The sequence below is a fragment of the Molossus molossus genome, unplaced genomic scaffold (genome assembly GCF_014108415.1).
Source record: "Molossus molossus isolate mMolMol1 unplaced genomic scaffold, mMolMol1.p scaffold_m16_p_1, whole genome shotgun sequence".
Taxonomy (NCBI): domain Eukaryota; kingdom Metazoa; phylum Chordata; class Mammalia; order Chiroptera; family Molossidae; genus Molossus; species Molossus molossus.
The window spans coordinates 125,319,870-125,896,585 of NW_023425344.1; the positions used below are offsets into that span (position 1 = coordinate 125,319,870).

General features: G+C 40.2%; 3 protein-coding genes, 2 long non-coding RNA genes and 7 pseudogenes across 10 annotated transcripts in view; 5 read left to right on the forward strand and 7 right to left on the reverse strand.

Moving 5' to 3' along the window:
- GJD4 (gap junction protein delta 4) overlaps window positions 1–566 on the reverse strand; it is a 5,985-nt gene extending 5,419 nt beyond the window's left edge. Inside the window, exon 1 of the mRNA XM_036269981.1 lies at window positions 531–566. The gene's annotated coding sequence lies outside the window, so the exon portion shown is untranslated. The remainder of the gene's footprint in view (window positions 1–530) is intronic.
- Window positions 567–28,800: 28,234 nt separating this feature from the next.
- Window positions 28,801–43,565, reverse strand: LOC118630086. The gene is made up of 3 exons (XR_004959520.1): window positions 43,527–43,565; window positions 31,981–32,437; window positions 28,801–28,850 (listed from the first exon to the last, which is right to left on the reverse strand). It is a non-coding gene; the product is annotated as an uncharacterized LOC118630086 (long non-coding RNA).
- Window positions 43,566–51,475: 7,910 nt separating this feature from the next.
- LOC118638176 lies at window positions 51,476–53,400 on the reverse strand (annotated as a pseudogene).
- Window positions 53,401–62,079: 8,679 nt separating this feature from the next.
- Window positions 62,080–352,542, reverse strand: CCNY (cyclin Y). 6 transcript variants are annotated; one of them, XM_036261746.1, is made up of 12 exons: window positions 352,374–352,542; window positions 231,613–231,666; window positions 164,636–164,710; window positions 146,424–146,458; window positions 128,621–128,721; window positions 123,202–123,237; window positions 118,931–118,988; window positions 118,714–118,833; window positions 88,857–89,023; window positions 69,802–69,964; window positions 66,673–66,778; window positions 65,816–65,912 (listed from the first exon to the last, which is right to left on the reverse strand). In XM_036261746.1, the coding sequence occupies exons 1-11, from the start codon at window positions 352,525–352,527 to the stop codon at window positions 66,713–66,715; spliced, it is 1,029 nt and encodes a 342-aa protein (XP_036117639.1). In that variant the 5' UTR covers window positions 352,528–352,542; the 3' UTR covers window positions 65,816–65,912; window positions 66,673–66,712. The 6 variants fall into 6 exon arrangements, with proteins under 6 accessions (XP_036117651.1, XP_036117634.1, XP_036117656.1 ...); XM_036261758.1 differs by lacking the exons at window positions 65,816–65,912; window positions 66,673–66,778 and adding an exon at window positions 62,080–62,115; XM_036261741.1 differs by lacking the exon at window positions 66,673–66,778 and having other exon boundaries at window positions 63,300–65,912.
- LOC118630028 (golgin-45-like) lies at window positions 93,824–95,086 on the forward strand. The gene is given in 1 exon segment (XM_036261734.1): window positions 93,824–95,086. A coding segment is annotated over 1 exon segment (1,185 nt). The 5' UTR covers window positions 93,824–93,901.
- On the forward strand, window positions 249,702–253,351 carry LOC118639047 (annotated as a pseudogene).
- Window positions 284,002–306,464, reverse strand: LOC118630077. Its single transcript, XR_004959519.1, has 7 exons — window positions 306,413–306,464; window positions 295,750–295,873; window positions 293,261–293,369; window positions 293,000–293,040; window positions 291,344–291,485; window positions 284,567–284,683; window positions 284,002–284,368 (listed from the first exon to the last, which is right to left on the reverse strand). It is a non-coding gene; the product is annotated as an uncharacterized LOC118630077 (long non-coding RNA).
- A 14,885-nt stretch (window positions 352,543–367,427) lies between the features above and the next one.
- Window positions 367,428–369,051, forward strand: LOC118642610 (annotated as a pseudogene).
- A 138,219-nt stretch (window positions 369,052–507,270) lies between these two features.
- Window positions 507,271–510,698, forward strand: LOC118638254 (annotated as a pseudogene).
- A 1,752-nt stretch (window positions 510,699–512,450) lies between these two features.
- On the reverse strand, window positions 512,451–513,173 carry LOC118638319 (annotated as a pseudogene).
- Window positions 513,174–547,051: 33,878 nt separating this feature from the next.
- Window positions 547,052–547,408, forward strand: LOC118643119 (annotated as a pseudogene).
- A 10,457-nt stretch (window positions 547,409–557,865) lies between these two features.
- Window positions 557,866–560,242, reverse strand: LOC118638395 (annotated as a pseudogene).
- Between the last annotated feature and the right edge of the window lie 16,474 nt (window positions 560,243–576,716).

The following is a 576,716-nucleotide window of genomic DNA, read 5'->3' on the forward strand; positions in this document are numbered from 1 at the left end:
CAAGGGGCTGTTTTGCAGCGTGGCAAGGACAAACATTTTTAAACTGAGTTTTTCTTGGAAATGCAAAAGCTGCCTAATCCACTCATGATCCTTTGTAGAAAAATGAAAATTAATTAGGGGGCTCACATTTTTAGATTAACCCAATATAACTGCTGCTTCTGAAAGGAGAAAAGTCAAAAAATGCCACCTTTTTTAAGGAGAATGTAACAATCCTGTTGCAAGAGGGTTCTCTAAAATTAAACATCCTGGGTTAACTAAACAAAACTGACTTGGTCTCCACAGTACCATTGACCTTCACATAAAAGGTAGAAACTCCTGGTTCAATCCCATTTCTTAGGATCTGTAGAATACTGAATTTTATGCAAAGTAGAAATAGTAATTACACTGGTGTGTATTGAAACACAGAAATTGGACATAAAGTACATGACAAGGTAATTAACTTTAAGGTGTATTGTGTTACTTAGTAACCATTATGAACCCTCTAGCCACCTTGGGGGGGGGGGGGGATGAATATGGTTGGCTTTATTTACCAGTACTTCGTTGCTTAGTCCATTTAGTCTTACAAGTCATCTTGGGTCAACCCACTATCCATTATTCCTATAAGCAACTGAGAAAAGTCATGAAGTTGGTGTTAGTACAAGTTCGTGGTTTCTAGTCGAATCCTTATGCATTGTGTACAGTTCTTTTTCTCATTCCTGCTCAAACTACCCTCAAAATCCGTACCATTCCACAAACTTTCCAGGACCTCAGTTGTGCCCACCTTAATGTTAAAGCCACACTCTGCCTCTTGTTTTCCAATTTACTAGGCCTCTGTTTCCCAGGGTGGGTTTGAGCATGTGGGGAATACAGAAGAGGAATTGGCCCCAATTTCCAAATCTGGGTTTGATAACAATAGTTTGGTTCTAAAATCTATTTGCTGATTTTCTTTTTCAACCAATTTTTTTTTTTTTTTTTAATTTCTTCGGGGGTCTTAAAAGGCTCAGTTAAATGATTTACAGAAAACATGTAGCAGACTCTTTCAGTCCTAAATTCCTTTCCACTCAGAAATCTCAAACCATCTATTTTGTGTGTAGAGGTTGTTCAACTAAAGGAATAAATGTCTGTTAAACAAAACAAAAAAAAAAGAACAGTTGTTATGTGATATTTTAGTCAAATGTTTCAACATGAACAATAAAATTTACAGAAGTTGTAGCTATGTAAAAATATTGAAACAGTCATATGGTTCATACATAAAATAAAGGAAAATATCTTTACTGCCTGATAGACTATTAATGGTATTGGCTTAAAAATCAAAATGCTAGGAAAGCAATTACTGAATTTTTCTATATGATATAAATAGCCTATTTTGGATGTGAAGTAAATTAGAATTTTGCAACCATGAGTGAATCACTAGAGCTTTTCATGCCTCAGCTTTTTTTACCAATAAAGTAGAAAATAAATGTGTCTTTCACTCGTGCAAAGTGATTGTGATATACAAAATGAGATCATAGAAATGAAAATGATTTTCAAATATAAAGATTGGTGCATCTCAGGGTCTGCTCCTCTGCATTCTCCCCCTTGGTCTTTCTCTTTGTTTCCATGCATCTTCTGAACAGACAAGGCTGCCTGTCCCTTTCTTATTTTTATCACTTTTGCTCTTCCTTCTCTAAATCCACCCTGTCCCCATTCTTTGTCTTTTGTCCTCTTTCTCCTTTTTTGCTATCTCTCTCATGCTAGGAGATATTTTTGCTCTGCCTGAACATCCGAATCCCAGTGGCTGCTAGAATTATGATGAGTACAGAAGAGGAGAAGGATATGGCTAGAAAATCAAACATGTGGCACTGTCTGTATAAAAGTATCCTAAATCAATGGGGAATTTTCCATGTGTGGGTCTGTGCAGTGAATAAAAGATTTGGGGGAGTATTGTGCGCACCCCAATGGAAAAGAAACCTGGTGGGAGTTAGGGACATGGATATGGCAAAATTGTACAAGATGGCCAACTAGGATTAGTTCACAAAATGAACTTAGCTAAAAGGAAAGAGAACAATAGAGTCATCTGCTATTTAGCCCAGGCTTCAACCCTCTAGCTTAGTGACATTGGCAAATTATTTAGGCTTTAGTTGTACCAGCCATAAATTGGAGATAATTATATTTCATTTATAGAGTTATACAGAATTAGGGTTAATTTAAATGAAGTTCTAGCACATTGTTTGGCCTTAGGACTCTCTCAGTGAATGGTAACTGTAGTCAGTTCTCATTATTTATGGCAGTTACATTCTATAAAATTGCCACAAACAGAATTAGGTTCCTAGGGGAAAGACAGAGTTAGGTTCCTATGAGCCTCTGGTCACATCTTTGTTAACCAATCAGTATATAACCTTGCTTGATGTATGCTTCTATTTAGAGACATCTTATGTAACACACACACATATAGTCATATCATATATCTATTATATATTATATAGTCATATATATTATCATATTATATATAATATACATATTATAATAAATATATAATATATATAGTCATTTTATATATGTATATATATGTATATGATAGATTTAATATACTTATCTCATTAACACTAACTCAGAGCCTACAGCACTACAACTCATTCCCTGGAATGAAGCTAATCTGACACATGTATTTTTTCTGTCAGGCACATCAGAGCTTTCTTGCACTTAGGACACTAGACAGCACTTCAGCACCATGAGTGGGGGTCATTTTAAACAGTGAAATCACCAACAAAAAAACACAAAATTTTTGAGAAATGTGACTCTTTAGACAGTTTAAAATTTTTAAAAAGTTTGTCTACAAAATGAAAACTGAAACAAGGAGGCAGAGTACCACCTTGTGCCACCTCAGCTGAGAACATGGCTTTGGATGACTCAAGCATTCAGTGTTCTGTGTGATAGAAAATGACCATGAAAGCCCATGAGTATTGATTTGGGGGTTACAAATAAATTTTAGTAAGTCAATGAATTTACAAATACAGAATTCATGAATAATAAGGATTGACTATTTAACAATGCTAATCTACTAGAACCGTGATTTTCAAGCTTTTTCAGCTCATGACACACATAAACTAATTTACTAAAATTCTGCAGCACACCAGAAATATGTTTTTTGCCAAGCTGACAAAAAAGAAAAGGTACAATTTTGATTGATTTACAAAACAATAATAGTAATTACCTACACTTTTTGCTCCAAAGTGACTTTTTAAAATAATCAGGTCCTTATAGTTGCATAAGGATTTCTGGTACGAAGAGTAAACCAATCAAATGCAACCTTATTATGCAATGTGACCAATACGATGAAACTCTATTATATGACTTATATATTTATGGTCCAAGACAGGGCATTTACACCATGGCTATTGTTGTGTTGGCTAATGTCATTTTTTATTTGACAATCTCAGGGAAAATAAGTTGGTGCCCCTGAGTAAATAGTCAGATATTGTGTGTTTTAAAAGTACTTGTGGGCAGAAATATTGCTGTACTAGAGGGTACCTGGAGAACTGGTTCAACAAGGGAATGATCTTCTGCTGAGCCACTTCCTGCTCCTAGCGTCCCAAAGATGTCATTCTTGAATTTTATTTTGAACTCCACTTCACCTTAACTTCATAGCATTCAGAAACAATGGCAAATGTCTTCTCCCTACCAAGGTGGCATTGATAGCATCTCTTGGAATTTGTTTTTGAGCAGTTGAGCTAGTTTTTACAAGCAGAGAGGTATGACTTATATCCCAAAGGAGAAAAAGAACTTCCAGGTGCTAGTCTCACCTCAAATAATAAGCTTAGCTGATATCTTTTAAGAGACATTTCAGCAACACAAATCTGTCTTCTCAACCATAACAAAATAGTGTATGTTCCCCAGGTCACAGGAAAGCATGCTTGCCAAAGATCTTGAAGTAAAGTGATTATCTAAACTGCCTGTCAGAGGAAAGCATGTAAGATGAAGAATGCAAATCAATAAGCATATTACTTCTGAGGCTGGTCATCTATCCACTAAACCACATTACCTACAAGGCAGCAGAGACAGGTCCCAAAGGGGAATAAAAAGATTCCCCAAAAATTCATTTTCCATAGATTTGTTGACTTATACAAATTTGAAAGTGGAAGTATATTTAAAAATCTATTTGGTCCACCTTCCTAATCCTTCAGATGAAATTAAAAATGGGTCAAATCATCCAGCCTCATTATAAAGTTTAAATAGTATCTGATGGCCCTGCCCTGGCCAGGGAATTTTTGAGCCATAACACATCAAAAGTACAAAAAAAAAGTTTCAGCTGTCCAGAATGTTAAAGAAATCCAATTATCTGCAAAGCACAGCATTATCCCTTTTAACTTTTTCAAGGAAATTTTCTACAGCACCCTTGAGAAAATAGGTAAATGAGCAGGACAACCTGTACAGACAAGAGGGATGCATAGGTACCCAGCAGCAACTGGGTTTTCTTTGTGACGAAAGCAATGGTCTCTACCATTAACTTGCCATTTGTTCATGGGTCTTGGGTAGTATGTTAGAATGCTCTTCCTAGGTGCTATGATTTGAATGTGTCTCCCTCAAAATTCTTATCTTAAAATTCTAACCCCCGAGGTAATAAGATTAGGTGGCAGGACCTTTGGAAGGTGATTTGTGGAATTAGAGATCTTTTAAAAGAGGCTCAAGAAATATCCCTTGCTCTTCTGCCTTGTGTGGTTACAGGGAAAGATGGCCATCTAGGAAACAAAAGCTTTCCCTAACCAGATGCCGTACCTGCCAGTGCCTTGACTTTTGACTTCCAGCCCCATAACTGAGAAATAAATTTCTGCTGTTTATAAGGCATCCAACCTGTGATATTTTGTTATAGCGGACCGAATGGACTGAGACACTGTGCTATCAGTTGAAATCAAATCCAACAGTCATATGATATCAGTCCCTCATATATTTAATTTAATGAGAATTTTCAAAAAGGCATGTGTGGGAAAATAAAAAAACTGTAAGTACAGCTCCACTCTGGACATCACCAAGAGAGCTTACACCTCAAATTAACAGACTACACCTGTGTTCTCTCTCTAGGTGAGTGACACCAAGACATGACACCTAAGCCAAAAGCTCAGCACTTAACTTGCTTAAAACACTTTTTTCAAAAAATGTTTCACTGCTTAACGCTCTTCAGTTGCTTCCCATTGCCTCTGGGACAATGCCAAGCAGAGTTCACTAAGCCCCACAAGACCTGGGTTCCTCTTTCCCCTACTCTGCATTCTGTCCTCTAGCAGAACTGAACTTCTTGTAGCCCCTGTGATCCCCATTGCTGCTGAGACCTGCCATACCTGTTTCCTGTATTTGGGGCTTATCCTCTCTCTGGCTGGCTTCCAGAGACATCCTCTCCTTCTTCCAGGATCAGGTTTTGTGGCCTTGTTCATGCTCAGGTAGCATCTTGTGCTTATGTGCATGACGTGCAACACTGGGCATTATAAATTGTTTAGCGTCTGCCCCTGTCAGCCTCTTTGCCCTGCCACTGCCTTCCCCATAAGACCACAGCCAGACGCCAGCTCTCATCACTGTCCAGCCATCTTCCTTTATACTCACTGCTTTTAGGCTGTGGTCAACTTAATCAAAGTAGTAGAGAGAACACAATAGGAATATGGATTTGCATCTTAGTCCCATTACTTACTCTGGGTCTTATTTCCTCAGCTGTCAAACAACACCTACCTATAAGGTAGTTAAGAGAATTAACTGAGGTAAAACATATAAACTGCCAAGTACAGTGGAAACATTCAATAAATGGCAGGTATAATTAAGTTCATTTTTGTGTGTGTGTGTGTACCCTACTTCTGCATACAGGACTGGCCTTTTGGCATGACCAACCAAATAGAATGGTTCTTTCCCTCTGCTCAATAAAGAAAGCAGTCACAGCACATTAGAGGCTGTTTCTTATATTCTGAGCCCTTCCTGACTCAATTTTCCTTGGAACTGATATTTGGCATGAATTATTTTGTTCCAGCTTTTCTATGTTCAGCCCGAAGCTTAGGGTTCCTAAAGGCTAGATATTTTGTCCAAATCTTCACTTCCCAGATCATCAGGCATTGCATTTTTCCCTTGAGAAAACAAAATCCATGTGCCCCTGATATTCCCTAGATATCAATGGAAGCCCCTCTGAATGTTGGGGACTTGTCCCATAAGGAATTCTGGGCCTCTGTACAGGCAAACCACATATAGTGCTTTGCCAGCCAGAGTCTGACTATTCTTGACTGTACTATATTTATTTCACAAATGACCATGTGGGGAGGAGGTCCTCTCTGTTTTTAACCATTGTGTATGCTTTGTATTTTAAAATATTTTAAGTTACAATATTTTAATTAAGCCTTATTTTTATATGTTTTTTCCGATATAGTTAGATGAGAAAAAAAGACTGATGACCGTTTTAATTATTTCCCTCTCTGAATAATTGAGAAGTTTCAGGGGCCCTGGGTAGGATCTCTTGCCTCTTATCTAATACTCAATGTCAAATGCTTAAAGTCCTTTGGTTTTTAAAAGTAATAACAGTGAGCCCTGGCCAGTTTGGCTCAGCGGTTAGAGCGATGGCCTGCGGTCCGGAGAGACCCGGGTTCGGTTTCCGCTAAGGGCACGTACTTCGGTTGCAGTTTGTCCCCGGCCCTGGTTGGTCGTGCGGGTGGCAGCCACTCGATGTGTCCCTTCACGTGGATGTTTCTCTCTCTCTCTCCCACTCTATCTGTACAAAAAATGGAAAAATATCCTCGGGTGAGGATAAAAAAATAAATAAATAAATAAAAGTAATAACAGTGAAAATACCTCTGATAGAGGCAGTACACTAATTCCTGTAGTAATTTGCACTATGGTTTGACTTTAATTTATTTTTATTTTTATTTTTAATTTTGTGGTATGTAACCCTAGTGGGAACCAAACCCGGGACTCTCTAGTCCGCAGGCCAACGCTCAACTGCTGAGCCAAACCGGCCAGGGCTATAGTGTGACTTTTAAAACATCATTCCTGGAAGCAGGCTTTTATATGAAGGTAAGGACCTTGGTTAGGGAAAAGGAGCCAGTGGGGTATCATAAGCATTGTTCCATTTCCCCAAGTTCCAACCTTCTTACATAGTCCAAAGGCCACATTCAGGTTTATGAGCCCTCATGTTTTCCTCTTATTCATTTTTATGTTTTACGCAATAGCAGAGAGAAGGAAGAAAGGTCGGGAGAGAGAGGAAGGAAAGGGAGGAAGACACTGAGTGGCTGCAAATATGTGAGTTCAGTGTTAGAGGAGTCTTAACAAGACCAGCTCATGTTCCCCCTTTGTGTGTTTCTCTCTTGCCTATTTTCTACCATGAAATACTAGAAGGAGGAATGAAAGAATCTGATCTATTTTAAAATTCACAACTGTTGAACACTAATCCTCAAAATATTCACAACTACTTTGATTTGGGACAAGTGATTAGCCAGTTTGTTAAAAATGAAAGATATATTCAGAAGTCCCAGACAGTGGTGTCTCCAAGGGCAGACAACAGTTAATTCATCTCTGAGTCAATGTTATACCCTGTTCTGTAGCAATTTGAGAGATAGGGATCTCCTCAGTCTTTTTAGTTTGTTTTCTCTTAAGGAACAAAAATCAAAGGTAGGAAATATCCTCTTTCATTTGCTGCAGTGCTGTTGGAAAAGCCAGCACCTCTACATAAACCAGCCCTGCAATTACCATGTTGTATTTCCATGTGAAAGTGAAAACAACAAAGCAGGAAAATGAAGTGTGAGGGAAATGGATCAGATTGCAGAGTGACTGGATGATGGAGCAGAAGTGGATCAGGAAGCATTTGTCGAGGGGTCACTTTTAGATCTAAGAGTATAATCTGGGTAGGAGCAGGGGACAGCTCAGAGAAAACAAATGTCCTATGTCCTTTTATGAGCCAGGTCTAACCTGGCCAGTGTACACACATCTCCTCATTTGATGGCCCAAAGTCACCCAGCTAGAAGGTGGAGGAGCTGAAACTGAAACACAGGGCCTGACATCCAAGTTCTTCACCCTGTACCATATTAGAGTGGCCTGAGTCCTAAAGAGGAGCAATTCCATGAGGAAACTGCAAGAGAAACTGAAAGTTGTTGTTTTTCTTCACTAAAGAAGGTAATGGAGAGCTTGTTGAGTACTTCTGAAAAACAGTGAGGGCTTTATTTAACAACAATATATTGGCATCTCCTCCATGGCAGACACTGTGCCAGGACTAAGGATGTAGGTGAATAAAACATAGCTCTTCCTTTCTTTGAAAGGAAGGCACACAACTACGTTTCTAAAATAAAAACAGTGATGGACTCTCTGTAAGGCCAGAGAGCTCTGGGGAGTCACATGACTGGGAAAGGGCTAGCCTGAAGAGAAACCTAAACCACCAAATACCTCCCCTCTTTGTTCCTTAACCCCACCCCCTATAGCCCAAAGAGAAACCTAAACCACCAAGTACCTCCCCTCTTTGTTCCTCAACCCCTCCCCCCTATAAAACTTTCCTGAGAGGCTATAACAGAGCGACTTCCCTGGCCCCCTATACATTGGACCAGCGAACCTCGCCCAGAACGCTTCAATAAAACTTTTGTTGCCCACTTTTGCAGCTCCGTTTCTCTTTCTTCCTTGGTGAGATACCTTACATCTGGTGCCAAAACCTGGGGTTGAGGAGCTTGAGCCCACCTGGGACCCTCCTCTCCCTCCCAAGGAAGACCAGGGACCACCGACCTTCCACCCAGTTCGGTGCATGGTGTGGTAAGTCTCCCTGCCTCTGGCTGCTCCTCAGTTCCCTCAGCCTTCAGGGCTCCCTGTCCATAATCGCAACTGCGTCAGGGACCTCCTATCCGTTCTGAGTGTGGGGGGTTCCATGGAGACGTCCTGGAGGCTCCCCACTCTATCCGTCCCTCCAGGAACCAGAGATTGAGTTGAGGGATGCCAATTCTCATCTCTGATCACTCCGAGACTGGGGTAACCATGGGCAATCAGGAATCTCGACTGGATCCCAAAACACCTCCAGGGTGTCTCATTTTAAATTTCTCAAAAATAGATCTCTCCCAAAGAAGAAGAAACTGTTCTTCTCCACTGTGGCCTGGCCACAATACCCACTGGACAACCAATCCAGATGGTCTCCTGAAGGGACTTTTGATTTTATCATACTCACCAACTTAGGAAACTTTTGCCAAAGAAATGGGACATGGTCGGAAAGTATATATATATTCAGACTTTTTGGTATTTGCAATCCCATCCTAACCTACATGCCTCCTGTTCCACAGTACAGGTCCTCCTAGCTAAAGACACCCCCACCAGACCCTCCGCTCCTGACCTCTCCTCATTTGCCAACCCCCCAGAGGAACTGTCCTCGCCTCCCATCCAGCCTGACCCCCCTCTTAACTCTCCTCCACCTTATCCTGACCCATCCACCTCTAACCTTCCTCCACCCTCCATCTCGACTCCCACTCTCCCCTCCCCTGTTAGCGCCCACATCAGGACCCACAGGAAGGAGCTGACCTCCTCTGCCCTCCTCATGAGGTAGCAGGAGCAGAGGGACTTGTGCGGGTCAATGCCCCCTTCTCTCTTTCTGATTTATCCACTATTGAAAAGCGTTTAGGATCTTATTCTACCAATCCCACATCCTTTATCAAAGAGTTCAGATATCTCACTCAGACTTATGACCTTACCTGGCATAATCCCTATGTCATTATGTCCTCTACCCTCACCCCCAACAAATGTGATCAGATCTGAACAGTGGCACAAAGCCTATGCTGACCAGGTACATCTTATAGATGACCAGATGCCCATCAGGACTCAGGCAGTCCCCGAGGCAGAACCCATTTGGACTTATCAAGCAGGGCAGGATGGTAGATGGAGGTGAGACCAAATGTCCAGTGCCTCTCAGCAGGCATGCAGAATGCAGCCCAAAAGGTAGTTAACTACGACGGAAAAAGAGAAGTCACTCAGGAACCTGATAAGAACCCAGCTCTATTTCTAAACTATCTGAGACTATGGTTCCCCACACCCAACTGGACCCTGCCTTAGTGGCGGGAGCCACAGTCTTAGCTACTCATTTTATCTCCCAGTCAGCTCCAGACTTTAGAAAGAAATTTAAAAAGGCAGAAGAGGGCCCTCAGACCCCTATCTGAGACCTGTTGAACATGGCATTTAAAGTCTTTAATGCCCAGGAGGACAAGGCTAAAGCCACTCATCAGGCCCAAATGCAGCAGAAGGTAAACCTCCAAACCCAGGCTCTAGTGGCAGCCCTGAGGCCAGCGGCCCAGCACGAGCAGGGTACAGGGGGCGCCCAACCTAAGGGACTTAAAGTCTCTGGGCTGCCAAAGGGAACCCCATCAGGGGCCTGCTTCAAATGTGGCAACAAAGGCCACTGGGCCCATGAATGCCCATGTCCACGGCCACCTACAAAACCATGCCCAGACTGTAAACAGCCTGTAAATTGCTCACTGGCAGAGCAATTGCCCTTTCTGGGTGACAAGCTCATCCTCCACGCCTCCATGTGGAGGACAGGCCAGCCAACGGGCCCATCGCTTGAGCTCTTTGGCCTCATGGATGACTGATGTGGCCCAGACTCAAGGACCCCAATCACCCTTGCCGAGCCCAGGGTAAAGCTGCAGGTAGTGGGTAAGTCCATCTCATTCCTGGTGGACACGGGGGCTACCTTCTCTGTTCTGCCATCTCACTCCAGGCCTCTAGTCCCTTCTCAGGTCTCGGTTATGGGAATTGATGGGACACCCTCCTTTCCCCTTTGCACACAACCTCTGTCATGCAGTCTAGACGGATACCCCTTTTCACACTCCTTCCTAGTTATGCCCTCTTGCCCCGTGCCCTTCCTGGGCTGAGACATAATACAAAATCTTGGGACTACTATCCAAATGACATCACTCCGAATGGCTTCCTCTCATCTGCTCTTACCCCTTCTCATCAAAGACTCTCCCGCCACCACTGACCACCCTCCTTCTCTTGAACCCCCTATCTCCCCAAACGTTTTCAACCCTTGAGTCTTGGGACACCTCTACCCTAATAATAGCCACCCACCACACTCCCATTTAAATTCAACTAAAGGACCCTTCACAATACCCATCGAGGCCCCAGTTCCCCATTTCGGCAACTCACTGCCAGGGCCTCAAACCTATAATTACCCGTCTATTAAGTCAGGGTCTGCTGATCCCCACTGACTTACCTTGCAACACCCCTATCCTTTCTGTTCAAAAACCCTCAGGGGCTTACTGCCTCACCTAGGACCTATGTTTGATAAACAAGGCAATCGTCCCCCTCCATCTGGAGTCCCCAACCCTTACACCTTATTTTTACACATCCCTCCTGGTACCACCCACTTTACTGTCCTCAATCTTAAAGATATTTTCTTTACTGTTCCTCTTCACCCTGATTCTTACTTCCTATTTTCCTTTACCTGGACCGACCCGGACATCAACATAGCTCAGCAACTCACCTGGACTGTCTGCCCACAGGGGTTCTGAGACAGCCCACACCTATTTGGACAGGTTCTGGCGCGGGATCTCGCTTCCTGTTCACTCGAGCCCAGTACCCTCCTTCAGTACGTAGGTGACCTCCTCCTTTGCAGCCCTTCACTGTCCACCTCAAGACAGCATACTGCTATTCTCTTTAACTTCCTCAACTCCAGGTGATATGGTCTCCTCTGCTAAAGCCCAACTTCACACCAAGCCTGTCACTTACCTAGGTGTTTCTCTAACCCCTACCACCAGAGGCCTTACTCTAGACCAGACCCAAGCCCTCCACAACCTCCAGCCACCTGTGACTGCAGAACAGATCTCCTCCTTCCTTGGTTTGTTTTTCTTTAGGCACTGGATACCTAATTTTGCCCTCCTAGCCAAGCCCCTCTACGCAGCAGCCAGACAGGACCCTGCAGGACCTCTCACTTCACCCAGCACCATAAAAAGGGCATTCTTCACCCTCCGGGACACTTTCATCTCTTCCTCTTCTCTCACTTTGCCTGATCCTAGACAAGGATCACAGACAAGAAACACGGGAATGCGGTAGGAGTCCGGGCCCAACCGATAGGGCCTACCTACCGCCAGGTGGTGTACTTCTCCAGATAGCTGGACACCACAGTCCGGGGATGGCAGCCCTGCCTTACAGAGGTAGGCGCCGCAGCTGGACTTGCAAAAGAAGCAACTAAATGGACCCAATGCCAACCTATACCTGTTTTCTCGTCACATAAACTCACTGACTTTCTCTCATATAAATCTCTCTCCTTACTAGGTCCTTTCCGGATACAGGCATTCCTTTCTTTGCTATCTCAACCGACTCGCTGGGGGAAAAGAGCCGTCCTTCTCCTGGTCCTAGTGGGTCTCTCCCTAGCCCCCTCCCTCATTGCTGCAGGCATGGGAGGTGGTGCCATAGGCCACAACATAACAACTGCTTCCCAGCTGGAAGAAAAACTTCACATAGCTGTAGAGGTGTCAGCAACATCCCTAGCCTCTCTCCAGTGCCAGATTACCTCCCTCGTTCAGGTTACACTCCAAAATCAACAGGCACTAGACCTACTGACAGCAGACAAGGGAGGGACCTGTCTCTTCCTCCAAGAACAATGCTGCTATTATATCAATGCGACTGTACTAGTAGAAGAAAATATCAACGTTCTGGATCACCTGCAAGATGAGCTCCGCAGGAGGCAGACAACAGATAACCCTTTCTCAGGATGGTGGCAATCACTAGCATTTACGTGGATTGCACCCATCCTAGGCCTTCTCATAATTATCTGCGTAATACTGATGTTTACTCCTCTTTTCCTCAGATTTTTGCAGAACCGCATCCGTGAGGTTTCTCCAGTGGCTGTAAACCAGATGTTGCTTCACCCCTACATGCGACTCCCAACTAAGCTGCTGGTCACTGACCTTCTCAACCCACGATGCCCCTGTCCAGCAGGAAGTAGCCAGACAGAAAGCAGCGCCCCTATCTAACACAAAGGTCAGAATGTAAGACCGGGGCGCTCTGGGGTGTCACATGACCGGGAAATGGCTAGCCTGAAGAGAAACCGAAATCACCAAATACCTCCCCTCTTTGTTCCTTAACCCCCACCCCCTATAGCCCAAAGAGAAATTGAAACTACCAATCAAATACCTCCCCTCTTAGTTACACAAAATCAAGTACCTCCCCTCTTTGTTCCTCAACCCCACCCCCCTATAAAACTTTCCTGGGAGGCTATAACAGAGTGACCCCCCCCCCCCCCCCACGGACCAGCAAAGCGAACCTTGCCCAGGAACACTTCAATAAAAATTTGCCCACTTCGCCCTGGCCGGTTTGGCTCAGCGGTTGGAGCATTGGCCTGCGGACCAGAGAGTCCTGGGTTTGGTTCCCGCTAGGAGCACATACCAAAAAATGTGCCCACTTTTGCAGCTCCGTTTCTCTTTCTTCCTCTGCGAGATACCTTATACTTTCCACATCTCAAAAGATCTAAGACACATGGTCATGAAACAATTTTGAACCATAAGGCCTCTAATAGAGGTGTGAAGAGAGCATAAAGGAGGGAACTAATATTTGTGGGGGGTGTGTGTGTGATGTTATAGATGAAAATATGTATTTGGAGTTAAAAAAGCTCAGGCAACAAAATAGATGAAAATATGGCTCCATAGTGTTTCATGAATGCCTGAGATACAGAGGTTGTAGGTGAAAAGGCTGGAATTCTACCCAATTTATTTGACTCTGAGGCCCATAGTCTTCCCATATTCCAGAGATGGGATCAAGCTTTAGAGACAAGCTTTCACTTTCAGGCAAGAGCCTCTGCTCTTCCTTTCTGGAACCAGCCAAGATCCAAATGAGGTCTGTTGGTAAACTATTTTAATCTTTCTTGGAAAGAAGTAGCATAAAAATATTAATAATTTATTAAAATGCAACAAAAAGCCCTTCCTGTTAGCTGAGCTTGGATTTATGAAAAGGCTCTTTAAGAGGTAATCTATTCTATTCCCAACACTACCTCCAGGAAGTTTCCTTAGGAAATATGGCTGAATTCTAACAGATTAAATTCTGTGTATAAAGTGGATATTTGAGAATGATTTTTCTGAAGGAGTGGCTTATTTCTCATCTTAAGTGGCTTTTACTGGTTTAATTAAGTATAATGAGTGTGAATCACCCTGAGAACTAATCTTGTTTTAAAAAAGTATTCTCCTAATGTGAGTGCCTTAATGGCTCAGTCCTTGCTTTGAGAATGAGTAGAAAACAGGTGGGCTACAGCAGCTCCTGGCAAGCTTTATAGGAACCTCAAAGTAGATATCTGGTCTTACGCATGTTAACAATGATCACCCATCAGGTTCCCAGTTCTGTGAGTTCTAGCTGAACTTAAAAGGGTGGTCATGTAGCCACTTGACATAGCAGGAATGACGTTTGTAAGGCCAAGCATTCATACTTATGGATGCAAAACAGCTAGCAGGAGCTTAATGATTTCTTTGATTCAAAAATTGAAAGGCAGAAGTTCAAAGAATAATGCACAAAACATAAATTTTAATATTTGTTTGTGTGTATGTTCTGTATTTCAACTCTATTGTGACCTCCTTGAGGTCAAAACCAAATCTGTTAAACTTTTCCTGCACACCAATAATGCCCTAGGATAGTTTACTTACTCAACAAATCTATGGTAATAAACAGGATCTTGCAAATAGATGTGTAGTATTTTTCTTTTTAATTTAAAAACAGCTATAGATGTTATTTACTCATTGACTGGTTTCATGTAATTTAAAGTTTGTTTTTTTTAAATCAGGTGTATATGTATTAAAATTATGTCTTCTTGATGAATTAAACCTTTCATCATTATAAAGTATCTCTCTTTATATCTAGTAATGATATCATTAATAACCTGGTTATTAAATAATAAGAAAGGACTAAAGGAAAGACTAGATAAAATAAGCTCGCCATTTAAACAACTTTCCAGGAAGCTGCATTCTCTAGATCTAGTCTCCACAAATTGAAGGTGAAGGGACTGGACAAAGGCAGTTTAGATACATGTCCATTAAGGTGTGGGTGATGTGGGAAGGTGCTTACCTGTCAGTCACGGCTAGGAACAAGTAATTAGTCAGAATATGTGTGGCCACTACAATGGCACAAAATCTAAGATACTTAACCCCTGAACAGAGAAAGTTTCTTCTCTTGGTGTTCTCTCTCTCTTGCTGCTTGCATCTGACTCCTGGCTTGCGAGCCACTCATGCCTTGCATTCGCCCATGTGACTCATGGCCATGTAGGACCCACACAATGGACTAATGGACTGAATTTGACCTGATTCTCTGCTGGACCCAACTCTACCATGGAACAAAAATTCTGGACACTGACCCTGCTTCCAACTCTGCTGAAACCCCGGCTGCATGTCTTCTAGGACCGGGCTTAGAAAACTGGGGCTTTGTAACCCAAAGAATATGATTTTATGCAAATAAAAACCATTCATTCTCCCATGCAAGTCTTAGAAAATTCCTTTTCTGAAGATCTCACAAGAGCCCCACTCCCACTAGCAATGATTTTTCCTGCAATGGTAATATTCCTCATCCTAAAGTACATTTTTATGACATTAATATAGCCATTCTCTTCATTTTATTTCCCTTTTAACTTCTTGAATAGATTTAAAGTTCTTGCCTGTTAATTCCATCATCTGGATTTATTTCTGGGTCTATTGATCTTGGTTGATTTTTCTCCTCATTATGAGTCACATTTTCCTCCTTCTTCACATGTCTAGGTTTTTTTTATTGAATGCCGAACACTGTGTATGTTGAATGTCTGGATTTTATCTTCCTTCAATAAGTGTAAAATTTTTATTTTTCAGGCAGTTAAGCTGTTTGATTAGCTTGATCTTCCTGAGGCTTATTTTAAGCTTTGTTAGAGTGAATCTAATTTGTCCCTATTGCATCTAGTCTTTCCTGAATTTCCCAGGTGTGTTTAACAAGATACAGTATCTTCATTCTGGCTGGCCAAAATTTAAATGTAAAGCTGTCCCTATCTTATATGAAACCTAGGAATTGTTCAGCTTAAAACTTCTTCGAAGTTGTTCATTTCCTGACCTTACTGAGTTTTGCTCTTTGCACATACAACTAAGCATTTAGCCAAAGACTCAAGGGAACTTCTGTGCACATTTATGGAGCACTGTATAGCTCCGTCTTCTCTGCTATCTCCCCTATACCCTCTAGCTGTGTTTGTCTCCCCAAAGCCTAATCTCTGTTTTCTCAACTCAGTAGACCTCCATGCTCTGCTTGGGTTTTCCCTGGGTACAATCCAAAAACTGCCTCCAAATGAAAAGCTGAAACAATCATAAGGTTCACTTCACTTGTTTTCCTTAAGTCAGGGATCATAATCCTTTGCTGCCTGTTTTTAATATCTGAAAGGTTTTATTTCACATATTTCATCCAGGTTTTTTGTTTGTTTTTTGTTTACCTACAGTAAGAGGTCTAGTTCAGTATTATTTATTCTGTCATGGTGATGGGCAGAAACCCTACTTCATGATCTGTGTCAACTTTGACCCTAAATCTCCTTTACCCTGGAGACATAGAGAAAGAATAAGATTTTTCCTTTCATTAATCCTTAATCTATCCTTGCTCCATGTAGCTAATTATTTGCTGCCAGGACTCTGCAAGCAATTTGATCTGAAGTATTCTAACCAGGCCATTAAACTGATAGGTAAACATGGATATAAACATCTGTATACCCTTAGGAAAGCAAGAGAAATGGAAAGCAAGAGAATGAAAGACGAGAAGGAACTAAGGGAAAAGAAGGGGATGAGAAAAAAATCACAAAAGAAGAACAGATAAAGAACAAGAATTTTACATCTCCATGAATTAAGTTTTTAAAAGAAGAATAGTTCTGTCTCCAGCTCTGTGACTCACCAGGAATGCTGGGAGCATTCAGGACTGAATTAGAAAAAGGGGCCAAATTATTTGTTTCTATTCATTGCATTTTCTCCCTTTTGCAAGGAAGGATATGTTTGTGATAATAAATTCTTACAAGGCAATGAAAAGTGATAATAATAGTAAAAATACTTTAACTTAAGAATTAAAAAATGAAAAGTTATCAAATGAAGACAATGGATTTGGGCATTGGAGTGATGGTAGTTGTTGAATGCTGAAGACTTTAGTGAGTTATCATTTCTAAGTATTCTAGCTGTGCTGGATAATACAGCTCATGCACTGTAGCACCTTTCAGCTTCTGCAACACAGTGCTTACTACTAGCAGTTTACGATCTCAGTAAGTAATCCGTCTTGAAGGGCAACAGGTGTAAAATTCTTACTTTTTACTTGTATTTCTCATTTCTTCCTTTTGTTCCAAACTTAGCTCTTTAGAAATTAACCCAATACTGTTGCCAGGGTTATTAAAACAGAGGGCAATTATTTTTCTGATAAGACAAATGGCTGGAAATTTAATGTGTCTTTGTTGTTGTTTTGTTTTTTGGCTCAGTGGGGGAAATAATGCCCTTGTTCAGTAAAAAGCCTCAGCAATTGATGTAACAGGCTGGGAACTGCAGGGCATTTCCTGGGCATGTTTTTCTACCATTTCTCAGAGACAACCAAAATTTAAAACTAGTTGTTTTCTCCTCCTCCTCCTCCTCCTCTTCCTCCTCCTCCTCCTCCCTTCTTCCTTCTTCTTCTCCTTCCTTCCTTCTTCTTCTCCTTCTTTTTGTTAAATTGGAACACTGAAGCAGACCCAGGAGCTGAAAATATGAAAAGATATCTGAAAGTTATCATGAAAGTTAACAGCTGTTTCAACATGGCCATTGGGAGCAATTTTATTGATTAAGGATAGTTTGTGCATGAGCTTCTGAAAGTATGCTTCGTCTAATTGGAGCAGAGAGGGAAAAAGCTTTCACCCAAAGGATCATTTCAAGCAAGAATTTCTTTTAGCCACTACCATGAGTGTTTCCTGGGTTTTCTTGCTCAGTGCATCACTCTCCTTACTGTAACTGAGGGTCAGAAGGGGGTTATGTATGATACCACTGTAATTTAAATTAGTTATGAATAGCAAAGGAAAGACAAAATTGTACGGACATGCCATTTGTGCAGCTTTGCCAAGAAGCTGCAGTTTAGATATATGCCCAGTAAAGTCTGAGTGAAATAGGGAATGTACTTGCCTGTTAGTCACACCTGGGAATAGGTCATTGGCAAGAGTAGGCACTCTTGCTCTCTTGGCTCTTACCTTGTAGGGGCTCTCATGCTCCTGCATTCACCTTGGGCTATGTGGACCCCACACACAATGGACTAATGGACTGCAACTAGCCTAATGCTAAACCAGACCCAGCTCCACCATGGAATGGAAACTTTGGACACTGTCTTTGCTTCTAGCTCTCCTGAATCCCCAGCTGCACATCTTCCAGGACTAGATTAAGGAAAGTGGAACCTTGGAAACCCAAGGATGTAATTCCATGCAAATAATGATCATGCATCCTCCCATGCAAGTCTAAGAAAGTTATTTTTCTCGAGATGGCATAAGGACCTCACTCCTTCTAGCAATGGAGAAAGGTAATCCATGCATTTCTCTGATAACAGTTACACTCATAGATTCTAAACAAAGGATGGAAGTATTAGCAGATGTGGGAGCCAATAAGGACCTATGGGGTAGGAGTGCATAGATCTACACACTCAAAACAACAATCACAGGGTTATGCCTATGCCTCCCATCAAGTGGAGCTCTTAAGAGGAATGATGTCTGTGACCTAGGGAAGATGGAACACACAGCATCCAACAACTAACAATGGATGGAAGGGGAGAGGTGTTATCTTCAGATGAGGAAGCTTATTTTTGTTTGTTTGGTTTTTTGTTTGTTTGTTTTATAAATTTTTTATTTATTTTTTTGTTACAGATATTTTACCTTTTTTACCCCATTACACCCCCCACCCCACCCCACCTCCGCCCAGTCACCAGCTTAGTTGTCCATGTCCATTGGTCATGCATACATGCATATCAATTCTGTGGTTTATCTCTTCCCACCCCCCAACCCCTCCCACCCCCTCTTCTGAGGGATGTCAGTCTGTGCCCTACTTCCATGTTTCTGGGTCTACTGTATTCCTCAGACTGTTTTGTTCATTATATTCCACAAATAAGTGAGATCATGTGGTATTTGTCTTTTTCTGCTTGGCTTCTTTTACTTAGGATAATACTTTCCAGGTCCCTCCATGTCCTCTCAAAGGATAAGAGATCTTTCTTTCTTACCGCTGCATAGTACTTCATTGTGTATATGTACCACAGCTTTTTTATCCATTCATCTACTGATGGACACTTGGGCTGTTTCCAGATCTTAGCTATTGTAAATAGTGCTGCTATGAACATGGGGGTACATATATTCTTCCTGATTGGTGTTTCAGGCTTCTTAGGGTATATTCCTAGAAGTGGGATCACTGGGTCAAATGGAAGTTCAATTTTTAATTTTTTGAGGCAACACCATATTGTTTTCCACAGCGGCTGTACCAGTCTGCATTCCCACCAACAGTGTATTAGAGTCCCCTTTTCTGCATACCCTCGCCAACACTTGTTGTTTGATGATTTGTTGATGGCGGCCATTCTGACAGGTGTGAGGTGATACCTCATTGTTGTTTTAATTTTCATCTCTCTGATGATCAGTGATGTTGAGCATTTCCTCATATGTCTTTTGGCCATTTGTATGTCCTGTTTGGAGAGGTGTCTATTCAGCTCCTCTGCCCATTTTTTAATTGGGTTCTTTGTCTTCCTTTTGTTGAGTTGTATGAGCACTCTATATAGATTGGAAATTAACCCCTTATCTGATACATCATTGACAATGATGTTCTCCCATACAGTGGGTTGCCTTTCCATTTTGATGATTGTTTCTTTTGCTGTGCAGAAGCTTTTTAGTTTGATGTAGTCCCATGTGTTCATTTTTTTCCTTTTTTCTGTTGCCTTAGATGATGTATCAGTGAAAATTCTGCTCCGTATGATGTCCGAAATTTTGTTGCCTACATTTTCTTCTAGAATTTTTATGGATTCACGGGTCACATTTAAGTCTTTTATCCATTTTGAGTTTATTTTTGTGTATGGTGTAAGTTGATGGTCTAGTTTCATTTTTTTGCATGTAGCTGTCCAATTTTCCCAACACCATTTATTAAAGAGGCTGTCTTTACTCCACTGTATGCTCTTGCCACCTTTGTCAAATATTAATTGAGCGTATTGCCTTGGGTCCATTTCTGGGTTTTCAGTTCTGTTCCACTGGTCTATATGCCTGTTCTTGTGCCAGTACCAGGCTGTTTTGGTTACGGTCGCTTTGTAGTATAACCTGATATCTGGTATTGTGATCCCACCTACTTTGTTCTTTTTTTTCAAGATTGCTGTGGCTATTCGGGGTCTTTTTTGGTTCCATATGAACTTTTGAAGTATTTGTTCTAGTTGTAGGAAATACGTCTTTGGTATTTTGATGGGGATTACATTGAATCTATAGATTGCTTTGGGTAGTATGGACATTTTAATGGTGTTAATTCTTCCAATCCATGAACAGGGTATGTGCTTCCACTTTTTTATATCTTCCCAGATGAGGAAACTTATGAGGAAAACACCATGGCAGTGCATCAACATTTTTATAATCTTGTGAGAGAGAGCTACACACTGTTTTATTATTATTAATTTATTTTTGTTACAGATATTTCTCCTTTTTCCCCCATTGACACCCTGCCCCCAATCTCGAACCCCCCTTCCCTCCCCCACCATTGTTGTCTATGTCCATGGTTACATATATATGCATATAAGTTCTGTGGTTTATCTTTTCCCTGCCCTTTATCCCCCTCTTCTGAGGTTTGTTAGTCTGTACCCTACTTCTATGTTCTGGGTCTATTTTGTTCAGTAGCTTGTTTTGTTCATTATAGTCCACAGATAAGTGAGATCATGTGATATTTATCTTTCTTTGATGGGCTTGTTTTACTTAGGATAATATTCTCCAGGTCCCTCCATGTTGTCTCAAAGAATAAGACATCTTTCTTTCTGACAGTTACATAGTATTCCATTGTGTATATGTACCCCAGCTTTTTATCCACTCATCTACTGATGGGAACTTGGGCTGTTTCCAGATCTTAGTGACTGTAAATAGGAAGCACACACTCTTAAGCAGCATTGGTAGACTGAGCAAGAATCTCAAATGTCATTGGCTCAACTATTTCAGACATCAAAGAGGAAAAATGAAGTTAAGAAAAGTGTTATGTTCTAAATTGTGTTCCCCCCAAATTCATGTGTTGAAGTCTTAACCCCCAGTACCTCAGAATATGACCATATTTGAAGATAGGATCTTTGAAGAGACAATAAACTTAAAAATGAAGGCAATATGGTGGGATCTAATCCAATTAAATTGGTATCCTTATCAGAAAGAAGATTAAGGCATAGAAAGACACTGGAGATGTGTGAATACAGTGGGAAGACAGTATGAGGACACAGCAAGAAGGCAGTCATCTGCAAGCAAGGAGAGAGGCCACAAAAGAAACCAACTCTACCTACAGTTTTATCGTGGACATCTAGGCTCCAAAACTCTGAGAAAATACATTACTGTTGTGTGAACCACCTAGTCTATGGTATTTTGTTATGGTAGCCCTTGGAAACTAATAAAAAAGTAAAAAATTTGCCCAAGATTGCATAAGACTTTGGGGTCAGAGCCCTGAATCTTTCAGGACTGTTATTTTTCCATTTAACCAGAAGCTGTCTTACACACATGTACACATGTATATACATAATAGGCAACTTACTCAGACTTCAAGAGGGTCATTTCTGTATAGTCCTATGGGGGCAAAGAAGCCTATAATGGGGCAATGTATATAATTTAAACACTACTTAAGGTGCTTATAAAAAGTTTAGCTCTGGGAACTCGGGGAAGATGGTGGCAGGCAGAACCAGAGGGAGGGTGAGTGTCTGAGAGAGTGAGCTAGTGTATGAGAGAGTATGAGTGGACGTGAAGGTGGACGACCAAACTGGAGCAGTAAAGAGCCATGGAGCAGAAAGATCCTGTGCTGTGGATGGGAGCAGCCAGCTACCGCAGCAAGCAGCTCTTCAGGGAGCTTCTCCCTGCGCGACAGGGAGGTCCCACCATTTTGGAAGATCCTGGGTCTTCCCTAAGAAGAGGCAGTGGGAGCAGCTAGGGCCCAGCAACCTGAGCGCACCAGCGCACCTGGCACCATCGGACCAGTGGACACTCTGTGTCAACACAGACCAGTGAACACTAGTGGAGCTCTCAAGGTGCCGGTCACAGAAGCAGGAAAAAGCTGGAGGATAACTGAACCTTTCCTGCGCTTGCAAATTTACCCAGAAAAGTAAGACTTGACAGTGGTTAACGTGGGCCCACCCAGGCTCATCCAAACCCAGTAGAGGGAGCCACAAACAGCAGAACACCGACACCCACAGGGAAATTTTGGCAGGCTCCAAAACCCACTGAGATAGCCAAAATGGTGAAACAAGGAAACAAATCCCAAATGAAAGAACAAAAGAATGCTATCGAAGATGCCATCAATGAAATGCAGCTAAGGAAATTATCAGAGGTGAAGTTCAGAGCCATGATCTTGAGGAAGGTCAACAGTATTAGTAAGGACATTAGAACCATGAGTAAAGATATAGAAACACTGAAAACCAACCAAGTGGAAATAAAGAATGACATAGCAGAAATTAAGAAGACATTGGAAGGATTAACCAGCAGAGTAGAGGAAGCTGAGGACCAGCACAGTGAATTAAAAGACAGAGTAGAAAAATCAATCAATCAGAAATCCAAAAGAAAAACACTATTAAAAAAAAGAAAGACAGCTTAAGAGAACTGTGGGACAACTAGAAACATAATAACATTTGCATCATAGGAGTCCCTGAAGAGGAAGAAAATGGGCAAGGGTTAGAGAATATATTTGAAGAAATAGTGACAGAAAACTTTCCTATTTGGAGAAAGAAGAAGGCATTCAAGTTCAAGAAGCACAGAGAGCCCCAAGTAAGAAGAACCCAAACAGGCCCACAACAAGACACATAGTAATTAAAAAGCCAAACATTAAAGACGAAAAGAGAATCCTAAAGGCAGCAAGAGATAAGCAACAGGTTACCTACAAAGGAAATCCCATAAGGCTCTCAGCTGACTTCTCAACAGAAACACTACAGGCCAGAATGGAGTGGCATGAAGTAATCAAGGTCATGAAAAATAAGGATCTGAATCCAAGACTACTCTACCCAGCAAGGCTGTCATTCAAAATAGAAAGTCAAATAAAGAGCTTCCTAGACAATAAAAAAAAAGACTAAGGGAATACATTAGCACCAAACCAGCACTGCAAGAAATGTTAAAAAGATTGCTGCAATTAGTAGAAGAAATAGGAAGAAAAACAAAACCAAACTAAACAAAAACGGCAATAAATAAGTACATATCAATTATCACCTTAAATGTGAATGGTTTGAATGCTCCAATAAAAAGACACAGAGAAGCTGACTGGGTAAGAAAGTATGACTCACATATATGTTGTTCACAAGAAACCCAGCTCACAACAAAAGACTCACATAGGTTGAAAGTGAAGGGATGAAAAAAAATCTTTCAAGCAAACAGAAAGCAAAAAAAAAAAAAAGCTGGAGTAACAATACTCATATCTGGTAAACTAGATCTCAAAATGAAGGCCATAACTAGAGACAAAGAAGGCCACTACATAATATTGAAAGGATCTATCCAACAGGAAGCTATAACCTTGATAAACATATATGCACCCAATACAGCAGCACCAAAATATATTTAAAATCTTCTAGAGGACTTTATAGGAGAAATCAACAGCAATATAATCAATACAATCAGCAATACAGTCAACACCACACTGACATCATTGGGTAGACCTTCTAGACAAAAAATTAACACGGAAACACACATTCTAACTAAAGCGCTAGATCAAATGGATTTAATAGATATCTACAGAGAATTACATTCCCAAACTGCAGAATTCACATTCTACTCAAGTGCACATGGGACATTCTCAAAAATAGACCACGTGATAGGGCACAAACTTAGCCTCTACAAGTTCAAGAAGAGTGAAATCATATCAAGCATCTTCTCAGGTCACAATAGCATGAAACTAGAAATCAACTGCAACAAGAACTTGCAAAGATATTTGAAAACATAAAGGCTAAATAGCATATTATTGAACAATGAATGGTTTATCATGGAAATCAAGGAAGAAATTAAAAATTTCTTGAAACCAATGAAAATGAACACACAACAACACAAAATCTATGGCATGCAGCAAAAGCAGTTCTGAGAGGGAAGTTCATAGCACTACAGGCTAACCTCAAGAAACAAGAAAAATTTCTAATAGACTATCTAACCTCACAACTTAAAGAACTAGAAAGCAAACAAAAAGGAAACCCCAGAGCAAGTGGAAGGAAGGAAATAGTAAACATCAGAGCAGAAATAAATGACATGGAGACAAAAAAAAAAAAAAAAACCAATTCAAAGGATCAATGAAAGAAAGAGCTGGTTCTTTGAAAAGATAAACAAGATTGATGTACTGATAGCTAGACTCACCAAGAAACAAACAGAGAGAGCCCAAATACACAAAATCAGAAATGAAAGAGGCGAAATAATAACTGACACCACAGAAATACAATGGATTGTTAACAAATATTAGGAACAATTATATGGCAACAAATTCAACAATCTAAGCGAAATGGACAAATTTCTAGAAACACATCGTTTTCCACAACTGGACTGAGAAAAGATAAAAAACTTGAACAGAACAATAACAGGAAAATAAATTGAAGAGGTAATCAAGACTCTCCCAGGAAACAAAAGTCCATTCCTGGACAACTTCACGAGGGAATTTTACCAAACATTCAAAGAACTAATACCCATTCTCCTCAAACTATTTCCAAAAATTCAAGAAGAAGAAAGACTTTCGAACTCAATTTATAAGGCCAGCATAATTCTAATTCCAAAACCAGAAAAAGACACTACAAAGAAAGAAAACTACAGGCCAAAATCCCTGATGAACATAAATGCCAAAATCCTGAAGAAAATACTAGCAAATCCAATCTAGCAATACATCAAAAAAATTATTCACCATGACCAAGTGGGATTCATCCCAGGAATGCAAGGCTGGTATAATATTCATAAATCAATAAATGTGATACACCACGTAAACAAAATGAAAGATAAAAATCATATGATAATATCAATAGATGCTGAAAAGGCATTTGACAAAATCCAGCACCCATTTCTGATAAAAAACGCTCAGCAATCTGGGAATAGAGGGATCATATTTTGACATAATAAAGGCCATATATGAAAGACCTACAGCCAACATCATACTCAATGGGCATTTCCCTTAATAACTGGAACAAGACAAAGATGCCCACTTTTGCCACTCTTATTTAACATAGTACTGGAAGTCTTAGCCACAGTGATCAGACAGGAGGAAAAAATAGAACGGATCCAAATTGGAAAGGAGGAAGTGAAATTGTCATTATTAGCAGATGACATGATACTATACGTAGAAAACCCCAAAGACTCCATCAAAAATTTACTAGACTTAATAAATGAATCTGACAAAGTAGCAGGAAACAAAATTAACGTCAAGAAATCAACAGCATTCTTATACACCAATGATGAACTCACAGAAAGAGAAACAAAAAAAATCCCATTTACCATTGTGGCAAAAAAATTAAGATACTTAGGAATAAACTTAACCAAAGAAATAAATGACCTATTCACAGGTCATTAAAAAAAACAAATAGAGGGACTTCTGGTCAAGATGGTGGCTTAGGTAAATGCGGTATCGTGTCCTCCCAAAACCACATCAAAGTTACAACTAAACTACAGAACAAGCATCATTCAATACCACCTGAAATCAAGTTGAATGAAAGTCATACAACTACGGAATTAAAGAAGCAGCCACATAGATACTGGTAGGAGGGGCAGAGGTGGACGGGCTGTTCCCACACCCACGTGTGGCGAATAAAAATCAGGAGGCTGGGAAGGTCCTCCCAGAGGACTGAGGGGTCCCCGACCCACACCAGGCACCCTGGTCAAGGTTCCAGTGCCAGGAAGAGTAATCCCCATAACTTCTGGCTGAAAAAAAAACAGTGAAAATTGAGGCTCAGGGAGGTTGATGGAGAGCTAGGCAGCGACTCTTAAAGGGCTCATGCACAGACTTATTGGACTCACTTTCTCTAAGCTTGAAGGGGAGGCAGCTTGAGGGGCACCAGAGACATATAGGGAAGAACTGAGCTGTTTGGCATTGGGGCGAGGGCTGGAGAGGGGGCTTTCTCTGGAACAAATGTGCTGTCAGAGGCCTTTGTTCCTTTGGTGAGTCCTTCCCTGGGGCGGCAGACAGCCACCATATCTGGAACTCCAGCAACCAGGCACACACTGGTGGCCCCGCCCTGGTGATTCCCTGAGGCCACACCCCACCCAACTTTCAGGCCCATCCAAGCTGTTGCCAGTTGCTTAACCATAGGATTGGCCTGTCTTGGATCCTGCTTCAGGTTTTTCTAAATTCTTTCAAACAAGCAGCATCTGGTCTCAGATAGCTTCACACCTCTCATTAAGTAATACACAGAAACAAATACAGGGAGGCAGCTGAAATGAGGAGACAAAGAAACAGGTCCCAATTGAAAAAAAACAGAACAAAACCCCAGGAAAAGAACTAAGCATAATGGAGATAAGCAACATAACAGATGCTGAGTTCACAATACTGCTTATAAGGATGCTCAGTGAACTTTGTGAGAACATCAGTGAATTTAGTGAGGACCTCAAGAGCATAAAAAAAAAAAAGAAAATCAGAAATGAAGGAGGCACTAACTGAAATAAAAAATAATTTACACAAATTCAATAGTAGAGTAGGTAAAGCCAAGAAGCAAACCATCAATTTTGAATATAAGAGAGCAAAAAACACCCAATCAAAACAGCAAAAAGAAAAAAAAATGAGGATAGTGTAAGGAGCCTCTGGGACAACTTCAAGCGTGCCAACATTCGCATCTTGGGGGTGCCAGAAGGAGAAGACAGAGAACAAGAAATCGAGAACCTATTTGAAACAATAATGGCAGAATACTTCCCTAACTTGGTGAAGGAAACAGACATACAAGTCCAGGAAGCACAGAGAGTCCCAAACAAGATGCATCCCAAGAGGCCCACACCAAGACCCATCATCATCAAAATGCAAAATGTTCAAGACAAAGAGAGAATCGTAAAAGCAGCAAGAGAAAAGCAGTTAGTTACCTACTAAAGGGAGTTCCCATAAGGCTGTCAGCTGATTTCTCAAAAGAAACTTTGCAGGCCAGAAGGGAGTGGCAAAAAATATTCAGAGTGATGAAAAGTAAGAACCTACAACAAAGATTACTCTATCCTGCAGAGCTGTCATTTAGAATCAATGGCCATATAAAGAGTTTCCCAGACAAGAAAAAGTTAAAGGAGTTCATCACCACCAAACCGTTATTATATGAAATGATGAAGGGTCTTTTTGAAGAAAAAGATAAAATATATGAACAAACAAAATAGCAATAAATACATTGCTGTCAACAATTGAATTTACAGACAAAATGAACAGGCAGAACAGAAACATTCTCATAGATACTGAGAACATTTTGTTGGTTGCCAGATGGGTGAAAAAGGTGAAGGGATTAAGAGGTACAAATTCATTGCTAGACTGACAAACCTCAATGGTAAGGGGGTTAGGGGTTGGGAAGAAATAAACCAAAAAACATATATGCACAACCAATGGACACAGACAACTGTGGGAAAAGGCAGGAAGGAAGCGGAAGGGAAGTGGGAGTGGGGAGAAGGGGTCAATGGGGGAAAAATGAGGAACATCTGTAATACATTCAACAATAAAGATAAAATAAATTTAAAAAAGAAAGAGGAATATATAAAAAAAAGTGGAAGCACAAACCTTGTTCATGGATTGGAGGAATTAACATCATTAAAATATCCATACTACCCAATGCAATCTATAGAGTCAATGCAATCCCCATCAAAATACCAATGGCATACTTCACAGAACTAGAACAAATACTTCAAAAGTTCATATGGAAACAAAAAAGACGTCTAAAAGCTACAGCAATCTTGAAAAAGAAGAACAAAGTTGAAGGGATCACATTACCAGATTTCAGGTTATACTACAAAGCTACTGTCATCAAAACAGTCTGGTACTGGCACAAAACAGGCAGATAGACCAGTGGAACAGAATAGAGAACCCAGAAATGGACCCAAGACAAGATGCTCAATTAATATTCGACAAAGGGGGCAAGAGCATACAGTGGAGTAAAGACAGCCTCTTAAATAAATGTTGGAAAAATTGAACAGCTACATGCAAAAAAAAAAAAAAATGAAACTAGACCATCAACTTACACCATACACAAAAATAAACTCAGAATGGATAAAAGACTTAAATGTGACCTGTGAATCCATAAAAATCCTAGAAGAAAATATATAGGCAACAAAATTTCAGACATCAAAAACAACAGAATTTTCACTGATGCATCACCTAAGGCAACAGAAACAAAGGAAAAAATGAACACATGGGACTACATCAAACTCAAAAGCTTCTGCACAGCAAAAGATACAATCATCGAAATGGAAAGGCAACCTACTGTATGGGAGAGCATAATTGCCAATGACATATCAGATAAAGGGTTAATTTTCAATATATATAGAGTGCTCAAAAAAATCAACAAAAGGAAGACAAAGACTCCAATTATAAAATGGGCAGAGGAACTAAATAAACACCTCTCCAAACAGGATATACAAATGGCTAAGAAACATATGAAGAAATGCTCAACATTACTAATCATCAGAGAGATGCAAATTAAAACAACAATGAGGTATCACCTCATACCTGTCAGAATGGCCACCATCAACATATCATCAAACAACATGTTGGCGAGGATGTGGAGAAAAGGGGACTCTAGAACACTGCTGGTGGGAATGCAGACCGGTGCAGCCACTATAAAAAAACAATATGGTATTACCTAAAAAAATTAAAAATTGAACTGCCATTTGACCCAGTGATCCCACTTCTAGGAATATACCCTAAGAAACCCGAAACACCAATCAGAAAGAATATATTTACCCCCATGTTCATAACAGCACTATTTACAATAGCTAAGATCTGGAAACAACCCAAGTGTCCATCAGTAGATGAGTGAATAAAAAGCTGTGGTATATATACACAATGGAGTACTATGCAACTGTAAGAAAGAAAGATCTCTTATCCTTTGGCACGACATGGAGGGACCTGGAAAATATTATCCTAAGCAAAACAAGCCAAACAGAGAAAGATAAATATCATATGATCTCACTTATATTTGGAATATAATAAACATAGTCTGAGTAATGGGGTAGTCCCAGAGACGTGGCAGTGGGGTACAGACTGACAATCCTCAGAAGAGGGAGTGGTGGGGAAGAGATAAACCACAGAATTTATATGCATGTGTACATGAACAATGGACATGGACAACAAAGCTGGGGACAGGGCGGGTGGGTGAAGAAGGGGGGAATCAGTGGGGGGGGGGAGAGAAACATCTGTAACAAAAATAAATATATTAATTAAAAAAATAAAATAAAATAAAACATTATCTAATAAAAGAAATGCCTAGCTCTGGAGACCCAAATTCAAACAGAATGGGTAGTGCAGCAAACATTAAATCTTGTCTCTTGGGGTCCAGACACTTTCTATAGGGTCATATGTGCAAGAGTTCAGAAAGGAGGGAGACCAGAAAAGGGGGAGGCCATGACACAGTGGGGCTAAGTTAAGCTGCAAGCCTTCCATTCCCTTTCCATCTGGCTGCCACCACCAAACACTCCCAGCTGAAGGGGAAATGCCTATGCATTCCTGTGGTGCCTAAGAGTTTGTGTCAGAGTTATTATTGAATATTTTTGCGCAAAGAAAGAATAAATAACTCCTACTGAACTTCAAGTTACTTCAAGACCAGCTCCCTGGATGCTCTTCTAATGTAGAATGTCCATGGGCTGGCTCTCTCTGTCTCCCTCCCTCCTTCTCTCAGTATGTTGGGTTAGCTAATAACTATTCTTCCTAAAATGATTCTCTAATATTATACTATCATTCACAATACTTTATATAAATATGCTGCTCTGCTACCTGCAGAATGTCTTTCCCTCCCAAGTGACAGGTGAAGGTGTGCATGTGTGTTAGGATGGGGTGTGAGTGCCTGAGGAGGAAAAGTCTCCCTGGTCCAGTGATTGGGCAGGTAGGGCTGCCTTTCATTGAGAAGGGCCATCAGAGGACGGGGGTGGAGCCTGGGAGGGAGGAAAAGCAACCTCAGTTAAGCAGAGATGTTTTTGACTTTTGGATATGAGAGTGTTCTGGGCTGGAGTCAAAGAATTGGAAATTCTTTTTTTTTTTTTTTATCCTCACCCGAGGACACTTTTCCACTTTCTGTTCAGATAGAGTGGGAGGGAGAGAGAGGGAGAGAGAGAGAGAGAAACATCGATGTGAAGGAACACATTGAGTGGCTGCCACCCGCATGACCAACCAGGGCCGGGGACAAACTGCAACCGAGGTACGTGCCCTTAGCGGGAACCGAACCCGCGTCTCTCTGTACCGCAGGTCAACGCTCCAACCGCTGAGCCAAACCGGCCAGGGCAGAATTGGAAATTCTTGAGTAGAAGCCCTACTGGTGCTTGGCCTGCTCATTTAAGGCATGTCCTTGATTTCTCAAAAGGTTCCCACCAAATATAACTTCCTTCTCTGTAGATTTAGAGTGAGACCTCTATTTTTATGTATATGATATTAGCCTGTCAATGGAAGGACTTGTTGAAGCAAAGATAAGAAATATCCACCAAGAAATATCAACCCACTGGAAAATGTTCTTTCTCTAAACTTTGACTTTTTGCTGCCACCTGCTCCTCAATCCTCTTTCATTCTTTCCCCTCCAAATGCAGCCACCAGTTTGTATCTCAGCTACCTGTTCAAGCCTCTTTTGCTACTGTGAATGAGGTCAAGTGCCTCTCATCATCACTTTCACAAACGCTTTTTCTGCTAGAATCATCATTGGAAAGTTGAGCTATCTTTTCTTCTGATGCCAGTTGGTTAGAAATATGCTTAATGGGTGGCGCCTGGCTTGCCTTGGATGGCTTCTTCCATGAGAAGCCAGAGGAAAGTAATCATTAAGACCTCTTCAATCAATAGAGACTTGATTTGCATAAATGAATCAGCTCTCATAAAACTATACCTCTAAATCTAACTCTGGTAATATGTCATTGTAGAACCTCCCACTACCCCCAAAACCCTGAGCATCAGCCTTGGGCTGGGGCTCTAAATAAGTAAACTGCATTGCTGGCAAATCTTGTCTTATGCACAGTTATTTCAGGACATTTTCCTGCTAATGGGTTGTCCCTGTTTGCCACAAAATCTCCATAGGAGCATTGAATTGTCAATCCAACTCATTCAAAACTGACAAACTGTTCAATCTGAGGGTTTAAGAATAGAATTTGTTTACTCTAACAAGTATATGCAGGCAGAATCTGGATGGGGAAAATGTCTTAATGTAATTTAATACCAAAACTCTTCATTATTATAGGTTGCATATATAACAAGGTGCCCAAGAACACAAAAATATTTATTCACAAATCAAAGCTATTTCAACAGCTAGGGACATTCAAAGTTCCCCTAGAACTTGGTTCCTAGAGATTTCATCACTGGGGTTCAGAGAAAGTTGCAGAAAGGCCATGTACCCTGATCAGTGAAAATAACAGAATTGTCAGTGGTGGTCAAGAGGGGCCTCTGGCTGGAGATAGCCTCTGGCCAGAGACAATATCTGCACCCCCAGTTGTTTTCTTGCATGTATAAATTAATTAAATAAGAGACAACAAATAGCAGCAAAAGCAGGCAAGAATTTATTCACAGAAATAGCAATACATTCAGATAGAACATGAGTGGGCAACTCAGCCAAAACCAAACCAAGTGCCCTGAGCAGGCAGCTCATCTGGCTGAGATCAAACCCGGTGCCCTGATATTTGGGAGTTCAGAAGATTTATGCCCCTAGGCAAGGAGCAAGTCACCCACTCCCTCATGTCTCAGAAAAAGGTATCTTTGATCTCTAAGGCTCCTTCACCTGGGTGTCATGCCGCCAGTTAGACCACATCCTGGAGAGGCCCTGAGTCTTCTCTCCTCACAGAGGGGTCTGCTCCCTCCGTTGCCTATTTTTGGTTTGTCACATTTTACACATATTCTCTCAAAGCCCCAGCCTCCTCTCCCATCTCATATCTTTTATTGGCCTACTCTAATATTTTCCCTCTCAAGAGTTATCGGCCAAATTTATTTTGGAAGTTGAGGGACATTGTTCTGACTTCTGAATCTACTTCTTGCTGAGTTTGGACATAGAAGTGAGTTGGTTGATATTTCTTGTTCTCTGTCTGGGAGTGGCTAGGTTAGGGTGGAATGGAAGCATTGTGTAACTTGATCTAGTGGGTGTTGTTGCATGGGCTGATTTAAGGAGGTCACAGGCATATCCAGGATTGGGTGAAATCCTTGAACCATTATTATTTGGAGTCTTACAGCTTGTATTTGATCTGAAATAAAGGAGAAAAGGGTATTTAGAATTTGGGGTCCAAAAATTAGGATTATTAAGAGTCCTAATAGGTATATACAGACTTCTGGTCAAGACGGCAGTGTAGGTATATGTGGTACTCACCTCTTCCCACAACCACATCAAAATTACAACTAAACTACAGCATAACCATCATTCAAAACCACCTGAAATTGAGCTGAGTGGAAGTTGTACAATTACAAAATTAAAGAAGCAGCCACATCTAAACTGGTAGGAGGGGTGGAGGTGCGGATAGGCTGGTCCCATACCACGTGTGGCGGATAAAAATCAGGAGGGCCACTTCAGCTGGGAAGGTCCTCCCTGACGACTGAGGGGTCCCCATCTCACACCAGGTGCTCAGCTCAGGGTTCCAGTGCCAGGAAGAGAAGTCCCCATAACTTCTGGCTGGAAAAACCAGTGGGAACTGAGGCTGAGGGAGGCTAAGGCTGCTGGAGCCCCAAGTAGTTCCTCTTAAAAAGCCTGCGCACATGGACTTACTCAGACTTCCCTCTAAGCTTGGAGGAAAGGCAGCTTGAGGGGTTCCAGAGACATACAGGGAAGAACTGAGCCATTTGGCCTCAGGATGAGGGCTGGAGAGGCGGATTTCTCCTGGACAGACATGCTGATGTGCTGGCGGAGGCTGATGAGCCCTTCTCCTAGGTCGCAGACAGCCACCATATCTGGGACTCCAGCAACCTGGCTCACATTGTTTGCCCTGCCCTGGTGATTCCCTGAGGCCCTACCGCACTCAGCCTTCAGGCCCACCCAAGCTGTTTCCAAAGGCTTTACCATAGGATTGGCCTGTCTTGGCTCCTACACCAGATTTTCTAAAATCTCTCACATAAGCAGCATCTGGTCTCAGCGAGCTCCATACCTCTCATTAAGTGGCCCCAGAAGCAGCCACTTGGTTCACAGCTTGACTTTGCCTGGCACCTCCAAGCCCAGCACAAGAATCAGCCATTGGCAGATCACTTTGTAGCCCTGGATAGAACACAGGCGGTGGCTGACCTTGCCACAGAGCCAGCACACCCAGTGGACAGCTTCAGACCACATCGAAACACCACCACCCAACCACCTCCACAAGTGACACAGTCAACGAGTAAACTCATTGGGTACCAGAGCCCTACTGAAGTACATCTTGCTCTGTGTGGTGGGCCCCTGCACATCTGATCCCCCAAGGGAGTCAGAGGCCAGTGGTCAGTGGGCACAACCAGTCCTTGCAGCTGATCAGCCTAAGTAAATACCTCCCATTGACATGCCAACAGCAATCAAGACTCAATTACAACAGAAGGGTGTATAGTCCACACTAGGGGTGCACCTCAAGGGAACAGCTGGAGTGATCAGGGAGGCTGTGCCACTGGATTCTACAGGGCACCTGCAACAATAGGCCACCCTACAAAGCCGAGGAGACATAGCAACTCTACCTAATACATAGAAACATCACAGGGAAGCATCCAAAATGAGGAGACAAAGAAACATGTCCCAAATGAAATAACAAAACTCCAGGAAAAGAATTAAGCAATATGGAGATAAGCAATCAATCAGAGGCAGAGTTCAAAACACAGGTTATAAGGTTGCTCAAGGAATTTGGTGAGACCTTCAAGGAACTTAGTGAGAACATCAAAAACATAAAAAAGGGCCAGTCAGAAATGAAGAATGCACTAACTAAAATAAAGAATAATTTACAGGGAATCAATAGTACAGTAGGCAAAGCCAAGGGGCAAAACCATGATTTGTAATATAAGGAAGCAAAAAACACCCAATCAAACAGCAAAAAGAAAAAAATTCAAAAATATGAGGCTACTGTAAGGAGCCTCTGGGAAGACTTAGAGTGTGCCAACATTCACATCATAGGGGTGCCAGAAGAAGAAGAGAGAGAGCAAGAAATTGAAAACCTATTTGAAACAATAATGACAGAAAACTTCCCTAACTTGGTGAAGAAAACAGACATACAAGTCCAGGAAGCACAGAGAGTCCCATACAAGATGAACCCAAAGAGGTCCACACCAAGACACATCATCATCACAATTCCAAAGGTTAAATACAAAGAGAGAATCTTAAAAGCAGCAAGAAAAAAGTAGTTTGTTACCTACAAAGGAGCTCCCATAAGACTGTCAACTGATTTCTCAGAAGAAAGTTTGCAGGCCAGAAAGGAGTGGCAAGAGATATTCAAGGTGATGAAAAGCAATGACCTACAATCAAGACCACTCTATCCTGCAAAGCTATCATTTAGAATCAATGGACATATCAAGAGTTTCCCAGACAAGAAAAAGCTAAAGGAGTTCATCACCACCAAACCAGTATTATATGAAATGTTGAAGGGTCTTCTTGAAGGAGAAGAAAAACAAAAATATGAACAATAAAATGGCAATTAATTCATATCTATCAACAATTGAATCTACAAACAAAATGAGCAGAACAGACTCACAGATACTGAGAACTTTTTGCTACTTGCCAGATGGGTGGGTGCTGGTGGGATGAAAAAGATGAAGGAATTAAGAAGTACAAATTGGTTGTTAGACTGATGAACCTCAAAGGGAAGGGGGAAGGGAGGGCAGGATGAGATAAAGCAAAAAACTTCTATGCATATATGCATAAATGATGGGCACCAACAATAGTGTGGGGAAGGCTGGAGGAGGACAGGATTGGGGAGGAGGGGGTCAATGGGGAAAAATGGGGGAGTTTTTTTGTTTTTGTTTTTTTAAAGAGTCCTAATAGGATTGGGATAAAGAGAGTTATTCATTGGAGGATGGTAGAAGTGAGAGGGCTCTACCAAGAGGGAATTTTGTATTTATTTTCAAGGTCCGTGGCTTGCATGATGAGGCTTTTGATGTCATCTTGTACCTAAAGGGATTGATTAGAAAAGCTTAAAACAAGCTTCAACCAGGGTGCTGGTGGTATATAAGTAAATAAGCAAATGAGGAGAATGATTATATAGACATTTGAGAGAATTCTAGTTGCATCCTGAAAGAAAAATACAAAGCTCTATGTATTGGTCAAATACTATAAGACAAGCAACACACCAGAATATCGGCTGCTTTAAAATCTAATTATTTATTATTATTTATCCTATGTGCGATTTTTTTAAATTTTTTTAATTTAATTTTTTTTTTATTTATCCTCACCCGAGGACATTTTTTTCCATTTTTTGCACAGATAGAGTGGGAGGGAGAGAGAGGAAGAGAGAGAGAGAGAGAGAAACATCGATGTGAAAGGGACACATCGAGTGGCTGCCACCCGCACGACCAACCAGGGCCGGGGACAAACTGCAACCAAGGTACATGCCCTTAGCAGGAACTGAACCCGGGTCTCTCCGGACCGCAGGCCGATGCTCTAACCGCTGAGCCAAACCGGCCAGGGCTGTGCGATTTTTTTAAAAGGTAACTTCTTTTATTTTAGGAGTAGTTTTAAAACTTCTAGTGGCTCTGCCATCCAGTGTTTGGAGGGCAGTTCTATGGTTTGTCTCTTGCTTGAGCTGGAGCATGGCTTTCCCTGGGTGTGATGTATTCAAATGACAATGCTTGGTACCTTAATGACTGTTGGAGCAGAAAGTATAACACTATAATTATGTTTTCTCCCTATAGAGCAGCAGTTCTCAACCTGTGGGTTGCCACCCCTTTCGGAGTCCAACGACCCTTTCACAGGGGTCACCTAAGACCATCAGAAAACACATTATTTCCAATGGTGATTAATAACAGTAGCAAAATTACAGTTATGAAGTAGCAATAAAAATAATTTTATGGTTGGAGGTCACCACAACATGAGGAACTGTATTAAAGGGTCACGGCGCCCTGGCCGTTTTGGCTCAGCAGTTGGAGCGTCGGCCTGTGGACCAGAGAGTCTTGAGCTCGGTTCCCGCTAGGGGCACGTACCAAAAAAAAAAAAAAAAAAAAGCCCTGGCCAGTTTGACTCAGCACTTAGAGCATCGGCCTGTGGTCCGGGTTTGGTTCCCGCTAAGGGCATGTACCTCGGTTGCAGTTTGTTCCTGGCCCTGGTTGGTCTTGCGGGTGGCAGCCACTCGATGTGTCCCTTTCACATCGATGTTTCTCTCTCTCGCTCTCTCCCTCTCTCTCCCTTCCACTCTAGCTGACCAAAAAATGGAAAAATGTCCTTGGGTGAGGATAAAAAATAAATAAAAATAAAAGTAAAGGGTCACGGCATGAGGAAGGTTGAGAACCACTGCTATAGAGCATTATACAGAGATCTTTTCTTCATATCCTAAGATCCAAAGCCTATAATATCCTGTTAGCCCCCACAAAAGGCTCTCAGATGTCTAACTGTGGTGGGCTGAGGTATGTTGTGGATAGTTTGTACTTTCATTTGGGATAGGATTATTTCTTCAGCTGTTAAAATTAGATCCAAGTAGCCTATTCTTTGTTTTAGGAGCTGTGCCTTTTCTTTAAAACTTTATACCCCTTTTGCCAAGAAATTTAAAGTCTAGATTAAATGTTCTCAGGCTAATTCTTTGGTGGGGAAACAGTTTAAAAGGTCATTAACATTATAAGCTCTCTCCACCCCCTCAAGAGATAGGTCCATTAAATCTTCTGCTATGGCTTGCCCAAAGAGATGGGAGCTATTTCTGAAGCCTTGAAGAAGACCAGTCCAACTAATTGCTGTTGAAATCCCTGCAATCCTGTCCATTCGAAGGCAAATAGAAACTGACAAGCTGGATCTAATGGGATACAGAAATAGACATCTTTTAAATCTAATACTGAAAAGGACTGTGTTCCTGATGGTATTCTGCTGAGAACAGTATAGGAATTTGGAATCATAGGATGGCTAGGAACTAATGCCTCACTAAGTATTCTTAAGTCCTTAACAAATTGGTATTTCTCATCCGTTTTATTTATAGTAGAATAGGAATGTTACAGGAAGAATTGCAAGGGTTTTAAAAGGCCATGTTCAAGGAATCTGGATATAATTTCTAGTAGGCCTGTTCTTGCCTAAGAATTAATAGGGCACTGTTTCTTGTGAGGAAATTTTGTAGGATCTTTTAATCTAATCATGATAGGATTGGCATATTTAACCCAACCCAGTATTCCTGCTGCCAGACCTGTGGATCTACGTCTAGGTTTTCCTCATAGCTTTTCTTATTTATTGATTCTAATATTAGGTTTAGTGTTTCTGCAGGAATAGAGATTACACTAGTTTTCATTTTGGTTAATATGTTTCTCCCCAGAAAGGGGGTGGGGCACTCAGGTATTATTAGAAATAATGTACAGGAATTCCAAAATGGCAGCAGAGTGAATGGAAGCTACACAGACCATCTCCCGGGACCAAAATGGAATTACAACTAAAACACAGACAAATCAACAGGAAAAAGCAACAGCAAAGCAGCTTGCAAGGACCATATAACAAGGGACACTGACTCGATCCTGGTAGGATTGTGGAGGTGTGAGAGGGGTGCCCACAGACAGCAGCGACCTTAGCTGTGAGCAGCACCCTCGGGTTAAACTCCCAAGTGGCTCCACAGGGCAGAGCCAGGACAGATGCTAAAACAGTCACAGCCACTCACCTTGGGCTCCAGCAGAGGGAGGGTGGACTGGACTGGAATTGTGTGGGGACACTGGGGATTTGGAGGGGGCTCAGAGCTTTTGCTGAGTTCCAGCCACGCAGGACGGTGGCCATCTTGCTCCTTCCCAGGGTTCTGGGGAGAGGCAGTGGCCCCTCTCTCAGAGATTCAATCCCACCCAGGTAGGGCATTGAAATGCAAATTGAGGATCGCTAACAACCAGCATCTGCCCCACCCTCTGGAAATCCCCTTATGCTGAGAACCTGAGGCAGTTTTTCATTCAACTGACAACCCAAAACCCAAAACTCTTCAAGTAACCACTACTGAGAGCCTCGAGGCAAAAAGCTGTACCATTACAGGAAAGTAACACTTGACAATGGTATTTAACATGGGTCCTACCTTGCTCATGCAAACCCAGGAGAGGGAGCCAAAACTTCAGAACACCAACACCTACAGGAAAAATTTGGCAGGTTCCAAAGCCCACTGTGATAGTCAAAATGGTGAAACACAAAAACAAAAGCCAAATGAAAGAACAAGAGACCTCTACCGAAGATGAGATAAATGTGAAGCAGTTAGGCAAGGTAACAGAGGTAGAATTCAGAGTTATGATCTTGAGGAAGCTAAATAGCATGAGTAAGGACACAGAGATGTTGAAAATCAACCAATTGAAAATTAAAAACCACCAAGAAAAAAATCAAGAATGACATGTCAGAAATAAAGAACACATTGGAAGGTCTAAACACCAGAGTAGAGGAAACTGAAGATGAGATCAGTGAATTAGAAGACAGGGTAGAAAAATTCAACCAATCACAAAACCAAAAGGAGAAAAACAAATAAAAAGCAGGAAGACAGCTTAAGAGAACTGTGGGACAACTGAAAACATAATAATATTTGCATCATAGGAGTCCTCGAAGAAGAAAAAAATGAGCAAGGGTTAGAGAATATATTCAAAGAAATAGTGACAGAAAACTTCCCTAATTTGGTGAAAAAAGAAAGCATTCAAGTTCAAGAAGCACAGAGAGCCCCAAGTAAGAAGAACCCAAACAGGCCCCAACCAAGACACATAGTAATTAAAATGCCAAAAATTAAAGACAAACAGAGAATCCTAAAAGCAGTAAGAGATAAGCAGCAGGTTACCTACAAAGGAACCACCAAAAGGCTCTCAGCTGACTTCTCAACAGAAACAATACAGGCCAGAAAAAAATGGCATGAAATAATCAAGGTCATGAAAAACAAGGATCTGATTCCAAGACTACACTACCCACCAAGGTTGTCGTTCAAAATAGAAGGTCAAATAACGAGCTTCCCAGACAAAAAAAAAAGATTAAAGGAATACATTAGCACCAAACCAGTACTGCAAGAAATGTTAAAAAGCTTGCTGTAATTAGTAGAAGAAATTGAAAGAAAAATAGAACCAAACGAAACAAAAATGGCAATATATTACTACATATCAATTATCACCTTAAATGTGAATGGATAGAATGCTCCCATAAAAAGACACAGAGTAGCTGATTAAATAAGAAATCATGACTCATCTATATGTTGTTTAAAAGAGACCCACCTCACAACAAAAGACTCACATAGGTAGAAAGTGAAGAGATGGAAAAAAACCTTCCAAGCAAAGAGAAAAGAAAAAAAAGGCTGGGGTAGCAATACTCATATCTGATAAAATAGATTTCAAAATGAAGGCCATAACTAGAGACAAAGAAGGCCACTACGTAATATTGAAAGGATCTATCCAACAGGAAGATATAACCTTGATAAACATATATGCACCCAATATAGGAGCACAAAAATATATAAAAAATCTTCTGGAGGACTTCAAAGGAGATATCGACAGCAATACAATCATAGCAGGAGACATCAACACCCTGCTGACATCACTGGATAGATCCTCTAGAAAAAAAAAATTAGCAAGGAAACAGAGACTCTAAATGAAGCACTAGACCAAATGGATTTAATAGATATCTACAGAGAATTAAACCCCAAAACTACAGAATTCACATTATTCTCAAGTGCACATGGGACATTCTCAAAGATAGACCACATGTTAGGACACAAACTAAGTCTCTACAAGTTCAAGCAGATTGAAATCGTATTAAGCATCTTCTCAGATCACAATGGCATGAAACGAGAAATCAACTGCAACAAAAACATGCAAAAACATTTGAACACATGGAGTCCAAATAGCACGTTATTAAACAATGAATGGGTTACCATAGAGATCAACGAAAAAATTAAAAACTTCCCGGAAACCAATGAAAATGAACACACAACATGAAATCTATGGGATGCAGCAAAAGCAGTTATGAGGGGGAAGTTGATAGCACTACAGGCCTACCTCAAAAAACAAGAAAAAATCTCTAATAGATTATCTAACCTCACAATTTAAAGAACTAGAGAGCAAACAAAAAGAAAACACCAGAGCAAGTAGAAGGAAGGAAATAGTAAAGATCAGAGCAGAAATAAACGACATAGAGTCCAAAAAAACAATTCAAAGGATCAATGAAACAAAGAGCTGGTTTTTCGAAAAGATAAACAAGATTGATGGAACCTTACCTAGACTCACCAAGAAACAAAGAGAGAGAACCCAAATACACAAAATCAGAAATGAAAGAGGAGAGGTAACAACTGACACCACAGAAATACAAAGTATTGTTAACAAATACTATGAACAATTATATGGTAACAAATTTGACAATCTAAGCTAAATAAACAAATTTCTAGAAACACACAGTCTCCCAAAACTGGACCGGGAAGAGATAAAAAACTTAAACAGACCCATAACAACTAAGGAAATTGAAGAAGTAATCAAGACTCTCCCAGCAAACAGAAGCCCAGGCCCGGATGGCTTCACGGGGGAGTTTTACCGAACATTCAAAAAAAGAACTAACACCCATTCTCCTCAAACTATTTTAAAAAATTCAAGAAGGAATACTTCCAAACTCATTTTATGAGGCCAGTATAATTCTTTTTTTCTTTTTTTTTTTTTTTTTATCCTCATCCGAGGACATTTTTCCATTTTTTGTACAGACAGAGTGGGAGGGAGAGAGAGAAAGAGAGAGAGAGGGAAACATCGATGTGAAAGGGACACATCGAGTGGCTGCCACCCGCACGACCAACCAGGGCCGGGGACAAACTGCAACCAAGGTACGTGCCCTTAGCGGGAACCGAACCCGGGTCTCTTCAGACCGCAGGTGGACGCTCTAACCGCTGAGCCAAACCGGCCAGGGCGAGGCCAGCATAATTCTAATTCCAAAACCAGAAAAAGACACTACAAAGAAAGAAAACTACAGGCCAAAATCCCTGATGAACATAGACGCCAAAATCCTGAACAAAATACTAGCAAATCGAATCCAGCAATACATCAAAAATATTATTCACCATGACCAACTGGGATTCATCCCACAGATGCAAGGCTGGTACAATATTTGCAAATCAATAAATGTGATATACCACATAAACAAAATGAGGAATAAAAACCACATGATCATATCAGTAGATGCTGAAAAAGCATTCGAGAAAATCCAGCATCCATTTGTGATAAAAACACTCAGCAATGTGGAAATAGAGGAATCACATCTCAACATAATAAAGGCCATATATGAAAGACCAACAGCCAACCTCATCCTCAGGGGGCAGAAACTAAAAGCATTTCCCTTAAGAACAGGAACAAGACAGGGATACCCACTTTTGCCACTCTTATTTAACATAGTACAGGAAGTCTTAGCCATAGCAATCAGACATGAAGAAAAAATAAAAGGGATCCAAATTGGAAAGGAGGAAGTGAAACTGTCATTATTTGCAGATGACATGACATTATACATAGAAAACCCTAAACAATCCATCAAAAATTTACTAGACTTAATAAATAAATCTGGCAAAGTAGCAGGATACAAAATTAATGTCAAGAAATTGACACCATTCTTATACACCAATAATGAACTCACAGAAAGAGAGACAGTAAAAAATCCCATTTAGCCGCCCTGGCCGGTTTGGCTCAGCGGTTAGAGCGTCGGCCTGCTGTCCTGAGAGACCTGGGTTTGGTTCCCGCTAAGGGCGCATACCTCAGTTGCAGTTTGTCCCCGGCCCTGGTCGGTTGTGCGGGTGGCAACCACTCGATGTGTTCCTTTCACATCGATGTTTCTCTCTCTCTCTCTGTTCCTCTGTCTCCCTCTCACTCTACCTGAACAAAAAATGAAAAAATGTCCTCGGGTGAGGATAAAAAAAAAAAAAAAAAAAAAAAATCCCATTTACCATCGCAGCAAAAAAATTAAGATACCTAGAAATAAACTTAACCAAAGAAGTAAAAGACCTTTTTGCCTCTTGATTACCTCTTCAATTTCCTTAGTTGTTATTGGCCTGTTGAAATTTTCTATCTCTTCCCGGTCCAGTTTTGGGAGACTGTGTGTTTCTAGAAAACTACAGGGCATTGAAAAAAGAAATATAGGAAGATATAAAAAAAGTGGAAGCACATACCTTGTTCATGGATTGGAAGAATTAACATCATTAAAATGTCCATAGTACCCAAAGCAATCTATGGATTCAATGCAATCCCCATCAAAATATCAATGACATACTTCACAGAACTAGAACAAACACTTCAAAAGTTCATATGGAAACAAAAAAAACTGCAAATAGCAACAGCAATCTTGAAAAAGATGGACAAAGTAGGTGGGATCACAATACCAGATATCAGGTTATACTACAAAGTGACTGTAATCAAAACAGCCTGGTATTGGCACAAGAACAGTACCTTTTCTCCACACCCTCGCCAACACTTGTTGTTTGATGATTTGTTAATGGCAGGCATTCTGACAGGTGTGAGGTGATAATTTATTGTTGTTTTAATTTGCATCTCTCTGATGATTAGTGATCATCTTCATATGTCTTGTGGCCATTTGTATGTCCACGAGTGGAACAGAATAGAGAACCCAGAAATGGACACAAAGCAATACGCTCAATTAATATATGACAAAGGTGGCAAGAGCATACAGTGGAGTAAAGACAGCCTCTTAAATAAATGGTGTTGGGAAAATTGAACAGCTCTATGCAAAAAAATGAAACTAGACCATTAACTTACACCATACACAAAAATAAACTCAAAATGGATAAAAGACTTAAATGTGACTCGTGAATTCATAAAAATTCTAGAAGAAAATGTAGGCAACAAAATTTCAGACATCATACACAGCAGAATTTTCACTGATACATCACCTAAGGCAACAGAAACAAAGGAAAAAATGAACACGTGGGACTACAGCAAACTCAAAAGCTTCTGCCCAGCAAAAGAAACAACCATCAAAATGGAAAGGCAACCCACTGTATGGGAGAACATTATTGCCAATGATACATCAGATAAGGGGTTAATCTCCAAAATATATAGGGTACTCATCCAACTCAACAAAAGGAAGACAAAGAACCCAATTACAAAATGGGCAGAGGAGCTGAATAGACACCTCTCCAAACAGGACATACAAATGGCCACGAGACATATGAAGATGATCACTAATCATCAGAGAGATGCAAATTAAAACAACAATAAATTATCACCTCATACCTGTCAGAATGCCTGCCATCAACAAATCACCAAACAACAAGTGTTGGCGACGGTGTGGAGAAAAGGGGACTCTAGTACACTGCTGGTGGGAATGCAGACTGGTGCAGCCACTATGGAAAACACAATGGTGTTACCTCAAAAAATTAAAAATTGAACTTCCATTTGACACAGTGGTCCCACTTCTAGGAATATACCCTAAGAAGCCTGAAACACCAATCAGAAAGAATATATGTACCCCCATGTTCAGAGCAGCACTATTTACAATAGCTAAGATCTGGAAACAGCCCAAGTGTCCATTAGTAGACAAATGGATTAAAAGCTGTGGTACATATACACAATGGAGTACTATGCAGAAGTAAGAATGAAAGATCTCTTATCCTTTGAGACGACATGGAGGGACCTGAAAAGTATTATCGTAAGTGAAACAAGCCAAGCAGAAAAAAACGAATACCACATGATCTCACTTATTTATGGAATATAACAAACATAACAGTCTGAGGAATAGGGTAGATCCAGAAACATGGAAGTAGGGTACAGACTGACAACCCTCAGAAGAGGGGATGGTGGGGCGAGGGAAGATTCAAACCACAGAACTTATATGCATGTATGCATAACCAATGGACATGGACAACGAAGTTGGGGACGGGCGGGGGGGGATGGGGAGGAGGATGTCAATGGGGTAAAAAAAGGAGAAACATCTGTAACAAAAATGAAATTAAAAATAATAAGAATAAAAAGAAAGAAATAATGTACAAATGATGTACACCCCCACAGGCAAGTTAAAGGAGGTGTTATATATTTTAAGGATGGGTTTCCCTCCATTCCCATTACCTGTTTGGTTTTGCGGAAAGTTTCCCAGAGTAGGAAGTTAGCACAGAGTAAGCGGCTCCCCTATCAAGAAGAAAATTAACAGATCTACTCGCCACATCTAGGGTCACCCTTGACTCTGTCCTGGTAATGCTGATGGCTTCAGTGGGAATTGGCAGAGATTGAGGGCTCTATCAATTCAAGGTCATTAAGAAGTGGGAATCTGACCCAGAGGCCTTCTAGCTCTCAGGGTAATCTTGTTTCCAGTAACCTATCTTGTGACATGGAGGGCAGGGCTCCACTAGAGTCATTCTGTGGGCATTCTAATCTCCAATGCCCAGGCTTCCCTTATCAGTGACAAGCACAAGGAGGACATTTTTGTCTCTGGCCCAAGCCTTAGGAAGACTTTCCCTGCTATTTCCAGTATCCCTGTAATGCAGCTAATAATTGTGCCTGCTATTTCTCCTGTTTCTCTTGTGTCCGGGTCCTCTCCTCCTCCTCTCGGACTTGATTGTAAAAGACCCTGTCAGTTAAAGTATCAGCAAGGGGTATGGAAGGTCCCATCCCCAATTTATGAAATTTCCTTCTCATGTCTGAGGCAGACTGGGTTATAAATTTGTCCTTTAGCACTATGGATCCTACTAGGAGGTCACTGAGATCCAGGTAAGTGAATTTAACAATCGTCTCTCTTAGCCTTTCTAAAAAGGCTGTAGGATTTTCCTGAGGTCTCTGGTCAACTGTGGCCAATTTATTATAACTAACTGATTTTTTTCTTTGCTCCCTTCAGTCTCTGAAGTAAACAATGTAACATATGGTTCCGAGACCATATGTCTTTTTCAGAATTGTAGTCCCATTTTGGATCATCCCAAGGGATAGCTTCATTTCCCAAGGACAGTCCAGATTTTCAGCATTTAATCCAGTAGCATATTCCCTTCCAGTTCTGCAGACCATATCCTTCTGAGCCAATTAATGCCTCATGTAGAAGGAGATTAATGTCCCTCCAGGTGGACTAAAAGTCAGGGTGACTTTTCTCCATTCACTTATAAATTTGTCAGGGTTGTCCATGAAGCTTCCCACCTTTTCCTTGTCATTAAATCTTGCAGAGTAAAGAGAACTTGTACTCTAATTACTTTTTTGTTTTTGTTTTTTTATCCTCACCCGAGGACATTTTTCCATTTTTTGTTCAGATAGAGTGGGAGGGAGAGAGAGGAAGAGAGAGAAACATCAACGTGAAAGGGATACATTGAGTGGCTGCCTCCCACACAACCCATCTGGGGCCAGGGACAAACTGCAACCAGGGTATGTGCCCTTAGCTGGAACCAAACCCAGTCTCTCTGGACCGCAGGCCGACGCTCTAACTGCTGAGCCAAACCAGCCAGGGTTCTAATTACTTCTTGATGTCCCATTGCCTCTTGCAATGTGAAGAGACCCTTTGGTGAGATTCCTGGGTATGGAGGGGCTGGGCACCCTGAAATGTAAGGTGGGTTGGTTCAGGGGGTGTTGCCTTAGGAACTTCTAGCATGGCTGTCTCCTCCTTTCAGGGGGTGTTGGGACCATGGGTCATTACAGCAAGCATAGTGGAGTCTATTTTGCAACCCTTACATGGACTGGGGTCATTTTGTAGAGCCATGAAATCTTGGACATAGGGCACCTCTGTCCACTTGCCCTGTTGGTGGCAGAATAAATCAAACTGTAACATTGTATTGTAATTTACACTGCCATTTTCAGGCCATGTTTTCTGATCCTCTCATTTATATTGTGGCCAGGCTGTGTTGCATAAAAAGATTAATCTCTTTCTTTTTTGAGTTTGGGGGTCAAACTTATCCCAGTTCTTCAAAATGCATCCCAAAGGTGAGTCTTGGGGAATAGAGGTGATAGTTCTCATCTGTAAGAGAATAAAGGGAAAAAATACTAGACTCCAGACCTCAGACTAGCTAGCCTTACCATGCATCTGTGTTATAGAAAAAGCCAGAATCCCGTATTCTGAGAGTGATGGCCAGTCACAGAGAGGACCTACTCCACTCAGACATGGGACTTTTTCTATTCTGCTGAAGGATAGGTGTACTTATCTCCTAGCCACCCCAGACCTTGAACTAGCATGCCTTACTGTGTGGTCCATGCACCTCCCTGCACAGGGGCTGACTCTATCTCTCTTAAGTTGCCACCACAATTTTTGTACTTTTCTGAAAGGTGCACTCCTGCATGTTGGGCTTGCTGTGTTTTCTGATTGTATGCTCTATTGCTCTGCCACGCCCATGGCCTTGTAAAAATTTATAGACAACTGATCTAGCCAATTGGTTTAATGAAGGGACTTGCCCCTGATTCCAAAAGGTTTTATAAAGAGAGGGAAAGAAGTTAACCCAGGAGGTGTGGGCACTGGAGGAAAGATAAACTTGCCACTTAGTCTGAATTATTTCCCCTGCACCTTCATCTCTGGGCCTCCAGGGTCTCATGCATGTTAAATGCCTAAAGAAATGAAGGAGGCCATGTTCACTCAAAAGAAAGGTGGGGCCCTAGCCAGTTTTGCTCAGTGGTCAGGGCATCTGCCTGTAGACCAAAGAGTCACAGGTTCAATTTCGGCTAAGGGCACATACCTCGGTAGCAGTTTGGTCCCTGGCCCAGGTTGGGGTTGTGTGGGAGACAACCAATCAATGTCTCTCTCACATCAGTGTTTCTCTCTCTCTCTCTACCTCTCTCTCTCTCTCTCTCTCTCCTCTCTCTCTCTCTCCCTCCTTCTCACTCTATCTGAAGATAAATGGAAAAATAATATCCTCAGGTGAGGATTAAGAAAAAGGAAGAAAGGTGGGGAGCCTAGAGCCAGAGTGACTCCAAAGATTTCTCTGTAGTTGCAAACCAAACATCTGTTTTCTATTTCTGAGATGCCCTTATTCCTTGCCCAAGGAAAAGGCTTCTATAGTTTCCTATCATTTTCAGTCTATCTTTTGTGACATATGCAACAATATCCCTAAGTGCAATTTTTAGAGAGGAAGGTGAGAATATAGATCAAGAAGTCCAGTTGGGCAGGCAAGGCACATCAAATCATAACCACAATTAATGTTTTGCCCTGCCGACTCTGGACATAGAGCAAAAGCAAAATAGCCTTGTCTCCAACATTGTGATCAGAGGACTTACAGTTTTGAAATCTGAAATTTGAGTCATAGCACCAAGATGTCAGTGGTGGTTAAGGGGGGTCTCTAGTCGGAGATAGCCTCTGGCCAGAGACAGTACTCTGCACCCCCAGTTCTTGTCTTGCTTATAGGAATTAATTCAAACAAGAGAAAACAAGTAGCAGCAAAAGCAGGCAAGAATTTATTCACAGGAAAAGCAATACATTCAGATAGAACATGAGTGGGCAACTCAGCCAAAACGAAACCAAGTGTCCTGAGCAGGCAGCTCATCTGGCCGAGATCAAACCCGGTGCCCTGATATTTGGGAGTTCAGAAGATTTATGCCCCTAGGCAAGGAGCAAGTCACCCACTCCCTCATGACTCAGAAAAAAGTATCTTTGAACTCTAAGGCTCCTTCACCTGGATGTTATGGCACTGGTTAGACCACATCCTGGAGAGGCCCTGAGTCTTCTCCTCACAGAGGGCTCTGCTGCTTCCATTGCCTGTGTTTGGTTTGTCACAGCTGACACATATTCTAAGCCCAAGCTGCCTGTCCCAGCTCATATCTTTCTATCTGCCTACTCTAATGGAATGAGTTTGATATTGCAGCAAGTTAGATTAATCATTTACCATGGATATAGATTTGCTGTGGGGCAAATCTCTATTCTCAGTGAACTCCAAAAAACAGGTTTGAAATCATCACAGAGGAAGATTTAGAGGCTATTTTCCCTGTTACTATTGAATTCTTCTATTATAGTAGTGTCCCCAGAGCTTCTCTGTCTGTAACACAATTATAGCTTTTAAAAAGTGTAGGAAAGGGGTAAGTCAAGCAATTGGCAAAAGTGAAGGTCCTCTTGTGGAGGCAACAAAATATAGGATTTGTGAGCATTTTCTGCTACTGACCAGTGAGTGAAAAAATAAATGTATTTGGAGTTAAAAAGCTCAGGCACCCACAAATGTATAATTTCAAGTTCAAAATACCTTGTCCAGTACAGCTAGTGGGCCATTAAAAGTGCCCATTTAGGTAGAGCATGAGGTTGGTGATGGGAAACAGTGCTGTGCATTAATGAGCTGGACACCTAATGGGGCAGGAGGTGGAAAATATTTTCATTGGTACCAGTAATAGGCTTTTTAATAGATAATTCAGTGGAAAAATCCTTTTCTATGTGTTCAATTCCTTTCAAGCAGTGACTATATATTCATGACTTTTAAAGCATTATTTTTTAATTCACTGTCATTAATATGTTGCCAGTATTTATAGGGAATCAAAATTAACAAATCAAATCTGAAAATTCAAGAAATCACATGGTGCCTGTTCTTCCTGAAGGTCTTTTTAATGGACTGGTTCATTTCACTCCACTGGAAGGTGGTAAAGTAGAGAGATGGTGAGCATGAAATCAGACTGGTGTGAGTCTGAATCCTTACTCTGTCATCCTCAAGTTAACTTCTCTTCACTTAAGTTTTATCAACTGCCAAGTGAGTGAACTACCACTGCATAGGATAGTTGGGGAACTTTTTATAATGTAAAAAATAATTCTCAAACTTATTTCTTAGAACCTTCAAGTTTGCTCATGGTTTTTCAGGGGTTGTTAGGTAAGTGAAGTGGCACCCCCATAAGTTCTTTCACTGAAACAGGCCCGTGTGTCTCTGTCCTATATACTGGCTTTCCTGAGAGTTCACTGTATGAACTGGGTGCAGGCAATGATAATAACCTCTGATGTGTGCATATTTCATACAAGCATGCAGTGAGATGGTATATTCTGTTATTTAAACATGGATTATGCTGGTGATCCCCACCCAGTTGTCCCATGGCATCAGAGTAGAGCTTTCAGCACCATGCACATCCCAGGTACACCTTTTCTCTTTTAGAATCATGTGTACAAATTAAAGATTATTATGGTATAATGGGGTGGGGATGATGTAAAAAAAATTTAAGTCCTAGTTTTCTTCCAGATAGTTGCGTGACCTTGGTTTTCTCATCTATCAGGTGAGTAGGTTGGATTAGGTGACTCTGAGATCCTTCCTAATAATTCTGTGTTATCATCACAAATGTAGAACAGCAGCTAATGAAGAAAATGGCCAAGTCAAGCTCAGAACTGGACAGAGTACACCCCTTCTCTCCCTAGACAGGAATTTAGTGGGTCCCTGTGCCATCAGCAACAGTGTATCTTTGCCATCTGGCCTGCCCAAGACCCAGCTTAGTCACCGGGTAAGGGCTCCAACGTGGCAAGAATCTTTTGCCTGGAAGATGAGAGAGAACATGCTGCATTACTCACTTAAACCTTTCGCTTTTTCAAGACCCTGTCTTGGCCAGTTCTGACCTCATGGGTGGCACTGACAGATTCAGTGTCACCATCAGCTCTGGATGACTGTCAACATGAGCTGACCCCAAATACTTATCTTTTGCCTCTTTATACAGATCAGCTATGCACTCTGAGCCCATTCACTAATTCTTCCCACCTCCAGAAAGGTCAGCATGCACATGAAGATCACTGGTTCTCCCCCTAAAACAAAGCACATGTGCCCACATGGGCACCTCATGCTCTGGAGAGAACTGAGCTATGGAGGCCTTCAGGACAGCTTCTGAAATTCCAGGGGAGAATCCACGGAGGAGGGAAAATAGGTCATTTAGAGATAGAGGGCAGGAAACCTGTTTAGCTATGTACCTCCAAATTCCCTTTCTAAATAGCTCGGTCTATTTAGAGACAAATGACAAAATGGAAGGAAAGGAAATTTCTGACCAATGCCCTTGCAAATAATGACTAGGAGCTGGTGACAAACATCTTGATTCTACCAATCTGATAACAAGAGCAGAAAGCGACATAGTATGGGAATGGTGTTCTTCTTGAAAGAGAAGACACTTACTCTCTTTGACCACATTTCCAACCCACAGGATTTCTGAGAAAGTCAGGCCTCCAGCTTAGTTAGTAAGGAGTCAGGCAGGGCCCTGGAGTTTCTTCTTGACCCAGCTGCTGCTTCAATTTCCTGTTAACACCATGACAAGGCTGCCGTTTCTACCTCTGGACAGCTGCTACTCTTAAAGGGTCTTTCTTGCACTGAACAGAAATCCATGCCTCTATCACTTGTACTGACTTGGCTTCCATTCTGCCCTCTAGGACAAAAGAGTAACATCAACTCATCTTTCATATTCTTCATTCAATTCTTAAAAATTCAGGTCTCACAGTCCCTTCTCCCCAACATAGGCTCCATTAGTTTTTTTCCACTCATCTATTCAACTGAGTGTCTCGAATGGGAATTTTTCGAAATTCTAGGGATGCAGTGGTGACCAGACCAAATATCCTTGATTTCACAGAGATTACAGTGTATAGGGATCAAAGTTTCTATTCTCTTAGGAAGAACTGGTTATTTGGCCACAGCAAGTAACCAGAAATGGCTTAGCACCAGTCTCACTTAAGGAACCACACATCACAGGTAAAGGTCAATGAAACTAAATGCTTTGAGTACTAAAATCCCTGAACCTGTGCTCTCCAACCATCTGAAATAAGCTCCCCTCTTTCCTGGGAGACTGGACCTAACAACTGTCCCTTCCTTAGCAAGCAATACATTCAGCTAGCTCTCTCTCTCTCTCTCCACCCCCTTTCTTTTCACAAAGACAATTATTTAAGACCTTTATTAACAGGTGTTTGCATTTTATTGATTTTTTTAAAATCAAGTTACAAACTTTTATTAAAAATTTAAAGTGAGGTTCTCAAAGATCTCAACTTGACCAGATATGAAACAACTTTAAAACTTTTAAAGGTTTTTTGTTTGTATTGAGGAAAACCAGGCTTTAAAAAAAAAAAAAAAAAAAAAAAAAACTATGTTATTACCAAGAAAAGCATCTTTAGGTTAATATAATAAAAACTCCATGCTGCACACAAAATGCAGATAGTTCTAGTTATCTGGTCAACAGGCAAAAGGCAAGAACTTAGGTCTTTAGCTCCAATCTTTTGTTCCTTTCTTATTGTTGAGATTTCATATTCACTTCTTGTTGAATGACTAACCCAGACAATGGTAGAGATGGCAAACCAGCATTTAATCCTCACCCTGCTTAGACTCAGGAGCAGACAAATTCTTAGCTGGTGGATCAAATGCTTTGTCTTCTTGCCATCTTGTGGTTTAGGATGTTATGGGCATCTATGTCAGTAACTGAAGTTATGGCAGGTACCACATCAAGGTGGCTGCTTACCTGGGGTCTCAGCTCCTTGATTTTCCATATCTTCTTTTTTTTTATCCTCACCCGAGGACATTCTTCCATTTTTCGTTCAGGTAGAGTGGGAGGGAGAGAGAGGAACAGAGAGAGAGAGAGAGAAACATCGATGTGAAAGGGACACATCGAGTGGTTGCCACCCGCACGACCAACCAGAGCCGGGGACAAACTGCAACCGAGGTACGTGCCCTTAGCGGGAACCGAACCCGGGTCTCTCAGGACCGCAGGCCGACGCTCTAACCGCTGAGCCAAACCGGCCAGGGCTTCCATATCTTCTTAATTGCCATCCTCTCTAGAGTGTTTTTGGTGAGGAGGGCCCCTGTGGAATAGTGGTCTGTAGCCCAATATATATCCTGGGGTCTGTTTCACTGGTCCACCTTGTTCTTCTGCACCCTGGTTGTCAGCAACCCCCCGCCCCTTCTCCTTGCACATGAAGGCTAGAATACTGTGGTCCACACACATAGGGTTGCTGATCCCTCATTCCTTTCCTACTCTCACTATTCTGGTAGTTGTGTGGAGGACCCCTCAAGGTAGGGAGCATCTACAATGCTATGGTCTGCAGCATATTTCCTGCCTTGCCCTGGAACTCCACCAAAGCCTGTAATATTTGCCGCCGCCACACCCTTTGCTCCTTCAACAACATCAAATTCCTGTCTCTCCATTGCCTACACTGTGAGAGGATTCCTGTGGTTGTTCTTCTTTACAGTCATCAAGTATACAAATACATCTTACTTGATATCATTCCTGGTGATAAAATGATGTTTCTTACACTGAACCATTTAACTGTTCCCCAAACTTTTCTTGTGATGACCTTTTGGCCCGTCAGCAGGCACTGCTGCTGTGAGGCCCCTGCTCAGTGTCGCCAGTGCTGAGAGGGCGGCGGGTGCTGCTGAGCCTCGGCCTTACCACTTACAGTTCCTGGCTGCTGTGATGGTGACTGGAGCCAGTACTGCTCCTCCCAGGGTATGGTGGTAACTAGGCCAGTGGTGGGGCTGCTCTCAGCTCCTGCTAGTGATGGAACTCACATTCAGCTTTCTGTTAGAGAAGGGGAGTGGTAGGCTCTACCTTTGATTCTAATGTTTAAATTAAGCTGAAAACTGCCATTCTCTGGAGCATTTTCTCCATCAGTTAAAATATTGCTTCTTAGCAACTGTTGTCATTTTGGCTCAGAGAAACTCTTATAAGAGTTTTCCTTAGGCTAAACATTTTTTGTTGACAGATGGGAGGCAGGAATCGATGCTATGGTAGATGAGGTGGCCAGAAAAAGCCATGGAAGGGATGAGTTTTGAGCTGAAACATGAATAATGAGGAAGAACAGTTCAAAGTAAGACATCCAGTGAAAGTCACAAGCTGGACATATTGTGAGCTGAAGAATATACCTCAAACTTAAAAATGAGAAATCACAAGCACAGAAAAACAAAACCACAGGTTAGGAGGATGCACATGACAAAGGAGGGGCCATGGCCTCAGAGGAAGGGACAGTTGGTGGCTATGTAAGAAATCCCCGAGTTTCCAGATTCTCTGAGGCACTTAAACTGAGACCCGATGGGAAGGGGACATCACTGAAGATTCAAGCAGCAACTCTGAAATAGCAACTCCTACATTTCTGCAAAATTCATATTAACAAGCCAGACCCACCATCATGGCATCTTTATTTAACAACTAATACCATCCATGCTTATAGTATTGCTATACCTTCTTTAAAAAGCTGAAAGACTACAACTGTCCCTTCTCCAAGAATGATACACATGGAGATTCATGTGACAGGTGAGGCTGTCCTCCTTGACAGTTTTAGGGGCAACTGTAGATGAACTGGAAGCCCTGGCTAGTTTCTGACTGTGACCTTTGCTAAGTTAATTACCTTTCTGGATACCAGTTCCATCTGGAAAACCCTAGAGACAGCATCTGCCCCACCTACATCAAGAACCGCTGAGGTAAATAAGAAGAGTAAATTGGAAGCACCTAGAATATAACTGATCAGTATAGTTTCTGAGGAAAAAGTTATGTTTAAGTCAAATATTTATAGATTAAATGACACTCTTCAATTTTTTTAAGGCAGACTGCCACGTGCAGTGCCTCATTTGGATGTGTCTGGAGTCTTGGAAGCTTGACTACCCTACGTTCTCCTACAAATGGACCTTGAGAGCTTGTTTGGAGGTTCTAGCAGGGGAGTGCAGCTACTCGTATACCCTTGACTGAAGACCGGTCTTCTCTTCTGGGGGGAAGGTCGTCCTCTTTGACTGAGTGTGCAGCTTCAGAAGGGATGAAAATGGATCGGTGAGGGACAAGGGGGGACACCCACCTAGCCAACCAGATCCGCTGAATCAACCATGGTGATCAATGGGGTGACAGATGTCACAGCCAGATCACTCTCATATCTGACACTGTTCAAATTTTTCTGTTGACTTTTAAAGTCTTTCATATTTACATACACATCAATGTGAGAGTAATCTCTCCCTAACACTCCCTCAGCAATACAAGAGGTGGGGAGAGAGGTCAGGGAGAGAGGATGAAAGAGAAGAAAAGAGAGGGGAGAGATGGAGAAAGACTGAGAGAAATAGAGAGGGAGAGGGAAATAGAGACAGAAGAGAGAGAGGGAGAAGAGAAGAGATTGAGAGAGTAAGAGGAATGGAAAGAGGGGAGAGAGCTGAGAAAGAGGAAGCAAAAGAGAAATGGAGAAAGAGAAAAGAGGAGGAGATGGGGAAAAAGAGGGAGAGAAAGAGAGGGAGAGAGACTGAGGGAGGGAGATGCTGGGGTTAGAAGAGAAGGGGATAAAGGGGGGAGAGAGACTTATGAAGAGAGGAAAAGAGACTGAGGGAGAGAGGGAGGGAAGGAGGAAGAGGAGGAGGAGAGAGACAGAAAAGAGAGAGGAGGAGGGGAAGAGAAAGAGGGGAAGAAGAAAAGAGAGAGGAGGAGAAAGGAAGAAGGAGACAAATTGAGGGAGGGAGAAAGAGGAGAAAATTTGAGGGAGAGAGGGTCAGAGACAAAAGAGGGAGAGAAAGAAGGGTGTGATGAGGGAGAGAGGATTTCTGAGTAGGGCTCCTTTCAGCTCAATTACCCAGATTCCACACAACCAGTTTAAGTTCTGCTTCTTTTATACCTCAAGGCTGTTTTCAGTTCTTTAAATATTGGGGTGGGATGACAAACAAGAAAAAGTGCAGAGAGTTGAGTGCTGCTGGCCTTACAGTAGGTGCTACAGAGAGCCAGGGAGGTTTACCAACTGTATGTGTGTGTTTGGGGGTGGGGGAGTCACAAAAGATGTCAACTTGACATTTAAGCACATATCTGAATGAGAAAAATACGTGATGAAAGTATGGTGGGACACCTGCCAGACATAAATTACAGCTCAGATAAAGATCCTAAATGGGGACAGAAGTTTGGGTTGTTTTTTTAAATCCTCACCTGAGGATATTTTTCCATCTATCCTCAGACAGAGTGGGAGGGAAGGAGAGAGAAACATCAATGTGAGAGAGGGACACGTTGACTGGTTGCCTCCTGTATGACCACGGCCAGGGCCAGGGCCAGACCACAACCAAGACACGTGCCCTTGGCCCGAATCGAACCAGAGACTCGTTGGTCTGAGGGCCAAAGCTCTAACCACTGAGCAAAACCGGCCAGGGCCAAGTTTGTGTTCTTTAATGTACATTGGACATAGGGGAGAGTAAGAAAGAAGTGGATGTGACATTTGTACAATACTGTGACTTTCCACCCAGAAGCACAGTATATCTCATTCAGTTCTTTTCTGAAGCCTGCCCGTAGAGTTTAGCATTTTCTTTATTAAGGTATTTCCGTTTCCTAGGGCGACCATAAGAAATTCCCATATGTTGGGTGGCTTGCGCAACAGCAACGCAGTCTCATATTCTGGAAGCTGGAAGTTTGTGATCCAGGCATCAACAGGACTCTGCTCTCCTGGTGTTCCTTGGCTTGCAGCTGCATCACTCCAGTCTCTGCCTCTGTTGCCACAGACACTGTCCCTGTGCCTCCAAATCTCCCTCTCCTTAAAAGGATGATAATCATTGGATTTAGGGCCTACCCTAATCCAGGATGACCTCATCTTAACTCATGACCTCATCTACACCCCATTTCCAAATATGGTCACATTTGTAGGGTTTGGATTGGCGTGAATTTGGGAGGATACTCTCAAAACCACTGTAGCATGCTTCTGGCCACTTCCTGAACTAATAAGCCCTTACTTTCTTTGTTGCAAGCTCTTGTTCATGTCTTATTAGGCTTTGATACACACAGACCTTTAGTCTGGTAACAATATGCAATATCACATTAAACAACTATAGCACCCATTAATGCCTACAAGAAGAAATGATGTTCAATAAGCACCTTCTAATACATTCTATCACCAGAGACATGTCCATGACAAGAAAACATGTTTCTATTTCCTTTATTGTCATATCAGTGAGGCAGGTTAGTAAGAAACTAGGGAAAGTCCCTGGCAAGTAGAATGAGGAAACTAAGACAAAAGGCTGAACAAACGGCCCCGAATGGCTGAGCAATTAACATTCAGCTAATAAATCACAAGACTCTATCCTCTCTAACTGAAGATGCCAAAGAATAGATGGTTTAAATCACCACAGTCAAGGAATTAGATAACATCAAACCAATTACAACCAGACTAATCCAAGATAGAGGTGAAACTAACCATTATACACTCATTTTAATACATCAGCATATTAAACAACACACCTCAAAATCGAATGACTATTCTGTTCAGATCCTCCCCTAAAATTCCTGCCTATAGAAAATATAACAGCTTTGCAGGCAAGTACCAGAATATGAGAGTCAAATAGATTAAATCACTTTTGATCCTGACCCCAGCAAGACCACAATCTCCAAGGTCCATCAAGCCTGAGAACTGGAAAGAGTAGGGCTGCCCAGAGGTCACCTTCTTGGATCAGCCAGACTATCTGGATCTGCAGAGGGGGGAGATGGTGGTATAACTGAAGCTTCTCCTTACCAAAGGGAGGTAAGACCAGGCCTCTACAACTTGGAGTAGTCTGAAACACCTTCAAAGGCCCAGGGGCCTGTCTCCATCTCCTGTCTGTTTCATATCACCTGTTCTCATGGCATGTTAACATCCCTGTTGAGTGTTGTATATGATTTTGTATTTTTTATTTCATTTTAATCTATTTTAAATCAATGGAATCTAATTTTTAAATTTTATTGGAATTCACATTTTAAAATAAAAAAACATTTAAAATAATAATAATAAACCTTTGACCAGTGGGGGTGGGGTGGGGGATGGGCAGGGAGAAAATAGATAAAAGCCTCAGGACAAAGGACTCCAGCTCCAGCTATTCTTTGAGCATGCCTATGCCCCCCTTTCTTCAGGTGTGTCCTTTGCTTCTTTGATACTAAGCTCTAACAGTCCCAATGAGACTTGCACCCAGTGCAGCAGTGAGCCACAGTAGCTCATCCCCGGCTCACCCACTAAGCCTGTCTCCAGGGGCCCTTTCTTTACCTCACTGTCCCAAGCTTTAACTAACTTACTCTCACTTTCACTTGGATTTGTGTCTTAAAAATCCTCCTGCACGAGTCAAGAACCTGGAGGTCACCTGAAATTCAAAATGTCTCAGACCATGGCGGGGCAGGGCCAGCTCCCAGAATGAAAATGGTCCAGTAACATCAGGACCATTGATTCAGACCAAATCAGTATGGCTTTATGAGGGCAGGAACCAGGCTTTTAGTTCTGACATACTCTTTGTGTATAATGCCTGACTGGTAAAGTAGGTGCCTGGTGTTTGGACCAACCTGATGAACAAACCATCCACAATCAAAAGGACTGATCCAGAGGAAGAAATGACTCTTCAATTGTCATGTGACAAAAACCCTATCTCACAAATTTGCCAAGTGTCCTTCTCCCATGTCTAATCTATGGAGGGCACAGAGTCCTTCCCTCCTGTTAGCTTGTAGGCACAAAGGCAGGAACCATGTTCCCTACACTGTATTTATTCCCTGAGCACCAGAGCCACATATGGCACAGAAGAGTCTAATAAATGACACTTTCCAGTTAAAGTCCAAAGCATTTTCCCACTGGTCTTAAAATCTGGGCTCCTCACTGAGGCCTGCAATTCCAGATGTGAGTAATTCTTCTCCAGCCCAAGTTCCAACCAACCTTCCTTCCCTACACCTCTTCCTCTAAGAAGCTCTCTCATAGTTTCTCCATGGAGATCCCTACTCAAAATGTCACTTCCATTGAATTGTCCCTTCCTAGTTACTATCACACCACCTTCATAAAACTGATCACAATCCATGTACACTACTTATATGCTTACTTATTGAGCCTCTGCCCCAGCAGCGCATCCCCAGGAACACAAGGACCTAGTCTGTCTTCTCTCCCCTGTATCAGTCAACACTGTCCAGTATAGTCCATGCTCAATGAATATTCGTTGAATGACATTATTATGTACACAAAAGCCCTTGTTAAAGTCTACTCATTACAAACAAATACACATTTTCTAGACAATATTCTACAATAGAAATTTGGTTTTGAGTTTTGCTCACAATTAAGAGGACACGACTTGATGTAGGATACTGCAGACAACTATCAGAGAGAGCTAATAAACACTTGGGTCTCTGGAATGCTGCAACACAGGTTTTTCCAAATTCTGTATTTACTTTTTAATTGCATGGGTGAATAAATCTGTTCTGAGTCTCAACACTAGTCCCAGCAATTCCAGAACTAAGTTATTTATAGAATAATTAAATATTAGGAGTAGAAATGCTCTCAGAGTAATCTGGAGAGTGACACATTTCTTTATGTTAAAGATGAAGCAATTAGAACCCAGCAAAGCTCAAGACTTGCCAGACCAAATGTCCTAGTGTCCTGATGAGGCCTTGTCCTCAGGTGTGCTGACCCTGTAGCCATTGTTTGACCATGCGCTGTCCCCAAATGCTGTTTTTCTCTTTGGAGTAGACCCTAATTCTTTGTTCCTCCAAAATGCAACTCTTTTAAATAGACCTCAAGGGCTGGTAAGTAGGGGGCAGATTTGGAATGCTTGCACATGGCCATGTTTTCCATCCTCCTGGACTGATGGGAAGTGCCACACAGCAGGAACAGACCTCTTCTCTTCAGAGGCTGGGATTCCAGAGCTTCTGTCCTGTAGGCCTAAGAAAGGTCAATTAGGGGTTAATAAGAATGAAGCACCATTTTCCAAACAGATCCATTTGGGGTGGATTCCTACACCCAACTTCACTATTTTCAGATTTTCCATATCCATCAATGTGAACAAGAACTCAAAAGCCAGGTCCAGGAAAACCCAAATAGAGAACAAGCTAGACATTCATTTGCATTAAGACAGACTCAGGGGTTGAATGGGCAGTAGCTGAAACCTGAATACTCCTGCCTTTCACATAAGGACAGCTCTATCTACCAATGGCCAAACTTCTTTAGCAAAGGACCCTGGAAGAGACAACCTATTTCCCTCAGGGAAACTCATAATTAGGCTTGGACTTGTCTTTTACAGCCTTCCTACATCCAGGCACAATAGCATCCAACAATCGAGATAAAAGCATGGCTGAAGAGTATGTTCAAGAACAGAGTAAGGTAGGTGGTGAAAATAACCAGCAAGTGTATTTCTGAGGCCAGCCAAGTTCACTGAGTGATTCCATGAGGTAAAGTAATTTGTCCAAGGTCACACAACAAGTTAACTTTGGACTAAAAAAACCCAAGGTTCGACATCAAAGTTACAACTAAACTACAGAACAAGCATCATTCAAAACCGCCTGAAATCAAGCTGAATGGAAGTCCTACAACTACGAGTCTGGTAGGAGGGGCGGAGGCACGATGGGCTGGTCCCACACCCACACCCATGTGTGGCGGATAAAAATCAGGAGGATACCTCGTCTGGGAAGGTCCTCCCTGAGGATCTGAGGGGTTCCTGTCCCACACCAGACCAGGAAGAGAAGTCCCCATAACTTCTGGCTGGAAAAACCAGCGAAACTGAGGCTCAGGGAAGCTGACGCGACTGGAGCCCTAGGCAGCTCCTTAAAGGGCCCGCGCACAGACTTATCGAAATCACTCCCTCTAAGCTTGGAGGGGAGGCAGCTTGAGGGGCGCCAGAGACATACAGGGAAGAACTGAGCTGTTTGGCACTGGAGCAAGGGCTGGAGAGGGGGCTTTCTCCTGGACAAACATGCTGTTAGAGGCCTTTGTTCCTTTGGTGAGCCCTTCCCTGGGGCAGCAGACAGTCGCCATATCTGGGACTCCAGCAACCTGGCTCACACTGGTAGCCCTGCCCTGGTGATTCCCTGAGGCCCCGCCCCACCCAGCTTTCAGGCCCACCCAAGCTGTTGCTACTTGCTTAACCATAGGATTGGCCTGTCTTGGATCCTGCTTCAGGTTTTCCTAAATTCTTTCAAATAAGCAGCATCTGGTCTCAGATGGCCCCATACCTCTCGTTAAGTAATACACAGAAACAAACACTGGGAGGCAGCCAAAATGAGGAGACAAAGAAACAGGTCCCAAATGAAAGAACAGAACAAAACCCTAAGAAAAGAACTAAGCAAAATGGAGATAAGCAACCTAACAGATGCTGAGTTCAAAATACTGCTTATAAGGATGCTCAATGAACTTAGTGAGAACCTCAGCGAACTTAGTGAGGGCCTCAAGAGCATAAAAAAGGACCAGTCAGAAATGATGGATGCACAGTCAGAAATAAAGGAGGCATTAACTGAAATAAAGAATAATTTACACAACTTCAATAGTAGAGTACGTAAATCCAAGAAGCAAAGCATTGATTTGGAATATAAAGGAAGCAAAAAACGCCCAATCAGAACAGCAAAAAGAAAAAAGAATCCAAAGAAATGAGGATAGTGTAAGGAGCCTCTGGGACAACTTCAAGCGTGCCAACATTCGCATCTTGGGGGTGCCAGAAGGAGGAGAGAGAGAACAAGAAATCGAGAACCTATTTGAAACAATAATGGCAGAATACTTTCCTAACTTGGTGAAGGAAACAGACATACAAGTCTAGGAAGCACAGAGAGTCCCAAACAAGATGAACCCCAAGAGGCCCACACCAAGACCCATCATCATCAAAATGCAAAAGGTTCAAGACAAAGAGAGAATCTTAAAAGCAGCAAGAGAAAAGCAGTTAGTTACCTACAAGGGAGTTCCCATAAGGCTGTCAGCTGATTTCTCAAAAGAAACTTTGCAGGCCAGAAGGGAGTGGCAAAAAATATTCAGAGTGATGAAAAGTAAGAACCTACAACCAAGATTACTCTATCCTGCAAAGCTGTCATTTAGAATTGATGGCCATATAAAGAGTTTCCCAGACAAGAAAAAGTTAAAGGAGTTCATCACCATCAAACCGTTATTATATGAAATGATGAAGGGTCTTTTTGAAGAAAAAGATAAAATATATGAACAAACAAAATGGCAATGAATACATATCTGTCGACAATGGAATCTACAAACAAAATGAACAGGCAGAACAGAAACAATCTCACAGATACAGAGAACATTTTGTTGGTTGCCAGATGGGAGGGGGGTTGGGGGAATGGGTAAAAAAGGTGAAGGGATTAAGAAGTACAAATTCATTGCTAGACTGACAAACCTCAAAGGGAAAAGGGTTGGGGGGTTGGAAGAAATAAACCAAAGAACTTATATGCATAACCAATGGACACAGACAATAGTGTGGGAAAAGGCGGGGGGAGGGGGGGGGAGGAGGGGAGTTGGGCGGGTCAATGGGGGAAAAATGAGGAACATCTGTAATACATTCAACAATAAAGATTTAAAAAAATAAATAAAAAATAAAATAAAATAAAAAACCAAGGTTTCATTACAATACAAATCAATACCAACATTAACATAATGTCAATGTCATGCACAAGTTCTAGTTACATTGAATAGCTTTGTCTAAATCAACATTCACTTTGGAATGCTATTTGAAAACTTATTCATATAAAGTTCTTCAAAGGAATCAAATCAAGTCACTAAAGGACACAGGAAAGCTGTTAACACCATTCAGTAAGACACCATGTCTGTGTTCATTTGTCCCTGTAACAGTTTCTTCCAGAATGCCTTCTGTAAAGACCTACAATGGACAATACAGTTGCCAGGACAAGCACTCACCTGTGAGTTCACAGCTCAGATTTGCAGCGATACAGATACACAGCTGCCTCCAATGGCTCTTTCAACTGAGAGATGAATAAAAGCAAGTCATTTTGGTGCCGATCACTGAACTCTTGAAGAAAGTTTCTAATGAGAAGTGACACAGTAGACGTTTAGCAGCTTCACATATACAAACATAGTAAGAAAATCAGACAGGAAATATTGGAAAGCAAGCTTGCTTACCTGCTCAGGTCCAAACTCCATCACCAATTCTGTGGCTGCCGGTATTCTTACACACCCCTCACCTGTGAGCTGAGGCGTGTCTGGCAGGTGCAATAGGTGATTTTTTTTTCAGGTGCAATAGTTCTAGTAACTCTGCATTCAGTAACAGCAAACCATGACCTTAATGAAAATGTGTATAGGGCTTTGCTTGAAATCCATATAGCTTAAAATATAAATCCCAAATAAGTTAGATATCCTTTCCCCATTTCAGCTAAGGGCATGTTTTTCATTTCCTACTCCCTTTCAACAAAAGTAGGGGGCTCTCTGGATGGCCTTTCAGATGATCCACATTTCTAAGATCCACCCAACATAAGTCTTGAGACACTACAATGAAGTCAAGGGAATAAAGTAATTAAAGATAAAATAAGCCACAGATATAAATGGGACGCGCTCTAATAGGTCTCTATTGTGCAACCATCTTGCTGGAGATTTCTAAGAAGTCTTAATATTTCTTTGAGTCACTCAAGACTTCCAGGACTAAGAATACTTTTCCACCGCTTTGGAAAATTGGTTCCATCAGCAGCCATAAAACCTGTTAAATTTTATATCAATATTTAAAAAAATGCAGCAGGAAGGCAGGCACTAATTTGTTCTATGCTTTATTTATTTAACTTATTAAATACCTACAATGAACCAGAAATAAAACTTTGTTGTTAAAAAAATTCAAAGCTGTAAAATATGGCCCCAAAGTGAGAGGTTACCAAAAGCAGCTGGAAAAGATAGAAATCATTCACTCCCAAAATTCTGCTTTGCAGCTCAACTGAAGATCAAAATCCCCAGAACCAAGGGAAACCCCAAGATGCAGAAGCCCCTGTATAATGCCCAAGGAAGGAGCTCGTGAGTCCAGCCCAGGATGGAGCGGACAATAGCCCAGGCTCTGACCTTATACAGTAAGGCATGGGAGCACGTCTTGATCTTGGTAGGATCTCCCAGGTTGACCTCCAATTTGGTTTTAAATTCCTGGCTTTTTTCCCTTTTCCCAGTGGAAAAAAAGGTAAAATAAACCAAAAGAAAAAAACTTCATTGGGATATACACTCATTCTCCCAGTGACTGTGTTAAGTCAAATCTAAAATTAAAGTCAACAAATTGTGTGGTTTTCTTCATCCTTCATTAATGATGAAAACTGTGCACTCAAAAACTACATTAAGACAATGTATTCCTAAAGAGTAATCCAGCTTTAATCGTAGGGCATTGAATCACCTTGCAAACAAATTACAGCCACTATAATTTATCAATAGATACTATACTTGTACTGTTGTTGTTTGGTTTTGTTTTTTGGCGCTTTTTTTTTTTTTTTTTTTTTGCAAACTTAGAACCAGAGAACAAAATGTTGTCTTCATTATCGTGTAGAAAAATAAAACAAACCTAAAGCATCTACCTATGTGTCAAGTGATTCATAGTAAAATCTACACTTACAGCAGAGTTTTAAAAATCCTTAGTGCAAGAAACATGACCAATTAATACAGATCAATACTTATTAATGAATATGGAAAATTTTCCTATACAGAGGTAGAGTCCAGTGCACAAGGCTAAAACAATATTCAATAGTCTAAGCAAAGACTGAGCCATGTTTTATGGGATTCGCTTTAAATTTTAAGTTATCAGACTATTGTACATACAATATATAGACTATACAATTTTAAAGTAGTTTAATAAACTTCACAAAATAATAGTAGATGCATTGAAATATTTATATAATTCAATTTTCAAATATCAGTCAAATAAAAGGAATAAAAATAAGATTTCTGCTTTTAAGGCAGAACTACTTTCCTGAAATGGATCAGTAAAATAAGATACTTTACATGAGAGGAACTAATTTATGCTTGAGAGGTATTCATATTCAGCTAAGAAAATATGTCCCTTTTTAAGCTCTATAGAATAGGGAATATAAAATGATATTTTCTAAATTTTAAGATCTCTAAAGTTCTAAATCCCAGTCTTACTTGAAGAGAGATGCTGATTTTGGTACCCATACAGAGTATATCAACACAATTACAATGGAAAAAATAATTAACTTTTCCTTTTCTGCTTGCTTGCTTTTGAAAGTTAGGTCAGAAAGAACTTGACAATATTTCTGATCCAATTATGTTACACATGACACAAATTTCATCGAAACCTGACTAGCACTTTCAACTTGGTGTTCTTGGGATTTCAACTTTTCTGATTTCCTTTCATTTCCAAAGGGTATTAAAGACTAATAATATAAGATTCCAAAGTTCTCTGAGCTCACATAGAAGGAAGGTGAAACACAGTATCTGCTGCATTTGCCTCATAGAGACTTGAAAAAGGAAAACAAGTTAGAACCTGTCATTGTGACCCAAGAAAATAGCAAAAATCCAAAGCATTCTATGCTTCATTGATGCAGATTCTTAGACTTAATATTAAATTTACTCTTTGATATTTGATCATTAACCCTTCTGATATAAAAGATTCTTATCTAGTCCATAAGGATATTAGGGATAGTCAGAAAACAAAAAAGTATGGTCATAATTAATGAAGCATAAACTTTCACAGTTTGAATTTTGTATAACTTCTCTAAGCACCCACAATGAAAATGTAAGTTTCTTTTTTATTCAATAATTCTGTGAAAAATACCTCAGTAAATAGTAACATTTTGCTCTTCAATAATCTTCCCACTGGACTACCCACCCCACCCTCATTTTTTAATTTTAGATTTTTTAGAAAATTTATACAAATAGACTAACTTTGATTTAAAGTAAATATATAAAAATTGACAAGGATATTGCTTGCAACAACAGATGTGGAAGTAGAGGAATGAACTGGGCAGACAGTACAAAAAAATTGCTCCTATTCAGTAACTTCAGGCAAATACCTAGCACTCTGGAAAAAAATCTCAACCAAGGACAGCCCCTACCACACACTGTTTCCTTGGCCCACAAGGTATGACTGATTTATAACTAGGACTTCAGGTCATATTATAAAAAACAACTGCATGAAAATTGGAAGGAAAGGCACAAGCACCCATGTTATCTAGATTTGTGTGTGTATGTGGTGGGAGGTTAAGAATAAAGAAGGAAAGGGATACTTTTGGTTCAGTACTACAGTCAATTTTGTCAGTGTTGAAGAAAAACTGTATAAAATAAAATGGTAGAGAAGTATAACAAGTGTGTCCTACTTGTGAGGAAGAAAGCTCAGGAGACAGCTCGCAGGAGTAGTGCAGAGAGAAACAACCAGTACTATTTATTTGGATGTCTGTGCCACGATACAAACTATATTCTCTGCTCTGTGGGGCCAAAACCAAAACAGAATAAAAACCAACAAAAATCCCCCAAATACTAAAAAAGCAGCTAGAAGGAATGCAAGAAGTCGTCAAGAACAAACTGGCCCAGACGGAGGTGATCAAGGTGGCACTCTTGTCTTTAATGCACTTCTAACTGTGTTGCCTACTGTTCTGTTTACTATGGAATCACCTACTGACCAGATGGGGGTTTAAGAAATGGCCATGTCATTTAACCATTTTTCCTGCCTCTGCAAAACTTCCTTTTCCCTTTATTTCCTCCGCCAGGATTCAAGTCTTTTTCCTCCAGGAAGGAAGTGCTGTTAATGACGACAGGGCAAGGTGTGAAACAGGATTTCCAGAATACTAATTTTGCTTCCCTCGAAGCCTGGCTGCGTGTGGGTCACACAGCTCTAAGGCAGTCATCAAAGCAGCCTGATGGAGCTATGAATCAAAAAGAAAAAAAAAGGAAAGAAACAAAAACAAAACCACCCCAAGTCTGTCTTTTCTTAAACTAAAGAAGCTGAGGGATGGTACAGCCGCCAGTGGGGATGCCCACAGTTAGGAGATGATGGCCGGGGACCACCTCGGCAGAGTCAGATTGTCAGCACTTGCTGACCGCTTTCTCGTGGGTCTCCTCAGGTCCTTATACTTGTCCTCGCAGAGGCGAGAAATGGCCTGATGGACAGAAGAGAGATAATTCAGGTCAGGGCTGGACCCTGGAAGCTCCCTCCACCCATTCACTCATCCAATACCAAGCACCGCTGTAAGCAGCATCTTTCTAGGCACGGAGGACACTCATGAACAAAACCAAGAATAGGCCCTGCCCCATGTGGTTCATACCACAGCCCAGACCTGTGTCACAGGGTGGGATACAAAGGAAGTGTAGACACAGTCCTGTTTTCAAAGTACTTACAGTCTAACTGACAAAACAATTTCAAAATGTGAAACAACTATAAGACAGTGTAGCCTGGGGGTCAGCCAGCTTCAGGTTTAATGCTGGCTCCCCACTTAGGGGTGTGTGACCTAGATATGTGCCCCCATTTAAATCCTTAGCATCCTTGTCTGCAAATAGGGCTGAAACAGCACCCTCCTCACAGGATGGTTGTGAAGCAGTGGAGCTCCATGCTGGACCTGCGCAGGGAGAGCACAGTACTTGGCCACGACCAACCATTAATCAGAGACCAAGTCACAGCAGAAGGTGAAGAGTGTTTGAGTCACCTTTAGACCACTGCCGCAGAAGAGAACCAGAGGGCGCACAGAAACATGGGATGCAGACACAATCAACACTGTCTTCATTTTGCTGATAAGGGCAGGGACACTCTAGGTAAAGGGCTACAGCTAAAAGCAGAGCCAGGCCTGCAATGGGATTGGAATCTGGCCATAGCTCTCCCAAGGGCTCATACCACCCCAGGGGGCTTGTCCCAGGCACATTCACCTGACATCTGTACGATGATCCAGGGGTGGGAGTGACATTACTAAGCAAGGATGAGGTCTTTTAACTTCCACACAATTCCAGAGAAAGGCCAGGGATTGTGCCAGGGCTAGGGGGACAGACACAGTGTTCATCTGCCAGGAAGTCAGTCAAGGAAAAAAAGCATAAAAGCAGCCACCCACTTCTCACCCTGTGCCCTGATCAGATCCCATCAGCTCTTGCTAAGACTGCAGAATAATCCATGAAGTTGGTCTCCCATTTCAGTTAAAATTTTTTATTTATTTATTATGTTTATTGTTTAATGTCTGTCTCCTCCCAGTAGAATGCCAACTCTATAAAAGCAGGCTCTTTGAGCTCTGTTCATGACCATTCCCAGGGCAAAGCTGTAACCAGCACCTGGTATCAGAGGGCCCTGAGTAAATATGTATTGAATGGATATTTAAGTTCTAGTCAAGATATGCACATAACAGACGCATGGATATAAGAAGGGTATGGTAAAAATACTAAAAACAGAGGGGTATAAGCAAATGATTCTATTTTGGGGAATCCTTGAAGATATACTCATAACTGAGGATAGGCATCAAAACTAGGCTTTAAGGGCTGTGCTTGAATGGGGAGAGGAAATTATCAGGAGGGATCCAGCATTTTCAGCAGAGCAGTGTGCTGGTGTGGTGAAAGGTGGCTGAGGGCACAGCTGGGGGATAGCTACCGGCAGGCAGCAGCAAATGGAGAAAACAGAGCTGACTGAGCCTGTCTGACACAGCTGCTCACACACTGGCTGGCTCAGGTATTATTGTGTGGTGATGCAAAACTGCCAGCAATTTTAAAAATTAACATTCCAAAACCTACAACTGCATTTTAGAAAAGCAATTCCATTGGCAGCTTGGCAGATAGACTGGAGGATAGACAGGAGTCAAGATGTCTTCCTCCAAATGAGAGGTGAATCAGGGTAGCAGGCAGGCTGTAACATTGAGAATTCTTCGTTTGAAATATGTTTCACACATGTAATATTGGTGGCATATTTAAAGAGAAATTAGATTCCTTAAGGGCATTAGAAAAATCCATTTTTAAAAGCAAATTATTTTTGTTTATTAAACTTCCTAAGATTACCATCTGTTGTTTCTCAGCTTACAAACAGTATGAGTCTGAATGCAATATCATAGCAAATTAACAATGTGCTAGTTTATTCTAGATTTTATTATACAAACTGATACTAGCTTCATTCACATCTTCCATGTGCACAGAGGAATACTAGTTTATTTCAAAGAGAAATAACCCTGCTAATAAAAGGACCACTTTGCATTTGCCCTGGTTCTTGGTGAAGTCTTTGTTTGTACACTCTACCCTGCAACCATCATATCAAAACAGCCAGCCAATGGGACAGCTGAATAGGCACAGAACTTCAGGTTATGGCAACTCCTATGAGGTCTCGGTCTTGCTTTCCATTATGGGTTTCAAGTTTGGTAACCAAATGGACTAACAGGAAAGCTGGAATCTGGAAAACAATCAAACCCATTCCTAAGAAATGATTTCAAAGGGGCACCATTTGCTTTCCCAGAGAGTGCTCCAGTCCAGCCCTATAGAGAATGGGAAGGTCTATGCCTCAAGAAGAAAGAGAACATTCGTCAGACTACTGGCCTTCCTCCTGCCTGTGGGGCACTCGGCATGGCTGCACCAGGAACAGGTGAGTTCTACTCTCTTTCCACTCAGATAAGCTAACAGAGTAAAAATAGGCACAATTCCCCCAGTCTCAGCCAGCCTGGGTGCTCCCTGTTTAGCTAACCTGAACCACTAAATATTCTCGCTCTGAGAACCACAGACCTGCTTTCCTTCAGGGTCTAGTGGCTCCCAGGAGCTCTAAGCTCTTCTCCTCACCTCAGCACTGGAAGAATGACATGAGCCCATCTCAGCAATTGAGGGGTGCAAGGACTGCTGCAAATACTAAAACAGGGTTCATGCTCACCCTGATAACAAACTCTATTTCACGTGTGTGCTTGCAAAGGTTTGACAATATGTGCCTTGGAGCAAGTCCTCCAGAGGAAGGGTTTTCCATTTTTTGCTTCTGAATACAAGAAAAATGGGAAACTTAATGAGCGGTCTCATTCCAATGGCTGGTACACAATGACAGAAAAGTGGCCAAATTCTGAAAACCTCACTGGATTTTTATTTTAAGCCCAGTGCTGTGCATCCAGTCTTTTCCAAACTTAGTTTTACTAACTTTCCTTTCTAAAATTAGTACTATTTACTTTTTAAATTTTTATCTAAATTTGTTGCTTTCTTATGCCTGAAATCCACAGTTTGCTTAATCCAAACCCTCTTCCTCCCACCTCTAGACCTTGTTTTGTTTGAAGCTATTAACTCTGGTAAGCCACCTCTCTGGCCATCTTGATTCTGTACTGATCAGGGGAGGGTGTTTCACTAGAGATAGAAAATGGGGTAGGCAGAATGGACCTCTTGGGTCTCACCTATCTTGGGACATGACTGTACCATCTACTGCTTTGGTCAAAAGTCCTATGGAATGAGACCAACACATGGTGTGTGGAGATGAAAATGCAAAGAGCCTCTACACACCTGCTCTGGAGGAGGGGAGTCTCACCAGTGAGCCTTGTAGAATCCCCATCACTTTTCATCCAGTTCAAAAGTAAGATGCAAATATGGAGCTGAGCTCCATACAAATATGAGACACAAAAGTCATACAACTTAACAATGTAGGCTTTAAACCCAGACCAAGGCCAAAGGGGCTGGCCCTAATTCTAACTGGGCAATGGGGAAAAGAATTTGAAAAAATAAAAAGCAGAATCAGTCCTTTTTGAATTCCTAATAACTAGGGCTTTCTAGTATCTTTTTCCATATATATATATATATATATATATATATATATATATACTTAAAGATCATTTTTTATTTTAAAAATAGAATCAATGCACATTAAATAAAAACTAATATTAAGGTTATTTAAAATACAAGGTTGTACAAATTATAATCAACTAAATTAATTGACAAGCTCTAAATCCAGGGTACCTTGCCCTTATTTTATAACAACACAGTGGAAAAAATAACTATAGTAATCACACTCTTCCGTGGCACCCAGATGACAAGTCGACAATAGTGCACCCAAAACCAATATGTTACCTCAAGCTTGTGAGCCCTCTCCCTGCTCAGGGGCTCCAACGGAAAGCTCAAGTTATTTGCTTCTGCCAGAGACCGAAGATCAAAATAATACTTGGCATAAACACTGGAAGGAACATTGATGTTGAACTGGAGCAATTCAAGAAACTGTCGCTCTAGCTCATTCCTGCAAAGACAAAAACAGCACACATTTAGAGGCCATCCTAGGCTGCATGGGTGGTGAAGGCAAGTTGCGGGACACCAGATTCCAGAAAAGTGAGTCTCAGGAAGAAAAGGCATCTAATTAATTGCCTGGCTGGACACAAGAGTTGTAGTTTAACCACCAGATTGGTATTAAAAGCCGAATCACTTGATTGGGTGCCCACAAGGATGAGGCTTGATTAAATGAGATGATTACTTCAGGGTAATTTGTTTCACTGAGACCTAACACACACATACCAGGCTCTGGCTGCAAAAGTCAGTATGAACCATTGGGGTAGATGAAGCAGTAAAGAGATGTCAAGTGCAATCTAGTGAGGGCCTGACAGCGCAGTCCAGAGGAAAGACCTCTGCCAAATGTAGAGGATGCCTTCCCTCAATGCCCTCCCCCAGCTCCTGGGAAAAGAGAATGGAAGAGCTGCTGTAGAGGTTCCTTAGGCAAAGGAGGAAGGGAAAGTGAATAGCAGCCCCAGCCTCTCTCAAAGAAAACTCACCAACTCCAAAGAATGAAAGTCATAGTTCCTAATCCTGGGCACATACCCTATGGGACTGCAGAAAAATGACTGAGGCCACACCCAGTTTCTGATTCAGCAGGTTTGGGGTGAGCTTGAGAATGTGCACTTCTAGCAGTTTCTAACTGGACACTGATATTGCTGGTCTTAACCACACTGTGAGAACCACTCCACCATAGAGAGTGGTCAAAGAACAAACAAATGTGTTAAGATCCATATGGCCAACCCATTTATATTTGATAAAAACTAATGATGGGTAGCCACAATAAATTTTAAAACTTCTACTTTGAGAATATCCACATGTCAGTTACCTTTTAAATTAGGTCTATTTATCAACAGTTACCACCTAGAGGATGAAGAGTCCTCAGTGATCTATTCTTGAGCATTGATCCTGGGTTCAGCACTCAGTTTCGGTGACATTCCCCTCCCTACTTCTCCTTGGAAGCACCCGGTGCCCCCACAGCACACTACACAGTGCTGTATTTCTGTTCTCCCACACACTCCACTATAACTGTTGCCTTAAGTCAGTTTCCCCTACTTGTTTCCTCATAGCTAGAAACCAGGACATCTGATTTCACATGCCCAGCCCCTAGCACAGTGCCTGACACAGAGTTGGTGCTCAATGATTACTGTTAGTGAATGCAGCAACCAAGCTCAGTCTGGGCAGGGGGATCAGGGAAGGCTTCATAGGGATCATATAAATGAGAGTTGAACTGAATTAGGCAAGTGTGGAGCTCTGGTGGAGAGAACAAGGGTTGGGGTTACTTCCAGTTGTGTGGGTCCACTCAAACCACCCTCATGCTTACAGGAGACCAGGAAATGTTGTCATCATCTCCTGTGAATGGAGCTGAAAGGCCCCAGTGTCAGGCCTTATCCTTCTTGACCCAGCCTCTGCAACTCCCCTGAACAGAGCCTCCTGTATGCAGGCCCCTGAATTTTTCAAGTCTCAATCTAATGTGGTACCATCTTATTACTATGGTATCCCTGAGTCCCAGTCTGTTGCTGGGGAGCCACCCTGCTAAGCCATCAGAGACCAACAAGGTCTGTGCCCCAGTCTCATGCTACTGTAACAACAGGGGACAGAAATGCTGAGAAAGTGAGCAGAAAAGACGGGATGTGAGCACGGTGGGTAACTTTAGTGAATGAAGCTACTGGGTAAATTGAAATTAAGCAACTTCAGCAAGCCATTATCGAAGGCTTGCGTGTTACAGATGGAAAGATCAAGAAGTCACACTCAGGTCTTTTAAGAGGAAAAACAGTATAACTTGCATGATGTTTCTATACAGCCTAGTGAAAAAATGAACAAGCTCAGAGTGTATATATTGTGCTACACTTTATACTTTTATAAAATTTACATTACTTTGTTTTATTTGGGATGATTTTTATTTAATTTTTTTTAAGAGCGAGAGAAAGAGAAGGGGGGTGGAGAGAGAAACATTGATGTGAGAGAAAAACATCAATTGGTTGCCTCCTGTACCCACCCAGACCGGGTACCAAACCTGCAACCTGGGTATGTACCGTGACCAGGAATCGATCGAACTGGAGATCTTTCAGTGCACAGGGACGATGTGCAACCAACTGAGCCACACTGGCCAGGGCAGGATGATTTTTACTTTAACTGACTTTTATTCATGCCTCATTTAAATGAGATCTAATAAGAGATCTGTAAAATACTGGAACCCAGGTAAAATTTTAATAAAACAAGAATGTCAACAGATTCAAGGTGGTACAGAGTAGGCAGAAGTTACACTCACCTCCTCCCAGAACCAAAGCAGATTTATAACTAAAATACAGAAAATCAACCTGAATAACCAACTAAAAACTAGCTGAACAGAAGTCTTATAACCAAGGATTTACAGAAGAAGCCACACTGAGACTGGCAGGAAGTACGGTGATGTGAAAAGGGCTAGCCCTGCACATATGTGTGGCAGCTGATAATCCGGAAGGATAACTCAGCTACAAAGGTCCCCCCTGAGGAGCAAAGGGTCTCAACCCCATGCTGAGCTACCCAGCAGAGCACCAACCAGTCAGTACTGGGGAAACAGAGTCCACATAATATCTTGCTGTGAAAATCACTGGGGATTCTGTCTGCTAGGGGGAGACAGGAGTATATTAGAAACCCAGGTGACCAGAAAGGGTCAGTACATAAAATTTTGTTTACAGACACTCACCCTGAGCTCCAGCTGTGTCTCAGAGTGAGTCTAGGGAAAGACTGGTTTGTGTGGCTACAAGAAGGCGGCTGACGGGACAGCGACCAAGGTCCCTGTGCTGAGTCCCTTCCCACATCACCTACAGATGCCATCTTTCCTAGGTCAAGCACTCCCCTCCATATGGCATCAGCCTGGAGAACTGAAATAGCCCTACCCTCCCAAATGCCTGTGGCCCTGCCCTGCTAAGCTGAAGCCCTGTAAAGGAGTCAGCTGGCTGTGGCCAGCCTGCGCCTGTGGTGCAGACTTTCTTGGAGGGATCTTGAGGAGGTCCCACCTTGCTGGGCTCACATCTTGCAAGGGCCATGTTTTCCATATGTTTCAACCAGTGCCACCATTCCTGTGCAGAGCCCTTCCTCTGCATATCCAAGTCTATCTGTTTGAGCCTGATGAACTCTTCTGGCCTCACTCTGACACTCCCTCAGACCACACCCCACAATAAAGGTTCCGAAGGCCCTAGGTAGGCTTTGGTGTACACTACACTTTTGCTGGGTGGCCTAAGACCCAGCACTGGCACTGAGTTAGAATCTCTATCAACCTGGTGAACACCACTCACCCCCACCTGGTGACTCACTGAGATCCTATCTCACACAACTTGTACCACCAGAGGCTCTTTCAGTGACTGAGCCTAGTGGGCAACTAAGAGGTAGAGGCGAATCTTGGGGTGTCTTAGGCCTTTTGCTGACCTGCTCCTGAACTCAGTGCTGGTGGAAGCAGGCTTTGGAACACAGCTTGGCCCCTCCCACATGCACCCCAGCCCAGCAGAGGCAGCCACAAACTGTAGATTGCTTTGTAGCTCCAAAAAGGTAGCCCAGGGATGCACACAGGTACCTTCCGAGATTGACCTTAATTGGAGTCCCTTCCAAGAGGCCCCAGAAACAATACAACCAGTAATGGGCTTCAGACAACATCAGAGCATGACCCAATTAGCTCCACAAGTGTCATATCCAAAGGGAGATCTCTACAGGCACCAGACCTTGCTGAGGCAAATTCCACTTCACCCACATAGCAGCTCATACACTGTGGTCAGGGTCAATCCTCACAGTCAGCCATGCTGAGGATTGACACCACCCATGAACAGGCCAGCAGCAATCAAGACTAAACTACACCAGGAGGATGCACATAACCCACACAAGGGTCATTCCTGGAGCACCTAGATCAGGTAATTAGAGAGCTATGTCACTGAGCCCCACAAGACACCTACTGTATTAAGGCCACCTTACCAAGACTGGGAGAAATAACAGAAGTTGACAACAAGATCTACCTAATACACAAAAATAAATACAGAGAGGCAGCCAAACATGGGAAGAAAAAAAAACAAACAAATCCAGGTACGTGTCCTTGACCAGGAATCTAACCCACAACCCTTCAGTTCACAGGCCAACGCTCTATTCATTGAACCATACCAACCAGAGCAGACCTAGAGGTTTTTACACTAAGTGAAATAAGTCAGTCAGAGAAAGACTAGTATCACATGATTTCCCTTAAATGTGGAATCCAAAAAAAACAAAATAAATGAACAACCAAAACAGAAACAAACTCACAGATATATCAAATAAATCGATGGTTGCCAGATGGGAGGATGGCTGAGGGACTATGTGAAAAAGGTGAAGGAATTAAGAAGTATAAATTGGTCATAATAAAAACAGTCACAGGGATGTAAAATACAACATAGGGAATATAGTCAATGATACTATAATAACTATGTATAGTGCCAGATAGGTACTAGACTTATTGGGGTGATCATCTCATAAATTATACAAATGTCTAATCAATATGTTGTACAACTGAAACTAATACTGTATTTGAAAAAAAGTATTTAAAAAAAAATAAATGTTCTACTTTCCACAAAACACTGAAAAACTCAATTTGGTCACCTTCTTTGCCACTTTACAACAAGAATCATCTTAGCCTCCAGTGTCCAATAGCATATTCCTCATCTCTGACCTATCACTTCACAAGCACCTTTAACATTTGTTTCTGGTGACATTCTGTTTATATAAACTCTAAGATTACAGAAGTCTCCTCTATAACTCCTCTCTTTTCTTGCTGAGTCCTTACCAGAACTGCCTTTAACACTGTATTTCTATTTATCATCTCTTTGCAGCAATCTAGGGTTTTTCTAACATGAGCCTCAAAACTCTTCTCCCATTACCCAGTTCTAAAGCTGCTTCCACATCTTAAAGTATTTATTACAGTAGCACTCCACTTCCCAATACCAAAATCTACATTATTCTCTGGTTTGTTATAATAAAATGCCACAGACTAGATGGCTTAAATAACAGAAATGCATTTTCTCACAATTCTGGAGGCTGAAAGTCCTAGGTCAAGGTGCTAATAGGTTTGGGTTTTTTCCTGAGGCTCCTCTCCTTGTTTTGTAGATGGCCATAATCTCCCTGTGTCCTCACATGGCTATCATTCTGCCATGCTGTCTGACTCCAGTCATATTGAATTAGAGCCTACCCTAATGATCCCGTTTTAACTGAAATACTTCTTTAAAGTCCTTATCCCCAAATATAGTTACATTCTGAGGCACTGGGGGTTAGAACTTACACATATGAATTTTGAGCTCTTCATGCTGGTATATGCTTTCCCTTACAGCACACACAGACTTTCCCAAGCAAGCCTTAGAACACAACAGCATTAGGGAACAGATTTCTAGATCTGTAACTTTCATTTATCTCTCTTAAAACTGACCTGCCTAAGGATACACCAAATGTACACGTTCTTTTTCCCTGTTACTCTTCTCCTACTCTGGGAGGTAAGAGATTAGTCACCTACCCTTACCAAGTTCATTGTCCCAAGGAGAAGAACCTCTGAGAAGGCAAGTAAAGGGACTTATTCCACTATTTGGTGTGAAAAAAAAAAAAAAAAAAATTCTAATGACAGGCTAATAACTTAGGTGGTTTCCAATATCTGCTTTTAACAAACAGAAGGAGTTGGTAGGCTCATTTAAACAATTTTTACTGATAGATGACTATGTGATTTAACATATAATTCTAAAAGCATTTAAAGACTCACTTGAGTGACACTATTACAAGAACCTTGGAAATTCATGTATTTACTTACATGAACATGTTCTCTCAGCTCTCATGTTAAAGGAATCTGCTCCCTGCCCCCAATGCTCTTCATTCTTCATTTTTTCTTTGTTTTAATGCTTCTGTGGTATTTGTAATTTGCATTTTGTATCTCATTCCCTTCCAGAAATAGGATATAAATGATGAAAAGATTTGAGACCTACACTGACTTGAGGTATTTCAGATACAACTTGCTCATGGTGGGGAGGCCCCTCTATCTGCTCTTACACAACCTCAGTACCTCCACCCACACCAAGTTACTGGTCGTTCATCCTCTACACAAAGGAAAAGAGACAACCTTGATGTGATCCGTGTGGTGTGCAATTCAGTCACATGGTATCAGGGAGCTGATTAGAGAACAACCCCCAATAAAGTAAAGTCAGCATTTCTTACACCTTGCATCCAAATGTCCTTCTTTGTGGTCTGAATGACAATTATTTTTAGAGCTGTTTTCATTTTGAAATATAATAAAAATTTTTACTTTCATTACATCAAAAACTTTTTTATACTTTTCTTAGTTTTTATAATAGAGAATTACAGACACAGTAAGGAGTTTTATAGGTCAGCAGCAGGAAATGGCTCTGCAACAAAAGACCCAAGAACATAAACAAATATGTTTCATAGGAGCCACAAAATGGGGTCAGTAACCGAGGCACAGGTGCCCCAGGTTGGTGAGACATCCATGTGACACCCACACAAGATAGTAGTCACAGGTACTGTGAAGATCCTGCATCCCCAGGATTATTGGGTCCAGGAACATGGATGTGGATTGAAGCACAGCTGAGAACCTCCTCCAGCCTAAAGCTTCCTCAAGAGAGCCAAACAAATAATATGAGAAAATATTAACCATGAACAATATCAGAAGTTCCTATAAACCAGGGGTGGGGAACCTTTTTTCTGCCAAGGGCCATCTGGATATTTATAATATCATTTGTGGGCCATATAAAATTATCAACTTAAAATTAGCTTGCTATATTTGGTCAAACATTTAATCAACTCACTCTTAATGTGATGGCTGGAACTGCTTCTCTTTGGTAAGGTGTGTGATGTTAGCTGGTATTAATGATTTTGCTACTTGCAACTGCTTTTCCAGGTTTGTGTCAGCCAGTCTGGAGCACAGTTGACTCTTTGCAATGGTAAGTTTTGAAAAGAACTACTTGTAGCAGTAAGTTGTTCTGAACACAGATCCATAGTTCAATGTATGTCTCCTCAAAGTGGGAAATTCATCATTACTTACGTAATATTTATAGAACTCAAGCAGTGGGAGGTTGTTGTACTTAGCTTTCAGCTTACCATCGCTTTGCAGCTGAATGATTTCATACTGTAGGTTATCAGGAACATGAGCTGGTTCCACATTGAACAGTGCAGCAAAGATGTTCAATTCCATTAATTGATTTTTCATGTCCTTGAATCTTTCATTAAATGCCTTAATTAGTTTTGCACATTCACCAGCATATTCAAGTGTCTTAGAAGTCTTTTGTCATTACAGAGTGGGGAGATGCACCATGTTATTCCTTCCAAGTTGCACTTTCTCCACAGCCTTAATTTAGCTTCAAATGATTTCACGTTTGAAAGCAGGGAGCTGAGAAGCTGGCTGGGGCCCTGCACCTTGATGTTTAGCTCTGAGAGGTACTTAGTAATGTATACCATGAAGGCTAAATCACACAGCCACTTGCTATCACTGAGTTCCCTGACAGGTTTTCCCTTCAGATCCATGAACTGCTTGACTTCATCCTGCAGTTCATAAAACCTCATGACCATGTTCCCATGACTCAGCCACCGCACATCACAGTGATAAAAAAGATCACTGTACTCAGAGGCAAGATCATTAACTCCTTAAACTGGCAGCTGTTAAACCCTCTACTTTTTTGACAAAATTTATGCATGACACTACTGTTGACACTCACAATGTTGAGCCGCAAAGACTGTGCACAAAGACTTTCTGGGTGTATGATACAGTGACAAAGAGTTAAATCACTTGGATCAAGATTGAGATGAAAGGAAGATGGCGACAAGCAGGACTGGAGAGAGGGTGAGCGTGTGAGAGAATGAGTGAGTGTGAGAGTGTGAGTGGACGTGAGTGCGGATGAGCAACCTCAAGCAGTGCAGAAACATGGGGTAGAAGGTTCCAGTGCTGTGGACAAGGAGCAGTCGGCTACTGTGGTAAGCAGCTCGTTAGGGTGTTTCTCCCCGCGCAGCCAGGTGGCCCTGACATTTTGCTTCCCTGGGATTTTCTGGGAGGAGGCTGCAGGAGCGACCTGAGCCCACCAGGGCACCTTGAACCATCGAAGCAGTGGACCCCGCTGTGTCAACACAGACCAGTGTACAACAGCGGTGCTGGCAAGGTGCCTGCTGCAGAAGCCACAAGTGGCTGGAAGCCCAGCTCCACCCCCCACAGCAACAGCCTAATCACAGCCAAGACACAACCCCAGCAAGAGAGGCTTGAGAGCAGACATCCATCCCCAGGCAGCAGCAGCATAGATTGGCAGCAGCAGCAGCAGAGGCTGAGCAGGAGCTGAGCCTGACCAGGCAGCAGCACTCCCCAGCCACCAGCTGCTGGACCCAGGCCTCCAGTAAGGCCCGCATAATACAGCTGCCTGTGGCACTGGCAGGGACTGTGGCTTCAGTGGGACCTGTGTGACACAGCAGCCCGAAGCACTGGCAGGGCCTGCGGCTCCAGTAGGGCCTGTACAATATGGCTGCCTCAGGCACCTGTGGGGACCACAGCTCCAGTGGGACCTGCACGATCCCGAAGCAGCACCTACCACAACAGATCAATACCAGCCGCCAGTAGTCAGTCCTCCAGGACCAACAGCAGGCAAGAGGCGCCACACACTAGAACTGTCCTGGAGGCACAGCAACCTTATTTGATACACACTGACCTACCTACACATCTCAACATTCCTCACCAGGTCTAAAAGTACCAGACAGTTAAAATGGAAAGACAAAGAAGCAACACCCAAATGAAAGAAAAGGAGGAATCACCAGAAAAAGAAATACATGAAATGGAAGAAAGCAATTTGTCACATAAAGAACTCAAAGCAATGATTTTAAGGGTGCTCAAACAATTCAGTGAGAACTACAAGCAACTTAACGAGAATTATAGAGAGCTCAGCGAGAATTACACCACCTTTAAAAAGAGGTAGAAGTTATAAATAAAAATCAAGTGGAAATAAAGAATCACATAGATGACATTAAAAAAATATCTTAGAAGGATTCAACAGCAGATTAGAAGAAGGTAAAGACCGAATCAGTGAGTTAGAAGACAAGGCAGGAAAAAGACCACCCAAATAGAGCAGCAAATTGGAAAAAAATTAAAAAACAGGAGAAGAGTATAAGGGAGCTTTGGGACAACACAAAGCATAACAACATTTGCATCATAGGGGTACCAGCAAGAGAAGAATCTGAAAAAGAAATAGGAACCTGTTTGAAGAAACAATGACAGAAAACTTCCCTAGTTTGGTGAAGGAAAAAGTCACACAAGTCTAGGAAACAGAGAGTCCCAAGAAAGATGAACCCAAAAAGACCCACAGCTAGATACATCATAATTAAAATTTCAAACATTAAAGACAAAGAAAGAATCTTAAAAGCAGCAAGAGAGAGACAGAAAGTTACCTACAAGGGAGCTCCCATTAGACTGTCAGCTGATTTCTCATTAGAAAAACTGCAGGCCTGAAGGAAGTGGCATGAAGTGTACAAAGAAATGAAAGAAAAGGGTCTGAATCCAAGACTACTTTATCCAGCAAGGCTATCATTCAAAATTAAAGATGAAATAAAGAACTTCATAGACAAAAAAAAAAACCTAAAGGAATTTATCACCACCAAACCAGCACTGTAAGAAATGCTAAAGGGACTGCTGTAAGGAGGAGAAAGAAGAAAGAAGAAGAGTCCTGGCTGGTTTTGCTTAGTGGTTAGAGCATTGGCCTACAGTCCAGAGAGACCTGGGTTTGGTTCCTGCTAAGGGCATGTACCTCAGTTGCAGTTTGTCCCCGGCCCTAGTTAGGTCATTCGGGTGGCAACCACTTGATGTGTCCCTTTCACGTCGATGTTTCTCCCTCTCTCTCTCTCCCTCCCACTCTATCTGAACAAAATATGGAAAAATGTCCTCAGGTGAGGATTTAAAAAAAAAGAAGAAAGAAGGAGGGAGAGAGAGAGACAGAGAGGGGGGGGGGGAACAGAGCCATAACATAAAAATGATAACTAATAAGTATCTATCAATAATAAACTTAAATGTACATGGCTTAAATTCCCCAATCAAAAGACATAGGGTAGCTGAGGTGGACAAGAAAACATAACCCATATATATGCTGTCTACAAGAGACCCACCTAACAACAAAAGACTCACACAGGATGAAAGTGAAGAGATGAAAAAAAAATTTTCCAGGCAAATGGAAATTAAAAAAAAAAAAGCTGGTGTAGCAATACTCATATCTGATAAAATAGACTTCAAAACGAGGGCCATAATAAGAGACAAAAAAGGTCACTACATAATATTTAAAGGATCAATCCAATGAGAGGATATAACCCTGGAAAACAAACATATGCACCAAAACACAGAAGCACCAAAATATATTTTAAAACTGCTAGAGGACTTAAAAGGAAAGATCAATAGCAATACAATCATAGTGGGTAACTTTAACACACACACACCACTGACACCACTGGATAGATTGTCTAGACAAAAAATTAACATGGATACACAGTCCTTAAATGACCAACAGATCACCTGGACTGAATTGATATTTACAGAACAATTCACCCCAAAGCTGAATATACATTCTTCTCAAGTGTACAGGGGACATTCTCAAAGACAAACCACATGTTAGGACACAAAGTAAATCTCTACAAATTCAAGAAGACTGAAATCATATCCAGCATCTTCACAGATCACAATGGCATGAAACTAGAAATGAATCACAATAAAAACACTCAAAAACATTCAAACACATGGAGGCTAAATAGCATGTTATTAAACAACGAATGGGTTACCAAGGAGATGAAGGAGGAAATTAAAACTTCCTGGAAACCAAGGAAAATGAACATACAATAACATAAAATCTATGGGACACAGTGAAAGGAGTCCTGAGAGGGAAGTTCACAGGACTAAAGGCCTACCTTAAGATACAAGAAATATTCCTAATTGGCTTTCTAACCCTACAGCTCAAAGAACTAGAACATAAACAAAAAGAAAAATCGAGAATGAGTAGAAGGAACAAAATAGTGAAGGTCAGAGCAGAAATAAACAACATAGAGATTAAAAAAACAACAACAACAATTCAAAAAATCAATGAAACAATGAACTGGTTCTTTGAAAAGATAAACAAGATTGATGGACCCTTAGCCAGATTCACCAAGAAACAAAAAGAGAGGACTCCAATAAACAAAATCAGAAACTTAAGAGACGTAACAACTGATACCACAGAAATACAAAGGATCATTAAAACATACTATGAACAATTATATGCCAACAAATTGGACAACCAAGCCAAAATGGACAAATTTCTAGAAACACACAGTCTCCCAAAACTAAACCAGGAAGAGATAGAAAACTTGAATAGATCAATAACAACTAAGGAAATTGAAAATGTAATCAAGAAACTCCCAGCAAAAAAAAAAAAAAAGCCCAGGCCCGGAAAGCTTCACCGGGGAGTTTTAACAAACATTCAAAGATTTAACACCCATTCTCCTCAAACTATTCCAAAATATCCAAGAAGATGGAAGACTTTCATTTTATAAGGCCAACATAATTCGAATTCCAAAACCAGATAAAGACATTACAGACTTCTGGTCAAAATAACAGCATAGGTAAATACGTCTTCCCACAACCACATCAAAGTTACAACTAAACTACAAAACAAACATCATTCAAAACCGCCTGAAATCAAGCTGAAAGGAAGTCCTACAACTATGGAATTAAAGAAGCAGCCACACTGAGACTGGTAGGAGGGGCAGAGGCAGACGGGCTGGTCCCACACTCCCGTGTGGCAAATAACAATCAGGAGAATACCTCAGTTGGGAAGGTCCTCCCTGAGGACTTGAGGGGTCCCTGTCCCACACCAGGCACCCCGCTCAGAGTTCCAGTGCCAGGAAGAGAAGTCCCTATCACTTCTGGCTGGAAAAACCAGCGGGAACTGAGGCTCAGGAAGGCTGAGGTGGCTGGAGCCCCAGGCAGCTCCATTTAAAGGGCCCACGCACGGACTTATCGGACTCACTACCTCTAAGCTTGGAGGGGAGGCAGCTCAAGGGGCGCCAGAGACATACAGGGAAGAACTGAACTGTTTGGCATTGGAGCAAGGGCTGCAGAGGGGGCTTTCTCCAGGACAAATGGGCTGTCAGAGGCCTTTGTTTCTTTGGTGAGCCCTTCCGTTACTCACACTGGTTGCCCAGCTCTGGTGATTCCTTGAGAACCCATCCCACCCAACTTTCAGATTCCCTGAGAACCCCACCCACACAAGCTGTTGCCAGTTGCTTAACCATAGGATTGGTCTCTCTTGGATCCTGCTTCAGGTTTTTCTAAATTCTTTCAAACAAGCAGCATCTGGTCTCAGATAGCCCCATACCTCTCATTAAGTAATACACAGAAACAAGCACAGAGAGGCAGTCAAAATGAGGAGAAACAGGTCCCAAATGAAAGAAGAGAACGAAACCCCAGGAAAAGAACTAAGAAAAATGGAGATAAGCAACCTAACAGATACTGAGTTCAAAATACTGCTTAGAATGATGCTCAATGAACTTAGTGAGAACCTCAGCGAACTTAGTGAGGGCCTCAAGAACATAAAAAAGGACCAGTCAGAAATGAAGGCGGCACTAACTTCATTCAAATAAAGAATCATTTACGCCTTGGCCTGTTTGGCTCAGCGGTTAGAGCGTCGGCCTGTGGTCTGGAGAGACCCGGGTTCGGTTTCTGCTAAGGGCACATACCTCAGATGCAGTTTGTCCCCAGCCCTGGTTGGGTCGTGTGGGTGGCAACCACTCGATGTGTCCCTTTCATGTCGATGTTTCTCTCTCTCTTTTCCTTCCACTCCATCTGAACAAAATATCAAAAATATGTCCTTGGGTGAGGAAAAAAAAAAAGAATAATTTACACAGATTCAATAGTAGAGTAGGTAAAGCCAAGAAGCAAACCATCAATTTGGAATACAAGGAAGCAAAAAACACCCAATGAGAACAGCAAAAAGAAAAAAATCCAAAAAAAATGAGGATAGTGTAAGGAGCCTTTGGAACAACTTCAAGCATGCCAACATTCACATCATGGGGGTGCCAGAAGAAAAAGAGAGGAGAACAAGAAATCGAGAACCTATTTGAAACAATAATGGCAGAATACTTCCCTAACTTAGTGAAGGAAACAGACATACAAGTCCAGGAAGCACAGAGAGTCCCAAACAAGATAAACCCCAAGAGGCCCACACCAAGACACATCATCATCAAAATGCAAAAGGTTCAAGGCAAAGAGAGAATCTTAAAAGCAGCAAGAGAAAAGCAGTTAGTTACCTACAAAGGAGTTCCTATAAGACTGTCAGCTGATTTCTCAAAAGAAACTTTGCAGGCCAGAAGGGAGTGGCAAAAAATATTCAGAGTGATGAATAACAAGAACCTACAACCAAGGTTACTCTATCCTGCAAAACTGTCATTTAGAATTGATGGCCATATAAAGAGTTTCCCAGACAAGAAAAATTTAAAGGAGTTCATCACCACCAAACTGTTATTATATGAAACGATGAAAGGTCTTTTTGAAGAAAATATATGAACAAATAAAATGGCAATGAATACATATCTATCGACAACTGAATCTACAAATAAAAGGAACAGGCAGAACAAAAACATTCTCATAGATACAGAGAACATTTTGTTGGTTGCCAGATGGGTTGGGGGAATGGGTGAAAATGGTGAAGGGATTAAGAAGTACAAATTCATTGCTAGACTGACAAACCTCAAAGGGAAGAGGGTTAGGGTGGTAGGATGAAATAAACCAAAGAACTTATATGCATAACCAAAGGACACAGACAACAGTGTGGGGAAAGGCAGGAGGGGGGTGAGAGTGGGAAGGAGGGGGTCAATGGGGAAATAAATGAGGAACATCTGTAATACATTCAACAATAAAGAAAAAAACAAGAACAAAACAAAACAAAAAAGACATTACGAAAAAAGAAACTAAAGGCCACTATCCATGATGAACATAGATGACAAAATTCTGAACAAAATATTAGCAAATCAAATCTAGCAATACATGAAAAAAATTATTCATTATGACCAAGTGGGATTCATCCCAGGGATGCAAGGATGGTACAATATCCGCAAATCAATAAATGTGATATACCATATAAGCAAAATAAAAGATAAAAACCATATGATCATATCAATGGATGCTGAAAAAGCATTCAACAAAATCCAGCACCCATTTCTGGTAAAAACACTCAGCAATGTGAGAATAGAGGGATCATATCTTGACATAATAAAGGCAATATATGAAAGACCTACAGCCAACATCATACTCAATGGGCAAAATCTACAAGCATTTCTCTTGAGAACAGGAACCAGACAGGGATGCTCACTCTCGCCACTCTTATTTAAAATAGTACTGGAAGTCTTACCCACAGCAATTAGACGTGAAGAACACATAAAAGAAATCCAAATTGGAAAGGAGGAAGTGAAACTGTCATTATTTGCAGGTGACATGATACTGTACATAAAACACCTGAAAGACTCCATAAAAAATCTATTAGAGCTAATAAATGAATTTGGCAAAGTATCAGGCTACAAAATTAACATAAAAAATTGGCGGCATTCTTGCATACTAACAACAAACTCAATGAAAGAGAAACTAAAAAAGTAACCCCATTTACCATGCAGCCAAAAAAATTAAGATACTTAGGAATAAACTTAACCAAAGAAGTAAAGGACCTATTCACAGAAAATTACAAGTCACTGAAAAAAAAAATAATAATAATAATAAATAGTGGAAGATATAAAAAAATGGATGCACATACCTTGTTCATGGATTGGAAAAATTAACATCATTTAAATGCCCATACTACCCAAAGCAATCTATAGATTCAATGTGATCCCCATCAAAATACCAATGACATATTTCACAAAACTAGAACAAATAGTCCAAAAGTTCATATGGAACCAAAAAAGCCCTGGCCGGTTTGGCTCAGCAGTTAGAGCAGTGGCCTGCAGTCCAGAAAGACCCGGGTTCGGTTCTCGCTAAGGGCATGTACCTCGGTTGCGGTTTGCCCCGGAGCCCTGGTTGGGTCGTGCAGGTGGCAGCCACTCGATGTGTACCTTTCACGTCGATGTTTCTCCCTTTCCCTCTCTCTCCCTCCCACTCTATCTGAACAAAAAATGTCCTCGAGTGAGGATTAAAAAAAAAAAAAAAAAGACCCCAAATAGCTATAGCAATCTTGAAGAAGAACAAAGTAGGAGGGATCACAATACTGGATATCAGGTTATACTACAAACCATAGTAATCAAAACAGCGTGGTACAGGCACAAGAACAGGCATAACAGGCATATAGATCAATGGAACAGAACAGAGAACCCAAAAATTAACCCAGGACATTATGCTCAATTAATATTTGACAAAGGTGGAAAGAGCATACACTGGAGTAAAGACAGCCTCTTCAATAAATGGTGTTGGGAACACTGGACAGCTACATGAAAAAAAAAATGAAGCTAGACCACTAGTTTACACCATACACAAGAATAAACTCAAAATGCATAAAAGAATTACATGTGACCCATGAATCCATTAAAAATCCTAGAAGAAAATGTAGGAAACAAAATTTCGGACAACACACGCAGCAGAATTTTCACTGATACAACACCTAAGGCACTAGAAACAAAGGAAAAGATGAACACATGGAACTACATCAATATAAAAAGCTTCTGCACAGCAAAAGAAACAACCATCAAAATAGAAAGGCAACCCACTGTATGGGAGAGCATAATTACCAATGATATATCAGATAAGGGGTTAATTTCCAATATATAGAGAGTGCTCATACAACTCAACAAAAGGAAGACAAAGAACCCAATTAAAAAGTGGGTAGAGGAACTAAATAGACACCTCTCCAAACAGGACATACAAATGGCCAAGAGACAATATGAAAAAATGCTCAACATCACTAATCATCAGAGAGATGCAAATTAAAACAACTATGAGGTATCACCTCACATCTGCCAGAATGGCTGCCATCAACAAATCATCAAACAACAAGTGCTGGTTAGAGTGTGGAGAAAAGGGGACTCTAGTACACTGCTGGTGGGAATGCAGACTGGCGCAGCCACTATGGAAAACAATATGGTGTTTCCTCAAAAAATTAAAAATTGAACTGCCATTTGATCCAGTGATTCCACTTCTAGGAATATATCCTAAGAAGCCTGAAACACCAATCAGAAAGAATATATATACCCCCATGTTCATAGCAGCACTATTTATAGTCACTAAGATCTCGAAACAGCCCAAGTATCCATCAATAGATGAGTGGATAAAAAAGCTGTGGTATATATACACAATAAAATACTATGTAGCTGTAAGAGAGAAAGATCTCTTATCCTTTGAGATGAAATGGAAGGACCTGGAGAGTATTATCCCAAGCAAAAAAAGCCAATCAGAGAAAGACATTTATCACATGATCTCACTTATTTGTGGAATATAATAAACAAAAGAAACTTACGAACAAAATAGATCCAGAGACATGGACGTGGGGTGCAGACTGACAAATCTCAGAAGAGGTGGGTGTGGAGGGAGGGAAGAGATAAACCACAGAACTTTTACACATGTATGTGTAAACAAGGACACACACAACAATGCTGTGGGGGTGGGCAGGATTGGGAGGAGGGTATTAATGGGGGAAAAAAGAACTATCTGTAACATAAATTAATTAATTGAGACGATTTAGTTCTTTCTTGACAAAAGCAATCAATCCTTTTTGAGAGCCAACCATAGCTGGAGTTCCATCTGTAGTGAGGCCACTTAACTTTTCAAATGTTAGCTCAAGTTTTTCTTATTAATAAAACAAGTCCTCACCTCTTGTAGTGCCATGCATGGCTTCCAGTGACAGCAGTTCCTCTCACATGTCAAATTCTGCAGTTATCCCACAAATAAAAATGGCCAGTAGGCCAGTATTTATGTCCATTGTCTTGTTCCAAGCCAGAGATAAAAATTGGAAATCCTTCAGTGTTGTTTCAATTTCTTGTGCTAAGTCAATAATTCATTCTGAGGTGGTTCTCTGAGACAAACTAGCACTCAGAAAAAATTTTACTTTGTCTGATGCTAACAACTCCACTGCAGCCACCATGCACTCTTTCACAAACCCTTCCTCTACATGAGGCCTCAGATTCTTTGTGATTAGTTTGCTCATTAAATAACTTGTCTGAATAACACTGTTTCTGTCAGAAGGAGACCCAGTGAAACCAGCTTGTTGTGATTCCAATCTCCACTGAAAAGCACTGATTTTATCCAGATGCATCTGGCCTCCCAATTCATTGAGTTTTAAACTATAATGACACCCCAGATTGGCGTTTTTCATTACTACTAATGCATCACCACAAACAAGGCACACAGGTTTGCCTTTGACTTCGACAAAAATATAATCATTTTTCCATTTCTCTTGGAAAGATCGACACTCTACATCAATTTTTCTTTGTAGTCCCCATTTTTAGGGACTACATCTTGGATTTGGAACTTATCCAACATTCATTATCATCGACTCTTGAGGTCTTTTCTGTGGACTCTAATTTCCTTAATCTTCATCTGAAATTCAGTTTTTGTGAGGATTGTTGATTGTGGATGTGTGGCTAAAGGCTGGATTAGTTATTATCTGCGTCAACCAAGAAGTTGACAACATTGTTGCCAATCATCAGAGGCAAGGTCATCAATGGAAGGTCACCCACATCTTGAGGAATCAGCTCATTGCTAGATCACAATACAGGCAAACGGACCACAGGCAGCCAACAAGAAGCATATGTGTCTGTCCCGTCATGTACTCACATGTTTCCTGTCTATACTGTAATGGATGTTCCTTGCTAGTCCCCCCAAATTTACATTATTATTATGATTCACTTAATATAAATTTATGTTGCTATGAAAAAAAGCTCCTAGATTTATTGAATTTCAAATCCTGCCTGTGATTATCTTGGCAGAGCCACAGCAAATGATTCCTTAAGGCTTATATGGTTTATGGGCTGGATGTTCCCCACCCCTGCTATAAACCATAATCAACGATAAGTAGCTCATCTTGATTGTTTCCCAAAATAGTTCCTTCCTCCTAACAGGCTCTAAACCTATTTCATGCATTCCCAGACCCCAGACATCTCAGGGCACAGGGCTGCAGGTCTCCTAACAGTCCTCAACTAAATCTGAGGACTGAACCATATGAGAAATCCTAAGGCTGCCCTGAGAGCTATGTGTTGAACAGCCCTCTCCTCCCCCCCCCAGGGTTTATGGCACTTCCACTGAGCTGTGGGCACTTGAGCCCAGCTGGGGAGAACATGCAGCCCTAACAATGAGATCCATGTGGAGCTTCAGGGACAGAATGCCTATTTCAAGCAACTGAACTTGTAAGAATGACAAAGCAGTGAAAGTTTTCTCTTTGAAACTAAAAATAAATAATATTTTAGCTCTTCTGATTTTGGGGTAGGCTGTTGCCTACAAAAGATTGGTGCAGGACATTAACTTTGTGTTACAGCCTGCAGTGAGATACAGCTGGGATGTAAACTGCCAGCCTATGGAAGGCCCTGGTCTACACCTTTCTAATGAAGGTAAAGGAAGACTTGATTATAATATAGTTTCACTAAACCAGTTCCACAAAACAAAGTTTTGCCAGTACCTATTAATGATCCACAACAAAGAGAAATACAGGTTATTGCATGTAATATTCCATAACTGTGCCCTCATTATAAATCAGCTCCCAACAGATATTCAGTCAAATTCATTCATTCTGTATAATAAAGAGCCTTCAAAAAGGACACACTCTCCTTCCCAAACAGTTGCACTGACTATACCCTGCTCCCCCTTCCAACATACATACACTCTCACACACATACACACACACACTCACATGTCCTCCACCGTGATATCTTTCAGGATCTGGCAGTAATCCACATTCCACACAGCCTGGTCATCCCACACCTTGGAGGCCAGCAGGATTGCCCCGAGTACAATTCGTTTCCAGTTGGCTGGACAGATATCTATCTCTGCATATGTTAGAAGTCTTTCAAGGTATACCTAGAAAACAAAAAAATGTCAGAGCTAAGCAACTTGACTTGTTTTCTTTCACATATTAGCATACATAAAGAAATTCTAAAATTGTTTAATTACACTTCATAGCCTTTAAACAGAGATTTATTATCTGACCATACTTATTTTTAAAAAGTCAAAAGGCTCAAATAGTCTGATGTATAATGTACACATTCTGTAACTGGACTGTGTGGATGTAGCTGGATCTTAAAAGACTCCAATGCAGGAACAAAATCTAGAGTCTTAGATTAATTTTTCACTATATCAACTATGATACCGACACAAATGCAACAAACAACAAATGTTCCAATAAGCAGAACAAAGAATGTGAACAAATAAATCTATTTTTTCTATCTGTAGTTTTTTAATTAAACTTTTTATTTTGAGGTTTTTGTAGATCTACTTGCAGTGTTGATAAATCTTTTTTTTCTATTGGGGTAGTATAAAATTTACCATTTAACCTTTTTTGAAGTGTAAGTTTCTGTGGCATTAAGTATATTCACATTGCTATGAGATCATCACTGTCCATCTCTACCTCCAGAACTTTTTCACCTTCCCAAATTGAAACTCTGTACAACACACCATTTCCCTACCCCAGCCCCTGGTAACCATCCTTCTACTTTGTCTCCATGAATCTGATTTCTCTCAGTACCTTATATAGGTAGAATCATATAGTATTTTTCCTTTTGTGTCTAGCTATTTCAGTGTGAAGTAGTATCTCACTGGTTTGATAAACCACATGTTTTAATTAAAATGGGTTAGTTGATAAACCCATTTTTAATTAAATAATTACAGGTGAAGATAGAAAATAAAATAGGATTCATAAACTGGCACAATTTAGTTTGAGGACATACATCAGAAATACCCACAAAGCGCATCGCTTGAGTTGGGTAACAAGGTATGGAATGCCTTTTAAAGTTTCCATTGGTAAAAATCTTGGCTCAGCGGTTAGAGCGTCAGCCTGTGGTCCGGAGAGACCCGGGTTCGGTTCCCGCTAAGGGCACGTGCTTCGGTTGCAGTTTGTCCCCGGCCCTGGTTGGTCGTGCGGGTGGCAGCCACTCGATGTGTCCCTTTGCATCGATGTTTCTCTCTCTCTCCTTCCTACTCTATCTGTACAAAAAATGGAAAAATATCCTCGGGTGAGGATAAAATAAAAAAATCTATTTATTATACGTCTCTGAACTGTGGAATTCTTTTTCTACAGTTTATCATTTACAAATTGGAACTGCTGCGTCAGAAACAAGTTAATCATCCATACTTTTGTAAAAACTTGCTAACACAGGTGAAATCTATATAGTGTTAAAATTATTCAAGGTTTTAATGCCTGTATATTCTTAAAATAGGATATTTCTAAAAAGGCATGTACAGAAAGCAAAATACACAACAAAATATAGATTATTTTCAGTTAATGTCAATGCTCATAAACGGGACAGGAAAAGTTAAAAATAGGAAAGAATCCACACCTGTTACATCATTAGGGCTCTGGGAGGAGGCTGTACTTTAGGAAGCTCTTGAGAAAGAAGGTAATTAACAGATTGATTTAGAGAAGTTTGTTAAATAACATGCATGTGGAAGTAGAAGAACAAGATAATGCCAGAGCTGACAAAAAAAGACCACAGGATGAGAACAGATAAATGACAGGTATGGTCAAACAGGAGGACTTTATTTGTCTAAATACCTAGCACTCACTATGTACCAGGCTCTGTACTCATCACTGGAGACAAAGTGTGGAGGAGGGCAGTGACAACTCTGGCTGCCGAGGGGAGAGGGGCTGGAAGGGAGCATGGCAGATGGGAAGAGGCATTAGGAGATTATGAAGCAGTCTTAATAAAAGACCAGTGTTTGGCAGTGGAGACTGGCACTCACATTCCAGAGATTCTTATGACCACAAAACCCACAAAAGGTGGCTGCTGTGGGAGACCCCAGACTTCCAGGTCATGCAGCTGGACGAGTGACACCTTCTGAGACAGGGTACACCAGGAGGAAGAGGTTAGTGAAAAATGATTATAAGGCTGACTGTGGATGTTTTCTTTCGGAGATGTCTCAGAGGATGCCATGTAGGCAACGTGCTTGCAGGTCTGCAGCACAAAGGAAACATCACTGAGAGAAATTTCAGAGTCTGTGACACACAAACAGAATATATCATGGGTATGGATACAATGACCTGGGGAGGGGGAGGAAGAAAACGGGGAGGAGGAGGAGGAAAAGGGGGGGAGAGAGAGAGAAAAGAAGGGGCTAGGTCGAAAAAAAAATGGCGGCGGAGTGAATGGAGCTACACAGATCATCTCCCAGGACCAAACTGGATTTACAACGAAAATAAAGACAAATCGTCAGGAAGGGGGAACCGAAAGGCAGCCTGGAGGATGACATAACCAGGGACACTGACTCAATCCTGATAGGCTTGCGAGGACGCGAGATGGGGCCCGGAGCCCACGGTCCAAAGCAGCCTGGGCTGGGACCAGCGGACTTGGCTGGGCACAGGGGACTGGGCTGGAAGCTGCTGCCACCTGGACTGGGTGCCACGCCCTCAATTGGTGCCACAGGCTCCCAGACTCTGCCGCCCTTAGCTGGGAGCATTAACCTCAGGTTAAAAGTCCCAGGCAGCCCTGGCCAGTTTGGCTCAGCGGTTAGAGCATCGGCCTGCGGTCCGGAGAGACCCGGGTTCGGTTCCCGCTAAGGGCACGTACTTCGGTTGCAGTTTGTCCCCGGCCCTGGTTGGTCATGCGGGTGGCAGCCACTCGATGTGTCCCTTCACATCGATGTTTCTCTCTCTCTCTCCCTCCCACTCTATCTGTACAAAAAATGGAAAAATATCCTCGGGTGAGGATAAAAAAAAAAAAAAAAAAAAAAAAGTCCCAGGCAGCTCGAGGACGCAGAGTCTGGACAGAGGCTAAATTGGCAGCAGCCACTCACCTTGGGCTCCGGCAGAGGGAAGGCAGACTGGACTGCAGCTATGTGGGGACACTCGGGATTTGGAGGGTGCTCAGAGTTTTGCTGAATGCAGCCACACAGGACTGGGTCATCTTACTCCATCCCAGGGCCCTGGGGAGAGGCGGTGGCCCCTCCCTCGGAGATTCAACACCACCTGGTGGCCATTGAAATACTAACTGAGGCCCATTAACAACCAGCATCTGCTCCACCCTCAGGAAATCCTCTTACACTGAGCATCTGAGGGAGGTTTTCAGGCAACTCAGAAACCAAGGTTCTTCAGGTGACCTCTACTAATAGCCTCTAGGCAAAAAAAGCTAGAGGAAAGTTAAGGCTTGACAGTGGTGGTTAAAGTGGGTCCTCCCTGCCTCATCCAAACCCAGGAGAGGGAGCCACAAACAGCAGAATACCAACACCCAACGGGGAAACTTGGCAGACTCCAAAGCCCACTGTGATAGCCAAAATGGTGAAACACAGAAACAAAACCCAAATGAAAGAACAAGAGACCTCTATCGAAGATGAGATAAAGGAGGTGCAGTTAAGCAAGTTAACATAACTAGAATTCAGAGCCATGATCTTGAGGAAGCTCAACAGCATGTGTAAGGACATGAGCACCATGAGCAAAGACATATAAATGTTGAAAATCAACCAGTTGGAAATTAAAAAAGACATATCAGAAACAAAAAACACACCGGAAGGGCTAAAAAGCAGAGTAGAGGAAGCTGAGAACCGAATCAGTGAATTAGAAGACAGGGTAGAAAGAATCAATCAATCAGAAAACCAAAAGGAAAAAACTATTAAAAAACAGGAAGACAGCTTAAGACAACTGTGGGGCAACTGGAAACATAATAATATTCGCATCATAGGAGTCCCCGAAGAAGAAGAAAATGAGCAAGGGTTAGAAAATATATTCAAAGAAATAGTGACAGAAAACTTTCCTAATTTGGTGAAGAAAGAAGGCATTCAAGTTCAAGAAGCACAGAGTGCCCCAAGTAAGAAGAACCCAAACAGGCCCACACCAAGACACATAGTATTCAAACTGCCAAAAATTAAAGACAAAGAGAGAATCCTAAAAGCAGCAAGATATAAGCAACAAGTTACCTACAAAGGAAACCCCATAAGGCTCTCAGCTGACTGCTCACAAAAAGCACTACAGGCCTGAAGGGAATGGCATGAAGTAATCAAGGTCATGAAAAACAGGGATCTGAATTCCAGACTACTCTACCCAGCAAGGCTATCATTCAGAATGGAAGGTCAAATAAAGAGCTTCCCAGACAAAAAACAGGCTAAGGGAATACATTAGCATCAAACCAGCACTGGAAGAAATGGTAAAAGGACTGCTGTAATTAGAAGGAGAAATGGGAAGAAAAATAGAACCACACTAAAAAAAAATGGCAATAAATAAGTACATATCAATAATCACCTTAAATGTAAATGGATAGAATGCTCCCATAAAAAGACACAGAGTAGCTGATTGCATAAGAAAGCATGACCCATCTATATGTTGTTTACAAGAGACCCACCTCACAACAAAAGACTCATAGATTGAAAGTGAACGGATGGGAAAAAATCTTCCAAGCAAACAGAAAGAAAAAAAAAGCTGGGGTAGCAATACTCATATCTGATAAAATAGACTTCAAAATGAAGGCCATAACTAGAGACAAAGAAGGCCACTACATAATATTGAAAGGATCTATCCAACAGGAAGATATAACCTTGATAAACAATATGCACCCAATATAGGAGCACCAAAATACATTAAAAATCTTCTGGAGGAGAGGCTGGGGCAGGGCGGCTCGGATGCAAGGGGCCTGGGCGGGGAAGTGAATCGCTGATTCCGAGCTGACCCGCCTGGAGAGGATAGCCCCCGGAGCAGGGAGTGAGCGTCGCAGAGGTTTTTCAGTAGAAGTCTTGGGGTGCATTTTCATTGGTTAAAAAATGACTACTCTTGAGAATTTAGAAACTAAAGTCATCCTGACTTCCACCCCAGTCCGGGGAGCAGGAGATGGAATGGAAACCGAGGAGCCATCCAAGCCTGTTGAAGTTGCCCCTGGAGCCCAGCCTCGGAAGCCCCAGGTCCTTTAGAGCCCACGAAAGAAAGCCGTCACATCCCAGAGCCCGGGCGTCCTGCAGCTGGGGAAGCTTCCCACGGAAAAAGCAGTGGAGGTCGAAGCTATGAGGATAATAGTTCCCAAGGCTGCTATCACCCACGTGGTCCCCAACAAAACCGCCAAGGTGAAGCCTGTGGGTCGTCCTACAGGAGAGCTCCCTGGCCAGTCGGAGGGGGCCGCAGAGGCGAAGAGCATGCTGGAGAAGCTCCAGAGCTCCGAGAGGAGGTTACTGCAGGGCAGGGAGGGTCTTTCCAACCAGCTCCGCGTGCAGACGGAGGTCAATCGGGAGTTGAAGAAGCTCCTGGTGGCTTCAGTTGGCGACGATCTTCCCTATCACTTCGAACGTCTGGCCCGTGAGAAAAACCAGCTTATTTTAGAAAATGTAGCCCTAAGTCAGAACACAGCTCAGCTTGCGGAGCAGTTAGAACGAATGTCAATACAGTGTGATGTATGGCGAAGCAAATTCCTCGCAAGCAGGGTCATGGCAGACAAGCTGACCAGCTCCAGGGCCGCTCTGCTGCGGCAGCACCGGGACAGCCAGGGCGCACTGCAGGGCCTGCTGAGTGAGCGGGAACAGCTTCGCCAGGAACTGAGCGCCACCCACAAATTATTGGAGGGGCTCCTGGTCTCCTTGCAGTGGGGCCGAGAGCAAACTTACTACCCTAGCACACAGCCTCACAGCACAGCAGAACTGGCAGCAACAAACCACAAGTTGGCAAAAGCAGTATATTCTCATCTTCTGGGAAATGTTGGAACCAACAGTCAGAAAAAGATTTTGCCAACAGCTGAATTCTGCAGCACCCCAGCGGAAAAAATGGCTGAAACGGTTCTACGCATTTTGGCCCCGGTTACCTGTACAGAGAGCTCAGCTGACAATCCATTTTCTGCGTCTTCACCAACCACCTTACTTGCTACAAAGAAAAACATTGGGCGATTCCATCCCTACACTAGATATGAAGATATAACTTTCAATTGCTGCAATAATTGCCAGGGAGAACTTAGTGTCCTCTAATGTGTCACGCTGGGCGTGTGCTGCAGGCATATGCCTGTTACCAGAGAGTCATTACTATTCAGGGGCTTGGGTTTCTACAATGTTAGACGTGCTCTACTTTCTATTCAAATAATGCATATCCCCAAAGATGTTTCATGTACTAGACTTCAGATGACCCTTTCTTAATAAATGTCTCAGGGTAAGAAAAAAAAAAAAATCTTCTGGAGGACTTCAAAGGAGAAATCGATAGCAATACAATTATAGCAGGGGACTTCAACACCCCGCTCACATCACTGGATAGATCCTCTAGACAAAAAATTACCAAGGAAACAGAAACTCTAAATGAAGCACTAAACCAAAAGGATTTAATAGATATCTATAGAGAATTACACCCTAAAACTACAGAATTCACATTCTTCTCAAGTGCACATGGGACATTCTCAAAGATAGACCACATGTTAGGGCACACATTAAGTCTCTACAAGTTCAAGAAGACTGAAATCAATTGCAAGAAGAACATACAAAGACATTTGAACACATGGAAGCTAAATAGCATGTTATTAAACAATGAATGGGTCATCGAGGAGATCAACAAAGAAATCAAAACTTCATGGAAGCCAATGAAAATGAACACACAACAATACAAAATCTATGGGATGCAGCAAAAGCGGTTCTGAGAGGGAAGTTCATAGCACTACAGGCCTACCTCAAAAAACAAGAAAAATCTCTAATAAACTATCTAATCTCACAACTTAAAGAACTAGAGAGCAAACAAAAAGAAAACCCCAGAGCAAGTAGAAGAAAGGAAATAGTAAAGATCAGAGCAGAAATAAATGACATAGAGACCAAAAAAACAATTCAAAGGATCAATGAAACAAAGACCTGGTTTTTCGAAAAGATAAACAAGATTGATGGACCCTTAGCTAGACTCACCAAGAAACAAAGAGAGAGAACCCAAATACACAAAATCAGAAATGAAAGAGGAGAAGTAACAACTGACACCACAGAAATGCAAAAGATCGTTAACAACTGTTATGAACAATTCTATAGCAACAAATTCGACAATCTAAGCAAAATGGACAAATTTCTAGAAACACCTAGTCTCCCAAAATGGAGGAAGAGATAGAAAGGAAGAGATAGAAAACTTGAACAGACCAATATCAACAGAAGAAATTGAAGATATAATCAAGCCTCTCCCAGCAAACAAAAGCCCAGGCCTGGATGGCTTCACGGGGTAGTTTTACCAAATATTCAAAGAAGAACTAACACCCATTCTCCTCAAACTATTCCAAAAAATTCACGAACAAGGAAGACTTCCAAACTCGTTTTCTGAAGCCAGCATAATTCTAATTCCAAAACCAGAAAAAGACACTACAAAGAAAGAAAACTACAGGACGATATCCCTGATGAACACAGACGCCAAAATACTGAACAAAATACTAGCAAATCGGCTCTAGCAATACACAAAAAAAATTATCCACCATGACCCAGTGGGATTCATCCCAGGGATGCAAGGCTGGTACAATATTCACAAATCAATAAACGTGATACACCACATAAATAAAATGAAGAATAAAAACCACACGATCATATGAATAGATGCCAAAAAAGCCTTCGACAAAATCCAGCATCCATTTCTGATAAAAAACGCTCAGCAATGTGGAAATAGAGGGATCATATCTCAACATAATAAAAGCCATATATGAAAAACCTACAACCAACATCATACTCAATGGGCAAAAACTAAAAGCATTTTCCTTAAGAACAGGAAGAAGGCAAGGATGCCCACTTTCACCACTCTTATTTAACATGGTACTAGAAGTCTTAGCCAGGAAGAAAAAATAAAAGGGATCCAAATTGGAAAGGAGAAAGTAAAACTGTCATTATTTGCAGATGACATGATACTATACGTAGAAAACCCCAAAGACTCCATCAAAAATTTAGTAGACTTAATAAACGAATTTGGCAAAGTAGCAGGATACAAAATTAATATCAAGAAATCGATGGCATTCTTAGACACCAAGAATGAACTCACAGAAAGAGAAACTAAGAAAACAATCCCATTTACCATTGCGGCAAAAAAAATTAAAATACCTAGGAATAAACTTAACCAAAGAAATAAAGGACCTATTCACACAAAACTATAGGTCATTGAAAAAAGAAATAAAAGAAGATATAAAAAAGTGGAAGCACATACCCTATTCATGGATTGGGAGAATTAACATCATTAAAACGTCCATATTACCCAAAGCAATCTATAGATTCAATGCAATCCCCATCAAAATACCAACGGCATACTTCACAGAATTAGAACAAGTACTTCAAAAGTTCATATGGAACCAAAAAAGACCTCGAATAGCCACAGCAATCTTGAAAAGGAAGAACAAAGTTGGAGAGATCACGTTACCAGATTTCACGTTATACTACAAAGCCACCATAATCAAAACAGCCTGGTACTGGCACAAGAGCAGGCATATAGACCAGTGGAACAGAACAGAGAACCCAGAAATGGACCCAAGGCAATATGCTCAATTAATATTTGACAAAGGTGGGAAGAGCATATAGTGGAGTAAAGATAGCCTCTTTAATAATGCTGCTGGGAAAATTGGACAGCTCCATGCAGAAAAATGAAACTAGACCATCAACTTACACCCTACATAAGAATAAACTCAAAATGGATAAAAGAATTAAATGTGACTCATGAATCCATAAAAATCCTAGAAGAAACTGTAGGCAACAAAATTTCAGACATCATACGCAGCAGAATTTTCACTGATACCTCACCCAAGGCAATAGAAACAAAGGAGAAAATGAACACATGGGACTACATCAAACTCAAAAGCTTCTGCACAGCGAAAGATACAATCATCAAAATGGAAAGGCTACCCACTGTATGGGAGAGCATCATTGCCAATGGTATATCAGATAATGGGTTAATTTCCAATATATAGAGAGTGCTCATACAACTCCACACAAGGAAGACAAAGAACCCAATTAAAAAATGGGCAGAGGAACTAAATAGACACCTCTCTAAACAGGACATACAAATGGCTAAGAGACATATGAAGAAATGCTCATCATCACTAATCATCAGAGAGATGCAAATCAAAACAACAATGAGGTATCACCTCACACCTGTCAGAATGGCCGCCATCAACAACTCATCAAACAACAAGTGTTGGCAAGGGTGTGGAGAAAGGGGCACTCTAGTACACTGCTGGTGGGAATGCAGACTGGTGCAGCCACTATGGAAAACAATATGGTGTTACCTCAAAAAATTAAAAATTGAACTGCCATTTGACCCAGTGATCCCACTTCTAGGAATATAGCCTAGGAAGCCTGAAACACCAATCAGAAAGAATATATGTACCCCCATGTTTGTAGCAGCACTATTTACAATAGCTAAGATGTGGAAACAGCCCAAGTGTCCATTAGCATACAAATGGATAAAAAAGCAGGGGTACATATACACAATGCAGTACTACACAGTTGTAAGAAAGATCTCTTGTCCTTTGAGACTACATGGAGGGATCTTCACTATCATCCTAAGTGAAACAAGCGAAACAGAGGAAGACAAGTATCATATGATCTCATTTATTTGTAGAATATAATGAACATAATAGTCTGAGGAATGGGGTAGTCCCAGAGATGTGGAAGTGGGGTACAGACTGACAATCCCCAGAAGAGGGGGTAGTGGGGGAGAGATAAACCGCAGAACTTATATGCATGTATGCATGAACAGTGGACATGGACAACAAACTGGGGACAGGGCTGGGGGAAAGGGGGAAGGGGGAATCAGAGGGGGGAAAAGGGAGAAACATCTGTAACAAAAATTAATTAATAAAAAATAAATTAATTAATAAATAAATAAATAAAAAGGAGCCAGGCCTAAGCCATAAGAGCCCCTCTTGTTTTATTTTTTATTTTTTTCCTTTATTGATTTTAGAAAAGAAGACGGGAGAGGAGGAGAGAGATAGAAACATCAATAAGTGAGAACATCGATTGGCCACCTCCTGCATGCCCCTCAGTGGGGATTGGGGTCCACAACCTGGGCATGCGTCCTGACCAGGAATCGAACCGGCAACCTCTTGGTGCATGGTCGACGCTCAACCAGTGAGCCACACCGGCCGGATGAGCCCTTCTTGTTTTAACATCTGGAGAGAGGGTGAAGCGGCAGCGAAGGAAGGGGAATCAAGTCTGTTATGTTTTGCTCTTAAGTCTTATAATCGTTTGAAGAAACAACAAGGCAAATCTAGGTGTTTCTGAGTGCCTGAATTAGGCTTACAATGTTATACAGGGCATCTGAGAAGGAAACTGAAATGGTCTCTTTAACAGTAGAAATAAAACTGTAGAAGCAAGGCCACTTCGGGCAGTGACTATGTATGTGGATGGAGAGTGGTGAAAGTGGGCATTCCTGTCTTGTTCCTGTTAAGGGAAATGCTTTTAGTTTTTGCCCATTGAGTATGATGTTGGCTGTAGGTGTCAAGATATGATCCCTCTATTTCCACATTGCTGAGTGTTTTTATCAGAAATAGGTGCTGGATTCTGTCAAATCCTTTTCAGCATCCATTGATACGATTATATAGTTTTTATCTTTCATTTTGTTTATGTGGTGTATTACATTTATTGATCTGAGAATATTCCACCAGCCTTGCATCCCTGGAATGAATCCCACTTGGTCATGGAAAATAATTTTTTTAATGTATTGCTGGATCTGATTTGCTAATATTTTGTTCAGGATTTTGGCATCTATGTTCATCAGGGGTATTGGCTGGTAGTTTTCTTTCTTTGTAGTGTCTTTATTAGAACTATGCTGGCCTCTTAAAACGAGTTTGGAAGTCTTCCTTCTTGAGTTTTTTGGAATAGTTTGAGGAGAATGGGTGTTAGATCTTGTTTGAATGGTAAAACTCCTCTATGAAGCCATCAGAGCTTGGGGTTTTGTTTGTTGAGAGTTTCTTGATTACATCTTCAATTTCCTTGGTTGTTACAGGTGTGTTCAAGGTTTCACTCTCTTCGCGGTTCAGTTTGGGGAGACTGTGTGATTCTAGAAATCAGTCCATTTCACCTAGATTGTCCAATTTTTTGACACGTAATTGCTCGTAGTATGTGTTAAGGATCCTTTGTATTTCTGTGGTGTCAGATGTTACTTTTCCTCTGATTTTTTAAATTTGGGTTCTCTCTCTGTTTCTTAGTGAGTCTGGCCAAGGGTCCATCAATTTTGTTTTTCTTTTCGAAGAACCAGCTCCTTGTTTCACTGATCTTTTCAATTGTTTTTTTTCTTTTTTTTAGTTTCATGTCATGTTGTTCTGCTCTGACCTTTACTATTTCTTTCCTTCTACTTGCTCCGAGTTTTTCTTTTTGTTTACTTTCTGGCTCTTTAAGTTGTGAGGTTAGATGGTCAATTAAAATTTTTTCTTGTTTCCTGAGGTAGGCCTTTAGTGCTATGAACTTCCCTCTCAGGACTGCTTTCACTGTGTCCCATAGATTTTGTGTTCATTTTCATTGGTATCCAGGAATTTTTTAATTTCTTCCTGGATCTCCTTGGTAACCCATTCATTGTTTAATAACACCTCCATGTACTATTTAACCTCCATGTGTTTGAATGTTTGAGTATTTTTATTGTGATTGATTTCTAGCTTCAAACCACTGTGATCTGAGAAGATGCTTGATATGATTTCAATCTTTTTGAACTTGTAGAGACTTAGTTTGTACCCTAACATGTGGTTTATCTTTGAGAATGTCCTATATGCATTTGAGAAGAATGTGAGTTTTGCCATTTTGGAGTGTAATTCTCGACAGATATCTATTAAATCCATTTGATGTAGGGCATGATTTAGAGTCTCTGTTTTCTTGTTAATTTTTTGTCTAGAGGATCTATCCAGTGATGCCAGCAGGGTGTTGACGTCCCCTGCTATGACTGTATTGCTCTCGATTTCTCCTCTGAAGTCCTCGAGAAGTTTTTAAATATATTTTGGTGAGCCTTTATTGGGTGCATATACATTTACTAAGGTTATATCCTCCTGTGGACAGAACCTTTCAATATTATGTAGTGTCCTTCATTGTCTCTAGTTATGGCCCTCATTTTGAAGTTCATTTTATTGGCTATAAGTATTGCTACCTCAGCTTTTTTCTCGTTCCATTTGCTTAATAGTTTTTCATCCCTTCACTTTCAACCTATGTCTTTCGTTGTGAGATGGGTCTCATGTAAACAACATATAAATGAGTCATGTTTTTGTATCCATTCAGCTACTCTGTGTGTTTTGATTGGATCATTTAATCCATTTAAATTGAAGGTTATTACTGATATGTACTTATCTACTGCCATTTTTGTTTACTGACATTATATATTTTTTCCTATTACTTCTACTTATTACAGCAGTCCTTTCAACATTTCTTGCATTGGTGGTGTGTTGCTAATATATTCCCTTATCCATTTTTTGTCTGGGAAGCTCTTTATTTCACCTTCTATTTTGAATAACAGCCTTGCTGGGTAGAGTAGTCTTGGATTCAGATTCTTGTTTTTCATGACCTTGATTACTTCATGCCATTCCCTTCTGGCTTGTAGTGTTTCTGTTGAGAAGTCAGCTGATAGCCTTATGAGGCTGCCTTTGTAGGTAACCTGTTGCTTATCTCTTGCTGCCTTTAGGATTCTCTCTGTCTTTAATTTTGGACATTTTAAGTTTTACGTGTCTTGGTGTGGGCCTCTTGGGGTTCTTCTTACCAAGGGTTCTCTGTACTCCTTGAACTTGTATGTCTTATTCCTTCACCAAATTAGGGAAATTTTCTATTACTATTTCTTCAAAGATATTTTCTAACCCTTGCTCATTTTCTTCTTTTTCTGGAACCGCTATGATGCAGATTTTGTATGGTTCATGTCCCATAGTTCTCTTAAGCTGTCTTTCTGTTTTTTAATTGTTTTATTCTTTTTGGTTCTGATTGGGTGAATTTTTCTACCCTATCTTCTAATTCACTGATCTGATCCTTGGCTGTTATTACTTCCAATGTGTTCTTTATTTCTGCTATATCACTCATTTGTGCTTGGTGGTTTTTCATTTCCAGTTGGTTATCTTTTTTTTTTTTAATTTATTTTTATTTTTTAATTTTATTTTTGTTACAGATGTTTCTTTTTTACCCTATTGGCACCCTCCTCCCCATTCCCCAACCCCATCCCCGACTTTGTTGTCCATGTCCATTGGTTATACATACATGCATATGCATGTTCTGTGGTTTATCTCTTTCCACACCCCCACCACCCCCTCTTCTGAGGGTTGTCAGTCTGTACCCTACTTCGGTGTTTCTGGGTCTACCCTATTCCTCAGACTGTAATGTTCATTATATTCCATATATAAGTGAGATCATGTGGTATTTGTCTTTTTCTGCTTGGCTTGTTTCATTTATGATAATACTTTCCAGGTCCCTCCATGTCGTCTCAAAGGATAAGAGATCTTTCTTTCTTACAGCTGCATAGTACTTTATTGATTTTCAATGTTTCTATATATTTACTCATGCTGTTGAGCTCCCTAATTATCATTACTCTGAACTCTACCTCTGAAAACTTCCTTAATTCCATTTCATTTATCTCTTCTTCTGTAGAATTCTCTTGTTCTTTCATATGGGATTTGTTTCTTTGTTTCACCATTTTGTCTGTCTCAGTGGGTTTTGGAGCCTGCCAAATTTTCCCTGTTGCTGTTCCACTGATTGTGATTCCCTCTACTGGGCTTGGATGAGTGTGGGAGGACCCATGTTAAACACCACTGTCAAGTCTTACTTGCCTGGGTAGGTTTGCAGGGCAATCAAAGGTTCAGTTTTCCTCTAGCTTTTGCCTGCTGGCTATTTATCCCAGTTACTTGACGAGTCTTGCATTATAGCCTTCAGCTGAATGAAAAATATCCCTCAGATGTTCAGGGTAAGACGATTTCCAGCAGGTGGGGCAGATGCGTACTAGGCCCCCACATTTTTAAAGCAACAGAAAAAGGAGGTTGTGAAACAATCTTTATCCCGATCTCTAAGATTCTATCCCTTTACAGTATGAGCTATGCAAATCTCTTCAAGCACCCCACTGAAATAGATTCTCATTGGCTCGATGCAAACAGGTGGCTCTCAACTTTTTTCTTAGTTTACACCTTTGTTGATACATATTAATAAATATCTAGATGATATTGGGAATAATAATTAATGCTTGAGAAACACCAATAGGCATCCACCAAGTCTGATATTCCATTAGGGCTAACTAAAGGAATTAGGTACTATAATACACTCCATTAGTGAGTAAAGGCAGTTGTTATATTGGGAGATATGGCATTCATAATAAGTTCCAATTAATAGCATTCAATTTAGCAGAACTTGCTAGTAAAGCTATATTCAAGGGTCAGCTGCAATTTCTTTAAACTCCCCTTTCAATATTTTAATTGAAATGAAATAATATACAATTAATTTTCTTCTAAACAATATCTTTAAATCACTGCTAACAGGACACTCTTGCTCAATTAAATTTTCAGATTTAAATTAATGAGAAGGACTACCCTACAGAGTCTCTAGAAAATACAGGTTAGTGAGCAATTAACAGAGTTACACAGAGCATTCAGTTAACTGCACATAACAGAACTGTTCACAATGGCATGGGGAAGGAGTAAAATGCAAACTAGTGGAATTAAAGATATGTATAATCAAAATTCTGATGATGCTTAAATTATTTCAATCTGATTTTAACGAGTAACACTAGGTCTCTAATCTTAAACTCTCTATCACCTAGAGTTTAGCCAACTGGTGATTTAACCACTGATTCTTACTTCCTGGCAAATGGAAGAGCACATGAATGAGATATTTGGACTCATCACTGAACAGATGTCATTTGACTTCCTTACAAACTATTAAAGTGTCCAGAGAAAGCAGCCTTCTGGGTCAGAATCAATATATTCCACTGGTTACTTCACTATCAGAATACCAGGCTCTGAGAGGCACTTTTAGGCTAAAATCCAGGGGCTAAGTGGTACCAATATCTGAACTCTGTCAAGGTCACCCAAGCTGGGATTCAACTCGGCTGAGCATGACTGGTATTCCTGATATACAGATATAACAAGTACAAGCAATACATCACCTAAGGAGAGAGAGCCTCCCCACTCCTTAAAAGTGGGCTGTAGATAGTCATTTCCTTCAAAGAGTGCAGCACAGAAAGTGAAGAAAGAAAAAAAAAAATAGAGTAATTTTCCAGTGGATGAACTGGACAAACACGAGCAAGTCAGGTGGTCAAGGTTACTGTCAACAGTGATAAGTCATGTTGACAGTATGTACCTTTGATAGGATATGATGAAAATGGAATTTTACCTCTGTGGTTTTGCTCCCCAAGATACACAGTCCCAGTCCACTCATGAGAAAAACACCAGACAAATCCCAATTTAGGGATATTCTACAAAATACGTCACCAGTAGTCCTCAAAACTGTCAAGATCATCAAAAAGAAGGAAAGTCTGAGAAACCATCACAGACAAGAGGAGCCTAAGGAGACACGACAACTAAATGTAATGTGGTATCCTGGGTGGGATCTAGAAACATGTTGTATTATAAAGCTGTACAACTGAAATTTATGCTACTAAGCAATGTTACCCCAATACATTTAATTTTAAAAATTTCTTTTTAAAAAGACATCTATGAAAATGAAAATGACCCAAACATATGCAATGTGGCTAAAGCTTAGAGGGAAGTTTATTACTATAAATTCCTGTATTAAAAAAGAGGCTCTCAAATAAATAACCTAACCTTCCACCTTATGCAACTAGAAGAAAAAGAACAAATTAAACCTAAAGCAAGTAGAAAATGAGGAATTAATAGAGTGAAAATAAATGAAATAGAGAATAGAAAAACAGAGAAATATCAATGAAAACAAAAGCCAGTCTTTGGCAAGATCAATAAAATGATCATTTAGCGAGAACAACAAAGAAAAAGAGATGAGACTCAAATTAGTAAAATCAGAAACAAAAGGGGGCATAACAATAGACTTTACAGAAATAAAAAAAATTAAAACGAAACACTATGAATAGCTGTATGCCAACAAATTGGTTAACTTAGATGAAATGGACAAATTCCTAGAATGAAACAAAATGACTCAAGAAGAAATAGATAACTGGAATAGACCTATAACAAGCAAAAGAGACTGATGTGGTAATGTAAAAACTTCCAACAAAGAAAAACCCTGGCCACGATAGCTTCAGTGGTGAATTCTACCAAACACTTGAGATTGAATACCAATCCTTCCCAAATGCTTCAGAAAAATACATCTGGAAGAAACACTTCCAATTCATTCTATGAGGCCAGCATTATTGTGATTTCAAAACCAAAGATATCACAAGAAAACCAAAAATCAATACCTCTTACAAACACAGATGCAAAAACCCTCAACAAAATACTAGCAATCCAAGCCCAGCAACATATAAAAATAATTATATACCATTATCAATTGAGAAAATTTATTCCAGGAATGCAACGTTGATTTAACATATCAACAGAATAGAGGACAAAAGCTGCAAATTCAATCACAGATGCAGAAAAAGCATTTGTCAGAATCCAATATTTTTTCAAGATAAAAAAAACACCCCACAAATTAGGAACAGAATAAAACTTCCTCAATTTGACAAAGGGCATCTATGAAAAACTCATAGCTAACATCATATTTAATGGAGAAAGATTGAAATCTTTTCCCCTAAGATCAAGAGCAAGACAAAGCATTCTAACCACTTCTTTTCAACACTGTGCTAGAGGATCCAGGCAATTAGGCCAGAAAAAAATAAATAAATAAAAGGCATCCAGATTGGAAAGGAAGAGGTAAAAAAAAAATCTCTATTTGCACATAACATGACCTTACATATATAAAATCCTAAGGAATCTAGCAAACTAAAATAAGTTGAGCAATGTAGAAGAACATAAAATCAATCTATAAAAATAAATTATATTCCTATACACTAGCAATGAACAATTGAAAATGAAATTAAGAAAACAATTCCACTTAATAGTATGAAATAGAATTAAATAACTAGGAGTAAATTTAACAAAAAAAAGTGTAAGGCTTGGACACTGAAAACTATAAAAATTGTTGAAAGAATCTGAAGAAAATATAAATAAATGTAAAGACAACACACATTCATGTATGAAAGGCTTAGTATTATTAAGACTATAATCCTCCCCAAAGTGATCTACAAATGGATGCCATTCCTATCAAAATCTCAGTTGATTTTATTTCTTTGTTTTTCAGAAACTAACAAGCTGATTTAAAAATTTATCTGGATATGCAAAGATCACAAAAGACAAAATAATCTTGAAAGAAAGAACAAAGTTGGGAGAATCATACTTCCTGATTTCAACTACTAAGTTATGGTGACCAAGACACGATGGTACTGACATAAGGACAGACATACAGTTCAATGGAATAAAATGGAAAGTGTAGAAATGAAATTTCTCATTTATGGTCAAATGATTTTTGACAAGGGTGTCAAGACAATTCAAAGAAAAAAAAAAACAGTCTCTTCAAGAAATGGTGTTGGGGCAACCACATACATGCAAAAGTATGAATCTGGATGCCTATCTCATGAAAATACCTCAAAATAGATCAGACTCCCAAATGTAAGAGCTAAAATTATACAATGCCTAAAACATAAGAGTAAATCACATGACCTTGGGTTATACAATGGTTTCTTAGATACAACATTAAAAGCACAAGTGACAAATTAAATAATATAAAAATTGGGTTTCATGAAAATTAAAACCTATGTTACAAATGATACCATTAAGAAACTGAAATGACAATACACAGAATAGGAGAAAATATTGGTGAATCATTTATCTGACAAGGGATTTGTACTTGGAACATACAGAGAACTCTCAGAATTGAACGATAAAAAGACAACCCAAATTAAAAAATGCACAAAGGATCTGAATAGACATTTCTCCAAAGAAAATACATAAATTCCCAATAAGCACATTAATCATTAGGGAAATACAAATTAAAACTATTAAAAAAATAAAAAAAATAAAAAAAAAAAAAAATAAAAAGCCCTGGCCAGTTTGGCTCAGCGGTTAGAGCGTCCGCCTGCGGTCCGGAGAGACCCGGGTTCGGTTCCCGCTAAGGGCATGTACCTCGGTTGCAGTTTGTCCCCGGCCCTGGTTGGTTGTGCGGGTGGCAGCCACTCGATGTGTCCCTTTCACATCGATGTTTCCCTCTCTCTCTCTTCCTCTCTCTCCCTCCCACTCTATCTGTACAAAAAATGGAAAAATGTCCTCGGGCGAGGATTAAAAAAATAAAAAAAATAAAAAAAAAAAAAAAAACAAATTAAAACTACAATGAGATAGCACTCCACACCCACCAGAATGGCAACAATCAAAAAGGCACTAAGAAGTACTGACAAGGATATGATGTGAAAAAACTGAAGCCTTCCTAACATTGCCAATGGGAATGTAAAATGGTACAGCCACACTGGAAAACAGGCTGTACCTCATAACATTAAACACAGATTTACCATCTGACCTAACAATTCCATTTCTAGGTATATACAAGAAAAATGAAAACATATGCACACTCAAAAATGTGTGCACAAAAGTTCACAAAAGCATTATCCATAATGGGTAAAAAGCAGAAACAACTGGAATGTCTATCAAGCAATAAACAAAATGTGGTATATCCATATAATGAAATATTCTTTGGAAATAAAAAAATGAAATACTGTACATGTTAAAATATGGATGAACTTTGAAAACATGTGGTAAGTAAAAAGAAGCCAGTCACAAAAGACCACAGATTATATGAATCCATTTATATGAAATGTCCAGAGTAGGCCAATTCAGAGAGGCAGAAACTAAATTGGTGGCTACCTGGGTCTGAGGTAGAGATTGGGAACAAAGGGTGACTGCTAAAGGACAAGGGGTATCTTTATAAGGTGATGAAAATATTCTGAAATTAGGTTGAGGATGGTTGGACCATATATTAAAAACCACTGAAGTGCTCATGTTAAATGGGCGGATTCTAGGGTATGTGAACTGTATTTTAATAAAGCTATAAAAATAATAAAAAATAATTAATGAAAAGGTGATATATCTCCTCTTGTCTGGTTAGTTCTCACTTTGCCACCTCCATTTCTCCTTGATTCCCCTTTTGTTTATGCCTGACTCCTCTTCATCAGTTACTAACTTCCCATCTTCCTCCCATTACCCATTATCACAGCTGTCCAGATAGAACCAACTTTGTCAACAACACTCAGTCAGGGGCCTAGCTGAGCAATGATGTCTCCACAGCTAAAGACTTTGCCACCCTCCTTTCAGAAAGCTCACCTTAATAACTTAAGCAGTAAAATAGCAGAATATGAGTTTAAACCACTAGTAGAGACGGGAAAGACTACTACAGAATGTTCCTCATGTTTCAGACAAAGTGTGGGGCACTTTAACACCATTTTTATTTATTTCAGACAGTAGGTAGTCATTACCATGCTTACTTTGCACATTTAATAAATATTTATTGAACATGTATTATGTATCAGGATATGTTCCAGATACTGGTCATATTGCAGTAAACAACTATAAAGATAAAAAAATAGAAAATAATTAATCATAGAACTTATAGACAAAGTAAAATAAAAAAGTAACCTAAAGAATGTTAATTGGTGATTAAGTACTGTGGAGAAAAACAAAGCAGGAAATGATGGGAAGGAAATTTGGAGGGAGGAGGGAGAAGGAAGGTTACAATTCAAAATATTATGGCCCCACTGATATGACCTTTGAGCAAAAACTTGAAGGAAGGCAGGGAGGTGCCACACATATATCTAAGAAACAGGATTCCAGGTAGGTGTCAAGTGTCAAAGTCCTGAGGCAGCTATGTGTCTGGGTGCCATAGTGGCTGGAGCAGACTGTCCAGAGGTGGCAGTTGTGGCAGCTGAATTGAGATGAAAATGAGGTCTGATCCTGCTGGGGCCCTATGGGGCATGCAAGGGCTTTCTTAATGCCTGCCTCTGAGGAAGATGGGGAATGACTGGAGGTTGTTAGCAGAGGAGCCTACAAAGCAAGAAAAATAATGGCTCAGGACAAAGACCTGGGCCCCTTTCTCCTGTCACCTCTGAGTCACAACTGATTATTTTAAGGGTGAACATCAGACACAAAAAGGAACTGATCCAATCACTGATGGAGCCAATCAAAATTAATCCCCTCTCCAAAATCTGAACTAAACAAAAGAGATGAAATTAGCCAGTGTTGGGACTTACATAAAAAAGTGATGTAGAGCCAAAGTTAGGACAGCTACTTTTGTTAGTGCAGGCAGCTAGTTATTAACAAAGGCAGGGAGCAAATAAAATCAGATATTAAGCCAGATTAACGAGAGAGGGGCAGCTTCACAGTCACTCAGGGCATTGTAAACAGGAAGAATTGGGTTTCCAATCTTCCCAGGGAACCACCAACCTAATCCCACAGCTGAGACATGCACAATAGAAGCCAGATGAAGAGATAAAACTATGAAGCATGTGCAGTAAGAGCCAAAATAGCAACCACAAAGGGGAGGAGTCTAGCCTGGGAAAATCTGAGAAAAAAGACCAGATAGGATAAGGGCATGAAACCTCAGAAGATCCAGGAAAGGGACTGGATAGGGGTAGGCACCAGAATAGCCCAGGGAAGATCTAGGAAAAAGTCTGTATAGTTTGAAAGAAATCCTGCTCTCTCCTAAGCCCAAGGAAATACAATCAAAGCTTAACACAGACATAGGTGGGAGCTCTCTCTCCATAGCAGCCACAGGGCCTGAGTATGACAGCTGCAGCAGCGGGCCTAAGCGCAGCATCGAATGTGGGCCAGAGGAGAGCAGAGGCTAAGCTAGATTACTGAAGCTTCAGATGCCAATGCTAGGGTAATGGCACAGCATCTCTGTACCCTGGCCCTCCTCCTGAGTTCAGTGGGGACAAGTGTGGGCCTGCGGCCCCAGAGACTAGACTTCTTCCACAGCAAGAGGAAGCTGAGCCACCTGGTCGTGCATAAGTCAGTGTGGCTGCCTCTTCAGGTGCATCTATGCCCTATATGCCCCTCCAATAAATCTTGTCACTGCACCCAAATCTTCCTATGCATGTAACCTTTTTTAAAAAATTTTTTTCTTTATTGATTTTAGAGAGAGAGGAAGGAAGAAGTGGAGAGAGACGGAAATATCGAGGAGAGAGAACATAGAATGGCCGCCTCCTGCAGGCCTCCCACTGGGGATTTTGCCCACAACCTGGGCATGTGCCCTGACCAGGAATTGAACCAGCAACCTCTTGGTGCATGGGCTGACACTCAACCACTGAGCAACATCGGCCAGGCTATGTGTGTATTCTTCAAATGCATTTCCTATGAGACTGTGGTAGAATCCTCCTCCTTCCAGCAATACTTTCCTCCTCCTTCCAGCAATACTTTCCTGGCTCAAACGACCAGAGGCCAAACAAAATTAATGCTGAAGACCAGCAGGAAGGAGCAGAGGCATGAGGAGGCAGCCCCCAGAGGTTGACGGAAAAAGAGAAGAACCTGTTGATCTCATTATACAGCCTGAAGTACTTCCATGTGGAGGACAAGAAATACATGGGACTCAGGACTTTCCAATAAATCTCCGGCCTTGGCCTCTTTCTGTGGGTTTCTGTCCTTATAATAAACAAAATATCTGGATTAGGCAAGCAGCGAGCTTATTTAGTCATAGAAAAGCTTTTAGCATATCCTGCAAGGCTAAAGAAATATATTTAGTGGATTCCAAAATGGCAGCAGAGTGAATGGAATCTACACAGACCATCTCTCAGGACCAAACTGCAATTACAACTAAAAGGTAAATCGTCAGTAAAAAGCAACAGAAAAGCAGCTGGGGGAACACATGCAACAGGGTCAGGAAAAAAGGACACTGAATGGAGCCTGGTAGGTCTGGGGAGGTGCCAGAGGGTGGGCTGGGAGCCCATGAACAGCAGTTATTTTAGGGGTGAGCAGCTCCCTTGGGATTAAAATCCCAAACTGGCTCCACAGCACAGAGGGCCAGGACAGAGCACTAAATAAGCTACAGCCACTCACCCTGGGCTCTGGGAAAGGGAAGGCAGACTGGACTGGAACTGTGAGGGCACACATGGGATTGGGAGAGCACTGAGAGTTTTTGCTGAATCATAGCCCTACAGGACAGTGGCCATTGCTAAGGAGCCCCTTCCTGGGGAGAAGCAACAGCCCCTCCCTCAATGATTTAACCCTACCCAAAAAATGCAAATTGAGGCTCATTAACAACTAGCATCTGCCCCACCCTCTGGAAATCCTCTTACCCTGAATACCTGAGGGATATTTTCATTCAGCTGAGGGCTACAACCCAAGGCTCATCAAATAATTGAGACTAATAGCCTCCAGGCAAAAAGCTAGAGGATAACTGAACCTTCCTGGGCTTGCAAATCTACCAAGGAAAGTAAGACTTGAAGGTGGTGTTTAATGTGGGTCCTGCCACACTCATCTAAAACCAGTAAAGGGAGCCAAAAACAGCAGAACACCACCCCCCACAGGAAAAATTTGGCAGGCTCCAAAACCCACTGAGAAAGCCAAAATGGTGAAACAAAAAAACAAATCCCAAATGAAAGAACAAGAGAACTATATCGAAGATGAGATCAATGAAATGCAGCTAAGCAAGTTGTCAGAGGTAGAGTTCAGAGCCATAATCTTGAGGAAGTTCAACAGCATGAGTAAGCAGCTCAACATCACAAGATACAGAAACACTGAAAACCAACCAAGTGGAAATGAGGAATGACATAGCAAAAATAAAGAACACATTGAAAGGAATAACCAGCAAAGTAGAGGAAAGGTGAAGACTGGAACAGTGAATTAGAAGACAGGGCAGAAAGAAAAAAAAAAAAATCAAACAATCTAAACACCAAAAGGAAAAAAAACAATTAAAAACAGGAAGAAAGCTTAAGAGAACTGTGGAACAACTGAAATGTAACAACAATTGCATCATAGAAGTTCCAGACGAAGAAGAAAATGAGCAAGGGTTAGAGAATATTTTGAAGAAATACTGACAGAAAACTTCCCTAACTGGGTGAGGGAAGAAGGCATTCAAGTTCAAGAAGCACAGAGAGCCCCAAATAAGAACCCAAAGAGGCCCACAACAAGACAAATAATAATTAAAATGCCAAAAATTAAAGACAAAGAGAATCCTAAAGGCAGCAAGAGATAAGCAACAGGTTACCTACAAAGGAAGCCCCATAAGGCTCTCAGCTGACTTCTCAACAGAAACACTACAGACCAGAAGAAAATGGCATGAAGTAATCAAGGTAATGAAAAAAATATCTGAATCCAAGACTATGCTGTCCAGCAAGGCTATCATTCAAAATAGAATGTGAAATAATGAGCTTCCCAGACAAAAAGAAGCACAGGGAATATATTAGTACCAAACTAGCACTGCAAGAAATGTTAAAATTATTGCTATAATTAGAATTAGAAAGAAAAATATAAGCACAATAAACAAAAAGGCAATAAAGAAGTACATATCAATAATAACCTTGAATATAAATGTATTAAATGCTCCAATCAAAAGACACAAAGCAGCTGAATGGGTTAGAAAGCACGACTCATATATATATTGTTTACAAGACACCCATATCACAACAAAAGACTCACATAGGTTGAAAGTGACGGGATGGAAAAAATCTTCCAAGCAAATGGAAAGGAAAAAAGGCTGGGGTAGCAATATTTATATCTGATAAAGTAGATTTCAAAATAAAGGTCATAACTAGAGACAAAGAAGGCCACTACATAATATTGAAAGGATCTATCCAACAGGAAGATACAACCTTGGTAAATATATATGCACCCAATATAGGAGCACCAAAATATTTAAAAATTTTCTGGAGAACTTCAAAGGAGAAATCGACAACAATACAATCATAGAAGGGGACTTCAACACTCTGCTGACATCACTGGATAGATACTTTAGACAAAAAATGAACAAGAAAACAGACCCTAAATGATGCACTAGATCAAATGGATTTAATAGATATCTACAGAGAATTACACCCTAAAACTGAAAATTTCACATTCTTCTCAAGTACACAAGGGACATGCTTGAAGATAGACCAAAAGTTAGGACACAAACTAAGTCTCTACACGTTCAAGATGATTGAAATCATATCAAACAGTTTTCTCAGATCACAATGGCATGAAACTAGAAATCAATTACAACAAGAACATGCAAAGACATTTGAACACATGGAGGCTAAACAGCATGTTATTAAACAATGAATGGGTTACCAAGGAGATCAAGGAAGAAATCAGAAACTTCCTGGATACCAATGAAAGTGAACACACAACACAAAATCTATGCGATTCAGCAAAAGCATTTCTGAGAGGGAAGTTCATAGCACTACAGACATAACTCAAGAAACAAGAAAAATTTCATATTGACTATCAAACCTATTTCTAGATCTTTTTAATTAACAAATTAAATAACTAGAAAGCAAACAAAAAGAAAAACCCAAAGGAAGTAGAAGGAAAGAAATAGTAAAGATCGGAGCAAAAATAAATGACATAGAGTCCAAAAAAAAACCATTCAAAAGATCAATGAAACAAAGAGCTGGTTCTTTGAAAAGATAAACAAGATTGATAGACTCTGTTAGACTAACCAAGAAACAAAGAGAGAGAACCCAAATACACAAAATCAGAAATGAAAGAAAAGAAGTAACAACTGACACCACAGAAATACAAAGGATCGTTAACAAATACTATGAAAAATTATACAGCAACAAATTGGACAATCAAAGCAAAAAGGACAAATTTCTAGAAACACACAGTCTCCCAAAACTAAACCAGGAGGAGAGAAAAAAAAACTTGAACACACCAATAACAACTAAGGAAATTGTAGATGTAATCAAGACTCTCCCAGCAAACAAAAGACCAGGCCCGGACTGCTTCACAGGGTAGTTTTACCAAACATTCAAAAAACTAACACCCATTCTCCTCAAACTATTACCAAAAACTCAAGAAGAAGAAAGACTTCCAAACTCATTTTATGAGGCCAGCATAATTAGAATTCCAAAACAAGATAAAGACACTAAAAACAAACAAAACTAAAGGCAAATATCCCTGATGACAAAACCCTTAACAAAATAGTAGCAAATCGGATTCAACAATACATTAAAAAAACTTATTCACCACAACCAAGTGAGATTCATCCCAGGGATGCAAGGCTGGAACCATATTCACCAATCAATAAATGTGATACACCACATAAACAAAATGAAAGATAAAAACCATATGATTATATCAATAGATGCTGAAAAAGCATTCAACAAAATCCAGCATCCATTTCTGATAAAAACACTCAGCAATGTGGAAATAGAGGAATCATATCTCGACATAAAAAAGGCCATATAAGAAAAACCAACATCATACTCAATGGGCAAAAACTAAAAGCTTTTCTTTTAAGAAAAAGAACAAGACAGGAATGCCCACTTTCACCACTCTTATTTAACATAGTACTGGAAGTCTTAACCACAGCAATCAGACATGAAGAAAAAATAAAAGGGATACAAATTGGAAAAGAGGAAGTGAAACTGTCATTAGTTGTAGATGACATGATGTTATACATAGAAAACCCTAAAGACTCCATTAAAAATCTGCTAGATTTAATAAATGAGTTTGACAAGGTAGCAGGATACAAAATTAAGATCAAGAAATTGATGGCATTCTTATACACCAATAATAAACTCACAGGAAGATAAACTAAAAAAACAATTCCATTTACCATTGGCGCAAAACATTAAGATACCTAGGAATAAACTTATCCAAAGAAGTAAAGGACCTACTTGCAGAAAACTACACATTGAAAAATGACATAGAGGAAGATACAAAAAATGGAAGCACATTATCTTGTTCATGGATTGAAAGAATTAACATCATTAAAATGTCTATACTACCCAAACCAATCTACAGATTCAATGCAATCTCCCTCAAAATACCAATGACATACTTCACATACTTCAAAAGTTCATATGGCACCAAAAAAGACCCCAAATAGCAACAGCAATCTTGAAAAAGAAGGACAATGTAGGTGGGATCACAATATCAGATATCAGGTTATATTACAAAGCAAATGTAATCAAAACAGCCTGGTACTGGCACAAGAACAGGCATGTAGATCAATGGAATAGAACAGGGAACCCAGACATTGACCCAAGACATTAGCTCAATTAATATTTGACAAAGGTGGCAAGAGTATACAACAGAGTAAAGACAGCCTCTTTAATAAATGGTGCTGAGAAAATTGGACAGCTACATGCAAAAAATAAAACTAGACCATCAACTTACACCATACACAAGAATAAACTCAAAATGGATAAAAGACTTAAATTTGACTTGTGAATCCATAAAAATCCTAGAAGAAAATGTAGGCAACAAAATTTCAGACATCGTACGCAGCAGAATTTTCACTGATACATCACCTAAGGCAACAGAAACAAAGGAGAAAATGAACACATGGGACTACATCAAACTCAAAAGCTTCCGCACAGCAAAAGAAACAACCATCAAAATAGAAAGGGAACCCACTGTATGGGAGCATAATTGCCAATGATACATCAGATAAGGGGTTAATTTCCAAAATATACAGTGTGTTCATACAACTTAAGAAAACAAGACAAAGAACCCAATTAAGAAATGGGCAGAAGACCTAAATAGACACCTCTCCAAAGAGGACTTACAAATGGTGGAGAGACATATGAATAAATGCTGAACATCACTAATTATCAGAGAGATGCAAACAACTATGAGGTATCACCTCACATCTGCTAGAATGGCTGCCATCAACAAATCATCAAACAAGTGCTGTTGAGGGTGTAGAGAAAAGGGGACTCTATTACACTGCTGGTGGGAACGCAGACTGGTGCAGCCACTATGGAAAACAGTATGGTGTTTCCTCAAAAAATTAAAAGTTGAATTGCCTTTTGACCCAGTGATTCCACTTCTAGGAATATACCCTAAGAAGCCTGAAAACACCAATCAGAAAGTATGTATGTACCCTTTTGTTCATAGCAGCCCTATTTACAGTCACTAAGATCTGGAAACGGCCCAAGTGTCCATCAATAGGATAAAAAAGCTGTGGTACATATATACAATGGAATACTGTGCAGCTCTAAGAAGGAAAGATCTCATATCCTTTGAGATGACATAGAGGGACCTCGAGAGTATTATGCTAAGCGAAATAAGCCAATCAGAGAAAGACAAATACCACATGATTTCACTTATGTGTGGAATATAATGAACAAGGTGTGCTTATGAACAAAACAGACCTAGAGACATAGAAAGGAGTATGCTTCAGACTGACGAACCTCAGAGTAGGGAGGTGGGGGGGATGGATGAGATGAACCAAAGAAGTTATATGCATGTATGCATAACCAATGGACATAGACAACAATGTGGGGGGGTGGGGAGACAGGGAGGAGAGTGTCTAGAGGGGAAAAGGAGAACTATCTGTAGCAAAAATAAAGTAATAATAATTGGGAAAAAAGAAATATATTTAGTGATAGTAAGTTGTTATTACTCTTTTGAAATGAAGTTAATTAAGCTGTGAAATATTTGCTTTGGATTTACTAGGTGCTGAATGTTTTAAAGCCTTGGAAGCTCTCTCACCACAGGCAGGCTACAGTCTTGTTTTATCGTGGGAAACAGGCCCAATGCTAACTGCTATGCTTCCCCTGCCCCCACCATCTTCTTCTGGGCAGTATGCCAAAACGCGAAGAGAATACACCGGAGAAGAGCAGAGATCAGTGCATCCCTGTAAACTCTAGAAAGGACCTTTTCTGAATGGCTGTTTCTAAGTCTAGGGAATGCAAGAGAAGGGAAGAATTATCACACAGGGTCTGACTCAGAGCATGTATCTTGTCTGCCTTCTGCCCACAGGCATGCAGGCTCTCTCAGCCAATGCAAGCAGCAGCCACCAGAGTCAGTCTACAGTGCTAAGCCCACCATGCAGGACCTCACAGCTGCTTATCTTTAGGTTGTAACCAACAAGACCCCAATATAAGCTAATCTTCTAAGCTACCAGTTCATCTAATAGGATGGGTGAAGACTTTACTAGTTACAATAACTGACAAATATGGAACAGTCCTATAGCATTCCAAAGACATGAGCAAACTGATCCACCCTGTCACTGTGAAGATAAGAATGCACTTCAGATGTTCTCTCAACATCTCTGCAGAAACTAGGGAAGCTGCAGTGATGAAAATCTTACCTTTGTGCTAATAAATCTAAGCAATGAAGCACTACCAGGTCAGTTAGGTTTAATTTTCTTAGTAATTAAAGGTAATATAATCCCCACCAAATGCCATCAGCAGTAGCTTCAAAATAAATCCTTTCTTTTTGCTGTTGTTGTTAATCCTCACCCAAGGATATTTTTCCATCAATATTTTGATAGAGTAGGAGGAAGGGAGAGAGATATATATAGAGAGAAACATCAATGTGAGAGAGACACATTAATTAGCTGCCTCCCTTACAACCCTGATCTGGGCCAGGGATCAAACCTGCAACCCAGGTATGTGCCCTTGACTGTAAATCGAATCCAAGACCCTTCGGTCCGAGGACTAAAGCTCTAAAGTCTCTCTGAATCAAACCTGCCAGGGCATAAATCATTTCTTCATGTACTAATCTCATCCATGATTTCATCCAATTTTCTTACCTTCTTTCCTCTTCATCACAATTTCCCTGCATAAAAATGTCAACCCTGTTGTGTTTTGTAACAACTTGAAATCCTTTGGGATAACAAACCCAAGCAATAAATTGTCTTCTCAATTATGACATAATCATCCAAACTGTCTAGTGATAAATGTCTGTTTTAGCCACTAAAAAGAGGTTCAACAAGAAAAGAAATGAACAAATGGATGGATCAATGAATGAATAAACAAACAGGTTTACTGTTGCATTAGCAATAGAGCACAAAGCTCTTAGTGTGACTGAGACATAATGGGTCTTCAAGTGACCTGTAATTTTTCTATTAGACAATTATCTCTTCTCAGAAGCTACAAGAAATGGCTATTTATCACCCCCACTCCAGGACAACTCATTATCTGATTTGCACACAATGTAATAAAGTCAGTGACAACTGGTTCTATTGTCAAATTTATTTCCCAAATAATATTTTACCTAAATAGTCCCTAAAGTTTTAAGAATCTAAATAATAGTATAGATTTTTATCTCATTTGAGTCTAAAAGTACAGATTTACCTCCACAGTTGTCTCTGACTATCTTACAGACAGATTATTTACACAAAACAGAAAAGGTAGCAATATACACTCCTTCCTATATAGGAATCCATGTAGGATTATGTGTTTATCATTTCTTATGAATGTCATTAAACTTTTGTAGGAATCAACAATAGGAAAGCTTGACATTCACAGTGATCGGGCAGCCTTGTCTTACCTGCTTTAGCCCCATGTTTACTTACCTGCATTTAAGGTTTCAACATTTATTGGTTTTTAATGTGATTGTACAACTGACTTTCAGAAGGGACTGTGGAACAGACTTTACATCCTCTTTTAGGAGATCCATATTCTAACCTCCAAAGCAGAAACTGCAGTGTCCTTAGGAACCTGATAAGAGTCCCTGAGCACTGCTCTACTCAACCATAGGATGGGCAGTTATCCTGAGGGCACTCACCAGAGTGACAATGGCACATTCAGCTGTCAGCTGAGCAGCACTGAACAGTGTCCGAACAAACCGGTAAATCTGCTTCTGCTCTGGGTTGTGTTTGTCATAATCTGGTGGCACTTCAGATTTCTGGGGAAGAAAATATTTTCAGATAGCTAGCCACCCAATAAGAGCAAAAGAGAAATAATTAAACAATATCATGCAACACAAAGGAGGAGGAGATTACCGAAAGAGGGTGAAGGTTTTCATCAAAAATATCTAACAGCGTCCTTCCATCTGGGTCCCTGGTGGGGAAATTTAATGGAAAATGGAGTTTACTTTCTGCAAGAATGAGTGTCTTCAAAATAAAACAAAAAGAGATTTTGATTCAACTGTTATTTCAAAAAGAGAAGGCAGTGAATAATAATGTTAAATAACTTGAGTACAGTGTTAGATAATTTTTTACTAGTCTATGAAATAAAGGTTATAAATTAACGTAAGTGAAAATATAAATTTTTATTTTCTAAGTTTTCAAATGAACCAAATTTCAATTTCTTTAACATCTTGTTTCTTGCACAAAGGCTAACAGATCTATTTAAATTATTAGCATATAGTAGCTGACAAGAAGTTCAAGGATAAAATGAACAATTTGAAGTTTTTCACAACATGCAACTTAACCATTTCATTAAGAGTTTCACAATTGTATATTGAAAAACAAGAGGTGATGCACAGAAAAGCTTAACTCAGTAATCTATAAAAGAATAGCTGGTTGCTACCAGGCTGGTAAATGAGCCATGTAAAGTGGTGGCATTTACTGCAAGCACAGTGCCTTGGGCAGCTGTCCTGCGGGGACTATTCATACCTCACCATAGACAGCTCTATTTTTCATCTGTTTTATGTCAAGTTTTGCCTAAAAATTTTTCTTTGGAAACCATTGCATTTGGCAACAGTGTATCATTTCCATAGTCTGTGCTTCCAATGTCCATTAGGCTTGTGACTATCAAAACACTACAGTCCTGTCTCTGACACACACCCATCGTGGTAAACACTAGTTTCTGCTCTATGAATTTACTGTCTACATAAAAATAAAGAGAAAGATTTTAACAGAATAACTCAATTTGCATTACCAATTGTTTTTAAAGCTTTGAGTATTCATATCTGTGCTGATTTTCACTGGCCTGCAGGAACACAGGTAGCCAAGATTTAGATAAATGCTATTAAAGACAGGTTCAACCAGGTAGGACCTGAAGAGTGAAGTCTGAAAACATCAAGATGGCTCCTTCTGGTGCACATGGTGACACCTCCTTTTATAAGAACCCCAGCTATGAAATATCAGCCAACATCTCACCTCACTAACTGCCTCTGCAAGATATTCAAAGTATTATGTGAGAGACAAAGCCTGGCCCAACACCCATTTCTTTGGGCTATTCAGTCCAGTTCAATTTTTCTCATGAGTGAGAGCCCCTAAAATGCCCTTCAGCATTCTCAAGATACACTCACCAGAACTAATTTTAAAAATAAAAATATATGTTCAAAATATTAATGAGGATTAAGAATTTAAGCTAAAATAACTCCTCTGAGAAGTGAATTTCCCTTTCAACTCCATTAAGTGATGTGTCTCAGCTGAACAGCACCATCTTTACCAAGCCAGTGGATCTATCACCAGCTTCAGAGGTTTGACCAGTATGATTTATCAAAGAGAAAGTCTGCAGATGGTCAATGCCACCTCATGCAAAGAAGGGTACAATCTGTAAATCAATCATGCTTGTTTACAAATGCTCACTTTTTCAGGTGGACTTTCTCATTTCCATTCACTTACTTTTGACCCTGTTTATCAGCACTGGGCAAGTAGAGTATATGATTAAAAGTGTCAGTGGTATATTGCCTGGATTCGATTCCCCATTCCCTGATTTACTAGTTGTGTAATCTTAGGCAAATTATTTCACCTCTGTGCCTCAGTTTCCTTATCTGTAAAATAGAGATGATATCAGTATCACCTCATGAAGTTGTTATAAAAACCTAATGAGATAATGCAGAGCTGCCCAGGGTAGCCAGAGTAAGCACTTACATAGTTGGCTCTTATTATCAGCTATGGTTATAAATTAACTTTGGGATCCATAACAGTCTAAGAAACAAGAAATCACTTAGAGATATTAATGCAAACCTGGAAGAATTGAGAACACATCTGAGTTCCATGAATGGCATTACATTGCTATTTAAGACTTAAATGTTTAAAAAGTTTCAATGACTATCACAGAAATAAGCAGCAACACAAAACCTACACTTTCATTGATATGTTATTCTGGTCAAGGTTCAAAGGTCCAATAGCCTACATTTTGTAAACTTTTAAATCCAAAATTCGCAAGCACGTAAAGAACCATGAATCACAATTACAATATACAGAAAGGTCACCACAGAGAATACCTTTTCAAGTAATTACTCCAGATATCTGTGTTTTCCGATAGGACTATTCAGTAGAAGCTCTGTCATCTAACCTCCACTTCACTGACTTAACACAACTCTCCCTTGTCCCCTTTGTAAAACACACTGAAGGCAGCGTGGTCCCCAATAAAATTCATTCCAACCATGAGGTGGCCATGCTTGTTCCCAGAAATGGGTCACACCAGTGTTTAAAATAAAATTTAAAAAAACAGGCCAAAATAAAGTCACTTTTGCTAAACTATGTCCCCAAACCAAAACTTAATAACCGAACCTAACTAACTGCAGTTTCAGCCTCTCCCAGGAGAATTTTAAACCAATCAGTCTGAAATTTCTTGTCAGCACTAGTGAGGTAATCTGCCTTCCAATAAGAAAAGTGCCCTTGCCCTGGATAGTGCAGCTCAGCAGTTAGAAGATCAGCCCGAGGACCAAAGAGTTGAGGGTCTGATTCCTGTCAAGAGCATGTACCTTGGTTGCGGTTCAGTCCCAGCCCTGGTCTGAGTCATGCGAGAGGCAACCAATAGATGTGTCTCTCTCACATTGATGTTTCTCTCTCTCTCTCCCCCTACCACTCTACCTGAAAGTATATATATATACACACATATATACATATGTATACATATATATATATATGTGTGTATATATATATATATACACGGTTGAATTTTCTTTTTAAATTGATTTAAGAGAAGAAGGAAGGGAGAGGGAGTGAGGGTGGAAGGGAGAAGGGGGAGAGAGACAGACAGAGAAACATCGATGTGAGAGAGATACATGAATCAGTTGCCTCCTGTACCTGCCCCAACCGGGGATCAAACCACAGCCTAGGTATGTGCCCTGATCGGTAATCAATCCTTGACCTTCTGGTGCACAGGACACCACTCCAACCAAATGAGCCATACTGGCCAGGGCATTACTAGGTTGAATTTTGTTCTTTGTATTTTTTGTATTTTTATTGTTATTTATTTTTTATTTTTTTGGTACGTGCCCCTAGCGGGAACTGAACCCGAGACTCTCTGGTCTGCAGGTCAACGCTCCAACTGCTGAGCCAAACCGGCCATGGTGAATTTTGTTCTTTAATACAAGTTGTAGTTGTTATTATATTCATATAACATATGTAAATAAATGTCAATCAATGAAATGACTTCAATGAGAGTGGCTTTGTTCTTATAAAAATGAAAAAGGATGCTTTGGAAAGACCCGATAAATGGGTATCACTAAAAATAAATTCATTGTAGATTAGATGTGGTCAAAAACTGAAAGATTCTATGCTCAGATTATTTTGCAAATGTCTTAACTTCTCTTGATATGGGGGATAGGGTGGTAGGAAGAAATAAACCAAAAAACTTATATACATGTATGCACAACCAATGGGCACAGAAATTAGTTTAGTGAAAGCAGGAAGGAGGTGGGTGGGAGTGGGGAGGAGGGGGGGTCAATGAGGGAAAAGGGGGGGACATCTGTAATAATTCAACAATTAAAAAAAAAAAAAACCAAACCCCACTATGGAAAGGATAAATTACAGGTGTGGCTTAAAGCCCTGACACTGCATAAAAAAAACTGGTAAATATGTACTTTTACATGTTTAATATTGAAATGAAAATGTTAGTGGTAAATTTTTTTTAAAATGATTTTTTCGTGAGTCCCTGTTAAATTAACTATCTTCAGATTCATATCAGAGAGAGGGTTTCTACTACATTAATATAATTTATATCTAAATTTACACCAAAATTTCCTTTACTAAATTGAAACACTAAACATTTTTTTCATATTATAGTTGCATACAGTGAGTTCTTAAAATAATATTTTATAAAAGATAGAATGTTTAAACAAAGTATACAGAAAACAAGGAGTAAATAGGAGGCTGAACATTATCAAGAAGCTTTATTTTGTTTTGCTGGCTTCAAACACAGAACTGTCAGGTATCCTTTGATTTGAAAGCAGTTTAGCACTTACCTGGGAAGTTTTGGTAAATTATACTAACTTTAGAAATTCTATGAAAAAGTAAAGACCAAAGCAACTAGAACATAATGGGGGGGGGATAAAACAACAATTTTAGCACAAAATTAATCATCCACATACCTGTTTTTGATGTGGTAATAAATTGCGAGAGCTACACTGTAAAATAAAATGCAGTTCAATGTTTCATAACCATATTCAAGATGTTATATATTATCTGACATCAGTCTGACCATAAATATTTAAACTTAAGTAAAAATCTAATGATCCATCTAAACAGTCCCATTTAAGTCAGGATGCTGATATATTTATTTATATATATATATATATATATATATATATATACACACACACACACACACACACACACACAAACATACACACACATATATATATATATATAAATTTAAAAAAAAGAAGCCCTCTTTAAAGTAAATCTGGTAGTCATTTGTAGCTATTATTAAATCTTTTCCAGAAACACCAAAACTTCAAGTAATATTTAAAATTTTCTTTTAGTATCTGAAATTTTAAGCTTTCCTCACATGTAAAATACAGGCACCATGTACAAACACAAGTGATACAAATTAAACATCTTTAGAAATCTCCAACTCAGTACCTACTGTTTTAGAAAAGTAGTGGTTTCTTTGTAACTACCAGAAAAAAATGTTAATATTTTTTCCTTTAAATCAATAACTTCTTGGCAATTTGCCTACTCATTCACTTGTTGAAATGGTACTTAAGATAAAAATCTTAGAAAATATTGAAAATATAAATAAAAATAATCCCTTTGCCCAATGACGACTATTAACTTGAGATACACAGATTCTATATATTACATGTGTAAATAAACAGGTTTACATCTCATTTTTATTCTAACATTTTTCTTACCATTAAAATATTCTTTAAAACCATGATTTTTAAACGGCTATGTTCTATCATATAGTTGTTGAATAATTTATTAACTATTCCCCTCCTATTGAGCATTTGTTTCTAACACTTTGTAATTATAAGTAACAGTATAATAAATATCCTTAGAGATTAATATGTGTGCAACCTGTGACTAGAGCATTTCCATAAGAGAACATCTTGTGATTGGAATTACTCAATCTAAAGTCATTAGTAAGGCTTTCCACATAAAACTGCCAAATATCTTTGCAAAAAAAACTGTACCAGTATTCTTCTCCACCAGTGTCTGTTTCACCTCACCCTGGCCAACACTCACCTTAAATGTTTTGATAAAATGTTCCCCAACTGGGTAGGTTAAAAAGTGGTGTACCTGTTTTCAATTTGAGTTTCTTTGATAACCTATTTACTTAGCAGGGTTATTCACGTCGACTGGCCAATTTTTTTAAATTTCCTCTTTTATAAACTGATTAGCTTCCTCCACTATTTTGTTTGTTTGTTGGCTCCTACCACTATTTTTGTTTTACTTTAAAATTCACTGAAGAGGCCAAAATTCATTTTTAAGCTCCTAAGAACAGAGGTAATTAGCTGTTCTGGGTCTCAGAACACAGAAACTTCCATCTAAGACATCCTCACTCAAAGGCACCCACTTAGAGACTTAGGCATGCCTGCTGGATTCCAACAGCCCAGATGCTTACCTATGACTCAATGTATCACAAGAAAACTTATATTCCTCCAAATCTCTATTTCAGCTAACTGTTAAAAGTATTCATGAGCAAATGGTAATACATTCTTTCTCCTAACATCCTGAAAAGAATCTAAGCACATGAAATAAGTATAACTGACAAGGCTTCAGAATTTTTAAAAATAATAATATGGTTTTCAAAGTGCTTTCACATACATAAACAGTCCTGCAATGAAAAATACATGTTATCGTTTCTCTTTTATAAAAGAGAAAATTCGGGCTCAGGCACCAGATGCCAGGATTTCTGACTTGTATAACGGTTTTGTGCCCTTTCATTCTACCAAAAGGAAGAAATTACTATTTTATTCATGCTATGGTGATTACTCTTCTAATTTAATGTTAGATTTAAGCTGAATGTTCATATGATTGGGCTTAACTTGATTCGTTTAGTCACCTTGAGAAAAGAAATGGTTCTTGCTTCCCCTGTGAGGGAGCGTGTCACAGAAAAATTATCACTGGACTGGAAATCAGAGCAACCTGGGTTCAAACCTGGCTCCTTCATTTATTAGAGTTTATTCACCTCTCAGAGCCTTCATTTCCTCATTTATAAAATTAGGACAATTCAACCTACCTCACTGAGTTATTATTATAACCAAATGGAATGTATAAAAGAATATAAAGTTCTAAAACTAAAGATATTAGTATTGTGATTCCTCTATCAATAATTCCAACTCAAGAGGTTCATTGGCTTTGTAGAGTGAATGAAAATCTTCAGGGCCCCCAAGTCACTACCTCCCAAATCTCCAGAGCCAAAAGCAAGACAGGACATTATTGTGGCCTCAGACCTCCTTGAAAAATAGAGCCACTCTGTAGGACAATTTCCACTCCAGGTCATATCTCAAAAGGCAAGAAAACCAAGCTGAGAATTCATGAACAGTCCAGCTCCATGGGCCCATTTAGTTGGTTTTCTTGAAAGAAAGTGATTGTTGGAGGCAAATGGCAGTCAGTTGAAAACTGAATCAATCCCAGGCCTCAGGCTCCATTCCAAATGCCTAGCTATGGAGGCTTGGTCAGTTCTGCCATATCCTCAGAAAGTGGTGAGGTTTCGCCAAAGATGGGCGGGGGCCAAACCAGAAGTATACTTGGATCAAAGGGTTTTCTTAATTGCTGATGCCACATAGCTAGGAAGAAAGAAATGCTATTTTCTTGACCAAGAAGACAGAACAGATTGTGATCATTGGCACTGCACTTGTCTTACGTCTTACCTAGAACTAAATCAGCAAAGCATGTGATGATCCTTAGACCTCTGAAGATCAAGAGGCACTGAACCACAGAGATAAAGGCAGGTGGGTAAGTAGTACTCTCTGACCCTCAGAGACCAAGGGCCATGGACTACTGGACAGCTGTGTGAATGTGGCTCTCCACCACCTCCAACTCTTTCCTTGAACATTATTCCTTTGCTCCTTATAGGATTTGGGAGAGGGGTCAGTTGGTAAACACTAAATTCATACCACAGCTGTTGGCATTTAGAGGAAAGTTGGAAAATCAAGTTCTCCAAAAAGAAATCATGCCTATGAAAAAAATGAGCACAGAGTGAGGGCCCAAACTTTTTATACCTACGCTTTTCTTTTATTGTTAGAATAGCAACCCTCAACCCACTACTTAACTAGAATTTGTAAATATGTTTGTTCATTGTGGCATTTCACCAATTTACAGAAGCAGTTCCTTTTAAAATAAGAATAGAAATTGGTTGTTCAGAATTTTCTCAAGGAAACAAGATCATACTTGGTTCTCAGGAAGCAAGTTCAGCCCATAAATGCTCACCATGCCCACAATAAAGTTGAACTACTGCTGTATTAACGAGTGTGTAATCAATTTTAGTACCTAGGGGGAGGGAGCCACGGGTTTCCTCCAACAGGTATAAGATAAGGTTTAAGCAAAATTTTAGAAGAGGAGAGCATTCAGACATTGCATCTTTCTACCCCTTGTAGTTTCAGGGCTCCCAGATCCAACAAGCACATTTTTAAAAACAGGGCATTTTTTAAAAAACTAAGCTACTGACCGAAAGAATTTCAGATTTGAGTGGTGCAGAGAAACTGTCCTTTGGATCAGGGAAGCTACAGTATCCACATTTAATGTTTTGTCTCAAAAGACAACCATCTTAATTGCTCTAGCTTTTCAGCTTCTTTTCCCTCCATGTATTAACCTATAGTTTATTTAAAACATTTTATTTAAAACTTTCTAGGGAACTTTGGTGGTGAGGGGAGAGCAGCTGTCCACTTGTATCAGGGGTCCTCAACCTCGGCTGCCTATTAGAATCTCCTAGAGGGATTAAAAATCCACACACTGGCGAGACATCAAATATCAGTGTCTTTTAAGCTCCCAGGTGACTCTCAGGCACAGCCAGGCTGGTACCACTGATTCACACAGATACACATCTGTAACTTAGGTGATTACATCTCTCAGACTTGACATTCAAATATCAAATTGTCACCCAGTTTCCCCACCCACTCCTCAGTGTACATGTCACAATCAGTGGCAATTTTAAGTCATCCAAGGATAAACCATTGAGCAACTGATTCAAATCCACTGGTAAATCCCAAGAGCTCCCACTGCCCCTGAAGGGGAAGTCGTACTCTGCTCCACTCTGCCTAGCTCCCCAAGAAGATGACTCCAGGATTAAAGGAAGGTAGCGGTTTTCGGGCTCTAGAGCTCAAGTAGATGTCAACAGCTACACAGTGCACAGATCTTCAGGGCTTTCCACTCCTCTCCACAACTGCTAACAATTTACTCTAGAAAGTGCTATACTTCCCATTTTCTCGCAGTAAATCTAGGCTCAAGGACAGGAAGTGGCTCAGCCAAGGACACGTGTTATGGAGCTATGATATAGACACTTCTTCCCAGCTACAGTAGCGGACTGTTTGGGTTTATGCCTACTTGGCATTTACCATACCCTTAACACCAAGGTAATAAGGGAAGAAGCCACATTCCTATTTAAATCCTAGAAATACCAACCCCACAACAGAGAAGGCAGCCTCTCTCCAAGTGGTCAAACTTCTACCTTCCCCCTGGAGTGAACCCTATCCACAGAAGACCATGACAGTCCCCATTGCCTGACTGAGGCTGTGACTAATTATCACCTGTGGTAACATTCAGAACAGGGCTTCTAAGCCTGAAAACCTGGCCCACTGAGATAGAATACTTCCTACTTCACAATGTAAAAACTTAAACACTAACATGAACTGTTGCTAAATGCATATTTTCTGAAGTATAAAGGTAAAATACCCCAGATTTTTCACAGATGAGCTGAAAACCATAGACCCCAGCCCATCACGTTCTCTGTGATCTCTTATCATCAAAACACTTGTAAAAACATTACAGAAAAAAACAAGTGTTCCTTCCCTCTTACCTCCCATTTTAAAATACAAAAACTGAAGCCAAAAATGTAAAAGATTTTATACCAAGACTCCTCTTCCTCCCTTAAGTTCCACTTGAAAATAAGTTCCCCAAAAGAAGGATTTTATTCAACCCCTTGCCCCCCTTGGTGACAGAGCTGTCGTTAGAACTCAGATCTCCACTGTGGGCAAGGACAATTTCACTACATCAGGCCTGCTTTCTAGTGCAGCCCCAAGTCGTAAGCTGGAATCCCATTTTATTTTGAAGGTAAAATATTAGCAGAGTCATGCGAGGATGGCTTTAATAAAAAGTGGGAAGACAGAAAGTATGCACAAAAATTAAAAATACACTTTAATCTACATTTAAAATAATTTCAAAATTTGGTCTTTTTATCGAACTGATAATACGAACAAATATTTTGAATACCCACATTTTAACTACCAAAATCACTCTTTAAAAAGATCTTCCATAGTTAATGGCCTCCCCCTGCCAGATCCCACAACCTACCAAGTAGTAATAGAAAAAAACATTCAGTTGAGCAAAAATCTGTATACCCACCATTTAATTGTATACTTGAGGTTTGGTTGACTGACTGTGCTATCGTCTAGGAAAATAGTGGAGCAGGAGCTGTATTTCCTTGCTATTTGTCCTGGAGGATGCTGGAAAACAATGGCAACAAGAAAATAACAATTGAACAGGACTCAAAATTCTTCCAAAGAACATCATCCCCTTAAACTTGAGAACAGATCACAAAGGAAGAATGTCTTAGCAAGAACAATATAAAAACTTTCTTCATACAATGAAATTTATTGTTTTTCCACATATAAAAGTCACCACCGCCACTCGTGGTCCCAAACCTTCTTCATCAGAAGAACAGTATCTCTTGCTATCAAGTATCAGAGTGCAGAATCCATAAAAATCACCTGTCCTGGAGCCTGTATGAAACAGGTACACTGCTCATTACACCAAGGAAAGCCCCAATTAAGGGAACATCCTGGTTTTATGCACAAAGACTGCACTGTACTCATTTTCTCTATTCTTGGGGTAGGTACAGAGTATATGGAGGTAATGAAAAATGCAGCCAATGTTAATCTAGAATCTCTTGATTAATCTGCTTGAACTTCAAGAAGTGAGGTTATAAAGAAAAAAGTATTCCTTTGTTAGGGTAAAGTACATTTTAAAGAGAAGATTATTTGATATTTTGCAAAATAGTATCAATGGATGACTTTCGCATAGTATGTCTGTGCAGTATATGCTGGTTCTTTTAGAACTGTATAAATTTTGAGTTCTTTGAAGAAGTTGAGAACTGAGAACTACTTCTGAAAGGTACTGGTAAAAAAAAATAGAATTTAAATACTACAATGATGACATCTAATTAAGTATTAAATAGATTTTTGGCAACTATATGGGCAATATAATTAGTAAACATAAATCATTATAATTCTTGCTCAAAAGCAAGTTAAAAAAAATAAAGTTAAAAAAAGAGTTTTCTACCTGCCTGGAACTGTTAACAGTCTACCAAAAAATACTTTCTCAGGGATAATAAAATTGCCAACCTCACCTGCCTACTTCCAAGAAACTTTCAGTATCCAGAGTTTGTGAATAAAAAGAAAGCCTTAAAGCAAATCAGAGACCAAATGCCCTGTTCTACACTTTAATATCTTATTTTTAGTTAATAATGTTTCCTCTGTAATAAAGTTATGAAAATATGAAACAGCCTGACAAATATAGAAAAATGGTATAAACAGAATCTCCCCTCAAAACTATAGTCACTCAAGTACATATCTAGTTCCTTAAGTCACAGCTAGAGGGCACTGCACTACTAAAACATTAGGACTCTCCTACACAGTGGTTTTATATAAAATAAATAGCAAGTGGGTGAGAAGGAAATAACCAAAATCTGTAAAATTCAAAAGATAAGGCTTGTTCGTGGGCTTTCCTTCTTCAGCATACAATTTTCTGTGCCTATGTAAAAGAAGGCTTGTAAAGTTGAAGCTACAACTTGAATATAAATTTTAACATGGCATTTTCACATCTATCACATTGATCACAACATTCTCATTAAGACAATCCTAAGACATTAAAAACAATTCTCTTTCTCTTATTTTGTTGTTAATCCTCACCTGAAGATATTTGTCCATTAATTCTTAGATAGAGAGGAGGGCAGAGAGGAAAGGAGGAAGGGAGAGAGGGAGAGATAAAAAGAGAGAGAGAAACATTGATTATGGGAGAGACACAATGATTGGTTGCCTCCTGCAGGACCACAAACAGGAACAGGGATCAAACCTGCAACCTAGGTATGTGCCCTTGACTGGGAATCGAACCTGAGACCCCTGGTTCCTTAGGCCAATGCTCTAACTCCTGAGCAAAACGGCCAGGGCTCTCTTTTTCTCTTTTTAAGCTCTTATACTAATCACACTGAAGTCACATAAGACACATTAAAAAATCAGAATCTAATAACAGCTATTAATATGGGAAGCAAATTTTTTAAATCCTTATGAAATTTTCCCCACTGGTGTAAAATCTACTACAAACAAAACCTCAATAAATATGATGTTTAGCATAAAAATTCAGTAATTAATGGATGTGTTAATGAATTTTTAGAGATACAGGATAATTTTGGGAATAATCCCAACAATGAAGCAAAAGGACAATAATAATTTATTTCAATTTCTTGTACGGTTTCAACTATTTCCTCTGCCACAAAGTTCTTCAGGATTAAAATGTGATGAAGTCAAGGAGAGGAGATGAGTGACGAACACGAGTGAGCACATTCTACATCCCTTCACAATCTAAGAAACCACTATCCTGATCTGCAGAGCTGGAGCACACCTCAGCATACAGGTCCTAAGGGTGAGAAGGTTAACTTGAAACCAGCCGCAAGAAGGGACTGGCCAGTCCTGGCCTTGGATTGCCTAGCTGTTAGCCTGACCCTCCCAGCACTAAGGGCTGGTGTGCCAAAGCACTCACATTGCTAGGGTATGCCAACTCAACTTTTAAACTCTTATTTGTAAACTAAATAAAAAATCATTTTAAGCTCCTTTCTAAATTGAATTAAAAATCCCAATTATAAAGATTTTTAGCTTCAGGGTGTCTCATCATTCTAAAGTAACATTTGGGCAATAAGTCATTTGTTCAATGTCAGAATTACAAGATTCATAGACTGTAAACCTCTTGATCTGAAATCCACATCACTAAAAAAACAGTGTTCTGGATACTTTATGTGTATTAATTTACAACTTACAAACACATAGAAAGGAAGTAGGATTCTCATTCAACACATTAGTCGAAGAAATGAAGTAATGTTCCCAAGATCAAATCTAAGACAACAGAGCGCCGAGGCATATTTGTATGACACCAAAGTACAAGCCTTTCTACCTATAGTTCTTCACTTGTGCCATGTTCTCCCAGATATTTTCATACAATGCACCAAAGGCCCTTTTCTTTCTCTGACCCCATTCATCCTCAAAACCTTGTCAATAACCTTTGTTCAGGATTCCTTGCCACCAGACCCATCAGGGCTTTGTGTCCTTCCGGATGCTCTTAGGTTCCTTTGTGTGCCCTCCACAGCACTGATCAATCTCTACTGTCAATTTTAGCTCACTTATCTCTGTTCTTTCCAGAGTCTAGACTCCAAAGTCTCTTGCAAGTAGACTAATTTCCTTGAATCACCAAATGAGAAGCAGCGCCATCCCAGGGACCATACTGACTTTTTGGCCCATGCTACAGCCACCATACAGGAAGCTTGCCTCCATGGTGGCAGCTAGGTCCTCTGTGAGCTGGTCATGACAGCATAGCCTCAGCAGAAAAGAGTACGCCATATATTAAGCTGGCAGACAGGAGCTCACAGCAAGGGCCCATACCACTGGGCAGTGAACTGCTGACATGCTTAGGACACACAGCAGTGGAGCATAGCTGGGTCTCTGTGGCCCTGCCGGGAATTAGCTAATATGGATAAGATATTCCAGGACAAGATGGGCTAGAACATGTTTGGAGTCAGAAAACCTAGAGTTCAGAATATAGTTCTAGCACTGATTAGCTATGTGAACCTGGGCAAGTTCCTTAAGTAGGATGATCACATGTCCAGACTTGCTGGGGCAATTCTAGTTTGCCCCTGTTGTCTTAAAGTAACCAATAACAGCACCCCCTTTCACACTCATCATTAGTGTTCTGATTTGGACAATAAATTATAAGGTCACCTTATGCTTTACTTCCCGAAGATTCAATATCTTTATCTGTAAAATATGGAGAGCAAAGGCTACCCCTTCTTGTGGTGCTATGAGGACTACATGGGATAGTAAGTAGGGTACTAAGAACAGAGCCCTGCTCAACAACTATGAAGTCACTTCTAACACTTAGTTCCTGTACTTTAACTTCCCATTTTCAATGGTTCAGTAAAGTTATCCTACCATTTCTAAGGGTTCATTAAGATCAAATAAAAATAAAGCATTAAAAAATATGAGTTAATATTACTAGAAAAAAAGAAATTATAAATGTAAAAAAATGACACAAATAAAATCTTCAAAAATGAACGCTACATAATTTTTTTTAAAATCTTAATTCTGAAGGCAAACTATGACCCTGATAAAGAAGGCAGAACTGTGTGTGCACAGAGACTGAAATCTGCACCAGTGTTCCTTTATTAGGATTAACTGAGGGCTTGGTGTGTGCAGAACATGCATGAGACAGAGCACAGAAGTGGAAAAAGATGTGGGGTACCCACTGCTACCACCTGCCACCTCCTGTAGATCGCAGTGCAGTCTCACTAAACAATGAGGCAGGTGGGGTATTTTCCTCCCTTTACAAACAAGAACACATATTTTAAAGGAATCTTTACCAAAGTCACACAGCTAATAAGGAGTGGACACAAAAACATTCTGCGAAATTCCCCTGTGCAAACCCAGCACACTCACAGCAGAGAAGGATATACATGTAAGTGACACGGGGGTTAAGAGACAGAAAACCTCTGTCATATCCTTCTAATACCGCCATGAGCTCAGAGACACAAAGATAAAAGAGACAAAGTAAAAAGGAGAAAAACTCCTCATCTTTGACTGCAAGGTGTTAACAAACTAATATTCCATGGAAAGAAAAATTTTGAAAGACAAACAACTTTTAGCAGGATCAATTTCTTACAAGAGGGAAAGGGAAAGAAGAAAGGGTAGAAAAAGCAAATAGCCATGGAATTAAGAAAAGAAGTGGACAAAATCATCATTCTATGAAAGCAGAAAAATAAACCAACATTGGGTCTCAAGAACACTAGGGAATGCTAATTTTGAGGTAAAATTTTGCTCTATTGTGTCATGCATACTGTCACTATAAAATAATTACGTTAATAATTTACTTCAAACCCAGGTCAAACCTTGGCTTCATAATGACTCTGTGCATTGACTCCATAATGAGAACTATTTTTTTCTCGTTCTTGTTCTGGCTGTGAGGCAAAATCCAGAAATACAATCCTTTAGGACTGGCATCATCTGAGGGAGAAAGGTTTTCCTGGAGGCACCACAGGTGAAGCAGGGCCACTGTGGGCCTCCCACTCCAGCAGAGATTTCTCCTGCTACAGTATTTATTACTGCAATAATTCTGCAGTAATTCTTTCTGCAGCTATAAAATAAAGAGGTTCAGTTCCAAAATAACGTTTTCTACTATTACTTAATTTCTTGAATACAATGGTCATATATATTCCATGCTGTAGTTTTGAGGGTAGGCTGGATGGGAAATAAACTTATTCCAGAATGCTAGGGGTAAGGTAGGGCAGTTGTTTACCCAAATATAGGCTTAACATTTTTAATTTACAGAAAAACTCAAATATGAGTTAGACTTGCCCCAGAGTGTAAAAATCTCAAGTTTCTTTCCTACTGTTAGCACTCTCTATTCTATGTATTTAGTAAACATTCAAGAAATTCACATATGCCAAGTATTTGCACAATGCAAATGTTTAAGAGCCTTAAACATATCTCATTTCCATTGTTATTCATAACTATCTTGTGAGATGGGGAGGCAAGTGGTATTGTCCTCTTTGCAAGTGATATAATTAAAGCACTTTACCAAGTGACATAATAAGTTGGCATCAAAAGCAGAGAAGAATCAGAAGAATCATAATCCAGGCCACTTGACTCTTAATAAAGTGTTATTGCTACACCATGTTGTTCTTCAGAAATATCCCTTCAAAATTCTCTATGGATGTAGTTACATTGATCAAAAATGTACTGGTTCTAGAAGGTCATTCCTTCTCTTGGGAAAAGTTTTAAAAAAAATAACACACAGGATGAGACAAAAAAAAAAAAAGTTGTGCTTTGAAGAAACAAGTATCTTATTGCTGATCAGTTAAAAAACTGAATTCATAAGGTTACAAACAAAATATTAAAAGTCAAAGACCAGCTACTTTGGAAAACAGTTTGGCAATTCCTTAAAATGTTCAATATAGAGTGACCACAGAATCCAGCGACTCTACTCTTAGGTATATGCCCAAGAGAAATGAAAACATGTCCACAGAAAAACATGTATAAGAATGTCCACAGCAGCTATAATGGCAGAAAACAGATCTTTCTTTTTGTTATGATTTTTCCACAATTTATAAGAAGCACCTGATAATCAAAGAAAGAGATTGTGGTGTCTATAACTTCAAGCTGCTTTTCTACTCAAACAGTAAAAGAGATAAGGGCTGAGCTTTCTCCACTCCCCCTCCCACCTGTTTTAGCAACTCCAGAATAATTCACACCAAAGAGCCACCCTCTAATAAATAGAAACTTCCCTTTCCCTTCCTCCTTCAAACAAATCTCCCTTTTCTGAGATCTTTGTAACCCCTTCAGATGTAACCCCTTTTTACACACTCATTGTGCCAAACCATATTTTACATGCTATAGAAGATATATGATAAGAACACCTCCCTGGGGCATCTGCCGGACTTTCTCCTAGAAAACAAACGAACAGGTTTCTAAGGCCACCCAGGCATCTGTTCAACTTCAACATGATCCCCTCCCTGCCCCAAACTGCCCTGTATTCCCTAAAGCTCCCAGTAAAAGAACAATTCTCTCTTCCCTACCCTTGTCTTGCCAGTCAATGCTTGGGACCTTTCTCTGACTATGGGGGAAGTAATAAATTTCCTCCATTTTCTCCCTTTCCTCTGTTGTGAATTCTTTCACAAACCCATGTCACAGGCCAAACCATAACATTTTGGTGGCCTGTACAGAGGCCATAAACTCCTCTCTGTGGGCTTCTGGGACTTACAGCTGTAAGAGCAGTGGGCAGCAGCAGCTCACAGGGACTACCCAGTAATCCTGAAGCTGGAAGTTCAGTTCCTCTGCCTCTTCTCTCTGATTTCATGAACACTCTCTCAATGCCCCTTCTCCTTCTCCTGGGTCAGCACTCAGCCAGCACATTAGATCAGCAATCAGCAAGTAGCAATCCCTAAATCTAACAGATCAGATCTTAGGGAAGTTAGCAGTCTCTAGTAAAGTGACAGGTGTTTCCCCTACAAAAGATCCTGTAATGGACAGAAACCCTGGCATCAAGTCCTGTCACTTCAGGTTTTGGCTGCATAGGATGCTTCTGGCTATCTCCCCACAAACTTGCAGGCCCAGGGCCCCGAGCCAGATCCTCGGTTCAGTGTCAGAATCTAAGGACGCTTAATTCTGAGTACAGACACAAGGTTCAGTTTTACTGGATTCCCTGGGGAGGCCTGTAACTAGCCATAGACCCAGGTTTTCTGGCGGGAAAGGATGCTTCCCCTCAGACTCTCTCAGCCAGTTCCCTCAGCTGCTAATGTCCCTAAGAAGTCCTTCCTTTTTACTGGAAGACTCTAGGACTTACTGACCTTAAGTCCAAGTGTTTAATTTTACAGCTTGGCCACAATGTAAATAAAATGATCAGGAACTTTGGCCAGAGGAAGGCTCTCTTAACTATAACTTCATTCTCTCTACTATAATCTCCTCTATCCTCTTCAAATAAAAAACCACATGATTTGCCTCTGAGATAATTGGGGAAGTTTTGACCTTAAAACTTCAAAAAGAAAGAAAAGTTGACTAATACAGGTTAGCCCCAATACCAACTCTGGAACAGGGAAATCTGGCCTGTAAAGAGATTTCTAAATTTCAACACTGTTCTCCAATTAGACTTGTTTTGCATGAATAACAGCAAATGAATGAAATATCTTACATTCAAATGTTTATAGCCCTTTTACCAAGATTGAAGGAAAATTTATAAAATGTATATTGCCACAATATCATATGAATTAAAGGACACTTTCCTCACAATCCTGGTAAACTGCCTGCCTCTTCCAAAGGCAGAACAAACAGCCTGCTTCTTAGCTCACCCTCCTCCTCCCAAAGTGCAGCTGCTGCTATTTGACTCTTTCTTTGCTAAAAAACTGCAGACACTTGTTTGCAGAACTGAAGACACTCATTTAACTGTCCTGTCACTACCAGGAGCAGAGCTCATTGTCAAACAAACCCTTACATGTTATCTCTAAGAAAAGTAATAAATAGAAACTCTGCTAAAGAAGTTCTGGCCTGTTAAGACCCAAGCACTTCTGGGGATACACTTTATCCAACAGACAGCCTCAGACATCAAAAGAAAGTTACAAGAACTAGCCTCAGTTCTATTCCTTTCCACATAGATGCACACAATAATCCTTTACCTTTATAAAGGATCATAAAGATTGTAGTGACATTAGGAACTCTTCCTTCTCTTACATATTCTGTCATTTTCTACAACAACGAAAATCTTATTTTGACTATCAATACCTATAATTTTATTCTAAAACATGGATAAAATAGATTTAATAGCAGCAGTACTGTAGCAGGAAATATGATTCAACAGCAGAATTTCTATACCACTCTGATTTACAGCTTGCTAATTAATTTGGTATTAACTAGTTTAATGTTTGACTTAAATAGACCTTAGAAAACAACTTAAGTTTTTTTGCATGATGAGAGAATTGTGTGTAACCACAGTGATATGATAGTTCCTAAATGTACAGACAAAACTAATGCTGAACACTTTTTAAATTTAAAAACTTTAATCTCTGCTGTAAGGGAATATGATAATGTATACTATGAGAAATGTACTTTATTCTTCTAACACAGTAAGACTGAGATTTTTCCCCCTAAAATGAAGTTCCTGTGTTTCTTGGTTTAGTGGTAATTTCATTTTTAGTCAATTATTTATATCTTAATTTTTGTTAGTATTCAAAGAATCCATTATATAAACAGATTTTTAAATAATTTCTGTATATTGTATATATGAAATTGCTTTTATTGAATAGTTTATCTTCCACTTACAAGTTTATGGAAATATTAATATGTCAAAATAAATAAAGAGTGGGAGAGCCAAAAAAAAGAACTAGTCTCAGGACCCCAGACCCCCACTGAGCAACTGGTAGAAATAGCTTTCAGTATTTTAACTACCAAGAAGTGGCAGAGAAAGAGCAAGAAAGCCATCCCACACAAGCAAACATCTCAGTTTTAAGTCAAGTCACCTCTAGGCCACCCCAGCTTTCAGAATAAAAGAAACATCAAGGGGTTGATACTATTTCTATGGAAGAGGGACACCAGAAAAGGGAGCGCCCTGGGAAGGGGCTTTCTCAAGGGCAGTCCCAGTTCTGATGCAAGCCTGGTCCCTGGAAGAGGGACTCCCGGATCAGAACCTACCCATAAGATGCTCTTAAACTAAAGGGGGGTCCTACATTCCAGTTGGCCTCCCAACAAGAGCATCATTGAAGGGATAAAACCAGGGGTGACCACTGAGGTGGCAGGTAAGCTCATTACATTTTTATTAGACAAAGGTGACTGCTTGCTCTACACTGACTCACTCACCGAGGCCTCTTCTATAACCTAGTTAATTACTACAATGAATAGGCATACTCAATACTACCATTTCATTCTACCTCTAGGCTGCAGCCTTCAGAATCTTACTTTTAGTCATGTCTTTCTTATAAACCTGGGATGCCCCATTCCATTAGTAGGGAAAGACATCTTACCTAATCTAAACTTCTGGGTAATAAAAATGTAAATATGGCTAAAATTTTAAAAATCTATTAAAATAAATCCAAATTCTCCTCCTAGTAGGCCAAAGCTGCAGCCTTGTCCTTGCTGCAGGCTGCAAAACCACTCCCCCTCCCTTTTGTAAAGGAAAAATGTGGCTGCAGTCCTGGGAACAAGCTGTGGGCCCTGTTACTCCCTCCTCCCCCAGCCTTTTCTCCAGCCTCCTAAAAGTTGTCAAAGTCATGTTATCCCTATTACAGTATTTATCAGTAAAATGAGTTGAATAATAATTGACTTTAAAAATCTCATAAAATTATTAAGACATAATAAATAAATATAACTAAATATTAATAAAGATTTTCAGTAATAACTGTATATACCTATACATAGTTTTCCAAAGTCTTTGGTAACTTAAAATTTGAAACTTTACTAGGTTAAATAATAAAAAGTATTAAATATCTAGGTATTTTGAAATAACAAAATACTGAAACATTAATTGATCTAAGTTTGCCTGTTTTTAACTTTTTATTGCAGAAAGTCTGTAAAGTAAATTTGGAGCTGTTGATGTAATGTCTTATGCTTTGTTAAAGGTATGCTTCTCAACAGTGAGAATATATTTTAAAAAGTGTTCACAAGCATCAATCTAAGGATTACTGGTTACCTTTGGTTATTATGGAAAATTGAGGTTTCTAAGAATTATCAGTTCAAATTAAGTTAGAAAAAAATTATAAATTACACAGTTGTAGTAATAGAAGGCATAAAGTGTGGACATACATTTTTACAGGACAAGAATTAAAATTAAGTTATCCTAATAATGGTTATTTCTGAATGGGTAAAAATGTTCATGCAAGTTTTAAGTTTATTAAAAAGAACCACTCAGGCCCTGGCCGGTTTGGCTCAGCAGTTAGAGTGGCAGCGGAAGGACCAGGACCAAAGCGTCATGGGTTCTATTCTGGTCAAGGGCATGTACCTACCTAATCCCCCTCCAGAATTTGGCAACTCTCAATAAATTAATATTATTTTCATAATATTTACTTGCATAAATATAGTAAGAATATATTGTCTTTATAATAGAAAACCAGGTTCCCATCATAGTTTTATTAACCAAGACTTTGACTGGAATGTCATATAGAAAAAAGACATATCAGGACTTTGTCACCAGAAAGCTTTAAGGAACTGAGATGGACTTTGAAGCCAGTAAGAATGCTTTGGAAAATGGCCTGGTATCTTGCTTGGTCAGTGGTTCACTGCGGTCTTTCCAAGTAAAGAATGAAGGTTGCTTTCCTGGAGGATGGCAAAGAAAGAACTTCAAGACATTTTGGGGACCTCAAAGAGCTTGAGGAGTCTGCCCAAACCCTTGCAGGCAAAGCCAGAAGGCAACTGTGTGGCTTGGCTTCTGTGATCTGAAGGGCGAACTAAAAACTCAATCTAAATATTCCTTATAAATAAAATTCCAGCCCTGGCCGGTTTGGCTCAGCAGTTGGAGCGTCGGCCTGCGGACCAGAGAGTCCTGGGTTCTGTTCCTGCTAGGGGCACGTACCAAAAAAAAAAAAAAATTCCAACAAAGTGAATTTTAAAAGTCTATATAATCAATTACTATTCTTATTGTGTTTATACCAATAATCAGGCCAAATAAGAACCAGACCTATTACAGTCTCATTAACAAAAAGTGAAAATAATTTTAGGGAGAAAAATTCTATTTCAATGAAAATCACAATGCCCAATTGTAAATATTGGACTCCAGCACAATTAATGGTTTCCAAAGTCTTGTTTTTACCTATAAACTAAACTAATTTCTGAATTCTCCTAATTATCCCTCCAAGCTAAAGTTTCATTTTTGTCCCTATCCTTTAACTTAAGATTATTAAAAACTACTAATACAATGTCAACCATACAGAATTTATCCAAGAATCTTATAACATCACAAAGATATTTAACTGCAGACAAAAAATCTCAAATTGTTACTACTTATTTTTATTCCAGCAGAAGAAACTCAGCCTCATTGATTGACAGTCTTGTGGACTCAGAAACTGGTTTATAATTTACTGTGTTAATTAACTTTGGTGTTCTTTCTGTTTTCATAGGATATATGCCTATAACATTATTAAATACCTAATTAATTGTTTCCACAATATAGGTCATTTATCTCGAATTAAACCTATTTCTTGAAAGTCCCCACAGGAACCTCAACCTAAAATCTACTCTTATGACTCCATTGAAGACCTCAAGGTCCTCTTATAGAAACAAAAACCTATTACAAATAAATAATACACTGACTGAACATTAATACAATTGTCCTCCATTTCTCACGGCACAGCACCCTCCTGGCACAGAGCTAGCCTTCAAAATTATCCATTACCAGCCCCTCCCTCTGGGTGACTCTTATCCGGACTCACAGTCAGGGACAGCTATATGCCCTAACTAAGTCTAAAGAAGCTACAGAAAAGAATGACCTCCACCCATGCTCCCCAGTTTCAAGTCCATTGTTAAGAATAATATGCTTCTGAGCAAGAGAGTTACTGAGAGTGTAAAAGGGGTTATATCTGAAGGGGTTACAAAGATCTCAGAAGAGGAAGGTTTGTTATGATTTTTCTACAATTTATAAGAAGCACCTGGTAATTCAACTCAATTTAAATATTCCTTATAAATAAAATTCCAGCCCTGAGATTGCTGGTGTCTATAACGTCAAGCTGCCTTTCTACTCAAACATTAAAACAGATAAGGTCTGGGCTTTCTTCACTCCCCCTCCCAGCTGTTTTAGCAACTCCAGAATAATTGACACCAAAGAGCTTCTAATGAATAGATTCCTCCCCCCACCTTTAAACAAACCTCCCTCTTCTGAGATCTTTGTAACCCCTTCAGATATAACCCCTTTTACACTCTCAGTAACTCTCTTGCTCCAAAGCATATTTTACAGGCTAAAGAAGGTATAATAAGAACACCTCCCTGGGGCATCTGCCAGACTGTCTCCTAGGAAACAAAATGCACTTCTCAAGGCCACCTGGGCATCTGTTCAATTTCAACATGATACCCTCCTGCCCCAAATTGCCCTTTACTCCCTAAAGCTCCCAATAAAAGAGCAACTCTCTCTTTCTTCCCTGCCCTTGTATTGCCAGTCAATGCACTGGTCCTTTCCCTGACTATGGGGAAAGTAATAAACTTCCTCTTTTTTTTCTCTGCTGTTACGAATTCTTTCACATGCCAAAACCTAACAGAAGCATTATTCACAATAGCCAAAAGGTAGAAACAACCCAAATGTCTATCAACTGATGAATGAATAAACAAAATGTGCATACCCGTACAATAGAATATTATCTGGCCATAAAAAGGAATGAAGTTGCAAACATATACTATAACATGGATGAACTGTGAAAACATTTGCTAAATGAAAGAAGCCAGTTACAAAAGGCCACATATTGTATGACAGCATTTATATAAAATGTCTGGAATAGACATATTCATAGAGACAGAAAGTAGAGTAGTGGCTGCCAGGGCCTGGAGGCAGGGGATAGGGAGTGATTGCTAATGGGCACGGGGTTTCTTTTTGGGATGATGAATATGTTCTAAAATTGACCATGGTGACAGTTGCACAACTCTGTGAATATACTAAAAACCATTCTATGGTATGTAAATTATATTTCAATAAAGCTGTTTTTAAAAATAAATTTTTTAAAGAAGGAAAATAATAAAGACCAAAGGCAAAAAAAAATCTTATACGATGGACTGAAATTGGAAATTAGGGTGTCACTAAGAATTCATGATTTCTAAAATATCTATTTCCTAGATATGAATGGGCCTAAAAGCAATGACACCCCAGTAATGATGAGTATACACAGAATCCAGTTCTAGGTTTCTAACACTATTTGCCACTAAAAGGAATCAGGGCTCCCTGGAGAAATAGCTGATTCCATGGCTGACCCAAAGCAAGAGAGGACTAAAAAAAAAAAAAAATGGTGGTGGCATGCCATAAGAACATAGAGCTAGTGTGCAAAGACTTCTACTAGCCAAATCTAGGAAAATGTGAGCACCAAAGTGCACTATATAGAAATCATTGAAAAATAGATTTCCACAAGTCCACATAATGATGAATGGATGGAAGGATGGATGGATGGATGGATGGATGGATGGATGGATGGATGGATTAGAATAAAAGGCTCTCAGAGCAGAATGAGACTTCCAAATGTGAAGGGGTTAGGGATGGGGGTTGAAAAATTACCATCTGCAGTGAAAATACAGAAATCCGTTCAGGCAAGAATGATCAACAAATACTAATCTAAAGGGTGGGAATAAGGAGCAGGATATTTGCATTATCTTCGAGTATCTGCTCATAGACTGCTCATTAGTTGTAAGGTGAAAACCAGTCAATACATAGTGCAAAAACTGGACAGCACCTTGCCAGGTGAACAAAATCAACATCACCAGTGAGGTCAGGTGAATATTGTATGTCTCCGGATTTGATATAGGGAGAAGGGCAAGGAAGTACTTCATGAAGTGTTATGGATGGAAGGGCTGATTTAAATCCTTCAGACAAATCCAAAGTGAGAAACATTATATTAACAAAACACCTGGCCCTAGGTTCTTCAATAATGTCAACAAAACAAAAGACAAAAAAGCCTGAGGGTCTCTCCAGATTAAAGGAGACCTAGAAGCACACCAACTAAATGCTACATGTGATCCAGCACGAGAGAATAACATGCTACACAAGACATTATAGGGCTACTTAACACAAGTGGAATATGAACAGTCAATTCAAAAGAACAGTGTCAATGTTAAAACTCTTGATTTTGATAACAATATTATGTTCACACAGAAAATATCCTTGACTTAGGAAACACAGTGAACAGTATTAGGAGGTGAAGGGCAGGATAAAGGCAACCTACTTCCAAACAAGTCAGAAAAAATAATACAAGAAATGTGATCAGAGCATGAGTCAAAAGTGATAAAACACTGGTTTAAAACTGGTGAATCTGGGTAAATGGTTTATGGGGATTTTCTGTATCATTATTATAACTGTTCCATAATTTGAAATTTTTCCAAATAAAAGTTAATAACATATATAAAGTAAAAGAACAAACTATAACACAGACACACAATGGTGAGAGAAAGAGTCTGATTCTTACAGGGCTTTTCTGACAAAGTCCCTAACTCCTTCTCAGACTTTGTGTTTTTTCCTTTGCTCTCTCTGTTCCAGAAGTCCCTGAACAAAGTGGAAGCTGAAAACTTGAGGAGTTAAGACAGCAATAAAGTAAAAACATTAATGGCATAGTGAGAAGGGTGAGGCATCATACAAGGCCTAGAGTGCCTGTCCAGCTCACATGAGCAACAGATGGGCACCCTCTACCCTCAGCAAAGAACAAAGGAATGGTGAAGTCACAGATAAGGTCAAATAGAACTATTCCTTCCCACCAGCAGTGTACCAAAAATGTGAAAACCAGGCAGAGTGGTCAAGAATCTGTGCTGGCCAGAGATAAGATCCTCATACCACACACGAAACACTAAGGCTTCAAACACAGAAACTCCCACTGAGAAAAGGCCATGCATTTTCTAGGAAAAGTCACCAAATCAGTTCAGTGACACTCACTTGGGTGTCTTAACAAGGACAATGTAGTTTCCCAAGTGACCTTCCATGGAGGCACTAGGGAAACAATTCCACACTTTATATTACATTACACTCTAGTTGTGCCCCATAACAAGACTGACAGAATGAAATGTAACAGGAAAGTGTAAGAAAAGAAAAAGTCTTCCATAGATGTAACCAGACACTCAAGGAAGTGACATCTGAATCAACAATTTTTAGTGTATAGCACTATAATTTTTAGACATTCTGAAAAAAAGAAAAACATTAAGAAGAAAAAACATAACACATCTTCCCCCATGTCAACATTCATTGTGTCAAGTCAAATGAGCGGTGTGGAAACCAGAGTATCTAAGGTTCCGTAGTGAGAAGTGAAAATCCTGTACTCTGTATTATTGTTGCAACAGTCCTGTAAATTTGAAAATACTTCAAAATAAAAGTTGGATTCTTTAACTTTACTGAATTTTAAAAATCTACTGAGATTAAAACCTTACTGAGGCTTCTTTCACACCCTCCAAGCACACTATTTTGGTGCTTACATAGTGGTTGCTCAATAACTGTATGTGCTATTAAAAGTAAATTTCCCAAAGAGGTGAAAGTAAGGTTTAGAATTTTAAAATTTGTTGTCCTGTCCAGGTAGCTCAGTTGGTTAGAGGATCATCCTGTTACTCTAAGGTTGCAGGTTTGATTCCTGGCCAGGGCACATACAAGAATCAACTAATAAACACATAAATAAATGGAACAACAGATCAATGTGTGTGTGTATGTGTGTGTCTCTCTCTCTCTCAATAAAAATAAAAAATAAAAAAAGTTTTTACATTTCAGTCCTGGATCAAGCTTACTACATTCCTTGACTTCTCTGGCATACCAGGTGAAGAGTATAAACAAAATACACCATTTTACAAGAAATCTGTTCCTATCCCTTTCAAACCTAGAAAGCAGACATAAACCCTCTAAGGCAGGATTCCCAAACAGAGTTGAATACAGTCTGCCCCAGGAATTCTAGTATTCATTAATTATGAAAAACTATATTCATATACAAACAACCAGAAAAACTTTAATCAGTTTTGATACAGAACTTGGAAAATTAAATAGAATTCATCTATATTCTAATGAGCAATAACGATAACATCAACATATTTATATGGTGCTATAATTAGTTTGCATGCACCCAGCTTATGAATTTCTTTACCACATTTTCAAAGGGCAAGGATGACAATATTATAGCTTTAAGTCTTTCCAATACATAACTTTGGTGACAAGTACTTCAATGTTTATAAATATTTAAATTTGGCAGTCTAGAAATCCTGAGACAAACCCTTATAAGGTCAAATACTGATTCTTGTTTTCAATAAGAGAATTTATTAGATAATTATTTTGCTAATTTGCCTAGTTCATCATTCCATATCCATGAAGATAGTTTTTTCTAAAGAAAGAAACATGTCTTTGGAGCGACAGGAAGGAATGGCTATAACTTGCCTGCAAGTCACTCTCCACACTTCACAGGGGTGCAAGTTGGGGCACCATGAGGGGCAGGGGGGTGACGGGGGAAGGAGTGCACATGGAGCCAGCCAGCTGCATATGCTGCTCAAGGACAAAGAATAAATGATCTCAATGGAATGCTTATGCCTAGCAAGCAGGGGAGGAAAATACTGCTCAGAATGGCCAAAAATCTAGAGCTAAATCTTTTTAATCCCTTTAAAATGAAAGTGTTGTCAAGTTTATCCTTCCTTTGAGTACCAAAAGAACATGCAGACTCTATTTGACCTATAAACAACAGTTAGGGAAAGAAAAATGTATGAAGGCACATAGAAAACAATTATGTGTTTATTCAAATGAAATGGAATTACAGAGAGAGAAAGAGTACTTTGGAGTAAGGGTAGAAGAAAAGAATCAGAAATTCAAAAGAGTAGCTTTCATTTGCACCCATGTAGTGGTTGCTGTGATACTGTTCACACACATCTTCCCATGAACATCAGTCTCAGGCTTCTAGAAAAACATTTGAGATAGTGGATAAACACCAGCCAAGCTTGTCCAATTACAAACCATAAGTGAAACTGGACACAACAGATCCAAGGCCACCTGTCACTATTTGAGCCAAATTAAGCAGAGACAGGAGTGAATCATATATGAGCGTTTATTCCAATAATGCTGGCAGTATGGGGAGAGTAGCAGGTCATCCTGTAAATTCTACTCTAACCTCTCCTATTAGTCAGCTGATTATATAAGGGTAAGTAAGAAAGGGGCTGCATGCAAGGGGGAAAGGCAGGGGCAGGGTCCAAGGTCCATGTATGTCCTTCCAGAATCTTGAAGTCCGATAACAGGTAATTTTCTATGATGTTAAAACAGCTCCATCTGTTCCTAGGACCAGAGAATGGTCAGCAATCCTAAAGCAAACTCCTGGAGGGAGTCAGGGTCCAGGCACCACAACTAAATCAAAATGTGTCCCATCCTTTATTCTTAAAATGTATTTTTCTTTTCTGTTTAATGGACCCATCCAGGCTCTAAGGCAACTTATCTTTTTACAGCCCTGTTTTCTTTATTGCAGCACATCTTCCAGTTTCCCAGGGTCTGTAAGAAACCTCTTATCTGTAGTTAGTAAGGTAAATAATCATTAAACAACTGTGGTCCTACTCTTATTACGTGCCCTTCCCGCTATCATAAGGACACTGCCATTTTCTTCACATACTTCCAACTATCAACAAAATACATGAACCATTTTCACCCATCCCAAACATAGTTATTGAAGTTCTCTTCGTTGTATAGTCATTTTGAAGAACACAGGTACAGTTTCACTTACATGGTTAATGAAGAGACTCTTGCGTTTTTCTCTCACTGCAAAAACAAAAGATGCAACAGAAATGTTACACACCTGCATGCCAACCCCTTACAGGTTACTGAGGACTAGGCCTCTCTGTTGTGATCCCCTCCTTCCACCAACCAACATACCCAATTGCTCCATTACCAAATATAAGAATATGTGACCTGCACAATGTTGATCTGGACCTGGTTAACAGAGCAAAATATATACCCACTTAAACTATGGCATGCTAACAAAGTAAGTTTAGGTGTAATTAACCACAAGATAATAGTTCTCCAATAACTAAATAAGATATTAGTTAATAATAAATCTCATAAAACTTGTACGCATCCATTAATTTAAGATAACTAACAAATAACAGGACTACTGATTTCTAACCTGAGCAGATCCACAAATGTGCAGATGCACAAAGGCCCATACTATATGGTGAAATATAAATAACAATAATACCCATCATAGCATTAAGATACAGTGCAAAATATGCCAGAAGCATTATCAGCATAGAAACCAATTCCTCTTCGTGCTAGGTCCTGAGGAATAAAGCTGCGGTTCTGTCTAGGAGCCTCCTACAGCACCCTCATCCTCATGAAGGCTGATAAAAAAAAAAATCACAATACAAAATACTGTCCTATCTCAGAGATGGAGGCCACAGTGTTAATCAGAACAGAGGTACTCAGCCTGAGATGTCCAAAGGTGACAAGAAACCCTAAGGAGCTTTTTCATGACCTGATTATCACTGAACTTTGCATTTTCTTTCCTGAAGACCTACTTTTGAGAGTATATTCTCCCCAAGCAACACGTTTACTGAGTAGGTCATTGTAGATAATAGAAAGGCTTCCTTCAAAGAGTTGACATCCTGAGTCCTTGGGAATCAACAGTGCCACCTTGGACACAGCTGTGGGAGTTAGAAGGGTGGAGTGATTGAGCAAAGGAGAAAAAAAAAAGAGAGAGAGAGAGAAAACTCATGGACATGGACAACAGTATGGTTGGTGACTGCTGGGGGGTAGAAAGGAGTAGAAGGAGGTGAAGAAGGGTATGAGGGGAATAGTGATAGACAGAGACTTGACTTACGGTGGTGAACACACAAGATGATGTGTTGTAGAGCTATGCACCAGAAACCTGTATAATTTTGTTAACCAGTGTCACCCCAATAATTTTTTTTTTGGTACATGCCCTAGAGGGAACCGAACCCGGGACTCTCTGGTCCGCAGGCCAATGCTCCAACCACTAAGCCAAACTGGCCAGGGCCCAAACATTTTTTTAAAAAGGAAAAAATAAATAAATAAGGGAATAAAAGGGCCCTAGGAACAAATACAGCTTACTATCTGAGGGGCCCCTGCCCTCCCCCACCTCCACAGTCCATCTCTCAAATGCAGATTCACTAGTTGGAAGCTCTCTGGCTCATCAGACTGAGGAATATGGAAATTGTTTTCCTAGTTTGCACTCAGTTCAATTTCCTTAAAAGTCCTATCCTCTTGGAAGTGACTGCTGTCCCTCTTCCTATCTCAAAGATACTCAGAGCACAGAAGCAAAAAACCCCTAAGGGTACTCCTGGGAGAAGGGGCCCACAGGCTATCAGATGGATCCAAGAACCTACCACACAGAATGGGCACACAGGGAACTCTCTGGAATACAAAGAAAATAGCTGCAGACTATGTCTACTGGGCACAGTGTGGGGATTACATAACCACTTTTGACCTAACTCGAAATAAGCATCCAAAGGTGAATCATAACAAGAGATATAAAGAGTTGGCAAGAAGCACTGAGTTTTAACTTCCTGAGACTATACACTTTGTGTGCATGTGCATGCATGTGTATCTGTGCATGTGTGTGCACATATGAACTGTTTCCTTAAATTATTTCAATACAAAATTATTATGCATCTAGTCAGATTTGTTCTGCCACATGGAGGTATGATGACATTTCCATGGTGATTTCCCACTGGCTATAGGGATCTGAGAACACTTTCTATACAGGCAACAAATTCCATAGGCAACACTTAGCCTTTGCTAGAGTACCCAACAATAGGTTTGTGCAGAGTCTTTGGGTCTCCCAATTATGAAAATCAGCTCCATGGTCACCTCAACACGCTATATTAACCACCTCAAGCAGATAAAAGATATCCATGCCTCAAGAAATATTAGAGCTTCTTATATGAGTACTTCTAAAAAGATGAACAATTATTCAAAAATAAATGGAATATATGAATCATCAATGTTTTGTCTAAAAGTTTTAACGAGAAAGCTTTAAAACAAAAATAAAATCGCAGGATATGAACAAGTAAGAATACTGTAAAAGTGTATGCTCCTCATACATCTCCTACAAGGATAAATCTAAGGGAAGAATCAAACTATTTCCATGAACCCCAACTGGTTCCAATTAGAATAGTAGAAAACAGAAGTTCACTAAAACTATTACAAAATGCATAAGGACAAGGTATCAGAAATCTACTGTAGAATACCTTAGGCATACTCTGTTTTTACACAAACGAACATCTGTACACTCCTTTATTTCCTTCAGGGCAACTAAACCAGCCAAATCTTATCTGAAATCTGGTACCACGTTCCTGTACTATTTTGTATTACCACCCCTAAGAAGACCTTTGAAAAATCAAGCCTACATAGTATGAAAGGTTTACACGTGTTCCTATGATAGACTTCCCTCTGGAGTGTCTCCTGAGTCCCCAAACCAACTGCCTATCCCCACACATAGACAACCTTCTATCATTTGCAGAAGGTTATCTTCTATAAGCTGCAATGTATAAGGCAATCTTTAAAATGATATAAACCTTCTCTTAAAGTATTCCAATTTATATATTAAACAAATACATGTGTGCAGGTTCAATAGTGGAAGCCTATGGGGAAAGTGAAATTTTATTTTTCCATGAACTTCAAGTTTTTACACTTAATTTCTGTACAGAGCTGCCCTGAAATTCTCTTCCACTCTACTTCCTTCCTACACAGAAGCAGCCACTGGGTCCAGTGAAAAACTTGGGAGTGAGCCAGGAAACTGAAGCAGGGGAACCAAATACAGTGGCAGAATGAGGCTGAACTGGTAATGAAGGAAAGATCAAACCCCCGATTTTTATAACAATCCAAAGTAATACTTATATACTTAGCCAAGCAAGATGAAATAGCTTTGACTTTCCACTCTGGGCCCTAAAGAATTAAGAGGGTAAGAGAAGAATCTTTTAAACTAGGATAACTTTTTCTGCTGAAAATATTTGAGTTTTTCTTCTTATATTATTATATACACCATGACCATAGCATTAAAACCTGGTATACCTAGCAGTGTATTTTCAGTAGTAAGTATCTAAACAGAGATTATGAAGTGGGACTTCCACATTATGTGTGGCTCTTCACCTTATCAACCTATTTGCTCAAGTAGATGTATGTATTAATTCCATTATAGGACTTTAACTTAAATAATAGAATAGCTCTCACCACTTTCTGTAGATAAAGAGATTGAAACAATAGGAGAAGAGGCAATAGTATTAATTCTAGTAAACATGTATCATTTATGACATTGGAAAATAAATGGAGAATAGTGATAGGAAAACATTAGACATTTAAGTGTTCTTTCTGCAGTGGATTTAGGAAATTGAAGTGGGTAAGCCAAAACAGTTGAAGTTTTAAGTCCTGTGGAATTCTGACATGTGACATAAAAATTTAAATTTCTTGCTTTAGAAAGATATAAGACAATGGGAGTAATGAAAGAGACACTCATAATACAAGGATGAATTTTAAAATGATGTTTCATTTACTCATTTAACCTTCATGATTTACTTCATGCTCTGAAACTGGTACAAATAAACACTGAATGAGCCATTTTAGAATAAATTTCAAATGAAAAGCTTTTGTAGAAAGGGAACTATATTGTGTATCACTTGTTAAATCTCATTTCCTTAAAAACTTTTGACTTTATGCTTTTATTGGCTTTTTCGTGCCAGTTTCTAGTCTCCATGGTTGAGTCATTATGTCTGTTAAAAAGAAAGCCAAAATTCATGAGAAAATATATAAAAGACTAGATTAATTCTGAAATTATAGACATTCCAGGAAACAGTAAAGTTTCCTAACATCCTTGTTCATCCTAGGTGACCCTGACCATAATGACCTGGACCCAGGTGGACACCCATTAGAGAATTAGCTGGGCTAATTAATTCTCTCTCCTGGGAATCCAGAGATCCTGGTTCATCACTGCAAGAACCTACCTGAAGATATAGGATGGGGTGGGTAGGTGTCCTGCTATGCAGAAGAATTAGCACAACATGTCTGTCATCCCAGAAAAGGTCTGCTTACTAAGCTGGTGTCTGGGAGCATGGATTTGGAGAGTTCTCTAACTCGTAAGAGTAGCTCACTGTGCCTAAACTGTACAAACAATATAGTTTATGCTGAACACCTGCTTTCTTCCTGGGAGTTTAGAATTTTGGTATGTACCAGGCGGCAGCTGTCTACCTAACCAGTCCTCAAAAAAAAACACAGGGCACTGGGTCTCTAAGGAACCTCCCTGGCCAGCAATATGTCACAAGTCATTACTGAAGAAATCTGGTGCATCCTATGTGACTCTACCTGGAGAGGACTGTTGGAAGCCAATATCTAGTTTTCTCTGGACCTCACCCATATCTCTTATCCTTGTACTGTTTCTGCTTCTCATACTAAGTCACAGCCATGAATATAACTACACTAAGAGTGCTATGATTCTCCTACCAGATCACTGAAACTGTGGGTGGTCTTGAGGTCCTCCAACACAGCTAGCAAGGAGGGTAGGGGGATGACAGAGAGTAGGTAAGTACTTCCTTAGTTCCTAATGGCATTTAGTCTCTAGTTCCAATGATTCACAACGTTTCTGAGATCCCTTAAAATTAATTATTCCTTTCCCCTCAGGCTAGCTGGAGCATTATCATGGTAGAAAAGTAATAAAATAAGTGGAATTTCTTACCCTGGTATCAGCAAAAAAGAAATAAAATTACTCAATTCTAAATCTGTTTTTAAAATAAACAGCTCTGTGTCAGCCTGCGGTACACAGAGACCCGGGTTCGGTTTCCGCTAAGGGCATGTACCTCAGTTGCAGTTTGTCCCCGGCCCTGGTTGGGTTGTGAGGGTGGCAACCACTCAATGTGTCCCTTTCACGTCGATGTTTCTCTCCCCCCCCCCCCACTCTATCTGAACAAAATATCAAAAAAAAAAAAAAAAGAAGAAGAAGAAGAAAATAAACAGCTCTGAAATTCAAAGTGCTTTAGCCATTTTGTTTTATATAACGGTATAAGTAATATGCCAACTCATTTATGATATTGGCTTTAATCATTTTTAAACCTAAATACTTTTGGATACTAATAACATGTCAATCAAAATCTCTGTAGTTCTCAGCATTCCTACATAATTGAGAGTACTAATGGTCATATTCTCTTCGTTGGGAAAAGAAACAATAAATTGATATGGATCATAAATCTCACTTTCCTGGGAGAATACAGCTATCTCCTTTAATCCCATTATGATGGTTTGTTAAGAGTTTTACTTAGCTAATGTAACAGTCCATACTGACTTAAACAGAAAATGTAACAGGAACTATAAGGAAGGTCCTCATAGTTCAAAACGGAACGTTGAAAAGTCAGTTATTGAAAATAAGAGTTTATCACTATCATCTAACAGGACAGAGAGCGCTAACAGTAGAATACAGCTGTGGTGGAGAGGACTTCAAACTGCCCCAGCTAGGGTGAATTACCTCCCCCCAGGTCTTGCTCTGAGTCTGCTCACTGAGCAATTTTCTGACAAATGAATCTGAAAAGCATAGTTCAGGAGAGAGGATACAGTGAAAGGCATATTGAGAAAAACTGATATTTGGTTTTAGATGATTTTGTATTGCGCAAGCAGCTTTCTCCAGATTGGAAGGCCCAAGAGATCAGAGTGATACTTCCAAGAAACTCAGTCCACAAAGCCCAAAGGCCTTCCTCATCCATTTAATTTACAGGGACCCTGCATCCACCCCTACCTTGTGCATCTTAAGAGATGACTGCAGAGATGGGAATGCAGTCCTGAGGGTAGTATGGTCATGTCAAATTCCGATCTGGGATAGGGACTGATTGGGCATAAAATTCCTACATTCTCCTGCCTCCAAATAATGGATGTGTCTCTGTTTAATGAAGTTAAGGAAGGTGGAAGAAAGTGATGCTGAAATATAAAACAGAAAACCACCTAGGCAGGGAGACTGTCACAGTGCCATGACATGTCTGTGAAGGATGGATCATGACTCCCAGCCTTCATTCTGCCCCTTACTTCTTCATTCAATCCCTTTTCAAGATTCTTCTATGTGCTAGCCTCTAAGATTGATATGGAGAATGCAAAATGGGGAAGACATTGTCCCCATCCTAAAGCAATATGGAATTTAGCAAAGAAATAAACACCACTATTTCTTTATTTACAAATCATAAAAAGTCACCTCCACAATAGAGGAATATACAAATTACATTAAATTTAATGCCACTGATTTTATGGTATACCTCTCTTCTATCTGCCACTAAGAAAGAAAAAAAGTGCTGCCAATGAACTATGAACAAGCTATCGCCTGTCCTGACTTCAGAGATGTTACAGTTGGGGAAATATGTCTATGGGAATGGATGAAAAGTTGGGAAGTCGGGGAGCACCCCCCTAAAGAGGCTGACTTTGGGCTAGCATGACACTGTGACAGAGGATGTTGGGTCATCTGCAGTGTCCCAAAGCAGAGGGACCAAAGCAGCTCGGACAGAAGGGGAAAAAGGCTGCATGTGCCAGTTCCCCTTCTCCTGTGAGTGAGTGGGAACCAGTGAAGAAGGACAGCTTCAGCAGGGAGAGGCCCAACTGGACCTGTTTCTCAGAATGCTCCTTTTCACAGCCACATGGAAGAAAAGTTAGAGAGAGGAGATGGAGGCAGGAAGGCTGGGAAAGAGCTGTGGTCACAGATCAAGGGAGGGAGATGAGCTGTCATCATGGTGCTGAAGGAGGAAGAAAGAAAAGGAAGAAAGACCAAGTATTTAGGAAACAGATGAGATGGAAGACAATGATCACAGGACTCCTAGATTGCTGGCTGGCGACCCAGACTGACAGAGGGTTAATTCTTTAAATAGGTGATGGGGAGAGGAGAGGAAAGATAGTGACTTCTGATTTGGACATGATAACACTGAGGGGTCTGTGATATTGCCAGATGGGTTATATACCAGGCAGAGGGTAACATATAAGGGGAATACATGCTTATAGTGCCAAAATGGGGGTGACATCCCCTTAACCTAAGGTCCTGGGACAGGATTACTCAAAGGAATCCCAGATGTTAGTGCTGAGTGACCAACTATCTGCTTCACAGGTTCTAAGAGCAGACACTGAGCACATAACTGTGTGCCCAAGGCTATTCTATTGCCTCAGATAAACAATCTTCTGATAAGACAGGTATGAGTATTGTCTACTTTCAGGAAATTATAACCCAGGAGATCACCTAACTATAAAGCTAACTAAGGGAAGACAAGGGCCTAAATCCAGTCCCAGAGCCCTGACTGCCAAATTGGAGACAAAGGATGATCCCCTGCAAACTAGGGCTGACCACAGGCCAGAGATTATCACAGTCAACCCAGAACTTATGCACTGAATTTTCACTCCTTCTCCTCTGATATTTCTTAAGCACCTACTCCTCCAGACTAGAGAGAAAAGATAAGGTAAGACAATACTAGTTTTCATAATTCTTGTCTGAAATTATCTGGTCAAATAATAAGTCAGGGCTGGACTAGAGCAGTAGCCTTGAAACCAAGTGTTCAAGGAGGTTGTGAAGATGGCTGAGATATGAGCAGAGGTTTTCTCCCTACCTCCTCCTTCACAAGGACCTTTCTCCCATCTCAAAGAAAAAGGCATGCCAACCCACCCTGGACATGTGTGCACCTGGTATGAAAGACCTTGTCCAGGGCCCCAGGCGATCAATGAGTCTGCACCACTGAGTCCCACAGGACAGCTAACAGAAGGCCACCCCACCAACACTGGGAGTCATAGCAGTTCTATCAAATATACAGATATAAACATAAAAAGAAAACCAAAATGGGGAGATCAGAAACAGGCCCCAAATAAAAAAACAGGAGGACTCTTCAGAAAACGAGCTAAATGAATAGGAGGCAACCATCTATCAGAGTTAAAATTAATAGTTATAAGGATATTCAACAGTATAAAAAAGGAAATAGAAACCACAAAAAATAACTAGATGAAAATGAAGAATAATATATCTATAATAAAGAATACACTGGAAAGACATACCAGTGGGCTGGATGAAGCAGAGGATAAAAAAAGCGAATTAGAAGACAAGGTTAAAAAAAAAATCAATCAGAGCAGCAAAAAGAAAAAAAGAATTGAAAAACATGAGGATGGTTTAAGGGAACATTGAGACAACATGAAACATAACAATATCCACATCAAGGGGTATCAGAAGAAGAAAGAGAGCAAGGGACAGAGAATCCGTTTTAAAAAATAATGACAGAAAACTTCCTAACCTGGTGAAGGAAAAAGTCACACAAGTTCAGAAAGCACAGAGGCTCCCAATAAAGATGAATGCAAAGAGACCCACGCCAAGCCACATCAAAATTAAAATAGCAAACATTAAAGACAAAGAGAATCTTAAAAGCAGTAAAGGAGGGACAGTTAGTGACCTACAAGGATGGTCCCAATAAGTCTGTCAGCTGATTTTTCAACAGAAACACTACAGTCCAGAAAGGAATGACATGAAGTATTCAAAGTAAATAAAGCAAAGATCTGAAACAAAGCAAGGCTAACATTTAAAATTGAAGGTGAAATAAAAAGCATCCAAGATTATTTAAAAAGGGATAAAGGAGTTCATTACCACCAAATCAGCATTGCAAGAAATAATAAAGGCACTGCTGTAGAAGAAAAAGAAGAAATAGTACGAGAGAAACATAGGCATAAAGAATAAATATGGCAATAAATAAATACCTATCAATAATAACCTTAAATGTAAATGAGTTAAATGATCCAATCAAAAGACATAGGGGTAGCTAAATGAATAAGAAAACATGACCCATATGTATGCTGTCTACAAGAGACCTCCCTCAACACAAAAGATTCACACAGGCTGAAAGTGAAGGGATGGAAAAAAATATTCTATGCAAATGGAAACAAAAAACAATCTGGGGTAGTAATACTTATATCTTACAACACAGACTTCAAAACAAAGACCATAACATGAGACAAATAAGGATACTATATAATACTAAAAAGATTGATCCAACAAGACAATATAACCCTGGTAAACATATATGCACCCAATATAAGAGAACCAAAATATTAAAAACAAAAAACAAAAAACAACTCTTGATGGACTTTAAGCAAGAGGTCAGCAACAATAGAGTCAGTCATAGTAGGGGACTTTAACACCCCACTGACATTCCTTGATAGATCTTCCAGACAAAAAAAAATCAACAAGCAAACAGTAACCTTAAATGATACGCTGGATCAGATGGATTTAATATTTATAGAATATTTTATCCCAAAGCTGCAGAATATACATTCTTCTCAAGTGCACATAAAACACTTTCAAAAGTAGAACACGTGTTAAGACACAAAATAAGTCTTAACAAATTCAAGAAGAATGAAGTCTTATCAAGCATCTTCTAAGATTACAATGCCATGAAACTATAGATCAACTACAAGAAATAACACTGAAAAATATTCAAACACATGGAGGTTAAATAGCATGTAATTAAACCATGAATGGGTTACCAAGGAGATTAAAGAAGAAATAAAAGATTACCTGGAAACAAATGAAAAAGAACACACAAAAACCCATAATCTATGGAACATAGTGGAAGCAGTACTGAGAGGGAAGTTCATAGCATTATATGCCTACCTTAAGAAGCAAGAAAAATCTTAAAGATACACTCTAACCCTACATGTGAAAGAACTAGAAAAAGAACAACAAGAAAAGCTCAGAGTAAGTAGAAGGAAGGAAATAATGAAGATCAGAGCAGAAATAAATGACATAAAGACTAAAAAAAAGATCAATGAAACCAAGAGCTGATTCTTTAAAAAGATAAACAAGACGGATGAGCCTTTAGCCAGACTCATTAGGAACAAAGAAGAGAGAACACAAATAAGTAAAATGAGAAGTGAGAGAGGCAAAGTAACAACTGACATCACAGAAATACAAAAGACTGCAAGAAAATACTATAAACAATTATATGCCAAAAAAAAAAAGGACAAATTTCTAAAAACAATCTTTCAAAATACAATCAGGAAGAAATTAGAAAACCTGAATAGACAAATAACAACTAATGAAATTGAAGCAATAATCAAAACACTACCAGCAAAGAAAAGTCCTGGGCCAGTTGGCTTCACAGGCAAATTCTACCAAACATTCAAAAGAAGAACTAACACATATCTTCCTCAAACTATTCCAAAAAATTCAAGAGGAGGGAAGATTTCCAAACTCTATTTACAAGGCCAGAATTATCCTAATTCTAAAACCAGATAAAGATACTGCAAAGAAAGAAAATTACAGTCCAGTGTCCTTAATGAACATAGATGCTAAAATCTTCAACAAAATATTAGCAAACTGGAATGAGCAACACGTTAAAAAGATTATACACTATGACCAAGTGGGAGTTATTATGGGGATGCAAGGTGGGTACAACATTAAAAAACCAATAAACATGATACAGCACATAAACAAAATAAAGGATTAAAATCACATGATCATTTCAACAGATGCAGAAAAAGCAGTCAAGCCCTGGCCGGTTTGGCTCAGCAGTTAGAGCGTCGGCCTGTGGTCCTGAGAGACCCGGGTTTGGTTCCCGCTAAGGGCGCGTACCTCGGTTGCAGTTTGTCCCCGGCCCTGGTCGGTTGTGCGGGTGGCAGCCACTCGATGTGCTCCTTTCCCGTCGATGTTTCTCTCTCTCTCTCTGTTCCTCTCTCCCTCCCACTCTACCTGAACAAAAAATGGAAAAATGTCCTCGGGTGAGGATTAAAAAAGAAAAAAGAAAAAGCATTCAATATATTATAGCACCCATTTATGAAAAATACTCTCAGGAAAGGGGGAATAGCAGGATCAAACCTCAACATAATAAAAGCCATATATGGAAAACCTACAGTCAACATCATACTCAATGTACAAAAATTAAAAGTGTTCCCCTTATGATGAGGAATAAAACTGGGATATCCACTTTAATCACTCTTTTTCAACATAGTACTGAAAATCCTAGCAACAGGGATCAGACAAGAAGAAATAAAAGGCATCCAAAACAGAAAGGAGGAAGTAAAAATGTCATTATTTGCAGATGACATGATATTGTACATGGAAAACCCTAAAGAGTCCAACAAAACACAACTAAATATAATAAATGAATTCAGCCATGTAGTAGGATACAAAATTAACACCCAGAAATTGGTGGCATTTTCATACACCAATAATAAACTCTCAGGAACTGAAACTCTAAGAAAACAATCCAACAACAAAAACAAAAAGACACCTAGGAATAAACTTAATTAAGGAGGTAAAAGACCTATATTCGAAAAACTATACACCATTGAAGACAGCAATAGAGGAAGATACAACCAAGTGATAGAATATATAATGTTCATGGAATAGAATCATTAAGCATCATTAAAATGTCCATACTACTCAAAACAATCTATAGATTCAATGTAATTCCTATTAAAATACCAATTGCATATTTCACAGATCTAGAACAAATATTCCAAAAATTTGTATGAATCCAAAAAAGGCCCTCAACAGCCTCAGCAATCTTGAACAAGAACAACAAAGTTGAAGGGATCACAATACCAGATATCAAACTGTATTACAAGACCACTGTAATCAAAACAGCCTGATACTGTCACAAGAACAAGCATATGTTAGTGGAACAGAACAGAGAACTCAGAAATCAACAGACAAATTTATTATCAACTAATATTTGACAAAGGAGGCAATAGCATACAATGAAATAAAAGCAGTCTCTTCAATAAATGATGTTGGGAAAATTGGACAGGTACATGCAAAAAATATGAAACTGGACTACCAACTGACACCATACACAAGGCCCATTCAGTGTGGCTAAGTGATTGAGCATCACCAAGCACCAAGAGGTTGCCGATTCGATTCCTGGTCAGGGCACATGCCCAGGTTGTGGAACAAATCCCCAGTAGGGAGCATGCAGGAGGCGGTTAATCCATGTTCCCTGGCATCAATGTTTTTATCTCTCTCTCTTTCTCCCTTCCTCTCTCTCTAAAATCCATGAAGAAAAAAAAATTTAAATGTAAGTCACGAAATCATAAAATCCTGGATGAAAATAGAACATAGGCAGTAATATCTCAGACATCTCACATTAACATTATTTGTTCCAATACATCTCCTAGGACAAGGGAAATGAAGGAAAAAATAAACTATCGGGACTACCTCAAACTAAAAAGCTTCTGCACAGCAAAATATACCATCAACAAAATGAAAAAAGACCAAACCACTGTATGGGAAAATGTATTTGCCAATGATATATCTGATAAGGGGTAATCGCCAAAATATATAAAGAACTTATACAACTCAACATCAGGAAGACAAATAATCAAATTTAAAAATGGGCCAAAGGAGACTTCCGGTCAAGATGGCGGCATAGGTAAAGGAGGTATCGCGTCGTCCCACAACCACATCAAAGTTACAACCAAACTACAGAACAACCATCATTCAAAACCGCCTGAAATCAAGCTGAATGGAAGTCCTACAACTACAGAATTAAAGCAACAGCCACATCCAGACTGGTAGAAGGGGCGGAGGCGAGAGGGGCGGAGGCGAGAGGGGCGGAGGCGAGAGGGGCGGAGGCGAGAGGGGCGGAGGCGAGAGGGGCGGAGGCGAGAGGGGCGGAGGCGAGAGGGGCGGAGGCGAGAGGGGCGGCGGGCTGGTCCCACACCCAAGTGTGGCGGATAAAAATCAGGAGGCTCCCGTGGCTGGGAAGGTCCTTCCTGAGGACTGAGGGGTCCCTGTCCCACACCAAGTGCCCCGCTCAGGGTTCCAGTGCCAGGAAGAAAAGTCCCCATAACTTCTGGCTGGAAAAACCAGCGAAACTGAGGCTCACGGAAGCTGAAGCGGCTGGAGCCCCAGGCAGTTCCTTAAAGGGCCCGCGCACGAACTTATCGGACTCTCTTCCTCTTAGCTTGGAGGGGAGGCAATTCGAGGGGCGCCAGAGACATACAGGGAAGAACTGAGCTGTTTGGCACTGGAGCAAGGGCTGGAGAGGGGGCTTTCTCCTGGACAAACGTGCTGTCAGAGGCCTTTGTTCCTTTGGTGAGCCCTTCCCTGGGGCGGCAGACAGTCTCCATATCTGGGACTCCCACAACCTGACTCACACTGGTAGCTCCGCCCTGGGGACTCCCTGAGGACCCGCCCCACCCCACCCAACTTTCAGGCCCACCCAAGCTGTTGCCACTTGCTTAACCATAGGATTGGCCTGTCTTGAATCCTGCTTCAGGTTTTTCCTAAATTCGTTCAAACGAGCAGCATCTGGTCTCAGCTAGCCCCATAACCTCTCGTTAAGTAATACACTGAAACAAACACAGGGAGGCAGCCAAAATGAGGAGACAAAGAAACAGGTCCCAAATGAAAGAACAGAACAAAACCCCAAGAAAAGAACTAAGCAAAATGGAGATAAGCAACCTAATAGACGCTGAGTTCAAAATACTGCTTATAAGGATGTTCAATGAACTTAGTGAGAACCTCAGTGAACTTAGAGAGGGCCTCAAGAGCATAAAAAGGACCAGTCAGAAATCATGGATGCACAGTTAGAATTAAAGGAGGCATTAACTGAAATAAAGAATAATTTACACAGCTTCAATAATAGAGTATGTAAATCCAAGGAGCAAACCATCGATTTGGAATATAAGGAAGCAAAAAATCCCCAATCAGAACAGCAAAAAGAAAAAAGAATCCAAAGAAATGAGGATAGTGTAAGGAGCCTCTGGGACAACTTCAAGCGTGCCAACATTCGCATCTTGGGGGTGCCCGAAGGAGAAGAGAGAGAACAAGAAATCGAAAACCTGTTTGAAACAATAATGGCAGAAAACTTTCCTAACTTGGTGAAGGAAACAGACATACAAGTCCAGGAAGCACAGAGAGTCCCAAACAAGATGAACCCCAAGAGGCCCACACCAAGACACATCATCATCAAAATGCAAAAGGTTCAAGACAAAGAGAGAATCTTAAAAGCAGCAAGAGAAAGGCAGCTAGTTACCTACAAGGGAGTTCCCATTAGGCTGTCAGCTGATTTCTCAAAAGAAACTTTGCAGGCCAGAAGGGAGTGGCAAGAAATATTCAGAGTGATGAAAACCAAGAACCTACAACCAAGATTACTCTATCCTGCAAAGCTGTCATTTAGAATCGATGGCCATATGAAGAATTTCCCAGACAAGAAAAAGTTAAAGGAGTTCATCACCACCAAACCGTTATTATATGAAATGATGAAGGGTCTTTTTGAAGAAAAAGATAAAATATATGAACAAACAAAATGGCAATGAATACATATCTATCAACAATGGAATCTACAAACAAAATGAACAGGTAGAACAGAAACATTCTCATAGATACAGAGAACATTTTGTTGGTTCCAGTTGGGAAGGGGGTTGGGGGAATGGGTGAAAAAGGTGAAGGGATTAATAAGTACAAATTCATTGATAGACTGACAAACCTCAAAGGGAAAGGGGTTGGGGGGGGGGGGAATAAACCAAAGAACTTATATGCATAACCAATGGACACAGACAATAGTATGGGAAAAGGCGGGAGGGGGGCTGAAGTGGGAGGAGGGGGTCAATGAGGAAAAAATGTGGAGCATCTGTAATACATTTTACATTCAACAATAAAGATTTTTTTAAAAAATGGGCCAAAGGAAATAAGCCAAACAGAGAAAGACAAATATCTTATGATCTCAATTATTTGTGGAATACAATGAACATAACAGTCTGAGGAACAGGGTAGACGCAGAGACGTGGAAATAGGGTACAGACTGACAATCCTCAGAAGAGGGTGTGCGGAGGAGGGAAGAGATAAACCACAGAACTTATATGCATGTACGCATAACCAATGGACATGGACAACAAAGCTGGGGATGGGGTGGGGGTGGGGGGTGGGGAGGAGGGTGTCAATTGGGAAAAAAGGAGAAATATCTGTAACAAAAATAAATTTTAAAAAAGGAGGGGGGTGCCAAGGACCTGAATAGACACTTCAACAAAGAGGACATACAAATGGCTGAAATATGTTCGATGTCACTAATCGTCAGAGAGATTCAAATTAAAACTAGAATGAGGTATCACTTCACATCTGCCAAAATAGCTACCATCAATACATCAACAAACAAGAAGTGCTGGCAAGCATGTAGGGAAAAGGGAACTTTTGTGCACTGTTGGGAATGCAAACTGGTGCTGCCACTGTGGAAAACAGTATGGAGTTTCTTCAAAAAAATTAAAAATGGCCCTGGCCGGTTTGGCTCAGCGGTTAGAGCGTCGGCCTGCAGTCCAGAGAGACCCGGATTTGGTTCCCGCTAAGGGCACATACCTCGGTTGCAGTTTGTCCCTGGCCCTGGTCGGTCGTGCGGGTGGCAGCCACTTGATGTGTCCCTTCACATCGATGTTTCTTTCTCTCCCTCTATTCCTCTCTCTCCCTCCCACTCTACCTGAACAAAAAATGGAAAAATGTCCTCGGGTGAGGATAAAAAAAAAAAAAAAATTAAAAATGGAACTATCTTTTGACCAACCAATCCAAATTGTGGGGATATCTCCAAAGAATCCCAAAACACCAATTAGAAAGATTATATGCACTTTTATGTTCATAGCAGCATTATTTACAATAGCAAAGATCTGGAAACAACCCAAGTTTCCATCAATAAATGAGTGGATATAAAAGATGTGGTACATTTACACAATTGAATATTATGTGGCTGTAAAGAAGAAACTTTTTTACGACTGCATTGATGAACCTGTAGCTTATTATGCTAAGCAAAATAAACCAGTCAGAGAAAGACAAATACCATATAATCTCACTTATATGTGGAATCTAATGAACAAAATAATTGATGAGCAAAATAGAACCAGAGGTATAGATATATGGAAAAGACTGACAGATCTCAGAGGGGAGGATGTGGGGGGTACTGGAAGAAATTAACCAAAGAACAGATATGTATAATAGTCCACGAACACAGACAACAATGTGGTGAAGGCTAGGTTAGTTGGGGGTTCAGAGGCTAGCTAAAAAGGGTAAAGAAGCAGGGGAATGGGGGACATTTGTAATAGTGTCAACAATATTTTTTTTTTAAATGAAGGAGTTTGCAGGACAAATTCCTGAATAATCAATTCTCTAGTAATCTATTAATTCACCAATGAATTAACTCATTAAAGTTATCAAATTTACCTATCTTAAAACTTATTCTTTTAATTATTTATAAAGTAACTGTTCATTAGATGGACTTGTTTTCAGAAAATTGACCTGTTTGATGATAGAAAGTCAAAAGAGAAGGAATACAAATGGCAGCAAGCACCATAAGCACTCAAGAGCTAAAGGAGGCAAAATTATTCAAGCAACCTTAGCACATACCCTCCACAGAATGGTGGCTATGAAAGGAAGATTCCCATGGAATAGTGAATGGAAAGAGAAAAAGAGATTGTATAGAAGCTTTTACTAAATAGAGTAGTAGAGAAGAACACCTCAGGGAGAAAGGTATTGGTTATGGTTCCTTTTCTTGTGTTTAACCTGTGAGACTCAAATAGGTACACATGTTGAATGGAAAGCTCTTGCAAAGAGAATTTGAAGCAATGAACAGAAAGGTCAGATGAATTGATACCCTCTGTTCCAGAAAAAAAGTGGGGAAATAAGATCTGCAATAAAGATGAAGGGAGAAGATATATACTTCCCTGACCCCTTCTGGAGTAATTCTTCTGTTAGGTCACACAATTGTTGAATCTCCTTTTACCATGATGATCAAGGTACGTGTCATCTGCTTAGAGGCTCTAATGCAATTCCATGTGAATCTAATTAGAAAATTTTCAGAATGATGTTCCACTGTACCCTGAATTCAATGGAAGCAAGACCCAAACCCAGAAGTATGCCAATCTTGTAACTGGTGTTCACAGCACTAACATTAAACACACAAAAAAAGTTTTTAATTCTCATTTTTCTTTGTCCCAAACCCTCATCCCCACTGTCACTTTCCTTCCCATGCAATATTCTACTCTTCCAATGGCTTCCCACATTACCAGGCCAAGAAAAGAATGTTTTGTTTAGTTTCTACCCAATACATTCAAAACTTCACAAGCATTTAAAGCCTACAATGATTTATTCTTATTCTTGAAAACATTGACATTTTTTAAAAAAATAAATGCACTTCATTGTCTGAAATCAAGTCACTGGTCTACTTAATTTAAGATCACCAATATTATATCAGCATTATACCATGTCAAAATTGTTATCTAATCATTATTGAGGTGTTATCAGTTCCTATAATGAACTTCCTATCTTAAATATGTTAAATTATTTTCTAGTCAATTGAGGATCTTCTCTAAATTGGAGCTTAGCAATATGTCAAGAGTCAGGGATAGAATCACATAGGACTCTAGCTAGCATTAGAATATAACATCCTGGTCACAACATCATCATTTAACACCTTTCTCCTGCAACTCTTTTCTATAGGAATCCAAATGAGAAGGTTCACTGTATGGTATAAGCTTTATCTCTCCTTTGTAGCCAAGGGCCAGGAAAAAATAAGATAAGCTGGTACTGGAAAGAGGAAAAAGAAAACACAGGAAAAATTCCACACACACCTGTGACAAAACATTATTTTGCTTTCTTTTATATACCGTCTAAAAAAACAAATACTTCTAGATCTTTAGAGAATTTATGCAGAAATAAATTCTCAAAAAAATAAAAATTTGTTACTCTCAAAATAGAAACTACTGATATAGAATATACATAGCTAATTGGCAAAGTTACTTCAAATAGAAAATTATAAAAACATAATTTAATACAAAAGAAAGAAACCCCAAAAGAATCACCATCAAACAATATACTTCGGAGGTCATTATAAGGGATTCTATTCTTATCTTGAGAATCACATCTAGTGGAAAATCAAGACTTAGGCTAGTAACCAACATGGGGTTTTGGTTTGTTTGTTTTAAAAAAAGAAGAAACATAAATTAGCAACCTACCGTCTGTCTGAGATTTACTGAGAAATATTGTGCTGGCTCGAGGATGGTCTGAAGGATTGAATTCCATGTTCAAATCTTTAAAGAAAAAAAAAAGAAAATACATGAATATCCATCTGATAACTAAGGCAAGTCAAGATTAATTTTCCATTTTTTCAACCTTAAATTGCTAATATATGCAAAGATTCTGAAAAAATACTATAGTTATTGTGTTCATAGCTTTTTCTAGGTTCAATTAAGAACACTATTATTTAGAAATCTGAGAAAGTCATATATCAAAATTAGACACTTAGCTGGAGATCTATTAGCCTAAAACTCTATTTTCTTTCTTTCTTTTTTTTATTAATTAATTTTTGTTACAGATGTTTCTCCTTTTCTATTTTCTTTTTTAAAGCATGCGCTGTACCTGGGAACTACAAAATACTAGGAGAGACTTACAATATGCAAGTAAAGAGTTATGTGCTACAACTAACTCATCTAAACTTAAAGTTAAATGAGTGGTATTTCCTTGTTAAAAGTGATTTGAAAAAATAAGCTAGCTTTAAGCCACATTAGAACTCATACTCTACTTCATTTTGATTATTTTCTGACAAAGCAAAACATCCTTTTTTTTTTTTTTAATCCTCACCCAAGGACATTTTTTGCATTTATCTTCAGATAGAGTGGGAGGAAGAGAGGGAAGAAGAGAGAGGGAAAAACATTGACCTGAGAGACACATCAAGTGGTTGCCAACCACACAATCCCAACCAGGGCCCAGTACAAACTGCAACAGAGGTATGTGCCCTTAAAGTGAACCGAACCGGGCCTCTCTGGTCCGTGGGCCAATGCTCTAACTGCTGAGCCAAACCGGCCAGGGCACAAAACATCCTAAATCAATGGCTACAAAATGACCATATGTGGGCATAATCTGGGACATAATGTGTTTTATTTGATTCACACGTTTTCTTTTATTTTTTTAATTTGAGGCAATGTGTAATTATTTTTACATTTCAAACATATACTACAAAGGAAAACAATCTGTATTTCCAGCTTCTCTTAACAAGTCAGATCATTTGGCAGTTCCAGGCCCCACCCCAATGGCCACAATCTGCTGGAACACAGCAGCTGCTGGCCCCTTCAGGTGGACTCTTAGGTTCCAGTCCCCAGTGGTCACTCCTTTCACTTCCCTGACACTCACTGGGTGCTGCTCCTCATTTTGACATTTGTACCCCTATAGGCATTTGGTTTTATAATCACTGTCTCAGAACGATTTCCAAGGGTCTCCATAGGCTTGTCAGTAAGTTATATAAACAATTTAGAATTCCATAATAGAATTTTTCCAGTTTAAAAAAATTATTCCATAAGGAAAGACTGAGTAAGCAAAACAAAAGAATTAAGGTAGGGGAGGAAAGGGAGACCCAAATTACTAAAAAGTCAGCACGATCTTAAAATTGGCTTTCAGCATCATAAAAAAGCTATTTTGAGTTCAGTCATTTCAATAAATTTGTAAAGAAACACATAAGAAAAGAAAAGACAAGGATGGTCATATATATACACTGGAGGCAACACCTAAACACTTATCCACAGAGACTTATCCTCAATAAGCCTTTGCAGTGAGGCAATTTTCCTTCCATCAGCCAATTTTTCTTACTGTACTGTAATTCCTGGCCTGTTACTGGGTGCTTGATTAAAGAAACACCTATTGAATCTTAAATGCTATTTCAACTATCTGATGTTTCTTCTGCGACAACTATTAAAACAATATATAGTATATGAAGTGGAATCGGACCGTCACCAAGGCAAGGGTCTGTAACAAGTCCCCAGGCAAATGAACAATCTGCAACACCACAAAGACAGAGCTGTTCTGAAATATCACCTGACCTTGATGTGAAATCTAGGACTCCTTTGAGACAAAACTGCTCTGGGTCCTCTCCTGCAGTGAAATCTAGCACACCTCCAAGACGAAGCCAATCTGGGTCATCATCTCCACAACCCAAGGTGAAGGCAGTAACATCACTAATCCAGAGAGACATTCTGGTTCATCTTCTCTAAGTCTCATTGGAGTTTTGATGGAAGGAGAAAGATAAGCAAAAGGACAATTTTTCAAACTTGTCTCAATTTGAACTAGATATGGTTAAGCCAGGAATTTCCTGGTGAAATGAGCCTTTATGAAAGGTATTCCTGCTCAACCAGGATTTTGTTATAAAAGAGTTAAATAACAAATGTGTTACTAAGTTTTCTTTTTCAGAGTATTCTGGCACATGAAAATTGAAAGTATCTATGTAATTCCAACCATGATTAATTCAGTTAATTTAACCAATCATTCCCATAGAAAAGTAACTGTGAAATCATTGTGCATGCAGTACTTCCTGTGGGGGCGGGGAAGGGGGGGCAACACCAAGAATTCAGTTCACTTGTCCTGGATAGTGTTGGCACACCAAATTCTTACTTTGTTCCCTTCATACCCAACTCAGATTCATCTACCAGATTAGCTGCTTTTTTGTTTGGAGCCAACAGTGGAGTCAAAATAACATAAGACTGCCATTTCATTTGGAATTGAGGCTTGTTTTAAATTCAAGAAAGTCTTGAGGACAATCCCTGACTCCCTAAAGATTAGGATTTGGTGCTATTATGTTCACAAACCCCAGAAATTGCTAAGACTGGGGGACTTTACAGACTCTGAGGGCTTCCAATAAAAAGGCATTTGTTACAGTAAACAACAATAGTTGGAACAGCTATTCCAAAATTTAAAAAATCATGTGAAAAACATTTTATTCACATGGAAATAAAATACCTTATGTCATTAGGTGAAGAAAACAGCATGATACCCTTCTGGGGAAAAAACATACATAGACACAGAAAACATTAAAAGAATACACACTAATATTTGGTTACCTTTTAATAATGGAATTGCACTTTTTTTTTTTTTTTTTTTTTGCTTTTCTGTGTTTTCTACATTGAGCATGTTTTAATTGGTTTGCTTTTTCAGCTTCTGGGATACTAATTATTTTTAAAAACAAGTTGTGAAAAATGATTTGAGCTCTTATTATCCACTACGTGGCTGGACTATTGTTTCTCCAGCACATGCTGGTGGCTCCCAGGAGATATCCCAGAATTCCCTTGGCTGTGACTGTTGGACCCGTCCCAGAAATCAGGGAGATGCACACGCCATAATCAAAGATGAATCTCCCCACCAACACTGTTCACCTTCTGTAGGAACTCACAATTAAAAGTGATTGGCACAGAGGGACCCCTGAGTGGAGAAGCCCTCATCCTGACACCAGCTATCTTGTCTCTACTGTACACACACACTTCCTGGTCTAAACAGAGCCATAGGGAAAAGGGTAAGATGACTGTTTGTTCTCTGCAAATCCAAGCAGCAGGAATCACATTTCACATTCTCCCTATGAAGTATGACACAAGGAAATAATTGCATTTTCCTTTAAGGCTGATCCTATGCTCACTGTACCACATGGCTGACAGGCCAGGTAACATCTCTGCCTAGTTCAGTGACAAAAAGCAAGTCATGAAGAGTTCAGAGAAGCCTTCAAGATCAGGGTTTGACATGATACTCACAGATGAGATGAGTGAGGCTGAGAGAGTTATGTAGCTAGATGATAACAGAGTGGACCAGAACTCTGGTCTCCAGTTGGAATTCCATAGTCCAGAGCTTTGCCCACAGTCCCTACTAGGCCAGACCTTGCCTCAGATCCCAAATGCTCACATACACTTTCTAAAGTTCTCTCTGGAACTTAAACTTTGGAATCTAGATCCTAGACAAGATAGGAAGTTTCCACAGGAAAAAAAGTCAAGGTAATTTCTACTTCTGGATATAAGAATCTGCAGTGCTGCTGAGGAAAATGGAGATCATCAGCGAATTTTTATTTGAAAGCACAGCCAGATGGTTATACAGGTTAGGGAATAACATTCACGAGCTGCCAGGACATAGCTTAGAAAAAAAGCATTCAATAACATGATGGTTTGCATTATTTTTCAATCCTAAACCAGATTTATATTTTAAAACTATAGAGTATAAAGTAATAAAACTCTACACCAGGGGCAAGCCAATGGACTAACTTTAACTTTGTACAGGACATGTCTAAAGGACAGATTTCTCTGAGTAACCTTAAATATGAGCGTGGCAAAATCAAAGAACCCAGCTATTTATGAGATTTAAATAGCAAAATGGCAGAGTATAAAGGTACGAAGAATTACCAGGTGTTTCCTACAAATCAAGTTTAAGGGGGTAGCCCCAGATCTCGAGGAGAAAAATGTTAATTACAAAATGTGCTTAGGCAAGGGCACTCCAATTTTGGAAAGAACAAAAAAATGGGAAAAAAAACATTCTCACAAGCCAAGCAAAATAAACTTGCCATATCAAACCTAAGATGTTCAGTCAAGTGCGACAAAACAGCTACACTAGCCACACAGGAAAAAACAAAAACACCTGACTTTGGAGATTCAGAACAAATGATGCCACAAATGTGTACAATGAATGAGTCAGGACACAATCATAAGAGTGCAATGGTCTCAGTTTGGCTCAGTGATGTTTCTGATTGGCAATTAAAATGAAGAAACTCCTGGAATATTAAACTTAAAATTAGAGATTACAGATTGTAAAGACAGAAAACAGGTCTCTCTTTACCTTGTGGCTTTTCCACAATTTATGAGAAGCACCTGGTAATTAAAACCCAAGACTGTTGGTTCCTTTAATACAAATGGCAGGACAAGATAATGCTACACTCAAGTTTACACTCTACACCCCCTCCATTCAGTTTTAACAGCTTCTGGCTGGTTAGCAAGAATTCTTCCTCCCCATTTCCCCTTTCCCTTCCCTTCTCCCCTTCAAACAGATGTCCCTTTTAAACTCTTCATAATTTTTGTTCTAAGCTTGTTTCACAGTTTTGGGAAAAAATGCTGGTAAGACAGTGCTCAGTGCATCTGCCTGACTGTTTCCAGGAAAACAAACAAGATGTAACTTGTCAAGACAACTCCCTCCCTTCCTTGTCGCTTAGCAACAATGACTGTTTGCTCTTTAAAAGTGCAAACCAGCCCTGGCCAGTTTGGTTCAGCGGTTAGAGCATCGGCCCACGGTCCAGAGAGACCCGGGTTCGGTTCCCGCTAAGGGCATGTACCTCGGTTGCAGTTTGTCCCCAGCCCCAGTTGGGGTTGTGCAGAAGGCGGCCACTCAATGTGTCCCTTTCACGTCGATGTTTCTCTCTCTCCCTCTCTCTCTATCTGAACAAAAATGGAAAAATGGCCTCAGGTAAGGATTAAAGAAATAAATAAATGAGTTGAAAGAAGAAAATTAAAAAAAAAAAGTGCAAACCACTCTTTCTTCCCTGACTGGTATTGTCTATCAATCAATATCCAGCCCTTTACTCCCTTGGAAAGTAAAAGTAATTTCCTCCCTGCATTTCTTCTGTTTCTTTGTGAATTATTTCATGGCCGGAATCACCAGCCAAACCCTAACATTCTGGTGGCCCACACGGGATCTAAACTTCTCTTCTCCTCTAACTTCTGAGACTTGCAAAAATGGGAGCAGTGGACAGTGGCAACTCAACCTGGCCTAACCCCCTAATCCAACCTCTGGAAGTTGTGTTCTTCTCTCCTCCTTACTTTCATGGACGCTCTCCTTGGTGCCTCTTCTCGTTGATCAGCAGTAAGTTTCATTGGTTCTGGGGACAATAACTGCCTCTAGGTTTGGAGTGACAGTCTCCCTTCTCAGTCCTGGGTTGGATGGGAAAGCCCAGCACTGGGTCTGTCACTTTGGGATTCAGTTGCAAAGGACACTTCTAGCCATCTCCCCATTCGGACTGATCTCAGGTCCAAGGATGCTTGCATCTGGAATGGATCTAGATTTCGGTCTGACTTGAGTCTCTAGGGACACTTGGGTCTCAATCAGATCTCTAGTTTGTCTGAGACCGGGACACCCCTTCAACCCTTCCCTTCCCTTTCCCTCGGCATGTTATTGTCCCTAGGAAGTCCTTCTTCCTCTACTCCTTCAGTCAACCCCACCTAAGGACGTCCCATTGGATTGTCTTCTTAAGACCTGGAAGACTTTAGGCCTTACTGAAGCATTGCAATATGACTTGGCCACAGTAAAAATTAGATGACCAGAAAATCCCACCCCAGAGTGGCTCTCTTAATCGTAACACCATTCTCCAATTCAATCTTTATTGTCACCGTCTTGGCAAATAGTCACTTATGCTCAGGCCTTTTTTGAACTGGCTGGTTACCCTAACCTCTGATGGTCCTATCATATGTTCTTTCTCACTCCCTCTCATCAACCTCCATAGTCTTCAGTCTCGGATGATCTCCCCCTGTCTGCATCCCCAATCCCTCTACTTTAACATCCTCTTCTGTCAGCCTTTTTCCCTGGTCCCCTGACTCCCACCTCCTTCTCTTCCTTCTATCTCTCCTCAATCTTTGCCCCCTTTTTCTGCTGGCCATACTAGTTTGGGCAATATTTCTAGGGGCCTTCCTGTCCTATGAACCACCTTCCCCTCCGAGAGGTTGTAGAAGCAGAGGGCATTGTCTGAGTTTATGTCACTTTCTCAATGTTGGATCTCTCCCAGATCAAAGTTAAGTTCAGAAGCTTTTTGGCCAATCCAACTAAATTTACTAAAGAGCTTAAATATCTCACCCTTTCCTATGACATCACCTGGAGAGATGTCCACATCACTTTCTCTACCTATACCACACCAGAGGAGAGAGACTGCATTTGGACCAACATTAAGGTAATTAAAGGAACTTGCAAAGATTCTAAGGCAAGTTCAAAGAGGAAAGTCTCAGGAGTAACAGGTATCCTGTCAGTGACACGGGGCAAGCCAAGAGTGATGGTTCCCTATGGAAGGCATCCAGAGTACTCCAGGTATTTGTAATCCACACATTGGAGCATTTATGAATTATTTCCAGTGCTCAATACACACTTCCAATGAGCCACGTACAGCATTTTAAAATCTTGCATATTATTTGTTCTTTATGTGTTGAAATTGTGTATTGAATCTAAAATTGTGAGCTTTATACCATTCTTTTATGTCATCTCATAATTATTATTTACCACAAAATTGTTATCTTGGAATGCTATATCTTAGAGACAGACAAAATTCTTTATCAGTTGCATTATAATCAAGTCTATAACCATGTCATTTTAGGTTGGTCATTTACAGGTTGTTTTGTTCTTTTTTTTTTTTTTTTTGGTACGTGCCCCTAGCGGGAACCGAACCCAGGACTCTCTGGTCCGCAGGCTGACACTCTAATCTCTGAGCCAAACTGGCCAGGGCCATTGTTTTATTCTGATGCATTTGGAAATATACTAATTAAGTCTTTAGAAAGGTCTGTAAAAAGGACTCTGACTTACTCTAAATTACAGGTTTCTAAACAGGTCATCTCTTTAAAGTAGATAAAAATTTATGGAACTCTAAGGAATAATTAAATTCATGAAAATACTGACAAATAATCAGGACATGCAAAATTGGTTACATGGGACTGAATTAAGTGAAAATAATTATTATTCTTGTGACTGTTCAAATATGGCTCATTTTTAAAAAGTCTTCCTGTTTTCCAGATATTAAAAGAATATATTTTTATTTCCCTAGAACAATTTGACAAATTATACCTTCATAAACAATATTAAAGCATTTATATTTTTCTCCCTACCTAATCCCTCCAGAATTTGGCAATTCTCAATGCATAAGTATTATTTTCATGACAATATATATTTATTTACAAAAATCCAATACTAATTTGTTCTCTTTATTATAGAACACATAAAATCAGACCCAGATTGTGGTTTTATTAAAAAAGACTTTGACTGGAATGCCTGAAAGAAACATGCCAGGACTCTGGATGTCACCAGAAAGACATAAGGAACTGAGATTGACTTTGAAGCCAATAAGAATTCCTTGGGAAAATGGCCTAAAATATTGCTTGATCAGTGGTTCATGGCCACATTTCCAGGTAAGTAATGAAGTTTTCTTTCCTGAAAGATGCCAAGGAAAGAACCTCAAGACATTTGGGCACCTCAAAATTTAGGAATCCACCTAAACCCATTCAGGAAAAGCCAGGCTTGGCTTCTATGCCCTGAGGGGCTGACTAAAGCTCAATCTAAAGGTTCCTTATAAATTATAAAAATTCCAGCAAAGAAAAACTTTAAAATCCTATGTGATTAACTTGATCACAGTTGCTATTCTTATTGCATTTATACAAATAATCAAGACAAATTTAAATCTGGACCTAATGAGTCTCTTTGATTAAAAAAAAAGGGGGGGGGGTAATTTTAGGGAGAGAAATTCTGTTTCAATAAAAAAAAATCACAATGACCAACTGTAAATATTGGGCTCTAACACAGTTCATTGTCATCAGAGTTTCAAGTTTTGTTTCTCCCTATTAACTGAACTGATTCCTGAATTCTTCTAGTTGTCTTCAACTCTCCAAGCAAATGTTTCATTTTTAGCTCCCATCCTTTACCTGGAAATTTTGAGAAGTACTAATGTAATGTCAGCCATATAAACTTTACCTGATCATCTAATTATAACACCAGAGACATTTAAACTACAAATAAAAAAATACCTGGCCATGACAGGTTTGGCTCAATAGACAAGAGTGTCGGCCCACGGACTGAAGGGTCTCAAGTTCAATTCCCGGTTAAGGGCACATACCTGGGTTGCAGGTTCAATCTCCAGCCCTGATTAGAGTTGTATGGGAGGCAACCAATCAATGTGTCTCTTTCACAACAATGTTTCTCTCTCTCCCTCCCTCCCTTCCACTCTATCTAAAACTCAATGGAAAAATGATAAATAAACAAATAAATAAGTAAGTGATAAATTTTAAAATTTTTTAAAGTTTGTCATATTGTCAGTATTTGTTTTGTTTTTTTTTAATCCAGCAAAGGAAACTCTAAGCCTTGTTGACTGAGAGTATTGCTGACTCAGACACTAGTGTATAATTTACTGTGTTGATTAACCTTTGTGTTCTTCTTTTGTTTTTCATAGGATAGATACCTATGACCTTATTAAATACCTAGTTACTTATTTACACAATATAGGTATCACTTATCTCTAATTAAACCTATTTCTTTGTTTTTCTTTTTTTTTGGTACATGCCCCTAGTGGGAACCAAACCCCGGACTCTCTGGTCTGCAGGCTGACGCTCCAACCGCTGAGCCAAACCGGCCAGGGCTTGAATTAAACCTATTTCTTACAAGTCCCCAGAGGAACCTCAACCTGATACCTACTCTTAAGAACCCATTAAGAATCTCAAGGAGAGAAAAAAACCTATTACAAATAAGTAGTAAAATGAGGAAACATTAATAGAATTGTGCTCCACTCCTTATGATATAGCCATCCTCCTGCCACTATGCTAGCCTTTAGAACTGTTCAATGTCAGCCCCTCCCTCTAGGTAGCCTCCTATTTGAATCCACAGTCAGGGACAGCTCAATGTCCCTAACTCAGCAGGAAAAAGTTACAGAAGACTGGACATCCAACCACACTCCCTATTTCAGAGTCCACTGTTAGGAATAACAATCTTGACACTGAGTGGGGTAAATAAAAGAACAAAAAACAGGCCTCTCTTTTCTTTGTTGTGGTTTTCAACAATTTATGAGAAGCATGTTAATTAAACCTTGAGATTGCTAGCTTCTCTAATTCAAAGAGCTCTTCTGTTGAAATAGCAGGACAAGATTAGGCAGCACTCAAGGTTACATTCCAACACATTCCCTCCTCCCTATTATTTTTTTGTTGCTGTTGTTGTTGTTGTTGTTAATTCTAACGCTAGGATATTTTTCCATTGTTTTTTTTAGAGTGGAAGGGAGGGAGGCAGAGAGAAAGGAAAAGAAAAACATGGATGTGAGACACATTGATTGATTGCCTTCTGCATGACCCCAACCAGAGCTGAGGACTGAACCTGCAATCTAGGTATGTGTCCTTGACTGGTAATCAAACCACAACCTTTTTTGTCTGAGAGCCCAATGCTCTAACTGCTGAGCCCAACCAGCCAGGTCCTCCCTGATGTTTTAACAGCATCAGGTTGCTTAGCAAGTGTTCTTCCTCTTCCCCTTCTTGTCCTTCTCCCCTTCAAACAGATCTGTCTTTTGAGCTCTTTATAACTTTGGTTCTCAGCTTGTTTTACAGACATAGGGAAAATGTTGATAAGACACAATGTGATCTCAGTGCATCTGCCTGATTGTCTCCTGGAAAACAAAAAGTAACTTTTCAAGACACACCCCTTCCCCTTTCCCATCGCTTAGCAACAGCAACTACCTGCATTTTAAAAGTGCAAACCACTCAGCAGGGAAAGATGGTGGCAGAAAAGGTGAAAGCAACACAGAGTTACAGCTAAAATTTAGAGCAATTAACCTGAATTACCAAGAGAAGGACAACTGGAGCAGTATTTTCAAGGACTGTAAAAAAAGAAGCTACGCAGAGAATGGTAAGAACGACAGAGTCACGAAAAGGGTTGGTCCCTGCACCCACAGGCAGCAACTGTGAAGCAAGAGAAATATTGCAACTGCAAAAGCTCCTCCAGAGAAAGTGGGGTCTTAATCCCACAGCTGAACCCCCAGCCCAGAAAACCAGACTCTGGAAGAAGAGTCTGCATAAAGTTTGGCAGCAAAAATAAGTGAGGAATTTGTCCACCAGAGAGAAAAGGAGTCTGCTTGAATCCCAGGCAAACTCCTTAAAGGCTAATGCACAGGAACTCGGTCTTGGGCACTCACCTGAGGCTCTGGTAGAAGGAAGAAGGCTCAGGACATATGGAAGCCATAAGGAGAAAATCTGGGTGGCACAGTGCTGGAGATCTGGAAGGTAGGTTTCTGAGGTCCCAGTCCTGAGCCGACATCCCACACTGCCCTCAGACACCACCTCCCAGGGTCCAGCACTTCAACATTACAGCACCAGCTAGAGAAAGTACACTAACCATGACCTCCAAATACTGGTGACACCACCCTGCCGAGATCAAGTCTGGCATAAAGAAGTTTTGGCTGCACCCAAAAGGGACCAGGGTGCAGTTTTATATTCAGAAGGAATTTTAGACAGTCTCAGGCAAACATGAAACTGAGTGGCTCGGGAACTTGTACAGGATAGGCAGTCACCATCGCCAATGGAAGGTACCTTGGTCATGGCTCAGGCAGCAGGCAACTGTGAAGCTAGGAAGAGACATGCACTTTCAAGCCTCTGCTCAGGATCCCTGATGAGGTGCCACCAAGCTAGAAAGCAAGCAGCTTACCAGCTGAGGACCCACACCACCACCACCAACAAAGGGCTGCCTGGATTTGCATTCCCAAAATCTGCTGGCACTGCCAGCCAAGTGCAGACCCACAGGGGAAGACAGTGCAAATCAGATCTGGGGCATTTGGAGCCATCCCCTTGGAGGCCTCCTTCAGGGCCTCTGTCAGTAAGCTGCAGAGGTAGAAGGGGTCAATAAGCCCTTTTCTTCCCAAGAGCCAGTGCTACCACAAGCAGAGGGGACAGTCTTAATCTATTTCTCCAAGCCCCACCTGTACTTTCCAGCAAATGAGGCCTCATGGAATAAAGAGGTCACAACTCAGAACTGTGAAATCTTGTGCAAACCCTATTCAGCTGCCCTTCAGGAACTCTGGCGGGGCTCTGCTGAGCTAGAAGGGAGGCACCTAGCTCTCTTCCCAAGGGCTGAGAGCCTGAGCCACCCCCAACAAAGGGCTGCCTGGATTCACATTCCCCGAATCTGCTGACACCACCTCCAAAGCACAGTCACACAGGGGACAGAAAGTGCAATTCAGAACAAGGACATTTGGAACTACCCACTTTGAAGCCTTCCATCAGGGCCAATGGCAGTGAGTAACATGGAAGGGGGCAAAAAGCTCTCTTCCCCCAAAAGAAGGCACAAACCCAGGTGGAAGGTACAGCCTTGATCTATTTCTCCAAGCACCACCTGCACCTTGCAACAGGTACAGCCTCACAGGGGAAAGGAGTCACAATTCAACTGTGAAATTTGGTGCAACCCCCTTTTAGCCTCCCTTCAGGATCTCTGTCATGGAGCTAGAGGGAGAGCTACTACATTTCCTCTACAGGGCTCAGCACCCACACCACCCAAATGAAGGGCTGGCCTAGATTTGCAATCCCAGATCATGTGGGCCCAAACCTGCTAAACTCATATTTACACAGGGAAAGGGGTAGAAATGAAGAATAGCATATCTGACATCAAGAATACACTGGAAGAAATTCAAAAGTAGGATGGATGAAGCAAAGGATAGAATCAGCAATTTGGTAGACAAAATTGAAAAAAAGACTCAAACACCACAACAAAGAGATAAAATAATTAAAAAGAATGAGGATACCTTTAGGGAACACTGGGACAATATGAAATGTAACAATATCTGCATCATAGGGTTACCAGAAAGAGAAAAGAGTGAACAATGGATAAAGGACCTGTTTGAAGAAATGATCACAGAAAACTTCCCTAATCTGATGAAGAAAAGTTGAGGAAGCACAGAAAAGAGTCGCAATCAAGATGAACTCAAAAAGCCCTGCTCTAGCCCTGCTCTAGCCCTGCTCTAGCCCTGTCTAGCCCTGGCCGGTTTGGCTCAGCAGTTGGAGTGTCAGCCTGCGGTACAGAGAGACCCGGGTTCGGTTCCCGCTAAGGGCACGTACCTCGGTTGCAGTTTGTCCCCGGCCCTGGTTGGTCGTGAGGGTGGCAGCCACTCGATGTGTCCCTTCACATCGATGTTTCTCTCTCTCTCTCTTCCTCTCTCTCCCTCCCGCTCTATCTGAACAAAAAGTGGAAAAATGTCCTCGGGTGAGGATAAAAAAAAAAAAAAAAAAAAAGCCCTGCTCTAAGACACATCATAATTAAAATGGCCAAGAGTAAAGACAAAGAGAGAATCATAAAGGTAGCAAGAGAAAAAGAGTCACCTACAAGGAAGCCCCCATAAGGCTATCAGTGGATTTCTCAACAGAAACACTTCAGACAAGAAGGCACTGGCAAAAAGTATTCAAAGTAATGAACCTGCAACAAAGACTACTCTATCCAACAACGCTATCATTTAAAATCAAAGGCCAAATAAAGAGCTTCTCAGACAAAAAGGTAAAAAAAAATCAGCACAACCAAACCAAGATTGTAAGAAATGATAAAGAGACTGCTGTAAAAGGAAGAAATGTAAAGAGAAAGGAACAAAGACATAAGGAAGTAAAATGCATTAAACAACCTTAAATTTAAATAGATTAAATGCGCCAATAAAAAAAACATAAGGAAGCTGAATAGATAAGAAAACATGACTCATATATATGCTGTGTACAAGAGATGTGCCTCAGAATAAAAGATTCACACAGGATAAAAGCGAAGGGATGAAAAAATATTCAATGCAAATGGAAACAAAAAAACAGCAGGAGCAGTAATACATACTGCTGAGAAAATAGACATCAAAACAAAGACCATACCGACAGACAAAGAAAGTAACTACATAATACTAAAAGGATCTATCCAACAAGATGATATAACACTTATAAACATATATGAACATAATACAGGAGCATCGAAATATATAAAACAATTCTTGATGAACTTTAAGAGTGAGATCGACAGTAAAACAGTCATATTAGGGGACTTCTAATGCCCCAATGTGATCATTGGATAGATCAAAGAGACAAGTCAATAAAAAAACAGTGATATTAAGTGACATAATATATCTAATAGATTTAATTGACATTTACAGCAAAACATACCTTCTTCTCAAGTGCACACAGGATATTCTCAAACACAGACCACATGTTATGACATAAAACAAGTCCCTGCAAGTTCAAGAAGACTGAAATCATATCAAGCATCTTCTCAGATCACAATGCCATGAAACTAGAAATCAACCACTACAAAAAAAAACACTCAAAAACAATCAAACACATGAAAGCTAAATAAGCCTGTTATTAAACAATGAATGGGTTACCAATGAGATCAAGGAAGAAATCAAAAACTTCTTGGAAACAAATAAAAATGAACACATAACAAACCAAAATCAATTGGACACGGCAAAAGCAGTCCTGAGAGGGAAGTTCAAGCATTACAGGCCTCCCTGAAGGAACAAGAAAAATAACTGCCTAACACTTCTACTAAAGAAGTTAGAAAGAGAACACCACCTCCCGCCAAAATAAACAAACAAACCAACCAGAGGGAAAAAAGGCACAAAGAAAGTAGAAGGAAGGCCAAAATAACAAAACATCAAAGCCAAAATAAATGACATAGAGACTAAAAAAAAAAGTAAAAAATAAAAAAGATCAATGAAACCAAGAGCTGGTTCTGTGAAAAGATAAATAATATTGATGAATCATTAGCCAGCCTCAACAAGAAACAGAGAGAGGACCCAAATAAATAAAATCAGAAATGAAAGAGGCAATATAACAACTGGCACCACAGAAACAAAAAGAATTTAAGAAAATACCATGAGCAACTATATGCCAACAAACTGGACAACCTGGGTGAAATGGACAAATTCAAGAGTCATACACTCTTTCAAAACTCAATCAGAAGAATCAGGAAACATGAATAGGCTGATAACAACTAATGAAATTGAAGCAGTAATAAAAAAAATTGCCAGCAAACAAAAGTCCTGGACCAAATGGATTTACAGGTGAGTTCTATCAAACATTCAAAGAAGAACTAACACTTATTCTCCTCAAACTATTTCAGAAATTCAAGAGGAGGGAAAACTCAAAGCTCTTTTTACGAGGTCAGTGTTATCCTAACCCCAAAACCAGATAAAGACACTACAAAGAAAGACAATTACAGGCCAATATCTCTGATGAACATAGATGCCAAAATGCTCAGCAAAATATTAGCAAACCAGATCCAGTAGTACATTAAAAAGATTATACTCCATGAACAAACTGGGACTTAATCTGGGAATGCAAGGTTGGTACAATATTCGCAAATCAATAAATGTGATACAAAAAGGGGGAGAAATGGCGGCAGAGTGAATAGAAGCTATACAGATCATCTCCAGGGACCAAACTGGAATTACAACTAAAATAAAGACAAGTCATCTGGAAAAAAAAAACAACTGAACAGCAGCTTCAGAGAAACCTTATAACCAGGGATGTAAAGAGGAGCCAAAGTTGAGACAGGTAGGATGTGCGGAGGTGCAACTAGGCTGGCTGGGTTCCCAGAGGCACAGCTGAGGGCTATCTTAGCTGTGAGAAGCTCCCTCTGAGAAGCGAGGGGTTTAAACCCCAAGCTGGCTCCCCAGCATAGAGTGGCAGAACAGGGAAAGGTGCCCACATAACACCTGGTTGAAAAACTCACCAGAGCAGAGGTTCTGTCCAGCAGGGAGAGGCGCTGGAAACGCTGGCACTTCCCTAAAGGACCAGCACACTAAATTACAGCTACAGCCACTCACCTGAGACTCTGGCAGAGGGAGGGCAGACTGGACTGGAGCTGTGTGAGGAGAGCTGGGGGTTCATGGTGCTGAGGAGAGGGGGGGAGGGAGGCTATCAAGAGCCCTATGCTGCCATTTCCCCATGCTGTAGTAGGCATCTTTCTCAAGAAGCTCCTTCCCATCAGGGCATCTTTAGACCACAGGAGAAACAACTGCCACTCCCTTGGGGATTCAACCCCACCCACCTGGAGAAGCACAACCTGAGGCTCATTGACAAGGAGAGACTACTCACCAGCCAGAAGGCAGAAAAAACCACTGAAGGCTTTGAGCCTTAGACCTGGCTCTCAGTTGTTGGGTTTTGCGCCTCAGGGGACTGAGCTGTGAATGCTGAGGCGTGAGTCCCTATGCTGAATTATTCCCTAAAACTAGAATATTCATCTCTCTAAAGCAGCCCCTGCCCACCAGAACAGCTTTAGCCTAGGGGAGAAGCAACTGTCTCCCCCTTGGAAATATAACCTTCCAGGCCAGGAGAAGCACAACCTGAGGCTCATTATCTGCCAAAAACTAACAGTGAGCCAGTAGGCAGAGATGAGATTCTGAAGGCTTTGAGCCTTAGACCGAGCTCTCAGTGTTGGGTTTAGTGGCTCTGGGGCCTGAGTTGTGAAGGATGAGGCTTTGGATCCTATGCTGAGTTATTCTCCCATGCTTCGTCAAGCAGCCCCTTCCCATCAAAGCAGCTTTAGCACAGAGGAGAAGCAACTGTCCCTCCCTTGGATATTTCACCCCACCAGGTCAGGAGAAGCACAACCTGAGGTTCATTAACTGCCAGAGATTACCCACTAGCCAGTAAGCAGAGACAGTCTCTGAAGACTTTGAACCCTGGGCCTAGCTCTAGATAGTCAGGTTTCATGGCTCTGGGGAGTGAGCAGTGAAGGCTGAGGACTGGGTCCTTGCACTAACCCATTAACTCATACTGAAGAAACAATTCGCCTTAGGTACAGTGTTCCCCTCAAAGAAGCTATAGGACAAGGGGAAAGCAAGTGCCCCTACCCCAGGAATTTAACTCTACCCAGCCAAGAGAAGCACAACCTGATGCTCATTAACTGCCAGGGACCACCAGCCAGCCTGCAGGCAATGAAAAGTGTCTGTGTACACTGCCCTTGGGTCCAGCTTGTGGTCATCAGTCATTGGGTTTCAAGGGTTAGGGTCAGAGTTGAGAAGACAGCTGCCTGGGGCCCCACTGCTGAGTCATTAACCTATGCTACAGAAACAATTTTCTTCACAAATCAGCTTTAGCCCAGGAGAAAGCAACTGCCCCACCCACTGAAAATCCTCTTACACTGCCCACCTGTGGGACTTTTCATTCAGCTGAGGGCTACAACCTGAGGCTCATTAAGTAACTGGGACTAATATTCAGCCTGCAGGCAAAAGCTCTGGGATAATTAATCATTGCCTGGCCTGAGACTCTACCCAAGAAAGTAAGAATAGACACTGGTATTCAGTGTGTTCCCTACCACACTCATCCAATCCCATCAGAGGAAGACACAATCAGCAAAACACTGATACTCACAGAGAAATGTTAGCAGACTCCAAACCCTGTGGAGACAGTCAAAATGGTAAAACAAAAAACAAATCCCAAATGAAAGAAAGGCTAAATAAAATGGAGATAAACAAGTTATCAGATGTAGAGTTCAGCATGATGATTATGAGAAAGCTCAACAGCATGAGTAAAGATATAGAACAAATGAAAATCAACCAATTAGAAATGAAAAACAACCAAGTGGAAATCAAGACTGACATAGCACAAATAATGAACACATTACAAGAAATAACCAGCAGATAAAAAGAGGCTTCAGATAGATTGGCGAATTAGAAGACAGAGTAGAAAAAAAAAATCACTGAATCAGAGACCAAAAAAGAAACAGGGAAAGAAAAACAAAGGGAAAAATGAATAAATGAGACTATATCAAACTACAAAGTTTCTGCACAGAAAAAGAAACCAGCATCAAAATGAAAAGGGAACCAACTTTCTGGGAGAAGATATTTGCCAATGATACATCAAATTATTCAAAATATATAGTACTCATACAACTCAAAAGGAAGACAAACAATCCAATTAAAAAGTGGGCAGTGGGCCTGAACAGACACTTCTCCAAATAAGACATGCAAATAGCCAGGAAACATGTGAAAAAAAAAATGCTCAACATCTCTAATCATCAGAGAGATACACATGAAGACAACTATGAGGTATCACCTCACACCTGCCATCAAAGAATGGCGGCCATCAGGAAATACCCAAAGAAAAAGTGCTGGCAAAGATGTGGAGAAAAGGGGACTCTAGTACACTGCTGGTGAGGGTGCAGCCACTATGGAAAACAATACGGGGATTTCTCAAAAAATGAATAATGGAATTACCATTTGACCTAGTGATTCCACTTCTAAGAATATATCCTTACAAGCCTGAAACACAAACTTCTGAGTTGGCAAAAAGGTGCAGGTTCAAGAAAAGGCATGGAAGCTCTGGGTCTTTCCCATATACCTTATTCTCACATCTCTTCTTTCTGGATATTCACCTATATCCCTCATAATAAACTGTAATCAAATTCCAGTGAACCCATTAACTGCAAAAGCTCCTTCTGCTCTCATTTGTCAAATCTGACAAATCTCCTGATGCTTCAGCAGAAACCTTAAAAACCAGGAAAAACTGAAATCAAATATGTAAGCATTTAAAAAGAGAAATCAGCCCTGGCCAGTTTGGCTCAGCGGTTAGAGTGTCGGCCTGTGGTACTGAGAGACCCGGGTTCGGTTCCCGCTAAGGGCACATACCTCGGTTGCAGTTTGTCCCCGGCCCTGGTTGGTCGGGCGGGTGGCAGCCACTCGATGTGTTCCTTTCACATCGATGTTTCTCTCTCTCTCTCTGTTCCTCTCTCTCCCTCCCACTCTATCTGAACAAAAAATGGAAAAATGTCCTCGGGTGAGGATAAAAAATAAATAAATAAATAAAATAAAAAGAGAAATCAAGGAAACAAGAAGTGGCAGCAAAGTGAATGGAAGCTACATAGACTGTCTCCCAGGACCAAACTGGAATTACAACTAAAATAGAGACAAATCATCGGGAAAAAAACAACTGAAAAGCAGCTGGAGAGAACCTGTATAAAGAGGGAAAGAAAGTGGACACCAAATTGAGCCTGGCAGAAACTATGAAGGCGCGAGGGTGGGCTGGGAGCCCATGGACAGCAGCTGAGGGATGTTTTAGCTAGGAGCAGTTCCCGCTGAGAAAGTGGGTTAAAAAACCACCAAATCAACTACAGTCACTCACCTTGGGCTCCAGCAGAGAGTGGGTGGATGAAACTGGAAATGTGTGGAGAAAGTGAGGGGTACATGGCTCAGAGGAAAGAGAACACAGGTAGTTTTATGCTGAAGCACTCCCTCAAAGGCCAGTAACCATCTTACTCAAAAAGAACCTTCCCAGAGCCCCGGCCTCTCCCTCAGGAACTGACCACCACCAGAGAAATGCAAATTGAGATTCATTAACATATAGAGTCTGACAGGAAGCAAGTGCTCCACCCACTGGAAATCCTCTTAAACCGAAAATTTTTTCATTCATCTGAGGGCTGCAATCAAGTAACTGAGACTAACAGCCTCCAGGCAAAAGCCAGAGGAAACTGAACCTTTGATTGGCCTGCAAATCTACCCAAGAAAGTAAGACTGGACAGTGGTGTTTAACATGGGTTTTCCCAAACTCATCCAAATAAATCCACCAGAAAGAGCCACAACCAGTGGAACACCAACATCCACAGGAAAAATTTGGCAGGCTCCAAAACACACTGAGATAGCCAAAATGGTGAAACAAAGAAACAAATCCCAAATGAAAAAAAAAAAACCACAAGATAATTCTACTGGAGAAGGAGTAAATAAAATGAAATTAAGCAATGTCAGCTGTAAAGTTCAGAATAATGATTTTGAGGAAGCTCAACAGTATGAGTAAAGATACAGAAACATTGAATATCAACCAATTGAAAATGAAAAACGACCAAGCAGAAATGAAGAACACATTGGAAGGAATAACCAACAGAGGAGAGTAAGCTGAGGATCAGAGCAGTGAATTAGAAGACAGTGTAGAGTCTTAGCCAGTTTGGCTCAGCGGTAGAGCATCAGCCCACAGGTCAATGAGTCACGGGATCAATTCTGGCCAATGGCACCTATCTCGGTTTCAGTTCGTCCCTGGCCCTTGTCAGGGTCATGTGAGAAGCAACCGGTCAATGTTTGTTTGTTTTTTCCCCTCTCTCTTCCTTTCTCTCCATCTCCCTCCCTCCCACTTTATGTGAAGAAAAATAGAAAAATATCCTCGGGTGAAGATTTAAAAAAAAGAAGACAGGGTAGAAAAAAAATCACCCAATCAGAGAATCAACAAGAAAAAAAAATGGAAAAACAGGAAGATAGCTTTAAGAGAACTTTAGGATAACTGGAAACAAAACAACATCTGCATCACAGGAGTTCCAGAAGAAGAAGAAAATGAACAAAGGTAAGATAATATATTTGAAGAAACAGTGATAAAAAACTTCCCTAATTTGGTGAAGAAACAGGCATACAATTTCAAAAAGCACAGAAAGCCCCAAGTAAGAAGAACCCAAAGAGACCTATAACAAGACAAATAATAATTAACACATTGTTGACCGCTCACAAGTTAACTCGTGTTCTCATGCCCAAACGTTGTCAACCACTCATGAGTTAACTAATAGAGAAGTCTGTCAGTTTGTTGATATTGATGGGACAAATAAAGAAACCACATTGGAGGGATTACTGGTCAAGAGACCCTTTGGCTGAAGCTCCAGTATTTCCTGAAAATATGAGCAGAATGTGTTTCAAGCAAATTCTTACATTTTTCCATCTTAGTGACATTCACAAAATACATCTAATGAAGACAGACAATATAAAATGAGACATCTTTTGGATTACTTTCTTCCAAAATTTCAGTCTTTGTATGCACCTAAGCAGGAGTTATCCCTAGATGAAAACGCAGCGAAACCAGAGATATTTGCAAAACATGTTGTGTACCAAGTTCCATTTAAATTCATTATGTATACATAAAGTATACTGAAGTTTATTTAAATTGTTTCACTTTCATACTCAATTATGAAAAAAATAGCTGGTGACATTAGATAACTTCTGCATAAAATTTCCAGTCAACAATGTGTTAAAATGCCAAAAATTACCCAGTTGGTAGGGCTCAGTGGTTGAGCATCGATCCATGCACCATGAGGTCACTGGTTCAATTCCTGGTCAGGGAACATGCCCAGGTTGTGGGCCAAATCCCCATTGGGGGGCATAGGGGGTAAGTAGAAGGCAGCCAATCAAGATCTTTCTCATTGATGTTTGCATTTCTCTCTCCCTATCCCTTGCTCTCTAAAATCAATAAAAAGAAAAAAAAAAATTGAAATGCCAAAGATTTGAAGACAAAAAGAGAATTCTAAAGGTAGCAAGAGATAAGCAACAGGTTACCTACAAATGAACCACCATAAGGCTATCAGCTGATTTCTCAAAAGAAACACTACAGGCCAAAAGGGAATGGCATGAAGTAATCAAGGTAATAAAAAACAAGGATCTGAATCCAAGGCTACTCCATCCTTCAAGGCTATCATTCAAAATAGGTGAAACAGAGCTCCTGAGACAAAAAAGACAAAAGGAATATATTAGCCCCAAATAAAACTGCAAAAAATGTTAAAACAGCGGTTCTCAACCTATGGATCGTGACCCTTTTGGGGGTCAAACAACCCTTTCACAGGTGTTGCCTAAAACATAACAGTAGTAAAATTAGTTATGAAGTAGCAACAGAAATGATTTTATGGTTGGGGGTCACAACATGGGGAACTGTATTAAATGGTAGCAGCTTTAAGATGGTTGAGAACCACTGTTAATAGGACTGTTGTAATAAGCAGAAGTAATAGGAAGAAAACCATAATAGGCGTACAATTTCCATTTTTGGAAATTGCCATTTTTGTTTATTTCTGATAATAAACAAAAATGGCAATAAAAGTACATACCAATAACCTTAAATGTAAATGGATTAAACGTTGACATCAAAAGACACAGAGTAGCTGAATGGATAAGAAACCATGACTCATATATAGCCTGTTTACAACAGATCCGACTCATAACAAAAGACTCTTAGGTTGAAAGTAAAGGGATGGAAAAAAATCTTCCAAGCAAACAGAAAGGGAAAAAGAGCTGGGGTAGCAATACTCATATACAATAAAATAAACTTCAAAATGAAAACCATAACCACAGTCAGAGAAGGCCACTAAATTATTCAAAGGATCTATCCAACAGGAGGATATAACCTTGGTAAATATATATGCACCCAATATAGGAGCACCAAACTACATTTAAAAATTTCTGGAGGACTTCAAAGGAAAAATCGACATCAATCATAACAGGGAACTTCATCACCCTGCTGACATCACTGGATAGATCCTCTAGACAAAAAATTAACAAGGAAACAAAGATTCTAAATGATGAACTACAGCAAATGGATTTAATAGATGTTTACAGAGAATTACACCTCAAAACTGCAGAATTCACACTCTTCTCAAGCACAATAAGACATTCTCAATGATAGACCACATGTTAGGACACAAACTAAGTCTCTACAAATTCAGGAAGATTGAAATCACATCAAGCATCTTTTCACACAAAAATGGCATAAGAGAAAAAATCAATTACAAATAAAAACTCTCAAAAACATTCAAACACATGGAGGATAAATAGCATGTTATTAAACAACGAATGGATTACCAAGGAGATCAAGGAAGAAATTAAAAACGTCCTGGAAACTAATGAAAATTAACACACAACACCACAAAACCTATGGGATGCAGCAGAAGCAGTCCTGAGAGGAAAGTTCATAGCACTACAGGCCTACCTCAAGAATCAAGAAAAATTTCTAATTTACTTTTTTACCATACAACTTAATGAACTAGAAAGGAAATAAAAAGAAAAAAGTAGAAGGAAGGAAACAGTAAAGGTCAAAGCAGAAATAAACAACATAGAAACTAAGAAAACAGTTCAAAAGATCAATGAAACAAAGAGCTAGTTCTTTGAGAGATAAACAAGATTTATGGACCCTTAGCCAGATTCACCAAGAAACAGAGATAGAGGACCCAAATGAACAAAATCAGACACAAAAGAGAAGTAACAACTGACACCACAGAAACATAAAGAATCATTAAAAGATGCTATGAACAATTATACGCCAACAAATTGGACACTCTAGGAGAAATGGACAAATTTCTGGAATCACCTTCTTCCAAAACTGAACCAGGAAGAAATAGAAAATCTAAACACACCAATAATAACTAAGGAAATTGAAGAAGTAATCAAGAAACTCCCAGCAAACAAAAACCCAGGCCCGGACAGCTTCACAGGGAAGTTTTACCAAGCATTCAATGAAAAACTAACACCCATTCTCCTCAAACTATTCCAAAAAAATGCAAGAAGAAGGAAGACTGCAAACCTCATTTTATGAGGCCAGCATAATTCTAACTCCAAAACCAGAAAAAGCACTACAAAGAAAGAAAACTACAGGTCAATATCCCTGATGAACATAGATGCCAAAATCCTTAACAAAATATTAGCAAATAAGATCCAGTAATACATTAAAAAATTATTCACCATGACCAAGTGGGATTCATCCCAGGGATGGAAGGCTGGTACAATATTTGCAAATCAATAAATGTGGTACACCACACAAACAAAATGAAAGATAAAAACCATATGACCATATTAACAGATGATAAAAAAGCATTCAACAAAATCCAGCAGCCATTTCTGATAAAAAAAAGTTCAGTAATGTAGGAATAAAGGGATTATATCTCAACACAATTAAGGCCATATGTGAAAAACCTACACCCAAAATAATACTCAACAGGCAAAAACTAAAAGCATTTCCCTTAAGAACAGGAACAGGACAGGGATGCCCACTTTCACCACTCTTATTTAACATAGTACTGGATATCTTAGCCACAGCAATCAGACAAGAAGGAAAAATAAAGTGGATCAAAACTGGAAAGGAAGAATGAAACTGTCATTATTGCAGATGACATGATATTGTACATAGAAAACCCTAAAGACTCCATCAAAAACCTACTAAAGCTAATAAATGAATTTGACAAAGTAGCAAGATACAAAATTAACATCAAGAAATTGACAGCATTCTTACACACCAAAAATGAACTCACAAAAGAGAAACTAAATAAAAATCCAATTTACCATTGTTGCAAAAAAATTAAGATACCTAGGAATAAACAGCCAAAGAATTAAAGTACCTGTTCACAGAAAACTAGAGGACATGGACAAATGAAATGGTAGAAGATATGAAAAAGTGGACACATATACCTTGTTCATGGATTGAAAGAATTAACATCATTAAAATGTCCATTCCACCCAAAGCAATCTATAAATTCAATGCAATCCTGGTTAAAATACCAAGAACATATTTCACAGAACTAGAACAAATATTCCAAAGTTTATATGGAACCAAAAGAGACCCCGAATAGCCACAGCAATCTTGAAAAAGAAAAACAAAGTAGGAGGAATCACAATACCAGATATCAGGTTATACTACAATGCCATTGTATTCAAAACAGCCTGGTAGTGCACAAGAACAGGCATATAGATCAATGGAACCAAATAGAGAACACAGAAATTGACCCAAGACATTATGCTCAATTAATATTTGACAAAGGTGCAAGAGCTACACTGCAGTAAAGACAGCCTCTTTAATAAATAGTCTTGGGAAAATTCAACAGCTGCATGCAAAATAATGAAACTAGACCACCAACTTACACGATACACAAGAATAAACTCAAAATGTATAAAAAACGTAAATGTAACTCGTGAGTCCATAAAAACCCTATAAAAAAATGTAGGCAACAAAATTTCAAACATCACACGCAACAGAATTTTCACTGATACAACACCTAAGGCAAGAGAAACAAAGGAAAAAATTAATACATGGGACTACATCAAACTAAAAAACTTCTGCACAGCAAAAGAAACAACCATCAAAATGGAAAGGGTACCCACTATATGGGAGAGCTAACTACCAATGATCAAATAAGTGGTTCATTTCCAAAATATACAGAGCACTCATACAACTCAACAAAAGGAAGACAAGGAATCCAATTAAAAAATGGGCAGAGGACCTAAAGAGACACCTCTCCAAACAGGACACACAAATGGCCAAGAGACATATGAAAAAATGTTCACCGTCACTAATCATCAGAGAGATGCAAATTAAAATGACTATGACTTATCAACTCACACCTGCTAGAATGGCTGCCATTAACAAATCATCAAACAAAAAGTGCTGGTGAGAGTGTGGAGAAAAAGGGTACTCCAGTACAGTGGTAGTGGGAATGCAGACTGGTGTGGCCACTATGGAAAACAGTACGATTTTTCCTCAAAAAATTAAAAATTGATCTGCCATTTGCCCCAGTAATCCCACCTCTAGGAATATATCCTAAGAAGCCTGAAACACCAATCAAAAAGTATATATGTACCCCTATGTTCATACCAGCACTATTTATAGTTGCTAAGACCTGGGAACAACCCAAGTGCCATTAATAGGCATTTTACCTACATGGATTATATCAACGTCACAAAGTTTTTAAATCTCATCATTAAATTTCCAAACTCAAGGTACAAAGATATGTATTCTAGTCTGGCCGGGGTGGCTCAGTGGTTGAGCATCAACCCATGCACCAAGAGGTCACCAGTTCGATTTCCGATCAGGACACATGCCCAGGTTGTGGGCCTGACCCCAATGTGGGGCATGCAGTAGGCAGCCAATTGATGTTCTCTCTCATTAATGTTTCTATCTCTCTCTCCCTCTCACTTTCTCTCTAAAATCAATAAAGGAAAAAAAGATTTATTCTAAACTGGTGGAAATTTCAGCAGTAATGCAGAGGGGAAGACAAACGTTAAAAATTAATCAAGTAAAGTTTAAATTTATTTACCACTAAATAGGAATATTGTTTCATTCTAAGTTATGCTTGGTTTAAGGTATACTAACCCCATTATTACTGATCTGATATAAACTAAAAAGCTATTCTGATATCTGAGTAGGAGAAAAAAAAGTCTGTACCGCATTTCTCATTTTTGCAACACTTATCCTAACTGTATATGCAGAGAGGAATAAACAGCCTCAGTCAAAGAACAAACTAATAAACTTGCTCCACTCACTCTAAGCTTCAAATGTGGAAGGTAGTACAAACTGTTCTAGAAGGACATTTTCAAGATCACTGCCCAAAGCTTCATCTTCGATATGTAAAAATCATTATTTATCATCTTTTCTTTGATACACAAAAGGACAAGTTCTACCCTATTTCTCACTTGCCCCCTAATTGAGTCATGTAGGAACAAAGTGAAAATCATTAAACAAGACAAACAGTCTGATCCTGGTATATGCTACTAGTCAATTAACAGATAAAAAGGAAGACAGTGTCTTACTAAATACTGCATTATAAAATAACATTAACATGAAACTATGAGTGAGATTGGCAGAGGGCACTGATGGCATTGCTATTCAAGTCTCCATGAGTGATGCAGAGGTCAATGCCTGCTGTTGGCTTGGGCTGAGAGTTGGAAGGGAAAGGTGTACACTAACAGCTTCTGTCAGCCCGGGCCATTCCCTGGGGTGAGTCAGTAAAACTATCCATGGAGTCAGTACTCTTGCACTGAGATGCACTGTTGTTGGGGGTTAAAAGATAAGAGCCCAACCCTGACCCAAGGTAATAGGTCCAGCCCTAGGGCTGACCCAGTGACCATGAGGGACCAGTCTCATGAGTGCCTGTGTCCATTCTCAACTCATGTAATAAAATTTCATTTCTCAAACCTAAGCTCCCCTAGTTTAGTGTCATACAGAATTGATCCTCATCAGAGGACCAAAAAAGAGGAACCAGCCTGGCTGGGTGGTTCAGTTGATTACAGCACTATCCCAATATGCCAAGGTTTTGGGTTTAATACCCAGGGTCAGGGCACATACGAGAGAACCAACCAAAGAATGCATAAGTAAGTGGAATAACAAATCAGTGTCACCAACCCCCCCACCCCCTTCTCTCTCTCTCTCAAATCAATCAATAGAAATTTAACACACAAAAAAAAGGAGGAACCAAATCAAGCTGAACTTACTTGGAAAAGTATTCCGGTTATATTTGTTCAGCTCGGTCTTAAGTCTGGCTGTACAGTGATATAAAAAAGTCTTGATTTTCCAGTTATTTTAAGAAGAAAAAGAAAATTACCAACTCATTCTGAGTCTAAGACACTTGCTAACATATACAACTTCCCAAGGATACACTCCAAAACGTAAGAATACAGCTGGCTCTGAGTCTGCTAAGCAAAACAACTGCACCCAGGCAGCTAATCAATTTGTGACAGAGCAAATCATTTTAATTATCTACTTCTCTCACCTTCTAGGGAAGAAGTAGAAGGAGAAGATTATTTCACAATTTGTATAAATACACACAAATTCTGAATCTTCTATTTTAAATTTTTATCAATTGTGCCTGCTATGTTGAGATATACATGTTTATTCTGCATAACACTGTTTTTTAAAAAATACTAATTTGGACTTCCAGTCAAGATGGAGTTGTAGATAAACGCGTAAACACGGTACTCGACTCCTCCCACAACCACATCAAATTACAACTGAACTACAGAACAACCATCATTCAGAACCACCTGAAATTGAGCTGAATAGAAGTTTTACAACTAGGGAATTAAAGAAGCTACATCAAGACTGGTAGGAGGGACAGAGACATGGAATGGGCTGGTCCCACACCCATGTGTGGTGGATAAAAATCAGGAGGGATATCTCGACTGCAAGGTCCTCCGGAAGAGCAGGGGAACCAGCCCCAAACCAGGTACACCTGCCCAGGGTTTCACTTCTGGGAAGAGAAGTCCCCATAACATCTGGCTTTAAAAACAAGCAGGGATTTGCCCAGGCCAAGCAGCTCAGTTGGTTGGAGTGTTGTGCTGATATGCTTGATATGTCAAGGTCGGGGGTTCGATCCCCATCAGGGCACATATGAGAATCACGCAATGACTGCATAAGTGGAAAAATACTCTCTCTCCCCCTTCCTCTCTTTCTCTCTCTCTCTCTCTAAAAAAATTATTTTAAAAACTAAATAAATAAACAGGAAGGATTAAGGCTGAGGGAGATGGAGGCTAGTGGAGTACCAGGCAGTTCCTCTTAAAAGAGCCAGCCTATGAATTTAGACTCTGGGTTCCAACACAGGGGCAACAACTTGAAAGGCATCAGAGACATACAGGAAGAAACTGAATTCTCTAGTATTGGGGTGAGAGCTGCAGGGATACACTTCTCCCAGACAGAAGTGCTGGCAGAGGCCATTGTTCCTTTTTTTGAGGCACACATAGAACCAGCAGGTGGGTGTCATATATCTGAAACTCCATCAACCTGGCTGGCTCACACTATTCACCCAACCCTGGTAATTCTCTGAGGCCCCAGCCCCAACCAAATTGCGGGCCCACCCAAGCTGTTTCCAGTGGCTTTTCTATACCAGTGGCCTTAGCTCATGATTCAGATTTTCCTAAAATCTCTCTAAAAGCAGCATCTGGCCTCAGCGAACCCCACACCTATCACTAAGTGGGCCCAGGCTGGGCACTAGGGGCAGCCGGTGATGGTTCACAAACTGGCCTTGCCTAGGCACCGCCAAACCCAGCACAAGTAGCAGCCATTCGCAGATCACTTTGTAGCTCCTGCCAAGTGGCCCCGGGGCAGAACATAGGCAGTGGCTGGCCTTGGACTGCACCTCCCCAGAGGTCCCAGAGCCAGCAGATCCAAATGTACAGCATCAGGCTATGTCAAAGCACCACCACCCAACCACCTCCACAAGCGACACACTCAAGGGGTGAACTTGGTGGGCACCATAATCCTGATGAAGTAAATCCAGTCCTGTGTGGTGGGCCCCTGCACAGCTTATCTTCCACCGTGGTCTGAGGTCAGTGGTCAGTAGTCGTAGCAAGTCCTTACAGATGGGCCTGGGGATAAATCCCTCCTCCTGACATGCCAACAATAATCAAGGCTCAACTATAACAGGAGGGTGTACACAGCCCACACAAAGATGGGCAGGGGATCGTAAATGATCGGGAGGCTGTGCCTCTGGACCCACAGGACACCTACTACAATAGGTCATTTGACCAAGCCTGGGATACATAGCAGTTCTACCTAATAAACAAAAACAAACACAGGGAGGCAGCCAAAAGGAGGAAATAAAGAAACATGTCCAAATGTAAGAATAGAACAAAACTCCACAAAAAAAAAACCTAAAGAAAATGGAGAGTTCAAAACACTGAATCTACTAGATGCAGAGTTCAAAACACTGGTTTTAAGGATCCTCAATGAACTTAGTGAGAACTTCAACAGCATAAAAAAGCATACAGAAATGAAGGATGCACTAACTAAAATAAAGAGTATTTTACAGGGAATCAACAGTAGAGTACATGAAGCCGAAAATCAAATCAGTGATTTGGAATATAAGGAAGCAAAACACATCCAATCAGAACAGCAAAAAGAAAAAAGAATCAAAAAAATCAGGACAGTGTAAAGAGCCTGTGGGATAACTTCAAGGATAGCAGCATTCACACGAAAGGGGTGCCAGACAGAGAAAAAAGAGAGCAAGAAATTGAAAACATTTGAAAAACGAAAAAGACTTCCTTAATTGATGAAGAAAATAGACACACAAGTTTCGGAAGTGCAGTGAGTCCCAAACAAGATAAACCCAAAGAGGACCACACCAAGACAAATCATAATTGTCATTCTCCAAAGCAGAAGACAGAAACAAAAATGAAAAAATTAAGTAAAAAAATAAAGAAAAACCTCCTATTGTATGTAAACAGCTATCTCCTATGAAGAACTATTGATTTGCAAAACACAAAAGTAAAACATACACAAAAAATTCCCAGTAACACCACCCCTCCCTTGACTGCTCCATCTCCAGTATTGAGAATTTAAAGAGGCAGCTCTAGAACTATGTAATCCTAACAAGATACCCCTCTGCAATATCCCAACAGCCCGAACACCAAGATCTTTCACAAAACAATCCCTTTATCCCCATTTATCTTAGTCAACTCAAGAAGCCTGCAACTCTCAGACTGTCCATTATCCCAGTTCTCAGGCCCAGAAGGCTCCACACAACCTTTAATGTCATGTCCCAACTCCCAAACCCCACCTTCTGAAACCCACAGTGCTCTATATTCTCCAAACACAGCATTCCCCCACCTCCCTGCTCTGAGACACCACTCCCCTACATTGTCTGGTGCTCCTCTTTCAAACCTCACTGCCACATTCACACTACACTCCTCTCTCTCCACCCTGTCCCTCACCACTCTCTCCCACGCTACTCTAATGCAATTCTTAATGACTGAAACATCTAGGTGCACTGGTTGAGTGGGGTTCAGTTGGTTGGAACGTCATCCCATACACCAAAATGCTGTGATGTGATTCTTGGTCAGGGCACATACTTAGGTGGTGGGTTCCATCACTGGTCAGGGCATGTAAAGAAGGCAACCAATCAATTATTGTCTCTCCCAAAGATGTTTCTCTTTCTCTCTCTCTCTCTCTCTCTCTCTCTCTCTCTCTCTCTCTCTCTCCCCCTCCCTCCCTCCCTCCCCCTATCTCTCACTCACTTTCAAATTAATAAATATAGCTTTAGGTGAGGATAAAAATAAATTTTTAAAAAGAACCATCTAGATCTGGTGACGGCCTTAAGATGGCAGCAGGCAGGACCTGAGGGAGGGTGAGAGTGTGAGAGACTGAGCGAGTGTGAGTGGACGTGAAGGTGGACAACCAAACCCAAGCAGTGCAGAGCCGAAGACCAGAAGGTCCCTGTGCTATGGATGGAAACAGCCAACTACCGTGGTAGGCAGCCCTTCAGGGAGCTTCTCCCTGCACTACGGGGAGGTCCCACAATTTTGGAAGATCCCGGGTCTTCCCTGGGAGGAGGCAATGGGAGCGGCTAGGGCCCAGAAACCTGAGCCCACCAGCGTACCTGGCTCCATCGGGACCGGTAATTCTGTGTCAACACAGACCAGTACACACTAGTGGAACTCCTAAGGTGATGGTCACAGAAGCTGCAGACAGCCCAGAACCCAGCACCATCCCCCATAGTAGCAGCCCAATCAGAGTCCAGATATACCCTCAGCAACAGAGGCTGGGGAGCAGACATCCATCCCCAGGAAACAGAAGCAGAGACCATCAGCTGAGACCCATCCCCAAAAACTACAGCAAAACTGAGCAGGAGTTGAGGCCCATGGGGCAGCAGCACTCCCCAGCTGCCACCCTTGGGACCTGAGGCTCCACAGAGGCCTCTGCGATCCAGTAGCTCACAAGAGCAGTGGGAAGCCAGAGCCCCAGGGAGACTGGTGCGATCCAGCTGCCCGCCCGCAGGACCTGCAGGGTACAGGGGCACCAGAGAGGCCTGTGCGACCCAGCAGACACTGTGCCATCCAATTACTCGTGGGATCTACAGGGTGCTGAAGCACCAGAGAGGACTGTGTGACCCAGCAAGGACTGTGCTATCTAGTTACCCACAGGGCCTGTGGGGTGATGAAGCACCAGACAGCCCTGGGAGACCCAGCAGGGACTATGCTATCCAGTTACCGGCAGGACCTCCGGGGTGCTGAAGCACCAGAGAGGCCTGTGGAACCCAGCAGCCCATAACATAGGCATAGAGCCAGGTTCCCAAAAGGACAATGCGATCCAGTTACCTGCTAGACCTGCAGGTTACAGGGGCACCAGAAAGGCCGGTGCAACCCTGCTACACACAAGATAGGCACAGAGGATGTGAAAATGGAGATAGAGTGAATCAAAGCTATGCAGACGATCTCCCAGGATGAAACAAGAATTACAACTAAAATAAAGACAAATCCTCAGAAAAAAGCAACAGAAAAACAGCAAGACAGAACCATATACCCAGGGACACTGAAGACCAGGGCTACATTCCAAGGCACTGAGTAACTGAGACTATTACCCTCCAAGAAAAATATACAGGATAACTGAACCTTTCCTGGGCTTGCAAATGTACTCAGGAAATTAAGACTTGACAGTAGGGTTTAACAAGGGTGCACCCAGGCTCATGCAAACCCAGTAGAGAGAGCCACAAACAGTAAAACACTAATACCCACAGGGAAAATTTGGCAGGCTCCAAAACCCACTGATACAGCCAAAATGGTGAAACAAAGAAACAAATCCAAAATGAAAGAACAAGAGAAATCTATCGAAGATTAGATCAATGAAATGCAGCTAAGCAAATTCAGAGACAGAGTTCAGAGCCATGATCTTGAGGAAGCTCAACAGCATGAGTAAGGACATCACCACGATGAGTAAAGATATAGAAACACTGAAAACCAAACAGGTGAAAATGAAGAATGACATAGCAGAAATAAAGAACGCATTGGAAGGACTAACCAGCAGTAGAGGAAGCTGAGGACCAGATCAGTGAATTAGAAGACAGGATAGAAAGAATCAACCAATCAGAAATCCAAAAGGACCAAACAATAAAAAAAAAAAAAAAAAAAAAAAAAAGGAAGATAGTTTAAGAGAACTGTGGAACAACTGGAAACGTAAGAACATTCACATCATAAAAGTCCCCAAAGAGGAAGAAAATGGGCAAGGGGTAGAGAACATATTTGAAGAAATAGTGACAGAAAAATTTCCGAACGTGGTGAAGAAACAAGGCATTCAAGTTCAAGAAGCACAGACAGCCCCAAGTAAGAAGAACCCAAACAGGCCCACACCAAGACACACAGTAATTAAAATGCCAAAAATTAAAAACAAAGAGAGAATCCTAAAGGCAATTGGAGATAATCAATAGGTTACCAACAAAGGAACACACATAAGGCTCTCAACTGGCTTCTCAACAGAAACACTACAGGCCAAAAGGGAATGGCATGAAAGAAATCAAGATAATGAAAAAAAAAAAGGATCTGAATCCAAGACTACTCTATCCAACAAGGCTATCATTCAAAATGGAAGGTCAAATAATGAGATTCCCAGACAAAAATAAAGGCGAAGGGAATCTATTAACACAAAACCAGCACTGCAAGATATGCTAAAAGGACTGCTGTAATTAGTAGAACAAACACGAAGTAAAATAGAATCACACTAAACAAAAATGGCAATAAATAAGTACATATCACGTATCACCTTAAATGTAAATGGTTTGAATGTTCCGATAAAAAGACACAGATTAGCAGACTGGATAAGGAAGCATGACTCACATATATGTTTACAAGATCCCCACCTCACAACAAAAGACTCACATAGGTTGAAAGTGAAGGGATGGAAATAAATCTTTCAAGCAAACGAAACAGAAAAAAAAGCTGGGGTAGCAATACTTATTATCTGATAAAGTAGATTTCAAAATGAAGGCCATAACGAGAGACAAAGAAGGCCACTCCATAAAATTGAAAGGTTCTATCCAACAGGAAGATATAACCTTGGTAAACATATATGCACCGAATATAGGAGCACGATAATATATTAAAAATCTTCTGGAGGACTTCAAAGGAGAAATCAACAGCAATGCAATCAGAGCAGGGGACTTCAATAACCCGCTAACATCACTGGATAGATCTTCTAGACAAAAAATTAACAAGAAAACACAGACCCTAAATGAAGCGCTAGATCAAATGGATTTAACAGCCATCTACAGACAATTACACCTCAAAACGGCACAATTCACATTCCCCTCAAGTGCACATGGGACATTCTCAAAGATAGACCATACATTAGGGCACAAACAAAGACTCTACAAGTTCAAGAAGACTGAAATCATATCAAGCATCTTCTCAGATCACAATGGCATGAAACTAGAAGTCAATTGCAACAAGAACATGCAAAGATATTGGAACACATGGAGGCTAAATAGCATGTTATTGAACAATGAATGGGTTACAATGGAGATCAAAGAAGAAATTAAAAACTTCACTGGAAACCAATGAAAATAAACACACAACAACACAAAATCTATGGGATGCAGCAAAAGCAGTTCTAAGAGGGAAATTCATAGCACTACAGGACTACCTCAAGAAGCAAAAAAATTTCAAATAGACTATCTAACCTCACCACTTAAAGAACTAGAAAACAAACAAAAAGAAAACCCCAGACCAAGTAGAAGGAAGGAAATGGTAAAGATGAGAGCAAAAAAAATGACATGGGGACCAAAAAAAAACAATTCCAAGCATCAATGAAACAAGAGCTGGTTCTCTGAAAAGATAAACAAGATTGATGGACCCTTAGCAAGACTCACTAAGAAACAAAGAGAGAAAACCCAAATATACAAAATCAGAAATGAAAGGGGAGAAATAATAACTGATACCACAGAAATACAAAGGAATGTAAACAAATATTATGAATAATCATCCGGTAACAAATTCGACAATCTAAACGAAATGCACAAATTTCTAGAAACACAAAGTTTCCCAAACCTGAATCAGAAAGAGATAGAAAACTTGAAAACACCAATAACAACAAAACAAATTGAAGATGTAATCAAGACTCTCCCAGCAAACAAAAGCCCAGGCCTGGACAGCTTCACAGGGTAATTTACCGAACATTCAAAAAAGAACTAATACCCATTTTCTTCAAATTATTTCAAAACATTCAACAAGAAGGAAGACTTCCAAACTCATTTTGTGAGGCACGCATAATTCTCATTCCAATACCAGAAAAAGACACTACAAAGAAAAAAAACTATAGACCAATATCCCTGAAGATACATGCCAAAATCCTGAACAAAATACTAGAAAATCCATTCCAGCAATACTTCAAAAAAATGATTAACCGTGACCAAGTGGGATTCATTCCAGGGATGAAAGGCTGGTACACTATTCCCAAATCAATAAATGTGATACACCATATAAACAAAATGAAAGATAAAAATCATATGACCATAACAATAGACACTGAAAAAGCATTCGACATAATCCAGCACCCATTTATAATAAAAAAGCTCAGCAATCTGGGAATAGAGGGATCATATCTTGACGTAATAAAGGCCATATATGAAAGACCTACAGCCAACATCATACTCAATGGGCAAAAATTAAAAGCATTTCCCTTAAGAACAGGAACAAGACAAGGAAGCCCACTTTCGCCACTCTTATTTAACATAGTACTGGAAGTCTTAGCCACAGCAATCAGGAAGAAAAAAGCAAAGGGATCCAAACTGAAAAAGAGGAAGTGAAACTGTAATTATTCGCAGATGACATACTATATGTAAAAAACCTCAAAGACTCCATCAAAAATTTAGTAGAATTAATAAATGAATTTGGCAAAGTAGCGGGATAAAAAATTAACGTCAAGAAATCAGACTTCCGGTCAAGATGGCGGCATAGGTAAACGTGGTATCGCGTACTCCCACAACCACATCAAAGTTACAACTAAACTACAGAACAACCATCATTCAAAACCGCCTGAAATCAAGCTGAATGGAAGTCATACAACTGAGGAATTTTAAAAAAAAGCACCTACATGCAGACTGGTAGGACAGGCGGCGCAGCGGCGCGAGGGGTGGTCCCACACCCAAGCGTGGTGGATAAAAATCAGGAGGCTCCCGCAGCTGGGAAGGTCCTTCCTGAGGACTGAGGGGTCCCCGTCCCACACCAGGTGCCCCATTCAGGGTTCCAGTGCCAGGAAGAGAAGTCCCCATAACTTCTGGCTGGAAAAACCAGCGAAACTGAGGCTCAGGGAAGCTGACCTGGCTGAAGCCCCAGGCAGCTCCCTAAAGAACCTGCGCAGGGACTTCTCGGACTTTCTCCCTCTAAGCTCGGAGGTGAGGCAGCTCGAGGGGCGCCAGAGACATACAGGGAAGAACTGAGCTGTTTGGCACTGGAGCAAGGGCTGGAGAGGGGGCTTCCAAGGGGGACAAACGTGCTGTAAGAGGCCTTTCTTCCTTTGGTGAGCCCTTCCCTGGGGCGGCAGACAGAAGCCATATCTGGGACTCCAGCAACCTGGCTCACACTGGTAGCCCCCCCCTGCTGACTCCCTGAGGCCCCGCCCCACCCCACCCAACTTTCAAGCCCACCCAAGCTGTTGCCACTTGCTTAACCATAGGATTGGCCTTTCTTGGATCCTGCTTCAGGTTTTTCCTAAATTCTTTCAAACGAGCACCATCTGGTCTCAGCGAGCCTCATACCTCTCATTAAGAAATACACTGAAACAAACACAGGGAGGCAGCCACAATGAGGAGACAAAGAAACAGGTCCCAAATGAAAGAAAAGAACAAAACCCCAAGAAAAGAACTAAGCAAAATGGAGATAAGCAACCAGACAGATACTGAGTTCAAAATACTGCTTATAAGGATGCTCAATGAACTTAGTGAGAACCTCAGTGAACTTAGGGAGGGCCTCAAGAGCATAAAAAGGACCAGTCAGAAATCATGGATGCACAGTTAGAATTAAAGGAGGCATTAACTGAAATAAAGAATAATTTACACAGCTTCAATAATAGAGTATGTAAATCCAAGGAGCAAACCATCGATTTGGAATATAAGGAAGCAAAAAATCCCCAATCAGAACAGCAAAAAGAAAAAAGAATCCAAAGAAATGAGGATAGTGTAAGGAGCCTCTGGGACAACTTCAAGCGTGCCAACATTCGCATCTTGGGGGTGCCCGAAGGAGAAGAGAGAGAACAAGAAATCGAAAACCTGTTTGAAACAATAATGGCAGAAAACTTTCCTAACTTGGTGAAGGAAACAGACATACAAGTCCAGGAAGCACAGAGAGTCCCAAACAAGATGAACCCCAAGAGGCCCACACCAAGACACATCATCATCAAAATGCAAAAGGTTCAAGACAAAGAGAGAATCTTAAAAGCAGCAAGAGAAAGGCAGCTAGTTACCTACAAGGAAGTTCCCATTAGGCTGTCAGCTGATTTCTCAAAAGAAACTTTGCAGGCCAGAAGGGAGTGGCAAGAAATATTCAGAGTGATGAAAACCAAGAACCTACAACCAAAATTACTCTATCCTGCCAAACTGTCATTTAGAATCGATGGACATATAAAATCTTTCCCAGACATGAAAAAGGTAAAGGAGTTCATCACTACCAAACCGTTAATATATGAAATGATGAAGGGTCTTTTTGAAGAAAAAGATAAAATGTATGAACAAACAAAATGGCAATGAATACATATTTATCAACAATGGAATCTACAAACAAAATGAACAGGAAGAACAGAAACATTCTCATAGATACAGAGAACATTTTGTTGGTTCCAGTTGGGAAGGGGGTTGGGGGAATGGGTGAAAAAGGTGAAGGGATTCAGAAGCACAAATTCATTGCTAGACTGACAAACCTCAAAGGGAAAGGGGTTGGGGGGGGTGGGAAGAAATAAACCAAAGAACTTATATGCATAACCAATGGACACAGACAATAGTGTGGGAAAAGGTGGGAGGGGGGCGGGAGTGGGGAGGAGGGGGGTCAATGGGGGAAAAATGTGGAACATCTGTAATACATTTTACATCCAAAAATAAAGATTTGAAAAAAAGAAAGAAAGAAATCGATGGCATTCTTAGACACCAAGGAAGAACTCACAGAAAGAGAAACTATGAAAACAATCACATTTACCACTGCGGCAAAAAAATTAAGATACCTAAGAATAAATTTAACCAAAGAAATAAAGGACCTATTCGCACAAAACTACAGGTCATTGAAAAAAGAAATAGAGGAAGATATAAAAAAGTGGAAGCACACACCCTGTTCATGGATTGGGAGAATTAACATCATTAAAATGTCCATATTATCCAAAGCAATCTATAAATTCAATGCAATTCCCATCAAAATAACAACGGCACACTTCACAGAATTAGAACAAGTACTTCAAAAGTTCATATGGAACCAAAAAAGACCTCGAATAGCCACAGCAATCTTGAAAAGGAAGAACAAAGTGAGAGGGATCACATTACCAGATTTCAGGTTATACTACAAAGCCACTGTAATCAAAACAGTGTGGTACTGGCACAAGAACGGGCATATAGACCAGTGGAACAGAACAGAGAACCCAGAAATGGACCCAAGGCAATATGCTCAATTAATATTTGACCAAGGGGGCAAGGCATACAGTGGAGTAAGGAGAGCCTCTTTAATAAATGGTGCTGGGAAAATTGGACAGCTACACGCAGAAAAGTAAAACTAGACCATCAACTTACACCCTACACAAGAATAAACTCAAAATGGATAAAAAACTTAACGGTGACTCATGAATCCATGAAAATGCTAGAAGAAACGGTAGGCAACAAAATTTCAGATATCATATGCAGCAGAATTTTCAATGATAAATCACCTAAGGCAATAGAAAAAAAAGAAAATGAACACATGGAACTACATCAAACTCAAAAGCTTCTGCACAGTGAAAGATACAATCATCAAAACGGAAAGGCGCTCCACTGTATGGGAGAGCATCATTGCCAATGATATATCAGATAAGGGGTTAATTTCCAATATATATAAAGTGCTCATAGAACTCCACAAAAGGAAGAAAAAGAACCCAATTAAAAAATGGGCAGAGGAACTAAATAGACACCTCTCCAAACAGGACATACAAATGGCTAAGAGACATATAAAGAAATGCTCATCATCACTAATCATCAGAGAGATGCAAATTAAAACAACAATGAGGTATCACCTCACACCTGTCAGAATGGACTCCATCAACAAATCATCAAACAACAAGTGTTGGCGAGGGTGTAGAGAAAAGGGGACTCTAGTACACTGCTGGTGGGAATGCAGACTGGTGCAGCCACTATGGAAAACAATATGGTGTTATTTCAAAAAATTAAAAATTGAACTTCCATTTGACCCAGTGATCCCGCTCCTAGGAATATACCCTAAGAAGCCTGAAACACCAATCAGAAAGAATATAGGTACCCCCATGTTCGTAGCAGCACTATTTACAATTGCTAAGATCTGGAAACAGCCCAAGTGTCCATCAATAGACGAATGGATAAAAAAGCTGTGGTACATATACACAGTGGAGTTCTACGCAGCTGTAAGAAAGAAAGATCTCTTGTCCTTTGAGACTACATGGACGGACCTGGAGAGTATCATCCTGAGTGAGGCAAACCAAACTGAGAAGGACAAGTATCATATGATCTCACTTATTTGTGGAATATAATGAACAAAACAGTCTGAGTAATGGGGTAGTCTCAGAGACGTGGACGTGGGGTACAGACTGACAATCCCCATAAGAGGGGATGGTGGGGGAGAGATAAACCACAGAACTTATATGTATGTATGCAGGAACAGTGGACATGGACAACAAACTGGGGACAGGGTGGGGAGGGAGGGGGATGAGGGAATCAGTGGGGGGAAAAGGAGAAACATCTGTAACAAAAATCAATTAATAAAAAAAAAGAATAAATAAAAAATAGAGAGAAAGAAAGAAAGGACCTATTTGGAGAAAACTACAAGTCATTGAAAAAAGAAATAGAGGAAGATATAAAAAAGTGGAAGCATATACCTTGTTCATGGATTGGAAAAATGAACATCATTAAAATGTCCATACTACCCAAAGCAATCTATAGATTCAATGAAATCCCCAACAAAATACCAACGACATACAGTGATACCTCGGTTCTCGAACATAATTCGTTCCAGGAGGATGGTCGAGAACCGAATTGTTCGAGAACCGAAGCGGTGAAACCCAATAGGAAAGCGTGACTCCACAAAGCGTGACTCTCTCTCTGCACTCACACTGATGACGCAAGCAAGGCGCGCTGGGCCGAATGAACACCATTCGGCTCAACTCGGCTCATCTCGGAAGTTCGAGTTCCAAATATTTGTTCGGATTCCGAGACAAAAGTTTCTCGAATCTCCATTTGGTCGAAAACCGAGGCGTTCGAGAACCGAGGTATCACTGTATTTCACAGAACTACAACAAATACTTCAAAAGTTCATATGGAACCAAAAAGGTCTCGGAATAGCCACAGCAATTTTGAAAACGAAGGACAAAGTAGGTGGGATCACAATACCAGATATCAGGTAATTACAAAGCAATTGTAATCAAAACAGCCTGGTACTGGCACAAGAACAGACATATAGACCAGAGGAACAGAACTGAGAACCTAGAAATGGACCCAAGGCAATATGCTCAATTAATATTTGACAAAGGTGGCAAGAGCATATAGTAAAGATAGCCTCTTTAATAAATGGAGGTGGGAAAATTGGACACCTACATGCAAAAAAAATAAAACTAGACCATCAACTTATACCATACACAAAAATAAACTCAAAATAGATAAAAGACTTAAATGTGACCTGTGAATCATTCTAGAAAAAAATGTAGGCATCAAAATTTCATTCATCATACGCAGCAGAATTTTCACTGACACATCACCTAAGACAACAGAAACAAAGGAAAAAATGAACATATGGAACTACTTCAAACTCAAAAGCTTCTGCACAGCAAAAGAAACAATCATCAAAATGGAAAGGCATCCCACTGTATGGGAGAATATCACTGCCAATGATACATAAAATAAGGGGTTAATTTCCAATATATATAGAGTACTCCTAGAACTCAACAAAAGGAAGATAAAGAAGCCAATTAAAAAATGGGCAGAGGAGCTGAATAGACACCTCTCCAAACAGGACATACAAATGGCCAAGAGACATATGAAGAAATGCTCAACATCATTAATCATCAGAGAGATGCAAATTAAAACAACAATAAGGTGTCACCTCACACCTGTCAGATGGACGCCATCAACAAATCATCAAACAACATGTCTTGGCGAGGGTGTGGAGAAAAGAGGACTCTAGTACACTGCTGGTGAGAAAGCAGACTGGAGGAGCCACTATGGAAAACAATATGGTGTTACCTCAAAAAATTAAAAATTGAACTTCCATTTGACCCAGTGATCCCGCTCCTAGGAATATACCCTAAGCCTAAAACACCAATCAGGAAGAATATATGTACCCCCATTTTCATAGCAGCACTATTTACAATAGCTAAGATCTGGAAGCAGCCCAAGTGTCCATCAATAGATGAATGGATAAAAAAGTAGTGGTACATATACACAATGAAGTACTATGCATCCATAAGAAAGAAAAATCTCTTATTTTGAGACAACATAGAAGGACCTGGAAAGTATTATCCTAAGGGAAATAAGCCTAGCAGAAAAAGACAAATACCACATGATCTCACTTATATATGGAATATAATGAACATAACAGTATAAGGAATACAGTAGTCCCAGAAACATGGAAGTAGGGCACATACTGATATCCCTCAGAAGAGGGGATGGGGGAGGGTGGGAAGAAATAAACCACAGAACTTATATGCATGTATGCATAACCAATGGACATAGACACCAAAGCCGGGGACAGGGCAGCAGGGATGGGGAGCGGGTGCCAATAGGGTAAAAAAGGAGAAATATATGTAACAAAATAAAAATAAATATTTTTTTAAAAAAATGAATAAATAAATAAATGTTGTTGGGAAAATTGGACAGCTACATGCAAAAAAAATGAAATTAGACCATCAACTTACACCATACACAAGAATAAACTCAAAATGGATAAAAGAATTAAATGTGACTCATGAATCCATAAAAATCCTAGAAGAAACTGTAGGCAACAAAATTTCAGACATCATGTGCCCCAGAATTTTCACTGATACATCACCTAAGGCAACAGAAACAAAGGAGAAAATGAACACATGAGACTACATCAAACTCAAAAGCTTCTGCACAGCGAAAGATACAATCATCAAAATGGAAAGGTAACCCATTGTATGGGAGAGCATAATTGCCAATGGTATATCAGATAAGGGGTTAATTTCCAATATATAGAGAGTGCTCATACAACTCAACAAAAGGAAAACAAAGAACCCAATTTAAAAAATGGGCAGAGGAGCTGAATAGACACCTCTTCAAACAGGACATACAAATGGACAAGAGACATATGAAGAAATCCTCAACATCACTAATCATCAGAGAGATGCAAATTAAAACAACAATGAGGTATCACCTCACACTTGTCAGAATGGCCGCCATCAACAAATCATCAAACCACAAGTGTTGGCGAGGGTGTGGAGAAAAGGGGACACTAGTACACTGCTGGTGGGAATGCAGACTGGTGCAGCCACTATGAAAAACAATATGGTATTACCTCAAAAAATTAAAAATTGAACTTCCATTTGACCCAGTGATCCCACTTCTAGGAATATACCCTAAGAAGCCTGAAATACCAATCAGAAAGCATATATGTACCCCCATGTTCGTAGCAGAACTATTTACAATAGCTAAGATCTGGAAACAGCCCAAATGTCCATCAGTAGATGAATAGATAATAAAGCTGTGGTGCCCTGGTCGGTTTGGCTCAACGGTTTGAGCGTCGGCCTGTGGTCAAGGGAGACCCGGGTTCAGTTCCTTCTAGGGGCACGTGCCTCGGTTGCAGTTTGTTCCCGGCCCTCGTTGGTCGTGCGGGTGCAGCCACTCGATATGTCCCTTTCACGTCTATGTTTCTCTCTCTCTCTCTGTTCCTCTCTCTCCATCCCACTCTACCTGAACAAAAAAAGATGGAAAAATGTCCTCAGGTGAGGATAAAAATAAAATAAAATACAGCCGTGGTACATATACACAATGGAGTACTATGCAGCTATAAGAAAGAAAGATCACTTATCCTTTGAGACGACATGGAGAGACCTGGAAAGTATTATCCTAAGCAAACAAGCCAAACAGAGAAAGACAAGTATCATACGATCTCACTTATCTGTGGAATATAATGATCATAACAGTCTGAGTAATGGGGTAGTCCCAGAGACGTGGAAATGGGGTACAGACTGACAATCCCCAGAAGTGGGGGTCGTGGGGGAGAAATAAACCACAGAATTTATATGCATGTATGCATGAGCAATGGACATGGACAACAAAGCTGGGGACAGGGCAGGGAGGGAGGGGCATCAGTAGGGGAAAAAGGAAAAACATCTGTAACTAAAATAAATTAATTAATTTTTAAATAATAAAGTAAATAAAAATAAAAGTAAAAAAAGAAACATCTAGGTAACTGATCCTTCGATCTACTTGGCCTCCTAGCCTCCACAACCATGTCTTCACCCTACTCTGGTCTCCTGTCCCCACTTTTACACATCCCAAACCTATAGTCACCATAATGACACTCCCTGATCTCAATCCAAGCAGTTCCCCTGCAACCATCACCTTCTACCTTCTCAGCTCACTCCCTCTGGCATCCCCTCACCATCAACCTCAGCCCAACAAGATTACATATATTGATTCTATCTTTTTGCTCTCCCTCATCCCTTCTGTGTCCTCATTTCCTTCTTCATCCAACTTGGACTTCATAAGTCATCATTATAATGGCTCCCTGGTATACCTACTTGCCACCATGCCCCTCCATCCCTCTGAAGACCTCTCTGGAAAACGCCAGAGCAGGTTACATCCAATGCTTCACCTCATCATCTGCCTCAACTGCTATACCCAACTAGAAGAAAATGCAGTCATGTGACTGGTCCATTCTCAGGTGGACCCTTGGTGCTGCTGGCAGCTCTTTTCTACTGCATAGTCCACGCCTTTCCTACCCTTCACCTCCACTGCCTCTCTCACTCTCAATTTGCTGCATATCCACCTGAGAAGACAGAAGCTGGGGCATTAACAGCACCCACTCCCACCTTCACTCTGCCCAACTATCTGCCTCTGTCCTCTGAAGGCCTCTGCTCTTTGATTCTTATTAAAGTGCCTTATATGCTCCTTCCTAAGGCCAAATACATACCACACTCTGTTATCTGACCTCTCTCCTGCATTAAACATTTCCTCTCATTTCAGGTCATTCCCACCAGCACAGACACACAGTGATCACTCACTCCCATTTCAAAATAAAACACAACAGAGCTCTCAGCCAAGTCTCTCTTCTGCAACCTCCTCTCTACTCCTTTGCTTCCTTCTGGGGCAAGGCTTCTTTAATGCTCGAATTCTGTGGCCCCCAATCTCTCTGGAATCTTGTTCTATCAGGCTTTTGCCTCCTCCACTGAACTGAACCAGCTCTCTTCAAGACCACTGATAACCATGTTGCTAACACAATGGCCACATCTCCATCCTTATCTTACTATAGGACAATTGTTCACTCCCTAATTCTGTTTTTTTTTCTTCTTTATTGATTTTAGAGAGAGCGGAAGGGAGGAGAGAGAGAGATGGAAACATGGATGAGAAAAAACATCCACTGGCCGCCTTTTGCATGCTCCCCGCTGGGGATCTGGCCCACAACCTGAGCATGTGCCCTGAACCGGGAATCAAACTGGTGACCTCTCGGTGCATGGGTTGATGCTCAACCACTGAGCCACACCAACCAGGCTACTCCCTACTTCTTAAAACACCTCCCTCACCTGGCTACCTAGCTGCCAGGATAGGGACAGACACACAGAGACATACAAATGCACACACACCTCTCTCTCTCCATTATCTCTCTACCTCTATCCCTCTTCCTTCCCTCTCTCTCAGCACCTACTACCACACCTGCAGCTCCTTTTCATTCTCTCGTTACTTCTTGATCACCCCTCCCCAGGACTCCAGACTTGGTCCTCACACCATAAGCCTTCCCCTCTCTACCACACTAGCCTGCTTGGCAATCTCCACCACAAGACTCTACAAACCCTCAATGTGCAATGCCCTCTCCCCTGAACTCCCACACTGACCATCCTACTATGCCCTTCACTATTTAACACAGAAATCAGAATCTACATGTTCAACACCGGCTTTCTCTAGTCTTTCCCAGATCACCAAAGCATCTCCACTCCTTAGCAGACTCAGGCCTGGACTCCAGGCTGTGTTCCATACCCATGCATGCAATTCACTGGCAAAACCTGTCAGCTCTAACCAGGATCTGACCACTCCTTACCAACCCTCAACTCTCCTTGCCTCTTGTCTGCCCTGGACTCCTCTATCATCTATTCTTTCCATGGAGCCAGAAGAACCCAGTCAAAAGTGAATCTGGACCATGTCCTCTCAAACCCTGCAATTATGCCTATCTCAGAGTACCACTGAGAGAGTCCTCACAATGGCCACAGTGGGGATATGCTCTGCCCTGCTGCCTTTCTGACCTCACCTCTCAGGGCTCCCCCTTACTCCCTCTGCTCTTGCCACAGGGGCTGCCTTGCCTTACTGGTCCTTAAACATACCAGGCACACACCCACTATTCCTGGAAGGTTCTTCCCTCAGATATCTACATGGTTGACGCTCTCACATCCTTCAGGTATCTGCTCAAATGTCACCTTACATAAGAATAATATAATAATAATATCACTTTATATAAGCATTATAATAACACCTAAGACAAAGTGGTTATGAGTCTAAGAATTTTATGCATGTTAACTTTTGCAGTACAATTCCTTTAATAATATCATTATCTTCATTTTCCCAATCAGAAACAGATACAGAGAAGTTAAGTCATGGAGTCCGGATTCTAACTCAGGCTGTCTGGCTCCAAAATGTGTGCTATTTACCCTTCCCTCATCCCCACTGATAATTTCTTGCCTCTCTTACTTTGTTTTTGGAGTTACTATGTCTCTTTCACCTGTCTGCTTTCTCCCCTATAATCATGTGAGCTCTATGAAGACAGGGACTTGCCTACTTTGTTCACAGTCATCACTGAGCGCCGGGTAGTGTCTAACATGGAGGAGGCACTTAGCAATTACTTGCTGAATGAAGAAAAGAATGATTCCATTACACTGAACCATCTGTTTCCCCACCAAAGCTTTCATCAAATCTGCTACTGCACATGAACAAGCACATTACAATAAAAATGAGGCCCACCATTTCCCCTGAGGCAAAGGTGCTCTCCTACACTGGCTGGAGGAGGGGTCAATGGCCTGCAGGAGTGCATGCTTGGAATAGTGGCCTTTCTGGAAGCAGAACACAAACAAATAGGTACACCAGGGATAGCCAAGTGCAACAAACAGACACCTTTGTCAAGGAAAGCCAGGAATAAACCTTCACATGTTGGTTAAAAGCATATCATTTGTTTCATGCCTCTTATTTCCTTATGAAACTATATGTAGTTACAGCCATGTTTTCCAATCAAATCACAGACCAAGCACAAATAGCCTACCTTTACTAAATAGATTGAGCAACCAGTGAAGAGAAATCACATGAAGCCTGAAACACCCTAACATGCCAGATATACTCATTATTTCCGGGATTTCATGATAGAAACACTACACCTGGCTTATTATTTATAAATCTTTCAAGCTACTTCAATGAAACTGCTACTAAATAACACCTCAAGACTCTTAAAACCTTACAAATTAAGGTTTATATTATTTTTAGTCTTGCCATATTTTTCTTAAGAAATGGAAATATGCCTTGGCCGGTTTGGCTTAGAGGTTAGAGCGTTAGCCCACGAACCAATGAGTCACAGGTTCGATTCCAGTCAAGGAATGTACCTCAGTTGCGGTTGTCCCCAGCCCTTGGTCGGGGTCATGCAGGAGGCAACCAGTAGATGTGTCCCTCTCACGTCAATGTTTCTCTCTCTCTTCCTTTCTCTCTCACTCTCTTTTCCTCTCTCTCTCACTCTCTCTCCCTCCCTCGACTCTATCTGAAGATAAATAGAAAAATATCCTCAGATGAGGATTTAAAAAAAGAAATAGAAATACGTAGGTACAAATCCAGAAGTGTTAGAAACCATCATCATCCCTGAAGTCATCATCTCAGTACCACAGTGATGTTCCCTATCATCTGCTTTTATTTATGTATTTATTTATGCTTTTGTTGATTTCAGACAGAGGGAGGGAAGAGAGAAATAGAAACATCGATGATGAGGGAAACATCGATTGGCTGCCTCCTGCATGCCCCCTACTGGGGATTGAGTCCACAACTCAGGCATGTGCCCTGACCAGGAATGAACTGAGATCTCCTGTTGCATAGGTCGATGCTCAACCCCTAAGCCACACCAGCTGGGCCCTATCATCTGCTTTTAAATAAAACTAAGAGCTGCCTGGTTGACCATGTTTTCACTAGTAAAGCTTCCTGTCATTTTGAAACATCATTACATTATAAAGCCCTGATTGCAAAAGCCACATGTCATTGTTAACTACAGCTTTTCCAGAATCCAAGTTAAACCACCTTTCTTTAATCTGTATCAGTTCTTCAAAATCAGTTTTGATTATATGATCAAATTTATGTGAGAACTATATTAGAGATCGGAAGATAGTGGCAAGTAGGACTGGAGCAAGGGTGAGTGTGTGAAAGTGTAAACGAGTGTAAGAGTGTGAGAGAGAGTGTGAGTGAATGTGAGTGCAGATGACCAACCTTGAGCAGTGGAGAGACACAGGGCAGAAGGTTCTTGTGCTGTGGACGGAAAGTAGTCAGCTACCACAGTAAGCAGCTCATCAGTGAACTTCTCCCGCTATTTTGGAAGATCCCTGGTCTTCCCTGGGAGAAGGAAGTAGGGAGCGGCTAGGGCCTAGCAACCTGAGTCCACCACAGTGCCTTGCACCATCAGTCCAGTGGACCCCCCTGTGTCAACACAGATCAGCACACAATAGCAGCACTATTGAGGTGCCTGCTGCAGTAGCCAAAACCACCAGGAGCCAAGCATCATCCGCAACAGCAGAAGACAGCAGTGACTGGGCAGAGTGGAACCCTACCTCCAATAGCAGTGGAGGCTCAAGGAGGCTTGGAAACTGAGACATACCCCCAGCAGCACCAGCTTGAGAGCCCGGCACCTCCCCCTCACAGCAACAATGACTGGGCGGGAGTGGAGCCCCAGCCCCAACAGCAGCTGAGGCTCAGGAGCAAACATCCATCCTCAGGCAGTAGCAGCTCAGATCAAGGACTAAGACCCATTCCCAGAGGCATAAACAAAGGCTGATCAGGAGCGCGCCCCAGCCCAAGCAGCAGCAAGACTCAGGGAGCCGATACCTGCAGGATGGACCAACACCAGCCGCCAGTCGTCAATCCCTCAGAACCCACAGCAGGCAAGAGGGCCGTACACCAAAAGTCTGGGAGGCACAGCAGCCTTATATGAAACACACCGACTTGCCTACACATTCCAACATCCCTCACCAAGCCTAAAACTACCAGACTGCTAAAATGGTGAGACAAAGAAACAATACCCAAATGAAAGAAGAAGAGGAATAACCAGAAAAGGAACTACAGGAAAGAGAAAGAAATAATGTTGTCAGATAAAGAATTCAAAGCAATGATTTTAAGGGTGCTCAAACAATTTGGTGAGAACTACAAGCAACTCAAAAGAATTATGAAGAGCTCAGTGGGAACTACTTCGGCTTAAAAAAAGAAGTAGAAGCTATGCATACAAATCAAGAGGAAATGAAGAATGACATAGCTGTTATAAAAAATACATTAGAAGGGTTCAACAGTAGATTAAAAGAAGCTGAAGACCGAATCAGCAACTTAGAAGACAAGGTAGAAAAAAAACACCCAAATAGATCAGCAAATGGAAAAAAATAAAAATTGAAAGCAGGAGGAGAGTTTAAGGAGCTGTGGGACAATACAAAACGTAACAAGATTCACATTATAGGAGTACCAGAAGGAGAAGAATCAGAAAAAGGAATAGAGAAACTTTTTGAAGAAATAATGACAGAGCAGGAGTTGAGCCCCACAGGACAGCAGCACTTCCCAGCCACCAGTGGTAAAACCTGGAGCTCCACAGACGACTGTGCGGTCCAGCAGCTCACAAGAGAGGTTGGAAGCCACAACCTGAGGGAGACTGGTGCGATCCAGCTGCCCCTCCAGGGAACTGCAGGGTGCAGGGGCACCAGAGAGGCCTGTGTGACCCATTAGGGACTGTGCAATCTAGTTACCCCCAGGACATGCAGGGTGCTGCAGCATTGGAGAGGCCTGTGTGACCTGGCAGGGACTGCACAATCTAGTTACCCACAGGGCCTTTATGGTGCTGCAACACCAGAAAGGTCTCTGCAACCCAGAAGGGACTATGCCATCCAGTTACTCATGGGCTCTGCACGGTGCTGGGTCTCCAGAGAGGCCTGTGCAACCCAGCTGCTCACAAGATAGGCATAAAGGATGTGAAAATGGAGGCAAAGCCAATAGAAGCTAGACAGACAATCTCCCAGGAAAAATGGGAATTACAACTAAAATAAACATGAATTGTAGGGAAAAAAGGAACAGAAAAGCAGCAGGACAGGACCATAAAACCAGGGACACTGGTAAGATCTGCAAAGGCATGAGAGGGTGGTGGGCTGGGAGCCGACGGACAGCAGCAGTCTTCGCTGTGAGCAACACATTTGGGCAATAAAGACCAAGCCTGCTCCACAGCACAGAGAGCCCGAACAGAGCACTAAAATAGCCACAGCCACTTATCTGGGGGATAAGACTGAGCTGAAACACTGTGAGGACAACCGGGATTTGGAAGGCACTCAGAGTTTTGCTGAGTTGCGGCCACAAAAAACAGTGGCCAGTGTGTTCCTTCCCCGAGCTGTGGGGAAAAGCAGCAGCCCTCTCTCCACCCCTCCAGAGATTCAGACTTTCCCAGGTGAGGCAAAGAAAAGCAATTCAAGGCTCAATAACAACCAGCATCTATCCCACCCTCAGCAAATACTCTTATGCAGAACACCAGGGCTACAATCCAAGGCACTGAGTAACTGAGACTACTAGACTCCAGGAAAAAGCGAGAAGATACCTGAAACTTTCTTGGGCTTGCAAATATACCCAAGAAAGGAAGACTTAACAGTGGTGTGTTATTAACGTGGGGGAGCCCAGGCCCATCCAAACCCAGTAAAGGGAGCCACAAACAGCAAAACATGAACACCCACAGGAAAATTTGGCAGTCTCCAAAACCAACTGAGATAGCCAAAATGGTGAAACAAAGAAATCCCAAATGAAAGAACAAGAGAACTCTATCAAACATGAGATAAATGAAATGCAGTTAAGCAAATTATCAGAGGTAGAGTTCAGAGCCATGATCTTGAGGAAGCTCAACAGCATGAGTAACGACATCAGCACCATGACTAAAGATACAGACACATTAAAAACCAACAAAGTGAAAATAAAGAATGTCACAGAGAAATAAAGAACACATTGGAAGGACTAAAGAGCAGAGTAGAAGAAGCTGAGGACCGGATCAATGAATTAGAAGACAAGGTAGAAACAAATTCAACCAATGAGAAAAACAAACTAAAAAAAAAAACAGTTAAAAAAGAGGAAGACAGCTTAAGAGAACTGTGGGACAACTGGAAACGTAAGAACAGTCGCATCATAAAAGTTCCCAAAGAGGAAGAAAATGGGCAAGGGATAGAGAATATATTTGAAGAAATAGTGACGGAAAACTTTCCTAACTTGGTGAAGGAAGAAGGCATTCAAGTTCAAGAAGCACAGAGAGCCCCAAGTAAGAAGAACCCAAACAGGCCCACACCAAGACACACAGTAATTAAAATGCCAAAATTAAAGACAAAGAAAGAATCCTAAAGGCTGCAAGAGATAAGTAACAGGTTACCTACAAAGGAAACCCCATAAGGCTCTCAGCTGACTTCTCAACAGAAAGACTATAGGCCAGAAAATAGGGGCATGAAGTAAACAAGGTCATAAAAAACAAGGATCTGATTCAAAGACTACTCTACCCAGCAAGGCTATCATTCAAAATGGAAGGTCAAATAATGAGATTCCCAGACAAAAATAAAGGCGAAGGGAATATATTAACATAAAACCAGCACTGCAAGATATGCTGAAAGGATGCTGTAATTAGTAGAAGAAACATGAAGAAAAATAGAACCACACTAAACAAGAATGGCAATAAATAAGTACACATCAAATATCACCTTAAATGTGAATGGTTTGAATGCTCCAATAAAAAGACACAGAGTAGCTGACTGAATAAGAAAGCATGACTCACATATATGTCGTTTACAAGATACCCACCTCACAACAAAAGACTCACATAGGTTGAAAGTGAAGGGATGGAAATAAATCTTTCAAGCAAACGGAAAGGAAAAAAAAGCTGGGGTAACAATACTCATATCTGATAAACTAGATTTCAAAATGAAGACCATAACCAGAGACAAAAAAGGTCACTATATAATATTGAAAGGATCTATCTTACAGGAAGATATAACCTTGGTAAACATATATGCACCAAATATAGGAGCACCAACATATATGAAAAATCTTTTGGAGGACTTCAAAGGAGAAATCAACAGCAATGCAATCATAGCAAGGGACTTCAATACCCCGCTGACATCACTGGATAGATCTTCTAGACAAAAAATTAACAAGGAAACACAGACTCTAAATGAAGCGCTAGATCAAATGGACTTAATAGATATCTACAGAGAATTACACCCCAAAACTGCATAAATCTCATTCTTCTCAAGTGCACATGGGACATTATCAAAGATAGACCTCATGTTAGGACACAAACTAAGTCTCTACAATTCAAGAAGACTAAAATCATATCAAGCATCTTCTCAGATCCCAATGGCATGAAACTAGAAATCAATTGCAACAAGAACATGCAATGACATTTGAACACATGGAGGCTAAATAGCATGTTATTGAACAATGAGTGTTTTACCATGGAGATCAAGGAAGAAATTTAAAACTTCCTGGAAACCAATGAAAATGAACAGACAACAACACAAAATCTATGGGATGCAGCGAAAGCAGTTCTGAGAGGGAAGTTCAGAGTACTACAGGCCAGAGCAAGTAGAAGGAAGGAAATAGTAAAGATCAGGGCAGAAATAAATGACATGAAGACCAAAACAACAATTCCAAGGATCAATGAAACAAACAGCTGGTTCTCTGAAAAGATAAACAAGATTGACGGACCCTTAGCTAGACTCACCAAGAAACAAAGAGAGAGAACCCAAAACACACAAAATCAGAAATAAAAGGGGAGAAATAACTGACACCAGAAAAATACAAAGGATTGTTAACAATTATTAACAATTATACGACAATGAATTTGACAATCTAAACGAAATGCACAAATTTCTAGAAATATATAGTCTCCCAAAACTGGACCAGGAAGAGATAGAAAACTTGAAAGATCAATAACAACAAAAGAAATTGAAGATGCAATCAAGACTCTCCAAGCAAACAAAAGCCCAGGCCTGGATGGCTTCACGGGAAAATTTTACCGAACATTCAAAGAAGAACTAATAGCCATTCTCCGCAAAACATTTCAAAAAACTCAAGAAGAAGAAAGACTTCCAGATTCGTTTTATGAGGCCACCATAATTCTAATTCCAAAACCAGAAAAACACATTACAAAGAAGGAAAACTACAGGCCAATATCCCTGATAAACATACAGGCTAAAATCCTAAAAAAAATACTAGCAAATCCAATCCAGCAATACATCAAAAAAATTATTCACAATGACCAAGTGGGATTCATCCCAGGAATGCAAGGCTGGTACAATATTCGGAAATCAATAAATGTGATACACCACATAAACAAAATGAAGAATAAAGACCACATGATCATATCAACAGGTGCTGAAAAAGCATTCAACAAAATCCAGCAACCATTTCTGATAAAAAAGCTCAGCAATCTGGGAATAGAGGGATCATGCTTCGACATAATAAAGACCATATATGAAAGACCTACAGCCAACATCATGCTCAATGGGCAAAAATTAAAAGCATTTCCCTTAACAACAGGAACAAGACAAAGATGCCCACTTTCGCCACTCTCATTTAACATAGTATTGGAAGACTTAGCAATAGCTATCAGACAGGAAGAAAAAATAAAACGGATCCAAATTGTAAAGTAAGCAGTGAAACTGTCATTATTCGCAGATGATCTGAAACTATACGTAGAAAACCCCAAAGACTCCATCATAAATTTACTAGACTAAAGAAATAAATTTGGCAAAGTAGCAGGATACAAAATTAACATCCAGAAATAGATGGTATTCTTACACAGCAATGATAAAGTCACAGAAAGAGAAATTAAAAAAAACATTTACCATTGCAGCAAAAGTTTAAGATACCTCAGAATAAACCTAACCAAAGAAATAAAGGACCTATTCACAGAAAACTACAGGTCATTCAAAAAAAATAGAGGAAGATATAAAAAAGTGGAAGCATACACCTTGTTCATGGATTGGAAGAATTTAACATCATTAAAATGTCAATACTACCCAAAGCAATCTATAGATTCAATGCAATCCCCATCAAAATACTAAGGACTTACTTCACAGAACTAGAACAAATACTTCAAAAGTTCATATGGAACAAAAAAAGGAAGAAGAGCCACACCAATCTTGAAAAAGAAAAACAAAGTAGGAGGGACCACAATACCAGATATCAGGTTATACTACAAAGCTACTGTAATCAAAACAGCCTAGTACTGGCACAAGAACAAGCAGATAGATCAATGGAACAGAACAGAGAACCCAGAAATGGACTCCTAAAACTTATGCGCAATTAACATTTGACAAAGGTGGCAAGAGCATACAATGGAGTAAAGACAGCTTCTTTAATAAATGGTGTTGGTCCCTGGCCAGTTTGGCTGAGTGATTAGAGCGTCGGCCTGCGGTCCAGAGAGACCCGGGTTCGGTTCCCACTAAGGGCACATACCTCGGTTGCAGTTTGTCCCCGGTCCTGGTTGGTCGTGTAGGTGGCAGTCACTCGATGTGTCCTTTTCACATCGATGTTTCTCTCGCTCTCTCTTCCTCTCTCTCCTTCCCACTCTATCAGATCAAAAAAATGGAAAAATGTCCTCGAGTGAAAATTTAAAAAAATAATAATAAATAAAAAAATGGTGTTAGGAAAATTGGACAGCTATATCCAAAAAAATGAAACGAGACCACTAACATATACCATACACAAGAATAAACTCAAAATGGATAAAAGACTTAAATGTGAATCCATAAAAATCCTAGAAGAAACTGTAGGTAACAAAATTTCAGACATCATACGCAGCACAATTTTCACTGATACATCACCTAAAGCAACAGAAACGAAGGAGAAAAGGAACACGTGGGACTACATTAAACTCAAGAGCTTCTGCAGAGCAAAATAAACAACCATCAAAATGGAAAGGCAACCCACTGTATGTGAAAGCATAATTGCCATTGACATATCAGATAAGGGGTTGATTTCCAAAATATATAAAGTGCTCATACAACTCAACAAAAGGAAGAGAAAGAACCCTATTTAAAAATGGGCAGAGCCCTGGCCGGTTTGGCTCAGCGGTTAGAGCGTTGGCCTGTGGTCCAGAGACACCCGGGTTCAGTTCCCGCTAAAGGCACGTACCTCGGTTGCAGTTTGTCTCCGACCCTGGATGGGTTGTGCGAATGGCAACCACTCGATATGTCCCTTTCACGTCAATGTTTCTCTCTCTCTCTCTCTCTCTCTCTCTCTCTCTTTCTCTCTCCCTCTCTCTCCCTCCCACCCTCTCTGAACAAAAAATGGAAAAATGTCCTCGGGTGAGGACAAAAAAAAAAAAAAATGGGCAGAGGAGCTAAACAGACACCTCTCCAAACAGGACATACAAATGGTGAAGAGACATATGAATAAATGCTCAACATCACTAATCATCAGAGAGATGCAAATTAAAACAATGAGGTATCACCTCATACCTGTCAGAATGGCCGCCATCAACAACAAGTGTTGGAGAGTGTGTGGAAAAAAAGAGACTCTAGTACACTGCTGGTGGGAATGCAGAATGGTGCAGCCACTATGGAAAACACTATCTTGTTACCTCAAAAAGTTAAAAATTGAATTGCCATTTGATCCAGTGATCCCACTTCTAGGAATATACCCTAGAAGCCTGAAACACCAATCAGAAAGAATATATGCACCCTCATGTTTGTAGCAGCACTATTTACAATATCTAAGATTTGGAAACAGCCCAAATGTCCAGTAGTAGAAGAATGGATAAAAAAGCTGTGGTACATATACACAATGGAGTACTATGCAGCTGTAAGAAATAAAGATCTCTTATCCTTTCAGACGACATGGAAGGACCTGGAAAGTATTGTCCTAAGTGAAACAAGCCAAGCAGAGAAAGATAACTATCACATGATTTCACTTATTTGTGGAAAATAATGAACATAACAGTCTGAGGAACAGAGCAGTCCCAGAGACGTGGAAGTAGGGTACAGACTGACAATCCTCAGTAGAGGTGGTAAGGGTGAGGGGAGGAAAGATAAACCACAGAACTTATATGCATGTACTCATAACCAATGGACATGGACAACAAAGCTGAGGAAGGGGCAGGAAGGGATAGGGAGGAGGGTGTCAAGGGGGGTGGGGGGGGGAACATCTGTAACAAAAATAAATCAGTAAATCAAGTTAAAGTAAAATTAAAAACATAAAAAAGTGTTATTATTCACTATATAAGATATTGTACATAGGAAACCCCAAAGACTCCACCAGAAAAGTACTAGATCTTATAAATGAATTTAGCAAAGTAGAAGGACACAAAATTAATATCCAGAAATTGGTAGCATTTTCATACACTAATAATAACTCACAAAGAGAAGCTAAGAAAGCAATCCCATTTACTATTGCAACAACAACAAAAAATAAGGTACCAAGGAGTAAACTTAAGCAAGAACATGAAAGACCAGTATTTGGAAAACTATAGGACATTGAAGAAATAAATAGAGGAAGATACAAACAAGTGGAAGAATATACCATGTTCATGGATTGGAAGAAGTAACATCATTAAAATGTCCATACTACTCAAAGAAATCTATAGACTCAACACAATTCCTATAAAAATACCAACGGCTTATTTCACAGATCTAGAACAAATATTACAAAATGTATATGGAACCAAAAAAGACCCCAAATGGCCTCAGAAATCTTGAGAAAAAAGTACAAATTGGAGGTATCATCATACCAGATATCAAACTATATTACAAAGCCACTGTAATCAAAACAGCCTGGTATAGGCACAAGAACAAGCATCTACATCTACAAAACAGAACACAGAGTCCAGAAATCAACACCCATCTTTATGGTCAATTAATATTTGACAAAGGAGGCAAGAACATACAATAGAGTAAAGACAGTCTCTTTAATAAATGGTGTTGGGAAAATTGTACAGGTACTTGCAAAAATATAAAACTAGACCACCAATGGACACCATACACGAGAATAAACTCAAACTGAATAAAAGACTTAAATGTAAGTTGCAAAACTATAAAAACCCTAGAAGAAAACAGAGGCACTAAAATCTCAGACATCTCTTATAGTAACATTTTTCCCAGTATGTTTCCAAGGGCAAGGGAAACACATGAAAAAAATAAATAAATGGGACTACAGCTAAAGAAATCATCAACAAAACCAAAAGGGAACCCACCATATGGCAGAACATATTTCCAATAATTCATCCGATAAGGGTTTAATCTCCAAAATATATTAAGAACTTATACAACACTAGGAAGACAAACAATCCAATTAAAAATGGGCAAAGGGCCCGGCCAGTGTGCCTCTGTTGGTTGAGCATCGTCCCATGCACCAAGAGGTCACCAGTTTGATGCTCAAGTTGTGTGTTTGATCCCTAGGAGGGGGTGTGCAGAAGGCAGTCAATCAGTTTCTCTTTCATCGATGTTTCTCTCTCTCTCTTCCTCTCCCTTCCTCCCTCTCTAAAATCAATAAAAATGTATTTTTAAAGATGGGCAAAGGACACAAATAGACACTTCCAAAAAGGACATACAGATGGCCAACAGACATATGAAAAAAGACACAACGTCACTATTTATTCATCAGAGAGATGCAAATTAAAACTACAATGAGGTATCACCTCATACCTGTCAGAATGGCTACTATCAATAAATCAACAAACAACAAGTGCTGGCAAGGATATGGAAAAGAGAGAACCCTGTGGCACTGTTGATGGGAATGCAGACTGGTGGAGCCACTATGGAAAACAATATGGCGTTTCCTCAAAAAATTAAAAATGAGACTGGGAATATATCCTAAGATTCCCTAAATACCAATCAGAAAAAATATATGCACCCCTATATTCATAGCAGTATTACTTACAATAGCCAAGATCTGATAACACCACAAGTACTGCGATCCATTTATACAATGGAATACTACATGGCTATAAAAATAAAAGGAAGGAACTCTTACTCTTTGTGACAGCATGGATGGTACTGGAGATTAGTATGTTAAGTGAAATAAGCCAATCAGAGAAAGACAAATACTATATGATCTCACTAATATGTGGAATCTAATGAATAAAATAAACTGACAAATAAAACAGAACCAGAGGCATGGATTCATGGAACAGACTGATAGATCTCAGAGGGGTGGGGGGTGTGGGCACTGGATAAAGGAAGGTAAAGGGATTAGGTAAAGAACATATATGCACAGTCCATAGACACAGACAATAGTGAGGATCTGTGATGATCAAGAGAGAGGAGTGGGGGTTGGGTGGAAGTTAGCAAAGTGGAGTGGAAATTGGGGAACATCTGAAATAGTGTCAACAATAAAAAATTTAAGTAACAGACTAAATCAAAAACCAGCCATGCTGACCACACACTCTGTCCTTCCTCAAGAGTCTCTCTTCCCTTCTTCTCTTTCCAGCAGGGACTAGCGCCTGTCCATATGACAAGCTCCAGAGAGACCTAAAAGCCTCTGAAGGTCACTGAAGCTCTCTGCTCAGGGCCCCCCAGCAGCTGCCTCAGCCAAGCTCAGGGGCAGCAGGCCCACTGAAGGCAGCAGGGAGGGCCGCTGGCTTTACACAATGAGTCCTAGGGTTTGCATATGTCTTTGCCAAGCTGGCCCCAGCTGATGAGAAAAGACTCCCCAGAGGGAAAGGGAAGGGAGGAAAGCCTTCCCACCCTGATCAAGGCTGCAGATCAAACTTTCCAGGCTGCTCTATACAAACTCCCTGACCTTATGGGCCCAGGCCTGTCCCCACCCCTAAAAAATAAAAAGATACAAATAAATTTTAAAAATTTAAATAACAAAATGTACATTTTAAATTATGACCCTATAAACCAGGTCACTGATAGGGAAGAGAAAAAAATTAACTCATTCTAAGCTTTCTGAAAATTCCATTTTCATCAAATGAACAGAAATCAAACTTGTACAAATTCTAGCCCTGGCCAGTTTGCTCAGCAGTTAGAACGTCAGCCCACAGACCAAAGAGTAGCAGGTTCAATTTCTGCAAACCTGGGTTGCAGCTCTGTCCCCGGCCACAGTCGGGGTCGTGTGGGAGGCAACCAGTCCATGTATCTCTCTCACATCGATGTCTCTCTGTCTCTCTGATTCTCTCTCTCTTTCCCCTTCCCACTCTATCTGAAGATAAATGGAAAAATATCCTCAGGTGAGGATTTAAAAAAAATGTGTGCAAATTCTAGAAAAATCTCATTTAGCTAAGGATCTCAAAAACAGAATATTTACATGTGGTCTTGTAGAGAAAAAAAAAGCAAGGTTTCCTCCTTAAGATGTTGTTCAGTGTCACTCTACTGCTGTTTCATAAAAAAGACAAAGTTGGCATTTTAAGTCCAACCTCAGTAACATCATGATCATTACAACCTCTCTCTTTCAAGTAAGGCCAAAGCAGAGACAGGGTATGGGATAGTACACAGAGAACTCAGTGAAGCTGGACTCCCTCAGTCACCTACAGCCAAGTTTGGTGGTAAAGTGAGAAATGTCAGCAGTGGAAACCTAGCATCCTACCTACTCCATTTACTAGCGTTCAACTGCCACCCCTGAAAGTGATGTGGATGTCTCATTTTCCCAGTAATTTACAGCCTCTGAGACAGGGACTTTGGGCTTCCTCCCATGACTCCTCTCTCTCTCTCTCTCTCTCTCTCTCTCTCTCTCTCTCTCTCTCTCTCTGGCTTTCTGCAGGACTTGCTATAGATAATTCTGTTCATTTACATTCTAAAATTAACTTAAAAGAGGACGAAAAGCAGAATATATTAAAAGGCAGAAAAGAAGAATAAGAGCTACCATGTGATGAAAAGAGAGAAAAACAGAACCAATAAATGACATAACAGAAAACAGTTTATACCTAAGTAGCAGCCATAGTTGACAATGGTGAATTTTCTTAAACTTGGATAAAAAATACAATCATTCTCAGAACTGTGATATGAAGAAGGCAAACAGGAAGAATTGTTCTGAAAACAGCCACGTATTGGTTTCATTCAAAGTATCCCTGGAATTAGAAAGTATACTTCTCAAGCAGAAAAGAGATTCTCGTTTTTAAAGTTAAGAGAGAAAAAAAAGTTTGACAAAGGATCACATAAGGGCAAAGCATTAAATATACTTCAATAAAATAAATTTCAAAATTAACTAATTCCTCTTTGATGGCTTTTAAAAAAAAAATTGCCAAATAGCGCAAGCCCTTAAAATTTTATACCCATATGAGTAGTTTCAATCTCACAAATATGGACAGGACAAAACTCTCCAGTCAATAGCCAGTCTCCTTCCACATTGTTACAACAGTCTGCCCAGCTGGGCGTTCGCTGATAGTTGCAGGGTTTATAAATAATTCATTACGATAGAAAAATTATACAGTCGTTGCTTTTCCCTGAACCTATTACACCCAAATCCCCTTTTAAGACAGAGGGAAACATCATATTAACATTGAGCCAGCCTTTGTAGGGGGGAAAAGCCAAACCCACAATGAGAACCCACATCAGCATCACATTAACCTGGGCTGCACCTGCCTTTGTGACTCATGCCACTTTTTAAAAAATACTCATTTAAATATCAGAAGTTTTTTTTCAGCAAGGAAAATTCATAAACAGGCTCTTGTTCCTCTTCCCTCTGTCACTCACTCACAAGACTGTAAATATGACTGAATACACTGCAGCACTAAAGTTTAGTGTCAAGGAAATACTGACAAAACCAGTCAATATTTTACAGTAAAAAGCATCAGTTTCAAAAATAACTATTTCTTAAGACCATACAGCCAGGATAAATATATAAATCATACAATGAAAAATCTGCTTCTTTTTATCCATAATAGTTACCATATCTGCTTCATTATTCTACTTTGCATCACAGAACATTATTTTTTACTTCTTTGACAACAGATGTTTCACTGACAAAAACCTGTTACAAATAACTACATATATGACAGATTTTCTTAGAGTATTGAAAATTAAAAAGTGTCTTTATTGACTAAATAAAAATAAGCAGGTTGAAAAAGTTAATTTAAAAGCTGAGAAAAGAGCGTAAAAAATATTTTATCTCATTCAAAAGGTTTTACAATAGAAGGAGGAGGGAAATAATGGGGGGGGGCAGGTGTGACCCACTTTAGTTGACAAGTTAACCTCTCATACCTATGTACCACATTTTTCCCCCATTCAGCTGGCAAAACCAAATTGTACACGGTACTAGCACGAATCCAATTCAAAAGATTTAATGTTTTATCACATTCCAGACACTTAAGGATCAAATAAAAAGGTACTGACAAAAAACACAAGCAAATGAACACACCAAACCCCAGAACATCCTTTGCCAAACAGGAAGGTCACTCAAGCAAGACTTGGAAGGCCAAGGCCATATCTTGGTTCTGCCACTAACTAGCTGTGAGCCCTTCTGAGCACCATTTTGTTTTGTTTTTTTCAGCTGTGAAACTAGAGAATTAAACTCGATGTTCTCTTAAGGTTACCTTTTGGTTCCAGAATTCTACATGGTGAAGAAGCTGTTAAAGAAAAACTTGATAAAGATACTGGAAAATTTAACGGGGTTCTTGCCCTTTCTTACCCTGTTAATTTAAAAATTTGTTTTGTCTTTCACATTCTAATATTGGCTTTTTCTTAGGGAGAACTAAGAAGTTCCCTTCCAGAAAACATTTTAATTTCTAGAAGTCAGCATAATTAAATTTCTAAAACCCAAAACGTGAATTCGTTTCCATATTAAAGAAAATTTCATTTTATGATTCTAAGGTTTCACTACAAAGAACAGATTATTTCTCATATATAAAAAAAGCAAATAAGGGAAAAGTATTTAAAATAAATATAAAAACACAAAAAATGTATCATATAATGGTATGCCCTAAAGGCAATGTAGTTCAGTTATTAAATTTAAAAAAAAAATTTTTTTTTGTTAATCCTCACCCGAGGATATTTTTCCACTGATTTGTAGACAGAGTGGAAGAGTGGGATGGGGAGAGAGAAAGAGTGGATGAGAGAGAGAGAGAGAGAGAGAGAGAGAGAGAAACATTGATGTGAGAGAGATACATCAATTGGTGGCCTCCTACATGACCCCAACCAGGCTGGGTATCAAACCTGCAACCCAGGTACAAGACTTTGACCGGGAATCAAACCCAAGACTTCAGTCCACAGGCCAACACTCTAACCACTGACCCAAACTAGCCAAGGCAGTTAGTAAGTCCATTGATATGAGGAGTATATGAAAGACTGACTAAAATTTAAAGTTTCAGTTAAAGGTAAGCAGTTAGATAGAAATATGAACTATTTATTTACAAAATTTAGAGAATTCTCACTTACTAGGGCACACTGTACATCAGGCACTCTTAGGTTCTTTCTCAGTTAATCATTCCAACAGTCTTCTGAGATAGCTATTATAATTCTCATTTTACCAATAAGAACACTGAAGCTGAGAAAAATAAAAATATTTCTCCACAGTAAAATACCAAGTGATGGAGCCAGAATTCCAACCCAACTCTTTTGACTCAAATCTAACACTCTTTTCCCTACCCTTGGACAATCAATATTAACCTATATCAATAAAACTGTGTCACATGATTCAAATATTCAAATCAATGATACACAAAGAAGATTCACACACTGACATTCTCTCCACAGTATGATCTATCTATACTGGTGTCATTCCTCAACAGGAGAAAACCCACCCTAATTTTCCCCAGAGAACACATTAAGTACCTTACACAACTTACACACCTTACATACAACACATTAGGTACCAGCAAACCCATGGTGTAGATATTCTTTTCTCACTTTGCAGATTTGAAAATAGAGGATCATTATAATAATACCCACATAGGGGTGACACCCTGTAAGTGGTAGATCCAGAGGCCTAACCAGCCTGTGGGGCTCCTAAGCCTGAACCTGGGACTATGTGCTGAGGATGCAACAGAACATGTCAAAATTCAAAACAATGACAGCTTAACATTTTTAAAGTACAGTACTGGTTTCTAAAGCATTTTCCAGGTAAATCAGAGAGAATTCAAAAGTTACAGGTCCCGTCCCCCCCTCTCTCTCACACTTACACACACACACACACACACACACACACAGGGAGGAGGAAAAAGGAAGGAAGAGTGGGAGGAGAGAGAATTCCTAAATGTGAACAATTTCATTTACAAGATCAAATTCAAATGATGCTTCTCTGCAATTAGCAGGCTTAGTACGAACATATTCAACAGAAAAGTTTATCCAAATGACCAAAGATTAATTTAAGCATTCAATTTTCAAAAATGTTATATACCTAACTTTTTCACAACTGTCTACTGCATAAAATTATATTCACTTACATAGTTATGCTAGTGATATATGTATGAGCAAAGAAATTCTTTTTCTTAAATTACTTTAAAACCAAATAATCATAATCCTCAATTCTAATAGGCATGTAGATAATAGTTAATCTTGAAACTCTAATTTTCACCTCAATCCAATTCTCTGTTAAGCAGTAATACGCTGCACTACAATTGCTATTATGTGGCTAATCTAATCCCAAAGTGAAAAAAATTCCTGTGTCATTCTAGTTTATCTATGTAATAATTTCTTATTTTCAGTCACAAGATCATCCACATTCTCTCTCTCTCTCTTTTCTCTACTCCTTCCCTTCTCCTATGTCTTAAAAAAAAATTTTAAACTACAGTTAACCCTTGAACAGCACAGTTTGAACTGCACTGGCCCACTAAATATGCAGGGTTTTTTTCAATAAATACAGTAAATGTATTTTACCTTCCTTGGGATTTTCTTAAAGTTTTCTTTTCTCTAGCCTATTTTAAGAATACAGTATACAGTACATATAATATACAAAGCATGTGTTAATTGACTGTTTATGTTATGACTAAGGCTTCTGGTCAATAGTAGACTATTAGTAAAGTTTTCAGGGAGTCAAAAGTTTATGTAGATTTTCAACCATGTTGCGGGGAACGGCTGGTGCCCCTAACCCATGCATTGTTTAGGGGTCAACTGTACTATGAAATTCACTATGGCTTAAACTTGAAACTCTATGGTAGGATTTCAGCATCTCATCATATTTTTTTAAATGATGAAACTGAGAAGTGGAGATTTAGCTAAATTCACAGAGCTTGTGTATTATACAGCCAGGAACTGGACTAGTGGGACACACCAAGTCTTCTCTGTCCAAAGCTGTTGTTTAACTTTCTTTTAATATTTTTTTCTTTATTGATTTTTATAGAGAGAAGAAGGGAGAGGGAGGGAGGGAGGGGGGGGAGAGAGAGAGAGAGAGAGAGAGAGAGAAACATCGATGACAGAGAACATTGACTGCACGTCTCCTGCATGTCCCCTTCTGGGGATTAGGCCCACAACCTGGCATGTGCCCTGACCAGGAATTGAATTGGTGACCTCTTGGTGCATGGGTCGACACTCAACCACTGAGCCACCCCAGCCAGGCAAAGCTGTTCTTTAATTTTAAGCTAAAACTGCTAGTTATGGACGGACCCTTTCTCACTCAAGAACTGTAAGTCAAATACTCAAGGTTAGTTCCTGAATAATCATGGACTATTACAAAAGTACTCTCTAGGGAACTTTCCAATTTACTTGTGTAACAGACATTTATTAAACACATGCTCTAGCTATAACAGAGAGGTTCTATATATTTCTCTCATAATACACAGACACATACCTAAAAGAGCTTTAAGATGTGCTTGAAATGACCCCAATAATAGTAACATCAGGTGAAACTATCAATTTGTTGAACAGTTTATTAAACACCAGGAACTGATCTAGGTGCCTTAACCTCTGACCCCAATCTCCAAACACATAGCAATCCCATTTTCTCCACATTTTGAAGATATATATATATATATATATATATATATATATGTTATGAATATAAATAACTTGTCTAATATCACAGAGCAAGAAAGGACCTACATTCTTTGGTCTCAGGACCACATTATAACACCTAAAATTACTGAAAACCCCAAAGAGCTGCGGTTCATGTGAGTTATAGAAATTAATATTTATCATACTGGATATTAAAATTTTAATAATATTTATTTATTTTAAATAAAGTAAGTCAATTTTATGTTAATTAAAAACCAATTTCTATAAAAAAAATATTTCTCAAAGCAAAAATTGATGAGTGACACTATCATACATTTTTGCAAACCTCGCTACTATGTAGCTTAAGGGAGGGCAGCTAGCTTTTCCTAGTTGCTTCATTTAATCTGTGGAAATACATTGTTTTGGTTGAAGTACACGAAGAAAATCTGGCCTCAAACACTTATAAGGTTGAAAAGGAGGAGAAGTTTTTAGTAGACTTTTCAGATAATTATATTCTTCTTTAATACTATGCCAAAACTTGACAAATTACTTTTTTTGTTTTTTTTATTCTATTACATTTATTAAATGGTGGGTTTCCACACATGGCTTTGTAAATAATCCAGGCAGGTGGAGAAAGGAGAGGGTGACACAGTGGAAGCTCCCTTCCTCCTAATACATAAGTATTTACATTTCAGCAACTGGACAATGCTGGCTCAGAAGGAGGCAGTAAGAATCAAAAGAAGGTGGAGGGGGAGGCCCCAGGAGAACAAACAAAAAGACTTACTTCCCCCACCCAATCCCCCTCAAAAACCACCCACCCCATTCTAGTGGATTCTGGTTGTGTCCATATCCCCTTCCTTCCCAAATCTTGAAAGTAGGGTTTCTCCTCACCAGAATAAGAACACTTGAAATAACAGAGTAGAGTCCCTTAACCAAAAAATAAATAAATAAACTAAAATAACTTTTTTTAAGGCCCTGGGATAACAATAAGCAACCTTGGGCTGAGGTAGGCAAGCAGTTTGACTGAATATGGAACCCTAGGCTAGAGGAAAGAATTCCTTTACTAAAATTAGAGCTGCTGGGGCATTCAAAGGAAAGCATCCTTGCCCAAGTTAGATCATTTGAACAAACTGGATCCAGCAATATACTAGAAAGATCATACACCATGATCAAGTGGGATTTATTTCAAAAATGTATGGTTGGTATATCAGCAAATTAATAAATATGATATATCACATAAACAAAATGAAGTATGAAAACTACATGATAATATCAATAGATACAGAAAAAGCATTTGATAAAATCCAGGACTCTTTTACAATAAAAACCCTCTGCAATGTGACAAACCCACAGCCAACATCATACTCAACAGGCAAAAAGTACAAGTGTTTCCCTTAAGATCAGGATCAAGACAGGAATGTCCACTTTCACCATTCTTATTCAACATAGTACTGGAACTCCTAGCCACAGAAATCAGACAAGAAGAAGAAACAAAGGGCATCCAAATTGGATAGAAAGAAGTAAAACTGTCATTATTTGCAGATAATAGAAAACCCTTAAAGATTCCACCAAAAAAATACTAAAACTGATAAATGAATTCAGTAAAGTAGCAGGATACAAAATAAATATCCAGAAATCAATTGTATTTTTATACACCAATAATGAACTATCAGAAAAGAATCCCTTTCACTATTACTTCAAAAAATAAAATACCTAGCCCTGGCTGGTCTGGCTCAGCAGTTAGAGCGTTGGCCCACTGACCAATGAGACCCAGGTTCGATTCCAGCCAAGGGCACGTACCTCAGTTGCAGTTTGTCCCCGGCCCTGGTCAGGGTCATGCAGAAGGCAACCAGTCAATGTGTCTGTTCACGTCGATGTCTCTCTCTCTTTCTCTCTACCCCCCTCTCTCCCTCCCTCCTACTTCATCTGAAAATAAATGGAAAAATATCCTCGAGTGGGGATTAAAAAAAAAAAAGAAAAAAATACCTAGGAATAAAAAGACCTGTACTCAGAAAATTATAAGACACTAAAGAAATAAACTGAAGAAGATACAAATAAATGGAAGCACATACCCTGCTCATGGACAGAAAGAATCAACATCATTGAAATGTGCACACTACCGAAACTAATCCATAGATTCAACACAATTCCTATCAAAATACCAATGGCGTATTTCACAGAACTAAAACAAATATTCCAATAATTTATATGGAACCTAAAAAGACCCCAAACAGCAATTGCAATCTTAAGAAAGGAGAACAAAGTTGGAGGAATCACAGTACCTGATATCAAACTATACTACAAGGCCATAGTAAGCAAACCAGCATGGTACTGGTATAAAAACACACATGTAGATCAGTGGAACAGAATAGAGAGCCCAGAAATAAACCCTTGCTTTACACTCAACTAATATTTCACAAAGGAAACAAGAACAATACAATGGGGAGAAGATAGTCTGTTCAATAAATGCTGTAAGAAATACAGGACAGATACATGCACAAAATAAAATAAAATGAAGCTTAACCACCTTCCTACACCATACACATGAATAAACTCAAAATGGATTAAATACTTAAATGTTAGACTCAAAACCATAAAAATCCTAGAAGAAAACATAAGCACCAAGATCATGGACATTTCAAATAGCAATATTTTTTCTGATATATCTCCTAGGCAAGAGAAAACATGAGAAAAAATAAACAAATGGGACTACATCAAATTAAAAAGGAAACCATCAACAAAATGAAAAGACAACCCATTGAATAGGAGATATGTTCAGTTCACTGATACATCTGATAAGGAGTTAATATCCAAAAATTTATTAAAAAACTTATAAAACTCAACACCAAAAAACAAACAATTAAGAAATGAGAAAAGGGCCCTGGCCGGTTTGGCTCAACGGTTAGAGCATCGGCCTGCGGTCCAGAGAGACCTGGGTTCAGTTCCCACTAAGGGCACGTACCTCGATTGCAATTAGTCCCCGGCCCTGGTTAGGTCATGCGGATGGTGGCCACTCGTTGTGGCCCTTTCACGTCGATGTTTCTCTCTCTATCTCTCTCTTCCTCTTTCTCCCTCCCACTCTATCTGCACAAAAAATGGAAAAATGCTCGGGTGAGGATAAAAAAAAAAAAAGAAATGAGCAAAGGAACTGAATAGACAGTTCTCCAAAGAAGACATACAAATGGCCGAAAGACACATGAAAAGATGCTGAATATCACTAATCACCAGAGAAATGCGAATTAAAACCACAATGAGATGTCACCTCAGACCTGTCAGAATAGCTGTCAATAAATCAACAAACAAGTGTTGGTGAGAATGGGGAGTAAAGGGAACCCATGTGCACTGTTGGTGGGAATCCACATTGGTGCAGCCACTATGGAAAGCAGTTTGGAATTACCTTAAAAAATTTAAAATGGAACTGCCTCATGACCTAGTGATTCCACTTCTGGAAATTTATCCAAATAAACTCAAAACACTAATTTGAAAGAATATATGCACCCCTATGTTCATTGCAGAGTTATTTATACTAACCAAGATTTGGAAGCAGCCGAAGTGCCTATCAGTAGATGAGTGAATAACAAAGCTGTGATGCCCCACGCTCAGTGGTAAGAACGTCAGCCCGCACACCAAGTAATCAAGTCCATGAAAGCAGGAATGCCACCCTAAAGAAAAAATTTCCTCCCCTTTTACACTTGGCCTCAGAATGGTAACCCAAGAGAAGATACCTGTGTGGTTGCATCCCGTGTCCTCAGTCAGGTCCTCTGGACATTGTCCTGCACCTAAGATCCGGCCGCAAAGCAGAGCAGGCATTAGCATGAGAGCACGCAGCTTGACTTCAGTCAAACAATAGGACTGTCATCAGGTAAGTTAGCTGTGTTATTAATAAATGGAAATATGTAAATTTATATTGACCATGACCTGCTCAAATCTGGCTTAAAATATTCCAAGGTATGATTCTGAATTAGTAAACGATGACATACTTTTCACCTCACTCAGCCAAAGAGAGTTCAAATAAGATTTGAAATGAGAATTCAGACTGCTTTCTAGATAGACTTCAAATTAATAGTTAATTATTCTCCATTTACACACAGCTTAGGTTTGACAAGTAAAACTGCCAAAAGCATCTGTTTTTGCACCTTGAGAGCTAGTTTTTTAAAAAGTTTTACTTAGCATTCAGTTCTTATTTTTTAGGTTAGACTTTTTTTCCCCAAAAATGAAATTTTGAGGTAATATAGTGTTTTTCCTCATGATTCAATAATTGGGGACTGGATACAGTGATCCTGAATCCCACACTCCACTCTCAAAAATCTCTATTATAGGTGTGGGTTTTGTATCAATCAAACTACATTATGGCCATTTTCACTTTTGGGGGGACCTCAAATTTAAGACGTGCAGGAAGAATAGTTATAAAGTCACCAAAAAGCTGCCTGTGCCAAGTCAGAGGCATAAAAATTTCATCACAGGAGCAATCACAACTTCTAGAGAAACCAGAGAAAACCAGCAAGAAAGATCCAGAATATCCAGGAGGACCTCGTTTCTCCAGCTAGCTCCATCCTAATTGTTAGGACCACTAAGACCAGATTCCACCACTGGCATCTGTTGCATAGAAGGTATACAATTCCAGGACTTAACCAAGCAGTCTTCTTGCCACAGAGGAAGACACAAATCACTCAGACATTGCAATATACACTCCAGATTCTTCAAGGAGCACAATGGTTTAAGTGAAAATTTCTGAAATGTATGTACATGATGATACAGCTACTACTTTATCTGTAAAAATGAGAGAGGCAGCACAGGAAAAATCAGGCAAGTACAGGCATAAGACCCTAATTAAAAACAAAAGAATATTAAAAGCAGGAGTCACCAAGACTTTAGAGAAGAAAAAAGTTATTTGCACGACCAAATATGAACTGTGCTTAAAAGAATGTGACAGCCATATGTCCTTTTAATTAGAAAGTTTATCTAGGAATTAGTAGTCAACCAATTTCCTAATTTCAGCAGAGTGAAGATAGTCAATACTATATCAATGGTCTCAAAATATCAAAACCTAAAGTAGTGTGTGTGTGTTTGTGTGTGTGTGTAAATTTGTTAAGTGTCTTATGAGATAAAGCACTCAAGATCAATTCATAGAAATAAGGATGAAACTAGAATGACTGGCGTGTCTATGGTGGTCTACATTGGATAGTCTCCAAATTACCTATCCAATCATTCTCTCAACCTATGGTTTAGGGCCTAATTACCTTCCACACCGCAAAGAATAAAAAGGTCCAATATATTCCCACTGCTATCAACCCAGTGTACACCCTGAAACACACCTGAGTTCATTATTCCAATAGGTTCCCAGTCAGTCTTTCTGTTTCCAGTCTGTTTCCACCTTGACTCCATCAGAGACCACCCTACCAATGTTCCAGTATCTCTAAAACACTTTCTTCATGCCATTCTTTGCTTAAAGTGTTTAAGGCTTACAGGATAAAGTCCAAATCCCTTAGCATCACATCACATTAAAGGTGCTTCACAATAAACCTCAACCTACTTTTTATTAATTTTTCTTTAAGAATTCCCAAAAAATAAACCTGGCCGGTGAGGTTCAGTGGTTAGAGTGCCAGCCTGTGAACCAAGGTCTGTAGGTTCAATTCCAAGTCAAGGGCACATACCTGGGTTGCAGGTTTGATCTCTGGCCTCAGTCAGGGTACATGAAGGAAGCACCCAACAGATGTATATCTCTCTCACATTGATGTTTCTCTCTGTGTGTCTCCCCCCCTCCATCTCTCCCATCCACTCTCTCTTAAAAAAAAAAAAAAAAAAAAAATCAATGGAAAAAATATCCTTGGGTGAGGATTAAAAGAAAAAAAAAAATTCCTAGAAATAGTAATAATACAATTGAGTACTCATATGTTAAGACAGCACCCTAAATACTTGACATGCATTAATTCATACTACTTTGTTGACCCCAAGAATATACTTGCAAAAAAGTTCACTTGGTAGGTAACTGGGTTCAAATTTACCAACCAGAGTTTAGTACTCATTCTCTGCAGAGGTCCCTCATACATACTGTATTTTGGGAAGAAGCCCCAGACTGAGCTGATAAGCCCCCTGCACTGTACTCTTGCTTCTATCTAAGTCCACCCTTAGAAGAGCTCCTAGGATGAAATTTGACCAATAGGACTAAGACTCACATTCCCCACAACCCCAACAGGAGCTGCACAAATATATCCTAAATTGTATCTTTACTGACCAATCAAAGCAGCTCCATTCTGACAAATCAGGGCGGAGCTATTTGGACCAAACTGTGACGATGAGAATCCTCATTTGCATAGACATGAACCAATCAAGGGTGGAGGATGGCCATCCTTCTCTATATAAACCAGCTTCACCTCTGCCTCAGCAAAGTACACGTTAGTTTCCATCCAAGATTATGTTTCCCTGACCAAAGCTGCACCACAGGAGCTGGAGCTGAAACTGGAGGGAGCTGCCTGGCCTGAGCCACCTCACCCGAGCTACTTGGACTGAGCTGTATCACAACCAAGCTGTTTCACAACTGAGCTGTTTTCACTGAATGTCTCTACCTCCTCACTGCACTCCAAATTGGGGGCTTGTACTGGCATTTAATTAGTGACGATGACCTTCAGGTGTTATAGCTTTATGATGCAAATGCTATTTATTATCCCCATTAAATACAGAAGGAAACTGAACACAATGAAATGAACTCCCTATGTTTCATCTCACATGAGTAAGCAGTGAGTGATATTTTTCCTTCTCTGCTTGGCTTGTTTCACTGAGGATAATACTTTCTAAATCCCTCCATGTCGTCTCAAAGGATAAGAGATCTTTCTCACACCTGCATAGTACTCCATTGTGTATATGTACCACAGCTTTTTTATTCATTCGTCTACTGATGAACACTTGGGTTGTTTCAGATCTTAGTTATTGTAAATAGTGCTGCTATAAAAATGGGGGTACATATATTCTTTCTGATTGGTGTTTCAGGTTTCTTAGGGTATATTCCTAGAAGTGAGATCACTGGATCAAATGGCAATTCAATTTTTAACTTTTTGAGGTAACAAGATAGTGTTTTCCATGGTGGCTGCACCAGTCTGCAATCCCACCAGCAGTGTACTAGAGTCCACTTTTCTCCACACCCTCACCAACACTTGTTTGATGCTTTTCTGATGGCGGGCATTCTGACAGTTGTTGTTTTAATTTACATCTCGCTGATGATTAGTGATATTGAGCATTTGTTCATATGTCTCTCAGCCATTTGTATGTCCTGTTTGAAGAAGTGTCTAGCTCTTCTGCCCATTTTTTAATTGGGTTCTTTGTCTTCCTTTTGTTGAGTTGTATGAGCATTTCGTATATTTTGGAATAACCCCATATCTGATATTTCATTGGTAATTATACTCTCCCATAGAGTGGGTTGCCTTTCCATTTTGATGATTGTATCTTTTGCTGTGCAGAAGCTTTTGGGTTTGATGTAGTCCCATGTGTTCATTTTCTCCGTTGTTTCTGTTTCCTTAGATGATGTATCAGTGAAAATTCTACTGCGTATGATGTCTAAAATTTTGTTGCCTACAGTTTCTTCTAGGATTTTTATGGATTCATGGGTCACATTTAAGTATTTTATCCATTTTGAGTTTATTCTTCTGTATGATGTAAGTTGATGGTCTAGTATGATTTTTTTGCATGTAGCTGTCCAATTTTCCCAACACCATTTATTAAAGAGGCTGTCTTGACTCCACTGTATGCACTTCACACCTTCGTCAAATATTAATTGAGCATAATGTCTTGAGCCATTTCTGGGTTCTCTGTTCTGTTCCACTGATCTATCTCCCTGTTCTTGTGTCAGTACCAGGCTGTTTTGATTACAGTAGCTTTGTAGTATATCCTGATATTCGGAATTGTGATTCCATCTACTTTGCCCTTCTTTTTCAAGATCGGTGTGGCTATTTGGGGTCTTTTTTGATTCTATATGAACTTTTGAACTATTTGTTCTAGTTCTGTGAAATAAGTAATTGGTATTTTAATGGGGATTGCATTGAATCTACAGATTAGATAATATGGACATTTTAATGAGATTAATTCTTCCAATCCATGAACAAGGTATGTGCTTCCACTCTTTTATACCGTCCTCTATTTCTTTTTTCAATTTCCTGTAGTTTTCTGCAAATAGATCCTTTACTTCTTTGGTTAAGTTTATTCCTAGGTATATAAATTTTTTGGTGCCATGGTAAATGGATGTTTTTTTAGTTTCTCTTTCTGTGACTTCATCATTGTTGTATAAGAATTCGGTTGATATACTGATGTTAATTTTGTATCCTGCTACTTTGCGAAATTCATTTATTAAGTCTATTAAGTCTAGTAGATTTTTGATGGAGTCTTTAGGGTTTTCTCTGTATAATATCATGTAATCTGCAGATAACGTGTTTCCAACTTGGATTCGTTTTATTTTTTCTTCCTCTCTGATTGCTGTGGCTAAGAATTCCAGTACTATGTTAAATAAGAGTGGTGAAAGTGGGTACCCCTGTCTTGTTCCCGTTTTTAAGGGAAATGCTTTTAGTTTTTGCCCATTGAGTATGATGTTGGCTGTTGGTCTTTCATACATGGCCTTCATTGTCGAGATATGATCCCTGGATTCCCACACTGCTGAGAGTTTTTATCAGAAATGGGTGCCGGATTTTTTCTAATGCTTTTTCAGCATCTATTGATATGATCATGTGGTTTTTATTCTTCATTTTGTTTATGTGGTGTATCACATTTATCTATTTGCAAATATTGTACCAGCCTTGCAACCATGGGATGAATCCCACTTGGTCATGGAGAATAATTTTTTGATAAATTGCTGGATCCGATTTGCCAGTATTTTGTTCAGGATTTTGGCATCTATGTTCATCAGGGATATCGGCCTGTAATTGTCTTTCTTTGTACTGTCTTTTTCTGGTTTTGGAATTTGAATTATGGAGGCTTCATAAAACAAGTTTGGAAGTTTTCCTTATTCTTGAATTTTTTGAAATAGTGTGAGGAGAGTGGGTGTTAGTTCTTCTTTGAATGTTCGGTAAAACTCACCCGTGAAGTCATCCGGGCCTGGGCTTTTGTTTTCTGGGAGAGTCGATTACCTCTTCAATTTCCTTAGTTGTTATGGGTCTGTTCAAGTTTTCTTTCTCTTCCCGGTCCAGTTTTGGGAGACTATGTGTTTCTAGAAATTTTTCCATACCGCTTAGATTGTCGAATTTGTTGCCATATAATTGTTCATAGTAGTAGTTAACGATCCTTTGTATTTTTATGGTATCAATTGTTACTTCTCCTCTTTCATTTCTGATTTTGTGTATTAGGGTTCTCTCTCTCTCTCTGTTTCTTGGTGAGTCTAGGTAAGGGTCCATCAATCTTGTTTATCTTTTTGAAAAAAGTAGCTCTGTTTCATTGCTCCTTTGAATTGTTTTTTTGGTCTCCATGTCATTTATTTCTACTCTGATCTTTACTATTTCCGTCCTTCTACTTGCTCTGGGGTTTTCTTTTTGTTTTCTTTCTCGTCCTTTAAGTTGTAAAGTTAGAGAGTCTATTAGAAATTTTTCTTGTTTCTTGAGGTAGGCCTGTAGAGCTATGAACTTCCCTCTCAGAACTGCTTTCACTGCTTCCCATAGATTTTGTGTTGTTGTGTGTTCATTTTCACTGGTTTCAGGAAGATTTTTATTTCTTCCTTGATCTCCTCCGTAACCCATTCATTATTTAATAACATGCTATTTAGCCTCCATGTGTTCCAATGTCTGTGCATGTTCTTGTTGCAATTGACTTCTAGTTTCATGCCATTGTGATTTGAGAAGATGCTTGATATGATTTCAGTCTTTTTGAACTTGTAGAGACTTAGTTTGTGCCCTAACATGAGGTCTATCTTTGAGAATGTCCCATGTGCACTTGAGAAGAATGTGAATTGTGCAGTTTTGTGGTGAAATTCTCTGTAGATATCTAATAAATACATTTGGTCTACTGCTTCATTTGGAGTCTGGGTTTCCTTGCTAATTTTTTGTCCAAGGGATCTATCCAGTGATGTCAGCAGAGTGTTGAAGACCCCTGCTACAATTGTATTGCTGTCAATATCTCCTTTGAAGTCCTCCAGAAGATTTTTAATATATTTTGGTGCTCCTATATTGGGTGCATATATGTTTACCAAGGTTATATCTTCCTGTTGGATAAATGCTTTCAATAATATGTAGTGGCCTTCTTGGTCTATAGTTATAGACTTCATTTAGAAATTATTTTATCAGATAAGAATATTGCTACCCGAGCTTTTTTCTCCTTTCCGTTTGCTTGGAAGATTTTTTCTTGTCCCTTCTCTTTCAACCTATATGAGTCTTTTGTTGTGAGGTGGGCCTCTTGTGAAACAACATATATATGAGACATGCTTTCTAATCCAATCAGGTATTCTGTGGCTTTTTATCGGAGCATTCAATCCATTTACATTGAAGGTGATTATTGATATGTACTTACTTATTTCCATTTTTCTTTAGTGTGGTTATATTTTTCTTCCTATTTCTACTACTAATTACAGCAGTACTTTTAACATTTCTTGAAGTGTTAGTTTTGTGCTAATGTATTCCCTTAGCCTTTTTTTGTCTGGGAAGCTCTTTATTTGACCTTCTATTTTGAATGATAGCCTTGCTGGATAGAGTATTCTTGGATTCAGATCCTTGTTTTTCATGACCTTGATTATTTCATGCCACTCCCCTCTGGTCTGTAGTGTTTCTGTTCAGAAGTCAGCTGAGAGCCCAACAGGGCTTCCTTTGTAGGTAACCTGTTGCTTATCTCCTGCTGCCTTTAGGATTCTCTTTGTCTTTAATTTTTGGCATTTTAATTTCTATGTGTCTTGGTGCAGGCCTGTTTGAGGTCTTCTTACTTGGGGCTCTCTGTGCTTCTTGAACTTGAATACCTTCTTCCTTCACCAAGTTAGGAAAGTTTTCTGTCACTATTTCTTCAAATATATTCTCTAACCCTTTCCCATTTTCTTCCTCTTTGGGGACTCCTATGATGCGAATGTTATTATGTTTCCAGTTGTCTCACCGTTCTCTTTAAGCTATCTTCCTGTTTTTTAATTGTTTTTTCCTTTTGGTTTTCTGATTGGTTGATATTTTCTACCCTGTCTTCTAATTCACTGATCCGGTCCTCAGCTTCCTCTACTCTGCTGTTTAGACCTTCCAATGTGTTCTTTATTTCTGCTATGTCATTCTTTATTTCTTCTTGGTGGTTTTTAATTTCCAATTGGTTGATTTTCAATGTTTCTATGTCTTTACTCATGGTGCTAATGTCCTTACACATATTGTTGAGCTTCCTCAAGATCATGGCTCTTAATTCTAGTTCTGTTAACTTGCTTAACTGCATTTCATTTATCTCATCTTCGGTAGAGGTCTCTTGTTCTTTCATTTGGTATTTGTTTCTTTGTCTCATCATTTTGTCTACTTCAGTGGGTTTTGGAGCCTGCCAAATTTTCCCTGTGGGTGTTGGTGTTCTGCTCTTTGTGGCTCCCTCTACTGGATTTGCATGAGCGTGGGAGGGCCCACGTTAAACACCACTGTGAATGAAGTCTTACTTTCCTGGGTAGAGTTGCAAGCCCAGGAATGATTCAGTTATTCTCTAGCTTTTTTGCCTAGAGGCTATTAGTCACCGTTACTTGAAAAGCCTTAGGTTCTCAGTTGAATGAAAAACTCCCTCAGGTGTTCAGGGTAAGGGGATTTCTCGCCGGTGGTGCAGATTTTGGTTTTTAATGGGCCTCAATTTGCATTTCAATAGCCACTGGGTGTGGAGGAATCTCAGAGGAGCCGCTGCCTCTCCCCAGAGCCCTGGGAAGGAGTAAGATGACCACCGCCCTGCGTCCTGTGTGGCCACAACTCAGCAAATGCTCTGAGTGCCCTCCAAATCTTGAGTGTCCCCACACAGTTCCAGTCCACTCCAGTCCACCCTCGCTCTGTCGGAGTTGAAAGTGAGTGGCTGTGGCTATTTTAGTGCTCTGTCCCAGATCTGCACTGTTGAGCCGCTTGGGAGTTTAACCCCAAGGGTGCTGCTCACAGCTAGAACCACTGCTGTCCGTAGGCTCCCAAACCCCCTCTTGCGCCTCTGCAATCCTACCAGGATCATTTCAGTGACCCTGGTTATATGGTCCTCGCAAGCTTCTTTTCTGTTGCTTTTTCTCAACAATTTGTCTTTATTTTAGTTGTAATTCCATTTGGGTCCTGGGAGATGGTCTGTGTAGCTTCCATTCACTCTGCCGCCATTTTAGAATACCTGTGAGAATTATCTCCAGTAGTGTCCACCAATACAGATCCCCGAGCTATGCTCTGTGGTATCTTCACTACCATTTTATCTGGTAAATTTAATACAGTCTAACTTGAAAATTCAGGAGATAACTTGCTAACTACATGGCATGGTGTTCTTCCAAATGCATGGTTTTTCTGATTATTCGCAAAAATAAGATTCTAACCTCTCAATTAAAAGGATTCCACATTTGCCCGGCTGGTGTAGCTCAGTGGTTGAGCACTGACCCAAACACCAACAGGTCGATTCCTGCACATGCCCAGGTTGTGGGCCCAATCCCTCACGCATGAGGCAGCCAATCAATGTTCTCTCTCATCAATGTTTCTATCTCTCTCTCCCTCTCCCTTCCTCTCTAAAAATTAATAAAGAAAAAAAATTTTTTTTTTTTAAAAACTTCAATTATCAGTCAAGGCACATACCCAGGTTGCAGGTTTGATCCCCAGTGAGGGCGCATGCAAGAAGCAGCAGATAAATGTTTCTCTCTCTCCCTCTCACTTCCTCTATGAATCAATAAAAATAATTTTTTAAAAGTGCTATGTATCTATCTATCACATCTGCAGAAACCCATAAATGTCAGCTTCATCAAAGTGAATGGTGAGTGAATTTCGGCCAAGGACAGAGGTAACACCCAAAGTCTAACACAAACACAAACTCAACTATCATAAGATTTCAAGTCATTTCACACGACACTAACCAGTCTACAATGTTCACTAGTGTAATTATCTGCCACAGATGCCTATTTCTCTTCCATTTGAAAATAAGGTACTAAAATGATGTGTAAAGCTGTTCTTTAAAGAAGTACAGGAGGAAAAAGGAAACCAATTCTCATGATATCCAATATGCCAACACTACATTGTGATATCTTTTTTAAAATAACTGTTTTTTATATATGAAAACTATTTCTTGTCAACTATTCAGTCAGAGTTGTCAATGCCCTTTGCCTGACCCAGTAAATGACTGGGTTCCAACATTTAGATGGTATGAGTGTTGTCTCATACACCAAAATGTGGCAGGTTTGATTCTCAGTCAGGGCACATTCCCAGGTTGCAGGTTCAGGTCAGGGCACATGCAGGAAGCAACCAAGCGATGTTTCTCTCTCACATCAATGTTTCTCTCTATATATATCTTCCTTTCCTCTCTCTGGAATTAATTTTTTTAATTATTTTTAAAAGGTATGACAGAAGGAGTTCACCTTCAGAGATATATGGAAGTGAACAGTCTTGATTCCTGTGTGGGGCTCCACATTCCCTTCATCCCCCAAACCTGAGCCCCTACCCAAGCTTCTCAGGAAGAAACTAAGTTCCTGGGACTGCTGGTACCCTTTCCTGTCTCTTGCCAACACCAAATGAGGCAGATCTAAATGGCAAAAACACCTTCCCATCTCTCAGTGATCCTCCCCCACAGCAGCCTAAGATAACTGTCCGATAGCCTGGGAACTGGCGCCAGGCAAACTGTTCAGCCATTACCTCGCTTACCCAACCTAAACTCCCACCCTGTTTCAGGAACTGTTTGCCCCGAACTCATAGATCAACTCCTGTCCCATTCTCCTGTCCTAGTCCAGGAACTGTTTGCTCCAGGACAATAGACTCACATTCCAGGGGCCCCCATGCGTGGCCCCTCAGGACCTAACCCTAACAACAAGTTCCCGCTGCCATAGGTGCAGATATAAAAATCACAAACCCCTGCATTGGGCGCGGCTTCTCGGATTCGACCCCCGGAGTGTGTGAACCCGCCCGGAGTGTATCCAATAAAGCCCGATTTCTGCTTATTCGGCTGTTTGGCTCTTCGGTTTCTTCCCACCTCCCACCGGCGGCGCCTGGCTACCTTACAATAACCTGTTCGAATGTAATCATACCATTCTCTATTTTTAAAGCCCCCTTTTGCCCACAGAACCAAGCTCCACTTCCTCTGAAAGCATACAACCTGCCCCAAACTACCCATCCAGCTACACTCTCCCTCACGATCTTCTATATGCCCTAAGAGCCAGCCTCATAAAACTACTAACCTTCTCCCCAAAATACATAACACCTTGTCAAGTTCCAGTTTCTCTGCTAGTGCTGTTCCCTCTGCCTAGAATGACCAACTTTATCCTGGTTCCTCATCCGTTCTTGGCTGGACAAAATCTTTGCATCCTTCAGAGAAGTGCCAGTCTCAAGGTATGACTTGGGGAGGTTTTAAGCTCTACTTCTCAAACTACTCCTAATAAATTCTGCTTGTTGTACACCCCTCTTCCAATCAGACTGTTACCCTATCCCTAAGCCCCTCTTGTATATGGAAATTCTGGAACTACCACCTCAAAGTTCAGATCAATCTCATCTTCATTGTGAAAAATTTCTTTTTCTGGCAGTGAAATAAATTACTCCCTTCTACCATGGACCTCAAGTTACTTGAAGGCATGTTGCAAGATTAAAGGATGAACCATGAAGTTCTGCCCTGTGGTAGGCAGTCTAAATTCTCCCTACTCAAGCATTCCTATCTCTTGACATTTACTCCTTTGTGTAATCCTTTTAAGTGGATGGAACCTATGATTGCTTTTAATCAACAGAATATAGCAAAGATGATGTCACTTCAGTGATAAGGCTGCAAAAGACACTGACTTCTATCTTACTAACAGAGTCTCTCTAACTGGGTTTGATAAAACAGCCATATGGTAATAGCAAGGAACTGAGGGCAGCCTCCAGCCAATAATAGCCAGCAAGGAATTAAATCCCTCAATCCACCTACAAGAAGTTGAATTCCTTACAGCATCCAGGTTCTGTGAGTGAGCTTAAAAGCAGACACTTCCCCAGCCAAGCCTATAGGTGAGACCCCAGCCACAACAATACTTTGACTGTATCTCGTGAGGAACTGTGAGGCACAGGACCTAGCTAAGCCACACCCGGACTAATGACTCACAGAAAATGTTATAATAAGTAATTTATTTTTATAAACATGTATTGTTTTAAGCTGCTAAATTTGTTGTAATTTGTTATACAGCAATGGAAAACTAATACATAAAGGACAGATAAAAGGGGCTAGAAATCCTTGGGCTAAAATACCAGGATCTGCAACTCTGCTCTGAAAGAAGCTCAACAGCTGAAGGGAACTGGAGAATCAAGTTCAACTTCCACTGGCTCTGCATCTCCCTTTATGAAAGAGTAAGAGAGAGCTGTATGCCTGCTAAATACCCCCTATCACTATCCTTCACTTCTTAGTCAAGTTTTGCTAAGTAGGTCCTCCAAATTTCTACCTCATCTTTCATTTGAGTATCACTGGAGGTTTTTTCCTTACTAAAATCCTGAAGTTCCAATGGCCAACAGTTACATGCTTAGTCAGCCTTTAGCCTGCTGTGTGTCAGAAAGAAACCCTTGGGTGAGTCGGATACAGTTCCAGGTGAGAGAATCAAATTCAACTGTCCTGTACAACCACTCTCTCAAAAATGAACATAACATCCTTATGCTGATCTCTTCTGTTTGGACCTAAGCCTGCTCTTACTTAGCACTTCTTTATTTTCTAAATATCCAAAAACTATTTCTTTAATCAGCCTTTCTAGCATTTTTGCAGGGAAGCAAAGTCAAGCTCACTAGTTCACAATGCACAGAAGCTGTCTTTTCTCCCTTTTAGAAAACTGAGGACATTATTTGCCTATTTCTAATTACCTATAATGCATGTGCTAATCCCGACCCTCTGAAACAGAATAACTTTTTTTAATCTCTCTTAATAATTGTCCTCCACAAGGGTTTCAAACTGCCAGGCTGGTATGCAACCAGATAGGGCTGGGATGAAGGTCAGAGAGACTCCAATTGTTTATTTTATATCATCTTCCACTTAGTGAGAATGTCTCTTTCTTGGTCCCACTCAAGATTTGAGACTTTCACTGTTTTCTTTTGTCTTCAGCATTTCTGTAAACCTCAGCTTATTCTGGAGTTTGACATTATTTTGAAAAGTCATTCCTTAAGCATCTATAGTTTCCTCCTTCTAGGATGACAGAATAAGGTTGATTTTTTACTTCCTTTGCTTTTCTGTACCATCTGAGTTGTATATTAGAAACTGATAATTGTTTCACATAGGGGAAGAATATCTATACATTTTATTCATTTATTTTAATATTTATTCTATTTTATGTGAGTTCTTCAAAGTGTTCCCTACACTGTGTCTTTCTTCCCTGGGAATCAACTATACATTAGTTTAAATTAAGACAAGTTTTTCAACTTTAGAATTACATTTTTGTGTTCCTCATCCTTTCACCACTCTGTGGCCCAGCCTCCAGAGTCGGACATCAGCCTTTTTTTCTGTCCACAGCTGTTATTTCCAAATTGCCTGGAATTATTTCACAGTGACTCAAACTTCTTGGATGTGTGGCCCAGCCACCTTGCCTGCAGCCACCCCACCTCCAACACCCAGAGAGCATCTGTGGTGGCAGCACTATTAACCCATAGCCACACCCATGCCTGTCTTAGCATAACAGAGTCTCCCAGGCAAACGATCTGAAAAAACAGTGAAGACACTGAAGCTGTCACTGTTATGACCTGGGCACACCACAGCAAGCTCACTGGGATTCTATCATCATGTCAGATGCAGGACTTACCCTCATGAAGGAAGATGACTACACAGTATCACAGCTCTGACTTAGATTTGGGTCAGAAGCTTAATGACTCCTAGTGTAAGACAGCCTAGCAATTCTTGGGAAGGAATACAGCCTTCTTATGTAGTTTGTATTCTTGGCCTAATAAGAAGTTATTACTTAGGGTAAATTTGATTTCTGCTTTCATCTCTGTGACTGTATCAGAATAAAAGACTAATTTTTTATTTTTGTTTTTCTCCATAACTAGAAAATAAGACTAAGAATTAAACAGGGTGATGAATGGAAAGAAACAACACTAAGTGGAGCCATTAATAAAACAATATTATGTATTAGTTTGTTTTAATCAATTTTTAATGTCAATTTCTCTAAACCTATGTTCATTCCATTTTCAACATCCCTGAGTAAAGCTAAAGATTTTTTGTTCCTTTCCCTTCTGAAAATAAATTTCCCTGAATACATTATACACTATGTTGGGCAAAAAAAAATACCTCTGAGCAAGAAAGGGAGATGCTTTTCTTTTTAATCCTCACCCGAGGACATTTTTGCATTTATCTTCAGATAGAGCAGGAGGGAGAAAGAGAGGAAGAAAGAGAGAGAGAAACATCAATGTGAGAGAGACACCTTGAGTGGTTACCACCCACAGACCCCAATCAGGGCCTAGGACAAACTGCAACAGAGGTACGTCCCCTTAGTGGAAACCAAACTTGGGACTTTCTGGTCCGCAGGACAATGCTCCAACCTCTGAGCCAAACCAGCCAGGGTGAAGGAAGACGCTTTTGCTTTAAATTAGCCACTCCCTGTCCAACCCACCCCCAAAAAATATACATTGAGAAATTTAGAGTTGATCCTGCTTCTGGCAAAATAAATTTTTGCTATAGCTATTCAAGGAAGAGACTGGCAGATAATTGTTTACTTTGGAAATAACAAAGACAGAATGAATGTATAAGTGTTCTGTGGTTTTCACATAGAATCCTGGATTTCAGTATCACTTCCTAAGCATTAAGGATTTAATTGGACAGCTAAACATCACAACCACATGAGAACACACTGATATTCACACTCGCCTCTGTCCTTCAGCTCCCTTCTTCTGCCCTCATTAAACCTGAGAAGGAACTATCCAAAGATTTTACTTTACTTTTTAATAGTTTATTGATTTAGAGCAAGAGGAAGGGAGAAGAGAGAAATATCAACATGAGAATGTAACATTAATCAGCTGCCTCCTGCATGCCCCCTATGGGGGATCAAGCCGGCAACTGGGGATCCAGCCCACAACCAGGGCATGTGCTCTAATTGGGAATTGAACCAGCAACCTTTTGGTGCACCAGACAACACCCAACCAATTGAGCCGCACCGGCCAAGGAGCGAGTTTAAGGATTTTGAGCACATCTCAATATACAGACAAAGCTAAAACACAACCTCCATTAGGGCTGAGGCCTGTCATCTGGTGTACCCTATTGTGGATAATTCTGCATGCCTTTCAGAGCAGTTCATTTCAGTCAGTGTTCCATGATACATACATTCAAAAGTCTCTTTTCTTCTCTACCACCTTCTCCTCTCAAAAAAAAATAAAGAAATCACATATTAAAATAATAGATCAGCCCTGGCCATTTTGGCTCAGCTGTTAGAGCATCAGGCCATGGACCAAAGAGTCGTGGGTTCAATTCTGTTCAAGGGAACATACCTTGATTGCAGTTCATCCCTAACCCAGGTTGCTGTTATGCGGGAGGCAACCAATCGATGTGTCTCTCTCACATCAATGTCTCTCTCTCTCTCCCCCAACCCCCTCTATCTGAAGATAAATAGAAAAGTATCCTCGGGTGAGGACTAAAAAAAAAAATAGATCAATGCCACAGTATGCCTACTATTAAAAAGAAAAACAAAACTATCTGGAAATTCATGCTAAGGTTTCCACAGCAACTGTTCCACAGCCCAACTTGTAACATTAACCATTCCATTCCCAAATGCTTTAGAGATTCCAAGGGAAAAAAAGACTCCCTTGTTTTCATGTAGTACTTAAATTTTCTCCATAGAAAATATTGCTTAAGTAAATATTGCACCATTTATATTTCTATTATCAATTATCTAGTGATAACTGATAGTGGATAACTCTGGAAAAATCTACTGACAGTTCTCTTGGTTGGGGTGGAGGGGATGCTGGTCAGGAAAAACTCTTGGTCTTTTAGAACAGAAATATACTTTCTCAACAAAGCATATTCTTAACCAAGCACAAGAAATTATTTCAGTAATCCAATCATTTAAGCAACTACAAGGGTCCAGACCATGATGCAAAGTGTCTTCTCTCTCAGTGAACTAACTGGCTAATTCAAAGGAACTAAATGCCCTGTCCATTCATTCCCAAAGTGAGGTGAAGGGGATAAAAAGGAGGTAACTGTGCAGCTTCCCCGCTAAGAAGGGGAACAGGCCCTGGTTGGTATAGCACACTAGTTAGAGCATTGGCCCACGCACCAAAGGGTCACAGGTTTGATTCCTAGTCAGGGGCACGTACCTGGATTGTAGGTTCCATTCCCAGTCCTAGTCAGGGTGCATGCAGGAGGCAACCAATTAATATGTCTCTCTCACATGGATGTTTCTCTCCCGCTATCTTCCCCTCCCACTCTCTCTAAAAACTCAATGGAAAAAATATTCTCAGGTGAGAATTAACCAAAAAAAAAAGGAAGGGGAACAGAACCCCCAGTACTGTACTAAGGAGATTCTGAACAAAAAGCCTATTTGCCAAACTACCAGGAAGCATTTTTAGTATTTCACAAAGTCCACCAGGCTTCCTCTGAAATTGCCCATATCAAATGTGTGTTGTTGGAAGAAAATCCAAATATGAAGGAAAGCTCTCCATGTGACTGAAATCAGGTGATAGAGATTGGGGGTCATGTCCAAGAGGTCTTGGTGTCACTCCAGCTCCATAGTTTCTCAGTGCCCTTAGTTAGGAAAGCAATGTGTGTGGCCTTCCATTTCAATATACCCTTATCTCTCCTGGGCACATGTCCTCAAACACCAGTCTGGAGGCTGACTCTGTGTTCAGCCAAATATCCCTTATCTATAGGAGAAAGTACTCTCAGGGTTCTCAACATAACAGTTGTGGAATTTTATCCCCCACGTTGCACTGAAGGGAACATAGTGGAATCTGCTAAGGGGAAAGTCAGTTGTATATTTCCTTGTCAGTACTCTGTACATAACAAGATCTATTGCGAAAGAGATATGACCCATTGTCAATCAAAGAAAACAAAACAAAAAAATTACCATGTTTTCCTTTGCAATAAGATACTCACCCCTAAATTTAAAAAGCATACTTCCTGCCCTAGCCAGTTTGGCTCAGCAGTTAAAGAGTATCAGCCCAAGGACCAAAGGGTCTCAGGTTTGATTCCTGGTTAAGGGCATGTAATTGGGTTGCAGGTTTGATCCTGGCCCTGGTCAGGGTTGTGAGGGAGGCAACCAGTTAATGTGTGTATGTGTGTGTGTCTCTCTCTCTTCACTTCTCCTCCTTCCCATTCTAAGAACCAACGGAAGGATATCCTTGAGTGAAGATTTTTAAAAATTATAATAATTTTAAAAGCACACTTCTTATGTTGATACATATGGCAGACAGGCTTCTACCTGAGGTCATGTTGCCATCCTCTCACCACTTCTGATATATAGTGCACAAATTCAGTGGTGGGCAGGAGGCTTCCAGGAGAGAGGAGTAGAGAAGCCCAAGGCACCAGCCCTTACCCCCAACCCCCAGAAACCCTAAGCATGGACAAGCGTTTCTGGGCACAGAAAAGCATTTCTGAGCATAGACAAACATTCCTGAGCATAGAAAAGTATTCCTGGGCATAGTTATGCATCCCTGAGCATGGGGAAGTATTCCTGAGCATGAAAAAACTTTTCTGAGAATGGACCAATACCCCTGAGTGTGAACAAGCATCCCTGAGCATAGAAAAGGTACAATGGAAAGCTGACCTGAAAGTTATCAGCCAGACACTGGTCCACAGTCTTCATAGTATGTTAGGAAGTTACAATGTGACCACAATAGGAAGAGATAATCAAAACACGACCCTTGTTTTCAAGACATCTTCGGTTGCCTTATGATCAATCACACATAGCTGTGTGTATCTAAAGCAGAAACTTTACAAAATGTTTTCACATTTTATATAAAATGGGAGAAACCTAGTCAGTCCACAAGGTTCTCAAAGTTGATTTATACAACATTCATTTGTAACTCAAAATGCATTTCTGTCAGCTATCAGCCTAAGCTATGATGGACTGAGGACAAAACTAAAGGACCATGAAACTCAAGCACTGCATACATATGGCTGTTCCCATAGAGGCAGCTCTGTCAAGCAACCAGGCTCTCACACCTGCCTAGATCGTATCAACCATGGTTTCAGGCTAAACATTTTTCCAGACAGCTTGAGAGTACCTCACTCCACGAATGTGGTTCGATTACATTAAATAGTAAAAATGAAGTATATTTTCAATTGCTTTAAAGGAAGAAACATGTACTGAGACATTTCATATGCAAATTTACTGAAATGCATACTTTCAGATTTTTTAAAACAAAACATACTATGCATTTTATAAAATACAAAATCTCCACTTCAAGAGCATCAAGAGAAGTTTTCAAAACATGGTTTTAGGAGTTTGAATTACAGACTGACATTTTAAGAACTGGATGGCAAATGATTTCAACCACTGAGAATTCAACAATATCCTAATCACACAGCGCTGTTAGCCCCAGCTGCCAGACTACAGGAATAAACTGGATCAACTGGAAACATACATGACCCAGAATTCTGACCAAACAATAGGGCCCCGTGACCATAACAAAAATACCTGCTGAGAGTATGAGAACAGGGCAGCAACTCTGAATCCTCCTTATGCACAAAGACAAACTTTTGAGGAATGCAACTTGGATCATGGCCTTGCTGGCTTTTGAGGCATTTCTGTTCTTTAACAAAAATGTATCCAGCCTTTAGACATTGGTATCAAGATCACATGAATCTCTACACTCACTGCAAAGAAAGGCAAGTCCCCAGAGCACTGGGCTCCACAAGGTGCTCCTGGGCTCCAGCAGGCCCCAGGAACTAGGAAGAACTAGGAACGCTATCCTTTCCACTGGCATTGCCAAAACCCACTCATTCTAGATGAGGGTGTTTCTCCTACACCACTGCTCATAGAACAGAACAGACCTCCCTGCTTTTCTACTTCCCTCTTGCCCTGGAAGCAAGCACACATCCAAAGTAGTGATTCCTAACTACTCTGGGCCATTGTTGCCTCTGGGAATCTTAACCCATAGTTAGAAATTGACAGTTTAAAGTCTTCTGTGATGCTCCATTCCCTGATCACCTTTCAGTCAGTACCATGCTTAAGGGCAGGACTCAAGTAAAACCTATGTTTACCCCTGACATCTGACAGTAACATCACTCTCCAGAGCAGCCTCCATTCACATGAGAATCAAAATGAGAAGCTGAAAGGAAAGCTGTAGAGAAACCGAGTCAGGGAAAGAGGCAGCCAACCCCCACTGATGCAGATTCTATGTATCTGTATAAGGAGTCTCCTGGGAGTGCTGGAGACTTGGGAAATGCAGCACTCCTATTTCAACTCCAGTTCCTAGTCACTAAAACTGGGTGCACACAAGGCTGACCAGAGCAGAAGTTTATTTTGGTTCCTGCCCACACCAATTCTATGTCTCTCCCTCTCCTCCTAGAACAACTCCTACCCAATCCAAGCACAAAAAGTCAAATGGTTAACTATTACCAAGGACCTGTCCTACCCTCCAAAGTATTCCTAGCCCCAAAGTATCTGCGTGCCCCTAACCTCTGACACATGCAATCAAAAAGTTTCTTAAGTTTGGACATTTCTACTAGATAGCCAGTCAAAAGCTATTATCTGAACTAATATCAGTGGAAATAAGTGACAGCCCCTTGACATCCCTGAGGTACAATATTTGCATCTAAATAATAACACTTACTGAACATAGTAGGCAGAATTTCAGGTAATAAGTATGTATGTATGTGTGTGTGTGTGTGTGTGTGTGTGTGTGTGTGTATGTATATATATATATATATGTATGTATATATATATTTATTTATTTATGAGGGGTGAGGGGATGATGAGATCTGATGGGAGGAAGCTATCAGAAACATTGCTGCTGCCTGTGCACAGGCCCAGGTACTGGACAACTCCCTTGGACTCAGTCTTTCCTTCTGAATACAAAGGTTTCCTATGAGCTTCAAGTTTTGGGTGTTTTATTTTGTTTTTTTTGTTTTTGCCCTGTTTGCTTGTTTCTACAAGAGGTCATACAACAGTGGCAGAAACAGAGCTGTGCTGTGAAATGTGTGGTCAAATGGGTCCCTTGGGCTCCCATGTGAGCATTACTCTGAACCACCTGTGGGCCCTGCGAAAGAATATACTTACTGAGAAGGGACCCTGGTAATTGGGCTCAAATTTAAAAACAAAACAAAAAACTAAAAACTAAAAACAAAAAACAAAGCCTAGCAGCCATCTCTACACAGGGACCTCTCATGCAAACTGTACTTCAGTGAAAAGCCTGCACTGAAGTACCTGCCTCTGCACTGAACTGCCTGCCCGCACTGTTTCTGCCATCTGAGCTAGCCCTTATAAAGGAGTTCCTGAAATCCTATTTCAACCAATAGGACTGATGCTTTCCCCATCCAATCAGAACTGTGCAACTATATCCCCCATCTGTTTCTTCACTGACCAATCAGAGCAGCTCCATTATAAGCAATTAAGACAGTGCCTTTTGGACCAAACTATAAGAATTTGGAGTCCTTCTCTAGTATACTGCTGGTGGGAATGCAGACTGGTGCAGCCACTGTGGAAAACACTATGGTGTTATCTCAAAAAGTTAAAAATTGAACTGCCATTTGACCCAGTGATCCCACTTCTAGGAATATACCCTAAGAAACCTGAAACACCGCCCTGGCCAGTTTGGCTCAGCGGTTAGAGCGTCAGCCTGCGGTCCACAGAGACCAGGGTTCGGTTCCCACTAAGGGCATGTACCTTGGCTGCAGTTTGTCCCCGGCCCTGGTTGGGTCGTGTGGGTGGCGGCCATTCGTGTTCCTTTCACATCGACGTTTCTCTCTCTTCCTCTCTCTCCTTCCCGCTCTATCTGAGTAAAAAATGGAAAAATGTCCTCGGGTGAGGATGGAAAAAAAAAAAAAAAAAGAAACCTGAAACACCAATCAGAAAGAATATATGTACCCCTATGTTCATAGCAGCACCATTTACAATAGCTAAGATCGGGAAACAATCCAAGTGTCCATCAGTAGATGAGTGGATAAAAAAGCTGTGGTACATATACACAATGGAATACTATGCAGCTGTAAGAAAGAGAGATCTCTTATCCTTTGAGATGGCATGGATGGACCTGGAGAGTATTATGCTAAGCGAAACAAGCCAAACAGAGAAAGACAAATATCACATGATCTCACTTATTTGCTGAATATAATGAACTAAACAAACTGATAAACTAAATTGACCCAGAGATATAGAGGTGGGGTACAGACTGACAAGTCTCAGAGGAGGGGGGTTGGGGGGAGAAAAGGTAAATCACAGAACTTATATGCATGTATGCATGACCAATGGACATAGACAAGAAAGCTGGGGATGGGGCAGGGGGGATGGGGAGGAGGGTGTGAATGGGGGGAAAAGGAGAAACATCTGTAACAAAAACAAATTAATATAAATAAATAAATAAATAAATAAATAAATAAATAAATAAATGATTTGGAGTCCTTGCCCAGCCAGTGTGGCTCAGTTGGTTGAGTATCCTCCCGTGCACCAACAGGTCACCGGTTAGATTCCCAGTCAGGGCATATGACCGGGGTGCAGGCTCAATACCCAGAAGGGGGTGTGCAGGAAGCAGTCAACAGACGTTTCTCTCTCATTGATGTTTCAATCTCTCTCTCCCTCTCCTTTCCTCTTTCTAAAATCAATAAACACATATTTTTGAAGTGGCCTTGTTCTCCACCTTTCTCTCTTGAGTTTGCTGACACTACCCCACTCATCAGACTCCAGCCCCTCTCTCCGCTGGAGACCAAGTACCATACCTTCAATTAAGTTGCAGAATTCTGATAAGAGATGTTTGAAGTTGATTCTGAAATTACCGAACAATCTGTGACTATCAAGACCATGTTAGATTTGGGAATGGATGGTGAAGGCAATGATATGATCCAGTTCCTCTACCAAATGTTAATGTAGCAATATTTAAAATAGGTCATTTACTGGTGCATTCACCACAAGGATGACCCTCCTCCTCCTGAGGATGATAAAAAGGAAAGCAAACAGATATCCCTGTATGGGACCAAGAATTCCTCCTTAAAGTTGACCAAGGAACATTTTTTTAACTTATTCTGGCTGCAAACTATTTAGACATCAAAGGTTTGCTTGATGTTACATGCAAGACTGTTGCCTATATGATCAAGGGCAAAACTACTGAAGAGAATCACAAGACCTTCAATAGCAAATGTTTTGTTTTTTTTAATCCTCACCCGAGGACATTTTTTCCATTTTTTGTTCAGATAGGACTTGACTGAAAAAAAAAAAGCCCAAGTATGCCAAGAAACCGATGGTGTAAAGAAAAGTGAAAAGCTGTGCCTGACACTATAACACTGTAGGATTGTTCCAAATACTAGTTGTACTGCTCTGTTTATAAGTGTTAATATTAGACAAACAGTAGACAAATGCAGCAGCAAGTCAACTATATTAGCAGAATACTGTAGTCATTGCATGTGCAGCTGGGGTACAGATTCCAAAGCTATGGCTGAGTTTCTTCCAGTATGATCAAAAGTGTATTTTTTCTTTGTCTTAATGAAATTGAATTTTGGGTTCTCTATAGAAAGTGGCATTTTGGGCTTTCCCTCTTTTGGTAAAGTGATTTCTGTCTAGTTTACTATTCAGTTGGTTAACTTTAGTTAAGTGACCTTTTAAAAGTTAGCATTGTAAATAAAACAACTTACAAAAGTTTTCTGAAATAGAAAAATAAATAAATACAAACTTTTTTTTTTAAGAATTTGGAGTCTTCATTTACATGAGGATGAGCCAATCAGAGACCAGGAGCAGGGACCTCAATCTATATAAGTCAGCTTTCCTCTGGCTCTGGGAGCATCCTTTTCCTTTCCACTGAAGACCGAACACTGTGTTTTCCCTCCTGGAGCTGAAACACTGAAGATTTCTCACTGGAGCAGAGTGCAGCAGACCAGCAAGGAGCAGAGCAGAGGAGCAGAACACAGCTGTCTAGCTGGAGAAGGGGCCTAAACCCCAGGGCCACCTCACCCCAGAGCCTCCTAACAGCCCTGCTGCTTTCACAGCCATGCTGTATCACAACTGAGTTGTTCCTTAGCTGCGCTGTGTCACCGTTGAGCTGTTTGCACCGAATAAAGTTTCCTTCTTCACCACACCCCAAACTGAGGATTCCTGATAGAGTTGAGTTGATGCCAATGGCCTCCAATTGGCACATCTCATTTTGAGCCCAATACTGGAACTGTACAACAAGCAAACAAATTGATCTGACTAGTGCTTCCAATGTTCCCTATCCTACTGGAGCTGGAATTACAATCTTTTAAAACTGAGAGTCCAAGAAACAGAGCTTACAGAAGTCTTGCAAATGGCCACTTACCCAAGAAAAATAATGCTGAATGAGCAGGCTACAGCAGAGGCAGTGACTCCTGCTCAGTAAGCTTTGTAGCAGATCAAGCCAGCAGATAATTCCAGGGATGACCCAACACCCCACCCAAGGAAGCTAGAAAACCTCCAGGACCACCAGAGAGAACATCGACTGGCCAGCTCCTGCATGCTCCCCATTGGAGATTTGGCCCACAACCTGGGTATGTGCCCTGACTGAGAATCGAATCGGCATGGGTCAATGCATGGGTCGATGCTCAGCCACTGAGCCACACCAGCCAGGCCAGTCAAATGATTTTTTACAAAGGTGCTAAGATCATTCAATGGGAAAAGGAGTCTTTTCAATGAATAGTGCTGGGAAAACTGGATATCCCTATGCAAAAAAAAAAGGTGGGACCCTTATCTAACACCATATACAAAAATGAACTCAAAATGGATCAAGACCCTAAACAATAAAACTCTTAGAAGATAAAATAAACTTCACAACACTGGATTTATCTTGGATATGACATCAAAGGCAAAGATAACAAAAGAAAAAATAGACCAACTGGACTTCATAAAAATTAAAATATTTGATTCTCCAAAAGACACCATCCACAGAGCAAAAAGGCAACCCATGGGAAAAAAGATTTGCAAACCACATATCTGATAAGGGATTAAATATCCAGCATATAGAGAATTTTTAAAACTCAATGACAAAACCTAATTCAAACATGGGCAAAGGACTTGAATAGACTTTTTTCCAAAGAAAATATTTGAATGGCCAATAACCACATCAAAAAAATCATAATTATTTGGGAAATGCAAATCAAAACTAGGATGACAAGGATGCAGAGAATTTAGAACCTTTGTATACCACTGGTAGAAACGTAAAATGGTACAGCCACTATATGGAGGTTCCTCAAAATATTATAAATAGAACTACCATAGGATCCAGCAATTCTTCTGGGTATATAACCAAAAGAATTAAAAGCTGGGTCTCTACGAGATATTTGTATACTCATGTTCACAGGTGCATTATTCAAAATAACGAAAACACGGTAGAAACTCAAGTGTCCATCTACAGATGAATGAACAAGCAAATGTGGTCTATCCGTACAATGGAATGTTATTCAGCCTTAAAAAGAAAGAATATTCTGCAATATGCTACACCATGGATGAATCTTAAGGACATTAAGCTAAGTGAAATAAGCCAGTCACAGATAAATAATGTATGATTCCACTTACATGATGTATTTAGAGTAGTCAAAATCATAAAGATAGAAAGCAGAATGGTGGCTGCAGAAGCCGGGGGGGTGGGGGGGTGGAAAATGGGAAGTTATTGTTTACTGGGTGTTTACTGGGTATAGAGTTCCAGTTTTACAAGACAAAAAAGTTATGGAGATGTGAAAACACCGAGGATCCTCACAATTTGGATTTGATCTGTGACCATAACTTTAGAAATCATTTTTTTAAACCTCTCTCTACACCCCACAAAGACCTAACCTTTCCAAAGCTGGATAATCAGGAACCCCTGAAGAAACAGAAGACAATAGCCCAGACCTGATCCATGAACATAAGATTTAGACCTCTGACGGCCTAAAGATAACATCATCTTGACCTAAATTATGTTTCAGTTCCTGAGCCCTAAAATGGAATGACTCCTGGCTACTTTTCCATGAGACCTGACAGAGGAATGTGAGAACAGATCTCACAACTGTGCTCAAAATCTAAAAAAATGATTTAACACCCCTACCTCACCTCCAACCAATAAGCTCCCAACACGACCCCCAAATCCCCTAACCCACCGTGTCCTGTGATTTTGACCTGTATAATCTATAACTTATACACCATCTGGAACTTGGGTCTTTCAACCCATGAGATCCCTGCACTCCCAACTGATCAATTCTATAATAACTTACTTCCTTTCTACACTGCAAACTCCTGCATGTGCATTTCTTTGGCCAGTACATGAAGGCAGAAGGACTCAAATATTGGGGTTTGGTAACATCTATATGGTGGTGATGGTTTGCACAACAATGTTAATGTATTTAATACCACTGAACAGTACACTTAAAAAATGGTTAAAATGGTAAATGTTAAGTGTATTTTACCACAGGGGCATACCAGAGGCAAATGATCGAAGTTTCTCTTTCTCACATCTGTTTTTCTTTCTCTCATCCTTTCCCTTCCTCTCTAAAATCAATTAAAAAAAAAAAGAAAGAAAGATAAAAAGAGAAAGCCTCATAGAGTGAGTTAATGATATAACATTTAATTTTCTAAGGCACAGAATCCGTGTTTAATAAACAGTCCTATGATAGAATGAACACATTCTGGCTCTGTGATTTTATAGAAAGCACTGTGGTCAGAAGGACCTCCAAACTGAGCTAAGTTAGCAATGAGAATCTTGACATCAAGTCAAAACAGACAAAAATCCTGAACTAATAAAAGGCACAAAAGGTCATGGATACTTCAAACATTAACAAGGGTCTGTGTCAGATCACACAAAACGATCAATCCCACTGAAACCAATTGTAGTGAATGGCCTGTGGCAAAGTGATTGGGTGTATTTCAATTTAAGATTTGATTCCTGCCATGGCCAGTGTGGCTCAATTGATTAAAGTGTTGTCCTGTACATTGAAGGGTAGCAGGTTTGATTCCCAGTGGGGGCATATATCTATCTAGGTTTCAGGTTCGATTCCTCAGGAAGCAACCAATCAATGTTTTCCTCTCTCCCTCCCCCTCTCTTCTTCTCTCTCTAAAATCAATAAAATCATGTCCTTGGGTGAGGATTAAAAAAGAAGATTTGATTCTTAAACCAAGCAAATGTAAAAGTGCCCCCACAATGGTTTTTCTTTTTTTAGCAAATGTGAGCTATTCAAATGTACAATGAAATGAATGTCTTTGTTAAATAATTTAAATCACAAATATTAGGTTTTTCACAGTGTGCAATTCTTTTAAGACACAAATAATGCAAATGTTAACTTAGTCAAAGCAATTTGTATAATCCCCTGTGTTTCAGCAGTCTCATCCTTATAAATTATTCCTATCAGCCATCTTAAAAGTGAAATAAAATTAACAAAGTAAAACTTTAAATTAATGCCAGAGAAATCAGAAAACATGTAATGTGCCTCTAAGAGGAAGAGTCCAGGACTAGCACAGCCCTGAAGACCGTTTCTAGCCACAGCTTCACATCTCTTGGGGAAGGTATGAGATGCACCTACTATCATAAGTCAACTATGTCCCTGCACTGATTAAAGAAGATAATAGCAAGTCATACTGAGCACTGGAGAGTGAAGTAACAAGTTCACTGAACCAAAGTTTTGCCCCCCAAAAAAAGGTTCAACTCACTCATTCTGCCCATCCAGAGGTCGTAATGCTACTTCAGTACAAACTTCTTTTTTATAATGTCAACATGCACATCAGTCACAACTTTTCCTTCTAAATTTACTTACCAAATGAAGCCTTTAGAACACACTCAGAGGGGAGAAATAACCTGGAAGTTCAATAAATGCAAACAAGCTCTAAAGCCTGAGCTCACCTGCTCAGCTGTGTCTTCATAGAGAGTGGCTTGAAAACCAAAGAAAAACATCAGGGAGGCAAAAATTAGCTATATAAGGCCTTCAGATCAATGCCACTCATTACATAAATTCTCCCAAAACAACTTGTAAGCAAGGAAGGTAAGTGTCCCTATGACATGGGTGCAGAGAAAGTGAAAGATAGCCCTGCCACTTTGGCTCAGAGGTTAGAGTATCGGCCTGCAGAACAAGGAGTCCTGAGTTCGACTCTAGCCAGGGGCATGTACCTCTGTTGTGGTTAGTCCCCGGCCCTGTTTGGGGTTGTGCAGGTGGCAACCAATTGATGTGTTTCTTGCACATCTTTGTTTCTCTCTCTCTCTCTCCCTCCCACTCTGTCTGAAGATGAATGTAAAAAAACTTGGGTGAGGATTTAAAAAAAGAAACTGCAAGATAAATGGAAGGGAAAAATGAAAGGCAGGGAACAGAAATTCTAAATAGAATCAATTTACATTAACTTACAGACATGCCGCCACAAGGAGAAAGGCCATGATTTCTCTCTGAATCAATAAAAGGCACAGGACACCACTCATGACAATTCCAATGAAAAGCCCAAGATAGCAGGAAAGAAAATACTGCTATTTGATCATGCCCTCTTCCTGCGAAAAGCCAATTCAATTTGTCAAGCATTTATTAGAACATGTTCCAAACCAAAAAAAAAAAAAAATTCTGATACGCGCTAAAATACTAAGAAAGATTTTATTTGAGGGCTATTGTGATAGATATCAAGACTACTGCAACAGGGGAGAGAAATGGAACCCAACGCCAAATATCTGGACTAGGTTTGGTGGCCTCTCTGTTCTACATGCTTCCCCATCAGTCACATCACTGGTCATCTCACTTCTCCACTCACCATTCTGCAGTGACTCCACAGTGCTGCAGGATCAGATGGGATTTTAGGTCTTGCTCATCTCCTCTGCTCTTCCACAAGGACCCACCTTGCACTTTGCACACCTTGCATTTTTCTTCCCCCTTTGCCTTTCCTCAACCACCACCCCACCACCACCAGAAGGTGGCCCTCTCCTTTGACATCTATCAAAATTCTAACTCACTTCAAGATCTAGTTCCACGCTCAATGTCTTTGAAGCCTTCCCAGACCTCTAGCTGGACCTGACCTCCTCAGCCTTGATGAGCCCACAGAACATTCTAGCTGTGGTGTTTCGTATATTATTTTTAAAGCATTTGGCTCAATCTGAATTACAAGCTCCTTGAGGATGGAGATCCTGTCTTGGGCCACTTGGCATCCTTCACAACACCCAGAACAGTGCCTCCCCCTAGACTTTATGTTCATAATTGTATGGGAAACACCTCTTCCTCCTTTACCAAAAAAAAAAAAAAAAAAAATCAAAATTTCTTTCAAATTTGTGACTATAACACCACAGATTTAAAATTAATAGGGTTAATCTATCAGAAAGTATGATTAAGTATGTAGTAGGTGTTTCCCACTATATTTACACATCAAAAAGAGAAAAAAATAAAAAGACAGCTCCTGTCTTTAAAGATCTTAAGTTATTTTCTTCTAGGCTTATATATATTTTCTAAATTTTGTGCAATAAATACATTATTACTTTTTATAAATACAGAAAATGTCATTTTGAAAACATTTTAATGAATATATAATAAATGTTATGAAAATTTTAGAAAGGGATAAGATTCATGTGACTAGGAACAGGCAATGAGATGGTCATGGACAAAGTTGGGCCATGAAGGACTGGCAAATAAAAACAAGACTAAATACCCAGCCAGTGTGGCTCAGTGGATTGGCGATGTCCCATGGACTGAGAGGTCCAGTTCAATTCCAGGTCAGGGCACATGCCTGGGTTGTGGGCTCAATCCCCAGTAGGAGGCATGCAGGAGGCAGCCAATCGATGCAGGAGGCAGCCAATCGATGCAGGCATGCAGGAGGCAGCCAAACTCTCACGTGCAAGTTTCTATCGCTCTCTCCCTTTCTCAGTCTCTAAAAAAAAATCAATAAAAACATATTTTAAAAAAAAAACAGGACCAGAAGGGGAGGAGGAGAGGTGGAACAGAGGGAAAAGAGGATGATGGGGCGGGGGGCGTGACGAGGGGAAAGGGGAGGGAAGGAGGGGAGGAAGAAGGAAGAAAACAGCAAGATGGAGGAGAATCTCTAAATCAATAACTGAGGCTAATATTTATTGAGAACCTGCTAGATCCCAGGTTCTTCATAAACATAATCTCATCTTAATCCTAAACCACCCAGTGAGGTAGGTATTACTATTCTCATTTTATAAAGGACAACACTGCCCTGGCCGGTTTGGCTCAGCAGTTAGAGCGTTGGCCTGCGGTCCAGAGACATCTGGGTTCAGTTCCCGCTAAGGGCACGGACCTCGGTTGGGTCGTGTAGGTGGCAGCCACTCAATGTGTCCATTTCACATCGATGTTTCTCTCTCTCTCTCTCTCCCTCCTACTCTATCTGAACAAAAAATGTCCTCAGGTGAGGATAAAAAAATAATAATAAAATAAAAAGGACAACACTTAAAACTAGGATGACCTGCCTGAAGTCACACATCTACTAAGTGGTAGAGTCTGCTCTTTCCACTCTCTTAGCAATTTTTCAACTGGGTTCTGTGTTACCAGAGGGTATGTAGATATTTGGGCTGGAGGCCCCAGCCTTGAGCAGAGAAGGCTCTGGGTTCCCATTCAGAATCAACCTGAGCAGTTTTACTTTAATCCATTTTATATGCTATTTCTTGAGAATCTGTATAACATGACATTTTTTTAAAATGCAGGAAGAGATCCAATACTTCAAAAATTTAATAGCTTTGAAAACACTGGCCTATGACATAATGCCACTATGAAGGCCCTGAAGGACTGAGATGTATTGGTAGGCATACTGGGCTGGGAAGCACAAAGGATCAGGTCTGCCCTAGGCATGTGTGGGGAAGCTAAGAGAAATGAGTCTGAAACACAAAGGTGGAGAAAATTCCAACAGCTCTGAAGTAAGGCAGAAGGAAGGGAGCCCTTTCATTAGCTGACAGCTGCCCACCTTTAGTTCACACCAAAACCAAATATGTGTCCACATCCTCAAAGTAACCAGTTTTCATGAGGATCGGCTTTGGTTTTAAGAAATCTCAAATACCAAAACAAATGCAACAGATGTGCAAATTTATTTTAAACCACCTGAATGTGTGCCAATCTTGCAAAAAATAAAAATAAAAAAGTGTGGGTTTTTTTAAACATTCCTGCTCACAGGGTGGGGATACTGTCTGCTGGCTCACCGGGCATCCTGGACAAGTTTGTTGGGGTATCTTTCCATTCTAGGTTTCCCTCCCACTAATTAATCATTGAAAGGTAGCAAAAAGAGCATTTAGATAAAGTCAAAATTAACTGATAAGAATTCATCTATATTCAGCCATAAGATAAAACAAGATCAAATAATGCTATTTTGCTGATTTAATTTATATGCTATATTTTGTACAGACTCTGATAGTTCACATAATTTGAAAGTATACTCCTTAAAATCAAGCCAATGAGCATTTGGTATGAGATTTCTCATTTTCTAAATGCTGAGCTGACTATCAGATGATGCCTTTATGAGAGATGGCAACAATAATGCATTCTTACTGCACTCACCAAGTCTTTTATTTAATGGCTTCATGGAAGTCAAGGGGGAAAAGGGTTTTTGAGTTCTCTGCTTTGCTGTAAAAGTGACAATTCTCTAGCTCTTAGTTTGTTCATAAATAAAATCAGAGTATGAAACTGTTCTGTTTAGCTTGGCAAACACTCATCAAGTACCCTGTTTGTGCACCACATGCTGTAGTAATACTGGGAACTCAAAGATGAAATAGATGCAGTACCTGTCTTTGAGAATTTTGTAAAATTTAGTAGGAGTGAAATATATACATAAACAGATGACTTCTATATAACTTAGTACAGATCTGTGTACTAGGAAAATACAGAAAGAGCCTGTGGTGGGCAGAATAATGGCCCCTCTGAATATGTCACCTCACATGGCAAAGGTCGGAAATTAAAGTTGCAGATAGAATTAAGGTTGTAATCCAATGACTTTAAAATAGAAAAATGTTCCTGGATTATCTGGGTGGGCCCAATATAATCCACTTAAAATGGAAATCAAAGGCAGAAATGAAAGAAATATGTGCTGACGAACGCAGAGTCAAGAAATGTTAGGTTGCTGGCTTCAGAGATAGAGTAGGGGGCCACAAGCCAAGGAATGTAACTGGGGAAAGCAAAGAAATAGGATTCACCACTAGAGCTTTCATAAAGTACTGACAACCCCTTGATTTTAGTGTAGTGGTACACATGTCAGACTTAATGAACCAAAGAACTGTAAAATAATACATTTAAGTTGTTTTAAGCCACTACATGTAGTGATGTATTATGGCAGCTACAGAAAATTAATAAAGAATCTTTCAGGTAGGAAATACGATTATTTATATAAGAAAGTTAACAGCCCTGGCCAGTTTGGCTCAGCGGTTAGAGCGTTGGCCTGTGGTCCCAAGAGACCCGGGTTCGGTTCTCACTAAGGGCATGTACCTCGGTTGTGGTTTGTCCCCGGCCCTGGTTGGGGGTTGGGTCATGCAGGTGGCAGTCACTCGATGTGTCCTTTTCACATCAATGTTTCTTTCTTTCTCTCTCTCTCTCTCTCTCTCTCTCTCCCTCCCTCCCTCCCTCCCTCCCTTCCTCCCACTCTCCCTCCCTCCCACTCTATCTGAACAAAAAAAAATGGAAGAGCCCTGGCTGGTTTGGCTCAGCGATTAGAGCGTTGGACTGCGGTCCAGAGAGACCCAAGTTCGGTTCCCGATAAGGGTATGTACCTTGGTTGCAGTTTGTCCCCAGCCCTGGTTGGGTTGTGCAGGTGGCAGCCACTCGATGTGTCCTTTTAACGTCAATGTTTCTCTCTCTCTCTCTCTCCTTCCCTCCCTCCCCCCCTCCCACTCTATCTGAACAAAAAATGGAAAAATGTCCTCAAGTGAGGATTAAAAAAAAAAATGGAAGAATGTCCTCGGGTGAGGATAAAAAAAAAAAAGAAAGAAAGAAACATACATTCTTCCCAATGCTTCATCAGCCATGCTCACAAGGACAGCAAGATCATTAACCCTTAAAGCTCAATCCAGAAACACAAATGTCGAGTTGTACATAGTCATTACGCTATAAGAAGCCTTCAGTGCCTGCGCCTAAAAGATCCTTCATAAATTCACCAACCAAAACAGCTGAGTTTGGGAGGCAAACTACTGGTCAGTACAAGGCCATAACAATTCTGCGAAATTCACCACTCTGAATGCTGAAGTGACACAGAGACGAATGCTCACATAAGCATTCTGAAATGTCTGCTTTCAGATAGTCTATTTTGCTATAGCCTTAGTCAACAAAGATTCTACAAATATAGCTTACTATGTAACACAACATTTAAATGTGATACTAAGAAAAGCTGCACAATCATCTTCCAAACACTGGCCTGGGGGCCAGAGAGTCTGCTCCTCTGGAATTGCTCTCCAGAAGTGTCAAAGATAGCCCTTAACTTACCTGCCAGGCCACATTCTGTGACACTACAGGAACATGAAAAAGCAGAGGGGCTGGGTACCAGCCTAGTAGTTGTTGGCTCACTTGAGATACCTCAGGGAACACAACTTCAGCAGCACTGAGGCCAGAGGAGAAGGGCCACACCTATTTCTGGAATTCTACAGCTATGTTCAGAATCTATCAACACATTAATCTGTGGCTTTAAATACTACCTCGTGGATCCTGACAGCAAGTTTATTCAAGAGGAAAATGCTTAATTCTATGTGCTATACATTAACTACTAAATGTATTACACAAAACTCAATCTTTTGTCTTGTTTTTTGAACTTAGAAAACAACTACAGGGGTCAGGAATGAGTCCCACTAGAATGCACTGTAATAACTCCATTCTGACCCTCAGTTATTGCACGTACACACCCTGGCAGTTTCTTTTTTGTAAACATAAGGGCCTTGAGAAACCCAGAGAAAACTATAAAGATAAGGGGTTAATTAAGGCCTTGGGAAACTCAGAGAAACCATGAGAAAAAAGAGATTAATGGTTGCCCTGACCTAATAGCTCCTCTAGCCCCCTTCTATCAGTTCCCCCCCTTAATGTGCCAAAAGTGGCTCCAAGAGAATGTAGTTTATTTTCTGTAGTTTGTGCCTTTAAAAGTGGGCAACAAAGAAGGCTCAGGGCTGTCGATTTGGGAAGAGCCCCCCTTCAGCCTGCAGGTATAATAAAGTGCTCCTTTACAATTCAGCTGTGCATATCTGGTTATCTTGCTGACACCTTGTAACAGTACCACCCCTGGCATGCAGATTATTTAGAGCTGAAAACAAACTCAGGAAGATTTTTTTTTTACCTCCTTCTTTCATTCTTAAAGATATTCAGATAGAAGAACCTGCTTCAGGAAAATAATCTTAGCATATTCACTTTAGTACATATGAAATACATGCGGTAGACAGGCAGGATCATTCACTAGATTCTTCTCTGTCCCACTGTTTCTGAGTTGCCTAGCAAGAATTTGTTTGCTACTTTATCAACTACCTGTGAATTTCCTATTTCCCCTTTGAAACCCCAGACTCTTCCCCCCCTTTCTCCTTTGTTCAAAATGACATATATACCTCATTGTAGCTCAGTGTCTTTGGAATTTTCATATTTTGGAATTTCCCATGCCTGCAAATTAAAATTTGATTTTCTCCTGGGGTTTTTTTTCAGGGTTTAGAATAATAGATATGTTTAATAATGAAAGTAAACTCTTCCTCAAATAAGCCTACATTTTATCATTTTTCTTTTAATTTATTGGGGTGACACTGGTTAAAGACTTTCTCCTGTTAATCCGTCTCTGTAAAATTAATTATTAGCTCATCTAGAAGAACTTGGAAGGTGGAAGAAAAATTATTTTTTAAGACCCCCACACAATGCCAAAACAAATTTTCTAATAAAAGCAAATTGTATATATATAATTACTTTTAGAAGGATGTGCATGGCTCTGGCCGGTTTGGCTCAGCAGTTGGACTATCCACTCATGGTCTGGAAATACCCGGGTTCGGTTCCCGCTAAGGGCACGTACCTTGGTTGCAGTTTGTCCCCGGCCCCAGTTGGGGTTATGTGGGTGGTGACTGTTGTAGCTCACTGTCCTTAGAATCCAACTTGTCTTTAAGCTGCCCTAATTAACAACCTCAGAGACAGCAAGATGAACAATGGGGAATGTTATAGAGGGCTTTAGCCCCATAAAAATTAACTAGAGTTTGACCTTCACTGGGAATTTGAAAAGCAACATCCTTCAAGAAAAGGGAGGACAGAAATGGCCCCAAGGCCAGAGTGTCCTGCATGCTCTGTAAAGAAACTGATAGGGAGAAACTGAAGCTCCCTTTACCCCATAAAACTGTAACTGTTCAACATGTGTGTATTGCACCTGACTGACTGCTGATATCTGTCTCGAATTTGTTAGTTTTTAAAACTTGGATAATGGAATGAATAGCAGGACAGATGTATGCTGACCCAGTTCACCCGGTTCCCTTTCGCCCCAGCTCCCTCCCCCTCCGTTCCCTCCTGCTTATCGCTAACTGCCTCCGCTTCTGTACAAGCAGCTTGCTTGCTCTGCTAAACTCTTGAATGACCCCTGCCCTATATAAGCAACCCTCCCCCTGAGCTCGGGGCTGCAGTTCTCCTCTGTGTAGGTTGGCTGCAGTCCCTGCGCAGGTAATAAAACATCCCCAAAAACTGAAAAATGGAGTCTGAGTGTGGTCGATCTCCTGGGTTACAACATTTGGAGGCCCCAGCGAGATCAGCCGCGAGGTCCCCCTTTTCCGTGGGGTCGACCTCCTCAGACTACGCGGAGGGCTGCCTCCTCGCCCTCCGCACCTACATTTGTTCTGGCTTTCGATTCGGCTAATTCGGACTAAGACTTCAGCCTCGAGGATCTGGGTAAGGGATTTCCCCTTCCATCTGTTTTCTGTTCGGTAGCTCCGGAGCGTGCTGGGATTGTTGCGGGCGGGACGCCGCTGAACCGCACTTCCCCCTCAGGGTCGGGACGCCGACTCCTGACCTGGGAAACCCGGTGGGTTTCCATCTGTTCTGAAATTGGTACCAATCTGTTTTAATCTGGCACTTTCGGGTGCATCTGGCACTTTCGAGTGCATCTGGCACTTTCGGGTGCATCTGGCACTTTCGAGTGCATCTGGCACTTTCGGGTGCATCTGGCACTTTCGAGTGCATCTGGCACTTTCGGGTGCATCTGGCACTTTCGAGTGCATCTGGCACTTTCGAGTGCAGGGAACCCGGTGGGTTTCCATCTGGCACTTTCGGGTGCGTCTGGCACTTTCGGGTGCGTCTGGCACTTTCGGGTGCAGGAGACCCAGTGGGTTTCCATCTGGCACTTTCGGGTGCGTCTGGCACTTTCGGGTGCAGGAGACCCGGTGGGTTTCCATCTGGCACTTTCGGGTGCGTCTGGCACTTTCGGGTGCGTCTGGCACTTTCGGGTGCAGGAGACCCGGTGGGTTTCCATCTGGCACTTTCGGGTGCATCTGGCACTTTCGGGTGCAGGAGACCCGGTGGGTTTCCATCTGGCACTTTCGGGTGCGTCTGTTCTGAAATTAGTATTTTGTGTTTTGACCGCGGTTGTCTGTCTATTTGTGTTCCGTGTTCTCTGCTGCTCTAACTGTCTTGCTTTCAGTAGGATGAGACAAGGACCGTCAATGCCCCGTACCCCCCTTGAATGCATTCTTGCTAACTTTTCTGACTTTTCCAGGAGATCCCAAGGCTACAGAACACCAGCCGATCCTGGGGTCCTCCGGACCTTCTGTGAGTTGGAGTGGCCAACATTCCGAGTTAATTAGCCATCGAAGGGTCTTTTGACTTGAGTCTTTTGTTTACTGTGAGGTCCGTTATGTACGGGGTTCCCCACCCTGATCAAAGGTATACATTAATATTTGGATTAGAAATGTCAGTGTCCGGAGGTTCAAATGAAAGGAAAAAAGTTGTGTTAACAATGCCTCCGCCTGTCCTGAAGGACAGTTAACTCCTCCCAGCCCCCGAGGAAATTCTATCCCATCCTTCAGGACCCCCTTGAGGTATACAAAAATGTCAATTAAACTGAGTTTGCCTACTTTGGGTTCTTATTACAGAAAAGCTATAAGATGAATTTAGATCTGTTAATAATCTATTGATTAAAAAATGTCTATTGAAAATATGAATATATTTGCTAATCAGAGGAATGTTAATTACTTGTACTTGTCAAAAAAAGAAAAAATATTCAACGTTTCTAAAAGTTAAAAGTTCAGATTAGGTTAAAAAGAAATTATATAATTTTAATAAAGGAAAATATAAGATATAGAAATATACATATATTTAAAATTGTTCTAAAACTGGTTATTACAGACTAGATAAAAAGGTTTATAAAAGTTAAAAGATTTGTTAAGAGAAATCTTAGAAAGAAAGTATAAATAAAATAAATTAATATAGAATTTATTTGGTTCTTTTTCAGCCTATTAAAAGGGGAAAACATTTTTTTTCCCAATATTTGCCTGGAAAGCAAAAGTTATATATATGTTATTGAAATGGTTTTATGTTATGTTAATCAAGTACTTGATTCCTTAAAGAGCCATTTTTAAATCATAAGAACTGAAGTTTCACTGACCTATGTTTATGTTTAACATTTGTCATTGTCACTTTAAATAAATAATTGAATACTATTTAATTATATATATAATACTATATAATCTTTTGGTCAAATATGTTTGACAACCTTTCCAGGATTCGAATTTTAAGAAACTTTTTCTTGACCTGGAATTAGTTTTGAGTCATTCCAATAAGACCTGGAATTCCTCAAAGATTTATGTTCTCTCCTTATAAAAGGAAATCAAATCAGTACAGATGGCTTAACACAGTCTGTTTCCTCACTGAAATATAGATAAGAGGACAACACACTCCAAATGCAAGAGCATACACACTACTAAGAGTGATTATTTGTTCACTTAGCAGATGCACAGATGCCTCTTATACGGGGGTCTCTACTAATGCTGTGGGTTATGCAAACAGTCCTCACTTTAAAGGGGCTTATAATATATTTTGTAAAGTCATGCTTGAATTATTTAAAGAAAGAACATAATTGAGCCCCAGAGGCCTAAAGATCAGGCTCTTTTTAGTTTAACTAAAAAAGTTTTTTCTTTCATGGTACGATAATGTACTCACATATAAATAAATAAATCTGAGGTATAGTTACTATAGCATGAATAAAATAATATCTCTAATGTACTTGGGTCTCCACCTGAGAAGGGCTTTATGAAAAGAAAATTATAAAAATAATAAAAATTTAAGATTTATGAATGATGGAAAATAAAAATTGACATAAAGGAATAAAAAAAAAGATGATGATTCTTTGCCACTTTCTCCTGCCTTGTCGGCAGGGCAGGCTTCTCTCAGAGCCTCAGTTGCTGTGTCCCCTGTGTATAGGGGGACCCAATATCTGAATAGATATAGATGTGTTCAGATATACTAGCTTCTTTATGATGAGGTCTCAATGCCTCTCTGCAAGGCTTAATAATATTCTCACAGGCAAACTGTTTAACCATTGAAATGCCAGCCCAGGCTGCTCGTCCACAGCGGGTTGACAGCAAGTAGTTTCCAACAGGCTTCTCTGAACTTTAGGGATCCCAGGCATGGATACGAAATTCTCTTAGAGAGTTAAAAAAAAAAAAACACTCTGCCCCATGTAAACAATGTTAAAACATTGTTCCCCTTTCCTGTGTCCTTTTGTAAACCTGGGGTCAGAGGAAATGTTCCCATTCCTCTGCCCACAGCAGGACCCAAATACTGCCGGGGGAAGGGCTTCCTTAGAACACTTTTCACCGTGTTCCCCTGTAAGGCCTATTGGCCCAATTGGCTGAATTAGCAAAGGTAGTAATAGCAGCCTTAAGAGAAACAGGGCACATAGAATAGGGTCACCCTAGGAAGGGAAATATAAGGAAGGGTCAGGACCATAGGCCTAGGTACCAGTTAGGAATAGAAAAGACAAAGTCAGACAAAATAAAAAGCCATGCTTAATTTAGGAAAATGACAGGGCCAGGGCTCCTTCCAACTGAGCCCTCTGAAACCCAGAATAATACTAAATAATAAGGGATAAACTAGTTAGTTTCCTAATAGACGCTGGTGCAGCAGACTCAGTCTTGACCGAGCCAATGGGGCCCTAACCTACCCCTGGACTTCAAAGAGGAATATAGACCTTGGGGAAAATACTGTAACTCATTTGTTTCTGTTCCTGCCGGAGTGCCCATACCCCCTACTCGGACGTGATCTCCTCCAGAGATCATTTAATTGCTGGCCACTGCCACTTCAAGCCAGACCCCGCATCAAGTTCCACAAGACGTTGGCCTTCAATCCTGCCAGCCTGCCTCCAGATGATGACCCGGAGTAACCTCTGCAGGACGGCCTGGAGGCAATCGACACTGCAGTCGGCCGCCCAGACCTCAGGGATGACCCACTGCCATCATCAGATGAGGTATTGCTCATAGACGGGAGCAACTATGTCCAGGAAGATATCAGGTATGCCGGGGCAGCAGTAGTAACTCTGGACCATGTCATTAAGTAGGGGAACTTCAGCCCGATGGACTGAACTCATAGCCCTAATCCAGGCTCTCTGATGAGACAAGGGGAAACCATGCTGCAAATAAGGAAGATCAACATGTGGCCCTAAAACTAGTGGGGACCTCTCCAGATAGCAGTTACCACACCAAACCCAAGTTCACCTCTGACTCCTACTTACACTGGGTCAGAAAATGACTTAACTGAGCAGAAACAAGTCATAAAGAAAATCAACGAATAATAGACACTGCCTGCTGGGAGATTGTTGGTCCCTGAGGCTCTAGGTCAGACTTTAGTCAACCAGCTGCACCAGCCTACCCTCTTAGGTTACACCAAGCTTACTAAACTCCAATAAGGTCACAGGGAAAAGGAAAAGATAGAAGGAAGCAGAAATATATAGGTCTAAATAGGGAGGAAAAGAAAAAGGCTAGGGGATATGCAGACAGCAGATAGATTGAGCAAGCTCTCAGGTTCATGTCAGGGGAGGGACTAGAAAAGTCACAGAGAGTCTATGTAAGTTGAAGAAGGATTATGCAGAAAAAATAAAAAGATAGGAAGAAGAAAGAGAGGGGCATACATATTACAGGAAGACAGGACAATAGAGGATTACTCAGGAAGGGAAGAAGATAAGACACTGAGAGGGGAGAACTTGCCCCTACTAATATTATAATAGTCTAGGATGCAATAAAGGGAGTAACAGGTTTAGGCTACTCCTGACCCTTAGATCAGACAATGACCCCGTCTTGATAGCAAAGATATCACAGGATATCTCTAAGGGATTAAACATAAATTAGAAGCTCCATTGTGCTTACTGCCCACAGAGTTCCAGGCAGGTAAAGCGCATGAACAGGACCTTAAAGGAAACCTTAACCAAATTTACTTTAGAAACCGGTGAAAACTGGAACACTCTGCTCCCCTCGCTCTCTTACAGTTCTTACAGGCCCTGCAGTCTGCCCAGAAGGCCATCCATAAACACATCTGCGATGCCCTGCCTGTGCCCACCTCAGACTCTGTGCACCCTTTCCAGCCAGGGACTCGATGCAAATAAAGAAATTCACCATCCAAGGACTAACTCTGGCCTGGAAGGGACTATACACTGTCATCCTGCCTTCACCAACGGCTATCAAGGTCAACGGCATCCCGGTCTAGCTGCATCATTCCTGGTTGAAGGCAGAAAAAGCAGAATGAACGGTGCAGACCTCTCCAGATCCCTTAAAATGAGACTCTTACATTTATTGGGACTCTAATTTTTCTGATTATAACTGTACAGGGGAATCTTTATAGATCTAGACCCCAGGAGAACTGGGTACTTAGAAATAAAACATTAAAAAAAAAAATCTTTAAGAAATGTCAACCAGAAGAGGGTCTATATGCAGCCTTAGGTGAAACCTGCTATTTCTATGCCAACCATTCAGGTATAATCAGACAGAGCATCCAAATTCTAAGACAAAGAAACTAAGAGAAGGAGAACAGGTCTCCCATAATTAATATGAAAACTTATTTAGTCACCATAGCTAACATCCCTGATTTCAGCTATAGCAGGGCCCTACTGTTATTATTAATCGGAATAACTTGTAAACCCATCCAAATTTAATAGACTCCTAGCCTTCATCAGAGAGAGAGTCTAATCAGTAAAACTTAGGGTCTTAGCACAATCCAACTAGAGATTGTCTCCCCATGACAATTGTGGATCAATGGTTTGATCCACTATCAAGAAAAAGGGGGGAATGTTGTAGCTCACTGTCCTTAGAATCCAACTTGTCTTTAAGCTGCCCTAATTAACAACCTCAGAGACAGCAAGATGAACAATGGGGAATGTTATAGAGGGCTTTAGCCCCATAAAAATTAACTAGAGTTTGACCTTCACTGGGAATTTGAAAAGCAACATCCTTCAAGAAAAGGGAGGACAGAAATGGCCCCAAGGCCAGAGTGTCCTGCATGCTCTGTAAAGAAACTGATAGGGAGAAACTGAAGCTCCCTTTACCCCATAAAACTGTAACTGTTCAACATGTGTGTATTGCACCTGACTGACTGCTGATATCTGTCTCGAATTTGTTAGTTTTTAAAACTTGGATAATGGAATGAATAGCAGGACAGATGTATGCTGACCCAGTTCACCCGGTTCCCTTTCGCCCCAGCTCCCTCCCCCTCCGTTCCCTCCTGCTTATCGCTAACTGCCTCCGCTTCTGTACAAGCAGCTTGCTTGCTCTGCTAAACTCTTGAATGACCCCTGCCCTATATAAGCAACCCTCCCCCTGAGCTCGGGGCTGCAGTTCTCCTCTGTGTAGGTTGGCTGCAGTCCCTGCGCAGGTAATAAAACATCCCCAAAAACTGAAAAATGGAGTCTGAGTGTGGTCGATCTCCTGGGTTACAACAGTGACCACTCGATGTTTCTCTCTCACATCGATGTTTCTCTCTCTCTCTCTTCCTCCCTCTCTCCCTCTCACTCTATGAATGCAAAAAGTGTCCTCAGGTGAGGATTAAAAAAAAAAAAAAAAAAAAAGGTTGTGAATGTATATACTTCCCACCTCCCTTTTCTTGATTTCCTTCTTTTCTTTATTCATTCATGTCTTCTTAGAATTATCTCCTAACATACTACTTTGCATATTTGATCAACAAACTGATTAAAGCTTTTTCTCTTCTCTACCTCCCATATCTGTGCCAAACAGAAAACTGAGGAAACAGTCAAGTTCCAATTTAGAGTTCACTGGTATCTTACTCTGGAGCAGCCTCCTCTTCATTTTTATCCTCCCCTGGTGCTCAAAAGAACCACAGCCAGTTATTCACTTTATGTTTTCTTACAGGTACTCCAACCTGTTGGTACACTAAAGGAGAAAAAAAAATATATGACTACAATGGACATAGCTCTCCCAGTTAAGACCTCAAAGAGGGAAAAGGTTAATGAAAGGGTTAGTAAAAGCTTGAAAAAGGTGGAAACTGAAAAATATGCTGCTTCCATGACCTTTGCTCAGCCTTCTGTTGAGTAGGGATAAGGATTATCTGGATTATCCCCAAGGCAATGAATCACCCAGCACATGCAGGACGAGATACCAGACCAGTCCTACTGCAAAGTGACAATGGGCCGGGGGCAGAGTACATCAGCAGGAACTGCCAGAAGCTAAAAGTAGAGTATATAACCTATACCCCAACTGCTTTTAGAGGATGAACTCTTTTGGGCTCAGCCTGCCTGCACTGGCGCATGCAGTAAAGCCATTTTGCTCCACACTGGCCCTGCATTGTGGATGTCATCTCCCACAGGCTGACCTTTTAGTTAACATGCTGTACTGGGTATCGCTTTCTGCCCCAGACCTGCTTTTTCTCTAACACCAAAGTTAATAGTGTTTTTGGTGGGGAGCTCTCCTCATCCCTACTTGTTGCCAGTGTAAGCTGGCTTCTTGCAATATCACAAGAAAAAAATTTTTCTGAGACTCCTATGGGAGAATGAGTGGCATTTATTTGTGTGGAGTTAAGTCCCTGAGTTTCCAAGGTTTCATTTCCCTATGTCCCACCAAGAAAGAAGTCCCATCTTGCTTTCCACAGAGTTAGAATTCAAGTCACTGTCCAGAGTTTCTGTTCCATGTTAGGGCATACTCCAATCCAGCATCAGGCTAGCTTAGCTTGTGTGTCCAGCTGCAGTCCATAAATCCATTGAGTGTGGGGTCTGCTGGGATACATGACTATAGAGGCAACAAAGGCAAGAGATACACGAGCCAAGAGACCTAGAATTCCTTTGTCTTGGGATTATGTATCACCAAATTTTCACAAACTTGCAGTGGTTCTGCCCCCTCTAGCCAATGATATCAGTTTCCAGGTTTGATTAACAGGCACTTTCCCCATGTCACCCCAACTTCACTGTGCATGTGCCCCACCCCAACTTCACTGTGCATGTGCCCATTTTCCTTTTGTTCAGTCCCTTCCCCCCAGTAATCTGCAGGAAATGGACTGGTAATGGCTGGCCTCCCTTTTGCTTCTTTCCTATTGCTAATATCCTAGCTAATTACAATGGTATCAATAGGAGCTACGGATAATAAGGCCTCACAGATAAAGAAAAACTCACAGAATGCAATGAGTGATTTCTCAACCAGCCACTATCAAATTAAGCATCCCCAGGTCACCAGCTCTCCTCTTTTATAGGAACATGACACAAATTTTCATAAATTTATCAGAATTACACAGCCAGAGGTCCAAAAGCATGACCAATTCCTATTCCTATATTTCTTATTTTAATCAAATAGATGAAAACCAAAATATAAACAAAGGAACAAAAATCTTAAATCAAAACATGAGTACAGATATGTAGTAATGTTTATAACTCACAGACGTTCATGCTAAATATGTCTTCATGTTCACTGAAATTGACAGTTTTGTGCTAACCTTTCTTCTTTAAAATCGCTCTCAATGAAATACCTAATCACCTCAATCTTGGGAGACGATTTTCTCATTTATCAAGCACACCCCAGAGTTTCCTACAACGGATGGTTCTGAGATGCATACTGAGAAATGCAACTGGGTTTTTAAACTTTCTTATCTACTATTAGAATCACAGTGTAACAAAATTCACTTATTTTAAAAAGAAATATCAGCCCTGGCCAGTTTGGATCAGCGGTCGGCCTGTGGTCCAGAGAGACCCGGGTTCAGTTCCCAGTAAGGGCACATACCTTGGTTGCAGTTTGTCCCCGGCAGTACAGGTGGCAGCCACTCAATGTGTCCCTTTCACATCAATGTTTCTCTCTCTCTCTCTCTCTCTTTGTCTCTCTCTCTCTCTTCCTCTTTCTCCCTCCCACTCTATCTGAACAAGAAATGGAAAAATGTCCTCGGGTAAGGATGGAAAAAAAAGAAAGAAAAGGAGTATCAGGGGTTGATAAGAATATGGAACAACCAGAGTTCTCTCAAACTTTTCTGCTGGGAGTATATATTTCCACTCTGGAAATGACTGTCAAAGTATTTTGTGTATGAACTAAAATTTCCAAGTTACAAACAACAAGATTACACTTCAGATTTTTTTTTTTTTATCCTCACCCAAGGACATTTTTGCATTTATCTTCAGACAGAGCAGAAGGGAGAGAGGAAGGAAGAGAGAGAGAAAGAAACATCAATGTGAGACAGACATATTGACTGGCTGCCACCCACAAAACCCCAACCGGGGCCCGGGACAAACTGCAACCAAGGTACATGCCCTTAGCGGGAACTGAACCCAGGACTCTCTGGTCCACGGGCCGATGCTCTAACTGCTGGGCCAAACCGGCCAGGCACACTTTAAGATTTTTCACTGTTTAAATTTTAAATACAAATAAGAACTTCAGTGGTCACACTGAATGACAGAATTGTAATCACGGTACTGTCACTGTTTATTTCAATCGACTGTTTGACAAATTAGGACCATTGGGATTAGAGACACAAAGTATGCCCAAAGCAAGCTCAAGATTACAAATCATTATGAACTTCTATTTTTCAGATTGCTTAATCTTTTTTTTCAATCCTTACATGAGTATGTTTTTATTAATTTAAGACAGAGAAACATAAATATAAGAGAGAAACATCAATCGGTTGCCTCTCATATGTGCCCCAACCAGGGACCAAACCCACAACCTGGGTATGTGCCCTGACCGGGAATAAAACCTGAAACCCAACAATGCTCCAACCAACTGAGCCGTACCAACCAGGGTTCTTTTTTTTTTTTTTAATCCTCACCCGAGGACATTTTTCCATTATTTGTTCAGGTAGAGTGGGAGGGAGAGAGAGGAACAGAGAGAGAGAAACATCGACGTGAAAGGAACACATCGAGTGGCTGCCACCCTCACGACCCAACCGGGGCCGGGGACAAACTGCAACCGAGGTACGTGCCCTTAACGGGAACCGAACCCGGGTCTCTCAGGACCGCAGGCCGACGCTCTAACCGCTGAGCCAAATCGGCCAGGGCCCAACCAGGGTTCTTTATGAACTTTTTTTTCACAAGTAATGTGTATAGCTGCATCCACATGTATGGAACCGACTCGAAACATTATTTAACCTCCAGGTAACATAGAATGTTTATTAAGGTAAAACAAAAGCCTCAACAGCAAATATCTGGAATCTATACCAACAAAATTTTTGAAGAAGAAGAGTATTTTATCACTAATATTGTTCAGAAAAGCACGCACATGGCAATGTTTAGAAGAAGAAAAAAAGGCTGACTTTTAGTCAACTTTATCATTGTTTTTAAGTTCTCCACCTGGACCTTTTTATTGCCTACAAAGTGGGAGGGTAAGGCACATTGTTTCTTTCTCTCTGCTTTGGTTAATCACAGTCTACCAATTAGAGTTTAAAAAGATATATAATAAAAGTGTATTAATTTGGAGTTTACTTATACAGTAGTTCCCCCCTTTTATCTATGACTTCAGTTACCCACGATCAACCTTGGTCTAAAAATATTAGTATAAAATTCCAAAAATAAACAATTCACAAGTTTTAAATTGTGGACCATTCTGCATGGCAGGATGAAATCTCATGCCATTCCTGCTTGATCCTGCCTGGACTCCTGAATCATCCTTTCATCCAGCATCTCAAGGCCGTGCGTGTGTGTGTGTGTATCTGTGTGTGTGTATACACACTACCCACCCATTAGTCACTTAGTAGCCATCTAAGTGATCAGATAGGTTATCACGTAACTTTTATTACAATATATTGCTATAATTGTTCTATTTTATTCTGAGTTGTTGTTCATCTAAACTTTATCTTAGACATGTATGTATAAGAAAAAAACAGTACACATAGGGTTCAGTACTTACTACTTGCAATTCCAGGCATTCACTGAGGATCTTGGAACATAAATCACCCTCAGATAAAAACACTACATTTTACTAATATTTAAAATTTGTTTATGACCCAATACTTCCATTTCTAGGTATCTATCCAGTAAAAACATGAATATATGTGCCTAAAGAGACATGTGCAAAATGTTCGTGGTATATCTGTATTAATGTATACTTAGAAAAAAGAGATAATAGCTAAATAAAATGAGACACAGGATACAACTGAATTGCTACAATATTTCAGTGTTTGCATTTACATATCTGTATAATGAGATTTAATATTTTCAAATTACCAATGAACATTATAAGTAACCAGATTATTAGCCACCATCAATTCTCAGCAGGCCTACAGCTGTTACCTGGGTCTCTGCTACTATTTTTTGCCACAATCACTGTAAAATACAGATGAGCTCAATCCATATGCTGGGAACAAAGGCTCGTAGATCTCATTTTGTGTATTAATATGAGTTCTTGGAGATGACTGCCCGTAGCAAAGAGGTAGCCCAAAACAAATTCATCAGTCATCTATCGAAGCACTGGCAGGCACTACTTGAAACAAACATGGGTGTGAACCTAGGAGAAATCAAATAACCCTCCCTAGACATCAATGAGGAGCTTCAGGGAGTGGGACCACTGCCATCATGATGCTAAAGAAACACTTTCTAAGAAAAACTCCTCCCATAAACCCAAATTAAGAGTGACCAGGCCAACCCTATGTACAGTACTGGCCTGAAATCATCTCAGTGCATGAGTGTACAGACCCAGACAGATTCAATTCATGTTCAAGTTATACTCCAGTGACTCGTGATCTGCATTAACCCCACTTCCTCCACTGCAGGTCCCTCTCATGTTTATCTTTCATGACATTACAAAACCAAATACCTACCCTGCTAAAACACTAGCAGGAAACCCTCCTTTAACTAGAATAAGTGAGTTGTTATAGTTCACTGTTTACAAAAGTGTTGTCTGTGGAACATCAAACTGCCACATGTCTAATAGAAAGAGAATTCTATAGTTAAATAAATTTGGGTAGAGGATTCCAAAATGGCGGCGGAGTGAATGGAAGATACACAGACCATCTCCCAGGACCAAACTGGAATTACAACGAAAATAAAGACAGACTGTCAGAAAAAAGCAACAGAAAAGCAGGATGCAGAACCATATAACCAGGAACACTGACTCAATCCTGGTAGGATTGTGGAGGCGCAAGAGGGGGCCTGGGAGCCAACGGACAGCAGCAGCCTTAGCTTTGAGCAGCACCCTCGGTTAAACTCCCAAGTGGCTCCAGAGTGCAGAGATGGGACAGACGCTAAAATAGGCACAGCCACTCACCTTGGGCTCCGGCAGAGGGAGGGCAGACTGGACTGGAACTGTGTGGGGACACTCAGGATATGGAATGCGCTCAGAGCTTTGCTGAGTTGTGGCCACACAGGACAGTAAACATCTTACCCCTTCCCAGGGATCTGGGGAAAGAGAGCAACCCCTCCCACGGACATACAACCCCACCCAGTGGCCACTGAAATGCAAATTGAGGCTCATTAACAACCAGCATCTGCCCCACCCTCAGGAAATCCTCTCATGCTGAACACCTGAGAAAGTTTTTCATTCAACTGAGAAGCCAGGGCTCTTTAAGTAACTGTGACTAATAACCTCCAGGAAAAAAAGCTAGAGAATAACTGATTTAATCCTGGACTTGCAACTCTGTACAGGAACATAATACTTGACAGTGATGTTTAACGTGGGACCTCACATTCTCATCCAAACCCAGCAGAGGTTTGGCAGACTCCAAAGGCCACTGATATGGCCAAAATCATGAAACAAAAAAATGCCAAACGAAAGAACAAGAGACCTCTACCGAAGATGAAATAAATGAGGTGCAGTTAAGCAAGTTAACAGAACTAGAATTCAGAGCCATGAGGAAGCTCAACAGCAAGTTTAAGGACAAGAGCATCATGAGTAAAGACATAGAAATGTTGAAAAGCAATCAGTTGGAAATTAAAAACCACCAAGAAGAAATGAAGAATGACATATCAGAAATAAAGAACACATTGGAAGGTCTAAACAGCAGAGTAGAGGAAGCAGAGGACCAGATAGTGAATTAGAAGACAGGGTAGAAAAAAAATCAACCAATCAGAAAACCAAAAGGAAAAAACTATTAAAAAACAGGAAGACAGCTTAAGACAACTGTGGGACAACTGAAAACGTAGTAATATTCGCATCGTAGGAGTCCCCGAAGAAGAAGAAAATGAGCAAGGGTTAGAGAATACATTCAAAAAAATAGTGACAGAAAACTGCCCTAATTTGGTGAAAGAAGAAGGCATTCAAGTTCAAGAAGCACAGAAAGCCCCAAGTAAGAACAACTCAAACAGGCCCACACCAAGACACATAGTAATAGTAATTAAAATGCCAAAAATAAAACACAAAGAGAGAATCCTAAAAGCAGCAAGGGATAAGCAACAGGTTACCTACAAAGGAAACCCCACAAGGCTCTCAGCTGACTTCTCAACAGAAACACTACAAGCCAGAAGGGAATGGCATGAAGTAATCAAAGTCATAAAAAACAAGGATTTGAATCCAAAACTACTCTATCCAGCACGGCTATCATTCAAAATAGAAGATCAAATACAGAGCTTCCCAGACAAAAAAAAAAGCTAAGGAAATACATTAGCACCGAACCAGCACTGCAAGAAATGTTAAAAGGACTGCTGTAATTAGTAGAAGAAACAGGAAGAAAAATATAACCACACTAAACAAAAATGGCCATAAGTAATCACTTTAAATGTGAATGGACTGAATTCTCCAATAAAAAGAAACAGTGTAGCCCTGGCCAGTTTGGCTCAGCGGTTAAAGCGTCAGCCTGCGGTCCGGAGAGACCCGGGTTCGGTTCCCGCTAAGGGCACGTACTTCGGTTGCAGTTTGTCCCCGGCCCTGGTTGGTCGTGCGGGTGGCAGCCACTCGATGTGTCCCTTCACGTCGATGTTTCTATCTCTCTCTTCCTCTCTCTCCCTCCCACTCTATCCGAACAAAAAAGGAAAAAATAGCCTCAGGTGAGGATAAAAAAAAAAAAAAAGAAAGAAAGAAAAAGAAACAGTGTAGCTGGATGGCTAAGAAAGCATGACTTATCTATATGTTCTTTACAAGAGACCCACCTCACAACAAAAGACTCACATAGATTGAAAGTGAAGGGATGGAAAAATATATTCCAAACAAACGAAAAGCAAAACACAGCTGGGGTGGCAATACTCATATGTGATAAAGTAGATTTCAAAATGAACAATATAACTAGAGACAAAGAAGGCCACTACATAATATAGAAAGAATCTATCCAACAGGAAGATATAACCTTGATAAACATATAAGTACCTAATATAGGATCACCAAAATATATTAAAAATCTTCTGGAAGACTTCAAAGGAGAAATAGACAGCAATACAATCATAGCAGGGGACATCAACACCCTGCTGACATAACTGGATAGATCCTCTAGACAAAAAATTAGCAAGAAAACAGACTCTAAATGAAGCTCTAGACCAAACGGATTTAATAGATATCTACAGAGAATTACACCCCAAAACTACAGAATTCACATTCTTCTCAAGTGCACATGGGAATTCTCATTGATATACCACATGTTAGGACACAAACTAAGTCTCTACAAGTTCAAGAAGATTGAAATCATATCAAGCATCTTCTCAGATCACAATGGCATGAAACTAGAAATGAATTGCAACAAGAACATGCAAAAACATTTGAACACATGGAGGCTAAAGGGCATGTTATTAAACAATGAAAGGGTTACCGAGGAAATCAAGGAAGAAATTTAAAACTTCCTGGAAACCAATGAAAATGAACACACAACAATACAAAATCTATGGGATGCAGCGAAAGCAGTTCTCAGAGGAAGTTCACAGTGCTACAGGCCTACCTTAAGAAACAAGAAAAATCTCTAATAGACTATCTAACCTCATAACTTAAAGAACTAGAAAGCAAACAACAACAACAAAAAACACCCCAGAGCAAGTAGAAGGAAGGAAATAGTAAAGATCAGAACAGAAATAAATGACATAGACACCCAAAAAAAAAAAATTCAAAGGAACAATGAAACAAAAAGCTGATTTTTCGAAAAGATAAACAAGATTGATGGACCTTAGCTAGAATCACCAAGAAACAAAGAGAGAGAACCCAAATACACAAAATCAAAAGTGAAAAAGGAAAAGTAACAACTGACATCATAGAAATACAAAAGACCGTTAACAATTACTATGAACAACTATATGGCAACAAATTCAACAATCTAAAAAAAATGAACAAATTTCTAGAAACACACAGTCTCCCAAAACTGGACCGAGAAGAGATAGAAAACTTGAACAGACCCATAACAACTAAAGAAATTGAAGAGGTAATCAAGACTCTCCCAGCAAACAAAAGCCCAGGCCCAGATGGCTTCACCAGTGAGTTTTACCGAACATTCAAAAAAGAACACCCATTCTCCTCAAACTATTTCAAAAGATTCAAGAAGGAAGATTTCCAAACTCCTTCTATGAGGCCACCATAATTCATTCCAAAACCAGAAAAACACATTACAAAGAAACAAAACTACATGCCAATATCCCTGATGAACATAGACGCCAAAATCCTGAACAAAATACTAGCAAATCGGATCCAGCAATACATCAAAAAAATTATTCACCATGACCAAGTGGGATTCATTCCAGGGATGCAAGGCTGGTACAATATTCGCAAATCAATAAATGGGATACACCACATAAACAAAATGAAGAATAAAAACCACATGATCATATCAATAGATGCCGAAAAAGCCTTTGACAAAATATAGCATCCATTTCTCATAAAAACGCTCAGCATTGTGGGTATAAAGGGATCATATCTCGACATAATAAAGGCCATATATGAAAGACCTGCAGCCAACATCATACTCAATGGGCAACAACTAAAAGCATTTCCTTTAAGAATAGGAACAAGACAAGGATGCCCACCCACTTTCGCCACTCTTATTTAACATAGTACTGGGAGTCTTAGCCACAGCAATCAGACAGGAAGAAAAAACTAAATGGATCCAGATTGGAAAGCAGGAAATGAAACTATCATTATTTGCAGATGACATCATACTATACGTAGAAAACCCCAAAGTCCATCAAAAATTTACTAGACTTAATAAATGAATTTGGCAAAGTAGCAGGATACAAAATTGACGTCAAGAAATCGATGGCATTCTTAAACACAATGATGAACTCACAGAAAGAGAAACTAAGAAAACAACCCATTTATCATTGCAGCAAAAAAAATTAAGATAACTAGGAATAAACTTAACCAAAGAAAGAAAAAACCTGTTTGCAAAAAACTACAGGTCATTGAAAAAAGAAATAGAGGAGGATATTAAAAAATGGAAGCACATACTTTGTTCATGGATTGGAAGAATTAACATCATTAAAATGTCCATACTACCCAAAACAATCTATAGATTCAATGCAATCCTCATCAAAACACCAAGGACATACTTCACAAAACTAGAACAAATACTTCAAAAGTTCCTATGAAACCAAAAAAGACCTCGAATATCCACAGCAATCTTGAAAAAGAAAAACAAAGTAGGAGGGATCACATTACCAGATTTCAGGTTATACTACAAAGCCACAGTAATCAAACCAGCCTGGTGCTGGCACAAGAACAGGCAGATAGACCAGTGGAACAGAACAGGGAACCCAGAAATGGTCCCAAGGCAATATGCTCAATTAATATTTGACAAAGGGAGCAAGAGCATACAGTGGAGTAAAGACAGCCTCTTTAATAAATGGTGTTGGGAAAATTGGACAGCTAGCAAAAACATGAAACTAGACCATCCACTTACACCATACACAAGAATAAACTCAAAATGTATAAAAGACTTAAATGTGACTCATGAATCTATAAAAATCCTAGAAGAAATTGTAGGCAGCAAAATTTCAGTCATCATACGCATGATACATCACCTAAGGCAACAGAATCAAAGGTGAAAATGAACTCATGGGACTAAATCAAACTCAAAAGCTTCTGCACAGCAAAAGATACAATAATCAAAATGGAAAGGCAACCCACTGTATGGGAGAGCATAACTGCCAATGATACATCAGATAAGGGGTTAATTTCCAAAATATATAGAGTACTCATACAACTCAACAAAAGGAAGACCCAATTTAAAAATGGGCAGAGGAGCTGAATAGACACCTCTCCAAATAGGACATACAAATGGCCAAGAGACATATGAAGAAATGCTCAACATCACTAATCATCAGAGATGCAAATTAAAACAACAATGAGGTATCAACTCACACCTGTCAGAATGGCCACCATCAACAAATCATCAAACAACAAGTGTTGGCAAGGATGTGGAGAAAAGGGTACTCTAGGACACTGCTGGTGGGAATGCAGACTGGTGCAGCCACTATGGAAAACAATATGGTGTTATCTCAAAAAATTAAAAATTGAACTTCCATTTGACCCAGTGATCCCACTTCAAGGAATATACACTAAGAAGCCTGAAACACCAATCAGAAAGACTATATGTACCCCCATGTTTGCAGCAGCACTATTTACAATAGCTAAGATCTGGAAACAGCCCAAGTGTCCATCAGTAGAAGAATAGATAAAAAAGCTGTGGTACATATACACAGTGGAGTAGTATGCAGCTGTAAGAAAGAAAGATCTCTTATCCTTTGAGACGACATGGAGGGACCTGGAAAGTATTATCCTAAGCGAAACAAGCCAAACAGAGAAAGGCAAGCATCATATGATCTCACTTATTTACGGAATATAATGAACACAACAGTCTGAGGAATGGGGTAGTGCCAGAGTCGTGGAAGTGGGGTACAGACTGACAATCCCCAGAAGAGGGGGTGTTGGGGGAGATATAAACCACAGAACTTATATGCTTGTGTGCATGAACAATGGACATGGACAACAATGCTGGGGACTGGGCAGGGAGGAATGGGGAGGGGGGAATCAGTGTGGAGAAAAGGAGAAACATCTGTAATAATAATAAATTAATTAATTAAATATTTTTAAAATGTAAATATAAATAAATGAATGAATGAATAAATAAATTTGTATAATGTGTGTGTGTGTGTTAATCATATTAAAGGCACGCAAAGTGCTATATAGGACTCTTTACTCTCAGCCAGAGTTTCCCAAATTTACTTGACAAAGAAACCTTTTTCCTGACTAAAATGACTGTTTCCCATCCTTGCTTGATCTTAAGAATCACTAAAGACAAAGGTTAAAACTGAGGATTCCCAGGCCCCACTCTAATCTCTTGATCAAAATTTTTAAGGGAGGGATTATGTCCTTTTACAAACCCCAGGTAATTTATCAGTCCAGTTTGGAAAATACTGACAAACTTAGCATTAGGCCAGAAACACTATTTTGTTTTTAAAATGTTTCTATTTGGTTTCCAGTACAATTTCCCGGTTCAAGGTCATTATTCTAAGCATTATCCACTTATACTAAGGATATAAAAAGGTATAGTATTTCTACTGTTCTGAGTATATCACAGCAGCAGTTTTTTCATCCTTTTGGGTTTTTCCACTAGGTTAATCATAATCATTACATCAACAACTAAGCTTTTAAATTTATTATCTCCCACAGTTTTTCACAACATTATCAGAAAAGTACTATTATTTTCCCCATTATGAGAAAACAACGCTAAACAAGTTTAAGTGATCTGCTCTAAGAGTTTCTCAACATTAGCACTATTGACATTTTGGCGCTGATAACTGTCGAGTGGGTGGAAGACTGTCCAGGGCACTGCAGGAGATTTAGCAGCATCCCTGTCTCTACCCACTAAATGCCAGTAGCACCTCCTTCCAAAAATGTCTACAGACCTTGCCAAATGTCCTCTGGGGACAAAATCAGTTAGGAACCTCTGTCCTAAGTGGTACTAAAGGTAAGAGCAGAGGAGCCAAAACTCACCACTCCACAGTCTTGGCCAGCACTCCTCCCAAGAGTAGCCTTACCCTCTGCGAGGCTGAGAGGCTAAGCAGGCCCTGGTGGAGCTGTCACTGCTCTGTCTCTAAGCCTGTCAGCAATGAAGAAAAGACTGGAAGAAGCTCATCAAAAGACAAAGTGTGATAAAAGTGCACCAAATGCTAGCAAATTCTGGTACTTAGTAATCCCTCAATACAAGTAATGTGCGTCTTCCTGTCCTGCCAAAGGCTCAGGCTACACATAACAGTCGGCCCTCGTTTATCCCGGTTAATCAGTCCCAGACTCTAACCTCGATAAATGAGTTTCCACGAAGTAGGAGTCTTTATTTATACACAGTCGTCCCTCCACTTCGCGCTTTGACTTTCCCAGCTTCACTCTATCGCGGTTTTTTAATGGTCTGAAAAATCTGCAATAGAATGAAGCCGGGAAAGTCAAAGCGCGAAGTAGCAAGGGACGACTGTATACAAGATTCCCAATCTGTTCACTTAAAAATGAATCACAGAGACTGGCCAGTGGGCTCGGTGGTTGAGCATCGACCCATGCACCGAGAGGTCGCCGGTTCGGTCCCCAGATTGTGGACTAGGACCCCAGTGCAGGGCATGCAAGAGGCGGTTAATCGATGTTCTCTCTCATCCATGTTTCTGTCTCTCTCTCCCTCTCCCTTCCTCTATCTCTAAAATCAATATAGAAAAAAAAAATTGTTTTAATGAATCACAGAAAACGTATTCTGGCTACAATGGCACACATAGTGTATTCAACAAACAGGAAGGATCTTTTTTTTTTAATACACTCTCCTTATATAAAAAACTATTTTCAAAAAACTTTTTATATAAAAATCAATAACTATTATTTTCTTGATTTGTTTAGTATTAGAACAATTAATTTTAAAATGATAAACTTTAACTTTATAGATATAATGCAAATTTATATCATTTCATGTATGAACTAAAATTTGTACTTACCAAACAAAAATATTATACCTCAAGGCTTACGCTGTTTCACTGTTTTAACTTTTAAACAACAAAAATTTTAAGTGGTCGCATAGAATAACAGAATTATAAAATTCAATAATACTATCATCGTTCATTTTAAATCTACTATTTAAATGCCGAAATATGTAGTACTGCAGGGGTTAAATGCATGAAGACTGTCCAAAGCAAGCCTGTACAACTCCAAACTCTTAAAAATCTTCTCTTGAAATGAATGCATGTGTTTGGGCCAAATGTATAATTAGGAGTCTCTGATCTAACTTCCAAGTATCTATTAAAAGATAAGTAATCAAAAAGTACTCATTTGACACTTATTATTAAAATTCAAGTTACCATAATAATTATTTAGAACATATACCAACAAAATATTTTGTCAGAGAAATATGTTACTACCAACATTGTTTAGAATCACAGGCACAATTCTAGACTTTAGACTTTGCAGACAAACTTTTGGATGATTTATTATTGTTATTAAATTCCCTACAGATGTTGAACCTCTTATCACTTGACCTGGAGCAGACTAATCCCAACGCCATCCTTGGTACACCACAGTTGCCGCTGCAGGGTTAAATGGTACTCAGAATCTTCAAGCTCATAAAATAGTTTGGTGCAAAAGAATAATGACAAGAAAAGAGTTACAATAAAATCATCATTAAAAAAACTCATAGTCAGATCTCCTGGTCCCACTTCTAGTCAGACTCTAGCTTACTGCGGACATCAGACAAGAGGACACTTCTGCAGGCAGTGAAATAGAGAGGGTTAGAACACAGGTTTTGAATGGTGGTTGTTGATTGTGTGACCTTGGGCAAGTTACTTCATCTGTCTCGGCTAGTCCATTTTCTCATCTTCAAGATAGAGATATAATACTGTCTGCCCTGGCCGGTTTGGCTCAGCGGTTAGAGCGTCGGCCTGCGGTACGGAGAGATATAATACTGTCTGCCCCACGAGGCTGTTGTGAAGGAATAAAAGCATAGTCAAGTCTTCTTTATATAACAGTTAACTGTACCTGGGCAATACTTTGAAATTACTGAATCTAAATGATAAATATATAGAGATTCATTATACTAATTCTCTCTAATTTTTTTTCAAAATAGATGTTTGAACTGACCTGTTATCAGATTCTACTCATATATATAAAAAACAAAAGAAATAAGGATGGCTAGGGTGTCTTTGGAGTCTAATACCCCATTATGAATCCCAGACTAGAAAGGGGGCTTAATTCCCAGGTAAAAATTAGGAGTGAGGCTGAAGGGGAAAGACAGTCCCGAAATAAGTTCTGACCACTAGTCAGTCATCTCCTATAGTGAAAACTGCATAATCAATGTCTTACACATAAATGCTTCAGTAATATGATGTCAAACTGACTTTCAGGCATTCACGACAAAATACAAACCAAAATGGGACCAGCACTTGTGGATCCAAGCCCTCAATAATCTGAAACTGATCCTAGCCCAGGCAATACCCTGGAATCTTTCTACTCTTCATGGATCGAAGACTAACAAAAGATACAATGGTGAGAACTGTTCCTAAATGAGAGAAATACCCTCAAAATGCTGTATGAATTGAATGCAAAACATACCACAAATGACTCTAAGGTTTTCTGGACTGATAAAAGAATGGGCATTTACAATTGCTTGCTGACCATGCAAATGAATGAGTAAAATGTCACAGTAAAGCCCTGGCCGGTTTGGCTCAGCGGTTAGAGCATCAGCCTGCGGTCCAGAGAGATCCGGGTTCAATTTCCGCTAAGGGCACGGACCTCGGTTGCAGTTTGTCCCTGGCCCTGGTTGGTCATGCAGGTGGCAGCCACTCAATGTGTCCCTTTCACGTCGATGTTTCTCTCTCTCTCTCTCTTTCTCTCTCTCTTCCTCTCTCTCCCTCCCACTCTTATCTGAACAAAAAATAGAAAAAATGTCCTCGGGTGAGGATTAAAAAAAAAAAAAAGTCACAGAAAATTTGAGAGAATCTACTATAAACCAGAGAAAACAACCATGATCAGACAAATACACCTTTCATGTAGCTGGAATGGAATGGTGGCCTGAATATACAAAGCATACACAGTTATATAAAATTTTAAAGACAGTAGAAATAGTTCAGCCAGACCAAAACCATTCCTTAATCTCTCCCCAAGAACCAAATTGCTAGTTGTTACTTCCCTGCAGAAAGATGTATTTTCTGGTAATACAGTCTAAGAAAAAAAAAACATTCTAAACACGATGAACCCCAAGAGGCCCACATCAAGACACATCATCATCAAAATGCAAAAGGTTCAAGACAAAGAGAATCTTAAAAGCAGCAAGAGAAAAGCGGTTAGTTACCTACAAGGGAGTTCCCATAAGACTGATAGCTGATTTTCAAAAGAAACCTTGCAGGCCAGAAGGGAGTGGCAAGAAATATTCAGAGTGCTGAAAAGCAAGAACCTACAACCAAGATTACTTTATCCTGCAAAGCTGTCATTTAGAATCGATGGACAGATAAAGAGTTTCCCAGATAAGAAAAAGCTAAAGGAGTTAATCACCACCAAACCATTATTATATGAAATGTTGAAGGGTCTTCTTGAAGAGATAAAAAATATGAACAAATAAAATGGCAATAAATACATAGCTATCAACAATTGAATCTACCAAAAAAAATACACAAGCGGAACAGAAACAGTCTCATACACACGGAGAATATTTTGTTCATTGCCAAGATGGGAGTGAGATTGGGGGAATGGGTGAAAAAGGTGAAAGGATTAACAAGTACAAATTGGCTGTTAGACTGACAAACCTCAAAGGGAAGGGGGGTTGAGGGTGGGAAGAAATTAACCAAAGAACTTATATGTATATATGCATAACCAATGGACACAGACAAACAGTGTGGGGAAAGGCAGGATGGGGGTGGGAGTGGGGAGGAGGGGGTCAATAGGGGAAAAATGAGGAACATCTGTAATATATTCAACAATAAAGATAAGTTTTTAAAAAAAAAAAAAAGAAAGAGTTCATGTCCTGCCCGGCCGGTATGGCTCAGTGGTTGAGCGTTGACCCAAGAGGTCGCTGGTTCAATTCCCGGTCAGGGCACCTTAAGTTGCCCAAGTTGTGGGCGAAATCCCCAGTGGGGGGTATGCAGGAGGCAGACAATCCATGTTCTCAGTCATCAATATTTCTGTCTCTCTCCCTCTCCCTTCCTCTCTCTCTAAAATCAATAAAGAAATAAAAACATTTTTTAAAGAGTTCACACCCTACTTGCTTCCTAAAACTGGCTTCCAAGTATAACCAAATCAATAACTAAGACAATTTCCAAATTCAAAAAGTCCTATAACCAAGTAGTCCTACCCCTACAACCTACTGACTCACCAGCATTTCTTCACTCTGTGTAACCTGTTTCATGGGGTAGCTTCAGCCTGCTCAGTGCTAAAAGATTTGGAAAGGATGATTATGATCCCTTTCCTGTGTGCTGAAATGGGATTTTAAATCTTCTGACAGATTACTGGCCCAGGTTAACTTTCTTCCTAACAACTCCCAGCGTAAAATAGGGCTGGGATGGACAACAGAGAGAAGACAGACAGTTCTCAATCCATGCATTCATGGCCATTGTCTACCACATTCTCATCTTTTACCACACATTTCCCTTTGTTCCCAGGGGTATAACACTCTAATCTGCCTAAATGTATCACTTTAACATGGGAGAGGAAATGTGGGGTATAGGATATATAAAGCTGAGGTCATGCAGGGTTATATCCATAGCTAAGTCCACAGTCCTTCCAGCAGCTCCTTAATCCTTCCCCTAGAACAAAATTGCTAGTTGCTTTGTCCCTGCAGAAAGATGTATATTCCTCTAATACAGTCTGGCTCCACTTCTGATGTTTGACTACTGACAGTGCTCAAGCCCTACCACTTCCCACCTTCCCTTTCTGCCCCACATTTGGGAAAGCTAGCAAGAAAGCCCAAGTACCCATCCTTTGGCATGTGCAGGAGTTTCAAACCGCCCAAGCCCACCCAGGCAGATGGGGCAAGGAAGTCCTGAGCCAACCTCACCCTCTAAATACTATATAAGCCAAGCCAGTCTCCTTTCTCTGCTCTCTGAAGACACTTTCAGCCTGCTTGAGAGCATACCCTGGAATCTCCCTCAAAGCTTCATGATGTGAATAAGAAGACTTTTTTATACTCTTTTGGTGCATGTGTGGCCTTATCAGCCTTTGACACAGAAACCATACTTTGGCTGAGGTTCATCTCATCTCTGCAGAGTGGCTTCTGCATTTGCTCAGTAAAAGACCCTGTTCTACTTCTTGTGACTTTCATCCACGTCTGAGCAAGGGAGCCACTTAGCACACTAGATACTCCACTGCCTGCCTTGCCTGTGGCCATGAGAACCCTCTCCTACTAATGAAACAAGCCTAGTGTAGTTACAAACACAAAGACACACTCACACATGCACACACGCACGCACACATCCATCAAGAAGCAGGAGGCCTGAGGACTGATGCCCATCTACCACTGGCTAACCTAATAACTTTAGAATGACATTAATGAGTCTAATTTTCTACACCTCCTGGTCTAATAAGATCATGGTGAGCATCAATTCGGGCAGGATATGGGACATCACACTGGAAACTGTAATGCCAACAAATTTTACAGTTCCCTGAGGTAGCAGCCCATCTCCCCTCTCAACACTAGGCTCTGCTCTTCTAGTCTCCCACTGGCTCCCTACTGTCTCTGCTCTAAAGGCTTTTGTGAGAAGCTACTAGTTCACTAAAAAGAAAAACAGAAATAAAAACAAAAAAAAACCTTCTAACTCTCAACACATATATACCCACCCTAGCATAAGAAGCAGTAACAGGGGACTTAGTAACCCTTACTAAAGAATTACCCATATAAGTGGGTTAACACCAGGCCAAATCTCTTACATTATAAAACACTGAAGATCACACATCATATCACACTCACCAGAGCCAATATCTAGGGTCCCTTTCAACTCCTGTGCCCTATAGGAGACAGTTTTCTGGTCAAACCACAGAGAGTTAATCCACTTTAAGAAAAGCAACTTCTCCCACTTAACACTTATAATAAGGAAAAGCTCAGAAGCCAAATAGATGTCCATTTTGAAACCAAATATAACAACAGTCACCTCTAGGTGAATTATCCAAACATCAGGGTTGGAATAAAGAGTACCAAAAAAAACCCAAAACTTTCCAACGCTCTGATTAGTAATAGCTCCAGTGCTCGTGACCTTTTAGTCATAAAAAACATAACAAAACAAAAAACACTGAAGTGCTGAGAAGCCAGGTCTTAATGGAGAAATGGATCCAAGCAGAACTCAGGGAACTGGCCCCAGCTTTGGCACCAACTGATTTGGAAGGTGCTATTCAGCCTCCCTATATCTCAGCTCCCCTGCACTAGCATCTGTGCTCTGTATGCAGGTCGAAATGCACATGTTGGCCAATTCCTGAAAAGAACTGATGTAGAGCCCTGGCCAGTTTGGCTCAGCGGTTAGAGCGTCGGCCTGCGGTCCGGAGAGACCCGGGTTCGGTTCCCGCTAAGGGCACGTACTTCGGTTACAGTTTGTCCCCGGCCCTGGTGGTCGTGCGGGTGGCAGCCACTCGATGTGTCCCTTCACGTCGATGTTTCTCTCTCTCTCTCCCTTCCTCTCTCTCCCTCCCACTCTATCTGTACAAAAAATGGAAAAATATCCTCAGGTGAGGATAAAAAAAAAAAGAATTGATGTAGATTGTATGTGAGTTTATTCCGCACACAGATGGACTCACGCAAAGGTTAACAAGGTTATTCTGCACACAGATGCCTTGGAGTGCTGCTCAACTCTTTAAGAACAATTCAGAGCGTGTCCTGCACACAGGCTAGCTCCTCCTCCTTGTCTGCAAACAGGAAGGACCAGTTGTTCCCAAGATCAGCTCTAACCTTTGAATGGAGTTTGATAAGAACCAGCAGGGGTGATAATTAGATTAGTTATCTTGAAAGGAACTGGGACCATGGCGGCCTATCTCCTTAGCTATAAAAGTAAACTGCTGCAGGACTTCGGGGTTGCAGTCTTGTCTGTCTTTGTGTGTGTTTGTGTTTTTTGTTCATTTCGCAGACCCTCACCGCAACAAGTTGACTTTTGTAAATCACACACACTGCAGCTGCCTGAAACATCTTCATGAGCTCAAGCATCATTCACAGAATCCTCTGAGAGGTAGGTAAACAGCCAATGTCAAATATGCAAATTCTTCAGTTATCTGGTACCCTTGGGAAAAAGGTTATTCAGCATTAAAGTTATCAAGAAAGCACCATGTGATAAACTATACATCCAGGAAAGCAGCCTCTTTCATGTTAGCATACAGCACCACAGCAACTACTTAACAATCCTAGCCCACAGGAGTTAATACATTCATCACATTATTTATCATGCTTATTCCCTCTGGCACACTGTATCCAGTACTAGTGATGTAGAGATAAGAGCCTGGACCAAAGAAGACAGAGCTATAAATAAAGAATTAAAATAAAAACATATACACAATGGAATACTATGCAGTTGTAAGGAAGAAAGATCTCTTACCTTTGAGATGACATGGAAGGACCTGGAGAGTATTATGCTAAGCGAAATAAGCCCATCAAAGAAAAGACAAATATCATATGATCTCACTTATTTGTGGAATATAATAAACAAACTAAGCTGATGAACAAAATAGAACCAGAGACATGAAAGTAGGGAACAGACTGACAAACCAAAGAATTCATAATCATATATCCATAACCAATAGACACAGACAACAATATTGTTAAGGTTGGGGGGTGCAGGAGTGGGGAAGAGGGTGTCAATGGGGGGAAAAGGAAGGACATCTGTAAAAAACAAATAAGTAAATAAATACAAAACAACAGCATCAATTGAGTATTACTAATATTTAACATCTACTATGTGCTAGTCCAGCAATTCTCAAAATGTGGTTCCCAAATCCCTGGGGCTACCCAAGAAGCTTTCAGGGGGTCTGCAAGGTCAAAACTAATTGCACTGCAATACTAAGATTTTTCTCCCTTTTACTGTGTTAACATTTGCAGTAATGGTCAAATGCAACAACAGGTAAAACTGCTCACAGCTCTGTCAAGGTAGTGACATTAAACTGTATCAGTAGTTACTGTATTCTTCACTTCACACACTGAGATGGGGGGAAAGGCCAGTTTCAAGAATGCCTTTGATGAAGTATTAAAATTATTAATTTTATTAAATCTCTACCTTTGAGTACATCTCTTTTTAATATTCTATGTGATAAAATGGAAAGTATTTCAATGGTCCCATTGAGGAAAAGCACTTTAAGTATATGGAAACTTTGAGTAGTAAGCTAGACTTGCCACTTTTTTCATTGCAAACCACTTTTACATGAAAGAACAAATGACTGACTACAGTGATTCAGACAGGACAGGACAGGACAGGACAGGACAGGAAAGGAAAGGAAAGGAAACTGGCTTTAGTTGCAGATGACATAATTTTATATAAAGAAAATCCTGTATTGCACCAAAAAACTGTTAGATATGTTCAATAAACAAATTCAGTAAAGTGTCAAGATACAAAGTCAGTATGTAAAAATCAGTAGTTTGGGGTTTTTTTTTTAAATATACACTAACAATGAAGTATCTAAAAAGGAAAATGATATAGTGTATTTTCCACTTTATTATATAGCTTGGCAGAACATGTGCTTAACTTCTGGTATGCTGAAAGAGATGAATGGGCTTCACAGTGAATGTGGCAGTTAAAAAAAGTACCTTCATCCTGGCCGGTTTGGCTCAGCAGTCAGAGTGTCGGCCTGCAAACCAATGAGTCTTGGGTTCAATTCCAGTTAAGGGCACGTACCTCAGTGGCGGTTCATCCCCAGCCCTGGTCAGGTCACGGGGGAGGCAGCCAGTTAATGTGTCTCTCTCACATTGATGTTTTTTTCTCTCTCTCCCTCCCTCCCTCCCGCCCACTCTATCTGATGATAAATGGAAAAATGTGCTCAGGTGAGGATTTTTTTTAAAAGTACCTACCTTCATTTTTCGAACATGCATATTTAGCTGTTTGAAAATGCAGTTGTTTCCTCGTTGAGTTTCAAATATAAGACTGCTACAGTCACATCACAATATTCAGTGGTGAAACCTTTTTGTTTGGAATCAGAATAAAGTTGTATTTCACATAAAATAAAATTTAAAAAAAGAAACACGATCCCACTTACTATAGCATCAAAAAGAATAAAATCCTTAGGAATAAATTTAACCATGGAGATGAATCTCTACACTGAAAACTACAGAACTCTGATGAAAGAAATCTGACGCACAAATAAATGAAAAGGTATCCCTATGTTCATGAATTGGAAGAATTAAATTGTTAAAATGTCCACAGTACCAAAAGCCATTTATACATTCAATGCAATCCCTATCAAGTTTCATATGGCAATTTTTACAAATAGAAAAAACAATACTAAAATTTATATGGAAAAACAGAGATCCCAAATAGCTAAAACAATCCTGAGAGAGAAGAACAAAGCAGAAGGCATCACACTTCCTGATTTCCAGCTATATCATAAAGCTACAGTAATCAAAACTTCATGGTACTGGTACAAAAACAGACACATAGAGAAATGGAACAAAATGAAGTCCAAAAATAAACCTAAGCATATACAGTCAACCAATATTTTACAACAGAGCCAAGAATAATCAATGGAGAAAAAAGTCTCTTCAATAAATGGTGGTAAAAAAAACTGGATATTCATATGCAAAAGAATAAACTAGACCCACTCCCCAATCTTACACCTCTCGAAAAAATAAATTCAAAATGAATTAAAGACAAATGTAAAACAAAACTCCTAGAAGAAAACAGAAAAAAAATGCTCCTTGACATGGTTCTTGATAATTATTTTTTGGATATGACACCTAAAGCACAAGCAACAAAATAAAAAATAAGTAGGACTACATCCAACTAAAGAGTTTACACATGGAAAGAAACCATCAACAACAAAAACAACAAAAAATGCAGCCTACTGAATGGAAGACATTCACCAACAATACATCCAATCCAGGGGTGGGAAATGTCCGAGGCCCACAAAATCAATACCAGCTAACATCGCCTCACTAAATTAGTCTGACCAAATATAGTAGGCTATTTTTTTTTCTTTATTTATGTTAGAGAGAGAGAGGAAGGAAGAGAGAGAAACATTGATGAGAGAGAACAAAGAATGGCCACCTCCTGCATGCCCCCCACTGGGGATCAGGCCTACAACCTGGGCATGTGCCCTGACTGGGAATCAAACTCGCGACCTCTTGCTGTATGGGTCGGTCGATGCTCAACCACTGAGCCACACCAGCCGGGCCATAGCAGGCTAATTTTTAAATTGATAATTTTGTACAGACCTCAAACGATGTTATAAATATTCAAATGGCCCTTGGCAAAAATAAGGTTCCTGGATAAGGAACTAACATCCAAAATGTATTAAGAGTGCAATAACAACAACAAACTAAATAATACAATTTAAAAATGGGCAAAGCATCTGAACAGACATTTTTCCACAAAAGATGTACAAAATGGCCATCAGGTAAATGAAAAGGTGCTCAACCTCATCAATATAGGGAAATGCAAATCAAAACCACAATAAGGTATCACCTCACACCTGATAGAATGGTTGATATAAAAAAGACAAGAAATAACAAAAGTTGGTGAAGAAGTGAAGAAAAGAGAGTCCTTGTGCACTGCTAGTGAGATTGCACATTGGTGCAGATACTACTACAAACAGTATGGAGCCTTGGGCAGTATGGCTTAGTAGGTTGGAGCATCCTCCTGTGTACTCCAAGGTCGAAGGTTTGATTCCCAATCAGGGTACATACCTATGTTGTGGGTTTGATCCCCGGTCAGGTAGCCGATCAATGTGTCTCTCTCACATCGATGTTTCTTTTTCTCTCTCTCTCTCTCTCTACCCCCTCCCTCCCTAAAATCAATTATAAATAAATATAATTTTTAACAAAAAGTATGGAGGTCCTCAAAAAGTATGGTAGAATAGAACTACCATACTATCCAGTAATTCTAATTCTTGGTATAGATCCAAAGAAAACAAAAACACTGTATCAAAGAGGTATCTGCATCCTCATGTTCATAGCAGCATTCTTCAGAATAGCCAAGACACAGAAACTGTCTATCAATGACTGAACAGATAAAAAAAGTTGCCATATATATAAAATAGATGAATATTATTCAGCCATATAAAAATCAGAAATGCTGCCATTTGAGACAACAGGGAGACAACATGAGGGCACCACGCTAATTGGAGAGGAGCTTACTAAGTGCAGAAAGTGAAGTGCTTTTTTCACCAGGGTAGAAATTTTACTTTTAGTATTCCTGCCCTCCCCCACTCCTAGCCCCTACCTGATTCCATAAGAAAAAAGCACTGATCTATCTACACTCTTCCTCTTAGCTTTTCAGCTTCTCAACAGTCTGAACCCTTATTCTTAAGCCTTTTTTCCTGTCAAAATTATAAACATAATGGTACCTGTTTAGTATCAATTCCTAATTAAGTGTTGACAATATGCTCGTCTCCTTTGCATCCTGGTTTTAACGTTCTAAATCTCTTCATTTTTTCTCCCATTTGTCAGCATTATCTTTGGCATGGTTACCTATTTTTCAGAGACACATATATTAAGACCTCTAGTTTGGTAGGAATGAAAAATTGTTTCAGAATGTATATCTGAGAAGCCAAGAAACGATTTACAGTGATCAAACCTGCATCACCATACAATGGAATACTTTCAATTGGCTCAATTATGAAAGAGCACCCCCCATACAACTGCAGAACCCACCTGCAACTGCAGAACATCTCAACCTAATCTTTTGGTTGAAAAACTGTCATTTTGGCCCTGGCCGGTTTGGTTCAGTGGTTAGAGTGTCAGTCCGCGGAACTGAGAGTCCAGGATAAGGACACGTACCTCGGTTGCAGTTCATCCCCGGCCCTGGTTGGGGTCGTGTGGGTGGCAACCACTTGATGTGTCTCTCTCACATCGATGTTTCTCTCTCTCTCTTCCTCCCTCTCTCCCTCCCGCTCTCTCTGAAGATAAATGCAAACAAAAACAAAAACAAAAAATATCCTCGGGTGAGGTTAAAAAGAAAACGTGTCATTTTGAGAAGGCAAGCCTTCTGCAGACAACTCTCTTAGGCAGTGCAGAGACCCCGTCCCTGGCTTTTGTAATCCCCTTACATGCACCAACCACCTAAACTAGAGAACTAGGAAACTCCCAAATACCCGGAAGCTTATCACGTATAAAAGGTGGCTGGAACTCGGGCTCAGCCTTTGGAGGTGACTCTGCTGCCAGCACAAGTGCGTATTAAACAGTCATCTTCTAATCCTCCAAGTGTGCACAGTCACTCTCTTCCCACCAACCAAATTTCTGCCACAACAATTTGTCACTAGTCTTTATATAACAAGATATATTTCACAGCACTGAAAATTAATGTACAGTCATTTACCACAAAGACAAATGGGGGGGAGGGTCAATGAGGGATAAAAGGGGAGCCATCTGTTAATACTCTCAACAATAAAAATAAATTAAAAAAAAAAGATGGATGACAGAAAAAACTCCACGTGACCAGCTATGGAGATGAAAAGACTATTCTTTTAAAATGTGTCAAGTTCTACCCAGCCGGTGTGGCTCAGTGGTTGAGCGTCAACCCATGTACCAAGCGGTTGCCGGTTTGATTCCCAGTCCAGGCACATGCCCAGGTTGTGGGCCAAATCCCCAGTGGGGGGTGTGCAGGAGGCAGCCAATCGATTCTCTCTCTCCCTCTCCCTTCCTCTCTAAATAAATAAATAAAAGCAAAGATGGAAACAAGGGAAGAACAGTCAAGAGAAATAAAGTTAGGAACTAGTGTGGCAACAGTGAAACCAGGACAAAAGGGGAGGTTTGTGAGAGTCTAAGATGAATGAACACAGAGACACTAGCCATCCAGGTCACTTTGCATCCATCAGTCAGTCACTAACCAGGATTCACATTCCTCCTGTGTCCTCACACTAGGCTGGGCAGTCATATTACTGATATCAACCACATACAGTTTCTGCCCTGAAGGGACACACAGGCTCTGTGGGGAAGATAGGAAAAGAAATCCAGCCTTTTTTAAAAAACCTCACAGTTGCCCAGCCTGCGTAGCTCAGTTGGTTGGGTGTGGTTCCATGCACCAAGAGGTCACGGGTTTGATTCCAAATCAGGGGACATGTATGGGTTGTGGGCCTGGAGAAGGCAGCTGTTCGATGTTCCTATCTCTCCCTCTCCCTTCCTCTCTCTCTAAAAATCAATAAAAACATATTTTTAAAAAATAATAAAATAGCCCAGCCAGTATGGCTCAGTGGATTCAGCATCATCCCATGGACTGAGAGGTCCAGTTTGATTCCCCATCAGGGCACATGCCTGGGTTGCAGGCTCGATCCCCAGTAGGGGGCATGCAGGAGGCAGCCAATCGATGTATCTCTTTCACATTGATGTTTCTATCTCTCTCCCTTCCTCTCTCTCTAAAAATCAAGTTAAAAAAAAACATTTAAAAATAATAAAATATAAAACTTCATAGAATAGCAAATGAAAAAGCAGACAATCAACAATGAACAAGATTTAAAAGCTTCTACCCAAGACTAGATAGGATATAGATGACCAAAGGAAGAAAAGTAGTAATAGGGAAAGTATGAAGTATCTCACATCACCCGCCCAAGTCTCTGAAATAATTGCAAAGCAATGAAGATAGAGCAAAAGATTCCTAACGTTATCTTCCAAAGGTCTATAGTTGGCTAAGTCAATAATTATAATGTTCAATGTAGATTTCAAACCTAGCCTGCTTCCAGGTACATAGCAAATACGTATAAATGTCCAAAGAATATGGTGGCAGGTAACACAGAAATTCACTTCCTATCTTTAAACAATACCCTCACCATTGAAATCCTGGGATGGCTGTCAGGCAAGTATGAGCTAAGGCTTTAGGGCAAATCATCTGAAAAAAATGTACTAAAAATGCAGGTTCCCTAATCCTATCCCTGCAAATAATGATTTAGAAATCTGTATTTTCAAACAGCCATCCAGATAATTCTGATGCAGATAGTATATAGGTCATACTTATAAGTGTTCTGAAAAGTGGTCTGCAAAGTTTAGTTACACAAGTCAGAATTGAAACACACTTTCTTAAGGTAGTTGGTCACCTCTAATCTAATAAAATATAGATTTCTGTGCGATCCAATTATGAAATACTCACATGTGATAATGTATGGAACCAGAAAAATACTCTATTACATATTAGTAAGCTTAATCTGAGAAACACATTTCAATTGCAAATTCTTATCTATCTTTAGCTCACCTAAGTGCTGGTTCAGCACACTGATAAAAACCCCATGATGATTTTAGGTAAGATAAAATTAATAGAAGAAAACCCAGAACTTATTCTCTTTTTTGTTGTTATTAATCCTCACCTGAGGATATTTTTAGAGAGAGTGAAAGGGAAGGAGAGAGAGAGAAACATCAATGTGAGAGAGACACATCGATTGGTTGACTCCTGCATGTGCCCTCACTGGGGCTGGGAATCGAACCTGCAACCCAGGCACATGCCCTTGACCAGGAATCAAACCTGCAATCCTTCAGTACCTAGTCCAATGCTCTAGGCAACACCAGCCTGAGCAAGAACTTATTCTCTTAAATTATATTTTTGTAATTTTTTCCATAAAGAATTTATTGAAATTTCTTCTGTTTTTGGTTTTTTGGGTTTTTTTTCTTGGTTAATCCTCACCTGAGAATATTTTTCTATTGATTTTTTTAGAGAGAGTGGGAAGGAGGGAGACAGAGAGAGAGAGAAACATCAATGTGAGGGAGATACATCAATTGGTTGCCTCCTGCAGGATCCTGACCAGGGCTGGTAATTGAAGCTGCAACCCAGGTAGTTGCCCTTAATCATAATCGAATCTGAGACCCTTTGGTCAGCAAGCCGATGCTCTAATCACTGAGCCAAATAGGCCAGGGCTCTTCTGTTTTCTAAAAGCAAGAATCCAAGTTTACAGGAGTTACAGAAGTTCTGTAGAAACAGTCTTGCCAAAGACAATTTTTATCCTTAGCTTTGCAACTGTATTAACAAATCTACCCCTGAAACCAAACAATACAATATTCATACCATTAACAGTTTGCCCATGCCTCTGATCGGATGAAACATAGTATAAGGTCACAGGTGGGGTATCTGTCAAGGTTGACTTGTCCTGCTCTGCCCCTCTATCCCACTGACACCCACACAGTCATCAGCACCTCTTATACTATTTTTTTAAAATATGTGTTTTATTGATTATAGAGAAAGAGAAGAAGGGAGAGGGAGAGAGAGAAATATCGGTTGGCTGCCTCCTGCATGTTCCCTACTGGGGATCAAGCCCACAACCAGGGCATGTACTCTAACCAGGAATTAACCCAGGAGCCCTTGGTGCACAGGACAATGTTAAACCAACTAAGCCACACTGGCAAGAGCACCTCTGATACTCTTAAACAGTCTTGTCCACAGTACACTGCAGGGACATTTCTGCCTGAAAATGTATTAATCCAGACTGCTTTGACACTGCACTACTTCCATGAAGCACATTGGCTGGATTTCCATGATGTCAGAGCAAGATGAAGTTCCTCAAGACAATAGGCAAGCTACTGTTGTATCAGAAAAGTGAAAAACACTGGACAATTTCTGAAGTTAAACAGTAATAAGATATAAGAATTCAGCAGTGGAAAGTACACCAGCTTGGACTGTGGAGATTTGCTGGTTCAAACCAACCTTATTAGCCTTTCACCAGAGTTAGCCTTGTGACCTCTGATAACTCTGAGCCTTAGTTAAGAAGAGTAAAGTCAAGTAAGATGATTTCCGAAGCCCTTCAAAGGATCTAAAATATATGATTTTAAGACTCTTCACATCCAAAACTCTTAATTAACCCCAACTCAGAAGGGTTCTCTCCATGCCCACAGGAAGCCTGCCTGACTCACATGGCCAGGCTGTGGAGCAGTCACTGCTCCCAAGCACCATCAGCCCTGTCTCTGGTGAGCACTCTGAAAATACTATAAAACAAGGATGTGAATAAGTTCCACCACAAACCCAGGAATAGTTAGACTAGCAGAGATATGCCTATGACAACTGATCCAAGTATAAAAGATGACTAGAGTCTCCCACTTCCGTGAAAATAACAATACAGACACACACACACACACACGCACAAAAACACTTGGTAGCAGATGAAAAGAAGCAAAAGAGTTAAAGACAACTTCATGTAAGAAAAACTCAGAATTAAAGCTTATCAATTCAATTTTAAAAGTGCTTTTTTTGTAAACTAGAAAAAGACTATGATTGTTCAATTTTTGTGGCAGAGCAGTTTCTGCAAATGAAAATTACTAGGACACGGTCTATAAATGAATCCTAGAGATGAGGGGTCAAAACCCAAAACCCAGAAAATTAGAAGACTTGTCCGATGTCACACAGCTAAAGACTAAGTGAACATTATTACGCCTGGTCATCCGATTTCCAGTCAGGTGTTTTTCCACTACAGGGTTTCCTTCTCAAATAAGGAATTGTCACCTGGATTACAATGACCTTTAGGCAAGAAAATGCCACAGCTTCAACTCTAGTCAATTCCAGATTCTATCATTTCTCACTTTCAAGAGTTTCTTTAGCATGCGTACCTAGATCACTCTTCTGATAATCTTACCCTTTTCCTTGTGTTGATAAAAAATAATAACTAATGTCCTTCTGTCTAAGTATTAACCAAGTAGTTAAACCAGCATCTATACTCCAAAGTTTTTTAAAGAGGGAATCACATTACTTGGGAGATCAGGCAAAATTAGAGGTCCTCTGAGAGAAAATTATGTTAAAGAAATAATTTTATTTCTAGTAATTCAAACATGCCTTTTTCTGGTTTAGGAAAACTACCTTCAAATGGCAGATCTGTCCTGGCCAGTTTGGCTCAGCAGTTAGAGTGTCGGCCTGCGGACCAGAGAGTCCCGGGTTCAGTTCCCGCTAAGGGCATGTACCTCGGTTGCAGTTTGTCCCCAGCCCCGGTTGAGGTTGTGTGGGTAGCAACTACTCGATGTGTCTCTCACATCGATGTTTCTCTCTCTCCCTCTCTCTCTCCCTCCTGCTCTACTTGAAAATAAATGCACAAATGTCCTCGGATGAGGATTAAAAAAAAAAAAATGCAGACCTGTGGAGGTATCCAAGGAAAAGATACATTTACACAGGTGTGCCCTGACAACACTGCCCACCTCCAGATTACATAGCGTGAGAGGCAAGAGGAAAGACATACTCTAACAAAGTCTCTTCTGTTGAAGCCAGCCTCTTTCAGAATGGCATTCCAGAGTTGTCTAAACTGTCCCAAGTTTCAAAGTGTTTGTTTTATTCTATAAAATCCATGAGACTTGACCCAATGTTATTTCAAAAGAAATGACTTTTACTTAGTAATATTATTAATATTTATTGAGTGCTCACGTTGTACCAAGAACTTTCTTTCTATTTCATTTTATCCTCCAAACAATTATAGGAGGTAATTTTATTAGCCCCATTTTACATAAAAGGAAATTGAGGTTAAAGGAAGTTAAGTACCAGGCCCAGGCTCAGCCAGACTGAAGAGACCCTCCAGCTCTGGACCACTGGGTCTTCCTATCTTTCAACAATAACTTCAAGGATAAGAACAACCAATGACAATGGGAAATATCCCTGTACCCGGAGAGGAACTGTGATTTCCCTGCTTTTTACCACCCCTCCAATATATCCAACAAATCACCTAAAACCTCCAACTTAATCACACTGTTGCCCTGCTGATAAATCTTACTCACTGCCTAAAAATAAAGTTCATATTCCCGAGCCTTCTGCATGGCCTCAGTCCACTTCTCCAGTCCTCTCTCTTCACTCCTACATGAACCTTTACATCAGCCTAAATTAAATACTCCCGGATATATTTCAAATTAAATTTAAGAAATAGTTTCTGAATTCCTACTGCATGCCACTTATTCCAATACTACTTTTTGAGCATCTTCTAGTGCCAACACTGTGCTTGACACTGGAGTACAATGGTAAACAGGATGGACTTGGCTTCTGACTCTCAGAACTAAGATGCAAACCTTCTTCCTACCACATCCCATGCCTGAAATACTCATCTTATCCGCTTGATTAAAATTTCACTTATTCAGAGCCATGATCTTGAGAAAGCTCAACAGCATGAGTAAGGACATAGGGATGCTGAAAATAAACCAACTGGAAATTAAAAACCACCAAGAAGAGATCAAGAATGACATATTAGAAATAAAGAACACATTGGAAGGTCTAAAAAGCAGAGTAGAGGAAGCTGAGGACCGAATCAGTGAATTAGAAGACAGGGTAGAAAAATTCAACCAATCAGAAAACCGAAAAAAAAAAGATTAAAACAACAGGAAGACAGCTTAAGAGAACTGTGGGACAATTGGAAACGTAATAATATTCGCATCATAGTAGTCCCCGAAGAAGAAGAAAATAAGCAAGGGTTAGAGAATATATTCAAAGAAATAGTGACAGAAAACTTCCCTAATTTGGTGAAGGAAGAAGGCATTCAAGTTCAAGTAGCACAGAGAGCCCCATGTAAGAAGAACCCAAACAGGCCAACACCAAGACATATAGTAATTAAAATGCCAAAAATAAAACACAAAGAGAGAATCCTAAAAGCAGCAAGAAATAAGCAACAGGTTACCTACAAAAGAAACCCCAAAAGGCTACCAGCTGAGTTCTCACAAGAAACACTACAGGCCAGAAGGGAATGGCATGAAGTAATCAAGGTCATGAAAAACACGGATCTGAATCCAAGACTACTCTACCCAGCAAGGCTATCATCCAAAATGGAATATCAGCCCTGGACGGTTTGGCTCAGCGGTTAGAGCATCGGCCTGCGGTCCTGAGAGACCCGGGTTCGGTTCCCGCTAAGGGCGCGTACCTCGGCTGCAGTTTGTCCCCGGCCCTGGTCGGTTGTGCGGGTGGCAGCCACTCGATGTGTTCCTTTCACATCAATGTTTCTCTCTCTCTCTCCCACTCTACCTGAACAAAAAATGGAAAAATGTCCTCGGGTGAGGATAAAAAAAAAAAAAAAAAAACAGTTGAAAAAAAAAAAAAGAATATCAAATAAAGACCTTCCCAGACAAAAAGAGGCTAAGAGAACACATTAGCACCAAACGGGCACTGCAAGGTTGTTAAAAGGACTGCTGTAATTAGTAGAAGAAATAGGAAGAAAAATAGAACCAAACGAAGCAAAAATGGCAATAAGTAAGTACATATCAATAATCACCTTAAATGTAAATGGATTGAATGCTCCCATAAAAAGACACAGAGTAGCTGATTGGATAAGAAAGCATGACTCATCTATATATTCTTTACAAGAGACCCACCTCACAACAAAAGACTCACATAGGTTGAAAGTGAAGGGATGGAAAAAAAACCTTCCAAGCAAACAGAAAGCAAAATAAGCTGGGGTAGCAACACTCATATCTAAAAACAAATTTCAAAATGAAGGCCATAACTACAGACAAAGAAAGTCACAGCATAATATTGAAAGGATCTATCCAACAGGAAGATATAACCTTGATAAACATATATGCACCCAATATAGGAGCATCAACATATATTGAAAATCTTCTACAGGACTTCAATGGAGAAATCGACAACAATACAATCATAGCACGGGACTTCAACACCCCACTGACACCACTGGATAGATCCTCTAGACAAAAAATGAGCACCGAAACAGAGACTCTAAAAGAAGCACTAGACCAAATGGATTCAATAGATATCTACAGCGAATTACACCCCAAGACTACAGAATTCACATTCTTCTCTAGTGCACATGAGACATTCTCAAAGACAGACCACATGATAGTACACAGAATAAATCTCTATAAGTTCAAGAAGACTGAAATCATATCAAGCATCTTCTCGGATAACAATGGCATGGAACTAGAAATCAATTGCAACAAGAACATGCAAAGACATTTGAACACCGGGAGGCTAAACAGCATGTTATTAAACAATGAATGGGTTACCATGGAGATCAAGGAAGAAATTAAAAACTTCCTAGAAACCAATGAAAATGAACACACAACAACACAAAAGCTATGGGATGCAGCAAAAGCAGTTCTGACAGGGAAGTTCAGAGCACTACAGGTCTACCTCAAGAAACAAGAAAAATTTCTAATTGACTGTCTATCCTCACAACTTAAAGAATTAGAAAGCAAACAAAAAGACAACCCCAGAGCAAGTAAAAGGAAGGAAATAGTAAAGATCAGAGCAGAAATAAATGACATGGACACCAAAAAAAAATTCAAAGGATCAATGAAACAAAGAACGGTTTTTTTAAAAATAGACAAGATTGATGATGGACCCTTAGCTAGACTCACCAAGAGACAAAGAGAGAGAACCCAAGTACACAAAATCAGAAATGAAAGAGGAGAAGTAACAACTGACACCACAAAAATACAAAAGATAATTAACAGCTACTATGAACAACTATATGGCAACAAATTCAATAATCTAAAAAAAATGAACAAATTTCTAGAAACACATAGTCTCCCAAAACTGGACCGGGAAGAGATAGAAAACTTGAATAGACCCATAACAACTAAGAAAATTGAAGAGGTAATCAAGACTCTCCCAGTAAACAAAAGCCCAGGCCCAGACGGCTTCACGGGTGAGTTTTACCGAACATTCAAAAAAGAACTAACACCCATTCTCCTCAAACTATTTCAAAAAATTCAAGAAGAAGGAAGACTTCCAACCTCGTTCTATGAGGCCAGCATAATTTTAATTCCAAAACCAGAAAAAGACACTACTAAGAAAAAAAACTACAGGCCAATATCCCTGATGAACATAGATGCCAAAATCCTGAACAAAATACTAGCAAATAGGATCCAGCAATACATCAAAAAAATTATTCACCATGACCAAGTGGGATTCATTCCAGGGATGCAAGGCTGGTACAATATTCGCAAATCAATAAACGTGATACACCGCATAAACAAAATGAAGAATAAAAACCACGTGATGATATCAATAGATGCTGAAAAACCCTTTGACAAAATCCAGCATCCATTTCTGATAAAAAAGCTCAGCAATGTGGGAATAAAGGGATCATATCTCTACATAATAAAAGCCATATATGAAAGACCTACAGACAACATCATACTCAATGGGCAGAAACTAAAAGCATTCCCTTAAGAACAGGAACAAGACAGGGATGTCCACTTTCCCCACTCTTATCTAACGTAGTACTGGAAGTCTTAGCCACAGCAATCAGACAGGAAGAAAAAATAAAAGGGATCCAAATTAGACAGGAGGAAATGAAACTGTCATTATTTGCAGATGACATGATATCATACATAGAAAACCCTAAACACTCCATCAAAAATCTACTAGACTTAATTAATGCATTTGGCAAAGTAGCAGGATGCAAAATTAACGTCAAGAAATCGACGGCATTCTTATATACCAATGATGAACTCACACAAAGAGAAACTGAAAAAAAAATCCCATTTACCATCGCAGCCAAAAAATTAAGATACCTAGAAATAAACTTAACCAAAGAAGAAAAGGACCTATTTGCAGAAAACTACAGGACATTGAACAAAGAAATAGAGGAAGATATAAAGAAGTGGAAGCACATACCTTGTTCATGGATTGGAAGAATTAACATCATTAAAATGTTCATACTACCCAAAGCAATCTATAGATTCAACGGACTCCCCATCAAAATATCAACGACATATTTCACAGAACTAGAACAAATAATTCAAAAGTTCATACGGAACCAAAGAAGTCCCCGAATAGCAACAGCAATTTTGAAAAAGAAGGACAAAGTACGGGGGATCACAATACTGGATATCAGGATATACTACAAAGCAACTGTAATCAAAATAGCCTGGTACTGGCACAAGAGCAGGCATATAGACCAGTGGAACAGTGAACCCAGAAATAGACCCAAGGCAATATGCTCAATTAATTTTTGACAAAGGTGGCAAGAGCATACAGTGGAGTAAAGACAGCCTCTTTAATAAATGGTGTTAGTAAAATCAGACAGCTACAAGGAAAAAAATTAAACTAGACCATCAACTTACACCATATACAAGAATAAACTCAAAATGGATAAAAGACTTAATTGTGACCTGTGAAGCCATCAAAATTCTAGAAGAAAATGTAGGCATCAAAATTTCGGACATCATACGTAGCAGAATTTTCACTGATACATCACCTAAGGCAACAGAAACAAAGGAAAAAATGAACACATGGGACTACATCAAACTCAAAAGCTTCTTCACAGCAACAGAAACAATCATCAAAACGGAAAGGCAACCCACTATATGGAAGAACATCATTGCCACTGATACATCAGACAAGGGGTTAATTTCCAAAATATATAGAGTACTCATACAACTCAAGGAAAGGAAGACCCAATTTAAAAATGGGCAGAGGAGCTGAATAGACACCTCTCCAAACAGGACATACAAATGGCCAAGAGACATATGAAGAAATGCTCAACATCACTAATCATCAGAGAGATGCAAATTAAAACATCAATGATGTATCACCTCACACCTGTCAGAATGGCCGTCATCAACAAATCATCAAACAACAAGTGTTGGTGAGGGTGTGGAGAAAAGGGTACTCTAGGACACTGCTGGTGGGAATGCAGACTGGTGCAGCCACTATGGAAAACAATATGGTGTTATCTCAAAAAATTAAAAATTTAACTTCCATTTGACCCAGTGATCCCACTTCTAGGAATATACCCTAAGAAGCCTGAAACACCAATCAGGAAGAATATATGTACCCCCATGTTCATAGCAGCATTATTTACAATAGCTAAGACCTGGAAACAGCCCAAGTGTCCATCAATAGATGAATGGATAAAAAAGCTGTGGTACATATACACAATGGAGTACTATGCAGCTATAAGAATGAAAGATCTCTTATCCTTTGAGACAACATAGAGGGACCTGGAAAGTATTATCCTAAGTGAAACAAGCCAAGCAGAAAAAGACAAATATCACATGATCTCACTTATATACAGAATATAATGAACATAACAGTCTGAGGAATAGGGTAGACCCAGAGATGTGGAAGTAGGGTACAGACTAACAACCCTCAGAAGAGGAGGTGGTGGAGGTGGGAAGAGATAAACCACAGAACTTATATGCATGTATGCATAACCAATGGACATGGACAACAAAGCCGGAGACGGGGTGGGGGAATGGGGAGGAGGGTGCCAATGGGGTAAAAAAAGGAGAAACATCTGTAACAAAAATAAAATTAAAAAAATAATTTAAAATATTTTTTCACTTAGGCGCACAAGGCCAACTCCCACCCCCCAGCAACACCCCCCCCCCCTTACTGATTCTGCCAATGGTCTTTATCCTCTAACATGGGTCATGTAGCCTGTACCACTCACATGATGCTGCCTGTGGTACCCCTGACACTGATACACAGCAACAATAACTCACTAATGGCACAGCGGCAGGCACTCAACAGATGCTCAAAAATGTTAATCTAGCCCAGCCAGTGTGGCTCAGTGGACTGAGCATCATCCCATGGACTGAGAGAATCCGGTTTCATTCCCCATCAGGGCACATGCCTGAGTTGTGGGCTCGATTCTCAGTAGGAGGAGTGCTTGAGGCAGCCATTCAGTTTCACACATCGATGTTTCTATCTCTCTCCCTTTTCCTCTCGCTCTAAAAAATCAATAAAAACATATTTTTTAACATGTTAATCTATTTGCCTCTTCCACCTTCTCACATAGTTAATAAAGATTTCTTTTTTTGTGACTTTTCATTGTATATCTTGTATATCTTGTTTCCCAAATAATTTTCTATTCTCTGATAAGCAAGTACTATGATTCCCATTTACATACAGCCCTAAATATTGCACATGTTCAGTACTTGTTGAAAGAAAAGCCCTTTTCACAATCCATTCTAACATTTGTGGATTTCAGCTACTTGGTAGCAGTCATGCACTACCCCAGATTAATGTTTTGGTATAGGTCTGTTCCCACCACAATTTTAAAATTATTACTTAAGCCCTGGTCGGTTTTGCTCAGTGGTTAGAGCGTCAGCCTGCGGTCCAGAGAGTCCCGGGTTTGGTTCCCGCTAAGGGCATGTACCTCGGTTGCAGTTTGTCTCCAGCCCTGGTTCGGTCATGCGGGTGGCAGCCACTCGATGTGTGCCTTTCACTCTCTCTCTCTCTCTCTCTCTCTCTCTCCCTCCCACTGTATTGAACAAAATATGGAAAAGTGTCCTCGGGTGAGGATAAAAAAAAATTAAAAAATAAAATAAAATTATCACTTAAAAAATACAGGCCAGCCCTGGCCGGTTTGGCTCAGTGGTTTGAGGACCAGAGTCTCAGGTTCTATTCCAGTCAAGGGCACATATCTCAGTTGCAGTTCGATTCAACATACATTTGTTTAAGTTGACTTATTGTTAAACATATCTTAATTGGCTAGTTTCAAAAGCATATACATGGTGTTCTTGGACCTAACAGAGCACTAGCACCAGGAGAACTCACAACAGAAAATTTCTACATTATGACAAAAAGGGTTCAATTCTCACTTAGAACCATTCCCCAATCAGATTTATACAGCCTTTACTTTGGTAAAGACCTTCTTTTGTAAAAAATGATTTTTTTAAATTGCAATAACTATAAGAAAGAGTTAATAGGCTAATCTATAAAAAAAAAATTTTTTTTAAAGTACTAAAACAATAGCTGGAAAACATGAAGTGTAAAAACATACAATTCACAGAAGTGAAATGCCTAATAAGAATACTAATGTAGGTAATGTTCTTATTAAAGCTGACTTCTACATCAGAACTCTTTAGAAATATGTCATCTCTTAATATTTTACACCTCTATGCACGCATACTCAAATGTCATCCTGATGATATATCTGACCTAACCTCTCCATCACAACATAATTTTAAATCAATTCAATGCATAACATCATTTTTAACCAATTTAAAATGTATGTCTCGTAGTCAGAAAGCAACCTTTTGATATACCTAATTATATCTAAATATATGTGACCTACATGACAAATGAAACATAAAATTTGGTCACTTCCTGTCATTGGTGTTGATGTAGAACAATGTTAGTTTGAATAACTTAAGGAAAAAAAAACAAAAAAACATTAAATCTGAGTATAGAATTTCACCCGTTTGCCTCTTCTCTTGTTTGGTGGATGGTGAAAGAGCTAAAACAACCAGAAGTCAACTGAGGAATAAGATAAAAGGATCTCAAATCACCAAGAGCTGCTATAAACACACATTCTCATCAAGAAAACTGACTATAGCCCTAGCCGGTTTGACTCAGCAGTTAAGAGTGTCGGCCCACGAACCAGAGAGTCCCACTAAGTGGGTTCAGTTCCCACTAAGGGCACATACCACGGTTGCAGTTTGTTCCTGGCCCTGGTTGAGGTCATGTGGGTGGCAACCACTTGGTGTGTCTCTGTCATATTGATGTTTCTCTCTCTCTTCCTCTCTCTTTCCCTTCTGCTCTATCTGAAGATAAATGCAAAAATATCCTTGGGTGGAGATAAAAAAAAAAAAACACGAAAACTCACTATAAATCTAGAATCTTCTATCACCTCTGACACCACTCTGGAGATGAGAACAGTCAAGATAGTTTTACATTACTAGAATTAAAAAATTACTTTTGTTTTTGGGGTTTTTTTTTTTCCTTTTTTTAAATTTTATTTTATTTTTTATTTTTAATCTTTATTGTTGAATGTATTACAGATGTTCCTCATTTTTCCCCCATTTACCTCCTCCTCCCCACTCCTACCCCTCTCCCGCCTTTTCGCACACTATTGTCTGTGTCCATTGGTTATGCATATAAATTCTTTGGTTTATTTCTTCCCACCCTCCAACCCCCTTCCCTTTGAGGTTTGTCAGTCTAGTAATGAATTTGTACTTCTTAATCCCTTCACCTTTTTCACCCATTCCCCCAACCCCCCTCCCATCTGGCAATCAATAAAATGTTCTCTGTATCTATGAGAATGTTTCTGTTCTGCCTGTTCATTTTGTTTGTAGATTCCATTGTTGATAAATATGTATTCATTGCCATTTCGTTTGTTTATATATTTCATCTTTTTCTTCAAAAAAACCTTCATCATTTCATATAATAACGGTTTGGTGGTGATGAACTCCTTTAACTTTTTCTTGTCTGGGAAACTCTTGACCTGTTTCATTGTCTCCTCATTTTGGCTGCCTCCCTGCATTTGTTTCTATGTATTACTTAACACCAGGTATGGGGCTAGCTGAGACCAGATGCTGCTTGTTTGAAAGAATTTAGGAAAACCTGAAGCAGGATTCAAGACAGGCCAATCCTATGGTTAAGCAAGTGGCAACAGCTTGTGGGTGGGCCTGACAGTTGGGTGGGGCGGGGCCTCAGGGAATTACCAGGGTGGGGCTACCAGTGTGAGCCATGTTGCTGGAGTCCCAGATATGGCAGCTGTCTGCTGCCCCAGGGAAGGGCTCACCAAAGGAACAAAGGCCTCTGACAGTTTGTCCCTGAGAAAGCCCCCTCTCCAGCCCTCACTCCAGTGCCAAACAGCTCAGTTCTTCCCTGTATGGCTCCGGCATCCCTCGAGCTGCCTCCCCTCCAAGCTTAGAGAGAGGGAGTCTGATAAGTCTGTGCAGGGGCCCTTTAAGAGGAGCTGCCTGGGGCTCCAGCCGCATTAGCTTCCCTGAGCCTCAGTTCCAGCTGGTTTTTCCAGCCAGAAGTTATAGGGACTTCTCTTTCTGACACTGGAACCCTGAGCGGGGCATCTGGTGTGGGACGGAGACCCTTCAGTCCTCAGGGAGGATCTTCCCAGCCGAAGTGTCCTCCTGATTTTTATCCGGCACACGTAGGTGTGGGACCAGCCCGTCATGCCTCCGCCCCTCCTACCAGTCTTGATGTGGCTGCTGCTTTAATTCCATAGTTGTAGGACTTAACATTCAGCTTGATTTCAGGCGGTTTTGAAATGAAATGATGGTTGTTCTGTAGTTTAGTTGTAACTTTGATGTGGTTGTGGGAGGACGCAATACCACGTTTACCTACGCCGCCATCTTGACCGGAACCCCCCGGTTTTTGTTGTTGTTTTTTTGATAGAGAAAGGGAGAGAGACAAAACCATCGATGGGAGAAAAACATCAAATGGCTGCCTCCTGCATGACCCATACTGGGGATCGAGCCCGCAACCTGGGCACATGTCCTGACCAGGAGTCAACCCCCAGTGACCTCTCAGTGCATGGAACGACTCTCAATCCACTAAGCCACACCGGCTGGGCAGAAAATTACATTCTTAATAGAAATATATTTAAATGAATTTTAGAATAACTGATTATATTATTTAACATTAAGAAAGATTGTATAAAACCTGTCTATACCCAAAAATTTTACCCACTGCTTCCTGAAAGCCAATTACTTCTCCTCACTTGTCCAATTTCCATTCTCTAACACATAATCAATCCATCCAGGCTCCAAAGATTTAGGGTCAAACTCAAATCCTCCCTCTCCACTAAACCTTCATGTACAAAATTATGTTGCTGCTTCACTCATTCTTTCAACAGTGATTTCATACTTACTCAATGTCTGGTTGGGGTGGTGGGGGGCACAAAGCCTTTTAAAGGCCTCTGCTCTGACTGTCTCAGCATATTCACAAAAGGTGGGGGGAGGAAGGCAGCAGAATGGCTTCTATAACTTTCCCTCCAACTCTTCCTATTCCCATCTAGTTCCCTTACCTCCAATATACCAATCTTCCTGGGGCCATTTTGATCAGGCAATCCTTAACTTCGCATTCAGGGTCCTATTCCACATGACCTACCTAATTCAGCTGCAATAAACCAAGACTTGTCCAAGACTAGCCCTCTTCTCTGAGTAAACTAATTTCCATTCACCATGACAAATAAATCCTGTACTTCCCCACCTCTAGGCCTTTCCTACCATCATTCCTCTTCTGCCAGAAATGTTCTCTATGTCTAGAATGATCACCCACCCATCTCATGCATGAAGTTGTCCCAGATCACTCAGGCCAAAAGTCATCTTTTCCCCCTGGACATCTGACAACATATTCTCTGTTTGGTTTTATTTTAGCACCTACTTTTCTAACAACTAACACAGCACTTATCACATGTTGCACTCATTCTCACAATTAGAATTCAGTGACCTAGAAATCAGGTCATGTTTTATATGTGTAAAACCTATGCAGTCCTTAATATATATAATGTGATCCTCAGTGGATGCTCAATATTTTTTAGTGACTTAATGAAGATTTCAGTGAGCAAAATAATAAATCTCAAACCTATATTACAAGTTACTCACATATACCTAAAAAGAACACCTAGGTTTTTTTAATTCCTACCTACTTGACATATTATATCAAAAGCTTCATTTCTTTGTCTCAAAAAATTGACTTTTAGAAATGTATCATAAGGAAATGTCCCCAAAAACACGCAAACAAATTATATTTATGAGAGTTGAAAAAAAAAGAAAGAAAAATCTAAAAGACAAAATCTAAATCTAAGGACTCAAGTAATACTAGTATAAGTACTGTCATGATTAAATAAGTTATAGAATTTATATTCCTTATAAGTATAACCTATAGTAATTAACAATCACATTGTTGGCAGCAATAAGGCAACAAGTGTTAGACCTAGACCTTAATTCAGCAACCTCAGTACTTGAGTTTCTGCCTAAGAAAGAATTCAGAGTCAAGATAAACTATAAAAGTAAGTTTATTTAGAAAGTCACAGAGGTAGAAGTGAGCTATAAAAGAAGTGGGCTCAAGAAACAAAGTACAGAGACAAAAGAAGGGCCCTTGGAGCTCAGGAGAAAGATCCAGGCAAGGAAAATGCCCCTGGGGAAAGGGAGTGAATGGGGAAAGGCAATGGGTGTGCTCCATAGTCATGCTGGGTCCTCTCTCTTAAGAGAAGATCCCAATAGGATATTCATCAGCTTTCCAGGAGTGTCCTTTCAGGGTCCTGGTCTCCAATGACTGGTCAGTGCCTTTAACCCTTTGGAGGGGATTAACTGCTTTCTTCTTAGAGCTGACTTGTGGAGGTCTGGCCTCTCGTCTCTTCGTCTTGTATGAAAGTCAGATGGGGCTTTTCTCTAGTCCCGTTGTTCTTCTCTAAGAGGGAGGGGGATCCACCACATTACTAGCTACAGGCTAAGGGAGAAAAGGTCAGAGGGAGAATCTGACTCACATGATCAGAGATGATCTAGGGGAGGAAAGGGTGCCTGAAGGTGAGGTCCTAATTAAAAATGCTTATTTCCGGCCCTGGCCAGTTTGGCTCAGAGGTTAGAGTGTCAGTCCTTAGAAGGGTTTCAGGCTTGATTCCCGGCCAAGGGTACACACCTGGGTTGCAGGTTCGTCCCGCCCTGGTCAGGGTCATCCGAGGCAACCAATCCATGTGTCTCTCTCACATTGATGTTTCTTTTTCTCTTCTCCCTCCACTCTATCTTTAAAAAAAAAAAAAATCAATGGAAAAATATCCTCAGGTGAGGATTAACAAGAAAAAAACCCTATTTCCAATGCTTGCTCTCCCAGTTCTGCCCATTGCTAGGTATCTCTTGCTAAAAGCCCGGTACTTTCTACCCTGGTGACATTCCCTACCTGGCCTATTGTCCTGCTCTGCTCATGCCTGTCTGACTACCTACCGTAATATGTCAGATTATTTATAAGTATTAATTTTATAATAAGAAAAAAATTACAGTCGTAGCTAGAGCATGATACCAACTACGTAAAAAATATACATCCACATGTATGTATATAAACACATACAATTGAGAGAAAATGAATCAATGAATAAATGGATGAACAATACCTGCATTTTGGTCATTCCCCACCACATAAGCTTGCTTTCTGACCCACAGACATGTTTTTTTTTTATTATTTAAAGATATACATCATATATATGTATACATATATAAACATACTATCAACGCTCTTATGTATGTTCACATTAATATAAAATACTAATTTAAAATATTAAAAACAAGCACTATTCTGCATGGAGGAATTATAGGTGATTATTTTTCTATATTCTTTTGTTGTTGTTGTTGATCCTCATTGAAGGACATTTTTTCCATTGATTTAAAAATTTTTTTCCTTTCTTAATTTTTTAGGGAGAGGGAGAGAGAGAGAGAAACATTGAGAGAGAACATCGACTGGCCACCTCCTGTATGCCTCCTACTGGGGATTGGGCCCACAACCTGAGCATGTGCCCTTACAGGGAATCGAAATGGCGACATCTTGGTGTATGGGTCAACCAGTGAGTCACACCAGCCGGGCTGATTTTTAGAGAGAATGGAAGGTAGTGATGAGGAGAAGAGAGAAAGAGAGGAGAGAGAAAAACATTAATGTGAAAAACATCAATTGGTTGCCTCCTGCACGTGCCCCCAGTCAGGGCCAGGATCAAACCTGCAACCCAGGTACAGACCCTTGACCAGAAATCAAACCTGAGACTCTCTAGTGCATGGGCAAATACTCTAACCACTGAGTCATGCCAGCCAGGGCTCTATATGCTTTTGCTAAATTATCTACAATCAATATATTGTTATCGTAATCAAGGAGAAAAACAATAAATATTGTCTTTAAAAAAATAAGATCATGACCAGCCGGTGTGGCTCAATGGATTGAGCGTTGTCCCATGGACTAAGAGGTCTTGGTTCAATTCCTGGTCAGGGCACATGCCCGAGTTGTGGGTTCAATCCCCAGTGAGGAGCATTAAGGAGGTAGCCGATTGATGTTTCTATCTCTCTCTCCCTTCCTCTCTCTCTAAAAAAAAAATCAATAGTTAAAAATAAATAAATAAATAAATAAATAAATAAATAAATAAAATCATTCCTTTTGGCCTCAAAAGGCACATATGATAGGCAACCCAGTTTATTAATTTCATTCATATCACATTTAAGAATGCATAACAACAACACAGCCTTGCCAAAAGTTAAGTTTCAAAACATAGCCATCCTTCCAGTAATTCCATTTCTGGGTACATACCCAAAAGAATTGAAAGCAAGGATTCAATCAGATGTTTATACACCCATATTCATAGCTATTCACAGCAGTATTATTCACAATAGCTAAAACGTAGAAGCAACCCAAGTGTCCTTCAATGAATGAATTGATAAACAAAATGTGGTACAAATACAAAGAAATGTTATTCAACCTTAACAAAGAATAAAATTCTGATAGATGCTATAACATGGATGAACCGTGAAGATGTTATGCCAAGTGTAATAAGCCATTCACAAAGACATAAATATTTTATGATTCCACTTATTTTTTTTTTAATCCTTATCCAAGGATATTTTTCCATTTTATCTTCATATAGAGCGGGAGAGAGGGAGAAAAGGAGAAACACTGGCATGAGAGGGACACATCGACTGGTTGCCTACCAAACAACCCCGACCAGGGCAGGAGATGAACCGCAACCGAGGTACGTGCCCCTTGACCGGAATCAAACCCGTGACTCTTTGGTCCACAGGCCAACACTCTAACTGCTGAGCCAAACCAGCCAGGGCATATGATTCCACTTCCTATATGAAGTACCTAGGGTAGTCGAATCCACAGAGACAGTAAACAGAAAGGTGGATGCCAGGGGCTAAGGCACCTGAGAATGGGGGGGGGGGGGGTTATTAATTAATAAGTACAGAGTTTCAGTTTAAGAAGATGAAAAAGTTCTGGAGATGAATGGTGGTGATACAATGTGAATATGTTTAATGGCTCTGAACTGAACACTTAAATTTTATGTTATGTGTATTTAACACCATTTAACACACACACACACACAAAACAGCTGTCTAAAATGATATTTTAAATTAATTAATTAATTAACTAAATAAAATAAAACGACATGTTTACAGAAGTCTAGTGCTCTGAATATATCAAGGACACCTTGATCTAAGATTCTCAAACAAACACCATCTATAAGTTTAAGCTGGATATAAAGCAGTAATTTTCAACTTTTTGCATCTCATGGTACACATAAACTAATTACTAAAATTCTGCGGCATACCAAAAATGTATTATATTCTTTTATCTATTACATATATATATATATATATATATATATATAATATTTTTTGCTGATGTGACCAAAAAAAAAAAAAAAAAAACAGGTATAATTTTCATTCATTCACATCGGACAGCTATTGTTGTGTTGGCTATTGTCATTTTTTTATTTGACAATCCAAAGAAAAAGAGACCAGTGTCCCTGACCAGTTAGGTATTGCATGTTTTCAAAATTCTTGCAGCACACCAGTGTGCCACAGCAAACCAGTTGAAAATTGCCGATATAAAGAGTAGGGTAGACAGCCTGGCAGGTGTGGTGTTTACAGTGTCAACTCACAGACCAATGAGTCGTGGGTTGGATTCCAGTCAAGGGCACATACCTGGGTTGCAGTTAGTTCCCAGTCCTGGTCGGGATCATGTGGGGGGCAACCAGTCAATGTGTCTCTTTCACATCAATGTTTCTCTCTCTCTCCCCCTCCCTTCCTCTCCCTCTCTCCCACTCTACCTAAAGATAAATGAAAAAATATCCTCGGGTGAGTATTAAAAAAAAAAAAGAGTAGGATAGACAGAAAAAAAAGGCTAAGAACAACTAATTCACACAATAGTTAATTATAGAATAGATCTATAGACAGATAGGACAGGACAGACCTATAGACAATGGGAAGTATAACAGCTAAGTAAGTGACAAAGACAATATGACTATTCATGTGTAGAAGTATCAATCATGCAACAAAGTGAAAGAGGTGCAGGAGAATGGCTTCACCATGAATATCCAGCAACCCTAAACTTATCCAAATAGGTCGCATGGGCAAAGTCTAATGAACAGCTGATTACGTTTAAGGAATACCTTATGATCCTCCTGGAACACAGGACAAGAGGAGTCTAAGGAGCTGTCAGAAGGCTGTCTTAGTCTGTTTAGGCTGCTATAATAAAATACCACAAGCTAGGTGGTTTATAAACAACAGAAATTTATTTCTGACAGTTCTGGAGTCTAAAAGTCCAAGATCAAGGTACTAGCATGGTGGGGTGAGGACCCTCTTCTAGGTTGCCTAATTTCATTGTGGCTTTACATGGTGTACACTCCTCCACCTTGCCCCAAAATGAGTTCTAAAATACAAACCCACTTCCCAGCAGTAGACTATCCCATGACTCATGTTGTCATGGACCTCTTTTATTTCAGTGTCACCCTTTTTGGTGTGCTGGACAAGGGTTATGGGAAGTTGACACCTTTGACTTATTGTTCTTACAGGTAACCTACCACCTTAATCTAAAAGTGGTTTGCTGGCCCTGGCCGGTTTGGCTCAGCGGTTAGAGCATCAGCCTGCGGTCCAGAGAGACCCGGGTTTGGTTCCCGCTAAGGGCACATACCTCGGTTGCAGTTTGTCCCCGGCCCTGGTTGGGTCGTGTGGGTGGCAGCCACTTGATGTGTCCCTTTCACGTCGATGTTTCTCTCTCTCTCTCTCTTCCTCTCTCCCCCACTCTATCTGAACAAAAAATTGAAAAATGTCCTCGGGTGAGGATAAAAAAAATTTTAAAAAAAAAAAAAGTGGTTTGCTGTATTTTTATGGGCCAATTAGATCAGGCCTTGGCCTTGCCTTGTCTCGTTTGTGTGAGCTGGACAACTAGTCATAAGTGGCAGCACCAAGAGATTGATGATTTCTACAAACCAGAGAGTAATCTTTAGATGTGAGCAAGATAAAGAAGACTGTTCATTACCAAAATTCACCTTTTCAGCTTCTCTTGTTCTCAAGTGCAACACAGTCTTGTTTTCCTCCACTAAACCCACCATCCTGGGGAACAGACACATTCTCTCTTCTACTTTCCTGCATAATTTTTCCAGCTCCAGGTAGAATGCTTCATGCAGTGATAATATTCAATAAATACCATTGACCAACTCACACAATGTTATTTGTCCCTAAGCTACAAGCAGATAAGCTACTACTCTTTGATTTCACAAAAACAGCAAGCAAAAATCATGTGAGTTTAAAAAGAAAGAGAAACTTGTTGTTATCTTCCCAGAGTTCTCTGCAACTGCAATACAATCTTTTTCCCTTCCAGATTCTAACAGGAAATAGCAGCATTATTCCCAAATCTAAATCTGCAATGATGAAGTACTGTATAATAGAGTAAATAGTAGAAATAGATTTTTTCAAAGTACTATCACCCAGCAAACCTTGCCGACATCAGTGGACCTGCCACAGTCACAGGCACTCTTTCTGGTCTCCACATCCACCCTATACTCACAGACATGCCTTACTTCCCCCACCCATATATACCCCACCAGCACCCCCTACTTCAGGGACCTGTGAGGGCTGTAACAGAGCTATTCACCACATGGCATTTCCAAAGATCATTTTGCTGTCTCCCTTTTAACCAACAAAGCAGTATCTTAAGATGTATAAGCTGAATTAATGTTTAATGACTGCTACTATTTGATTGCTCAAATCAAACTCCAAAAACAAAACTTAAAACTAACCAACTAACTCACCTACAAAGCAAAAACAAAACTACCTCCAGGAAAGTCTTTCAGTTTCTATCTTAATAATACAAAATTTCTTACGACTAAGTCAAACTGTGAATCATTTTTATAATTTTTTTTTATCATCTCTCGACATTTTGTTCAGATAGAATGGGAGGGGGAAAGAGAGAGAGAAACATCGACGTGAAAGGGACACATCGAGTGGTTGCCACCCACACGACCCAACCAGGGCTGAGGACAAACTGCAACCGAGGTACATGCCCTTAGCGGGAACCAATCCTGGGTCTCTGTGGACCGCAGGCCGACGGCTCTAACCGCTGAGACAAACAGGCCAGGGCTGTGAATCATTTTTAAATACTATAGAAATAAACAAGCACGCAAAATTGTTAATAAAAATCCTCTTTGTTTGCATCCTTTATAATTTACCAATATCAATTAAAGCCAAAAGCATACTATCTATGAAGACACAAACTGGGCAATTTTAAAACAGAACAAAAATGCTTATCTCATTTCAAATTACATAGGCTGCTAAAAAAAATTACCTAAGAAAGCTGACAGATGTTCACAGAACAAGAATATTTTTTTTAAGTGGTTAAACCTGGAACTTATAAGAGGCAAATTCAGAAACAGAAAAAGAAACACTCATTTTAATAAACAGTAAGTTTTCCAACTTTCAAGTTAACTAATATCTTAGATGTTTTAAAAACTTTCTTAATATAGATAATCATGGAATGAGATTCCAAGATGATGGCAGATTAAATGGAAGCTACACTGACCTTCTCACAGGACTAAACAGGAATTACAACTAAAATATAGAAAAATCACCCTTAATAACCAACTGAAGACGAGCTGGAGAGAAGCCTCTTATAACTAAGGACATAGAGAGGACGCCACATTGAGACAGGTAGGAAGGGCAGAGGTGCGAGAGGTCCAGCCAGACTTCCACAGGCAGCAGTTAAAGGTCTGCAGGGATATCTTAGCTGTGGGGGGTTCCCCAAGAAGTCTGGGGTCTCAACCCTAAACCAGCTCCCCAGTCCAGAGCACCAGAACTAGGAAAGATGCCCATATAACATCTGGCTGTGTAAAGCAATGGGGTTTCTGTCCACCAAAGAGAAAGGGCTAGAAACACAGGCACCCTCTCAAAGGGCCAACACAAATAATTTCATTGCAGCCACTCACCTTGGGCTCCAGCAGAGAGAAGACAGAGTGGTCTAGAGCTGTGTGAGGAGTCTAAGGTTGGTAGCTCTGGTGAGCATGCTGAGTGGACAGCCTCCAGGATCCCTATGCTAAATTGTTACCCATGATGCAGAAGCCATCTTTCTCGGGCAGAATTTTCCCATCCATACAGCATTAGCTTGGGGGAAAGCAATATCCTCACCCATTGAAATCCCTCTCACCCCACCCAGTGGACCTTACCTCCTGGTAAGGAAGGCTCATTAAGTGACCAAGATTAGCCGAAGGCTTATCAAGTGACTGAGACTAACAGATAGCCAGCAAGCAAAGGAAGATTGCTGGGTGTTTTGAGTCTTTGCCTGACCTCCTCTTAGACTGTGGATAGGAAAGTGGACCTAGGTGCACAGCTTCCACAAACACCCAGGCCCAGCAGAGGGAGCCACAAGCTGTGGATCACTGATAGCTCCAAACAGACTATTCAGGGCCAGGTAGAGACAACATCTGACACTGACCGGCAACATAGTCCCTCTAGAAAGGCCCAGAACCAATATACCCAGTAGCCAGCTTCAGACAACTGAGCAGGATCCAGTAAGCTTCACCAGCAGCATATCCGCAGAGAGATATTGCCAGATACTAAAGCCTGCTGAGGCGAATTCTGCTTCATATGATCAGCACCTGCACAGCAGACTAAACACTGTGTTACGGGTTGAACCTCACTGTCGGCCAGCCTGAGGGTCAAGGCCATGAACGGATGGGCCAATAGTAATCAAGACTCAGTTACGACAGGAGGACCCACACAACATGCACAAGAAACATTCTTAAAGTACCCAGTTCTGCTGATAAGAGAGACTGCATCACTGGTTCCCACAGGTCACCTACTATATTAAGTCCACTCTACTAAGACTGGGAGTCATAGAAGATCGACTTAATACACAAAAACAAACACAAACAGGCAGCCAAAATAGGGAGACAAAGAAATAGGCCCCAAATGAAGGAACAAGAGAATTCTCCAGAAGAAGAGCTAAATGAAGTGGAGGTAAGCAATTTAGCAGATATAGTTTGGAGTAATGATTATAAGGATGCTCCACAGCATGAAAAAGGATATAGAAACCATAAAAATGGACGAGTCAGAAATAAAGAATGCCATATTAAAAATAAATACACTGGAAGGAATAAACAACAGGCTTGGGATCATGCAGGAGGTAGCCAATCAATGTGTCTCTCTCACTTGATGTTTCTCCTCCACCCCTCACTCCAGCCCACTCTATTTGAAGATAAATGAAAAAATATCATTAGCTAAAAATAAATAAAAATAAAATAAATGGCAATACATACCTATCAATAAACACTTTAAATGTAAATGGCTTAAATGATCAATCAAAAGACAAGGTAACTGTCAGAATGGCTGCCATCAATAAATCATCAAACAACAAGTGCTGGCAAGGGTGTGGAGAAAAGGGTACTCTAGTAAACTGCTGGTGGGAATGCAGACTGGTACAGCCACTATGGAAAACAATATGGTGTTATCTCAAAAAGTTAAAAATTGAACTGCCATTTGACCCAGTGATCCTACTTCTAGGGATATACCCCAAGAAGCCTGAAACACCAATCAGAAAGAATATATGTACCCCTATGTTCATAGAAGCACTATTTACAATTGCTAAGATCTGGAAACAGCCCAAGTGTCCATCAGTAGATGAGTGGATAAAAAAGCTGTGGTACATATATACACAATGGAATGCTATGCACCTGTAAGAAAGAAAGATCTCTTATCCTTTGAGATGACATGGAGGAACCTGGAGAGCATTATGCTAAGTGAAACAAGCCAATCAGAGAAAGACAAATATCACATGATCTCACTTATTTATGGAATATAATGAACAAAACAATCAGATGAACAAAGCAGACCCAGAGACACAGAAGCAGGGTACAGACTGACAAACCTCAGAGGGGAGGGGGGTTAAACCACAGAACTTATATGCATGTATGCGTAACCAATGGACATGACAACAATGTTGGGCATAACCAATGGACATGACAACAATGCTGGGGACAGGGTGGGAGAAAGTATCAGGAGGAGGGTGTCAATGGGAGAAAAAGGAGAAACATCTGTAACAAAAATAAATTCATAAAAAAAATTTTTTTTAAATAAAAAGACAAGGCAACTGAATGGATAAGAAAACAAGACCCATGTTTAGGAGACCCACATCAGAATGAAAGATACACACAGACTAAAAGTAAAGGAATGGAAAAAGATATGTCTTGAAAATCGAAAAAACAAAAAAGATGGGGTAGTAATATACCTTTATCTAAAAAACAGACTTTAAAATAAATACTAGAGAGACAAAGAAGGACACTACATAATGATGAAAGAATCAATCCAACAAGAGGATATAACCTTTGTAAACATTTGTGCACCCAACAGTTAGCACCTAAATATGCAAAGCAAATCTTAATGGACACAAAGGGAGAGACTGACAGTAATACAGTCATAGTAGGGGATTTTAACACCCCACTGTCATCAATAGATAGATCTTTCAGACTGAAAATCAACAAGGAGATGGTGGCCTTAAATGATACACTAAATCAAATGGATTTAATTGATATTTTCAGAGAAGTCCACCCCAAAGCAGCATAACATACATTCTTTTCAAGTACAGACCACACATTTGTTAATCCTCACCGGAGGACATTTTTTGTTCAGGTAGAGTGGGAGGGAGAGAGAGGAACAGAGGGAGAGAGAGAAACATCGATGCGAAAGGAACACATCGAGTGGCTGCCACCCGCACGACCGACCAGGGCCGGGGACAAACTGCAACCGAGGTACGCGCCCTTAGCGGGAACCGAACCCGGGTCTCTCAGGACCACAGGCCGACGCTCTAACCACTGAGCCAAACCGGCCAGGGCCAGACCACACATTTGGACACAAAACAAGTCTCAACAAATTTAAGAAGACCAAAATAGTATCAAGCATCTTCTCTGACCATAATGCTATGAAACTTGAAATCAATCACAAGAAGAAAACTTAAAAACACACAAAGACATGTATGCTAAATAGCATGTTACTAAACAATGAATGGGTTAACAATAAGATCAAGTCAGAAATCAAAAGGTACCTCAATACAAATAAAAATGAGAACACAACTAAAATCTGTGGGACACAAGGAAGTAGTTCTAGAAAGAAATTCATAGAATTTCAGGCCTATCTCAAGAAAAAGCTCAAATAAAGAATCTAACTTTATTCTTATTAATGGAACTAGAAAAACAACAAAAAACAAAGACCAGAGTAGAAGGAAGAAATTAATAAAGATCAGAGCAGAAATAAATGAAATAGAGTCTTTAAAAACAATACAAAAGGTCAATGAAACCAAGAGCTGGTTCTTTGAAAAGATAAATAAGATTGACAAATCTTTAAACAGACTCATCAAGAAAAAACAAACAGGACTCAAATAAATAAAATCAGAAATGAAAGTAACAACTGACACCAAAAATATACAAAGGATTGTAAGAAAATATTAAGAACTATATGCCAACAAATTGGACAATGTGGAAGAAATGGATAAATTCCTAGAAACATATAACCTTCTAAAACTAAATGAGGAAGAATCAGAGAATCTGAATAGACAGATTACAACTAGTAAAACTGAAGCAGTAATAAAAAATAAAAATTCTCAATAAAGCAAAAATTTTACAGGTTAATTTTACCAAACATTCAAAGAACTAACACCTATGCTTCTTAAACTATTCCAAAAGATTCAAGAGGAGGGAAGACTCCCAAGCTCATTTCATGAGGCCAGCATTATCCTAATCCCAAAACCAGACAAAAACACAATGAAGAAAAAAAATTATTATGCACAACCAATGGACACAGACATTATATTGGGGAAAATAGGAGGGCAGTGGGGGCAGGAAGGAGGGGGGGGGGTCAATGCGGAAAAAAGGGGGACATCTATAATACTTTCAACAATAAAACAAAAAGAAAGAAAATTACAGGCTAAAATCCCTGAAAAATATAGATGCTAAAAACCTCAAAAACATCAGCAAACCAAATCCAGCAATACATTAAAAAGATCATACACCACAATCAAGAAGGATTTATTCTGGGGATGCAAGGTTGATACAAATATCCACAAAACAATAAATGTAATACAGCACAAAAAAAAAAACTGAAGGATAAAAACCACATGATCGTATCAATAGATGCAAAAAAAAGCATTGGATAAAATCCAGCACGTATGTATAATAAAAACGTTTAGCAAAGTGGAAATAGAGGGAACATACCTCAATGTATGAAAAGCCATATATGACAAACGCACAGCCAACATCATACTCAATGGGCAAAAACTATAGGTGTTCCCCATAAGACTGGGGATAAGACAGGGATGTTCCCTTCCACATAATACTGGAAGTCCTAGCCACAGCAATCACACAAGAAGAAAAAATAAAAGGCCTCCGAATCAGAAAGGAAGTAAAACTATAATTATTTGCAGATAACATAATACTATATATAGAAAACCCTAAAGATGTCACCAAAATACTAGAAGTGATCAATGGATTCAGTAAAGTAGCAAGATACAAAATAAATATCTAGAAATCAGTTGGATTTTTAATTTTTTTTCCTTTATTAATTTTAGAAAAAGAGGAAATGAGAGAGAGAAAGAGATAGAAACATCAATGAGAGAGAACACTGATTGGCCACCTCTTACATCCCCCCACTGGGGATCAGGCCCACAACCTAGGCATGTGTCCTGACCAAGAATTGAACCAGAGACCTCTTGGTGTACATGGGTCCACATTCAACCCCTGAGCCACACCAGCAGACCAGTTGCATTTTTAAACACTAATTATGAACTATCAGAAAGGGAATACAGTCCCATTCACAACTGCTTCAAAAAGAATATCTAGAAATAAATTTAACCAAAGATGTAGAAGAACTATACTTGTAAAATTATAAGACACAGAACAAAGAAACTGAGAAAGATACAAATAAGTGGAAGCATATACCATGTTCAGGATAGGTAAAATGAACATCATTAAAATGTCCATACTACCCAAAGCAATCAAAAGATTTGATGCAATTTCTATCAAGATATCAATGGATTATTTCACAGAACTAAAAGAAATGTTTCAAAAATTTTTATGGAACCACAAAAGACCCCTAATAGCAACAGCAATCTAGAGAAAGAACGACAAAGTTGGAAGAATCACACTATACTACAAGGCAATAGTAATCAAAACAGCATAGCACTGGCATAAAAACAAACATATAATGAACGGAACAGAATAGAGAATCCAAAAATAAACTCACATCTTTTTTTCTTTTTTTTTTTATCCTCACCCGAGGACTTTTTTTTCTATTTTTTGTTCAGATAGAGTGGGAAGGAGAGAGAGAGAAACATCACCGTGAAAGGGACACATCGAGTGGTTGCCTACCGCACGACCCAACCAGGGCCAGGGACAAACTGCAACCAAGGTAAATGCCCTTAGCGGGCACTGAACCCAGGACTCTCTGGTCCACGGGCCGACGCTCTAACCGCTGAACAAAACTGGCCAGGGCTAAATTCACATCTTTTTTTTTTTTTTTAATCCTCACCCGAGGACTTTTTTTTCCATTTTTTGTTCAGATAGAGTCGGAGGGATGAAGGGAGAGGGAGGGAGAGGGAGAGGGAGAGGGAGGGAGGGAGAGAGAGAGAAAGAGAGAGAGAGAAACATCGCTGTGAAAGGGATACATCAAGTGGTTGCCACCCACACGACCAACCAGGGCTGGGACAAACTGCAACCGAGATGCGCGCCCTCAGCGGGAACTGAATCCCGGGTCTCTCTGGACCGCAGTCCAATGCTCTAACCACTGAGGCAAACCGGCCAGGGCTAAACTCACATCTTTATCGTCAATTAATATTTGACAAAGCAGTCACAAAATTACAACGGACTAAATATAGTCTATTTAATAAATGATGTTGGAAAAAATGGACAGATACTTGCAAAAAAACTAAATTAGACCACCTTCTTATACTGCATACAAGGATAAACTCAAAATGGATTAAAGACTTAAATGTTAGATTTTAAAATCATAGAAAACATAGGCAATAAAATCTTGGACATCTCATAGCAGTATTTTATTGATAGATCTCTTTGGGCAAGAGAAACGAAAGAAAAAATAATGAAATGGTTCTATATCGAACTAAAGATTTTTTGTAGGGCAAAAGAAACCATCAACAAAATGAAAAGACAACCCACTGAATGGGAGAACATATTTGTCAATGATACATCTGATAAGGGATTAATATATGGACAAATTATAAAGAGCTTATAAAACTCAGCATCAAAATAAACAAACAATGCTTAAAAAATGAGAAGACCTGAATAAACAGTTCTCCAAAGAGGAGATACAGATAGCCAATAGACATGAAAAGATACTCAACGTCACTAATCATCAGAGAAATGCAAATTAAAACCACAATGAGCTATCACCTGACACCTGTCAGAAAGGCTATCATCAATAAATCGACAAACAATAAATGTTAGCAAGGATACAGAGAAAAGGGAACCCTCAGGAACTGTTGGTGAAAATGCAGATTGGTACAGCACTGTGGAAAGCAGTATGCAGTTACCACAAAAAAATTAAAAAATGGAACTGCTTTATGACCCACTTCTGGTATCCAAAGAAACCCAAAACACTAATTTGAAAGAATTTATGTACCCCTACGTTTGTTGCAGCACTATTTACAATAGCCAAGATTGGGAAGCAGGCCGTGTCCATCGGTAGATGAGTGGATAAAAAAGCTGTGGTATATTTACATAATGGAATCGTACTCTGTCATAAAAAGAATGAAAATTTTACCCTTTGTGACAGCGTGGATGGATTTGGAGAACATTATACTAAGTCAGTAAGAGAAAGACAAGTACCATGTGATTTCATTCATATGTGGAATTTAATGAACAAACTGAACTACCAAGCAAAACAGAGACATACTCATTCATAGAGAGAGAGCAGGCAGACAGTTCTGGTTTGGGGGAATGTCGGGAGAATGAGCAAATGAGAAAAAGAGAGAACTCTCATGGACATGGATAACAGTGTGGTGACTGTGGAAGGGAGGGAGGGGGTGGAGGTTGAAGAGGGCATAGAGAGGATAAATGGTGATGAAAAAATATAATAAAATAAAAAGAAGTACAAATTGGTAATTACAAAACAGTAATGGGGATGTAAAGCACAGCATAAGGAATATAGTCGATAATATTTAATAATAATGTATGGTGCCTGGTGGGTACTGGAAATACTGGAGGCAACATTTTGTAAAGTACATGATATCTAAACACTGTGCTGTACTCCTGAAACCAATGCAAAACAATATTAAAAGTAAACTGTAATTGGAAAATAAATAAATGAAATAAAATAAATTTTTAGGAAAAGAGAGAAAGAGACTCTCGTTCTCATAACCCCAAATAATGCTACTACATCTTTCTACCCAGGACCTTTTTAACCTTACAGTAATGGCCCAAGCAACCCAATTTCCCTCTGTGTTCTACTAGTGTGTTGAAAACCACCTCTCCAATGAATGAATAGCTGTACTTCTTTAATAATGTTTTCTAACAATAATGTTGGACACAGGCATAGCAGGAGTTGACAACACACTTTCAAATCTCAGGCTTTTGGAAAACATCTTCAACTTCAAGAATCATTTGCATTTGTATCTTTAGAAATATTTTTACATCTAAGCAACTGACATCTTTAGTACAAACATTCTTAGAAGCTATGTTTAGTTGTCCGGAACACAATAATACATTTTTTGGTACTTTCTTCACCAAGGCAAACTACAAATGAAAACCTGAATTTCTAAACCTCTATTTCCAGAAATCCACACTACCAGTTCCTTATTCCATCAGCAGTGTGCTGGGGTAAAGAAATTGACTCTTGAAATAAAATAATTTAAATGGGTTCATCCCTAAACCATTTTACTTAAAAGTGTAACAATGTAACACAGATGCAACACACTGAGGGGTTTTACCCCCTAAAGGGTTCTATTAAGGATGTCCTTGAAAACCAGACCCCCTAAATCAAATACCCATTCTGTTCAGTGCCTGCCTCTGGGGGCCAGATCATCAAGATGAAGTTGATCAGAGCATTCAAAAAGTCCACAGAAATACAAAATTGCATTGAGCATTCAAAACAAGCAAAAGCTATGTTCAGAAAAAATAGATCAGAGCTTAACAAACTCTAACAGGCATTCTATTTTTATATTCCTCTTCAGGGCAGACTCTGAAAAAGAAAGTCCACTGCAAGTACTAATAAAATAAGAAAAACCCACACACAGAAGTAGCTGATTTTTAAATTGAAGTAAAAAATAAAACTGCTGGTTAAAAGAAGAAAATTTACCATGCATTTCAGTACCAAAACGAAAAAAGAGGGGAAAAACAAAGGAGAAGGCATAAGGAGAGAAAACTAAGTGATTACTAAATTTGAGTAAGGAAATTACACAACTACTTGGTGCTAACAGAAAACTGTACTACCATCCATTGTCAGAATTGCAGACGATATCTTTTCTGTCAATAATACCACTAGCAACACCATCTAAGAACAGGATGCTAGCTCTAATGAATACAAATGAACACTGCAACCCTGTGCAAAAATTGTGGAGGGTTGGCACAGGACATCACTTACATCAAGTCTGAAGCTATTGGAGGTTGCCCTCTGGCGTCGTAGAAACTAGTGTCTGTGATATGCAACCATGAGGCCTTGAATAGGTGAAAGTGACAAAGACAGCAGAACCATTGGGAAGTTACTCTAATTTTTCCTTTCACCTTGAATTCTAGAGCCTGTAGATAAATGGTTCTCAAGAGAAAGAGAATTACCTTCCTGAAAAAACTGTATTTGGCAACATCTGGAGACATTTTTTGATGGTCATGACTGGGGTGGAGAGATGTTACTGGCATCTAAACATCCTACAATAGAGAGGGCAGCCCCCACCACAACCAAAAAAAGAACTGTCTAGCCCAAAACGTCAATAATGCTAAGGCTGAGAAACCCTGCTATAGCTTTCACTAAGGACTCCTGTGTTTTTGTTTTGTTTTTTTTAAAGTGTCCCTGAATTTCATACCAAGAAGCTAGACTCCGTAAATACATACTTTCACATGTGTATACAGTTAATGAAGACAAAAACCTATTCATGAAAATTAGCTTGGGGAACGGAAAATTAAAGTGTACAGACTGTCATTCTCTACTAGACATCAATATTATAGTTTAATACCATGTTTCAAACCATATAAATTAAAGCCAAACATAGAAGGCAGAGGGAAAGCATTCATTCAAGGCCTTAACTGTCAATCTTCCATGTCCAAAGTGAACACAGATCTAGTTTGAGGTCACAGGACAGTGGGCGGCAAGGATGAGGCTGCACTGAGCCATGCCTAAGCAGAGGTAGTTGGCTGTCATCTAGCAGGCTGCCATCCAAGCTCACTCATCTACAAAATCTCTTCTGATCTTTACTTTGGCCAAAACTCCTTCCTACAAACCTCTTTATTCTTCCCTTCTACAAATACGCTGGCCACAAGAGTAAATTTCATTTTCAAAAAACCCAAATTATGTTTCAACAAATGGTCCCCTGAATATTATTAATTAAATGAGGAGAAAATTTCATTCAGTTATCCAGTCTCTGGTTACATGTCAGAAGTCCACAGAGTCTCTCCCAGCAGCAGACCATCCCCATGAACTGAAAATCATTGCCATACTTGCTGTCCAGCCCAAATCATTGTCAAGGATGCAGAGGTGCCCAAACATCACCAAGGATAATAGTAGCCCATCCACTTCTGAATGCCCATTTTTCACCTTCTGGGGCCTTGCCTGACTTTCACAATGTGTGCCATCCTGCATGTAGGGCTTCCCTGACTCACCCTACCCTAGCAGCACCACCACAGCTCCTCACCCTCAAGGTTCACAGCCTCTCCTTCCAGACAGAGGCTCCAACATTAGCTACCATTCAGTACTCCTCCTGCTGCAGAAGAGAATTCTACAAACAGCCAAGTGTGCATGCAGAGCATGCAGTGCTTATAATATGTGGCTAATCAGAAACAACCATCTTCCACAGAAGCAAATGGTTTACAAAGCAAGAACATGTTCCCCACCCCTTAAAGTTATCCCTGTGTGGTTAATGCTTAAAGTCACATTTTTGAATACCAGTTTTGCTAGGGTTACTCCAGACTTTCCACAAAATAATAATGGAAAATCAGAGTAACTTTATAGAAAAGAGTCAAATATATGCTAAAATCAAAGTGAATAAACAACTTAGATCTCTTTAGTAACATTAACTTTAGCTTTCAGAAGATAGAAGGCAATCTCTAATGCTATATAAACCCTATTCACCAATGCTTTTCAAGCAAAGGAGTAACAGGAACTACACACTACAGCCCATCACACACAGCTTGAGGGAAAAAAGGCTGTAGAAAAATGAGACAAGCCACATAAACTGACAGAAGTAATATTCACTATAAATATAATTCCTGTTAGTTTAAAATTTTTAAAACTGGATTAAACACAGCATCATGACTTTGTTTCTCATCCTAGACTTTGTCAGGGTACACAGGGAGCCCTAAAAACTAGACTTGTATGCAACCATACAAAGTCTTGATCCACATAAAAAATAAATTTAAAAAAAAAAACAGAGATAGTTTAAAAAATAAATTATGATCTTACTTAATGGAACAGCTATAATCAACTAATACCCTGAAAGAGACATAGGTTCATTAATGGACAGAATGCTAAATTTGGAGTGAAGTCTTTTCTTGAGACGCAAAAAAAACAGACCTGATTAATACTCAATTTGTAGAGTGAGACAGGAGTTAAATATAATCAAAGTATCTTTAATAACTTCTTTTTCCCTTTTTGCCCACCAAGAACAGAAGCATCCATCCACAGGAAAAAACTTACTTATAAAGTATTTTTAACTTGACATTCACAGTTTCACAACATATAGCTATAATACATATATGGACCCTGAGAAGATTCATTTGATGTGAACCCCAAGAAGAAATTTATCTGCTGAGATAGACTCCCCATGGTCAATCAAGGGCCCAAATTTATAAATAATAAGAGCCTAGCGATCATTTGCTGACAAGGACTCCTCATGGATTCTGTATACTGAAGAGAACCTCAGATTGAACTCTCTTCCCCAACTATGCCGCTTTTTTAGTCTATTTCAGTCAACTACTGCAGGGAGGCCCTGGTTCTCTCTTTCTACCAATGGACTGAGACCTGCCCCATACAATCAGAAGTGCACAATCCAGATACATCTTTTACATAAAACTGACTTAATTGATAACCTGGGCAGAACTTTCTCCACAGCTCCTTTTGCTCAAATAAATGTTCATAATTCTTTATTATACTAAAATGAACTTTAATCACACATGTCAATGTTAGAAATATTCAAACCTGTGAAGAATTTTTGAGCCAAACTGTCGACAATTGTCAAGAAGCAAAATCTCAATGGATTAAGATAATGCTCCACAGAAGGCAGTTTTGTACCATATTCTATATATTACAATAAAAAAAGCAGCCACAAGTGGGTTACATGAAATCCACTGGTGTTAGATTAGGCAAGTAGGAGAAAGCAAAGTGGAGGAACCTCTGGGATTGGATGAAAAGTAAAATGATAGCCCTGGCCGGTTTGGCTCAGCGGTTAGAGTGTCCGCCTGCGGTCCGGAGAGACCCGGGTTCGGTTCCCGCTAAGGGCATGTACCTCGGTTGCAGTTTGTCCCCGGCCCTGGTTGGTTGTGCGGGTGGCAGCCACTCGATGTGTCCCTTTCACATCGATGTTTCCCTCTCTCTCTTCCCCCCTCTCCCTCCCACTCTATCTGTACAAAAAATGGAAAAATGTCCTCGGGCGAGGATTAAAAAAAAAAAAAAAAGTAAAATGATAGCCCTGGCCGGTTTGGCTCAGCGGTTAGAGCGTCGGCCTGCGGTCCCGAGGGACCCGGGTTCGGTTCCCGCTAAGGGCATGTACCTCGGTTGCAGTTTGTCCCCGGCCCTGGTTGGTCGTGTGGGTGGCAGCCACTTGATGTGTTCCTTTCATATCGATGTTTCTCTCTCTCTCTTTGTTCCTCTCTCTCCCTCCCACTCTACCTGAACAAAAGATGGAAAAATGTCCTCAGGTGAGGATAAAAAAAAAAAAAGTAAAATGACAGACACACACATCTTTTACATAGGTGGGTACAGGATAGTAAACAGTCAATAATTAACTCAATAATAATGAGGGAATTTGTGGTCTCTGCAGAGTGGTGCCTGTGCTTTGAGGGGCTGGGGTGGGGGAGGGTAGAAAATTACTTTGACAATCCAAAGATATGTTATAGATGCAAAAAGACAACAGACAGGCTCAGGTAAGCTAAAGATTGACCTTTGTCAGGGAAGATGCTGGCCTAGGATACAATTACCTGCCATAAACTGCTTTTAGTTAAAAAGCTTTCATTTCAGCCCTGGCCAGATGGCTCAGTGGCCTGTGGACCAAAGGGTCATGGGTTCAATTCCCACTCAAGGGCATGTACCTGGGCTGCAGGTTCAATCCCCAGCAGGAAGCAGACAATTGATATGTCTCTTTCACAGCAATGTCTCTCTCTTCTCTCTTCCCCTCCCTCCCTCCCTTCCACTCAATCTTAAAAAAAAAAAAAAAGGTTTTCATTTCAGACCTTCCTTTGTGGTTACTTTAGGTCTGTCTTTGAGTTTGCAAGGCCACCATTCAGACCTTCCCTATCCTTATCAGATTGGTATGTAGCACCTTTTCGTCTACACATAGGAACTCCCCATGCAGAGTATTTCTTATTCTTCCTCAGAATCAGGTCTATAATCAGAAGTGTCTAAAACAGAAGTGATTTGCATTTCATCATCCAACTAAGATTTCTGCAAGGCTCACAAAGCAAACTGGCAGAGGTGTAATTATTAGCCGTTGCTAACAATTATCTTTAGTGTACTCCAGCAGTATTTTTCTCAGTACCAAGAGCCAGCTGAAGTGAGCTAGGCGCCCCCTTAGCTAAGGCGACTAAGCGACTCCATTCTTATCTAGGCCCCTTGGCTAAGGCGACTAAGCAACTCCATTTTTATCAGAAGGTCCAGCAGTGGACTTTCCTCGGTATTTTTCCAATAACAAGTTGATTACCCCTAGAAGTAAAGGAACTTTGCCTAAGGTTATGGTTGACCTACATAACAGGATGTATCTTGCATGAACTCACCCTGACAGTTTCTGAGTATCAGGAACTGAAAATCATGAGCCCAGGGACTAATGTTTATTTTGGCTTCTGTAATAACCACTTTTGCAACCACTATTGTACTGGTTCCCTGAGGGGAAGCCAAAAGGGAATGTGGCTTCTGTCTTTAAAAGTAAACTAGCAAGAACAATCAGGGCCTCCTGATTTGGGTAATGTCTGCCCCTGCAGCCTGCCAGTGAATAAAGTGCTCCTCTCATTTACAATTTTGTTGTGCATCTCTGATTGTCTCGCTGGCTCCTTGTAACAGAAAGTCTACAGATGCTGGTACATCACTGAGCATGGCACTCAGATCTATCATAACAATGAAGCCTCACTATACATCCCAAAGAGGGGATAAAGATCACAAAATAATGACCCGGGAATTAAAACTGCATATTCTAAGTAATTAAAATTACATATCCAGAGTAATGAAAACAGGCTAAAATAATTTTTTAGCATAGTAGTATAACCGGGGAAGACTAGACATTTTTTAGCCCGAGATGTTACTGCCGGGAAGCCAAAGTTTGCCACCCCAAAATATGCTTCTGGAATATTATTTCAAGCTGGTTAATTTTAAGAAATGGCTGGGAGCCCGGGCCAGTTTGGCTCAGCGGTTAGAGCGTCGGCCTGCAGTCCGGAGAGACCCGGGTTCGGTTCCCGCTAAGGGCACGTACTTCGGTTGCAGTTTGTCCCCGGCCCTGGTTGGTCGTGCGGGTGGCAGCCACTCGATGTGAGATGTGTCCCTTCACGTCGATGTTTCTCACTCTCACTCCCTTCCTCTCTCTCCTTCCCACTCTATCTGTACAAAAAATGGAAAAATATCCTCAGGTGAGGATAAAAAAAAAAGAATAGAATCAATCTTCGCCCTGGCCAGTTTGGCTCAGCGGTTAGAGTGTCCACCGGTCCGGAGAAAAGGCTGGGAGAAGTTCCAAAAACCAAATAGAGGTTAGCCTTTGTAAAAGAACATTTACATTTGTAAAGAAAATTTCCATCTGTAAGGGTGTTTCTTCCCCTCACTGTACCAGGCCTGCCTTCACTAAGGAGAAGGCCCTAGCTTAAATCTGCATAACACTCTCTTCCAGGCTTTTCCTGGAAACCTCCCATAACTGACCCTTCCGCCCTAACATCATCTTTTGTCTTTAGTTGAAGATGGAATTTTAAGGTGATGGCTTATACCATTTTGGTGAGTTACTCGGTGTTCCAAGGTTTCTCCCATGTGTACAGAAGGTATACATGTTATTAAACTTTAATTTTTCTCCTTTTAATCTCTCATGTTAACTTAATTATTAGTCCAGAAAGAAGAAGGTTGAAGGGTAAAGGCTAATTATTCCTCCGTGATCTTACTACTACCCAAACATTTTAAAACTCCCTCTTTAGAATAGCCTTTCAAGTCCAACTTTTAAGTCATACTAAAAAAGAAATAAAAAAACAAAAGTTCCTTTACAAAATAAAAACTAGTATCAATATTCTAATACAGAGGAAGAAAAAAAGATTGCAAGGTTTGCCCGGCTGGTGTGACTCAGTGGTTGAGCATTAACCCACGCACCAAGAGGTCGCTGGTTCGATTCCCAGTCAGGGCCAGATCCCCAGTGAGGGGGCATGCAGGGGACAGCCAATCCATGGTCTCTCTCATCAATGTTTCTGTCTCTCCCTCTCCCCTCTTCTCTCTCTAAAATCAATAAAGAAAAAAAATTTTTTTTTAAAGTTGAAAGAAATGGGCACAAAGAGGCCTCAATAACTTGTTTAGGGCTGCTTGAGTTTATTTCTCAAACCATCAATTCCCTTTTATTTAAAGTAGTATTTTTAGACCTGGCCAATTTTGCTCAGGGGTTAGAGCGTCGGCCTGCGGTTCAGAGAGACCCGGGTTCAGTTCCCGCTAAGGGCACATACTTCGGTTGCAGTTCGTCCCTGGCCCTGGTTGGGTTGTGCAGGAGGCAGCCACTCAATGTGTCCCTTTCAAGTCAATGTTTCTCTCTCTCTCTCTCTCTCTCTCCCCCTACCACTCTATCTGAACAAAAAATGAAAAAATGTCCTCAGGTGAGGATTAAAAAAAAAAAAGGAAAAATGTCCTCAGGTGAGGATAAATAAATAAAATAGTATTTTAATATAATAAAGCACATTTGTACATGGCTCAAAACTTTATTCTTTCAATAATTTTTGGTGTTTTTTTAATCCTGTTTTTATTGATTAGAGAGAGAAGGGAAGGGGGAGAGAGAGAAACATCAACATGAGAGAAAAACATGGATAAGCTGCCTCCCATACATGCCCCACCTGGGGATCAAATCCACAACTTAGGTATGTGCCCTGACTGGGAATCAAATCCACAGCCTTTTGGTGCAGGGACAACACTCCAACCAACTGAGCCACCAGGTCAGGGCCAAAGAATTTTTTTTTTTTAAAGCTCTGGTTTCAGCCTCTGCCTAAGGGTACATGTGACATTCCAAAGAAAAGTGGATCCCACAATAGAGTCTGCAGACTGCCTGGGTGGGCTCTGTTATCCCAAAGAGTCAGGGAAAGCTTTCCAAATACTTATCCCACTACTCACTGCATGACATCACAGTGTGACTTTGGAAAGATACAACCCAGAAGAGCAACAAATGCTAGAAACAAAAGTAGTAGGACTTCCGGTCAAGGTGGTGGCATAGGTAAAGGAGGTACTCACCTCATCCCACAACCACATCAAAATAACAACTAAACTATAGAACAACCATCATTCAGAACTGCCTGAAATATGATTGAATGGAGGTCCCACAACTAGGGAATTGAAAAAGAGGCCACATGGCGACTGGTAGGAGGGGCAGAGACACAGACCAACTGGTCCCACATCTATGTGTGGCAGATAAAAATTAGGAGGGATATCTGGGCTGCAGAGGTTCCCCATGAGGAGAAGGGGTCCCAGACCCACACCAGGCTCCCCAGACCAAGATTCTAGTACCAGGAAGAGAAGTCTCCATAACTTCTGGCTGTAAAAACCAGCAGAGACTAAGGCTGAGGGAAACGGAGGGCTTCTGGAGTCCCAGGTGTTCCTCTTAAAGGGCCAGTGCATGGAATAACTCCAACTTACTCTCTCTGAGCTCCAATGCTAGGGCAGCAGCTTGAAAGGCACCAGGGATACACATGGAGAAACTGAAGGTCTGAGAAACTGAATTGTCTGGCATGAGAGCAAGAGCTGAGGAGGCAGCTTTCTTTCTTCCACACAGAAGTGCTGGCAGAGGCCATTGTTCCTTTTCTGAGCCCTCCCCACACAGAACTAGCAGGCAGCTGCCATATCTGAGATTCCATCAACCTGGCTCACACTGTTCATCCCACGCTGGTGATTTCCTGAGGCCCACCTCCACCCAATTTGCAGGCCCACTCAAGCTATTTCCAGTGACTTTTTCATATGAATGGCCTCTTAGCTCATGTTTCAGATTTTCCTAAAACCTCTCAAACAAGCAGCATCTGGCCTCAGTGAGCCCTCTGTACCTCTCTCTAAGTGGCCCCAGGCCATGTACTAGCAGCAGCTAACCTTGTTTCACAGCTTGGCCTTACCTGGCCACCTCCAAGCCCATCACAAGTACAGCCATCTACAGATTGCTTTGTAGGTCATGCTGGGTGGCCTCAAACAGAACACAGGCAGCAGCTGACCTTGGCCTCTGCCTCCCAGGAAGCCCCAGAGCCAGTGCACCCAATGGACAGCTTCAGACCATGTCAAATCACCACCACCCAACCACTTCCACAAGCAACATACTCAAGAATCAGACTTAGCGGGCACCAGAGCCCCACTGAAGTAAGTCCTGCTCTGTGGGGTGGGACCCTCCACAGTGGTCAGAAGTGGTGGCCGCAGCCAGTCCTTGCAGATGATTGGCCTGAGGGTAAATTCCTCCCATTGACTTGCCAATAGCAATCAAAGCTCAATTACAAAAGGAGGGTGTACACAGCACACATGGGGGCGAACAGGGTGGCGCAGGGGGAGGCACCTCAAGTTCCCACCTTGGGTGATCAGGGAGACTGTGCCAGTGGACCCCACAGAACACCTACAACATTAGGCCATTCTACCAAGCCCAGGAGACATAGCAGCTCTACACAATATATAAAACAAACACGGGGAGGCAGCCAAAATGAGGAGATAAAGAAACATGTCCCAAATGTAAGAACAGAACAAAACACACAATGAACTAAACAAAATAGATACAAACAATCTACTAGATATAAAGTTTAGAACACTAGTTATGAGAATGCTCAATGAACTTGAGAACTTCAACAGCATAAAAAAGAACCAGTCAGAAATGACAGATAAACTAACTGAAATGAATAATTTACAGGGAATCAACAGTAGAGTAGATAAAGCCAAGAATCAAATCAGCAATTTGGACTGAAAGGAAGCAAAAAACACCCATTCAGAATAGCAAAAAAAAAAAAGAATCCAAAAAATGAGGATAGTGTAAGGAGTCTCTGGAACAACTTCAAAAGTACCCCAACATTCACATCATAAGGGTACCAGAAAAACAAAAGAGGGCACAAAAAAATTGAAACCTATTTGAAAAAAATGACAAAACTTCCCCAAATTGATGAAGGAAATAAACATACAAGTCCAGGAAGCACAGAGTCTCAAACAAGATGAACTCAAAGAGGCCCACATCAAGACATATCATAATTAAAATGGCAAAGGTTAAAGACAAAGAAAGAATCTTAAAAGCAGCAAGAGAAGAGTTCCCTACAAGGGAGCTCCCATAAGACTATCAGCTGATTTCTCAACAGAAACTTGGCAACCCAGAAGGAATCGGCAAAAACTATTCTGTAATGAAAAGCAAGGACCTACAACCAAGAATACTCTACCCAGCAAAGCTATAATTTAGAATAGAAGGACAAGACAGAGTTGCCAAGACAAGAAAAAGCTAATGGAGTTCATCACCACCAAACCAGTATTACATGGAATGTTTAAGGGTACTCTTTAAGAAGAAAAAAGAAAATAAAAAATATGAATAATAAAATGGCAATAAATACTTATCTTTCAACAATTGAATCTAAAAAAACAAAATAAATCAATAGATACAGAGAATGTTTTGATAGTTGCCAGATGGGAATGGGGTTGGGGAAATGGGTGAAAAAGGTGAAGGAATTAAGAAGCACAAATTGGTTGTTACAGAATAGTCACAGGGATATAAAGTACAACATAGGGAATATAGTCAATAATATTCTAATAACCACGTATGGTGTCAGATAGGTGTGAGACTTATCAGGATGATCACTTTGTAAGTTATGTAATGTCTAATCACTGGGACGTACACCTGGAACTAATATATAATGTATGTCACAGGACGATGTCAACTGAAATTGAAAAATAAAAAATGATTTAAATGGAAAGGGGGGGAAAAAAGCTCGGCCAGTGTGCTCAGTGGATTGAGCATTGTCCCATGGACTGAGAGGTCCCGGTTCGATTGAGGGTCAGGGCACATGCCCAGGATTCAGACTCGATCCCCAGTGGGGAGCATGCAGGAGACAATCAATTGATGTGTCTCTCACACTGATGTTTCTATCTCTCTTTCCCTTCCTCTCTTTCTAAAAAAAAAATACATGAAACGTTAAAAAAAAAAAAAAAAGTTTAAAATAAAAGAGGAGTAGTATGTTAGAAAGAGCAGTAATTTTATTCCAAATTGTACTACCAGTAAACTTGCCATTCAGAGCCATAAAGTTCCCCAACCCACCCAGCTCTAGAATTCCAGTTACCCCTGGTATTACCTTGAATACTTGATGTCTTTGTTAGAATAAGCCCTCAGGCTACTATTGGCAGTTCAAACATAGTTTATTGTAGATCTTGGAACATATTTCATATTTAATACAAGGATATTCACATGAGTGCTATGTTCAAAATGACATATATTAATCTGGTACTTTTTGGTTTATTAAGCACTTTAGTATCTTTCTTTTTTTGGTTTTTTTAATCCTCACCAGAGGACATGTTTTTCATTGATTCTAGAGAAAGAGGAAGGGGGGGGAGAGGGAAGAAGAGAGAGAGAAACATAGATCAGTTGCTTCCCGTATGTGCCCCAACTGGGGATCAAACCTGCAACCTGGGTATGTGCCCTGACCAGGAATTGAACGGGCAACCCTTTGATGCACAGGACAATGCTCAAACCAACTGAGCCACACCAGCCAGGGCTAGTCTCATTTTGACCATCATTTTAGGTACCTCAGGGCATGAAGTAAAGTAATATTTTTAAGCACTCTTAATCAGATAGAAAAGTGAGGCTCAGAGGGGCAGGTCCGACAATAAAGGTGGAATCACATGTGGAATGCAGATCCCCTGATTACAGGTCTCTGTTCTTTGCCCTACACCAAATTTGTGAGGTAGAGTCACATTTTATATATCCTCTGGAAAGAGTTCTCCTTGAATTTACCCGCCTTGAGCTCCTCCCTCATTCTTCAGAAAAGATAGGATAGAGCACAGAGAGAAAATGGTCTCCTGACCAAGACTCCCACCAACAAACTACTCAACATTTCATGATGCAAAATGCAACAGGGAACAGTGACAAGCTGAAAAAGATACTGAAAGAGTGAGAGGGGCCGACAGCAACTGTTAGTGCCATGGACTAACCCTGGTTGTCTAAATGTTGAATCATGATTTGGACTTTGAAGTATGACAAGTATGAAATTGCCAACAGCTCTCTTATGAAAGATACCAAACACTGCTTCCTTAAAGTAAGTTTAGCATGACACACATGGAGCTAAAATCTCTGTCCCTGTGTGATTAAAACAGAATTTTAAAACTACTCACATGTCTTGCCTCTTACTATTTTTTACCTTTTGGTTCTGTCCTTTCCTGAATAGAAATGGATTTGATCTTTGTGTTAGTTTTATCAAGACAGAAACGTGAAAGCAATTCATTTCCTTGAGATGACAGAGACAATTAGCTTTGTAGAAAAGGTTGAGAAAAATCTACTGTTCCACAAAATTATTTAAACTTCACTCTTCTCAAGAAGCAGGGAGAGCCCAGCCACTACGGCTCAGTGGACTGAGCATCATCCCATGGACTGAGAAGTCCTGGTTCAATTCCCAGTCAGGACACATGCCCGGGGTTGCATGCAGCTTGATCCCCAGTATGGGACATGTAGGAGGCAGCCAACTGATGTCTCTCTCTCACATCGACATTTCTATCTCCCTCTCCCTTCCTCTCTCTCTAAAAAAATCAATAAAAACATATTTTTTAAAAAAGAAGCAGAGAGAAAAGTAAAAATCTTAATCACTAACTATTGTTAACCAAAAGCATTTGGCAATGACCGGATCTCTTCAATCAAAGCAGGCATGGCCAGAATACCAGGAAGGTCAGATTCTAGACACAGATCACTCCCTAATTAGCTGTCACAGGGTAACTGAGGTGTGGAACTCTAGCAAGTGATGATAGAGTAAACCCTAACTTTGCCACTAATTAGCTGTGGAAACTTCAGCAATTTTTTTTTTAATGTTTTTCCTTTATTGATTTTAGAGACAGAGGAAGTGAGAAAGAGAAAGAGATAGAAACATCGATGAGAGAGAACATCGATTGGCCGCCTCCTGCATGCCCCCCACTGGAAATTTGGCCCACAACCTGGGCATGTGTCCTGACTGGGAATCGAACCAGCAGCCTCTTGGTGCATGGGTTGATGCTCAACCACTGAGCCACACCAGCCAGACTCAGCAAATTTCTTAACCCTTAACTTAAGGCTCAATTTCCTCTTCTGTAAAATGAGAACAATGTGAAAATTTTAAAAAGAATACAGGTCAGCAATTTACACAGTAGAGTTCTCGGCTCAAAGTTAACATGCAGAAAGATTTACTACCCTTGTCCACCATTTGTATGATCTGGGCAAGAGACTGCACCTCTCTAAAATTTAGTTTCCTTATCTGTTAAATGACAGTATGATTCTAAATTAGAGTGAAAACAAGATTAGTCAGTAGAGTGGGAAGTCATGGAACCATCATCATGCTTTGAAAAATGGCTCTCTCAGCACACTTGTACACTGCCTCCTCTACACTGCTAACATGCAATCAGCCCATGCTGGGTCAGTGTCTTCACAAATCTTTGCAGGCAGTGTGCCTAATAAATCTTAGTCTGGCCCTGGTTGGTTTGTCTTAGTGGTAGAGCATCGGCCCCTTGACCAATGAGTCGCAGGTTCAATTCCGGACAAGAACACATACCTTGGTTGCAGTTCGTTCCCGGCCATGGTCGGGTCCTGCAGGAGGCAACCAGTCGATGTGTCTCTCTCACATCAATGTTTCTCTCTCCCTTCCACTCTATCTGAAGATAAACAGAAAAATATCCTCGCCCTGGCCAGTTTGGCTTAGCGGCTGGAGCATCGACCTATGGACCAGAGAGTCCTGGGTTCAGTTCCCACTAGGGACACATACCAAAAAAAAAAAAAAAAAATCCTCCAGTGAGGATTAAAAAAAAATCTTAGTCTGAAATGAAGGTCCACAGGAATCGTTTTGTCCAACAGGCTGGAAATATTAAAGTGGGACTAATATTCAAGAAAAAAAATACTGCCCAGCCAGTGTGGCTCAGTGAGTGATGTCATATGGACTGAGAAGTCCCAGTTCAAATCCAAATCCAGGTTGGGTCACAGGCCCGGGTTGGGGTCTCCATCCCCAGTGGGGGATGTGCAGGATGCAGCCAATTAATGTTTCTCTCTCACTCGATGTTTCTCTCTCTCCCTTCCTCTCTCTCTTAAAATCAACAAAAAACATATTTAAAAAGAACACTGAAGAGATGCAATTAAATAGTTTGCAGATACCCAAAAAACCAAAAGCAGTAATTCAAGTTAACACAACAGGTACTATGATTTTAAATTATTCCTTTGTCTCCCTACCCTTTTAACAATGCATTTTTTCTGGTTATCCTTTCAGTAACTAGAATGAGGCTTCTCCAGATATGGAAAGCTCAAACACCATTTCCTAATGTAAACACATTTCACATTTAATGCAAGAAAATCAACATAAGTGGCTATGTTCATAATTGCATATGTTCATCTAGTACTTTTTGGTTTACCAAGCATTTTAGCCTCACTTTGATCCTTAATGTTAGGCAGCACAGCTAAAGCCATTCATCTGAAGAGATAAGGAAAAAAGGACTAAATAGCACACTATTAAACAGAATTCCATTAACCACAATTTCCTTTCAGTTTGGGTGGGGTTTTTTTCTTTTAATTATGCTTTAAAATATTTCTTAAGTTTCATTTTCAGGACTTCACCTTACCTGCCACCTCCCAGGATAAAATGCAAACAAAACCAAAAAGTTTCATATCCACTCTACTTTCATTATTACAAGTCTTATCCATTCTCTAATTCCACCTGATTTCTCTCACCCAATAAATATATGATGATGCTCTGACTCTGATGTTCATAAGAGGCTGGCTTCACTCATTTATTCAACAAATATTTATATAAAGTGTCCTCAAGATATCAGGCACTATGCTAGGCACAACAGTTACATCAATGAACAAAACAAAAAAATGTTCTCATGGAACTTCCATGAGCAGAAATAGTTACTATTACATATGTGTATACTTATACAGTGTTTTATAGGTGACATGGAGTAAAGGAACAGTAGGGAAAAGAACATATACTAGAATTGCTGATGGGGTGGCAGGAGGGATGTTAAATGAGGTGATAGGGAGGCCTCAGTGAAAAGGTAAGACTTGAACCCTGACTGAAGAAGTGAGGATGGTAGCCAAGAGAACACACAGAGAAGAGCATTCCAAGCAGAGGGACAGAGCAAAGCCCCTGGACCAAGAGTATGTCTGGTATGTTCAAGGAACAAAACTGAAGGAGGTCAGTGTGGCTGGAATAAGCAAGTGAGTGACTAAGGAGGGCAGGCAGATCACAAAGGGTCTTGGAGCCCAGTATAAGGCCTCCATTGTAAAAGTACATTGCAAAGCTTTTATTCCATGTGAAATGAGGAGTCACTGCAGTTTTTGAGCAGATGAGTGATGTGTTAAGTTTTTAAAAGGATCTCACCACAGCTGCTATATTGAAAACAAACTGTAGTGGCAAGGGTGGAAGCAGAGAGACCAGTTAGGCTATTTAGATCGGAAGGCAACAGGAAAGGTTTTAAGAAGCGTTCAGATTCTGGATATATTTTGAGGGTAGTGAGTCATGCTTTCCTAGCAGATTGGCTATGAAATGAGGGAGATACTGGATTGTCAAGGATGACAGCTGATCTACAAAAGATGAAGTTGCCATCAATCATTCTGAGGCCTAACTGCACAAGTGACACTATGATACACATGTTACAAGGATCCTGATTTATTTCGTCTCATTAAATTTTCAATTCTCTTTAGTCCATCTCTCTCTTTCTCCTCCCACAGAAATGATCTATTCAGTGAAGTCCAATCTATTGAAGATAGATGAAGTTCCGTCTCAGATACAACTGCAATGATAGACAGCATACTCCAGAAGGCAACCTCAGACTAGTTCATGTTTGATGGCTAATTAAATAAACAATGGAAAGTTTCCACTGGTCATTTGCTGGCTGTATGACTTTGGACACATCATTTCTCCTCTCTCAGCCTCATTTCTTTGTCTCAACAGGGGTGGGGAACCTTTTTTCTGCCAAGGGCCATTTGGATATTTATTAATATCATTCACGGGCCATACAAAATTATCAACTTACAAATTAGCCTGCTATATTTGGTCAGGCTAATTTGGTGATGCATGAGGTATTAGCTGGTAGTGATTTCTCAGGCTTCAAACAACCCCTGAGCCAGATGTTCCCGACCACTATGACTTAAAGTAAGGATATTACTCACAGAGTTATTCTGAATACTAAATGAATGAATACATGTAAGCAGTATCTGGCACAGAGTAAGCAATATATAAATTGTAATTATTACTATCATTGTTAAGTGGTTTTGTTATTTCTCAATCTCAGAATAATTTTATGAGAAATAATACCTAGGGAGCTGATAAGTCTAATAAAAATTCCAAAAACATAAATAGCCTAATGCTAATGTACACTAAGTACAAAGATAGGGCAAGATGCAGGAAGGTCCCATGGAAGCCTAACTACCTTAACTCAATCAATGAAATCCTACAGGACAAATATTACCCATTTGTTTGAACAGGGAAAAGATGGGTACATAGCTCATTTCTCTGTGGTTTAAAGAAACTAACCTATCCGAAGAGTTTCATAAATTTCTCTGAACTTTTCCATTCTAGTCATCTGGAACATCTTTCAGTATATGAGAAAGATAGTACTTGAGCACTTTAGCTTTAGTTATATGCTGTACTTTTATTATATATTGTACTAGAATCAAGAATTAAGATGTGACAAATCGTCGAGAAAAAGCAACAGAAAAGCAGCTTGTGAGGATCATATAAACAGGGATACTAACTCAATCCTGGTAGGATTCCAGAGGCATGAGAGGGAGGCTGGGAGCCCACAGATAGCAGCAGCCTTAACTGTGAGCAGTGCCCTCGGGTTAAACTCCCAAGCAGCTCCACAGCCCAGAGCAGGGAAAGACGCTAAAACAGCCACAGCCACTCACCTTGGGTTCTGGCAGAGGGAGGGTGGACTGGACTGGAACTTTGTGGGGACACTCGGGATTTGGAGGGGGCTCAGAGCTTTTGCTGAGTTGCAGCCACTCAGGATGGTGGCCATCTTACTCCTTCCAAGGGCTCTGGGGAGAGGCAACAGCCATTCCCTCAGAGATTCAATCCCACCCAGGTGGGCCACTGAAATACAAATTGAAACTCATTAACAACCAGCATCTGCCCCACCCTCGGGAAATCCCCTTATACTAAGCACTTGAGGGAGTTTTTCATTCAACTGAGAATCCAAGGGTCTTGAAATAACCGCTACTGATAGCCTCCAGGCAAAAAGCTAGAGGCTAACTGAACCATTCCTGGGCTAGCAACTCTAACCAGGAAAGTAAGACTTGACAGTGGGGTTTAACATGTGTTCTCCCTCGCTCATCCAAACCCAGGAGAGGGAGCCACTAACAGCAGAACATCAACACCCACAGGGAAAATGTGGGAGGTACCAAAGCCAACTGCCATAGCCAAAATCGTGAAACAAAGAAACAAAAAGCAAATGAAAGAACACCAGACCTCTACAGAAGATGATATAAATGAGGAGCAGTTAAGCAAGTTAACAGAGCTAGAATTCAGAGCCATGATCTTGAGGAAGCTCACCAGCATGAGTAAAGACATCAACAAACACCATGAGTAAACACATAGAAATGTTGAAAATCAACCAATTGTAAATTAAAAACCACCAAGAAGAAATGAAGAATGACATATCAGAAATAAAGAACATACTGGAAGGTCTAAACAGCAGAGTAGAGGAAGCTGAACACCAGATCAGTGAATTACAAGACAGGGTAAAAAAAAAATCAACCAGCCCTGGCCGGTTGGGCTCAGCGGTTAGAGCGTCGGCCTGCGGTCCGGAGAGACCCGGGTTCGGTTCCCGCTAAGGGCACGTACTTCGGTTGCAGTTTGTCCCCGGCCCTGGTTGGTCGTGCGGGTGGCAGCCACTCGATGTGTCCCTTCACGTCGATGTTTCTCACTCTCTCTCCCTTCCTCTCTCTCCCTCCCACTCTATCTGTACAAAAAATGGAAAAATATCCTCGGGTGAGGATAAAAAAAATAATAATAATAAAAAATCAACCAATCAGAAAAGCAAAAGGAAAAAATAATTTAAAAACAGGAAGACAGCTTAAGAGAACTGTGGGACAACTGGAAACATAATAATATTCGCATCATAGGAGTCCACGAAAAAGAAAAAAGTGAGCAACGGTTAGACAATATAGTTGAAAAAATAGTGACAGAAAACTTTCCTAATTTGGTGAAGGAAGAAGGCATTCAAGTTCAAGAAGCACACAGAGCCCCAAGTAAGAAGAACCCAAATAGGCCCATACCAACACACACAGTAATCAAAATGCCAAAAATTAAACACAAAGAGAGAATCCTAAAAGCAGCAAGACATAAGCAACAAGTTACCTAAAAAGGAACCCCCATAAGGCTATCACCTGACTTCTCAACAGAAATACTACAGGCCAGAAGGGAATGGCATGAAGTAATCAAGGTCATGAAGAACAAGGATCTGAATCCAAGACTACTCTACCCAGCACCATGTACCATCGTGGCAAAAAAATTAAGATACCTAGGAATAAACTTAACCAAAGAAGTAAAGGACCTATTTGCAGAAAACTACAGGACATTGAAAAAAGAAATAAAGGAAGATGTAAAAAAGTAGAAGCACATACCTTGTTCATGGATTGGAAGAATTAACATCATTAAAATGTCCATATTACTCAAAGCAATCTATAGATTCAATGCAATCCCCATCAAAATACCAATGACATATTTCACAGAACTAGAACAAATACTTCAAACGTTCATATGAAACCAAAAAAGAACATGAATAGCCACAGCAATCTTGAAAAAGAAGAACAAAGTAGATCGGATCACAATACCAGATATCAGGTTATACTCCAAAGCCACTGTAATCAAAACAGCCTGGTACTGGCACAAGAACAGGCATATAGACCAGTGGAACAGTACAGAAAACCCAGAAATTGACCCAAGACATTATGCTCAATTAATGTTTGACAAAGGAGGCAAGACAGCCTCTTTAATAAATGGTATTGGGAAGGTTGGACAGCTACATGCAGAAAAATGAAACTAGACCATCAACTTACACATTACACAAAAATAAACTCAAAATGGATAAAAGACTTAAATGTGAATCCATAAAAATCCTAGAAGAAAATGTAGGCAACAAATTTTCAGACATCATACGCAGCAGAATTGCACTGATACATCACTAAGGCAAGAGAAACAAAGGAGAAAATGAACACATGGGACTACATCAAACTCAAAAGCTTCTGCACAGCAAAAGAAACAACCACCAAAACGGAAAGGGAACCCACTCTATGGGAGAGCATAATTGCCAATGATAAATCAGATAAGGGGTTAATTTCCAACACATATAGAGTACTCATAAAACTCAACAAAAAGAAAACAAAGAACCCAATTAAAAAAATGGGCAGAGGACCTGAATAAACACCTCTCCAAACAGGACATACAAATGGCTAAAAGACATATGAAGAAATGCTCAACATCATTAATCATCAGAGAGATGCAAGTTAAAACAACAATGAGCTATCACCTCACAGAAGGACCGCCATCAACAAATCATCAAACAAGCGTTGGTGAGGATGTGGAGAAAAGGGGACTCTAGGACACTGCTGGTGGGAATGCAGACTGGTGCAGCCACTATGGAAAACAATATGGTGTTAACTCAAAAAATTAAACATTGTACTGCCATTTGAAACAGTGATCCCACTTCTAGGAATATACCCTAAGAAGCTTGAAACACCAATCAGAAAGAATATATGTACCCCATGTTCGTAGCAGCACTATTTACAATAGCTAAGATCTGGAAACAGCCCAAGTGTCCATCAGTAGATGCGTGGATAAAAAAACTGTGGTACACATACACAATGGAGTACTATGCAGCTGTAAGAAAGAAAGATCTCTTATCCTTTGAGATGACATGGAGAGACCTGGAGTGTATTCTCCTAAGCAAAACAAGCCAAGCAGAAAAAGACAAATACCACATGATCTCACTTATTTGTGGATTATAATGAACATAACAGTCTGAGGAATAGGGTAGACCCAGAGACGTGGAAGTAGGGTACAGACTGACAACCCTCAGAAGAGGGGGTGGGGGAAGGGAAGAGATAAACCACAGAACTTATATGCATGTATGCATAACCAATGGACAGGGACAACAAAGGGGGAAATGGGGTGGGGGGATGGGGAGTAGGGTGCCAATGAGCTAAAAAAGGAGAAACATCTGTAACAAAAATTTTAACAATAAAAATTTTAAAAAGACAGAATTGAGATGTAATGTATATAATTTTATTAACCAATATTACCCCAATCAATTTAATTAAGAAAAGAATTGAGCCCTGGCCGGTTTGGCTCAGCTGTTAGAGCGTCCGCCTGCGGTCCAGAGAGACCAGGGTTAGGTTCCCATTAAGGGCACGTGCCTCGGTTGCAGTTTGTCCCTAGCCCTGGTTGGTCATGCGAGTGGCAGCCACTCGCGGTGTCCATTTCACATCGATGTTTCTCTCCCTCTCTCTCTCTTCCATTCTCTCCCTCCCATTCTACCTGAACAAAAAATGGAAATATGTTCTCAGGTGAGGATGAAGAAAAAGAAAAGAACTGAGATGTAGTTTTAAAATGTTTACTAATCATACAACAATAATACACCTATATGTATATACCCACACTATATACACACACACACACACACACATCTATATTTATAGATACATGTGCACGCACACACACACACACCCTATTTAACTTAAATCTGTTCTCTTCTCCAACCTCTGACACTGAACAAATTTCTATGGAAAATGCCCCTGAACAACAGCGGCAATTCCCAACCCTGGATGCATCTTAGAATTACCTGGAGAGCTTTAAATATGATCCAGTCCTACATTTCTGGGCTAAATGAAATCAATGTTGAGAACGGCTGGATAAGCAAATACCAGAAATATTATTTACTGAACTTGGGAAAAAAGAAACACTGTTTAAATATTTCTGGGTTTAAATTAGCATCATCATATGAACTGGGTTCTGGGGTGAGAGGACACTACAGCCTAAATTAGAAATCCTCTTAACCAGACCTAATTTCTGAAACTATCCTGAACCTTCAAAACTAATGCTGGTGGTCTTCCAAATGTTTTCTCAAAAGTGAATGATGACCACCCTGGTCCCTGTAGCTCAGTGGTTACAGCAGAGCCCTGGCCTGTCAGAATTTGATTCAAGGGCAAGGGCACAGACCTGGGTTGCAGGTTTGAACCTGGGCCCGAGTCAGGGTGCATGCAGGAGGCAACCAATCAATGCTTCTCTCTTTCTTTCTCTCTTTCTCTCTCTCTCTCTCTCTCTCTCTCTCTCTCTCTCCCCCCCCCCCCTCTTCTCTCCCTCCCTCCCTCCTACCCTTCTATTCTCTCTCTGGAAATCAATGGAAAAAATATTCTCAGTTAAGGATTAACAAAAAAAAAGAAAAAGTGGCCTGGTTGGTTTGGCTCAGCGGTTAGAGTCTCGGCCACAGACCAAAGGGTTGTAGTTTCGATTCCAGGTCAAGGGCACATACCAGGGTTGCAGGTTCGATTCCCCAGCCCTGGTCTGGGTCATGTGCGAGGCAACCAATTGATATGTATCTCACATTGATGTTTCTCTCTCTGTCTCTCTCTCTCCCTCCCTCCCTCCCTTCTACTCTAGCTAAAATCAATAGAAAAATATCCTTGGGTAAGAATTTTTAAAAAAAGTGAATGATGACAAAATTTAGAATTCTTTCATATGAAAGAACACACAATAATATTATTCTATTTTTCTGGGGCAAAATTCTCCTAAGCCTTATTGCCAAAAACCTGATTACAATTTCTTTTTTTTTTTTTACTGTTTCCCTAGTATAGTCAGTAACAGTATCAGCCTGGCTCTAAGAAATGTGAACTTTCCTTCTGTTTGTATTCTTAACCCATTATTTAAAACATAAAGCCTCACCCAGCCAGTGTGGATCAGTGGACTAAGCATTATCCCATGGACTGAGAGGTCCAGGTTCCATTCCTGGTCAGGGCACATGACCAGGTTGCAGGCTTGATACCCAGCAGGGGGCATGTAGGAGGAAGGGGATTGATGTTTGTCTCTCACATAGATGTTTCTCTCTCTCTCTCTAAATATCAGTAAAAGCATATTTTAAAAATGAATAAATAAATAAATCTTTGCCCTGGTCAGTGTGGTTCAGTTGGTTAGGTGTCGTCCCTGCACCAAAAGGTTGATAGTTCCAATCCTGGTCAGGGTACATGGCCAGCTTTTGGGCTCGATCCCAGCAGATCAAAGTTCCAGTCTCACCTCAATGTCTCTTCCTCTTTCCCTCTCCCTTCCTCTCTCTCTAAAAACCAAGACAAATATTCAAAAAATAATAATAAATAACATAAAGGTTCTATCCAATAATAGTGCACAACATAAAGGAGAAATTACTGTCAAATGTTTTTCACTGTCAACCCAGTATAGGACTGGATAATGGCTTTCTATAATAAACTCACTCATTTATTTCTTTAAAATATAATACTTATTAAGTCTTTATTATATGCTAGACACTTCCTTCAGGTGCTTGTGACCATAGCAGTAATCAAGATACACCTGACCTTAATATCCTTCTAAATGCCTTTAAATGAATAAATTTAAAAATAAAGTATGGCCCTGGCCAGTCTGGCTCAGCAGTTATAGCATCAGCCCGCAGACCAATGAGTCACGGATTCGATTCCAGTCAAGAGCACATACCTCGGTTGTGGTTGGTCCCCAGACCTGACCGGGTTGGGCTGGAGGCAACCAGTCAATATGTCTCTCTCACATTGATGTTTCTCTCTCTCCTTCCCTCTCCCTCCCTCCCACTCTATCTGATAATAGAAAAATATCCTCAGATGAGGATTTAAAATAAATAAATAAATAAAGCATGCATGTAGTTCAACAATATCTAAAGAGTAGGTTAAGATAATGGAAGTCTAAAATAACAACACTAGAAATGTCATGTGGAACCCAAATTTACTGAGCACCTACTATAAACCAGATGTTGTATTAGTCTCTTTATATGTGATACTCATTTAATAAAGTTGCTGTCCTAAAGAGATAAAATTACTACACAGAAGAAATTAAAGAAGGCCAAACAATAAGAAAATTGTTTCTTTTAGTTGAGCTAGTCCCACACTAGAGGGAATGTTCCATCCTAAAGTTGACAAGAATGAATTATGACAGAGTTGTGTCAATTCATTCACACAAGAAATATTTTTAGAGTGTTCAACCACAGAAACTGTGAGATTTTTTAGGTTACAAGAAGAAAAATCAAGTTGTCATAAAAACACGTATCAAGCCTGGCCAGTGTGGCTCAGTGGTTGAGCATCGACCCATGCACCAAGAGTTCGCTGGTTGGATACCCAGAGTGCATACCCAGGTTGTGGGCCAAATCCCAGGTGTGAGGCATGCAGGAGGCAGCCAAACGATGTTCTCACTCATTGATGTTTACATCTCTCTCTCACTCTCCTTTCCTCTCTTTCTAAAAAATAAAATACATATCAAATTTCTTAAAGTTGAAAATTACAGTAAACTCTACGCATGAGGCATAAACTATCCTTCTATAGATATTAAGCCACGTAGCTTATTGATAAAACCGTACTAATAGCCCTGGCCGGTTTGGCTCAGCGGTTAGAGGGTAGGCCTGCGGGTCCGGAGAGACCCGGGTTCGGTTCCCGCTAAGGGCACGTACCTCGGTTGCAGTTTGTCCCCGGCCCTGGTTGGTTGTGCGGGTGGCGACCACTTGATGTGTCCCTTTCACATCGATGTTTCTCTCTCTCTGTTCCTCTCTCTCCCTCCCACTCTACCTGAACAAAAAATGGAAAAATGTCCTCGGGTGAGGATGATAAAAAAAAAAAAAACCGTACTAATAAAAATATTATTCAAGAACCAATAAAATAAGTAAACTTTACTAGGTAGAGTGATTAGTTTTTTTAATTCCTTTACAAACACTAATTCAAACCAAAAGTCACTCAGATCAATCGGGACTTCATACGACAGTATTTTCAGCCCCAAGCAAAAACAGGGCAACTTAACCCAAAGCTGTTTCCAAATCCTTCTAGTGACACTTTTAAAGAATTTTTTAAGCATTCGGGTGGAACTATTAGACTCCAATCCCTCAATCGCACCCCTCCCCCAATGTCATTTTTGAAGGGAGGGCTTTGGTTTTGTTTTTTAGATTTTAAAGGAAATGCTGGTGGGGAGCAGCCAAGTGGGGTCAGTTTGTAAGTTTTCTGGGAGCTGACACAGGCCAACCCTATTCTCCAATTCTAGGTAGAGATTAATCCCAAAACAAGGACTGCGTTTTCAGTTTTGCCCAAGACCTCTCTTCACCTTTGAAAAAACGAACGCGCTCTGTTTGGTCTCGAACAGCTGGGCTTTGGCCCAGACAAGACCGGGCCGGGCTCTCGGCCGCTCCCGCTCAACGATGTCACTTCAAGTCTGGTGACCAGGGCTGACTAGAGCCAGCTCCTGACACCTGCCCACCCCCACCCCACCCCGGCCCGCCCGCGGTAGCGGAGCCCCGGGCCCGCAGCCAGGCTGAGGGCCAGGCCATCAGGCCGGCGGGCGGGTGCGGGTCCCTGCCGGGCCGCGCTCACCATCGATGTTCTCCCGGTCACTGATATGCTGCAGGTTGCAGCCCGTGTCCTCGCGGCTCAGGTCGGCGTCGGGCCGGTAGGACTCCAGCCGGGAGTGTGCATTCCTCCGCAGCTTGGGGCTGGACGACACGCAGCACGAGGTAGTGTTCCCCATCGCCGGGCTCCGAGGGCCGAGCGTAGAGCGGAGGCCCGCCCGCCGCCAGGCACCGACGGAAGCGCGGTCAGCAGCGGCGGCGGGCCCTCGCCATGGGCGGCGGTGGCGACTAGCGGCGGCGAGCGGCTCCCTCGGCCTCCGCGCCGCCCGGGCCTGTCCGCGGCGGAGGAACGCCCGACTGAGCGACTGCAACTGCCGCGCCGGCCTCACCCCGCCGCGGCCATGGCGGGCGCTGCGCAGGCCGCCTCCCCGCGCTTCCCGCTCGGCGCCCGGGTCCGGCGGCGGCCTCCGCAAGAGGTTCCGGTTCAAGCGGCAGAGAAGCGTGTCCCCGCGGGTGGCGGTGTGGGGACGGGGCGGCGGGGACGGGGCGGCGGGGGCGGGCACCGCACTGGACCCGGCGCGGGGAGGCCGGCGCTGTACCGCCCGGAGGAGGCTCGGCGCCCGCCCCGCCCCGGCGCCGCCCCTTCCCGCTGCCCTGGAAGCAGATCTCGGCCAGGAGGGCAGACGAGGCCGCGGCAACCTGGCAGCCGCTTGCGTCCTGAGTTCGGGCTGCCTTGGTCTCGGTCTTCTCTGGTCTCGGTCCTCATGCTCCCCGGGGAGGAGGGCGTGTGTGGCGGCCCGGGGTGCCTGAGGCTGCGCTGGCCACTTCCGGGACCTTGCTTCGTTTTCTTTTTTTTAAGCTTTTAAGAGGACGCTGCCCTTGATTTGGGAATTCTCTCTTCTGCTTTGAGCTGTGCAGAGGACTTGATGGTTCTGATTACAAAGACCATAACCTGGGCTATTTCAGTGTGGAGTCAGCTGCAGCATTTTGAGTCCCATGGAAGTTGATGTGAGGTAGAGACAGGTACGTAACACCAGCCATCCTTGTTACCCTTAACACGCTGCTGCCATCTGTCATGCTGGGCACTGTCTGTCTGTCTGTCTGTCTGAATCCAGGTCGCCAAGAAGCGCCGGGCTCTGGGACGCGACCCCGACCAGTGTCCCCATTCACCCTCCGGCCTAGGGCAGAAATGGCCTTCCCACCCGCTTCCAAAAACACTCAGTGAAGAAGTTGTGAGGAGAGACTGGGGAAAAAATGCTTTCAACACGGAGAAACTTGGTGCAACGCTCATAATTTTTAACATATGAGGAAACAGACCCAGAAAGATGAAGTGATGGTAGTAAAAGAGAACAAAAGAAGTACGGGAATTAATATTTATCTGGTATCAGCATGTGTGTACATCTCGCTGTATAAACACTAATTCGTTTAATTCTTGACATCCAGCCTTTTTTTAACTTGCTCTGCCCCTCTCGGTAATATTTAATACATTTATTAGGCCACATTTTTTAAAAAGCTCCGTGATCCAACAATATTAATGTCAGGATAACTGGCGAATGTCTTTGGAAAATAAATGGCAGCAAAGTGCTGATGCTGACAAGATGACAAAGGAAGTGCAGAAGGGAAGGTCTAAAGAAATGTAGCAGGAAAGTGGGAAGATAGTAGTAAGACAAAATAAAGCTCTTCACTAAGGTAGTCTGACAGTCTTGCGTCTCAGGAAAGATGGGCTGGAACATAACTACAAGTCAGTGAGTGTGCATATCCAGATTTTCAGGGCTACAATGTGGGTAAAATGGCTGAAAATCAGAGCGGGTTTCTGTACTGTCTGTTCTGATTGTTGTTTTGTAGTTTAGGCACCATAAGCACGCAATTACTGAAACATAATGTGTATAGCATATTCACTTAGGCACATTAAGTAATTTGTATTTAATCATAAAATTTACAATTAATGACATGGTTTGAAGGGCTTTAGAGGACAGATCAAATGACACTGAGAAGACAGCATGTCTGTCTCAAGGTTCCTCTTCTTCAGGGTCACTGGGTAGTGTTAACTGGGAATAACATTTGGAGGCAAGGGAAAACATGACTGAGGGGTCAGGGTAGCCACAGACTCTGCCAAAAAGTAGGACAGCTTCTGGTCTGCAGGGACTTGACTGTCCCCTCACCACCCCTACCCACTCTTTGAGATTCCCACTGTATTTATTTCCCTTAGAAATGCATCTGTTGGACTTTTTCAGAAGTATGACTTTTGGTCAACAGGCCTGGGGAAGAAAGATAAGTGCTAAAGCCTCACCAGTGATTTACCTGTGCGCCGACCACCACACCCTTCCACACACACTTCAAACTCCTCCAGGCAGAGATGCCTCCTGCTTGACACACAGTGACACTTTAGACAAGCTGTCATCTATTAAGCACCTGCTAGAAGCCACGCATTGTACTAAGTATATTTTTACATCTAAGCCTATGCTTATCTACCATTTTACAAATAAAGACACTTTAATTCCGGTAATTAAATCTTTCTAAAGTAAGATTAATGAGAAATGACCTAACTGTTGCACCTTGGTTCTGATTACAAAGACCATAACCTTATGGTCCCATCTCAGTTACATCCAGCCCAACAACCTCCTGCCCCCACTTTTAGATATCACTGAACAGAACAGGGGCAGAGAATAGATTAGAATAATGAGAGAAGAAATCTGCAAAGGTTTTGAGTGGAAAAGAGACTCAAGTGTTGCTACTCTCTTTTCTATTCTCTTGCTGAATGAAGCTGTTTGTGACTGCTTTTGACTAGTTGGAGAAGAGAGAAGAGAAGGGAGCCTTGTTATTTCTGTGGGGCCCAGCTCTTCTGACCAGAGTTAAGTAGCATGTCAACAGGAGAAGCATTATGCAGAAATTTAGCCACACCATCTCTAACATTATGTCACTTGGGAATCTAAATGTGGGAACTCTTCCTCAATAGGACGGATCTATCCTAGGATTGGGGCTGGAGTGTGAGAAGAAAGGTGAAACTCCAACCCAAGACCCTGTCCTCAAAACATTTAGCCTTAGAAAACATCAACCTGGATCTAATCAGAACCAACCCTGCTCTTTGAGCAGAAAGAATCATTTTGTAATTCTTTTTTTTCATCTTTCTTTGTTACCAGGGTTTAAGAATTTGGTCATTATTAAGAGGTAGATATGGTACTTGGGTGAGCTAGTTAAGTCAATGCTCTTCACATTTTTTAGCAGTCATAACTTATTTTTTCAACAAAAATTATAATGGAACCAAAATATTTAAAACAAATGATATGAGTATTAAATTATTTATAGGATCTTATAAAAACAAATCAGTGAGCCTTGGCCAGTGTGGTTCAGTGATTGGAGCATTGGCCCACGCACTGAAGGGTCACAGGTTCAATTCCTGGTTCAATTCCCCGTCAAGGTCACATACCTGGGCTGCAGGTCCTATCCCCATGTAGGAGGCAGCCATTTGATGTGTCTCACATCAGTGTTCCCTCCCCTCTCTCCCCTTCCCGCCCTTCTACTCTCTCTAAAAAAAAAAAAAAAAAAAAAATCAAAGGAAAAAAAAATATCCTCGGGTGACGTTTAGCAAAAATCAGAAAAACAAATCAGTGAATATAGACCACCTTAATTAAATTAGGTAGAGCATAAGTACAGTATTACTTCAGCTACATACTTATCCATGAAATATGAATCTGTCATTTGCACAACTCCCTGAATCACCTCTTAGAATACAGAAAGCACTGAGCCAAGTTAACATAGGACCTGCACCTTCGATTAAAAGAAGGAAAAGGCTAGTCTCAGGAACAAAAAATAAATAAATGTGCTCAGAGTACATCTGCCCTTTCTTTGTCAACTGGTAGCTAGTTTGCTATGTCAGTTACTTAAACATTTGTAAGGCAGTTGTGAAATAACCAAGGCTCATTGTTGTACCACCAATGATCTTGTCACCCAACGACCTCCCCTCAAATAAGGCCTCCCTTTAGTAGTCGATAGTAAGCAGTTCACAATGTAACTATCTATTGGGAAGTATTTACTTTGATGGCCACTTGACCTTGACCAATGTAGGTGATTTATTTATGGATAAAACATTTGAAAGTGTGCTGAGCCAGGCATCTTGGGGATACAAAAATGGATAAGATATAGTTCTTGCCCTAGAGAAACTCATAGTCCAGTGAACAGTCAAAAAAGCAGTTTTAGAACATGTCCAGTAATGTGAGTGATTGCAGTCATTTAGTGCTAAATTCTGAAGAATGCCAAGCCTGCTACCTATAAATACATATCTTTATCACCTGCGGATACACCTGTAAGAGATTTATCCCATAAATTAAAGAATTGTACCCAGAGACACTGTCAGATTGAAAATTTCCACAATCAAATAAAGATGACTAATAAATTTAAACACCAATGACAAATCTTTCGGACAAGACTAACTGCCAGGAACATTATATTGAGAAGGATTCTGAGGTCATGTTCCAGTTAAACAGGGAAAAACACTGCCACGAGGAAAGGAAGAGAACAATTGTGACACATATTTCCTGTCCATGAGTAAAACCTTGGTTTATAGAAAAAATAATGAAGCATGGGACTCTGAGTACCTGGGCAAAGGCCCACTTGGAAACTGATTTATCTACCTCACCACTGAGAATTCACCACCAGTCCCCAGGCTAAACAGCCCTAAGGAGTCTTATCTCTTTTGTCATACTATCTTCTTTATCCCTTTTTGCTTACATCAACAGGAATGGTAAATGTATGTGTGATCGCTGAGAACTGGGATGTACTTTTGATAAGATAAATTTCAGCATCACACAGGGTCTGGCATAGTTAAACTGAGAGAGGCTACTACTTCTCTACCCCGTGTCAGTTCTTCCATCTCCCGTAGTAGTTCTTCCATTTTTTATAGACAACAATAATATGCCTACTTCAAAGATGACAGCTGGCCACATGGCTAAATTGGGCCAATGAGATATGAGTGGAATCTTCCAGGAAAGCTCTCTGAAGAAGCTTCCTCTTTTCTGCTTTCTGGAATGTGGACATGATGGCTGGAATTCCAGCATGCAATGTTTGAGTACCAGGTAACCTTGAAAATGGAAGCCATGAACTAAGATAATGTCTCTGCTCTTCTTTTACCTGAGAGAAATAAACTGTTCTATAAGCCACTGTTATTTTGAACTCCCAAGTTATAATGCAGCCACATCTAATCCTGATCTGGCCAGTATTTGATATTATTCTCTGATAGAGTTTTATGTATTTGTGTTGACAACTTTTACTGATTGACCCTCAGATAACAAGGATTTTGACCTAGAACTATGGGGTGTCATATATACCTGGTTCCCATACGAGAATCCAGGTTGGAATGGGAAGGTGCAGTAGGCAGGCTCTGGAGCCAAGGTAGGATTTTGGTGGCAAAAGGAAGTTCTTCCAAAAGGCAGATTAGCTCCCATGAAAATTAAAAGAATTAAATGCCCGGTGCACTATTTTAATATAGCACTCCTTTAGTATTCCCAGAATTGGAGCCAAAGTTTCCTAAGAGCAAGAAACTCCATGAGTATAACCTGGTATATATGTTCAAGATCCACCTGATCCAAGAAATGTATTTTCCTGTTCAAAAACATTTTTTCTGAACCTCTCTTTGTGACCCCACTGACTATCTGGAAAAAATATGGGAAGGTTTTCTGCCACCTTATACTCTTCCCAACACATGCAACAGGTCTTTCTAGTCCAGCATGGCTGTCACTAGTGGCATTGGCAGGGGATTTGTTGAATGTCTCCCATGATCCAGGCACTTTCACTTACCTTTATCTTAGTTAACTGGCCTCAGTTCAGACCTTGTTCCCAACACAACAGCATTTTAAAAGTAAAACAAGGATAGCTAATGAATTGCGTTAACTTACTGCCTCTACCTCACATTTTTAACCTTCAGGTAACTCAAAACATTTCGCTGCTATAATTCACCATTCAAATAGTGCTGTGTCCCCAGGAGCAACTAGGTAGATCCTACTAGAGTGGGCAGTCCTGTCACTATCTGCTTAAAATCTGCTTAAATAGCTTCTTACTGTTGTTTTTAGAATGCCATGTTGCCTGCATTCAAGCTGAATTTTCTCCAGCTAACAAGAACTGTTCACAACTCACTCTCATTTTACCCATGTGACCCTATCCCCTTCTCCCCTGATACCATGTGTTTTTAATCCTACTTAGCCTTCAAGGCCCAACACATGCACTGTTTTTTTCTCAATCCCTCATGCTGGAGATCATAAACACATTTTATTTAAAACCACTTATCTCTTCCTACTTTTGTTGTTTTTATGCATTACTTTGTTTTATCTTCCCTCTTCAACTGTAAGCTCCTAAAGGGCACTCATACCTCCCTTATTCCCCTTGTGCTCACCACAAGGCACCCAAGGACTATTTGTTACCTGAATAAGAGGTGGGCAAGTACCTGAACATTTTTATTTTATCCCCTCAGTCTTTTGGTATTTTTTTCTTTCTCTTCTTCCTTTATACTAAGCAAGAGAAAGATAGGGAATGAATTGGGGGAGGAAGGGGTGCTAATGATGATTGTAGAGAGCTAGGGTTTTCAGTGATAATTCCCTTTTATTACATGTTGTAATTTTTGAGAAAATATTTTTCTCATTGTTCTTTGCGCTGTGAAGCTTTAGATATTCATAGAGATCTGTTGGCAATAAATAGTGTTTACTATCTTTAATGTTTTCTCTAGAATTTAATTAATCAGGAAAACAGCACTTTTGAAATGGAGTTGTGCTTCTCAGAGCATAGTCCTGACTGCATTAGGAAGAAAACCACTGGAGTGAAGTATAATTAATTTAAGTGTCTATTTCAGAGCAGAAGTCAGAATTCCACAGCTTAGTTTGCCATGCTCTGTGTTTTCATTTTTAACCTGAAAGCAACCAAATCCTTCTGGGGTGGAGGGGAGGGAGGATACACACACACACACACACACACACACACACACATTGTGTGTGTGTGCATATACATGTCTGTGCATGTGCATGCATGCAACACATACATACTATAAACCATATTCAGCTGAAAAACTTTGCCAATATATACAAATCAGTGGTTCAGAACCCCAGGGCAATTTGTCCATGTCTGGAGACATTTTTTTATTGTCACCACTGGAGAGGGGTTGCTACTACATCTAGTTGGTAGAAGAGATGCTGCTAAACATTCTACAGTGTACAGGACAGTGTCCACAACTAGAATCATACAGCCCAAAATGACACTAGTGCCAAGGTTGAGAAACCCTGACTAAATATGTCAGTTATTCAGTTCAAATACTGTCGCTCATTCTGTCTTTCAGAATGTGCACATCCTTACACTTTTTATAACATCTGAAAGAAAATTACAGCAATTACACTGTATCAGGAATTCATTATCTAGTTTAGCTTCCCAATGGAAACTTTAAGAGGAAAAAATAACACTTGTTTTCAGGAGAAAAAATTATTTATTTCAAAGCACTTCTTAAGATTAACTTCCTGCCCTGGCCGGTATGACTCAGTGGTTAGAGCATCGGTCCACTCACTGAAGAGTCAAGGACACCACCTGGGTTGCAGGTTCAGTCCCTGGCCCAGTGCAACCAATCCATGTCTCTTTCTCTCCCCCTCCCTCCCTCCCTTCCACTCCTCTAGAAATCTATGGGAAAAATACCCTCAGGTAAGGATTGAAAAAAAAATAAAAGATTAACTTCCTATAGAAGGGCATTTCAAGCAATCATTCTGACTCCAAGAACTCTGCCCAATTACAGGTACACAGGACTATACCAGATTTTATTTTTCCTTAAACTAAATGAAAGTAAATTCCTTAAAAGCTTAGAAGGCAACCTGGCTGGTGTGGCTCAGTGGTTGAGCGTTGACCCATGCACCAAGAGGTCACTGGTTCTATTCCTGGTCAGGGCACATGCCCAGGTTGTGGGCCCAATCCCCAGGGGGGGACATGCAGGAGGCGACCAATCGATGTTCTCTCTCGTTAATGTCTCTATCTCTTTCTCCCTCTCTCTTCCTCTCTCTCTCAAATCAATAAAGAAAAAAAATGTAAAGCTTAGAAGGCAAAGAGCCTTTTAGAACAGTTGTTGAGATGATGTGCAAGGCACACACAAAACAAGGTCTTTATTTAGAGTCAAAGATAATGGCATTTCATTTATATAGCACTCAGTATTTTGTTAATATTTCCTTTGATGATTTGATCATTTTCCATACTTTTTTCTTTTATAATAATGAAATCATACTATGTATAAAATGTAATAGCTTCCATTTTTCTTCTATAGCATAAGTACTTTCTCATACCAGTTAACGCTTTTTAAAAACTAATGCAGCCTGGCTGGTGTGGCTCAGTGGATTGAGTGTCACCCCATGGACTGAGAGGTCCTGGTTGGATTCCCAATCAGAACACATGCCTGGCTTGCAGGCTCGATCCCCAGTGGGGGGGTGAAGCAGGAGATGGCCAATTGATGTTTCTCTCCCTTCCTCTTTCTCTAAAAAAATCAATAAAAAAATTTTTTTTTAAATAATGACTACAAAATATATTATATAAATATACCATACTTTGACAGTGCCCAATTATTAAACATTTTGTTTCTTTTCAGTATAATAAGTAATTATGAGGTAAGCATTTTTATATACTGATCTTTTTCTGCATCTGCTTATTTCCATAGAAGGAATTATTAAAATTGGAATTTCTGAGTCATTTTGACCAGATAGGAACATTTATAAATCTCTCAATAAGTTTTGCCATACAGTATTTTAGAAAGTTTATACCATTTTACACAATAATTGTTTATTTGTTGAAATTCCAAGCTCAGAGAGGAACTTCTGGCCATTCTATGATCAGTAATTGGATGGGTTTCTATTGATTCTCGCGGCATCTTATACATGCCTACACCACAGTATTTATCAATATATATGTAGCATTTTTCCTACATTTGTCCAAGTAAACTCTGAAGTAAGAAGCAGAACTTGTCTTCTTTGTAACCCTGTTACAGAGTACAGTAATGACTAAGAGACACTCCACTAAAAATGGTGACACCTAACAGTCATCAAGACATCTCGGGATAATTCTCCAGAGCAGTCATTGTCTCACTCTCAGTTTCCCTATAGTGGACCAGAATAAAATAGTTTATACCTAACAGAGGGAAGCTGCATACAAAAAGAGAGCTGTACTAATCTAAATCCAGGCTTGACACCTCTTTAGCATGTAATTTTCCCATGTTCCAAATTGCTTCAGTGTATCCTGTTTTCTATTTCTATTTTCCATTTTGTCCAGCAGGCGAATTTATAGTTGACAGTACCAGCAGTGTGTCTTCATGATAGTATCACCTTACTCCAAAGCACTCAAGAGCCTGAGAAATGAGTACGTGACCATTATAACCCTCGTAGAAACTCCTTCCTGTTGCTTAGTTATTATCCTTCTGCATTTTCTGTGGACTGTACCTTCACACAGTATATGATGCTAAGTTTCAATGAATGTTGAAGAGCTACTGTGTAATAAATGCCAAGAAAAACAATGAGGGATATATAGAAAGAAGTAAAGATCTCTCTCTTCTGCTTTAATCCCAACTCCATTTTTCACCTTTTATCAGCAGCCCCAGGGATTGGGGTTGGGGTCTTTTTGAAATGAGTTCAGTTCTATAACATCTGAATAGTTATTCTTGCTATAGCACTAGGCAGAGAGAGACTACTCAAAGCAGGCACCTCTGTCATTAGTGAGTCCTGAGGATGTAAAGACCCCTTTGCGGTAAATACCCTCACTTCCTAATAGGGTGCCTAAAATTCCCAGTTGGTTATCCCTTAGGAATAAGTCCTTAAAATCGCATTTTGTCTTTGGTAAGTGCTATTTGGAATATTCACACATTCAAGTGTTACCTGTTCTCTAATAGCCTACAACTAGTTAGTATATCTGATTAGCTAGAGTGGTCACCTCTCAAGACACTAAATGAATGGTAGAACATAGGGCAACATCTTCACTCATATCACTGAGGAACTAATGTCAACACTAAAAACTTTTATAATTTAAAAAAAAACAGGCCAGAAATAAAGGAGCAATGAGAATAAAATCTCTGGGAGGGATTCCAGCCAGGAGCCACCATGGAGGACCTGGGGCACACGGGAAGACACATTGTACCTGCTCCCAAAATGTATAGTTCACAACTTTGCCTTAGGACATTTCTATGTATAAAGCGCTAAATGGAAAAGAGTAACAGGATTTAAGTCACCTATGTTCCATACTCTAAAGGTGTGAATAGAATAGGAAAAGAAGGGACTTCTCAGGAAATAAAAGCACTTCCACCTTGCTAACATGTTTCTCCACTTACAAATCTGTATAACTGATTTGAAAATATTTGAAATAAATATTAATATTCATAGAGGTTAAGTTATTTGGGCAAATATGATAAAAATTGCCAATTGTAATACTGAAAAATATATAAAACTAAATGCCTATAAAGCAATAACTATTTTAGTAAATCCTGCTACATGCAATGGAATTCTGTGAAGTCATAAATATATATATATATACACACACACATCTTTATTATATATATATATATACACACACACACACACACACATCTTTATTATATATATATATATATATATATATATATATACACACACACACACACTTATTATACAAAGCCATGAAATATAGTTGAGAGAAAAGGGAGGTTGATCCTATTTACAAAAATCTATATATATTCCTATGAATAAAATGCAAAGAGAAGATGTTTTTAGGGATGTTCACAAATAGACTGTGTTGACAATGATTACAGTGAAACCTTCATTCTCGAACTTAATTCATTTGGGAAGGCTGTTCAAGAAGCATTTTATTTGAAAAAAATAATTTTTTCCCATTAGAAATAATGTAAATTGTTTTTCTTTTTTTTTTTTTTATCCTCACCCAAGGATATTTTTCCATTTTTTGTACAGATAGAGTGGGAGGGAGAGAGAGGAAGGGAGAGAGAGAGAGAAACATCGACGTGAAGGGACACATCGAGTGGCTGCCACCTGCACGACCAACGAGGGCCGGGGACAAACTGCAACCAAAGCACGTGCCCTTAGCGGGAACCGAACCCGGGTCTCTCCGGACCGCAGGCCGACACTCTAACCGCTGAGCCAAACTGGCCAGGGCAGAAATAATGTAAATTGAATTAATTTGTTCCAAACCCCCAAATGATTCTCTGTTTTAACCTTTCTTATATACAATACATGTTGTCTAATGTACTGTTTAATCTATAAACAAACACTTCTTTTCTTAAATTTATTGTACCAGCCCCTACTAGCCTTAAAATAATCATTTTCAGCACTCCTTCCAGGGGTGACTTTCAGGAGGTCAGTATTCAGCATCTTCACTTTTTCAAACATCATTGCCTCTGAAATGCTGTCACCTGCTAACTGCTTTTCCTTTATCCAAATCAACAACAGCTTTTCTACTTCTTCAGTTGCTTGAAATCATTTTATCTTTCATACCCTTAGCAACATTATCACTCTTGATGGCCTCTTTATGTTTTAAAATTGTGCTAATCATTCACTTCCCCTGCAACAAAAGCAACAACAACAAAACCCACAAAAATATTCACAGCACAATTTTCTGATATGTTAACAAGTGAAGTTTAGCTGTAAACTGCCTTGCATTCTCTCCTTTGTTTGTGGCCTGAGAGATGCTTTTTGTCATGCAGATGTATCAGCAAGGAAGGGTTCTGAGGTTAAGAACTGAAGTTTGGTTCAACAACCTAGACATTATTTCCATGAACAATGTGGTTGAGAACTGAATTGTTTGAGATGGGAGATGTTTGAGAACAGAGGTTTGACTGTATATCCAAAATGCAAAACCTTGGTTGATTTTTGTTTTCCTCTGTTCATTTTTTTTTCTTTAAATCTTTATCTTTTCAACAAGCAATAATGCATGTGGATGAAAAGGGGCCACATGCTAACCTGACAAGCTCAGGGAAAGCCTGTATGGTGGCCTTGCAAACTCAAAGACCTAAAGTAACCAGAGAGGATGGTTTAAAATTAAAACTTTTTAACTAAAAGCAGTTTATGGCAGGTTGTCATGTTCTAAGCTGGCATCTTTCTTGACAAAGGTCAATCTTTACTTTAAGTGAGCCTGTCTATCGCCTTTTTGCATCTATGATAACATATCTTCGGAATGTCAAAGTAATTTTCCTTTTTCCGGACCAGTCAAAGCACAGGCACCACTCTGTGGAGACCACAAATCCCCTCATTGTTATTGAGTTAATTGTTGACTGTTAACTATCCTGTACCCACCTATATAAAAGAACCATGTGTCTATCACTTTACTTTCCATCCAATCCCAAAGGTTTCCCTGCTTTGCTTTCTCTCACTTACCTACTCTATCACCAGTGGGTTTCATGTACCTTACTTGCGTCTTTCTTTTTGATCGTAATGTATAAAATAAGGTGCAAAACTGCCATTTTTTTCAAATCGTTGAGATTGTTTCCCGACAATTGTCAACAGTTTTGGCTCAAATAAACTCACAAAAAAATTTCACAAATTTGAATGTTCCTTACATTGACATGCATTTTCTATTTCCTCTCCACAAAAGAATAGCCTGACAAAATCTTTTTACCTCAAATGTTTTTTTCCCCTCCTCTAGTCTTTGTCTAAAACATTTGTGATTTGCTAAAATAAGCAAAGATTGTAGAGAATCCATGCTTGAGATAGAACAGATTCCAAGTTGGAGAACACCTCATCCATTGCAATAAGGCCTGGATACAAGTGGAAGCCATTATTCTACTTCAGGAAAGTGCAACCTGGCAATTTGCATTCTATTCAGAATTCTAGCTCTTAAACAAAAAAGCTGATGTAATTTATTGCATTTGGGCACTGAACATGTTATTCTCCATTTTACTTAACTTACTGTAAAATTATATTAGCTATGCTGCTACCTAAGCTAAGATATCTTCTGTCCAATCACTAAGTTTCTGTCTTTTAGAGGGTCATGCTACCTCCCCAATACCCCTGCCTACTTCCTTCTCCCCAGGACTGAGTATAGGAAACTGTAAAAGCATTATGTTGAATCTATGTGTGCCTTTAGTTATTAAAACATATTAAAAGATAAACCTCCAAAATGCATGCAGACAATTATCTTCTCCATTGAAAAGTATTTTCCAAAGGTCTAAACTTGAAGATAACAAAAATTAAAAATAGTTTGTGTACACAGGGAGAATGAAAAAAATAAATAAACCTCAAACCCAGCAAAACTAGACTCAATTCTTTTAAGCAACCTCTACTTAGAAAGAGGATCCCAGTATGTGGAACTCAGAGCTTTCTCCTAAATGAAGTGATGAGAGGATCATAGTACCTGCTTTGTAAAACCAGATCCAGCCCTGTTACTGCCACTCCAGAATCCAGGTCTCTGTCTTCTTTGCTAATGCCTTCTCCATCCACTTTCAGGAGAATTACAGCAGCTGAGCTCTGTGAATTAAACAGCATAATCGATCAGCACTATTCTAAATGCCTATGACATCTGTACACTATTACTAAGCATTGAATTTATTTCAATTTGTAATGAAAGCTCTGTACAACAAAGTAGTCGAGCAAACCCTTAATCCAATTAAGTGAGCGGCAAAATCACATGGACAAACACTTTGGGTATCAACCATGGGCTGAAGGATCTGAAGAACCAGTTGGAATGAGAGTTTGTAAATGTGGAAAAGTTAAATTGCCAAATAAACAGTACACCCAATGATTAGTCTAAGAGTAGAGAGAGGGAACCGTCATTTTAGACTTCAGTGGTCTGGGGAGACTTAATTCAAAAGACCAATAAGGAATTTTCTTAAATTATAGAGTGCTATTTTTATGACTAATAAAAAACATGAGGGCCCTGGTTGGTTTGTCTCAGCAGATGGAGCGTTGGCCTGTGGACCAGAGAGTCCTGGGTTCGGTTCCGGCTAGGGGCACGTACCAAAAGAAAAAAAATGAGGTTGTGAGGGGGGTCTGAAGAATAAAAGAAATATGCTATATTTAACAGTGGTATTTATAAAGAATATTTTGTTACAATTCTAATCCCCTGAATAATAACATTCTGAAGGCTATGATGATAACATCCACTATCTCCCCAGTCCCATTCACAGGGAGAGATTTAATTTTTTTTTTTTAATCCTCATCCGAGGATATGTTTTTATTGATTTTACAGAAAGAGGAAAGGAGAGAGAGAGAGAAACATCGATCAGTTGCCACCTGTACATCTCAACCCCATCAATCAAAATCAAAACCTGACTATGTGTCCTGACTGGGAATTGAACCTGCAACCTTTTTGTATATGGGATGATGCTTCAACCAACTGAGCCACACCAGCCAGGGCTAGAGATTTAAATTTTAAATATCAACATACTATAAAAATGTAAATAATTTAGCTAGCTGCATAAAATATATACATTATCTACCAAAATTTTATTTGGAGATATAAAGTTGACATTTTTGGCTACCCTATTTCAGTCAAGATGACAGAACAATCTTAGTGAACAGAACAGCTAGAACTTGATTTGATTTGAACTAAAAAAATTTAAACCTAGTCATATTGGTAATGCCTCTTATTTCCCTTCCATTTTTAAAAAATCAATTTTAATGAGGTATAGTTTAAACAATAAAAACTTTTTCAATTTTAATTATTAAAACATGTTCATGCCCTGGCTGGTTTGGCTCAGCAGTTAGATTGTCGGCCTGTGGACCAGAGAGTCCCATGTTCAGTTCCCGCTAAGGGCATGTACCTTGGTTCCAGTTTGTCCCCAGCCCAGTTGGGGTCATGTGGGTGGCAACCACTCCCATGTGTCTTTCTCACATCAATGTTTCTCTCTCTCTCTTCCTCCCTTTCTCCCTCCTGCTCTATCTGAAGATAAATGCAAAAATGTCCTCAGGTGAGGATAACAAAAAAAATCAATAAAGGAAAAAAAATTAAAAAACAAACAAACATTTTTATGAGTTTAAGAATTTAATATACCAGTGTGACCTTCACCACTACAATTGACATAAAGAACATTTTCATCACCCCCAAAATCTCGTGTACATCCAAGTCAGTATTCCCCAACCTTCCTCTTTTCCTTGACAAGATGGCAGAGTATATCTTTACTACTCACATTGCCCATTTTTGGGATCTGCATCTAACCTTTCCATTGCTTGAGTTTACCTTTGTAAAGGAGATATATAATGAAAAAGAATTATAACAAGGAAAATTGATTCTTCTTAGTGATACCAACATGGTAGGCTATGGATGTATACAAAAACCTTTATTCTGATGATATTTCTCATGCTTTGAGAGAAAAAAGAACCACAGTTGTTGCACAACTGAAACAGCTTTGGCCAGTTGTGAAGATGTTTGAAGATCCGGAAACTACAAGGCAAATGCAGTCAACCTGGGATGGTCAGAGGCTGTTTGGCTACCTGGTGGACATGCATGGTTTTAGGCAAGAATATTTAGATACTACAGGTATGCAAAATTCCAATATGAATGTGGGAATTACTGTGGAGCGGCAGAATATCTTTACTTCTTTAGAGTGTTGGTTCCAGCAACAGAAATGTTTTGAGTTCACTCTGTAGAAAACTGACTTCTGAAATCTTATTGCAGAATTGGGATGCAGGCATAGAAGACCTTACACAGTTAAAAGAGATCATCGATAATAATTCTGTGAGTTCTCCACTCCAGTCTCTTCAGCAGTGAACATGGCTCATTCACTGGTCTTTTTTTTATCTTTACACCTGAAAGATGTAATAAAATTATCAATCTCTTCCTTTACCAGCCACAGTATCTTAATGCCATTCAGATGATGTGTCCACATATTCTTCACTATTTGATCACAGTAGTCATATGTTCAAAAATGCTGGCAGGTGCTAAAAGATCTAATCAAAGTTACTCAACAGGAGTCTTACACAAAGACCCAGTTACAGAGTGTGCTAAATGCTTACATGTTAACCTTGATTTGGATGTGGCTCAGAAAAAGCTAAGGGAATGTGAATCTGTGTTTGTGAATTACTTCTTGGTGGCTTTTCTTGAGGATTTCATTGAAAATACCTGTCTCTTCATATTTGAGACTTTTTGTCATATCCACCAGTGTATAAGCATTAACATGTTGGCAGATAAACTGAACATGACTCCAGAACAAGCTTAAAAGTGGATTGTAAATTTAATTAAAAATGCAAGACTGGGCCCTGGCCAGTGTTCCTTGGTTGGAACTTCGTCCCATAAACTAGAAGGTAGTGGGTTTGATTCCCAGAAAGGGCATATACCTGGGTTGCAGGTTACATCCCCAGTCAGGCATGTGCCAGGAGGCAACCAATCTCTCTCTCTTTTGTCTCCTCCCCTCCCCTCCTCCCTTCCCCCCCCCTTCCTTCTCCTCTCCTCTCCTCTCCTCTCCTCTCCTCTCCTCTCCTCTCCTCTCCTCTCCTCTCCTCTCCTCTCCTCTCCTCTCCTCTCCTCTCCTCTCCTCTCCTCTCCATCTCTCTCTCTCTCTCTAGAAGCAAAAAAGGAAAAGAAAAAGAAAGAAAGGAATGCCAGACTGGATGCCAAGATTGATTCTAAATTAGATGTGGTTGTGGGTAACTATCTACAAGTGATTGAAAAGACCAGAAGCCTTTCATTTAGAAGCCAGGTATAACCATGAATATTGAGAAGAAACCTAATCAGAATAGTAGGTCAGAGGCTCTAATTGGGCAACTCAAGACTCTGGCTTCTACTGAAGCACTATAAAGAAAACAAAAACTATAAAGAAAAGATGAAATAATAAAACCATTATATAAAGGGTGACATACATTTTAGAAACAACATATTGAGTATAAGTTTTAGAGAATTTGAATAAAATTGGCTATTTCAAAACACAACTCTCTGACCCCAGGCAACTCCTAACTTGTTTTCTGTCACTTATGGATTAGATTTGTCTTTTCTAAGGTTTCATAAGAATGTAATTATACAGTATGTATAAAACTATTTTGGTAAGGCTTCTTTTACTCAGCATAATGTTTTGAGATTTATCCATGCTTTTGAATGTGTCCGTAGTTTATTCATGTTTGTTATTATTATTATTATTTTTTATCCTCACCCAAGGACATTTTTTTTATTTTTTGTTCAGATTGAGTGGGAGGGAGAGAGAGGAAGAGGGAGAGAGAGAGAAACATCGATGTGAAAGGGACACATCGAGGGGCTGCCACCCACATGTCCCAACCAGGGCCGGGGACAAACTGCAACCAAGGTACATGCCCTTAGTGGGAACCGAACCTGGGTCTCTCTGGACTGCAGGCTGATGCTCTAACCACTAAGCCAAACCGGCCAGGGCTATATTTATTATTGAATAGTTTTTCAGTGTATGGGTATACTACAACTTGTTTACATACCACAAATGTTAATGAATATTTAGGTTGTTTTTCTTTTTTGTCTTTTATAAATAAAGTCATTGTGAACATCCATGTACAAGTCTTTGTGCAACTGTATGTTTAAATTTCTAGGGCTAAGAGTACCAGGTGGTATGGTAAGTGTATGTTTAACTTTATAACAAACAACCAAACTCTCCAAAGTTCTAGTACCATTTTACATTCCTACCAGCAACTTATGACAGCTGTAGTTGCTCTACATTCTTACCAATACTTAGTATTGTCATTCTTTTTTCATCATTCTAGTGAGTATATAGAAGTATCTTGCTATGGTTTTACCTTACATTTCCCTCATGACTAATGTTATTGATAATTTTTGTACAGGTATCAGCATGGCTATTAATATATCATGTAAAGTGTCTATTTAAGTTTTTTGCCCAACTTAATTGGGTTGTCTTATTGAGTTCTTTGTATATTCTATATACAAATCCTGTGTCAGATATGTGCTTTGTGAATATTTTCTCCCAAAAGGGAGCTTGGCTTTTCTTGGTTTTGGGAGTTTGGGGGTATTTTTTAGCAGTGTCCTCTGTACGCATAAGATTTAACTTGGTAAAAGTCTAATTTATCAGTATCTTCTTTTATAGCTCTTGTTTTTTGTGTCCTAACTAAGAAATCTTCTACTACCTCCAGGTAGGTTGGGTTTATATCTATCATTTTGCTCTTTGTTTTCTATTTATTCCAAATCTTTGTTTCTATTTTTTTCTTTTCCTATCTTCTTCTGTCTTATTTTTTAGGATCTTGTTTCATTTCAACTACTGGTTTATGAGCTACTTTTCTTTGTTTTAATTATTAGTGGTTGCTTAAAAATTTAGACCATATCCCTTTAACTATCCAATATACATTCAAATAATATACCATCTCATGTATTATATTATCTCAGGTATAATCTATTACAGCTTTATGCTTGCATGTTGCTTCTCCTGTCTTTTGAGCACTTGTCATACATTTTACTTCTACATATGTTATGCACACCATAATACATTGTTCTTTTATTTGCTTTTGTTTTGTTATATTTTTTGCTTTACACAATTACCATTTAGCAAAATTTATAAATTGATACAAAAATTATATTTATCCACATGTTGACCATTTCTGGTGATCTTCATTCCTTTGTATAAATCCAAGTTTCACTTTTGGTAGCAATTTCCTTTGCCTGAAGAACTTCTTTAAATATTTTGTATAGTACAAGTGTGAAGGCGACAGATTTCATGTTTGTTTATCTGGAAAGTTGCTTTTCTTTTGAGGAATATTTTCACTGGATATAGAATTCTAGGTTGACTTTCTTTTAGCATTTTATAGAGTCAATTTTTTCTTTCTGTATATCTCATGAGTAATCCGCTATAATTTTTATTTATGGTCCTTTGTATGTAATGTGTTTTCTCCTCCTCTGGCTGATTTTTAAGATGCTTCTCTTTATCACTTGCTTTCAGCTATTTAACATGTCTCAGTTTGTGTTACAAGTATGTGTGTTTATTCTGCTTGGCATACTTTGAGCTTCCTTGTCTATGGTTTATAGTATTTTCTTTTTATTAAAAATTTTTAATATTGAATTATTGCAGGTGTCCCCCCTTTTCCCCACCTCCATGCACCCCTGCCTTTCCTTCCTTTGTCCTTCACCAAACTATTGTCCTTGTTCATGGGGCATTCACATATGTTCTGTAGCTAATCCCTTCACCTTCTTTATCCAGCCACCCCCGCACCCTCGTACTCCCACCCCTCAGGCACCAGCCAGTCTGTTCCATGTATCCATGCTTCCAGTTACAGTTTGTTCATCAGTTTATGTTGTTCATTAGATTCCACATATTAGTGATATCATATGGTATCTGTCTTTCTCTGACGGGCTTATTTCGCTTAGTATAATACTCTCCAGGTCCATCCATGCTGTCACAAAGTATGAGTTCCTCCTTTTTTATAGCCACATAGTATTCCACTTTGTGAATGTACCATTGCTTTTTTTTTTTTTTCTGGATATGGTGTGCCTTCCTGTTGTAGATGAGCCATGATTATGTTGGAAAATCAGGCTGATTGGCTGTGAGGACTGGCTGTGACTACTAGGTAGGATCTGTTGTGCAGGGGCTGGCACCGTGAACCAGGATTGTTTTAGTCGGGCTCTGATACGTGCTAAGTCTTCCTTTTGGGTATGTCATTTGTGAAGGTGGTTGTATGACTCTTTGGTATTATCTGAAGCTTACCACAGAGTATGTTGTTTCTGGGGACTTTTGGGTGGGGTTCTGGTGCTGGCCAAGGTCAGCTGTTGCAATAGCTCCTGCCACCAGTTCTATCTGTGAGAAAGCTGCTCCACCAACCCTCACTTTGGAGCCAGACAATTCAGTTCCTCCCTGTAAGTCCTTGGTGCTTTTTGTACCACAGCTTTTTTATCCACTCATCTGCTGATGGGCACTTGGGCTGTTTCCAAATCTTTTTTTTTTTTCTTTTTTTTATGCATATAAGTTCTTTGGTTTATTTCTCGCCCCCCCCCCACCCCCCAACCACTTTCCCTTTAAGGTTTGTCACTCTAGCAATGAATTTATACTTTATAATCCCTTCACCTTTTTCACCCATTCCCCCAACCCCCCTCCCATCTGGCAACCAACAAAATGTTCTCTGTATCTTTGAGAATGTTTCTGTTCTGCCTGTTCATTTTGTTTGTAGATTCCATTGTTGATAGATATGTATTCATTGCCATTTTGTTTGTTCATATATTTTATCTTTTTCTTCAAAAAGACCCTTCATCATTTCATATAATAATGATTTGAGAAGATGGCGGGTAGATAAACGCCGTATCGCGTCCTTCAACAACCACATGAAAGTTACAACTAAAGTAAAGAACAACCATCATTCAAAACCCCCTGAAATCAAGCTGAATGGAAGTCCTACAACTACAAAATTAAAGCAGCAGCCACATCCAGACTGGTAGGAGGAGCGGAGGTGTGACAGGTTGGTCCCACACGCACGTGTGGCGGATAAAAATAAGGAGGATACCTCGGCTGGGAAGGTCCTCCCTGAACTGAGGGGTCCCTGTCCCACACCAGGTGCCCCACTCAGGGTTTCAGTGCCAGGAAGAGAAGTCCCCATAACTTCTGGCTGGAAAAACCAGCGGGAACTGAGGCTCAGGGAAGCTGACGCGGCAGGAGTCCCAGGCAGCTCCTTAAAGGGCCCGCCCATGGACTTATCGGACTGACGCCCTCTAAGCTCGGAGGGGAGGCAGCTCAATGGGCGCCAGAGCCATACAGGGAAGAACTGAACTGTTCGGCACTGGAGCGAGGGCTAGAGAGGGGACTTTCTCAGGGACAAACGTGCTGTCAGTGGCCTTTGTTCCTTTGGTGGGCCCTTTCCTGGGGCGGCAGACAGCTGCCATATCTGGGACTCCAGCAACCTGGCTCACACTGGTAGCCCTGCCCTGGTGATTCCCTGAGGCCCGGCCCCACCCAACGTTCAGGCCCACCCAAGCTGTTGCCACTTGCTTAACCATAGGATTGGCTTGTCTTGGATCCTGCTTCAGGTTTTTCCTAAATTGTTTCAAACAAGCAGTATCTGGTCTCAGCTAGCCCCATACTGCTAGTTAAGTAATACACAGAAACAAACACAGAGAGGCAGCCAAAATGAGGAGACAAAGAAACAGGTCCCAAATGAAAGAACAGAACAAAACCCCAAGGAAAGAACTAAGCAAAATGGAGATAAGCAACCTAACAGATGCTGAGTTAAAATGCTGCTTATAAGGATGCTCAATGAACTTAGTGAGAACCTCAGTGAACTTAGTGAGGGCCTCAGGAGCATAAAAAGAATCAGTCGGAAATGAAGGAGGCATTGACTGAAAAAAGAATAATTTACACAGATTCAATAGTAGACTACGTAAATCCAAGAAGCAAACCATCGACTTGGAATACAAGGAAGTGAAAAACGTCCAATCAGAACAGCAAAAAGGAAAAAGAATCCAAAAAAATGAGGATAGTGTAAGGAGCCTCTGGGACAACTTCAAGCCTGCCAACATTGGCATCTTGGGGGTGCCCGAAGGAGAAGAGAGAGAACAAGAAATCGAAAACCTGTTTGAAACAATAATGGCAGAAAACTTTCCTAACTTGGTGAAGGAAATAGACACACAAGTCCAGGAAGCACAGAGAGTCGCAAACAAGATGAACCCCAAGAGGCCCATGCCAAGACACATCATCATCAAAATGCAAAAGGTTCAAGACAAAGAGAGAATCTTAAAAGCAGCAAGAGAAAAGCAGTTAGTTACCTGCAAGGGAGTTCCCATAAGGCTGTCAGCTGATTTCTCAAAAGAAACTTTGCAGGCCAGAGGGTGTGGCAAGAAATATTCAGAGTGATGAAAAGCAAGAACCTACAACCAAGATTACTCTTTCCTGCAAAGTTGTCATTTAGAATCAATGGCCATTTTGTTGGTTTCCAGATGGCAGGGTGGTTGGGGAATGGGTGAAAAAGGTGAAGGGATTAAGAAGTACAAATTCAATGCTAGACTGACAAACCTCAAAGGGAAAGGGTTTGGGGGAGGGAAGAAATAAACCAAAGAACTTATATGCATAACCAATGGACACAGACAATAGTGTGGGAAATGGCAGGATGGGGGCGGGAGTGGGGAGGAGGGGGTCAATGGGGGGAAAATGAGGAACATCTGTAATACATTCTACATTCAACAATAAAGATTTTTTAAAAAATAATAATGGTTTGGTGGTGATGAACTCCTTTAGCTTTTCCTTGTCTGGGAAACTCTTTATATAGCCATCGATTCTAAATGACAACTTTGCAGATAGAGTAATCTTGATTGTAGGTTCTTGCTTTTCATCACTCTGAATATCTCTTGCCACTCCCTTCTGGCCTGCAAAGTTTCTTTTGAGAAATCAGCTGACAACCTTATTGGAACTCCCTTGTAGGTAACTAACTGCTTTTCTCTTGCTGCTTTTAAGATTCTCTCTTTGTCTTGAACCTTTTGCATTTTGATAATGATGTGTCTTGGTGTGGGCCTCTTGTGGTTCATCTTGTTTGGGACTCTATGTGCTTCCTGGACTTGTATGTCTGTTTCCTTCACCAAGTTAGGAAAGTTTTCTGCCATTATTGTTTCAAACAGGTTTTCAATTTCTTGTTCTCACTCTTCTCCTTCTGGCACCCCCAAGATGCCAATGTTGGCAGGCTTGAAGTTGTCCCAGAGGCTCCTTACACTATCCTCATTTTTTTTATTCTTTTTCCTTTTTGCTGTTCTGATTGGGCGTTTTTTTGCTTCCTTGTATCCCAAATCGATGGTTTGCTTCTTGGATTTACGTACTCTACTATTGAATCCGTGCAAATTATTCTTTATTTCAGTTAATGCCTCCTTCATTTCTAACTGGTCCTTTTTTATGCTCTTGAGGCCCTCACTAAGTTCACTGAGCATCCTTATAAGCAGTATTTTGAACCAGCGTCTGTTAGGTTGCTTATCTCCATTTTGCTTAGTTCTTTCCTTGGGGTTTTGTTCTGTTCTTTCATTTGGGACCTGTTTCTTTGTCTCCTCATTTTGGCTGCCTCTCTGTGTTTGTTTCTGTGTATTACTTAACGAGAGGTATAGGGCTATATGAGACCAGATGCTGCTTGTTTGAAACAATTTAGGAAAAACCTGAAGCAGGATCCAAGACAAGCCAATCCTATGGTTAAGCAAGTGGCAACAGCTTGGGTGGGCCTGAACATTGGGTGGGGCCGGGCCTCAGGGAATCACCAGGGCAGGGCTACCAGTGTGAGCCATGTTGCTGGAGTCCCAGATATGGCAGCTGTCTGCCGCCCCAGGAAAGGGCCCACCAAAGGAACAAAGGCCTCTGACAGCACGTTTGTCCCTGAGAAAGTCCCCTCTCTAGCCCTCGCTCCAGTGCCAAACAGCTCAGTTCTTCCCTGTATGGCTCTGGCGCAACCTCGAGCTGCCTCCCCTCCGAGCTTAGAGAGAGTGAGTCTGATAAGTCTGTGCAGGGGCCCTTTAAGAGGAGGTGCCTGGGCCCTGGCCAGTTTGGCTCAGCGGTCAGAGCGTCGGCCTCCGGTCCAGAGAGACCCGGGTTCGGTTCCCGCTTGGGGCACGTACTTCGGTTGCAGTTTGTCCCCGGCCCTGGTTGGTCGTGCAGGTGGCAGCCACTCGATGTGTCCCTTCACGTCGATGTTTCTCTCTCTCTCTCCTTCCTCTCTCTCCCTCCCACTCTATTTGTATAAAAAATGGAAAAGTGTCCACGGGTGAGGATAAAAAAAAAAAGAAGAGGAGGTGCCTGGTGCTCCAGCTACATTAGCTTCCCTGAGCCTCAGTTCCTGCTGTTTTTTCCAGCCAGAAGTTATGGGGACTTCTCTTCCTGGCACTGGAATCCTGAGCGGGTCACCTGGTGTGGGACGGGGACTCCTCAGTCCTCAGAAAGGACCTTCCCAGCTGAGGTGTCCTCCTGATTTTTATCTGCCACATGTGGGTGTGGGACCAGCCCATCACTCCTCCGCCCCTCCTACCAGTCTGGATGTGGCTGCTGCTTTAATTTTGTAGTTGTAGGACTTCCATTCAGCTTGATTTCAGGCGGTTTTAAATGATGGTTCTGTAGTTTAGTTGTAACTTTGATGTGGTTGTGGGAGGATGCAATACTGTGTTTACCTACGCCGCCATCTTAACCGGAAGTCTCCAGATCTTGACTATTGTAAATAATACTGCTGTAAACATAGGAGTGCGTATATACTTTCTGATTGGTGTTAATGGTTTTTATTAAATTTGGGAATTTTTTTGTTTTTTTATTTTTGCATTTATCTCCAGATAGAGCAGGAGGGAGAGAGGGAGGGAGAGAGAGAGAAACATCAATGTGAGAGAGACACATGAAGTGGTTGCCACCCACACGACCCCAACTGGGGCCGGGGACAATCCGCAACCAAGGTACATGCCCTTTGCAGGAAATGAACCTGGGACTCTCTAGTCCATGGGCCAGCGCTCCAACCACTGAGCCAAACCGGCCAGGGCCAATTTGGGAATTTTTTAGCCATTATTTCTGCTGTTATCCACCCACCTTTCTGGGTGTTCACATACATACAGGGGTCGGCTAAGGTAGTTTTACATATGTGAGAGATATTCTTTTGAGTAATAAAGCTATTGTAATAATCATAACCTGTATGTCCTTTTCCATGCAAACAACTGTAACCACTTTTGCCAACCCCTGTATATGCCAAAGCACTTAATATTATACCACATGTCACCAAATCTCTCTTTACATTTTGTGACAGCTTTATTGATACAATTTACATACCATAAAGTTAGACCACTTAAAGTGTGAACAATTTTTAATATATTTGCTGCTGTCATTACCAAATGTAATTTTAGAAGCCTTTTATTATCTCTAAAGGATACCTTGTTCCCATTAGCAGCCATTCCCCCTTCCTATTCCCTCCAGACCTAACAACCACTAATCTACTTTGTGTCTATGGATTTGCCTGTTCTAGACATTTCATATAAATTGTGTAATACAATATGTAGTCTGTTATAAGGGCTTCTTTCCCTTAGCATAATGTTTTGAAGCTCATCCATGTTGTATAATTTATCAATACTCTCTTCCTTTCTGTCACCAAACAATATTCCACTGTTTGGATATATACTTGTTTATCCATGCATTAGTTGATAGACATTTCTGTTGTTTCACATTTTAATTATTATGAATAATTCTGCTATGAGAATTATACAACTTTTTGTGTAGACATATTTTTATTTATCTTGGGCAGGTGCAGTTGCTGGGTAAGTTCGTATAGTAACTCTAACATTTCAAAGAATGACAAAACTGTTTTCCAATATGGCTGCACCATTTCACTTTCTCACCTACACTGATTGAGGATTTCAGTTTTTCCATATCCGTGCCATACTTGTTAGTGTCTTAGACTAAAGCCATCTAGTGGATATAAAATAGCATCTCATGATTTTTACTTGCATATCTCTGATAACTAATGATGTTCATTTAATATCTTTTTATATGCTTATGGAGCATTGGTATATCTTTTTTGAAGTGTCTATTTATACCTTTGGTCTACTTTCTATCTTTTTTATATTTTTATTGTTTTATTGTTGAAAGTATTACAGATGTCCCTCGTTTTTCCCCATTGACCCCCACCTTCCTGGTCCCGCTCCCTTCCTTCCTTCTCCAGCCTAGTGTCAGTGTCAACTGGTTGTGCATATATGCATATAAGTTCTTTGGTTTACCTCTTTCCACCCCTCGCACCCCTAACCCTCTGAGGTTTGTCAGTCTATTTCATACTTCCATGATTCTGGATCTCTTTTGGTCAACAGCTTACATTGTTCATAATGTTCCACAAATAAGTGAGATCATCTGGTACTTGTTTTTCTCTGACTGGCTTATTTCACTTAGCATAACTATCTCCAGGTCCCTCCATGTCACCTCAAAGGATACAGGATCTTTCTTCCTTACAGCTGCATAGTATTCCATTGTATAAATGTACCACAGCTTTTTTATTCACTCATCTACAGATAGGCCCTTGGGCTGTTTCCAGATTTTAACTATTGTAAATAGCACTACTATGAACATAGGGATGCATATATTCTTCCTGATCACTCTTTCAGGGTTCACAGGATATATTGCAAGAAGTGGGATCCCTAAGTCAAATAGCAGTTCCATTTTTAATTTTTTGAGGAAACACCATATTGTTTTCCACAGTGGCTGTACCAGTGTGCATTCCCACTAGCAGTGTGCTAGAGTGCCCTTTTCTCCACATCTTTACCAGCATTTGTCATTCGAGAAGTTGTTGATGGCCAATGTTCTGGCAGGTGTGGGTTGATATCTTATAGTCGTTTTAATTTGCAGCTATCTGATGATTAGAGATGTTGAGCATTTTTTCATATGTCTCCTGGCCATTTGTATGTTCTGTTGGGAGAAGTGTCTATTCAGGTCCTCTGCCCGTTTTTTAATTGAAGTATTTCACTTCCTTTAGTTGACTTGTATGAGTAGTCTATATATTTTGGATATTGACCCCTTATCCAATGTATCATTGGCAAATATGTTCGTCCAGAGAGTGGGTTCCCTTTTCTTTTAATGCTGGTTTCTTTTGCTGGGAAGAATCTTCTAAGTTTGATATAGTCCCATTTATTAATTTTTCCTTTGTTTCTTTTGCCCTAGGAGATGTATCAGTGAAAATTCCACTACATATGATGTCTGAGATTTTTTTGCCTACATTTTCTTCTAGAATTTCTATCGTTTCATGGGTTACATTTAAGTCTTCTGCCCATTTTGAGTTTATTCTTGTGTATGGTTTAATTTGGTGGTCTAGTTTCATTTTTTTGCATATAGCTATCCAAATTACCCAGCACTGTTTATTGAAGAGACTGTATTTTCTCCATGGTATGCTCTTGCCTCCTTTGTCGAATATTAATTGTGCATACTGTCTTGGGTTGATATGTGGGTTCTCTGTTCTGTTCCATTGATTTATATGTCTGATGTTGTGCCAGTACCAGCCTGTTTTGATTACAATAGTATTGCAGTATAACTTAATATCTGGTATTGAGATGTCTCCCACTTTGTTCTTCTTTTTCAAAATAGCTGTGGATATTCGGGGTCTTTTATGGTTCCATATGAACTTTTGAAGTATTTTCTCTAATTCTGTGAAATATGCCATTGGTACTTTAATAGGGATTGCATTGAATCTGTAGATTGCTTTCTGTAGTATGGATATTTTAATGATGTTGATACTTCCAATCCATGAACAAGGTGTATGCTTCCACTCTTTTATATCTTCCTCTATTTCTTTTTTCAATGTCCTATAGTTTTCTGAGATCAGGTCCTTTACTTCTTCAGTTAAGTTTATTCCTAGGTATCTTAGTTTTTTTGCCGCAATGGTAAATGGGATTGTTTTCTTAGTTTCTCTTTCTGTGAGTTCATTATTGGTGTATAAGAATACTGTCAATTTCTTGATATTAATTTTGTATTCTGCTACTTTGCCAAATTCATTTATTAGTTCTAGTAGGTTTTTGATGGAGTCTTTAGGGTTTTCTATGTACAATATCATGTTATCTGCAAATAATGACATTTTCACTTTCTCCTCTCCAATTTGAATCCCCTTTATTTTTTCTACTTGTCTGATCACTGTGGCTAAGACCTCCAGTACTATGTTAAATAAGAGTGGTGAAAGTGGGCATCCCTGTTCCTGTTCTTAAAGGGAATACTATTAGTTTTTGCCTTTTGAGTATGATGTTGGCTGTAGGTTTTTTTATATATGGCCTTTATTATGTCGAGATATGATCCCTCTATTCCCACATTGCTGAGAGTTTTTATCAGAAATGGGTGCTGGATTTTGTTCAATGCTTTTTCTGCATCTATTGATATGATCCTATGGTTTTTATCCTTCATTTTGTTCATGTGGTGTATCACATTTATTGATTTGTAAATATTGTATCAGCCTTGCATCCCTGGGCTGAATCTCACTTGGTCATGGTGAATAATTTTTCATGTATTGCTGGATCTAATTGGCTAATATTTTGTTAAGGATTTTGGCATCTATGTTCATCAGTGAAATTGGCCTGTAATTTTCTTTCTTTGTAGTGTCTTCATCTGGTTTCAGAATTAGACTTATGTTGGTCTCATAAAATGAGTTTGGAAGTCTTTCTTCTTGGATTTTTTGGAACAAAAAAAATTGAGGAGAATGGGTGTTAGATCTTCTTTGAATGTTCGGTAAAACTCCCCCTGTGAAGCTGGCTGGGCCTGTGCTTTTGTTCGCTGGGAGTTTCTTGATTACATCTTCAATTTCCTTAATTGTTATTGGTCTGTTCAAGTTTTGTATCTCTTCTAAGTTCAGTTTTGGGAGACTGTGTGTTTCTAGGAATTTGTCCATTTCACCTAGATTGTCCAATTTATTGGCATATAATTGTTCATAGTATTTTTTAATGAGACTTTGTATTTCTGTGATGTCAGTTGTTATTTCTTCTCTTTCCTTTCTGATTTTATTAATTTGGGTCCTCTTTGTTTCTTGGTGAGTTTAGCTGAGGGTCCATCAATCTTGTTTATCTTTTCAAAGAACTAGCTCTTTGTTTCATTGATCTTTTGAGTAGTTTTTTTAGTTTCTATGTCATTTATTTCTGCTTGGACTTTAACTATTTCTTTCTTTCCACTTGCTCCTGTGTTTTTCTTTGTGTTTATTGTCTGGTTCTTTAAGTTGTGAAGTTAGAGAGTCAATTAGGAATTTTTTTTATTCTTGAGGTAGGCCTATAGTGCTATGAAGTTTCCTCTCAGGAATGCTTTTGCTGCATCCCATAGATTTTGTGTTGTTGTGTGTTCATTTTCATTGGTTTCCAGGAAGTTTTAATTTCTTCCTTGATCTCCTTGATAACACATTCCTTATTTAATAACATGCTGTTAGGTCTCCATATGTTGAAATTTTTTTGTGTGCTTTTATTGTAATTGATTTCTAGTTTCATGCCATTATGATCTGAGAAGATGCTTGATATGATGTCAGTCTTCTTGAACTTGTAGAGACTTAGTTTGTGTCCTAACATGTGGTTTATCTTGGAGAATGCCCATGTGCACTTGAGAAGAATGTGAAATCTGAAGTTTTGGGGTGTAATTCTCTGTAGATATCTATTAAATCCATTTGATCTAGTGTATCATGTAGAGACTCTGTTTTCTTATTACTTTTTTGTCTAGAAGATCTATCCAGTGATGTCAGAGGGGTGTTGAAGTCCCCTGCTATGATTTCATTGCTGTCAATTAGTTCTTTGAAGTCCTCCAGAGGTTTTTTCATGTATTTTGGTGCTCTTATGTTGGGTGCACATATGTTTACCAAGGTTATATCCTCCTGTTCTATAGATCCTTTCAATATTATGTAGTGGCCTTCTTTGTCCCTAGTTATGGTCTTCATTTTGACGTCTAATTTACCAGATATGAGTATTGCTACACCAGCCCTTTTTCCCTTTCCATTTCCTTGGAAGATTATTTTCCATCCCTTCACTTTCAACCTATATGAATCTTTTTTTGTGAGGTAGGTCTCTTGTAAACAATATATATATGAATCGTGCTTTTTTACCCATTCAGCTACTCTGTGTCTTTTGATTGACACATTTAATCCATTTACATTTAAGGTTATTATTGATATGTATTTATTTATTGCCATTTTTGTTTATTGTGGTTATATTTTTCTTCCTAATTCCTCTACTAACAGCAGTCCTTTTAACATTTCTTACTGTGCTGGTTTGGTGCTAATATATTCACTTAGCCTTTTTTTTTTTTTTTTTTGGCTGGGAAGCTCTTTATTTCGAATGATGGCCTTCGTGGACAGAGTAGTCTTGTGTTCAGATCCTTGTTTTTTCTTTACTTTATCATTTCCTTCTGGCTCATAGTGTTTCTGTTGAGAAGTCAGCTGAGAGCCTTATGGGACTTCCTTTGTAGGTAACCTGTTGCTTATCTCTTGCTGCCTTTAGGATTCTCTCTTTGTCTTTAATTTTTGGCATTTTTATTATTATGTGTCTTGGTATGGGCCTCTTTGGGTTTTTCTTACTTGTGATTCTCTGTGCTTCTTGGACTTGTATGCCTTTTTCTTTAACCAAGCTAGAGAAGTTTTCTGTCACTATTTCTTCAAATAAATTCTGTAATTCTTGTTCATTTTCTTCATCTTCTGGCACACCTATGATGCATATGTTGTTATGCTTTGTGTTGTTCCATAGTTCTCATAAGCTGTCTTCCTGATTTTTTAGTTGTTTGTTCTTTTTGATTTTTTGATTGAGTGATATTTTTCTGTCCTGTCTTCTGATTCACTGATCTGATCTTCGGCTTCATCTGCTCTCCCGGTTATTCCATCCAATGTGTTCTTTATTTCTTCTATGTCATTCTTCATTTCCAGTTGGTTGGTCTTCAATGTTTGTATATCTTTACTCATGCTATTGAGTTCTTTACTCATGCTGTTCAGCTTCCTCATGATTATTGCTCTGAACTCTCCCTCTGATCTTGCTTAATTCTATGCCATTTATTTCTTCTCCTGCAGAATTATCTTGTTCTCTCATTTGGGTTATGGTTTTTTTTGTTTCACCACTTTTGCTCTTTCAGTGGGTTTTCTAGCCTGCCAAATTTTCCCTGTGTGTGTTGGTGTTCTACTGGTTTTGGCTCCCTCTACTGGGCTTGGATAAGTGAGGGAGGACTCACATTAAACACCATTGTCAAGTCTTACTATCCTGGGAAGATTTTCAAGCTAAGGAAAGTCTCAGTTATCCTCTAGCAATTTGCATGGAGGCTGTTAGTCTCAGTTGTTTGATGAGTCTCAGATGGCTCTTGCTAGCTTATTCAATTGAGATGTTAATGAACCTCAATTTGAATTTCTTTCACTTCTTGTGATGGTGTTGAATTCCTGTGGTAGGGACCCTTGCTTCTCCCCAGAGCTCTAGGAAGGAGCTCTTTGAGTAAGGTGGCCACTGTTCTATGTGGGAGCAACCCAGCATCAATCTTCCTGCGTCTACCCCTCTGGAGCCATGAGTTCTGGACTTTCTCCACTCAGTACTAGTCTGGTTAGCCTTCCCTCTGTCAGAGCCCAATGTGAGTGGCTATAGCTGATTTGCCAGTGAGGCTCTTACTAGCTCATTAAATTGAGATGTTAAGGAGCCTTAATTTGTATTTTTACTGGTCTGCTCTGGTGGTGTTGAATTTCTGTGGGAGGGGCCATTGTTTCTCCCCAGGGCTCTGGGGAGGGTTTCTTTAGTAAGATGGATACCATACCATGAGGGAGCAATTCAGCACAGAACTCCCTGTATCCACCTCTCTGGAGTTAGGAGCTCTCTTTTAACTCAGTTCCAGTCCAGACCTCCCTCCCTTTGTTCGAGCCCAAGGTGAGTGGCTGAAGCTAGTTTGGTGCTTTTAAAAAATAAAAATAAATAAAAAGCTCTGTTGGCAAGCCAACACTATTAATACAGCTTTCTGCTGCTCTGTGGACTCCCAGCCTGAGACTCCCAGCCCTCTTACATGCCTCCGCAATTCCTACCAGTTTCAATTTGGCATCCCTGGTTGTAGTGGTTCTGTCTTGCTGCTTTTTTTGTGGGATTTTCCTGATGATTTGTCTTTAAAACTCCCACTTTCTTAGCAAGAAGTGCATACTACTAGTAGAGCTATCCGCTGCTCTGGAGACTCCCATACGGTGCCCACACACCTCCGCAATTTCCAGGTTCAGTTTGGTGTCCCTGGTTGTACTGGTTCTGACCAGCTGCTCTTCAGTTGGTTTTACCCCAAAATTTGTCTTTATTTTACTTGTAATTCCAGTTTGGTCCTGGGAGACGGACTGTGTAGCTTCCATTCACTCTGCCACCATTTTTCTGCCAAGACAGTGATTTTAGAAATTTGTCTATTTTGCCCAGATTTTCCAATTTGTAGGTGTATGATTGTTCATAGTATTTTTAAACAATCATTTGTACTTTTTGTGGTGTCAGTTGTTATTTCTCCTCTTTTGTTTCTTATTTTGTTTATTTAGCTCTTCTGTCTTTCTTAGTACATCTGGCTAAGGATTCATCAATCTTGTTTATCTTATCAAAGAACCAGCTCTTTGTTTCATTAATCTTTTTATTGTTTTTTCATCTTTATGTCATTTACTTCCACTCTGACCTTTACTATTTCTTTCCTACTTGCTCTGGGTTTTGCTTTTTGTTTACTTTCTAGTTCTTTCAGTTGTAGGGTGAGATTATCAATTACAAATGTTTTTTTTTGTTTGTTTTCTTGAGGTAGGCCTGTAGTGCTATGAACTTCCCTCTCAGGAATGCTTTCACTGCATCCCATAGATTTTGTGTTGTTGTGTATTCATTTACATTGCTTTCCAGGAATTTTTTTATTTCTTCCTTGATCTCCTTGGTAACCCATTTATCATTTAATAAACATGCTGTTTAGCCTCCATATGTTTGAATGTTTTTAAGTGTTTTTATTGTAATTGATTTCTAGTTCCATGCCATTGTGATCTGAGAAGATGCTTGTTATGATTTTATCTTCTTCAAACTGTAGAGACTTAGTTTGTGTCCTAACATATGATCTGTCTTTGAGAATGTCCGTTGTGCACCGGAGAAGAATGTGAATTCTGCAGTTTTGGGGTTAATTCTCTGTAACTATTTATTAAATCCATGTGATCTAGTTCATCATTAAGAATCACTGTTTCCTTGTGAATTTTTTGTCTAAGTGATCCATCGTGATGTCAGCGGGGTGTTGAAGTCCTTTGCTGTAATTGTATTGCTATCAATTTCTTCTGGAAGTCCTCCAGAAGTTTTTTAATACATTTTGATGCTCCTATACTGGGTTCATTTATGTTTACCAAGTAGTTATATCCTCCTGTTGGAGACATCTTTTCAATGTTATATAGTGGCATAACTTTGTCTCTAGTTATGGCCTTCATTTTGAAGTCTGTTTTATCAGATATGAGTATTGCTGCCACAGCTTTTTTTTTTCCTTTTTGATTGCTTGGAAGATATATTTCAATCCCTTCACTTTCAACCTATGTGAGTCTTTGTTGTAAGGTGGGTCTCTTGTAAATAACATATATATGGGTCATGCTTTTTATCCATTCAGCTACTCTGTGTTTTTTAATTGCAGCATTTAATCTATTTATGTTTAAGGTTATTATTGATACATACTTCTTTATTGCCATTTTCATTTATTATGGTTATGTGTCTCTCCCTATTTCTTCTGCTTATTACATCTGTCCTTTTAACATTTTTTACAGTGCTCGTTTGGTGCTAATATATTTCCTTAGCTTTTTTTTTTTTTTTTTTCTGGGAAGCTCTTTATTTCACTTTCTATTTTAAATGATAGCCTTGAAGGATAGAGTAGTTTTGGTTTCTGATCCTTGTTTTGCATTGCCTTGAATACTTACCATTCCCTTCTGGCCTGTAGTGTTTCTGTTGAGAAGTTATCTGATAACCTTATGGGGGTTCCTTTGCAGAAACCTATTGCTTATCTCTTGCTGTTTTTAGGATTCTCTCTTTGTCTTTACATTTTAGCTCTTTAATTATTATATGTCTTGTGTGGGCCTGTTTGGGTACTTCTTACTTGGTGCTCTCTGTGCTTCTTGAAATTCTATGCATTTTTCCTTCACCACGTTAGGGAAGTTTTCTGTCACTATTTCCTCACATATATTTTCTAACCCTTGCTCATTTTCTTCAGCTTCTGGCACTCCTATGATGCAGATGTTGTCACGTTTCATGTTATGCCACAGTTATCTTAAATTGTCTTCCTGTTTTTGAATCGCTCTTTTTTGTTTTGCAGATCTGATTGGGTGATTTTTTTCTAGCCAGTCTCCTAATTCACTGACCAGTCCTTGGCTTCCTCTACTCTGCTGGTTATTCCTTCCAATGTGTTCTTTATTTCTGCTATGTCATTCTTTTTCGCTTGGTGGTTTTTCATTTCTGATTGGTTGATTTTCATTTTTCCTATATTTTACTCATGCTGTTGAGCTTCCTCATAATCAAAACTCTGAACTCTACCTCTGACAACCTGCTTAATTCTATCTCACTTATCCCTTCTTCTGTAGAATTGTCTTGTTGTCTCATTTGGGATTTGTTTCTTTGTTTCACCATTTTGAATGTTTCAGTGGATTTTGGAGCCTGTCAAATTTTCCCTGTGGGTGTTGTTGTTCTGATGATTTTGGCTCTCTCTACTGGGTTTGGATGAGTGTGGAAGGGCTCATGTTAAACACCAATGTCTACTCTTACTTTCCTGGGTAGATTTACAGGCCTAGCAAAGATTCAGTTATCCTAGAACCTTTGCCTGCAGGATATTAGTCTCACTTACTTAATAAGCCTTAGGTTGTAGCCCTCAGCTGAATGAAAATTCCCTCCAGTGGACAGCATAAGAGGATTTCCAGGGGGCAGGTCAATTGCTTTCCCCTGGATTAAAGTTGCTTTGATAAGAAAGTGGTTTCTGGAGATTCCAAAATGGTGGTGCAGTGAATGGAAGCTACACAGACCATCTCCCAGGAACAAACTGGAATTACAACTAAAATAAAGACAAATCATCAGGAAAAGGCAACAGAAAAGCAGCTTGCGAGGACCATATAACCAGGGACACTGAATCAATTCTGGTAGGATGGCAGAGGCAAGAGAGGGGGGCTGGTAGCCCAAGGACAGCAGCAGTCTTAGCTGTGAGCAGTGCCCTCGGGGTTAAACTACCAAGCGGCACCAGAGCACACAGCTGGGACAGAGTGCTAAAAGAGCCACAGCCACTCACCTTGGGCTCCAGAAGATGGAGGGCAGACTGGTCTAGAACTGCGTGGGGACACTTGGGATTTCGCAGTTGCTCAAAGCTTTCACTGAGTTGCAGCCATGCAGGACGGTGGCCATATTACTCTTTCACAGGGCTCAGGAGAGAGAAGGTGGCCCCTCCTTCAGAGATTCAACCCCAACCAGTGGGCCATTAAATGCAAATAGAGACTCATTAACAATCAGCATCTGCTCCACCCTGAAAAAATCCCCTTACTCTGAACACCTGAGGGAGTTTTTTATTCAACTGAGAACCCACGGCTCTTCAAGTAACTGCTACTGATAGCCTCCAGGCAAAAAGAGGATAACTGAACCATTCCTGGGCCAGCAACTCTAACCAGGGAAGTAAGACTTGACAGTGTTATTTAACGTGCGTCCTCCAACGCTCATCCAAACCCAGGAGAGTGAGCCACAAACAGCAGAACACCAACACCCAAAGGGAAAATTTGGCAGGCTCCATAGCCCACTGAGCCAAAATGGTGATACAAAGAAACAAATGTCAATTGAAAGAACAAGAGACCTCTACCGAAGATGAGATAAATGAGGTGCAGTTTAGCAGCTTAACAGAGCTAGAATTCAGAGCCATGATCTTGAGGAAGCTCACCAGCATGAGTAAGGACATAAACACCATGAGTAAACACATAGAAATATTGGGAGGAAAAATGGCGGCGGAGTGAACGGAAGCTACACAGACCGTCTCCCAGAACCAAACTGGAATTACAACTATAACACAGACAAATTGATGGGAAAAAGCAACAAAAAAGCAGCTTGCAAGGACCATACAATGAGGGACACTGACTCCATCCTGGTAGGCTTGTGAAGGTGCTAGACGGAGGCTGGGAGCCCACTGTCAGCAGCTCAGCAGCTCAGCAGCGGCCTTACCTGGGAGCAGCGCCCTCTGGTTACATTCCCAAGCGGCTCCACAGCGCAGAGACAGGACAGAGGCTAAAACAGCCACAGCCACTCACCTTGGGCTCCGGCAGAGGGAGGGAAGACTGGACTGGAACTGTGTCGGGACACTCGGGATTTGGAGGGTACTCAGAGCTTTTGCTGAGTGCAGCCATGCAGGACAGTGGGCATATTGTTCCTTCCCAGGGCTCTGAGGAGAGGCAGCAGCCCCTCCCTCGGAGATCCAACCCCACCCTGTGGGCCACTGAAGTGCTAATTGAAGCTCATTAACGACCAGCATCTGCCCCACCCTCGGGAAATCCCCTTGTGCTGAGCACCTGAGGGAGCTTGTCAATCAACTGACAACCCAAAACTCTTCAAGTAACCTCGACTGCTAGCCTCCAGGCAAAAAGCTAAAGAATAGCAGTACCATTCCTGGGCTGGCAACTTTAACCAGGAAAGTAAGAATTGACAGTGGTGTTTAACGTGGGCCCTCCCTCACACATCGAAACACAGGAGAAGGAGCCACAAATAGCAGAACACCAACACCCACAAGGAAAACTTGACAGGCTCCAAAGCCCACAGTGATAGCCAAAATGTTGAAACACAGAAACAGAAGCCAAATGAAAGAACAAGAGACCTCCAATGAAGATGAGATCAATGTGGAGCAATTAGGCATGTTAACAGAGCTAGAATTCAGAGCCATGATCTTGAGGAAGCTGAACAGCATGAGTAAGGACAAAGAGCCATGATCTTGAGGAAGCTGAACAGCATGAGTAAGGACAAAGGACACTGAAAATAAGCCAATTGGAAATTAAAAACCATCAAGAAGAGATAAAAAATGACATATCAGAAATGAAAAACACATTGGAAGGTTTAAAAAGTAGAGTAGAGGAAGCTGAGGACCGGATCAGTCAATTAGAAGACAGGGTAGAAAAAATCGACCAATCAGAAAAACAAAAGGAAAAACTATTAAAAAACAGGAAGACAGCTTAAGAGAACTATGGGACAACTGGAAACGTAATAATATTTGCATCATAGGAGTCCCCGAAGAAGAAGAAAAGGAGCAAGGGATAGAGAATATATTCAAAAAAATAGTGAGAGAAAACTTCCCTAATTTGGTGAAGGAAGAAGGCATTCAAGTTCAAGAAGCACAGAGAGTCCCAAGTAAGAAGAACCCAAACAGGCCCACACCAAGACACATAGTAATTAAAATGCCACAAATTAAAGACAAAGAGAATCCTAAAAGCAGCAAGAGATAAGCAACAGGTTACCTACAAAGGAAACCCCATAAGGCTCTCAGCTGACTTCTCACAAGAAACACTACAGGCCAGAAGGGAATGCCATGAAGTAATCAAGGTCATGAAAAACAAGGATCTGAATCCAAGACTACTCTACCCAGCAAGGCTATCGTTCAAAATAGAAGGTCAAATAAAGAGCTTCCCAGACAAAAAAGGGCTAAGGGAATACACTAGCGCCAAACCAGCACTGCAAGAAATGTTAAAAGGACTGCTGTAATTAGCAGTAGAAATAGGAAGAAAAATAGAACCACACTAAACAAAAATGGCAATAAATAAGTACATATCAATAATCACCTTAAAAGTAAATGTATTGAATGCTCCCATAAAAAGACACAGAGTAGCTGATTGGATAAGAAAGCATGACTCATCTGTAGGTTGTTTACAAGAGACCCACCTCACAACTAAAGATTCACATAGGTTGAAAGTGAAGGGATGGAAAAAAATTTTCCAAGCAAATGGAAAGCAAAAAAAGCTGGGGTAACAATTCTCATATCTGATAAAATAGATTTCAAAATGAAGACCATAACTAGAGACAAAGAAGGCCACTACATAATATTGAAAGGATCTATCCAACAGGAAGATATAATCTTGATGAACATATATGCACCCAATATAGGAGCACCAAAATATATTAAATATGTTCTGGAGGACTTCCAAGGAGAAATCAACAATAATACAATCATAGCAGGGGACTTCAACACCCCATTGACAGCACTGGATAGATCCTCTAGGCAAAAATTAGCAAGGAAACAGAGACTCTACATGAAGCACTAGACCAAATGGATTTAATAGATATCTACAGAGAATTACGCCCCAAAACTACAGAATACACATTTTTCTCAAGTGCACATGGGACATTCTCAAAGACAGACCACATGTTAGGACACAAACTAAGTCTCTACAAGTTCAAGAAGATTGAAATCATATCAAGCATCTTCTCAGATCACAATGGCATGAAACTAGAAATCAATTGCAACAAGAACATGCAAAGACATTTCAACACATGGAGACTAAATAGCATGTTATTAAACAATGAATGGGTCACAGAGGAGATCAAGGAAGAAATTAAAAACTTCCTGGAAACCAATGAAAATGAACATACAACAACACAAAATCTATGGGATGCAGCGAAAGTAGTTCTGAGAGGGAAGTTCATAGCATTACAGGCCTACCTCAGAAAACAAGAAAAATTTCTAATTGACTATCTAACCTCACAACTTAAAGAATTAGAAAGCAGCCCTGGCTGGTTTTGCTCAGCGATTAGAGCATCCACCTGCGGTCCGGAGAGACCCGGGTTCAGTTCCCGCTAAGGACATGTGCCTCGGTTGCAGTTTGTCCCCGGCCCTGGTTGGTCGTGTGGGTGGCAGCCACTCGATGTGTCCCTTTCACATCGATGTTTCCCTCTCTCTCTTTTTCTCTCTCTCCCTCCCACTCTATCTGTACAAAAAATGGATAAATGTCCTCGGGTGAGGATGAAAAAAATAATAATAATAATTAGAAAGCAAACAAAAAGAAAACACCAGAGCAAGTAGAAGGAAGGAAATAGTAAAGATCAGAGCAGAAAGAAATGACATAGAGACCGGAAAAACAATTCAAAGGATCAATGAAACAAACAGCTGGTTTTTCGAAAAGATAAACAAGATTGATGGACCCTTAGCTAGACTCACCAAGAAACAAAGAGAGAGAACCCAAATACACAACATCAGAAATGAAAGAGGAGAAGTAACAACCAACACCACAGAAAAACAAAAGATCGTTAACAACTACTATGAACAACTATATGGCAACAAATTCGACAATCTAAGCGAAATGGACAAATTTCTAGAAACACACAGTCTCCCAAAACTAGACCCGGAATAGATAGAAAACTTGAACAGACCAATAACAACTAAGGAAATTGAAGAGATAATCAAGACTCTTCCAGCAAACAAAAGCCCAGGCCCAGATAGCTTCACGTGGGAGTTTTACCGAACATTCAAAAAAGAACTAACACCCATTCTCCTCAAACTATTTCAAAAAATTCAAGAAGAAGGAAGACATCCAAACACGTTCTATGAGGCCAGCATAATTCTAATTCCAAAAACAGAAAAAGACACTACGAAGAAAGAAAACTACAGGCCAATATCCCTGATGAACATAGATGACAAAATCCTGGACAAAATATTAGCAAATTGGATCCAGAAATACATCAAAAAAATTATTCACCATGACCAAGTGGGATTCATTCCAGGGATGCAAGGCTGGTACAATATTCGCAAATCAATAAATGTGATATACCACATAAACAAAATGAAGAATAAAGACCACATGATCATATCGATAGATGCTGAAAAAGCATTCGACAAAATTCAGCATCCATTTCTGATAAAAACTCTCAGCAATGTGGGAATAGAGGGATCATATATTGACATAATAAAGGCCATGTATGAAAGACCTACAGCCAACACCATACTCAATTGGCAGAAACTAAAAACATTTCCATTAAGAACAGGAACAAGACAGGGATGTCCACTTTCGCCACTCTTATTTAACATTGTACTGGAAGTCTTAGCCACAGCAATCAGACATGAAGAAAAAATAAATGGGATCCAAATTGGAAAGGAGGAAGTGAAACTGTCATTATTTGCAGATGACATGATATTGTACATTGAGAACCCTAAAGACTCCATCAAAAATCTACTAGACTTAATAAATGAATTTGGCAAAGTAGCAGGATACAAAATTAATGTCAAGAAATCAACGGCGCCTGGCCAGTTTGGCTCAGCAGTTAGAGCGTCGGCCTGCGGTCCGGAGAGACCCAGGTTCAGTTCCCGCTAAGGGCACGTACTTCGGTTGCAGTTTGTCCCTGGCCCTGGTTGGTTGTGCGGGTGGCAGCCACTCAATGTGTCCCTTCACGTCGATGTTTCTCTCTCTCTCTCTCTCCCTCTCCCTTCCTCTCTCTCCCTCCCACTCTGTCTGTACAAAAATGGAAAAATATCCTCGGGTGAGGATTAAAAAAAAAAAAAAAGAAAGAAATCGACAGCATTCTTGTACATCAATGATGAACTCACAGAAAGTGAAACTGAAAAAACAATCCCATTTACCATCGCGCCAAAAAAATTAAGATACCTAGGAATAAACTTAACCAAAGAAGTAAAGGACCTATTTGCAGAAAACTATAGGTCATTGAAAAAAGAAATAGAGGAAGATATAAAAAAGTGGAAGCACATCCCCTGTTCATGGATTGGAAGAATTAACATCATTAAAATGTCCATACTACCCAAAGCAATCTATAGATTCAATGCAATGCCCATCAAAATACCAACGACATATTTCATAGAACTAGAACAAATACTTCAAAAGTTCATATGGAATCAAAAAAACCCTGAATAGCCACAGCAATCTTGAAAAAGAAGAACAAAGTAGGTGGGATCACAATACCAGATATCAGGTTATACTGCAAAGCGACTTTAACCAAAACAGCCTGGTACTGGCACAAGAACAGGCATATAGACCAGTGGAACAGAACTGAAAACCCAGAAATGGACCCAAGGCAATACGCTCAATTAATATTTGACAAAGGTGGCAAGAGTATACACTGGAGTAAAGACAGTCTCTTTAATAAATGGTATCGGGAAAATTGGACAGCTATATGCAAGAAAATGAAACTAGACCATCAACTTACACCATACACAAAAATAAACTCAAAATGGATAAAAGACTTAAATATGACCCGTGAATCCATAAAAATTCTAGAAGAAAATGTAGGCAAAAAAATTTCGGACATCATACGGAGCAGAATTTTCACTGATACATCACCTAAGGCAACAGAAACAAAGGAAAAAATGAACACATGGGACTATATCAAACTATAAAGCTTCTGCACAGCAAAAGAAACAATCATCAAAATGGAAAGGCAACCCACTGTATGGGAGAACATCATTGCCAATGATGTATCAGATAAGGGGTTAATTTCCAATATATATAGAGTGCTCATACAACTCCACAAAAGGAAGACAAAGAACCCAATTAAAAATGGGCAGAGGAGCTGAATAGACACCTCTCCAAACAGGACATACAAATGGCCAAAAGACATATGAAGAAATGCTCAACATCACTAATCATCAGAGAGATGCAAATTAAAACAACAATGAGGTATCACCTCACACCTGTCAGAATGGCCGCCATCAACAAATCATCAAACAACAAGTGTTGGCGAGGGTGTGGAGAAAAGGGGACTCTAATACACTGCTGGTGGGAATGCAGACTGGTGCAGCCTCTATGGAAACCAATATGGTGTTACCTCAAAAAATTAAAAATTGAACTTCCATTTGACCCAGTGATCCCACTTCTAGGAATATACCCTAAGAAGCCTGAAACACCAATCAGGAAGAATATATGTACCCCCATGTTCATAGCAGCACTATTTACAATAGCTAAGACCTGGAAACAGCCCAAGTGTCCATCAGTAGGGGAATGTATAAAAAAGCTGTGGTACATGTACACACTGGAGTACTATGCAGCGGTAAGAAAGAAAGATCTCTTATCCTTTGAGACGACATGGAGGGACCTGGAAAGTATTATCCTAAGCAAAACAAGCCAAACAGTGAAAGACAAATACCACATGATCTCACTTATATACGGAATATAATGAACATAATAGTCTGAGGAATACAGTAGACCCAGAAACATGGAAGTAGGGCACAGACTGACATCCCTCAGAAGAGGGGTTGGGGAGGGTGGGAAGAGATAAACCACAGAACTTATATGCATGTATGCATGACCATTGGACATGGACAACTAAGCCGAGGACTGGGTGGGGGTGGGGTGGGGAGGGGAGTGCCAATGGGGTAAAAAAGGTAAAATATCTGTAACAAAAGAATAAATAAAAAATTTATATTTAAAAAAAAGACATAGAACTATTGAAAATCAATCAATTGGAAATTAAAAACCACCAAGAAGAAATCAACAATGAAATAGCAGAAATAAGTAACACATTGGAAGGTCTACACAGCAGAGTAGAGGAAGCTGATGACCAGATTGGTGAATTAGAAGACAGGGTAGAAAAACTCAACCAATCAGAAAAACAAAAGGAAAAAACAATTAAAAAAACAGGAAGACAGTTTAAGAGAACTGTGGGACAACTGGAAACAAAATAATATTCACATCATAAGAGTTCCAGAAGAAGAAGAAAATGAGCAAGGGTTGGAGAATATATTTGAAAAAATAGTGACAGAAGACTTTCCTAACTTGGTGAAGGAAAAAGGCATTCAAGTTCAGGAAGCACAGAGAGCCCCAACTAAGAAGACCCCAACAGGCCCACCCACACCAAGACATGTAGTAATTAAAATGCCAAAAAGTAAAGACAAATAGAGAATCCTAAAGGCAGCAATAAATAAGATACAGGTAACCTACAAAGTAACTCCCATAAGGCTCTCAGCTGACTTCTCAACAGAAACACTAGGAGCCAGAAGGAAATGGCATGAAGTAATCAAGTTAATAAAAAACAAGGATTTGAACACAAGACTACTATGTCCAGCAAGGCTATCATTCAAAATGAAAGATGAAATAAAGAGTTTCCCAGTCAAAAAAAAAAAAAAAAAAAAAGGCTAAGTGAATATATTACCAACAAAACAGCACTGCAAGAAACATTGAAAGGGCCGCTGTTAATAGTAGAAGAATTAGGAAGAAAAATATAACCACAATAAACAAAAATGGCAACAAATAAGTACATATCAATAATCACCTTAAATGTAAATGGTTTGAATGCTCTGATAAAAAGACACAGAGTGGCTGATTGGATAAGAAAGCAAGACTCATTTATATGTTGTTTACAAGAGACCCACCGTACAACAAAAGATTCACATAGGTTGAAAGTGAAGGGATGGGAAAAACTCTTCTAAGCAAAGGAGAAAAAAGCTGGGGTAGCAATACTCATATGTGATAAAATTGATTTCAAAATGAAGGCCATAACTAGAGACAAAGAAAGCCACTACCTAATATTGAAAGGATCTATTCAACAGGAAGACATAACCTTGATAAACATATATGCACCCAATTTAGGTGCACCAACATATATTAAAAACCTTCTGAGCAATTCAAAGAAGAAATCGACAGCAATACAACCATAGTAGGGGACCTCAACACCCACTGACATCACTGGATAGATCCTCTAGACAAAAAATTATCAAGGAAACACAGACTCTAAGTGAAGCACTAGACCAAATGGATTTAATAGACATCTACAGAGAATTACAACCCAAAAGGGAAGAATTCACATTCTTCTCTAGTGCACATAGGACATTCTCAAAGATAGACCACATGTTAGGACACAAGCTAAGTATCTACAAGTTCAAGAAGATTGAAATCATATCAAGCATCTTCTCAGATCACAATAGCATAAAATTAGAAATCAATTGCAACAAGAACATACAAAGACATTTGAACACATGGAGGCTAAATAGCATGTTATTAAACAATGAATGGGTTACCATGCAGATCAAGGAAGAAATTAAAAACTTCCTGGAAACCAATGAAAATGAACACACAACACAAAATCTATGGGATGCAGTGAAAGCAGTTCTGAGACAGAAGTTCATAGCACAACAGGCCTACCTCAGAATACAAGAAAAATCTCTAATAGACTATCTAACCTCACAGCTTAAAGAACTGGAAAGCAAATGAAAAGAAAACCTCAGAGCAAGTAGAAGGAAGGAAATAGTAAAGATCAGAACAGAAATAAACGACACAGAAACAAAAAGAAAAAATTCAAAAGATCAAGGAAACAAAGAGCTGGTTTTTCGAAAAGATGAACAAGATTGATGGACCCTTTGCTAAACTCACCAAGAACCAAAGAGAGAGAACCCAAATACACAGAATCAGAAATGAAAGGGAAGAAGTAACAACGGACACCACAGAAATAAAGAAGATCGTTAACAACTACTATGAACAATTATATGGCAACTAATTAGGTAATCTCAGTGAAATGGACAAATTTATAGAAACACACAGTCTGCCAATACTGGACCAGGAAGAGATAGAAAACTTGAACAGACCCATAACAACTAAGGAAATTGCAGACGTGATCAAGACTCTCCCAGCAAACCAAAGCCCAGGCCCAGATGGCTTCCCGGGGTAGTTTTACCGAACATTCAAAGAACAACTAACACTCATCCTCAAACTATTTTAAAAAATTCAAGAAGAAGGAAGACTTCCAAATTCGTTTTACAAGGCCAGCATAATTCCAATTCCAAAACCAGAAAAAGACTACAAAGAAGGAAAACTATAGGCTAATATCTGTAATGAACTAGACACCAAAATCCTGAACAAAATACTACAAATTGACTCCAGCAATACATCAAAAAGATTATTCACCATGACCAAGTGGGATTCATTCCAGGGATGCAAGGCTGGTATAATATTCGCAAATCAATAAATGTGATACACCACATAAACAAAATGAAGAATAAAGACCACATGATCATATCAATAGATGCTGAAAAAGCATTCGACAAAATTCAGCATCAATTTCTGATAAAAACTCTCAGCAATGTGGGAATAGAGGGATCATATATCGACATAATAAAGGGCATGTATGAAAGACCTACAGCCAACATCATACTCAATTGGCAGAAACTAAAGGATTTTCCTTAAGAACAGGAAAAAGACAGGGATGCCCACTTTTGCCACTCTTATTTAACATAGTACTGGAAGTCTTAGCCACGGCAATTAGACAAGAAGTAAAAATGAAAGGGATCCACATTGGAAAGGAGGAAGTGAAACTGTCATTATTTGCAGATGACATGATATTATACATTGAAAACCCTAAAGACTCCATCAAAAATTTACTAGACTTAATAAATGAATTTGGCAAAGTAGCAAGATACAAAATTAACGTCAAGAAATCAGTGGCATTCTTATACACCAATGATGAACTCACAGAAAGAGAAACTGAAAAAACCATCCCATTTACCATCGGAGCAAAAAAAAATTAAGGTACCTAGAAATAAACTTAACCAAAGAACTAAAGGACCTATTTGCAGATAACTACAGGTCATGAAAAAAGAAATAGAGGAAGATACAAAAATTGGAAACACATACCTTGTTCATGGATTTGAACAATTAACATCATTAAAATATCCATATTACCCAAAGCAGTCTATAGATTCAATGCAATCCCCATCAAAATAGCAATGACATATTTCACATACTGGAACAAATACTTCAAAAGTTTATATGGAACCAAAAAAGTCCCCGAATAGTCACAGCAATCTTGAAAAAGAAGGACAAAGTTGTTGGGAGCACAATACCAGATAACAGGTTATACTATAAAGCTACTGTAATGAAAATAGCCTGGTACTGGCATAAGAACAGGCATATAGACTAGTGGAACAGAACAGAGAACCCAGAAATGGACTCAAGACATTATGCTCAATTAATGTTTGACAAAGGAGGCAAGAACATACAATGGAGTAAAGACAGCCTCTTTAATAAATGGTGTTGGGAAAATTGGACAGCTACATGCAAGAAAATGAAACTAGACCATCAACGTACACCATACACAAAAATAAACTCAAAAATGGATAAAAGACTTAGATGTGACCCATGAATCCTTAAAAATCCTAGAAGAAAATGTGGGCAACAAAATTTCAGACATCATACGCAGCAGAATTTTCACTGATACATCATCTAAGGCAACAGAAACAAAGGAGAAAATGAACACATGGGACTACATCAAACAACAAAGCTTCTGCACAGCAAAAGAAACAACCATCAAAATGAAGAGGCAACCCAGTATATGGGAGAGCATAATTGCCAATGATATATCAGACAAGGGGTTCATTTCCAATATATATAGAGTGCTCATAACATAAGGAAAACAAAGAACCCAATTAAAAAATAGGCAGAGCCCTGGCCGGTTTGGCTCAGCGGTTAGAGCGTCGGCCTGCGGTCCGGAGAGACCCGGGTTCAGTTCCCGCTAAGGGCACGTACTTCGGTTGCAGTTTGTCCCCGACCCTGGTTGGTCGTGCGGTGGCAGCCACTCGATGTGTCCCTTTCACATCGATGTTTCTCTCTCTCTCTCTCTTCCCCTCTCTCACTCCCACTCTATCTGTACAAAAAATGGAAAAATGTCCTCGGGTGAGGATAAAAAAATAAAAATAAAAAATAGGCAGAGGAACTAGACACCTCTCCAAACAGGACATACAAATGGATAAGAGACATATGAAGAAATGCTCAACATAACTAGTCATCAGAGAGATGCAAATTAAAACAACAATGAGGTATCACCTCACACCTGTCAGAATGGCCATCATCAACAAATCATCAAACAACAAGTGTTGGCAAGGGTGTGGAGAAAAGGGGACACTAGAACACTGCTGGTGGGAATGCAGACTGGTGCAGCCACTATGGAAAACAATATGGTGTTACCTCAAAAAGTTAAAAATTGAACTTCCATGTGATCCAGTGATCCCACTCTAGGAATATACCCTAAGAAGCCTGTAATACCAATCAGAAAGCATATATGTACTGCCATGTTCGTAGCAGCACTATTTACAATAGCTGAGATCTGCAAACAACCCTAATGTCCATCTGACGAATGGATAAAAAAGCAGTGGTACATATACACAATGGAGTACTATGCAGGTGTAAGAAAGAGGTCGTACCGTTTGAGACGACATGGAGGGACCTGGAAAGTATTATCTTAAGTGAAACAAGCCAAACAGAGAAAGACAGGTATCATATGATCTAACTGATTTGTGGAATATAATGAACATAACAGTCTGAGAAATGTCGTAGTCCCAGAGACATGGAAGTGAGGTACAGATTGACAATCCCCAGAAGAGGGGGTTGTGGGGGAGAGATAAACCACCGAACTTATATGCATCTACGCATATCTAATGGACATATACAACAAAGCCGGGGAAGTGGTTGGAGGGATGGGGAGGAGGGTGTCAATAGGGAAAAAAAAGGAGAAACATCTGTAACAAAAATAAAATAATAAATAAATAAATAAATCATTTTAAAAAAAGTGATTTCTGCAGAGTGTGTTATTGGCTCAGTTCAGGGATTTTGGCCTTTGCCTTCACAGCTCTGTCTCCAGATCCACAGGACAGTGTTATTTCCTGAGAGAGCAGCAGTTGCTTCTCCCCCAAGCTAAAACCACTCTCATGGGAATACTTGACAGAGATGGCTACTGAAGCCATGTGGTAGGGGCTCAGCATAAGAACTCAGGCCTCAACCTTCACAGCTCAGTCCTCAGAGATACACCTCTCAATACAAAGAGCCTGATCCAAATTTCAAATATTTTTGAGGCTTTTTTCTGCATCCTTGCTGACTGGTAGTCTCTAGCTGTTAATGAGCCTCAGGTTGTATTTCTGTAGCTGGGTGGTGTTACATTTCTGAGGGAGGGGCTATTGCTTCTCCCCAGGCCTCTGGGAAGGGTTTTTTTTTTGTTTTGTTTTTTTTTTTTTAGTAATATGGCTACTGCCTTATGAGGGAGTGATTCAGCATAAAACTCCTGATGGCCTCCTTCCCAGCTCTCTTCCAAGTGCCATGAACCTCCAACTCTCTTCACACAGTTCCATTCCAGTCTACCCTCCCTCTGCCAGGGCCCAGGGTAAGTGGCTGTAGTTATGATTTAGTACACTGGCACTTTCCTGTGCCTCTCCAAAACCTCTGCTCTGGTATTTCTCTCTGCCAGATGTTATGTGGGCACCTTTTCCTGTTCCACCACTCTGTGCTGGGGATCTGGCTTGAGGTTTTAATACCCAACTTCTCTGAGGGAACTGTTTACAACTTAGCCCTCAGCTTCTGCCTGTGGGTATCCAGCCAGCCCTCTTGCACCTCCACAGCTCCTACCAATCACGATTTGTGGTCCTGTGTATGACCCTGGTTATAAGGGTTCTCTCCAACTGCTCTTCAGTTGGTTTTTCCCAATGACCTGGCTTTATTTAGTTGTAATTCTAGTTTGGTCCTGGGGGCCAATCTGTGTAGCTTTCATTCACTCCACCACCATTTTCATTGTCTCTCTGAACTTTTTGTTTCTAAGGGTCCCCATGAGACTTGCACGAGGGGAGCAATGGGCAGTGAGTGGTAACTTGACCCAGGCTCACCCCCTGATTCTGTCTCCAAGGCCCCCTTTCATTGACTTCCCAGTTAGCCTAAAACAGCCCTGCCTTGACTCACTTCTGTCACTGTGACCTCTACTTCCCAGTAAGCTAACAGTAGCCCTACCTTGGCTCACTTCTTTCCTGAAACATTTCTAGAGAGCCAAAGTAGAGCACCACCTAGGCTCCCCCCTGTTGTTTCTTCTACCCTAATTTCTTCCTTTATTTCCCTGTCCCCAGCATTAATAAACATATTTTTAAACCCATTTGGACTATTGTTATGAAATCTTTCCTACAGGAAGTCAAGAACCCACAAAGACCTGCTCCAGGCCAGTCCCTTTCTGGTAACAATTTCACCTGTTTACTTTTACTTTTTAAAAATGTGGCTACTAGCCCAGACAGTGTTGCTCAGTGGTTGAGTGTTGACCCATTAACCAAGAGATCACTGGTTTGATTCCCAGTCAGGGCACATGCCTGCGTTTGGGGCTCAACCCCCAGTATGGGGCACACAGGAGACAGCCAATCAATGTTTCTATCTCTCCTTTCCACTCTCTCTAAAATATCAATAAAACATTTTTTAAATAAATAAGTAATAAAATAAAATGTGGCTACCAGAAAATTTAAATTTCATGTGTGATTCATACTACATTTCTATTGGACAGCGCTGCCCTAGAATTTGTCTCGTGTCCCATATGCCATGAATTCACCCATGGCCTGTAACTTTGCTGTAGCCAGATTACTTACTTAAAAACTTATCTGCCATCTGGACTCCTTTCAGTGCTATGTCCCAGGACCACCCGTCCCACCCCCCTTGAATTCAAACCCAACAGTCTCCAGGCTGATTTGTCATATCTTTGAACACAGTACCTTGGACTGCTCTTGTCAAGACAATCCTTTACCATTACTAGAGTTTACACTATCCTTTCCTACCCAGCTTCCTTTTCTCTTCACTTCATCTCAGCAAGCCCCACGTTAAGCCTACTCATAATCTCCAGTTAATTCACTTGCATGGAACTCCTCCATCCTCCTCACTTCCTGCATAAATGCTGCCTGTGCTACCTTCCCAGTCACTTCCTCCATGAAGCTTTCCTCACTTCTCCAGTGCTTTATAGCCCTTCCCCCTTATCCAAAGTCCTATCATTATATTTACTTTCTGCTTTGTTACTTAACAACAGAGCACTGTTCTGTATTAGCCCCTGTTTCATATATGTAAATATGTTCACCTAATTGGTTTGTGAGCTCCTGAATGGAGGGATCATTTCTTGTGTTTCCACAACCTTCCCTCTATGCTGCCCCCTCAACCTAACAGAATGCAATCACAAAATAGACAGATAAATATTGGGCAAATACCTACTTCAGTAATTAATCAAAATATCCAATGAATTAAAAAAACACACTTCCCAGTCTCTCTAGTTAAATTGGAATTTACTGGGTTATCATTATTTTCCTAACACTTGCATTACTATATTACCATTGTTGAATGACCAATATGTCAGTAGATTCCTGCATAAAAACAGTTTCGATCACTGGCCCTCCTGGTCAGTGTCATGCAATAGGCAACAATCAATGTATCTCACACTGATGCTTTTCTCTCTCGCTCTCCCTCTTGCCCTCCCTTCCTCCTTTTTCTCCTAGTCTCTCTAAAAAAAAATCAATGGAAAAATATCCTCTGGTGAGAATTAAAATAATTAATTAATTAATTAAAATAAATTGTCCTCTAACCAATACCTCAATCATTGAATTCTTGCCTATCAGAATGCTTTTTTTTTTTTTTTTTTTTTTTTTTTTTAACATATCCTAGTATTCAATTGGGGTTGTAATATACTATCTTGGTACATTCTTGCATTCCTTGTTGCTGTGGTTATTGCCTTGAAAACAAATAAAAAACCATCCAAAAGAGACTCAAAAACAGGGAATGTTTTGGACAAGGTATCAATGGAACAACATAAACAATCAAAAGCATTCCAGGAAATGAATACTCTTTTACATTGCTCCAGGAATTAGAAGTTGGTTCAAACTTTCTGAATGACAATTTTGCAATACTCATCAAAATTTTGAATTAAACCTTTTCATCCCAAATTTCCATTTCTGTGAATTTACCCAAAAGAAATAATTATGGATATATTTCAAGATAGAGCATGTGGGATATACATTGCAGTAGTGAGTATGTGGCCCGTTCTACCATCAGGGTGCAAGTGAAAAAGAACGGGGCAAAGTTTTACCTTCTAGTATCTTTGTAGCTTGTATTTAGGGGAAACACTCTGTGTCTCTCACTTCCCACCCCTAATCCCTGGCCAGCTCTGCTGGCAAAATGTAGCCAAGTGTTCAATAATAACAGGTTGTTAAATAAATTATGATCCATACAATGGAATATAATGCACCATTACAAGTCAGATTGCGAAAGATTATTTAATAACAAAATATTCACTGTATGCTATTATATATTTTTAAATAATATTACTTAATACTGTGATCTTATTTCCATTAACAGAAGGGGGATGTACCCCCCCCCCAAAAAAAGGGTTCTATGGAAAGTAACCTACCAGGGTGATCTAATCACAAATTACTAACTGGGCATGTAGGTCATGGTGGGTAGTTCCACCCCACGCATACAAGTTTTTAGTAGAAGGTTTATCTTTGCTTTAAACAAGCCCTGTTCATTGTTTCTGTGCATCTAGGTTAACACATCTTTTAAATGAACAGTAATCATCCTCAAGAGAACATGTAATTACATAATTAACTATCCTGTAATCTCACCTTGCTCTCTCCTACCTCCATGCAGTTTTCATGTTCCCTCCTTAATTTCAAATGCATAAAAGAAGCTGCAAAACTGGTACTCTCCAGAGCATTTGAGATCTTGCTCCCTAGCATATGTCATCAGTTTGACTCAAATAAATCCAAAAAAATTCTCTACAGATTTTGATGTTTCTTATGTCAATAGGGAAATGGGGACCATTTACACAAAAATGTTTTAAAAAGATTGTGGTTACAGGTCATTTTTATTTTATTTTCTGTTTATCTCTATTTTCTAGTTTTCTACCATGAAAATTTCATCATCAGGAAAAAAATTATTCCAGCCCTGGCCAGTTTGGCTCAGGTTAGAGCATTGGCCCGTGGACCAGAGAGTTACAGGTTCAAGTCCAGTCAAGGGCACATACCTAGGTTGCGGTTCAGTTCCCAGCCTTGGTTGGGGTTGAAACATCTCACATCGATGTTTCTCTCTTTATCTTTCTCTCTTTATCTTTCTCTCTCTCTCTCTCTCTCTCTCTCTCTCTCTCTCTCTCTTTCTCTCCCTTTCTCTCCCTTTGTCTCCCTCCCCTTCCCTCCCTCCCTCCCACTCTATCTGAAGATAAGTAGAAAAATATCCTCAGGTGAGAATTAAAATAAATTATTCCAGCCGCACAAAATATCCCACAATTTTTGTCTTTAGTTTTTGGTAGTTTAAGCAAAGTCAGCTGTGTGGTGACTGTCTCCTCTGAATTGTCTGAGTAGTATGTAGATGGGGTCTTCTGTCACCTGGTGGAGTCCCCAGAAAGGTGAACCATCTAAAGACACTTGCCCCTCAAACCAGTAGTGACTGCTGACATGGGACTTTGTTAACAGTAAAAACAGTGCTTGTTGCAAGACAGCCTGAAACAGAAGGTATGTGACAATTATGTGGGAGAAGAAATCCAGAAAGGAATCTGTAAGTTTTGTTAGTTCACAGGATATAAAGCTCTACCTGTATACAACATACTTCAGTGACAAATAAAAATAAATCCTTAATAATCAAAGGATTTGCTACATTGTATAGAAATTTATAAAAATGGTGTATCATGAGGGAATCAGTATATTTCTAGGGATAAAATGAGAAAGTCATCATGAAACACACATTTGATGATTTTTAGTTTTTATAACATTTTCATATACTTTAATCCCTGTGAACCTATTAGATGGGATAAGGGTCTCAAAATCTAGGCAGTTCTAAATGTTATCTTGCTAAATGTTAAAATATAGCACAGTATGTTGTAATGCAGCTGTAAACAGGATGAGCGGACAAGAACTCAACCTGATAGTATAGCCAACTGTAAAGAAGAAATCAACATGTAATTGACCAAATAGTGTATATAAGCAATGACTAAGCCTCCCTTTGAGAAATCGGAGCTTTGGATATGAATCTATTGTCCCCTTCACTTGTTGCAAATAAATCAAACTACCTTGTGACAACCAAGTCTCTTCTCATTATTGAGTAGAATACCTCTTGAGTTTGGTAACAAACCTGCTGTAACCATTTAAGAAAGGTATGATAGGTATTTTTATCCCTATCTGTGGATTAGGAAACTGAGACACAGAGAGGGTAAAGGAGCTTGCCCTAGGATGTAGTACACAAATTGGAGGCAAAGCGAAGTTAAGTCCCCAGATCCTGATTTATCCAGTCCAAGGCATAAAAACTACACTAAAGGAAGAATAAATTCCGTACTGGGATAATGACATGTGCAATTCTCCCATTTCCTCAATATAGCACTCTCACTTAAGTTGTGTTCTCCAAGGTTGGAGGCACGTACATCAGGGTAATATGATTTATTGGGAGACGAAAGAAAATATTAGAACTGTGGATATTCATTTTGTAATAAGGAAGGTAGAGAGGGAAGGAGGAGTGGAGAATTAGGCTTCATGAATACTTAATATGTAGACTGACCCTGGTGCCCTCACGCAGTTCTACATCAGTCAGGCATGGGTCAGGAATGGTATGTGTGGTGCCCTGAAGGGATGTAGGGTCCACATGCATTAGTTTGCATAGATAGGAGTTTATAAGTACCTAGTTAATATGGATTATATTGCATAGCTTTATCAAACAAATCCTCAGTCAAGTACAAGATAAAAACAATGACAATATAGTTAATTCTAACAGGAAGTCACCACAAAATAATTCTAAATTATCAAAAATAACCTTTGAAATATAAAATTATTTCCATTATTTTAATAGTGAATTCACCTTGCTGAATTAATGTACCTTGAGATATTAGCTAATTATAGTAGTACATATATATAATTAAAAATTAAATATACATATATTGAGACTGAATGCTCAAAAAATTGTACTACTAGACTTAAGCAAGCAAAGAAAAAAGTTTGGAGGCCAGTGCATTAAATATAAAGCCTGTGAAGAATCTCCACTTCTGTTTGGGTGGGATATGGTCTGAATTGTTCCATTGCTAGTTTAGAAAGCTGCACAAAGGTTTGTACCACAAAGTTCTTTTCCTGTGTTACACCTGTTTCATAATCAAAGAGCTGTGAACTTCTCCCTCTTCACAGCCTGTCAAGTGTGCCTTCAAACATACGCACATTATTTAATTCTAAAAACCAAACACAAAATAAGACAACCTTTTTTTTGCTCTCTGGTACGCCAATCCTGTTTCTCCCTTCCTGTCATCTAAGCCTGTAGATTCCCTACCACATCCTGTCTCCTCCATTCCTCCCTACCTGCTTTGTGGGACTTTCACCCTCACGGTCCGCTGAGTCTGAGTTACTCTCTCAAAGCACCCAAGTGATCACCTTCTGAATCCATCTAATGTAGGGTATCATTATTTCTTCTGTTGTTCTGATTTTCTCATAACCATCCAAACCAATCACTCTTTTTCTCCTTGCAGCCACTTTTTCTTATTTAGGCCTCTAACCATGTATGTTATCATTGTCTTGGACATGTATCCCTTTTCTTCATATGGCTCAATCTCAAATCTTTGTTCCCAGCCTTAACCTCTCACATATATTTTAATCTCCATATGTCCAAATGGTTACAGGATTCTCGTACATTACCATAAGTTCCATGTGTACAAACAAAACAAATTATTTTCCACCATAACTCCCTGCCCAGGCCCTCATCAGTTCAAACCTGCATTTCTCCTGCTTCCTTTTTTTTTTCAACCCTCACTTGAGGTTATGTTTTATTGGTTTTAGAGAGAGGAGAAGGGAGCAAAGGGTGAGACAGAGAGAGAAAGAGAAACATCAACTGGTTGCCTCCCATACACACCCCACCAGGGATCAAACCCAAAACCTAGGTATGTGCCCTGAACCAGAATTGAACCAGCAACACTTTGGTGCACAGGAGAACACTCCAGCCAACAGAACCATGCCGGCCAGGGCTCTCCTTTTACCTGGCTGCTTTTTCAAGTAAAAAATTTCCCTTCAAGTCTGCCTCTAGCCCATTATCCTTCACCCAGGCTAAACTCAATAATAGCTCGTTTCATCATGTCACTCACTCCCCAGCTCACAGGCTAGTTAGCTTCTCATTGTCCCTAGCCCAAGTCCAAACACCTTTGCTTGGCACATAGCATCTTTCTAAGCAGACCACCCTGTACATAGCAAGCTCAGTTTATCTGTGACTCCAATAGATCCTCTGTTCCCATTAGGATATTATTAGTTTCCTGACCTCCATACCCATTTCAGTCAGACTTGCCCATTCTACACACTCTTCTTTTGCATGCTCTGCCATCAGATAATCTGTGCTCCAATCTCAGCTGTTATCATTTTGACCTAACAGAAACTAACAGTTCTGAACTTCAATTTCTTCATATGTAAAATGGATATATTACCACCAAATTCCAGGACTGTTGAAAGGATTATATGGTGTAATGTATGGAAGGGTTATATATTTAGTCCAGCATCCAGCACAGAGATTATAATTGTGCCTCCTCTTAGGATTACCAAAACCTGATTAGCAAAATGAATTTCATGTGGCATAAACAATTCAATTCAGTGAGTGAAAAATAGTAGTGAAGAATACCAAAGTTTTGTCATCCCAAAATATGCTTTTTGGGATAATGATTTGAGACTGGTTATTAAGAAACAAAAGACTCAGAGGGTGGGAATGGTGGTGGAGTGAATGGAAGCTACACAGACCATTTCCCAGGACCAAACTGGAGTTACAACTAAAATAAGGATAAATCACTGGGCAAAACCAATTGAAAAGCAGCTGGACAGAACCCTTATAACTAGAAATGGAAACAGGACAACAATTCGAGCCTGGTAGGAACTACAGAGGCACTGGAGGGTGAGCTAGGAGTCCATAGACAGCAGCTGAGGGCTGTTTTAGCTGTAAGCAGTTCCCTCTGAGAAGTTGGGGGTTAAAACCCTAAGTCAGCTCCCCAGCACAGAATGGCAGGACAGAGAAAGATGCCCGCATAACTCCTGGCTGAGATCAGCACAGCTGAGGCTTTGTCCAGCAAGGAGAGGCACAGGGGAAAAGCAGTTTCCTGAAGGTCCAGAGCACTAAGTCAGCTAGAGCCACTCAACTTGGGCTCCCACAGAGGGAGGGGACACTGGACTGGAACTGTGTGAAGTGAGTCCAGGGCTCCTGGCTCCAAAGAGAACTATAAAGGAGAACACTGGGAGTTTTATGCTGAATCACTCCCTTATAAGACAGTAGCCATCTTAGTCAAAGAGCCCCTTCCCAGAGCCCAGAGGAGAAGGAACAGCCCTTCCCTTAGGAATTTAACAACACCAGCCAGTCCAGAGAAGTGCAAATTGAGGTTCATTAACAGCTAGACACTACCAGCAAGCAATTGCCCCACCTGATGGAAATTCTCTTAACCTGTACACCTGAGGGATTCTTCACTTAGCTGAGAGCTACAACCTGAGGCTCATCAAGTAACTGAGACCAGTAGCCTGCAGACAAAAGCTAGAGGATAACTAAAACTTTGGTTGGCCTGCAAATCAACCCAGGAAAGTAAGACTTCATAGTGGTGTTTAACATGGTTCTTCCCACACTCATCCATAGAGGGAGCCACAATTAGCAGAACACCAACATCCACGGGGAAAAATTGGCCAGCTCCAAAACCCACTGAGACAGCCAAAATGGTGCAACAAAGAAACAAATTTCAAACGAAAGAACAAGAGAATTCTACAGAAGAAAGGATAAATGAAAAGGAATTAAGCAAGATATCAGAGGCAGAGTTCAGAGTAATGATTATGAGGAAGCTCAACAGCATGGGTAAAGATATAGAAACACTGAAAATCAACCAATTGGAAATGAAAAACCACCAAGCAGAAAAGAATGACATAGCAGAAATAAAGAACATATTACAAGGAATAACGAGCAGAGTAGAGGAAGCCAAGGATCAGATCAGTGAATTAGAAGACAGGGTAGGAAAAAAAATCACCCAAAACCTAAAAGGAAAAACAATAAAATAAATAAATAAATAAAAACCCAGCAAGACAGCTTAAGAGAATTGTGGGACAACATGAAATGTAACAACATCTGCATCACAGCATTCCAGAAGAAAAAAGAAAATGAGCAAGAGTTAGAGAATATATTTGAAAAAAAATGACAAAACTTCCTTAACGTAGTGAAAGAAAAAGGCATACAACTTCAAGAAGCACAGAGAGCCCCAAGTAAAAAGAACCCAAACAGGCCCACAAGACACATAATAATTAAAAAGCCAAAATATAAGGACAAAGAGAGAATCATAAAGGCAGCAAGAGATAAGCAACAGGTTACTACAAAGAAACCCCCATAAGCTATCAGCAGACTTCTCAACAGAAACACTACAGGCCAGAAGAGAATGGCATGAAGTAATCAAGGTACATATAATGAAAATCAAGGATCTGAATCCAAGATGACTCTATCCTACAGGCTATCATTCAAAATAGAAGGTAAAATAAAGAAATTCCCAAACCAAAAAAAAACCTAAGGGAATATTGGCACCAAACCAGCATTGCAAAAAATGTTAGAAGGACAGCTATAATAAGCAGAAGCAATAGGAAGAGAAACATAACAACAATAAACAAAAATGGCAATAAATAAGCACATATCAATAATAACCTTGAATGTAAATGGAGTAAATGCTTCAATCAAAAGGCACAGAAGAGCTGAATGGATAAGAAAGCATGACTTATATATATGCTGTTTACAAGAGACCCACTCACAACTAAAGACTCACATTGGATGAAAGTGAAGGGATGGAAAAATTCTTCTAAGCAAATGTTAGGGAAAAAAAGCTCAGGTAGCAATACTCATATCTGATTAAAAAAAAAAAAAAAAAACAACTTCAAAATGAAGGCCACATCTAGAGATAGAGAAGGTCACCACATAATATTGAAAGGATCTCTCCAACGGGAAGCTATAACCTTGGTAAATATATATGCACCCAATATAAAGCACTAAAATACATTTAAAAACTGGAGGACTTCACAGGAGAAATTGACAGTAATAAAATCATAGCAGGGGACTTCAACACCCTGCTGACATCACTGGATGGATCCTCTAGACAAAAATTTAACAAGGAAACAGAGACTCTAAATGATGCACTAGATCAAATGGATTTAATAGATATCTACAGAGAATTACACACCAAAACTTCAGAATTCACATTTTTCTCAAGTACACATGGGACATTCTCAAAGATAGACCACATGTTAGGACACAAACTCTCTACAAGTTCAAGAAGATTGAAATCAATCAAGCATCTTCTCAGATCACAATGGCATGAAACTAGAAATCAATTACAACAAAAATACTCAAAAATATTCAAACACATGGAGGCTAAAGAGCATGTTATTAAACAATGAATGGGTTACCAAGGAAGAAATTAAAAACTTCCTGAGAACCAATGAAAATGAACACACAACAACACAAAATCGCCCTGACCGATTTGTTCAGTGGTTAGAGCATTGGCAGGAGGACCAGAGAGTCATGAGTTTGATTCCACCCAAGGGCCTGTAACTCAGTTGTCGTTCATCCCCGGCCCTGGTTGGGGTTGTGCAAGAAGCAACTAATCAGTGTGTCTTTCTCACATCAATGTTTTGCTTCTCTCTGTCTCCCTCCCTCCTTCCCTCCCTCCCAGTTTTTCTGAAGATAAATGGAAAAATATTTGAGTGAGTATTGAAAAATGAATAAATAAACAACACAAAATCTGTGGGACGCAGCGAAAGCAGTCCTCAGAGGGAAGTTCATAGCACTATAGGCCTACCTCAAGAATCAAGAAAAATTCCTGCCCTGGCCGGTTTGGCTCAGCAGTTAGAGCATCGGCCTGTGGTCCTGAGAGACCTGGGTTTGGTTCCTGCTAAGGGTGCGTACCTCGGTTGCAGTTTGTCCCCAGCCCTGGTCGGTTGTGTGGGTGGCAGCCACTCAATGTGTTCCTTTCACATCGATGTTTCTCTCTCTCTCTCTCTGTTCCTCTCTCTCCCTCCCACTCTACCTGAACAAAAAATGGAAAAATGTCCTCGGGTGAGGATAAAAAAAAAAAAGAATCAAGAAAAATTCCTAATTGACTAACTAACCCTACAACTGAAAAAACTAGAAAGTAAACAAAAAGAGAAACCCAGAGCAAGTAGAAGGAAAGAAATAGTAAAGATCAGAGCAGAAATAAATGACACAGAGACTAAAAAAACAATTAAAAAGATCAATAAAACAAAGAGCTCATTCTTTGAAAAGATAAACAAGATTGATGGACCCTTAGCTAGACTCACCAAGAAACAAAGAGAGAGGACCCAAATAAACAAAATCAGAAATGTAAGAGCAGTAACAACTGACACCACAGAAATGCAAAGGATCATTAACAAATACTGTGAACAATTATTTCACAAAATAATTGAAGACATGAAGAAAAAGTAACACAAAAAATTGGACAATCTAGGCAAAATGGACACATTTCTAGAATCACACAGTCTCCTAAAACTGAAGTAAGAAGAGCGAGAAAACTTGAACAGACCAATAACAACTAAGGAAATTGAATGTGTAATCAAGAACCTCCCAACAACCTGACCAGTGTGGCTTAGTGGTTGAGCATCAACTCATGCACCAAAGGTCACCAGTTCGATTCCCGGTCAGGGCACATGCCCAGGTTTTGGGCCAGGTCCCCAGAGCGAGGCATGTTGGAGGCGGCCAATCGATGTTCTCTCATCAATGTTTCTATCTCTCTCCTTCTCCCTTCCTCTCTCTCTAAAAATCAACAAAGAAAATAAAATTAAAAAAAAAATTCCCAACAAACAAAAGCATGGACCAGGACGGCTTCATAGGGGAGTTTTGCCAAACATTCAAGGAACTATCACCCATTCTCCTCAAACTATTCCAAAAAAATCCAAGAAGAAGGAAGACTTCCAAACTCATTTTATGAGGCCAGCATAATTCTAATTCCAAAACCAGATAAAGACATTACAAAGAAAGAAAATGACAGGCCAATATACCTTATGAACATAGATAACAAAATCCTTAACAAAATATTAGCAATTGGATCCAGCAATACATTAAAAAAATTATTCACCATGACCAAGTGGGATTCATCCCAGGGATGGAAGGCTGGTACAATATTTGCAAATCAATAAATGTGATACATCACATAAACAAAATTAAAGATAAAAATCATATGATCATATCAATAGATGCTGAAAAAGCATTTGACAAAATCCAGCAACCGAGACCGAAAAATGGCGGCGGAGTGAACGGAGCTACACAGACCGTCTCCCAGAACCAAACTGGAATTACAACAATAACACAGACAAATCGACGGGAAAAACCAACAGAAAAGCAGCTTGCGAGGACCATACAACGAGGGACACTGACTCCATCCCAGTAGGCTTGCGAAGGCGCGAGACGGGGCTGGGAGCCCAAGGTCGGCAGCTCGGCAGCGGCCTTAGCTATAAGCGGCGCCCGCGGGTTACACTCCCAGGCGGCCCCACAGCGCAGCCGGGACAGAGGCTAAAACAGCCACAGCCACTCACCTTGGGCTCCGGCAGAGGGAGGGCAGACTGGACTGGAACTGTGTCGGGACACTCGGGGTTTGGAGGGCTCTCGGAGCTTTGGCTGAGTGCAGCCACTCAGGACGGTGGCCACATTGCTTCTTCCCAGGGCTCTGAGAGAGGCAGCAGCCCCTCCCTCGGAGATCCAACCCCACCCTGTGGGCCATTGAAGTGCTAATTGAGGCTCACTAAGGACCAGCATCTGCCCCACCCTCGTGAAAGCCCCTTGGCTGAGCACCAGAGGGAGTTTTTCAATCAACTGACAACCCAAAACTCATCAATTAACCTAGACTGCTAGCTTCCAGGCAAAAAGCTAGAGGATAACAGTACGTTTCCTGGGCTGGCAGCTTTAACCAGGAAAGTAAGACTTGACAGTGGTGTTCAACGCGGGTCCTCCCTCGCTCATCTAAACACAGGAGAGGGAGCCACAAACAGCAGAACACCAACACCCACAGGGAGAACTTGACAGGCTCCAAAGCCCACAGTGATAGCTAAAATGGTGAAACACAGAAACAGAAGCCAAATGAAAGAGCAAACCACCTCCACCGAAGATGAGATCAATGTGGAGCAATTAGGCATGTTAACAGAGCTAGAATTCAGAGCCATGATCTTGAGGAAGCTGAACAGCATGAGTAAGGACATAGAGACACTGAAAATAAGCCAAATGGAAATTAAAAACCAACAAGAAGAGATAAAAAATGACATATCCGAAATGAAAAACACATTGGAAGGTTTAAAAAGCAGAGTAGGGGAAGCTGAGGACCGGATCAGCGAATTAGAAGACAGGGTAGAAAAAATCAACCAATCAGAAAAACAAAAGGAAAAAACTATTAAAAAACAGGAAGACAGCTTAAGAGAACTATGGGACAACTGGAAACGTAATAATATTCGCATCATAGGAGTCCCCGAAGAAGAAGAAAAGGAGCAAGGGATAGAGAATATATTCAAAAAAATAGTGAGAGAAAACTTCCCTAATTTGGTGAAGGAAGAAGGCATTCAAGTTCAAGAAGCACAGAGAGTCCCAAGTAAGAAGAACCCAAACAGGCCCACACCAAGACACATAGTAATTAAAATGCCACAAATTAAAGACAAAGAGAGAATCCTAAAAGCAGCAAGAGATAAGCAACAGGTTACCTACAAAGGGAACCCCATAAGGCTCTCAGCTGACTTCTCACAAGAAACACTACAGGCCAGAAGGGAATGGCATGAAGTAATCAAAGTCATGAAAAACAAGAATCTGAATCCAAGACTACTCTACCCAGCAAGGCTATCATTCAAAATAGAAGATCAAATAAAGAGCTTCCCAGACAAAAAAAAGCTAAGGGAATACATTAGCACCAAACCAGCACTGCAAGAAATGTTAAAAGGACTGCTGTAATTAGCAGTAGAAATGGGAACAAAAATAGAACCACACTAAACAAAAATGGCAATAAATAAGTACATATCAATAATCACCTTAAACGTAAATGGACTGAATGCTCCCATAAAGAGACACAGAGTAGCTGATTGGATAAGAAAGCATGACTCATCTATATGTTGTTTACAAGAGACCCATCTCTCAACAAAAGACTCACATAGGTTGAAAGTGAAGGGATGGAAAAAAATTTTCCAAGCAAATGGAAAGCAAAAAAAAGCTGGGGTAGCAATTCTCATATCTGATAAAATAGATTTCAAAATGAAGACCATAACTAGAGACAAAGACGGCCACTACATAATATTGAAAGGATCTATCCAACAGGAAGATATAACCTTGATAAACATATATGCACCCAATATAGGAGCACCAAAATATATTAAAAATCTTCTGGAGGACTTCCAAGGAGAAATCGACAACAATACAATCATAGCTGGGGACTTCAACACCCCGTTGACAGCACTGGATAGATCCTCTAGGCAAAAAATTAGCAAGGAAACAGAGACTCTAAATGAAGCACTAGACCAAATGGATTTTATAGATATCTACAGAGAATTACACCCCAAAACTACAGAATACACATTCTTCTCAAGTGCACATGGGACATTCTCAAAGATAGACCACATGATAGGACACAAACTAAATCTCTACAAGTTCAAGAAGATTGAAATTATATCAAGCATCTTCTCAGATCACAATGGCATGAAACTAGAAATCAACTGCAACAAGAACATGCAAAGACATTTCAACACATGGAGGCTAAATAGCATGTTATTAAACAATGAATGGGTCACCGAGGAGATCAAGGAAGAAATCAAAAACTTCCTGGAAACCAATGAAAATGAACACACAACAACACAAAATCTATGGGATGCAGCGAAAGCAGTTCTGAGAGGGAAGTTCATAGCACTACAGGCCTACCTCAAAAAACAAGAAAAATTTCTAATTGACTGTCTAACCTCACAACTTAAAGAATTAGAAAGCAAACAAAAAGAAAACCCCAGAGCAAGTAGAAGGAAGGAAATAGTAAAGATCAGAGCAGAAATAAATGACATAGAGACCAAAAAAACAATTCAAAGGATCAATGAAACAAAGAGCTGGTTTTTCGAAAAGATAAACAAGATTGATGGACCCTTAGCTAGACTCACCAAGAAACAAAGAGAGAGAACCCAAATACACAAAATCAGAAATGAAAGAGGAGAAGTAACAACCAACACCACGGAAATACAAAAGATCGTTAACAACTACTATGAACAACTATATGGCAACAAATTCGACAATCTCAGCGAAATGGACAAATTTCTAGAAACACACAGTCTCCCAAAACTATTCCCGGAAGAGATAGAAAACTTGAACAGACCAATAACAACTAAGGAAATTGAAGAGGTAATCAAGACTCTCCCAGCAAACAAAAGCCCAGGCCCAGATGGTTTCACGGGGGAGTTTTACCGAACATTCAAAAAAGAACTAACACCCATTCTCCTCAAACTATTTCAAAAAATTCAAGAAGAAGGAAGACTTCCAAACACGTTCTATGAGGCCAGCATAATTCTAATTCCAAAACCAGAAAAAGACACTACGAAGAAAGAAAACTACAGGCCAATATCCCTGATGAACATAGATGCCAAAATCCTGAACAAAATACTAGCAAATCGGATCCAGAAATACATCAAAAAAATTATTCACCATGACCAAGTGGGATTCATTCCAGGGATGCAAGGCTGGTACAATATTCGCAAATCAATAAACGTGATACACCACATAAACAAAATGAAGAATAAAAACCACATGATCATATCAATAGATGCTGAAAAAGCATTCGACAAAATCCAGCATCCATTTCTGATAAAAACGCTCAGCAATGTAGGAATAGAGGGATCATATCTCGACATAATAAAGGCCATATATGAAAGACCTACAGCCAACATCATACTCAATGGACAGAAACTAAAAACATTTCCATTAAGAACAGGAACAAGACAGGGATGTCCACTTTCGCCACTCTTGTTTAACATTGTACTGGAAGTCTTAGCCACAGCAATCAGACATGAAGAAAAAATAAAAGGGATCCAAATTGGAAAGGAGGAAGTGAAACTGTCATTATTTGCAGATGACATGATATTGTACATAGAAAACCCTAAAGACTCCATCAAAAATCTATTAGACTTAATAAATGAATTTGGCAAAGTAGCAGGATACAAAATTAACGTCAAGAAATCGACGGCATTCTTGTACATCAATGATGAACTCACAGAAAGAGAAACTGAAAAAGCAATCCCATTTACCATCGCTCCAAAAAAATTACGATACCTAGGAATAAACTTAACCAAAGAAGTAAAGGACCTATTTGCAGAAAACTACAGGTCATTGAAAAAAGAAATAGAGGAAGATATAAAAAAGTGGAAGAACATACCCTGTTCATGGATTGGAAGAATTAACATAATTAAAATGTCCATACTACCCAAAGCAATCTATAGATTCAATGCAATCCCCATCAAAATACCAACGACATATTTCATAGAACTAGAACAAATACTTCAAAAGTTCATATGGAACCAAAAAAGACCCCGAATAGCCACAGCAATCTTGAAAAAGAAGAACAAAGTTGGAGGGATCACATTACCAGATATCAGGTTATACTACAAAGCGACTGTAACCAAAACAGCCTGGTACTGGCACAAGAACAGGCATATAGACCAGTGGAACAGAACTGAAAACCCAGAAATGGACCCAAGGCAATACGCTCAATTAATATTTGACAAAGGTGGCAAGAGCATACAGTGGAGTAAAGACAGCCTCTTTAATAAATGGTGTTGGGAAAATTGGACAGCTACATGCAAAAAAATGAAACTCGACCATCAACTTACACCATACACAAAAATAAACTCAAAATGGATAAAAGACTTAAATGTGACCCGTGAATCCATAAAAATTCTAGAAGAAAATGTAGGCAACAAAATTTCGGACATCATACGGAGCAGAATTTTCACTGATACATCACCTAAGGCAACAGAAATAAAGGAGAAAATGAACACATGGGACTACATCAAACTAAAAAGCTTCTGCACAGCAAAAGAAACGATCATCAAAATGGAAAGGCAACCCACTGTATGGGAGAACATCATTGCCAATGATGTATCAGATAAGGGGTTAATTTCCAATATATACAGAGAGCTCACACAACTCCACAAAAGGAAGACAAAGAACCCAATTAAAAAATGGGCAGAGGAGCTGAATAGACACCTCTCCAAACAGGACATACAAATGGCCAAGAGACATATGAAGAAATGCTCAACATCACTAATCATCCGAGAGATGCAAATTAAAACAACAATGAGGTATCACCTCACACCTGTCAGAATGGCCGCCATCAACAAATCATCAAACAACAAGTGTTGGCGAGGGTGTGGAGAAAAGGGAACTCTAATACACTGCTGGTGGGAATGCAGACTGGTGCAGCCGCTATGGAAAACAATATGGTGCTACCTCAAAAAATTAAAAATTGAACTTCCATTTGACCCAGTGATCCCACTGCTGGGAATATACCCTAAGAAGCCTGAAACACCAATCAGGAAGAATATATGTACCCCCATGTTCATAGCAGCACTATTTACAATAGCTAAGATCTGGAAACAGCCCAAGTGTCCACCAGTAGACGAATGGATCAAAAAGCTGTGGTACATATACACAATGGAGTACTATGCAGCGGTAAGAAAGAAAGATCTCTTATCCTTTGAGACGACATGGAGGGACCTGGAAAGTATTATCCTAAGTGAAAGAAGCCAAGCAGAAAAAGACAAATACCACATGATCTCACTTATATACGGAATATAATGAACATAACAGTCTGAGGAATACAGTAGACCCAGACACATGGAAGTAGGGCACAGACTGACATCCCTCAGAAGAGGGGATGGGGGGAGGGGGGGTGGGAAGAGATAAACCACAGAACTTATATGCATGTATGCATGACCAATGGACATGGACAACTAAGCCGGGGACAGGGTGGAGGGGGTGGGGTGGGGGGTGCCAATGGGGTAAAAAGGTAAAATATCTGTAACAAAAAAATAAATAAAAATTCATAAAAAAAAAAAAAAATCCAGCAACCATTTCTGATAAAAACACTCAGCAATGTGGAAATAGAGGGATCATGTCTCAACATAATAAAGGCCATATATGAAAAACCTATAACCAATATCATACTCAATGGGCAAAAACTAAAGGCATTTCCCTTAAGAACAGGAACAAGACAGGGATGCCCCCTTTTGCCACTTTTATTTAACATAGTACTGGAAGTCTTAGTGACAGCAATTAGACATGAAGAAAAAAATAACAGTGATACAAATTGGAAAGGAGGAAGTGAAATTGTCATTATTTGCAGATGATATGATATTGTACATAGAAAACCCTAAAGACTCCATGAATAATATGTTAGATTTAATAAATGATTTTGGCAAAGTAGCAGAATACAAAATTAACATCAAGAAATCAATGGCATTCTAGTTTTTTTTGTTTTTTGTTTTTTATCCTGCATTATCTTCAGATAGAGCAGGAGGGAGAGAGGGAGGAAGAGAGAGAGAAACATTTATGTGATAGAGACCCACCAAGTGGTTGTCTCCCACACAGCCCCCAGGGGCTGGGGACAAACTGCAACCAAGGTAGACACCCCTAGTGGAAACCGAACCCAGGCCTCTCTTGTTCATGGGCTGATGCCCTAACCATTGAGTCAAACCGGCCAGGGTTCAGTGGCATTCTTTTTGTTGTTGTTCAGATAGAGTGGGAGGGTGAGAGAGGAAGAGACAGAGAGAGAAACATCGACGTGAAAGGGGCACATCGAGTGGCTGCCACCCACACGACCCAACCAGGGCCGGGGACAAACTACAACCGAAGTACGTGCCCTTAGCGGGAACCGAACCCGGGTCTCTCCAGACCGCAGGCCGACACTCTAACCGCTGAGCCAAACTGGCCAGGGCTCAGTGGCATTCTTATACACCAACAATGAACTGACAGAAAGAGAAACTTTTTAAAAAAAATTCTATTTACCATTGCAGCAAAAAAATTAAGATACCTAGGAATAAACTTAACCAAAGAAGTAATGTACCTGTTTGTAGAAAACTACAGGGCATTGAAAAAAGAAAAGAGAATGATATTAAAGAGTGGAAGCATATACCTTCTTTATGGATTGGAATAATTAACATCATTAAAATATCATATACCCAAAGCAATCTATCGATTTAATGCAATCCCCATTAAAATACCAATGGCATATTTCACAGAACTAGAACAAATACTCCAAACGTTTATATGGAACAAAAAAACACACCAAATAGCCACAACAATCTTGAAAATGAAGAACAAAGTAGGAGGGATCACAATACCAGATATCAGGTTATACTCCAAAGCCACTGTAATCAAAACAGCCTGGTACTGGCACAAGGACAGGCATATAGATCAATGAATCAGAACAGAGAACCCAGAAATTGACCCATTATGCTCGATTAATATTTGACAAAGGTGGCAAGGGCATACATATTAAAGACAACCTCTTTAATACATGGTGGTGGAAAAATTGGACAGCTACATGCAAAAAAAAATGAAACTAGACCACTAACTCACGCCATACACAGGAATGAACTCCAAATAGATAAAAGACTTAAGTGTGACTCGTGCATTCATAAAAATCCTAGAAGAAAATGTAGGCTACAAAATTTCAGACATCACACGCAGCAAAATTTTCACTATTACAATGCCTAAGGCAAGAGAAACAAAGGAGAAAATGAACACATGGGACTACATAAAACTAAAAAGCTTCTACAAAGCAAAAGAAGCAAGCATCAGAATGGAAAGGGAACCCACTATATGGGAGAGATTAATTGCCAACAATACATCAGATAAGGGGTTAATTTCCAAAATATATAGAGTGCTCATACAACTCAACAAAAGGAAGACCAAAAAACCCAATTAAGAAATGGGCAGAGGAACTAAATAGACACCTCTCCAAACAGGACATACAAATGGCCAAGAGACATGAAAAAATGCTCAACATCACTAATCATCAGAGAGATGCAAATTAAAATGACTTTGAGGTATCACCTCACACCTGGCAGAATGACTGCCATCAACAAATCATTAAACAACAAATGCTGGTCAGTGTGGAGAAAAGGGGACTCTTGTACATTGCTGGTGGGCATGCAGACTGGTGCAGCCACTATAGAAAACAGTATGATGTTTCCTCAAAAATTTAAAAATTGAACTGCCAGTTAACTCAGTGATTCCACTTCTAGGTATATAGCCCAAGAAGCCTGAAACACCAATCAGAAAGAATACATGTACCCCTATGTTCATAGCAGCACTATTTACAATAGCTAAGATCTGGAAACAGCCCAAGTGTCCATCAGTAGATGAGTGGATAAAAAAGCTGTGGTACATACACACAATGTAATACTATGCACCTGTAAGAAAGAAGGATCTCTTATCATTTGAGACAACATGGAGGGACCTGGAGAGTATTACGCTAAGCAAAATAAGCCAATCAGAGAAAGACAAATATCACTTACTAGTGGAATATAATGTACAAAAGAAGCAGATGAAAAAAATAGACCCAGAGACATAGAAGTAATGTTCCGACTGACAAACCTCAGAGGAGATGGGTGTGTTGGGGGCAAGGAGATAGATAAACCAATGCATAACCAACAGTGCTGTGGCTGGGGGGCAGGATCAGGAGGAGGGTGTCAATTGGGCAGAGGAAACAAAATTTAATAACAAAATTTGTAACAAAAATTAATTAATTTATAAAAATACTTATTACTTAAAAAAAAGAAGAAACAAAAGATTCTGAAATAACTTTTGACCCTCCCCTTTTACCTGCCTAAAATTCAGATAGAAAAACCTACTTCATATATTGAACTTGAGTATATTCACCTTAGCCCATATTAATTAAATGTGGCAGATGGAGAAATCTAGCAAAGTCTGTTTGTTGAACATCCCTGTGTGTCCCATTGTTTCTGGGAGGTTCAGCAAGTATTTGTTTACCACATGTTTGCTATTGCTCCCTGTGGATGAAAAAGAGGCTCTAATAAATCTGACAGATCTAATGACTAAAAGTAATCTCACAGGCTGATCTGATCAGAAATTCCTAAGTGGGCAGGTCTTGGTGGGTAGTCACAGCTCAGGCATACAACTTGTTGAGTTAAGGGTATCTTTGCCTTAAGGAAGCCCTGTCTATTGTTCTTGTGCATCTAGGTTAACACACCTTTGAAAGGCCAGCACAGTCCTCTTTTTCAGACCCCTAGGAGGTGTGACTACCCTTAAGGGAGCACATAATCTTTTTAACTATCCTATTCCCTACTTTCTCCCACCTTCATGTAATTTTCCCTACTTCCCTCCTTAATTCCAAATGTATAAAAGAAGCTTAAAAACTGTCATTCTCTGGAGCATTTGAGATCTTGATTCCCATCATATGTCATCAGTTTGGCTCCAACAGACTTAGAAAAATTTTCTACAGGTTTGGTCATTTTTACATCAACATCATCTACTTGTGAATTGCCTACTTTTCCTTGAAATTCCAGACCCCTGCCTCTTCTCCTTTGTCCAAAAATGGCATATATATCTCAAATGCCCAGGGCATCTTAGGGTCTTATATTCTTATGGCAAACCCACATGTACCTCCATCATAAATTATGGACATTTTCTCTTGTTAATCTGTCTCATGTCAACTGTGTTGTTGTTAATCCTTACCCACGGATATTTTCCATTGACTTTTAGATAGAGTGGAAGGGAGGGGGGGAGAAACATTGATGTGAAAGAGACACATTGATTGGTTCCCTCCTGCAGGACCCCAACCAGGGCCGAGGATCAAACCTGCAACCCAGGTATGTGGGAATCGAACCCATGACTCTTCAGTCCATGGGCCAATGCTCTAACCACTGAGCAAAACTGTCCATGGCTACCTCATGTCAATTTGATTATTAGCCCAACTAGAAGAACTTAGAAAAAGGTGGAAGGAAAATTATTTTTTGCATTCCCACAATAGCAAATGCTTAATGTATGTTGGCTTAACAACCTTCAATCTCTAACATAATTTCATGCTTCTATTTACATTTCCTGATCACAAAGACACTGAAATATTTTATTCTTCCTTAAAACTCCCATGATACATGCACCCTAACATTTAAAACTCTCTTTTGTAATTCTTTCATATATGTTGTCTCATCTCCCTAACTAGTTTGTAAATTTCTGGAGGACAAGGACACTGATATTACAACTGACATTTATTGAAGGTGCACTATGGGTTAGCCTTTTATACTTATAAACCCATTTAGCCCTCACAACAACCCAATGACAGCTTTCTGTATTATGAATCAGGGAGTAGATGCCTGGATTGCCAGTATATTTAACCAAAGGCACAAGGCTAGCGTGCAGTAGAGGGGAGATGGCAGCCTAGCCCAGGAGCCAAGTGTGCTGCTACCGTTTACTGCTTCCCAGGGTATGGGACCCTACCCACTCAGGTAGGGATGAGATTGCTCAGTATTCATTGAGTAACAGACTTTTGTAAAACCTCTATTTCATAGCTAGTTCTCAGTTAAGCACTTAACCATGTTGCTTTAAGACTGAGAGAGCAGCCCTAGCTAGTCTGGCTCAGAGGTTAGAGCATTGGCCTGTGGTTCAGAGAGACCCGGGTTCGGTTCCTGCTAAGGGCATTTACCTCGGTTGCAGTTTGTCCCTGGCCCTGGTTGGGTCATGCAGGTGGCAGCCACTCGATGTGTCCCTTTCACGTCGATGTGTGTGTGTGTCTCTCTCTCCTCCCTCTCTCTTTCTCTCTCTCTCTCTCTTCCTCTTCCTCTCTCTCCCTCCTGCTCTATCTGAACAAAAATGGAAAACTGTCCTCAGGTGAGGATAAAAAAAAAAGACTGAGAGAGCACTACTGCCACATACCGTACCCCAAGACGAAAATGTCCCTTAAAGAACATCCTAAAAAGAACCAGAATTACATACAAAAGCCAAGATTACTACTGTCAGATGCTTTGCTACCTGAAGGTTATTACATCATGTAGGAAATTGCTGTGGTCTGAAGGTTTGCATTCCCCTCAAATACATATGTTAAATCATAATGCCAAAGGTGTTGGAGGTGGGGCTTTGGGAGATGACTAGGCCATGAGGGTGGAGACTTTATGAATGGTATTATAATGTACTACTATAAAAGATTCCCAAGAGAACTCCCTTGCCCTTTCCACCATGTGAAGATACAATGAAAAGTCTGTGACCTGAAAGGAGCCTCACTTCACCATGCTGGCACCCTGAGCTTGGACTTCCAGCCTCCAGAACACTGAGAATAAACTTTTGTTGTTTATAAGCCACCCAACCTGTGATATTTTGTTGTAACAGTCTTAAGAGATGAAGGAAGAAAGGATAAGGAAAGAGAGAAGGTAGAAGGGAGGTTGGGGCATTTGGGAGAAGGAGTGAGAATGGAGAACAGAAAAGAAGAGGATACCAGAGGCCAGATCTTCCCAAATGGCCTTCACTGTGATGGTGTTTTTCTCTAAACGACTGACAGCTTTATGTGTTAGTTTGCATTTGCACTTTCTTGGTTCCCCAAAGCAGGTGAAGAGTTCTACTTTGAGAAGCAAGAATGGATTGAAAGCTTGGGAAGGGGCTGGTGAAAACCCAGAACAGAAGCAGAATTAATGCCACCAAGGAGACCTCTCCTTGACCAGAGACTGAAATATTATACCAGGAATTATAACAGGGTATAGGGTATGAAAAACCTTACATTTGCTTAACTAATCAAGGATTAAAGATAAGAATATACCACAAACTTCCAGTCAAGATGGCGGCATAGGTAAATGCGGTATCACATCCTCCCACAACCATATCAAAGTTACAACTAAACTACAGACCAACCATCATTCAAAACCACCTGAAATCAAGCTGAATGAAAGTCATACAGCTACGGAATTAGAGAAGCAGCTACATCGAGACTGGTAGTAGGGGTGGAAACAGACGGGCTGGTCCCACACCCACGTGTGATGGATAAAAATCAGGATACCTCAGCTGGGAAGGTCCTCCCTGAGGACTGAGGGATCCCTGTCCCACACCAGTGGCCCTGGTCAGGGTCCCAGTGCCAGGAAGAGAAGTCCCCATAACTTCTGGCTGGAAAAACCAGCAGGAACTGAGGCTCAGGGAGGGTGAGGTTGCTGGAGCCCTAGGCAGCAACTCTTAAGGGGCCCATGCACAGACTTATTACACTCACTTTCTCTAAGCTTGGAGGGGAGACAGCTCAAGGGGCGCCAGAGACATACAGGGAAGAACTGAGCTGTTTGGCATTGGACCGAGGGCTGGAAAGGGGGTGTTCTCCTGGACAGACATGCTGTCAGAGGCCTTTGTTCCATTGGTGAGCCCTTCCCTGGGGCGGCAGACAGCTGCCATATCTGGGACTCCAGCAACCAGGCACACACTGGTTGCCCCGCCCTAGTGATTGCCTGAGGCCACACCCCACTCAATTTTCAGGCCCACCCAAGCTGTTGCCAGTTGTTTAACCACAGGATTGGCCTGTCTTGGATCCTGCTTCAGGTTTTTCTAAATTCTTTCAAACAAGCAGCATCTGGTCTCAGATAGCTTCACACCTCTCATTAAGTAATACACAGAAACAAATACAGGGAGGCAGCCAAAATGAGGAGACAAAGAAACAGGTCCCAAATGAAAGAACAGAACAAAACCCCAAGAAAAGAACTAAGCGAAATATGGAGATAAGCATCCTAACAGATGCTGAGTTCAAAATACTGCTTATAAAGATGCTCAATGAAATTAGTGAGAACATCAGTGAATTTAGTGAGAGTTAAAAAAAAAAAATCAGCCCTGGCCGGTTCGGCTCAGCGGTTAGAGCGCCCGCCTGCGGTCCGGAGAGACCCGGGTTCGGTTCCCGCTAAGGGCATGTACCTTGGTTGCAGTTTGTCCCCGGCCCTGGTTGGTCGTGCGGGTGGCAGCCACTCGATGAATCCCTTTCACATCGATGTTTCTCACTCTCTCTCTTCCTCTCTCTCCCTCCCACTCTGTCTGTACAAAAAATGGAAAAATGTCCTCAGGTGAGGATAAAAAAAAAAAAAAATCAGAAATGAAGGAGGCACTAATTGAAATAAAGAATAATTTACACAAATTAAATAGTAGAGTAGGTAAAGCCAAGAAGCAAACCATCAATTTGAAATATAAGAGAGCAAAAAACACCCAATCAGAACAGCAAAAAGAAAAAAAAGTAAAAAAAAAATAAGGATAGTGTAAGGAGCCTCTGAGACAACTTCAAGCATGACAACATTCACATATTGGGGGTGCCAGAAGAAGAAGAGAGAGAATAAGAAATTGAAAACCTATTTGAAACAATAATGGCAGAAAACTCCCCTAACTTGGTGAAGGAAACAGACATACAAGTCCAGGAAGCACAGAGAGTCCCAAACAAGATGAACCCCAAGAGGCCCACACCAAGACACATCAGAATTAAAATGCAAAAGGTTCGAGACAAAGAGAGAATCTTAAAAGCAGCAAGAGAAAAGCAGTTAGTTACCTACAAGGGAGTTCCCATAAGACTTTCAGCTGATTTCTCAAAAAAATTTTGCAGGCCAGAAGGGAGTGGCAAGAAATATTCAGAGTGATGAAAAGCAAGATCCTACAACCAAGATTACTCTATCCTGCAAAGCTGTCATTTAGAATTGATGGCCATATAAAGAGTTTCCCAGACAAGAAAAAGTTAAAGGAGTTCATCACCACCAAACCATTATTATACAAAATGTTGAAGGGTCTTATTGAAGAAAAAGATAAAATATATGAACAAACAAAATGGCAATGAATATGTATCTATTGACAATGGAATCTACAAACAAAATGAACAGGCAGAACAGAAATAGATACAGAGAACATTTTGTTGGTTGCCAGATGGGAGGGGGGTTGGGGAATGGGTGAAAAAGGTGAAGGGATTAAGAAGTACAAATTGGTTGCTAGACTGACAAGCCTCAAGGGGAAGGGGGTTGGGAGTGGGAGGAGATAAGCCAAAGAATTTATATGCATAACCAATGGACACAGACAACAGTGTGGGAAAAGGCAGGAGGGGGGAGGGAATGGGGAGGAAGGGGTCAATGGGGGAAAAATGAGGAACATCTGGAATACATTCAACAATAAAGATAAATAAATAAATAAATAAATAAACACACACACACACACACAAAGAATATACTAACAAAACTTATGATTTGAAATATTAACAGTTTGATATTCAAGCATCTTACAGGCAGCAGTAGTTCCAGTTTCCCTTTTCACCAGCCTTGACCACTGGAGTATAGCAGATGCTGATGGCTGGCCAGGCCTGCAACATCCTGTTCCCAGACTTCAGTAATAAAACCACAGAGGAAAATAAACACTGGACACATGAAAGAGAACATCAAAACCACGTAAGAGCTGAAATGTGAAACTGTACATCACTAGAATTCCTTAATTCCCCTGCTTCCACAGTCCCCTTATAAAAGCCCTTTGCCTACCCTGAAATGTTATGATGGTTATTAAGGCATGAGCCTGTCATCTTCTCAGGTATTTAACACCTGAATAAATCACTTCCCTTCCATCAGCACCTGTGTCATGTTTGGTTTCACAGCAGCAGGCAAAAGAAACCAAGGTTCATTTTAGGCTGGTTTCAGAAGCAAGATGCTAGGTGCCAACTGTCACTCTGTGCCTGATGACAAATTCAAGATGATATATAAAACGTGAATTTAAACTACATAATTACACAGGAGGTTTTACAACACTAGATACTAACTTTGAAAAAAATATGAGTGGATTTCATGTGCCTCATATCAACTAGTTTTATGATAGAAATGAAACTGTGTAAATGACCTAAAGCATATTTGGGATTTTAATAAGGGGCCAGCCTGGCACCACCATCCCAAAGATCATTACTGCTAATGATTGTGTATTAAGAGCCAGATCCAGATCCCAATCAAGAATTTTTGCTGTCATCTATATGAAGGGCACCAACCTAACATCTTATCCAAATGGACATCTGCCTGGAAGTATCCACATATCCCAGTTGTCAATACTTAAAGATAGGAAGATATTGTGACTGTTCTTTTTTTCTTGCAGGGGTAGGAAATAAGGAGAAATTAGAAAATAAAGCATGGCACAAACCATAGGCAGCCCAAACCTCACCTTATTTAACTGGGTGACCAAAAGCTCTGTTACAATTGTATGCTACCAGATCCTGTGGCAACATTTCTTGTTTACAATGAATTCACTATTAGCTAATATCACTGGAATAAAAAACAACTGTGAAGATTTTCCAAAAGCAAATTCTTTGCATCTAATATGTATTTCATTGTCCTGTTCCCCAGTGCCCCCTTGACACTGATTCAATATGCCCTTCTCCAGACTGTAAGGGACATTTCTCCACATCTCAAAGGGTAACAGCATGGGTTTTTAAAACATATTCCTTAGCAGGAGGAAATTATAGCATAAGCTGTAGAAAATTTTCCATTTGTACAATAAACTGAAAGCTTTGTAAATATAAAATTACAATTTGCATTAAAAAGTAGATGCTAATTTTTATATTTTCAATTACATAACAACTAAATTACTCAGGCAGCAACTGGCAATAACCTTTTTCTGACAACTCTGACTATGAATTTTTCCAAGCAATGTCAAGTTTCATTTTTTCCAGAACAGACAAAAGGGAATGCTAGATTTTTAGTTCCATACCTCACACACTTCTGTATTTGGTTCCAATACTACATGTAATTGTAATAACAACAACTCTTATTAAGAGTCACTATCCTTAGATCAAAGTACACTTGATTAATGTCTCTTCCATCCTCCCCGTTTTTGGCTCCTTTTCCTCTGATCTAAGCATCTAATCTTCCCAGCTTCTAGCCTCTCTACTCCCCCTAACAGTCCAATGGTTTCCAACTGGGGCAATATTAGGTAAAATTTAGAGACATTCGGTAATGTCTAGAGACATTTTTGTTTGTTTCCCCTAAAGGGTGCTACTGGTGCCTAGTGGGTAGAGGTCAGGGATCTTTGCTAAACGTCCTACAATGCATAGGACCACCCCCAACAACAAAATCATCTGGCCCCAAATGTAAATAGTACAAAGGTAGAGAGACCTTGGGATAACCTAACCAAAACTACTCATCCATCATGGCACAACATTTGGATTTCTCAGTGGGGGTATGTCTGCATGCTGAGCTTTCTCCACTCCTTCCTGTAGGCCTGCTCATGGTTTTGTAGGAGCAGCCAGCAAGGGCTAAAGAGGTGTGTGCACTTCAGCAATAGAATACTTCAAATCAACCAATGCCTTGGGCACTTAGATCAATGTATTTAAATCTATATCACTAAACCTCAATTGGTCAGATTCAAAATCCCCAGGAAGAAAGAGAACGACATATATGTAAATTCAATATGCACCTAGTACTTGGGGCCAGGGAGAATGACAGCACAACTTTTATAAATTCATGTTTTCCTTTTCTTTTTTTCCTTTGTATAATTCCTAATAAATTATTCTTTTGGTTACACAAATGAGTATATAGTACCTATAAGAAGCATTACTACTTTCGCTTCTCAAAATGCAACTTTCTACTCAGCCTTGATTATCTTTCCAGTTACATGATTGCTCTGCCCTTTCCTAATTGAGAAATTAATATTTTTGTTAATGTCTATGATCTAGATTGAATTTGTCAACTATAAATTGTTTATTCAGAGATGCTCTTGGATGCCTGCAAAATTGTTTTTCTTAGGTTGACAGTTTTGTTCTTTTTTTTTTCAATCCTCACCTGAGGATATTTTTCCATTTATCTTCAGATAGAGTGGGAGGGAGAGAGGGGGAGAGAGAGAGAGAGAGAGAGAGAGAGAGAGAGAGAGAGAGAGAGAAACATCGATGCTAGAGAGACATATTGACTGGTTGCCTCTCGCACGACCCAAACCAGGACAGGGGATTGAAATGCAACTGAGGTACATGCCCTTGACTGGAATGGAACCCGTGACTCTTTGGTCCTTGGGTTGATGCTCTAACTGCTGAGCCAAACTGGCCAGTGCTGTTCTTGATTTTAAAATATTAATGTGTCAGACAATATTAATGTGTCTCTTTCTCTCCCTCCCTTCCATTCTATCTAAAAATTAATGGAGACTGGCCGGTGTGGCTCAGTGGTTGAGCACTGACCCATGCACCAAGAGGTCACTGATTTGATTCCTGGTCAGTGCATATGCCCAGGTTGTGGGCCTGATCCCCAGTCGGGGATATGCAAGAGGCGGCCAATCGTTCTCTCTCATTGATGTTTCTGTCTCTCCCTCTCCCTTCCTCTCTCTCTAAAAATTAATAAAGAAAAAAAAAATTTTAGCCCTGGCCAGTTTTGCTCAGTGGTTAGAGCGTCGATCTGCGGTCCGGAGAGACCTGGGTTCGGTTCCCGCTAAGGGCACGTACTTCGGTTGCAGTTTGTCCCCAGCCCTGGTTGGTCATGTGGGTGGCAGCCGCTCGATCATGTCGATGTTTCTCTCTCTCTCTCCCTTCCTCTCTCTCCCTCCCATTCTATCTGTACAAAAAATGGAAAAATAAAAAAAGGAGGATAAAAAAAAAGAAAAGAAAAAAAAATTTTAATAAGTAAAGTAAAAAACAATGGAAAAATATCCTCAAGTGAGGATTAAATAAATAAATGAATGAATGAATGAATGAATGAATGAATGAATAAAAGTTAACTATTGCTATTTCATCAAGTATACATGGACAATAGCCATTCATTAATACCTCTTTTGAAATGAAAAAATGCTCAACAAAAAGAAGACAAAGAATCCAATTAAAAAATGGGCAGAGGACCTAAATAGACACCTCTCCAAAAAGGACATGCAAATGGCTAAGAGGCATATGGAGAAATGCTCAACATCACTAATCATCAGAGAGATGCAAATTAAAATAACAATGTGGTATTACCTCACACCTATCAGAATGGCCACCATCAACAAATCATCAAACAAGAAGTGTTGGTGAGGGTGTGGAGAAAAGGGGACACTAGTACACTGCTGGTGGGAATGTAGACGGGTGCAGCCACTGTGGAAAACACTATGGTGTTATCTCAAAAAGTTAAAAATGGAACTTCCATTTGACCCAGTGATCCCACTTCTAGGAATATACCCTAAGAAACCTGAAACACCAGCCAGAAAGAATATATGTACCCCTATGTTCATTGCAGCACTATTTACAATAGCTAAGATCTGGAAACAACCCAAGTGTCCATCAGTCGATGAGTGGATAAAAAAGCTGTGGTACATGTACGAAATGGAATACTATGCAGCTGTAAGAAAGATCTCTTATCCTTTGAGATGGCATGGATGGACCTGGAGAGTATTCTGCTACGCAAAACAAGCCAAGCGAAGAAAGACAAATATCACATGATCTCACTTATTTGTGGAATATAATAAACTAAACAAATTGCTGAACAAAATTAACCCCGAGATAAAGAGGTGGGGTACAGACTGACAAGCCTCAGAGAAGGGGGGGGGTATGGGGGAAGAGATAAACCACAGAACTTACATGCATGTATACATGACCAATGATCATAGACAACAAAGCTAATGATGGGGTGGGGGGGAAGGAGAGGAGGATGTCAATGGTGGAAAAACAAGGAACATCTGTAACAAAAACAAATAAATAAAAAATGAAAATAAAAAAATGTTCTGATTATATTTGTATTAAGTGGTCACGGTTCGATTGCCAGTCAGGGCACATGCATGGGTTGCAGGCTTGATCCCCAGTAGAGGGCATGCAGGAGGCACCTGATCGATGTATGTCTCTCACATCAATGTTTCTCTCTCTCTCTATTCCTTCCTCTCTCTCTAAAAAACACCAATAAAACATATTTAAAAAATAAAGAAACTTATACTTACAAGTATATATATATATATATATATATATATATATATATATACTTGGAGAGAGAGAGAAACATTGATTTGTTGTTCCACTTATTTATGCATTTATTTGCTGAATCTTATATGCATCCTGGCCAGAGATTGAACTCGCAACTTTGGTATATCAGGAAAACACTCTAACCAACTGAGCAACCCAGCCAGGGCATCAACCTAGTCTTCTTGATTTAATTTATGTTTAGCTCTCTAATCCATATGGACTTTGTTTTTGTATTTATTATGAAATAAGAATGCAATCTTTAACCTAAATGGTTATCCAAATGTCTTAACGTCAATATTTTTGCACTACTATAGGTATTTATTGAAAAAAAGAAAATGTGTGTGAATAAGGGGACCCATGCAGTTCAAAGTCATGTTGTTTAAGGGTCAACTGTATTTGTAGACACTCAAACTTTTTAAATAATTTTATTATTTTCCAATTGCAATTGACATAGACATATTAGTTTCAGGTATAGAACATAATGACTAGACATTTGTATAACTTACAAAGTGATCCCTCCAATAAGCCTAGTGCCATACACAGTTATTACAATATCATTGACTATCTTCGCTATACTGTACTTTACATCCCTGTGACTATTTTTAACTGCCAATTTGTACTTAATTCCTTCACCTTCTTCACCCATCCCTCCAAAGCCCCTCCCATCTGACAACCATCAAAAGGTTCTCAATCTACAAGTCTGTTCCTGTTTTGTTTGTTGGTTTATTTTGTTTTTTAGATTCCACATATAAGCAAAATTATATTGTATTTGTCTTTCCCTGTTCAAATTATTTCACATAGCATAATACCCTCTTGGTCCATCCATGTTGTTGCAGATGGCAAGATTTCATTATTTTTTATGGCTGAGTCATATACAATATACCACTTCTTTATCCATTCATCCACTGATGAACACTTTGGTTGCTTCCATATCTTGGCTATTATAGACCATGTTGCAATGAGTATAGGGGTGCATATATTTTTCAAATTAATGTTTTGGGTTTCTTCAGATATATGCCCAGAAGTAGAATTACTGGACCATAAGCCGGTTTTTTTTTGTTGTTGTTGTTTTTTTTTTGAGAGTCCTCCATGCTGTTTTCTGTAGTGGTTGCACCAATCTGCATTCCCACCAACAGTTTACTAAGGGTTCCCTTTTCACCACATCCTCACCAACACTTGTCATTTGTGAATTTATTGATGCTAGCTATTCCGATAGGTGTGAGGTGATATTTCATTATTGTTATTATTATTATTACTTTGATACCTGCCCCTAGCAGGAACCGAACCTGGGACTCTCTGGTCTGCAGGCCGACGCTCGGTCAGGGCTCATTATGATTTTAATTTGCATTTCTTTGACAATTAGTGACATTGAGCATCATTTCATATGTACATTGGTCATCTATATGTCCTCTTCCTCTGTGGAGAAGTGACTATTCATGTCCTCTGCCCATTTTTTTAATGGGATTGTTTGGAGGATTTTTGGTGTTGAACTGTATGAGTTCTTTATTAATTTTGGATATTAACCTCTTATCAGATGTAATATTGGCAAATATCTTCCCCCATTCAATAGATTGTCATTTCATTTTGTTGATGATTTCCTTTCCTGTGTAAAAACTTTATTTGATATAGTCCCATTTGTTTATTTTTTATTTTATTTCCCTTGCCTATCTCTCCCAGTTCTTTTTTTAAATTTAATTAATTAATTTTTGTTACAGATGTTTCTCCTTTTCCCCGCACTGATTGCCCCCCTCGCCATCCCTCCCCTCTTCGTCCCCACCTTTGTTGTTCATGTCCATTGTTCATGCATACATGCACATAAGTTCTGTGGTTTATCTCCCCCCTCTTCTTGGGATTGTCAGTCTGTACCCCACTTCCACGTCTCTGGGACTACCCCATTCCTCAGACTGTTATGTTCATTATATTCCACAAATAAGTGAGATCATGTGATATTTGTCTTTCTCTGCTTGGCTTGTTTCGCTTAGGATAATACTCTCCAGGACCATCCATTCTCTCAAAGGATAAGAAATCTTTCCTTCTTACAGCTGCATAGTACTTCATTTTCTATATGTACTATGGCTTTTTTATCCATTTGTCTACTGATGGACATTTGGGCTGTTTCCAGATCTTATTGTAAATAGTGCTGCTACGAACATGGGGATACATATATTTTTTCTGATTGATGTTTCAGGCTTCTTAGGGTATATTCCTAGAAGTGGGATCACTGGGTCAAATGGAAGTTCATTTTTTAATTTTTTGAGGTAACAACATATTGTTTTCCACAGTGGCTGCACCAGTCTGCATTCCCACCAGCAGTATACTAGAGTCCCCTTTTCTCCACACCCTTGCCAACACTTGTTGTTTGAAGATTTGTTGATGGTGGCCATTCTGACAGGTGTGAGGTGATAACTCATTATTGTTTTAATTTGCATCTCTCTGATGATTAGTGATGTTGAGCATTTCTTCATATGCCTCTTAGCCATTTGTATGTCCTGTTTGGAGAGGTGTCTATTTAGTTCCTCTGCCCATTTTTTAATTAAGTTTTTTGTCTTGCTTTTGTTGAGTTGTATGAACACTCTCTATATATTGGAAATAAACCCCTTATCTGATGTATCATTGGCAATTATCCTCTCCCATAGAGTGGGTTGCCTTTCCATTTTGGTGGTTGTTTCTTTGGCTTTGCAGAAGCTTTTGAGTTTGATGTAGTCCATGTGTTCATTTTCTCCTTTGTTTCTCTTGCCTTAGGTGGTGTATCAGTGAAAATTCTGCTGAGTATGATGCTGAAATTTTGTTGCCTACATTTTCTTCTAGGATTTTTCGGGATTCATTAGTCACATTTAAGTCTTTTATCCATTTTGAGTTTATGCTTGTGTATGGTGTAAGTTGATGGTCTAGTTTCATTGTTTTGCATGTAGCTGTCCAATTTTCCCAACACGATTTATTAAAGAGGCTGTCTTTACTCCACTGTATGCTCTTGCACCTTTGTCAAATATTAATTGAGCATGTTGTCTTGGGTCCATTTCTGGGTTCTCTATTCTGTTCCATTGATCTATCTGCCTGTTCTTGTGCCAGTACCAGGCTTTTTTTTTTTTTTTATTACAGTGGCTTTGTAGTATAACCTGAAATCTGGTAATGTGATCCCTCCTACCTTGTTCTTCTTTTTCAAGATTGCTGTGGCTATTTGGGGTCGTTTTTGGTTCCATATGAACTTTTGAAGTATTTGTTCTAGTTCTGTAAAGTATGTTGTTGTTATTTTTATTTTATTTTATTTTATTTATTTATTTATTTTGTTACAGATGTTTCTCCTTTTTTACCCCACTGGCACCCCCCTTCCACATCCCCCCCGCCCCGCCCCCGTTTTTTTTTGTCCATGTCCATTGGTTATGCGTACATGCATATAAGTTCTGTGGTTTATCTCTTCCCACCTTCCCCCCACCCCCTCTTCTGAGGGATGTCAGTCTGTGCCCTACTTCCATGTTTCTGGGTCTATCGTATTTCTAAGACTGTTATGTTCATTATATTCCATATATAAGTGAGATCATGTGGTATTTGTCTTATACTGCTTGGCTTATTTCACTTAGGATAATACTTTCCAGGTCCCTCCATGTCATCTCAAAGGATAAGAGATCTTTCTTTCTTACAGCTGCATAGAACTCCACTGTATGTACCATGGCTTTTTTATCCATTCATCTACTGATGGACACTTGGACTGTTTCCAGATCTCAGCTATTGTAAATAGTGCTGCTACAAACATGACGGTACATATATTCTTTCTGATTGGTGTTTCAGGCTTCTTAGTGTATATTCGTTGAAGTGGGATCACTGGGTCAAATGGAAGTTCCATTTTTAATTTTTTGAGATAACACCATATTGTTTTCCGTAGTGGCTGCACCAGTCTGCATTCCCACCAGCAGTGTCCTAGAGTCCCCTTTTCTCCACACCCTCGCCAACACTTGTTGTTTGATGATTTGCTGATGGCAGCCATTCTGACAGGTGTGAGGTGATAACTCATTGTTGTTTTAATTTGCATCTCTCTGATGATTAGTGATGTTGAGCATTTCTCCATATGCCTCTTAGCCATTTGCATGTCCTTTTTGGAGAGGTGTCTATTTAGGTCCTCTGCCCATTTTTTAATTGGGTTCTTTGCCTTCCTTTTTTTGAGTTGTATGAGCTCTCTATATATATTGGAAGTTAACCCCTTATCTGATATATCATTGGCAATGATGTTCTCCCATACAGTTGGTTGCCTTTCCATGTCATTGGTATTTTGATGGGATTGCATTGAATCTATAGATTGCTTTGGGTAATATGGACATTTTAATGATGTTAATTCTTCCAATCCATGAATAAGATGTGTTTCCACTTTTTTTTATATCTTCCTCTGTTTCTTTTTTTAATGACCAGAAGTTTTCTGCATATAGGTACTTTCTTTCTTTGGTTAAGTTTATTCCTAGGTATCTCAATTTTTTTGCTGCGATGGTAAATGGGATTTTTTTTTAGTTTCTCTTTCTGAGAGTTTATCATTGGTGTATAACAATGGTGTCGATTTCTTTCTTTTTTTTTATCCTCACCCGAGGACAATTTTTCATTTTTTGTTCAGATGGGGGGTGGGGGAGGGAGAGAGATACATCGACGTGAAAGGGACACATCGAGTGGCTGCCACTCACATGACTTAACGAGGGCCAGGGACAAACTGCAACCGAGGTACGTGCCCTTAGTGGGAACCAAACCCGAGTCTCTCCAGACCGCTGGCCAAAACCGCTGAGCCAAACTGGCCAGGGCAATTTCTTGATGTTAGTTTTGTATCCTGCTACTTTGCCAAATTCATTTACTAAGTCTAATACATTTTTGATGGAGTCTTTGGGGTTTTCTACATATGGTATTATGTCATCTGCGAATAATGACAGTTTCACTTCCTCCTTTCCAGTTGGGATCCCTTTTACTTTTTCTTACTGTCTGATTGCTGTGGCTAAGACTTCCAGTACTATGTTAAATAAGAGTGGCAAAAGTGGGCATCTTTGTCTTGTTCCTGTTCTAAAGGAAATGCTTTTAGTTGTTGCCCATTGAATATCATATATGGCCTTCATTATGTTAAGATATCCCTCTATTCCCAGATTGCTGAACGTTTTTACCAGAAATGGGTGCTGGATTTTGTCGAATGCTTTTTCAGTGTCTATTGATATGATCATATGATTTTTATCTTTCATTTTGTTTATGTGGAGTGTCACATTTATTGATTTGCAAATATTGTACCAGCTTTGTATTCCTGGGATGAATCCCACTTGGTCATGATGAATAATTTTGATGTATTACTGGATTCGATTTGCTAGTATTTTGGTTAGGATTTTGGCATCTATGTTCATTAGTGATATTGGCCTATAGTTTTCTTTCTTTGTAGTGTCTTTTTCTGGTTTTGGAATTAGAATTATGCTCACCTCATAAAACGTGTTTGAAAGTCCCTCCCAATTCTTAACTGCCTTTCACTTTTACATGGGTTTGGGGCCTGCCTCTTCTGCATCTGCACCCCTCTTACTAGTCTTGATGTAGCTTCTTCTTTATATCCTCAGTTATAAGACTTTTATTCAGCTCATCTTCAGGCAGTTCTCAATGATGATTGTTCTATAATTTAGTTGTAATTTTCCTGTGATTGTGGCAGAAGGTTAGCATAGCATTTACCTACTCTGCCCTCTTGATTGGAAGTCTAAACAACAATTATTAAATAATTCCATTCTTTCCTCATTGATTTGAAATGCTAACTTTGACATACACTAAATTCCCATATATAAAAGAGTATTTATGGATTCTACACTTTTCTGTTAATCTGTCTATCTATTCTTGCTTTGGCTCCATACTATTGTAATTGTAGTGGTTTTAAAACATATTTCAGTATTTGTTATAGTAATCGCCTAGTGCTTCTTAGCACTAGTTTTCTAATTTTATAGATAATGGAATTCACGGAAGCAGAAAAAACAAAGGCATCACTAATAGCCAAGTACTCAGAGAGAATTATATAAACTAGCTTTGATTGATAGAATCTTATTGTTGCCAGCAATACCTGAGAAAAGTTTTGTTTGTTTGTTTGTTTTATATTGTGACCCCTAATTGGTATTTGTTGCTTCCCACAGCTATGTTAAAAATACCATTGCTTTACTAATAGTTTGAAACTTGGGCAAATAAAGTCTCTCTAATCTTAGTTTTCAGTAAGGAAAGAAAAAGAGAGGGTAGCCCAGCCGGTATGGCTCAGTGAACTGAGCTTCATCCCCGGTCCCAGTTTGATTCCCAGTCAGGATATATGCTTGGGTTTCAAGCTCAATTCCCAGTATGGAGTGTGCAGGAGGCAGCCAATCGATGTATCTCTCTCACATCAATGTTTCTATCTCTCCGTCTCTCTTCCTCTCTCACTCAAAAGTCAATAAAAACACATTTAAAAAAAAGAAAAAAGGAACGTACCCTTGTATTGTATGGGATCCAATTTAGGCTAAATACATATTGTGATGTCCTAGTTTTGAAGAGAACATACATAAAAATGCTATATTTTTTACTGTATATTCTTTTTTAAAAACTTATCTTTATTGTTGAATGTATTACAGATATCCCTCCTTTCCCCCTACCTTGACCCCCTCCTCCCTACTCCCACCATCCTTCTGCTTTCCCCACACTATTGTCTGTGTCTATTGGTTACGTATACATGCATGTAAGTTCTTTGGTTTCTGTCTTCCTGCCCCACCTTTCCCCTTCCCTTTGAGGTTTGTCAGTCTAACAACCAATTTGTACTTCTTAATCCCTTCATCTTTTTCACCCATCCCCCTGACCCCTCTCCCATCTGGCAAACAACAAAAAGTTCTCTGTATCTATGTATCTGTTTCTGTTCTGTTTGCTCATTTTTTTTTTTTTTTTTTGTAGATTCAGTTGTTGATAGATATGTATTTATTGCCATCTTATTGTTCATATTTTTTGTCTTCTTCTTCAAGAAGACCCATCAACATTTCATATAATACTGGTTTGGTGGTGGTGAATTCCTTTAGCTTTTTCTTGTCTGTGAAAATCTTTATATGGCTGTCAATTCTAAATGATAGCTTTGCAGGATAGAGTAATCTTGGTTGTAGGTCCTTGCTCTTTATCACTTTAAATATTTCTTGCCACTCCCTTCTGGCCTGCAATGTTTCTTTTGAGAAATTGGCTGACAATGTTATGGGAGCTCCATTGTAGGTAACTAACTGCTTTTCTCTTGCTGCTTTTAAGATTCTCTCTTTGTGCCCTGGCCAGTTTGGCTCAGCGGTTAGAGCGTCGGCCTGTGGTCCTGAGAGACCCGGGTTCGGTTCCCGCTAAGGGCGCGTACCTTGGTTGCAGTTTGTCCCCGGCCCTGGTCGGTTGTGTGGGTGGCAGCCACTCGATGTGTTCCTTTCACATCGATGTTTCTCTCTCTCTCTCTGTTTCTCTCTCTCCCTCCCACTCTACCTGAACAAAAAATGGAAAAATGTCCTCGGGTGAGGATAAAAAAAAAAAAAAAAAAAAAAGATTCTCTCTTTGTCTTGAACCTTTTGCATTTTGATGATGATGTATGGATCTCTTTGGGTTCATTTTGTTTGGGACTCTCTCTCTGCTTCCTAGACTTGTATGTCTTTTTCCTTCACCAAGTTAGGGAAGTCTTCTGTCATTATTTTTTCAAATAGGTTTACAATTTTTTTGCCCTCTCTCTTCTTCTGGCTCTCCCATGATGAAAATGTTGGTACACTTGAAGTTGTCCCCCAGGCTCCTTATACTATCCTCATATTTTTTTAAATTCTTTTTTCTTTTTGCTGTTCTGATTGGGTGTTTATTTTTGCTTCCTTGTATTCCAAATCAATGGTTTGCTTCTTGGCTTCACCTACTCTACCGTTGATTCCCTGTAAATTATTCTTGATTTTAGTTAGTGCATCCTTCATTTCTGACTGGTCCTTTATTATGCTCTTGAGGTCTTCACTAAGTTCCTTGAGTGTCCTTATAAGCAGTTTTTTGAACTCTTCATTTGTTAGATTGCTTATCACCATTCCTTTAGTTCTTTCCCTAGAGTTTTGTTATTTTCTGTCATTTGGGACATGTTTCTTTGTCTCCTCATTTTGGCTGCCTCCCTGTGTTTGTTTCTATGTATTAGGTAGAGTTGCCATGTCTTTTAGGCTTCCTAGGGTGACCTGTTGTAGTAAGTGTCCTGTAGGATCCAATGGTATAGCCTTCCTGGTCACCCTGCTGGGCCCTCAAGGTGTACACCCTTCTGTTGTAATTGACTCTTGATTGCTGCTGGCACCTCATTGGGAGCATTTTACTCATGCTGATCAACTTCAAAACTGGCTGTGCCCACTATCCACCAACCTCTGATTACCTTGGATGATCAGTTGTACAGGGGCCCACCACACAGAGTAAGACTTACTTCAACAGGGCTCTGGTGCCCATTGAGTCCACTCCTTGAGTGTGTCACTTGTGGAGGTGTTTGGGTAGTGATGCTTCGCTGTGGTGTGAAGCTGTCCACTGGGTTTGCTGGCTCTGGGGCAAGGTCAGCCATTGCCTATGTTATACCTGGGGTCACCATGCATAAGCTACAAAGTGATTTGCCGATGGCTGCTTCTTGTGCTGGGCTTGGAGGTGCCCAGGCAAAGTCAAGCTGTGAACCAAAGCTGGTTGTTTCTAGTGCCAGGCCTGGGACACTTAGCAAGAGGTATGGGGCTTACTGTGGCCAGATGCTGCTTGTTTGAGAGAATTTAGGAAAATCTGAAGCAGGAGCCAAAATAGGCCAATCCTATGGTAAAGCTACTGTGGACCCAAAAGTTAGGAGGGACAGGGCCTCAGGGTATCACCAGGGTGGGGCAAACAGTGTAAGCCAGGTTGCTGGAGTCCTAGATATGGAGCTGTCTGCTGACCTCATGGGGGAAGGGTTCACCAAAGGAATATTGGCCTCTGCCAGCACATCTGTCTAAAAGAAAGTTGCCTCTCCGGCCCTTGCCCTGATGCCAAACAGCTCAGTTCTTCCCCATATATCTCTCGAGCCTTTCAAGTTGCCTCCCCTCCATGCTGGAGCTCAGAGGGAGCAAGTCTGAGTAAGTCTGTGTGTGGGCCCTTTAAGATGAACTGCCTGGGACTCCTGAAGCCTCAGCCTTCCTCAGCCTCAATTCCCACTGGTCTTTACAGCCAGACATTATGGGGACTTCTCTTCCTGGTACTAGAACCCTGAGCTGGGGTGCTTGGTGTGGGATGCAGACCCCTTGCTCCTCAGGGAGGACCTTTCCAGCCGAGGTAGCCAACCTGATTTTTATCCAACCAGCCTATCCACACCTCTGCCTCTCCTACCAGTCTTGATGTGGCCTCTTCTTCAATTCCGTAGTTGTAGAACTTCCATTCAGCTAAATTTCAGGCAGTTCTGAAGGATGTTTGCTTTGTAGTTTAGTTGTAATTTTGATGTGGTTGTGGGAGGAAGAGAGTACCATGTTTACCTACGCTGCCATCTGGACTGGACGTCCTAAGGTGCCATGAATCTAGAGTTCTTTCCCATGACAGAAAACAGGCCGTAAATTTTCTCTCCAAAATCTTAGTCACTCTGAGACTGTAATTTTTCTATTATTTTAAGTCATGGTTTTATTTCTATTTAAGAGACGACAAATGAAATTGTATACACTAAATTTTAATTAATAATAAAAATGCAAGATAGACCATTTGAGCCATAGAACACCTTTTAACAAACTTGAAAGAATTGAATTCATGTAAGATATGTTCTCTAAACATAATGGAATTAAACTAGAACTCAGTAAAAGAAAAATAGGAAAATCTGCAATGCTTGGAAATTAATATACTTCTAAGTTGTTCATAAGCCAAAGAGAAAATCCCAAGGGAAATTACAAATTAAAGTAGAAGATAACAAAGTTTGTGGGATGCACCTAATGCAGTGATTAGAGGGAAATTGATAGCACTCAGTGCTTATATTAGAAAATGGGAAAGATCTCAAATCATAATGTAAACTTCTACTTCAAGAAACTAGAAAAAGAGGAACAAAATAATCCTAACACAAAAGAAGGAAGGAAACAAAGATTAGAGAAGAAATCACCAAAGTTGAAAACAGAAAAACAATAGGGAAAATCAGTGCTATCCCTTTGAAAATATCAATAAAATTGATAAATCTCTAGAAAGACTGACAAAAATAAGAAAAGACACAACTTACCAATATCAGGAATGAAAAAGGGGCTATCACTGTAGACTCAGCAGACATTATGAAGGTTATAAGCAAATTCTATGAACAACTCTATGAAAATACATTGGAGGTGAGCAGGAGGGAGGGCAGGAGGAAACTGTGGGGGTAGTGGATACGTTCACTTTCATGACTATGGTGATTGTATTACAAATATACACATACATAAAAACATCAAATTATACATTTTAAATGTGTACAATTTATTGGTAAAGCATACCTCAATAAAACTTTTTAAAGAAAAACTTTCAGGAACAGAACATTATGCCTGGAGGTGGTTAGAGACTTTAATTCATCCATTACCTACTGTCATGGCTGTCCCCTCTTTTACACATTTATCTTTTATTGTTCCTCCACCACTGACTTTCTCAAGTCACAATAACTGTCTCTAACTAATACTTCTAGTGTGGGCAATGACATATTATATATTCTACCCACTTGTCTCATCCTCTATACATTGACTTCTAAAACTGAAAGATGTTCATGTCTACTGTTGTTTGATTCACTTAAGTATAGTTTTTTTACCATATAGTATTATCAATTACAGTAGACTGAAACTATATAGAGATATGTTCACCAGTAAAGGTCCTAAAAGTACATGTATCAAAAGCCAGTTGGGTCTCAGGGAGAATCTACTGCCTTCATTACTGCCACAGACTAGAGAACTTAAACTAAATTATCCCATTTAGTGGGATGGTGAGGCCCAAGTGAAGTTCACTCAATGTACAACAAAATACAGCCTTAGAACATATCATAGAATGTAATTACAGGCTAGAACTCTCTCAAGCATACTATACTTGAGCACTGTACTATCTCTTTGCTGTCATTTTGTTGTTGTTGTTGAATAGATATGCAATTTATCTGTCCTAACAGCTCAGTAGTAGCTTCTTCTTTATTAAGAATCCAGAACAACATACATTGTCACACACTACTGCATCCCCCATTTTCAATATGCTACAAACACTTGGTGTCAGGAGGCTAAAGAATAGAAAGCATGCACAGAGTGAGCCACCTTTTTGGTGGGAGCTTTAATTCCCTCAAATCTGTGTTGATACAATCTACTCTAGAGTTTCCCCCTACTTCTCTCTACCTCCTAATTTATTATTTACCCATTACCTTTCTCTCCTACCTTATCCTCTCTGTCACTGAATAGTTTCCAGCATGCTCTCCTGTCTCTTTGTTTCTTTTTAAAATGAAAACCTACTGTTAAGCAGGTTAAACACCCCCCGCCCCGCACACACACACACACAAACACAAGCAAACCCTAGCACAGTGTCCTGTTATCTAATAGTGAATCAAAAATAATAAGTTCACTTCATTTTCACCTTTGTCTCTCTAAGACCAAAGTAGCAGCAGCAGTAAAGAAAAAAATGTGCAGACCAGGAATGGTGAAATGGGGAGAAATCATACCAAATGTTTTTTCACTTCTAAGAACATGGATTTTGCTGAAAATGATTGCTCTCTAGCATAACTATATGTTCTTTAGAGATTCTACTTGCTCAAAGAGGAGAGTCACCTAGGTGGCCCAGCTCCTAACACATGCTTCATGCTCTTTCTTCCATTTGCATCTAACTACCACTCAGTAATTGGTCATTTATTTAGAATACCTTGGATATTCAGCCTACCCTTTTCTTGTCTACTATTCACCATCATTTAAACACACCAAGGCTCTACCTTTTAAAAGCACTTCTCCCTGTTCCCCCTCACCTGCAAATGCCTGATTTCTTGCTTCCTCTTCATAGTCAAATCTGTAAAAATTTCACTTCACATTTACTTTTTAATCTACTGTAACCTGGATTTTGCCCAACTCATCTAATCATTATTCTAAAACTATTAAAGCCCACCATTCTCTGCTAGACATTTTTCTGGGTTCAAGAAGGCCAATGAAGTTGGGTGGAATAAATGAAAGAGAAAATAGTATAAAGCCCTTGAACCCCAGCCCGGCAGAACACTCAGATTAGCTGAGTTGCCTGCTTGTGCTTTATGTCAAGTGTATTCTTTTTAAAATATGTTTTTATTGATTTTTTTTTAGAAAGAGAGAGAGATAAATTGATGTGAGAGAGACACATCAATTGACTGCCTCCTGCATGTTCCCCATTGGGGATCAGGCTCACAACCCAGGCATGTGCTATAACTGGGAATCAAACGAGGACCTCTCACTCCATGGGTTGACACTCAATGCACTGAGCTACACCAGCCAGGCCCAAGTGTATTCTTAATAAATTTACTTGCTTTGCTTCTTTAATAAATTTGCTTGCTTTGTTTCAATACTGCTGTCACTTGTCTGAATTCTTTCTCGCAAGTATGGCAAGAGTTCAGGAGAGACCCAGGCAGCTCTTTGGTAACAAAATGATAACGAAATTGGGTTCATGGCAGAATGGGAGGAGAGGAACTGGGAAGAATAAGCAGAAACAAGTTTCTTAGAGTTTTGCTAGGGGAGAAGCAGAAAAATGGAGCTCCTGGCTAAAAACTTATGTATGATCTTTCAAAGCTAATCATAGGCAGTTACAAAGGTCTTCTCTGGCAGGCCTCCCCAGGGAAAGCTCTCTCCTCAAATCTGACTTGGTATTCAGCCAGTGCACTGAGCATCTGAGGGGAGTTTCAGTCAAGCTTCAGGCTCCTCTGACAGGCCATGCTGTTACACGGATTCATAGTCCTAACTCAGGCACCTCCATTAGAAGCCTTGTTACCTGAGATCTTTGACTGAAGCCTTCCTCAGGTGACTGGAACTTCAAAAACCCTTTCTCTACTCTGACTTAATACTCAGTACTTTTCCATTCCCGGTCCTTCTCCCCCTCACCCTCTCCCTAGCCCTAGGGCTGAGAAAACTTCAGAAGTCTTTTGGTTCTGGGACTCTTTCAGTAGTAAGTCAATGAGAAGTCCCCCAACCCTTAACCATCTGACCCTCCACTGGCATGTTGTTCCATGAGGGAGAATAGAATGGGCAGAAAGGTGGCATTTCTCCAGTTTAGCCTCTTGCTTATACTTCTATATCAAATGACTAAAGGCTTGACTCTTCCTTTCATTCTGGCTTACTTTTTGTTGTTTGTTGATCCTCACAAGAGGATACTTTTCCATTGATTTCTAGATAGAGTTGAAGGGAGGGAGGGAGGAGAGGGGCTGAGAGAGAGAGAAAAAAGAGAGAGAGAGAGAGAGAAACATCTATGTGAGAAAGACACATCAATTTATTGCCTACCACACAACCCTGATCAGGGCCAGGGATTGCACTGAGGTACATGCCCTTGATGAAATCAAACCCTCAACCCTTCAGTCCGCAGGCCAACACTCTACTGCTGAATCAAACCAGCCAGGGCCATTCTGGCTTACTTTTAATTGACTTCTCAACCTCAGTTGAGCCTCGACAGAGGGCTATCTTTTTAATGGAAGGCTTTACTGGCATAATTGTATGATAATGAGAATGAGACAATAGAGAAGGTAGAACTGATAAAACAGAAGAGAGCGAAAGGACTCCATGGGTGATAAGGCCTAGTATATACTGTGCTCGGCCCAAATCCCCACACACTCCCAGCTGCTGTTCACAGCCATGCCCCTCACTGGAAAATGCCCTCAGCCACAGAGCACCTCCTTGCCCAAAGCTACTTCCCTTAACAAAGACTAACTGGTGCAGAGACACAAAGGTATATTCTCCAGTTCGGCTCAAAAGTAACATGTAGGGTTGCCTGAGGCCTTAGTTGCAACTGCATTATAGGTCAATTTCTCCCTCTACTCAGTTCTATCTGCCTCACCTCCATACATGTGTCTCTCAGGAGCATTTCCCAATAAACCTCTATCATGCAATGCTACATTTCTCTGAGTGAAGAGAACAATCAAAGATTGGAGTGGCCCTAGAAAGTAGACTGTAAAATGGGATTTTTGAGCTAAATTCCTTGCTGGCAGGCTGGCAACAAGGACCCCATCACTAGTTGTAAGGGAAGTATGGGCACCTCTTGAGATGCTGTAGCAGTTCAATTGCTAAAACTTTCACTGGCACTGAACTGGCCTGGGATAAAATGGGACTATAATGGAGATACAATGCAGTGGCTGGTGCAATATTGATTGGTGCTTGAGAGGCAAGATAAAAATGGTAACTAGAAAGACAATGGAATAGGATGGCAGTTGTGAAGCATATAGGTTTCTTAATAAGAAATAATAAGAGAATCAGAGCAATTGATTCAATACCAATTTAGGACAAAACATGAGATCCAGAGGAACTCTTTAGCAGAATTTAAGGAAATCTTGGATCTCCTGTAGCTGGAGAGTAGACAAAGAGGAAGATGGGTCTCAGAGCTTAATCTTAACAGAAGCAGAGCTTCAGTGAAGGTTGGGTTCTCAGCCCTCGCACATGTCTGTGCAGGGTCAAGGCCTAATATAAAAGAAGTAGAACACCTGAGGCTTAGGCTTGGAATGTCTGGATAAATAAAACTGAGAAACCTGAACCCAGTGGGCCTACAGAAGTGGTCCACTTCCTCTTGTTAAAAAACAGATACCTTCTCTTGCTTAAAGAGTTTTAGAGGCCTGAAATGAGACAAGTGCTTTGCAAGACAATGTTCACAGCCCTCAGGATCAACTCTCCTATCCTGGCAACCATACCAATACAAGAGTCAAGTTCCAGAACAGCCCAAATGAGAATCCTTGGGTCTTCCAGGGCAAGAGAGGAATTCTCACCAAAGGAGCTGCAGAATCTGAGTAATCCATGCTGGTGGGAGCTGGCAGAAAACATATGGGATGGATCAAAAGTAGTCAATCATCAATTTGGGTAAGTGAGAGCTTATCAACTTGCAAAAACTCTCCTGTGGTGCCGGATTTAATACCCTGACAAGTGTTAAGACACTGTGAGGATGGCTCTTGGAAACTTGAAAAAGGTTATGGGCCACATTACATGAAGGCATATCACATTAAGCAGAACACCCAAAAGCTATGTTCCATGTGATGAAGAGAGAGCTGTGACAGGGGTCCAGAACTGTGGGGCTATCCTCTGCAAGCCAGTGCTGATAAAAAAGAAGAAGAAGAAGAAAGAAAGAAACTGTCACAAAGGGTCTCCCTGACTTAGCAATGAGGATTGTAATTGTCTAAAATAATAGAGGTAGGTGGCAGCACTAGAACATTAGAATCAAGGACTGTGCAATGGTCTCAATGAAGACAAGGTTAGAGTGGCCATTAGGGGAGCCCCAACATCCCCCAACAAATCCCCACCTCAGATAACCAGGAAGAGGGCTAATATAACACTACACTTTACATAAACAACTTTTAAAAATCAAAGGTTATCATAAGGCTAATAATGTATATATAAATTTTATTGCATGATGAAAGTCCTGAAACCTTGTCCAGGTTTTGGACCTGAGCTTGTTCTCCAATCCAGAATGAAATGAGAAGCAGTCTCTGCAAAGGTGAGGCAAGTATACTCAGTTGTGAACCTCTAGTCCTACTGAGAAGAACTATGGCTACTTACACAGGTAACCATGCATTGGTAAAAAGGAAATACTTGGAGGCAGACATGGTAGAGAGCAAGACCAGAGTGAGGGTGAGTGTGTGAGTGCGTGAGCATGTGTGAGAGAGAATGTGAGTGATTGTGAGTGTGAGTAAGCAACTGCTTGGCAGTGTGGGAAATTAGGGCTGTCGGTTCCAGTGCTATAGGTGAGGGAGCTGCCAGCTACCACTGTGCACTGCCTGGCAAGGATCTTCTCCCTGCTTGGAGCTAGAAAGCACCGCCATTTTGGAAGATCCGTTGGGTCCTCCTTAGTAGGCAACAGTGGGGAGTGGGGAGGCCCAGCCCAAGAGACCATGAGCATTCCCAACACTACTGGACCAGCGACCTTTCCTGCTACACTATTGGCCTATACACAGTAGCCATGCTGCTGAGACAACTGCACCCAGAAGCTGTGGCACCGCAGGAGCCGAGCCACACCTGGCAGATTCATTTCGAGGGAGCAATGTACACCAGCTCCATACCCCAGGGACCTGGGAACACCATCCCCACCCCAGCAAGACCTGGGCATGCCAGCCCTGCCTCTCCCAAACCTGCACACTCCAGCCTCACCTCTGCCAGACCCACACATTCCAGCCACACCCCTGCTGGACCCATGCACCCCAGCAGTGCCTTTGACAAAACAAGGACACAAGCTGCCAGCCCTCAGTCCTCTAAGACCTGGAGAAGATGAGAGGCATTGGCCCCAACGACCCTGTACCAGCCCAGAGCCACTGACCTCACAGACTCTGCTGTAGCCAAGAGGCACCATCCCTGCTGACACTGCTGCCAAAAGCTGCCACCAACACCATGAGCCATCAGCCCCAACACCGCCAAGAACCCCCAGGACCCCCAGATGACTGGACTGTATCCAAGATCCAGCCTGCCACGACCTAACACCCCTGGATGCACCTATCTTCCAACATAACCCAGTGTGCCTCACCTGGCCCCAAACTACCAGACAGCTAAAATGGTAAGACAAAGAAATAATCTCCAAATGAAAGAAAATGAGGAATCACCAGAAAAGGAACTAAATGAAATGGAGGCAAGCAATTTGTCAGATAACGAATTCAAAGTAATGGTCTTAAGGGTGCTCAAACAACTTAATGAGAATTACAGGCAACTTAATTAGAAGTATTAAGAACTCAGTGGAAGCTACATCAACATAAAAAAGAGGTAGAAGCTATAAATAAGAAACAAGTGTAAATGAAGAATGACATTGCTGAAATAAAGAATACCCTGGAAGGATTCAATAGCACATTAGAAGAAGCTGAGGACTGAATCAGTGAGTTAGAAGACAAGGTAGGAAAAAAACCACTCAATTAGAGCAGCAAATGGAATAAAATAAAATTAAAAAGGAGGAGGAGAGTTTTAGGGAGCTTTGGGACAATATGAGATGTAAAATCATTCACATCATAGGGTACCAGAATGAGAAGAATTAGAGAAAGTAATAGAGAATGTGTTTGAAGAAATGACAGAAAACTTCCCTAACCTAGTGAAGGAAAATATCACACAAGTCCAGGCAACAGAGAGTCCCAGTCAAGAGGAATCCCAAAATAGACACATCATAATTAAAATGGCAAATGTTAAAGACAAAGAAAAAATCTTAAAGGCAGCAAAAGAGAGAAAGAAAGTTACCTACAAGGGGGTTCCCATTAGACTGTCAGTTGATTTCTCAGTAGAAATACTGCAAGCCAGAAGAAAGTAGCATGAAGTATACAAAGTAATGACAAGCAAGAGTCTGAATCCAAGACTACTTTATCCAACAAGGCTATCATTCAAAATTGAAGGTGAAATGAAGAGCTTCACACACACACACACACACACACACACACACACAAACTAAAGAAGTTTACTACCACCAAATAAGCATTGCAAGAAACACTAAAAGGACCATTGTAAGAAGAACTAGAGAGGGAGGGAGGGAGGGAGAGAGGGAGGAAGTGAGGGAGGGAGACAAAGAGAGAGAGATAGAGAGAAACATTGGCATAAAGAATAAAAATGGCAACAAATAAGTACCTATCAATAAAGCCTTAAATGTAAAAGGCTAAATGCTCCAATATAAAAACATAGGGTAGCTGATGAGATAAGAAAACATGACTCATATATATACTGTCTACAAGAGACCGGTCTCAGAACAAAGGATTTATACAGAATGAAAGTGAAGGATTGGAAATTTTTTTCCATGCATATAGAAACAAACAAACAAATGAAATCTGGGGCTGCAATACTCATATCTGATAAAATAGACATAAATATGAAGGCCATAACAAGATAACAAGGACAATACATACTGCTAAAGGGATTGATCCAACAAGAGGATATGACCCTAGTAAACACATATGCACCCAATATAGAAACACCAAAATATACTTTAAAACTGCATAGAGAACTTTAAGGGAGAGATTGACAACAATACAATCATAGTAGGGGACTTTAACAACCCACTGGATAAAGGACATACTATATCACATGGATTTAATTGATAATTAAAAAGATTTCACCCCAAAGCTGCAGAATATACATTCTTCTAAAGTGCACATGGAACAATCTCAAAGATGGACCACATGTTAGGACACAAAATAAGTCTTAACAAAGTCAAGAAGATTAAAATTTTATCAAGCATCTTCTCAGATCACAATGGCATAGAACTAGAAATCAACTACAATAAAAAAGAAACTCAAAAACATTTGAACACATGGAGGCTAAATAGCATGCTATTAAACAATGAATGGATTACCAATGAGATGAAGGAAGAAATCAAAAACTACCTGGACACAAATGAAAATGAACACACAACTCCAAATCTATGGGACATAGCAAAAGCAGTCCTGAGAAGGAAGTTCATACAATTATAGGCCTACCTTAAGAAACAAGAAAAATCTCTAAGAAACTACCTAAACCTACAACAAAAAGATCGTATTGATTGAGATATAATTCATATACCATATTTGCCCTTTTAAAGTATATAATGCTGCTAACTTGAGAGAAGATGGTGGTGGGCAGGACTGGAGGGCGGGTAAGTGTGTAAGAGAGTGAGCAAGTGTGTGAGAGAGTGTGAGTGGATGCAAAGGTGGACAACCAAACCCAAGCAGTGCAGAGACGCGGAGCATAAGGTTCCTGTGCTGTGGATGGGAGCAGCCAGTTACCACAGTAAGCGGCCCTTCAGGGAGCTTCTCCCTGCTCCTCAGGGAGGTCCCACCATTTTGGAAGATCCCAGGTCTTCCCTGGGCGGGGGCAGTGGGAGTAGCTAGGGCCCAGCAACCTGAACCCACCAGCGCACCTGGCACCAATGGACCAGTGGACACTCTGTGTCAACACAGACCGGTGCACAGTAGTGGAGCTCCCAAGGTGCTGGTTGCAGAAGCTGCAGACAGCCCAGAGCCCAGCACCATCCCTCATTGTAGCAGTCTGTTCAGAGTCCAGATATACCCCCAGCAACAGAGTCTGGGGAGCAGGCATCCATCCCCAGGCAACAGAAGCACAGACCAGCAGCTGAGAACCATCCCTAAAAACTACAGCAAAAGCTGAGCAAGAGTTGAGCCCCATTAAGCAGCAGCATTCCCCAGCTGCCAGTGGTGGAACCTGGGGCTCCACAGAGGCCTGTGTGGTCCAGTAGCTCACAAGAGCAGTGGGAATCTGGAGCCCAAGAGACACTGGTGTGATCCAGCTGCCCACCCACCGGACCTGCAGGGTGTGGGGGCAACAGAGAGGCCTGTGCAACCCAGCAGGGACTGTGCAATCTAGTTATCCCCTGGATCTGAAGGTTGCTGGAGTACCAGAGAGGCCTGTGTGACCCAGCAGAGACTGCATGATCTAGTTACCCACGGGGCCTATGTGGCACTGCAGCACCAGAGAGGCCTGTGTGACCCATCAGCGACTGCACAATATAGTTACCCACAGGGCCTGTGTGGTGCTAAAGCACCAAAGAGGCCTGCGTGATATAGCAGGGACTGTACCATCCAATTACCCATGGGTCCTGCGGGGTGCTGAAGAACCAGAGAGGCCTGTGCTACCCAGCAGGGATTGTGCGATCTAGTTACCCATGGGACCTGCGGGGTGCTGACGCAACAGAGAGGCATGTGCAACCCAGCAGCCCATAACATAGGCATAAAGCTGAGTCCCCAAAGGGACTATGCAATCCAGTTACCTGCAGGACCTGCAGAGTGCCTGCGCACAAGAAAGGCCTGTGCGAACCAGCTGCTCACAAGATAGGCATAGAGGATGTGAAAAATGTAGGCAGAGTGAATAGAAGCTACAAAGACAATCTCCCAGGACCAAATGGGAATTACAACTAAAATAAAGACAAATCCTTGGAAAAAAGCAGCAGAACAGGACCATATAACCAAGGACACAGGTAGGATCTGTGGAGGTGGGAGAGGGTGGCAGGATGGGAGCCCAGGGACAGCAGCAGTCTTAGCTGTGAGCAGCGCCACTGGGGAATAAAGACCGAGCCCACTCCACAGTGCAAAAAGCCAGAACAGAGTACTAAAATAGCCACAGCCACTCACCTGGGGGCTATGGTAGAGGGAGGGCAAACTGGCCTGGAACTTTGTGGGGACACCTGGGATTTGGAGGGCACTCAGAGTTTTTGCTGAGTTGTAGCCACAAAGGATGGTGGCCAGTGTGCTCGTTCCCAGAGCTGTGAAGAAAAGCAGCAGCCCCACCCCCACTACAGAGATTCAGCCTTTCCCAGGTAAGGCAAAGAAATGCAAATTGAGGCTCATTAACAACCAGCATCTATCCCACCCTCTGGAATTCTTCTTATGCAGAACACCAGGGCTACCTTCCAATTCCCTGAATAACTGAGACTACTAGCCTTCAGGAAAAAGCTAGAGGATAACTAAACCCTTCCTGGGCTTGTAAATCTACCCAGGAAAGTAAGACTTGACAGTGGTGTTTCACATGGGCCCACCCAGGCTCATCCAAACACAGCAGATGGAGCCACAAACAGCAGAACAACAACACCCACAGGGAAAATTTGGCAGGCTCCAAAACCCAATGGGAAAGCCAAAATTGTGAAACAAAGAAAAGAAACAAGTCCCAAATGAAAGATAAAGAGAACTCTATTGAAGATGACATCAATGAAATGCAGCTAAGTAAATTATCAAAGGTAAAGTTCCGATCCATAATCTTGAGGAAGCTCAACAGCATGAGTAGGAACATCAGCACCATGAGTAAAGATATAGAAACATTGAAAACCAACCAAGTGGAAATGAAGAATGACAGCAGAAATTAAGAACACATTGAAAGGACTAACCAGCAAAGTAGAAGAAGCTGAGGACCGGATCAGTAAATTGGAAGACAGGATAGAAAAAAATCAACCAATCAGAAAACCAAAAGTAAAAAACAATTGAAAACCAGGAAGAAGCTTAAGAGAACTGTGGGATGACTGGAAATGTAAAAACATTTGCATCATAGGAGTACCCCAAGAGGAAGAAAATGGGCAAGGGTTAGAGAATATATTTGAAGAAATAGTGACAGAAAACTTCCCTAATTTGGTGAAGGAAGAAGGCATTCAAGTTCAAGAAGCACACAGAGCCCCAAGTAAGAAGAACCCAAAGAGGCCCACACCAAGACACATATTAATTAAAATGCCAAAAATTAAACACAAAGAGAGAATCCTACAGGGAGCAAGAGATAAGCAAGAGATTACCTACAAAGGAAACCCCATAAGGCTCTCAGCTGGCTTCTCAACAGAAACACGACAGGCCAGAATGGAGTGGCATGAAGTAATCAAGGTCATGAAAAACAAAGATCTGAATCCAGGACTACTCTACCCAACAAGGCTATCATCCAAAATAGGTCAAATAAAGAACCTTCCAGACAAAAAAAAGGCTAAGGGAATATATTAACACCAAACCAGCACTGCAAGATATGATAAAAGCACTGCTGTAATTAGTAGGAAAAAAAGAAGAAAAATAGAACCACACTAAACAAAAATGGCAATAAATAAGTACATATCAATTATCACCTTAAAGGTGAATGCTTTGAATTCCCTGATTAAAAGACACAGAGTAGCTGACTGGATAAGAAAGCATGACTCACATATATGTTGTTTACAAGAAACTTCACAACAAAAGACTCACATAGGTTGAAAGTGAAGGGATGGTAAAAAATCTTTCAAGCAAACGGAAAGCAAAAAAATCTGGGGTAGCAATACTCATAACTGATGAAGTAGATTTCAAAATGAAGGCTATACCTAGAGACAAAGAAGGCCACTACCTAATATTGAAAGGATCTATCCAACAGGAAGATATAACCTTGGTAAATATATATGAACCCAATTTAGGAGCATCAACATATATTAAAAATCTTTTGGAGGACTTCAAAGGAGAAATCAACAGCAATAGAATCATAGCAGGGGACTTCAATACCCTGCTGAAATCACTGGATAGATCTTCTAGACAAAAAAATTAACAAGGAAACACAGACTCTAAATGAAGCGCTAGATCAAATGGATTTCATAGACATCTACAGAGAATTACACCCCAAAACAACAGAATTCACATTCTTCTCAAGTGCACATGGGACATTCTCAAAGATAGACCTCATGTTAGGGCACAAACTAAGTCTCTACAAGTTCAAGAAGATTTAAATCATATCAAGCATCTTCTCAGATCACAATGGCATGAAACTAGAAATCAATTGCAACAAGAACATACAAAGACATTTGAACACATGGAGGCTAAATAGCATGTTATTAAACAATGAATGTGTTACTATGGAGATCAAGGAAGAAATTAAAAACTTTCTGGAAACCAATGAAAATGAACCCAGAACAACACAAAATCTATGGGATGCAGCGAAAGCAGTTCTGAGTGGGAAGTTTATAGCACTACAGGCCTACCTCAAGAAACAAGAAAAACTTCTAATAGACTGTATAACCTCACAACATAAAGAACTAGAAAGCAAACAGAAAGAAAACCCCAGAGCAAGTTGAAGGAAGGAAATAGTAAAGATCAGAGCAGAAATAAATGACACAGAGACCAAAAAAAAAAAAAAAAATTCAAAGGTTCAATGAAACAAAGAGCTGGTTCTTTTAAAAGGTAAACAAGATTGCTGGACCATTAGCTAAACTCACCAAGAAACAAAGAGAGAGAACCCAAATACACAAAATTAGAAATAAAAGAGGAGAAATAATAACTGACACCACAGAAATACAAAGGATTGTTAACAGATATTATGAACAATTATATGGCAACAAATTCAACAATCTAAGCAAAATGGACAAATTTCTAGAAACACATAGTCTCCCAAACCTGAACCTGGAAAAGATAGAAAATTTGAACAGACCAATAACAAAAAAAGAAATTGAAGATGTAATCAAGACTCTCCTACCAAACAAAAACCCAGGCCTGGATGACTTCACAGGGGAATTTTTTTTTTTTTTTTTTTTTTTTTTTTTTGGTATGTGCCCCTAGCGGGAACCGAACCCGGGACTCTGTGGTCTGCAGGCCGACGCTCAACCGCTGAGCCAAACTGGCGAGGGCTTCACAGGGGAATTTTACCGAACATTCAAAGAAAAACTAATACCCATTCTCCTAAAACTATTTGAAAAAATTCAAGAAGAAGGAAGACTTCCAAACTTGATTTATGAGGCCAGCATAATTCTAATTCCAAAACCAGTAAAAGACACTGCAAAGAAAGAAAACTACAGACCAATATCCCTGATGAACATGGATGCCCAAATCCTGAATAAGATACTAGCAAATCGAATCCAGCATTACATCAAAAAAATTATTCACCATGACCAAGTGGGATTCATATCAGGGATGCAAGGTTGGTACAATATTTGCAAATCAATAAATGTGATATGCCACATAAACAAAATGAAAGATAAAAATCATATGATCATATCAATAGATGCTGAAAAAGCATTCAACAAAATCCAGCACCCATTTCTGATAAAAGCACTCAGCAATCTGGGAATAGAGGGATCATTTCACTACATAATAATGGCCATATATGAAAGACCTACAGCCAACATCATACTCAATGGGCAAAAACTAAAAGCATTTTCCTTAAGAACTGGAACAAGACAAGGATGACCACTTTTGCCAGTCTTATTTAACATAGTACTGGAAGTCTTAGCCACAGCAATCAGACAGGAAGAAAAAATAACAGGGATCTAAATTGGAAAGGAGGAAGAGAAACTGTCATTATTTGCAGATGACATGATACTATACTTAGAAAACCCTAAAGACTCCATCAAAAATCTACTAGACTTAATACATGAACTTGGCAAAGTAGCAGGATACAAAATCAACGTCAAGAAATTGATGGCATTCTTATACACCAATGATGAACTCACAGAAAGAGAAACTAAAAAAACATTCCCATTTACCATCGCAGGAAAAAAATTAAGATACCGAGGAATAAACTTAACCAAAGAAAGAAATAACCTATTCACAGAAAACTACAGGTCATTGAAAAAAGAAATAGAGGAAGATTTTAAAAAGTGGAATCACATACCCTGTTCATGGATTGGAAGAATTAACATTATTAAAATGTCCATATTACCCAAAGCAATCTATAGATTCAATGCAATCCCCATCAAAATACCAAGGACATACTTCACAGAACTAGAACAAATACTTCAAAAGTTTTGATGGAACCAAAAAAGACCCCGAATAGCCACAGCAATCTTGAAAAAGACAAAGTTGGAGGGATCACATTACCAGATTTTCGATTCTACTACAAAGCGACTGTAATTAAAAAAGCTTGATACTGGCCCAAGACCAGGCAGATAGACCAGTGGAACATAACAGGAACCCAGAAATGGACCCAAGGCAATATGCTCAATTAATATTTGACAATGGTGGCAAGAGCATACAGTGGAGTAAAGACAGCCTCTTTAATAAATCGTGTTGGGAAAATTGGACAGCTACATGGAAAACAATGAAACTAGACCATCAACTTACACCATACACAAGCATAAACTCAAAATGGATAAAAGACTTAAATGTGACTCATGAATCCAGAAAAATCCTAGAAGAAAATGTAGGCAACAAAATTTCAGCATCATACTCAGCAGAATTTTCACTGATACACCACCTAAGGCAACAGAAATAAAGGAGAAAATGAACACATGGACTACATCAAACTCAAAAGCTTCTGCACAGCAAAGGATGCAATCATCAAAATTGAAAGGCAACCCATTGTATGGGAGAGCATAATTGCCAATGGTATATCAGATAAGGGGTTAATTTCCAATATATAGAGTGCTCATACAAGTCAACAAAAGGAAGACAAAGAACCCAATTAAAAAATAGGCAGAGGAACTAAATAGACACCTCTCCAAAAAGGACATACAAATGGCTAAGAGGCATATGAAGAAATGCTCAACATCACTAATCATCAGAGAGATGCAAATTAACACAACAATGAGGTATTACCTCACACCTGTCAGAATGGCTGCCATCAACAAATTATCAAACAGCAAGTGTTGGTGAGGGTGTGGAGAAAAGGGCACTCCAGTACACTGCTGGTGGGAATGCAGACTGGTACAGCCACTATGGAAAACAATATGGTGTTATCTCAAAAAATTAAAAATTGAACTTCCATTTGACCCAGTCATCCTACTTCTAGGAATATATCCTAAGAAGCCTGAAACACCAATCAGAAAGAATATATGTACCACCATGTTCATAACAACACTATTTACAATAGCTAAGATCTGGAAACAACCCAAATGTCCATCAGTAGACGAATGGATAAAAAAGCAGTGGTACATATACACAATGGGGTACTATGCAGCTGTAAGAAAGATCTCTTATCCTTTGATACGACATGGAGGGACCTGGAAAGTATTATCCTAAGCGAAACAAGCCAAACAGAGAAAGACAAGTATCATATGATCTCACTTATTTGTGCAATATAATGAACATAACAGTCAGAGTAACAGGGTAGTCCCAGAGATGTGTAAGTGGGGTACAGACTGACAATCCCCAGAAGACGGGGTGGTGGGGGATAGATAAACCATAGAACTTATGTGCATGTATGCATGAACAATGGACATGGACTACAAAGCTGGGGACAGGGCAGGGAGGGACAGGGAGGGTGGAATCAGTGGGGGGGAAAGAAACATTTGTAACAAAAATTAATTAAGTAATAAAAAATAAATAATAAAGTATATGATGCTATGATTTTAGTATATCCATCCATTTGTGCAACTATCACCACAATCTAATTTTACTATATTTGTGGGGTTGGGGGGTTGGATATGGACTTTTTTAACTGTATTAAGTGCTCTCAACCTTGTGTTAATGCATTCTCGGAATCCTAGTGTGGGTAGGGGGGAGCCTGGCCCACCCATGTGTATTGGGTGCTTCATTTGCATGTGAATAGAGGTTTATTATCTTTGGCTTCAAGGTCTCTTCCTGTAAAAAGCAGGAGACAAAGCTAAGGTGTATGCATTAATGCCATCTCAAGGAAATAATTTACTTAAATCCACTTGTGACCTGGGGGTACCAATACGCAAATAAATGGGACTGCATCCAGAGAAATGGAGCATTTTGCTACCTTGTAAAGCTCCCCCTCACTCCAAGCAGTGTGTGCTTGTAGTTTTATCGTGTTGCACTCATCCCAGCAGGCCAAGAAATGACACATATTTTTATAACCCACTCCGCCCTCCCCAGAAAACCACCCTTGTACTCATTAGCAGCCATTCCCTATTGTTCTCTAAATCCCCCAGCCCCATTATGGAATATATATTTTCCCTTGTATTTTAATTTTCTAGATAGTGATGTTTAATACCTATAAAGATTTAGTTAAATGCCAGTCACTATTTGGAGGACTTTACACATATTAGCTCATTTGATTCTCAGATAAGTCCTATGAGGTAAGTGCATGGTTTAGTGATGGTGGGTCTGTCACAAGTGCAAAGATGACAACAAATAGCTCACATTCCAATTCCCCAATCCAGCGTTGATGAAGTCCATAGGGTTGGGCTGAAGGTTTCATGTCATAAGACTTCCTAGACCCATTGGTAACTGCAGGTCAGTTTAAGAGCTTCTGTCCCTTGAGAAGGTGAGATTCCTAGCAACTGACCTGCTAGTGCTCTCCTGATCATTCAATCTGTCAGCACTTTTGGAGACTCTGCTGGCTTCTATCCTGACCCCCATCCTCTGTCTGGCTCAGAAATTTCAGCTTTCCACTTAATCACCTCCACCCATCTTTCTAGCTCGCTTTTTAAAACTGGTGCCAGTGACCCTTCAACCCCATGCAGACTTCTAATCCATTTACATCACTCACTGCATGTTCCCTTCTGCACCCATTGGGTTTCTCAGTATATCATTGTAATTACTCTGACTTACACCTTCCACTCACATGCCCTTGTCTCCTTCTGTTGTTCATAGAAATTCGATCCCAACTCTGGTAATATATACTCCACCTGCACCCAGGCAACTGAATGTGGGTGGAGAAAAATGCAGACTCATGCTGACCTCAAATATATGACATTGTCACAAAGTGACATACATTCCAAGCAGGTTCTCAGTTTTGCCTGAAAGTGCCACATTTCTCTAGTTCATTCTCCCTCCACTCTCCTAAATGTGTGTTTCTCCCTAATCCTCTCCTCAAATATCCAAAGTCTCCTCCTCCCTAATTCTCAGCAATTTAGGCAACTTATACTCTCTGGAACAGCCTGGGTCCAATCCTGGATGGATATGTCTGAGCTCTCTGAGGAAGGATTGCTGCTTGCACCCCATCCCCAACCATTTGACCCAATGGGTTCAACACAGTTTGAGAGGTCACCTTGAACAGTTCTGACTCAGAGTTACCTAAGTCCTATGGTCAGACACATCAAATCTACCAGGACCACCTTCCTGAAAGGAGCCTCTTTATTTAAAATTGTACAAAGCCTTGCTCCAGAACCTGAGGGGTCTACATTGTGAATCTCTAATGGGACCTCTAGTAAATATGGTCTGCTAGTTCAGAAGACTCAAGCAGCATGATTGCTCATACCACAGCCAGCACCTCCTGCAGGGCCCTTACCTGCTCTGGCCCCATCTGGCAGCCTTCTATGTCATCTGGTAGATTGGGTGGAACAGTATTTCCAAGCATGGAATATGCTACCTAGCAAGGCTTACTAAGCCTTATACTTTTTCTTAGTGGTAGAATATCCCAGTGTGCCTAGCCCTCTGGACCCCTGAACACCTTACAGTGTAGCAGGCTATTAAACCCTCAAAGGCTTACCTCCTGCCTTCTAGATTGAAGGGACCTTATCAAGACCTCCATCTACTTGCCTTCTCTTCTGCCTCTGGTCTGATTAGCACTATGTCATCAATATAGAGAACACTGTCTGATTCTGTAGAATGTCCAGGTCCCTTTCAGCTATAATGTGACAGAAGACAGGAGAGTTAATATAGTCCCAGAAAGACTGAAATGTATATATATTTTTTGTCCATGTGACTATGAACTGCTTGTAATCCTTCTTTCTGAGAAGGATAGAAAATAACACATTTGCTTGATCAGTGGTCATATATGTATGCCAGAGGCTGTGTTACTATGCAGAGATACCAACATTCAGCACAGTGACTGCCAAGGAATACTCCATGTGGATTTTGTAGGGGTCATATTGGCAGATTAAATGGGGTATGACTGAGACAACCAACCTTTTATTCTTTAAGGCTTTGAGGGTGATCTTGATTTCTGAGTATTTTGATTTACTATCTTTTCTAAGGAAGGAAAGTGTTTTTGAGGTTTCCACTTGGCCTTTCCATTGCAAAAACTGTTATGCCACAGGTGAGCTTTGTACCAGTTAAAAAGTATATGCAGCCCTGGCCAGTTTGGCTCAGCGGTTGGAGCGTCGGCCTGAGGTCCGGAGAGACCCGGGTTCGGTTCCCGCTAAGGGCACGTACTTCGGTTGCAGTTTGTCCCTGGCCCTGGTTGGTCGTGCGGGTGGCAGCCACTCGATGTGTCCCTTCGCGTCGATGTTTCTCTGTCTCTCTCCTTTCCTCTCTCTCCCTCCCACTCTATCTGTACAAAAAATGGAAAAATATCCTCGGGTGAGGATAAAAACACACACACACACACACACACACACAAAAGTATATGCAGTTTCAGTTAATTCAAGACTGGGGAAATGACCCCTAGGTAGGTCTATGGACCGAATCAACCCACTGTGACCTGGACCAGGACCCCATTTACTCCAAGGTCACTTCCACCCACAGTTTATCAGGGAAGGCACATTGGTGATTTAGATCAGCAGGCATCAATGCCAATTCAGACTCTGTCCAATAATCCTCAAAATCCAAGTGTTCCTCCCTTTAAAAAAAATTATCTTTAATGTTGAGAGTATTACAGATGTTCTCCTTTTTTCTCCATTGACACCCTCCTCCCCACTCCTGACCCCCCACTGCCTTCACCAAACTGTGTCTGTGCCCATTGAGTATGCCTATATGCATATAAATCCTTTAATTTATCTCTTCTCTCCTCCCCACCTCCCTTCCCTCTGAGGTTTGTCAGCTTGTTCCCTTCTTCCATGTCTCTGGATCTGTTTTGCTCATCAGCTTATTTGGTTCATTATATTCCACAAATAAGTGAGATCATGTGATACTTGCCTTTCTCTGACTGGCTTATTTTGCTTAGCATAATAATCTCCAGGTCCACCCATGCTGTTGCAAAGGGTAAAAACTCCTACATTTTTTTTACAGCTGCATAGTATTCCAGTGTATAAATGTACCGAATTTTATATCCACGAATATACTAATGGGCACTGGGCTGTTTCCAGATCTTAGCTGTTGTAAATAATGTTGTTATAAACATAGGGGTGCATGTATTTTTTTCTGATTGCTGTTTCTGGATTCTTAGGATATATTCCTAGAATTGGGATCGGTGAGTCAAATGGCAATTCCATTTTTACTTTTTGGAGGAAACTCCATACTGTTTTCCATAGTGCCTGCACCAGTCTGCATTCCCAACAGCAGTGTACTGGGGTTCCCTTTTCTCTACATCTTTGCCAACACTTGTTTGCTGATCTTTTGATAGTAGCCATTCTGACAGGTGTGAGGTAATACCACATTATAGTTTTAATTTGCATCTCTGTGATGATTAGGGGCACTGAGCATTTTTAAATATGTCTATTGGCCATCTGTATGTCCTTTTTGGAGAAGTGTTTATTCAGGTCCTCTGTTCATTTTTTAATTGTATTGTTTGTCTTCCTTTTGTTGAGTTGTATGAGTTCTTTGAATATTTTAGAAATTAACTCCTCATCAGATATATCATTGGCAAATGTGTTCTCCCATACAGTAGTATCCCTTTTCATTTAGTTGGTGGTTTCTTTTGCTGTGCAGAGTTTTTCAGCTTAATGTAGTCCCATTTGTTCATTTTTTCCCTTGTTACTCTTTCCCTAGGAGATGTATTGGTAGAAATACTGTTATGTGAGATGTCTAAGATTTTACTGCCTACATTTTATCTAGAATTTTTAGGGTTTCATGACTTACATTTAGGTCTTTTATCCATTTTGAGTGTTTTTGTGTATGGTGTAAGTTGGTGATCTAGTTGTTGTTTTGTTTGTTTGTTTGTTTGTTTGTTTGTTTGTTTGTTTTACATGTACCTGTTCAACTGTCCCAACACCATTTATTGAAGAGACTATAGTTTTGTTTTGTTTTCTCCTCATCTGAGGATATTTTTCTATTGCTTCTAAGGAGGGTGGGAGAGAGACAGAGAAAAATCAATATGAGAGAAACACATTAATTGGTTGCCTCTCACATCACCCCAACCAGAATAAAAATCACATTTCAATCCCCTGGGCTGAGGATTGAAACTGCAACCCAAGTACATGTCCTTGACTAGGAATCCAACCCATGACCACGTGCTGATGCTCTAACAGCTGAGCCAAACCAGCCAGTGCTGAAGAGACTATCATTTCATTGTATGCTCTTTCCTCCTTTGTCAAATATTAATTTAGCATATTGGCATAGGTTGATTTATTGGGTCTCCGTTCTGTTCTGTTGGTTTATATGGTTGTTCTTGTGCTAGTACCAGGCTGTTCTGATTATAATAGCTTTGTAGTATAGTTTGATATGCGGTATTGTAATCCCTCTAACTTTGTTCTTCCTTCCCAAGATTACTGAGACTATTCAGTGTCTTTATTGGTTCCATATAAATTTTTGAAATGTTTGTTCTAGATCTGTGAAATATGTCATTGGTATTTTAATAGGGATTGTGCTGAATCTGTAAATTGCTTTGGGTAGTATGGACATCTTAATGATTTTAATTCTTCCAATCCATAAACATAGTACATGTTTCTACTTTTTTTTTTTTTTATCTTCCCCTATTTTCTTTTTCAATGTCCTATAGTTTTCAGAGTACAGGTATTTTACCTCCTTGGTTAAGTTTGTTCCCAGGAATCTTACTTTTTTGTTGTTTCAATGGTAAATAGGAATGGTGTATTTAGTTTATTTTTCTGAGAGTTCATCATTGGTGCATAAAATGCTACCAATTTCTAGAAATTAATTTTGTTTCCTGCAACTTTGCCGAATTCATTTGTTAAATCTAGCAGTTTTTGGTGGAGTCTTCAAGATGTTCCATGTACGACATCATGTCATCTACAAATAATGAAAGTTTTACTTTCTCCTTTCCAATTTGGATGACTTTTATTTCTTCTTCTTGTCTAACCACTGTGGCTAGGACTTCCAGTACTATGTTGAATAAGCATGGTGAAAATAGACATCCCTATCTTGTTCCTGATCCTAAGGGAAACACTTTTACTTTTTGCCCACTTAGTATGATATTGACTGTCAGTTTTTCATATATGGCCTTTATTATGTTGAGGTTATGATCCTTCTAGTCCCACTTTGTTGAGAGTTTTTATCATAAATCAATGCTGGATTCTTTCCAATGCTTTTTTTGCACCTATTGATATAATGATGTAATTTTTATTTTTCATTTTGTTTATGTGATGTATTATGGTTATTGAATTGTGAATACTATACCAGCCTTGCATCCCTGGAATAAATCCCACTTGGTCATGGTATATGATCTTTTCACTGTAATGTTGGATCTGATCTGCTAATATTCTGTTGACAATTTTAGCATCTATATTCATCAGGGATATTGGCCTGTAATAGTTTTTTTGTTTGTTTGTTTGTTTTTGTACTCTCTCTGTCTGGTTTTAGAATTAGTACATGGCTGGCCTTGTAAAACGAGCTTTGGTATATTCCCTCTTCTTGACTTTTTTGGAATAGTTTGAGGAGAATGGATATTAATTCTTCTTTACATATTTGGTAAAACTCGCCTGTGAAGCCATCAGATCCAGAACTTTTGTTTGCTGGGAGTTATTATTATTATTATTACTGCTTCACTTTCAATAGTTTTTATCAGCCTATTTAGGTTTTCTGATTTATTATGATTGTGTTATGGAAGATTTTAAGTTTGTAAGAATGTGTCCATTTTGCCCAGGTTGTCCAGTTTATTGGCATATGATTGTTCATAGTATTTTCTTACAATCGTTTATATATCTGTTGTGCCAGTTGTTATTTCACCTGGTTTATTTCTGATTTTATTTTTTTGAGTGCTCCATCTTTATTTCTTGATAAGTCTAGCCAAAGATTCATCAATCTTTTTTTCTTTTCAGAGAACCAGTTCTTGGTTTCATTGATCTTTTATATTGTTTTATTAGTCTTCATTAGTGGAGATTTAGAGTCTCCACTCTAATCTTTATTATCTCCTTCCTTCTACTTTCTCTGGCCTTTTCTTGTTCTCTTTTCTTTTGGTTGTAGGGTTAGGTATTTTCTTGGAGATTTTTCTTGTTTGTTGACATAGACCTGTAATTCTATGAACTTCCTTCTCAGGACTGCTTTTGGTATGTCCCATAGATTTGGAACATCTCTATATTGTGTGTTCATTTTTGTTTGTGTCCAGACAGTTTTTTTTTATTTCTTCTTTCATCTTATTGGTAATCCATTCATTGTTTAATAACATACTATTTAGCCTCCATGTGTTTGAATGTTTTGAGGTTTCTTATTGTAGTTAATTTCTAGTTTCATGCCATTGTGATCTAAAAAGATGCTTGATATGATTTAAATTTTCTTGAATTTGTTGACTTATGTTGCGTCTTAACATGTCTTTTTTTGAGAATGTTCTGTGTGCACTTGAGAATAATGTATATTCTGCCACTTTTGGATGAATTGTTCTGTAAATATCAATTAAATCCATATGATATAGTGTAGTTTAAGGTCACTGTTTCTTTGTTTTTTGTCTGGAAGATTTATCCAGTGATGTCAGTGGGCTCTTAAAATCCCCTACTCTCACTATATTATTATTGATCTTGCCCATAAAGTCCACCAAGGTTTATTTGTGTGTTTTTTTAAAAAATATATTAAAGTGTGTATATGTTTACAAGTGTTATATTTTCTTGAGTTGATCATTTTAGTATTAGTATCCTTCTGTAGTATCCTTCTTTGCCTCTCATTATGGCATTTGTTTTGGTGTCTATTTTGTCAGAGATGAGTACTGCAACCCCAGAATTTTTTGTTTCCATTTGCATAAAATATATTTTCTATACCTTCTTTTTCAGCCTATGTGAATCTTTTGTTCTGAGGCGAATCTCTTGTAGACAGCATGTACATAGGTAATGTTTTCTCATTCATTCAGTTATACTATGTCTTTTGATCAGAGCATTTACTCCATTAACATTGAAAGTTTTGACGAGAAGGGAAAATGGTGGTGGAGTGAATGAAACTACACAGACCATGTCCCAGGAACAAACTGAAATTACAAATCCAATAAAGAAATGTTATCTGAAAAAAAAAAAAACACAAAAAACTGAAAAGCATCTAGAGAGAACCCTTATAACCAGAAATGTAAAGAAGACCCCAAATTGAGACTGGTAGGAGGTACAGAGGCATGAGAGGGCTAGCTGGGCTCCCACGGGCATCAGATAAGGTCTCTCTTAACTGTGAGCAGTTCCCTCTGAGAATTCTGGTTTAAAACCTCAAGCTGGCTCCCCAGCACAGAGTGGCAGAACAGGGAAAGGTGCCCAAATAATGCCTGGCTGTGAAAAACACCAAAGCAGAGGTTCTGTATGGCAGAGAGAGGTGCTGGGAACATCGGCAACCGCCTGGAGGGCCAGGGCACTAAATTACAGTTATATCCATTCACCTCCAACAGAGGAAGGGAAGGCTGGGCTGGAGCGCTGTGAGGAGAGTTGGGGGTTTGAGGAGCTGGGGAGAGAGCTAGGAAGGAAGCCATCAGGACTCCTATGCTGAGTCATTCCTTCACACTGCAGGAACCATTTTTCCCAGGCACCCCTTTCCCATCAGAGTGACTTTAACCCAGTGGGGAGAAGCAACTGGCTCTCCCTCTGGAAATTAAGCCCACCTTACTTGGAGAAGTGCCTCCTGAGGCTCATTAACTGCCAAAGACCACCACCAGCCAGTAGGCAGAGATCAGCCTCTAAAGGCTTTGAGCCTTGGACCTGGCTCTTTGTTGTTGGGTTTCCTGGCTATGGAGACTGAGCTGTGAGGGTTGAAGCCTGGGCCCTGTACTAAGCCATTAACCCATACTGCAGGAACCATTGTTCTCAAGCAGAGTTATCCCATCAAAGCAGCTATAGCCTAGGGGGAAGGAGCAACTATCCCACCCATTGGAATTTAACACTGCCAAGTCAGGAGGAGCCAGTGCCTAGAAACTTCAAATTGAGGCTGATTAATTGTCAGAACTTGAATTTTTTACCAGGGTTAAATTAATCAAAGTTAAGACCAGATATTGATATTCAGCTTGGTCCCTTGCATACATATACACCCAGCAAAGGTAGCCACTATGGGCAGAACATCAATACCCACAGGGAGATTTTGGCAGGCTCCAACCCCTGATGAGACTGCTCAAATCATAAAACAAAGAAACAAATCCCAAATGAAAGAACAAGAGAATTCTACAGAAGAAGGGATAAATGAAATGGAGATAAGTAAGCTATCAGATGTAGAGTTTAGAGTAATGATTATGAGGAAGCTCAACAATATGAATAAAGATATAGAAGCAATGAAAATCAACCAATCGGAAATGAAAAACAACCAAACAGAAATGAAGAATGACATAGCAGAAATCAAGTACACATTGGAAGGGATAACCTACAGATTTGAGGACACTGAGGATCAGATCAGCAAATTAGAAGACAGGGTAGAAAAAAATACTCAAGCAGAGAACCAAAAAGAAAACAAACAATTAAAAAAACATCAGGACATAAGAAAGCTGTGGGTCAATATGAAATAGAACAACATCTACATTATAAGAATACCAGAAGAAGAAAAAAAATGAGGAAGGATTTGAGAATCTATTTGAAGAAATAGTGGCAGTAAACATCACTAACTTGATGAAGGAAAAATGCACACAAGTTCAAGAAGCACAGAGAGCCCCAAGCAAGAAGAACTCAAAAGAAGCCTATTCCAAGACACATCATAATTAAAATGCCAAAAATTAAAGACAAGAAGAGAACCTTAATGGCAGCAAGAGAAAAGCAACAGATTACCTACAAAGGACCCCCATAAAACTGCCAGCTGGTTTCTCAACAGAAACATTACAGGCCAGAAGGGAATGGCATAAAGTATTCAAGGTAATGAAAAATAAGAATCTGAACCCAAGACTACTCTATCCAGCAAAGCTATCATTTAAAATAGAAGGTGAAATAAAGGGCTTCCCATATCAAACAGACAAACAAAAAAGGCTAAGGGAATATATTAGCACTAAACCAGCATTGCAAGAAACATTAAATGGATTGTTGTAACAACCAGAGGAAATACAGAGAGAAACATAGGCATAATAAATAAAAATGGCAATAAATAAGTACATATCAATAATAACTTTAAATGTAAATGGGTTAAGTGCTCCAATCAAAAGACACAGTGTAGCTCAATGGATAAGAAGACATGATCCATATATATGTTGTCTACAAGAGATAAACTCCTCAACAAAAGACTCACACAGGTTGGAAGTTAAGGGATGGAAAAAATTTTCCAAGCAAATGGAAATGAAAAAAGAGCTTAGGTTGCAATACTCATATCTGATCAAATAGACTTCAAAATGAAGGCCATAACAAGAGACAAAGAAGGCTACCACTACATAATATTAAAAGCACTGATGCGACAGGAGGACATAATCTTGGTAAACCTATATGCACTAAATATAGGAACACCAAAATATATTTTAAAACATCTGGAGGACTTCAAAGGTGAAATCAACAGCAATACAATCATAACAGAAGACTTCAATACCCCACTGACATCACTAGATAGATCATCTAGACAAAATATTAATTATGAAACAGAGACCCTAAATGATGCACTAGATCAGATGGATTTAATTGATATTTACAGAGAAATACACACCAGAACTGCAGAATACACATTCTTCTCAAATACACATGGGACATTCTCAAAGATAGACCACATGATAGGACACAAATTAAATCCCTACAAGTTCAAGAAGATTGAAATCATATCAAGCATTTCAAATCACAATGGCATGAAACTTGAAATTAATTAAAATAAAAAAAACAAAAATTTTCAAACACATGGAGATTAAATAGCATATTCTTAAACACTAAATGGGTTACCAAGGAGATCAAGAAATATATCAACTATTCCAGAAAAATCAAGAGGAAGGAAGACTTCAAGCTCTTTTTATGAGGCCAGCATAATCCTAATTCCAAAACCAGATAAAGACAATACAAAGAAAGACAATTACAGGCCAATATCACTGATGAACATAGATGCCAAAATCCTTAACTAAATATTAGCAAATCGGATCCAGCAATACATTAAAAATATTGTTCACCCTGACCATGTGGAATTTATCCCAGGGATGTGAGACAGGCACAATATTCACAAGTCACTAAATGTAATACACCACATAAATGAAATGAAAGATAAAAGCCATATGATCATATCAATACATGCTGGAAAAGCATTTGACAAATCCAGTACCCATTTCTGATAAAAACTCTCAGGAATGTGGGAATAGAGGGATGTTATCTCAACATAATAAAGGCCACATATGAACAACCTATAGCCAACATCATACTCAATGGGCAAAAAATAAAAGCATTTCCCTTAAGAACAGGAACAAGATGGGGATGCCCACTTTCACCACTCTTATTTAACATAGTACTGGAAGTCTTAGCCACAACAATTAGACAAAAAGAAAAAATAAAAGACATTCAAATTAGAAAGAAGAAATTAAAATTGTCATTATTTGCAGATGCCATGATGTTGTACATAGAAAACCCTAAAGCCTCCCTCAAAAATGTACTAGATTTAGCCTGGCCAGTGTAGCTCAGTGGTAGAGCATTGACACATGCACTAAGAGGTCGCCAGTTCAATTCCTTTTCAGGGCACATGTCCTGGTTGTGGGCCCAATCCCAAGTGGGGGGCATACAGATGTGACCAATCAATGTCCTCTCTCATTGATGTTTTTATCCCTCTCTCCCTCTTCCTTCTTCTCTTTCTCAAATCAATAAAGAAAAAATATTAATTAAAAAAATCTATTATATTTAATGAGTGAATTTGGCAAAGTTGCAGGATATGAAATTAACATTCAGAAACTGACTGCATTCTCTACATCAATAATGAACACTCAGAAAAGGAAACTAAATAAACAATCCCATTTACCATTGCAACAAAAATTTAAGATACCTAGGAATAAATTAACAAAGGAGGTAAAAGACCTGATCTCAGAAAACTACAGGACATTGAAAAAAAGAAATAGAGGAAGACATGAAAAAGTGGAAACATATACCATGTTCATGGATTGGAAGAATCAACCTCATTAAAATGTCCATACTATCCAAAGCAATCTACAGATTCAATGATATCTCTATTAAAGTATCAATGGCATATTTCACAGATCTAGAGCAAATACTCCAAAAGTTCATATGGAACCATAAGAGACCCTGAATAGCCACAGCAATTTTGAAAAAGAAGAATAAGGTGGGAGGCATCACAATACCAGATATCAAGTTATACTGCAATGCCATCATAATCAAAACAGTCTAATACTAGCACAAGAACAGAGAACCCAGATGTCAACCAAAGACAGTATGCACAATTAATATTTGACAAAGGAGGCAAGAGCATACAATGGAGAAAAGACAGTCTCTTCAATAAATGGTGCTGGGAAAATTGGACAGCTGTATGTAAAAAAATGAAACTAGGCCATCAACTTACACCAAACACAAGAATAAACTCAAAATGGATAAAAGACTTAGTGTAACCCTTGAAACACTAAAAATTCTAGAAGAAAATGTAGGCAGAAAAATCTCAGATATCATATGTAGTGGAATTTTTACTGATACATCACCTAGGGCAGAAGAAACAAAGGAGAAAATTAATAAATGGGACTACATCAAACTTAGAAGCTTCTTCTCAGCAAAATAAACCAGCATCAAAATGAAAAGGGAATGCACTCTCTGAGAGAACATACTTGCCAACGATACATCAGATAAGGGGTTAATATCCAAAATATATAGACTATTCATACAATTCAACAAAAGGAAGACAAACAATCCAATTAAAAATGGGCAGAGGACCTGAATAGACACTTCTCCAAACAGGACATATAAATGGCCAGGAGACATATGAAAAAATGCTCAATATTTCTAATCATCAGAAAAATGCAAATTAAAATGACTGTGAGATATCAACCCACACCTGTGACCTTTCAGATATCAACTCCTCAAACAGCAAATGCTAGTGAGGAGGTGGAGAAAAGGGTACTTTAGCACACTGCTGGTGAAAATGCAGACTGGTACAGCCACTATGGAAAACAACATGGTGTTTCCTCAAAAAATTAAAAAGAACTGCTATTTAACACGGTGATCCCATTTCTTGGAATATATCCTAAGAAGCCTGAAATACTAATCAAGAAGACTATATGCACCCCTATGTTCATGGCAGTGCTATTTACAATAGCTAAGATCTGGAAATAGCCCAAGTGTTCATCAGTAGATGAGTGGATAAAAAGCTATGGTACATTTACAAAATGGAATAATACTATGTTGCTATAAGAAAGAGAGATCTCTTACCTTTTGAGATTACATGGAGGGACCTGGAGAGTATTATGCTAAGCAAAATAAGCCAGTCAACTTGGCTGGTGTGGCTCAGTGGTTGAGCGTCAACCCGTGCATCAAGAGGTCACCGGTTCGATTTCCAGTCAGGGCACATGCCCAGGTTGTGGGCCAAATCCTCAGTGGGGAGCATGCAGGAGGCAGCCAATTGATGTTCTGTCTCATCAATGTTTCTATCTCTCTCTCTCCCTTCCTCTTTCTCTCTCTAAAATCAATAAAGAAAAAAACATTTTTTTTAAAGAAAGAAATAAGCCAGTCAGAGAAAGACAAGTACGACACGATCTCACTTATTTGTGGAGCATTATGAACAAAATAAGCTGTTAACCAAAAGAGACTCAGAGTCATGAAAGTAGGAAACAGACTGACAATCCTCAGAGGGATGGGGGTGGGAAGGGTGGGAAGAGATAAGCCAAAGGACTTACATGCATATATGCACAACCAATCAACAAAGACACTAGGCTGAGGAAGGCAGGAGGTGTATGGGAGCAGGAAGGAGAGGATCAATGGGAAAATAAGGAGGACCTCTGTAATACTTTCAAAAATTAAAAAATAAATAAACAAACATAGCAAAGACCCCTACATCAACTACAAATACAACCACAAAAGAAAAGTGAAGCAGGGACTTCCGGTCAAGATGGCCGAATAGGTAAACACAGTATCGCATCCTCCCACAACCACATCAAACTTACAACTAAACTACAGAACAACCATCATTCAAAACCACCTTAAATCAAGCTGAATAGAAGTCCTACAACTACGGAATTAAAGCAGCAGTCACATCCAGACTAGGAGGAGGGGTGGCGGCTTGACGGGCTGGTCCCACACCCAAGTGTGGCAGATAAAAATCAGGAGGATACCTTGGCTGGGAAGGTTCTTCCTGAGGACTGAGGGGTCCCCGTCCCACACCAGGTGCCCCACTCAGGGTTCCAGTGCCAGGAAGAGAAGTCCCCATAACTTCTGGCTGGAAAAACCAGTGGGAACTGAGGCTCGGGGAAGCTGAAGCGGCTGGAGCCCCAGACAGCTCCTTAAAGGGCCCACGCACGAACTTAATCGGACTCTCTCCCTCTAAGCTTGGAGGGAGGCAGCTCGAAGGGCACCAGAGACATACAGGGAAGAACTGAGCTGTTTGGCACTGGAGCGAGGGCTAGAGAGGGGGCTTTCTCAGGGACAAACGTGCTGTAAGAGGCCTTTGTTCTTTTGGTGAGCCCTTCCCTGGGGGCAGCAGACAGTCACCATATCTGGGACTCCAGCAAACTGGCTCACACTGGTAGCCCCGCCCTGGTGACTCCCTGAGGCCCTGCCCCACCCCACCCAACTTTCAAGCTCACCCAAGCTGTTGCCACTTGCTTAACCATAGGATTGGCCTGTCTTGGATCCTGCTTCAGGTTTTTCCTAAATTCTTTCAAACGAGCAGCATCTGGTCTCAGCAAGCCCCATACCTCTCATTAAGTAATACACTGAAACAAACACAGGGAGGCAGCCAAAATGAGGAGACAAAGAAACAGGTCCCAAATGAAAGAACAGAACAAAACCCCAGGAAAAGAACTAAGCGAAATGGAGATAAGCAACCTAACAGATGCTGAGTTCAAAATACTGCTTATAAGGAAGCTCAATGAACTTAGTGGGAACCTCAGTGAACTTAGTGAGGGCCTCAAGAGCATAAAAAAGGACCAGTCAGAAATCATGGATGCACAGTCAGAAATGAAGGAGGCATTAACTGAAATAAAGAATAATTTACACAGCTTCAGTAATAGAATACGTAAATCCAAGGAACAAACCATCGATTTGGAATATAAGGAAGCAAAAAATGCCCAATCAGAACAGCAAAAAGAAAAAAGAATCCAAAGAAATGAGGATAGTGTAAGGAGCCTCTGGGACAGCTTCAAGCATGCCAACATTCACATCTTGGGGGTGCCAAAAGGAGAAGAGCGAGAACAAGAAATCGAAAACCTGTTTGAAACAATAATGGCAGAAAACTTTCCTAACTTGGTGATGGAAACAGACATACAAGTCCAGGAAGCATAGAGAGTCCCAAACAAGATGCACCCCAAGAAGCCCACGCCAAGACACATCATCATCAAAATGCAAAAGGTTCAAGACAAAGAGAGAATCTTAAAAGCAGCAAGAGAAAAGCAGCTAGTTACCTACAAGGGAGTTCCCTTGAGGCTGTCAACTGTTTCTCAAAAGAAACTTTGCAGGCCCGAAGGGAGTGGCAAGAAATATTCAGAGTGATGAAAACCAAGAACCTACAACCAAGATTACTCTATCGTGCAAAGTTGTCATTTAGAATTGATGGCCATATAAAGACTTTCCCAGACAAGAAAAAGTTAAAGGAGTTCATCACCACCAAACCGTTATTATATGAAATGATGAAGGGTCTTTTTGAAGAAAAAGAGAAAATATATGAACAAACAAAATGGCAATGAATACATATCTATCAACAATGGAATCTACAAACAAAATGAACAGGTAGAACAGAAACATTCTCATAGATACAGAGAACATTTTGTTGGTTCCAGTTGGGAGGGGGGTTGGGGGTATGGGTGAAAAAGGTGAAGAGATTAAGAAGTACAAATTCATTGCTAGACTGACAAACCTCAAAGGGAAAGGGGTTGGGGGTGGGTGGGAAGAAATAAACCAAAGAACTTATATGCATAACCAATGGACACAGACAATAGTGTGGGAAAAGGTGGGAGGGGGGCGGAAGTGGGGTGGAGGGGGTCAATGGGGAAAAATGTGGAACATCTGTAATACATTTTACATCCAACAATAAAGATTTAATATAAAAAAGAAAGAAAAGTGAAGTAGGAAAGAAAAAGAACAATACTAATAAAAGAAAAAAAAAACAAGAAGAAATATATGAAAATGTAAAAGTGAGGGGGAAAAATAGAAAGAAAAACAATATCTAAAAAAAGAAGAAGAAAAAGTTATGAAAAAGGAAAAATAAGAAAAGGGAAAAAAGGATAGAAAGGAAAAAGAACAAAAAATAGAGTAAGAATAGAAAGAGAAAAATAAGAGACATGAAAGAAAAAAGAGAGACAAAAATAATAACAAAGCAATAAAAAAAAGAGAAAAGAAAATAATGCAAAAAAAGAAAAATTGGAGTTGGTCTCAGCAGGGTTTACTTACTCCTAGGAGCTCTTTTTGGATCCTGCTCTTATGTTGACTGAGGCTGACTGTTTTGTATGTTGTTTCTGGGCCTCCTTGGAGATACTTTGGTCACAGCCACTGTCAGAACATTTGGCTCTCAGCAACCTGTTCAAAGTTTCAACCAATATACAGTGTGTGTCTGGCTCCACAGGGCTTAGCTGTGCAGAGGAGAGGCCAAACTGTCTTGTTAGTAGCAGGAGGCCCAGGAGCAGGTCAGCCAGTGTCACAAGGCACCTGGGGATCCCCTTCCACCTACCTCTGCCTTTCAGCCAGCTGCCAGACTTAGTCACTGAAAGGACTATTTCTGAAAGGGCTTTTGGTGAATACAGGAGGATGAGACATTTACAACTAATCCAAATCTACTTTCAGACAACACTATTCCAACTCATGGGTAGGGCAAGTATATAATGTTTTCAAAATATTCCTAATTCTTCTTTCTTTCATATTATTGCTGTCATTCATTTTGCTTATACATAAGCATACCTAAGTATATATATTTGAATACATTGTTGATTTTATTATTTTGAATAAACTGTTACCTGTTAGATCAATTAAGAAAAAGAAAACTGAGTTTTTATTTTTCCTTCACTTAGTCATTCTCTAATGCTATTTTCTTTATGGAGATATAATATTCTGACTATATCATTTCCTTCTCTCTGAAGAATTTCTTTTAACATTTCTTGCAAGGTAGGTCTACTGACAAAAAATTCCCTCAATTTTTGCTTGTTTGAGAAAGTTTTTATGTCTCCTCATTTTGAAGGATGATTTCACAGGAAATACAATTCTTTGTTGGTGTTTTTTTTCCTTTCAGCACTCCACTCTCTTCTTGCATGGTTTCTGAGAAGTAAGATGTAATTTTTATCTTTGCTTTTTATAATTTATTGATTTCTTTAGAGAGAAAAAGTAAGAAAGAGAAAGAGAGAGAGAAACATCAACGTGAGTGTAAAACATCAATCAGCTGCCTCCTGCACACACCCAACTTGAATGTAAGCTCACAACCCAGGCACATGCCCTGACCAGGATTTGAGGCAACAATCTTTTGGTGCATGAGACAATACCCAAGCAACTGAGTCACCCTGACCAGGGCTTATCTTTCTGTTTTTTTTTTTAAATGGAGGTGTATTTTGCCTGTGTGGGGTATATTTTTCAATATATATTTTTTTTATTTTTTATTTTTATATTTTTATTTTTGTTACAGATGTTTCTCCTTTTTTACCCCATTGACACCCTCCTCCCCATCTCTTAGGGTATATTCCTAGAAATGGAATCACTGGGTCAAATGGCAGTTCAATTTTTAATTTTTTGAGGTAACACCATATTGGTTTCCATAGTGGCTGCATCAGTCTGCATTCCCACCAGCAGTGTCCTAGAGTCCCCTTTTCTCCACACCCTTGCCAACACTTGTTGTTTGAAGATTTGTTGATGGCGGCCATTCTAACAGGTGTGAGGTGATACCTCATTGTTGTTTTAATTTGCACCTCTCTGATGATTAGTGATGTTGAGCATTTCTTTATATGTCTCTTGGCCATTTGTATGTCCTTTTTGGAGAGGTGTCTATTCAGCTTCTCTGCCCATTTTTTAATTGGATTCTTTGTCTTCCTTTTGTTAAGTTGTATGAGTACTCTATATATTTTGGAAATTAACCCCTTATCTGATGTATCATTGGCAATGATGTTCTCCCATACAATGAGTTGCCTTTCCATTTTTGATGATTGTTTCTGTTACTGTGAAGAAGCTTTTTAGTTCGATGTAGTCCCATGTGTTCATTTTCTCCTTTGGTTGTTGCCTTAGGTGATGTATCAGTTAAAATTCTGCTGCTTATGTTGTCCAAAATTTTGGATTCACAGGTCACATTTAAGTCTTTTATCCATTTTGAGTTTATTTTTGTGTATGGTGTAAGTTGATGGTCTAGTTTCATTTTTTTGCAGGTAGTTGTCCAATTTTCCCAACACCATTTATTAAAGAGACTACCTTTACTCCACTGTATGCTCTTGCCACCTTTGTCAGATATTAATTGAGCATATTGCCTTGGGTCCACTTCTGGGTTCTCTGTTCTGTTCCACTAGTCTATATACCTGTTCTTGTGCCAGTACCAGGCTGTTATGATTACAGTAGTACAAACTGATATCTGGTATTATGATCCCACCTGCTTTGTCCTTTTTCAAGTTGCTGTTGCCATTGGGGGCCTTTTTTGGTTCCATATGAACTTTTGAAGTATTTGTTCTAGTTCTGTGAAATATGTCATTGGTATTTTGATGGGGATTGCATTGAATCTATAGATTGCTTTGGGTAGTATGGACATTTTAATGATGTCAATTCTTCCAATCCGTGAACAAGGTATGTGCTTCTCCTTTTTATATCTTTCTCTATTTCTTTTTTCAATGTCCTGTAGTTTTCTCCAAATAGGTCCTTTACTTCTTGGTTAAGGTGTCTTAATTTTTTTGCCGCAATGGTAAATGGGATTGTTTTTTCAGTTTCTCTTTCTGTGAGTTCATCATTGGTGTATAAGAATGCTGTCGATTTCTTGACGTTAATTTTGTATCCTGATACTTTGCCAAATGCATTTATTAAGTCTAGTAGATTTCTGATGGAGTGTTTAGGGTTTTCTATGTATAATATCATGTCATCTGCAAATAAGACAGTTTCACTTCCTCCTTTACAATTTGGATTCCTTTTATTTTTTCTTCATGTTTGATTGCTGTGGCTAAGACTTCCAGTACTATGTTAAATAAGAGTGGCGAAAGTGGACATCCCTGTCTTGTTCCTGTTCTTAAGAGAAATGTTGGCTGTAGTAGGTCTTTCATGTATGGTCTTTATTATGTCGAGATATGATCCCTCTATTCCCACATTGCTGAATGTTTTTATCAGAAATGGTCGCTGTATATTTTGTCGAATGCTTTTTCAGCATCTATTAATATGATCATGTGGTTTTTATTCTTCATTTTGTTTATGTGGTGTATCACATTTATTGATTTGTGAATATTGTAACAGCCTTGCATCCCTAGGATGAATCCCACTTGATCATGGTGAATAACATTTTTGATGTATTGCTGGATCCGATTTGCTAGTATTTTGGCATCTATGTTCATGAGGGATATTGGCCTGTAGTTTTCTTTCATTGTATTGTCTTTTTCTGGTTTTGGAATTAGAATTATGCTGGCCTCATAAAACGAGTTTGGAAGTCTTCCTTCTTCTTGAATTTTTTGAAATAGTTCGAGGAGAATGGTTGTTAGTTCTTTTTTGAATGTTTGGTATAACTCCCCCGTGAAGCCATCTGGGCCTGGGCTCTTGTTTGCTAGGAGAGTCTTGATTACCTCTTCAATTTCCTTAGTTGTTCTTGGTCTGTTCTAGTTTTCTATCTCTTCCCAGTCCAGTTTTGGGAGACTGTGAGTTTCTAAAAATTTTTCCATTTCACTTAGATTGTCGAATTTGTTGCCATATAATTGTTCATAGTAGCTGTTAATGATCTTTTGTATTTCTGTGTTGTCAGTTGTTACTTCTCCTCTTTCATTTCTGATTTTGTGCATTTGGGTTCTCTCTCTTTGTTTCTTGGTAAGTCTAGCTAAGGGTCCATCAAGCTTCTTTTCAAAAAACTAGCTCTTTGTTTCATTGACCCTTTGAATTGTTTTTTGGTCTCTATGTCATTTATTTCTGCTCTGATCTTTACTATTTACTTCCTTCTACTTGCTCTGGGGTTTTCTTTTGGTTTGCTTACTAATTCTTTAAGTTGTGAGGTTAGGTAGTCTATTAGAGATTTTTCTTGCTTCTTAAGGTAGGCCTGTAGTGCTATGAACTTCCCTCTCAGAACTGCTTTTGCTGCATCCCACAGTTTTTGTGTTGTTGTGTGTTCATTTTCATTACTTTCCAGGAAGTTTTTAATTTCTTCCTTGATCTCCATGGTAACCCATTCATTGTTTAATAACATGCTATTTAGCCTCCATGTGTTCAAATGTCTTTGCATGTTTTTGTTCCAATTGATTTCTAGTTTCATGCCATTGTGATCTGAGAAGATTCTTGATATGATTTCAATCTTCTTGAACTTGTAGGGATTTAATTTGTGTCCTATCATGTGGTCTATCTTTGAGAATGTCCCATGTGCACTTGAGAAGAATGTGAATTCTCTAGGTTTGAGGTGTAATTCTCTGTAGATGTCTATTAAATCCATTTGGTCTAGTGCTGCTCTTAGAGTCTCGGTTTCCTTGCTAATTTTTTGTCTAGAGGATCTATCCAATGTTGTCAACGGCGTGTTGAAGTCCCCTGCTGTGATTGTATTGCTATCGATATCTCCTTCGAAGTCCTCCAGAAGATTTTTTATATATTTTAGTGCTCCTATATTGGGTGCATATATGTTTATCAAGGTTATATCTTCCTGTTGGATAGATCCTTTCAATATTATGTAGTGGCCTTCTTTTTCTCTAGTTATGGCCTTCATTTTGAAATCTACTTTATCAGATATGAGTATTGCTACCGCAGCTTTTTTTTGCTTTTCATTTGCTTGGAAGGTTTTTTCCATCCCTTCACTTTCAACCTATATGAGTCTTTTGTTGTGAGGTGGGTCTCTTGTAAAAAACATATAGATGAGTCATGCTTTCTTATCCAATCAGCTACTCTGTGTTTTTTTATTGGAGCATTTAGTCCATTTACATTTAAGGTGATTATTGATATGTACTTATTTATTGCCATTTTTGTTTAGTGTGGTTCTATTTTTCTTCCCATTTCTCCAGCTAATCCTTGTAACATTTCTTGCAGTGCTGGTTTGGTGCTAATGTATTCCCTTAGCCTTTTTTTTTTGGTTTGGGAAGCTCTTCATTTGACCTTCTATTTTGAATGACAGCCTTGCTGGGTAGAGTAGTCTTGGATTCAGATCCTTGTTTTTCATGACTTTGATTACTTCATGCCATTCCCTTCCGGCCTGCAGTGTTTCTTGTGAGAAGTCAGCTAGTGGCCTTATGGGGGTTCCTTGTAGGTAACCTGTTGCTTATCTCCTGCTGGTTTTAGGATTCTCTCTTTGTGTTTAATTTTTGCATTTTGATTACTATGTGTCTTGGTGTGGGCCTGTTTGGGTTCTTCTTACTTGGGGCTCTCTGTGCTTCTTGAACTTGAATGCCTTCTTTTTTCACCAAATTAGGGAAGTTTTCTGTCTCTATTACTTTGAATATATTATCTAACACTTGCTCAACTTCTTCTTCTTTGGGGACTACTATGATGCGAATATTATTATGTTTTCAGTTGTCCCACTGTTCTCTTAAGCTGTCTTCCCGTTGTTTTAATCGTTTTTTCCTTTTGGTTTTCTGATTGGTTGATTTTTTTCTACCCTGTCTTCTAATTCACTATCTGGTCCTCTGCTTCCTCTACTCTGACGGTTAGACCTTCCAATGTGTTCTTTATTTCTGATATGTCATTCTTAATTTCTTCTTGGTGGTTTTTAATTTCCTATTGGTTTGTTTTTAGCATCTCTATGTCCTTATCATGCTGTTGAGCTTCCTCAAGATCATGGCTCTGTATTCTAGCTCTGTTCACTTGCCTAACTGCTCTATATTTGTCTCATCTTCAGTAGGGGTCTCTTGTTCTTTCATTTGGCTTTTGTTTCTGTGTTTCACCATTTTGGCTATCACAGTGGGGTCTGGAGCCTGCCAAGTTTTCCCTGTGGGTGTTGGTGTTCTGCTGTTTGTGGCTCCCTCTTCTGGGTTTGGAGGAGCGAGAAAGGACCCATATTGAACACTACTGTCAAGTCTTACTTTTCTGGTTAGAGTTACTAGCCCAAGAATGGTACATTTATCCTCTAGCTTTTTGCCTGGAGGCTATCAGCAGTGGTTACTTGAAGAGCTTTGTGTTGTCAGTTGATTGAAAACTCCCTGAGGTGCTCAGCATAAGGGGATTTTTGAGGGTGGGGTAGATGCTGGTTGTTAGTGAGGCTCAATTTGCATTTCAATGGCCCACACGGTGGGGTTGAATCTCTGAGGGAGGGGCCACTGCCTCTCCCCAGAGCCCTGGGAAGGAGCAAGATGGTCACCGTCCTGCATGGCTGAAACTCAGCAAAAGCTCTGAGCCCCCTCCAAATCCCGAGTGTTCCCACACAGTTTCAGTCCAGTTTGCCCTTCCTCTGCTGGAGCCAAGGTGAGTGGCTGTGGCTATTTTAGCGTCTGTCCTGGCTCTGCACTGTAGAGCCGCTTGGAAGTTCACCCCATGGGCACTGCTCACAGCTAAGGTCACTGCTGTCTGTGGGCTCCCAGCCCCCCTCTCGTGCCTCCGCAATCGTACCAGGATCAAGTCAGTGTTCCTGGTTATATGATCCTCGCAAGCTGCTTTTCTGTTGCTTTTTCCCGTCGATTTGTCTGTGTTTTAGTTGTAATTCCAGTTTGGTCCTGGGAGGCGGTGGGTGTAACTTCCATTCACTCTGCCACCATTTTGGAATCTCCTCTCAATATATTTTCTTTAAACATTTTTAATTGAATTAGTTGTTGTTGCTGTTAATTCTCACGTGAGGATATTCCTCTATGATTTTTTTTTTTTTAGATAGAGTATTAGGGAGGGAGGGAGAAAGAGAGGAACATTAATGTGAGAGAAACACATCTATTGGTTGCCTCCCATAGAACACAAAATAGGGCCAGGAATCAAACCTGCAATCAGACTGGCAGGTGTCGTTCAGTGGTTGAGCATCGACCCTTGCACAAAGAGGTCACTGGTTCTATTCCCAGTCAGGGCACATGCCCAGGTTGTGGGCCCAACCCCCAGGAGGGGGGCATGTAGGAGGCGGCCAACTGATGTTCTCTCTCATCAATGTTTTTGTCTCTTCCCTCTCCCTTCCTCTCTCTCTAAAAATCAATAAAGAATAAAAAAGGTTTTTAACCTTCAATTTAGGTACATGCCCTTGACTGGGAATTGAACCGACAACCCCTCAGTCCACAGGTGGATGCTCTAACCACTGAGCAAAATTTGTCAGGGCTATTAATTGATTTGAGAGAGAGTGAGAGAATCATCAATTTATTGTTTCACTTATTTATGCACTCATTGGTTGATTCTTGTATGTGCTCTGACCAGGGATCAAACCTGCAACCTTAGTGTATTGGGATGATGCTGTAACCAACTGAGCTATCTGGCCAGGGCCAAGATTTTTTTCTTTATATTTGATTTTCTGTACTTTGAACATGATATACTTGTTTTTGTTTTTTTGGCATTTATCTTGCTTGGTGTTCTCTGAGCTTTCTGAATCTGTGGTTTCATGTCTTACATTAATCTGTGGGAAGTTCTCAGTCATTCGTGCTTCGAATATTTCTTCTTTTCTTTTCTCTATTTATCCTCCTTCTGGTTTTCTCATTAAATGTATGTTATAGCTTTTGTAGTTGTCTCACAATTCTTGGATATTCTGCTTCAGGTTTTTGTTCTTGTCTCTTTTCTCTCTCTCTTTTTTTTTTATCCTCACCCGAGGATATTTTTCCATTTTTTGTACAGATAGAGTGGGAGGGAGAGAGAGGAAGGAGAGAGAAAGAGAAACATCGACGTGAAGGGACACATAGAGTGGCTGCCACCCGCACGACCAACCAGAGCCGGGGACAAACTGCAACTGAAGTATGTGCCCTTAGCGGGAACCAAACCCGGGTCTCTCCGGACCACAGGCCGACGCTCTAACCGCTGAGCCAAACTGGCCAGGGCTTGTCTCTTTTCTCTTTACTTCTCAGTTTGGGAAGTTTCTTTCACCATATCCTCAAGCACAGATATTCTTCCTGCAGCTGTGTTTAGTCTACTAATGAGCCCATCAACGCCATTCTTTATTTCTGTTACAGTATTTTTTATGTCCAACATTCCTTTTTAATTTTCTTAGAATTTCCATCTCTCTGCTTATATTATCTATCTGTTCTTGCATGTTGTCTACCTTTTTCATTTAAGACCCTAGTATATTAATCATAGTTTTAAAAAATTATTGGTCTGATACTTGCAGCATTCTGCCATGTCTGACTTTGGTACTGATGCTGTTCAATCCCCTCAAATGGTGTCTTTGCCTTTAGAATGCCCTCTGGATGTTGAAATAAGGAGTTCAGCCCCACCTCGCATTATTCCAGACTTGGTTGTCTCAAATGTAATTAGTAGTCTTGTTGAGGACTATGGACCTGACCTTGAATAAACCTGGATTGCGATTCAAATTTTCAGTTTCAGTGCATAGCCACCTCAACTTTATTTTGTTGTTGTTAATCCTCAACCTGAAGATGTATTTTCCCATTTATTTTCTAGATAGATTAGAAGGGAGGGAGGGAGGGAGGGGGAGAGAGAGACAGAGACAGAGACAGAGACAGAGACAGAGAGAGAAACATCGATGTAAGAGAGACACATCAATTGGTTGCCTCCTGCACAATACTGACCCAGGCCAGGGATCGAACCTGCAACCCAGGGTGTGCTTTTGACCATAAACTAAACCCAAGACCCTTTGGTCTGAGAGCCAAAGCTCCAACCACTGAGCCAAATTGGCTAGGCTTCTCTCACTTTTTCAGCTATGAAAACCTATCACATTCTTCAATTTTGTAAATCAAATTTTGCATTCTGCCACTCGGCTCAATCAGAAGCTTACAATGTAGCTACATTCCTGCCTAAATGTCCTTTTTTTCACTAGTTTCTTTGGTCTTCATTCTTAGAATCAATACTTGGCATCTTCTATCACAAATGAGAGCAGAAGGGGCCCTATTAACTTCTTTCCACACCTGCATTGTCAAAGAAATCTCTCCCATGGCTTCCTGCTTAACTAAGACCAAATCCATTCCCACCCTCCACTACCTGGTTATGCTGGACTGTCAGCTGTTTATCCCAGCAGAACTGAATGCTCACTGCTGCCCACAGGATGATAGTTGCCTCCCAAAATGAGCTACTCAGCCCATTCTTCATTTAGCATATATAGAACTAGCTAACCCTGGATTCTTTGAATATGGACCCACACAGGGAAGAGCTTCCCAATGACTGTATACATATCTTGAGGTGAGGTTGGAATGACTCTCTTCTGAAAAGGGCTTTTATATATGCTGTCATTACTCACTGAATGTCATCTTTTAAGGGAAGCCTTAGAAAATGGAATGAATTCTATTCACATCAACAAATACTTGCTAATCCACAAGTAGAAAATAAGAGTCCTGAATAAGACCTTTTCTAATGCCAGTGACTCCCCACCCATCACCTGCTGTAGGGAATACCTCTGTGACTGAGTATCCATTAGGGTTCTTGTTCCATTCTGTTCTGTTCATTTACTGTCATTGAGAAGTAGTGTTAGTACTGCACAAGAGTATCCTCTATATGGGGAAGTAACAAAACAAGGGTTATATGTGCTTGTGTCCATGCATGAGAGAGTTTTAAATCAACCTAATACATAGACTTTTCCACAAAGTAATCAAGAGAAGCATGGTATATTTCTCTCTTAAGAAACAATTTCAAGCCTCTTCTGTCATCTTTTCTTCTTCATAACCACTCTAGGATTGCTTATGTCATTTAGATTTTTTAAAATAATCACACTTGTAGAAAGTAAAGTGTGGCTGGCTTCAGAGGCTCACAGCCTTTCCTGCAGGTGTGTCCCTGATAATATGGGGATAAAGTAAGTATGCCAATGATATGCTACTGAGCTGCATAGCCACCTCAACTTTGGCCAAGCCAGCAGTCCCATTCTGTGCTCCTGATTCTTAAAAGGTATATATATATATGTACATGCTTTGGAGTACCATCCCTAAAAAAAAAACAATTTTTCCTTAGCTACTAAGAAAAATTAGCTAAATTAAGGCAACCATGTACTCCATTTAATGACATAATACCCTTATACATCTTTAAATCCTCATTTTAAACCAGGTCTCGGATCAGTACCTTGAGTCCTTTGGCATTGTCCTTTCCATTTTCTGTTCAAATGGTTCTTAACACTGGTTGGACAAGGGTCAAGATCCAGTACACATGGGAGTTACTACAGGCAAATATATCCAAGGTAATAAATTATTTAAGCACAACAATGTTTAATAAGTAACAATAGCAATGACCTAGAAATCCACAACCAAAACTATTACAGAAACTCTAATCACCAGCTTTCTTTTTCATTTATCTAACTTTTCCCATTTTGCAAGGAAATAAATAGGCTAGTACATATTATGCCCCAAAGTATTTCTTCACACTACTATCTTCATTGTCATATAGCTCCATCTACTAATACTCTCAATATATTTCTGGTACTTCAATTGTTAAGATGTTTATTGTGGAGAGTTCCCAAGAATATTATCAACTTGTGTCAAGTAGACACACAAGAATTCTCTCACCATCCATGTTATTTAAGAAAGTAAAACAAAATTTTGAGTGTCATGCATATTACCATTACTTGACATTTTATAATTCTTATTACCAATGCATTCCCATCATGTCCAGAATAAAAAATAAATAAACTTAAAATATTGCACTTTTAATACATAAGGAAGTATGGGTTATTTTGTTATCAAATTAGATGACAAGGAATTGTGTTCATTACAGCAGTGCTAAAAATACAATATATATCAATAGTCCCGTACTACACTCAAAACAACATTTAAAACTCACAGGAAAGATATGGCCAAAAAAAATTAGGAAGTTTGAGAAGAAATACTTCAATACAGCAGAATTTGTTTTTATATACACACAAAAAAACGAATTAACAAATGGCTCATTTTTTTTAGACAAAGAAAGACATATACCAATGGTGAGTTAATTCAATCATATTTGATTCCAGAAGGCATTCCAGAAGGCCTTTGCAGGTGACCAGAGAAAATAACTGGTTTAGAAACATTAACTTTTGTTTGTTTTTTATTAATTTTTGTTACAGATGTTTCTCCTTTTTCTCCCATTGACATCCTCCTCCCGATCCCCCCACCACTACCAACACACACACACACACACACACACACACACACACACACACACGGCTTTGTTGTCTATAGTACTATTAACTTTTGGGCCAAAATAGTTACTCAAAAAGTTGAGGACATTGGAAGCAAAATCAATTGTTAATTTTATTTCATTTTATCTTTTATAATCCACTCATTCAGAAGTCATCTCTGCATATATTTCCTTGCTGTGATTTATTCTTTCTTTCTAAAATAATTCTTGTTGCCCAGCTGGTGTGGCTTAGTGGTTGAGCATTGACCCATGGACCAAGAGGTCACCTGTTCCATTCCCGATCAGGGCACATGCCGAGGTTATGGGCTCTATCCCAGTAGGGGGCATGCAGGAAGCAGCTGATTAATGTTTCTCTGTCACATGGATGCTTCTATCTCTCCCTCTCCTTTCCTCTCTCTCTAAAATCAATAAAACATATTGTTAAAAAATAATTTTTATTTTACAATTATAGTTGACATTCAATATTATATTAATTTTAGATGTAAAATGTAGTGATTTGACATTTATGTAACTTACAAAGTGATCCCCTCATAAGTATAGTACCCATCCGACACCATACATAGTTATTACAATATTATTGACTGTATTCCCTATGCTGTACTTTACATCCTGTAATTATTTTGCAACTACCAATTTGTACTTCTTAACCCCTTCACTTTCTCAACCCATCCCCTCTCCCATCTGGCAACCATCAAAAGGTTCTCTGTATCTATGAGTCTGTTTCTGTTCAGTTTCTTTGTTTTTTTTTAGAGTCCACATATAAGTGAAATCATATGGTGTTTGTCTTTCTCTATATCTCACTTATTTCACTTAGTATAATACCCTCTAGTTCCACCCATTTTGCTGAGAGGGAAAGATTTCACTCTTTTTTATGACTGAGTCATATTGCATTGTATATATTTAGCACTTCTTCTTTATCCATTCGTCTATTGAAGTATACTTAGGTTACTTCCATATCTTGGCTATTGTAAATAATGCTGTAATGAGCATAGGGATACATATGTCTTTTCAGATTAGTTTTTTTGGTTTTTCCAGATAAATACCCAGAATTGGAAATACTAGGTCCTTCTTTGTCTTTTGTTACAGCCTTTGTTTTTAAGTTTATTTTGTCTGGTTTCTTGTAGACAACATATGTATGGGTGTTATTTTCTTATCTATTCAGCCACCCTGTGTCTTTTAATTGGAGTATTTAATCCATTTACATTTAAAATAATTTTTGATAAGTATGTATTTATTGCCTCTTTATTATTTATGTTTTTTATTTTATTTTCATTGTTTTCTTTAAAAAGTCCCTTTACTCTTTCTTGTAATACTGGTTTGGTGGTGATGAACTCCATTAGCTTCTTTATAATCTGGGAAACTCTTTATATGTCCTTCAATTCTAAATGATAGCTTTGCTGAGTAGAGTAATCTTGGTTGTAAGTTCTTGCTTTTCATCACTCTGAATATTTCTTACCAATTCCTTCTGGCCTGCAAAGTTTCTGTTCAGAAATTGGCTGACAGGCTTATGGGAGCTCCCCTGTAGGTAACTAACTGCTTTTCTCTTACTGCTTTTAAGATTCTCTCTTGGTCTTTAGCTTTTTGCATTTTAAGTATGATGTGTCTAACATAAGTGTCTTGTTGTGGGCCTCTTTGAGTTCATTTTGTTTGAGGCTCTCTGCACTTCCTGGATTTGTATGTCTATTTCTTTTGCCAGTTTAAGGAAGTTGTTAGTCATTATTTCTTCAGATAGACTTTTATTTCCCCTCTCTCTCTCTTTCTCTTCTCCTTCTGATACCCCTATGATGCCAATTTTGGTAGACTTGATGGTGTCCCTTAACCAATTTCATTAAAAAAAAATTTTTTTTAATTTCTGCTGTTCCAATTGCTACCTTGTCTTCCAAATCACTCATTTGACCCCCTACTTTGTCTATTGATATCCTCTTATATATTCTTCATTTTAGTTATTGTATTCTTCATTTCTGACTGGTTCCTTTCTATGTTTTCTATTTTCTATCTCCATTTTTATGTTCCCTATCTCTTTGTTGAGGTTCTCACTGAAATCATCTACTCTTCTCCTAAGTTCATTGAGCAGTCTTATAACCAGTGTTTTGAATTCTGTATCTGGTAGATTGCTCCTCTCCTTTCTGATTAGTTCTTTTTCTGGAATTGTGTCCTGTTTTTTTATTTGAGACATGTTTCTTTATCTCCTCGTTTTGGCTGCCTCCCTGTGTTTGTTTCTATGTACTAGGTAGAGCTGCTGTGTCTCCTGGTTTTGGTAGAGTGATCCTATGTAGTAGTTGTCCTGTGTGGCCCAGGGACACAGTCTCCCTGGTTACCTGAGCCAGGTGCTCCAATTGTGTTCCTTGCATGAGTTATACATGCCTTCCTGTTGTAGTTGAGCTTTGATTTCTGTTGGCACATCAACAGGAAGGATTGACTCTCAGGCTGATTTGTTGTGATAATTGGCCATGACTACAGTGGAGGAGTGGTTGTGCAGGTCCTTACCCTATGAGCAGGATTTGCTTTAGCAAGACTGGTGCCTGCTTAATCTCCTCTTTAATGTGTTGTTAATGTAGGTAGTTGGGTGGTGCTTTGGTATAGTCTGAAGCTGGCCACTGGGTGTGCTGGTTCTGGGTCCTTTTGGGAGGGGCTCTGGTGCAGGCCAAGTTCAGTTGCTGCCTGTGCCCTTCCCTGGGGCCACTTGATATAAAGTACAAAGTGATCTGCAGATGGTTTCCACTTGTGCTGGCCTCAGGGGTGTTGGGAAAGGCTAAGCTGCAAACTGAGACCAGCAGCCATGAATGCCAGGCTTAGGGCTACTTAACAAGTAACATGGGGCATGCTGAGGCCAGATGCTGCTTGTCTGGAGTATGTGAACATTTGAGAGATATCACTAAAGTCTGTAGCATACCAAGACAGGCCATTTGTATGGAAAAGCCACTGAAAGTGGCTTGTGTGAGCTCTCAAGTTAGGTGAGCAGGGTCTTGGGAACCATCAAGGGCAGGGTAAAGGTGTTAACCAGGTTGATGGAGACTCAGACTTGGGGCCTTCTTGCACCTACAGGCTGGGTGGGGAGGAGGACTCAACAAGGGAACAATGGCTTTTGCCAGCTTTTGTGTATGGGAGAAAGCTGCCCCCCCCCCTCCCCCCCGCCCCAATCCCTTATCCTGAAGCCAAACAACTCAGTTTCTCCCCATGTGTCCCTGGTGCTTTTTGAGCTGCTGCTCCAGCACTGAAGCTCACTGTGAGTAAGTTTGTCAGTGAGTAAGTCCATGTGCAGGCTCTTTAAGAGGAACTCCTGGGAGTCAAAGAGCCCTCTGTCCCAGCCACAAACCTAGCTCGTTTTCACAGCCAAAAATCATAAATAATTCTTTTCCTGGCACTGGAACCCTGGACTGGGGAGTCTGGTGTAAACCCCTTGATCCTTAGTGGGGACTTCCACAGCTGAGATATCCCTCCTGATTTTTAACCGCCACAAATAGGTGTGGGATCAGCCTGTTCTGTGTCTCTGCCCCTCCTGCTACTCTCCATTCTGTATATCCTTAGTTATAGGAGTTCTGTTCAGCTAGACTTCAGGTGGTTCTCAATAATGGTTGTTGTATATTTTAGTTGTAATTTTGATGTGGTCATGGGGAAGGCCAGCACAGTGTTTACCTACTCTGTCATCTTTTTTAAAAATGTTTTTATTGATTTCTTAGAGAGAAAGAGGAAGGAACAGAGAAATAGAAACATCAAAGTGAGAGAGAAACATCAGTAAGCTGTCCCCTATATGACCCCCACTGGGGATCAAGCCTGAAGCCCAGGCATATGCCTTGACTGGGAATCAACCTGGGACCTCTCAGTCCATGGGACGAATGCTCAATCCACTGAGTCACACTGGCCAGGCTACTCCCTCCTCTAAACCAGAAGCTGGTTGTTAATTTTAAAATAAGGCAAATGATTTTAAGTGGTTTTCCTTAGGCTTCTGACAAGTCAACAGATATTTCTGATACTGTTCAGTTATTTTTTGTTCAAGGAGTCAGGAGTTCCCAAAAGTTCCTCAGTGAATTTGAAGTCACTGAGATTCACCTCTATGAATGGTCTATGTGGAACAATTATAATTGGGAATATTTTCAAAGTTGAGAAAACAATAATTTAGTACAACCCAAAATGGAATCTGGTGATAAAAATGTGTATAGAGAATAAATGGCTTAGTTGAATAAATTTACAAAGTTTTGAAAATGTAAAGTGTTCAAAGACTTCATTATACATATTAATTGTATTATCCATCAGCAGGTACTTCTAATAAAAATATTTGACTCTCGTGCTTTTTAACTAATAGTGTTAACAGTGAACTTCTTGGTCTCATGGACTTAATAATCTTCAGTCTCATGAATTTTTGTCACAAATAGAGGCAAATCCTTACTCTCCCTATCCCACAACAGTTCATGTTTAACAGTGGTATAATTTTGAGATTTTTTTCAGCTCTGAGTCAAAATTGAAATTATTCTGAATGAGGACATTTCTCTACTACTATTATTGAACTCTAAATGACTTTGGAAATTAGCTTTTGCTGCAGACTTGATAATGTTTCCCAATGAATTGAACCTGAAACTATAAGGCAAAATTGACCTTGTATACAAAATTTATAGTGCAATAAAGTCATTTTGATGACAACTGATATTGTTTGAATCACAAGTAATATCAAGCTGCTTTATTCACTTCCTATACTGTAAAAAAATTAAAACAAGAAGTGAGATCTTCATCCTACTCATATTTACAGGGAATATATTTTCCAAGCTTGACATATCATTCCAGCAGTAATTTTTTGAACCTCAATACACACTGCAAAGGAAAACCCCATGTCAAAGTCCATTTATTTAGTTCAGAAGCTTCCAGTTAACCTTCAATTGAAGTAATTAATTTACAGTGTAATAACATGCCAAAAAGCAAATATCAAGGAAAGAATATAATATAATATAATTATATAATATATTTTTTAATAAATGCCCCAAACAATTAATATTCTCAATTAAAATTATACACTCATGGTTGATATTTGGCAGTACCTATTTGTATAACAAAACATTTTCTTATTATAGAAGCACCTACATAATTTTATCCATTTTGCCTCTTAGCTTACAAAGCCTCAAAATTTAATATTTGGCTTTTTACAGAAGAAAAGAAAAGCTCCTGACTACAGGACTAAAGGTGTTTGAAAGTTGCAAGAAAACTATTAAAATGAAGTGGCATTGAAGGAGTGCTCTCTAGAGAAAGTTTAGATAATTACGGAGTCAAATTTTGATGATTTAACAAACACAGACTTGTCTGCAGTCATGTTATTTAATGAAAAGTAGAATTGGACCTGAAGCTACATCTATCTTGCAGCTATTAACTTAACATGTACAATTTAGTTTCTACAAACACCACCATCTGTCTCTATCAACATAGTCAATTTGAATTTTTTTTTTTAAATCCTCACCTGAGGATATTTCTCCATTTATCTTCTGATAGAGTGGGAGGAAGAGAGAGAGAGAAACATCAAGGTGAGAGAGACTTATTGATTGGCTGCCTCTTACACTACCCCAACCAGGGCTGGGACTGAACCGCAACTTAGGTACGTGCCCCTGACCGGAATCAAACCCATGACTCTTTGGTCCATGGGTCGATGCTCTAACCACTGAGCAAAACTGGCCAGGGCACCAATTCAAATTTTTATTAGTTTAAAAGTTTTGTTTGTATTTCATTTGTACATCTTACTTTGACTTCAGACATCAATAAGATCCTCATAAGTAGTTTACATATTTGCTCATATATGTAACATTGTAAAAAATAATCTTGTCACAACTCTGAGGTCTTTTTTTTTTTTTTTAAGATGCAGTTAAATACTCATATTTGAGAAACACTGCATTAAGTCAAACTTCCCCATTATAAAGCAACTGTTTCACTCAGGTATTAGATGTGAACATAAATGAGAATCCCTTATTTCTCCCAGATGCGTTTTCATTTACTGGAAAGAAATGCAATCAATACACACTCAAGGAGTATTAAATTTTTTTTTTTATCCTCACCTGAGGACATTTTTCCATTTTTTGTTCAGATAGAGTGGGAGGGAGAGAGAGGAAGAGGGAGAGAAACATCAACATGAAAGGGACACATCAAGTGGCACGACCAACCAGGGCCGGGGACAAACTGCAAACAAGCGAGGTACGTGCCCTTAGTGGGAACCGAACCCAGGTCTCTCTGGACCGAAGGCCGACGCTCTAACCGCTGAGCCAAACTGGCCAGGGCTGGAGTATTAAAATTTTAAGTGAAATGTTTTTTTCCAGTGGTCATGAAAACTCTGGAGTGTCCAAAAGTGGTTATATTAGGCAGAACTGATCTTGACAAAAGTCTGGTCTTACCTCTTCAGATGCAGTGGTTCTCAAACTTAATGCTCACAGACTCACCTGAAGTGCTTGCTTAACATGTAAATTACCAAAATTCTCCCAGATTTTCTAGATATCTGGGGGTAGTAGTTCTAGAATGAGGCCCTGGAATATTCACTCCTAACGAACATCTCAGAACATTCTGATCTGATGATGCAATAACCCCCATATTTTGAGAAACATATCTTTATTTTAAAATGTTTTTATTGATTTTTTTTTAAGAGAGAGAGAAAGGAAGGGAGAGAGAAATAGAAACATTGATGAGCGAGACATAGATGGGCTGCCTCCTGCACGCCCCCTACTGGGGATCAAGCCCGAATGTGCCCTGACCAGGAATCAAACTGGGACCTTTCAGTCCATAGGACGCCGCTCAATTCACTGAGTCACACCAGCCACATGAGAAACATGTCTTAATGTCTCCTAATTTTCATGGTCTTTGTTCTGTCCTTCACTTCAGAGCCAAGAGTGTCTTTCATGAAGCTCCATGGTGGTTTTTTTTCTACAAGAACTCCCTACCATAAGAGGAGAACTAGGAAGAAGTTTCAGCCTATTCCACCTTGGTATTTTATTCACTATTATAAATCTCCATACTAGTTTGCAGAACATTCTATAATATAGCAGTACCTTGAGCTATTTTGTTTGTAACTAACAAGAAGTAACTAATGTTTAAAGATTCAACTACCAAATAAAAAATCTCAATTGAAAAATAAAATGTGACCAAGACTTATTGTCTATCAACCTCTTTTTTAAAAAAACCTTGTTCTGGCCTGCATGACTCAGTTGGTTGGGTGTCATCCTGTGCATCAAAAGGCTGCTGGTTCAATTCCTGGTCAGAGCACATACCCAGGTTATGGGTTTAATCCCCGATCAGGGTGTTTATGAGAGGCAACTGTGACACATCGATGTTTCTCTCTCTCTTTCTCTCTCCCTTCCTCTCTTTCTAAAATCAGTAAAAACAAAAAATTTAAAAAGCCTTAAACAATGATAAGCAATCTCAATAGTCTTACATTTTAGTGATTTTTCTTAAATCTCCACTGAAGCTTCAAGTACACATGAAAAAACCCTTCTCATTCCGTACAAAACAGATAAATGCTTTCATTTTAGATAAAAATCACTAGTCCGGTACATTAGCTTCAATGGTTGATATAGAATGTGTACTACTGAATACAAGTCTCAATGCAAGTCACCAAAAACCCAGTCATCTACAAATCAAACTAATGTTGCTAAAAGACCAGAGTGTTAACCTGTGATTTTTAATGGCAATGTTTGTGCAAGTTACACTCCACTCCCCACAGCCCAATGCCAATTAAAACATAATACATTATTTGAAACAAACGCTTTTCCTAGGAAAGCAAATATTTTTAGCATGGGAAAATTACAGGATCAAGGCTCACCTGGTGGCAAAAAGCTCCAGGGAAGTAATTTTTCAATCCCAGCTCAGCTCCTGATGAGTTACTGAAGGGGACTTGGGTTCACTGCCCAGTTTCCTCATCCATGAATCTGGAATAATAACATGCCAACTTTACAAAGGAACCATGAAGTATAGCATACCAAGTGATGGCAGCATTTTCCCAATTCAAGATATGAAATTAGGACATTATCGTTTGTGACATTCCCCACATACCCATCAATGACCGTCTGCTATTTTAACTATTAATTGCTTGTTCATTCTCAGTTTCAATACCTTCTAGTTAGATCACTTTGGGACCCCTAACCTTGATGTCTCCCTGGCTTCGGTCTCTGTTGGTGAACCCCCAAACAAGCTTTCTGATAAACATTACTCCTGACTCCCAGATCACCCTTTCTTCCTAGCAACCTCTGGCTCTGCATGCAGTGCTCATGCCCTGGCCTGTGCTGTCTCTGGACGGCTAGCCAGCTATTGATGGGGTGGCCACAGTGGCTCCTGCACAGGATGGAGAGCACATTTTTCCCTGACTCCTACCCATACCTCCCCTGTGCAGCGCTGTACACACTGTAATAATGCCCCTTGTGTGTCATAGCTATGTCACGAGCCTCCTTAGTGCATATGTCTCATCCTAACTTCTTTCAGATTCCCAGTGCTCTGTACATAGGCGGTTCAATGTATGCCTCCCAAACAGTAATTCATTGTTAGATTTGTCATTCATCAAGGATTTGGTTTGTAAATTTGGATTGAATAAACCTGAAACAAGAAGTGAAAAGATGCAAATTTAGGAATCCTGTTAGTACCCTGAAAACTGATTTTGTTTCCACCCTCAAGTATCCTATTTCACATTTTAATATCCATGAGATTTTTCCTAGCTAAGTGGATTTCCTCTTTCAAATATAATCAATAAACATATCACAACCATATAAACACCGTTAACTGAAAATATTGTTTTAGCTTAATATTTTGTTCTTATTATATTATGATTTATATTTGGAAAGGCATCTGTATGATTCATTATTATATATGGAAATAGTAATGTCCCATTTTGTGGCATTCCATATAAATGAAACTTCTGGATAAATGAAAATTAACTCCTTAAAGACCAGTTCTATGAAAAATTGTACCATCTTTCATGGAATGCATAGTTTTTGAAATGATGATAAAATTAATACTAACATAATTGATTGTCAATGGATGTTTTTCTAAAATAATGTAGATGCCTGACTCCTTGTACAATGGAAATCAACATCATTTAACTTTTTCATTATATCTCCAGATTATCATTAAGAGTATCGATTATTGAATATTGTATTAATCTAGCACTAATTTTACTTCTTAGAATTCTTATAGCTCAATATTTCCAGATGATACTTTATGCTATTATTTTACCTGCTGATCCCTTCTAATTTACTGCTTTTAATCTACTGCAGACTGGCAAACCAGGTAATGAAACCTAAGAGTTAGAAACATGCTTGTTCACTGTTGGTGGAAATATTAAAATGGTACAACTGCTATGGAAAATAGTATGATGGTTCCCAAAAATATTAAAAATGGAATTATGATGTGACTTAGTAATTCCATTTTTCAGTATATACCTAAAAGAATTGAAAACATGTTCTCAAAGAGATTTTAAACACTCATATCTATAACAGCATTATTTATGAGAGCCAAAAGGTGGAAGCAGCCTAAGTGTTCATAGACAATTGAATGGATAAGCAAAATGTGGTATACCCATACAATGGTATACTATTCAGTGTTAGAAAGGAAGAAATTTTGACACATGCTACAATATGGATGAGACTTGACGACATTATACAACATGAAATAAGTCAGTCACAAAAAGACAAATATTGTATGATTCCACTTATATGAGGTACCTAGAGTAGTCAGGAGAAAATGGGGAGTCATTTAATGGGTACAGAGTTTCATTTTTGCAAGATGAGAAGAGTTCACGAGATTGGTTGCACAACAATGTGAATGTACTTAACACAAATCAACTGTACACAAAAATAAAGTGGTAAGTTCTATGTGTATTTTACCAGAATTAAAAATTAATTTAAAAGAGAATTAGAAACATGCATCACTTCATAAAATAAATATTTCTCTTGTCCCTACTATGTATCAGACCCTGTTCTTGGTGCCAGGGTTAAGGTGTTCAACAAAACTGAATTTTTGCCTCATGGAGCTTATATTCTCATGTATAATATATAACAGCATCTATACCTTTGCAGTCTACCCAATAAAGTGCATACTTCTAGGACATTGGTTTTCATAAAATAAATTATTTACCCAGAATATCTGCAATCTGATTTGTATATAACTGAAGGATATATCTGAAGTTTAAATATTTTAGTTCAAAAAGAGCGTAATGATTAAAATTTAAAAATTGATCTCTCTGCAACATCTTTTGGGTGTTTTTGCTTAGATTTTCTTTCCACTGTAGAGATTAAGAAATGGGATGTGAGCCCTGGTTAGTTTGGCTCAGCGGTTGGAGCGTTGGCCTGTGGACCAGAGTCCTGGGTTCAGTTCCCGATAGGGGCATGTACAAAAAAAAAGAAAGAAAGAAAGAATTGGGAAGTGAGAGACCAAATAAACAAATAGACAATGGTCAGACCATATATATAAAAATAGGATTTAATTCACAATCTACAACAACCTACCCAAGAAACCAACTTCTGATCTATATTAAACCACCCAGAAAACCAGCCTACCTGTAAGTCAGACTTGAAGGACACAAGACTGCTATCTGTAGTGACAATCCTGGAAGTAAAACAATTACTTCTGTAAGAATTAGCCTAAAATGGTCAGGACCTAATTAATAACTGACAGCTTACCCAATTCTTTCCTTGCTTCCAATTTAGATCCAACCAGAGTAAGCCAAATCACAAATCACTCCTAACCAATCACAGAGGATGCCCAGCTTCTAGTTAGCCTGCCTCTAGCTTCCCCAGGACAACAGCTTCCAATCAGGGTGCCCCTGAAGCACTTTGCCACTCCTCTGCCTACCTTTGAATCTCTGCCAAAACACAAGAGAGGGTGGCTGACTCAGAACAGCTTTTGCTTTTTTGGGTTTCATTGGTCTTCACTTATTTCCATAAATGTTTTCTATATAATTGCAAATTGCTATTCAATATTTTAAAACAGTTAATAACTACCAAAACATAAAGAACTACCAGGAACTGTTTTAACTGCTGGGTTGCCAACAGTATCACTGTCCTTGCCCTTCACCATCTCTCCCTCTCACCCTGGGTTGCCATGGCTTTAACCAGTCATCCAACAGAAGGCATGATCACCATGTGATCAAATATTTCCGAACCAAATAGTTCTTTCATTATTACAATGGCATAATTTTTCACAATTGGATGATCACTTTGTTGTGGTTGCTGTTTTTGTTTTGTTAATTCTCACTGGAGAATATTTTTTCATTGATTTTTTTTTTAAGAAAGAGTAGAAAGGAGGAACAAAGGAAGATAGAGAGCGAGAAACATCAATGTGAGAGATACACATTGTTTGGATGCTTCCCACAAATCCAACCAGCACTGGGAATTGAACCTGAAACCCAGGCAAGTGCCTTTGACTGGGAATTGAACCTGTGACCCTTTCATGTACTGGACAACACTCTAACAGCTCAGCACACTGGCCAGGCAGCACAATGGATAAATATTTTTAAAATTCTTTTAGAATAATTATTTTTCCATTTAGACTCCTGGTTAAATGATCTCCTACAGTAGTTATTTCAGGCATTGAAGAATATTTTACATTTTGTTTGTTTTAATGTTTATGGAGGGTTGGAATGTCCCAAAAAGATGACTTTTGAATAATAGGAACATTGTACATTTTATTTAAAAATGTACATGCAAGAGGTTAGGGACTATTTCTGTTTGCTTGGATCTGAATAACTAGTGGCTAAACATTAGGCATAAGAAAAGTATTTGATAGAGCTGGGTCAGCTGTGATGCTGGATAATTATTGCAATGGATATTATTTTTTAAATACATGTATATCACAGACTTGCAAAACAGACTTTCAAAGAGAAAAAAATTTTTAAATTCCAAATACTCCTCTTTATTTCCCCAGAGACAAATCTGGATAGCTCATAAATTATTTATTATCAGGGTATAATTTTTTAACGATGGATGGTCATTTAAAAAATTTTAAAGTAAAACAGAATTTTACATTAAACCAGAGTGTAAGGGAGTCCCTTGAGACAGGAAGGGAAAATAGAAAAGTCCCTTCTTATCTAGGTCTGGGCAAGTGTCCTTGTTACTGGAAAGGGGACCTGGCCCTTGGCCAGTCTGCCTAGGGCCCACTGGTAGCATGTGGGTTCTTGACATCATGCAAGAAAACTTTTATGAGTCCAGGTTACAATGAGGGAACATTTATTAAAGCTGGGGACTGTAAAACAAGAAAGGTTTAGCACAGAAGCAACAGGGGAACCTAAGTGGACTGCCCTAGCTCTCTGGGAAGTCAAAGAAAAAGAAGCTTTGAGGACAGATTGAGGGAATCAGCTTGGAGTGAGTCACTGATGCCCATTGCTCTCCTGGTTGCAAGTCCTGTGAGATCCCATAGTATTTAGAAGATACATGCCTGTGGGGGAAGTGGGGAAAGGGAATGGGGTGGGGGGGCTACTCCCCAGAGGGAGAAAGAGTGCTGGATCTTTGTCTTGTGGCTTTTATCTCTTTCTTGTAAGTGAGAATCTTAGAGGAGGTCTGAGGGGAGGGTTTTAGCAGAATATTCATCAGTTTTCTAGGTGTGCTCCTTTAGGGTCATGCTCTTCATTAATTGGTCAGTGTCAGGGCAGGGGGTGATTAGTCATTGCTGCTGGTCCTGGTGTCACCCACCTGGTTTTGCTGCTTTTCTAGGTCTAGAGCTGCAACACAACTGAGGCCTAGAGGTTATTTCTAGGGAGGTGACTGTTAGGGTTTGGCTGGTGACACGAGCTTGTAAAAGAATTCAGAGAGAAGAGAAGAAAAGGGAGAAAGTTTATTTTGCTTTCCCCACAGTAGGGAAAAGGGCCCATGCATTGACAGGCAATACAAGGTCAGGAAAGAAAGCGAGAGTTGCTCTTTTAATGGGGACTTTGTGGGGTAAAGGGTAATTTGGGGCAGAGAGAGGATTTTGTTGAAGTTGAACAGATGCAGGGGGGTTGCCTTGCAGTTTGTTCTCCAGAAGACAGTCTGGCAGATGTGTCACAGAGGTGTCCTTATCATATCTTCTCTAGCCTGTAAACTATGCTTTGGAGCAAAGAAAGTGTAAAAAGGGGGATGAAGAGGTTACAAAGAGTTCAGGAAAGGGAAACTTGTTTGAAGGGGAGAGGGAAGGGAACTTTCTATTTATCAAAGAGTCTTCAGTGTGAACTATCCTGGAGTTGTTAAAACAGCCAGGAGGAGGAGTAGGGGGATAATTGCAGTCCTTATCTATTTCTTGTTTGAGTAGAAAGGTGGTTTGAATTTAGAGACATCAGCAATCTCTGCATTTAATTACCAGGTGCTTCTCCTAAATTGTGAAAAAATCATAACAAAAAGAAAGGCCTGTTTTCTGTCCTTACAGTGACCTTCTGTATCTGCTGTAAATTGCTCTGGCAGTTTGTTCAGCTATCTCTCTCAGTTTCCCCCATTCCACTTGTCCTGGTTTACTGGCCTGTCTCATCCTCACTTTCCCCTCTAGTCAGAGAACTCTTGTAGAGGATGGCATCTCATGAGTTGAGAGGAGATATTTTGGAGATTTCCTACATTATTTTTCCTGGTATTTTTCTCAGAGACTTACTAAATTATCAAATTACATTCTTGTTTATAACTTTAAGTTCAATGCATTATGTAATTAATCTTAAAACTCATTATTCAGGTGTTCCTGTGAGCCTGCACCCACTCTCGACTCTATCCCCACCTTCATCTGTGGAAAAAAGGAAAATGTTTAATGCAAAGGATCTGTGGATGAAAAGGGGCCACGCACTAAACCTGACAAGCTCTGGGAGGACTGCTTGGTGGCCTTACAAACGGAGACCTAAAGTAACTGTTGGGACTTACAGGGCAATATAATTCCTAACAGCCATTTTGCAAACCTCCCCACCATAGGAGAACTGACCAGATAAGAAATGCCACTGGATACCAGGAATCAAAGAAGCACCACCTCGCATACCCACATTCCTGCTCAAGACCCCCTGCTCAAGCCCACCAACCAAGACCTCAAAACCCACTGACTGACCAAAGCCTCCCGTCAATGGACACATATAAAAATGAAACTCCAGCTCCTAGGGGCTGCCATCAATGAGCCAGTAGTACCCCATGGTTCAGTGATATGTAGCCCTTCCCTTTGGATATCCCGATCCCCCATCTCCTTTTCTTTAAATAGACCCAATTTTTCTGTATTCACCATCTGAGATTGCTATTTAGTTTGCTCGTCCACCTCGAACTGACTTTCATCTTTCATTTTGGAGGCCCGTATGGGGATATCCAGAAGGAAAGCTTTCCCTTCTCCTCCTCTGACCCCCCCCCCTTCTTTCCTCTCTCTTTCCTCGACCCCTTGAGACTTTCGGTCTCAGGGTCCAACATGACCATGTTCAAGCTGGACTCCTGAGCAGCAGCAGGAGTGCCAGATTATCAGACCCTCTGATTTCTACTAATGGGTGAATCGCTCCATTCTTGAGAAGAGGGCACTAGGGACCAGCGCTCTCAGTTTCCCATGGGGCCACCACTTTTGGGCATGAATCAGCCACTTAAAAGTTACTAGGGAAGCAGTTGCTAGAAGACTCCCGTGACAGTATAAACCATCTTGGGATGTGCAAAATTGCATTAGGCAGCCTGCTAGTTTCAAGCAAACATCCTGTTGTAGACTGAGAGATCAGATTCAGACTCCAAAATGGGTTCAAATTAAGAGAGCTTTATTAGCCGCACAGTGACTGTCCCATCCTATACAGAGGAGAGAGTAGCCCCAAGCTCAGGGGGTGGGTTGCTTATATAGTTGTCTTAGCCCCCGTTAAAGAATTTGGGCTAAGGGTTTGCAAGCAAGCACATACAGAAGCAGATATTTGCAGTTAGCTGTTATGCCTGAGGGAGCAAGCAGTTTTGGTGTACACAAAGCAGTGGTTATCTATACAATGCAGTGGTTATCTATTAGCAACTACTTCTTGCCATTCTCTTAAAATCCAGGGGGTAAGGTCATGTGTTTGTCCTTTACATTTTGAGCAACTGAGGTATACTATGAAAAAGTACACCCTGGCCCAAACTCTAGCCCAAAACACTTTATAGGGTTTTATTTTGGAAACTGTGAACCTTGGCATTGCCAACTCCAGCATTTTGAGGAGAGATAGCTCACTGGTTGATTGGTCACCATACATTAGGGTTTCACTGGCAAATCCCAATGCTGGGTCCAACCAGTCTCACTCATACTAGGGATTAAATATTGAGGATGCTCCTATTTTTCCCTAGCCATTGGGTACTGATTCAGTTCAATCTGAACCTTTTCTAGTGATGGGAAACCTCCTAGAATTGATTTCAACACAAGAAAAAAGTCAGTAACAAGGTCGGGGCTGGTTCTTGGTTTCTTCCTCTCACAAGGCACTATAATCACATTTTTTCATAGTACCACCATGGGCAACTCAATGTCTACTCATCTTAAGAACTCACCTCTGGCCTGCCTTTTAAAGCAATACAACATGGCCACAATATAAATTAAACAATCAGGAGATCTGGCCCCAAAATGGCACTCTCAAATATAAAGCCATTCTTCAATTAAATTTATACTGCCATCGCCTAGCCAAATGGCCCAAGATGTCCAATGTTCAGGCCTTCTCTGAACTCAGCAGTCACCATGAACTTTGTTCCTCCTGACACATCTTCTCTACCTCCACTCCTCAGCCTCCACCTCTAACCCCTTGCCACCCTCAGCTCTTTTACCTACCTATCTTATCCTTTCCCCTCCAGCTCAGATCTGAGGCATTCTTAAGCAACTGCTGAATCTTTGTGGAGGTTGGAAAGAAAGGCTGAGACACATGGGAAGTTTGAGATGACTTGGGGCTCAGCACACAAGCATTGCTCCTGAACCCAGTTCATAGTATGTATGAAAGTTTATTGCCCTGGCTGGTTTGGCTCAGCAGTTAGAGCGTTGGCCTGCGGTCTGGAGAGACCCGGATTCGGTTCCCGCAAAGGGCATGTACCTCGGTTGCAGTTTGTCCCCGGCCTTGGTTGGGTTGTGCGGGTGGCAACCACTCGATGTGTCCCTTTCACGTCGATGTTTCTCTCTCTCTCTCTCTCCCTCCCACTCTATCTAAATAAAATATTGAAAAATGTCCTCGGGTGAGGATAAATAAAATAATAAAATAAAAAAAAAAGGTAAAAAGTTAAGAGATTAAATTTATTAAAAAAAAAGAAAGAAAGAAAGTTGATTAAAACTCTACAGATCTCAAAATAAAACTAAAATTAACATGGAAAATTCTGCCCCATGGCCAGAAACTCCCAGCCCCTTTACAGAGATGGGAGGATTTAACTAGAAGTGATATCAATTTAAGATGGCTAAATTATAACTTTTTTATGCCTAAATCAAATTTTTTGCATACAAATTAGAAAAAAAAATGGCCTTAGAATTAAAACTAAATAAGCAAGAAGCTTATCTTGATTACAAATTAGAAATTCCTGGGAGGAGCACACATCCATTACATAGCAACAACAACAACAAAACAGAAAGGCTGGTTTCAGGCAATAGGGAACAGCCATTGTATAAGTTCCTTTCTCTGGTACTCTAATGGATTTTATTTAATGTTAAAGAATATAGCACTGGGGGAGTGAAAAATGGCAGCAGAGTGAACGGAAGCTACACAGACCATCTCCCAGGACCAAACTGGATTTATAATGAAAATAAAGAAATCGTCAGGAAGAGGCAACCAAAAGGCAGCTTGGAGGACCACATAACCAGGGACACTGATTCAATCCTGGTAGGCTTGCGAGGATGCGAGAGGGGGCTGGGAGCCCACGGTCTGCAGCGGTCTGCAGCGTCCTGGGCTGGGACCTGCTGCAGCCTGGGCTGGGACCAGCGGACTCAGCTGGGACCAGGGAACTCGGCTGGAAGCTGCGCCCTCGGCTGGGTGCTACGCCCTCGGCTGGGTGCTATGCCCTCGGCTGGGTCCAGCTGCCTCGGCTGGAAGCTGCTGCTGCCTCGGCTGCATCTGGCGACCGTGGCTGGGTACTGTGGCCTCGGCTGGATGCTACCCCCTCGGCTGCTGCCGCAGCCTCGGCCGCCCTTGGCTGGGAGCAGCACCCACGGGTTGAAAGTCCCAGGCGGCTCCATGATGCATAGTCCGGACAGAGGCTAAATTGGCAGCAGCCACTCACCTTGGGCTCCGGCAGAGGGAAGGCAGACTGCACTGGAACTGTGTGGGGACATTTAGGATTTGGAGGGTGCTCAGAGCTTTTGCTGAGTGCAGCCACGCAGGACTGTGGTCATCTTACTCCTTCCCAGGGCCCTGGGGAGAGGCGGCGGCCCTTCCAGTGGAGATTCAACTGCACCTGGTGGCCACTGAAAAACTAATTGAGGCCCATTGACAACCAGCATCTGCCCCACCCTCAGGAAATCCTCTTACACTGAGCACCTGAGGGAATTTTTCAGGCAACTCAGAAACCAAGGTTCTTCAGGTGACCTCTACTAATAGCCTCCAGGCAAAAAAAGCTAGAGGATAACTACCATTCCCTGGGCTAGCAACTCTAACCAGGAAAGTTAAGACTTGACAGTGGTGTTTAAAGTGGGTCCTCCCTGGTTCATCTAAACCCAGGAGAGGGAGCCACAAACAGCAGAACACCAACACCCATGGAAAAATTTGGCAGACTCCAAAGCCCACTGTGTTAGCCAAAATGGTGAAAAACAGAAACAAAAGCCAAATGAAAGAGCAAGAGACCTCTACCGAAGATGAGATAAAGGAGGTGCAGTTAAGCAAGTTAATAGAACTAGAATTCAGAGCCATGATCTTGAGAAAGCTCAACAGCATGTGTAAGGACATAGAGATGCTGAAAATAAGCCAAATGGAAATTAAAAACCACCAAGAAGAGATAAAAAAATGACATATCAGAAATGAAAAACACATTGGAAGGTCTAAAAAGCAGAGTAGAGGAAGCTGAGAACCGGATCAGTGAATTAGAAGACAGGGTAGAAAAAATCAACCAATCAGAAAAACAAAAGGAAAAAACTATTAAAACAACAGGAAGACAGCTTAAGAGAACTGTGGGACAACTGGAAACGTAATAATATTCGCATCATAGGATCCCCGAAGAAGAAGAAAATGAGCAAGGGTTAGAGAATATATTCAAAGAAATAGTGACAGAAAACTTTCCTAATTTGGTGAAGGAAGAAGGCATTCAAGTTCAAGAAGCACAGAGAGCACCAAGTAAGAAGAACCCAAACAGCCCCACACCAAGCACATAGAAATCAAAATGCCAAAAATTAAAGACAAAGAGAGAATCCTAAAAGCAGCAAGAGATAAGCAACAGGTTAGCTACAAAGGAAACCCCATAGGGCTCTCAGCTGACTTCTCACAAGAAACACTACAGGCCAGAAGAGAATGGCATGAAGTAATCAAGGTCATGAAAAACAAGGATCTGAATCCAAGACTACTCTACCCACCAAGGCTATCATTCAAAATAGAAGGTCAAATAAAGAGCTTCCCAGAAGAAAAAAAAAGGCTAAGGGAATACATTAGCACCAAACCAGCACTGCAAGAAATGTTAAAAGGACTGCTGTAATTAGCTGGAGAAATGGGAAGAAAAATAGAACCACACTAAACAAAAATGGCAATAAATTAGTACATATCAATAATCACCTTAAATGTAAATGGACTGAATGCTCCCATAAAAAGACACAGAGTAGCTGATTGGATAAGAAAGCATGACTCATCTATATGTTTTTTACAAGAGGCCCACCTCACAACAAAAGACTCACGTAGATTAAAAGTGAAGGGATGGAAAAAAATATTCCAAGCAACCAGAAGGAAAAAAAAGTTGGGGTAGCAATATTCATATCTGATCAAATAGATTTCAAAATGAAGGCCATAACTAGAGACAAAGAAGGCCACTACATAATATGGAAAGGATCTATCCAACGGGAAGATATAACCTTGATAAACATATATGCACCTAATATAGGAGCACAAAAGTATATTAAAAATCTTCTGGAGGACTTCAAAGGAGAAATCGATAGCAATACAATCATAGTAGGGGACTTCAACACCCCTCTGATATCACTGGATAGATCCTCTAGACAAAAAATTAGCAAGGAAACACAGACTCTAAATGAAGCACTAGACCAAATGGATTTCATAGATATCTACAGAGAACTACACCCCAAAACTACAGAATTCACATTCTTCTCAAGTGCACATGGGACATTCTCAAAGATAGACCACATGTTAGGGCACAAACTAAGTCTCTACAAGTTCAAGAAGACTGAAATCAACAAATCATCAAACAAGTGTTGGCGAGGGTGGGGAGAAAAGGGGACTCTAGGACACTGCTGGTGGAAATGCAGACTGGTGCAGCCACTATGGAAAACAATATGGTGTTACCTCAAAAAATTGAAAATTGAACTTTCATTTGACCCAGTGATCCCACTTCCAGGAATATACCCTAAGAAGCCTGAAACACCAATCAGAAAGAATATATGTACCCCCATGTTTATAGCAGCACTATTTACAATAGCTAAGATCTGGAAACAGCCCAAGTGTCCATCAGTAGACGAATGGATAAAAAAGCAGTGGTACATATACACAATGGAGTACTATGCAGCTGTAAGAAAGAAAGATCTCTTAACCTTTGAGACTACATGGAGGGACCTGGAAAGTATTATCCTAAGTGAAACAAGCCAAACAGAGAAAGACAAGTATCATATGATCTCACTTATTTGTAGAATATAATGAACATAATGGTCTCAGGAATGGGGTAGTCCCAGAGACGTGGAAGTGGGGTACAGACTGACAATCCCAGAAGAGGTGGTGGTGGGGGAGAGATAAACCACAGAACTTATATGCATGTATGCATGAACAGTGGACATGGACAACAATCTGGGAACAGGGCAGGGAGGGAAGGGGAGGGGGGAATCAGTGGGGGGAAAAGGAGAAACATCTGTAACACAAATTAATTAATAAAAAATAAATTAATTAAAAAATAAAATAAAATTGGCTCTACTTACAAAAAAAAGAATATAGCACTGGCAATTCTGACCTATTCCAATAAATATACCTGTTGGTTTCTGGAAGTAAAGCAAAAAGATTGCTGAACGGGTTCTGCTGGGAAACTGTAGAGGATTGTGATCTCATTGCAGAAAGCAAGGTCACTTTAAAAAGGGTTATAGAGCCCTGGCCAGTTTGGCTCAGCGGTTAGAGCGTCCGCCTGCGGTCCGGAGAGACCCGGGTTCGGTTCCCGCTAAGGGCATGTACCTCGGTTGCAGTTTGTCCCCGGCCCTGGTTGGTCGTGCGGGTGGCAGCCACTCGATGTGTCCCTTTCACATCGATGTTTCCCTCTCTCTCCCTTCCTCTCTCTCCCTCCCATTCTATCTGTACAAAAAATGGAAAAATGTCCTCGGGTGAGGATAAAAAAAAAAAAAAAAAAAAGGGTTATAGAAAACCAAAATTGGACTTAGTAAAGAAACCAAAAGCAAGCATAGGATTGCTCCAAGGGCATTCCCCCTTCTTCTCACTGATAGTTTGGGAGGAGTTGAAATTTTCATAAAAAGGGAAGCCACTGAGGCTCCTCTGGATACCTGGGGATACTTTATTTGTTCTTAACCACACCCAACTAAGTTGCCTCCTCCCTGTGAGTAAAAGCTCCTGTACAAATATCAGAAGTAGCTAATCAATGTCTGGGGTTTTTTTGTTTGTTTTGTTTTTTAATCCTCACCTGAGGATATTTTTACAGTTTTATCTTTAGACAGAGTGGGAGAGAGAGAGAAAAACATCTATGTGAGAGAGACACATCACTTGGTTGCCTCCCTCATGACCCTGACCAAGGTCAGGGATCAAACTGAAACCAGAATTGAACCCATGAATCTTTGGTCCATGGGCTGATGCTCTACTGCTGAGCCAAACCAGCCAGGGCGGGCAAGCTTTTTAAAAATTAGTTATGCCCACATATGTTTTTTCCAGAAGGGTAATATGAAATTAGAGCTAAATTAGCTAGATACTAAACCAAAGATGAAAGTGATGATTTTGAGTCTCATGCTCTACTGACTGAGCTAGCCGGGCATGTCAGAAAGTGATGATTTTAACTTTTTTTTTCCTTTATTGATTTTAGAGAGAGAGAGAGAAAGGGAGAGGGAGAGAGAGATACAGAAATCAGTAAGAGAGAACATCAATTGGCAGCCTCCTGCACAGCCCCACTGGGGATCAGGCCCACAACCTGGGCATGTGTCCTGACTCGGAATTGAACTGGCAACCCCTTGGTGCATAGGTCGATGCTCAACCAGTGAGCCACACCAGCCGGACAAAAGTGATGATTTTAAAGAAACCTCCCAAGAGGAAACTAATCTTGAGACTGAATGTATGATAACCATCTTCTCTTCATTATTAACATTCATGAGAGCCTCAGGGATAGTTTTACAGAGTACTCACTGTTGTGGTGTGAGAGAACCAAGCCTCCAAATGTGACGTGAGAAAACCGAGAGACCACCAGAGCCAAATTAAAGCCAAATGGAGAGCAAAGCCAACCGGCGACTGATCCTGAGTTCTTGGAGACCAGCCCTGGGGCCTCCAAATGTTGTGATGCGACAGAGTCAAAGAAAGACCCACTAGAGAATTGAAGTCCAAATAAGAGCCGTTTATTAGCTGGCCAGCACCTGATTCCGAACACCCCTGTGACAGAGTCTTTGGAATCAGCCTCAATATGCTTTCTTACATGCCTTTTATATCTTACAGAAAATAGAATCTTCTTGATATAATGTCCAGGGCCACAGCTATATAGAATTAGTTTGCCTTAAGGATAAAACAAGAATACCCAGGCACATCCAGAAACACCCAGGTATTTTAGGTATTTCAAGGTACATTGGGTCTCACTTAGCCCCGAGCTGCACAAACACAATGCAAGCCTTATTCCTTGAGATTGTGGACGAGGTCGAGCCTCTGACTCAAGACCTCCAAGCTCTGTGGACTCAGACACATAGCCAACAATTTCTTGGTTTAGGAAGTATTCCAATTTACTGAGGTTATTTTGACTAAACAGATTTAGCTAGAGGGCATACAATGACTTTCCCAATCATCAATATGGAGCAGCATAATAATTTACCAATTATCAATTATGGGGTTATAATCATGCCAGCACACTCACCCTGCTCAGAGTGGCCAAAGCAGCCCAAAGACTTGCAGAGATATCTCTAACTCTTGGCTTGCTAAGTATCTGTCTCTCTATTGATGAAGGACTAGTCCACAGTGCTTTGAGAGTTCCCCTTTTGGGATATATGCTCACCAACTGGGAGAAATTTGACCCTGAGTTCCTGAAGAAAAAGACTAATCTTTTATATAAAGTGAGCAATAGAAAGGTTTGGCCAGCTAATGGCACCATTAATTTTAATACTATCTTGCAACTAGACCTGTTTTACCATTCCCATGGAAAATGGATGGAGGTTCCATATATCCAAACCTTTATGACTCAGGCAACCCTAAGATATATGCTGCCTGTAAACTAATAAAATGTACCAAATGGAAAGAAACATATAAAACATGGATAGCCCTGGCCCGTTTGGCTTAGCGGTTAGAGTGTCAGCCCGCGGACCAGAGAGGCCCGGGTTCGGTTCCTGCTAAGCACATACCTTGATTGAGGTTTGTCCCCGGCCCTGGTTGGGGTCATGTGGGTGGCAACCAGTCAATGTGTCTCTCTCAAATCGATGTTTCTCTCTCTCTCTTCCTCCCTCTCTCCCTCCTGCTCTATCTCAAGATAAATGCAACAAATAAATAATAAAAAATGGATAGATTTGTCATCCCCTTGCCAATATTTGGGCTATTGAAAATGACCAAAATTGGCCCTGGCCAGTTTGGCTCAGTGGTTAGAGTGTCAGCCCATGGACCAGAGAGTCCTGGGTTCAGTTCCCATTAAGGGCATGTACCTGGGTTGCAGTTTGTCCCTGGCCCCAGTTGGGGTCATGTGGGTGGCAGCCACTTGATGTGTCTCTCTCACATCAATGTTTCTCTCTCTCCCCCCATCTCTCTATCTGGAGATAAATGCAAAAATGTCCTTGGGTGAGGATAAAAAAAAAAAGAAAATGACTGAAATTGTTTTACAAATGAAGTTTTACAAGGCCAGAGGTGTGGCTCCAGAAACAATTCAAAGCCCACCAAAACATGTTACCTTTGTAAAACCTCCCTTATTCATTTCAACAGGCCATAAATAATAGGCATTATGAAACCAAAGTCCCAGTTTCTTTGAAATGCAAATTTCTGATTTTCATCGAGCTTCAGTCTGGGCCATTTTTAAATGCAAATTTCTAAAAGGTGATTCTTATCAAAAGGGAGCAGATCCATTTAACTTATTTTAGCCATTCTTTTCTAAATTTGTGAATTTTGAAATAACTAAATCTTTTGAAATAACCGAAACATTAATTGCTAGATAAGTCTTAAGTTTGCCTGCTTTTGGTGGATTTGTAACTGTTGATATGTAATATCTTGTGTATTGTTGAAAATGTGTTACTTAAAAGTAAACGTGTTTAAAATGTATTCATAAATGTAAGAAAAATACAGTCTTTTCTAACAAATAGTTAGATGTGACTGAAACTATTCCATTTCAAAGTCAGTCACCATTTTGTGAGATTTTCAATCCCACTACTCTGAAATACCTCAAATACCAACCTCTCCCCAACCTCACCCTCCTCTTGAATTAGTCAGTCATGCCAGACTGTGAAACCATGCTCCAACCAATGAAAAAGATGCATTAACACATCAGAGATAAAAACAGAGCAGACTTTCCACTCAGCACCTGCACTAACCAGATTCTTTTGTTTTATCTCACACCCTTCTGCAAAAGTCAAATTTGCCTTGCCGAGCCCTTTTCAAATTTCTGTTTCATTCTGGCAACATTGCCAGAGAGTACTTCCAATAATAAAAGTCATTCTAGAAAATACTGATTGTTTATGTATTCATTTATTTTTTTATTATCATTGGAAATTGAGGTTTCTAAGAGGTACGAGTTAAGTTGGAAAGAAATTATGTAATATTGCTAATATAAGGCATAAGGTATAGAAATACATTTTTTTTTTTACAGGACATGGATTGAAATTGAGGTATTCTAATGATGATTATTCCTGAATGAGTAAAAAAAAGCTTGTGCAAATTATAGAAGGATGTGAAGGTTGTAAAAGTTTCAAACCCAATCAGGCTTCTGTTCTTCCCAAACCTGATTTCTCTGGTGACATTATGTGACTCTAGGACCTGAAGTTGTTTTCATTATACTTTCCTTATTATCCATATGGGGGAAACCTACCTGTCAGCTTCAGGGTAAATCCTTTATCAAAATGCATCTTATAAATGCTGAGATGGAAGGTAAACCTGCCCCCTGGACATAGAATCACTCACCCACATGACCGTCCCTAGGCAACACCTGGGTGACAGGGACCAGTGAGTCAGGACCTACCTGATCATCCCTGACATTTGAAGGGACCCCTTATCTCCTGCTTTTTTTTACTGGTGTGGAGTTGACTCCCCTGCCTAAATGGGGCAAATCCATTCCCAGGGTACTTGGTTAATGTCCTCGTCATTGGTAAGGCCACCCTCAGGGCATGGGGTCAAATGTCCACAAGTCAAATGGGCTTTCTGATTAAATCCTCTGTCTGAGCATGCCCATTCTCTGGGCATCTAATACTTGATCATTGGTAAGGCTACCCTCAGGACAAGGGTAAACACATCCACAGACTACTCATATCTGGAACATTTATTACATCAATTTTGACAACCCCACTCTTGCATGTCACATCTCAAGTCACTAGGGTTTCTGACTTTTCAGTGGGCCAAAGCAGCCCTGCCCAATCTCACTTCTTTTCTATTTCATTTCTTCCCAGATGGTGGCATGTGAATGTAGTATGTGAAAGGCATATGTGGAATCAGGGTAAGTGTTCATTTTCTTGCCTTATCCTAAGGTAAGAGCTCAGGTTAGTGCTATTAATTCTGCCTTTTGAGCGGAAGTGCCTGGAGGAAGGGGAAAGCTTTCAATGACCCCAGTGGTGCCTGTTATTACATACCTGCTTTTCTTTCTCCCTTGTGTATGTAACTACTCCCATCTATGTTCCAGGTGTAGTCTGTGTCATCTAAGGGCATGTCTGCTAAGTTACTTCTAACCATCTGCACATCTTTCTGAATCTCTGTGCATGAATGTGTTGTAGCTTTGGTGGTGGGTAGTGTAAGAACGAGGCGGTGCTGAGTAACCAGATGAGTGCAGGTTTATTGAGGGAAAGACCTGCCGGGCTACCTCTGAGGAGAAAATAGCAACCCGCTCATCCAGACTGATTTTTTTTTTTTTTTTTTTTATTTATCCTCACCAGAGGAGATTTTTCCATTTTTTGTTCAGGTAGAGTAGGAGGGGGAGAGAGGAACAGAGAGAGAGAGAAACATCGACGTGAAGGGACACATCGAGTGGCTGCCACCCGCACGACTGACCAGAGCCGGGGACAAACTGCAACCGAGGTACGCGCCCTTAGCGGGAACCGAACCCGGGTCTCTCGGGACCGCAGGCCAACGCTCTAACCGCTGAGCCAAACCGGCCAGGGCCCAGACTGATTTTTAAACTTAGGGCCCAGACTGATTTTTAAACTTAGGGCTGAGGTGGGTGGTCGTTCAGCCGAGGAGTCATGGTCGTCCGTGATTGGTTGGGGGCTGGAGACTCCTGAAACTTGTTTTTCTTGCCAAGCAACCGTTTGCAGTTTTGGGTGGGTTAGGGTAGTTCCGTCATTCTGTCCGCCTGACTGGAGTGATGGGTTTTGGTTTCCTGGAATGAGAGGCTTAGGACAAGGTTAAACGATAAGAGGCTTGGGGCATCAATATGAAAGTAAAAAATTTAAGAGGCTTGGGGCAATAATATGGAAGTTAGAGATAACAGGTAGCAGTGGCTGGGTTAAGCAGATTCCATTTTTGTACAGATATGTCGGGTTCCTAACAGGATAGATTGATATTGTGCCAGTCTGGAAATGGTGAGAAATTGAAAGGCTTATTGTTTAGCAGATAAACTACCTGGTGGGAGGAGAAGACCTCTGTTTTCTGTCCATATGTCAATTTATTGCTTACTGAACCAGGACAGCAGTGGTAGCAAGGGCCACCCTCTGGCCACTATCTCTAATTGCTTAGAGAAATAGGCTAGTGCCCAGAAGTCTGGTCCATATTTCTTTCCTAACACACCCAAGACTATTCCCCTTTTTTCTTCTGTGTAAAGGAGAAAAATCTTTGTGCAAATTAGGGAGGGCTAGGTCTGTGGCTTGTGTTAGATCCTGCTTTAAAGTGTTGAGGGATGTTTGGGTGACACAGAATGCCAGTTACGAGGCTCCTGTTCTGAAAGAGCTGGCCCAGTGGGCCTAAAGGAGTGACATTATTGGTATCATCCTCACCCTCCTTCCTGAGGGTCAAAATATTGGGGCTAAGCTATCCAGAGAGAGAGGACTGTTATAACCTGCTTGGCCTACTGGATAATGATGAGAATATGACTCTATGTGACATCATCACCAACTACCTGGTGCAGCCTGAAGATACCAAGATGTCATGTGTGCAGATGACATGTGCGCAGTATTAGTAAAAAAAAGTCCACTAAGATGTCATATTTAAGTACTCGGCATCACAGGGGTTATTATACCTTTAGTTACTGAAAAACAAAACCTGATCCAGCATGCCAAGGATTACTGGAAAATGCAATTATATCTAATATTGAAGGAAACACCAGAGCCAGTTAAGACCTCTGAAGACATTAGACTCTTTCAACAGCAGGAAAAAGAAGATAAAACTAAAAAAGGTGATTTTTGTTGATTAGGAGAAGAATTCTGTCACTGGTTCCTTGCACTTCTTAATTCTCAGAATCTTTTTCTAGGACCACCACAAGATGAATGGGGGACACAGCACTTCTGGCAGGATGTCAAGCTTATGTTTTATTACAACACATCTGAAAAAAATGTGATAGACTACCAAGGAGTAGAAATCATGAGCCTTAGTCTGCTGTCACTTGTGAACATCTTTTTGTCAGTCCCAACTTTGATACCCATGGATTGAAGTGTGTTTCTTTTCTGCCCAGCCGGTGTGGCTTAGTGGATTGAGTGTTGCCCTTTGGACTAAGAGGTTGGATTCCGGTCAGGGCACATGCCCAGGTTGTGGGCTCGATCCCTGGTAGAGGGCGTGCAGGAGGCAGCCTATTGATGTTTCTCTCTCACATCAATGTTTCTATCTCTCTCTCCCTTCCTCTCTCTCTCTAAATATATATATAGATAGATGATATAGATATAGATATAGATATAGATATAGATATAGATATAGATATAGATATAGATATAGATATAGATATATTTAATGTGCTTCTCCCTGTGGTCTGGTTATGGTTGGATTTGCTGGGACTGTCCACTGAGGGAACACTTGTTTGGGCATTTATGAAAAAAATTTTTGAGGAGAATACTTGGAAAATCAAATTTATCATCCTGAAAATTATTGGAGAATGTTCCCTTGTTTCTGGAACATTAATGAAACCAGCTATTACACTTGAACCAAGTGACTTAATGGCTTTTTATAATGTAATCACTTTATGTGGTACTAACAAAGTACAACATAAGGCCAGCAGATAGTAAAACTGGAGTCCAAGCTTTATGCAGTGGAAATGAGGCATTGTTGAACAAAAGAGAACTGGGTTTAAGTAATCCTCTAAAGCATTGATCACTGTATGTCAGTCTGTATGGAAACGCTTCCAGATATTACACTGACATATTTTAGTTGACAAATCTTTTTTGACTACAGACTAACATATATGAATACTTGTCTTGGGGCTGCAGCAAATGTTCTGGGGGCTTAATGCAGTTCATCAAATGAATCCCACTTCAGATGTTTATATATGTTGTGCCTTAGAAAACAGGTAATATTTTCATTTTACTGAGTAAATATTTCACTAATGTGTGTATTTTCCACATTGAAAGGGAGTGATGGTGTTCAAGGTGTTCCCCTTTTCAAGTTTCTTACTTTTAATAATCTGGATAATTTTACAAACACATCTCATGACAATATTTGTAAAATATACAATTTGAAAGTATTACAAACGTCCCTCCTTTTTTTCTCCCATTGACACTCTCCTCCCTGCTCCTGTCCCCCACTACCTTCGCTGCACTGTTGTCTGTATCTATTGGTTATGCATATATGCACATATGTTCTTTGATTTATCTGTTCCCACCCCTACCCCCATTCCCTCTGAGGTCCATCACTATGTTCCATACATCCATGTCTCTGGATCTATTTTGTTTGTCAGTATATTTTGTTCATTATATTCCACAAATAAGTTAGATCATATGATATTTACCTTTTTCTGACTGATTTATTTCACTTAGCATAATACTCTCCAGGTCCCTCCATGTTGTCTCAAAGCGTAGAAGATCTTTCTTTCTTATAGCTGTGTCGTATTCCATTGTGTACATGTACCACAGCTTTTATTATCCACTCATGTACTGATGGACACTTGGACTGTTTCCAGATCTTAGCTATTGTAAATAGTGCTGCTATAAAAATAAAATTGCATATACTCTTTCTGACTGGTGTTTCAGGCTTCTTGGGATATATTGCTAGAAGTGGGATCACTGGAACAAATAGCAGATCAATTTTTACTTTTTTTAGGAAACACCATATTGTTTTCCATAGTGGCTGCACCAGTCTGTATTCCCACCAGCAGTGTACTACAGTCCCCTTTTCTCCACATCCTTCTCAACACTTGTTATTTGATTATTTGTTTATGGTTAGCCATTCTGGCAGGTGTGAGGTGATACCTCATAGTCACTTTAATTTGTATATCTCTGATTAGTGATGTTGAGCATTTTTTCATATGTCTCTTGGCCATTTGTATGTCCTGTTTGAAGAAGTGTCTATTCAATTTTAATTGGATTGTTTGTCTTTCTTTTGTTGAGCTATATGAGTACTCTATATATTTTGGATATTAATCCCTTATCTAATGTGTCATTGACAAAAATGTTCTCCCTCATTGTGGGTTCCTGTTTTATTTTGATGCTGGTTTATTTTGCTATGCAGAAACTTTTTAGTTTGATGTATTCCCATTTATTGGTATTTTCCCCCTTTGTTTCTCTTGCCCTAGGCAGTGCATCAGTGAACACTCTGCTACATGTGATGTCTGAGATTTTTCTACTTTTTCTTTTAGGATTTTTATGGTTTCATGACTTATATCTAAGTCTCCTATGCATTTTGAGTTTATTCTTGTGTATGGTGTAAGTTGGTGATCTAGTTTCATTTTTTTTTTTTTGCATGTAGCTGTCTAATTTTTCCAATACCATTTATTTATTTTATTCTATTTTTTTTATTAGGACACCAAGTTTTCTTTATTTTGGGGAGGGGAAGGGACATCACAATTCAACTCAATTAAGAGAAACATTTTTTTTTTTTTTTATCAGTACAGAGGTCTTCTTTTTACACTTATAATGCCATGAATTCATAGGGAATGGGTTCTAGCAGCTCAGGCTCCTTTCCATTGGTTCTCATAAAATGTGCTTCTCTGGCCCTGGCCGGTTTGGCTCAGCGGTTGGAGCGTCGGCCTGCGGTACAGAGAGACCCGGGTTCGGTTCCCGCTAAGGGCACGTACTTCGGTTGCAGTATGTCCCCGGCCCTGGTTGGTCATGCGGGTGGCAGCCACTCGATGTGTCCCTTCACATCGATGTTTCTCTCTCTCTCTCTTCCTCTCTCTCCCTCCCGCTCTATCTGAACAACAACAAAAAAAAAATGTGCTTCTCTGGGTGGAGCAGGCTGAGGCTTCAGTTGAACCCAGGTACCTTTCTCTTTGGCTTCCTTCTTTTTCTGATCATTTTCCTTCATACGTTTCAGGAAGCTATCTCAGCTCTTAGAGTGCTTGATATGCTCAATACGTACATTAATTCTCTTGGCAAGAATGTCGCCCATGACTTGTTTGTTCACAACAATGCTCACTGCATGGTGGGTGACACTGTAGACTCTTCCAGTTTTGCCATGGTAACATTTGTGGGGCATTCCTTTTTGAACCGTGCCCATTCCCTTTATGTCCACAATATCACCTTTCTTATAGATGCACATGTATGTAGCCAAAGGAACAACTCCATGTTTTCTAAAAGGCCTAGAGAACATATAGCAGGTGCCTCTCCTCTTTCCCTTTGCGTTAGTCATTTTGGCAAATTACTGAAAGATGAAGATTCTGGCTGAAAAGAAGCCCAATACCATTTATTGAAGACTGTCTTACCTCCATTGTATGCTCTTGCCTCCTTTGTCAAATAATAATTGAGTGTAACATCACGGGTCGACTTCTGGGTTCTCTTTTCTGTTCCATTGATCTATTTACCTGTTCTTGTGCCAGTGCCAGGCTGTTTTGATTACAATGGCTTTGTAGTATAACCTGATATTCGGTATTGTGATCTCTCCAACTTTGTTCTTTTTTAAGATTGTGGTGGCTATTTTGGGATCTTTTTTGATTCCATATAAACTTTTGGAGTATTTGTTCTAGATCTGTGAAATATGCCATTGGTACTTTAATAGGGATTGCATTGAATCTGTAGTTTGCTTTAGATTGTACAAACATTTTAATGATGTTGATTCTTCCAATCCATGTACATGGTATATGCCTCTACTTTTTAATATCTTCCTTTGTTTCTTTTTTTAATGTCCTGTAGTTTTCTGAGAACATGTCTTTTACCTTCTTGATTAAGTTTATTCCTAGGTATCTTAATTTTTTTTGTTACAACACTAAATGGGATTTTTTTTTTTTTAGTTTCTCTTTCTGAGTGTTCATTATGGTGTATAAAAATGCTATCGATTACTGGATGTTAATTTTGTATCCTGCTATTTTCCAGATTTATTTCTTAAATCTAATAGTATTTTTTGGTGGAGTCTTTGGGGTTTTTTATGTTCAATATCATGTCATCTGTGAAAAATGAGAATTTCACTTCCTCCTTTCCAGTTTATATGCCTTTTATTTTTTCTTCTTGTCTGATCACTGTGGCTAACACTTCCAGTACTATGATGAATAAGAATGGTAAAAGTGGACATCCTTGTCTTATTCCTGTTCATAAGAGAAATGTTTTTAGTTTTTGCTCATTGAGGATGATGTTGGCTGTAGGTTTTTATATATGGCCTTTATTATGTTGAGGTAAGATCCCAATATTCCCACTTTGCTGCACCTTTTTATCAGAAATTGGTGCTGGATTTTGTCAAATGCTTTTTCAGCATCTATTGATATGATCATAAAATTTTTAGCTTTCTTTTTGTTTATGTGGTATATCACATTTATTGATTTGTGATTATTGTACCAGCCTTTCATCCCTGGGATAAATCCCACTTGTTTATGATGAATAATTTTTTAAATGTATTGCTGAATCCCATTTGCTAATATTTTGTTGAGGATTTTGGCATTTATATTCATCAGGGATATTGGCCTATAATTTTCTATCTTTGTAGTGTCTTTATCTGGTTCTGGAATTAGGATTATGCTGGCCTCATAAAAACAGCTAGGAAGTCTTCCTTCCTCTTGAATATTTTAGAATAGTTTAAAGAAATGGGTTTTAGTTCTTCTTTGAATGTTTGATAAAACTCTTCTGTAAAGCTATCTGGATCAGGGCTTTTGTTTGCTGTGACTTTATTGATTACTGCTTCAATTTCCTTGGTTGTTATTGGTCTGTTCAGATTTTCTTACTCTTCCTGTTTAAGATTTGGAAGATTGTATGATTCTAGGAATTTTTTCATTTTGCCCTGCTTGCCCAGTTTGTTGGTGTATAATTGTTCACAGTATTTTCTTATAATCCTTTGTATTTTTTTGGTGTCAGTTATTAATTTACCTTGTTCATTTCTGATTTTATTTATTTGGGTCCTCTCTTTGTTTCCTAGTGAGTCTGACTAAAGGTTAATCAATCTTGTTTATTTTGTCAAAGAACCAGCTCTTGGTTTCATTGATCTTTCTATTGTTCTTTTAGTCTCTCTGTATATTTTCACTCTGACATTTGTTATTTCTTTCCTTCTACTTACATGGGATTTTCTTTTTGTTCTCTTTCTAATTCTTTAAGTGGTAGGGTTAGGTAGTTTATCAGAAATGTTTCTTGTTTCTTGAGGTAGGCCTATAATGCTATGAAATTCTCTCTCAGGGTGCTTTTGCTGCATCCCATAGATTTTATATTGTTGTATGTTCATTTTCAGTTCTTTACAGGAAGTTTTTTATTTCTTATTTGATCTCATTGGAAACCCATTGGAGAGGAAACTAGAGAGATCTGAGCTACAGAGATCAACAACATACTGTATGAGGGTGCTGTTAGGGAAGCGAAGACTTTGTAAATCTGAAACTAGTGCTTGTCTGAAAAGATGGGGGCTGTCTCTAAATCCTGAGGGAAGACTGTCCAAGTGAGTTGCTGTCAAAATCATGTGTCTGGAACAGTTCATTTGAAAGCAAAGATGTCACGGTATTCAGGTGACATTGGAATAGTGAAAAAGACATCTTTAAATCTAGGACTGTGAAGAAGGAGGTACAAGGAAGGATAGAACTGAGGGGAGTATAAGGATTGAGAACAACTGGATGTTTGGGAATAACTGCTTCATTAATAATGTGGAAATCTTGAATAGGGCAGTATGTCCTATTTGCCTTTTTAACAGGTACAATGAGGATATTAAATGGGGAATTGGTAGGGACAAGAAGTTCTACCTCAAGGAAATTAGTGATGAGTGGTTTGAGGCCTTATAGAGCCTTGGGTCTAATGGGGTATTGTTGTCTGATGAAAATGGAAACCAGGTGGGACTCCTTCCCTGGTGTATTGGTGTTCCATACCTGCGAGTGACCTGTAGACAACCTGGGGCAGAATGAAATGAAAATTAGAAGTGGGTGGGAGCAGCTGGGAAGCCTAGAAAAGAGGTGTGATGATCTATTGGGAACAAGGTAAGTTGGGTGCCTAGCTTTTGCAGGACTCTTACTAGGAGTGGGACAAGGCAGTTGGGAAGAACAAGAAAGGAGTGTTATAACTCAGTGCCATTGACCTAAACTCCCAGAGGCCTTCACGACAACCAAAGGGGTTGTCAGTTTACTCTTTTACTGAAGAACATTCTTCACTAACTAATCCCTAAGTAATCGCTAACCCTGGGGTAATAACTAACCCTTGAGTAATCCTGGGGTCGGCGCCAGGGATAATCTATTGAAAACATCTTGACCTTTGAGATGTCTGGGAAACTGAGTAACAGGTAATTAACTAACTGCTAAATTCCACTTCTGTAACATGCTTGCTTACACGTAGCAACCCCCCTTACAAAATCCTATAAAAAGGAGCCATTTTAGCTCTCCGCCACCGCAGTTACTCCTGTGTGGGACATACTGCAGGTGCCTGCGGACTTAGCTCAATAAACTCCTTTTGTTAAACCCCATTTCGGCGTCTGAGTTTGGTCGATCTCCTGGGTTACAACATTTGGAGGCCCCAGTGAGATCACCTCGAGGTTCCCCTCTGAGAGGGGTCGACCTCCTCAGGCACAAGGCGAGGCGCCTCCATCCTCGCCTCTACAAATTTGATCTTCTGACTGCGGCCAGATTCGGCTTAGGGTCTTTGCGCCACGTGGTTTTGGTAAGTGGATCGATCCATTTGTTTCTCTGTGTCTTTGGCTCCGGAGCATTCGGCGAGGCTGTACAGGCGGGACGCCGCGCACTGTCTGCCTCTAATCAGAGTCAGGACGCTGACTTCTGATTTTGGAAGCCTAGGTGCTTCACTTTGAAGGTGTGTGTGTTCTGTGAGGGTGTGAGACTAGTCTCAGTGATTGTTCTTGTTTGTCTTCTGATTTCGTGTTCTTGTATGTTCAGCCTCTCTTTCTGCTCTAACTGTTTCACTTGCAGGAGAGACGCCATGGACCAAGGACCATCCAGGAAACCGACCCCCCTTGAATGTCTGCTCTCTAACTTTTCCGATTTTCTCAAAAGGTCCTGTAATTATGGGAAGCCAGCAGACCCCGGCTTCCTGAGGACACTAAGTGAACTAGAGTGGCCAACCTTTGGGGTGGAATGGCCCTCGGAGGGGAGTTTTGACCCTAACCTCCTCTTCGCCGTGCGTTCGGTTGTTTATAGGGTCCCTCACCCAGATCAATGGGTATATACAGATGTCTGGATTGACATAGTATTAGACAAGCCTCCCTATATAACAAAATGTGGAAGGGAGGAGCCCCAAAAGGGAATGAAAGCTAAGGTAGGAAAGCATACCATCATGGTTGCAGCCCCAAAGGAGCGACCACGGGGGCAACCAAGGAGAGCCAACCAGAATCCCCTGGGAAAGCACCCAAACCCAGGTTTTATCCAGTCCCCCCAGGGGATCCTGAGGAATTGCTCCTAGAAGTAATGACGCCCCCGCCCTATGCAGGAACCGCCTCATGCAGGAAACGCCTCGGGAGGGAAGGCGACGGCACCCTCAGACGAGCCTCAGGCAAGAGCCCCAGGCCCGGCTGACAACGCCAGACTTTTGAGTCCCTCACATACACGGGACGGCACCCCTTATCAACTGGCCCGGGAAGCGGACACCTCAGTCCCGATGCTCCCATTACGAGAGGTGCCCACCGCGCCCGGCTCTATGGGCCCGGCATGAATGATCTATGTCCCTTTTTCAACTAGTGATTTATATAATTGGAAACAACAAAACCCCCCTTTCTCGGAGCAACCACAAGCTCTGATAAGTTTATTGGAGTCTGTATTCCGGACCCACCAACCCACTTGGGACGATTGTCAACAGATTTTACAAACTTTGTTCACCTCGGAGAAGAGGGAGAGGATACACGCTGAGGCAATTAAGGCTGTGGTCGGGGATGACGCTGGCCCCGAGGGCTTAGATGATGAACTGCCTCAACGACCCCCAGAATGGGATCCAAACACTGGGGAGGGGATGCAGAGGTTACGCACTTATCACCGAAACCTCCTCAGGGGTCTAAGGGGCGCTGCTAAGAAACCCACCAATTTAGCAAAAGTAGCAGCCACTATGCAAGGGAAGGACGAATCTCCCACGGCCTTTTTAGAAAGATTATTAGAGGCCTACAGAACTTATACCCCCTTAGACCCAGATGCAGATGGGAATAGAAGGATGGTCAACATGGCCTTCGTCTCACAGTCAACCCCAGACATCAGAAAGAAACTGCAGAAATTAGAAGGCTTTGAGGGAAAGAATAGAAGTGAGTTACTTGAGCCCTGGCCGGTTTGGCTCAGCGGTTAGAGTGCCGGCCTGCGGTCCGGAGAGACCCGGGTTCGGTTCCCGCTAAGGGCACGTACTTCGGTTGCAGTTTGTCCCCGGCCCTGGTCGGTCGTGCGGGTGGCAGCCACTCGATGTGTCTCTTCACATCGATGTTTCTCTCTCTCTCTCTTCCTCTCTCTCCCTCCCGCTCTATCTGAACAAAAAATGGAAAAATGTCCTCGGGTGAGGATAAAAAAAAAAAAAAAAAAAAAAGAAGTGAGTTACTTGAAATAGCTCAGAAAGTTTTTCAGAACCGGGAGGATCCCATTAAGGAGCAAACTAGGCAACTGTCTTGAATCTTGCTGGCAACCCCTAACAAGGGACCACTAGCCACCTATAAGGGGAATAAAGAACCATCTAAAGAAGGACCCCAACTTAAGAAAAATCAATGCGACTTCTGCAAGGCTATGGGACGCTGGAAGAAAGATTGCCCCAAGCTAATGGCAAGAAAAGCACAAGAAACCCCTGCACGCTTACTCCTAGAGACTAAGGAAGATTAGGGGGGTCAGGGTTCCATCAATTTAGACCCCCAGGAACCCATGTTAACCCTGACGGTAGAGGGAAAACAAACTGACTTCCTTGTCGACACGGGGGCCACCTATTCGGTCCTGCAGCAGGCCTCTGGAAAGCTCTCCTCCCAAAAGACATTGATTATAGGGGCAACAGGAAAGCCAAAAGCATACCCATGGACTAAGGCCAGAATCACTGATCTCGGGAAGGGCACTATCACTCACTCCTTCCTTGTAATGCCCGACTGCCCCTACCCATTGCTTGGCAGAGACCTGCTGCGAAAGCTGAAAGCAACTATAACTTTTCAAGACAATAGCACAACTCTAAGCTTAGGGAACCAACAACCTTCCACTATCATGGTTACAGTACCCCTTTCTGAGGAATATCTCCTTCAAGAGGAAATGTCACCTCCCACTGGGGAAAGTAACTCACAGGATGTCTTGACTAAATTAGCCATACAGATCCCTGAAGTTTGAGCTGAAACAAACCCACCGGGGCTAGCCTCTCACCAGCCCCCTATCATTGTGCAATTGGCCAGCACTGCTACTCCCATTCAAGTCAGACAATACCCAATTCCCCAAAAGGCCAAGGAAGGGATTGCCAAACATATTAAGAGGCTGAGAGATGCAGGCATTTTAATTCCGTGTCAGTCCCCCTGGAACACCCCATGGTTGCCCGTGAAGAAACCAGGAAGGGAAGAAGAGGCTTTTGAAAGACTTAAACAGGCGCTTGCCTCAGCTCCTGCCCTTGCCTTGCCAGATACCACCAAACCTTTCCAGCTTTTTGTTGCAGAACGCAAAGGCATAGCAAAAGGAGTCCTAACCCAGACTCTGGGACCATGGAAACGCCCGATTGCTTATCTCTCCAAACAGCTTGACCCTGTTGCTGCAGGCTGGCCGTCCTGCATGAGAGCAATAGCTGCAACCGCTCTCCTTGTCAAGGAGGCGCAGAAGCTGACCTTAGGCCAGGACCTCCAAATCATCGGAGGCCACACCACTGAAGCCTTACTCAGGTCTCCTCCTGACAGATGGATTTCCAACGCTCGCCTCACTCAATATCAGGTACTATTATTGAACCCACCACAGGTTACCTTCTCCAAGTCTACTGCCCTCAACCCGGCTACCTTACTCCCCGACAGGAATCGAGGAGAACTGCTCCACGATTGCCACTCGTTACTAGACTCCATAGAGGGAACCAGACCGGACCTCAAAGATGAGCAAATAGCCACCTCTGACTATGACCTCTATACTGATGGGAGCAGTTTCATCAAGGATGGAACTCAGTATGCCGGGGCAGCAGTAGTCACCAATTTACAGGTAATCTGGGCTCAGGCCTTGCCCCACGGAACTTCTGCACAGAAAGCAGAACTGATTGCCCTGACACAGGCACTCAATTGGGCAAAAGGCAAGAGGGTCAACATCTACACTGATAGCCGCTATGCCTTTGCAACTGCTCATGTGCATGGAGCCCTATACCGAGAAAGGGGGCTCCTCACATCAGCTGGGAAAGAAATTAAAAATAGAGAAGAAATACTCAATCTCTTAGCAGCCATCTGGCAACCTAAGGCTGTGGCCATTGTTCACTGTAGAGGGCACGAAACCAAGCCTAGTCAGACAAAAGAAGGAAATGACCTAGCAGACCGGACTGCTAAACAAATTGCCCTAACTGAGGTAAAACCTATAGAAATACTCCCTGCTCTTCCCCTTCGGGAATTGCCCTCCTCACCATCCTACAATGAAGAGGAGCTCCACCTGGGAAGGAAGTTAAATTGTTCAACAGAAAAGGGGAACTGGCATCAGCTCCCCGATGGAAGACTACTTCTCCCCAAAGCCTTGGGAATTGCTCTCATTAGAGATCTCCACTATAGTACTCACCTAGGCACATCAAAATTAATCTCTCCAGTCAGTAGACACTTCTATATTCCAGATCTCAAGACTATAGCCACTTCGGAGGTTACCCGATGTTCTGCCTGTGCACAGGTAAATCCAGGGCCTCCCAGACCCCATGGACTTGGGGTCTGAATCAGAGGGCATGAACCAGGTGAGCATTGGGAACTTGATTTTACTGAGATCTCAACCAGCAAATTTGGATTTAAGTACTTACTAGTTTTTGTTGACACCTACTCAGGATGGACTGAGGCTTTTGCCACAAGGCATGAGACTGCTAACGTAGTTGCCAGACATCTCCTAACTGGGATCATTCCTAGATTTGGCCTGCCCTTAGTACTGGGGTCAGACAATGGGCCGGCTTTCATAGCCAAAATTTCCAAATTAATAGCAGAAGCTCTCAGAATAGGCTGGAAATTACATTGTGCCTATAGACCCCAAAGCTCAGGTGAGGTAGAGAGAATGAATAGAACTCTTAAGGAGACTCTTACCAAACTTAAGATTGAAACCGGTGATAATTGGGTAAACCTCTTGCCATTTGCTCTGTTGCACGCCTAATGCACCCCATATCTCAAGAAACTCAGCCTGGCTCACTGGAAAAACATGGGGATTGAGACTATATCTCGCTGGATATGACATTGGTACTTTATTAACACCCACAGAGTCTCTAGAGAGCCGGAATAGGGCACCAGCTCCAGCTTTTGGGCCTCCTCAGGTGCCAATGCCACACCCCCTCAATTCCTTTAGCAGCTCGCTTCTAACCATGTTAGATTCTGTTTTCTCCCTCAAATAGTTCTCAACCTAACACCACCGAAGACTGCTGGCTCTGTGTAGATCCAGCACCACCCTACTATGTTGGTATTGGGGCAAATGCTACGGGTACTCTAGCCCCCATGAACCAAACTTTTAGTGACTCAGACTCACCTGGGGAAGAAACCCTTGCCAACTGTGCCCTAGCCGGCAAGCTCACCCTAGGAGATCTTCAAGGACAAGGGACCTGCTTCATCCTTGGAAACCTCGACCTCCAAGCTTCGCCATACAAGGACAACTGCCTGACCAACACCTCTCTGCGAGCCGAAGGCTCAACCCCATGGACTCTGATTGCACCTAGCGGGACTTGGTTTGCATGCTTATCAGGTATCCACCATTGCATTAGCCCCGGGAATCATTCAGATCTTTGTGTTGTTATCTATATAGTTCCCCAGGTATATCTATATGCAGGGCCCACAGGTGCAGCCCATTTTCTAGCCTCAGACTATCATACTAGACTCCAGAAACGTGTTCCCATTCTGATCCCTGTACTGGTTACCCTGGGTATTGCCGGCTCTACTGCCCTAGGGGCGACAGCCCTCATTAAGAATGACCTTGCCCTTCGTGAGCTGTCAGCCACGTTTTCCCGCGATGTTGAATTACTCCAGACCCAAGTCAAATACCTTGAAAAACAGGTTGACTCCCTAGCCGAAGTGGCCCTCCAAAATCGTAGAGGTCTAGATCTGCTCTTCCTCAAACAGGGAGGCCTCTGTGCTGCCCTAGGAGAGACCTGTTGTTTCTATGCTAACCACTCAGGTATCATCAGACAATCTATGCAAGAGCTGCAACAGCGATTACGAGATAGAGAGCGAGAAGAACATACCTCTACCTCATGGTATGAGAGTATGTTCAATTGGTCTCCCTGGCTGACCACCCTCTTCACAGCTCTAGTGGGTCCGCTCCTCATCTTATTCATAACCTTAGCCTGCGGACCTATCATCCTTAACAGAATCACTGCATTTGTCAAGGAGCGGGTCCAATCAATTAAGCTTATGGTACTAGCCCAACAGCAACATTACCAACGCTTACCCATAATCCATGACTAATATAAATCAAGGATTTGATTAATTCACCAGAAGAAGTGGGGAATGTTATAACTCAGTGCCATTGACCTAAACTCCCAGAGGCCTTCACGACAACCAAAGGGGTTGTCAGTTTACTCTTTTACTGAAGAACATTCTTCACTAACTAATCCCTAAGTAATCGCTAACCCTGGGGTAATAACTAACCCTTGAGTAATCCTGGGGTTGGCGCCAGGGATAATCTATTGAAAACATCTTGACCTTTGAGATGTCTGGGAAACTGAGTAACAGGTAATTAACTAACTGCTAAATTCCGCTTCTGTAACATGCTTGCTTACACGTAGCAACCCCCCTTACAAAATCCTATAAAGAGGAGCCATTTTAGCTCTCCGCCGCCGCAGTTACTCCTGTGTGGGACATACTGCAGGTGCCTGCGGACTTAGCTCAATAAACTCCTTTTGTTAAACCCCATTTCGGCGTCTGAGTTTGGTCGATCTCCTGGGTTACAACAGGAGTGGCTGGAAACTTGACCTCCCAGAGAGCATAAAAGCATGGGGGTGGATGAAGGCTGTGAAAGAATGCTGTCAACTCCTACAACTGAGACAAGGATGGAAAAGGGGATACTACAAATTCAGGGAGTGCAGAATAAGTGGCCCCCGAGTCTATTAAGAAGTTAGTTTCTTTACCTGATACAGAGAGAGTTACCCTGGGCTCAGCAAATCCAATGGAGCCTGGTCCAACCCCGAGGCATATCAGTTTATCTCCTGAAAGAGTCCTAGGAGATCATCTGCTTGGGAGAGGGATAATCCCCTTTGTCTTCTATTCCAGTGAGGGAGTGGCCTCTTCTCCTGGGAGACTGGGACATTCGCTCTTCCAATGTCCTGTTCGCTTACAGGCAGGAACATGCCCCTGGGGGCATGTTGTGGTTTCCCCAAACCTGTGGGGGTTTTTCTTTCTAAAGTCCCCATAAGGGCCAGGCAAGGAGTTGAAAGGCTTTTTTGTTGTTGTTCCTTAGACTTTTTAAAAAATCCTCATTTTAGTTGTTAAATACCTTAAAGGCAAGGTCTAAAAGCTCAGAGTGAGGAGTTTGATGGCCTTTTTCTAGTTTTTGAAGTTTATTTCTTATATCAGGTGCTGACTGGGAGATAAAGTATATGCCTCGAATGGACTTCCCCTTGGGAGACTGGGGATCTAAGTTAGTGCATTGTTGTAATCCTTGGGAGAGTTGAGTGAGGAAGTGGGTAGGATGTTAATTCTTCTCTTGAGAAATTTCCCTAAATTTTTCAAAACTGACTTGTTTTTGAGTGGTCTGTTTCATGCCCTCAATGAGACAAATTATCATATGGTCTCTCTTTTTCTAGTCAGGAGACTTCTGTGGGGAGGGCTGGTAGTTCCAAATGGGTCCTATATGGGGAATAGCCATTTCTCCCATGGGGAATTGCTCATCCTGCTTGTTCATGGTGTCAGCTACTCCTCTGGCTTTTGTATATATTTTATCCCTTTTGTCTGGGATAGTATAGTTGGAGAAGATAATGTGTGTCTCTCCAAGTTAAGTCATAGGAAAGGGTGAAATACTCAAATTATTTAGTGAATTTGGATGGGTTGGCAGAGAATGATCCTAACTTGGTCTCTATTGGGGAAAGATCTGCCACTGAAAAGGGGGTGTGTACTCTGACAATACTACAGGTATGCACAAACTCCCTGAGGGGGAAGTGACCAGCCCCATTAATATTTAGAATTTCTTTTTAAAAGGACACCCTGCCCTAGTATGACGCAGGTGAATTGTAAGATGAGGGATTTTATGCTGGTGAGGGAAGGGCAGGATATGGAAATAAAGGGGCAGAGAATGATGAGGGGTTAGAGCTGGGTTCAGATTCCAAGGGAGGTGGTTCATGAGGTGAATGAGATAAGGGCAGATAGTCAGCAAGGTCAGAATCAGGGGTTTCTCTCAGTTTGGAGGCCAAGGGGGTAGAGAGAGGCATAGCAGGTAAGACAGGAGGAACAAAGTTCAGGGTGATGGTGGAGTTGAAAGAAGGCCTGAACATAGGGAATCTCAGGCTATTTGCTTAGGCAACAGCAGTATAAATCCAATTGGAGAATGGTGTCATATTTGAGACTACCATTTGGGAACAGACCTCCTGATTGTCTAATTTATACTGTCACCATGCTGCATTGCAATAGAAAATGAGACATTTAGGTCTAATTTCATCTTGTAAATCAAGGGTCTTAAGATTCTTTAAAAGGCAGGCCAGGAGTGAGATCTTGGGAGAGTTGCCCATGGTGGTACTATGGAAAAGGCAATTATAGGGGGAAAAGTTGTGAACCTAGTGAGAGAGAGAAACCTAGAGCTGGCATCCTAGCCTAGTTGCTGCCTCTTTCCTTGTGCTGAAATTTATTCTAGGAGGCATCAGTTCACTAGAAAGGATTCAGGTTGGACTGAATCAGTCCCCCAGTGACTAGAAAAAAATAGGAGCATCCTTCTACTTATTTCCTAGTACAATTAAAACTGGTCAGACCCAATGCTAGGATTTGCCAGTTGCAACCAGTCAATGAGTGACCTATCTCCCCCTGAAATGTCAGAATTGGCAATGCCAAGGTTCACAGTTCCTGAAATAAAAACCTACAAGGTTCTTTGGGTCAGGGTTTGGGCAAGTGTGTGCTTTTTCAGAGGGCACCTCAGTTGCTCAGACATTTGCTTGAAGCTAGCAGACCGCCTAAGGCAATCTTGCCCATTCCAAGCCTGGTTTATCCTGTCACAGCTGCCCTAGTGGCTTTAAAGTGGCTGACCTTGACCTGGGCTCTGAAGCTAGGGCAACTAAATGAGTCCATTTTTATCATCAATGTACCATCCTCGATACTTTTCCAGTAATAGGTTAATTACCCCCAGAAGTAAAGGAATTTTGCCTAAGGTTATAGTTGCCCCATGTGTTGGGAGATATTTGCAGTTTTCAAATTGGAAACTGCAAATCATGAGCCCAGTAAATAATGCTAATTTTGACTTCTGTAATCGCTGTCACACCCACTATTGTGCGGTCCCTTGGGGGGTGGGGGGGACAAAGGGGGAATGGGGCTTCTGTCTTTAAAATTGAATGAGCAAGAAGAATCTGGACTGAGGATCTGGGGAAGCTGTACACCACCACCCCCGCCCCGCCCACCGGTGTAATGAAGTGCTCCTTTACAATTCAGCTGTGCATCTCTGGTTATCTCTCTGACACATTACAACACTAGGTTCCTCCCTATCACACTAGTTCATAATAAACTAGAGTTATCTATGATTTGGTTCCCTTGGAGCAAGCGCTCTAACTAAATTCTTTTAGGCATTTAAGGACAAGGTCAAAGGTTCTCCCTGAGTCTTTTTTTTCTTTTCTTAAAATAATCAATATCCCAAAGAGGTACATTTTGGAGTGGCAACTTTGCTCCCCTTCACTCCCAAAGGAAAATAGATCAGAAGTCTGATTATGTAACACTTCATTTTAAACTCCAAGGATCCTGAGATATATTTATTTTAACATGATGGTAAAATAATCTGACATGTATTGATCCATGTGCAAGGCCCCAGGAGAGTCTTTACATCACACTGAATCCTTCTCACATGGACCCTACTGTTGACCTGTCTGTCCACAGGTGAGGGATCAAGGCTTAGAATCACCAGAGGTCACACATCTATAAAGTAGGAAGCTGAGATTTAACTCACATAGTCAGCCCCAAAATCTTAGCTCTGCTGCATATAAGAATCACATCAATGCCCGGCAAGTGTGGCTCAGTGGTTGAGTGTCGACCCATGCACCCAGAGGTCACTGGTTCAATTTCTAGTCAGGGCACATGCCCAGGTTGTGGGCCCTATCCCCAGTGAGGGACATGCAGGAAGCAGCCAATCAATGTTCTCCCTCATTGATGTTTCTATCTCTCTCTCCCTTTCCCTTCCTCTCTCTCTAAAAATCAATAAAGAAAAAAATGTAAAATAAAAAAGAATCACACCAGTTCTTGTGAAACACACCAATGCCTACCTTCCACCCCTTCACTATCCCTCACACCCCATCCTGATTTAATTGGATGGAGGTGGAACCCAGCCTTAGCATTTTTAAAAAGTTTGTAGGGCAGTCAGAGATGGGCACCACAGTCCTAAATGCATCTCAGCCTGAGGGTTGTTTCAGGGCAGAGCTTCTCAACATTGGCTGTGTCTTAAACCACTGAGGTCGCAACTCCAGTGCCCAGGCTCACCCCAGACCAATTAAATCAACATCATTAAAGATTCCCATGTGGTTCCAAAATTGAGAGCTACTTCTCTAGAGCAAGGAATGCCAAGCATTTTCTGTCAAGAACCAGATAGTAATTATTTCAGGCTTTCAGTCTTAACTATCTCTGTCACCTCTGTGGATGTAGAGCAAAAGCAGCAATGGATAACACAGATGAACAGGCAGAGCTGAGTTCTAGTCAACTTTATTTATGGACACTTATATTAGAATTTCATAATATTCACGTATCATGACATATTATTCCTTTGTTTTTCCTCAATCACTTCAACATATAAACATCATTCTCAGCTATAGAGTAGGGATTGGCAAACTAGGGCATGTAGGTCAAACCCTGCCCCTGCTTGCTTTTATAAATCAACTTATCTTTTATCTCCTTGTCATTCCCCTCACAGAGCATTTCCATTCATTCTTCATGGTAGATTAATTTATATGACAGATGTGATTAATGAAGTCCAATGTCTTATCTCTTCATGCTATAATATAGGGCTTTTAGTTAAGTACAGTAGTCCCCATGTATATCAGTGGTTTAATTTTTCTGTTTCACTCTTCATGCTTTCAGTATCTCAGTCAACAGCAGTCTTAAAATATTAAATGGAAAGTTCTAGAAATAAGAAATTTATAAGTTTTAAATTGTGCATCATTCTGAGTACCAAACTTCATCTCATCATGTAGGCATTATATCATCCCACATCATCACAAGAACCAGGGTGAGTATAGGACAATAAGATATTTTGAGAGAGATACTATATTCACATAACTTTTATTTGTTATAATTGTTATATTTTATTCCTAGTTATCATTGTCAATCTCTTACTGTGTCTAATTTATAAATTAAATGTTATCATAAGTATGTATGTTTAGGATAGAACAGTATATATAGGGGTTGGTACTATCTGCAGTTTCAAGCATCCACTGGGGGACTTAGAATGTATCCCTTGTGGATAAGAGGGGACTAATGTAATTGGCTTATTTCTTTCTTTTTAATTGATGAGAGAGAGAGAGAAAGAGAGAGACATTAATTTGTTGTTCCACTTATTTATGTATTCATTGGTTGATTCTTGTATGTGCTCTGACCAGGTATTGAACCCACAACCTTGGTGTATGGGGACCACGCTCCAACCAATGGACTAACCTGTCTATGGCTATATCCTTCTTTAAAAATTTTTTTTCTTTACTTATTTTAGAGAGAGAGGAAAGGAGAGGGAGAGAGAGATAGAAACATCTATGAGAGAGAACATCAACTGGCCACCTCCTGCATGCCCCCACTGGGGATTTAGCCCATAATCTGTGTAAGGTATCTCGCCAAGAAAGAAAGAGAGATGAAGCCACAAAGGAGGGCAAAAGTTTTATTGAAGCGTTCCCGGGCAAGGTTCACTGGTCCACATGACGGGAGCCAGGGAAGTTGCACTGCTACTTTTACCCAGGGAAGATTTATAGGGACATTAGGGACCTGGGTGGGGTGATTAGGTGTGGCATCAGGTGACTGGCTAGCTGCTGGGGAGATTCAAACATGGCGAATGTTGATTGTCTGGGAATAGTGGTGGGATGTGACCAGGAGTGTCGCCTCAGCCACATCTGGGTAAGGCAGAGCCTCCCGAGTTAGGTTTCAATTTCTCCTCTGGCCATTCATTTCCTGTTCATGCAACTTCCCGGTCATGTGACTCCCCAGAGTTCGCCAGCCTTACATTCTGGGCATGTGCCCTGACCGGGAATTGAACCGGTGACCTGTGGTACATGGTTTGACGCTCAAACACTGAGCCACCTATACCTTCCAGGCTATAGGTGGACCAGCCAGGCTATATCCTTCTTTTTAAAAACATTTGGTATCATGAGACTTCCGGTCAAGATGGCGGCATAAGTAAACGCGGTATCGCGTCCTCCCACAACCACATCAAAGTTACAGCTAAACTACAGAACAACCATCATTCAAAACCACCTGAAATCAAGCTGAATGGAAGTCGTACAACTACGGAATTTAAGGAGCAGCCACATCGAGACTGGTAGGAGGGGCGGAGGAGGAGGGGCTGGTCCCACACCCACATGTGGCGGATAAAAATCAGGAGGATGCCTCAGCTGGGAAGGTCCTCCCTGAGGACTGAGGGGTCCCCATCCTTCACCAGGTGCCCCACTCAGGGTTCCAGTGCCAGGAAGAGAAGTCCCCATAACTTCTGGCTGGAAAAACCAGCAGGAACTGAGGCTCAGGGAAGCTGAGGCAGCTGGAGCCCCAGGCAGCTCCTTAAAGGGCCCGCGCACGAACTTATCAGACTCTCTCCCTCTAAGCTTGGAGGGGAGGCAGCTCGAGGGGCACCAGAGACATACAGGGAAAAACTGAGCTGTTTGGCATTGGAGCGAGGGCTGGAGAGGGGCCTTTCTCCGGGACTCCAGGACAAATGTGCCATCAGAGGCCTTTGTTCCTTTGGTGAGCCCTTCCCTGGGGCAGCAGAGAGCTGCCATATCTGGGACTCCAGCAACCTGGCTCACACTGGTTGCCCCACCCTGTTGATTCCCTGAGGCCCCGCCCCACGCAACTGTCAGGCCCACCCAAGCTGTTGCCACTTGCTTAACCATAGGATTGGCCTGTCTTGGATCCTGCTTCAGGTTTTCCTAAATTCTTTCAAACAAGCAGCATCTGATCTCAGATAGCCCCATACCTCTCGTTAAGTAATACATAGAAACAAGCACAGGGAGGCAGCCAAAATAAGGAGACAAAGAAACAGGTCCCAAATGAAAGAGCAGAAAAAATCTTCAAAAAAAGAACTAAGGGAAATGGAGATAAGCAACCTAACAGATGCTGAGTTCAAAATACTGCTTATAAGGATGCTCAATGAACATAGTGAGAACCTCAGTGAACTTAGTGAGGGCCTCAAGAGCATAAAAAAGGACCAGTCAGAAATGAGGGATGCACAGTCAGAAATGAAGGAGGCATTAACTTAAAGAATAATTTACACAGATTCAATAGTACAGTAGGTAAAGCCAAGAAGCAAACCATTGAGTTAGAACATAAGGAAGCAAAAAACACCCAGTGAGAACAGCAAAAAGAATCCAAAAAAATGAGGATAGTGTAAGGAGCCTCTGAGACAACTTCAAGCGTGTCAACATTCACATCTTGGGGGTTCCAAAGGAGAAGAGAGAGAACAAGAAATCGAGAACCTATTTGAAACAATAATGGCAGAAAACGTCCCTAACGTGGTGAAGGAAACAGACATACACGTCCAGGAAGCACAGAGAGTCCCAATCAAGATGAACTCCAAGAGGCCCTCACCAAGGCACATCATCATCAAAATGCAAAAGGTTCAAGACAAAGAGAGAATCTTATAAGCAGCAAGAGAAAAGCAGTTAGTTACCTACAAGGGAGTTCCCATAAGACTGTCAGCTGATTTCTCAAAAGAAACTTTGCAGGCCAGAAGGGAGGGCAAGAAATATTCAGAGTGATGAAATGCAAGAACCTACAACCAAGATCACTCTATCCTGCAACGCTGTCATTTAGAATCGATGGCCATAAAGACTTTCCCAGACAAGAAAAAGTTAAAGGAGTTCATCACCACCAAACCATTATTATATGAAATGATGAAGGGTCTTTTTGAAGAAAAAGATAAAATATATGAACAAACAAAATGGCAATGAATACATATCTATCGACAATGGAATCTACAAACAAAATGAACAGGCAGAACAGAAACATTGTCATGGATACAGAGAACATTTTGTTGGTTGCCAGATGGGAGGGGGGTTGGGAGAATGGGTGAAAAAGGTGAAGGGATTAAGAAGTACAAATTGATTGCTAGGCTGACAAACCTCAAAGGGAAAGGGGTTGGGGAGTAGGAAGAAATAAACCAACGAACTTGTATACATAACCAATGGACACAGACAATGGTGTGGGAAAAATGGGAGGGGGACGGGAGTGGGGAGGAGGGGGGTCAATGGGGGAAAAATGAGGAATATCTATAATACATTCAACAATAAATTTAAAAAAATAAAAAAAACATTTGGTATTTTTTTATATATGTAACGTGTTATATACCAACATATTATATCTATGAATTAGCATAAAGTTACTGTATTATTTTAACAAAATTTTTTTTTAACCATGTTGCTCACTAAGCATTTTTTTCTTTATTGGGCATTAAGCTAGGCAAAATAACTATAAAAATAAATCCACTTACCTATTATGACAATACATCAGAAACACATACTCGAGTTTTTCTTTGGGATTACATCTGTGTTCATCCATTGTGAAGGGACAAATAACTATTATGAGCATTTAAATTCTGGTGGCACTACACTGAATGTTTGCACCTGTGCCACACCCAAAGAGAAGTGTGCAAAGGAAAAATGTAGAAATGTGCCCGGGACTTTGGGGGTTTTCTGATACTTATTATATTAATAGGTTATACTTATTTCTTTTAGGCAGTAATATTTTTTTCTCCTAAAAATATTAAATCTTAAGCTCTAAAAAAATGTATAGCACCCAGAACAAGAGGTGAATTTGAAGTTGCTAAAAAGTCATATTTATGTCTTCTCAGCTTTCAAAAAAGACATGAATTGTAATGGCTTATGGGAAATTGTTAAAGTGTTATGTATTGTAGAGAGGCAGAATATCGCACCTCAAAATAGGCCACTTGGAATGAGGGTTACTTTGAGCTGAAGGCAAGTGAGATGAAGCAGATACTAGAAAAACTCTCTGTCCTTCCTCTATTTGCCTAAAAATAGGACATAAACTTACAAAGTTAACCCCCTTTTCACTCTCTACCAGGAAGGAAAAAGTTAATCACCACAGACAACTTTTGACCCTGATCAGGCTGGAGCCAGCACCAGAGGAATCTACATAACATTTACTAACTAGTTCTTGTTTATCAATAATTTCCCATATGTTTGCTTTCTACAATTTGCACCCCAAGAAATACAAGGTCTTTCTCCTTTGTTTGCCACTTCTCTAAGAATGTAGTTTTCCTTTTCTAAAATGCTATGTAAGCTGAAGTTCTAACCACCCCTTTGAGTTACTTATCTCTAAGTGTTTCAGGTATACAGGTGACACACATGCTGATGAACTATGCTTGCTTTTCTCTTGTTAGTCAGTCTTTTGCTAGTCAGTCATTTTACAGGCTCCAGCCAGAGACCTAAGAGGTTAGTAAGAAAAAGAGTTTTTGCTCCCCTATAGTATCTTGAAAATATGTTTTCCACCTCACAAAAAGAATTGTATTCCTGGATCGGTATACATCCATTTCCACACACATCACCTGAAGCCTTGAGTTCCTGATCATGTTGGTGAAGAAGAGAAGAGCCTTTATAGAAGCAGTTCTCAACCTGGCTGGGAATTAGACTTGTCTGCTGGGCTGGGGCTCTGTGGTGAAGAACATTTTCTCTTGTAGAACTAAGAGCCTGCATCAGTTTCCTATGGCAGCTGGAACAAGTCGCCACAAACTTACTGTCTGGAAACACTGTTATCATCATAACTAGCTAGTTAATATTAATAAAAGGAAGGCAGCAAAGGGAGAGTCAGACATTGTAAGCATGGTCACCTGGGAAGCTTCACCAGGAAGCTACAGGTCCATTCCCCCCTGCAGATCACTGGGAGAAGGAATCTAACAGAAGGAGAGATGGACAGAGATGCTATAAAGTCAGGATGATGAAGGGAAGGTACTTGCCTGTCAATCTAGCCTGGGGAACACTGGATTGGCTGGGGGGACCACATTAAAAACACTCAAAATCTTGGAAAGTTAAAATCCCAGAAAAAGAGTTCCCTTGCTTTCTTGTTCCCTCTTGCTCTTTTTGCTATCTCTTGCTCTGTGACCCACATTCACCCATGCACTCACCTGTTCTCTCTTCATAGCCATGTGGCCATATGGACCTCACGTGCAATGGACTGCAGCTGGAACACATTCTAAGCTAGCCAGATGCTGAACTGTACTGTATTTAAATATGGGACAACAACTATGAATAATGACCTTTGTCTAGGCTTTGCTGAAGACATGGATGGACTTTTACTATGGTAGAATGGACAGAGATGAGACCTTGAAGGGGAACCCCCTTAATTTTATATCATTAATAAAGCTTTCCACAAAACCCCATCCTCCTGTGAGGCTATAGGAAATTACTTTTCTTGTTACACCCCAAGAATTTCACTTCCATCAATAACAATACCACAATTTATTATCTTCAATTTTGGAGGTCAGAAGTCTGAAATGGTTAGCAGGGTTGCATTCCTTCTAAAAGCTCTAGAAGAAAATTTCTTTCCCTGCTTTCCTGATTTTTCTAGAAGCTTTGAGAACCCAGTGCTATAGCATCTCCAAGTCTGTCTCTCTCTCTGATTCTGACCTTCCTGTCTCCTTCTTATAAGAACTCTTGTAATTACCATGAGCTCAGATGGATAATCCAGAATAATCTCCCTACCTCAAGATCCTTAATCACAGCTGCAGAGTCCTTTAGCCAGGTAAAGTGACATATTCACATTCCAGGCATTAGAGTATAGACATCTGTGAGAACCTTTTCTGACTACTCTAGAGCCTAATAAATATAAGGTATTTATACAATTCCCCTTCTGCTCACCATAGACATCAACAATAGCTCTATCACTTAGTCACTGTGTCCAGGTTTCTGCTTCTGCAAAAGTGGAGGTACAAAAAAAATAAAATAGAGAGAAAGAGAATAAACTGGGATGATTGACAACCCTTTCCTGCTCAACTGTCTTTTTCCTCGATAACTTTATAAAGTAAGGATTTTACCACAAGGACAGTAGCCTATAAAAAGCCCATCCTTTTGCAGCCAAACAGAGAGATGTACATTATTCCCTGGGAGAGATAAACTTAAATATTTTCCTAAGAACTACAACCAGTGGGTCATCACAATCCTAACTGTGACCTAAGACCCCTGCACAGAAGGGAAAGGGGCACAGTTGTGAACGTGGTCTTGGGTTTGCTTCAAAAGCTCTTCTGCCCTACAGTGAAGACCTGTTCATCTACACTCCCTAAAACTTTGTGGTCAAGGATTTAGTTTCTAGTCCTGGCCAGGTAGCTGAGTTGATTGGAGCATCTTCCCAATACACCAAGATTGTGGGTTTGATTTCCAGTCAGGGCACATACAAGAATCAACCAATAAATGCATAAATAAGTGGAACAACAAATCAATCCTTCTCTCTCTCTCTCTCTCAATTCAATAAACAAACAAATAAACAATTAAAATAATAAAAAGAATTTAGCTTCCAGGGTCATGCCTGCTTCCACTCTGACTACTCTGCTAGAAGGTCTTATTCCCAAAAGACTTTCAATGCTGTTTTCTCCCCTTCCTCCTCTTTGAATTTAGTTTCCCTAAGAGTTAGAATTGGAGCCTCTGTTTCTTCGCTGATGCTCTGCTACCTAGGTAACAGAACTCAATTTTATCTTTTTTTTTTTTTTTTAATCCTCACCTGAGGATATTTTTCTATTTATCTTTATAGAATGGGAGGGGGAGAGAGGGAAAGGAAGGAAGAGAGAGAGAAACATCAACGTGAGAGGGACTCATCGACTGGTTGCCTTCCGCATGACCCTGACCAGGGCCAGGGATGAACCACAACCAAGGTACGTGCCCTTGACTGGAATCAAATCCAAGACTCATTGGTCCACAGGCTGAAATTCTACCTCTGAGTCAAACCAGCCAGGGCCAGAACTCAATTTTAGACTGCTTCCAGTATCTCCCCATCTGTCTTGTGCTGCAGCACAAGTCTCTGATTTAGCACATATGCAGAGGCCTTTTCTCTTTCTGTCAGTGTGTGTTTAGAAATCTGACAAAGGATTCCTGACAACACTCTTCACCACCTATGCTTCAACTGAATATTTTTAGGTGTTCTGGCACAGGAACCAGTGGGTTGACAGCTCTAAATGCATCTAACTTTGGTCCGGCTAGTGTGCTCAGTGGTTGAGCATCGATCCATGCACCAAGAGGTCACTGGTTTGATTCCCAGTCAGGACACATGCCCAGGTTTGGGCCAGATCCCCAGTGGGGAGCATGCAGGAGGTAGCCAATCGATGTTCTCTCGCATCAGTTTTTCTATCTGTCTCTCTCTTCCTCTCATTTCCTCTCTATCTAAAATCAATAAAGGAAAAAAAATTTTAAATACATCTTATTTTGAAAGCGTGACTTCATATATTCTTTCATAGATCTCTTTTGCTTTTCTGCCTCTGAGGCTCCCATTACCACACATTTTGTGGCAAGTTCCAAAGATGGCCAAAAATGTCCCTTTGCACTTCCTGTCCTGTAGCCCCACTAACGTATCTGGTTTCTAGTATCTTCTCATCTCAAATAAGAGCTTCTGTGCTTGCCTGATACCAGGCTCATAGTAGGACCACAGGTTCTAGGGGTCCCCATTTCATAGATAAAACAGAGTAGTTAATCCAAATATGACTGTCACAGATCTTTTAACTCCCACCCCACAATGAAAGTTGTCAATTTCTTTTTTTAAATTTGTGTCTATTTTAGAACTTGGGGTAAAATGCAGAAAGAATCCAGAAGAGATTCTCTCCCCAAGATTAATAACAACTAAAAAGAGGAATTAAAAGCTTCAAAATGTTGCAATAACAATAAAAAAAAAAAAGTATTTGTGGGTGTGGGGTTTGCCACCTTCACATCATTTTTTTTTTTAAATGTCCATCAAGGAAAGAGAAAAGCAGGAGCTATTCCCACTTTCCTCTTGACAGAGCTGGGTTCTAGCTTCTAACTCATCCCAGACCCCACTCCCAGAAGCAGCATAAAAGGAAGGGAGGTGAGGGGGAGGATTCTTTAAAAATCACCCTAATATGCCCAACAAGAAAGAGGCAGTTCAGTCCCGGGATGTGGGCTGCCATCACTTTGGTAAAGGAGCTCTTTTAGCTAGGTAGTTGCAGCAGGGGCTGAGCTGAAGGCAGCTGAAGGCTATCTGCTGACAGTACTCCCATTGGCTAGTCTTCAAATCCTTCACTGAAATGAGAGATGGGTGGTGTGCCACAGTGTTTGCCACAGTCTAACCCTTGAGCTACTCAGATTCACATACATATGGGGGAGCAGTTCCTTTGAGATTCTGAAGAGTCTCTTCCTGGGGGAAATTTAAAGGAAGAAGATTTAGTGGGCCAAGCCATAGCACCTACCACAGCTACTGAACTGCAGTTAATATTCCTTCCTCCAGTATCCATTCTATATTTCTCCATTCCTCAGCCAGCACATCTGCTGGCCTCAGTGGGCACCTGGTGGTGCCTGAGCCATTGATCATTATGCCCTTCTCAAGCCGAGGTTGCTACACTGTCCACTTATTTTGTTGTTGTTTGTTTGTTTGTTTGTTTTATTTATCCTCACCTGAGGATATTTTGCCATTGATCTTTAAATAGGGTGGAAGGGAGGGGGGAAGAGAAAGTACAAGAGGGAAACATTGATATGAGAGAGACACATTGATTGGTTGCCTCTCACAACCCAGGTACATGCCATTGACCAGGAATTAAATCCACAACTCTTTTTTTGTTGTTGTTGTTTTTTTTGTTTTTTTTTTTTATCCTCACCCGAGGATATTTTTCCATTTTTTGTACAGATAGAGTGGGAGGGAGAGAGAGAGAGAAACATAGATGTGAAGGGACACATCGAGTGGCTGCCACCCACACGACCAACCAGGGCCGGGGACAAACTGCAACCGAAGTACGTGCCCTTAGCGGGAACCGAACCCGGGTCTCTCCGGACCGCAGGCCTACGCTCTAACCGCTGAGCCAAACTGGCCAGGGCTAAATCCACAACTCTTCAGTCCACAGGCCAACACTCTAACTTCTCAGCCAAACTGGCCAGGGCCCATTTACTTTTAAGAGGTGCCCAAATGAGGGTGGAGGCAAGAGGGAGAGAGAGAGAAAAATATTGATGTGAGAGAGACACATTGACTGGTTGCCTCCTGCATGACCCAACCAGGGCCAGGGATGAACTGCAACTTAGGAATGTGCTCTTAACTATAATCAAACCTGTGATTCATTGATCCACAGGCTGATGCTCTAACCACTGAGTAAAACTGGCCAGAGCTTGCTTTGTGTTGTTCTGTCAACACCTATATAACAGTTGCTGTGACAGGGTTGATAGGGTCAAAGTTGAGACTCATATTTAATAATTCTAAGGACTGAGCCCCACAAATGAACAACAGCAATCCAGACCCAAACTCAATAGGAGAGCCCACATAACCCACAAAAGAGTCATTCCTAGAGTACCCAGCTCAGAAGATCAAGAAGACTAGTCCACTGGGTCCCACAAGAAGACCACCACAGCAAGACTGGGAGGCATAGAACTCTTATCTGATACACACTGACCTGCCTATGCATCCCAACACACCTCACCCGGCCCCAAACTACCAGATTGTTAAAATGGTGAGAAAATTAAAAAAGGAAGGAAGGAAGGAAGGAAGGAAGGAAGGAAGGAAGGAAGGAAGGAAGGAAGGAAGGAAGGAAGGAAGGAAGGAAGGAAGGAAGGAAGGAAGGGCGAGCCCTGGCCAGTTTGGCTCAGCGGTTAGAGCGTTGGCCTGCGGACCAGAGAGTCTCAGGTTCGGTTCCCGCTAAGGGCACAGACCTCGGTTGCGGTTTGTCCCCGGCCCTGGTTGGGGTCATGTGGGTGGCAACCAGTCGATGTGTCTCTCTCACATTGATGTTTCTCTCTTCCCCTCTCTCTCCCTCCCACTCTATCTGAAGATAAATGAAAGAAAGAAAGAAAGAAAGAAAGAAAGAAAGAAAGAAAGAAAGAAAGAAAGAAAGAAAGAAAGAAAGAGAGGAATCTCCAGGGGAAAAACTACATTAAATGGAGGCAAGCAGTTTGTGAGATAAAGAATTCAAAGCAATCGTTTTAAGGATGCTCAAACAAATTAGTGAGAACTACAAGCAACTTAATGAGAACTATATCAACATAAAAAAGGTAGGTGCTATGATAAAGATCAAATGGAAATGAAGAAAGACATAGCTGATATAAAAAATACCTTGGAAGGATTCCATAGTAGATTAGAAGAAGCTGAGGACTGAATCAGTGAGTTAGAAGACAAAATAGAAAACAAAAACAAAAAAACACACACACACCCAATTAAAGCAGCAAATGGAAAATAAAAATAAAAAGCAGGAGAAGAGTTTAAAGGAGCTTTGGAACAATACAAAATGTAACAACATTCACATCATAGAGGTACCAGCAGGAGAAGAATTGGAGAAAGAAAAAGAAACCCTGCATGAAGAAATAATAATAAAAAAACCTCTCTAACCTGGAGAAGGAAAAAGTCACACAAGTACAGGAAACACTGAGTCCCAACTGAAATGAACCCCAAAAGACCCACAACTAGACACATCATAATTAAAATGGTAAACATTTAAAAAAAGAAGAAGAAGAATATTAAAGCAAGAGACAGAAAGTTACCTACAAGGGATTTTCTGTGAGACTCTGAGTGGATTTCTCAAGAAACACTGCGGGCCAGAAGGGACTGGCATGAAGTATACAAAGTAATAAAAAAACAACTTTCTGAATCCAATACTACTTTATCCAGCAAGGCTATTATTCAAAGTAGAAGGTAAAATAAAGGGTTTCACAGACAAAAGCAAAAAACTAAAGAAAAAACCTAAAGTAATTTACTACCACCAAGCCAGAACAGCAAGAAATTCTAAGGGGATTGATGTAAAAAAGAAGAGCAAGAGAGAAGAATACAGGCATAAACAATAAAAATGGCAATAAATATGTACCTATCAATGATAACCTTAGAGATTACAAACTGGCAGTGGAGTGAATGGAAACTACATGGACCATTCCAGGACCAAACTGAAATTACAACTAAAATAAAGACAAATTGGTGGGAAAAAGCAACAGAAAAGCAGCTGGAGAGGACCCATATAACAAGGGACAGAAAAAGGATACTAAATCGAGCCTGGTAGGAACTGCAGAGGTGTGAAGGATGGGTTGGGAGCCCACAGACAGCAGCTGTTTCAGCTGTGAACAGCTTCCTCGGGATTAACATCCCAAGCTGGCTCCACAGTGGAGAGGGCCAGGACAGAGCACTAAATTAGCTATAGCCACTCACCTTGGGCTTGGGCAGAGAGAGGACAGACTGGACTGGAACTGGGTTAAGACTTGGAAGCTTGGAGAGCTAGGAGGGCACTGAGAGTTTTTTGCTCAATCACTCCCTCACAGGACAGTAGCCATCTTACTTAAAGAGTCACTTCCCAGAGACAAGGGGAGAAGCAACAGCCCCTCCCTCAAGAATTGAACAACACACAGACAGGCAAGAGAAATACAAATTGAGGCTCAAACAGCCAGCAAGCAGCTGCCCCACTCTCTGGATATCCTCTTACCCTGAACACCTGAGGGACTTTTTTTTTTTTTTTTTCAGTTGAGGGCTACAACTTAAGGCTCATCAAGTAACTGAAACTAATAGCCTCCAGGCAAAAAGTAAGAGGATAACTGAACCTTTCCTGGACTTGCTTATCTACACAGCAAAGTAAAACTTGACAATGGTGTTTAATCAGGGTCCTCCCATACTCATGTAAACCAAGTAGAGGATGCCACAATCAGTAGAACACAAACACACACAGGGAAAATTTGGCACACTCCAAAACCCACTGAGATAGCCAAATAGTGAAACAAAGAAACAAATCCCAAATAAAAGAACAAGAGAACTCTACTGAAGAAGAGATAAATGAAATGCAGTTGAGCAAGTTATCAGAGGCAGAGTACAGAGTGATGATAATTAGGAAGCTCAACAACATGAGTAAAGAGCTCAACAGGATGAGTAAAGATATAAAAACATTAAAAACCAACCAATTAAAAATCAAGAATTACATAGCAGAAATAAAAAACACATTGGAAGGAATAACAAGCAGAGGAGAGGACGCCAAGGACTGGATCAGTCAATTAGAAGACAGAGTAAAAAAATAAATAATAATAAAAAAATCATCCATTACAAAAACCCAAAGGAAAAAACAATTAAAAAACAGGAAGACAGCTTAAAGAGAACTGTGGGACAACTTGAAAGGTAACAACAACCACATCATAGGAGTTCCAGAAGAAGAAAAGGAGCATGAGTTAGAGAATATATTTGAAGAAATAGTGACAGAAAACTTCACTAACTTGGTGAAGAAAAAAGGCAATCAAGTTCAAGAAGCACAGAGAAGCCAAAGTAAGAAGAACCAAAACAGGCACAGACCAAGACACATAATAAATAAAATGCCAAAAATTAAAGATAAAGAGAGAATCTTAAAGGAAGCAATAGATAAGCAACAGGGTACCTACAAAGTACCTACAAAGGGTACCACAGCTGACTTCTCAACAGAAATACTACAGGCCAGAAGGGAATGGCATAAAGTAATCAAGGTAATGAAAATCAAGGATCTGAACCCAAGACTGCTCTATCCAGCAAGGCTATCATTCAAAATAGAAGATGAAATAAAGAGCTCCCCAGACCAAAAAATAAAAAATAAATAAAAAAGGCTAAGGGAATATATTAGCACCAAACCAGCACTGCAAGAAATATTAAATGGACTGCTGTAATTAGTATAAGAAATAGGAAGAAAACTATAACTATAATAAACAAAAATGGCAATAAATAAGTATATATAAGCAATGACCCTTAAAGTAAATGGATTGAAAGCTCTGATTGGATAAAAAAGTATGGCTCCATATATGTTGTTTACAAGAGAAGCACCTCACAACAAAAGACTCACATAGGTTGAAAGTGAAGGAATGAAAAAAATTCTTCCAAGCAAAGAAAAAGGAAAAGAAAGCTGGGGTAGCCATACTCAAGTCATGATCAAATAGACTTCAAAATGAAGGCTATAGGCACTTACAGTCAAGATGGTGGCGTAGGTAAACACAGTATTGCGTCCTCCCACAACCACATCAAAGTTACAACTAAACTACAGAATAACCATCATCAAAACCACCTAAAATCAAGCTGAATGGAAGTCCTACAACTACGGAATTAAAGCAGCAGCCACATCGAGACTGGTAGGAGGGGCAGAGGCACGACGGGCTGGTCTCACACCCACATGTGGTGGATAAAAATCAGGAGGATACCTCAGCTGGGAAGGTCCTCCCTGAGGACTGAGGGGTCCCTGTCCCAAACCAGATGCCCTGCTCAGGGTTCCAGTGCCAGGAAGAGAAGTCCCCATGACCTCTGGCTAGAAAAGCCAGCGGGAACTGAGGCTCAGGGAAGTTGATGTGGCTGGAGCCCCAGGCAGCTCCTTAAAGGGCAGGTGAACAGACTTACTGGACTCACTCCCTCTAAGCTTAAAGGGGAGGCAGCTCGAGGGGCACCAGAGACATACAGGGAAGAACTGAGCTGTTTGGCATTGGAGCAAGGGCTGGAGAGGGGGCTTTCTCAGGGACAATCATGCTATCATAGGCCTTTGATCCTTTGGTGAGCCCTTCCCAGGGGTGGTAGACAGTCGCCATATCTGAAACTCTAGCAACCTGGCTTACACTAGTTGCACCACCCCAGTGATTCCCTGAGGCCCTGTCCACCCAACTGTCAGGCCCACCCAAGCTGCTGCCACTTGCTTAACCATAGGATTGGCCTGTCTTGGATCCTGCTTCAGGTTTTCCTAAATTCTCTCAAACAAGCAGCATCTTGTCTCAGATAGCCCCATACCTCTCGTTAAGTAACAAACACAGGGAGGCAGCCAAAATGAGGAGACAAAGAAAGGTCCCAAATGAAAGAACAGAACAAAACCCCAAGAAAAGAACTAAGCAAAAATGGAGATAAGCAACCTAATAGATGCTGAGTTCAAAATACTGCTTATAAGGATGCTCAGTGAACTCAGTGAGGGCCTCAAGAGCATAAAAAAGGACCAGTCAGAAATGAGGGATGCTCAGTCAGAAATGAAGGAGGCATTAACTGAAATAAAGAATAATTTACACAGATTCAATAGTACAGTAGGTAAAGCCAAGAAGGAAACCATTGATTTGAAATATAAGAGAGCAAAAAATGCCCAATCAGAACAGCAAAAAGAAAAAAGAATCCAAAAAAATGTGGAGAGTGTAAAAAGCCTCTGGGACAACTTCAAGCGTGCCAACATTTGCATCCTGGGGGTGCCAGAAGGAGAAGAGAGAGAACAAGAAATTGAAAACCTGTTTGAAATAATAATGGCAGAAAACTTCCCTAACTTGGTGAAGGAAACAGACATACACGTCCAGGAAGAACAGAGAGTCCCAAACAAGATGCACCCCAAGAGGCCCATGCCAAGACACATCATCATCAAAATGCAAAAGGTTCAAGACAAAGAGAGAATCTTATAAGCAACAAGAGAAAAGCAGTTAGTTACCTACAAGAGAGTTCCCATAAGACTGTCAGCTGATTTCTCAAAAGAGACTTTGCAGGCCAGAAGGGAGTGGCAAGAAATATTCAGAGTGATGAAAAGCAAGATCCTACAACCAAGATTACTCTATCCTGCAAAGCTGTCATTTAGAATCAATGCCCATATACTTTCCCAGACAAGAAAAAGTTAAAGGAATTCATCACCACCAAACCATTATTATATGAAATGATGAAGGGTCTTTTTGAAGAAAAAGATAAAATATATGAAGAAACAAAATGACAATGAATACATATCTATTGACAATGGCATCTACAAACCAAATGAACAGACAGAACAGAAACATTCTCATAGATACAGAGAACATGTTGTTGGTTGCCAGATGGGTGGGGGGTCGGGGGAATGAGTGAAAAAGGTGAAGGGATTAAGAAGTACAAATTCACTGCTAGACTGACAAACCTCAAAGGGAAAGAGGTTGGGGGGTGGGAAGAAATAAACCAAAGAACTTATATGCATAACCAATGGACAGAGACAACAGTATGGGAAAATTGGGAGGGGGGCGGGAGTGGGGAAGAGGGGGTCAATGGGGGAAAAATTAGGAACATCTGTAATACATTCAATAATAAAGATTTTTTTTAAATGAAGGCTATAACTAGAGACAAAGAAGGCCACTACATAATATTGAAAGTATCTATCCAACAGGAAAGATATAACCTTGGTAAACATACATGCATGCAATATAAGAGCACCAAAATATATTTTGAAACTTCTGGAGGACTTAAAAGGAGAAATCAAAAGAAATACAATCATAGCAGAGGACTTCAACACCCCGCTGACATCACTGTATAGATCCTTTAGAAAAAAAATTAACAAGAAAACAGAGACTCTAAATAATGCACTAGATCGAATGGATTTAATAGATATCTACAAAGAATTGCACCCCAAAATGCAGAATTCACATTCTTCTCAAGTGCACATGGGACATTCTCAAAGATAGACCACATGTTAGGACACAAACTAAGTCTCTACAAGTTCAGGTAGATTGAAACCATATCAAGCATCTTCTCAGATTACAATGTCATGAAACTAGAAATCACTTACAATAGAAACACAGAAAGACATTCAAACACATGTAGGCTAAATAGCATGTTATTAAACAATGAATGAGTTACCAAGGAGATCAAGGAAGAAATTAAAAACTTCCTGGAAACCAATGAAAATGAACACACAACACATAATCTATGGGATGCAGCAAAAGCAGTGCTTAGAGGAAAGTTCATAGCACTACAGGCCTACCTCATGCAACAAGAAAAATTTCTAATTGACTATCTAACCTCACAACTTAAAAACCTAGAAAGTAAACAAAAAGAAAAACCCAGAGCAAGTAGAAGAAAAGAAATAGTAAAGGTCAGAGCAGAAAGAAATGACACAGAGACTAAAAAAAAAACAAAAACAAAAAAAAGTTCAAAAGATCAATGAAACAAAGAGCTGGTTCTTTGAAAGATAAACACGATTGATGGACCCTTAGCTAGACTCACTGAAAAACACAGAGAGAGGACCCAAATAAATAAAATCAGAAAAGAAAGAGAAGTAACAACTGACACCACAGAAACACAAAGGATTATTAACAAATACTATGAACAATTTTACACCAACAAATTGGACAATCTAAGCAAAATGGACAAATTTCTAGAAACACATAGTCTCCTAAACCTGAACCAGGAAGAGATAGGAAACTTGATCAGACCAATAACAACTAAGGAAATTGAAGCAGTAATCAATGAACTCCCAGTAAACAAGAGCCCAGTTCTGGATGGCTTCACAGGAAGTTTCACCAAACATTCAAACAAGAATTAACACCTATTCTCCTAAAAACTATTCCGAAAATTTCAAAAGGAAAGAAGACTTCCAAGCTCTTTATATGAGGCCAGCACAATTCTAATTTCAAAACAAGATAAAGACACTACAAAGAAAGAAAACAATAAGCCAAGATCCTGGATAAACATAGATGCCACAATCTCTACAAAATATAAGCAAATTATTCACCATGACCAAGTGGTTTTATCCCAGGAATGCAAGGCTGGTACAATATTCACAGATCAATAAATGTGATACACTATGTAAACAAAAAGAAAGATAAAAATCATATGATTGTATCAATAAATGCTGAAAAAGCATTTGACAAAATCCAGCACCCAATTCTGATAAAAACTCTCAACAAAATGGGAATAGAAGGGTCATATCTCAACATAATAAAGGCAACATATGAAAAACCTACAGCCAACATCACATTCAATGGGCAAAAACTAAAAGCATTTCATTTAAGGATAGAAGGAAGACTAAATTGGCCTAGTGTCTAAATTGGAAGTGTCTAAATTGGTCACTCTTATTCAACATAGTAATGGAAGTTTTAGACTCGGTGATCAGACAAGAAGAAAAAATAAAAGGCATCCAAATTGGGAAGGAGGAAGTAAAATTGTCATTATTCACAGATGACATGATATTGTACATAGAAAACTCTAAAGATTCCATCAAAAAAACTATTAGAGTTAATAAATAAATTTGACAAAGTAGCAGGACACAAAATTAACATCCAGAAATTGATGGCATTGTTATACACCAATAATGAACACTCAGAAAGGGAAAGTAAAAAAGAATCCCATTTACCATTGCAACAAACAAAAATAAGATAACTAGGAATAACCTTAACCAAGAAGGTAAAAAACCTGTTCTCAGAAAACTACAGGATATTGAAAAAAGAAATAGAGGAATATATAAAAACATAAAAGCATATACCATGTTCATGGATTTAAAAAGTCATCATCATTAAAATGTCCATACTACCCAAAGCAATCTACGGATTCAGTACAATCCCTATTAAAATACCTATGGCATATTTCACAGATCTAGAACAAATACTCCAAAAGTTTATAGGGAACCAAAAAAATCTTCAAATAGCCACAGTAATCTTGGAAAGAAATAATAAGGTTGAAAGGATCACAACACTGAACATCAGGTTATACTACACAGCTATTTAATAAAAACAGTCTGTTACTGGCACAAGAACAGGCATATAGATCAATGGAACAGAACAGAGAACCCAGAAGTCAATCTAAGACATTATGCTAAATTAGTATTTGACAAAGGAGGCAAGAGCATACAATGGAGAAAAGGCAGTCTCTTCAATAAATGGTGTTGAGAAAATTGGACAGGCAATGCAAAAAAAAAAAAAGAATCTAGACCACCAAGTTACACCATACACAAGAATAAAATCAAAATGCATAAAAGACTTAAATGTAAGTGCCTGGCTGGTGTGGCTCAGTTGTTGAGTCTTGACTCATGCACCAAGTCACTGGTTCAATTTCCAATCAGGGCACATGCTCATGTAGTGGGCCAAATCCCCAGTCGGGGGCATGCAAGAAGCGGCTGATCGATGTTTCTCTCTCTCTCCTTCTCCCTTCTTCTCTCTCTAAAATCAATAAGGAAAAAAAATTTGTTATAAAGACTTAAATGAAACCATAAAAATCCTTGAAGAAAATGTAGGCAGCAAAACCTCAGACATCGCATGTAGCAGAATTTTCACCACTACCTCACCTAGGGCAAGAGAAACAAGGGGAATAATTAATAAATGGGATTATATCAAACTATAAACCTTCTGCATAGCAAAATAACCAGCATAAAAATGAAAAGGGAATCCACTATATGGGAGAACATATTTGCCAGTGATACATTGGATAAGGGTTAATTCCAAAATATATAGAGTACTCATACTCTATGTATGTTTGTATGTCCAAACAGGACATACAAATGGCCAAGAGACATGAAGAAATGCTCAATGTCACTAATTATCAGCGAGATGCAAATTAAAACAAATATGAGGTATCACCTCACACCTGCCAGAATGGCTGCCGTTAACAAATCATCAAATAAGTGCACGCCAGGATGTGGAGAAAAGGGTACTCTGGTACACTACTGGTAGGAATGCAGACTGGTACAGCTACTGTGGAAAATGACATGGTGTTTCCTCAAAAAATTAAAAGTGGAACTGTCATTTGATCCAGGGATTCCACTTCTAGGAATATATTCTTAGAAGCCTGAAACACCAATCAGAAAGAATATATGTACCCCCATGTTCATAGCAGTGCTATTTGCCATAACTAAGTTGTAGAAACAGCCCAAGTGTCCATCAGTAGATGAATGGATAAAAAAGCTGTGGTACATATACATAGTGGAATACTATGCAGCAGTAAGAAAGAAAGATCTCTTATTTTTTGAAATGACATGGAGGGACCTGGAAAGTATTATCCTAAGTGAAACAAGCCAAGCAGAGAAAGACAAATATCACATGATCTCACTAATTTGTGGAATATATTGAACATCACAGTCTGAGGGACAGGGTAGACCCAGAGACGTGGAAGTAGGGTACAGACCGACAATCCTCAGATGAGGGGGTGGGAGGAGAGGGAAGAGATAAACCACAGAACTTAAATGCATGTGCACATAAACAATGGACATGGGCCACAAAGCTGGTGGCTGAGGGGGGGGGGATGGGGAGGAGGGTGTCAATGAAGAAAAAAAGGAGAAACATTTGTAACAAAAATAAATTAATAAAAATAAATAAATAAATAAATAAAATCACAACTAAACTACATCACTACCACTATTCAGAACTGCCTGAAACTGAGCTGAATGGAAGTCCTACAACAACGAAATTAAAGAAGAAGCCACATCAAGACTGGTGGAAGGGCGAAGGTAAATGGGCTGGAACCACAACCACAAGTGTGGCAACCAATTGTTCTGTCTCTCTCACATTGATGTTTCTCTCTCTCTCTCTCCCTCTCACTCTGTTTAAAGATAAATGTAAATATTTTAGGTGAGCATTACAAAAATAAAATAAAGTAAAATGGCAATTAATACATATCTGTATCAACAATCTTATCTACAGCCCCAATCACTGAGCCGCTGCTGAGGACTCCGCAACCTCCCCCCTGAGCCCCTCTCACTTCCTGACGCTCCCTCCCCCCTGCCTACCTTCTCCTGCCACAGCCTTCCGCAGGCCATTTCCACTGAGAAAAAGGAATCCTATCGTATGCTCGCTATCCAGAACCTCCACTCTTTTGACCCTTTTGCTGATGCAAGTAAGGGTGATGATCTGCTTCCTGCTGGCACAGAGGACTATATCCATATAAGAATTCAATAGAGAAACTGCAGGAAGACCCTTAGTACTGTCCAAGGGATCACTGGTGATTACGATAAAAAGAAACTAGTGAAGGCTTTTAAAAAGAAATTTGCCTGCAATGGTACTGTAATTGAGCATCCAGAATATGGAGAAGTAATTCAGCTACAGGGTGACCAGTGTAAGAACATATGCCAGTTCCTCATAGAGATTGGACTGGCTAAGGACTACCAACCGAAGGTTCATGGGTTTTAAGTGCTTTTGGCTCACTGAAGCTTAAGTGAGGATTTCCTTGCAATGAGTAGAATTTCCCTTCTGTTCCTTGTCACAAGTTTAAAAACCTCACAGCTTGTAGAATGTAACCATTTGGGGTCTGCATTTAACTTGGACTAGTGTAACTCTTCCATGCAATAAACTGAAAAGAGTCATGCAAAAAAATAAATAAATAAACAATTGAATCTACAAAGTGAGCAAGCAGAACAGAAACAGATTCATAGATATAGAGAATTTTTTTGTTGCTTGCCAGATGGGCAGGGACTGGAGGTATGGGTGAAAAGGATGAAGGAATTAAAAAGTCCAAATTGGCTGTTAGACTGATGACCCTCACAGGAAAGAGGGGAGGGAGGGAGAGATGAGATAAACCAAAGAACTTATATGCATATATACATAATCAATGGACACTGACAATAGTGTGGGGAAGGCAGGAGGGGGGGGGTCAATGGGAGGAAAAAGGGGGACATCTGTAATATATTCAACAATAAAGATAAATTAAAAAATAAAAAATAAATTTAAAAACATCATATGATTGTATTAATAGATGTTGAGAAAGCATTTGACAAAATCCAGCACTGATTCTGATAAAAATGCTCAGCAATGTGGGAACAGAGGGACCATATCTTGACATAATAAAGACCATATATGAAAAACCTACAGCCAACATCATACTCAATGGACAAAAACTAAAAGCATTTCTCTTAAGAACAAGAATAAGACAGGGGTGCCCACCTTTGCCACTCTTATTTAACATAGTTCCAGAAGTCTTATCCACAGCAATTAGACATGAAGAAAAAATAAAAGGGATCCAAATCGAAAAGGAATAAGTGATACTCTCATTACTTGCAGATGACATATTGTACATAGAACCCTAAAGACTCAATCAAAATATATAAGATTTAATAAATGATTTTGACAAAGTAACAGAATACAAAATTAAGATAAACATCAAGAAATCACCAGCACGAGAAAAAAATGGCGGTGGAGTGAACGGAGCTACACAGACCGTCTCCCAGAACCAAACTGGAATTACAACTATAACACAGACAAATCGACGGGAAAAACCAACAGAAAAGCAGCTTGCGAGGACCATACAACGAGGGACACTGACTCCATCCCGGTAGGCTTGCGAAGGCGCGAGACGGGGCTGGGAGCCCACGGTCGGCAGCTCGGCAGTGGCCTTAGCTGGGAGCGGCGCCCTCCGGTTACAGTCCCAGGCGGCTCCACAGCGCAGCCGGGACAGAGGCTGAAACAGCCACAGCCACTCACCTTGGGCTCCAGCAGAGGGAGGGCGGACTGGACTGGAACTGTGTCAGGACACTCGGGGTTTGGAGGGCGCTCAGAGCTTTTGCTGAGTGCAGCCACTCAGGATGGTGGCCGTATTGCTCCTTCCCAGGGCTCTGAGGAGAGGCAGCAGCCCCTCCCTCGGAGATCCAACCCCACCCTGTGGGCCATTGAAGTGCTAATTGAGGCTCACTAACAACCAGCATCTGCCCCGCCCTCCTGAAAGCCCCTTGGCTGAGGGAGTTTTTCAATCAACTGACAACCCAAAACTCATCAAGTAACCTAGACTGCTAGCCTCCAGGCAAAAAGCTAGAGGATAACAGTACGTTTCCTGGGTTGGCAACTTTAACCAGGAAAGTAAGACTTGACAGTGGTGTTCAACGTGGGTCCTCCCTCGCTCATCTAAACACAGGAGAGGGAGCCACAAACAGCAGAACACCAACACCCACAGGGAGAACTTGACAGGCTCCAAAGCCCACAGTGATAGCCAAAATGGTGAAACACAGAAACAGAAGCCAAATGAAAGAGCAAGACACCTCCACCAAAGATGAGATCAATGTGGAGCAATTAGGCATGTTAACAGAGCTAGAATTCAGAGCCATGATCTTGAGGAAGCTGAACAGCATGAGTAAGGACATAGAGACACTGAAAATAAGCCAATTGGAAATTAAAAACCAACAAGAAGAGATAAAAAATGACATATCAGAAATGAAAAACACATTGGAAGGTTTAAAAAGCAGAGTAGGGGAAGCTGAGGACCGGATCAGTGAATTAGAAGACAGGGTAGAAAAAATCAACCAATCAGAAAAACAAAAGGAAAAAACTATTAAAAAACAGGAAGACAGCTTAAGAGAACTATGGGACAACTGGAAACGGAATAATATTCGCATCATAGGAGTCCCCGAAGAAGAAGAAAAGGAGCAAGGGATAGAGAATATATTCAAAAAAATAGTGAGAGAAAACTTCCCTAATTTGGTGAAGGAAGAAGGCATTCAAGTTCAAGAAGCACAGAGAGTCCCAAGTAAGAAGAACCCAAACAGGCCCACACCAAGACACATAGTAATTAAAATGCCACAAATTAAAGACAAAGAGAGAATCCTAAAAGCAGCAAGAGATAAGCAACAGGTTACCTACAAAGGGAACCCCATAAGGCTCTCAGCTGACTTCTCACAAGAAACACTACAGGCCAGAAGAGAATGGCATGAAGTAATCAAAGTCATGAAAAACAAGAATCTGAATCCAAGACTACTCTACCCAGCAAGGCTATCATTCAAAATAGAAGATCAAATAAAGAGCTTCCCAGACAAAAAAAAGCTAAGGGAATACATTAGCACCAAACCAGCACTGCAAGAAATGTTAAAAGGACCACTATCCCTGATAAAAGGCCAATATCCCTGATGAACATAGACGCCAAAATCCTGAACAAAATATTAGCAAATCGGATCCAGAAATACATCAAAAAAATTATTCACCATGACCAAGTGGGCTTCATTCCAGGGATGCAAGGCCGGTACAATATTCGCAAATCAATAAACGTGATACACCACATAAACAAAATGAAGAATAAAAACCACATGATCATATAAATAGATGCTGAAAAAGCATTCGACAAAATCCAGCATCCATTTCTGATAAAAACGCTCAGCAATGTAGGAATAGAGGGATCATATCTCGACATAATAAAGGCCATATATGAAAGACCTACAGCCAACATCATACTCAATGGACAGAAACTAAAAACATTTCCATTAAGAACAGGAACAAGACAGGGATGTCCACTTTCGCCACTCTTATTTAACATTGTACTGGAAGTCTTAGCCACAGCAATCAGACATGAGGAAAAAATAAAAGGGATCCAAATTGGAAAGGAGGAAGTGAAACTGTCCTTATTTGCAGATGACATGATATTGTACATAGAAAACCCTAAAGACTCCATCAAAAATCTATTAGACTTAATAAATGAATTTGGCAAAGTAGCAGGATACAAAATTAACGTCAAGAAATCGACAGCATTCTTGTACATCAATGATGAACTCACAGAAAGAGAAACTGAAAAAACAATCCCATTTACCATCGCGCCAAAAAAATTACAATACCTAGGAATAAACTTAACCAAAGAAGTAAAGGACCTATTTGCAGAAAACTACAGGTCATTGAAAAAAGAAATAGAGGAAGATATAAAAAAGTGGAAGCACTTACCCTGTTCATGGATTGGAAGAATTAACATAATTAAAATGTCCATACTACCCAAAGCAATCTATAGATTCAATGCAATCTCCATCAAAATACCAACGACATATTTCATAGAACTAGAACAAATACTTCAAAAGTTCATATGGAACCAAAAAAGACCCCGAATAGCCACAGCAATCTTGAAAAAGAAGAACAAAGTAGGTGGGATCACAATACCAGATATCAGGTTATACTACAAAGCGACTGTAACCAAAACAGCCTGGTACTGGCACAAGAACAGGCATATAGACCAGTGGAACAGAACTGAAAACCCAGAAATGGACCCAAGGCAATACGCTCAATTAATATTTGACAAAGGTGGCAAGAGCATACAGTGGAGTAAAGACAGCCTCTTTAATAAATGGTGTTGGGAAAATTGGACAGCTACATGCAAAAAAATGAAACTAGACCATCAACTTACACCATACACAAAAATAAACTCAAAATGGATAAAAGACTTAAATGTGACCCGTGAATCCATAAAAATTCTAGAAGAAAATGTAGGCAACAAAATTTCGGACATCATACGGAGCAGAATTTTCACTGATACATCACCTAAGGCAACAGAAATAAAAGAGAAAATGAACACATGGGACTACATCAAACTAAAAAGCTTCTGCACAGCAAAAGAAACAATCATCAAAATGGAAAGGCAACCCACTGTATGGGAGAACATCATTGCCAATGATGTATCAGATAAGGGGTTAATTTCCAATATATATAGAGTGCTCATACAACTCCACAAAAGGAAGACAAAGAACCCAATTAAAAAATGGGCAGAGGAGCTGAATAGACACCTCTCCAAAGAGGACATACAAATGGCCAAGAGACATATGAAGAAATGCTCAACATCACTAATCATCAGAGAGATGCAAATTAAAACAACAATGAGGTATCACCTCACACCTGTCAGAATGGCCGCCATCAACAAATCATCAAACAACAAGTGTTGGCGAGGGTGTGGAGAAAAGGGGACTCTAATACACTGCTGGTGGGAATGCAGACTGGTGCAGCCGCTATGGAAAACAATATGGTGCTACCTCAAAAAATTAAAAATTGAACTTCCATTTGACCCAGTGATCCCACTGCTGGGAATATACCCTAAGAAGCCTGAAACACCAATCAGGAAGAATATATGTACCCCCATGTTCATAGCAGCACTATTTACAATAGCTAAGATCTGGAAACAGCCCAAGTGTCCACCAGTAGACGAATGGATCAAAAAGCTGTGGTACATATACACAATGGAGTACTATGCAGCGGTAAGAAAGAAAGATCTCTTATCCTTTGAGACGACATGGAGGGACCTGGAAAGTATTATCCTAAGTGAAAGAAGCCAAGCAGAAAAAGACAAATACCACATGATCTCACTTATATACAGAATATAATGAACATAGCAGTCTGAGGAATACAGTAGACCCAGACACATGGAAGTAGGGCACAGACTGACATCCCTCAGAAGAGGGGATGGGGGGTTGGGGGGTGGGAAGAGATAAACCACAGAACTTATATGCATGTATGCATGACCAATGGACATGGACAACTAAGCCGGGGACAGGGTGGAGGGGGGGTAGGGTGGGGGGTGCCAATGGGGTAAAAAGGTAAAATATATGTAACAAAAAAATAAATAAAAATTCATTAAAAAAGAAAAAAAAAAAAAGAAAAGAAATCACCAGCATTCTTATACACCAATAACAAAGTCACAGAAAAAGAAACTAAAAAAACAATCCCATTTACCATTGCAGCAAAAAAATTAAGATACCTAGGAATAAACTTAACCAAAGAAGTAAAGGCCCTATTTGCAGAAAACTGCAGGACATTGAAAAAAGAAATGAAGGAGGATATAAAAAAGTGAAAGCATATACCTTGTTCATGGATTACAAGAATTAACAAAATGTCCATACTACCTAAAGCAATCTATATATAGATTCAATGCAATCACCATTAAAATACCAATGACATATTTCACAGAACTAGAACAAAAATTTCAAAAGTTTATATGGAACCAAAAAAGACCCTGAATAGCCACAGCAATCTTGAAAAAGGAGAAGAAAGTAGGAGGGATCACAATACCGGATATCAGGTTATACTACAAAGCCACTGTAATCAAAGCAACCTGGTACTAGCACAAGAACAGGCATACAGATCAGTGGAACAGAATAGAGAACCCAGAAATTGACCCAAGACCTTTTGCTCAGTTAATATTTGACAAAAGTGGCAATATCATACAATGAAGAAAAGACAGACTCTTTAATAAGTGAGGTTGGGAAAATTGGACAGCTATATGCAAAAACGTGAAGCTAGATCACCAACATATACCATATACAAGAATAAACTCAAATGGATAAAAGACTTAAATGTGACTCCATAAAAATTCTAGAAGAAAATGTAGGCATCAAAATTTCAGACATTACACTCAGCAGAATTTTCACTGATAATACGCCTAAGACGAGAGAAACAGTGAAAAAATATTATAAATGGGACTACATCAAACTAAAAAACTTCTGCATGACAAAAGAAATAGGCATCAAAATGAAAAGGATACCGATTGCATGGGAGAACTTATTTACCAACAATACATCAGATAAGGGGTTAATTTCCAAAATATATAGAATACTCATACAACTCAACAAAAGGAAGATGAACAATACAATTAAAAAATGGGCAGATGACCCTGGCCGGTTTGGCTCAGCAGTTAGGGCTTTGGCCCGTGGACCAGAGTTGTGGGTTTGATTCCAGTCAAGGGCATGCACCTCAGTTGTGGTTCAATCTCCAGCCCTGGTTGGGGTCATGTGGGAGGCAACCAATCGATGTGTCTCGCTCATATCAATGTTTCTCTCTCTCTCCCTCCCTCCCTCCCACTCTCCCTTCCACTGTATCTGAAAATCAATGGAAAAATATCTTCAGGTGAGGATTAAAAAAAAATTGGCTATGGACTTGAACACTTCTGTAAATAGGACATACAAATGGCCAAGAAACATATGAAAAAATGCTCAACATCACTAATCATCAGAGAGATGCAAATTCAAATTACTATGCGGTATTACCTCATACTGCCAGAATGGCTGCCATCAGCAAATCATCAAACAACCAGTGCTGGCGATGGTGTGGAGAAAAGCAGACTCTAGTACACTGCTGGTGGGAATGCAGACTTTTGCAGCCACTATGGAAAACAATATGGTGTTTCCTCAAAAAATTAAAAATGGAACTGCCATTTGACCCAGTGATCCCACTTCTAGAAATATATCCTAAGATGCCTGAAACACCAGTTAGAAAAAAATATATGCACCCCTATGTTCATAGCAGTGCTATTTATAATAGCTAAGATCTGGAAACAGCCAACTTGTCCATCAGTAGATGAGTGGATAAAAAAGCTGTGGTATATTTATACAATGGAAATACTATGCAGATGTAAGAAAAAGAGATCTCTTATTTTTTGAGACAACATGGAGGGATTTGGAGAATATTATGCTAAGTGAAATAAGCCAGTCAGAGAAAGTCAAGTATTACATGATCTCACTTCTATATGTAATATAATAAACAAAATAAGGTTTTGAACAAAATAGATCCAGAGACACTGAAGTAGGGAACAGACTGACAAACCTCACAGGGAAGGGGAAATGGGGTGATGGGAAGAGAAAAACCAAAGAACTTATATGCATAACCAATGGACACAGACAACAATGTTGTGAAAGCAGGGCAAATAAATGTTAAATTTAATCAATTAAATTTTCTTATTTATTTATTTGTATCCTCACCCGAGGACATTTTTCCATTTTTTGTTCAGCTAGAGTGGGAGGGAGAGAGAAACATTGATGTGAAAGGGACACATTGAGTGGTTGCCACCCGCACAACCCATCCAGGGCCGGGGACAAACTGCAATCGAGGTACGTGCCCTTAGCGGTAAACCGAACCTGGGTCCCTCTGGATCACAGGCTGATACTCTAACCACTGAGCCAAACTGGCCAGGGCCTAATTTATTTTAAAATTCTTCAATGTACACACATTTCACACAATGTGTGAAAACAGAGAGGTTGGGAGGAGGGTGTTAATGTCAGTGGGGGAGAAGAATGGACATCTCTAATACTTTCAGTAATGAAGATATATCAATGATATATAATAATAATAGTAATATAAAATATAAAAAAAAATTTTAAACCTCATTGAGGGTAAAATTAATACTTTTCCATAAAATTTAAAACAAACAAACAAAAACAAACCTTGTCAGTAAACCTTAAGCACTGAAGATAGTCTGGCGTCTAGCTACAATAATCACATTCTTGTTTTTAGCAAAGGCCTGGAGCCAATCATGCATTAAAGAGGCAGTCACAAAGAACAAGCTCTTCAACTTGTGGCTTCCATCCTGAACCAAAAGCAAATTTTCCTCATGCTTGTATAAAAAGGATTGTTAGCTACACACTGTTTTGTTTTGTTTTCAGACAGGGCCATGCACAACTACCATCAGTAATCTGATCTTCTAACTAAAAAGACACAGAGATTATAAAGGATGTTCAACTTTACAATAAGAAACTCAGCAGAAAACATCAAAGGTTTATCCCTAAGATTTTTTTATTACAATGATTTCACTATGCACCCTCCTTTGCTTGCACATACCTTGTAGTACCAGGAGATGGCGCCCTTTTTACCAAACCCGTCTAAAGGAATAATTTCATGAATGATGGAAATTGTACCACAGAGGCAATGACGGTAAACAGATGCACAGTACTAGGTTTTATATAATGTTCTAAGATTCATGTTCTAATAATCTTATAAATTTCTCTTTACTTAGGAAAAACAGCACAGTTGGGTTCTTAATGCCTGAAAATTCTCCAAGTCTCTAGTCTGCATCCTCTCCCATACCCTGCATCAGCTATTAAAATCTATGCCTGGCCAATGTGGCTCAATGAATTGAGTGTCCTACCATGGACACGTGCCCAGGTTGTGGACTCAATCCCCAGTAGGGGGCATGCAGGAGGCAGACAATCGATGTTTCTCTTTCACACCCATATTTCTATCTCTCTCCTTTCCTCTTTCTCTAAAAAAAAGAAAATCAATAAAACATATTTAAATAAGTAAATAAAATAAAATCTTCACCATTCTCTTCACTCTCATTGTATCTTCAACTTTTTTTCCCTCTCTCCTGACTTCTTTTTCTCAGCCATTAACAGTGCTCATCAGACTTTTTCTTCCTCTTCCTATACACACACATACACCCTTTCTTTGCTCTTTTCTTACCTTCTGTTATGTCTCTAATTTATTTTAAAATTCTTCAATCTACACAGTGTGGTAGTGGTAGTGGTAGTGTGTGTCCAGGCAAATTCATAGTCCAGGTGAAATTATAGTCCTCTAATATCCTAATTAGGAATGCAGGAATGTACAGGTGCTCAGCTAGAGTTTAAGGAGGTAGTAAGGAAATCCATGCTCCATATCTTGGTCAAGATTGATCCATTTCTAAGATTTGTTAATTAGCAAATTATTGGTGGAATTTGTGGCCTGTTAAATATTCTGGTGAATGTTGGAGATGGCTATTGGTGCGATTAAAGGTATTTAAAATACTATGTGAATTGGCTAAAATAAGAGCTGTTCCCTACCCTTTCACAAAAAGGGTATAAGAACCAGTTGAAAATCATCAAACAACAAGTGTTGGTGAGGGTGTGGAGAAAAGGGGACTCTAGTACACTGCTGGTGGGAATGCAGACCGGTGCAGCCACTATGGAAAACAATATGGTGTTACCTCAAAAAATTAAAAATTAAACTTCCATTTGACCCAGTGATTCCACTTCTAGGAATATACTCTAAGAAGCCTGAAACACCAATCAGAAAGAATATATGTACCCCCATGTTTGTAGCAGCACTATTTACAATAACTAAGATCTGGAAACAGCCCAAGTGTCCATCAGTAGACGAATGGATAATAAAGCAGTGCTACATATACACAATGGAGTACTATGCAGCTGTAAGAAAGAAAGATCTCTTATCCTTTGAGACGACATGGAGGGACCTGGAAAGTATCATCCTAAGTGAAACAAGCCAAACAGAGAAAGACAAGTATCATATGATCTCACTTATTTATGGAATATAATGAATATAACTGTCTGAGGAATGGGGTAGTCCCAGAGACATGGAAGTGGGGTACAGACTGACAATCCCCAGAAGAGGGGGTTGTGGCGGAGAGATAAACCACAGAATTTATATGCATGTATGCATGAACAGTGGACATGGACAACAAACTGGGGACAGGGCAGGGAGGGAGAGGGAAGGGGGAATCAGTGGGGGGAAAAGAAGAAACATCTGTAACAAAAATTAATTAATAAAAAATAAATAAATTATTTAAAAAAATAACAGTTGAATTTATAACCTTTATCTTTAGGGAGGTATCCAGGGCTCATCATTTTACAACAGAGGTTCTCAAGCTTTAGGGAGCTTCAGATCTCCTGGAGCTGGCCCTGGCTGGTGTGGCTCAGTTAGTTGGGTGTCATCCCATGCACCAGGAGGTTGCCTGTTCAATTACTGGTGAGGACACCTGCCCGGGTTGCAGGCTTGATCCCTAGTAGGGGGCATGCAAGAGGCAGCTGATTAATGTTTCTCTCCCTCTCCCTCCCCCATTCTCTCTCTCTAAAAATAAATAAACAACACCAAAAGCTGAACATCAATTTCAGAGTTTCTGACTCATTAAGTTTTGGCTGGGGCTGAAAATTTGCATTTGCAGCCAGTTGCCAGATGATACCAATGCAGTTGGTCAAAGAGATGACCTTTTGAGAACCACTGGTTCAGAATTTTTAGTTCCCTGATGCTCATTATAAGGGTAACGTGCTTGCCTCTGGAGTATCCTTGCTTCTGCCCTCAGCAAATCTTTTATATAAGTTGACAGAACTCCTAAAATGACAGAGTTAGAACTTCAGTGACTTTACAGACTGATTAAATGAAATGTTGTGTGACTACTTGTAAATAAATATGTGCTGAATAAATGCCTTAAAAATATGTATTGCATTGTCCCAAGTCAGAAAGAAGTACTTAGGAGCATTCTTTTTATTCCCTATCGTCCTATATAACTGGGAAGCCGCTGAGAGCTGCTTCAGCCTCTCCGTTTCACAGAACTTCACTTGCTGTTCCAGGTACAGGCAGATGACACATTTGTGGTCATATGAATGTGATTCATCTCAGCATGTGATGCATAAGACATTATGCTGATGTGTTTCACCATGTTGTTTGTCCTGTGGGGTGATTTACTAGTGTGTGTGGACCCTAAAAAAGAAGATACCAACTAAGAAGGGCTCCTAGTGGTTATCTGGGCTCAAATTAAGAGAGCCTAGCAGCCATTTCTAAACAGGGGCCTCTCACTCAAATTGTACTTCACAGAGAAGCCCGTACTGAACTGCCTGCCTGTACTATACTGTTTCTGCCACCTGAGCCAACCCTTACTAGGGAGTTCCTCAAATCCCATTTCAGCCAATAAGACTACCCAACTGGAGCTGTGCAGCTCTGGCCAGCCAGAGCACCTCCATTCTGACCAGTCAGGGACTACATAAGCCATCTCTCCTCTGGCTCTGGGAGCACACTTTGCCTTTCCACTGAATACTCTATTTCCCTGCTGAGCTGAAACATCAAAAATGTCTTGTCAGAGCACAGCAGAGCAGAGCAGATCAAGATAGCATGAAGTAGACCAGCACAGAGCAGAGTAAACCTGCAAAGAGCAGAGCTGTCTAGCCAGAGAGAGACCTGGCCCCAGGGCCACCTGGCCCCAAGGTTGCCCCACAGTTGTGCTGTTTTCACAGCTGTGCTATATCACAGTTGAGCTGTTTTGCACTGAATAACGGTTCCTTCTTCACTGCACTCCTGAGGATTCCTCTTGGTGTTGAATCAGCACCAAAGATCATCGGTTGACACTAGTTGCAACCAATTAATCGGTTTGGTAAATCAGTTTTCCTTTTTCTACTGCTCCCTTGTGAGCACCAATAATATCAGGGAAGCAGCCAAGAAAAAACCTTTATATTCATGATTTCATTCCACCAATCTTTCCTGCTTTTGTTACTGCATCATGGAGATCCGTTTCACCTTGATAACCACTAGAACTGAACACTTGCTAAACTCTGCAAGGCCTTCCCTATCTTCTATATTTCTTGGTCAGTGGTCCTGTGCATTGCCTCCAGTGCCCCATGGTCAGCAGCTCCTTCACACCATCATCCATGACTTTGGTGAATTTACCAACAGCATCACATTTCTGTTCTATTTCTAATAAGTCCAAGTCAGGTGCCTCTGCTTCCATGGTGGAAGATATCATAACTCCTACCAGCTTATCTTTCTCAACCCTCTCTTCCCAGTTTTCCATTCCTTTTTATCCCAGAAATTTAGAAACTGCTGATCCATGCCTTAAGTCTCTCCATGTGCATTTTGATAAATTCTTCTTCAAAGTGACCTGTGACTTGCTTACGTGGAAGAGAAGGGACAGGAATGGCTGACCCAAATTTAACCAGGAGACACTAACATAACCAGTCAAGCTGTCAATTAATGTTAGTAGGTGTTAACTGATATTCAATGTAGCTCTTTAGCCCATACATTTTGCAGTCTTTCCTGGGATCTGCTATCTCACAGTCAAATTTAAAGGTAGGATAAACCCACATTGGGCCATACTCTCCAACAATTAAAGAATTTTTCTCTTTGAGTATTGCTAGTTCCTTGGTCAACAAATCCCATTCATTCCAGGTTTTGTAAATCCAGGAAATTTGTTAAGTGACAGCTTCATGGAAGAGGGGCCAGCACAGCTGTTTCCACTCTAAGCAACTCCTGCTTTGGCTGACTATAAATCATTGAATTCTTGAGAAGATAACTTGGGGTCCTCCCAGTTTTCATCCCTGTCATCATCGTCACCAGTTGCTGATCTTTGGCTTGGGGATGAAAAAGGGCAGAGTCCCAATTATTGGAGGTGTTTGGGGGGCTGCATCCTCCCTTGGCTTTGTTCCTCAGCCAACTGCCCCATTCCAGTGTCCAGATTTGGAAGTATTCCAGGCTGATCAAGGGTCATTGCCACTGCTAACCTGGTTGTTACTGTTGGCAGCTGATGAATTGGCTTCAGCTGTATTTGCTGAGAAGCAATCAAGGTTTGGTGAGCACTGAATTTCCACAAGGAAATTGAATTTTCATCGCTGGGCAAAATTTCAAGATAGACTATGGGTATAAGACCTCATTCTCCTTTTCTGTTTCTTCCTTCTAGCCCATATCCAGATTTTTAATTGTGATGACTTCTCCACTAATCATTCGTTAATTATTTCTAGGTTCAGCAGAAAAATCATACACAACCCAAGCCTTGGTGGCCATAGCAGGCAGTTCCCCTGGCTCCTCTCTCCTCAGCATCTTGGTCCAAGATGGGCAGGTGCAGGTGAGGGCAACTATGGCTGGCTCCTGGTGACAATGACCAGAGTCTGGGTGCTCAACCACCACCTGCTTCATTCTCACTATTTATTATAATGCAGGTCCTTTAGTGGTGCTTTCTTTCAATATTTTGACTATTTGATTCCACTCTTTCTTAGCTTATAAGGTTTCTCCTGAAAAATCCAATGATAGTCTAATGGGGTTTCCTTTGTAGGTTGCAGTCTTTTTTTTTTTTTTTCCTGGCTGCCTTGGGAATTATTTCTTTGTCATTAACTTTGGACAGTTTTAATATAATGTGTTTTGGAAAAGGTCTTTTTGTATTGAGATAATTAGGTGTTCTGTTAGTTTCTTAAATTTGAGGGTCCAGCTCTTTTCATAGGTTTGAGAAATTCTTTATTATTTGTTTGAATAGGCTCTCTGTTCTCTTCTCCTTCTCCTCCTGAAATAGCTCTTATTCTTATATTACTCTAATGGAATCAGATAGTTCTCTTAGACTTCTTTCATATTTTTTTACTCTCATTTCTCTCTTCTTCCACCTGAGTCATTTCTAGATTTCTATCTTCAATCTAATTCTGTCTTCCACCTGGTTGGCTCTATTTTCCATGCTCTCTAATTCATTATTCATCTCATTAATTGAGTTCATCAGCTCCAGAAATTCTGCTTGTTTTGTTTTTTAAATATATAGTTTCAGTCTCTTCGGTAAAGTACACCTTGTGCTCATTGATTTTATTCCTGAGCTCATTGAACTGCTTTTCTGAATTTTCTTGTATCTCATTGAGTTTTTTAAAAACTGCAATCTTTAATTCTGTCACTTAAATCACAGTCTTCTGTGTTTTACTTTGGTTTCTGAAGATTCTACATTTTTTTTCTGAGGTGTCTTGTTACCTTGGTTTTTTCTTGGTACTTGACAGATTGTTTCTCTGCCTGAACATTTGAGGTTTTGACTCTGTTTTTAGGTACTGTTTGTTGTTGTTGTTGTTTTTAACAATTCAGCAGGTTAAGTAGATGTCTTTCTTTTGTTTTTTAGTAGATGGTAGTATAGTGTAAGTTTTTGTTTTCTCTTACCTGCACTGGTAGGACTTCAGGATCTTGTTGGCCTGGTAGTGTTGCCTCAACCATGGAAAATGCCCTGTATTTCTCTGAGGAGATGTGTGCCCTCTCTGTGACAGGGTCACCTCAGTCTCAGGGTACCACCCCTTGGTGGGATGTGTCAGGTAGTGGAGCTCCAGGCCTGTGAGTTCCAGGAGCTGCCTCCTTGTAACCAGAGGCTGTCAGCTGCATTGTATTATCAGAGGTGTCCATCTCAGCTAACTCTACAAGGATGCATCCGGTTCTGCCATGATGGTTGGGAAAGACATGGGTGGGAATTTTGGATGGGTGGTTGCGGGGGAAGCAGTATCACATATTGGAAACTTAGTTTTCTCCCTGGTAATGGACATTGCTATACATCTCTGCTGCCACATCTCTGTGTGGCATTTCTGCCCGTCTTCGCCCACCACTGGGTGTAGCCAATGGTCAGTGGCCACTCAGGCCAGAATGCTGCTTCTGCCCCTCCAGCCCTCTGGGCTGCTGAGTATGGGCTGTAACCTTATACCTCGACCACCACCAGGTCAGCTGAGGCCACAGCCAGTGCAAGACTTGTCTGCTGGCTCTCATCTCTGCCCTTCCCACCTCCCTTGGGCCTTCAGAGGCGCCCACCTTCAGATGTTTCAGTGCATTGATCTCTCAGATGTGAGCAGAGAATCCTTTGTTGGATTATAGCTGTGGGACTTGTAACTCTAAGAAGAGAAACCAAGAGGTCCTCTCACTCTGCCATATGCTGAGGTCACTCTTCTAAATTTTTAAACTTAACAATGTGAGAGGACTAGGGGATGAGAGTTGTTGAATTTATAGATTAATATACTATTTTATAGATAGAAATCAAGCTTCTCAGGACTAGACCAACAGCAGTGATAAGTGGCTTGACAGGAAGTAAAGTGCTTTGATTTAGATAAGCCCTACTTATCATCAAATCCTTGAATGGTAAACATAATATAAACAGGATCATAATGTTTGTTTTTTAATGCATGTTTGATCCCCAGACAGGTTTAATAACAATGGATCTTTTAATTTCTGCATATAGTCTTCATTCCCAAGCACTTGATTGTGTTTCAAATGTATTCTACCAATCAGATTTAGTTTTGATTTGTTTTTATCTGTGTAGCTCACTAAGCCTCGATGCCTTGAAAAAAAAAAAAATCAACAACAAAAACAGACACACACACACACACACACACACACAAAGCTCCAAGAATTTTTTCCTAGTTATTATGAAATTCCCAGGCATTTCAAGTTACAAAAGATAGACTTTACCATTATTTTTGCATCACAGCAAACAAAATAAAACAAAATAAAAAGTAGTTCATTATAAATGTGTATGAACAAATTATTGATGTAGTGGAAATGTTCTAAATCTGGATTGTGGTGATGAATAAACAATTGGATACACTTGCTAAAAATCATTGATTTGTACACTTAAAATAGGTGAATTTTATGGTGTGTAAATTATACCTCAATAAAGTCACACACACCAAATATTTGCAACCCTTCATATGACTACAGAATGTTAAAATAGACAGTCATGAGGAATTTTCTATAAATCTATAAATCCAAGGAGTATGCCACTGACCATGAGATGTAGATGTATTTCAAGGCAGAAACTTCTTATTTCTAGGTCTCAGGTGCTTGAAGTTATCAAACACTAGAATCAAGTACCAGAAATAAGAAAATATTTTCAAATATTGGTTTATGCTAAACCACAATAATGGAACCTATCAAATAATTTTATCCATGTCATATACAATAATTTTTAAATCTCACACTACAGTAATATTTTTTTCTCCATGGATGCTGTGTGTGCCCTACTGGACACCACAATAATTTTCAATGAACAAGATAGAAATTCATTCCTATCAAAAATACTTCAATAATTTACAAATACTTTCAGAATAGGAGATTCCAAAATGGCGGCAGAGTGAATGGAAGCTACACAGACGGTCTCCCAGGACCAAACTGGAATTACAACTAAAACACAGACAAATAGATGGGAAAAAGAAACAGAAAAGCAGCTTGTGAGTCAGAAAAGTCAGGACCACTGACTCTAACCTGGTAGGATTGCAGAGGCGCAAGAGCGGGGCTGCAAACCCACAGACTGCAGCGGCCTTAGCTGTGAGCAGCGCCCTTGGGTTAAACTCTCAAGTGGCTCTACAGCGCAGATTCGAAACAGACGCTAAAATAGCCACAGCCACTCACCTTAGGCTCCAGCAGAGGGAGGGCAGACTGGACTGGAACGGTGTGGGGACACTCGGGATTTGGAGGGGGCTCAGAGCTTTTGCTGAGTTCCAGCCACGCAGAACAGTGGCCATCTTGCTCCTTCCCAGGGCTCTGGGGAGAGGCAGTGCCCCCTCCCTCAGAGATTCAATCCCACCCTGTGGGCCATTGAAATGCAAATTGAGCCTCACTAACAATCAGCATCTGCCTTACCCTCGGGAAATCCCGTTATGTTGAGCACCTGAGGAAGTTTTTCAATCAACTGACAACACAAAACTCTTCAAGTAACCGGGGCTGATAGCCTCCAGGCAAAAAGCTAGAGAATAAATGTACCATTCCTAGGCTAGCAACTCTAACCAGGAAAGTAAGACTTGATAGTGGTGTTTAACGTGGGTCCTCCCTCGCTCATCCAAACCCAGAAGAGGGAGCCACAAACAGCAGAACACTAACACCCACAGGAAAAACATGACAGGCTCCAAAGCCCACTGTGATAGCCAAAATGGTGAAACACAGAAACAAAAGCCAAATGAAAGAACAAGAAAACCTCTACCAAAGATGAGACAAATATGGAGCAGTTAGGCAAGTTAACACAGCTAGAATTCAGAGCCATTATCTTGAGAAAGATCAACAGCATGAGTAAGAACATAGACATGCTGAAAATCAAACAATTGGAAATTAAAAACCACCAAGAAGAAATTAAGAATGACATATCATAAATAAACAACACATTGAAAGGTCTATACAGCAAAGTAGAGGAAGCAGAGGAGTGGATAAGTGAATTAGAAGACAGGGTAGAAAAAATCAACCAATCAGAAAACCAAAAGAAAAAAACAATTTAAAAACAGGAAGACAGCTTAAGAGAACTGTGGGACAATTGGAAACGTAATAATATTCGCATCATAGGATCCCCGAAGAAGAAGATGAGCAAGGGTTAGAAAATATAGTCAAAGAAATAGTGACAGAAAACTTCCCTAATTTGGTGAAGGAAGAAGACATTCAAGTTCAAGAAGCACAGAGAGCCCCAAGTAAGAAGAACCCAAACAGGCCCACACCAAGACACATAGTAATCAAACTGCCAAAAATTAAACACAAAGAGGGAATCCTAAGAGCAGCAAGAAATCAGTAACAGGTTACCTACAAAGGAAACCCCATAAGGCTATCAGCTGACTTCTCAACAGAAACACTACTGGCCAGAAGGGAATGGCATGAAGTAATCAAGGTCATGAAAAACAAGAATCTGAATCCAAGACTACTCTACCAAGCAAGAGTGTCATTCAAAATAGAAGGTCAAATAAAGAGCTTCCCAGACCAAATAAATAAATAAATAAAAGACTAAGGGAATACATTAGCACCAAACCCCACTGCAAGAAATTTTGAAAGGTCTGTTGTAATTAGCAGAAGAAATAGAAAGAGAAATATAACCAAACTAAACAAAAATGGCAATAAATAAGTACATATCAATAATCACCTTAAATGTAAATGAACTGAATGCTCTGATAAAAAGACACAGAGTAGTTGATTGGATAAGAAAGCATGGCACATCTATATGTTGTTTACAAGAGACCCACCTCACAACAAGAGACTCACATAGATTGAAAGTGAAGGGATGAAAAAAAAAACCTTCCAAGCAAACAAAAAGCAAAAAAAAGCTGGGGTAGCAATACTCATATCTGATAAAATATATTTCAAAATGAAGGCCATAACTAGAAACAAAGAAGGCCACTACATAATATTGAAAGGATTTATCCAACAGGAAGATATGACCTTGATAAATATATGCACCCAATATAGGAGCACGAAAATATATTAAAAATATTCTGGAGGACTTCAAAGGAGAAATTGACAGCAGTACAATCATAGCGGGGGATTTCACCACCCCATTGACACCACTGGATAGATCCTCTAGACAAAAATTTAGCAAGGAAACAGAGAATCTAAGTGAAGCACTAGACCAAATAGATTTAATAAATATCTACAGAGAACTACAACCCAAAACTACACAATTCACATTCTTCTCAAGTGCACATGGGACATTCTCAGAGACAGACCACATGATAGGACACAAATTAAATCTCTACAAGTTCAAGAAGATTGAAATCATATCAAGCATGTTCTCAGATCACACTGGCATGAAACTAGAAATCGATTACAACAAAAGCATGCAAAGACATTTGAACACATAGAGGCTAAATATCATGATATTAAACAATGAATAGGTTACTGAGGAGATCAAGAAAGAAATTAAAAACTTCCTGGAAACCAATGAAAATGAACACAAAACAACACAAAATCTATGGGATGCAGCAAAAGCAGTTCTGAGGAGGAAGTTCATAGCACTACAAGCCTATCTCAAGAAACAAGAAAAATTTCTTATTGACTGTCTAACCTCACAACTTAAGGAATTAGAAAGCAAACAAAAAGAAAACCCCAGAGCAAGTAGAAGGAAGGAAATAGTAAAGATCAGAGCAGAAATAAATGACATAGAGGCCAAAAAAAACAATTCAAAGGGTCAATGAAACAAAGAGCTGGTTTTTTGAAAAGATAAACAAGGTTGATGGACCCTTAGCTAGACTCACCAAGAAACAATGAGAGAGAACCCAAATACACAAAATCAGAAATGAAAGAGGAGAAGTAACAACTGACACCACAGAAATACAAAAGATCATTAACAGCTACTATGAACAATTATATGGCAACAGATTCGACAATCTAAGCGAAATGGACAAATTTCTAGAAACACATAGTCTCCCAAAACCGGACTGGGAAGACATAGAAAACTTGAACAGACCAAGAACAACTAAGGAAATTGAATAGGTTATCAAGACTCTCCCAGCAAACAAAAGCCCAGGCCCGGATGGCTTCACGGGGGAGTTTTACCGAACATTCAAAAAAGAACTAACACCCATTCTCCTCAAAATATCTCAAAAAATTCAAGAAGAAGAAAGACTTCCAAACTCATTTTATGAGGCCAGCATAATTCTAATTCCAAAACCAGAAAAAGACATTACAAAGAAAGAAAACTACAGGCTAATATCCCTCATGAACATAGATGCCATAATCCTTAACAAAATACTAGCAAATCGGATTCATCAATACATAAAAAAAATCGTTCACAATGACCAAGTGGGATTCATCCCAGGGATGCAGGGCTGGTACAATATTCACAAATTAATAAATGTGATACACCACATAAACAAAATGAAGAATAAAAACCACATGATCATATCAATAGATGCTGGAAAAGCATTCAACAAAATACAGCATCCATTTCTGATAAAAACACTCAGCAATGTGGGAATAGAGGGATCATATCTCGACATAATAAAGGCCATATATGAAAGACCTACACACAATATCATGCTCAATGGACAGAAACTAAAATCATTTCCCTTAAGAACAGAAATAAGACAGGGATGCCCACTTTCACCACTCTTATTTAACATAGTACTGGAAGTCTTAACCACAGCAATCAGACATGAAGAAACAATAAAAGGGATCCAAATTGGAAAAAAGGAAGTGAAACTGTCATTATTTGCAGATGACATGATATTATACATAGAAAACCCTAAAGACTCCATCAAAAATCTACTAGACTTAGAAACTGAATTTGCCAAAGTAGCAGTATACTAAATTAATGTCAAGAAATCAGTGGCATTCTTATACACCAGTAATGAACTCACAGAAGTTCATTATTTCACAGAAAGAGAAACTGAAAAAACAATCCCATTTACCATCGCAGCAAAAAAATTAAGATACCTAGAAATAAACTTAACCAAAGAAGTAAAGGACCTATTTACAGAAAACTACAGGTCATTGAAAAAAGGAATAGAGGAAGATATAAAAAAGTGGAAGCACATACCTTGTTCATGGATTGCAAGAATTAACATAATCAAAATGTTCATACTACCCAAAGCAATCTATAGATTCAATTCAACCCCCATCAAAATACCAACGACATACTTCATAGAACTAGAATAAATACTTCAAAAGCTCATATGGAACGAAAAAAGACCCCGAATAGCTACAGCAATCTTGAAAAAGAAGGACAAAGCAGGTGGAATCACAATACCAGATATCAGGTTATACTACAAAGCGACTGTAATCAAAACAGCCTGGTACTGGCACAAAAACAGGCATATAGACCAGTGGAACAAAATAGAGAACCCAGAAATGGACTCAAGGCAATATGCTCAATTAATATCTGACAAAGGTGGCAAGAGCATACAGTGGAGTAAAGACAGCCTGTTTAATAAATGGTGTTGGGAAAATTGGACAGCTACATGCAAAAAAATGAAACTAGACCATCATCTTACACCATACACAAGTATAAACACAAAATGGTTAAAAGACTTAAATGTGACCCGTGAATCCACAAAAATTCTAGAAGAAAATGTAGGCAACAAAATTTCAGACATCATACGCAGCAGAATTTTCAGATACATCACCTAAGGCAACAGAAACAAAGGAAAAAATGAACACATGGGACTACATCAAACTCAAAAGCTTCTGCACAACAAAAGAAACAACCATCGCCCTGGCCGGTTTGGCTCAGCGGTTGGAGCGTCGGCCTGCGGTCTGGAGAGACCCGGGTTCGGTTCCCGCTAAGGGCACGTACCTCGGTTGCAGTTTGTCCCCGGCCCTGGTTGGTCGTGCGGGTGGCAGCCACTCGATGTGTCCCTTCACATCGATGTTTCTCTCTCTCTCTCTGTTCCTCTCTCTCCCTCCCGCTCTATCTGAACAAAAACTGGAAAAACGTCCTCGAGTGAGGATAAAAAAAAAAAAAAAAAAAAAGAAACAACCATCAAAATGGAAAAACAACCCACTGTAAGGAAGAACATCATTGCCAATGACACATCAGATAAGGGGTTAATTTCCAAAATATATAGAGTATTCATACAACTCAACAAAAGGAAGACCCAATTTAAAAATGGGCAGAGGAGCTGAATAGACACCTCTCCAAACAGGACATATGAATGGCCAAGAGACATATGAAGAAATGCTCAACATCATTAATCATCAGAGAGATGCAAATTAAAACAACAATGAGGTGTCACCTCACACCTGTCAGAATGGCCGCTATCAAAAAATCATCAAACAACAAGTGTTGGCAAGGGTGTGGAGAAAAGGGGACTCTAGTACACTGCTGGTAGGAATGCAGACTGGTGCAGCCGCTGTGGAAAACAATATGGTGTTACCTTAAAAAATTAAAAATTGAACTTCCATTTGACCCAGTGATCCCACTTCTAAGAATATACCCTAAGAAGCCTGAAACACCAATCGGAAAGAATATATGTACCCCCATGTTTATAGCAGCACTATTTACAATAGCTAAGATCTGGAAACAACCCAAGTGTCCATCAGTAGACGAATAAATAAAAAAGCAGTGGTACATATACACAATGGAGTACTATGCAGCGGTAAGAAAGAAGGATTTCCTATCCTTTGAGACGACATGGAGGGACCTGGAAAGTATTATCCTAAGTGAAACAAGCCAAGCAGAAAAAAACAAATACCACATGATCTCACTTATTTATGAAATATAATGAACATAACAGTCTGAGGAATAGGGTAGACCTGGAAACATGGAAGTAGGGTACAGACTGACAATACCCAGAAGAGGGAGTGGTGGGGGGAGGGAAGAGATAAACCACAGAACTTATATGCATGTATGCATAACCAATAGACATGTACAACAAAGCTGGGTATAGGGCGGGGGATTGGGGAGGAGGGTGTCAATGGGGTAAAAAAGGAAAAACATCTGTAACAAAAATAAAATTAAAAATAAAGAAATTAACAAATAAGTAAATTAATAAAAATAAGATAAAAAAAATAGTTTCAGACTAGTTATACATTCTAGTAAACAGGTTACATCCAACCCTTGTTTATCGTGGTTAATCAGTTCCAGACTCTGCAATAAATGAATTTCCACGAAGTAGGATTCTTTATTTATAAATCTAAGGTTTTCACAGTAGAGCATAGAAAACCTGTTTACGACCTTCTAAATACATTTTTTGACATTGTTAGAGCCCTCTAGACATGAAATAACACCCTTTAGTCACCATTACATTCATATTACCCAATATATTAATAAGACATATTAGGTGTTACAAATATATTATTATTATTGTACATTTAATTACACACACACACAATTCTTACACACAACCACTAACCTATGAAAATAGTGCAACTTGTTTGATAATGAAGCGATGAAGATAAAGAGATGTACTGCACAGCAAAGAAGAGCAAGGGTACTGCTCTTCTGAAGGCATGACCTCAGCAGGAGAGTCTTCAGGTTGTGCAGTATCTTCAGCAGGTGCGTCATCGTCTTCCGCTGAAGGAGCACTAGGAGTAGGCAGTGGGTGTCTGGGTGTGCGGCTGAAGAACATGGTGATAGGCAGTTGCTGGCGTTGTCTTTTCATATGCATGAGAAGGCTTTCGTAGGGTTCTATCCCTCCATCAGGTGCATTCTGGAACCGCAATGCACACATCATTTATGGGTCCCATTAGCCAATCATGTCCTGTACTACATCAATAGTACTCAGCACTTGTGAGAGACACTCAAGTGTAAGGCCAACTTTCTCATTCTGATCCCTGGGAACCTCTGGCTGCTCTTCCTCCTCCTCACTTGCAGACTTAGTCATCTCCACCAGATCCTCATCAGTTAAGAGATCTAAATGTGTCTCGAGCAGCTCATCCACGTGTTCTGGATGATACTCGCCCTCCTCAAGGATATTCTGGAACTTGTTGTTCTGGTAGTCCTCTGCTGCAGGCTAGTCAGCAGAGGCAGCTTCTCCGTGGAGAACGACATTCTTCAGATGATACCTCTTCTGGAACTTCTGGAACCAACCCTTGCTTGTCATGAAATTCATGAATGTTGCAGAAGAGGGTCCTGATTGAGGTTTGTCCACTGTAAAGTGCTGATAGAGCTGCCTTGCCTTCTCCTGGATGACCAGCCAATCCAATGGAGTTTTTCTTGTGGCTGTCGCTGATCCAAACAGCTAGGGCAGACTCCATTTTCACTACGAACTTATTATGACTTGTCACGATGTACTTTGCTTCCCTGTTGAAAGAGACGGTAGCTGTTGCATGGATTTTTTTTCATCTTTAGGGATGGAGCAAACAATAGACTCATTCAGGTCATGATGGCAGGCAACCTCCATGATTTTCTTGCCATCTTTGATCATATCCAAGAGTTTCACTTTCTCCTGGATGGTAAGCATCTTTCTCTGGCGCTTAGTTTCATTAGCAGAAGGCTTAGAAGCAGCAGCATGTTTAGGAGCCATCGTGGGGCTTAGATAAAAGTTCTCAGAAATCACAAACACAAGAGAAAAGATGCTTCCAATGCGTAGCGATGTAGAAGTGTATACGAGAGAAACAAACTTGCATGAGGCTGAGCCAATCATTGGCCAGGAGAAGAAGAGGATAGGATAGCCAATCAGTGAACAGCACACTCTGATTGGCTTGGTTTCACCACACCCAAATTTTTGAAAAAAGTTATTGCCCACACACAAGGAGTGGTGGAGCAGTTGCACCTGGCATTGAAGGATTTGGCGGGGATGCTCGAATACATAGGCCTACAGTTCATACGTACAGTAATTTTAATTTTAACTGTAATACAGGGGTGTATATTTGACTCAGACAACCGAGGGTGCGCTCTATCATTTTCACTGTCTCGATCACCTTTTTAATGAATATATTTGAAAAAACCGCGAGATAGTGAAGCTGCAAAAGTCGAAACACGAAGTGGTGAGGGACGACTGTATATACGTTTTTTTAAAATATTTTTTTTCTTTATTGATTTTTAGAAAAAGAAGAAGGGAGAGGGAGATATAGACAAAAACATCAATGAGAGAGAACATCTATCGGCCACCTCCTGTATGCCCCTCACTGGGGATTTGGTCCACAACCTGGGCATGTACCCTGACTGGGAATCAAACTGGTGACCTCTAGGTGCAACCACTAAGGTACACCAGGAGGGCATATTTTACATTTTTAAAAAATATTTATTTTAGGGGGGTGGGATGGGGGTGCCAATGGGGTAAAAAGGTAAAATATCTGTAACAAAAAAATAAATAAAAATTCATAAAAAAAAAAAAAATTATTTTAAAGTACAATATTAAAGTTTCCAATCTAATTCACTTTCAGTTTGAAAAAAAATCAGTTTTTTCTTCAATTACAGTTTGCATTCAATATTACGTAGTTGGGTTTTTTTTAATAACTTTTTAAAAAATTTTCTTAATTTATTTTTGTTGCAGATGTTCCTCCCCCCCCCCCCAGACACCCTCCTCCAAATCCCGCCTCCTGCCCCCAGCATTGCTGTTTATGTTTATTGGTTATGCATACATGCATATAGTTCTTTGGTTTATTTCTTTCGCCCCCCCCCCCCCCCTTGGGCTCCCTCCTCTGAGGTTTGGCAGTCTGAACCATACTCCTTTCTATGTCTCTGGGTCTATTTTGTTCATCAACTTATTTTGTTCATTATATTTCACAAATAAGTGAGATCATGTGGTATTATTTGTCTTTCTCTGATTGGCTTGTTTCACTTAGGATAATACTCTCCAGGTCACTCCATGTAGTCTCAAAGGATAAGAGATCTTTCTTTCTTACAGCTGCAAAGTACTCCACTGTGTATATGTACCATGGCTTTTTTATCCAATCATCTACTGATGGACACTTGGGCTGTTTCCAGATTTTAGCGATTGTAAACAGTGCTGCTGTGAACATAGGGGTACATATATTCTTTCTGATTGGTGTTTCAGGCTTCTTATAATATATTCCAAGAAGTGGGCCATTGTCTCTTGGCCATTTGTGTGTCCTATTTGAAGAGGTGTCTCTTCAGGTCCTCTGCCCACTTTTTAATTAGATTATTTGTCTTTCTTTTGTTGAGTTGTATAAGTTCTCTATATATTTTGGAAATTAACCCCTTATCTGATGTATTATTGGCAATTATGCTCTCCCATATAGTGGGTTCCTGTTCCATTCTAATGCTTGTTTCTTTTGTTGCAGAAAATTTTTAGTTTGATGTAGTTCCATGTATTAATTTTTTTTTTTTTTTTTTTTTTTGCCTTAGGCATAGTATCAGTGAAAAATGCTGCTGCCTGTGATTTCTGAAATTTTGTTGCCTACATTTTTTTCTAGGATTTATTCACGAGTCACATTTACGTCTTTTATCCATTTTGAGTTTATTCTTGTGTATGGTGTAAATTGGTTATCTAGTTTCATTTTTTTGCATTTAGCTGTCCAATTCTCCCAATGCCATTTATTTAAGAGGCTATTTTTTACTCCATTGTATGATATTGCCACCTTTGTCAAATATTAACTTTATTATTGGTGCATAAGAATGCTGGTGATTTCTTGATGTTAATTTTGTATTCTGTTACCTTGCCTTGGGTCCATTTCTGGGTTCTTTGACTGTTCCACTGGTCTATATGCCTGTTTTTGTGCCAGTACCAGGCTGTTTTGATTACTGTAGCTTTATAGTATAACCTGATATCTGGTAACATGATCCCTCCAACTTTGTTCTTCTTTTTCAAGATTGCTGTGGCTATTCGAGGTCTTTTTTGGTTCCATATGAGCTTTTGAAGTATTTGTTCTAGTTCTGTGAAGTATGTTGTTGGTATTTTGATGGGGATTGCATTGAATCTATAGATTGCTTTGGGTAGTATGAACATTTTAATGATGTTAATTCTTGCAATCCATGAACAAGGTATGTGCTTCCACTTTTTTATATCTTCCTCTATTTCTTTTTTCAATGACCTGTAGTTTTCTGTAAATAGGTCCTTTACTTCTTTGGTTAAGTTTATTCCTAGGTATCTTAATTTTTTTTTTTTTGCTGCGATGGTAAATGGGATTGTTTTCTTAGTTTCTCTTTCTGTAAGTTTGTCATTGGAGTATAAGAATCCCATCGATTTCTTGACATTAATTTTGTATCCTGCTACTTTGCCAAATTCATTTATTAAGTCTAGTAAATTTTTGATGGAGTCCTTAAGGTTTTCTATGTATCATGTCATCTGCAAATAATGGCAGTTTCACTTCCTCCTTTCTAATTTGGATCCCTTTTATTTTTCTTTCTGTCTGATTGCTGTGGTCAAGACTTCCAGTACTATGTTAAATAAGAGTGGTGAAAGTGGGCATCCTTGTCTTGTTCCTGTTCTTAAGGAAAATGTTTTTAATTTTTGCCCATTGAGTATGATGTTGGCTGTAGGTCTTTCATATATGGCCTTTATTATGTTGAGATATGATCCCTCTATTACCCAGATTGCTGAGCATTTGTATCAGAAACGGATGCTGGATTTTGTTGAAGGCTTATTCAGCATCTATTGATATGATCATGTGGTTTTTATTCTTCATTTTATTTATGTGGTGTATCACATTTATTGATTTGTGAATATTGTACCAGCCTTGCAACCCTGAGATGAATCCCACTTAGTCATGGTGAATAATGTTTTTGATGTATTGCTGAATCCGATTTGCTAATATTTTGGTCAGGATTTTGGCATCTATATTCATGAGGGATATTGGCCTGTAGTTTTCTTTCTTTGTAGTGTCTTTTTCCGGTTTTGGAATTAGAATTATGCTGGCCTCATAAAAAGAGTTTGGAAGTCTTCCTTCTTCTTGAAATTTTTGAAATAGTTCGAGGAGAATGGGTGTTAGTTCTTTTTTGAATGTTCGGTAAAACTCCCCCGTGAAGCCATCCGGGCCTGGGCTTTTGTTTGCTGGGAGAGTTTTGATTACCTCTTCAATTTCCTTAGTTGTTATTGGTCTGTTCAAGTTTTCTATGTCTTCCCGGTTCAGTTTTGGAAGACTATGTGTTTCTAGAAATTTGTTCATTTTGCTTAGATTGTCAAATTTGTTGCCATGTAATTGTTCATAATAGTTGTTAACGATCTTTTGTATTTCTGTTTTGTCAGTTGTTACTTCTCCTCTTTCATTTCTGATTTTTTTGTATTTGGGTTCTCTCTTTGTTTCTTGGTGAGTTTAGCTAAGGGTCCATCATCAATCTTGTCTATCTTTTCAAAAAACCAGCTCTTTGTTTTATTGATCCTTTGTTGTTTTTATATTTGGTCTCTATGCCATTTATTTCTGCTCTGATCTTTACTACTTCCTTCCTTCTACTTGCTCTAGGGTTTTCTTTTTGTTTGCTTTCTAGTTTGTTAGGTTGTGAGGTGAGATAGTCTATTAGAGATTTTTCTTGTTTCTTGAGATAGGCTTGTAGTGCTATGAACTTCCCTCTCAGAACTGCTTTTGCTGCATCCCATAGATTTTGTGTTGTTGTGTGTTCATTTTCATTGTTTTCCAGAAAGTTTTTAATTTCTTTCTTGATCTCCTCAGTAACCTATTCATTGTTTAATATCATGCTATTTAGCCTCTATGTGTATCATGCTATTTAGCCTCTATGTGTTCAAATGTCTTTGCCTATTGTTGTTGCAATTGATTTCTAGTTTTGTGCCATTGTGATCTGAGAAGATGCTTGATATGATTTCAATCTTCTTGAACTTGTAGAGACTTAGTTTGTGTCCTAACATGTGGTCTATCCCTGAGAATGTCCCATGAGGACTTGAGAAGAATGTGAATTCTGTAGCTTTGGGGTGTAAGTCTCTGTAGAGATCTATTAAATTCATTTGGTCCAGTGCTTCTCTTAGAGTCTCTGTTTCCTTGCTAATTTTTTGTCTAGAGGATCTATCCAGTGATGCCAGCGGGGTATTGAAGTCCCCCGCTATGATTGTATTGCTGTTAATATCTCCTTTGAAGTCCTCCAGAATATTTGTTTTGTTTTGTTTTGTTTTGTTTATCCTCACCCGAGGACATTTTTCCATTTTTGTTCAGATAGAGCGGGAGGGAGAGAGAGGAAGAGAGAGAGAGAGAGAAACATCGACGTGAAGGGACACATCGAGTGGCTGCCACCCGCACGACCACCCAGGGCCGGGGACAAACTGCAACCGAGGTACGTGCCCTTAGCGGGAACTGAACCCGGGTCTCTCTATACCGCAGGCCGACACTCCAACCGCTGATCAAACCGGCCAGGGCCAGAATATTTTTAATATATTTTGGTGCTCCTATATTGGGTGCATATATGTTTATCAAGGTCATATCTTCCTGTTGGGTAGATCCTTTCAATATTATGTAGTGGCCTTTTTTGTGTCCAGTTACGGCCTTCATTTCAAAATTTATTTTATCAGATATGAGTATTGCTACCCCAGCTTTGTTTTTCTTTTCGTTTGCTTGGAAGATTTTTTTCCATCCCTTCACTTTCAACCTATGTGAGTCTTTTGTTGTGAGGTGGGTCTCTTGTAAACAACATATAGATGTGCCATGCTTTCTTATCCAATCAGCTACCCTGTGTCTTTTTATCGGAGCATTCAGTCCATTTACATTTAAGATGATTATTGATATGTACTTATTTATTGCCATTTTGTTTAGTTTGGTTATATATCTCTTCCTATTTCTTCTGCTAATTACAACAGTCCTTTTAACATTTCTTGCAGTGCTGGTTTGGTGATAATGTATTCACTTAGCCTTTTTTTTTTTTTTTTTTTTTGTCTGGTAAGCTCTTTATTTGACCTTCTATTTTGAATGACAGCCTTGCTGGGTAGAGTAGTCTTGGATTCAGATCCTTGTTTTTCATGATCTTGATTACTTCATGCCATTCCCTTCTGGCTGGTAGTGTTTCTGTTGAGAAGTCAGCTGATAGCCTTATGGGGGTTTCTTTGTAGGTAACCTGTTGCTTATCTCTTGCTGCTTTTAGGATTCTTTCTTTGTGTTTAATTTTTGCATTTTGATTACTATGTGTCTTGGTATAGGCCTGTTTGAGTTCTTCTTAATTGGTGCTCTCTGTGCTTCTTGAACTTGAATGTCTTCTTCCTTCACCAAATTAGGAAAGTTTTCTGTCACTATTTCTTTGAATATATTCTCTAACCCTTGCTCATCTTCTTCTTCGGGGATCCTATTATGCGGGAATATTTCCAGTTGTCCCACAGTTCTCTTAAGCTGTCTTCCTGTTTTTAAATGGTTTTTCCTTTTGTTTTTCTGATTGGTTGATTTTTTTCTACCCTGTCTTCTAACTCACTGATCCAGTCCTCCACTTCCTCTACTCTGCTGTATAGACCTT

Excerpts from the sequence above, each read along its gene's own strand:
- CCNY (XM_036261741.1), bottom strand. The coding sequence starts at position 352,527 with ATGGGGAACACTACCTCGTGCTGCGTGTCGTCCAGCCCCAAGCTGCGG. Across the intron at positions 146,459-164,635 it reads CAGTAAATCTCAGACAGACG|TGAGAGAAAAACGCAAGAGT; the intron begins GTAGGTTGCTAA and ends TTGTTTTTGCAG. Across the intron at positions 118,989-123,201 it reads TATTACCACATCAAAAACAG|GGACCCAGATGGAAGGACGC; the intron begins GTATGTGGATGA and ends TTTCCCCACCAG.